Source organism: Narcine bancroftii, chromosome 3, assembly GCF_036971445.1.
Source record: "Narcine bancroftii isolate sNarBan1 chromosome 3, sNarBan1.hap1, whole genome shotgun sequence".
NCBI lineage: Eukaryota > Metazoa > Chordata > Chondrichthyes > Torpediniformes > Narcinidae > Narcine > Narcine bancroftii.
In genome coordinates, this window is record NC_091471.1 from 345198750 (window position 1) to 345775465 (window position 576716).

A 576716-nucleotide genomic window follows, 5' to 3' on the forward strand; every position below is an offset into this window, starting at 1 on the left:
AGGGTTACCAACATTTCAGGTTTGAGATCCTCGTTAAGGTATGAGCAGGTGCCTACCTCCCACCTCTCCTCCTTCCCACCTCCCCCCCCCCCTCCCCCCATCTTTTATTCAGGCAGCTGCCTGCATTTTGCACACACCTTTGTGAAAGGCACAGCCACGAAGCCTCAGTTATCCTTCAGTTCCTATAGATGTGTGCAACCAGTTGAGTTTCTCCAACACTGCTGTATATTGCCCTACAATCCCAGCATCTGCATACTTTTATCTATGAATGTTTGATTTGATGACAGTCTACCAATATTGGTAGAGAGTCAATTCACTCAGGAAAAAAAAAATTGCTCATACTGGAGATCACATTACAGCTATACAATATTTGTTAGATACAATTTCATCGCAAGATGAGCAATAATGGCAATAAACCATTTGTTTATTTAAATAAACACATTGAAGGAATAAAAGATATATTAGATCTGTAAGAATATTTAAGATTCAAGATCATCTTGGTTAGATTTTTTTTAAATCTGCATTGAAACCAGAGTATTTGTGATTGATGATGTGAAGGACAGTCATACTTGAAACAATGTTGGACCTTCTCTTAATGCAAATGCTGGAGCATTTTCCTAATATTCCCAATGTTTTCTCTTTCATTTTACAGTTTCTGCTCTTAGCACTTTCAAAATAGTGTGTTGGTTAAAATGTATTTTATGTCATTGCACAAACAGCAATGAAACCACATCAATACCCACATTTTCACTTGAAGCTATTTCTACTTTTACAGCTGGGTTATAGCTGGTATTCAAACTTCCTCAGCAGTTTTTTAAAAAAAATGTTCACAATCAAAATACACACAAACATTTCCCTCTTGAATATGCACAGTGTCATTTTCTCCCCTTTTTCCCCCTCCCTTCCCTCCCACCCCCTCCAAACCCATTATTATTTGAAGCCATTGAACTATCAGCAATTCTTCTCTCTGGTGAACTGCCTCCTGAGATGTTGCAATGTGTGCAGACTGGAAAATGACGTGGATAAACATGACAACGTTCTGTAATACAGTCCGGTCGTTGAACATGCTTCCTCACTTCTTGGCAGCTACTTCAGTCAGATGGTCCATATAGCATAATGAGTCTTGAACAAGAACGATCTAATTTAATTAATGGCCTCAGAATTTCTGTATTAATAATGATAATCTAAATTTATCGTAGATTACTTCCTTGAACTTGCTCCCTGGTATCAGTTTTGTCACAACACTGTTTTAAACACCTTTTGTGTTTTTCAGTTTCATTTCTGTCAGTGAAATCAGGCCCCCCATGTAACAAATAGCTGATGAATTTGAAAAGAATATTTCTTTCTTCTTTGGCTTGGCTTCGCGGACGAAGATTTATGGAGGGGGTAAAAGTCCACGTCAGCTGCAGGCTCGTTTGTGGCTGACAAGTCCGATGCGGGACAGGCAGACACGGTTGCAGCGGCTGCAGGGGAAAAATGGTGGGTTGGGGTTGGGTGTTGGGTTTGCCTCCTTTGCCTTTTGTCAGTGAGGTAATTACAAAGTTAGTCAAGGAAAATTTGCTGCTAACAGTTTGCCAAGATAGATTACATTTGCTACAAGTGGTCTTCATCTTGCAACTACATCAGTTGTTTGCAAACCTCTTTAATTAACTCACTAGCAATATACAGAAAACCCCCTGGTATCTGGCACCTATGGTAATTAGTAGATGTGTTTTTCAGTTGCTTGACTAATACACCTGCATTAAGAATAAACAGAATGAAAGACAAAGATACTATACTGTACTTTTTCTGAACAAACCACTTGCCTAGGGGTATTACTGGAGACGTTTTTTTTTGGAGTGCCTAATGCAACTATTTTGCAACAAACACTAACAGATGCTATAGAAGAGCTAAAGGCTGTAACTCAATCCTGGGATCTGCTGACGTGCAGAAAGTCCACAAACATTACCTAAGTTGATGGAAGGAGAAGAGAAGAAAAGAATGGACTCAGTAGAATTTCTGGTGTATTTTTGTTGAATGACAACATTGTCTGACTGGCTTAATGCAACCTAGATTGTATACCTAAAATGGATGGGGGTGGGGGTGGGGGGGTGGCTCGGGAGGAGGGGGGGGGGAAGAAAAAGTCACTGTATATGTGTGAAAAAGAAAAAGTGTTTATCATGGCTAATGTGATTTATGGTGTGAAAAATAAAAAAATTAAAAAAAAAGTCCACGATCACCTCCTTCATCTTGTCCATGTTGAGACTCAGGTTGTTACTCGCACCATTTCACAAGATTTTCCACCTCTTCTCTGTAGTGCAGCTCATCATTGTTGCTGTTGAGGCCAACTACTGTTGTGTCATCTGCAAACTTGATGACACTGTCGGAGCTGGATCTGGTGATGCAGTCGTGAGTCAGTAGCATGAACGGGAGCAGGCTGAGCACACAGCCCTGATGTGCACCAGTGCTCAAAATTCTGCTGTCAACCTGGACAGGTTGTGGTCTTTCCATTAAGAAGTCCAGTGGAATTGATTTGGAGGATGCACAAAAAAGATTTGTTAAGATAGCCCTAGCCGTAGCAAAAAAATGTATTATGTCAACCTGGAAATTGGAAGATAATTTGAAAATACAACAATGGTATATAGAAATGAATAAATGTATTCCATTAGAAAAAATAACATATAGTTTAAGAAATAATATTGAAATATTCGAACAAGTATGGGAGCCTTACATTAAATACAATAGCGAAAACCTACCGGGGACAAACATTACCTAAGTTGATGGAAGGAGAAGGAAAGAAAAGAATGGACTCAGTAGAATTTCTGGTGTATTTTTGTTGAATGACAACATTGTCTGACTGGCTTAATGCAACCTAGATTGTATACCTAAAATGGATGAGGGGGGGGGGGGGTGGGGGGGTGGCTTGGGAGGAGGTGGGGGGGGAGAAAAAGTCACTGTATATGTGTGAAAAAGAAAAAGTGTATATCATGGCTAACGTGATTTATGGTGTGAAAAATAAAAATTTTTAAAAAAAGCTGCATTCCTGTGATTTGTGGTCCCCAGGTCCTTTGATTGAATTCGACGATCTTGCAACTCCCTCTGCAGTAAGCCCAAGCATAAACAAGGTCCTTTATTTTATTATACCAATGCAATTGATTTTGAGATGTATTGATTTGTCATCTTCCTCTTTTTGTTTGTCAGCAAAGAGAATTTTTAAAATCAAGAGTGGAACAATTTCACTTCATGTGAGCTTACAACTGCCAGTATTGTTCTACCCATAACCTTTAACCTACATTTCGGTTTCAACATTAACGGACAAATAAGTTTGAAAGTTAGAGAATATGCAATGAGATATTCCTCTTATTTTGTACATTATGGCTATCGAATCATTTAAGAGAGAATGTGACACAATCTTTATTGTATATTATTAATGCCATGACTCCTCAATACATTAGTAATATAAATTAGCTTCAGCAGAATGAAATAAATGATGTTAAACAATATGTGGATTTGCCACTTATGACCAGAAGAACAGAATACTTTTTTTAGTACATATTTCCCATCAAATTCAGTCCAGTCCAAATCTGGAAAACATAATACTACATGAAGAACACCTCTCGTTCCCATAATTTTAACAATAGTTAAACAATTGCTGTTGGTAGTTTTGGCTTCACAGGTCCACAAAATGTTCTTCTGTTTTCTTATGATAGCACCAAAACCATTTTTTTAAAATTATTATTAAAAATGGGTTAAAACAACTATTCAGGTACTGATTTTCTTCAACTTTCTTTCTCATGGCAACTGTTAAAATGAGTTAATTTGTGCAGTCCCCTACAATTTATCAGAGAGAAGAGAGTTTTGTCATTGGGGTTGAAGACTCTCTTCCACAGTTATATTTTCCTCTTCTAAACTACAATATACAGCCTAAAGTATTATGTTACTAATCTTTAATATGCCTATCTTTTTTCTACATGCTCTAAATCAGTGGTTTTCAAACTGCCTCCCTAAACTCACATTCCACTTTAAGTATTTCCTATGCCATCAGTGCTCTGTGATTAGTAAGGTGGGATGTGAGTGGGAAGGCAAGGTTGAAAACCACTGTTTTAACCGTACCCAATTGTGCGCAGTTTCACAACTCCAAAGGAAATGGACCAATGACAATTTTTCTCAAGCAAAATATTTCATTAACAATTGGGTCTAGAGCAGTGATTCTCAACCTTCCCTTCCCACTCACATCCCACCTTAAGTAATCGCTTACCAATCACAGAGCACTTGTGGCATAGGGATTAGTTAAGGTGGAATGTGAGTTTAGGGGGCAGTTTGAAAACCACTGCTCTCAATGAAATTAATGAAAGTAAGGGTTTATGTTTATCCTTTTCAATTGAAATGACCTAAAACAATTGCGTCGTTGATGCTTACAGTAATATTTTGGCAATAATATTATTTATTTTAAAATAAAGATATTGGTAACAAATTAATTAGAAATGTAATGATGGTCTTGTTTAAATATTGCTAGTTGATGAAGGTGGTTAACTTGGTTTATATCTGTCAAGTTTCCTGGCAAAGGGTTATCAGGTTAGTGTGCAGAGGGGTTAATAGGCCAGAGTGCACACTAAGGTTATCAACCTCCTCTTTGGGCAGAGGACTGAATTTGATATCCTGTCACCTGGTAGATAAGGAATATGTCTGGGGATAAAAATTTGTTTACAGACTCCTTCTGACTCGGACACCTTATTATTTTTAAAATTAAGACTGTGAATAATTGAGATGTCTCCTTTCCTAAAATAATTGAGGAAAGAGACAAGCTTCATTCTATGGTTATTGTAAGATTATTTCAACAATTTAATTATCCTCTCTTTCTAATCTCCATCAACTTCCTTCACAATTTTCCTAGAGAGAAGTAGGTTTCAAGCTACATGTTATGTGGTTTTCAAATTTTCTATTTGACCATGTGTTTCAGAGGAAGTGTGTGGATTCAGCTGGACAGAAGGGCTGAATTAGTCTCTTTTATTGTAATTGTTCTGTGGTCCTGGGCATGAAGAAATAAGGGTGGCGAGTTTATAAAATGAAGACTGTCTGCCTGATGCTTGTGCCTTTATTGTATTGTCTGTTGTGTGTCGGGCCTTCTTAAAATGCTTGCGTATCAGACACATTGTTCTTCCAAGATTTGTTCTGCTCCAGTTATTCGTAAGTCTGACCCAAGGATTTATTGAATGACACAAATGAGAATTTCTTATTATGTAATGATTTGTTTTTAATCAAAGTTGGAGATTCAAGAGACTCAATTTAAAAGCTGATATGATGATAGCTTTCCTCTCTACCCTACTAAGCTGTATGCTGAGGCCTACAGTCATCAGCTGAGAGATCTTAATTTTAAGACAAAATTCTGCTCTCTCATTCGACTGAAATTATAACACAAATTTATTAATTTTCTCACCCTCCCTCCCCACCTAATCAAACTACATTTTATTTTAAACTATCTCTCCCCACCCCTTTTCTTCATCTTATACTTGTGTCAGCTGTTTGACAAAATGTTTCTGCATTGCAAAATCAATATTGAATTACATTCCAGGTGGCAAAATGCAATTTCAATACTTACAATTGGTTTCATTTCTAGTGGGAAAATAACTACAAAGGAGTGATATTTTGGGTGGAAAATGTACATTTCAGGAGTTCTCTGCACCTCCCACTCTTCAACTTGCACTGTCTTTAATTTGTTTGTTTATTCTGATAGCCCAAGTTAAATGTATCAGTGTTACTGATGAAATGCCATTCTATAAACAAACAGGTCCTTGAGGCACACTGGAGTTTACATTGGAGGAGGTCTGTATTTATTTGCAAATTGAAGTGTTGTTCTAATGGTTTTCAACTCAGCAAGATTCAACCGTTTAGTATTTCCAGAAGATTTAGGCCTGAATCTAGTTATTTTGAGGGCCTGGTTGTGAATTTCAGAGTTTCTGTGGAGAGTTCAAAACCACAAATAATCATAGAAAAAAACGTGTAAATTAAAGCAATTACTTGATACTTTCTTCTTAAAAAAACGTATATTTACAGAGCCATCTCCCATAGAATGTAGGAATGTTAATTAAATTTTGGTCATTTTGTGGGTTAATGGATGACAAATGGCAACACGTTTGGCATAGCGGTTAGCACAACACTGTTACAGCGCCAGCGATCGGGACCGGGGTTCAAATCCCGCACTGTTTGTAAGGAGTTTGTACATTCTCCCCGTGTCTGCGTGGGTTTTCCCTAGGGAAATTTTGAAAATTTAAAAACTGCCTTTGGGCAGCTTTGGTCAATTTCAGGGTGTGTGGACAACTAACTACCTTTGCTGCACAGGTACTTAGCCTTGTTAATAGAGTCTTGATCAAGGGTTCTAATCAGACATGGTGACCATTTACTTTTCCCCACTGATGCTACACAACTCATTGAGTTCCTCCAGCAGATAATTTTTGCAACGCAAGTAGACCTTGTCTCACTCCTCTTGCAAATAAGGTTACAGCTTTCAAAAGAGCTTTTTTTTTTGCAGATTGCCAAAATCTGTACCCTTAGCCCCATTATAATAAGATATTGCCACTATTTATTTTGCAAGTCCCCAGTGACTAGAAAATCTGCTGCACCAACCACTTAAATTCATAGGTAAGAGCTTGGGTTTTCTGGGAGAAGTGAATCATTTCTTCATTCCTGAAGCTTTTTCATTACTTAAATGGCCTAAAGAAGGAGTGTAATGAATACTCACTTCTGTTCCAGGTGAATATATTTTCAAAAATGTTCAAGAAACTAAGCAAGCAACACATACAGGACAAAGAAGACTGATCTAGAACCATAGAACACTACTGCACAGAAACTGGCCCCATTGGCCCTTCCAGTCTATGCCAAACTATTTTTTTTTCTTAAGTCCCACTGATCTATACACAGTCTATAGCCCTCCTTGCCTCTCCCATCCATGCATCTGTCCAAATTCTTCTTAAATGTTAAAATTGAGCCCGCCTTCAGCAGGAAGCTCATTACACACTCTCCCACCACTCTCTGTGGGAAGAAGCTTCCCCCTCACATTCCCTCTAAACCTTTCCCCTTTCACCCTCAACCCTTGTCCTCTGGTTTGACTCTCACCTACCCTCAGTGGAAAAAGCTGATCTACATTTACTCTTTCTAGCCCCCTCATAAATACCTATCAAATCTACCCTCACTCTTCTACAGTCCAGGGAATAAAGTCCTAACCTGTTTAGCCTTTAGTTCCTGAAGTCTGGGAATCATCCTATTAAATCTTCTCTGCACTCTTTCTATCTTATTGATATCTTTCCTGTAGTTAGGTGACCGAAGCTGCACACAATGCTCCAAATTTAGCCTCACCAATGTCTTATACCACTTTTACACAACATCCCAGCTCCTATACTCAATTCTTTGATTTATGAAGTCCAAAAAGCTCTCTTTACAACCTTTACATTAGCACCTAGATAATTCAGAGAATTATGTCTCTGTATTCCCTCAGTTCTACATTGCACCCACTATCTCAAAAGTTCAAACATTTTATTGTTAATTTAACAAATACAGAATATACAGGTGACTCCAGCACAGTCTGAAAGGAGTTTGTACGTTCGCCCTGCGTAGGTATCCTCAAGATGCTCCAGCCTCCTCCTACCCTCCAAACTGTAATAGGCACATGGAATCACTAAAAATGACAAATAATTGAATTTCTTTTCAAAATTTTTTTTTCAATATAAACAATTTTGCGCTACAAGATTCGAGAATAGAAAAAAAATTAAAACATTATACAATATTCTCATAATAAGGAAATCCAGACCACAATCAGAACAAAATAAAATTTAACAGCAAAAAGAGAAAAGTTTCAAAACCCCCTTCCTCTAAGCAAGGTTGAATCAAGTGATACCAACTTGTAGAGGGACAACACAGCACCAAATTTCTAGAACAACCTTAAACCTTAAGATTATTATTACCTCATAAATGAGCCCCATGTCTTTTAGAACTTAACATTTGAATCCTTTATAGCATATCTAATTTTTTTCCCCCAGAATTAAACAAGCCATAATATCCCTTAGCCATTGTACATGTGTATTTGGAGTATTATCTTTCCATTTAATCAAATTTGCACATCTGGCTAAAAATGACGCGAAAGATAAAATTTGACTTTGAATCAAAAAAAATGGCAAATAATTGAATTTCAAACACATTAATACCCACTGATGGCTAATTTGCTGGATCTATTTATTCTCAAGAACCCATAGTAAGGCCAGTCCAACTCAATTCATGGAGAATCTCTAAATAATATTGACATTGTTCTGGAAGGAAGAGGAAGATCTTTGCTTTTATGTAATTGGATCCTGGATTTCCTACCTGCCCATTGAATTCTTATCATGATCTACTACTGGAAGGCACGTGAGAACTAGAATCAATATAGTCAAAGGAGACACAGAATGTAAATGTAAATATTGGCATACAGCACAGTAACAGGCCCATGCCACCCAATTAACCTCCAAACACCCAATTGTTTGAAGGGAGGGAGAAAACCGGAACACCCGGAGGAAACCAATGCAGAAACAGGAAGAACATACAAACCTTTTACAGACAGTCCCAGATTCTAACCCCGGCACTGGCACTGTAACATTGATGCGCTAACCGTGAATGGAGATGAATGAGTAGGCCATTCAGCCCCTCAAGCCTGCAATTTTCTCATGGCCGATCATAGCACTTCAGTACCCTATTCCGTCATTCTGTCTGTACCCCTTGAGGTCGTTAGCCGCACGGACCACATTGAACTGCCTTTTGAGCTGGCCTCAACACTTTCTTGGCACAGAGTTCCACATCACCCAGTCCACAACAACTATTAGGGTATCTAATTTTGCACCAGCCTTACACTAACTTATTTTATCTTCCCCATATTCTCAGAAACACTCTCCCCCTCAATTCTACCAGTCATCTACACAGTCAATTATAGTGGCTAATTAAACTTCCAAAATGCACAACTTTAGAATGTGGGAGGAAGCCGGAGCAACTGGAAGGCAAGGGGACTTGTAACACCACATTTCTGCTGGCTGCACTGTAATGCAGATTAAATTTGTTCACTACAGAGAAAAACAGCCTGACAGGGCATCCCACCCACCACACCAGGCATCTGTGCTTTTCACCACAGGCACACTGTGGTGTACCTCCAACATACACTCTCTTGCTTTGCCCATGCTTTTTCAACTTCACGTCTCAAAACTGCATCCTCAGTCATTGGCAGAAGAAAGGTATCAGGCACACATCACCCCAAATTGAGACTTTATTGCCTCTCCTTCATCGTTAATGACTCATAGTCTGGAATTCATTAATTAACAGGAAAACCTTCGCCACAAGACTCACCACTGTCTACTCCCTGGCAAGTAGGGATGAGCATTAAATGCTGAACTCACATGTGACACCCACATCCTGTATGTGTGAGGAAAGCTGACATCCCCAATGTTGATCCCCTTTAAGTAAACGCTGCCAAGACTCTGAACCTCTGCAGGAAGTCTGTTCCACTGAGAATTGAATGAACTCAAATTACTGTAATCTTAGATGTAGAACTCTTCCATTATCTTCATTTCCCTCTCAGCCAATTCAACTTACTGGTACTGAATAAAGCACGTTCCAAATTGAAACTATTAGGCTGTAATTGTTTATCCATATGTACACACTCCATGCTGAGTGTTCTCTGCAAGCATTTACAGCACGGTGCAGGCAGAGTAAAAATATTGCTGTAAACTCTATGGCAATATGTATACACCTTTAATTTTCTGCAGATGCATGATCTTGTCAGACAGTCTAAAAGTATTCAAAATTGTGAAATGAAGTTAACCATCTAATATCCTGTTTACATTTTGACCTGCATCTTAATCTTGGTTTAGGAATGAATCCCTAATGTTTATTTCTATACTCTAGCTCCATCTATGAAATTGTTGGTTTTTTTTTTCCTTTTTCTCTTAACTTACGGCTCAACATACAAATGTCAGGGATTAGATAAAGGTGATGCACCATCAATAACTACAAAAGACTGGAAGTTATGCAAAACTGACAGACTTTTATTCACAATAGAATGGAGGCTGGTCGACTGTCCTGAACTGGGAGGGGGCTGTGGAACAGTCGCCTTTATTCAGGTGTCTGTGGGAGGAGCCACAGGTACAGTCAGCCAACAGGCATGCCCAGACAATTAAATACCCAAACAGTGGTTTACCACAAAAAGGTAAAAGTTCCATTATTGTCATGTGGTTTACCACAAAAAGGTAAAAGTTCCATTATTGTCATGTAATACTACATTTAGAATGTAACATGCATGAAATTCTTCAACTTTTGTCTATTGTCAGGTGAGCAGAGAGTCACCACTTTGTCCAGTGCCTCTCACGGAAACCTACAGCACCTGATGTTCGTAGGCCATCTTGCCTCCAAGTACTGATCAGTGCTGAGCCTGTTTAGCTTCCGAGATCAGGCAATATCAGGCGTATTCAGGTTATTAGGTGTGTACAAGAAAATACTGCATAAAACAATTGTTTTAACTGCATTTAATGGGATTGTTGCAGGATGAAATCTATCGAGTACTGATCGAGTACTACATCCCATTTCAGCCAAGTAGGTAACCCTTGCCATGGATAAACATGTTCGTAAATAAAATAAATAATTTTATAATAGTAATTCTAATAGTATCATTAAAATTTTACAACACAGGAGGCCATTTGACTCATCTGATGCCAGTTGAAACAGAGCCATCCAAGCCTTCTCCTATGTTTGAGGCACTAGGTTCAGAGTTGTGGAGACAAAATTCTTCAGGAATGCAGCCACATAATTTTTAAAATTTTAGAATGTTTTTTTTTGCCACTCCCATACTTTCCAGACATCAGACACCTTCTGGGTTAGAAAATATTTCCTTACCATCCATCTAATTCTTCTTCTAATTAGGTTACACTTATGCACTCTTGTCCTCCATTGTACAGCAATTCTTATCATTCATCTAGCAACTGTAATTTGGTAAACCCCCTTCACACATTTCACAGGAATGTGACCAGATAAAGTTAATTACAGGAACATCAGTCTGAAAACTAAAACCATCTATTTTTGGAGAGGTATAACAATGGAAAGTTAAGGGGCTAAGGAAGGTAATTCCTGACTTTAGATCAAATAAAATGTAAAAATAAGAATTAAGAGCAGCAGTAGATCATTTGGGCCATTTGAACATGCTCTGCCATTCATCAAGATCCTGAATGATCTTCCACTTTAGAACAATTTTCTTGCACTACCTCCATAACCATTGGCTTTCTTAAAATCTAGAATGAGCTCAAAGTCTGAACCTCCAGTCACACGAAAAAGAGAATTCCACAGGTTTGACACTGTTTGGCTGAACAAATTTCTCCTCATCTCAGTACCAAATGGCTTGCCCCTTATTCTGAAAGTCTGAGTCATAATTCTAAACTCCTCAGCCAGAGGAAGATTCCTCCTTGTTATACACCCTCTTTCAGTGATCTCTCATTCTTCTAAGCTTGAGACAACAGAAATTGAGTTTCTTCAGCCACTTCTCAAGTCAAGTTTATTATCATCTGTATAACCCGATGAAACGCCGGTAAATAGTAAACTTACAACTTACAATCTGCACTCCCTTTCTTAAAGAACTTCCCTTTCTTAAAGAACTTGAACTTAAAACCGTGTGTTTTTGGTAACAAGTGGGATTGCATCCTTGGGACCATTACTCGCAGTTCATACCTGTCTGCATGTTCCTTGATTGAACATTGAAAGACTAATTCCATTAGATCCCAAAAAGAAAACAAGGGTAGAACACTTGGCTCCTCAGACCTGCCCTGCTATTCAATATGATCATGGCTGTTTTCCCCCAAGCCTCTTCAGTGCCAGATCCCCAGTCCCCTCAATTCCCTAGCCTTTCATAATATCATTCATTTTCACATTCTTTAACCACTTCCAGTGATCTGGTCTTCACAACCCCTTGGGATACAGAATCCCAGAGATCACCACCTTGTATGAGAAAAAAAAATCCTGCACACCTCAATTTTAAATGACAATTATGTCTCATCATTGAATATTTTTCCACCTGTGGAAGTATCTTGACATCTCACCTGTCATGTTCTCTTGAGTCTATTTGTTTTACTGAGATCAGCCCTCATTCTTCTAAACTCAAAAGAATACAAATCTAATTCCTTTGTCTGCCCATGAAACAATAATCTTCCCATTGCAGGAAGTAGCCTGGAGAATCCCTTTTGGATTGCTCCAACATTAGCAAATCGTTTCTTAAATTAAAGGACCAAAACTCACCAGTTTCAACAACTCTCTGTACAGTTGTAACAATATTTCTCTACTTCTAAATTCTAATCCCTGTGCAATAAAAGAATTTCTTCTATTTGCTTTCCTAACTACTTCTGCACCTGCAAGCTAACTTTTTTTTGTTTCATGCCTCTACACTGTACTTATTTGTAATCTCTCTCCATTTAGATAATCAGCATTTTGATTCTTCCAACTGAATTGCATGGCCTCACGCTTCCCTACATTAAACTCCATCCACTCAATCAAGCTATCCAAATCTTGATCGAATCCAGATAGCTCACATTCTCTCACCTATTTTTGCATTGTGAGCAAATCTAGACCATTTCACTCTGCCCCCTCCTCCCAAGTCATTAATAAATCCGTGGTTTTCAAACTTTTTCTTTCCACTCACATACCACCTTAAGTAATCCTTATGCCACAGGTGCACTGTGAATAGTAAGGGATTACTTAAGGTGGTTTGTGAGTGTGGGGGAAATAAAAGGCTGAGAACCATTGCTCTAGACTCAATTGTTACTGAAATATTGTGCTTGAAAAAAGAACTGTCATTGGCCCTTTTCCTTTGGAGTTATGAAATCGTGCACATAACGAGTCAATTAGGTACGATTAAAACAGTGGTTTTCTTTGCACTCACATACCATTTTAGGTAATCCCTTCTTAATCACAGAGCACCTATGGCATAGGGAATACTTAAGGTGGAATTAAAAAGTTTGAAAGCCACTGATATAGTTTCAAAAGTCAAGAACTGATGCTTGTTGATGCTTTCCAGTCTGAAAAATATCCATTTACCCCAAATCTTGGTCTCAAATGTGAATCCTTTTTCAACCCATCTTACAACACTTACCCTAATACCATGACTTTGTGTTGCATCAGCTGTTTATGTTGCACCCAAACAAGTGCCTTCTGCCAATCCAAAGACAACATCTTCAGGTTCCGCTCAATTGACTCTGCTTGTTAGATCTTTGAAGAACTCTAACAAATTTGTCAAATGTGATTCTCCTTTCACATAACCTTGTTGACTTAGCTTGAATTCATAAAGTTTCTCAAAAATCACTCATTATTTCTTTCCTAATTATAAACTCCAGTATTTTTCCAATAGCAGAGATTAGGCTAACTGACCAATGGTTTCCTGCTTTTTGTTACTCAGTGTTAGTCTTCTGAATTTAGGGGCACAAGTGGAAGTCTGAGACTTGGTGAAATCTTAATGGGAATGGTCAACTCCAACCCAGCAAGTTTTGTCCTGACATTTTTGAGTACTTCACTGGAACATTATCAAACAATGTTTATTACCAAGTAGTCAGTTTTGCTAAATAGAAATTTCAATTAGTCCAGATGTTTCTAAGGCTCTCTGTATTTTTGATGAAATATTTGAAAACTTTATGGTTATATATTATATTTTATATTGTTCAGTCAGTCAGTCCTTTTGTGAATCTTGCATTCTTCCAAATTTGATTTAATTAAGGTACAAAATAGTATTCAAAATAACTTGAACCAAACTTGTTTCCAATATATGGTCAGCAAAGTACCATGAGCATTGTAGAGTGATACTACTTGCAATATGTATATATTGTCATTTCAAAAGTAAGATAACATTTTTATATAGATGTCAAAGTTTTTGAAACTGTTCAGGTTGCAAAAGAAAATTGACTTGAAACATTAACAAATGGGAAAATTAAATATTTAAAAAGAGGTTTCATGCACCAAAAAGAAATTATGCATGATGACATTACAAGTTCAAAATGTTTACAACATGGGTTTGGAATACAAATGACATCAGCCAATCATTTAACATTTTCTGTATAGTAAAGTGATCCTTAACATACGGTTCATGTGCGTGCATCTTGTTGAGAGAGAGAGAGAGAGAGAGAGAGAGAGAGAGAGAGAGAGAGAGAGAGAGAGAGAGAGAGAGAGAGAGAGACTTACTGTCTGCATATTCTACAACAGAGGTTCTCAACCTTTTTCTTTCCACTCACATGCCACTTTAAGCACTCTGTGATTAGTAAGAGATTGCTTAAGGTGGGATGTGAGTGAAAAGAAATGTTTGAAAACCACTATTTTAATCGTACCTAATTGACTCATTATGTGCACGGTTTCATAACTCCAAAGGAAATAGGCCAATGACAATTTTTCTCAAGCAAAATATTTCAGTAATAATTGGGTCGAGAGCAGTGATTCTCAACCTTCCCTTCCCATCCCACTCACATCCCATCTTAAGGAATCCCTTACTAATTATAGAGCACCGATGGCATAGGGAATACTTAGAGGTATGAGTGGAAAGAAAAAAGATTGGTCTACAGTCAATCAGTTACTTGTCAATATCCTGTTTACCCTCCAGTGAAGTTCACATTCAGTCATCAGAAACACAGCATGTGATTAAATTTCTCTCTTCATGATTAACAAACGTTCTTGGCACCATTCTTTGAAATTAGCATGTCTTTTATTTTAAATTGGAATTGAGAAATGACATTTATTTCTAGTCATTAACTACATGCAATAAGTTTTTAAACATGCCCATACTACTGGAGCTGCTCTAATGGAAGCACTGCCACGGTTGTGGGCCCAGGGGAGTGAGAACAGACACAATACTGCTCTGCAGATTCCTACTGCCCGGTCCAAATTCTGATGATTATCTACTGGCATTAAACAACCTGTTAAAGGAAACAATGGTGTGGGTTTTTTTTTAAATATCCTGCAACCATGAAGGTCTGTGCTAGGCAGTGAACTATGAGGGGTTACAGACTCCAGGGAGCAGGGCACCAGAAATGGGGACAATATCCTGCGTTGAGAAAGAGAAGCATAGAAAATGACCCTACAGGATGGTGACCATGGCAGTATACCACCAAGGGGCTCTACATCTGAAGGACTCACCCAGGCTGCTGTTCGTGACTTGCAGTCGAAGGATCCACATGGACTGTGGGTCATGGCAACCAGAATTCAAGAGTGTGCTGAGGGCAAGAAGGTCTCCTGAAGGCTTCCTGATTGTATCCGACTGATTGGATACTGGTGTCTGTGCAGTTGCAGACAATGCAGCAGCACTGGAGACAAATCCCTGGACATTCAGTGTCTCTGAAGAGGGTGACAAGATGGGCATGTTTCCAACTTCATCAGTTTAGTAATACTAAATTCATCCAATATTTCTTCACTGGCTTTGTCTCCCATCAATTCCTGTTGGGTATGCAGTTATCAAATGAAGCTGGAATTCCCTTAAGTAGAAGAGATTGCACCCATTGAATATAAAGGTTTGCAGTGCAACTTGAGCAAGGTACTTGAGACTTGCGATTTGTATGGAACAGGAGCATTGTGGGAATTGCACTTTGAAACTGAGTGCAAAAGGCTTTAAACAAACACACATGCTTCAGTAGAAGATATTAAGAAAACTGTGTACGTTAATGACCTAGTTGGACTTCTCAAACTTTGAGAGAGCATTCTGATATATGCAAAGCTGCATACATCAGGATGCCCTTTATCGACTACAGTTTGGCATTTAACACCATCATCCCCTCAAAACTGATCAGCAAACTCCAAGACCTGAGAGTTAACACCCCATTGTGTAATTGGATCATGGATTTCCTCACCTCCAGACCACAATTGGTCTCCACAATCTCTAGTACCAGAGCATCTCAGGGCTGTTTCTTCTTAGCTATCTACTCTACTCACTTGACACCTACGACGATGTGGCTCAGTACTTCAATAACACCATCTACGAATTTGCCGATGGTACCATGGTAGGGCTTGTATAAAGGAAGAGGATGAATTAGCATACAGGATGGAGAATGAAAACTTGTCTGAATGGTGCACCAACAACAACCTTTCATTCAATACCAATACTTCAGGAAGAGAAAGCCAGAGGTGTACAATCCAGTGATCATTGGAAGAATCAGAGTGTGAGCCAATTTAAATTCTTTTGAGTCACCATCTCAGAGGATCTTTCTGGGACCCAATACTCAATCATGAAGAAAGCATGTCAGAGCCTTTACTTCCTTAGGAGTTTGTGGAGGTTTGGCATGACACCCAAAATCCTGGCAAATTTTGACAGAGCTGTGTGGAAAGTGTGCTGACCAGCTGCATCATGGTCTGGTACAGGAACACCAATACCCCTAAGTGTAAAGCCATCCAAAAGGTAGCGGACACAGCCCAAGACATCACAGGCACCATTGAGTACATCTGCAGGGAACACTGAAGTCGGAGGGCAGCAGCAATTATCAAACACCTACACCACCCAGCCTACGGTCTGTTCTCACTGCTGCCATCAGGGAGAGGTGTAGGCACCACAAGACTTCAGACCTCCAGGTTTATGAGCAGTTGCTACTCCTCCCCCATCAGACTCCTCAATAACAAACTCAATCAGAAACTCAAGGATTCTTACTTGTGAACTTTATTGATTTTCTTTTGTTTTCTGTATTGCACAGTCTGCTTCTTTATATTCATTATCTGTTTACATGTTTACACTGTGGACAGTTTATTTTTTGCACTACTAATTACGGGTACTTCTGCAATGCCCACAGAAAAAAGTAATCTCAGGGTTGTATGTAATGTCATGTATATACTCTGACAATAAATCTGAAATCTGAGTTACTGAGGTCATTAATTCCAGCAGAGCTTTGATCCAACTTCTACATTCCATTACTACACAAAAGGGCCAACATAGAATCAGATGGGGTGTTGGGGAATTGGTTATCCTCTTATTAAATCCTGTAGCCATGTATATTATGGTTAACAGCATATTATTGACTTGAGTTATTAAAGTACCAAAATTCCAGTAAGAAGTAAAATGTAAAAATTCAAGGTTTCACAAGGGTTTAATTGGCACCAATTGCTACATCTCCAATAGAAAGATGGTTCTGGCAATATGAATATAGTATTTATGTTTAGTTAACTTGCAATCTGCAGGAAGATGTAGAAAAGTAAATTTAATGTGTTTGACCTTGTTAATTTCAGTGTGGAGCATGGGGTACTGAGCAGTTCCTATCACCCTCCCCCCCACCCCCACCCCACCCCAGGGCTGGGTGCTTAGTCCACTGCTGTTCATTCTGCTGATCCACAACTGCTCAGCTAAACACAGCTCAAACCAGATCAAGTTTGCTGACAACTTGATCGTGATGGCCTGATCAGTAAGGATGAGGAGTCCGCATAAACAGAGGAGGTGCGGTCACTGACAGACTGGTGCAGAGCCAACAACCTGTATCTGAATGTTAAAAAAAACCAAAAGAGACTTCAGGAGGGCTCAGGCGACCACACTCCACTCACCATTGATGGTCCACCGTTGAAGTCATCAAGAGTATCAAGCTCCTTGGAGTGCACTTGGTGGAGAACCTCACCTGGTCCCTCAACACCAGCTCCATAGCCAAGAAAGCCCAGCAGTGCCTCTACTTCCTGTGAAAAGTTCATCTCCCACCCTCCATCCTCACTACATTCTACAGAGGAATGTGTTGAGACCATCCTGTGCAAATGCATCCCTGCCTGTTTTGGAAGCTGTACCTCTTCAGACAGCAAGACCCTGCAGAGGATAGTGAAGTCAGCGGAAAAGATCATTGGGGCCTCTCTTCCTATCATGAAAGACGTCTACAACACTCGATGCAGGTGAAAGGCAATAAACATTGTGAAGGACTCCACACACCTCTCATGTAAAGAGTTCTCCCTTCTGCCATCTGGTAGAAGGTACCATAGCACTCAGGTCATTACGACCAGATTGGGCAACAGTTTCCCAAGTCATCAGGCTCCAGGACTTTTACTGTATACATCTTAATATTTTCATATGTTTAATTTCTATTCTAACATATTTATGTAAATATGCTCTGAAGTCCTGGAGAAATGTTATTTCGTCTTTACCATGCGAGCTTGGTATGAACGATAAATAAAGTTGACTTGAGAAGAGAGAACCTTAGGCATATTATTCCAGAGCCTTAATTGAAATTCTCACATGATCTGTGAGGTATAACATCCATTTCCAGCATTCATAGAAGGAATTCATGGTTGTTGCTACCTCAACTGTTTCGGCTGATTGAAGCTCTTCTCATAACTTCACTGATGCTCGAGATAAAGCAAGAGCTGCAAGAATCAGGTCATTGTAAACAGTGCCAGATTCAGCATGGGTCGAGTGTGTTCTCAGTGGAAATGAAGCCTTAATGAAATATAGTTTTGAGTGGTGCACTTAAATGAAACAGACTGCATCTCATTTGTCCTTCATTCAATTAGTCCCTGAAATGGTAGAAAACAAATTAATTTAATGTAGAATGCTGCGTCAAACAAAAAGACAAATTGAAACTCTATTTACTGTGATAATTTATCTCCCAGTTTGAAAGAGTGTTAATTGTGACCTGAGCAAAGCATTTTTGTTAATATTCATGCATGAAATATCAGCATTGCTGTCAATGTCATTATTTTATTGCCCAGCATTGATTGCACTTCAAAAGGTGGTGTTTGAACCTCTACAGGCAATGTGAATGAAGGTGTTTTTGAGCTATTAAGATTTGAACTCCATGACAATGAAGCAACAGCAATAAGTTTCCAAATTAGCATCATGTGCGACTTCACAGAGAACCTGTGGATGGATGATATTTTTCTCAGGTTTCCACCATCTTCTTGCCCCCCCCCACCAAGCAGTAAGATGCACTTTTTTGGGGGAAGTGCTCCTGAACAAATCTTACCAAGTTTCTGCAGGGTACCTTTTGTAGCGTGCACAATCATGTTGGGAGGAGTGAAGATTTAAGGTGAGGGACAGAGTACCTATCAAATCTAGTTAATAGTCCTGAGCAATCTTGATGTGGCATTCATTGAAGCAAGTGAACAGATCTGTGGATCAATGAAAATGTTTTGAGAGCTATCAAATGCCAAAATGATCTATTGATCTAAGAAGGCCTTGATCAATGGTAACCCTAGGGCTGCTTCTGGTGGAGATTCATTGTGGAAGAGTGAACAACTGGTGACAAAACTCCAGTGTTCCCCTTAAAAACACACCTTGGCCTGCAAGTTACAACAGAAGCATATGTTTTGCTTTAAAAAGAAATGAGACATGTAGAAGTCCTACAGAAGAACAATTTTATGAAAGTAAGTGCTGTAGATGTTGAAAATGAACAGTAACACAAGAAACACTCAAGAAGTCCAGCAGCATGTGTGGAGATTAAAACAGTAATTTTAGAAAAAAATTGGACCACTCCCCATAAATGTAGCCTGACCTGCTCAATAATTTCTGTTTTGGTTAAATAAGGCACACATTGGACATCTAAACTGATGAAGTTTGGACCATATATGAAAATATATACATGTGGTATTGATATCAGGCAACGATAAAAAGCCACAGAGACAAAGCCATCTGTCTCTTTGCCACCTTTCACAGCCAGCTCCCCTTTCTTTGAAAATCCACTGAGTTATGGAAAAGTTTATTACAGCATTTTCTTAATTTTGAAATGAAGGAGGAAGTCCCACTGTGTCAGTAAACTTTTCTATGGAAAAGAAGATCTCAGTGATAAAAATTCCAAAGCCTCATTCAACACCTGCTTCGAGACTCTTTTCCATGATTCAACAACATGGTTTCCCTCCATGGCAAAGATGGAACATTTTGTATTTACCTATGAGATACCTTAAAGGCAAAATTCAAAATTTGAGAGAGCATCATGCTGAAAAATGGCTGGTTAACTGCGACTGCAAGTAGCCACATGGTGTAGTTGAAAAACCTGGAAAGCAGTACAGAATGGGCACAATATTGCAGGTGTACAGAATTGAGAGGGAAGTTAAAATGGGAGGGTGGCATCTAGGGCAGAGGAAGCTATTACTGTGATGAAGAGAAGGGATATCGTTTATAGGTAAAATGTAGAAAACGCTCGTTTAAAACTGAAAAGCTGGAAGGGAAGGGAACCATAGAACTACCAAGGAGAAAATCTACAAAAGTGTGCAAGGACAGTATTATAAAGTGATTTCAATCATTTATATATTTTTATAAGGTGGCTTAGAAGAATGTTTTTTCCATGACAATAAATTCTGATTCCGAGGAATACAAATAAATATCAGGTCACAACAGTTAAATGTATAAATGGGTGCAGAAGGGGGAAAAGAAAAAGCCCAAACTCTTCTGAACTTCCAACATGAAGGAGGGCCAACTTCAATGGAAGGAGAAAAGATCTGACCAATATAAAGCAAAACATAATATTTGCAGGTGATCCTTAACAAAAAAATGACTTCAAAGAGCACAACTTTCAGGGAGTGGCTGGCTACTTTAGCAGAAGGAGATAATGGAGGGGATCCAAAGCTCATGGGATGACAAAGGAGATACAGAAGACGATGGAAAGAGAGATGCACAACAGTGTCTGGTGAACACTCCAGTGGGTGCCAGGTTGGAAAGGAAATTAAAAGGAATTAAAAATAACCACTAAATGGCAGTTACAGGAAAGAATATTTTACCCAAATAGATACACAAACAATAAGAGGATTGACAGAATAAAATTGGCTATAGATCAGTGGTTTTCAACCTCCCTCCCCCCCCCCCCCCCCACCTTATATACACCACCTTAAGTAATCCCTTACTAGCCACAGAGCACCTATGGGGTTACTTAAGATGCTTTATGAGAAGGGGGGAGGTGGAAGAGAAATGGTTGAGAATCACTCCTTTTGATGGAATTAAACTTATCTATCAAATACAAAATATTTTACACTAGTCTTCACCAAGGCAGAGAATTCTACGAAAATCTCAGTTAACAAATGAGGTGACTATTCCTGAGGGGAGGTACTAAAAAACTAAATAGAGTAAAACCTCTGCTATCCAGAATTCAAGAAACCAGCAACCTCAAGCAAATGGCAAAAAAGGGAAAATAAATAAATTAAAAATCAAAACAAATAAATAAATAGATAAATAGATGCCAGTTTAAAATTGTAAAAATAAATATTCTCTGAAGTAACACATAAACCTTTGGTGAAGATGGGAGCAAATAGTCATCCTGCGGACTGCCTTGGTTGTGCTTTGCTCATAACAGCTGTTTGAAAAAGTTGTGTTTAATGGTACAAACAAGGGGGCTTACAGCTACCAAACTTTAAGAATTATTATGGAGCAGCACAATTAAGATACCTATCAGATTTTTATCAAACAAGGGAAAAACCAGATTGGACCAGATTAGAGCTAAATAAAAGAGGGGAGAAGGTACCTGAACATATACTATATAAGTGGGATGAAAAGCTGGTGCAACATAGGAATTCACCAGTACTGCACCATCTGCTCAACATTTGGAAGAAGATTCACATAGAAAGGAAAAAAACAAATTATCAACTACCAAAATTAATATTGATGCAAAATCAACTAATCCCTTTCACAATAGATAACCTTTCCTTTAGGGAATGGGGGAGAAAAGGGATCAAAAGAATAGAAAATTGTTTTTTGGTAAATAAGTTATTATCTTTTGAACAAATGAAGTACAAATATGGTATAACTCACGGTACAATGTTTGCATACCACCAACTGAAAACCTACTTGAAGGACAAATTTGGAAGCAGGCTGAGGTTACCAGAAGGAAGCAGTTTTGAATATGTGATTACAGACACAATGATAATTAAAAGATTTATAGCAAACATGTACATCAAGCTGCAAGAGAAAGAGAATGAGGAAATAAGCTGTAAACCCAAACAAAAGTGGGAACAAGATCTAAACATAAAGATAAAGAATGAAACATGGGAAAAGCTATGCTCCGGAACTGTGAGAAATACGATAAACATGAGGTTACGCATGATACAATATAATTGGTTACACAGGCTATACACCACGCCCCAAAAGTTAAATAAATGGGACCCAACAGTATCAGACAGATGTTTTTGCTGTAAGAAGGAAACAGGAACAACAGTTCATGCAATTTGGGCACGTGAGAAAGTGGAAAAGTTTTGGGAAGATCAAAATCAGGTGTTAAATAAAATCACAAAAAGCAACATACCAAAAAATCCAGAGATCTTTCTTCTAAGTAATATAAGAAGTAAAGAACTTGGCCTCGATTTGGATGAAGCACAAAAAAGATTTATTATGATAGCCTTAGCTGTAGCAAAAAAATGTATAATGTCAACCTGGAAATCAGAAGAGAGCCTGAGAGTACAGCAATGGTACATAGAAATGAATAAATGTATTCCATTGGAAAAAAAATAACATATAATTTAAGAAATAACATCACAGTATTCGAACAAATTTGGGAACTGTACATGGAACACAACAGAGAAGTCCTACCGCGGACATCCACCCGCTAAAATGACAGAGTGAGAAGACGAAATGAACTGACCCAGTGTGTAAAAGTAGATGACACAATTTTCTTGTTTATTTTCATTGTGTGATGACATTGTTTAATGGGTTTAATGTATCATATAGGTTGAACGTTGAGTGGGTGGGAAGGAGGGAGGGAAGGGAGGGTGGAAAAGGGGAGAAAATGACACTGTGAATATTCAAGAGGGAAATGTTTATGTGTATTTTGGTCAATATGGTTCATAGTGTGAAAAATTTTTAAAAATTTAAAAAGAGAAAAAGTTGTGTTTGAATTAAATGGCATCACCCAGGATGATCAGCTGGTTGATGCCACTCACCATTGGCGTGACTCTCTTAATGTGTCTCATCCCTGATTAGCGAGAGTCTTTACCTTTAGGATTATATTAGTAAGGTTTTAATCTGTTAACTTGGGAGAGGGGGGTTAATTATCTATAATGTTATTGTCTGACTTTCGAGTGGCTCTGTGGAGGGGGAGGAACCTGCAGATTCAGCAACGATTAAATGCTTTCCAAGAATATGACTGAAAATAAAGTAAAATGCTTTAAGTTTTATATATTCATGCAAGTGAAATTTGGTAAGTTCAAGTGCAGAATAATGTTTGTTTTTTTTTAATTATTCTGAATGCAGGTGATTTAGGCATTGTAAGAGAAAGTCTCAAGCAACCAGAATACTCACTTATCTGGCAACTACCAATCCTCATAGGTGCCAGACACCAGGTGATTTACTGTAGTCAAAGTCATCAGGCTTGGATTTGGTGCTTTCTTGTTTACAAAGGGAGGAAAAGTTCAATGCACATTTATTTACTTTGCAAAGCAAATGGCACTTTCTTTAAGTAAAGCCATTGTAAAAAACAATGGGGTCTTACGGCAAGGCTGATCTCCTTATTACACTACGTTGTAGTTTAAAAAAATTTAAATTTCACTGACAGTTACATTTTTCAAAAGCGAGAACAAAGCAATTTATGTGCACTCAGTTATTCTGCCCACAGTCCTTATCTGAAGTTGTTTTTTTTTCCTTTGGGAAAGCAGGACCAAGGTAAATTATGTCTAGTTAGACATTCCATCTCTCATTCTTTATCAGAGGTCTTTCTGAAAGACCCTTGTGAATTTTGTCCAGTCCAAATGCCTTATCTCCTAGCTCTGAACTTGACTTGATCCTGGATCTTGGTCCCATGCCCAGCCATCTGTCCTGCCCCACATTTGTTTTAATTTTAAGATTCAAAGGTCTCATTCATAGTGTGCAATCAGTTCTGATGCCCCTGTTACAGTTTGAATTTTTGATGAGATAAATGTTAAAATGTCTTTTTCTCTCTGAGAAATCAAAGTTGTAGGTATACCTTAGGGGGAGGGGAGACAAGCACCCTTGTTTCTGTATCCTGGTTTCTGCTTTCTCAGACATGTACCCTTCTTTCTGCTTTCTCAGGTGGAAGTTACAAAAGATTGTCATAGCCCTCCAGAGATTTAGAAGAGGTGCTAAAGAATTGAAGCACGGCAAATGTAATATTCTTATCCAAAAGGGGTGGAAGGACATGGCAAGCCACAGCAGGTCAATCAGTTTAATCTTGGTTGAAGAGAAACTTGTATCAACAATAATCAGGGAATAGACTAAAAGGCACTTGAAGAAGCTGGAATTGATAAAAGAGCCAGCATTGTTTGTAAAGGTACCTTGTGTTTGATTAACCTTGATGAAGTAATGAAGGAGTTTGTTGAAGGTCCACATTAGATATCAGAAAAAGGATTTCAAAAGCAATTTGTAAATGCATCATACAAAAGGCTATCTACCCAAATTGAAGTCCATGAAATTAGTTTTTAAAGCAGCATGGATAAATAATTAATTTAAAAGAAGAGAATGTAGGAAATTATTTTTTCTGAGAGAGACTTTTGCAAGTCAATGATGATCTTTTCTCCTATATTAAATACTTGGGTCTGGATGTGGAGGGCAAAATTTCCAAATCTGATAATGGCACAAAGCTGGAAAATGTAGTCAACAGTGAGGAACTTCACATCAGATTACAAGTAGACATAAATACATGGCAGATAAGTAGCAGCAGAAATTTAATACAGTGAAGTAATACCCTTTAGCTGAAAGAACAAGGACAGACGCTATTGACAGGCTTTTCATAGAGGCTAATTTCAAAGCCACTAGATATTGAGCTAGATTGGGAATTCTGACCTTTCCCTCATCCCTTGAAGCATACTAACTGATTGTGGCAAACTAATTGCCAGCATCAGTTAAATGCAACATCTTTCTCTACAAACTACTTATCAGCTACTCAATAAAACAGAAGCATAGTTTCAAAAGTGATTATCGACTCTTCAGATGTAGGAGAAATTTTAATGTATTTATATGCACTTTAACAAAGACACATCTCCAGAATGCAAGTGAATCTAAGCCTTTAAAAATGTCTGGAGCCCAATAGTTTGTATAAAGTGGTCTGCGTCCCATGCAAATAAATTTAATTTCATGTAATAAACCACTGTTGAGAAGATCTGCATAGGTTCAGGAAACACCGACTCCCTCCATCTGTGTATTTGTAAATGGAATGGATAACAGCTGTAATATCTCATCAATATACATTGCATAAGGTTCCTTGCTGGTGCAATGCAAACGGGAAAAAGTGAGGTACAAGTTTCAAAGAAACCTGGCTTTGTAAACGTCTTTAACAAAAATATCTATAGACTTTGGCTTAATAATGACATCACCACATGTATCAGACAGGACAAGGAGGAAACTATTATGACATCATTGATTTAGCAGCAAGACCCATGTGATATAATCTGTTTTAGTAAGCGTACCTGCCATTTAGCATTGTTGGCATTAGTTCAAACTTTTCCACCACAAAGGTGGAATTGTCTGGCCACTTACTAATAGAAACACAGCCAACTAGTTATTCTTGCCTAAGCAGTATTAACTTTTCTACAGATTCAAAGGGGAACTCTATTCTTAAATCAGGAACACTAGAAATGTGAGAGAGCAACTGCGTGTGTCTGCTATTAACTTAGGTGATCCAAATAATACCAAAATTCCAGGTTTGGAATTTAATACTCCTTGCCTTCCAGATGTTCCAGTAATTAAAATTTGCCATTAAAAAAAAAATCAGAGTTAGGCACTAATCATGTGGAAAATGAATTCTTTTCTTGTTTACAACAGCCATGTTTTACCCTTTCCCTTCAAAATGAATTGCACCATCCTTCCTCATCAGGAATTGTGTTCTTTTCCTGAAAAAAAAATTAAATCCTCTTACACTGAAGTATGAACAGGATTAAAAATAATTATACATCTACTTGAAACTTTTAAACCAGGTGAGATTTGGTCACCCTTATCTCTGAGTGGTTATTGCGATGCTATTACAGCACCTGGATTCGAATCTGCTGCCGTCTCTCAGGAGCTTGTATATTCTCCCAATGTTTATGTTTTCCCTGGGAGTTCTGGTTTCTCCCACAGTCCAAAAAAAAATCCAGAATGCAAGTGAATCTAAGCCTTTAAAAATGAATTGGGAGTAACTGGGCAGCATGGGTTTTAATGGCCAGAACCCTCTTCTTTTGTAAATGGGAAAAAAAAAGTTCCACAGAAGCTGGCCTTACTCTCTCCAGGAAGTATTTGAACAGTCAATTTATTGGGCAGAAGAATATAACAACCTATTTTGAAACAATGTCTGATTAGTTTGAAATTGAAAAACTAATTACGATCTGCCGTAAAGAGGTAGAGCTAAATAAGAATTGTTGTCATAAACTCAAGATTATCACTTGCCATCATTTTAATTTTTACATTTATTAGTCTCTATACTATCCATTTCGAGCCTTTTGTAAGGTTAATTTAATTAATGTACATAACTACTTTCACAGATGCAGCTTCTAGTGATAGATCCCCTAATCCTTCATTGGGAGCAAACTTGGCTTAAGACTCAGCTACTTTTTAAACATTCATTATTTCTATTAATTCCTTCACATTGAGCAATTATTTTGTATAGGATGAACTTATTCCTGCATAGAATCCTCTTTTTGTATTAATATTTCCTTCAAGCCCTCTGCACATTCTGTGAATGTACAATCTTTAGAGTCTCACAGTTCCTCCATAATTTCATTGATAAAATATTCTAAGATTTACCACACAAGTTGTATGTTACTTGATAGTCAGAGCCATTACAAGTGAGAATTTGAGAGCTCAGCTACATTCTAGACCAAGCGACACAAATATCACTGAAATTTATAAAACCAAGTCAATTAACCAAAGAGTAATTTACTTTAAGTTCAATTGCTATGTACCTTTGCAATTTTCTTTTGGATAATCACTGCATGGAATGCATGTTTCTCATTATACCTCATGACTACTTTCAGCCAATCTGCCCTTCTCTTTTGCTTCTTGAAGGTGTCAGCTTATGCTAAGATAATGTTCCATGACCAGTGGCCAGCTCTAGAGTAACTCTCAAATGACCATTGTTCATGTCTGTCTCCAGATAGTAGTAGTTTTCAGTCTAGCCACTGGAACTAAATCTACTCCTGTCTGCAACCACAGATGCTTAAGTTTGTTAGGCCTGTCTGTATTGTATCGAAGAAAATAAATGTAATCTTTCTTTACCAGATTCAGAAATTTTGGATGTATTCATAGTTCGTCAAGTCTACTGTCAACACCAGCCAACACAAAACCTAGGAACTGATTAATGCCTCGTTGTGAATGAGGTGTTTGAGCTGTTTGGGAAATAGTGAACCTGATATTGCTGGGGGAAGGAAATGGAGGGTCGAACCGTGTGGAGAAATAATACTGGTGAGTTAATGTTTCCCCAGCAGGAAATGATGTACTTCATTTTCTATTGGGCAGGAAGGTTTCCAGAACAGACACAGAAGCAAGTAGCTGACTAATAAATGGCCTCAAACAACATGCCTGAATGCTTCAAGAATGCTGTTAAAATACTGAAGATAATGTGGGTAGATATATTTTAAGGGGAAGGGTTCTCACAGCATTAAGAAAGCATAGAAGTTAATCCTCTTGATCTTATAAATGGACTGGAAGATACAGAACATTGCAATTCAATTCCAGTTGAAGTCTTGTTTTGGCCATAACTTAATCATGTTACAGGAGATGATCCTCTTCAGAAGCAATTGGATTATCTGGACAAGACTGGCTGGATTTCATTCTGATATGCCTGAATGCCTCCATCTCCACACTGAGTTTTGAAATTAGCTAACAGAACAAGGGAAGTTGATTTTCAAAGGACATCAATGTGGAACCACCTGCATTGCATTAAAGAATTAATGTCATCAGTTCATTCAGGGGCACATTGGCATGTAACTGGAGAACCTGTGACAACTTTTAATGGTCCACGATTCCAGCAGTGTTTTAAGCAATTCGTTACAAAGTGTGATGATTGTCTGGTTTATTGCAGACAGGCCAGGACTGACCTTGTGAAGGACATTTTCACGTCGCTTTTTGCTGTGTGTGCCTTGGAGTAACTTTATTGAAGTAATCAATCTCACTAAGAGGTGTTTGGAAGATGTTTGAAACCTAGTGAAGGACAAGAATTAAATGTTGCATTGGCAGATTCTGCTATATTTGCAAAGAGATGGAGTTTAAGACAACAAGGGTAATTACCTTGGTATCCAAATGACAAAGCCAGAAGCTTTAAAACAACTCTTCACAAAATCCAGAGACAAGTCAGACTTTCTAGAGTGATGGCACGATTACAGGTTCTGCACAGTGAAATGGACAACTCGATTGGCGTAGCAGTTAGTGGAATGCCTTTACAGTGCCAGCAATCGGGACCAGGGTTCAAATCCTTGACTGTGAGGAATTTGATATATTCTCCCCGTGCCCACATGGGTTTTCCCCGGGGTCTCCAGTTTCCTTCCACTGTTCAAAAAATACCAAGGGTGTTGGCTTAATGGGTGTAAATTGGGCGGCACAGACTCATGGGTTGAAATGGACTGTTAACATGTCTAAATACTAAATTTAAAACATGAGAATGCCTGAGTGAAGTAAAATCAGAGGGGAAACATTTCAGTTCTGCCTCATGGTCTTTGCTATATCTAGTTCAGATGAGTGGCTGGGGGTGGGGATGGGAAAAGAGGTGTGGGCAAGGCTGAGGTAGTCAGTGTTAGCCAGTAGACAAACCTAGATGGTCATTGGGAGTAGACTGTGGAAGCACTCTGGTTTCTCCAGGCCCATTATCAATATGATGAGGGCATACATCTTCTCTCTCTCAAGTTGCTCTTTGTTCCTTGAAGTGTTTGGTTTTCTGAGGCAAGATAAAGCCACTTAAACAAGAGTAAAACATAGAGATTAGTATGAGGATCCCAGTTCAATTTAAAGTGCCATTGTCTCAAGTACTTCCTGAGCAGAGGTTGGTTAAACCCACCAGTCCCTCTATCCCTTTCTGTTCTTCATTAACCTTAGAAATGGGCAGGTCAGCATCAAGTTCAACTTTGATAAATTCTTACATCAATCACATCCTGTCCACTAAAGATTAATAAATAAAACAATTTCTGGGATTGCTTAATTTTATTATTTGCAAGTTTTACAATTCAGTCATCCAGTTGGACATTTCCTTTGCTTAGACCATGATTAGAATGAAACTGAGAATGCCATTCCATAGTCTTAATGAGAATATTGTCTTGCATGGTTAGACCCAGTCATTTGTGATATTTTAAGGAATACATTTATGGTTATTTAATGAGCAAGTATTTGCTTTCAAAGTATAAAAGTGGCCAAGCTAATCAGGCATTACAATGGGGAGCATGTCTTTCTATATTTCCAATGCTAAATATCACCAACAACCTGATCTGATCCAACCACATCAACATCATTGATCAAGAAAGTGCACCAAAGGCTCTACTTTCTCATAGGTAAAAGGGAATTTGGAAGGTCCCTGAAGTCTCTTACCAATAGGAAGTAGCCTGTCTAGATACATCACATCTTCTGGACAGCTACACCCATAAATCGGAAGAAACTGCAGAGTTGTGCACTCCTTGCAAAACTACTTCCCTTCAACTGACTGTCTCACGAAAACTGCCAATACACTAAAAGGCACATCCTACCCTGGTCATATTCTCTCCATCCAGCCCCCTCCCCCAATTCTATTGGGCAGAAGGAATATTAGCTGGAAAAATCAGATTTCCAATTTCAAGGACAGTTTTTTTTGTCATCATCAGGCTCTTAAGAGGACCTCTCTTTGGTAAAAGCTGATGCCCTTGTACAGATTTAACTGCACTTTTCTCAATACCCTGCATATTCTTACCACCTGATCTTGCACTTTGGTTTATTATCGCAATACCAGCTGTGCACAAGTATGAATTAACACTCAAAATAAAGCTGCTCATTTATACGTGATATTGAATAATTCAAATCAATGATCCTTGAATAAATTGGACTATGTGTTAACATTTCAGAGTATATGGGATACAACACAAGTGAAATGTTTAGGAAAGAAGTTGGCATAAAGAATTGTGGACTGGCAGAACATCAAAGCAGATCGTGTAACCTTCTCAGTTGAGCCCTGAAAATGGTTCAGTGACTACCAGGATGACTTGGATGCAATGCAGAGCATTCAAAAAAGTTGGCACAATCTTATAGGCAGGGCAATATGTAGAGAAGGGCTGAAAAGTCGTGAATCCAGCAACAGCTCTTGAGACCAGCAATCACAAAAGAAGTGACAACATTTACATCTGGGACAAGGTGACAGGAAAATCCTTCGTGAAGCGCTAACTATTTCACATGTGTATGGATAACATCGCAACTGAGTTATTAAGCTAACGTAGAAAGGAAAAAACAAAAATAAAGGTACTGAACTAATAAAGAGCAAGAGTAGTTTATTTTTGTCTGTCCCAATGTGTTGTGACCATTTGGAAGGAACAAGTGTGGGAATCAGAAAAATTGTCTGGAATCTAAATGTAAAGTAAGAGAGAAAGCGTAACTTCCATAAAATAGTCACAAGGGAACTTCTGAAGTTAGGAGACGATGTCTCCAAAGTAGAGGGGCTTGGGAAGATAATTCCATTTTTATTCCCAATTCTGTTTATAAAAGGTGATTTGAGGGCAAGAGTGAATACATACAATGCCAAAGCCCAAAAATAATAATCAAAATAAATTGCCATCTACTTAGAACGTGGCTGTTCACAGACAAATAAAATACGCGTAATTATATTAGTTGGTCATATTCAAAACTCAAAAAAATTTGGATGCATTTAGAGAATATGAATGATCAGATTATATATACACATACACACACACTAATACCATAAAGAACTTTGACTTTGTAAGACAACAGATAAAGTAAATCAAACAGCATTTAAAATACCAACCCAATTTAAGATCATTTGATACCATCAAAATTAATTTATTCATCTTTCCCATGATCTAGTCCAAAGAAATGATGGCAAGTCACATATGCAAGTATTTATAATTATATACTGATTGATTCAAACATTTATCTTTCTTATTGTCAGCTATTCCTCAGAGTTAATCTTCGTTAATTTAGCATTAAATACAAAGTGGAAAACTGCTTATTGCACAACATTTCAAACGATCTTCTTTCACATTATGCAAATGATCTTGAAAAGCACTAAGGGCTTTGCAGAGATTGATCTTAAATTGCACTGGTATTTTAAATGCTGTTGCCATGGTCCGCTTGGCAGACCATAGGAAACAGATTCATATTACTAACTGTTGCTCCAATCCTGCACTCAAATTAACATTCATTCTGTTCCTGATAGAAGAGTCATTATAATCAATGGAAACAATCAAAGTTTCAAGAGATTAACTCTCAAGACACAGTTAAAATTAGGTTTGTCTTTTTCAATGCAGATAGGTTTCCTCTATTCATAATTGAATGTTGGTTCTCACATTTCATCCTATTTAGATTGCATGGATCATGATGAGATGAATAAGAATCTCATGGTTATTGCTTCAGATTAAACAGAAGCAACACTTCACTGTACAGTGCATTTTATCTCTTTATATTGTTACATTGTACTACAGTTTATTGGTGTATCAGATGGTATTTGAATCTCAAAAATGTCACCCCAAAATCAGAGTTACCTTATACACCAAGTATAAAGTCTGAACCTTCATATCCTGTGGTTTAGAGTTTCCCCCATGGCAAGGGAGAACAGCATAAAACACTTGTATAAGTCCTATGGTCCAACCACTAAATAGTTTGCGACTGAAACTTAAGTTTGAGAAGCTGGATGTGATAGAACAGATTCTATCACCAATGTGTACAGATGGTAGTGTAGGATGACTGTGATTGGCTGAGAGTGTAACCACACCTACTGGCAGGTCTTAAAGGATTGCTCCTAGCCAGACCAGGTTATTCTGGATTGGTCGACCTACTTGTGATACGCTCCAGTCTTTTAGTTAATAAAAGCCTTGGTTTGGATCAACAAGTCTTTGGTTCTTTCGATGCACATTACACTGGATTAATAGCATTGCTAGATTAGAATCCTGTCTAATATACAGGAATAACCTTAAAATACAGGAATCATAACTAACCTTCGCCATTTGCAGCAGCTGATCAACAGTAAACAATCAGACAGGGTCCAAGTGTGGGATCCGTTTACACGGCCTCGTCAAGCCAATCACAATAAATATCATAGTATTTCTAAAGAGGGTTTCTTGGGAAGGGTCAAATTTTCACAAATGTGTCATGGGAGGAGGCACTGCACACTGGCTGTTTCGAGAGGGACACATAGCAGACGTGGTCCATGAGCAGCCTCAATATGGATGCTTTATATAAAGAAATAAAATACGCATTTTCGAATTTAAGTGGACTAAAGACAACTAAGAGCACAGCAAAGACTCAAAACCACTGATTCATGGTGGTGTCGTTTAATGAAAATAAAGGATCTAGTACTGAAGCCAAAATCTAAAATAGCACTAATTACCAGCAGATCTTAATGTTAAAATTACATCCCTATGTAACACAACAATGCAAGAAACATGGTTTTCTATTCAGCAACATTGGAAACATGGATGAAACACTGAGGAACTTGGTTGGTAAAGGACTATTGGGGCTAAACTCTTGGAGTAGTCTTGTACAGTGAGTATAGCTTAAAACCTACTCCTTGTGGAAATTCTAAGGGTCATCTTATATACTCAGTCGCCTCTATGCCAACAAATACAATAGTCCGCACCTATTACAGGACAAACATTTGCATGCTGGCTTTAACTCTGTTTTACCTCACCCTATCAATAAAGCCTTGCTTCTTTTGACTTCACTATTTTACATTCCTGACAAAAACACCTAGGTTAGTTTCCTACTCATAGCTGTGAGTTTCTTATTCCAGTCACTCTCTTTGGATAAAGCCTTTTCTGAAATGGATGAGTTAAACCTAATGTTCTTAAGTGTTAATTTGGTGTTCCTAAACACATCTTCCATGTGCAAATTCCTTCATGACCTTAAGGCCTTGCATTAGATTAACCAAACAGCAAATGAATTTTTGATTAAAAACATGGTAACCGTGTAAACAAAAATGTAACAATCAGATTCCGGTCTTTGTGAGACACTAAGTATTTTAATTATTTTTTATAATATTCACTTTATTGGTGGTTCAAATGCTGGGGGCATCACTCCCCACTGCAGGACAGAAGTCTGGATCAAGAATTCTGGACTGGCAGAGCACCAAGCCAGGTCATGTTACCTGCCCAGATGAGCCTTGCAATGACTGAATGAATGCTTGATTTGCTAATATTCAAAATTCCCTGGCTTCATCATAAAAACTGTGTTACTTTCATTCTGATCATCTTTGATTTTTAATTACTCAAGCAAAAGACCCTGAAAACAAATACGATTCAAATGTCCATCATGGTTTAATTATATTTATCAACACTGCCAAACTATCCCTGGTTACTTTTTAAAAACTCCATGTTAATTTGATGATCATTACTCAATATAATAAACTACCCATAAAGTTCATTCCTCCAGTTCAAATTGCTAACCAATACAAATGAATTGCCAGCTATTTCAAAACTTCAATGTTCACCTATTAGAGACATCTGTCATTATATACAAGTCAAATTAAGTTATCATTCAAGCAATTTTCTAACCTTTGTAGGCAACCAAAATAAAAATATATTGATATTGTAGTCGCATAGAAATTCTCATCAAGTAATTCAAGAACAAACACACAATTATTAAGAAAATTATTTGATGTAGATATGAATTATGACACTTAAATGTCCAAAAATTTCAATGGGTAGTACTTAACTACAATTTAACTTTAAGGATCTCCTGTGATCCAGAATAAAAGCTTAATTGTTCTAGTTATCTAATGTTGATTTATCTTTAACGCATTATACCTGCATTATAGTTCTGCATGCAAGTCACTTTGGACAAATTTACGAACAGAATATTGATCCATCAGTATTTTTTCCAAAAATATAATAAAAGAATCTTACATTCAACCATTAGTTTGGCATTACAGATAAACATTTACTCAGTACTTTTTAAAAACAGAAGATGTATGGGCACTCAGTATTTTTTCCATTTACAATGCCCTCCAAGCTTGGGACAGACAATTTTCCCCCACTGTGCTCCACAGTTTTAAAATTTGTAATCAAACAATTAACACATGATTAAAGTTCACATTCCAGATTTTATTAAAGGGTATTTGTGTGCATTTTGGTTTGACTTTGTAGAAATTACAGCATTTTTTAAAATACATGATCTTCTCATTTCAGGCCCCAGAATAATTGGGACACAGCAATGGTATGTATAATAAAGTAGTCATGTTTAGTACTTTGTGTATATATCTTGTATGCAAGGCTGCTTGAAGTCTGTGATTCATTGACATCATCATGTGCTGAGCATCTTCTTTGGTGATGCTCTGTCAGGCCTCTACTGCAATCATCTTCAACTCCTGCTTGTTTCAGGGGCTTGTCTCCTTAAGTTTTCCCTTCAGCATATGGAAGGAATGCTCATTTGGGTTTAGATCAGGTGACTGACTTAGCCATTCAAGAATTTTCCAGTGTTTAGCTTTGAAAAACTCCTTTGTTGCTTTAGCAGTACGTTTGGGATCATTGCCTTGCTGGAGGACAAATTGCCGTCCAATGAGTTTGGGAGGCACTTGCTTCAACCTGAGCAGATAAGATGTTTCTATACACCTCAGGATTCATTTTTCTACAGTCATCTGCAGTTACATCATCAATGAAGTGCTGCAATAGGTGTGGCAGCCATATACAGGTAGACCCCATCTTACAATGGGGTTTGGTTCTGGGACTTCCATCACAAGTCAAAAATATCACAAGTCGAGGTCTACAGATCAAAAATAAGCAAACTGCGACAATTTTATGCCAAACAAAAAAATTGAAAACAGAGTTTCTACTCTCCAGGCAAAAGAAAATGAGTGGAAATAACAAGAGCTATACAAAACGACCCAATCTTTTTTTAAAATATTTTTTTATTTTTCACACTATAAACCATATTGACCAAGATACATACAGACATTTTTCTTCTTAAATGTATACAGTGTCGTTTTCTCCCCAAAACGACCCAATCTTGATGCAAACGTAGAAACATAGTTGGGTATTATACGGTGCTCAGATGGCTGGGGAAGAGGACCCGCGGTCAGGAACTCAGAAATGCGGGCTGCCGGGGAGAGGATGCTGAAAACCTTTATTCAAAACAGCATGCGTTTCTACACTTCCATCAGGATTGGGTCTTTTTGTGTAGCTCTTTGTTATTTCCACTGCTCATTTTCTGATCGTTGTAACTTTGAAATATCATAAGTCAGGGTCTATCTGTATGCTCAGGCCATAACACCCTCACCACCTTGTTTCAAAGATGAGGTGGTATGCTTTGGATCTTGGGCAGTTCCTTTTATGCTTCACACTTTGGTCTTGCTATTGCCTAGTACAGGTTAATCTTGGTCTTAACTGTCCACAAGACTTTTTTTTTTCAGAATTCTGCAGATTCTTTTAAGTATTTCTTGGCAAACTAATCTGGCCATCCTGTTTCTGTAGCTAATTTATGGCTTGCATCTTGCAGCATAGCCTCTGTTTATGAAGTCTTCTGCAGACCGTAGTCATCGACACATCCAAACCAGTTACTGATCTGTTGGACGGGTGTTTGGGGATTTTTCTTCATTATGAGGAAAATTCCGTCATCAGCAGTGGAGGGTCTTCCTTGGCCACCAATCACTTTGCAATTACTGAGCTCGCTAGTACATTCTTTCTTCTTAATGATGTCCAGAGAGTTGATTTAGCAATTCTCAGGTTTGAGCAAGGTCTTTCATTCTTGTTTCTCAGCCTCATAATGGCTATTTGACTTTTATTGGCACAAATCTGGTCCTCATGTTGGAAAACTATAGACTCCAAAGGGAATCAAAGGTTTAGAAGCAAGCCTAGCTCTCTTTTACCTGCACAATCATAGCAATTAAACATACCTGAGTAATCACAAATACCTGTGAAGCCAAATGTTCCAAACATAATGGTAGCTTAAAATGTGGAACTATGCATAAATAGAACTGCAATGTTTACATGGTCAAACCAAAATGTATACAAATAACTTTTAATTAAATCTTTTTCATTCTTTTATTGGTTTTAACATGTGCAAAATAAATAGGTACATATGGTAATAAGACAATAAATTAATATCAAGTTGCAAGTATCAAATAATAATGAACAAGGTACATATAAACCCATTTTATTAAATGGAAAAGAAAAAAATATATATTCCTAAACTAAAAATCAAACCCCTTTTTCATTATTTACAGATTAAGAGCTTCTTAAATTCTTTAATATTGAAGCTTCCCCATTATTTAGATTTGAACCTTATTTGGAAAGTGTATATAATTTTAAACCTAATCATAAAGGATTGCTTTCTGCCCATTATGAACTTCTTTTAAGATCTTGGAATAGTTCCTTGGGTGATATTAAGAAATTACGGGAAAAAAAACTTTTGTAGAGAAAACAGTCGTAAATTTCCTACTCACTGGTACATGTACTGTGTAGAACTCCAGCCAATAGTACCAACACTCCAGACTGCTGGATTGAAGTGAATTTATATCACCTTGTGTCACAAGTTCCCTAGATCACTTGACCTCTATTGCCCAATCAGCTTCTTGCTTATATAGTTCAGTTTCTGGTGTCTGGAGAGGTTGATGTAGTGCATCACATCTGATGAATATGGACGAACAAACTGAGCTCAGATGGTACACGTGATACAAGTGCACATATCATGGCAGGAGTGAGATTTGTCATGCACTCCATAGTCAATGAACATAATTGGTTGTGTTTAGTATCAGTCAGGTGCAACCATCTATCCAGGAACTATTAGTGTAGTGCCATACACTAGTTCAGTCTATGTGCATTCTAGGTCTTCTTTTACCATCGTACGGATGCCCAGTAGTATGATTGGAAAGTACTCATACCACTGGTTTGGGTTCTGCCAGGCTTTCAATGCTACCTTAAGTGGACAATGAAAGCGTTTGACAATGCCATTAACTGCAGGATGATAGGCTGAAGTGTGGTTGCATGTACTATGTTCATCAACTACGGGAGTACATTACAAACCTCACTCCTGCCAAGACACATACACAAAGGATTGTATCACATGTACCAGCTGAGCTCAGTTTGGGTTCATGTCTATTTGTCAAATGTGATGCAGTAGATCAACTCCTCCAAACACTGGACCATACAGGGTGATAAGCAGATCTCCCAAGTATTTCATTTTCAATATAGAAGGCAAGAGTGAGTTTGTTAGCATTGGCCATCCTAAAGTTGCTCACTTAGAGTATGAGTTTTTAAGCTACATTGACAACCGGGAGCAAACTGGTTGTGCCAATAAGCAGAAACACGACTACTACCTCTGACAGGAATAACACACCTCCACCTGTGAAAACAACAAGGTCTGGGAGAAAAGTACACTGGTTAGCTCATTATACACAATATTTCAACACTTGAAGGGACTCTTGATATTATACATCTATAATGCTACCTTTCTTCTTCTCATCAATCACTTGCACCCACTGTTAGTGCCCTTGCAGTCTTGAAGGGGGCTAAAGTAACAGACTTCAACAAGTATTTTATCCGAAGGCTGCACCTGACAATTGGGGTCAGATGACTCATGAAGTTGGATTTGAAAAAGCTCAGGTCAGCATTATTGGGCAATAGAGATCATGTGATCAAGTGACACAGAGTGATATTAATTCACTTCAACTCAGCAGTTTGGAGAGTTGGTCCTATTGACTGGAGTTCTGCACAGTCCATGCAGTTGTGAGTAGGAAATTTACAACTAACCTGTTTTTTTTTCTACCTTGGTGCTCCTGATGTGATCTGCTGTTTCATGTACATATACTATTCTGCTGTGTACCATGGGAGATGTCTATTTTTAATTTATGGATAAAGTAGTGAGAGAAGGGGTGAGTCAGTTGACCACCACTGAGCTGTACTGATCATTGTGATGGTCAGTTTGAAATGACCACTGTTTTATTCTACTAACCTGGAGTTGTGGTTTGTACAGGTGAAAGTGTGGATCACTTAATTGCTGTTGTTCTACTGATCTGAGCTTTTCAAATCCAAATGCCTGAGTCACCTGATTCTGTGCCAGGTGCAGCCTTCAGATAAAATCCCTGTAGAAGTCTGCAATACTTTCAACAGCCATTTTCTGAAGTGATGTGGGATTCTAATTTTGAAATGGGTTCACTTTTTTTTTCCTTTGGGCTAGGCATTCATTAACCTAATTTAAAGTAGTCCATTGAGCACACTTTTCAAAGGTTCAGTTAGCTAAATTTTATCCTAATGCTACCTCTAAGTGTAATAAATGCATAACTGAGGAAGGCATGTTGTATCATATGTTTTGGTTATGTCCTTCACTCTTTAATTTCTGGCAAGGGGTATTTTGCACCTTATTGTTAGTTCTTAATATTCATTTAACTCCTAGCCCTTTCATTGCTATTTTTGGAGTGAGCGAACCAATGGATTTGATACTGTCTCTTTCAGAATCCAATATAGTGGCTTTTGCTTCCCTTGTTGTTAGAAGGAATATTTTGTGGAGTTGGAAAGATTCCACTCAAAGACAGAGGTAGTCAGATGTGATGGCATATCTGTCTCTAGAAAAAATGAGGTCTTCTGCTGCTACAATGGATCTTAACTTTATTTCTCTTTAATTACTTGAAAGATTTGTGGGTTAATTACCTCTGGTTATAAGTAGTGGACTCCTTAACTTGGCCAGCAACCTTTAATTAAATCTGAAATGTGAATTGTTTAAATGAATATTTAAAACTGTGAAGCACAGGGGCAAATAAAGGAAAAATGTGTATTGGTCCTAAACATCATGGAGGGTGCTGTGTGTTTGCACAGAAGCTCTGCTGGTCCCTTTACTCTTCCCTTTAGTGAATCGTTTCAGCTGTGACTTGAACAGAGTTAATTCTATAAATGGATGCAGCTGAAGAATTGCCATTAAAAAGCAAAAGGCTATTACTCGGTTTACAAGCTCAAACCAGCAACCACAAAGAAGGCACATCACACAGGGGTAAAGATGAACAATTACTTTATTGACAAAAAATTCACCTTCAAACTTTAATTCAAAATCCCCCCCTTATAACAATGCCCACTGGTTACTATGCAAATTTCTCTAACAGTGTAAAACTAATTTCCCAGCCTAAATATAACCTATGTAATTAAAGTCTAAGTTGTATTTCCAACCAGCCCACAGAAAAATTTAGACACAAAGCACACAAGACTCTCAAAAACTTCGATCTCAACTGAAGCAAAGATCATAAATAAAATTCAGTTTGTTTGGTAAACTGAAGCCAAAAGATCTTTTGAGAGAGAGCACAAAATTCAAAGTTGTCTTGTGTTGTTTGCAGAGAGAGGAACCACTGGCCTGGTCCGGATCCTTCTGGCTACCTTTGGAATGTTCATCCTTTTTGAAATCCCAACATTCTAAACTGTCCTCCAGACCATGACTCGTGCTCTGGGCCTTCTTCCACTCCACAGCACCCCCCAGTGGTGGTTTATCATCCAAGTCCAGAAATTTTTAGATCATTTTTTGCACATGCTCAGTCCGTCTCCCACTCTCTCCGCAGTTCACCTTCACCTTGGCTCTCTAAGGCAAACTGTCACTTTTTCACATAAAACCACATAACACCGGCCAATACACAACACAGAACTCTGTAACACTTGCAATTAGTTACTTTTAATTTGGTTGATTTTTTTTTTAAACACCCTTCTTTACCTTTATTCTCAAAAGTAATTGCTTTACACTGAGGACTATTAGTGTTCCAAAGCCATTATATCAGTTCACGTAACATCATAAACATCAAAACTGAAACTTAAGCAGTTTCCAAAGTCACTGGAGCCCTCAGATTGTGTTTCAGTCTTGTGTTGTACAGCCTGGTGTTTGCTACAAAGTGTGCAATGAAAGGTTAATGAGATCATAACCTGCTGTTTGTTGTGAGATGTGCAATGAAAGGTTAATGAGATCAGCTTTGTGATAGGACATGATCGTGCTTTTAAAGCTAAACAGCATCTTGCCTTTACCCTTGATGTATTAAACAGATGTAAGATTAAAATAAGAGACTTTGTAAACTGATACCTCAGACCAACTTGACATTAAGTTGTGGATCTCTATTAGTGAAGTAATTATACTAATTACAGGCATTGAATGAAAGCTTTGGGATACAATTTCATTCACACAAATACATTATTGCACCATTGAAAATCAGCTTGACTTGGAATAGAGCAAAACTTTGCACAATTCCATGTGTTGTTGAGCCATTGGAAAATTTGTCTTCTCTTCTTTTGGAAAGGAATTGGGTTCTCCAAAGCACTCCCCCAGTAAAATCCCTACAGTTGAGGTGCCAAGCATAAATATCATTTGGTGTTAGATTACCATCCACACAAGTACAAAAAAATTTAGTTTTTTAAAAATTGTTCATCAAGCTTTACTTGCCTTGATACTTATCCAACCATGTTATTTGAAGATCAGGCTCTTAAACTATATTCTTTTCCTTCATTGAGATATGCGACCCCCCCCCTTGAACCTTAAATACAGACATGCCTGAACCTTGATTGTTTTTCCCATGAAGGTCAGGGTCACTGTACTCTCAGCTGCCATTCATATCTGCCATTATTCACATTTGGTTCTGTACTCTGAGAGAAGGGTTGGCTACTTTCAGTACCAAGACTGGAAGAGTAGACAAGTGAGTATTCCTGCCTTAAAGACTTGCTTGTAGTGCAAGCATTTGGAGGATTCACTTACCTTTTTACAAAGTCTTCTCCAGGAAACTCCTGCCAGGAATATCTGGGTGCAACCCTAGGACACCTCTGTAGCTCCTCCCCCTACAAAGAACAGGCCTCCTGCAGACATGAACCCTTCCACTCTTTGGAAGAATTCTACCCCTTTCTCCTCATTGGAAGATTAATTTCATCTGCATCACTCTGTACCCAGAGAAGTGCCATGTCCCTTGAAGAGCTCCCTGTAACAATCACCCCAGCACTGACAACGGCAAGAAATTGCAATATTAAAGAGAGTATATTTCTGTCATCGGCAATGTTATAACAGAATTCCAACAATATTGTGGAGAAAATCTTGGAACTGAAGTTTTCGTTCTTCATGCAATGTTCTGAAATCATGTTAAAGACCCATAATGATGCTTTTAACACCAATAAAAATTGTGCTATAGAAGTTCTAGGCCTATTTACTTTTCATAATTTTTTACCCTTTTAACTGTATTATGTCTCATGAGTCGATTCAACCCAATTTGAAATCCTTGACTCTATTGTATGGAAAAGAAATTTTTTAAAAAATTAAACCGGAATAAAGCAGGACGGTTGATGTAGAGGTTGCAGCGCCACCAATCGAGACTGGGGTCCATATCCTGCACTGTCTAAGGTGTCTATCCGTTCTCACTGTGTCTGCATTTGTTTTTTTTCCCCTGCCATTCAAAATCTACGAGGGATTGTAGGTCAATCGGGTGGCGTGAATTCATGGGCTGAAATGATCTGTTACCGTACTGTATGTCTGAATTATGAAGTGTGGAAAATTCAGTAACACAAGAAACAAAGTGTTGCAATAAACCTTCACTAAAAGCGGAGAGTATTGGAAATGCCCGGCTGGTCAGGCAACATCTAACGAAAGGGAGCCAGAGTTAATGTCATCAGAAAGTTGTGTGATGAAGGACCTGAAGTACGATTGATTTTTCTGCTTTTTCTATTGTTATTTCAAATGCCCAGTAGCTACATTTAAATATATTAAAAAAAAAAATTCAAGTATTGCAATAACTTTTATTTCAGCAAGGGAACATCTTTTAACTTATTCCACAAATTAAGTCAACAGTGCAGAAATTGAATAGTCTATTCTAGAGAGTCCTCATTTGCCTGTATGAGCACAACTCCAACTCTATAGTCTATTCAAGCTAAATGCCCCCCTCCCCCCACCCGCCTCCTGATTGGGACTTCACCACTCTGAATATTCACTTCCTTCACCACTCTGCTATAGTTTATATTGCAGAGTCACTCTCCCAAACTTGATACTCCCATAACCAAGGACGTGGGGGCACCATCACCCAATTATCCCAGTGAGATTGTGTTGCTGTTTCTTCAATAGTAGCTGCTCGAGGTGGCTGGCAGTGCGGATTTCCATGCCCCATAAATGAATATAAATAATCTACACCTAATTATATACTGCATGCCAACTCCTCCAGTTCTCTTCAATTATTGTCCTCTGTACCACATTGACTCGTTTCAGGTCCAAAAACAATTAGCCAGTAATTAAAAACAGAAAATCTGTTCTCTCAAGATGATGCGGCCTCAAAGTTGAGAACTATTTTGAGCACTGCTTTACATTGCATGCTGAAGTATTAGAATTTTAATTAAAACAGTTTATATTTTAAAAAAAATCAAATCTGGTTATCAAACTCCTCCAAATGATTATTGTATTACCACACAATATTCTATAAGTCTGACACCCCCACCCCCAATCACATGGTGGAGAGAATTTGTACTGCAGAGCTTGAAATATAGTGGGAAGCAATAAACTCTGGAGAAAAAAAAATGTACCACAGCTTATGGCTGTGGGAAATCAAATTCTTCCTCCCTTGGGCTGACTGTAAAATCATATCAGCGTCTCAATTTGTAGAAATCAAACAAGCTGCATTACATGCTGTTGAATGAGAAGTAATTTGGGTTCAAATAAAGTATAGTTTACCAGGAATTAACAAGTCATAACGATTAGCCGCTAAATTAACAGGCCGGTTATTCTTTTTACAGATAACAACTATCATTCTGGAAACAATTTAAATATCTTTTAATTTCCTTTAGGAAATTACAACACGGTGTAGAAGATGAAATGTAATTTAGTTAGTCATTGACCCACTTCATATGAGAATTGTTAATTTTCCTTTAGGACAGTAAATGCTGGCTTTTCAAAAATATTTTGTCTTCTTGCATTAAAAATGTCAAAAACTCAGACATGTTATGCTTCATCAAATTGTTCAGCTATAAAATTAACAGCCTTTAAAGCCTCATGTTTTTCAATTCTTTAAGTATTGTAAATTTGTGATTTTCAAGATTCCTTTATTGTCACGTAATCATACAGAAAATTTAACTTTTCAGGGATGTTGATCCCTCACCTTGAAAAATTACTTGAAAAATGGATATTGATGGTCATTTTCCAGAGAGTCATGTTAATTGAAAATCTGAAAATGAATTGAAACATTATCTCCAAAAATAAGCTTTCATGTTACAAAGCAATTCAGTCTGGAGGAATAAATCTCTCACTCCCACACTCTTGGAGCATTTTTTTGAATAAATGACTCCTCATTCACTGACTGCTAACCAAACCATCTTATTCATTCAAAATTTTTCACTTGGGGGGGGGGGGGGGAAACACTTCCATTAAGTCTTGCCCCCATCTCAACTGAGCATAATTAACATTACACAAAATTTTATTTTCCCTTCCTCCACGCTCCCACAACCTCGGCAGCTGCTTAGACGCCTGTTCAGTCCAGTAGCAGCCCAAGCTCCAGATCCAAACCCCCAATTCAATCAGGAAACCATCAGTACCTAAAGCCCTTTGCTCTCAGGACCCTCTCCACTCCTGGTTTATGCTGCTTCTTTCCTGAGCTGCTTCAACTGACTTCCAGCAACATCTTCCAGTTTCAGCCCAACTGTGTGCATTGCATTCTGGGAAATGTAGTTCTTAACTACATGTATAATAACACAGTTCCAATGAGCCAGTCTACAAGAGCCTTCAGCCTGTGTAGCTCCTTCTGAACTCCTTGCTGGCCTGCTGCTATGATTTCCATCCTGCAGGGTCATCTCCTATGATGTGCTGCATTTTGGAAGGAAAAAACCAAGGTAGGAGTAAATGGTAGGACACTGAAGAGTGTGAAGGAACAAAGGGATCCGAGAATACAGATAAATAATTCCCTGAAAGTGTTTTCACAGAAAGGTTTTGATATCTTGGCCTTCATATAGCAAATTATTGAGTACAGAAGTTGGGACGTTACAGCGTGGTTGTGTAAGACATTGGTTAGGGCGAATTTGGAATATTTTGTGTAGTTCTGGTTTCTTAACTAGAGGAAGAATATCAGTAAGATTGAAAGAATGCAGAGAAGATTTACTAGGATGTTGCTGGGTCTTCAGAATTTGAGTTACAGGGAAAGATTAAACCGATTAGGACTTTATTCCTTAAAGTGTAGAAGAATGAGGGAGATTTGATAGAGGTTTATAAAATTGAGGGTTACAGACAGAGTAAATGTGAGTAGGCTCTTTCCACTTAGATTAGGAGAGATAAATATAAGAGGACATGGCTTTATGGTGAAGAAGGAAAGGATTAGGGGGAACTTCACTCAGCAGTGGGTGTATGGATCAAGCAGCTATGGCAATGTGGACATTTTTTAATGAAGAAATTATGTTGGGTCTTTCAGGAAAGGTGGAACTGCATAAACCATAGATAAAATGTGACAGCATTCAAAAATGTAGCTTATGCACAAGCTAATGAGGCTTTGATTGGTTTTATCCTCAAGCAGTAATTTTTCAAGGTGAGGGATCAACATCCCTGAAAAGTTACAGCACGTACGGCTCCCCAAACCAGGATGTTGAGTCACTTTTCTCCCAACGTTTCTCACTTCATACCACCCCCCCCCCCCCACTTAAGTGTATATTCTGGGGTTTTTCTTTCAGATTTTGATGATCATTTTCCAGAGAGTCATGTTAATTGAAAATCTGAAAATGAATTGAAATATTATCTCCAAAAATAATCTTTCATGTTACAAAGCAATTCAGTCTGGAGGAATAAATCTCTCACTCCCACACTCTTGGAGCATTTTTTGAATAAATGACTCCTCATTCACTGACTGCTAACCAAACCATCTTATTCATTTAAAATTTTTCACTGGGGGGGGGGTGGGGAAACACTTCCATTAAGTCTTGCCCCCATCTCAACTGAGCATAATTTAAGCCTCCTGTCTCTTTACATAACAAATACCTTCTATTTCTGTCCCCCTAATTAGTCTAGAAATTGTGTGCCAACATCTTCCTGAGAACTTTACATTCTCTAAATGTATAACACAAGTACTTCCACAGAAAATTGCAGCACATTATTGTTCACACATCATTGCAAGAAATCTTAGAGCTCCAGTTATGGGGGATGATCCACTGGATGCATTCTGGTAAGAACACAGGAATGATTTGCTGGAAGTTTGCCCATTGTTTAATGTTGATTTGACACCAGTACTGAATCATTGGATTTCAATGCTCGAGCTCAAAAGAAAATCTTTTCATTTTTTGTGACTCAACATTAATTTACCAACATGATGCATCCACCCAGCCCTATTAAAAGGGGCTACCCATTGATTAAAGGTTGGTTTTTAAAAAAAAAAACAAAACAACAAATATCTGTAGATGCATAATATCGGAAATAAAAACAGGAAGTGTTGGGAATACTCAACAGGTTCAGCAGCATCTGTGGGGACAAATATTAAAAGTTGGTTCTGTTTGATTTCCCCTCTCTGATGCTATGCTTCTGCAGCTGTCTGGTGGGACCTGGAGTTGTTTCAAGTTGGAGAAGCTGACAGAAATATGTTCAGCAGATGTTAAATGGTATTATACTGACATCATGACCTCTGCACAAACAAATTCCTCCCAGCGTAGAACTCTGAGAAGTATGTAGCATGTGGATTATAGATGAATTCAGACTGGTGTATAGCATTCTTTTATTTTTGTGCGTGTCTCATCTGTCCACCAACAATCTGTCGAAGCTGCCTCAATCCACTGAACTTTCAGAAACTCGTGCATTTCTAAACATGCACCAATAAACAAGACTTCATTCATTCTATCCAACTGTTCGTTGATTTCTATTTAATTGCAAATTTGGAACGCTCGGGTATCATGGCACAGGGCTTCTGTTCTACATCTGGTCTGTCTGAAATGGATATTGGCTCCTGTCCTCCTATAGTTGCATCTCTGGAATAATGGAGCAATGCAAGAAAAAGATACCACCATCTCACCAGATATGTGAGAGGAATTTTTGGCAGCAATGTCATAAAATCAAATAAAATACAGTGCTTCATCTTCTCACTCTGGATAAACACTGTCCAAAGTAGAAGGGTCACCAAGATGGAAGGGGGTACTTTCTGATGCTCAGCAGGTCAGGTTCACTTGAGCAGAAGAGCTTAGTGACCCAGAATAAACTGCATCAGATGCTTTCAAACATTTATTCTTATCCTAAATCGGCTGCCTTTTGATTAATCATTTGTAAACCATCAGCAACAAATAATGGGAAGTTGGTGGGACTTGACAGGTAAGTTTGCATCCATGAAGACAAATGGACAGCCAACATTTCAGGTCAGAACCCTTTATCAAGACCCTAAATACAGTAAAACCCCTGATAACTGGAATTTAAGCAACCATCAAAAAAAAACTGAGGTAAATCAATTTTAAAAAAACAAATAAGAATAAAATAATAGGCAAAAAAATTGTTTAAAATTGTAAAAGTAAATATTCTCTGAACTAACACATAAACCTTTGAAGATGTGAGCAAATATTCTGCCAGCAGAATGCCTTGGTTATGCTTTGCTTGTAGCAGCTGTTTGAATAAAGTTGTGTCAGGCAGCAATTGTATTGCCCAGAATGAAGAGCTGGTTGATGCTGCTTGTTGTTGGGGGATGACTCTCTTAAAGTGTCTCCTTATTCCTGCTTAGAAAGAGTTAGCCAATCAGAGACTCATCTGTTAACTTGGTGGAGGGGATGGTTAATTATTTCATCTTTTGGGTGGGCCTGTGGAGGGGGAGGAACCTGCAGGTGCAGCTATGGTTAAATGTTTTCAAAGAATGTGACTGAAAATAAAGTAAAATGCTTTAAAGTTTGTTTATTCATGCAAGTGAAGTTGGTTCCGTGTAAATATAGAATAGTATTTTTGTCTTTTAAACTATTTATTCTTAATGCAGTTGTATTGGTTAAGCATTGCAAGAGTATACCACAAACAACCAGAAAGTGCATCTACCAATCCCTATAGGTGCCAGATACCAAGGGTTTTTTTACTATACTGACTGTCCATATCTCTCAGTGGATGCTGCCTGATCTATTGAGTTCATCCTGCTTCTTGCTGTTTGCTGCAGATTACAGCATCTGCAGTCTCTTTGGTCTCTGATAAACTATCCGCATCTATGCTGTCCCATTCTTAATGTTGTGGTCACACCTTTTATGCTTGATCCTCACCTATTATGAGGAGACACTCAATGTTTTCCCCCCCCCCTAGCTACCCTAAAGCCCAGTGATCAGATGATCACCAGGGAATCCCACTTGAGACCTGAAATGATAAATATTACCTGGCACAACCTTGAACCAAAAAAAAATACTCTATTCAAAGAACTCAGCAGGTTGAAGAGAAGTATGGTGAGCATTTTGGATCAGAACCCTTCACCAAAAGTTCGGGTAAAGATTATAATATCCCTGCCCTGCAAACTTCCAATCTATCCATGTGTACCAAAGCTGGCCTCTTGATCATTCCCAAGTTTAATGACTTTATCGTTAGTGGGTAGTTGTGAAGACCCTACATTTTTAATTGTTGACAGCGTTGCTAATGCCACCAACACTTCATTTTTCATCTTTCTGCACCCTTTGTCAAATTCTGGTCTGATATGAGGAGTAAAAAAGCAGATATGTTAGCAATGTTGAGGTCCTGAGAAAGCTTGAGATGCAAGACTATAGCTCTTTCAACATGGCAACATAGGGCAGGGAAAAAGGCATTTAGAATGTTTGCCTTTGTAGGCTGAAGCATTGCGTATAAGAGTTGAGACATTGTTGTAGATGTACAAACTATCGGTTAGACTCCACTTATTGTGTACAGTTCTGGTTCCCACACTACAGGAAGGATGTGGTAGCAATAAAAAAGATTGCAGAAGAGATTCACCAGGATGTTGCTTGGAATGGAGGCCTGGAGTTGTAAGAGATCAGATAAGATGGGTTTATTCTCAGAGAAATGTAGCAAGCTAAATGTGACGTCACAAATGATGCGGGGAAATAGACTGGATGAATTATTTTACCCAGGGCTGAGAAATCTAGTACTAAAGGACACGTTTAAGAGAAGAAAAAAAGAATGGAAATCTGCAGGGTAAGTTTCTCATGCAGAAGGGCAACAGAAGGCAAATACAATAACAATTTAAAAGACATTTGGACCTTTCCTTAGATAGGAAAGGAGTAGAAGGCTGAGGCCTAATGTGGCAAATTTGTATAGATCATCAACGTGGCAAGCATGGAAGAAATGGGCCAAAAGTGCCTATGTTAGTGTTGCAATCTGATGCCCTAAGATCCTCAACATTGACCATTGCTTAGTTTTGGTGCAATGAACTGCTTCATAATTTAAAGTGACAAACATGCTGTATAGTAATAAATGCAAACTGCTACTATGGCAAACACAAACTGCTGCCCTTTCAAATCAAAATGTGAATTTCTCTCCATCAATTTGACCCACTGATAACTGTCCAGTTCTCATTTTAATTGTGTGAGAACTGCAGTCAATAATCAAATGTCATTTTTCAACATTAGATTGTATTTCAACTATAAACATAACAATTTGCATATTATTGCAAGATGTGTCAACCTGCAAGTAATGTGACATCACTTTTCAAGGCCTTCAAATAGAACTGACAATGTTAATTTGGAGAAAAATATCCAATTATATTCCAGCTGCAGTGCCCTCGTATTTATCAGAGTTTACCAGCCACAATATAGTTATGCCTTCAGCCATTTGCTGCCAGCTTTGGAGTGGAAAGTCTCGTATGGCTTCATGAGGAAGGAGACCTACTTTTATTCAAACATTTTCTTAATTTGACCACCTGAGTTAGTAAGCATGTTAGATTTATATTCAATTTGGTTTTGATCTATAGCAATTGATACACTTGCTACATCCTTTGATTTCAACTTGATTTGCTATTAGATTTATAAGGGGATTTCCCTCTGAAGGTAGGTTTGTGAAGTCTGTATTTATGTGTATGTTTTTCTTCTTGCATATACAGATCAGAGTTAAATATCAAACCCATTTCTTTCCCATTTACTTATTGGCTCTTCCCACCCTGAAACAGAAATGTGTCAATTTCTTGAGATATTCCACATGGCAAGCTTGCTGGAATTTTATTTCCATATATTTATAATGCTTAGAAGTTAAGCCTCTCAAGAAAAATCCATGTGATTTTTCTAATCTTGTAATCACATTCTCTGACTTGCTGTTCCTCACACTCTCTGGTTCTCTGGCTTTGCACAAAGAATCTTCCAGTTTCTGCCTTATTAATTCCCTTCATAATTTGAAACTATTGAATCAAGATCTCAATCTTCTTTTCTGTAATGAGAACAAATTGAATTTTTCTGAGCTTTTGTTCACAGCTCCCTAATCTGAGCTCTTGAACCTTGATCATTGTATTTTGTGTCTTGTTCATTGACTCCAGATATTATATACAGTAGCCAGTGCTGGATGCAGAACTCTAATTACAATTTCACTAATTCTGTGCATAACATCAATATACTTATTTGGGTGCGTCAGGTCCTTACTAAGGAAGTAGGTTATTTCAGGACTGGTTCAAGCCGTACTGATCATATAAATGAAAGCGGACACCTACGAAGACGTTGAGGGCTATAATCCAATCTGGGAGTTCAGATGACGTTTATAATCCTCTGATGTATGTCTGTTGTGCTTAACAGTGTGATTTGAACCTAATAATTAGATTAAGGTTGTGAAACACTCTCTCACATATCTGTCATTCCATTATTTTTTTATGGAAGTGAGCTCGCGTGTTAAAGGGTATTTTAATATTTAAGGAGCCCTGTGGAAATTGTGAATTATTGCCTACTCCCTGTGAGATTCTTTTCTATTTTACCTGGCTCCACCTCAAATAAAGATGATCTTCCATCTTTAACATTAACAGTACAATCTTAATTTCAAATGGAAGCCCACAGTCCAAAGAAAGCTACATACAAAAATGTTTCCTGTAGGACCTACACTAGAAGTCTTTGCTAAACAACTGTAATATCAGTGACCTGTGTCATCAGTGAAATTCCAGTATTTAAGTTTGATCATGAATTTTAAGATAGTGCATTATAGTAACGCTACTAGATTAATTAGCCACGGTGTGGTACCTTAAAAGTGATCATTTGAGTGAAGCAATGACATTAATCGGCATCAGTCATATTTTATAACAGTCAAGTCTGACATCCTCATACACCTTCCCTGCTTCATAAATCAAGGATTCTTTCTTGCTCCTTGTCCATTCAAACAGGCCCTCAATTAAAGCTATTAATGCAGTATGTGGTACAAAGCTTTTGCCAATTGGATGCAGAATCAAAAACACTGGACAACAAAGATTTTGCTTCCTGAACACATTTCGTTGTATTTTATGGATTTTGGGCTGGTGATCACAACATTTTTTTAAATATAACCTATTTTGTGACATATTTTAAGTCCACTTCAAGCCTATAAAACCATGAAGTGGAGCATGTCATTGAAAATGATTTTTCTGCCTTCGCTCTTGGACTTCATCCCTGCTGGTCTTGGTGCAGTCAGCGACAAACGTGGTGAAAGGTTTCGCCAGGACATTGTGATCATGGAAAAGTGGTATCATGGCAACTGGAATCCATCAATGCTGGCTGACTATTGTTGGACGTTGACATGAGAGGCATCAGATGCTGAGTACAAATGAAAATCGGCAGCAAAGTATTTTTAGGTCAAATGAACTAATTCAATGTGTCATCATCAATATGCATTTAAGTATGCTAAAAGTCAATCAAAGTTGATTTAATGTTTCTTCAATTTCCTACATGATACAGAAAATCTGGAATTGGCTCTTTGTTCATTTTAAGGTTGTTAATCATAATCTCCAATTGTTTTCCAGTGCACTTTCTCAGGACATTACTGAAGCTAGTATAATTTGCATCAGCTGTGTAGGTAAGTTGCAGATAAACACTTCCTCCTTCTTGTGTGTGCTGATACTATCCTTCTTGGAGAATCCAGACCATTTTCATTTTATTTTGCTGAATCTTCTTGATCATATATAATTCATACTTTAGTACATGTTTTCTGAGGTTTACACAGACTGCAGTTCTGATCATTCATTTCACTGTAATAATGAACGGATGTTCAGAATTATCAGTGTGGCAAAAAAAATACAAGTCAGCTTTATATCATCTTTCAGAATTATTCTTCTACAGCTGCCTGCTTTACAACAAAAATTGAGATTAATCCAAATGAGGGGGGGGGGGGGGTTGGAAGTAGTTGGTTAACACATCCTTGTATAGAGTTGCAACTTGAAGTATAATTCAAAATGAATTTATCTCGTGGCTGATCCTTTGTTCCTCTCTGGCACAATGCAAATGTTATTAATCTGGTTAAGCTTGTTGCCTGTATAATTAGGAATCATCATCCAGTGTATTGTTTTGAAAAACTAAAGCTGGGAAAGATGAAGCATCACTTGCCTTTTTATTTTTGCTGATCTAAGTGCATTAGATCACAAGATAGCTTTTGGACCCAATATAATATTTTTGAAATATCCATCAATCAAGAACCCACAGGGTTTAGAACCCACACAATTTTGTTAGGAGTATAACGCTGCTTGCTTTTGATTAAATGGACTGCCATCTGGGAAAAAAAAATTGGCCTTGTGAAATCCAGTTTCAACTAGGCACTACCAGACCTGCCCACCAAGTCAAATGGTGCATGTTAGAACAATTCAATCTTGTCTCCTTTTCCAAACCGATGTTGAATCGCTTGTGCATTATTTTCCTTCAGTAGAAGCAGGTTGCAAACTAAATGTCTAAGAATGGAATAAAGAAATATTGAGGGTTATACCAGAACTTCAAGCAAAATAGAGGAGTTGAATATTAAACTTCCATCAGTCTGCCTTCTGAACTGACTGTGTGCTCCATCTGCTTGCACTTACCTGGATCAGATGTAAAGATCTGAATTAAACCTTAACAATCCACAAAAAAGTATTACCTTCTGCTAAGCTGAGGCCTGTGAGTTTTGCAGAAAGCTGTTTAGAACACATTGTGATAGTACAGCTTCTATCACCAATGTGTCTATGTACAGATGGTAGTGTAGGATGACTGTGATTGGCTAAGAGTGTAGCCACACCTACTGGCAGGTCTTAAAGGATCGCTCCTAGCCAGACCAGGTCATTCTGGACTGGTCAACCTACTTGTGAAATGCTCTAGTCTTTTAGTTAATAAAAGCCTTGGTTTGGATCAACAAGTCTTTGGTTCTTTCGACGCGCACTACACACAAGAAATGTGAGTGGGAGTCATCCATCTCGTCTATTGAGCCTGCTTTGCCATTCAATAAAATCTTGGCTGATCTGGGTCCTGGACTCCACTCCACTTACCTGCCTATTCCCCAAAACCCTTAATTTCCCTATTCTACAAAAATCTTTCCACATATCTCATTAGTGAGGGCATCAAGGGATTATGGGGGAAAGGCCAAAAATGAGAACTAGTGTAGAGTAGATTTATGGAACAGACTTGATGGGCCTAGTGGCCTGGTTCTGTTCCTTTGTCTGTGATCTGTGATCATAAATACTTTTGGAGGACAACCGATTGACCTCTTTCAGAGTTCCTCCTCATCTTGATATTTAATGATTCTAAGTAATTTGTGTGAAAGAGGATATGCACATTCAAGTCGTAAAATGATTAAAATATTAAAAATTACAAAATAACTACCATTTTCCTCCTAAATCTTCAGTGCCGAGCTCCCCATTCAGGTCTGGTTGGCAGAGGATCATAGGCCCAGATTCCCCACCATAATGCTAAGGAATCCCATCTTAATCAGGGTCTGCTATTGAATTTCACATGGAGTCCAGTCATGGAAGGAAGTGACAAGAGTTATTGCCCTGGGGACTGCTGAATGTCAATGCTTCCCTTTGGAACCCCCGGCCAAATCCAATGTGATTTCTGCCATTTGGTATGTACATATGCAAATGAAAAGTTTTAAATTTTTATCATTGAAATTACATTTAAACTTTAAATGAAATTTAAAAAAAAAAACAACATTTGTAATCGATAAATTGAGGGATGGTGGGGAAGTTGGTGGAAAAATAGCATAACATATGGTATTGTGTTCTTGCTACGCGAGCATGGACAAGAACAACACGCACACCGAAAGCTTTGTAAAATGAGACTGGCTTTATTGCTCTGGCTGTCACACTTGTATGGGCCCCAGGCGCTGATGTCAGAGCCCAGTGTCACCGGAGCGCCAGTCTAGGATTGGCCAGCATTCCTGCCGGAGTTCTTCATCTTCCCGCCATGCGGAGGTTACCTGGGACAACGGCCAGTGTCATCCCCCAGGTAACCAAGTTCATCGGCCATTTTGTGGCTGGTCAGTATCTCTGCGCACAGGCTGCTATAGTATATTTTCAACCGCTCTTGTAGAGTTAAGTCATGTTCTTTAATCTACAGTTTTTTTTAAAACTGGCTGTTATTCAGAATTCAAACAATTGGCGAACTAATAGCTAGATACACCAATTGTAAATGTCTGGTTTTTTTTTTAACCTATCCACCATTTTTCTGCCAATCATGCTGGATAGGAGGGGCTTTACTGTGTAACGGTCATCATTTATCTGGCAATATGAAAATTAAATTCAATGTTCTTTATTAATGTTGGAAAGGAAGCAGACTTTTCATTTCCATTCAAATTAACTGCAGGCTACTTTCTTCAACAAATGGAATTAAAAACCATCCAATATATAACCATATACCTGTACATATTAAGCTTATAAAGAGATTAGAATTTGTGCTCTTTGACAAATGAAAGGTAAAACACTTGATTTAATTCCAAGGACATAATTTTTCAAAGGAACTTCCGGTAATGACAGCCATTGAGATATGAATGTTTAATGAGTAATTCATTGCACTGACAACTATTAATGGGTCCCATTTATCCTCAGGTTTCCTTAAGTATGAAATTTGGATAATTTGCTGCAGCTATTTAATTTCAAATCCATCTGTGATGGAAGGATTTGTGAGGTTAATTGGAGTAATTTTAATTTCTTCTGATTCTTGTTATTTGGTGGTGTGGGGAATTGTCCGTACATTAAGTGAGTTGAGCCTATCTGCTGTAATTAAACGGGCATATTTTAATTCAGCTGAATTTTTTTTAAAGAGTAATATGTTTCAGCTTCTGATAATAAGTCTGCCCAACTCAGCCAGGACTTTGTCAATCCTACCATTGCCTAGTAGTTGCATGTTTAATAACAGAACTGTTTACATTCTTCTTCTCCTTTTATTTGGGATAGAGACATCAGAGACGATCCTATGGGATTTCTGCCTATTTGAGCTGCTCACTGGTGGGATTTGGAATTATCTGTGGGTTGATTGCCCTGCAAAAGCAGCATGGATCAGCTCTCACAATGTCACAGCTTTGCATGCTTTGTCAATTTTTCACTTCCACTGTACTGAGGGATATATCCACAACACAAATGATAAAATAAAGCATGGGTGGGGATGATAAAGTAAATTTTCGAGGGCACAGCAAGAATGATGTTTGTTGGTGTAGTTGCAATTTGGACTGTACTCTTGTATTGCATCCTTGGTGATGGACAATATTTAAGAATGCATTCAATGAGTAAAGAGTAACAGCTTTTGGAATAAATAATGCAAGACCTGTGAAATATTGCTGGTAAAATGGACATTTGTGTTAACTACACACACAATGAAAAGATAATGCAATAAAATTAGAATGTGGTCAGTGTTGGAAAGAGATGATTTTTGTTTGAACTTGTATATCCAACAAACACATTGCAATTATTAGAGACTGGTCAAAAACTGATGTGTTTAATTCACTTGGCTCAATACTGTTGCAAAGATCCTGTTTTGTTCTAAAAACATTGAATGTTTCCAATCTGCAGCAATTGCATAGATCCTGAGCAGAGGACATGCTTTGCTTTTAAAAGTGACTTTGTGTGCCAGCTGCTACACAAATACTCATCAGTTTATCTAATTTCTGAATTAAATAGCTGCTAATTGCTTGGTAAAATGGGAGCAGCACTGACATAAATATATTTTTTAAAAGAAAAGTCCACTGAAATATTATGATATCAGATGTACAACTTGGCATTTTGAAAGATGTTGCATCTTTTGCTGTATTTTTACAGCTTAAATTGAACCATATTTGCACTCCTTTCAGGCAATGGAATCTATAAATTGATATTTAAAATGTCTAAATATTGTGAACAAATAACACAATGATCCTGACATCCAATACTCTGTCTGGTGATACGTTTGATAGATGTGTGGATGATGGCAGTGACTGACCTAAACCTGTTTCCATGCCCCAAATTTCTGACTCTTTTGGGTGAAAAATATTTTCACACCGATCTGCTAGTTTTTGGTCTATATCCCCTTGTTTTTAAAAAAAATCTTCAGCTAAAGAACAAAGGTCCTTTGTATTTTCTCCATCTAGGCCCTTAATAATTTTGTGCATCCATGTCCTTTTGAAGTCAAATAATTTGGGCCTCCCTGACAACCACATGAACATTTATGTCATTGGAATAATTCTTTATCATATTTCTTTTTCTAAATCATTAATATCTTAAAAGATGGATGAATTCTGTGCCTTCAAAATTCATCTGGTAACCATCTTTCAATCACAAAAGTACAGTACTTGTAATCATGATTCTTTGCTTCTTGTCATTGAACCAATTTTGGATCCAATTTCCATGGCCTCCTTTTTAGCCACAAGAAATTGTCAAAAGCATCATTGAAATACATGTGAACTACATTGAATGCATTGAAAATATAAAGAAAAATTGGAAATACGAAACAATTTATTAAAAAAATAATACAGATAATGCTGGAAACACTCAGCTCAGTACTTAAGGAATTAAAATTCTCTACAATTAATGGCCTAGCATTTTTGGACATCAGAACTGTCTACAAATTTGTTGTTCAATTCCATGATAATACTGTAATTTTCATTTTCTTATTCCATAATTAAGTCTATATATCCTCAGCTGGTGATCCTTCCAAAACCTATCCCTTCTTCTATTTGCATTTTCAATATAAACTATTCATCTCAGAAAGCATGGCATCTAGGGCTATTATGTTGTTATTCGCACTTCTGTACCAGTTGCTTCTCTCTGTGTTTCTGTGCCTTCCTTCAGCCCCTCTACCTCATGCAAAAAAAAAAAATTCTACAAGCATTAGGTCAAGATATTAGACCTGTTTAGAGCAACAGATGAGTGGAATTTGCCTTCTAGGCTATAGTCTTTTCAAATCGAAGTGTTTGTGAATGAAATGCCTCTTTAAAGAAAGAAGAAAGATTTGCCACGTTCATTGGAATCTTTTTCTCTGGTTAGTCATTCAAATTGGCTAATTGGTTGTTCATTTGCATTCAGTATACACTCGACATACAGCAAAACAAACTTAATTAGTTCAAATGTCAGGACCAGCGCCAGTGAGGCAGCCACCTAGGGCGCAGACCTCAGAAGGGTACTGTTGAAGAGAGATTCCATCAGTTCTGGCACCTCTGTCATGAATGACGTAGTTCTGACTTCTACGCTGTAAACGTGCATGTTAGTCTGGTAAGGAGCATCAGGCATTGCACCCACTGCTCAGCACATCCCCTGTCATCAACCCGGCCCTAGGGTGCAAAATAGTCTGGCAAATTTATAAATAGTTATTACATGATAAGATGATTTAAAAAGGAGCTTAAATATCAAGTTGATTGTTTGTGAACTGAATTAATATTTGGATCAACATTCCAAGCAAATCTGGCCTTTTTTTTTAAACAGCATATTGTGCAGAGAGGATTAGGGCAATGACTTGAACATTAATGGACTCACTATCAGTCGTGTGACACATGAACAGTCAAGATTCTCCATTATTGAAATTGCTAACAGAAGAAAATGTGTTCATATAGATGTGACACGGTAACAGATTGCTTTCAAACTTCAATAATCCTGAAAGCTGATTACCTATTTATTATAGGAATTGGGCTAAATAAGACTGAAGGGAATAATTTTAAGGCATATAAATCTAGAGACTATGAATAATAACTAAAGGAGTACTAATTAAGGAGGCCATCATATGGATAACTAGTTCACCTAACAGCATGGAAATCTCAAATTTCTCTCTTCTATGGTGGGAATACATAATAATAATAAAGACAGACTAATAGGGCATCTTGTTTAATGGTCAGTCTCGTATGTTACTTCTTGATAATGTCTCTGCCAAGACAAATGCATCCTGCAGATATCTTTAGTTCATCATCTGGATCCTGGAAAATGCTCCTGCTTGGAGGAATCACTTCTTGAAATGAGAATTATCCATCACATAAAAAAGATTTTATGGCATCATTTTCATTTGTCATTTTATTAATGTGGTGAATTAGGAGGAAAATAGTGATTCGATTTGTACATTTGCCCTTTAATTGCTGCTTAACTTAATGAACCATTCATACAGACTGCTGTTAGTGACCTACATAGCTCAGTCTTGAAAAACAGGTTTGCGAGTTTGTTCCTCACTGGCGTCTGAGGTGTGTGCTAAACAGGGTTGCGAGTTTGTTCCTCATTGGGGTCTCATTTCTGAGAGGTGTACTAAACAGGGTTGCGAGTTTGTTCCTCACTGGGGTCTGAGGTGTGTGCTAAACAGGGTTGCGAGTTTGTTCCTCACTGGGGTCTGAGGTGTGTGCTAAACAGGGTTGCGAGTTTGTTCCTCACTGGGGTCTGAGGTGTATGCTAAACAGGGTTGCGAGTTTGTTCCTCACTGGGGTCTGAGGTATGTGCTAAACAGGGTTGCGAGTTTGTTCCTCACTGGGGTCTGAGGTGTGTGCTAAACAGGGTTGCGAGTTTGTTCCTCACTGGGGTCTGAGAGGTGAGCTAAACAGGAAGTGATTCTCTGACTTCCTTACGGCAGACAAAAGTCGAGGAATTTTGTGTATTTGACGTATTATGTGGCAATAATAGAACTTTGCCTTTATTAATGTGTTAACTTTTTTGGTAGATTTTAGAATCAGAATTTGGTGTATTGTGGCAGCATTAGAGAGCAAATATTCTACAATGATGAATAATATTTTTTAAAGTGCATGAAAAGTAAGGCAGTGTTTGGTTCTTTGATTATTGAGGAATCTAATGGCAGCGGGGAAGAAGCTGTCCTTGTGCCACTGAGTGGCTCCTGTACCTCTTTCTCGATGATAGCAGAGTGAAGAGGGCATGGGTGGTGGGGGTCCTTGAGCATAGAGGCTGCTTTTTATTTTTTAAGACTCTCCTCTTTCAGGTGGCCAGAATACCTGACTGCAAAGCTGCCAATTCTACCCCAATGCAGCTGTCAGGTGGCCACCTGAAAGTGGAGAACCTGGCCAGGAGGAGCACTTGCCTCACCCTCCTCCTGTAGGTATATTCTCTGGCTCGGAGAATCCCCCGTTGCACCTGAAAGCAGCAGTGGGGCCATGGCCACAGTCCACAGGAGCCAGCGCTCGCTCAGACGCGGCATTCCTTCAGCCGGCACATTCAGGTGACAGAAAGGAGTCTTCTCTGCGCCCACGTGAACGTCCCAGCTGCACTCCCCTAGCCACGTCTGCTGGTACATTATCTGCGTCCGAGCACCTGAAAGCGGCTACTGCCTCTTGTAGATGTCCTTGACGGAGTGAACACTGGTGCCTGTGATGTCGCAGGTCGAGTTAACAACCCTCGAGTTGTTTTTTGCCCTGAGAGTTGGCACCTCCATACCAGACAGTGATACAACCAGACAGAATGCTCTCCACAGTACACCTGTAGAGGTTTTCAAGAGTCATTGACTTAAATACTCTTAGTAATGCAGCATTTTCAAAATAAATAAATTATTACAGATGTACACAGTACTTTCTCAAAGATCATCAAATCTAACCTTGTATGTTATTGTTGCCCCACCTGTACCCAGTTTGTGTTGAGTAGATCCAAATAGTTGTCTTTCAGCTCTGGTCAGCCACATAAGTTCTTCAGCTCTGACAAGACAAAATGAATGTGAAATTTGACTGAGAAAAATAAAAAGAAACAACATGCAAGATATTTCAAAAGCTAGATCTGCAAGGAGAAGAAAAATTTGATTGCAGGGATATGTAAAACAATGATACCTTGATCTTCTATTTCCATCTATGGGAGGAATATGTACAAAATGAATTGCTCAGGCCTAAAATGTTGGGTACCCTACATGTTCTATAGATTCTGCTCTGCCTGCTGAGTTTCTCCAGCGGTTTTGTGTATTGCAGTACAATCACAGCATCTGCAGACACTCCTGTTTAACTCCATGACCTATAATGGAACTTTGAAGAGATTATTGTTAAAATCTGAGCTCCATTTCAAACCTGGGACCTAAGAACATCAGCGCTGTCTGATCCATAGCTTTCTCATTATTGCCTATTATAACCAGCGTCTTTCCAGATCTCTTTGTTCCAGCCTGTTTAAACTGCAAATCAACTGGCTTCCCTGTGTCTCCGACAACCCGAGTGTTATGATTTTTCGGAAGGAACACCTGCTGTAGGACAAGACAGCTATGCCACTTTGCCCTGTTGCTCTACAAAAACAGTCCAGCCAAGCAATGAAAGTCATCAAATGTGTAACTGGTGTATTAGAGAATAAGACATGAGGGACTCAAACCGTAGGGTTGCAAAATGAATATCTTAACCTTTTAAAAGCTGTCATTTTCTGGTATCCTGAACTGGAAACTGAATGCAGATTTTTTTCCCTGCATTTTCTTTTAATCTCTGTGCTTCAAACACCAACCATAACCCCCCAGGGTCACATTATTTGCTTGTTCTTTTTTTATTCTACTACCCTACAATATATTTTCTTTCTTTACCCCCCCCCCACCCCATCGCTTTTATTGTTCAAAGTTTTATGTTGTAAATGTTTGTGCATCAGATGACTCATGTAGACATTTACCCTGCTTGATCAGCTTGTAAGGGTGCACAAGATGAGGATAAATTTTAATTCAATGGCATTATCCTCAGGGTTTTCTTTTTTATCACCACAATGTCCTATGGTTCCTCAAACAGCAGAGACCATTCCCCTGCTGTGGATATTGGCAGTTTGTTCTTTCTTGGAAGAAAGAATCCCAGGCAAGGCTGATCTTGTGTTAAATAAACGAACGTGCACTTTTCAGACAATGGATGTTAGTGAATAGGATGGCTTGCTTGAACAAATCCTTTTCATCTGGTGAGTGTGGTCCTTCATCAAGCACTGATTCATGCTTTGGCTGAATTGCATAGAGCAGAAATAACCATAGGTTGGAATTGATACCTCATCATGTATATGGGTCAGAATTGTGTTCAAATAACAAATGAACATATAACAGTGACATCGTGTATGTCCTATATTAACACACAGTCTGCTTTATCAATTTTTGTAATAAGTGTGCTTCCTCCCAGGAAATGCACACTTCGTGCAAGTTGAAGTCTCCAAATGAGGAGAATTTCCTGTTTCTTCCTGAGGTTCTCTTTCTCCAGCTGTAAGGGGAATTGGACAATTTTTGCTTATCGCGAAATCTTTGCTATACCGTAGACTGAAGGAGACTGTGTGTAATACCACATTTGTTGCTTTATTGCTTGAATCTTGAGTCTTTGTAGTGAAATTGCTAAGGGTGAATCCAAGTGCATTTGCAATCTGCTTCAAGTAGTAAACAGAAAATGATTTTCCTGCCTTTAGTGAACCAAGCATAAGCACTGCAGGTGATTCGTGATCTAAATCGCTATAGTACTCCAAAAATATTTACCACTATGCTTTATCTCAAAGCACAGACCTGTTTTATATTTCAGCCCCTTGGTTATTTAAATAAAATCTCCTCTGTTAGTATGTATTTTGTTCCTTCTATAGCTTGACACCCCTCAGGTATGTTTCACACTTCAGTGTCCTTTTCTGTTGTTTGATTTACAATTGATTTGAAGTGGTCCCAAGGAAAACACAATGGTGCATATTGTAGAGTGTTATTGATAATAAAACAACTGATAATGAATACAGCGGGATTGTCCATGACCATACACAGCTATTAGAATGGTCTGATTTTTCTGATACAAATGTTTTCATATCTCTAAATCGAGCACTGAAGTGCACTCGAGTTTGTCACAGCTGTACTCCGAAAATGAGGCTGTCTGTGCCTGCATGAAGCTAAACCCTGACAATAATAGGAGGATAATATGGAAGTAATACTCCCTAGTAGTGCTACGCCATGACCAGCTTGTATTGCCATTTGTCCATGTCAGTCGATGACAATGAGGAAAGACGTGCTGGTGATGGGAGGGTTTAGAGATTTATTGGAATGACACCATGAAAGGAAGGGTTAGCATGTGAAGAACTCTTGTCTGCTCTTGGCCTGTACTCGTTGGAGTACAAAAGAATGAGGGAGGACCTCAGAGGCATTTTGAATGCTGAAAGGCCTGGACAGTAGATGCTTCAAGGGTGTTTCCCATGGTCAGGGAATCTAGGACCAGAGGGAATAATTGCAGGATAAAAGGGTGTCAATTTAAAACCGAGACGTGGAAAAATGTCTTTAGTCAGAGGGTCTGTGGAAGCAAGGTTGTTGGGTGTATTTAAGGCAGAGATTGACAGGTATTTGATTAGTCAGGGCTGAATGGTAGGATGGGTCCGCTCAAGATTCATATGGCGGAGCAGTCTCAATAGGCCTACCTGCTCTATCTTGTGATAACTGGGCATAAATACCATACCTACCAGAATAGCTACAAGAGAGTTTGTTATTGCATCACCTTCTGTTTCGTTCACATCTATAAACATTAAATGAGGAATATTACTTCTCTTACCCAGATCCATATTGTTCCAAAAACACTCGGGTGCATTTGACTGGCGTCATCCAATTACTCTAAATGCTCTCCAACACTTTCTCAGGGGCAAGTAATTTTTAAAAGACACCATTGTTTTATCCAGTCGATAAGACGCAATGCATCTTGGCGCCTCACAGTTTGGCGAGCAGCAACCTCCTTTGAAGAAGACCGCAGAGCCCACCTCACTGACAAAAGGCAAAGGAGGAAAAACCCAACACCCAACCCCAACCAACCAATTTTCCCCTGCAACCGCTGCAATCGTGTCTGCCTGTCCTGCATCGGACTTGTCAGCCACAAACGAGCCTGCAGCTGACGTGGACTTTTTACCCCCTCCATAAATCTTCGTCCGCGAAGCCAAGCCAAAGAAGACAATATGATCAATTAGAGTTTGTACTGAAATCTTCCTATAGTAGATTATATTATTATTATTAGTGCATTACAAATTTAATTATTCTCTTTCTGCTATTTTCAGCTTTCAAACCTCTTTCTGCTCCACAGGAGCAGAGAATCCTGCTTAACTTTGTCGGCTTATACATTGAGTATAAGAATTGTTGCATTGTGCTGCCACAATACAAAATCATGGTGGAAATATACTTGGAGTATTGTGTCCAGTTCTGATCACCACACTCCAGGAAGGAATGGTAGCATTAGAAAGATCTCAGAAGATATTCGCCATGACATTGTATGGAATAGAATGGGTTTTTTTTTAATAAGAGATTGGATTGTCTGCGTTTTCTGACTGGAATTCTGAAGACAGACTCATGAGATTATAGAGGTTTGCTTAATTTTTTTTTAATTTAGAGATCCATCACAGTAACAGGCCCTTCACCACCCAAAATATACCCATGTGGTCAATTAGCCTTTTAACCCAGTATGTCTTTGTGATGTGGGAGGAAGCCAGAGCATCTGCAAACATGGGAAAGATGTACAAATTCTTACAGACCGCGTCAGATTCGAACCCATGTCTCTTGCACTGTAATAGCGTTGGGGTGACTGTGACACTATCTGTGACATTTATTGAGGATAGGGAGTTTTTTTCCCTCAAATTAGTTGGCCTAAAACTAGACGGAATGGATTTAAGGTGAAAGAGAAATTTAAAGGAGATCCAAGGAGCAAATTTTTCAGACTGAGCATAACAGTTATATTTAGTGAGCTTCCAGAAAAATGGTAAAGGCACGTTCATTTACAGCACTGAAAAGGCATTTGGACAGAAATAGGAAAGGAGTGCAGGCAAATGGGATCAGCCTCGACAGGTATCACGGTTGACATGGAGAAGTTGGGCCAATGGGCCCCTTTGTGCTGTACTGCTCAATGACTCTGACCAAATTTCTGGGACTATGTTGTTAGTACATTAAATGCAAAGGCATTTTATAATTTTGTATCAAAATAATTTTTGTATTTAAAGAATGTAAGGTACCACTTCTTTGAATACAGTAGTAGAATCAGTTTCCTCTGTTCTCCAAGATCTTACAGTCATTTGGATTTTGGAATGTGGAAAAAAAATTAATGAATAAATCTCAAGAACTGTTGGCTTGAATACAATGGACAACAATTTTTGTTTTCAAGAGGTTTACTTCCTGAAAAACAATTGGGATTATGATGGGCAACTTCAAGATGAACACAAAGGTAATTTCAGATTTGCTCTATCACATAGGAAGTTGGGGAAATATTAAATTAAGTTTGAATTCAGCATATTTATTCACATAATGATGCTGGCATGTTATTAGTTCAACTGACATAAAAATGTTTTGCCGCCAATTTTCATTCGTACTCAGCATCTCGTGTCAGCATCCACAATAGTCGGCCAGCATTGATGGATTCCAGTTACCTTGATGCTGCTTTTTCATGGTCGCAAAGTCTTGGTGAAACCTTTCACCATGTTTGTTACTGACTGCACCAAGATCAGCGGGGAAGAAGTCCAAGTGTGAATGCAGAAAATGAATTTTCAATGTTGTATGCTTGAAGCATTTTTTTTTAATGGCAGGGAATCACAAAGATCTTTTTTTTTTTAAAATAAAAGCTATGTGATGGCCAATATTTAAGGTGATTTTCCTGAACACCAGCTCAAAATCCATAAAATACACCAAAATGTCTTCAAGAAGTCTTCATTGCCCAATGATATCAAAATGCACTCACGGTAAAATTTTTGCAGAAGTGTCCTGTCCAAATTGCAACATGTTCATTTGCTTGAAGAATTCTGGAATCTTTCCATCTGTCCCCCATGTTATTTTATACATTATTTGATTTTGGAAACTGGGAGAACTCTGTAAAAGCTTACAAAGATAAATCCACTTGAAGTAATGCAGCTTGGCATATTGTTAGTTATTTTTGAAAGATCTCTGCCTGTTAGTTTAAATTACTGGCTAATTCTCTTTGGGATATTAATTAGTGTCATCCATCCTTCCTGCTGTCCATGGTAGTTTTCATTGTGCTCCTGATTGTTTTCTGTTACATTAAGTTTCAATAATCTGCGATTATCATTGATTAATCCCCTGCACCAGCCAACCTCAGAGAGGCACCTTTATCTATACATCTTCGATATGGTTTGTCCAGTGCATTGGATGACACAACTGTTACTGATTGTCTAGTCAGTTTACCAGTTTAGTTTAATTGTCCCTCATGGGACATAGAACAATAAGCACAGGGATAGCACCATCGGTCCACCACACCTGCACAACCAGTTTGCCAGTCTAAACTAATCCCACCTGTACGCCTCGGTTTTCTACCTATTCATGTGCCTCCTAGCAATTGCTATTGTATATGTTTCTAGCACCTAATGTGTTCTGGGCACCTACTACCCTCTTTTTTTCAAAAATCCAAAATAAATCTTGGTTCACATAGCTCCTTTAAATTTTTCCCCCCTCTTAAACCGAGTATTTCAGCTTTCCACCCTGGGGGGAAAAAAAACCTGACTATCCGCCCTGTTAATGCCTTGTATAATAAAAATATACTTATTACAAGCACCCCTCTCTCCTTACCCTTGAACAATTCAGCAAAAAACATTTCAAGTTTTTCCAACTTCCTTTTGCCGATAAACCAATCCAGACGGCATTCTGGTGAACCTCCTATGCACCCACTCCAAAAACTCTGCATCCTGCCTAGAATGTGGCAACACAAATTAATCAAAACATTCCATAAACATGCCTGACTAATGATTTGTACATCTGCAACGTAACTTCCCAACCTTTTATTCTTGATTATCCTGAGTAATGAAGGCAAAGCCTTCTTTACCACCCTATTCACACATGTTTCCACATTCAGCGAGGTGTGGAATTGCACCCTAAGATCCCTATAGACATCAATGTTCCCAAGGGCCTCCTATTCATATCTACCTATGACCTCTTGCCTGTGGCCCCCCCCCCCCCATCATTTTATTCTGCCATTTGCCTGCTTTTTGATTATACCTTGATGAGCAACTTGAGCCCGAAATGTTGGTCACGTATCTTTGCTACATAAAGAATGTTACGTCACTTGCTGAATTTCTCTAGCATTTTTGTGTAACTTACAATTTCAGCATCTGCAGATTTTCTTGTTTAACCCCTAATGTTCCTAAGGGGTCCTGTCATTTACTGTATTCTTTCTTCTTGCATTCTACCTTCCAAAGTCCAACATCTTGTTCTTCTCTGGATTAAGTACCATCTGCCATTTGTCCAACCAAATTTCCAAAGCATCTATGTCCCACTGTATCATTTGATAACCTCACTCACCTTGCACAACTCCATCAACTGTCAAGTCATCTGCAACGTACTCTTCAAACCATCAACATTTGACAACCAGATCATTTGTATATTCAACAAAAACAGTAGTCCTACCACTGAACCGCGAAACACCACTGGTTATAGTCTAGGTCAGACAAAAGCACCCCCCTTTCCTTCTACTCTCCATCTTCTTTGACCAAGCTAATTTTGTATCCACATTACTAGCTCACCATGGGTCCTTAATTTTCTGAACCAACCTATCATTAGGATCTTGTCAAATCTTTTACTAAAGACCATGTAGACAATATCTACTGTCCTACTCTCATAAGTCATCTTCATAATCTCCGCAAAACACTTAAATTTGTTTGACAGGATTTCCCACCCGCAAAGATGTGCTGACCTTCCCCATAAGTTCATTGCAAATGTGAGTATATCATGTCCCTATTAATCTCCCCACCACAGATATAAGGCTCGCCAATCGATGTTCCTCATTTGTCCCTGCTGCAACTTTTTTTTATATAAAAAAAAACACAATTGGCTGTTTTCTAATCCTCTGGGACATTGAATGCAGCTAAAGAGGTTACAAATATCTCCGTCAAGAACATAGCAATATGCTCCCTTCCCTCAGTATTCGGTGATAGATTTCAGCAGGCTCCAGAGACTTATCTTAATGTTTCTCCATAAACATAACACTTCGTCCTTATTCACATTGACATGCCCTCCAATATAAGTATACTCATTAAAGACCTTGAATACTTCCTCTGGGTTCCCCCCCCCCCAAATTCTCTCCATTGTCCTTGAGTGGACTTACCCTTTCTAATAAATATCTAAAGTGTATTAGAATAATTATACTTAGTCCTAGTTTATATCTCGATGTAGCAAAGGAGGCCATTCCATCAATCAAACCAATGTCAGATCTCAGATCAATTGCTTCAATCCCATTCCACACACTCATGCTCTCTTGTGCACCTCAACTCGCTGCACCACACCTCTTTTCCCCCACCCCACCCCCCCCCCCCACCACCACCCTGCTGTCCCCTCCACAACTCCACCTCCAATTCCAAGTCAGGGAAACCAATAAGCATCAACAAGATTAATTTTCATTTACTGCAGATAATGATACAAAAGAACAATTCTGCATTTTTACAAAGAGAATTTTTTTAAAATGCAGATGCTAGAATTCTAAAATAGGAGCTGGAAATCAGAGAATGGTTGAATCACCTCCATCACAGCTTAAAAAAAATCTCTAATACTGTAAGAAGCATTGAACAAGACATAATAATAATTGTATCATGCCAGTGAACATAATCTGTATCACTTGCAAAAACTGTCCACCCACCCGGCCATTATAAACAATAGAATCACTCCGGAGCTGTCCCACAATGTCCAGATGCCCCTGTGATGCTTCAGTCGAGGATTGGCCTGAACCTAATTGTCATGAGAGGCAGAAGTTGGAAAAGGCCTTCCATCCCACTTGTGCTTGCTCCATCCCTCAATAAGATTTTATGACCAACCTCAGCTCACTTTCTATTGATCTCTGGGCTGAAGTACCAAATGATTGGAACCTACGGAACAATGCACCTAACAATCAATGAAGCACTACCCCCACCCCAGTCCCTTTCCCAGATCCTTTCCCCCCCCCACCTTTTTTCTTCAAATATTCATCAATCCCCTTTTCATTCCTATCATAGATTCTGCTTCTAATAGTATTTTGGTTGACCTATGTCATTCCTGTACCATCCCCTGCATCAAAACACATGATCTTTCCTTTCCATCCTTTATACTTCCGGTTTGGTAACTTCTGAAAATATCTTTCCAGAATTTTCCCTATCTAAATTTTCTTAAATTTACATCTTTATCACCTGTAAAGATGGAAGTTAAAAAAAAAACCCACATTAGTACATGGTTTTTAGTGATGTATAGAAGAGACTTTGGAGGGTGGGGGGAGAAATGTATATAAATTGTAGTAACCTTCACAGGGTAGTTGATTATTTACACAACTGCTATCATTATGCAATTTTTTTTTATAGCTGCTTTAATACCATTTAAAGTTTTCCAAACCTTCGTGTCTAATCTTATTAGCTGACATGTAGCAATGTAATCCCATATTTGTTCTATTAGCTGCGTGGAATACCTTATTTGTCGATGCAAATCTACTTCTCTCGTGGAAAAAAAATCATGGACTTCTTTTGTAAAAGCAACAAACGATGATTAATGTGTTGGTTTTAATTAACATGTAGTGACAGATTAATGGTGCACTCGGTGTGTCTTCTCCTCCCTGCGGGAGTGGGCACTGATAGGACAGGTGGTGAGAAGGGACACGAAATTCAATTTTCTTCTCATTTGCATACATATGACAACCATCTGTGCTAATAACGCCACAACATCTATATCAGGTACGGCATTAACAAAGCTCATTTTCAGTCAAGATATTTCACAGAAAATGGCCAGTATTTGCAGCATTCTGAAATGCAAGATTTTTAGTTGATATAGAGGAAAGGCAATGCAGAAAAGGAAAACATCTTTCTTGTAACAAAACATTGGCATGTAATTTCTCTGATTATCATTAGCTCTTCAATCGTCTTTTTTTTGTCCAAAATTTGTTCTTATTCCATGAAGCACTCAGTTCAATCATTCCAAGCCTGAAAACTGGTTTTAATATTAAATACAGTGTTAATTTAGATAAACAATCCATTCATGAAATTTTTGTTGCATCAGAACCCTTATTCAATAGCATTGTATAAATTTCTTGATTTGAGGGCGAGACATTTTGATTCACCCAAAATCAGCCCCACAGTATTAAAAGATATTTCTCAAATATGGGTCTGGCATCTTCAACTTCTGCAACATTTCAAAATGGATCTGTAATAATGGGTCACATTACAAATATTTTGAGTTTGAAAGTTAATCGACTGAAACATTTTCTTGAAAGTAGTTCTAGCAAAATAATAATGCATTCAGTTTCAATTCACCTTCATTATGGGTTGGATTTAAAAAATTGTGCATAAGTGCATAATATTTCTTAACAAGAAATAAAATATTTCAATCCAAAATGTTCAGGTTTTGAAATAAATATTAATAATCCAATCAATGAAGAACTTTGAAGTTTAACCATAATTCAACCCTTCCCCCCCCCCCCCCCACCTTCATGTTTGTGGAGCTTAAAATGAGATGGGAGTCTATTTTGGATGTAACAAATAACACTGCTCAGCTTTACTTAATAGGAAGTCTAATAAAATAGACTTAATTGGAACATCATATTTTCTGAGAGTAGCTGGGAAAATACTTCTGTTCTTAAAAACCTGCTGAGCTTAAATTGAAATATTGTCACTAGTTTGCCGACGATTTGCTCTTCATCAGTACGATTTTCCAAGAGATGTTTTCTTGACTCTATGCAGGCCCCTTTAAATAATGGCAATGCAGGTTTTGTTTTCTGCCTCTGGTGTTTTGCCTCAGTTCATTTATCTTCGAGGGGTACATGAGCAGCCCCGGGTAACTCCCTTGTGCAGAAAATTGCATGGTGTAATACAAACTATGTCACTTAATCACTTCCAAGTTACTGATTTTTTTTTTGTGTATGTGTGTTGTTGCTTGTGGCTATAATTATAACAGAGCGATTTTGTTCCTGGGGAATCTCCCTGTCTAAACATTTTTTTTAGAAATCAAAGTAAAACTGAATACAGGATGGAGAAATAGCTGGGACTGTGACACTAACAGATGTGTTGAGGCACTGGACAAGGAACATCAGCATCAACATTTTACTGCTGGTTTGATTGCAGTCCATCAAAATGGAACAGCAATTTTCCAATTAACATGAAGTATACATGCCAGGCCACCTTGATAAATTTTAGTCTGATGAAATCATGGATCAATAATGCAGCAATTGCCTTTCACTGGATTTAGTGCTTTAATTCGCTGAGCTTTGCTGTTTAACTTTCTTGTGCTGAGATCCTCCTTTAAAAATTAAAATGTACGCTTACTTACTTGGGCCACACTATAGTTCAAAGTTCAGATTTATTGTCAGTGCATACGTGACATCATATGAGATTCATTTTCCTGCGGACGAGGCCAAATTTCTACTTACTGGCAGTCCAAAAAAAAACTGTACTCAGCATACACGTATAAAGAAATGTAAACAAACTGTGCATACAGGGGAAACAAATCAAGTGTCCTTAAATTGAGATTGTTGTTGAGGAGTCTGATGGTGGAGTGGAAGGAGCTGTTCCTGAACTTGGTGGTGTGAGTCTTTAAATTCGGGAGCATTAATTTCCCCATACCAGACCGTGATGCAGCCAGTCAGCACTCTTTCCACCACACATATAACGGAGCGGAAACCGGCCATGTTGGCCTTTCGAGTCCGCACCGGTTCACTCTGTAGAAATTTGCCAGCGTATCCGTTGTCATGCCAAACCTCTGCAAATCTGACTCCCAAGAACTAAAATTTTCCAGCACTCTCCACTCCTGATTCCCAAAGATCACTGGATTCTATACCTATAGTTTTCTTTTCCTGAAGTCAACAATCAGCTCCTTGGTTTTGGTGACATTGAGTGCAAGGTTATTTTCGATGCCCCATTCAGCCAAGTTTTCAATCTGTCTGTGGACTCATTGCCCCTTTATATACAACCTACTACTGTGGTATCATCATCAAATTTGCAGATGGTGTTGTTGTTTTACTGAGCCACACAGTCGTAGGAGTACAGCAAGTAGAACTTGGGGGTTGGAACACAGCCCTGTGGTGCTCAAGTACTGATGGAGACTGTGGAGGAGATGTTCTTACCAATCCTCACTGATTGTGGTCTGAAGGTGAAGAAATCCAGGATCTAATTACACAGTGAATTTTACTGATCAATTTTGAGAAGATTATGGTACTGAATGCTGAATTATAGTCGATAAAGAGCATCCTGGTGTATGCATCTTTGCTGGGCAGGTGTTCCAAATCTTTGTGTAGAGCCAGTGAGATGTCATCTCACTTGACCTGTTGCTACGGTAGGCAAATTTGAACGGATCCATGGTGTCACTCAGGCGCTGATAGGCTTCAACACCAGCCTTTCGAAACACTTCATCACTGTTGATGTGAGTGCCACTGGTTGCTAGTTATTTAGGCAGGTTGCCACACTCGTTTTAGGCACTGTTTTCATTGCCACCTGTCTGAAACAAGTGGGCACCAGGCCCTGCTGGAATGAGATGTTGAAGATATCTGTAAGGATGCTGTACTGCTGTAGAAACTGCAACGATTTATATTGATAAAAAAAATTCAGTGGAAATGTGTCATGTGTCTGGTTATGATTGAACAGAGAGGAAAAAAAAACTTTGTTCCGGATTTAAACCAATTAGCATTGAAGAAGTTTGCAAAATGGTTTGGAATGCACGATCTGGTTGTGTGGTGGATGCTGTTCAATTCTAAACTTCAGAAAGTGAACTGGATAAAGAACAGAAGAGGAAAGTTCCTAGGGAAGAGAAAGTGCAGAGAAATTGAACCTAATTGGAATGAACTTCCAATAACATGGGTAAGGTGGATTAGTGGACTAAGAACCAGAAACTTCGATTGTTGATCTGGAGATACGAGTTTGAATCTCATCAGGGCAGCTGGGGAATTTAAATTCAAGTAATTCAACAGATCTTCCGTTGGTATCGATGATAATTAACTACTGAGGCTATCAGGTGTATCAAAATCTGCCATCCTGACCTTGCTTGGTTTCTGATTCTAGACCTACCAAATTAGTTCAGTATTAATAACTTGTAAACAGAGGAACCACTGACATGGTCTTTGCCCTCAGACAGCTCCAAGAAAAGTGCAGAGAACAAAACAAAGGACTCTACATCACCTTTGTTGACCTCACCAAAGCCTTCGACACCGTGAGCAGGAAAGGGCTTTGGTAAATACTAGAGCGCATCGGATGTCCCCCAAAGTTCCTCAACATGATTATCCAACTGCACGAAAACCAACAAGGTCGGGTCAGATACAGCAATGAGCTCTCTGAACCCTTCTCCATTAACAATGGCGTGAAGCAAGGCTGTGTTCTCGCACCAACCCTCTTTTCAATCTTCTTCAGCATGATGTTGAACCAAGCCATGAAAGACCCCAACAATGAAGACGCAGTTTACATCCGGTACCGCACGGATGGCAGTCTCTTCAATCTGAGGCGCCTGCAAGCTCACACCAAGACACAAGAGAAACTTGTCCGTGAACTACTCTTTGCAGATGATGCCGCTTTAGTTGCCCATTCAGAGCCAGCTCTTCAGCGCTTGACGTCCTGCTTTGCGGAAACTGCCAAAATGTTTGACCTGGAAGTCAGCCTGAAGAAAACTGAGGTCCTCCATCAGCCAGCTCCCCACCATGACTACCAGCCCCCCCACATCTTCATCGGGCACACAAAACTCAAAACGGTCAACCAGTTTACCTATCTCGGCTGCACCATTTCATCAGATGCAAGGATCGACAATGAGATAGACAACAGACTCGCCAAGGCAAATAGCGCCTTTGGAAGACTACACAAAAGAGTCTGGAAAAACAACCAACTGAAAAACCTCACAAAGATAAGCGTATACAGAGCCGTTGTCATACCCACACTCCTGTTCGGCTCCGAATCATGGGTCCTCTACCGGCACCACCTACGGCTCCTAGAACGCTTCCACCAGCGTTGTCTCCGCTCCATCCTCAACATCCATTGGAGCGCTTACACCCCTAACGTCAAAGTACTCGAGATGGCAGAGGTCGACAGCATCGAGTCCACGCTGCTGAAGATCCAGCTGCGCTGGATGGGTCACGTCTCCAGAATGGAGGACCATCGCCTTCCCAAGATCGTATTATATGGCGAGCTCTCCACTGGCCACCGTGACAGAGGTGCACCAAAGAAAAGGTACAAGGACTGCCTAAAGAAATCTCTTGGTGCCTGCCACATTGACCACCGCCAGTGGGCTGATAACGCCTCAAACCGTGCATCTTGGCGCCTCACAGTTTGGCGGGCAGCAACCTCCTTTGAAGAAGACCGCAGAGCCCACCTCACTGACAAAAGACAAAGGAGGAAAAACCCAACACCCAACCCCAACCAACCAATTTTCCCTTGCAACCGCTGCAATCGTGTCTGCCTGTCCCGCATCGGACTTGTCAGCCACAAACGAGCCTGCAGCTGACGTGGACTTTTTTACCCCCTCCATAAATCTTCGTCCGCGAAGCCAAGCCAAAGAAGAAAAAGAAGAATAACTTGTCCGCTCAGGTGTAAACAGGATGAGGGGAAATTTTTGTCCATATTCTGTGAAAGAATGTGCTCAAAATTCCTTTGTTAAAACACTACACAACTTGATGCTTGGTAAATGGCTGAGCTGATTATCAGGCCATTAGGCTATTGTTTTTAGTAGCTGGTCTTAGACGGCTGAATTACATCACTGATTATATTTCAAAAGTACTCCATTTGGCTCTAAAAACAACTTGGACCATTTTGAAAATATGGAATTGGCCATATAAATAATAGTTCATTCATTTTGCTTTGCACAAAACTTAAATTTATCAAGTCTTGAGTCATTCAGATGAATTATTTTTGTATTTACACCCCAGCTTGCATTTGCTAAATGATTTTATGGTAGCTAAATGCAAAGAACTATCTTGCAGCCAAGATGCATCACATGACCACATTGTTTAATCTTCTTGGCCATCAGAAGTTACTAAATGTGCAAAAATGATCTGGCAGTATCTCGGACTTCTACTTTGAATAGTATAAATATTCAATCCTTTACTATTGGAAACCAACTTCAGATGTTCTTTTCAAAATATCATTTGCATTCCTTCTGTATTTGGGACATGTACTACAAAGTAATCCATTCAAATAAGAAAAAAAAATAACGTCAAATCTCCACTTATAGCTGGTTTAGAGGCTTCCACCTTGTGGCATTCACAACAATAGAAGAACACAGCCTGAGAGCTAAAAATGAAACGTTGAAATGAAGAATGATTGTACTCTGTAATTAACAGAATTCCCAATCTACGTGATGAAAGTTTGATGTACATCTGATTAGTTAGTATGGTGGGGTGGCATGGTTAGCTTGGGTGTTACCACAGTCCTTTCTCAGCACCAGAGACTCGGGTTCAAATTTGGTGCTGTCTTTAAGGAGTTTGTCTGCATAGTTTTCCTTTGGGTGCTCTGGCTTCCTCCCACCTTCCAAAAATTTTCAGGATTTGTCGGTTAATTAATGTACGGTAATTGGATGGCATGGGCTCATGGGCCAGTAGGGCCTGTACTGCATCTCTGCATTTTTTTAAAAAAGCTGGGAATTGCATTGAAATCTTCCCTTAGATTTACTCTTCCCATTTTTCATTTTTAAAAGTATTTTTATTGAGTTTAACTATAAATCCTACATACAGAGTATTCTAATATAACAAATAACAAGTCATATCATATACATATTACAAATTAATATAAATGTAAATTGAAAAACCTATCCATATTTGTTTATTTAACAATATTCCTTAAAAATAATTCTGTATAGAAACCAAATAAACTACATTAGCTAACTGGGTTTAATTATGTTTGTCATAGATCATATAAAATTAGACAGAATTTACCCTTTGTTTAGACTCTTCCAATTTTTGAATGGAAAGATTACATAAAATTTCAATCAGGTTTCAGCAATCAATTATTGATATTTTATACAGCCAGTCAACCAGTTTACCTATCTCGGCTGCACCATTTCATTGGATGCAAGGATCGACAACGAGATAGACAACAGACTCGCCAAGGCAAATAGCGCCTTTGGAAGACTACACAAAAGAGTCTGGAAAAACAACCAACTGAAAAACCTCACAAAGATTAGCGTATACAGAGCCGTTGTCATGCCCACACTCCTGTTCGGCTCCGAATCATGGGTCCTCCACCGGCATCACCTACGGCTCCTAGAACGCTTCCACCAATGTTGTCTCCACTCCATCCTCAACATTCATCACCAACATCGAAGTACTCGAGATGGCAGAGGGCGACAGCATTGAATCCACGCTGCTGAAGATCCAACTGCGCTGGGTAGGTCATGTCTCCAGAATGGAGGACCATCGCCTTCCCAAGATCGTGTTATATGGCGAGCTCTCCACTGGCCACCGAGACAGAGGTGCACCAAAGAAGAGGTACAAGGACTGGTTAAAGAAATCTCTTGGTGCCTGCCACATTGACCACCGCCAGTGGGCTGACATCGCCTCAAACCGTGCATCTTGGCACCTCACAGTTCAGCAGGCAGCAACCTCCTTTGAAGAAGACCGCAGAGCCCACCTCACTGACAAAAGACAAAGGAGGAAAAACCCAACACCCAACCCCAACCCACCAATTTTCCCTTGCAACCGCTGCAACCGTGTCTGCCTGTCCCGAATCGGACTTGTCAGCCACAAACGAGCCTGCACCTGACGTGGACATTACCCCTCCATTAATCTTCGTTCGCGAAGCCAAGCCAAAGAAAGAATACAGCTGAAATGGTCAGCTTTCACATTGTCTTTTAATTCTCCATCTAAATAAATACTGATGACAGGTTGTCAACGAAGTGTTGATTCGGTTTTTCTTCCGACAGATTCTGCCCCATCTGCTATGCATTTTCAAAATTCTCTGCTTTTTTTTATTTCAGGTTTCCCGTGCTTTGGATTTTGTTTTTATATCTTGGCGGCTTCTCTTGACCTCCTTCATCCTGTAGTTCACCTTCATGCCTTAAATAAGCTCCAATTTGCTCCTTTGACCTTAATATCTCCATTGTGTTTGTCCTATTCCACTGTTATTACTCTCTATTGACACTGATTCTATGCTACAATCTGGCCATATTCAAGAGGGAAATACGAACTGTAATCATGATTACCTGTTTGCTTGTGTTCTCCTACTGCTAGTCACCATGAAGACCCTTCATTTCTACTGTGTAATATTGTCTATCCTCAATCTCAAATCTTTTTCCCTTCACTACCTCTCCTTGCTAAGTAATAAGATGACTTACATTTAAAAGCCATGTCTTTGCCTAGAAATCTTCCTCCAATCTGATATTTCTCACCTGGGCTTTCCTGAATTTCAACTCTCCTTGTTTCTCGGTGCTATTCACAATGCTGCACATTCTTTGAAGCTTATCCCAAAACCACATCAACTAATTATATCCATTTGGACTTTCAGATGATCTTTTCATTTCTTTAAGCTTGCAGTCACTCCAATTTATTTCCTGTCTGATTTGCTATCCTTTTACCTGACACCTATTTGGGAAGTATTGAAGTCAACTTTTTTTAATCTGTGGGCTGTAGTTTATTGTTTAATTTTTTTTTGCACACATTGTCCATGAACTATCAATGAGCTAGAGGGGGAGGGGGGAAGGGGAGGAGTCGTCAAACCACGACAAATAAAATTAAATGCAAATCAGAGTGAGGTATTGCATGTGAGAAAAGAAAATGTGAAACTGGTTTGCTCCTTCAGTGGCTATGAAAGAAGCAAAGCATAAAAAGAGAACCAGGAATTATAGCAGACTTAAAATATCCAAATAATGTAGAATAACCATCAAAGTCAACAGAATGTGGACTTAAGAGATGAATGAGTCAAAGGAATCTGTGATCAAGATGTACGATGCACCCCAAACACTGTTTTCAGTTCTAGCTGAGATAAACAAAGAAACATTAACTGCATAAAGTACAAATCACAGAAGTGCTAGAAAATCTCAGCAGGACACACAGTATATATAGGTGCAGACAGCACAAGGCTATTAGAGATCCAATCCACCACTGTCTGCCAGGAGGTTGTATGTTCTCCCCTTATCTGTGTGGGTTTCCTCTGGGTGCTCTATTTTCCAATAGATGCTGCATGATCTGCTGAGTTTCTCCAGCACTTTTTGTGCATCGCACTAGAATCACAGCTTCAGACTTTCCTGTTCAACGTTGCATACAGTGCCACGCAGAGTAGGCTGATCCCTAGTTCTGAGATGCTGGGAATGATTTAAGATTTCTATTCTTGAAAGAAGCCAACCCAAGAGTTGATTTGAAGATTGTGGCAGGAACGCAAAAAAAAATAAGATTCATTCATGATGCTAACTCAAAAATGCTGTGGAATAGCTAACTTAAAGGCATCAAAGGTTCTTGAATTGATGCTAAGAATGAGAAATTAGTGAAGTGCTTAAAGCCATGTACTACATATCCTCAGAGCTTATGCCATTAGGATGTTTCTGTCTTATGTCATTGTGAATGCTATTTGTAAAGAAAGACTCATCACCATCTTGCGTACATTATAAAGATCTATCTTATCAATGCTACCAGAAATCTATAAACACCATTAATTCATCATTGTTTGTTTCCTGTGTAGTGATGCAAGTTGAAGACTAAATTGGTTAATTTAGGCTATCCACTATCCCCTCTAGTCCCATCGGCAAAATCCAAAGAAACACATCGTTATTTTTGGTAGCTTTGGAGAGTTGAAATTCTCCTGTAAAGTAGCTCAATATTTTTAGAATTAAGTCAAATTACACACGGTTTAAAGTTCATTTTAAAATATGATTTGAGACAGAGGTGGGGAATTTCAAACATGTACTGTATTTCACATTCTCAATGTGAGATCCTTGAAGAAAAATGAATTTTATATACATGTCAAAGGAAGATGGGAAGCAGATGTTCAACTGCAAGAGGGCCAACAGCAGGTGTAATTAATCGTGTGAAGAGATATGATCATCGGAAAGCACCAGACAGATAAAAAGTGATGGTCGTGTACAACTTGAATGAAAGTAAAGATGCTTACCTCAAATGCAAAATGTAATATTTGAATTAAGGTGATGGATTTCCCTAAGGCAACACTGTTGAACATTTATTGATACTTGTAACTAATGGAAATGATAGAATTCACTTCAAATTATGTACTGACTTGCAGACAACGTGGTTGATCAGCATTGGTTTTCATTATTGAACATGATTAGATTCTCTGACCATTTCCCTGATTTAATCACATTGATTCATATCAATATTGATGCCAATGCATAGAAAAGAAAAAAAAAACTGATCTTCACTGGACGCCAGAATATTTATAATCTAAAGTGGCGTTCAAACCCTCATTAGGTGGAAGTATTGCATAGTATTTTAGTTCCAATAGCTTTTATTTTAGTATAGGAACAAAAGGAAAAAGGAGTAAAAGTAGGCCATCGGCCTGGCCTACCACTCAATTGCTTATTATATATTGACCTCAACTCCTCCGTTGTTTCAATTCCCCATAACCTTCAATTCCTCTATCTTTCAAAGAGTTATCTATCTCCATTTTAAATATATCTACTGATCTGGCTTCCACCACTCTCAGGGGCCAAGAATTCCAGAAATTTATTACCCCGGAGAAGACATTTCCATGCAAATTTAAATGCGTGGAAATTTTCCTCCCTCGTTCATGACTCTTCCATCAGTGAAAACATGTTAACATCTATTCTTTCAATCTCCCCACCTCTGGCAGTACGCTGAGCACAGGGCAGCACGGTTAGTGTAGGGTGGCATGGTTAGTGGAGCGGGCAGCACAGTGCTATTTCAGCCCCAGTGACTCTGATTCTAATTTAGCGCTGTCTATAAGGAGTTTATAAGTTCTCCCTGTGTCTGCGTGGCCTTCCTCCAGATGCTTTAGTTGCCTCCCACCCTTCAAAACATACCATGGTCCATTGGGTGGCAGTTATACATATTTATTTGAATGAGATTAGACCTCATTCTATTAGCTTTTGAGGAATACAGACCCATGTCTCTTTTGACAGGACATCCTTCTAATACCAGGAATTAGCCTCCTGAATCTCCTTTAGACAACCTCCAATGCTGTTGTATTCATGTTTAAGCAAGAGGAAACCAAACAGTGCACAGTATTCTGAGTGTGGCCTCATAACAAAGACTCATTACTCTTAAACCCCAACCCCTTTGAGATAAAGACCAAAATGCCATTTGCCTTCTTAACTGCTCTCTGATTAACATACCAGCTCAACCAAGAGCAGCGAAACAAGATGCTTACTTGATGATGGTGCAGAATAATTGACATGTTCAATGCAACAATCAGATCATTTATTTTATGTTAAACATAGTTGTGAAATTCAACAAAATGTGATATAAACTTATCTTTTCCTGGTTATCGTCTTCACACTCTAATGTCCTCCAAATTACCAAACTGAATAGAGGAATACATCAGCTGAAAAACTAGCAACGCAAATACTACTGCTACAGTTGGTTAATCAAAACTGGTGCATCATAGGGTATCACTGGGGTCTTGAGATTGAAGGAAAGGGGGAGGGGAGAAAAAAATTCCTCGGTCATTAATTTTGCGCCGCATGAGTGTGGCAAATAATATTTCTCATTTGTCAGAGCTGGCAACTATCCAATTAATTTATTTTGCACTTTCCTCTCCATTTTTTTTCCACTGCCTGCAGTTTTTGAAACACACAGCTGTCACATGACTGCATCTTCTCAAAGTGTCTTCATTTCAAGGTTCATTCTAATTACTCAGTTAATTATTAAAATGTTAACGCAAAAGGAAAGTGAATCAAGATCCATCTCTTTGTCATCGGTTTAACGATATCCACTTGCTCTCCTGTCAATGCTTTTTATTAATTTTGGAGGCATATTTCTTCAACGCTATAACTTCCCATTTTGCTTTTTATTTATTCCAAATAAAATAATATACTTCAGAATTCACACCACTGTGAGCTAATTCAAGTTTACAAATTCTCTTCTAGTATTTTGGTCTATATTTGACTCTAAAACCTTTTGCTCAAAATGAGTCCATGCCCATTTGCTCTGCATGATCTGTACTTAGTGTGTGGACCTGCCTTCTACCTTTTGAAGCACTCCTTGGGTCTTAGGATGACAACAGGAGACCAAAGAGATTTCAACGGGTCAGTAAAGGATTACACCAAAAACTTGTAAAATTCAAATTAAGATAAAACCTCTTTCATACCTTGGAAAAATGTCAATGAGGAAGGAAACCATGAAAAGGATACGAACAGAACAGTAATGGAATCCGAACCAGAATCAGAATTTATTGACGTGAATATGTGCCATGAAATTCATTGTTTTGTGGAAGCATTACAGGTGCAAAATTGCCATAAATTACATTTAAAATAAATCAATAAATTATTGTGAAAGAGGAGAAAAGTGAATTTGTGTCTGTGGTTCATTGTCCATTCAGAAATCTGATGGCAGAGAGGAAAAAGCTGTTTTTGTACCATTGGGGTTCGTCTTCAGGCTCCGGTACTTCCTCCCCACAGTAGCAGTGAGAAGAGGGCATTGTCCTGGTGGTGAGGGTCTTTAAAGAGAAAGACTGCTTTCTTGAGACACCACCTCTTTTCAATCCCCTAATGGAGTGAAGACTGATGCCCATGATGGTGCTGGTTGAGTTCAAAATACTCTGTAGCCTTTTCCTGTCCTGTGCATTGGCACCTCCATGCCAGTTAGAATGTTCCCTAGAGTAGACCTGCAGATATTTGCAAGAGTCTTTAGGGACATACCAAATATCCTCAAACTCCTCACGAGTTATAGCCTCTGCCAAGCTTTGATCATGATGGCATCAACATGGAGGCCCAAGGATGCATCTTCAGAAATGTTTACACCCGGGAATTTGAAGTTCTTGACTCTCTCCGCTACTGTCTCTTTGATGAGGAGACAGTTCTCCTGATTTCCCCCTTCTGAAGTCCACAATCAGTTCCTTGGTTTTGCTAATGGTGAGTGCAAGGTTGTTGTGACGACGCCACTCAACCAGATTTTAGATTTATTGTTAGAGTGCATACTTGACATTGTATACAACCCTGAGATTTTTTTTTCTGCAGGAGAGACAGAATTACCTCTTTTTGGTAATGCACTAGTAACCAGCTGATCTATCTCACTCTTGAACACTTCCTCATTGCTCTCTGTAATTTGGTTGACGACCATGGTGTCATCAGCAAATTTGTAGGTGGCATTTTAAATTTTGCCTAGCCACAGAGTCACGGGTGTAGAGAGGGTAGAGCAGTGGGCTAAGCCTGTAATCCTTGAGGTGTGCCTGTGTTGATTCTCAGTGAGCAGGAGATGTTGTTACCGGTCCACACTGACTGTGGTCTTCCAATGGGGAAATCAAGGATCCAGTTGTAGAGGGAGGTGCAAAGGCCCAGGTTTAGTAGCCTGCTGATCAGCACTGAGGGCATGATGGGGTTGAAAGCTGAGCTGTAATTGATGAAAAACAGCCTGAAATACGTGTTGCTGTTGTCTAGGTGCTCCAGGGCTAAGTGGAGAGCCAGTGAGATTGCATCTGCATTACCCAACAAAACCAATTGTTGGTACTTGTGCGTCCTGAAAGATCTGTGCACTTACCAGCATTAGGACCAAAATCAGTGCTCTCAATATTTAATTACATTAAGGAAAAGGACCCATGCAACAAGGCGGTGTGGTTAGCATAGCAATTACAGCGCCAGTGCCCGGAGTTCAAATCTGGCACTCTCCGTAAAGAATTTGAACATTTTTCCCGTCTTTGCATGGATTTCCTCCAGGTGCTCTGGTTTCCTCTCACCCTTCAAAAAAGTACAGGGGATTGTGGGTCAATTGGGTGTATTTGGGCAGCATGAGCTTGATGGTCGAAAGGACTCGTTAAGGTGCTGTATATCTAAATTTTAAGAAAAACAGTTTAATTGTCATTTTGGTGTTGTTTAGTACACATTGAAACCAATCTAAAACTGAGGAAGAATGCTTTTATAATGAAATTATAAATGCTCCAGTTAATTAATACGCATCAATAATGTCTTGCATTACTGTAGCTTTGTGATAGTATCCTATTTTTACAGTCTTTATGTTTTATTAAAGAAAAAGTCAGGAGATGTATCTTTTAAATTGTGGGCATTCCAATAGTCAATAATCTGAAATGAAATTTCATGTCATTGAATCGGGATAGTTTTTGCTTTCCTTTCATTCCCACACATACATTCTTTTTATGGCCTGTTATTTCTTCATCCTGATTCTGTACCTTTGTTGCTTGCCTGGTGACTGTAGATAAGAATTCTACTCGGAATGGAGAACGAGACACTGCAGATGCCGAGATCTGGAACAAAAAAGCAAACTTCTCGAGGAACTCAGCAGGGATAGGTGGTATCTGTGAAGGTATAGTGAAAGTTTCAGGTCAAAGCCCTGTATCAGAACTGAGAGAGCAGAAGGGGTGAGTGGGTGAGAGGGAAGGGTGAGGAGGAGGAGGGGGTAGATAAGGCAGGAGATTGCAGGCAAGATGTGGATTTGGGTGAGCGGAGGAGTTGATGGGCAGATGGAGCCAGTTAGCGGGAAAAGAGGAGGTTGAGGCAGGAAGGTGGTAATGGAAACAACAAAGGGCTACAAATTCTGGTATCTGGAAAGTGAGGAAGGTGATGAGTGGAATGGAGTGTTGGGCAGCTGGAACTAGTGAGAGAGGGGATGGAAAGCTCATTGTGTTGTATGGGTGATGGGCAGATTGAATACATAGGAAAGGGAAAAGAAACTGGGAAACAGAGAGCTGGATATGGGGTTGAAAAGGGAGAGGACTGAGAGAATCTCAGTGGATCAAAATAACCTGGGTTAGAGAGGGCCTTAAAAAATTAATTTAAAGCTCTCTAAGTGCAAGACCAGAAGGATGAAACTCTAAATGCATATTGGGGCATATCTCAGAGGAGTCCTTACAGTGTGGATGAAATGAAGAGGATCGTTGATCTAAAACTTACAAAGGAAGTGAAAAGAGTCATTGTACTTGGCTGGGTGGCACGTACACTGCCATAGGAAAACTTCAAGGGAAAGTCCATTGGTGTTCTGCTTTTGTGAGCAAATGAACAAAGAATCCTGAAGCATAGAATGAAACTGTGCAGGTATTTGAGGAGAATAAATTTACTTCTGTGAAGATTCGGCATAGACACTATAAACATCAATACTTCTGCTTGTGATGTGGATTTCTCAGGACCCACCTTTTCTGATGTGAAAGACCAATACCTAAACTGCTGCATCAACATAACCCTGTAATTCTTCTCTTCTTGAATTAAATCTCTAGTGGTAACCTTGCTACCAAGCAATTATTGTTGTCACATCTAATGCTAAAGCAATCTTTGGAGAGTTTACACTTCAACACTCCCACATTTTAAAATTTGAATGTAGAAACAAAATGAGGGGGATTTGCATAAATGAGTGACAAATTGGATTTGCAACTCTGGTTTTTGTGTAAATATGCATGTCATCTCTCTCATATGTCCAACTTTCATCTTGTGATTCCTTTTGTAAATGACAAAATAGTCCTGTTAAAATCCATCTAAACATAGGCAGCATTTTCTTGGATATTATGTGTAACATGACTATTAACTCCAATCAGTCAAGTTATCTGTCCCAACTATCTACCTGAGTGGAGTAATTCCTGTTAGTCTATATGCAATACTGATATCTATTAGTCATCAATAGTACCCACCTTCAACCCCATTACATTTATTCCATATATCTCGAATCTTTGAACTCTGCTCATGACAAAATAAATCATATCTTTGAGTTGTAGTTTTTTTTTTAATGCTCTGTAAGAGTACAACAAGGGAACATTCAAATGTTTGGCAGTGTTCTGATAGCAACATTTCCTGTGGGACTGGTCCTTTATGAGCACTTACACGGAAGTTGGACTCCATTCTGTGTGCCTATTGGGCTACAGAATAGCCTACATTCACATTTGGTAGGCAAGGTCCAGTGGATGTCACATTCAGAAGAGCATTGGGATAGTCATCAAATTTCCACTGCCAAATTGATCCAGCCATTCAATAAGACCAAGGGCAATCCTTTGCTATTTTTTTGCTACATCTAAACTATCCCTTGAACAAACCAATCTTCCCAATCAGCAGACAATTCTGGAACTCAATGCTTCATCCTGGCGAGTAGGCAAACCAATATAAACATATGGATTCACACAGTAGGAGCAGGTGACCTGGCTCCTCAAGTCTATTCTGCAGTTTAGCACCTCAGCAAATTAATACAAAACGGATCGACAAAATCCTATTAGTTTCACTTTATCATTGTTGCTGTATTTACACAATTATTTGTTGCTCTCTGTAATAAGTTCAAATTGTCAAGTCAAGTTTATTGTCATCTGATTGCACAAGTACTACAAAACACGATTCTCTGGTCCTCAGTGCAAAACACACAGACACACAACTAGACATAACACACAGACAAACCATACATATGCAGCACAAGTATTCATATGTACAAATAAATAAATAGAGTTTCATGAATATGAGAGTCTCAGATGGTTAGTGTGAAGAGTTCCTTTGGTCGTTCAGCATTTGCACTGCCCATGGGAAGAAGCTGCTCCTCGGCCTGGTGGTGCTGGCTCTGATACTCCTGTATCTCTTTCCCGAAAGGAGCAGCTGAAAGATGTTGTGTGCAGGATGGAAAGGGTCCTTAATGATTTTGTGCACCCTCTTCAATGATCCCAGTAGGTCACGGCAAATGGAGGGGGGGGGGGGGGAGGGAGACACCAGTGACCCTCTCTGCCAATTGCAAAAGAGTTGCTCTTAGTTTGTGCATAAATCCCGGAGGCAGCAGGAGAGAGCCACACTATTTCAATCTCTTTAAATAGCACTGTGAGGCTGGATGATGGCAGAAGGGAAAAACTTAGTGTCTGCATGGACGCAGATCAACTCCTAGACTCATAATTGAGCTGAGAGGCATTCTGTAAGATGCTGGCAGCACAAAGCTATCAGTGCTGTTCATGGGCAGGTCTGTAATGCATGGCATTGATGTTGTAGGGAACTGTATGGCTGTGAAATTTACTCAAGCCTGGGGTCAAGTCCTGTACAATTCAGGCCTTTGGTAAGAAAAATAGAGGATTATGGATGTGAAGTAACCAACTTCAAGCATTAAGAAGTCTGATTACAGTAACTACAGGCTCTGCTGTCTGTCAGAGGGAAAGTCATCACCAAGGATGGAGAAGTATCAATGGCTGCAGATAGTCATTGCCAATTTCATGAAAACCTTTGGTCCCATCAGTCAAGTGGGAATTTGAGCTTTTCTTTCCAAATGCAAGTGAATGACGCTGCTTCATGTATACTCAAGATGCATGGAGAAGATCCTTTCCTCTGTGCTTTAAGGTGGACTAAATTCATTGTTTTGGTGATCAATTCCATCCAATAAGAGAAGGTAGTCAAAGAGGTCCCTCGTGATGATTTTCCTTCTGATTACCCCTCTGGTAATCAGATTTTTATTTTTGCTTGAAGAAGGTTATGATCTCCATCTTATGAATGCCTCATGGTAGCTTGAAAGCTGCAAGCTCCATAACAGTATAAATTAAAATGAAAACCACGTCCTACTTCCAATTGGCATCCCACAAGACAAATAATCACCTATTCAGCTTACTTTACATCTGCTTCAGGACCAAGATCACCCTAAACTCAGTTGGAGAGCATCAATAAGCATGCACACATATGGAGGCAGAGCTCAAAGTAATGGTCAACTTATTTGTTGAAGTTTATCAGAAGAGGGCTTAGATGCAACCTTTGCAGAACAAAGGCCCTTTCTCAACCTGCCCCTACTGTACAAAAGGCTGCCATCAGTAAACATCTCTGAGGAAACATTATAGACTATTTCTCAATTCTCAGAACTGCCTCCCAAGGAAGGCAGGCCTCAAGGTAATTCACCATCACTGCCGGTATATAAGCACACCCCTTGGCTGTCTGAGGAAAGGAGTGTTTGTTGATCAAGACCACAAAACTGGCATGCATCCTGTGGTTTACTGGGCAGAAATGATCCCCATTCTGCGTCCTGGGCTACCTACTATGGTCACCTCCAAGTACTTGAGCTACACCTTCAATGCTGTGTCCAAAAAAAAATCATCCAAATTCACTTGAATGATAAGTGAATCAACATTAGGCCAATACCCCAACACTGAAGCCCTGATTGCATTCAGTCAGTATCGTTGGGCACATCACTCAGGTGGCTGACCCAGACTCCCAAAACCAAGACATCCATGCTCCATCATGGCTAGTGGTGAACAGGATGGACAGAGAAAAGGTTTCTGGGATGTTCTAAAGCCTCCCTTGAGAAAATGTGAGCTCCCCACTGGTTTGTGGGAACCCCTGGTCCATGGCAATGCAATGTGGAGAGAGAACATTTGGGATCGTACGGACAATGTTGCACACATTCATTGGAAATACACAGAAACCCAACGAAAATGGTAGAAGCCATACCATTTCCCACTCATTTCATCAAACATTGAGTCTGCACATCTCATATTTGAATTCTCAGTCACCTCTGAAAGCATAGAACGATAATGGAAATGCATTGTTCTCCATCGCTCGACAAGGAGGACCACACTTCACCTCACACATATCATCCAGGTCCTCTATTTCCTGCCACCAGCCTTCTCTAAACCGGGCACTCATGTTAGATGGATTCTTGCTAGCACTACATTGATATCACACCAGGGCACCCATCTAACTAATTTGTTAATTAACAGGTCCCCAGCACTGTGTCAAGTGGGCATCTGATCTGCTGAGACAAACAGCAGCATTTAAGTAACTTCTACAGTGAATGCTCAAAACGGTCAACCAGTTTACCTATCTCGGCTGCACCATTTCATCAGATGCAAGGATCGACAATGAGATAGACAACAGACTCGCCAAGGCAAATAGCGCCTTTGGAAGACTACACAAAAGAGTCTGGAAAAACAACCAACTGAAAAACCTCACAAAGATAAGCGTATACAGAGCCGTTGTCATACCCACACTCCTGTTCGGCTCCGAATCATGGGTCCTCTACCGGCACCACCTACGGCTCCTAGAACGCTTCCACCAGCGTTGTCTCCGCTCCATCCTCAACATCCATTGGAGCGCTCACACCCCTAACGTCGAGGTTCTCGAGATGGCAGAGGTCGACAGCATCGAGTCCACGCTGCTGAAGATCCAGCTGCGCTGGATGGGTCACGTCTCCAGAATGGAGGACCATCGCCTTCCCAAGATCGTATTATATGGCGAGCTCTCCACTGGCCACCGTGACAGAGGTGCACCAAAGAAAAGGTACAAGGACTGCCTAAAGAAATCTCTTGGTGCCTGCCCCATTGACCACCGCCAGTGGGCTGATAACGCCTCAAACCGTGCATCTTGGCGCCTCACAGTTTGGCGGGCAGCAGCCTCCTTTGAAGAAGACCGCAGAGCCCACCTCACTGACAAAAGGCAAAGGAGGAAAAACCCAACACCCAACCCCAACCAACCAATTTTCCCCTGCAACTGCTGCAATCGTGTCTGCCTGTCCCGCATCGGACTGGTCAGCCACAAACGAGCCTGCAGCTGACGTGGACTTTTTACCCCCTCCACAAATCTTCGTCCGCGAAGCCAAGCCAAAGAAAGACAGTGAATGCACCACTTCCATTGCCATCTTTCACTCTGCCAATTTAAGCCAGGTGAAGGGAACTGAAAACTCCCTTATTGTCTCTGTGAACAGTCAGCTGTGCAGTGGTTCGATAAACCGTCCTTTCATTCTATTACATGTATTTAAATGCACCATTCACTGGCAGTGATGAATGTCTTCTCCTGCACTGTAACTATACAATTTCCCTGTGAAAGCCACATGGGTGAGCCCATAATAATGTTGCTTGTCAATCAGGTATGGTCTATCTCAGGACTCCACCTGTGTCTTTTGTGCAAACTGATACCATGACATCACATCTCAGCTAAATTGAGCAACCTGCCACCAAACCCAGAGTTTATAGGTATTAGGTATCTAGATCAGAATGAGGTAAAAGCTATCTGAACTGTTAAGCTCTGTAATTTTCTATTATTTGGCCTCTTACCTCTTTAGTTACTATTAGGGCAAGTGGGGTAACACTAGCATTGCACAGCAGATCTTATCTCTTTCCGTGCCCGCTACAGAGTGCTACAACATATAAAAAGTACAAAGAAAACCTATAAACGCCAGCCTTTCATGAATCTGATGAGCATTAAATCAGTTGATGTCACCAAAAACCCCTGGTTTTACAGATGTACCTCAAGGCCAGTATAAAGAAGCAATGTAGGGAAGTCGATTCTTTCTGTGATTCTTTGCATCCAATGTTTAGTTATTTTTTAATTAAAAACGGCCAAGATCAAAAATTGCAGATGGTGGTAGTGTCCCCTTCGTACTTACGATCAAGCTGGTGAGGTTGCATTTTTTATTTCAGTGAAGGAGGGAGAGATGGTTTGCCTAATATGAGGGAAACAGCGAGATCCCTTGTCCTGTTGTTCAATTAAACAGTTCAGGTAAATCTGTGTCAGAATTGCATTTGGTTGTAGGTGTGAAGCAAAAGACAGTGCAGGGGTATGATTCAGCAATTCACACCTACATAAATAATAAGCCTTTGAGCAGGTGTAGCCGTGTAACACTGCACAATAATGAGCTCTAAAATTTAACAAGTTAGGCACCCTAATAATGTTTATTTTCGAAAATAAGCATTAGGGGGTTTTCAGGGCTTACAGCTTACTTGAAGAGCAGAGTTGGGCTCAGGTGGTGCAATAATTGGCATTGCTGTGTTTCAGTGAAGTGACCCATTCAGCTTAACTGCTAAGCTGAGTGCAAGTCATATGAGAACTGGAGCAGGGCAGGGATCAGATGTGCAATAAGCCTGGCTGTGTCTGCCTGAGCTGTGAGGATTGACTAGGACCCGAAAAACGGCTGTATTTCTTCCTCAAGAAGATCGCAAATTTACCATTTATTGTATTGAAGTTTCCATTGAAATTAGAAATAAAAGCTGTCAAATTCATTGTTTCTGTTTGCAAACAATACAGGGCAGTAAAGAATGGCTGAAAGAATTAAAACCGAGATTACTGATTTCATTCACATATGGAATGATGGTTGTAAGAAAATCAAAATCTTGTACAATGCTTTTTTTTTACTTTGCGAGTAAAAAGGCCTTCATTCTCAGTGCACAGTTAAATCAAATGAAATGGTGGTCATTCCCTGCTGGTTTTTAAAACCGGACATTTTTCCATCTTTTGCATTTTACTGAGGCAATCCATCCTTTATGAAGTGAAAACATAAAATGCTAGAAAAACTCAGCAGGTCAAACAGTGGCCAAGGTAGAAATATAGAACTGACATTTCGGGCTTGAGCCCTTCATCAAGGTATGGGAAAATGTTGAAAGGCATCTGAGCAAAAGAGTAGGGGGGGGGAGGTGTGGTTGCAAAGGCAGGAGGTGATAGGTGGAGAAGGGAGGGAGGGGACAGCCGAGATCAAGGGGAGGAAGGAAAGGAGGAGAACGGGAAAAGGAGGAGGGAGGGGGAGGGGCAGAGCAGGTTAGCAGAAACTGGAAAGGTTGATGTTAATGCCATCTGGTTGGAGAGTGCCCAGACGGAAAGTCAGATTCTCTCCCTCCAACTTGTGGGTGGTCTTGGTGGGAGAGTACACAAGGCCATGGACAGATGTGTGAGTATGGGAGTGGGACACAGAATTAAAATGGTGTCGACTGGGAGGTCTCTGTCACTGCTGTGGAAGGAGCGAAGGTGAGCCCAATCTGCGCGCAGTCTCTCTGATGCAGAGAAGGCTACACATAAAGGCCAGCCTTTATGAAATTGGATACCTCATTACATCATGTAGCTTGGTTTTCATACATTTTTAAGTGACTGAAGCAACACAAGTCTGTAGTGATGTGTGCTGTGCATCAAAGGGACATCAAATTGACTGCACTTCATAGTGAACATTATGTCGGCAGACTTAATTTTAAAGAAGCAAATTGATGTTTTCAGAAAGCAGCAGTGATCGCCCACCCCTATAAAACAATAATTTTATTGCTGCAAAGTATCATTATTAGTCATGCTACTGCCAATTGCAGAGAGAAATCATGGCTCAGTCATTAGTGTAATTAATTGGGATTAACCCCTCCTCTACCCCACAATCAATTATATATCTGAGATGATATGATGCCATGTTTATGTGCACACCCAGTAATACATCAAATACTTGACTTCCAAGAGTGCAACTTGATGGAAGTGGACTTGCCCAAAACAAGCAAGGACAGTCTAATTTTAAAGAAAGATAAAGCTGTATTTTATAATTATGTTCTGTGCATCATGTGTTTTAAAATAGAACGCTTGAATTGGTGCCATTTTTAGGCCGTCTTCCAAACTTTGAAGCTGTATCTCTTAGGGTTTGGTGCTTGAAATCGAAGATGTCTTGCGGAGAAACTGGATTTATTGGACATAGATTTCAGACAATAGACTCGGAACCACATGGAAGACAAGAAAGCATTTGATGTAGATGAATACAATCTGGAAAACAGATTCAAAATGGAATGGGATCTGTGCACTTGGAGAGAAGAAAGATTTGCAGGACTGCAGCGATTGATTGGAAAGCCTTTACAGTAATCCAGCACGTGGACAATAACCAGAATAGAATTATTCCATGCTGAAAGATTTGGTGATTCTTTGAGGACGTACCCACTTGTTGTAGCATGAGGAAATATTGATGTGCTTCAGACGTTGTGATATTCCATGCTGAAAGATTTGGTGTTTCTTTGAGGACCTACCCACTTGTTGTAGGATGAGGAAATATTGATGTGCCTCAGACGTTGTGATGTGCGCTGGGAGATGTGTGTGGGTGGTCAACAATAGTGATGGGACAGGGCATCTACATGTTTACTTCTGGGCTTCCATTGATGAGAATCCTTGAATAGCTAAAATTTTAGGCTTGTTAAGTACTTGGCACAATTTTTATTGGATTTCCCTTTACATTTATTTTCTTCTGGGTGCCTAATTGGAATGAGTGAAAATGCTCTTAGTGTCACTGACACCAAAAGATTTTGTGGTATTTTGAATACCTTTTTTAAACTCTTTTTTGACCTTTATTTTTCTGATTTTTATTTTCAAAATATTGTTAAAAGTCCTACAAAATTTGGTTGTTTTTATCAAAGTTTCTGAACTATTTCACTTCCCAAATTAAATACAGCATGCCGAATGAGCAAGTGACAGTTCCGATATGGAGACTTTGTCTCTGATGGTCACAATAACATCTTCACAAGCAATAACATCCTCGACAGCATGGTTGGCAAGTTCACAATTGGCTTCAAATATTATTCATTTTGGTTAACAGAGTGAAATGATTCTACGCTGCACTGATCACTTGAAGTTTGATGTTCCGATCACCGTGCCTGCATTTTTATCATTTTACCCCACTAAGGAGTGTACAGACATTTGGAGACACTGCACTGTGATAAAACAAATGCTCACTTTGCATTATCTCTGGGTAATGGTTACATTGGTGTTATAATTATGCAGCTTTATTCTGTCTGGTGTAATCTTGGTTTGTATCGACTCCTAGAACCTGTGTGTTAAGTTCTGCCACACAGCATGCATTCTCATGCTCTGTGGATATATTATGTACTAGAATGATACTGCAGTAAGTTGCATAAAAAGGGGTGATGAGTCAACAGAAAGGAGGGAGATTGAAAACTTGGTTGAATGGTGCACCAGCAACAACCTCGCACTCAATGTCACGAATCCAAGAAGCTGATTGTTGACTTCAGGAAGGGAAAACCAGAGGTGTACAATCCAGTGATCATTGGGTGATCAGAGGTGGAGAGGGTGAACAAATTTAAGTTCTTGGGAGTCATCCTCTTGGAGGATCTTTCCTGGACCCAACGCATTAATGGCATCATAAAGAAAGCACTTCAGTGCTTCTACTTCCACAGGAGTTTGCAAAGGTTTGGTATGACATCGCAAACCCTGGCAAATTTCTCCAGATGTGTCGTGGAAAGTGTGCTGACTGGCTGCGTCATGGTCTAGTATGGGGACATCAATGCTCCTGAGTTTAAAGCCCTGCAAAAGGTAGAGGACGTAACCCAGGACATCACAGGCAAAACCCTCTCCACCATCGAGAACATCTACAGATAACACTGCCATTGGAGATCAGCAGCGATCATCAAGGATCCACACCACCCAACACATGCTCTATCCTCACTGCTACCATCAGGAGATAGGTATAGGTGCCACAAGGCTCACACTGCCTGGTTCAGGAACAACTGCTACCCCTCAGAGACACCTCAGCAATAAACTCAATCAGGAACTCATTTAATTGCTCGTACTTTTGCACTTAATTGATTTCCCCCCTCTGTATCACACAGTAAGTTTGTTTACATTTATTTATTTGTTTACATTGTGTAGTTTTTTTTTGTACTATGAATAGTGGTAATACTGTGTCGCCGGCATGATAAAGAATCTTAGAGATATATGTGATGCCCTATATGTACTCTGACAATAAATCTGAAAAATCCACAACGCTGTGAGATCAGAACATCGGATGTACTGACCATCAGTTACTGCCGTAATTGCTGGCACTTGCTTTCTGATTAGAAGCTAGAAAAGTTGCTTACACATAGAGGTAAGAGATGATGTAACAATAAGTTTAGGCAACCGTGAGTAAACTAACTGTACAGCAGAAACCTATGACTGCTGTCCAGCTGGAAGTTACATACCAGAATAGGCAAATTAGGACCGATATCCTCTGATTGTATTGGAATTTCTACAAAATAATTCTGGTGGAGAAGATAAGAAAAATAAAATGTAATAGTTCAGAGATTAAAGGCAATTTCTATGCCAGAGAGATGGAGGGAAACAAAAACAAATATTGGCAGAAAAGGGCAGTTTAAACAAGATATTAGTAAAAGGATGACAGTATTTTGTTTCCACGTGTTAAAACTTGATAAAATGAACGAGACATTTGAATATGCAAACAATATTCATGACCCCACCACATCCCAAAGTATAGTCATTGGGAGATATAATGGGTGGGAAAGATTATATTGAATGATGAACACACTAAAAGGAATCTACATTTTGCTCCTTCCTTTATGTCTGAAGTTCTTGACCCTTTAGAAATACATGGGAATGGAAGAAGTGTACCCGCTAATATGTGCGCATAAAAATTGCAGGGTAAATATAGCCATAAAGTAAGAAATCAAAACACAAAATCAGTAAGAGACTCAAGAAATTTCAAATTGAGAGTCTCCATAAAGGGGTCCAACCCAAAACATTGACTATCCATTTCTGTCCATGGATTCTGCCTGAATTGTCCAGTCCCTCCAGTTTTCCTTTGATTGCACAAATTCATTGTTGGTTTGGAGTTGAACAAATCTATTTCTGGGGCAGAGCTTTAGTTCAATGTCTCATGTGAAAAATAATCTTCAACACTTCAAAGCAGTACCAGCTGAACATTTAGAACCCAAGTATAGCTCCTTAACTGAAAATGATCAAAGACAAATTTTAAAATGTTTTAGCCTGGATGCTTGTATTAAGCTCATCAGTGCTGCCTTGATGCTGTGTTTTTAATTTCTCTCTGGAGCAATGAGTTATGAATGAAAGACATTTCTTTGCACGTGAACTGTTTTTTTTTCACATTATGAACCATACTGACCAAAATACACACAAACATTTCCCTCTTGAATATACAGAGTGTCATTTTCTCCCCTTTTCCCCCCTCCCTTCCCTCCCTCCTTCACCCCCGCTCCCCACCCACTCAACATTCAACACATATGATACATTAAACCCATTAAACAATGTCATCACACAATGGAAATAAACAAGAAATTTGTGTCGTCTACTTTTACGTACTGGGTCAGTTCATTTCGTCTTCTCCTTCTGTCATTTTAACTGTTTTGAGGAGATTTTGTGGTCCCTGCCAAGATGCTGCATAAATACGAGTATTTTTTCTTAATTCTTATCTATTTGCTAGAATCTGCTGTTCTTTTTTCATTTATTTTAATTTACCAATCATATCGGCGATAATTAAATATTGTGGCATTGTATAACTAAAGTTTGCGAGAGAACAAAGCTTGTACAAGTCAATTTTAACAAAATGATTCCCCTTTAAGTTTTTTCTTTATATGTTGGAGCATTGCACAAAACTAACACAGGAATGTCATGTTAGGAAATTCTGCAGGATCCTGTTATTGGTAAATGAGTCGGTTAATGAGGCAAACTTGTTTGATTCTGAGGAGGCCAGATTTAAAATTTTTAATTTTAAATAGAACATGGTAATAGCACATTTTAACCCACAAGTCTGTGCCGCCCAATTTACGCCCCATTAACCTGCACCCCAATACATTTTTGAACAATGGGAGGAATTGGAACCCCCAGAGAAAACCCATGCAGGCATGAGGAGAACGTACATACTCCTTACAGGCAGTGCAGAATTCGAACCCTAGTCTGGTCCTGATCATTGGTGCTGAAAAGACGTTGTGCTAACCGCTACACCAACTGTGCCATCCAGATCATTTAGAATTCAGTGCATTTAAGGTGATACATGAGCTTTGTGAGCTGACCAAAATTGACCACTTTTGCAGACCACTTTCTTTGATCAGAAATCATTTGCAAGTTACTTGGACAGCTCAGGTTTGCATGCTGAGTTCAAGAGCCATGGGGTAATGTTACCATTCTATGAAACATTGATTAGACCTCACTTAGAGAATTGTGTTCAGTTCTCATCATAGGAAGGGTGCGGTAGCTTAAGAAATGGTGCAGAGCCATGTTGTTGCCTGGATTGGAGAACATGTCTTGTGAGGAAAACTTGAGTGAACTAGGACTTTTCTCTTTGGAGCCACAGAGGATGAAAGGCAACTTAATACAGACATGTCAAATTGTGTGAGGCATACATAGGGTGGACAGAAAGTACCTTTTCCCCAGGGCAGCGATGGCCAGAGGACATCCACTTAATGTGAGTGGAAGAAAGTTTAGGGGAGGCATCAGTGGTTACATAAGTTCATTCTAGTGATGAGGATGGAGTATTTTCTTTGAAAAAGAAGAGTTACTTCATAATAGATGAAGTAGATAATGGATAGTTCAAAATGACTGATTGGGTTATCTGAAGAAGTTGCCTACGGGAAACTACAATCCATGGCTAACCCTCTATTGCTCAGCCATGTTTCTGCTCCCTCTCGGTGCATTTTATGTTGATAAATCTATATATCTTCATCAGCATATTCAACAACTTGGCCTGCATAGCCTTCTGGAGAGGAGAACACCATGGGTTCACCACTCTCTGAATGAAGAAATTTCATTTCATCCCAGTCCTAAGTGATTTACACAATATTTCTCAACCCCTTTTCTAGTATCCCAACCAGGGGAAACAACCTCCACTTAGCCAACCTATCGAGTTTTAATTTTATTAAGAGTTAACCAATCACTGACTCCAAACTCAGCTAACCATTCACAAGCAAATTTGATTGGTCTGCAATTAATGCACAGCACCCAGAATTTGAAGAAAAAAAAATGCTTTTGAAAAGCAAAGCTCATGGTTGAAATTATAAAATCTATTGCCATCACATAATTTTACTGGTGTTTAAAAGAATACTGAAATTTCTAAAGATGTCTTTAGAGATGTTATTTTGGGGTGTTATTGATTAAAATGTGAAAATTCAAGGTCTTTCCTTGTGACTGCAAAACAACAAACAGAAGGGAAAGTAAAAAGTAGTTTATAAAATATAATACATGCTCATCATCCTTTTTATATTTAAAAAAAATAAGGCAAGATTAACCCAAATTATGGATAAACTAATACTACAAATAGCTAACTTTCAAACCAAAAATATGCATTTTTTTTCTTCCAGGCTTGTTAATAAATCCATGGTAGTTTCCCAGCCAAAGTATTGGAATTAGTAATAGAATTACACATCGCAGAGCTGACTAAGGGAGACATGTTCATTCCACCCAAGCCCATGGAATTGCTGATGCAGTTAAAGACTAATTATCAGGTCATGGTTGACATCCAATGTGAATGGTGGAATCTGATGGGCTGCTGTTGTTTAACACAAAGGTAAACGTGTCTGTCGTTTTCAACCAGGTGGCCAGATAATGAGATGCTTCTGGATAAGTCAAGGGTGATGAAAACCAGAAATCCACTTAACCAACTGACTTTTTCTTTTCAACAAAAGATCAATAATACAAACTGAAGCAGCAAAGTGCGTTAAGCTATAGATCTTTTTAGGATAGAGTTTGTTGAAGGGGCAGAGAGAAATAAATTGTTCTGGCTCCAGCATTGAATATAAATGGCCACCCCTTTTAAGTTTCACTGAGATATTACTCAGCCTTGCGGTTTCCTCCACTTGTAATGGGATGGTTCATTAAACCTGGAAGGAGTAGGTGAATAGAACCTTGCATATTGGCAATATTTATTCTTCCTGTGAATGGACTATATTCGTACTGGTCTTTTGGAAAGATTTAGCTTACTGCTGATCAACTGAAACCATATTTCTTCCGCTTACTAATCTATTTCATTGCCATAAAACATTTTGGGAGGATTTGACGACATCCATGGATGTTTAAAATATATTCTTGTGCATTTATGGAGTTCTTTATATTTTAATGATCTTTTTCAGTTAGTTGCTGAACTTCCTCCAAAGTAACAGGAACATTTTCAGTGCAAGGTCAAACTTCTTAATGGCTGCAACACATTTAATGGTTACGAACAGATGTGTGTTTGGGCTGAACACACACACGGGTCGGGGGGGGGGTGGTTGCTAGTTTATAACTTTTGATCCCATTTTCTTATTATATAATGATGAGGCCAAAGATGTAAAGTGCTGCATGACAAATTAAAATAACTGAAACATTAAAAAAGGTCAAAACAGATGAAAATTATTGAAAATAATCAAATGCCTAATTAGTCTTTCAGCAATATTAAGTTGAACTTTAGTTCAGACTAAAAGTCGCCAAGCTGACACTGGAATCCATCACTGAAGATTGCAGCTCACCATTTTTTGTCACATTCCACCCTTTAATTTGAGCTACTGCCAGTCAACGATGACAAGTGAAGTTATAGCTGCAGAAGTGATGTGATATGATTTACCACTCCCAAAAGTGATTGGTATGGAATACTTTTGATGATGTCTCAAGAAGTTTGGCATTTCAGATGTGTGCTTCTGCTCTGAATCCAGTGGGCTGCTGTTGTGTTCAACACCCCAGTGTTTGCACAGTGTCGGTGTGACAACAGATTTTCTCTTTCCCAGTGCTGAAGTGCTGGATATTGGCAGGCTCTTATTCATTTACATTGTTCTCTCACAGTGCTATTGATGTTTCATCTGGTCAATGTCCTTTTCATCCTTGCAATCATCAGTTGTAGCTTACAGGTTGGAATGGTTGCAGTATCAAGAATTTGTCTTCAATGAAACTCTCGTTAAAAGAAAATACTATGCTCTTCTAGCCTCACAAATCTGGGCGTCTTCAATTTCCTGCCACCTGGTACAAAGCCACATAGAAAACATCCATGCAATTAGAACTCATAGCCCTTTGAACAGCTTCACTCGTTATAACAAAAAAAGTCATTGGATTAGTTATTCTTCAGAATAAGAGATGAAGGATGTACTTCTGGTGTAACTGAACTGCCACATATGTACGTCCAATCGCTTTACATCTCCATTCTCCCACACAGGTCTCAAAGTGCTTTGATTATTTCTTAACAATAGACTGAACAAGTCTCCCTTCACCACCACCCTCCTCTACCTGGCAGAACTTGTTCTTACCCTCAGTATCTTCACTTTTTCCTCAGAGGAGTAGCCATGGGTATCTGTCTGGGTTTCAGCTATGCCTGCCTTCTTGTTGGCTTTGTAGAGCAATCCATGCAAGGCTACACAGCTGAAGTTCCTCAGTTCTTCCTCCGCTTTGGAGCGACTTCATCACCAACATCGAAGTACTCGAGATGGCAGAGGCCGACAGCATCGAATCCACGCTGCTGAAGATCCAACTGCGCTGGGTAGGTCACGTCTCCAGAATGGAGGACCATCACCTTTCCAAGATCGTGTTATATGGCGAGCTCTCCACTGGCCACCGAGACAGAGGTGCACCAAAGAAGAGGTACAAGGACTGCTTAAAGAAATCTCTTGGTGCCTGCTCCACTGACCACCGCCAGTGGGCTGATCTCGCCTCCCACCGTGCATCTTGGCGCCTCACAGTTCGGCGGGCAGCAACCTCCTTTGAAGAAGACCGCAGAGCCCACCTCACTGACAAAAGACAAAGGAGGAAAAACCCAACACCCAACCCCAACCAACCAATTTTCCCTTGCAACCGCTGCAACCATGTCTGCCTGTCCCGCATCGGACTTGTCAGCCACAAACGAGCCTGCAACTGACATGGACATTACCCCTCCATAAATCTTCGTCCGCAAAGCCAAGCCAAAGACATTGCCAACTATGTTGGTGTTGCCTCATGTGCCTGTGATGAACTTGTCAACTTTATTCACTTTGCTGCAAATTTTCACCCCAACCTCAAATTCATTTGGTCCATCTCCGGCAACACTCTTCCCTTCCTTGATCCCTCTGTCTCCATCTTGGGAGACAAACTTTCTTTTCTTTTTATGAATATTTTTATTGAGTTTAACATATAAGCTATCTTTATCTGGATTTCTTTCAAATCTTTGGGTGACAATACACTAAGATAGAGATCTACTGCACGTAAATATCAATTGAAAAAGATAGACATTTTTCATGATTTGTTGATGTCACTGTCAAAGCACAATCTCAATTCTTAACCCCGACTAATTAAATAGAAAATAGGTGAAGTCAGTTCTTCTCATCCTGCTCCACCACGCACTCACCTCAACATTACATCCTGCTCTCTCTCCATAACCCTTGATGTCTTTTATGCTGAGAAATGTTATCTACATCTTTCTTAAAAACATTTTAAAATTTGGGCTCCGTGGCAACGAAGTCAATGGGTTCACCATGTGTTAAGATATTTTAAATTGATTTGGAATTCTATTCAAGATCTACAGGGTAAATAAATATTCCTTCTCTCACTCCAAACACTCTTGCCCTCTAACCTGGGACCTGCTTCTGAATAACTCATTGACCATTGTATTGGAGTCATCTTTGGGAAAGACAAGATAAGGGTGGATCCATTTCCTGGATGACATTAATGAATTGAGTAATTTCAAAATTATTATCTATTAATGTCAAATATTTAATTTCTTGAATCAAACTTTCACCGTGGGATTTGAACACATCTTCTGTTTTCTTGACTTTTAACTTAAGCAATACTCTCCTGTGCTATTTTATAAATCTTAGCCACATTTTCTTGCAACATACAATTGCCTATGTATACATTTGGATTGGAAATATTTTATTGCCTAGAATAATGAATCTTACACAAATTCAGTCAGTAATATTGTGGAGATTGCTTCACTGTCATTTCTCCCAACACCTCTATCCTCTTGTGCTCCAAAAAAAAATTAGAATAAAACTCCCTGGAATATCTGGCAGTTTGCACAAGCAACAGATTCAGGCCTTCTTGGTCTGAACTAGGACAATGCAAGGTAGTAGATGCTCTGAGTGAAACATAAATGTTTGCAGGTGCTGTGATCACAGTAAAAACACACAGAAATGCTGGAGGAGCTCATACGAGGTGAAGATAACCGACGTTTCAGGCCTGAGCCCTTCCTCAAGGCATAAGCAAAATACAGGAAGGCATCTGAATAAAAACTGAAGAATGGCAGGGGGAGGACCAACAGCCAAAAAGGTATTAAATAGATATGATAAGAGGAAAGGTGAAAATTGATTTTGGCTCTGTGAAAGGAGACAGAAGGAAGAAAGAGAGAAAACAAACTAGGGGAAAGGCAATGGGGAAAGAAGAAGGGGAGGGGGGAAATAACAGAATCCGGAGAAAATGGTGTTAATGCCATCCAGTTGGAGAGGGCCCAGATAAAAGATGAGGTGTTATTACTCCAATTTGCAGGTGTTCTCAGTCAGGCAGTGCATGAGACTATGGACAGACATGTCAGCAAGGGAATGGGATAAGGAAGTAATGGGTGGCCACTGAGAGATCCACACTATTGAGGCTCTGAGCAGTGGGTACAGGCAAAAGGGCTCAAGAAGCATGATCCGTGCATTTATATTTATTGAATGCATGATGGTAAGTTGCTGGTAATGGACTGTCAGATAATTGGAGGAAAACAACTGAAATTTCACATCTCACTGTTATAAACTGGCAGGACTCATTCTTAATTAATGTCTATCTCAGAAGCTAGAGTTTAAGGTAGACTGTCTGCACTTTGGACAATACATCCTTGTTTAAATTGATCATATGTGAACGTCACTAAGTATGTTACTGCATAACTTCAGAATCAGAATTTATTGACATGAACATGTCATGAAATTTGTCGTTTTGTGGCAGCTTTACAGTGCAAATATTGCTCTAAATTACATTTCAAAAATAAATAATTAGTGCAAGAATAAAGTGAGAAACTGTCTGCAGATCATTGTCCATTCAGAAATCTGACGGCAGAGGGGAAGAAACTATCTGTGCTACTGAGAGCTCATCTCTGGGCTCCTGTACCTTTCTCCTGATGGTAGCAGTGTGAAGAGGGCATGGATTGGGTGGTGGGAGTCCTTGAGGAAAGAGGCTCCTTTCTTAAGGCAATGCCTCTTGCAGATGTCCTCGATGGGGTGAAGACTGGTGCCCATAATGTCGCTAGCCTCTCTGAAGAATTTTCCTGCCAATTTAACGAAAATTATGCAGATTCTGACAAAACTATTTAAAGATTTGATGGCATACAAGAGTGTGGTATGACATTGTAACATCCTAAAGGTGACTTTAAGAGATATTGCAATCCCATTAGACAGTTTTTAGGCATGGCAGGTAGTTTAGCTCCCTCACAGAGCCAGTAACTCAGTACAATCTTGACCCTCAGTGCTACTGTATCTGTGTGGTTTGCATGTTTTCCCTGAAATGATGTGGGCTTTCCCTAAGTGCTCTAGTTTCCTAAAAACATGGAATAATTGGTTGCTGAATTTGATTCCCTAATACAGGTGATAATCATTATGGGGAAGTAAGTGGAGTTGATGGGATTGTTTTGAAAATCTGCCCTTCAGTGGACCAAAAGATTTCCTTCTAGAAAATGTAGAAAATATCATTCCACTCCCTCTGATGGTTGGATAAGAGAGCATAAACGTGGTAACTGAAGTGGACAATTAGCCAAGATTTCACATTTATTGTCAGAGTACATACAACCAAAATTATTTTTCCTGTGGGTGAAGGCAGAATTACCACTTATTGGGAGTGCACATATGAAGTAATGAAAACAAATTGACTGTGCAATACAGAGGGGAAAAAAATCAATAAAGTTCAAAAGTAAGAATCCTTCAATGAGTCCACGAATGAGTTTATTATTGAAGAGTGTGGTGGAGGTATAGCTGCTGTTCCTGAACCTGGTGGTGCAAGTCTTTCCTGATGGTAGCAGCGAGAACGGAGGGTGTGCTGGATGCTGGTACCATGATCAACGGTGGAGCAGAGCCAAAGGGTTGAATGAGCTGCTCCAGCTCCTGATTTTTATTTTGCTCTGTTTCTGTGGATAATATCTCAGAAAGAAACTGACCGAGTAGACAAAGTCATGAATAATGCCAAACGGAGAGTGTCAGAGTTTGCATGGTGATTGATATTTACATCTGACTTGACTTGTATGAGTCATCAGGCCCCTCTATCATTATACCAGCAATTTTCAGATGATGGGCATCATCAAGCAGCTTAATAAAGAGCTCGAACATAAGGCCAATGTCACATGGACAAACACAGGAGTTGGGGGGGGGGGGGGAACACCACTTAAAGTTGATTGGGATCAGTTGGTGTGTTATTGACAAGAAGAGTGAGGAGATTGATCCAGAGCGTTGTGGTGATGAGGAGGAAGAGTTGGTGGTGAATGGAGATTGGAATGGGGTGTCCTGGATTGTGGAGGGCTGTGATGTTGGCTAAAGGGATCTTGACATATTGGACAAGAGACTGAGGGGATGGCTGGCAAGAGCACTGCATATTTTAATGGGGGGGGGGGGGGGTCTCTCAGCTCCAGGTTCATTCAAGTCTATTTTACATCTTACCTTTTTGGTTATGGCCTCTCTTCTGGACACATGTTGAAGTAATTCCCTGGCACATGGTAACTGCAGTCCGAGCCTCATAATGTAGAGAGAGCCTCAAGCAGTTGCGAGGCCTCATGTTTGAAATGATAAAGGCCCTAATTCCCATTTCATGCGTGGCCATTGCAAGCCTTTGTTTTTGCTGACACCGTCATGGCACACGTACACCATGTAATACCCCTCATGACCACTGGGTTAGAAAGTTGCTCAATATCTGGAAAACAGGTGTAGTATGATCACATATATTTCTGGCCCTGGAATTTCAATATAGCACACTTTGTTTTGCTTATAAGTGGGAGAAAATCTCCATGGACAACAAAGGAAGTTCCATAGGCCTTGTACTGCACTGTTTGAGAGAGAATGTGGCTGTGTCTCTCCATGGGATGCTGGATGTAAAACTCTCACTGGAAATATTCTTGATAAAACGACTCACCACCCCAGGGTAAATGAAAGCAGCGCATTAAAAAAAAAGGTTTCTTTCCAACTGCTAACCACTTGGAACAAGTAAAAGGAAACTGTTAAATGTCACTGAAGGAACTAAACTGGCAAATGTTCCTGCCATACATGGAGAGTGAGACATTGTCTTTTAAAGGGAAAATACCATACATCCAAAATAGTTAACCCATTTGGATCTTATTTTTGTACTTCAACAGCATGCTTGATATTCTTCTGTCTTTTCTTTTCTTTGGCTTGGCTTCGCGGACGAAGATTTATGGAGGGGGTAAAAAGTCCACGTCAGCTGCAGGCTCGTTTGTGGCTGACCAGTCCGATGCGGGACAGGCAGACACGATTGCAGCGGTTGCAAGGGAAAATTGGTTGGTTGGGGTTGGGTGTTGGGTTTTTCCTCCTTTGCCTTTTGTCAGTGAGGTGGGCTCTGCGGTCTTCTTCAAAGGAGGCTGCTGCCCGCCAAACTGTGAGGCGCCAAGATGCACGGTTTGAGGCGTTATCAGCCCACTGGCGGTGGTCAATGTGGCAGGCACCAAGAGATTTCTTTAGGCAGTCCTTGTACCTTTTCTTTGGTGCACCTCTGTCACGGTGGCCAGTGGAGAGCTCGCCATATAATACGATCTTGGGAAGGCGATGGTCCTCCATTCTGGAGACGTGACCCATCCAGCGCAGCTGGATCTTCAGCAGCGTGGACTCGATGCTGTCGACCTCTGCCATCTCGAGTACCTCGACGTTAGGGGTGTAAGCGCTCCAATGGATGTTGAGGATGGAGCGGAGACAACGCTGGTGGAAGCGTTCTAGGAGCCGTAGGTGGTGCCGGTAGAGGACCCATGATTCGGAGCCGAACAGGAGTGTGGGTATGACAACGGCTCTGTATACGCTTATCTTTGTGAGGTTTTTCAGTTGGTTGTTTTTCCAGACTCTTTTGTGTAGTCTTCCAAAGGCGCTATTTGCCTTGGCGAGTCTGTTGTCTATCTCATTGTCGATCCTTGCATCTGATGAAATGGTGCAGCCGAGATAGGTAAACTGGTTGACCGTTTTGAGTTTTGTGTGCCCGATGGAGATGTGGGGGGGCTGGTAGTCATGGTGGGGAGCTGGCTGATGGAGGACCTCAGTTTTCTTCAGGCTGACTTCCAGGCCAAACATTTTGGCAGTTTCCGCAAAGCAGGACGTCAAGCGCTGAAGAGCTGGCTCTGAATGGGCAACTAAAGCGGCATCATCTGCAAAGAGTAGTTCACGGACAAGTTTCTCTTGTGTCTTGGTGTGAGCTTGCAGGCGCCTCAGATTGAAGAGACTGCCATCCGTGCGGTACCGGATGTAAACAGCGTCTTCATTGTTGGGGTCTTTCATGGCTTGGTTCAGCATCATGCTGAAGAAGATTGAAAAGAGGGTTGGTGCGAGAACACAGCCTTGCTTCACGCCATTGTTAATGGAGAAGGGTTCAGAGAGCTCATTGCTGTATCTGACCCGACCTTGTTGGTTTTCGTGCAGTTGGATAATCATGTTGAGGAACTTTGGGGGACATCCGATGCGCTCTAGTATTTGCCAAAGCCCTTTCCTGCTCACGGTGTCGAAGGCTTTGGTGAGGTCAACAAAGGTGATGTAGAGTCCTTTGTTTTGTTCTCTGCACTTTTCTTGGAGCTGTCTGAGGGCAAAGACCTGTGAAATGTATAGAAATATACTCCGACTGGTGAAGGTGTAAATTGTTCACTAATAAATTGATGACCAGGCACTTGTTAAATGTTTTGAAGTTTCGAAATAATCTGATATAATTTACCAATTGTGGTGACATATCACATAGTATTTTTCTTGCTCTTGTGTCATACCATTTTGCTTCTCTAACTGCATTAGAACATACTGATAAGAATCGCGGAGGGAGCTCAATCTCAAGCTCTCGCGTATTATTTCCTGTTGCTTTTGGAATGAGTGAATAGCTGCCACATCAAGGTTAGGTCTTGGAATAATTTGCAGAGAAGACTTCGAAGGCCAAGAGTTAAGTATGCTTTGCATCCTCCCATAAAACAAAACAAATGCTTTGGATGCTTCGGGGCCTTTCCAGAGATCTGCTTTCCGATGCTTTTATCTTGAATGCTTGAGGTTGCCAAGATCTCGTCCATCTGATGCACTGGCCAATGAGTCATGTTAAGAAGAGGGGAAAATGAATAATGGCACTTTTAGCTTGCCATCATCATCTGTCCCAAAGCTATTACTGCCTTTGGAGAGTAATCTGGCTGATATAATGTGTAATCGCAGCTGGTATGTCAGGATTTCGCACCTCTCCAGCTGTCAGGATGAAACTAAATTGCAACAAAAATTGTGATCTGCGAACTTGGCAGTACGCTTAGTTTGGCCGTTCTTTATCAAATTGGTTCTGGCTTTCTCTGTCTCATTCATTTGTTTTCCTTATTTTCAATACTTTAATTATTAATGATAAATTCTTGAATGCCTGCCTGCTCACTTTTCTTCTACATATGCATTGGCTGCAAAGTGGAGTCCTTGGTTGTAACTTTTAATGGGTTGCAACTTGTTTGCTGCAGGCCAGTAGTTTTGAATAGAACCAGCAGGGGTTCAAGCCTTGAGGAAGTTCCCGGCTCAGAAAATGACCTGTAAATCTGTCAGTTTGTCCTCTAAGTGGTGAATAGGGTTCACTCTTGTTGGACCTCCTGATTTCCACCTCCTCCCCCCCCCCCCACCTTGAGGAAATGCCAATTGGAGCCTGCATTAGGTCAGTCCTAGTGCTGACTCTCAGACATCAGAAGACAGGAGATGGGTTGGCATGTTACGATTGTGCCAGAATTGGGTGAGATTACACAAGAGTATTGCGAGCAATCTGGTTGCCCAGCTGCCCAGCATGCAGAAAAGATTCACAAGGATTTTATGAGGACTGGAGGCTTGTTGCCTTTCCCGGATTGGAGCCTCAATAACATCACATAGTAATGTACAACTGAAAGAGTGAGCGAGCATGTAAAGTTATTCAATTATTTTCCCCTCTCATTTTCCTTTCCAATCCTCCTAAGAGGATTGGTAGATGTTAGATAAGGGTATTTTCTGGTTATTTGAGACTTACAATGCCTAACTAATACACCTGCATTTGGAATAAACAGTTTAATAGACAAAAGGCAAAAATACCATACTGTACTTACACTGAACAAATTTCACTCGCCTGAATAAATAAACCAGTGGTTCTCAACCTTTTTCTTTCTGCTCACTTATACTTTAAGTATTCCCTATGCCACAGGTGCTCTGTGATTAATAAGGGATTGCTTCAGGTGGTATGTGGGTGGAAAGGAAAAGGTTGAAAACCACTGTTTTAATCGTACCTCATTGACTCGTTATGTGCACGGTTTCAGAACTCCAAAGGAAATGGGCCAATGACAATTTTTCTCAAGCAAAATATTTCAGTAACAATTGGGTCTAGAGCAGTGATTCTCAACCTTCTCTTTCCACTCACAGACCACCTTAAGCAATCCCTTACCAATCACAGAGCACTTATGGCATATGGATTACTTAAAGTGGTATGTGAGTTGAAAGAAAAAGGTTGAGAACCACTGAGAAACCTTAAAGCATTTTATTTTATTTTCAGTCACATTCTTTGAAAATATTTGATTGGCGCTGCAACTGCAGGTTCCATCCCCTCTTGGGAACTGCCCGAAAGACAAACAATAACATTATAGATAATTAACAACCCCTCCCCCCCACCCCAAGTTTACGGATAAAGCCTCTGACCAGGGTGACTTACTCAGCAGGGATAAGGAGGCACTTTAAGAGAGTCACCCCAATGACGAGCGACATCAATCAAGTCTTCATTCTGATGACACCATTGCTGTTTCACACAACTTCATTCATGCAGCTGCTCTGAGCCAAGCATGACCATGTCACTCCGCTGGCTGAATATTTGTTCCCATTTTCACCAGTTTTATGTGTTACTTCAGAGAACATTTCTTTTCACAATTATAAGCTTAAGTATTTTTATCTATGATTTTATTCTTATTTATTTTTACTTTTATAATGTATTTCTTTTTTGCCGGTTACTTAAGGTTGCCAGTTGCTTGCATTTTGGATACCAGAGGTTTTACTGTAGCTTTTACCTTCAGATTTCAAGTATGTTTTATAAGTATGCAAATAAATGAACAAAAAACATATTGTGATTGTTTGCAATGGCATATTGTAATTGTTGAAATTGGAAGCATTTAATCAATAACCTATTAAAAAGCCCCTGATGCAGGTTTTCCAGGGAAGTGAGAGATACGGAGCAGAGGCATCTTCCAAAAAGTGTTCTTTTCTATTTAATGAATATCCTGTTGCTTCGATTACTTTCCTGGGAGTTGTACAGCTCACCCTTTCGATTTTTCATGATTTTGCTCTTGGAATCTGTTAATGGAGGAACTTGTTATCATGACAGATCACCCCACTCACAGGAACTCCACGGTTTTGGCCTTTAACTTTGTGACCGAGTGGTTGATCCTACGATTAAACTTATCATAAAGGCAGGAGGAGAAAATGTGTAATTGAAGCTATTGAATTTCACTGATAGTAATTAGATAAACATTTATTTTAGATTGTTTCTGTTAAAAGCACTTTGCTGAACCTGCTGAAGGTCATCATTCACTATTGCCTACTTGGACTGGTAGTTTTATTACCCAGGATACCTTGGAGCCTACAAATCAGACATTTTTAATTATATCAATGTTCAATTTACTTTTAAATCTAAGTTCTACCGTGTAGAAACTCCCTCAGATTTCCTATGTTAGCTACCACGATTAGGGGAGGTTAACTTCTTGTTATTTCTTGTTAGCTTCTTGTTGTTATTTTTCAATTTAAACCTATATTGGATTTCCAAATAATAAACATGCCCTTGCCTGAAGGGGGAAACTGTAGCAATGTTAGAACAACAATGGGAAAACACATATTATGTGTAAAATACCCATGCTTTAATACAATGAAAATACATGGAATAAATTAACAGGTGGTTCGCTTAACACTGGCCTGTCAGAATTTATTCCATTGGCAATACCGACTTTTTAAGAAAATCTTTATACCTCAACAGGATATTTGGATGAGACCAAGTGGAGATAGAAGGGAAATTGAGACAGGTTAGTTCTTAAACATTAGAGAGTTGTGTAATTGGAGCCCTTGAACAGGTTTTTGAGGCCCAATTCAATACAAAAAATCATCAGGGGTGATAGATAACAGTCAAAATTTCTGTCAGTGCTCTCTGTCTGCAAAAGGCAGCAATTGTGAATCATTTGGGGGGAAGTCAGTGAAAATAAAATCCATGTCCCTGTGGGAAATGTTTAATTCATTTGTGATTCTGGATTTTATTTTGGAGAAAAGAACAGAGGAATTATTGGAGGTAAACTTTGGATTCAATTTCTTTTTGGAAGCTAGGAATGTGTGACCGTCTAGCTGATAATGTTTTCGTGTGCGTATAAATTGTGACAAGAAGTTCACTGGCTGATTTCCTGACAGGTGGAACTTTAAAAGAAAATTGGCACAAACGTGACAAAATGTGCAGAAAAATTATTTTCAATATGTGGTTTACATGTTAAAAACTGGATGATAAGTTTCTGTTTTATTCTGTTTGTCTGTTTAACAATCATAACTGTACATTCATCTTAATCAAGTGGTGTTTTCATATTTTACCAAACGTTTGAACTAATCTTTGATTCAAAGTAGCATTACATTTAGAATGAAAATACATTTCCTTCCATGATGAAGTAGGGAAGACATAGATCAGGTCTCATGCAGTTCAATTGTGATTGCCAGACTGAGACCACATGCAAATTGGAGGAACAGCGCCTCATCTTCCGTCTCCAACCAGATTGACTTTGCCGGTTTCTATGAACACCCCCCCATCCTCATCTTCATCCCTCTATCTTCTTTCCTCTAGCTGTCCCTCTCTCTCTCTTCCCTTTTCCCTCTGTCTCCTTTCACAGAGCCAAAATCAATTCTCACCTTTCCTCTTATCGTATCCAATTAACAATTTTTTTTTGTTGATCTGGACTCCTCCCCCTCCCATTCTTCCACCTTTTTTTCTGTCTTTATTGAGATGCCTGCCTGCTTTTTGCTTATACCTTGAAAAGTGGCTCAGGCCTGAATCGTCAGTAGTATATCTTTACTCCTATAGACACTGCAAGACCTGCTGAGTTTCTCCAGCATTTTCTGAGAGATTTTAGTTTGATCGTTTTGCCTCATCTCCGGACTGCGTAATTTGGGCCAACTGAAGTGATTACTAATTGAAATTAGATCATTAAACTCTCCTTAGTGCCCTCTCTATGAAATTAAAAGGCTTCTGAGGCTCATTATCATGGCTTTCATGTGAACAATAGCATGTTAGTTCTCCAAGAGACAAAGAAATAATAATAGTGCACAAACAGGTGCTCTGGCCCCAACTTAGCCGACCAAATTGTGTTCCTGAGCTTGTCCAATTTGGCTGTGTGTGGCCAACATCCCTCTGAGCATTCCTCATCCATGTACCTGTTTAAGTGCCTTTTAAAATTGTACCCACCTCCACAGCTTCCTCTGGCAGCTTGTTTCATAAATTTGTGTGGAAAAAGTCATCCCTCACATCCCTTTTAAATTTTAAACCTATGCCCACTGGTTTTAGCCTTCATTACACCTTATCTATACCCATCATCATTTTACATACCTCTAGAAGGTCACTCTGCAGCCTCTTATACTCCGGGGGGGCGGAGGGAGGGGAGGGGAACTCCCAGCCTATCTGGTCTCTCCTTATATTTCATCTCCTCTGGTCCTGAATTGTTTCTTCAGTCTTTCCAGCTTAATGTCATTCCAAAAGCTGGGCAACAAGCACTGCACGCGTAACTCCATGTGAATTCACCAATATCTTGTATAACCGTAATGTGATGTCCCAACTCCTGTACTCAGTGCTCTGACCATTGAAGCTAAGTATTATGTTATGTTTTCCTGTACCACCACTTCCAGGGAGCCAGGTACCCATAACTCCAGGTCTCTCTGTTCTCCAACACTCTTCAGGAACCTACCATTTACTATGCAAGTCTTGCGCTCATTTAATTTACAAAAATTTAAAGCCTTGCAATTGTCCAAGTGAAAGTCCATCTGCCAATCCTTAGCCCGTTTCCCAGTTGATTCTCTTACATTTTAAATTTAGACATACAACCCAGTAACAGGTCCTTCTGGTCCATGAGACCATGCTGTCCAAAGACACCAAATGACCTTCAAACCCCATGCATTTTCGAAGAGAAGAATCCAGGGAAAACCCATGCAGGAGAACGTACAAACTCCTTACAGACAGCACAAGATTCAGATCCTGGTCCCGATTGCTGGCACTGTAAAGGTGTTGGGCCAACTGTGCTGCCCTTGCAGAAGCTACTGCGCTAGCTGTGTTGCCCAAAGATGAATAACTTTCTTCACCCTATTAGATATTCATATCATCTGAAAATATATAATTATTTTGTATATCTTTATGTATAGAAGTGATATTATGTGTACTGTGTATGCATGTGGACCGTGGTCTAGAGAAACACAGTCAGATGATAATAAATTTAATAACCATGTAAATGACATTGTCAACTATATAAACAATTTGAATGACAAACAACAGTGGATCCAGCATGAATACCTGTGTCACAGGCCTCCACTGAGCACTCCACTACCACCTTCTGACTCCTTTCACCAATATAATCTTGAATCCAATTACTCTGGATCCCATGTAATCTAACCTTCCAGGCACCCACCATGTGGCGCCTTTTGTGGATATTTCCCCAGGCCAGCGCAGTTGGCGCTTAAGGTGGAATTGTCAAACTGTACCCAGGTAATGTAAGATTTCACTGCTGTGGCTGAAGCTTTGCCTGAATAGATCTACACAAGTGGATGCGTTTTTGTTAGTTTTCTGAAGTCCAGTAACGTCGCAGCAAATGGTTCTATTTAAAGTCAAATAACAGATTATACTCTGTCTTCATAATTTGACTACAGGTATATTGTCTGCAGAGGGGCTGGCAAAACACCTAGCATTTCACTGACATTTTCTGTCCCAAATCTAAATCACAGTCCAGAACTTGCCGGGATGGCCTCACTACTCCCATTTGCCACCCATGGTCGTTCCTTGACATGTGATTGGAAGAATCCCAGACTCTATTTCCATGTGGTCTGAAAGCTGCCAGGATCTTGAATTGAAGGAGCCCAACCCCCATAAAATTCCAGTCAGACTCAGCAAGGATTTTAGTATCTCTTACCATCTGGCATTCAAAAAGCATATACAATCTATCAAACAGAAATACACAATTTTAACATTTTTAAAAGGTAACGTTGACTAAAAAAGTTTAAATACATGAAACAGAAACAATGCAATTTTTAGAAAAGAAACTTATTTCCCACCTTCCCCCTGCTGTCCTTCATTGAAATCAGTTGGATCTTTGAACTTGTGTTTCTAGCCTGCCACTGTACTTGAGTACCAAATTCACGGCATAAAAGCTGAGGTAGCATAGCAGGGTTCATCTCTGTCCCTAGGATCCTGGAGTGCCCAATGGCAGTCCGCATTAAAAATTTCAGCACTAACTAATGCTTCTTTTTAGGATTTCCATGTTTAAATATGTAAAATCTCAGTCATTAATCAGAAAAAATCTAGGCCTTTGTAATACATGCCTCACATTCGGTGCATGTCACACATTTTTAAGAATCTCAATTGATTATGTAATGTCATAAAAATTTCTGTGAACTGGTTTGCCTCAAATAAACATCTGTTCTCCAAGGTTTGCCTTTTTTATTTTTTTTTAAACTTAATCTTTATTTCACCTGTCTGGAAGCATCACAGCTTGGTATTAGAACTGTTTGTCCCAAGACTGGAAGAATTTGCAGAGACTGGAGAAAGTAACTCAGGACATCTCCCCCCCCCCCCCCCCCCCCCCCCCACTTTGGTTGGGCAAAACATACACGAGTTTGAAAACATGCACCACCAGATTCAGGGGCAATTTCTCCCCTCTGTTTTTAGAGTACAGCTTAGCTCACGCTACACCTGTGACTGTATAGTTAGGCAGAATTCAGATGCTATCTGCAAATTTGCTTATGACACCATGGTTTTCGGCAAAATCACAGACAGCAATGAGGAAGGAGGGAGACAACCTTGGTGATATGTAATCACACAACTAGGTCACCAGGGGTCATCCTGGTGACCTTGTATATAAAACAGTCCAGAGCTACAGTCTCACCTTCCAGGTTTGTCTTGCAGAGAGACAAGACCTCTTAGTGTACATATTAGTTTTTTAAATCTGTCTTATAGTCGCACTGCTGTTGTGGTTATTGTCAGTACAATTTAATAAACTAATATGATAGCTACTTGGATGAAAGCTGCTTCTGCTCCAACGCGCATTCCCGACCACCTGGAGACTCTTCCTGGGGAATTGAATCCAGGGATGACTAGCACGCATGTGCTTCCGAGGACAGAGACTGCGAGGAACCGCTGTACTGGAATCGTGGTGGAATGCGGGGAAGACTACAGAAATATGATAGGGCAGGTAAGAAACGGCCAAGAGCTCTGCCTGCCCATGGGTTCGCCAGTCGGTACAGGCGCCGCCAACCCTAAACCCCAGTCCGATCAGAAAGGAGCCACTACAAGTGCGGGTGAAAGGATCTCCACAAGTCGTACTCCTGATCACCACGTATGTGCACAATTCCCAACCACTCCAGAGCCAGGAAAAGCAGACACTGCTACCATCACTCCCCCAGCAGCAGCTTCCAGTACCCCAGGGTCCACCCTTGCTACACCTAAGGGACTAGAGACTGTGGCTTAGCCATGTGCTGCGAGCAGACAGGCTGGAGCTCGACCCCAGAAATCCCGGAGCTGGCACACACTTTGGCAGAGATCCTTGCTGAATTACGTGGAGGGTGCTGAGGGATCGGATAAAGAGCTATTAATGCTGCTGTTAGCGTAGCTGGGAGACCACCCTTACTCCCTTATACAGGATGCCAGGTCCTACCAAGAGGCAATGAGCATTTTAAAGAGGCATTACAGTAAGGGGCATAGAGAACTCCACTCCCAGTACAGACACATGACTAGGTCACAACAAGTCGGGGAGTCTGCCAGAGACTTTATACTCTCTCTGAAAGACCTGGCGAGAGGCTGCAACTTTAAAGCAGTATCAGCTCAGGAGTATGTGGAGGACCTTATTAGGGACAGAATTATTGCGGGCATACGGTCCACTGAGAGGAGACATCGATTGCTGGAGAAAGAAATGATGGGGCTAGATGAGGCAGAGACTATTGCAGAAGCTTTAGAAAGCACCAGGAAAGAATCAGAGGAGTACTCACAGGACCCTGGGGCTGGGACAAGCTTCACACTGCTGGACTCTCTAGCCCCATGAAAAGAAAAGTATGCTGCCTCACAGGAATTCACAGCAGCAGCACCTTGAGGGTCCCAAGTGCTTTTTCTGTGGACAAAGAAAGCACCCCAGAGCCCTCTGTCCTGCCAGAGAAAATGTCTGTTCCAAATGTAGAAAACGAGGGCTTTATGCAAAAGTCTGCAGAAGCCCCAAGGCCACAGCCAAGGCCCATTCTCATGCTAATGAGAGGCGGGATGCCAATGTGCAGCCGGCCATCTTGGACAAATGCTACAGAGCAGAGGACACAGTCTTCAGGAGATGAATATGACGCCGAGTACTATCGGATGGAAGGACACACCAGACTTGCTTCCCTACCCATGAATCAGGTGAGTCCACACAATTTATCTGACACCACTGTGTGGATCAAAATTAATGATGTGAGGGTAAATTGCCTAATAGATAGTGGAAGCACTGAAAGTTTTATTGACCAAGGATTAGTCAACCGCCTTGCCCTCCCCACATGCCTGAGTGAGCACCAGATCCCGTTAGCAGCCAGCAGACTTGTGGCTGAGGTAAAACAGTTTTGCAGGGTTACTCTAGAAATCCAGGGCACAAAATACGAAGGGTTCAAATTACTAGTACCCCCTCACCTCTGTGCCCCGGTACGATTGGGGTTAGATTTTCAGTGCCAGTTAGAAAGCATTACAATAGTGCACAACGGGCCTCACCCCCCACTACGCCTTACGAAGAAATAACACTGCAGCCTGTCTGTCCTGAACATAGAACCCCCTCCGCTGTTCACACACCTGACCCCAAAATGCACACCAATAGCCACAAAGAGCAGGAGGTACAGCCCGAGGGATAAAGCCTTCATTAGGACAGAGGTCCGCAGGCTACTACAGGAGGGCATTATAGAGCAGAGCACCAGCCCCTGGAGAGCCCAGGTGGTTGTAGTAAAGTCAGGAGAAAAACTGCGCATGGTAGTGGATTACAGCCATACAATCAACAAATTTACACAACTAGATGCCCACCCCCTGCCACGCATTGCAGACATGGTCAACAACATTGTGCAGTATAAGATGTTCTCCACCATAGACCTGAAGGCAGCATACTACCAAATGCCCATTAGAAACAGCGATCGCATTTACACGGCATTTGAGGCAGAAGGCAGGCTGTATCAATTTCTGTGACTTCTCTTCGGTGAAACCAATGGAGTGTCCTTGTTTCAGAGAGAAATGGACCGAATAGTAGACGAGTTCCAACAGAAAGCGGTCTTCCCCTACTTAGGCAACGTGACAATCTGTGGATTGTCACACTCATGAGGATCATGACACGAATTTAAAATGCTACTTCCAGGCAGCCGAGGAAAGGAACCTAACAGGGACAAATGCATCTTTTGTGCCAGGAAGTTGCTAATCCTGGGCTACATAGGGCAGAATAGGGAAATCATCCCAGACCCAGGCCATATGCGCCCTCTCCTAGACTTCCCAGTGCCACACACGCTGAAAGCACTAAAAAGGTGTTTGGGTCTGTTCGCTTACTACGCCCAATGGGTCCCCAACTACGCAGACAGGGCCCGCCCCCTTATAAACGCCTCAGTTTTCCACTGTGCCCAGCAGCCACCAGAGCATTCAGGGACATTAGGGACCATATCGCTAAAGCTACCATGTGGTCCATAGATGAGTCAATCCCATTTCAAGTAGAAACGGGTGCATCCGATGTGGCTCTGGTAGCCACCCTAAACCAAGATGGACGACCGGTGGCCTTTTTCTCGTGAACCCTACAGGGGTCAGAAGTAAGACACTCAGCAGTAGAGAAGGAGGCCCTAGCCATTGTGGAAGCAGTAAGGCACTGGCGACATTATCTGGCGTGCAAGCACTTCACCCTAGTCATGGACCAATGGTCTGTGGCTTTTATGTCTGATAACCAGAATAGGGGGAGAATTAAGAATGACAAAATCCTGCGCTGGCGGATAGAATTGTCTACATTTAACTATGACATTCTATACCGCCCCGGGAGACTCAACGAGCCCCCGGACGTGCTGTCCAGAGGCACTTGTGCCATCCTTAATCACACGTCCCAGTTGCAGAGCTTGCACAATGACCTGGGCCAACCGGGGCTCGCTAGACTGTTTCACTTTGGTAGAGGAAGTGAGGTCAGTGAACAAGAGCTGCCTCATCTGTGCAGAATGCAAACCGCAATTTTACTGGCCAGGCAAAGCCACCCTGATAAAAGCTACCAAACCTTTAGAGTGCCTCAGCCTCGATTTTAAAGGCCCGCTCCCGTCCAATAATAGAAATGTCTATTTCCTAAATGTAATATATGAATATTCCCATTTCCCCTTCGCAATCCTGTGTTCTGATGTATCCCCACCCCTATACCACTACCGAGGAGGTCCAGAAGGCAATGGAAGCCATGAAAAATTTTGGACTTATGAACTTACAAACAAGGGAAGGAGGACATGGGGTGGGAAATAATTTTTTAAGTGGGGGGTGAATGTGGTGATATGTAATTACACCACTAGGTCACCAGGGGTCACCTTGTTATAATGCAGTCTAGAGCTACAGCCTCACCTTCCAAGTTTGTCTTGCAGAGAGACAAGACCTCTTGGTGTACATATTAGTTTATTAAAGCTGTCTGTTGTGGTTATTGTCAGTACAAGAAAAACCAAGGAGATAATTGTAGACTTCAGAAAGAAAGCAGGAGAGCACGAACCAGTCCTCATTGAGGGGTCAGCAGTGCCGAGGATCAAGAACTTTACATTCCCTGAGTCAACATCTCCGAGGACCTGTCCTGGAGCCTTTATGTCAATGCAATCATTAAGGAAAGTATCTATCCTGGGATACTTATGGATTTGTACCATTGAGAGCATTATGGCAGTGTGGTATTGGACCACAAAGCACTTAAGCGGGTGATGAAAACTGCCCAGCAGATAATTGGCATCCAATTGCCCTCCATTGAGAGCATTTATCAGAAACGCTGTCTGGGCAGGGAAAGAAGCATCAAGGATGCATCTCACCCTAACTATGGACTTTTTACTAGAACTTGCAGGCTCAAGAAGAGCTATTTTTTCCCCCGAGGCTGTGATCCTGCTGAACCTTAAATCCCAGCGCTGAGTGGTGCTGCACTCACATTGTACTGTCAGTACTTTTATAATTGTTTGCTTGCTGAATGCCCTTGTTTTTATTCACATGTAGTTATTTGTATATAGCACTATTTTTTAACTTCTGGTTCAATGCTAATTGTATTTCATTGATTTTATATTGTACTTGGCACCATGACAATAAAGGTTGAATCTAATCTAAGAAAGCTCATCAACGACTAAACCTTGCAAGGAGTTTAAGGAGATTCTGCATGTCACCGAAGACTCAAAAACTTCTGGCTGGAGAGCATTCTGGCTGGTTGCATCACTGTCTGATATGGAGGTGACAATGCTCAGGACAAGAAAAAACTCCAGAGGGTTGTTAACTCGGCCTGCAACATCACAGGCACCAGACTTCACTCCATCGAGGACATCTACAAGAAGCAGCTTAAACTTTGTCTTAAAAAAGCAGTTTCTATCCTCAAGGACCCCCCACCCCCCTCTTCCCTCTACTACCATTGGGTAAAAAAGGTACAGGAGCTTGAAAATGAGCACCCAGTGACACAAGGGCAGTTTCTCTGTGCCATCAGATTCCTGAATGACCAAAGAACCACAGACATGACCTTGCTGTGTCTTTTTATTTCTCTTGCACCATTTTATTGATTTTGAAATGTGGCTTATAGAAATATATGAACTCTAATGCTGGCACAAAACAATGAATTGACAGGTTCATGACAATAAATTCTGATTCTGTATTGAATGGACTTCCCATCAATAAATGATACAGCCTTTGCACTAACTGAATTTTTCTCTGCAACACCATGCCCTCACTTTTGTTTAACTTTGCACTACCTCTTGCACTCAAGGATATGTTGACTTGACTGGATAACACACTTAACTAAGTTTTTCACCACCTCAGTATACTGCATGTGACAATAAACAATTAAATTTTAAGCTTGACGTTTTAAATTGCATGAAAAGAGAAAAGGAAATGCTTGGTTTAAAAAAAATTAGCAGAACTTAAGTTTCCAAAACAGTTTCCTTTGAGAAATGTAAAAATAGTTTGTGTGCAATTGTGAAACATTCCAAAAAATGTTAATACAAATCTATTTTTGTATGTTTGACACAAAGTGTCTCTGTTTCATCAAAAGATTTTGCTTGAACTGAAATTAAATAGAAAATCTCCAGCGTAGATTTCATAAAGACCAAATAAAGAAAGGTATAATGAACATGAAAATGCAAGAGGAAAATTGGTTTCTTATTGATATACGACACTTTAGGTGCTTCTGATGAAGGAACACACCCAATGCATTTCATGTTGATAGACTGTTTGATCTGATCATTTTCATTTGATCATACTACACAGAAACGGTAATTTGAGAGAATTCCCTCATTGCATCTGATCTTTTCCTTATCATCTGCTACTTGAGGTCTGAGAGTACTTATCCCTGTCAACAAATGTAAAGTTGTGAAATGACCCAGTCGGCTGCACTGTCATCACTTGCTGATCAGAACTCATGAATACGTTTATGTATGGCCACACACATGTACCTCATATACCCTGTAAAGGAAGGATTGGTGCTTATGAGAGTTCAAGTATAATTTCATACTTTCGCTGATCAAATTCCAAGTTATTCTTTCCTCAAATACATCAACATGAATATGGCCTGGATAGGAGAATTTATTGGTGAAATCTGGATCCCAAGCTTGACACAAAGTGTCTATTTCAGCAAAAGATTGCAGGGAGGATTGTAGAATGAAGACTAATGATCTGATCAGTGTGATTTTACATCACAAAATCTTTGATAAAGATGTATTTATTTGGACAGGAAGAGCAGTTACATGGGCACAAAATCATTTCTTGTTAATAGCTCTGTCAGCCTGAAGGATAGAGCGCTGGTTTTATTTATAGATGACTGTTATTAAATATGACACCTATGTCAAGTGAATCCCAGGATGCCATTTAACCATGACTTGAATCAGCTGGTTTATGAAATGTTACCTTAAGGCTGAGGCCACCCAAGTAGAACAAGATCTTCATGTGCAACAGAAACAAGGCTCCTGTGAATGGCTTGTCTTGTTATGGCCTTTTGGAACAGTTTTCAAACAAATTTGCCTCATTATTTGAAAAGCTTTGTGGCTCTTTTCCATTTGATCTGGGCAAACAGAACCAACTCAAGGGTTTCTACTCTAAGGGAAAACACATGCAATTCTGCTGATTAAAGCCACAATTAGTTGAAGACATTCAACTGTTTCCAATCATGGTGTGATCATTACTTTTCAGAAGAAATACACCAAAGCTTCTGTTTTAGATTAGAATAGAATTTTTCAACGTATTTGTTGCAGTGTATTATTTATCTTGGTTATTGAAAAACAGCACATTACTCCTGTTGGATCATTTTTTTCCCCATTGATTGTCAGATGTTAAGGACAAAATACATAGGAAAAGAGATTCATGATGCTTTGCATGCACTTAACTTCCAACACAGTATCATACATGTGTTGTATTCTGCCAGTAAAATTTGGTTCTATAGTCCGTTGGGTAACAGAATTTCAAAGCTAGAGTATAATGCTTGTGCAATTGTCTATTTTATTCAGTGCATATGGTTAGGTTAGACTTCTCCCTAATTTTCATTTGATTTTTCGTTTCCATTGTAAAAGAGAAGGTTGAGGGAATTCTAACAGTATTAAGAAGGGCACAGAGAGGGTGAATAGTGAGGAACCTTTGCCAAAAACAGAGGCATCTAAAACTAGATGGTGTAGGTTTAAGGTGAGGAGTAATGTCCATTGTCATTGAGGAAAATATCCTGTCAAGATGCATCACAGCTTGGTACAGGAACTGCTTTACACAAGACCACAAGAAATTACGGAGGGCTGCAGAGCAACAAGTCAGCTCAAGTCATGACACAAACCAATTTCCTGTCCTTCAACCAACTCCATCTACATTTCCTGCTGCCTTGGGAAAGCAGTCAACCTATTAAGAGACCCATCCAACCCTAGTCACATTCTCTTCTCCTCCGTTCCATCAGGCGAAAATATGCTCCACCCGAGTCAAGGGTAGTTTTACTTTTATGCTTGAGGATTGTTCCAATGTATTGTCATGAGACGAGTGAACGGACACCTCTTTCCAGTAAACTGATGGTGCCTTTTCACTGTTTTTTTTTTAATTTCTCTGCAATGACAAATTCTGGACTTTTGTTTTAATTTTCACTACCTGTGCACTTAAGTACGAGTTGACACGAGTGGAGAGCACACAAAACAATTGCATCTCAATGAACATGACAATAAAATATTCATTGAAATCCAACTAGAGTATGTCAACTTCTCAACAGAAACTAGTTCTCCCATAACTATGTATTTAATATCTGTATACATTTTAGTTAATTAGGTGTGTTTCTAAAGCATTCATTGCATTTCTGCAAACTGAAATGGAATATTTGGACTACCGAAAATTTATCACAACAAAGTTCACTTAACTTGAACTTACTAGGATTAAAATACTAACTTGGCTGTGTTTAAAAACAGTAAAATTTGAACACTGTGCATTGTCCTTCATCAAACGAGAATCATCTTTTTGTCTATTTTTCCAGAACATATTCTACTGCTTATCTTGTTTTGCAAAACATTCCAAAAGAGTTAAGAAGGAAGCAATTAGTTACATCTAATAATTAGTTCTTACTGATCTATTGTAGTTTTATGATCATATCGATTCAATACATGTTATTCATCCAAAAGAAATTTGATACCCAAAGTAAAGAAGTCTCTATTATAAGTCTGGAGTGTGAAATAGGTCAATACCAAAGATGCTAATGCCTGTAACAAAATCAATGAAAACCCAGTTGTAGATGCAATTTCAACATGATGGAAATGGGAACCATCGACTGTGTTAGATTTTCTTTTACAGGATATGAATAAATGTCATTCAAATGTTTATATGTAACAAGACATTGGATATAAATGTTGTTAGTCAGTATAGTTTAATTTAAAAATCTAAGTGCCAAGCGTGTTCCTGTTACCTCAGGAACTTCCTCCCTGAATGTGTGTTTCCATCTGTCTTGTCTCATCTGTTTCCCATTGTTTAATAAATTGCATCAGATACATGTTTACTATGATAATATCAGTGTTTAGCAAATGTTTATTTATTTACAAAGGCCTTGAGTATGACATTAATAATTTAATTGCTTCATCTGAATTTAATACCATTTTGGTGAAAATTACAGGACTGTTTTATTTCTTAAAGATAATCTTGCATATGCTGGGAAGTGTAATGTCTGCTGTGAATTATCTTGTATATGGCATCTGGAGGCCTGCTAGATGTATGACTTAATTATACATAATAGCAAATTTCCCAATTTGCTCCTTGTGGAAAGACAAATCTTTCAAGGCCCTGTAGTCTAATATCTGGAAAATAATACCATGTGGATATGAACCCTATTAAGGCTACAAAGTGTAGGAACTAATCTCTTTCGGATGAGACATTAACCCAAGTTCCGATTACCATCTCAAATGGATGTTTTAACAAAAGTTCCAATTTGAGGGAGAACAGAGTTCTTGTAATTTTTTTTCCCCAACTGTTTATCATCGACCAAGGCTATGGAAATCCATGAGTTTGACGAGCTATGCTATGCATAGACTGGCAATTATCTTTGCCAATAAAATAGGAATTATCACCTTTCTGAAATAATTTATTGGCTTTAAAGTGTGTTTGGGCATCTAGAGGATATAATAACGGTTTCATAAATGACATTTCTTTTGCTGTAAAAGATATCCCATTCAAAAGAAAATTACTAATAATTCCAATATAAGAATCTGATTTGGAAGCAGGTTTATTTATCATTTTGATCTTTTGATTAGAATTTGTTTGAGATCCAATTTGAGTTAAAAACAGCTTGGAATAATTACACACTTTAATCTGCTTTATAATGTTTGACAGGTCAATGATATTCAACTGAAGATGAAGTAAACTGAAGATAAAGGCCATTTCTAGTTATGTGTAACAAAAGGTATTTGCACATAACATCAAGATTTGTTTTGTTCCTGACATTATATTCACCTTAAAAACATAGAAAAATACAGAATGAATTATCAGTTTACATTTTTCATTCATGAGAAAATTTCCATTCCTTTGATTGCAAATAATTTTCCAGTTAACGAAGATTGTTTTTAAGAACAGTTGCAGCCCATTTTTCTACAGTTGCTAACCTGTTTGCTGCATGTTATTTGCTTTGTATAAACAGTATAACTGGTGTGAAAATTAAATCCCCAGATTAGAATTTCTGTGGATAGGAATTATAATGAGGAAGCAAACCATTTAGTTCAATCCACCCATACTGGGACTGATCCCTCATGTGCCAACTCTGTTTACAATTCGTTTTCTTCTGCTTTCTTTTTACAATCACTCCAACATTTTTTTTTAAATATTGATTCAATTTCTATATCACTCACAAGTTTTGGTAATGTTCTCAATCTCTTGCGTCAATACATCACCTTTGTTGACCTCACCAAAGCCTTCGACACCGTGAGCAGGAAAGGGCTTTGGCAAATACTAGAGCGCATCGGATGTCCCCCAAAGTTCGTCAACATGATTATCCAACTGCACTAAAACCAACAAGGTCGGGTCAGATACAGCAATGAGCTCTCTGAACCCTTCTCCATTAACAATGGCGTGAAGCAAGGCTGTGTTTTCGCAACAACCCTCTTTTCAATCTTCTTCAGCATGATGCTGAACCAAGCCATGAAAGACCCCAACAATGAAGACGCTGTTTACATCCGGTACCGCACGGATGGCAGTCTCTTCAATCTGAGGCGCCTGCAAGCTCACACCAAGACACAAGAGAAACTTGTCCCTGAACTACTCTTTGCAGACGATGCCACTTTAGTTGCCCATTCAGAGCCAGCTCTTCAGCGCTTGACATCCTGCTTTGCGGAAACTGCCAAAATGTTTAGCCTGGAAGTCAGCCAGAAGAAAACTGAGGTCCTCCATCAGCCAGCTCCCCACCATGACTACCAGCCCCCCCACATCTCCATCGGGCACACAAAACTCAAAACGGTCAACCAGTTTACCTATCTCGGCTGCACCATTTCATCAGATGCAAGGATCGACAATGAGATAGACAACAGACTCGCCAAGGCAAATAGCGCCTTTGGAAGACTACACAAAAGAGTCTGGAAAAACAACCAACTGAAAAACCTCACAAAGATAAGCGTACACAGAGCCGTTGTCATACCCACACTCCTGTTCAGCTCCGAATCATGGGTCCTCTACCGGCATCACCTACGGCTCCTAGAACGCTTCCACCAACGTTGTCTCCGCTCCATCCTCAACATCCATTGGAGCGCTTTCATCCCTAATGTCGAAGTACTCGAGATGGCAGAGGTCGACAGCATCGAGTCCATGCTGCTGAAGATCCAGCTGCGCTGGGTGGGTCACGTCTCCAGAATGGAGGACCATCGCCTTCCCAAGATCGTGTTATATGCCGAGCTCTCCACTGGCCACCGTGACAGAGGTGCACCAAAGAAAAGGTATAAGGACTGCCTAAAGAAATCTCTTGGTGCCTGCCACATTGACCACCGCCAGTGGGCTGATATCGCCTCAAACCGTGCATCTTGGCGCCTCACAGTTTGGCGGGCAGCAACCTCCTTTGAAGAAGACCGCAGAGCCCACCTCACTGACAAAAGGCAAAGGAGGAAAAACCCAACACCCAACCCCAACCCACCAATTTTCCCCTGCAGCCGCTGCAACCGTGTCTGCCTGTCCCGCATCGGACTTGTCAGCAACAAACGAGCCTGCAGCTGACGTGGACTTTTACCCCCTCCATAAATCTTCGTCCGCGAAGCCAAGCCAAAGAGATCCTCTTATTCAAGACTTTTCACTTCTGGAAGACACCTGTTTTGTGTACACTATCCCATTTTTTTCCCCAAAATGCAGAACACCCCAATTATGTTATCTCAGTACAGTAAAACAGTACAAGCCTTGTGTTTGTTGAGAGGAAAAATCCTAAGAAATCATAATATTGTATTCCTTTCCAACATTCATTCCAACAACAGGTCTAAAGGGTTCCGACTGAATGCTGGAAAGGAAAGAAATAATATAATTAAGAGCTTCAGGGTTTGTGCAGGCAGAGTATTCCTCACTGGAAAACGACAGTCTTACCAATTCCAAAAGTCATTCTGTAAAGGTGACTTCAAGATAATCATTTCAACTAGAACAGTCGGCAAGGGTCAAAGTGCAAGGAAGTATTTAAGTGGTCTGACAGGTATAAATAGAAATGTTTTGTTTCTTTCTTTGGCTTGGCTTCGCGGACGAAGATTTATGGAGGGGGTAAAAAGTCCACGTCAGCTGCAGGCTCGTTTGTGGCTGACAAGTCCGATGCGGGACAGGCAGACACAGTTGCAGCGGTTGCAGGGGAAAATTGGTTGGTTGGGGTTGGGTGTTGGGTTTTTCCTCCTTTGCCTTTTGTCAGTGAGGTGGGCTCTGCGGTCTTCTTCAAAGGAGGTTGCTGCCCGCCAAACTGTGAGGCGCCAAGATGCACGGTTTGAGGCGTTATCAGCCCACTGGCGGTGGTCAATGTGGCAGGCACCAAGAGATTTCTTTAGGCAGTCCTTGTACCTTTTCTTTGGTGCACCTCTGTCACGGTGGCCAGTGGAGAGCTCGCCATATAACACGATCTTGGGAAGGCGATGGTCCTCCATTCTGGAGACGTGACCCATCCAGCGCAGCTGGATCTTCAGCAGCGTTTTGTTAATGTCATAAATTTAAGCATTAGTTACCAAAGCAAATGTATTTCAGATTACCGAAGAATGACTTGCAATTTATGGTTTGCAATTTATACATTCCTTTCAAAAATTCTCACAACATTTTGAAACAGAGTCACTGTGGCAATATAGAAAATATTCTGTTGCATGTTCAAAAGCAACACCTACAAATAAGCAGTAAGATAAAGAGTAAATAATAAGATTTGAAGAGATTTGATGAGGAATGCAATATGCACAGAACAGCCAAGATAATCTATTTGTTGTTTTTCAAACCATGTCAGGACCTTTTCTTTAATGTCCATATAATATGCACGCTCCAGTACCCAGATGTCAATGACACTTTGAACATCATAAGGCTCAATTCAGCCTCACTCTTAAAACTGACAGTGCAGCAGTCAGTAGAATCATGGAGTTGTAGAAGCAGGATAATGGTGGATATAAATTCCTCTGCTTTTACATTCATTTAACAGATATCTGCATCGCCATAGTAGTTTACACAGCCTTGAAACACTGCCAGTAAATTTCTGTAGTCCTTTTAGGTGGGGAGTTCTAGGATTCAGATCCAGCAAAAAAAATGGTGGTGCTGCCAGAATTACTGTAATGGCAGCATTGGCACTGGGGCGGTCCTGGGGAGAGCAGGGAGTGGAATGCTGCCCTGAAGGGTCCTACAGCCTGTTTAAGGAGCTGACGGTGTTTTAGTTAAAATCCTGTGACTGTGAGGTCTGAGTCCAAGATGGTGGCGCCTGTTTATGACAGAGGAGTTGCAGACTCCGAGTAGTAGAAGGACATCAGTAACAGGGAGAACACATCCTGTTGATAAAGACAAGCAGAGGAAATGACTTCGAGGTCGTTGACCATGGTGGCGGAGAAGTGAGGGGCTCTGCAACTGAAGGACACACAGGCCACAAGCTGCTGGATAGGAGGTCGAAAGACTCACACCAGGCTGTGGGCTGCTGGAAGCTAGCTCATGAGAACCAGTTATTTATTCTTTTTTTAAATGTAGACATATAGCATGGTAACAGGCCATTTTGGCCCACAAGCCTGTGCCACCCACTTTACATCCTATTAACCTACAACCTCAGTACTTTTTGAAGGGTGGGAGGAAACCAGAGCCCCCAGAGAAAACCCACGCAGACACTGGGAGAACGTACAAACTCCTTACAGACAGCACGGGATTCGAGACCTGGTCCGGACCTGATCACTGTAAAGGTCCCGCGTTAACCGCTATGCCAACCATGCTGCTCTTATCAGCACCGGAATTTGAGCGGGTGCTGAGGGTAGGAGGGCTCCCAAAGGACCTTGGTGATGAAGACTTCTTCATCATATCGGGAGGTTTGGACCAGGGCTCGGATTGCTGAAGGTTTGCGCAGCAGCAGAAGGTACGGGAGCGCTGGAAGAGAATCCAAATTTTAAAAATATGTTGATTAATTTGAGTTTCTATATGAGGGTCCTAGACTATCATATTAAATGATATCTTACCAAGTTATGAGCAGATTGTTTATAAAGTGATTTTCCTTTTAATCTTAATAATATTAATTAATAATTAATATGGGAAACTGTTAACTAGAGCATTTTTACCAGTTATATATTATGTATACATTTTGACATTTCCTTCTGTTATATTAATGCAACATGTTTATGAATTTTTTTTCTAATTCAAAATAATAGTTTTTATTGAACTATTAATAACATAACATTTCTTACTTATCTCCAAACTTAACTCTAAATTTAACCTATGTGCAAGTGTAAACATTTGTGTTTTAAAGTCCAAACTATTTCAGTTTAAACTTGAGTCTGAAAAGTCAATTTTAAAGTCAAGCCCAAAATGCTGGTTACTGTGTACTTCCTGTGGATGCTGTGTGACCTGCGTTGTAATTTAAGGGGAACCAACGCTAGAAGTATCAGGATTCTCAGTTGAAAAATTCAAGTCTAATTATTTCCCATTTTCTCTTTTGGATATGATTTTTAAGAAGTGCTTCCAAATGAGCCAGTAGATATTAAATTAAAACACCCAGAAATGTAGACAAGAGGATGGAGAGATGAAGCAACACTTGTTAATATTTAATTTCCTCCACTACTAGTCAAATACTAGAAATTTGCTTGATTACTATACAAAGGGGGATTTTATGATATTATTATATTGAACTCAATTTTAAAAAAAGAGAATCCACAGACACTCAGTGACTCTGGGGAGAACTTTCTTTTGGTTCTCTTTCTCTGACTGTAAAGGGGACTGGCCAATGCTAGAGGTGAATCATTGTCTTTTTTTTTTAAAACTTTATTTAAGATTTTATAACATGAATAACATATAGGATTACATTTTAAAAAAATTGTGGCAAGATGGCGCAACGATCAGACGTGCCTTCCAGTCCTCTCCCGACTCTATCTTATTGTTTTGTCTAGAAATGCCCGTTAAAATTCTTTAAAAGTTTAGATAATTTCAGTGCTGTTAATTTAACTTATGATGGTACAATTGGTGGAAAAGAGCAAAAAAAAAACGACAACAGATTGTGAATCATTATCTACCTTAGGGCAGACCAAAGGCAATTTCTGTTTTACTATTGGACAACAAATAGTATTTGATCTATCTGAATAAAGAAACAATAAATCAAGATATTATGTGGTGGAAAATCTTCAGGATGTGTTCTTGCTACATACTGCTGTCCTTGTCTCTTTTTCCAATTTAGAGATGCAGCATGGTTACCCCACCCCAACCCACCCCACCCATGTGGCCAATTAACCTGCACCACTTTGGAATGGGAGAGGAAACCCACATGTTCATGGGGAGAATGTCTTACAGACAACAGCTGATTCAAACCCAGGTCGCTGAAACTGTGATACCATTGGCCTGCCCACTATTCAGAAAATGGCAAATATTGCAAGTTTGGTGAATGCTGAAGAAGTAGCTTTGATGACATTTATCTAATAATGCAGAGATAATGCATAACCTGTTTTGTATTTCTGCATGCCTAAAGGCAGTGATGGCAGTGCAGCAGATACACAGTTAATAATAAGTGAATTATTTTATCCTTAAAGGTGTTGAGTTTCTTGAGTGGCAAGAGAGAATGTTCCATCATTCCCCCCACTCTGTGCTTTCCCAATGATCAAAAGGCTTTGTGGAATCATTTGCCACAGGGTCCCTTGCTCTCATGTCTACCAGATTTATACGATTGACCTGGTTCAGTTTCTGGTCAAGGGTGTGCAGTGAACTGGGATTCACTGGTGGTCCGTTGTGCTGAGGGCTGGCTCCACCCTCATCTGCTCACACACAACCCTGGTTTCCTGCCTAAACCCAGAACCCTTCTGAAGACTACTGTGAGGCCCTACCCTCAGTTATAAGCTAATAAAAGCATTTGTTCTCCCTCCAGTCATGAGAGCTTTTATTTGCACTACAGGGCTGACACTCCACTCCATCAAAAGTTCCAAGGTGATGATTATGCCTACTGGAATACCAGTGAATTTTAAGGTCAGATACTTACACCATGACATAGGAGCAGAAATAGGCTATTCAGCCTATTGTTAAGGACTGACCTTTTGGACTGTAGACTGTCATTATACGGGATGGATTTCTGTTAAGAACTCAAGTTGCACAGCTGAGAGCTGACTCGCCAATTGCTTGGAACTTTAGAGAACAAAAGGAGAATCCAGCTGTGAAGCAGCGAGCGGCAGTTGGAACTGCAGTTGGAGCTGGCAGTGGGCAGCTGGAGAGCTGTGGGAAATGCACGTCTCATAAGTGAGGATTCGTAAGTTTACTGCAACGCAATATCAGTCATTTCTCTCTCCAACATTCAATACGACATCCTTTTTTATCAGTTATAAAGAACTGAACTTGGACTTTGAACTTCGAGATTGAATTCTGTGGACTGTTTTCGAACTGACTGATTTGATGACTGACCTGAGGTTTTGGGGGATTTTTTCCTTTTTAGATATTGGGAATAGACTGTAATGGTCTGGGTTTTTACACAAGCACACTGTTTAAAGATATCTGCATATTTGCTATAGATACTTATGGTGTTCAGACATTATATTGTTTATAGTCATTAATAAATAGAGTTACTGTAAACTTACGAATCCTCACTTATGAGACGAGCACTTCACACAGCTCTCCTGTTGTTGCTGGCTTGAAACATAACACCATCGAATCTGTTAGAAATGTTCAATGAGGGTCAAACATTATTGGGAGATGCCTAAATGTTGCCCAAAATTTGCTACATGTCCAAATCCTCGTGATATTCATCAGAAAGATTTAGATAACATTTTATTACAGTCAGTGCCTTTCAATAGAAGTTACCTTTGAGACCTTGAGGCATTTCTCCAGGAATACATTAGATCTAACATGAGTTCTTCTGCAAACTAAGGTTTAATCACAGTAAAGTGATATGTCTCAAGATGAAAATCCAGGAATTGAAATTAAGGAATTTCCCACTTTATTCAGGTAATTTGCAAATTAGGCTACTACTGGTTCATATTTTAATCAGTTTAGTCAGTACATGACACTGCACAGTTCTAAAATAATGTTACTTTTGTACATGATCTCAGTGATAGAAAGTGAAATAATTCCTAAGGGCATGCAGCAAATATTTCCTGTGCAATAGGATCTTGATGGGACAGAAAAAAAGGTCAAATTAAACATTTTAAAGAGAAACCAGATCAGAGAAGACAAATTTAGGATGGTTTCCTAAAGGAATGGTAAGAAGCAAAATGCTGGGAATTTAACATGGAAAGATATGAACATACACAACAAGCTGTGTATCATCTTAAGCAAAGAAAACAAATGAACTTTTTTCAAAAAGTAACTGCAGTATACTAGATCTGATTGTAATCTACCAATTATTCCACAGTGGTTACCATCCACTAATATTTGATACAAGGAAATATTTACATAGGTCTTTTATTTCTTAACTGATTGCACAGGCTATACGAAAAAAAACCGAGAAATCTTTCTACTTGTCATAGTTACTTGCTTAAATAATAACTCCTACTCTACAAGACATGTTAAAATCATTACTGAAACAAATGTGAACTGAATAAGTATTCAGCAATTAGAATAGATGCATATGAAGTCTTTTAAAGGAAACACAATGTGTGGTCAGAATGGCAATTTTGTTCCATGAGTTAACACAAAAATGGTGTGTCTCACATTGAGATAAATTATATTTCTGACATTTGTGTCAATTAGAGGATCTTTGTAGATGATCAACGAATGTTGCAGGGCCATTAGTAATGCTAAAACTCATACCGATGAAATTATATTGTCAGGAAGAGTCCATTTCAGAGCTGAGCATTTCATTAATAGACTGACAAAAAAAAGAAAAGCGGACTTCTGCTCTGATTTTCACATAGAGTAATAGACTAAGACATCTTGCAAACTTATGAGTGCAAGATTATTATTTCCGTGGTTAACCATTCTGTTACCTTAGAAGAACACCAATTGCGTACAAATAAAATTACAATAAAACCCTTGGTATCGGCACCTATGGGGATTGTTAGATGTTGGATAAGTAATCTTTCCAGTTGCTTAAGACTGTGTGTTGTGTGATTATCCAAATAACAACAAGGCGTGCCAATTATAAACTTCCATATTTTTTACCTATTTATTTTCCACGATTTTTTTGCTGGTTGCTTGAGGCTGCCAGTTACTTGAATTCTGGATAACTGGGGATTTACTGTATTTCATGTTGCTGATTTATGTTTGCCTCAGCGTTAATGAGCGATGAGACTAACTGGACAGCTCATTCAAGCTGGTGGATCAGGTTCACTGATGACCCAGCAGACCTGACAATTCTTAATAAACGTGAGGAAAATTCTATGCACCTGGAAGAAAATAGACTTTCCAGGTGAGGCAGTTTCACACGTACCTGGCCCAAACCAAATGACTACATTCAGTGTGGCCTGCTCTACATCAACGACACCTAATGCACATTTGGAAACTGCTTCACTGAGCACCCAAACACTGTCTGTAGGTTCAAGCTGGAATTCCCAGGGCAAACATCACGTGATGCAGTAGAGTCAGGAAGTGGAAATCTGATTCTCCACGGAATTAGTTTAAAAAGTGCCACATAAGTAAAGTACTCTAAATCAAAATAATAGCAAACTGCTCAAGAACTATTTTATAATGATCTGAGAATGTCATCCAAGAAACGAAAAACTGTCACTGGCCTGTTGAGAACACAATGAGAACATCGACAAGTACAAGAAAGAAAGCCAACCGCTTTGATGGATCTGGGAGCTGGAGAGCTCCTCCCTTGGTGACTTGGTCCCTTACTAAGACCATTAGATGCTCTGCAGTGTCATCTCTGCCGTTTCTGCAGGGAGATGGCATTGAAGATGAAGACGCCAAAATGCGCATGAGTGGGAAGACATGCATGCGCAGATCAAAAGAATTTCAAGATGTTGCTGGAGCCAGCAGTGTCTTTGCTAGCTCCAACAAGTTTCAACTACTACAACAAAAAGAAACCTATCTACCTGAATCCCAGGTCAACAATGAGGATGAAGAGGAGGAAGAAGAAACAATGCAAGTAAAAATTTCCAAAGGCAAAGTTAGGAAACTTAAATAGCAAAAGGAAGAGGACTGCACAAATGCTGAAGTACTAAGAGCAGAAATTAAAAATTCAAATAAACAAATGAAGAAATATTTTGCTATTGTAAATAAAATGCAATATATATTGGATCATATAAATGACAGAGTTAAAACTGTAGAGACTGGTATGGAGGTAGAGGACAGAATGGGGTAAATGGAAGACACGACAGATGCACGAGCTTTCGAAAGGAAACAACTTAGGGGGAAAATAGACTTATTAGAAAACTTTAGTTGAAGAAACAACATTAACATTTGTTGGCCTTAAAAGAATGCAAGAAAGGTGATGATTCGATAAGATTTTTTCAAAACTAGATTCCTGAGGACTTGGGAGCAGATAAATTTGAAAATGGTATTGAAATTGAAAGGGAGCTTTGAGACTACGGCCCCCACCAGACCAGAAACCATGCTTTATATTTTATAAAATATCTTTGCAATCAAGATAGAGACTATTAGCAGTAGCAGCAGAATGAGCGAGAGCAAGAAACGGTGAATTGGAGCTACATGGAAACAAAATCTTGTTCTATCCTGATACAAGTCTGCATGCAGAAGAATTTGTGGACACACTGCCGGTTAATTAGCAGGCAGGAATATGAAAATACTTTCATTAACAGAATGGTTTTTCTTTTTGTCTTTAAATGAAGGATGAATTCACAATAATGGTGAACATCTGGGGGAGGGGCTTGGAGATGATATGAGCTTACTACTATTGAGTTGTGTGTATTTGTGGCAGATGCTGCCACCTGTAAAATGGAGGGGGTGAATGTTGCATATTATTTAAGCAACATTAATAGTTTTTCTTTGTTATTTTTACTTTATTTTTTGAATTTTATAATTGTTATAGTTGTAAATTGACTCTATGTTTTTTTCTTTTCTCTTTCTTACCTGGATTGCTGAGGAGGATATGCTTAACATGGTAGACAATAAATGTTCAAATTGTCATGAAGGTGCGAGGAGAGAGGTAAAGGGGAAGTATTGGTATACATAAATTAAATTTTACACCAATGAGTAATGCACTAAATTTCTTAAGTTTCAATGTTAATGGGCTAAACGGACTGAGGAAGAGAAAAAAAGGATATTGGTACATACTAAGAAAATGAGTGTAGCTATAGCTTTCTTGCAAGAGACTCATCTGATTGAAAAAGAGCATCAGAAATTAAAAAGAGATTGGGTGAGCTATGTTACAGCTTCTTGGTTTAATTCAAAAGCAAGGGAAGTGGCAATTTTGTTAAAGAAGACTTTTCTGGTTAAGATACAGAATGTAGTAATTGACCCTGCAGGGTGCTATGTTGTTGTGAATTGTCAATTTTTTTCATTTATGGACTCTCATGAATATATATGCCCCTAAAACAGATGATTGAAAATTTTATAAAAGAAACATTTTTTTAATTTGGCAGAAGTGCCTGATAAAATATTAATAGGTAGGGATTTCAACTTTTGTTTAGACCCAGTTTTAGATAAATGAATTAGAGTAATAACAAGGTCAAAGGCAACAATAGCCACCTTGGTGTTAATGAAAGACTAGAATTTAATAGACACATGGAGAAGAATTCACCCGAGAGAGAGATTCCTCTTTATATTCAAATAGACATGATTCTTAATTGAGGATAGACTTATAGACAATAGACAATAGACAATAGGAGCTGGAGTAGACCATTTGGCCCGTCGGGCCAGCACCGCCATTTTAGATCATGGCTGATCATTACCATCAGTACCCCTTTCCAGCCTTATCCCCATAACCCTTAACTCCGTTACCCACAAGAGTCTTATCTAACTCTCTTTCGAACATAGTCAGCGAATCCGCCTCTACCACCCTCTGTGGCAGAGCATTCCACAGATTCACACTTCTCTGGGTAAAAAAATGCTTTCTCATCTCCGTCCTAAAGGGCCTACCCTGTATTCTTAAACTATGCCCTCTAGTCCTCGTCTCCCCCATCATTGGGAACAAGTAATCAGACTTCACCTTGTCTATCCCCCTGATGATTTTGTATACCTCAATCATGTCCCCCCTCATCCTTCTAAACTCCAATGGATACAAGTCCAGTTTTTCTAGCCTTGCTGCATATGACAACCCTGCCATCCCTGGAACTAACCTTGTAAATCTGTGCTGCACACCCTCTATAGCTAGTATGTCCTTCCTTAAGTTTGGAGACCAGAACTGGACGCAATACTCCAGGTGGGGTCTCACCAGGGCCCTGTATAACTGCAGAAGGGCGTCTCTGTTCCTATACTCCAATCCCATCTTTATGAAAGCCAACATTCCATTTGCCTTCTTCACAGCTTTCTGAACCTGCATGCTAGCCTTCAGTGACCGGTGAACAAGTACACCCAGATCCATTTGCACTTCCCCACTCCCTAGCTTGACTCCATTTAAATAATACTCAGCTTTCCTATTACTTCCCCCAAAATGAATAACCTCACATTTGTTCACATTGAAATTCATCTTCCATTTAGCCGCCCACTCCTCCAGCCTGTCCAAGTCCCTCTGCATTTTCCTTACATCCTCCTCACACCCCACACCGCCACCCAGTTTTGTGTCATCTGCAAATTTGCTCATGTTATTTATAATCCCCTCATCCAAATCATTAACATAAATTACAAACAACTGAGGACCCAACACCGATCCCTGAGGCACTCCACTCGTCACATCCTGCCATTCTGAAAAAGACCCATTTACTCCAACCCTTTGTTTCCTATCTCTTAACCAATTTCCTATCCATGTCAGCACCTTACCTCCAATACCATGCTCCCTGATCTTGCCCACTAGACTCCCGTGCGGTACCTTATCAAAGGCCTTCTGGAAGTCCAAATACACCACATCCACTGGCTCTCCCAAGTCCACCCTCTTTGTCACATCCTCAAAAAATTCCAGAAGGTTAGTCAAGCATGACTTACCCTTAAAATCAGCATATTTCCAAGATAGAATTAACCAAGTTGATTATGAAGCAATTTTTTTATTGGATCATTCCCCTTTGGTAATGACAGTTACAATGTTGGATAAAGATGAATCAATTCTATTAAAAAGACCAGAATTTTGTGATTTTTTCAGAAGGCAAATTCAATTTTTTTTTTAAAGAGACCAACTCTAATTCAGTTAATAATAAATTTATTTTAAGGGATGCGATGAAAGCATACTTAAGAGGACAAATTATAAGTTATTCTTCTAAAATTCAGAAGGATTACATGAAAGGGGAAGAACAGCTGGAGAAAGAGTTAATATTTAGAAAAAGATTTTCAAATGCGGACTTCTGAGGAGAAACAGATGATTTATCAATAAGAAACTTCAATATTATATTGAACAGTTTATTTTGGAAATCCTAATGTTTGGACGATGTCTATTCCTGTTTTATTCTTGTTTATCAGCCCTATAATGGTTTCTTTGACTTTCATTTGGCTCAACTCTGATGCTCAGGTTGAAAAATGGCAGCTACAGACTCCAAAGGTGATCAAAAGTTTAGAAGCAAGCCTAGATCTCTTATACCTAGATCAATAAAGCAATTAAACACACCTGAGTAATCACAGACACCTGTAAAGCTAAATGTCCTAAATATTATGGTGCCCTGAAATGAGGGGACCATATATAAAAAATGCTATAATTTCTACATGGTCAAACCAAAATGTATACAAACAACCTTGAATAAAATCTGGAATGTACATTTTAATCACGTCAATTACAAATTTAAAATTGTGGAGCACAGGGGCAAATAAAGGAAAAAAAGAGTTTGAGGAGGGCACTGTATATTAGGCCACTTCATTTTAATTATTCAATGTTTATAAAGGATATTGCAGCAAGTGAGTTATTTTATTCTTGTTAGTTTATTGTGTTTAGTTTAATAAAATAAAATTCTTCATAAAGACCAGAGGTGAATTTGTCTCTCGAATTAGCAGTTTTATATTATCTCAAGAATATTACTTTTATTTTTAATGATGTGCCTCCCAAAACTGCAAACCATCTATCTAAATGAACTGCTCACACGACCCCTCCGAGACTATTTATTGAACAATATTTATTTGATTTTATACTTGTGTATTTGTTCCACGTATGTATTGCTTGTCTATGCATGTGTTATGTCTGATTGTGTGTTTGCATGTTCTTGAACCGAGGACCAGAGATCACTGTTCTGTTGGGGTGCAATTGGATGATAAATAATCTTGAACTTGAACAAGAAAGGGCAGCAGGCCCATGGAAACATTGCCTTCTATCTGCAAGACCCCTTTAAAACCACACACCATCTAAATAATTTGGAAAATTTTCACATATTCCTTCATCATTTCTTGGTTAAAATTCTGGAACTTGGGTGAACTTCACTGAGGGAATTTCCACAGTTTGGCAAAATAGTTCAGAAAACCATTTTCAAAGGGCAACCTTTCATGAGCAATAAATGTGAGCCTTGCCGATGACATCTACACCCATTAAGCAAAACTTGTACTTAATCTGCAATGCACTTGTAGTTACAACCACAACTTTCTCAAAATATTCACAACAGTGTATTCTTATTTTTTTAAAAAGCAAACTAAATGATGCAATTATATTAATGACTTGAATTACAACATAAGAGCTTTCTTAGCCAGCCTATCAGTAAAGTTGGATGGCATATAACTCAGTGTGAATTATAGAAAAACTAATAAACAATTTAAATCCTATTACTTGATGTGGTTTATTCACACCTTAGTGCTTAAATCGTTTGATGGTTGGTCACTTTAAACACATATATAATTTTCTCCACTTTAATTGCATTTTTAATTCTTTCCAAACATTTGTTAGTTTAAACTCAGTTTAAAATTGGCCACAGACTTGTCTAGTTTTGATGCAAGCAGTTATAATATTCTACACATCTTTAGTTGATGATCACTGCAATCATTCATTACAAATTTCTACTGTGTTATAACTCTACAACAGTAAAATCTCATTGCCATTGCATCTGATTTCTTTCTCTGTAACTCTGCACGTCCGTATCATTTCTTACTTGCTGTACCTGTACTATGCATGAGAGGCCTACTGGGACTACTTAAAAAAAAAACTCATCATTTCAATTTGGCACATATGACAGTAAACACTCAATCTGAACTATTCAGAGATTTTCTGATGTGCAAATAGATCTTAAGAGCTGCAAAAATCACAGCAAGTCACAATGCTTGTGAAATTAACAAATGATCGTTCCAATATTATTCTTTCATGCAACTCTATATTATAATATGAGCAATTCCAGAAAGTAATTACATTGCTTTCTTGGTTACAATCTGTTGGTTTCAGATGTGGTCCAACATGAAGAAGCAACAATTTCATTCTCCTATTTCCAACCTCATCGCACAGTAGTTCTGTGCAGTTCCTTTAAGTGTGGCTGCTCTGCTTTTCAGTCTCCCCCTAATTTTCCTTTAACTATACTCATAAGTATCTCTGCAAAAGGTTTATGATGGTCAAATGCCATCAACGGAGTTGGAGTGACTGAATTAGTTGTTGAGAATGGGCGGCTGATGTGATGCCCTCCAGAGTCAAGCTATGGGGAGACTGGGGTCAGAGTGAAAAAAAGTTACAGGCACTGGATTAAATGATAAAATCCATTTGAAGCATAGATGCAGGGCAGGAGGAAACATCTCTTCCACTCTAATCAACTACACCACTTGGTGGATTGTTTAAAGAGCAATATCATTTGCTTTCACTGAATTGAATATCTCTTTGTGCCATCACCCTCCATCCACAGGATGAAATAAGGAATGCAACAAAGCTCATTTAAATATTTATCAAATTGAATTTGTGTTCATTGCTTTAGCAGTTGCTAGGAAATGAATAGCAATATCATGGAAGTCAGAAATAGACTTAGGCATGGAAAGATGACATCCATAAATCATAACTGTATACCATTAGAGAGAATTATTTATAATTTGAGAGATAAATATATATTTTTGAAAAATATGGAGCCCATATTTACAAAATTCTGGTTTTCTCTCTCTGAAGACCTTGGTAACTTCCAATAGATTTTTTCTGTATAAATGTTTTATTTCTTGGCATTCTCCAGTTTTTTCTTCTTTCTTTTTTAGGGGTGGGTGGGGTTGGAAGAGTGGGTAGAGGGGTATGGGACTATATTACCATGTAATAGTTTTTTTTTTAAATAGTTTACAATGTAATTATACTGTGGTTTAAAGTTTATAAATAAAGTATTCAAAAAAAAGGAATGCTACAAAGCTTATTTTTCCAGGGCTATGAACTTCATATCAGGATTAGTAAATGGTCAACATTCATCCCTTATTTTATGGTAATGTCTTCTTTAAATTTTGAAGCTGTTGAATTCAGTAGCTTCACTCCGAAAAATTTTAAAAAGGCCCTTTACAGAGCTTACCATTTCAGATAATTGTTTTAGAAATTAGAAAATGCAAAATAACATGCAACTTTGACCATTTAATCCATTTAGACATGAACGTGGTTAATTGCTACCTCTCACTCTAACCTCAGGATGTTTATAATGATATGTTAGAACTATGCCGCCTTCTTATTTTACCTTTATAGTACTACAAGGACTTGCAGCCCATTGCTACTGAAAAATTATAGTTAAAACCATCCTTCATATCCACATGAATTAACATAAAAGACTAATAATATTTTGACCTTTAAAGGATACACGGAACAATCTTTTTGAGAATGCAAGGTAAATGAATTGAAACCACTGGGGAACCAAAGGCCTCGATTAATTTAGATAGGTTTGCAGAAATGTGCAAAATTACCTGGAATTCATTCTGGTACAGACATTATTCACACAATTCCAGAAGACTGCACTTTTCAGTTAATCATTAAGCATTGTCTGCAAAATTACACCTGCATTCATCAGAAATGAAATTGTCCTTTGGACAATGAAATTAATATTCTCGTCAGTGCGATGAAATATCTTTACATATACAGTATTTGTTTGTTTTTTTAAAAATTCTTAACAGGATGGATTCATGTTTGCACCTAAATATAGAACATATAAATTGAAAATGGATAAATATTGCAGTAATGAGTAAATATTTCACTCTTTATAATTAACTGACATTTCACATAAATTATAAATACATACAGATGCTATAAATTCCTACGTATTATTAGAAAGTTAATATGTATGACAGAACTATCAATGGAATTGTATTTTTTTAAAGTAATTCCACTTCTGAAATTAGTCTTATGGATCCGACAACCCTGGCATCAACTGGTTTTTAAATGGGATTAAACATTTAGCCCATCCGTTTTTAATGTTGCTGTTTTGACAGAGCAAGATTTAATGCTTCACTGCCCATTCCACAATACTCACACATTTTCCAGCTATCACTTTTAACACTAACTGACAGTGATCTTCTTGATCTCATATTAATGCTCCAAATAAGCACAGATTACGACTCACAAAAGACGTGATCTGAATCCATTCCCTCTTTGTGAAAAATATATTGTAAGTGGTTGTGAACGATAATTGTCAAGGCTGTTACCTTTTAAAAAGGTTATACCATGTGACACTAAGTTCTCTGGGCTGCGTTAGTGTTCATAGAAAGTTAGAATAAGGAGGATAAAGTGGACACATCTTGTGTTGTCCACCTTGTGTCTCATGTTTTGTTTGCACACGCAGAAAATAGGTGACTCTGACTGTCAGAAATCCACATAGAATATCTTATCCAAGAAAAGAATTCTTGATGGTCCTGATGATGCAAAAAACTTGCTTTGGTTAGAATTGGGTTTAGGTTTTTGCCAGTTTCATGCTTCAACTGACGGTGCTCGTTCACCAGTCATTTCAAATTGGCAGCACCTTTCCTTGAACAGGGTCCTCCCTGATTCCAGGATTCAGAAATGGGCTGCTCCCTTCCAAATATAGTTTCACACCACCATTACTTGCAATTCCATAATTCCAGTGCACTGCCAAGCTTTTATCCACTCAGGTTAGATTCCAGAGCATTTAGCACAAGATAATTTGTGGGTTTTGCAAAGCAGATGTTCCCAAGAATGTCATTTGTGCCAGAATGCGATTAGTAGCTGTGTAGCTACTTTGTAGCTGCGCCTCTTTGCTAAACTCAGTCGAGTGATACTGTAAACCTGTGTGAATTAGCACTGGCAAGGTGACAATTATGACAGAATGTAAATGTATCTCTAGTTTACTAAGTGAATGCTAATTCTAGCTGATCTTACTTTAAGTGCCCTGGTTAATCGCAGCTATCCTATTTTAAAAAGGATTTAGTCAACCTGATTTGATTGGATTTGATGGGCATTTTATTCTTCAACACTCTGTTCCTACCATCACAATAACCAGTATTTTATTTATCATCTTTCTTTCTGTTTTTTTTAAATGTTTACTTCTATTGTATTTCTTCCATTCCACTGATTTAACCATTTGGGAAAACCTTCAGTAGATCTTGATCGCAGAACTTTATATGCATGTTTTGCCAAAAAAACACTGAGCCAAATGGATTGTCTGTCTGTTATTTACTGCTCATTCTGTTCTGGATTTGCATACAAGCTTGGCCAAACGCAGAGATCAGATGTGGTAACTCAAGCAGCAATTCCACCACCCCCCCCCCCACCCCGCCATTATTTGAACAGGGGCTACTAAACTTCAAGAAAATAGATGAGTGTGGCTATTTACTTTAATTTTTTTTTGAAAAAAGTATTATTTGAACTGTTTTTGACTGTTTTAAATCATCTGCAAGGACAATTTAAAACTCCCTACTCAACCTCTCTTTGGGAGTGCTCTCATTAGGAGGCCTATGTTCATTTTTTTATTTTAGAGATACAGCACACATTTCCACCCACAAGACCGAGCTGGCCAAATAAACTCATGTGACCAATTTGGCTTACTACCCCCTTGCGTCTTAAAATTTGGGAGGAAACCGGAACACCTGGACTAAACCCACACAGATGGAGGGGGATCACACAAACTCCTTACAGACAACACCAGATTTGAACCCAGGTTACTGGCGCTGTGATAGTGTTGTGCAAACCACTAACTAACACTAACGCCAGTGGTTCAGGAAGTCTGCTCACCACCACCACCTTCATAAGGGCAGCAAGGATGAGCTATAAATTTTGGCCCAGCAGCCAACATGTGATCCCAAGAAATAGATCAATAAAGCAACAGCCAACTCTTCGTCTCTTCTGCTGAAACTCCTATCATCTTCTCATTTTGAGATTGATTTGGTGATTGGATTGTGATCAGAAAGAGTGAGTGTTAGGAAAACGTGGCAAGGGGAGTCACAAGAGACTTCAGACGCTGGAATCTGGAGCAAAACAATGATCGGAAGGACAGTTCTGACCCAAAACATCGACCTTTCATTTTCTTCCACTGATGTTGCTTGATCCTCCGAGTTCTTCTCGCAGATTGTATTTTTTGATCCAGATTCCAACATCAGTAATCTCCTGTGACTGCAGTAAACTTTTTTTTTAAGCCATTGAACTACAGCAGTAATTTGAAGTCAGATTTAATTATAGCCATGTCAAGATAACAAGTGTTAAGATAAAAAAAAAATACCCAAACAGTTTGAGAGAGAGGGGTGTTTTGATGTGTAACAACACTCTCAGTGGTTAATCAATTTTACCATTAAAGCATTCATCAATATTTCATCTGTATAATAAATGGAAGCCTCATGTGACAGGAAGACATGTTTTAACTGTGAAGCTTCTTTACCTAACATGTCAAGTGCTCCTGCATTCTAATGGTGTATAATGGGATAAACAATAATTAGCTGAGGCTTTGAAGTGCTTCATTTTCTCTGTGATCGATGGGAAAGCCTGCCTTTTAATAATGATCTGCTTGAGAAGTGGGAGCATTTATATCCCTTGTAAATATGGTAGCAGAAAAAAGCTTAGTTCCAAATAAACTAAACAAACCTATCGGCTACACCTCTTTACAACCTGTCCTGTAAGGATTCTATTCCTTTATCTCAATTCCTCTGTGTCTGTCACATCTGCTCTCAGAATGAAGTATTCCATTCCAGATCATCAGAGATGTCCTCCTTCTTCAAATAACATGGCTTACTCTCTATCACCATCAACTCATCTCCTCTATTTCCCCCATTTCTGCCCTAAATGCAAGAGGACTCTCCCGGTCCTCACCTACCATCCCACCAACATCTACATCCCACATATTATCGTCCACAATTTCCATCAACTACATCTAGATCCCATCTCCAGACACATCTTCTCCTCACCTCCTTTTGCAGAGCCTGATCCTTCTATGATTCCTTCAACTACTCATCCCTTCCCATCAATTCCCCCCTCCCTCCCCCCTTGGTGCCTACCCTTGTGATCACAGGAAGTGCTATCATGCTACAGCGCCTCCCTCACTACCACTTGGGGACACAAACAGTCCTTCCAAGTGAAGCAATACTTCACGTGTGAATCTGCGGAGCTCATCTGCTGCATCCGGTGTTCCCATTGTGACCTTCTCTACATCAGTGAGACTGGACCAGACGGGAGATCATTTCACTGAGCATCTTTGTTCTGCAGCATTGGCGGAAATTTCCCAGTGACCACCAATTTCAATTCTATGCCCACTCTCTTAAAGATCTTGGTGCCTCATGCACTGCCAAACCAAGATCACCTGCAAATTGGAGGAGCAGCACTCAATATTCCATCTGGGCATTCTGCAACCAAGTGGCATTAACATCAACTTCTCCGGCTTTTGTTAGGCCACTCTCCTGTCTCCCACTCTCCACATCCTTCCCTCTCCATTCAGAGAGCCATCCCCCTTCTCCATATCACTCTCAGCTTTTTTCTAAAGTTCTTGACTTATTTTTTTGTGTAAAACTACAATCACAGAAGCTACAAGATTTCTTGTTTAACCACTTTCAAATAGTTAAGTTCTGTGCATTCCTGCCTAAGTTAGCCATCTTTATAAGCTCAGGGGTTCCCAACCTTTATCTTCCTCTGGTACCCCTTGGGCATTTTTACAGGTTCCTGTGTACCGCTAAAAATTAATGATTTAAAAAAACAAGACATTGTACAAATTGCAACACCATGTCAATTACAACTGCAGATTATAACACCATGTATTGTACAGTCGTGGTTAGTGCACGTCTCCAGAATGGAGGACCATCGCCTTCCCAAGATCGTGTTATATGGCGAGCTCTCCACTGGCCACCGTGATAGAGGAGCACCAAAGAAAAGGTACAAGGACTGCCTAAAGAAATCTCTTGGTGCCTGCCCCATTGACCACCGCCAGTGGGCTGATATCGCCTCAAACCATGCATCTTGGCGCCTCACAGTTTGGCGGGCAGCAACCTCCTTTGAAGAAGACCGCAGAGCCCACCTCACTGACAAAAGTCAAAGGAGGAAAAACCCAACACCCAACCCCAACCAACCAATTTTCCCCTGCAGCCGCTGCAACCGTGTCTGCCTGTCCCGCATCGGACTTTTCAGCCACAAACAAGCCTGCAACTGACGTGGACTTTTACCCCCTCCATAAATCTTCGTCCGCGAAGCCAAGCCAAAGAGAAGAAAAGAAGGACCCCAGGTTGGGAACCCCTGAGCTATGTGAACATAAAATTATCAAGTATGAAAAACACCATGTCGATAAATTATCCTTTTACTTTGGGACAATTTTCCAACTTCTCAATCTTGGTTGAAAACACCCACCAAAGAAGGTAGACAATGGCCAGTTGTAAGAAAACAAGAGGCGAGACTATACTTGGTGATGTAGAGATTCATCATTCATCTTTAAAAAGATCTTCACTGATATTGTAAATTGAGAAAAAGTGCACACTCTTAATAATGCAATAATATGGAAAATTAAATAGTTTACAAACTCTGTTGAAATAAGATTAACACTTACTGTACAAGATCAGATATCAATCAGCTGGAAGGGGGTTCGAAGAAGATTCACTGAGAAGTTGTCCAAACTCACCTTCCATCAGAGGTAAAGACATATTATCGAAGTTACAGGCCTGAGTCCTTGCACAAGGATCTTTGTTTTGACTATAACCACAGCATCTGCAGACTTTCATGTTTCACTTCACTGGGATGTTGCCAGAACTGGACGGCTCAAGTTACAGGGAGAGCTTGGATGGGATGGGTCTTCGTTCCCTACATATTGGAGACTTAAGTGTGATCTCACAGAGATTTATAAAACATTGATGGGTATGGATTAAAGGAATGCTCTCCTTTTCTCTAGAACTGGACAGAATGAGTTTAAGGTGAATGGATCGAGAGGGACATGAGGGGTACCATTTTTCCTCAGAGGATAGCCATCTCTGGAATGTATGTCCAGATGAAGCTACAGAAGTGGATACAATTACAACATTCAAAAGACAGTTGAACAAATATTTGAATAGTAAGGGCTTAGAAGGATAGAACATAGAAATTTACAGAATAATACAGGCCCTTCAGCTGACAGTGTTGTGCTGAGCTAAACTAAACCTAAACTACTCTAACAATGGCCTAGAATTCTGTGTTACCCAAGCACAGGGATGCACACTATCTTTGTGGAAAAACTTACCTTCCCATAAAACTGTGCTCCTTCGTGTTAGCCATTTCAGCTCTGGGAAAAAACCTCTGGCCATTCACACAATAAATGCCTCTCATCATCTTATACACCTCTGTCACCCTCATCCTCTGTCGCTCCAAGGAGAGAAGACCAAGTTCACTCAACCTATCTTCATAAGGCATGCTCTCCAATCCAGACAGCATTCTTGTAAATCTCCTCTGCATTCTTTCCATACCATCTACAACAGTGGTTTTCAAACTTTTTCTTTCCAATCACATACCAGCTTGTCACCCCTAAGCCATAGGTGCTCTGTGATTAGTAAGGGATTACTTAAGGTGGTACGTGAGTGGAAAGAAAAAGTTTGAAAACCACTGTTTTAATCATCCCTAATTGACTCGTTATGTGCACGGTTTCATAACTCCAAAGAAAATGGGCCAGTGACAATTTTCTCAAGCAAAATATTCAGTAACAATTGGGTCTAGAGCAGTGGTTTTCAAACTTTTTCTTTCCACTCACCTACCACCTTAAGCAATCCCTTACTAATCACAAAGCATTTATAGCATAGAGATTACTTAAGGTGGTAGGTGAGTGGAAAGAAAAAGTTTGAAAACCACTGATCTGCATCCTTCCTGTAGTGAGGTGACCAGAACTGAACACAATATTCCAAGTAGGATTTAACTAAGGTCCTGCAAAGCTTACAACTTTACAGACTTTTGAATTTAATCCCATGGGTTATGCCCAACACACCATACACCTTCTTAACAACACTATCAACCTCTGCAGAAGATTTGAGTGACCTATGGACATAGGCCCTGTGTCTCAGTCTCATTGCTCAGAGACTGCCCATTAATATTTTACTGTGCTTTCAAATTTGACCTACCAAAATGAACCGCTTCATACTTTTCTGAGTTACACTCCATCTACCACTTTTCAGCCTGGCTTTGCACCCTATTACTGTCCCTCTGGCAATCCTCCAGACTTCCACAAACCTTCCATGTGATCCCAAATACACTCACCCATCCTTGCACCATACAGACCAAATGCAAGCAAATAATACTAGCCCCAGAATGTTAACTTGGTTGACAAGTTGGGGTGAAGGGCCAGTTCAATCTGTATGATTCAAGAACTAATTGGTAATTAGTACTGATTGTCGAGCTATATATTGAATGAAAATAAGGATGGAAATACATGTGATTATTATTTAAGTTACATACACTCTGGATAATATATCTGTTATCATTGCACTGCATAAATATGTATAAGTAAAATGCTGCCTGTGATCTGACATTTAAGAAGCCATAGGTCCCATTAATCTGATAGCAATAATGAGTAAAACCAGATGATTAATTACATCGTTGACACAAAGCACTATATAAAGTGCCAATTTTTTTCTCTCATAACACAGTCGTAATTTTTATTATATTGTTCATTTTGGAAACCTACTTGTAAAAAAAAAACACTTACAATGTTCTTTTCTGGCTCAATCAATTGAACCGCTGAAGACTTTATAGTTTAACAGACAGAAAATAGTTTTGATTAATGTGATTTCTCTTGGGATTGAAATGTGAATAGGATTACATGGTAAATTAAAATGTGCTGCCATGTAGCACATATGAATATTAAACTATTTGCTGCAGTTTTTTTTCCTCTCTCTCTCTTATTCAACCCCACATTCATTCTGTAATTTATTCATATTACCTGTTCCAGGCGCCTTCATCATCTCTCTTCATTCATGGTTGAGATCATGAAATCTTGAAATTGTCTTGGACAAGAGGAGACAAAATTTGGCTATAAATAATGTTGTAACTCATTCATTTAACTGATGTATAACAAAGCCTTTGTCATAAATTTTTATTCTGGATCAGTTTCAATAAATTTGTATTATTTGTTAAATAATCCATTATCTTGATTAAAATGAATGTTCCTTTAAAGGGCTCAGGCAATCAAGGGCCAGATTGGTTTCCAAAAGATTTCTTTGATAAAGCCAGAGTATTGAGGGAATACACTGCTGAATGATTTTCATATCATCACCAACTTTAAACTGGACATCGCCTTTGATATATTGAGCATAATGGTTGGGATTATCTGTGTCAACATACTCTGAATGATTTTATATCTATATATATATATATATATATATATAGATATAAAAACACACACACACACACACACACACACACATATATATATATATATATATAAACACACACACACACACACACACACACACACACACACATATATATATATATATATATATATAAACACACACACACACACACACACACATATATATATATATATATATATATATATATATAAATAAACACATTTATATATATATATATCTCCATCTTATATGAATAGCTAAGCACAATTCTAAATCATTATTCTGATGGTCATGTTTCATCATGATCCACCGCAGACATAAATGGCAACGTGTCCCTATATTCTACAAATATACAGTCATAGAGGTGCTATTCTCAGAACATAATTCACTCCTTTGGTAACCATCCATAGTAAAATATTAGCACAATATAATTAGCTACGGGATTAATGAATGTTTTTTGTTGTAAATAATTATTACCTTATCACAATTTAGCATGCAGATTGGTTAATAAAAATTGACTTATTACAAGCAAGAACTCTTGTGTTTCATAGTATTGAATAAAATAGAACTTAACTTCTTGTTAGTACTAATGTACCCAGTCTTGTTTTGGATATGTTAAAAATAAAGCACCTACCTTTTGCAGATCCCTGGGAATCCACTTGATCAAGGCAATGAGGGCATTGTGTAATTTATTGCCTTCACATGGGTGGGCTGGTATTAGACACACCCACAAATCAGCTCAAGAAATCTGACCATGATATAGCCACGTGTCAACGTTTTGACTGTTGTCAAATATGTTAAGGACTTTGCTCCTTCAATGCTCCTTATATACAGAAACATTAAAAATTATTATGCCATTACAAAGTTTAAAAATGCTCTTTTTAAAAAGATGTGATATGAAATTACTGTAAAATACTTAGGACATTATAAAATAATTTAAACTTGTAATGAATATAAACAAGTCCCAATTGAATTAGTGTTTGTGAGACAACACCTAGAATAATTAAGTTTCCTCACCTGAGGAAGAATATACTTGTTTGGGAGTGTACAGTACAATTTTTTTAAGGATTTGGTGCTGTAGTAAAGGTGCCAGGAAGCTGTTGCTTCTCACTGAAGGTTCCAGGAAGAACCATGGTTTAAGGAAAAGTGATCACCTACAAGGAAATGAAATGATAAGAGTTTCACACAATACTTGTGATGCTTTTCCCCAGATATTACTAGAGTGCATCATTTCATTCTTAGAATATAACTATGCAAATTTCCCAGGGTAGGGTCTCAGCTGAACAGCTACTTCATCAGTGGCTTTACTTAGAAGGTCAGAAGGTGCTTTTAAACTGCAGCACCTGGGTAGCCCTCCTTGGATCCATCTGCGATGTGGGGCAAAGGTGCCTCCAGGTGATTTAAGGGAGATCCTGCCCCCGTGATGACGAGATAAGTGATGTGTCACTCAAACTAATCTCCTCCCCCCACCAGCTATCATTCTCCCTCCCACCATCAATCGTGCTCACCCCAACCCGCGGCAGCTGACCCCTCTCCTCTCTCCTCCACAGCAGCGACCCCTTTCCTCTCTCCCCCACAGCAGTGACCCCTCTCCTCCGCAGCAGCGATCCCTCTCCTCTCTCCCCCCCGTAGCAGCAGCCCCTCTCCTTTCTCCCTTGCAGCAGCTACCCCTCTCCTCCCTCCCTTGTGGCAGTGACCATTCTCCTCTCTCCCCCACAGCAGCGACCTCTCTCCCCCGCAGCAGCGACCCCTCTCCTCTCTCCCCCGCAGCAGTGACCCCTCTCCTCTCACCCTCACGGCAGTGACCCCTCTCCCCTGTGGCAGCAACCCCTCTCCTCTCTCCCCCACAGCAGCAACCCCCTTTCCTCACTCTCCCGCAGCAGCAATCCCACTTCTCCCTGCCCCACGGCAGCAACCCCTCACCCCTCACTTCTCCAACCTGGGCCCTGGCAGCGACCCCTCTCTCCCACTGGTCACCACAGACACTTCAGCTGAGGTTTCCTCTGACACCAGCGCGTAAGAGCTGACATCACAGGAGTAACTGGGTCAGTCATTTTGCTGTTCAAGCCGCTGGTCGACGTGACCTGGGTAAGTTTAACTGGGTTCCCTGACTACCTCCAAGGTAGGGCAGGGACCCGGCTGACTTTGGACGACGCTGACTGGGTCGGACCCTATCAAGCTGCCTTGTGAGTGGGGCACAAATCAGGCAAATTGCCCAGTTAACCTCATTTTACAAGGCAGTTTGAAAGCACCTACCGTAAGGACATTTGCTAAAAATTTCACAAAGTTCAATTATAATCACATCGCCTCAGGAAAATTAAGCTGCCCATGACTACATATAATAAAACCTAAACAACACAAAGGCTTGCATGTATTGTGGCAAATTACATTTGTACAACACAAGTGACGAACCTCAGATATAATCAAACCACAGTGAGTCAAACTACCTCCTTTCACCAATTGCATGACCATGACTTAATCTCCACCATCAACATCCACCCTGACTAGATGTATATCTAGACCAGTCATGTAAACATTGTGGCCACAACAATGAGTCAGAGGCTAGGTATCTCATATGGATTGGTTCACCTCCCAAGTCCAGCAGGACAGAAGTCAGGAGTGTGATGGAATATATTTTATTTGCCTGTCTGGGTCATAAAGCTCAACACTATCTGGGGAAAAAGGAACCACATTGATTGGAAATCCATTCACTGCCCTATAAATTAATTCACTCAACCAATGGAGCATGGTGAGTAAGGTGTGAGTAACAGGTATAAAATCCATCACAGTAAGACCATTCCAGTAGCAACTTTTACTGCCAAGAAAGTCAAGGGTTTCAGGCACATGGGAATATACCACCTGAAGGAACACTCTCTACCTCGTGCATTATCCAAACTTGCAAATATTTCACAGCCGCTGTGTCTAAATCCTGGAATTTTATCTCGTCAGCATTTTGTGACCACCTTCACCACATGAAAGGTACCAGTTCATGAGCATGGCTCACTGCTTTGAAGGTGATTACCAGTAGGTATAAATAACAAATGCTGGTTTTAGCAGCAAAATCCACACATCAGTCTTTTTTGAATATTTTATTTATGATTTTCAGACTCATATTAATCCTATTAAATGGCACATTCTTTTCCAACATTAGTGCATATCATACAGAGTCTATTTTACCACCCCCCATCCCTCTCCCCTCCCTCCTGCACCATAACGTAATACAAAAAACAGGTTATATAAACTAAACAAATACAGTATCATTAAACACAAAAACATTTAAAGGAACTTAAGAAGAGCCCAAAAGAAACCTAAAATAAAAGAATAAGGGACAAAATGCACCATGACCCACTTCCCTGATCTCAAGCATTCCACTACTGGCACAGTTATTGCATTCACTTTATCTAAAAGGGGTATAATTACATCTGTGCAGATAGGGTTGCCACACCCTAGCATATATGCCAGAGTTCTTCCTCAAATCGTATGTGATTTTCTCCAGGGGAATACAACTCTGCATTTCCATATTCCATTGTGTAGTATTTAGTTGGAAGTCGGACTTCCACGTGATCGCTATACACTTCCTGCCGACCTTCACAAACTGAATTTAGTATATAGACAGTTTAAAATTCATGTCCATAATGTTCTCTTGAAGGTACAATTCTGGATCCTGTGCAAAATCCACCTTTGTAAATTTTCTCAGAATATCCCCCAGGTCCTCCCAGAAGGATCTCACCTTTGTAAGCAGCCAGGTTGAATACATAAAGGTTTCAGTCTCCACACCACACCTAAAGCATTTTTCTAAGATTTCTGGTTTAGCGTTATGTAATTTTTGTGGTGTGAGGTAGGAAATTGTATTGCACCAACCTGTACCTGGCACCTGGCACCGCTTGTGGATGGTTGGACCCACCTTTTCCTCAACTTGTATAAGCCTGGCTTCAGACCCTCACTTTAGAATAGGAGATACATTGTAGAGATAAATTTATACATATTCCCCTTTCAAATTTATGCATATTCCCCCTTTCCCCCACCTCATAATACTGTTGTTTAGATCTTAGGATCATCTTTTCTATCTTGTATGTTTGCATTGTGTTGTAGTTGAGTTTTTTGTTTATTAAATTCCTATATTTATCCTCAGAGCCTGATCTTTGATATCTTTCTCCATTTGGGTTATTTCATGCTCCAAGTCATTTATTTCTTTCATAAGCCCCTTTTTGATACCACTGGTATATCTAGTTATCATGCCCATTAAATAAGCCTTCAATGTATCTCATAATAAGAAACTATTGGTAGCAGAGGGACAGTTTGTCTCACAAAACTAATCTATCTGTGATCTAACAAAGCTACAAAAATCTATTTTTCCAAACAGCAACAGATTAGGGCATCATCTATACACCGTGGCCCATTTATCTGGCATTATAATGAACAGAGTCAAGGGGGAATGGTCAGATAGTAACCCAGCCATGTGCTCAATCTTCATCATCCTCCCTTCCAATTAGGCCGATGCCAAAAATAAATCAATTCTAGTGTAGGTATCGTGTTGTGTTGAGTAAAAGGAATAGTCCCTCTCTCTCGGATATTGCCTTCTCCAGGCAGCTATTAAATTCAGCTCTTTCATAAAAGCCAGGGCAATTTTAGCTGCCCTGGCTCTGTGTTACTTTCCTCGCTGACATATCCAAAGCATAACAGATAAAAAGTTAAAATTCCCTCCAATCAAAATATTCTCACACCCCTCTGTTACTTTCAAATATATATCTTTTCCATAAATTTCTCATCATCAAAATTCGGGGAGTGTCCATGATTCTGAGTATATGTCAATGTATCACCACAAATCTCCAGACCACCGCTGGAACAGTTTTTCCTATGAGGATAGACATTCCCCTGGCCCTGGAATTAAAGGAGGACATCAGCACTTGGCACATCCACCCCCTTTTTAACTTTATATATTCTTGATTTGTGAGCTGCGTCTCCTGCAGGTATACTATATCTGTTTGTATTTTCTTTAAGTGTGCAAAACTCTTTTTCTCTTTATCATTCCATTCATCCGATTTATCTTAATACTCACTAATTTATCAATTACCCCAGAGCCTCTCCATTATTTTCCTCCCCTTCATTCTTTTCCATAATACTTGTCTTCCATCTAATTTATCTTCTGCAGATCCCTGACCCAGACTGCCATGCTCCAAATAAAACCGAAACAAACTAAAACCAAATCAGAAAAATACAAGAAATACCCCCAAATATACCCCAATCTTCTTATTCCTCCCCTTTCTCTCCCAGCGCCAATATCCAAGATACTAGCGCAAACTCACCCATTTTGCACCCATCAGTTCTATTCCCCTTTCTTAGATCTCCCAATATTAAACTCTTTATTTAACTTTAACATTCATACTCTTAAACAATAAAACATTCACATCCAAATTCTTATAACATTTGCAATATCTACAATAGTTTATTCCTGCATTTATGTCTTTTTCCACCCAGTGAGGATGGCAAGGCTTCCATGTAGCCCATTGCCTCCTTAGCATCTGTAAAACATTTCTTCTCACCTCCAGTTCATATTACTTTTAAAATTGCTGGGTGAAGGAGGGTGAACTCTATCCCCCTCTGTCGTAACATTTTTTTAAAAACCCAGTCAAATTATTTCCTGCGCCTTAACAATGCAACAGCAATATCTAGGTAGAAGAGAACTTTCCTTCCCCCGTATTCTGCCGGGACCCCCCCCCCCCCCCCCCATTTCCTTAATCCTAAATGCTGCCGCCTGCAAAATTCGTTCTCTGCCCTAGTAATGAAGAGGTTTTACCAGGACTGAGTGGGGTCATTAATCGGGGCCCGTACAGGTGGGAGTGATAGACCAATGGGCCCTATCAATCTTCAACTTACCCTCAATTTTGTCCTGCTCCAGTACAACCAAGATCTATTTATGTGAAGAATCCCAAAGATCTCATCCTACCACACCCTCCTTCACCCCCATTATTTTAATATTATTCCGTATACTAAAATTTTCCAAGGAGTCCATATTCTCCCATATCTTCTCCCTTTCCCTCATTCACACATCTATTTAATTTTTATTCCTGTCTAATCTCTTTTCCACTTTTTTAATTGAGTCTTCTATTATTACTGCTCTTTCAATAAATATATCCAATCTTTCTTTGATCACATTTTGTCAGGTCACCAATGTCTTTAGTGTCTTTTTAATCTGTCCGATGGCCTCCAATAATGTCTCTTATAGAGGGCATCAAACCCCCTGCCTCCTTCATTTCCCACCTTCCCTTCACTGATGTCCAGTGTCTCAGGTCATTTTCTGATAGGTCCTCCTCCTCCCCATCTGAGTCATTTTCTTCCTCCTCTGATGTCAGGTCAAGATTTCCAACATCTCCCGGCCATCTGCCTCTCCGACGTGCCCTGACGTCGCCACCAGTCATGTCAGTCCTGCTGTCTGCGAGGCCTGTTGCTTCGCAAGGTCGACAGCGTTCCTATCGCTTTGACTGTGGTTCCTTCCCAGGCCCCCTCCCCCATGGATTAGCCTTACCAGTGTCACTTTCACTCATCCCTCCGGGTAAGCCCTTCTCCTGCAGGGCAGTCTGAGGCTCCGCTCCCACTGCCGATTTTGACACAGGCCCGAGGTCAGCCTCAATGTCCCGGCCACCATGGGGTAGGCTTACCCGTCTCTCTGTTGGCTCTGACTTCTGCCATCTCAAAGTTGGTACCTTCTGCTTTCCCATTTTTCTCACTATTCTGAATTTAGTGACTTTTTCTTTACTACTGAATCTTTTTTTCTAGGGGGAATTTTGTTTTTTTCTCTTATCTCTAATTCTATCGGGATCTCCAAGTCCCTCCTACTAGTTGTCTGCCACCATTTTAACTCCCACACATCAATTTTTATTTTGAAGTTAGCATTTTCAATTGTCTCCTCTGTAAAATCCCTTTGTCAAGTCGATAACACATTCAGATTATACACTAACTTTGTTCAGCAGAGATTTTTTATTTCTCCAAGATGTGTACAGCAGGATCTTTAGTGTTTAATTCAGGTTTTGAATACATACATCAACAAGTCATCACCTAAGTTCTCAGATGTATGTGTTCTACCAATTTCCATACCCACCAATAGTTTAACACAACCATGGAAAAGGAGAGATTACACATTCATCATGAAGTTCTGGTGACGACAGCAACAAGTTAAATGAATTGAAGCAGTAGCCTCTACTTACAGGTTTGAATGCAAACATTCGCGAAATCAACATGAATTTACTGGAGCTAGAGCTTAGTTACTGAAAGCACAGACAATGCAAAAAAAGGGGGGGGGGGGGAAATGACAAGAGTTTGCGTAACTGTGGTTTGAATGAATCATCAGAAATTTACAATCTGTGTAACTTTCCCAGTGAAACCATAAGTACTTCTAAAAATGAGTCACTGTGGAAGAGAAACATTATCCAGAAGTCCAAACTTAGAATGAATATTGATAAGATCTCGCTCTTAAAAATGTTGACGTTAGGAAATGCATGCTTAAACTGGCAATTGCACCATGACCACAGGTTCAATATATCCCACAGGAATGGACTGCTAAGCTCAAGTCCAAATCACCCTTCGATTCAAGGAAAAAAAGTCTGCTCATTGGATAAATTTGCCAGTCTTATTTAAAGAGGTATTAGACCATGAACTAGATGCAGTTGTTTTGTGGTAAGACTCAGAGCATCGATCAGAGGAAGAAGAGAAAAACAGATCATGATATCAAGGGTCATAGTTTTACAGTATTGCAAAATTATTCAAAATGTTCATGCTTCTCTAATGAGAAAAGAGGGAATGCAATAAAATTGCTATTAAACAATGACTGTGGATTAGAACAGATTTTATATCTGATTTTTTTTAAGTATGCAGATAAATGGAATCTCTAGTAATTACTGCAAATAAGAAAAATTTCAGAGATGTGCAATGAGGAGGTAAAAGATTTTATTTTAAGGCATTTTCTACATCACTTATCACATTCAGATTGTCAGTGTTGAGGGCCAGAGTGTTAGATCAAGAGGATGCTTCAATACTTTTAAATAAGGAATAAAACTATGAAAAATAAATGTTTTATAGAATTTCCAAAGAGCACTAATTCATACCATATTTCAAATTAAGTGATATGTTAAAGAAAAGGTTTTTTTTAAATCACTTTTTACAATGAGTTCAATTGAAGCTGCGATTTGCTCAATGATCACAAATTGTCATTGAATTAAAATCAGTCATTAAATGAATCTGAGAAAGTTTGAAGTCATTAACAGAACAAAATTCATCACTCACCATGCTTCATGATGCTTCTTTAAACAAAAAATGTTACATATTTCAAGATCAGGATACTTTAACTTCAATACATACATAAGCTTTGTTGGTTTTAATGAACTAACAAGAAGCCAAGTGTTAACTGCAAATAAGTCGTAAACCATTCTGTCGAGGTCATTCATTCATTTCCTGCATCAAAGATGAAACAACAAAGTGGCTTTCAGAATGGAGCTTTTGTTACTCAAGTTTGAATGGTTCAAGGAGTCTGCCTATAATCTGGCAAAAGACCAATGCAGTTTCGAATTTTATCTTATTAAGGCCAGTAACCCAACTGGACAATAAAACATTGTTCCAACGTGTGCATTTGGTAACATTACTTAAAAGATATGGCTTGGATCAGTCATCTTTCCACCTACAATGAAATGAAAACCACATGGTTGGACCAGAATTCAGCAAGTACTGATATACATCATGTTTTTGTTCATGTGCTTTCATTCTTTATGATACATGTGGTTATATTTTTTTCCATGAGCTTAATAACTGCAACTTGAGAATAGCACAGTCATTAAGATAACTTGGGACATTGTTTATTGTTTGTGAGTGATGCAAATAAAGTTTTGATACAATCTGTAATATTACAACGTTATTATTTTTTAATATTTTATTTAATATTCCATACATTCAGTAGCTACAAATATTATATAATAGTACAGATATCAAAAAAAAGAACAAATGATTACATACATTATGGTTTTCACCCCACCCCAAATTGCCTCCCTCCCACCCAACCTTCCCTCCAAAGAAAAACAATATACAAATTGAAAAAAAGTTAAAAAGTTATAGGTACAAAAAGACAATAAAAAGGAATATAAAAAAAGAATCTTTGGATTGCAGAGAGAGAGAGAGAGAGAGAGAGAGAGAGAGAGAGAGAGAGAGAGAGAGAGAGAGAGATGTCGTACAGTACAACTTAATAATTCTAACAAACATAGAGAGGAGAATTCTGCAGGACTAGAGAGATGAAAGGAATATCACTACAAATTTAATCCCATTATTTAAGTGTACGGGCATTATATTTGTAAAAACGTAGAGTACTTATTTCCTAAATTATAAGTAATTTTTTCCAAAGTAATACAACTTCAAATTTCAGCATGCCACCTTGGCATAAAGATATATTTGATTACCAAGTAATTGCAATACATTTTCTTGCTACCGCTAATGTTAATTTAACAAATTTCAATTGATAAATTGATCATTTCAATTTAGGATTTGTACCTTCATTATTTCCTAATAAAAATAAATTGGATTTTAATGGAAAAACAATTCCTGTAACTTGTTCAAGAAAGTTACATATGGTCACCCAAAAAGGTCTCACATTGGGATAAGATGACGTTGAATGTATAAAACAGTGATTTTCAACCTTTTTCTTTCCACTCACATACCACTTTGTATTCCCTATGCTATAGGTACTCTGTAATTAGTATGGTGGAAAGAAAAAAGTTGAAAACCACTGTTTTAATCATTCCTAATGGACTCGTTATGTGCACGGTTTCATAACTCCAAAGGAAATGGGCCAATAACAATTTTGATCAAGCAAAATATTTCAGTTACAATCGGTTCTAGAGCAGTGATTCTTACCCTTCCCTCCCCACTCTCATCCCACCTTAAGCAATCCCTTACTAATCCCGATGGCATAGGGATTACTTAAAGCGGTATGTGAGTGGAAAGAAAAAGGTTGAGAACAACTGGTGTAAAAGATCCTACATCTTCGCCACACCCAAAACGTTGATCTGATAAATCTGATTTCAATCTATTCAATTTTCCCACATTTGTTGGTCTATTGTAATAATCAAATCTATTTCCCATCTCTGCTTGCATCTATATAATCCTAATTTAGGAGTTCCTGCTTGTAATAATAAATATATTAAAGAATTTTCTAACAGCCGCACCTCCTAATAAGAAGTTATATCTCAGTACAGCTACACCAAAACATTGTTGGTCCCAACTTATCTCTCTAATATGCTCTGAACTGAAATAACAAAAAAGGGTATTACGTGGTAGAGCATATTTGTTTCTCAATTGTTCAAATGACATTAATTGACCTATTTCATAACAATCTTCCACATTAACAATCCCTTTATGGAATCATATATTTAAAAACTGATTATTCTATTAATCAATGGCATTTTAGGTGATTATAGACCTTCAAAAAATAACTTGATTTTTTAAAATTTCAAAATAGTGTCTCTTTATCAACAGTTTTGATTCCCATTTATATACAAATTCATCTGCTTTCTTTTCTCCTATTTTATTCAATTCTCTATTAACCCAAGCTGGTTTTCTATTTAAAACAAAAGCCAAGAATCTCATCTGCGCCACTCTAAAATAATTCCCAAAATTAGGAAGCTGTAGTCCACCCAATTCGTATTTCAATGTTAACTTCTCTATAGAAGCTCTTACCATTTTACCTTTCCAAAGAAATCTCCTTATTTGCTTACTTAATTCTTGAAAAAATTTTTGAGGTATTAATATTGGTAACGTCTTTAAAAGATATTGTATCCTTGGAAATATATTCATCTTTATACAATTCATTCTTCCAACTAAAGTAATAAGCAAATATATCCATTTTTAAAAAAATCTTCCTCAATCTTTTTAAGTAAAGACAAATAATTCAATTTATGTAAATTCTTCAAATTACTATCTGCACATATTCCTAAATATTTACTAGTTGCTTTTAGCTATTTAAACTGTGTATCTCTCTGGCACTGAATATAATTACCTGCTGTCAAAGGGAAATTTTCACTTTGATCCCAATTTATTTTGTAACCACAACTTTTCCATATTCTTCCAATTGAGCATACAATCTTCGTAAGGATGACCCAGGGTTAGTCAAATATATTAAAACATCATCTGCAAATAAACTAATGTTATGTTCCTCTTGACCCACCCTAAAGCCCTTAATTTGTAAATCAGAATGAATCACCTGGGCCAGTGAGTGATTCTTAATTGTTAATGAGCTTGCATTTCATATTCAGTTGATCTTGGCTGCCGTCGCTCCCCAGGTCACGTGCCTTTCTTTTAAATTCTAACTGCCATTTTAAAACTATAACTGTACAATTAAGTTGAGTAAAGCTTGGAAAGCAGCCAAGTTTTTAATTCTTATTAAACTTGTGGACTTCACCATGTGAAAATAAATTCCCAATTTCAATTTCCAATCTAGAACCAATATACAACATTTGCTGTAAATCTGAAATTTAAAAATATGCTGGAAATATTTAGCCAGTTGTGAAGCATCTGTGGAAGGAGAAATCGTTACTGTTCTGATGATGGAGGTCATCAATCTGAAATGTTCACTCAGTTTCTCCTTCCACAGATTCTGCCTGCACTTCCTCTTAGAACTCCGATCTTTGTAACAGTGCTCATTGTTAATTATTAAATAACCCAATGGTGCATCAAACTGTCTTATGACTAATTTCTGCATTCATTTATTGATCAATTCAGATAGACAGATGCAATTTGTTGATGGGTGAGACCCAGTACTCACCTCCTGTGGGATACCTGCATTTGCCCTGATCCTTTGCAGCCTCATGCAGCAGAGTGGGCTCCAATCTTCTGCTGTCAGGAAGGGCATTCAATTAATTTCCCAATGTCTTCAATTATCAATTACAATGGATATATATTTAAATGAGAAAAAATGTTAAACACTGATATGAAGAAAATAGTTTTCAGTGCAAGTCAACAATCCCATTCATTTGAATCAGGTCAAAATAGGCGAGCCAATTATAGCTGGTGGAAAGCCAAAGGACCAGATGCATAGTGCATTGGCACAGTATCTCGTGGAATGCTCTATTAATATACTCCTTATAATTTCAAATCTTAATTTCAGCAAATTTAATATTTCTACTTCACCCTTAATCTTATGTGCCTGTCCAAATGTTTACTTTCTGTGATATGATTTATAAAAAGAATTATGATTAGTGTTTATTACTTTTTAAAATGCTGCTCGCCTGCTTGATGACTTCACTATTCTTGGATTGTTGGAAGTTCCAGATAGTTACTGATTCCACCTGCATTGAATTCGTCCATTGTTATTGAATGAAGATCTACCGGGACCAATGCCTGAAGAGGGCACACAAAATCAGTGAACCGGTGCAGACTCGAAAGGCCAACATGGCCTGTTTCCGCTCCGTAAATGGTTATATGGTTATGGTTATATGGGAATTGGTGCTGGAAGCAGTGGCAGAGCTGGAGGGTGCAAACATCTGAAACACACTGACACTTATGCCGTTGCTAGTTGCCACTTCTGAATGGAACTGTTAGCTGGCCATCAACATGATCTACTGAATACCTCTTTAAGATTCACAATTATGTGTGTTTGCTTTGATGATAAGAATCACAGGCTTGATGAGATTAATTAGGTAGCAAATCAAAGGCACAGCAGACAGTGGCTGAAAAACAAAAGACACGGATTATAAAGAATCTCTGTCTTTTTATATATATATATGGAAAGCAACAAAATCTATATCTGAACGTCTGTAAATAAATCAGCACCCACAGACTCAGTTGTACCTTCACATATAAAATACAGCCTTTGTCCTTTTTGAGGCAGCTTTCTTTATTAATAAAGCAAATCCTGAAATGTTTGATACCTCTGTTACCTGCCCTCAATTCAAAGGCTTCAAAGATTTGTTTCTCACCTTCAGGGAAAAAGAGTATCATATGGAAGGCATCAAAGCACATAGACTGATCAAAGAGATTGTTGCAGGCTTGCAGGGATACACTAAAAAATTTAGGTCAGACATAACTTTACTGATCATCTGGTTAACTTAAATATTGTAAAAGTGAGGAAAATTTCTAGTTACTGCCTGATGGTGAAAAGTAATAAAATTCCATGACTCTACATATGGTTGTGGGCCATGGACTGCAGCCACAGCCAGTGGGGTTCAGAAGGCTTGGGCTTCAGCATACAGCACTCTATTCCACATGATGGCTGCGTTCAATGAGCTCAGTCCAGCCAGGATTTAATGTTGCCTCATTTCCCAAAATTATTAGCCTCCACATCAGTTCCCATTGATTGAAGGGTTGAAAAGGAGAGAGAGAAAAAAATGAATCAGAAACACGTTAACCTGATATTGGTAATGGGGAAATAGCTAGCAGAGCAGAGGATTTGGAAAATGGTCAAGGTCAACACAGTTATAAAAACCGAAAAAATAATAATCTAGATGATGGAAAACTAAAATGAAAATAGAAATTCTGGAAATACTCAGTGGGTCAGGCCACATCTATGGGAAGAAAAACAGAACAAATGTTTTAGGTCAAAGACCCTTCACCAAAACTGGAAAATAATTCTTGACAAATTTTGTGAATGAAGATTTAACTTGTAGAATGGATGGGGGAGAACAGATTTATTTAGACTTCCAGAAAACTTTCAATAAGATCCCACACAAGAGATTAGTATATCAAGGACAGCGAACTGGGTGGTAATCAGAAAGATCAATAGGAATGAACAAGGTGCTATTGGTGGGACACCACAGGAGTCAGTATTTGAATACAAACTATTTGTGAAATATATTAATAACTTTGATGAGGGAATTAAATGTGATATCCTCAAGTTTGCAATTGTCAACTGTAGTTTGTCTGTTGTTTCATTCACTTCCTCTGGTGAATGTTGCCTAACAACCGGGATGTTGTGCATATTTTCATCTGTGTTTACTCGATGATCCTTAGTTAATTTTACAGGAGCTTTGTCAGACTGATAGCCTGACAAAACAAGCTGAACCACTGATACCAATGGCAACCGAGAATCTGAGTAGGAGCCTGAATCTAATGTTTTATTGAGCACTCTTGTTGAAAGTCCTTCAACCAAGTGGCCAGAGTTCACATGCTAACCTATGCCATTATTAAGTATCAGGGTACTCACAGAGTCTCTTCATCCTAATAGTTGCCCAGTTCTCCACTGCCAATCAAGGTTCAAGGCTTTAACTTGTGTCATCTACAAAAGCACACAATGACATGTCACTAGCAGCATCTCTACCAAGAAGAAAAAGAGAAGCAAATGAGAGTCTTTTCATCGAGTGTCTGTAGATCCTGTCACCTCCTCTGGTGCTGCCAACCCTTAGCTCCTGTAACCTCCATTCCTGCACAGCATCCTGTTCATTCCAGCAGTGAATCTGAGCTCCAGGCACTCGTCACTCCCTAGCACCAGATTATGGACACCCAATACATTTTGGAAGCTGTCAGCATTCGAGCCCCTTCAGGATCCTTGCTATCCTGAATTCTGGTCCAAATCCCGGTCCCATGAGCTGATCACCAGCAGCTTGCGGCTTGGTGTGAGTCCTTTGACCACCAAGCGCCTTGCTGGTCTCCTACGTTCTGGGGTCCACTCCCAGGCTTCTGCTCAGCAGGGGCAGAGAGGGGTATTCTCCTTCTGTGGTGTCCTCAGCCAGTCTGTTGTTCCTCTGCAGCCCTGATGGTCTGGGCACCCAATAATGAGCAATGCTATCTTGGGCACAGACCTCCAAGGATTCTTCAGTGTTTTAAAAAAAACACTGCCATTCTTGTCTTTCACCTTTGGTGGACCATTGAGTGTGATGACTGGGCAGCAGGGCCACTCAGTTAATGGGAGCATTAGACAATGTCACCCTGACCCTTCCAGGTCCACACCAGTGGCAGAACTATCGTTAACACAACTGCACCATGTCACTATCTTTGTCTCTGATCACATATCGCAAAAAACTCGAAGCTTGGCTCCAAAATATTGTAAATCACACAACCATCTCTGGACAGTCAGGTTTCCTTTTGGAAAAAAAACAATCGAAGTTAAACTCTTAAGATGTTAGAGGAAAGGAGCTTTAGAGGAAGCGTAAAAAAATATTAGTATGAGTAAAATATTTAGACTATGAGCAACAAGAACTTCCTTTCCTAATAGGTTTGGGACTCCGCAGTGAATTGGAATTCACTGTCTATGCATCGTTCCCGTGGCTGGCTCCTCCTTCACCTACCCCAGTATAAACCCTGATTTTCCCACCTTACATCAGATTCACCTGAGGACTATTGATTGCAAGCTATTAAAAACATGTATGAGTGCATTCAGACACATTAAAATTTTAATAGCTTAATTTTGAAATGGGATGGAAGCCCAGTTGAAGCCAGGCATGCTTCAGATCGACCCCCTGTCCCCTAAGGCCCCAGAGGAATCCGCCTACTAGCTGGAGTGCTCGACAGCCACACAAGATGTCTTCAACTTGGATGGTCTCCAGAGATCAGCTCTTCTCTCTTGAGTCTGATAGAGAAGGCTTAAAGGCCCATTACATGAGGCCCCATCATGATGTGCTGGTGAGGCATTGACACTCTCAACAGCGGCAGCGTTTGGGTGAGTCACTGGATGACTACGTTCTTGAATTGTGGGGCCTGACCAGAAAATGCCACTATGAAGCAGCCACGTCCCGGGTGAGAGAGGAGGATCAAATCCAGGCCAATCTCATGGCAGGAGTGAGGTCAAAGTCTGTGAGGCAGTGACTGCTGGAGTTGGCGAAGAAAGACTTGGCCAGCACCCTGGAGCTGGCGAAAGCATTCGAGCAGGCCCAACTGGGAGCTGATGACCTCAAGGTCGAAACCAGCGCCTTTTCAGAGGACCAGGTCATTGGGGCGCCTGTGACCCCTGGAGCCCCAGTGCCAACTTCTGCAGCCACATGCAATCGGGGATGCTACTTCTGTGGACAGGCCATGGCACAGGATGCGGTAAGCGAGGGCACTGGGTCAAGGCTTGCTTGGCTAAAGGGAGCCGAAAGAGGGCGACCGCGTGTGCAACCCCCGAATCATTGCTCGACCCATGCCAGAGTCCCAAAGGACTGGCCTCCACCTCTCTGTACTGTTTGCCACCAGCGTTGTGCTGCGCCTCATGGCGAGAACTGCCACCAGAAGTGAAGCATCACGGAAAGCCATGCCTCGAGGTCAGCACCACTTAGTCCATCATCAGATCAAGATGGAGGGCAGCCATCTTGCCACATCACGTGGTCAATGCCATCTTGTCTCCCGTGGGCCAAGAGGACAGAGTCGACAACAGCATGGGGAGCGACAGGGTTTCTGGAGTACTGGCAATACCTCACCAATTAAATAACTTTTCGATGAAGGTGAGGGTAAATGGACATTTGACTGATTGCTTAGAAGACACTGGCTCCACTGAGAGCTTTATGAACTCTGCGACAGCTCTGCGGTACAGCTTAAGAGTGTACCCAACAGACTATTGTATTTTTATAGCTTTGCACTCTCACTCTGCAATGATCCAGGGGTGTTGTATAGGTCATCTAATTGTAAAGGGGGGGGGTATTTTATAAGTTCCAATTGAATGTACTGAAAGATTTTTGTGCTCCTGTGTTGCTGGGCCTGGACTTTCTGTGTCACCTTAAATCACGGTGTGGAATGAAAGATCCCAAAGGCCGGATACCACATACGGACTCTCCACCTTAAATATTAATTCCTCCCCCCCCCCCCACTGTTTCTGAACCTGACTCACAATTCCAAACCAATAGCTACAAAGAGCAGGGGGATCAGGAATTTATCAGAGCCGAGACACAGTGGCTGCTCAAAAAAAATTGAACTTTGTAACAGTCCATGGAGAGCCCAGGTGGTAGTTATGAAAGGGGAAGAAAAGTCCAGGCTGTAGATTGAGTTCAGCCAGACAATTATTCATTTCACACTCCTGGACATGTATCCCATCCCTTGAATTTTGGGCATGGTAAACAAAATTGCACAGTACTGGGTCTATTCAACCATCGACCTGAAAGCTGAATACCATCAGTTACCAATCTCTACACAGCATTTGAGGCAGACAGATAGCTTTATCAGTTCCAGAGGGTCCCTTTTGGTATTATCAATGGGGTCTCGGTCTTCCAGAGACAGATGGACAAAATGGTCGACAAGTATGGGTTGAAGGCCACCTTCCCTTATCTTGACAACATCACCATTTGTGGACACTCTCTGGAAGTCCATGACACCAACCTCCAGAGGTTTCTCCACACAGCCAAGGGCTTGAACCTTACGCACAACCCCAGTAAGTGCATATTCTGGATGAAACGTCTGGCGATCCTGGGCTATGTGGTGGAGAATGGTGTCATTAGCCCTGACTCCGATAAATGCGCCTCCTGTTAGACGTCCCGATTCCAAGGACCATGAAAGCCTTAAGGAGGTTCCTGGGCGTCTCCTTAAACACCCAGTGGGTCCCTCATTATGTAGATAAGATCTTGAAGTTCACCTCTTTCCCATTGTTGGTGGTAGCCCAGGTGGCTTTAGATTACATTCAGAGCTACATCGCAAAGGCCACCATGCATACAATGGACCAGAACACACCCTTTCAGGTGGAAAGCGATGCCTCTGACATGGCTCGGGCTGCTACCTTTAACAAAGAGGGCAGACCAGTTGCCTTTTTCTCCTGCACCCTACAAGACCATGAGCTTAAGAACCAATCTGTGGAGAATGAGGCTCAAGCCATTGTAGAGGCCATCAGGCCCTGAAGATACTTCGTGGCCGGCAGAAAATTTACACTGCTCACCGGCCAGCGATTTTTGGCATTTATATTTAACAATGCAAAAAGGGGCAAAATAAAGAATGATAAGATCACTAGGTGGAGGATCGAACTCTCCTCCTATAATTACGATATAGCATACAGGCCATGTACTCTCAATGAACCTCCAGATGTCCTGTCAAGAGGAAGCTGTCCCTCTGCACACACTGGCCAGTTGTGGTCACTGCACGATGAACTTTGCTACCCAAGCATCACCCGCATGGCTCATTTTGTCTTGGCACGCAACCTGCCCTATTCCAGTGACCAGCTCCTACCAGGTCTGCGTGGAGTGCAAGGCGCACTTCTATTGCCCAGACAAAGACCACCTGATAAAGGCATCCCGCCCCTTCGAATGATTCAGTGTTGATTTCAAGGGTCCCCTCCCTTCCACCAATGGAAACGTGTACTTTCTCAGCATCCTCAATGTGTATTCACATTTTCCATTCACCATCCCCTGCCCAGACATTTCCACCACCACGGTCATCAGGGCCTTGAAATCTATTTTTGCCCTGTTCGGGTACCCCAGCTATATCCATAGCGACTGGGGATCATCATTTGTGAGTGAAGAGTTATGCCAGGTCCTGCTCATAAGGGGCATTGCCTCAAGAAGGATGACTAGCTACAATCCCCAGAAAAATGGATGTTGAAAAAGAGAACATGAATGTATGGAAGGCGATGAAATTGGCTCTCCGGTCCAAAGGCCTTCCAGACTCACAATGGCAAGAAGTCCTACCCACGGCTCTCCACTGCATAAAGTCGCTCCTCTGCACGGCGACCAACACAACTCCTCATGATCTTATGTTTACATTCCAGAGGAAATCCACGTCCAGGACTACACTCCCAGCTTGGCTGATGGCACCAGGGCCACTGCTGAGAAAGCAAGTGAGGAGAGGCAAGACAGACCCCCAGATCGAGAGGGTGCACCTGCTGCATGCCCATGTGGCATACCCTGATGGCAGAGAGGACACCGCCTCGATCAGAGTCCTAGCACCTGCCGGAACTGAGGATCTGATGCCTCAAGTGATCCAGGAACTACGGAATACCCCACCCAGGGTCCCGCAGGATACTGCTCGGGAGGTTCACCCCATGACCTCAGCTGGAGGTCTCGAGACCCACTGACCCTGTACCACAGGTGGTCCAGGAAGTTCAGGAAGCCCAAAGTCCTCCAGTACTGCGGAGCTCGACCAGAATTACCAGACCCCCTGACAGACTCAACTTGTAAATATTTGCAAAAAATTTTTTTTTAATGAATGGTCTCTGTTTTTCACCCACAGGCTCATTTCTGAAGGAAGGAGTAAATGCAGTGAACTGGAATTCACTTTCTATGTATGGTTCAAATGGCTGGCTCCTCCCTTGGCTCCAACCTCACCTACCCCAATATAAACTCTGGTTTTCCCGCCTTACCTCAGATTCACCTGAGGACTATTATGTCTACTGGCCATTGATCGTAAGCTATTAAAAGCGTATTTGTACTCCTCACTAGTCTCTGAGTGAAATCAGTAGCGTTACAGACTTCAAAATTAAAAAAAAGGTTTCACCACTGTGAACTTGAGACTGTCAACAGTCTGAGCATTTGGAAATTAGGACTGCAAAGTGAGCCCAGAGGACAGCAAATATATCCAATTTCATTCATTAACATTCACCCCAACAAGTCCACGGCTTTTTTCATTACATAATGTTGAGATTTGAATCAAAAATTATTGTAACGTACATTTGTACCAGTTGGTTTGAGTGAGCCATGGGTTTTTACAAACTAAAAGATGTTTTAGGAAAGATCAAATGAAAAATTCATAGTTTGGTTTTGGCAACACTCACCATTATTACTTTAACCTTCAGTCCAAATCTTTGAAGGAATAGCATGTGGCATTAATGCAAGTCGTATTTCATACAGTACTCACAGTTGATCCATAAGATCAGAATATATTTTAAGACCATTTATTTGTGGTTCTGCTCTTTTGGTAATGTCAGTGTATGTACCTTTCTCGGATCTGTTATCCTGACAAATTGTAAACGAAAGCCTGACGTAGGAGTCAGAACTTTTTTTCTATAGGTAATGTTATAAATGATTTTTTTTCTTTTACTGTAATTTGTCCAATCACTGAGGTAACTTCCTTGAAACTTATTGAATATGAATGAAAAATGATCGAGTAACTTGTAGGTTTCCCACCAGCTCCTAAGCCAGTGAACACAAGAGACCTCAGGCTACTTCCAGCTCGCTTGGATAATTTCAATGCTCATGTGTTAATCATAACTCATTAGTCTTGATTGTATTTTGGAGGTAAACAGAATACTAATTAAATACTAAATTTAACCTGAGAATTTCTCCACATCATCCTCAAGAATGGGAAATCTTGAAAGACACAACGAAACAATTGAAATTATAAAGAATTTAAATGGAATGAACGTGATGTTTTCTAATGGGAGGGCAAATAATTGTTGCCATAAATAGCATCATGATGTAAATATGATGACTGGTAACTGGGGGCCACATGAGAGTGGCCAATTCCAAACTCCCTCACCGTGGAGAGATCAAAAGGGAAACTTAGCACAGACTAATAATTACCAGTCTCAGACCACAAGACTGAGAAACGGCAGCCAACAGTCATCTCTGAACCCAAGGCTCGGAAGTTGGAAACTTTTCATCCAGGATTTTATTTGAACCATTTTCTACATTTAATTGATACAAGGTTAGAGTGGCTGAGGATCATTTGCATAAAGAATTATGAGCCCCATGGAATTTATTCTTGTAATAATGGCTTCCGTTGGCATTCTAATCAATTAAATGGTTCTCTGAAGTTCATATTCCGAAAGAGGACATGAATTTATGATGACTACTACAGGCAGTTCGATGTGGAAGGTTCTCCAAATACAATCTGGGAGGAATTATGTTGAGGCACATCAGCCATGTGTTCTGATGATCCATTGCTTAGTGCACAAACATGTTCTTGGACTAATTAAAATGAAAATATTGACTTGTCAACATTATTGGCTACAGATGGGAAAGTTTGGATTCTTACTTTACATTATTAGATATTGTGAATTTTGTACAACTGGAGTTTGTGTTTATTTAAAGTCTCCCTGAGAATGATTTGCTTCCACTACAGCACAGCTGGTCTTAGAAAAACGTGCAAAGTAGCTGCAAGGGAACCCCAGGAATTTGCCTTGGTGGAGAAGTAATTAAGGGGGGGGGGGGCAATGTATTGAGCAGGAATGGAGAAAGCATGCACATTGCTTTTACTGTAAGATGTGCTTGATTTATTCCAGCTGGCACAGTGCAGTGCTTTGTTAAGGACAGGTGGATCTCTGGCACAATGCAAGGGAAGAATTACCTATCCAAGAGGGGAAGCATAAGTGAATTATTCCAATAGCGGAGGTTTCCCGGTGTTTGCTGCCAGACACTGAGCATGACCAGTGAACAGCGATTCCGGCAGGAAGTTCCTTTTTGGCAATAGCCCATGAGTCAGACGATGTGCCAATATATCAACTCTGGAATGTTGTGAGCAGTTTGCCTTGGACCTATATCTGTGCCAGCTGCTAAGTCTGAATTCAAAGCTCTTTATAAAATTATTAGGGAGCTAGTGTATCCAAGATTTCCTTGAATAAACTAACAGTAGAACATTGAGAAGGAAATTGAGAATCATTGCTCAAAACAGTGTCCATCTTGTAATTCTTGAACCATTAAACTCTGCACCCTTAAGATCACAGAGAAATGACATTGAGCTGCCTGTATCTTAACGTAGACCAATGCACCCAGCGCACTTACACTTACTGAAACACTTCAGGAGTTTGCGGAGGTTCGGTATGACATCGGAAACCCTGGCAAGGTGTGTGGTGGAAAATCTGCTGACTGGCTGCATCACGGTCTGGTATGGGGACACTAATATCCCTGAGCGTAAAGCCTTGCAAAAAGTAGTGGACACAACCCAGGACATTACAGGCAAAATCCTCCCCACCATCAAGAACATCTACAGGAAACGCTGCCATTCGAGCAGCAGCAATCATCAAGGATCAACACCACCCAGTACACGCTCTATTCTCACGTCTACCATCAGAAAAGAGGTAGAGGTGCCATAAGACTCACACCACTAGGTTCACAAGTAGCTGCTACCGTCCACCATCAAACTCCTTAACAATAAACTCAATCAGGGAGTCATTTAAGGACTCTTACTCAAGAACTTTATTCTTTTTCTCTCTCTGTATTGCACATCAGTTTGTTTACATTTCTTTATTTGTTTACAATGTGTACAGTTTTATTTGCATTAACAATGAGTGTAATTCTGTCTAGCCCACAGGAAAAAGAAACTCAGGGTTTTATGTAATGTAATGTATGCACTCTGGCAATAAATCTGAAATCTGATAATACTGTAGCTTTTGGTTAAGCCATACTTCAATTTTAAATGTTCCATTTTTGTCTTCCAATCCCTCCATGGTCTCAGCTCTCTTAGCTCTGAACTCCTCTGGGCCCTCTAACCCTCCAATCCCATTAACTCCTTTGACACTGACTCCGTGAATATCCTGGATATTCACCATGGGCAACTAGGACTTCAAATGCTAAAGGCTGAAGCTATGAAATTCTCTCCATCACTCTCTCCAGCTCTATTTCTCTACTTCAGGATTGTCATTTAAACCTACCTCTAACTATGTTTTTGTTCATGGGCCGTAATGTTTCCTTTCAGGGCTTGGTCTCAATTTCAATTTTCAAATAGTTAATATAATAATGTTTATTTGTATGACATTGTAGCAATGTGAGGACTATTCACAGCAACCATTCCCTATCAATTAGTCTATAACAAATGCACCTATAACATGAGGAAAATCCCAGTAGTGAAATGTTTGGAAAACCATAAATTCAACAATACCAAGAGTAGTAGACATGCTCTGTATGGTAAATGACTCCATCCCAAGGTATTAAGTAGGTTTTCATCAATGCTCATCCTGCCTGCTACTCTGAGCTCTCCTTGATCTGTCAATCATGTATGTATCGTCCCTGCTCCTCCCTTGACTATCAACTGATATCTCCAAAGTGCATCGGTGAGGAAGTCATAATAATCGGTTAATCCTGCGAAGTTAAGTAATAAGGCTTTACTGCTAAGTTATTTTCTGATTCAGACCTTATTCCAATGAAAGAGGGGTCACATGCATTGAATTTTGGGATGTTACTTGCTGCCTGGGTGAAATTGTGAGGAAGTCTGAATATTTGCTTGGTCCAAAAACCAATAGCATATTTAAAGAGGAAAACTTATGTTAATGGAAGCAGAAGCACTTTGGGCTTTGTTTTGCACGTAATGGGTCAAATATTTTTATCTGCATATTTCCCAGGAAATCTGACAACTTAAAATAAAACATCTAATACACACCGGAAATTGTGAATTAAACAATTTTGTGTTTATTTTAAGCTTTCCTGGAATGTGTGGTTGTTTCCTTGTATTTGCTTGAAAATGCATAGCACAGTATTAAATATGGACCATGCAACAGTTTCTTTCTTGGCAATGTTACTTTAGGAGCCATGAACCAAAATGCAACTGTGGAAACAGTGATGTCAAATTTTAGAGGGAGCAGGATTGTTCCCGAAATTCACCTTGAAATCGATGAACAAATCTGTGTTCAACTAGCAGTCAAATCTTCATAGTCCTGAATATTCTTACCATTCATCCTTACCCTGCCGGATCCCAGCTAAACAAAGCCTCCATTTTTAAATTTTAATCTCTTCACGGTTCCTCCATTCCTTCTTTCTCTTTCCCATCCCCACCTCTTCACTCCCCTTAATCAAGCTTCTGAAACTTCCTCAAAGTTAATTGTTGGAGGCTCTTGGCAGCCTTCAGCTGCCAAAAGACCTAATGTCTGAAACTTTAGTCCTCATCTTCTCCAACCCTCTAAACAAAGTATCATTAGTAGCTCCTAACAACCTGTTTCTTTTATCAAACCTGTACCTTTATCAGCTTGTTGCAGTGTTACTTTGATAATGTGCCTGTGAAGCAACCGTGACAGCTTTGCTGTGTTAGGTCACAATGGATGCCACAATGGATGCCACAATGGATGCCACAATGGATGCCACAATGGATGCCACAATGGATGCCACAATGGATGCCACAATGGATGCCACAATGGATGCATGACCAAATGATAAAGGAAAAGCTGAATTAATCAGAATAATCAATGGTGATCATAGCTTCAGCATGTTGGTGAAGAATTTTCAGAACAGAAAATTCAATGTCCTTACTCCTCCTAAATATTATGGACTTACCACACCTCATTCACAAATTACTAATATTCTGAATTTCAAGATATCTGCCATGATTTGGTAGGAAACTATACAAGCAATCCTCGGGTTATGCACGTCCGACTTACAGACAACTTACGAATGCACTATGGGTGGATTCAGCGGTTTGTCAGCTCAAAGAAGGAGAACGCCGTCCACCATTTTAAGTCAGATCATGTTGCTGGTGACCACCAAAATCAGCATAATGTGCCCGTTGGACTGTACTTTAGTGCAAGAACAAGCTCAAAGCCTTATTAATGATTTAAAAGCTGCACGTGCAGCAAGTTCCAACTTACCTACAAATCTGACCTAAAGACAGACCTCGGAACAGATCTCGTTTGTAATCCAGGGATGGACCTGTATAAGTAAATCACAGCAATTTTAGTACTTCAGGGCATTTATTTGACATCTGACATATATTTTCAATTCAAAGTTTCTCTAAGGTAGATATTCTTAACTTTGTCTGCTCGCAACTTAATTCACTCAAATATTTCATTTTTTTTCTCAGGAGGGGGGATTTTGCAAATTTATGGATTGGACAGGTGGTGGCTGACTTTCATCTCATGCAGGAGTGGTCTGGGTGGTGTACTCACTGGAGGAACATGGTGATGGCCTTGTGGGCTGGAAGGCGAGCTCAATTATTATTTGAGGAATCAAACTACATTTGAACTTGTTACATTTGAACACTTGCTGTACCTTTCAGAACTAGCTTTATTCGGTGTAAACAGCTAATCTGCCCCAGGCTGGTAACGGTGGTAGCATTTTTGACCGTTCTATACTTGTGACTACTTTTGCTACATTTTGCTGGCTGGTGATTGAATGGTAATGCAGATATTCTGGAAGTTGGAAGCAACAGCAAGAATTGTCATGCTGTGTTTTGGAAAGATATATGGTTATTGGAAGAAACATATTTGTAACGATAACCAAGGTTCCACAAAACCTTATCTTTAGGCTGCAAATTTGCTACATTAGATTCATCTGTTTATTCCTTTTCTGAGAACAGTTGGTCATATTGATGAATATCATTTTGTTCAGATCAGAGGAAACTGAAAAAGATGTAATCTTCATCCTTTTCCAACTGTTCCTACAATTTATAATGCCTCACCCTTGTCATATATCTGCCCTTAGCACAAAAAATAGGTTCAAATAATTTCTTTAGGCCTCCATACCATCTCGTAATACTTTCTCAATATTCCTGGCCTAGCTTTGTCAGAAATACCAATTCACCAAAATCTGCAGGCTTTGAGTAATCTCTTTGCACAACCAATTCCCCTGGTCTACTTCAACCACAAGACTAGACCTCTGATGCCTGGTAGCAAGATCCTGAAAAACTGGTGCAACAAATAAAACGATGGAGGAACTCAGCAGGTCAGACAGCATTCTTCGAAGGTAATAGATACCACTGGAGAGTGAAGATTTTGTTTCTTGAACACATGGATTTTGGGTTTCTGATCATGAAAATCATCTTAAAATCTTCCTAGCAAATGCCGTTTTTAAAAGATTTGACCTATTTTTGTGATTTCCTGTCATATTTTAAGTCACTAATGTATTTCCCACAATGCAAGCTGATTTGGTCAGTTCAAGCATGCCTGGGCATGCATTCAGTGTAGGTGCTATGCAATTATTGTCTGAGGCCTGGGCACGCTTTGAGGGGATAGATGTAGACAAGATATAAAAGCAGCTCACATATACATTGATATGGATTGTTGATGATATGGTCTTCAGCCATAGCATAGTGAGTGTACTTAACAAAAGCATTTATTGTCTTCAGGAAGATTCAATGCAGCAGAAATGTCTCATCAATATATTCTGTTGCATTTGTGGTGAGTATACACTGAAGGCTCAATGACTACACTTATTAAGGAAGTCTATAAGCTCAACTTCGGTTGTAAAATTGGTGACCAAGACAGGCCCTGGGCTCCCCACATTTGTTGTGCAACATGTCAGTTAACCTGAAAAGAGAACCTCTCTGGGGTTATTTCAATTTTTTCAATAGACTTACTCACATCCATCCTATTAATATGACAAAATTTACTGAAAATAAAACCATATTACAAGGGTCCGACCGGGACGTTGGTTGGACTCTCAAAGTTCTTCTTCTTGCTGAGAGACGTTTCTACCCCTCAGAGTCTCAAACTTCAGCAGTGGGAGCATGGCTTATATTACCCAAAAATTACTTACTCATAGCCCATCACCCTGAATAAATGGTTTACTTATCTTCAAGGTCTCCTGACAGTCTGCGACCAACAAAAGACAACTGCATCTCTGGGCCCCATGGTGGAATTTAGATTATGTCTTCTGATTCATATGTATACATTCTTACATTACAACCTGCAGGAGTGTAAGGGGATTGGACAACACCAGGCCAGCTGTCAATCAATCAGTCGGCCTGAAGGGATTAAGCCCCACCCGGTCGGGTGTCAATCGCCCTCCGGGATATAAGCCTGCACCGGCCTCCCGAGGCCGCAGCCACAGCCAGCCTGGCCCTGTGGAAGTCTTTGTGGATTAAAGCCCGTTGTACAGTCTTTATCTTTATGTGTGTCTGATTTTGGCTAACAGTGCACCACAATAATGATAGAGGAAGGAAGATGGGGGTAGGGAGAAACAAGGAGAAAAGAATTCAATTCATATTTCACAAGAAAAGCCTCCATCCCTTCAGCTGATGGCTTCCGTGAGGTAAAGTCAATGGTCTTGAAAATTATGGACAAGCTTTCTGCAATTATCAGCGTTACTGAGATGTAAGGATTTCTATCTATTGGAAGGATTTAGAAAATTAAGCCTTTGAGATCTAAATTTTGTCAACATGAGCATATCTTGGCCACGTTTAGTGAGAGTCCTCTTGCCTCTGTTTCAGATCCATCAGGAGAAGTATTTTATTGTGTTGTTTTGTACAAATGAAGGTCTTGGATGATTAGTGTGAGCAGTTCCTTTGGTCGTTCAGGACACAGTCTCTGCCAATATTTCTATGCAATACTGAAGGAACTCTTCGCTTTCAAGCTGTGGCTACATCTGTTTACTCAGATGGTTGTGAAAGACCCCGTGACACTATTAAAGAAAAGCAGAGATGCTCCCTGCAGTGTCCAAGTGGATATATTATAGAGTTTATTGTTATTACACAAGTGCAATAAAAAGTGGTGTTTCAGTGTAGACTGATCTTTGATGATCCCAGAGTAGTTTATGGTTGGGGTTAGAGTACTGCAGGGAGGTTCAAGAGCTTGATAGATCTTGGAATACAAAAACTATCCTTGAGCCTAGAGGTGCTGGACTTCAGGATGCTGAACCTACTGTCTGAAGGTAGTAGTAAGAAGAGATTGTGACTCAGGTGATAGGGATCCTTTATGATGTTGGCTGTCTTCTCAAGGCAGTGCCTCATATAGATGTCTTCAATGGATGAGATGTTGGTGCATATGATGGACTTGGCTAGGTTTGCCATTTTCTATAGCCTTCTGTGTTCCTGGGCACTTGATTTTCCAAACCAGCTGTGAGACCACCAGTGCACTCACTCTTCACAGTGCCCCTGTAGAATATTTGATGACATGCCAAATCTCCTCAGTCTTCTAAGAAAATAGAGGCCTTGATGTGCCTGCTTCACAGTTGCCTTGATATGCTGGCTCCAGGAGAGGTCCACCTATATGTGGGCTCCGAGGAATCTGAAGATACTAACCTACTTCATATAATTCCCACAAAATTGTTAGATTCTATTCCATTGTGGTGTGTTGGAGCTTCAGAGTGCAAATTGTTTTCCTATTTTACAATTTGTTTAAATTTCCTTCATTGACACGAAAGAACTTTGGGAGATTACAGACTCTAAAATCTCTCCTTCTTGATTTCTTCATTTTAATTTTATTTTATATTTACATTTAGATTTACAGCATGGTAACAGGCCCTTTTGCCTGTCCAAATACACCCAACTGAACGGTGGGAGGAAACCAGAGTACCCGGAGGAAACCCACACAGGCACGGGTAGAACGTACAAACTCTTTACAGACAGCATGGGATTCGAACCCCATGGCTGGGGGTGCTGTAATAGGGTTGCACTAAGCACTTCACTAACCATGTCACTAAGCTGTTAATAACATGGCGTTATTACTGTCCAGAGTAAAAGATTCAATTCTGATGAGAACGGAAATTCACGATCAGAACTGTTTTATGTGAGTGATGATGTTTTATGTGAACACTGGAGTTTCCAGTTAGTTATCTGGAGAGATGTTTTAAAAAAAATGCCCGCTTTCATCTAATTGGAGATCCTATCTGTGACCGACCATTTGTTCTCGATATGCAGTTAAATCTTGAAAGGACTCATAGCTTTGGTCATTTTGCACGTAGGGCTTTAAACCTGATGCCAGTGGAGAAGAGGGTCAGCTGTGCAGTGTGAAGGTGGCAACTGTGGCAGTGACAGCAGAATTTTATGAAGGGACGACTAAAAATTTTCACTATTAAGTTGGAATAAATGAGCTAAACCAGCTTCTAACAAAAGTAGCAAGAAGAAAATTTCCTGCAGCTTGGCTTTATTTGAAAGGGATATTGAAACATAGGTGGAAATAAATTTTTCCAACTGCTGGGTAGCCTGAATGGGGACAAAAGTCTAGTTGATTCTTTCATTTAAAAACACTGATACAAGAGATAAATGATAAAGAAATTCTTATAAATTTTAAATTTAAAGTTTGTAATTAAAATTTTTCAATTTAGACCTACAGCACGGTATGTCTCTGATGTCTACACTTACACCATAACTTCGTTCTCTCTGCAATGTCTGACACAATTGAAATGAATGCATACAGCAGTCAGGAAGCACACAATTGATACAAATTTACTAAAGTATCAATGAAATATATTATTGCTTTATCATAATTTGAAATAGTAGCTCTTTTAAGGAAGAGAGAACATCAACAAATAAAGGTCAGAAATTGCATTACTTCAGCATGTACACATTCCTTTCAACCTCCATCTAATCTTATCTTTACTTCAGTACAACTCTTATTATTCAAAACAGTCGGGACTGGACCTATGTCGGATAAACTTTTTTTCTGAGAACTGATCCTTTTTTTAATAAAGGGAGCCCAGTAGCAACAGCAAATCACTTGTAACAGCGTTTAAACCTCAGCAGTCAACAAGGGAGAGCTTTTTAAACTTTAAAATGATGTTTACTTCCCACCAAAAAAAAACGCTGCCAATCCCCACTGAGGCCCCGCTTCTGCCCAGGAACCCGAGGTCCATGCTCCTACCTGGGAGCTCGATGTCCCCGCTCCTGCCCAGAGCCCCGACGTCCCAGTTCCTGCTGGGAGGCTTCTCTCCTTTATGATGTCAGGACAAAGTATTCTTTCGACTGCACGGCTGGGAGACAGTGTCACGCAGTTTGAGAGAGAGAGTTGGAAAAAAAAATTAATAGGGGTAGGTAAATAACAAATGCAAAGAGAGAGGGGAGTGAGTTAACTGAAACAAGGACAATCGTCGTTCTAACTTCGAGTGAATTTTTTTTCCAATCTGTGAGGTCAGTTCAACTCTGAAAAATATTTTGGATAAATGAGGATTTCTGTTTTGTTTTGGATGTCCTCATTTATCTGAAATTTTTTTAAAAACAGATAAATGAGGATTTTGGAGAATCCGATTTGGGATAATCAGTGTTGTACTGTACCTGTAAATTGTGAGACAATTATCATAACATTGCAAATAAAGCTACTTAAGTTTCATGGAAAACAATTGGAAATGGTAGGAAGGAAATTAGATTTTAAAATATTTCCAACCGTTACAGCTTATTAAATTATTTTTATTCAATGTAAAATGAAAGATCAATCATTAATGCAAATTTATTCACGTTTATTTCTATCAAAGTACACCTTGCAACCACAACAACCTTAATAACTGCAGATTTTGGATTTATTGTCAGAGTGCATACATGACATCACATACAACCCTGAGATTTATTTTTCCTGTGGGTGCGGCAGAACCACCACTAATTGGTACTGCAAAAATAAACAGCATAAATATGTAAAGAAATAAAAGAGTTTACAGATAATGAATCTAAACAAACTGACTGTGCAATACAGAGAAAATAAAATAAATAAAGGCCATCAACTGAGTCTCTGAATGAGTTTGACATTGAGGAGTCTGATGGTGGAGGAGTAGCAGCTGTTCCTGAACCTGGTGGTGTGAGTCTTGTGGCACTGATACCTCTTTCCTGATGGCAGCAGCAAGAACAGAGCATGTGCTGGTGGTGTGGGTTTTTGATGATTGCTGCTGCCCTCTGACGGCAGCATTTCCTGTAGATGTACTCAATAGTGGAGAGGTTTTTGCCTGTATTGACCTGGGCTGTGTCCACTGGCTTTGGAGGGCTTTATGCTCAGATGTATTGGTGTTCCCATACCAGACCGTGATGCAACTGGTCAGCAGACTTCCCACCACACCTCTGTTGAAATTTGCCAGGGTTTCTGGAGTCATACCAAACCTCCGCAAACTCCTGAGGAAGTAGAGGCGCTGATGTGCTTTCTTCACAATGCCATTGGTATGTTGGGTCCAGGAAAGATCCTCCGAGATAGTGACTCCAAAGAACCTAAACAACTGCCCTATTATTTAAAAACAATAGGTGATGGAAATCTGAAATCAAACAAAAGTTGTTGAAAATACTCAACTTGTCAGACGGCATCTGAAGACAGAAAAAGAATTAACCATTTTGATGGCTGGTCATCTGTTTTTCTCTTTATTAATATCAACCGACCTGCTGATTATTTATTGCTTGGTCATTCTAAAAGTACAACAGCCAACTTGATTTAAAGTTCTCTTTGGATATTGAATATCTACTTATTACATTCTTCTTTGGCTTGGCTTCGCGGACGAAGATTTATGGAGGGGGTAAAAGTCCACGTCAGCTGCAGGCTCGTTTGTGGCTGACAACTCCGATGCGGGACAGGCAGACACGGTTGCAGCGGCTGCAGGGGAAAATTGGTTGGTTGGGGTTGGGTGTTGGGTTTTTCCTCCTTTGCCTTTTGTCAGTGAGGTGGGCTCTGCGGTCTTCTTCAAAGGAGGTTGCTGCCCGCCAAACTGTGAGGTGCCAAGATGCACGGTTTGAGGCGATATCAGCCCACTGGCGGTGGTCAATGTGGCAGGCACCAAGAGATTTCTTTAGGCAGTCCTTGTACCTTTTCTTTGGTGCACCTCTGTCACGGTGGCCAGTGGAGAGCTCGCCATATAACACGATCTTGGGAAGGCGATGGTCCTCCATTCTGGAGACGTGACCCATCCAGCGCAGCTGGATCTTCAGCAGCGTGGACTCGATGCTGTCGACCTCTGCCATCTCGAGTACTTCGACGTTAGGGATGAAAGCGCTCCAATGGATGTTGAGGATGGAGCGGAGACAACGCAGGTGGAAGCGTTCTAGTAGCCGTAGGTGATGCCGGTAGAGGACCCATGATTCGGTGCCGAACAGGAGTGTGGGTATGACAACGGCTCTGTATACGCTTATCTTTGTGAGGTTTTTCAGTTGGTTGTTTTTCCAGACTCATTTGTGTAGTCTTCCAAAGGCGCTATTTGCCTTGGCGAGTCTATTGTCTATCTCATTGTCGATCCTTGCATCTGATGAAATGGTGCAGCCGAGATAGGTAAACTGGTTGACCGTTTTGAGTTTTGTGTGCCCGATGGAGATGTGGGGGGGCTGGTAGTCATGGTGGGGAGCTGGCTGATGGAGGACCTCAGTTTTCTTCTGGCTGACTTCCAGGCTAAACATTTTGGCAGTTTCCGCAAAGCAGGACGTCAAGCGCTGAAGAGCTGGCTCTGAATGGGCAACTAAAGCGGCATCGTCTGCAAAGAGTAGTTCAGGGACAAGTTTCTCTTGTGTCTTGGTGTGAGCTTGCAGGCGCCTCAGATTGAAGAGACTGCCATCCGTGCGGTACCGGATGTAAACAGCGTCTTCATTGTTGGGGTCTTTCATGGCTTGGTTCAGCATCATGCTGAAGAAGATTGAAAAGAGGGTTGGTGCGAGAACACAGCCTTGCTTCACGCCATTGTTAATGGAGAAGGGTTCAGAGAGCTCATTGCTGTATCTGACCCGACCTTGTTGGTTTTCGTGAACGACTTATTTTTCGAAAACGACTTATTACATTAATGGTAATGTAAAGACTTCCACATTTACCAGCTCGACAATTGTTTTCATTCTTGGCTAGAAATTCACAACTGGAGACATTTTTGTCAAGTTCTGAAACTATTGGTTACAACAGATACCATTTACACCCAATTACCCTACACCCCCGGTATGTTTCAAATGGTGGAAGGAAACCAGAGCCCCCAGGGAAAACCCACACAGACACGGGAAGAACGTTCAAACTTCTTACAGACAGCATGGACTTCGCTGGTGCTGTAAAGGTATTGTGGTAACCATTATGCCAGTCTGAGACAATTGTTTTTAATGTGCATCTGACATATTTAAGAAGCTAAAATTGTGAAGAAGTTCCTCAAAGTTGGTCAGCTCTGATGCAATCTTTCATGCAGGCTTGCTTGATATCTGTCAAATTAGTTGCTTTTTTTTTAATCAGTCAAGTTGACCATTAGCAGACAAATTCTCTGCAACATCGTCAGTAACATTACATCTGTTAACCAAAGTTTACATTAAATCTATAAATTCTCGTATATTATATAATTTTGGTCAGTCCAAGCATGCTTAGCCAGGCACTCAATGCAGGTCCTATACAAATGTTATCTTGGGCCTGAGCATGCTTAGTTTGGATAGATACAGACACGCTACAAAAGCAGCTCACATGTGCAGATGCTCTGCATTACATTGATTATAGAATGAATGCATTGATGCACATATTATTCAAGTAATAGCATAGTGAGTGTACTAAGCTAGGAGGGGTTGTACTAAGCTAGGAGGGGTTGTGTGCACGGAAGGTTGGGTCAGGAAGCTCCAGTGTGATTTGGATGAATTGAGAGACTGGGCAGATACATGGCAAATGCACTACAATGTGGATAAATGTGAGGTTATCCACTTTGGTAATACAAACCGGAGGGCAGATTACTATTTGAATGGCAATAGATTAAGAGATGGGGAAGTGCAGAGAGACCTAGGGGTACTTGTACATCAGTCTCTGAAGGCGAGCATGCAGGTACAGCAGGCGGTTAAAAAGGCAAATGGTATGTTGGCCTTCATATCAAGAGGGTTTGATTATAGGAACAAGGATACCTTACTGCAGCTGTACAGGGCCTTGGTGAGACCCCACCTGGAGTATTGTGTGCAGTTTTGGTCACCTTATCTAAGGAAGGATGTTCTTGCAATGGAGAGAGTGCAGAGGCGATTCACCAGGCTGATACCTGGAATGGCAGGAATGACTTAGGAGGAAAGATTGCGCAAATTGGGATTGTACTCGCTGGAGTTTAGAAAATTGAGAGGGGATCTCATAGAGACGGTCTGGCAGGACCGGACAGAATGGATGCAGATGGGATGTTTCCAATGATGGGAAAATCCAGAACCCGGGGCCATGGTTTGAGGATAATAGGCAAACCATTTAGGACCGAGATGAAGAGGAATTTCTTTACCCAGAGGGTGGTGAATCTGTGGAATTCATTGCCACAGAGGGCAGTAGAGGCAGGTTCATTAAATATATTTAAGAGGGAATTAGATCTATTTCTTCAGTATAAGGGTATTAAAGGTTACGGAGAGAAGGTGGGGACGGGGTACTGAACTTTAAGATCAGCCATGATCTCGTTGAATGGCAGAGCAGGCTCGAAGGGTCAAATGACCTACTCCTGCTCCTATCTTCTATGTTTTAACAATAGCATTTATTGTCTTCAGGAAGATTCAGTACAGCAGAAATGTATCATCAATATCACATCAGCTGCAATACATTCTGGAACATCTGTGGTGTGGGTACAAGCTTAAAGATCGAAGATGCAGAATGACTACACTTATTACAAAACCTATGAGCTCCACTTCGGTTGTAAAATTGGTGACCAAGATAAACCCGGGCTCCTCATATTTGTTGTGCAACATATGCAGTCAACTTGAAAGCTTGGCTCAGAAGTACTCAGAAGTCATTATGCGATTAAACATGCAAAATTCAATTAAGGTTAATTTAATGTTTCTCCAATATCCTGATAAAGAAAATCTGAAATTATCTTTGTGTTCATCTTAAAATTGTCCAACATAATCCTCACATTTTTTTTCAGGAAGAAAACCGTTTTTGAAAAAAAAAATTGTTCTCCAGTGTCATCCAGTGGCTCCGTGAATGCAGAGCTGGGATAAAGGATACAGAGGGTAAAGAGAAGAGAGAAAGACAGAGCTAGAGGAAAGGAGACATAGGGAAAGGTTGGTTGGGGCTAACAGAAACCAGAGAAATCATAGTTAATGCCACCCGGTTGGAGGGTGCACAGATGATGTACGAGGTATGGTTCCTGCAATTTGCAGGTTGTCTGGCAGTGCATGAGACCATGGACAGACTTGTTGTCAAGAGAAAGGGACGGGGAATTGAAAATGGTTGAGGCATCTGGTCCCCCCTAAGGTTGAGGCATCTGGAATTAGAAGGCATAGGTTTATGGTGAGAGGGGAGAGATTTAAAATTTTTACATCTACTTTAAATTTAGAAACGATTTGTTATTCTGTTAGTAACTTTGACAGAGGGGTTGAAAACCTATGGGGACCTTTCCTGAGCTACTTTCAGAACCGCTAGTTTTATTATAAAACCGGTCTTCCAACACTTTATTATATTACTCCAGGCATAAGGTAAACTTTAATTATAGAACTTCAACTTGGAAACGGGATCAAGAGGTTGGGGAGGAAATTAAAATATTTAGGATAAAACTGTTAGCTATTTTGTTACTTTATAGATGTACTCTATAAATTAGATAACTTGATTTCTTAATATTTGACATTTCTGTTGTGCATTCAGCAGTCCACGCTGCTGAAGATCCAGCTGCGCTGGGTGGGTCACGTCTCCAGAATGGAGGACCATCGCCTTCCCAAGATCGTGTTATATGGCGAGCTCTCCACTGGCCACCGTGACAGAGGTGCACCAAAGAAAAGGTACAAGGACTGCCTAAAGAAATCTCTTGATGCCTGCCCCATTGACCACCGCCAGTGGGCTGATCTCGCCTCAAACCGTGCATCTTGGCGCCTCACAGTTTGTTGGGCAGCAACCTCCTTTGAAGAAGACCGCAGAGCCCACATCACTGACAAAAGGCAAAGGAGGAAAAACCCAACACCCAACCCCAACCAACCATTTTTCCCCTGCAGCCGCTGCAACCGTGTCTGCCTGTCCCGCATCGGACTTATCAGCCACAAACGAGCCTGCAGCTGACGTGGACTTTTACCCCCTCCATAAATCTTCGTCCGCGAAGCCAAGCCAAAGAAAAGAAGATGTACTCTATAAATTAGATAACTTGATTTCTTAATATTTGACATTTCTGTTGTGCATTTTAAAATTTTCTATATATATATATATATATATATATATATATCTGATTACTTATGTAAACTTTAATAAAAATATTTAGAAAAAAAAGGAAAAGAACTGAGGGGCAAGGATTTTCCATACAGATGGTGGTGGATAAATGATGCAAGTTGTCAGAGGAAGTGGTCGGAGCAGTTGCAATGACCATTTCAAAACAAAATACATGGATACAAATGTCTTGAGGGATCCGGGCAAAATGCAGGCAAATAGGATCAGCTTAGATAGACATCTTTACTTAATGTCTTTTTTGATATCAAAACCCTCTCAATTTTCCATATTTAACCTGGATCTCTCTTATTCCCCTATTATTCATCATAAATACAGTATTTTGTTTCAGCACTTCGTTTTTTTCTGAACTATTCCAAATGGAATAAATTGAATTAATCCACGAGTTATAGTTTAACTTAGTTTGAACCTTGAGTACATTATACTTGGAGTGCTGTAACCAATTTTCATTAATGTAATGGAAACGCAGCATGAGAAAAAACTTGCTAAAAGGACAAATGTTACTTGCAAAAGCAAGATTATGCCTAATAGGAAAGAATGCACAGGCCGTCATCTTTTCCATTTGAAAAGAGAACACCAAGGGGCACTTAAGCAGAAAGGACTTTAAAATTACAGAAGGTTTTTACAGAGCTGATAGTAAAAAAAAACACAGAAATGTTGGAGCAATTGTGGAGGTCTCGCAGTATCCATGGAAGTAAAGAATTTAGGCCTGAGCCCTTATTCAAGATATGAGTAAAAACCAAGCAGGTGCCTGAATAAAAGAAATGGCAGGAGGAGGAGTACAACAGACAATTGTATATGGAGAAAGGACTAGGGGAATGGAAAGGTGAGAATTGATTGGAAGAGGTGGGGGCTGGCATTTGGCTCCGTGAATGCAGAGCTGGGATAAAGGATACAGAGGGTAAAGAGAAGAGAGAAAGACAGAGCTAGAGGAAAGGAGACATAGGGAAAGGTTGGTTGGGGCTAACAGAAACCAGAGAAATCATAGTTAATGCCACCCGGTTGGAGGGTGCACAGATGATGTACGAGGTATGGTTCCTGCAATTTGCAGGTCGTCTGGCAGTGCATGAGACCATGGACAGACTTGTTGTCAAGAGAAAGGGACGGGGAATTGAAAATGGTTGGCTTCTAGGAGATCACCACTATTGTGGCAGATAAACTTGATTATGCATCTTGGCTCTATGTCAGGTGTTTCTGATGTAATGCAGACCACAATGGGAGCACTAGTACAGCTATCTCAACTACATTTCTTCACACCCACTCCATTCCTTTCTCTCAATTCCTCCGACTCCATTGCATCTGCTCCCAAGATGAGGTCTTCCATTCCAGATCATCAGAAATGTCCTCCTTCTTCAAATAACGTGGCTTCCCGTCTATCACCATCAACCCAGTCCTCACCCACATATCCTCCATTACCTATACATCTGCTCTGGCCTCATGCGGCACCAGGTGCAACCAGGATTCCCTTTCTCCTCATCTACTACCCCTCCAGCCTCCATATCCAATATATTATCCTTCATCATTTCCCCCACCTACTACATGATTCCATTGCCAGACACATCTTCCCTTCCCCTCCTTTCACAGGGACTACTCCATCAGTTACTCCCTCATCCACTCATCCCTTCTTACCATTTTCCCCCTTGGCACCAATCTCAATGACCTGTGCCCACACATCCTCCTTAACTACCATTCAGGGCCACAGTCTTTCCAAGTGAGGCAGCACTTGTGAATATGCAGGGGTCATCTATGGCATTCTATTTTGCCATTGTGGGCTCATCTGCTTCAGAGAGTGGATGTAGACAGGGAGATCGCTTCATTGAGTACCACAGCTCTATTCACCACAATAGCAGGTATCTCCCAGTGGCCACCCATTTCAATTTCCTGCCCCATTTCCTTGCCAACGTCTGTCCATGGTCTCCTGCGCTGGCAAAGTGAGATCACCTGCAAATTGGAGAAACAATACCTCATATTCTGTCTGGGCAATCTCCAAATGGATGGCATTAATACTGGCTTCTCCTGTTAGCCTCCCCTACTACTTTCCCTATAGTTCTGCCTGTCTATCTCTCTATCCTTTCCTTTTTCCTGACTTCTTCTCCATATGCAATTATCTTCTTTTGGCTGTTGGTCTGTAGTCCTACTCCTGCCATTTCTTTTATTCCGGCACCTACCTGTTAACTTGAAGGAGGGCTTGAGCCCAAAATGACCCATGCATGCACAAGACCTTCTTAGTTCCTCCAGTATTTCTAGGTTTTTACTACAATCTGCAGACTTCGTGTTTCATTTGACAGAGCTGATGCTCAGAGTGTTCCCATTTACAGTAAAGAGGAAATTAGAGACCTTTAATGTAAAATGGTAACTAAAAACTCAAATTGAGAATTCAGCAGGAATTTCTAACCAAGAAAGTGATAGGAAATGGAATATACTATCAAGAGGAATAGCTAAGGAGAATAGAGTAGGTATATATGAGAAACTGGAGAACATGAGGGGGAAGGGAACATCAGGTCAGATTTCAGATTTATTGTCAGCGGACATACATGACATCACATGCAACCCTGAGATTCCTTTTCCTGTGGGCGCTAATTGGTAGTTCAAAAAAATAAACTGTACACAGCGTGAACATGCAAACAAATAAAAACTGTAAACAGATAACAAATATAAACAATGTGCAATACAGAAAGAACAAAATAAAATCAATAAAGTGCACAAGAGTCCTTAAATGAGTCTCAGATTTTGTCATTGAGGAGTCTGATGGTGGAGGTGTAGCAGCTGTTCCTGAATCTGGTGGGGTTGAGTCTTGTGGCGCCTTTACCCCTTTCCTGATAGTAGCAGTGAGAACAGATTGTGCGCTGGATGGTGTGGGACTTTGATGATTGCTGCTGCCCCCCAACGGCAGCTTTCCCTGTGGATGTACTTAATAGTGTGGAGAGTTTTACCTGTGATACCCTGAGCTGTGTCCACTATATTTTGGAGGACTTTATGCTCAGGGGTATTGGTGTTCCCATGATGCAGCTGGTTAGCACACTTTCCACCGTACCTCTGTAGAAATTTGCCAGGGTTTCTGGTGTCATACTAAATCTCTGCTAACTCTTGAGGAAGTAGAGGCATTGATGTGCTTTCTTTCCAATACCATTGGTGTGTTGGGTCAGGAAAGATCCTCCAAGATAGTGACTCCCAAATATTTAAATTTACTCACCCTCTCCACCTCTGATTCCCCAATAATCACTGGATTGTATATCTCTAGCTTACCTTTCCAGAAGTCAACAATCAGCTCCTTAGTTTTGGTGACATTAAGTGCAAGATTATTGTTGGTGCACCATTTAGCCAAGTTTTCAATCTCCATTCTGTATGTTGACTCATCCCCTTCCTTTATACAACCCACTACTGTGGTATCATTGGTAAATTTGTAGATGATGTTATTGTCTTAGGTGTAAAGTGAGTAGAGTAGGGGGCTAAGAATGCAGCCCTGTGGTACTCCAGTTCTGATGGAGATTGTGAAGGAGAAGTTCTTACCAATCTTCACTGTTTGTGGTCCAGAGGTGAGGAAATCCATGATCCAATTACACAGAGGGGTATTTGCTGTCATGCTGAAAGACTTAGGAAAACAAAAGTTGGAAGGGGACTCAAGTGGAACATGAATGCATTGGGTAGTATTTACTTCAGTGTCACTGGCCTAAACATCCACACCCTGCACAACCCACGCACTAGACAATGCTACACCATTCAAACTCAGATTGTACATTTGTGAAAACACCAGCGATTCTAAGTTCCTTTCCAATGGACATCCCAGCAATAGGGAGAGAAGAAAAATCTTTTATCAGGAGACACCAACACACCTGGGAAACCTGATACAAAATGAGCCATAGAGTAATGGAGTCAAATAACACAGCTGCATTTTCAAGTGGGAAAAAAAATAAATGCACTTAGATGTTATACTGTTTCATCCTTTTGACTGTCTCATCATTTATCAGATCAGGAATATCTGTGAAAAATGAGCATCATGAAACTTGCTGCACATTAAGGCTCAAAATGCGTATGCCTGACATTGGTTTGATAATAATTTTTTAATTAATTTGCCGTGAAAAACTCTGATCCTATTGGACCTGCGCCTGAGAAACTCCTCAAGGGTGCAAGCCCTGGCATTCTTTGTTCAGGTGAACTTTAAGCAAGTCTCCTTGACACTGCCCATATTTACATCCAAAAGTCTTAGGGAGTGGGTGGAAAGTCTGAGTTTGAGGATTGTCTAATCTCTCAAATCTATTTTTTTTTCTTCTGCATCAGCTTGGAATTATGTACTGCATTCTTCTTGAATGTTTTTTTTCTTAACATTCATGCATTATGTTTACCAAAGACAAAAGTTAAAGAAGGTGAATCATATTTCTGGGGGTGTGGTGTGATTATTTTTGTGAAGTATCAAGCTGAATAAATAAAGGAGGAAAAATACCTGTGATTACTTTTCAAAACTTATAGAGGACCTTAAGACTGACTGAAGATGCCCTCATCTGACAAGCCTAGATTATACGATAAGACCCCGATGAGTTCAAAGTAAACACTGTTTCTGGTATGAAGACTTATTCCTGGACCAGAATCCAATGGTAAAATTCTTCTCTCAAAGGAGCCATTTTTAATTTATTTGCAATCTACTAGCATGAACAAATTTTGATCCAGTAACTTGAGGCAGTTCCATGGTTTCCATATACAGAGACACGTTTGTGTCCCACGAAAGCAGTTGGAGAATTTAATTCCGCTATTAAATAATGTGGAATCAATTATCATAACCATGAAACTATCAGTGTATTGCCAGAACCAAGTTTCAGAGGAAATTTGCTCTATTTATTTGGCCTGGCTGAAATGTGACTCTGAACCAACAGCAATGTAGTTGACTACAGTATTAACTACTGGAGTGATACACCAACGTCTGCAGACACCATGAATGAAGGAAAAACTCAGCAGGTCAAACAGTGTACTTTATATAGCAGAGATAAAGATATATAGCCAATCTTTCAGGCTTGAGCCCTTCACCAAGGTGTGAACAAATCGTAGGCATACCTTGATACTGTTCATACCTTGATAAAGGACACAAGCCCAAAACATTAGTTCTGTATCTTTAACTTTGCTGTGTAAAATACACTGTTTGACCTGCTGAACTTCTCCAGCATTGTGTTTTACTTGACTATGAACGACCCCCTGAAATGATGCTAACAAACATACACAATAAAACCAGATCCACTCAATAATTGTCGATAAATTGGATGGATCCATTTTAAAATATGTACGATTTGTAATATCAGATCTTTGCCATTTTATATCATTATGCCATTTCTTGTTGGCTGGCAGTCATAGAATTGAGAAGACCTCTTCATAAAGTCCCTATGCTGAATTTAACCACTCATTTATTGAAACATAGAAAACAGCAGGAGAAGGCCATTCAGTCCTTCAAGCCTACTTTTCCATTCATTCTGGTTTAAATTCAGTCCCTAATCCTGCATTCACCTGATATCCATTGATTTTTAATATCTAACCTTCTGAATATATTTAATGATTTGGAACCCATTTTTTTCTGTGGTTGAGTATTTAATTGAATTGTTTATTGTCATATGTAACAAGATACAGTGAAGAGCTTTGTTTTCCATGCTCTCCAGTTAAGTCAGCCCATACTTAAGTATGCAGGCAGTGCAATAATGAAACATAGCGCATGACACAGTGTTGCAGTAAGTAAAAAGACAGTAAGGCATTGTGTTGACTGTGAATTCTACTCTTGGACTCCTCACCATCAATGATATCTTTTCTGCTTCTAAGCCCTTCATTACTGTTAGAATTGCGCAGGTTTCCAGAAGCTCCCTATCATTCTTCTAATCTCTGGGAAATATCAACATAATCAACCCAATCTCTTCATTTGTCCATCCTGCCATCATATAAATTATTCTGATGGACTTCTGCTGTATTCCCACCGTTTCAGAAACATCATTTATCAGATAAGGATACAAAATCGGGGCAGAATGTTCAAAGTGCTACATTTCTCAAGCCTTGTATAACTGCACTAATATCTCTGCTCCAGCCTTCAGTACTTGGAGCTACAGGTGCAGATGCAGAGCTGGTTATAGCTCAATAAAGGGACCACAACATCAACTGACCATTTCTTCCCAACTCATTTATCTCACCTGCTGAGTTCCTTCAGCAATTCTTTGTTTGATTATAATTATGAGTATGGTGAGTGGAGTACAAGGAATAAAATGTGTTCTTCAAATGGTGGCACGACTCTTCCAGTATTCCTAGATTCTCTTGAGAAGCTGTGTTTCAATTTCCATATCACTATGCTCTATATCACAATGGGATATTCTTGGTATCTAAAACGGAAGGTCTTGTTGTTAATCTGGGGCGCTGTGAGACTTTGCCACACAACAAAACATACCGTGGGTGTAGGTTAATGGGCTGTAAATTGGGTTCATGGACTCATGGGCTGAAATGGCCTGTTGCTATGATGTATGTCTAATTTTTTTTTCAAAAAATATTAAAAGTCAGGTAGATACAACAAGCTGTTACGAAAGCAAACATGACTAGCTTTTGTTTTAAAGGCATTTAACTAAAAGATTAAGTGAATTCTGAAATTGTAAAGAGTCTTAATGTGATTGTACCTTGACTACTGTGCACAGGTTTGATCTTAGAATGACACATTTGTCTTCAAGGGAATACAATGGTTTGTTAAATGCATTCTTGGAATGAGATGACAAAATGAGGAGTGAAAATAAGTTATAAACTTCATTAGCAGAATTAGATTTCACATTTTGTGACCACATGTAAATCAGAAATTATTTATCAGGTGATTGCTTCTAACAATTCCATACATGTTTACATTTATTTCTGATGGCATTATCTTTGAGAATTAGGTTACACATTGAGAAAGGAAGAAGTCGGAAACAGTGCTTTCATATTCTTAGGTCTTGATTTTGCAAAAGGACCATTGTAATTTCAATAGAAGCAAATGTTCATAATGAACAGTAAGTTTATCAAGAAAATATAGTTTACTTTGCAATTATTATTCAAAATTAACATTTTAAATTTAAATTATAGTTTAATCCCTCATGGACCACACAAATAGACCACACTACATTTAACATCCTGCAGTGTTAATAATGGATTCCTATTATAAATCTTAAAATACAGATTTATAATTTCTGCTTCTTATTCATCCAAGAAGCCTCCTAGACATTTAGGTGCCCTATTAAATGCCACATGGAGAAACAGAAATGAAAGGAAAAAAAAGAGAACAATTGTTGCATTAACCATTTTTATCCTCAAAATTTTCCACACTGTAACACAGACCTTTTAAGTGGTTGCTGAATTGGTGTTCATTTTTTAACTATTATTCCCATGAGATATCAAAGTGAACAAGGATATATAACAGGACACTTTAATACACACTCCCCTTAGTTTATTTTTTTCATTTCTGAAGATTGTCATTCATTTTGGAGTGTGGTTTCTGTGCTTTGGAGGATTTCTGACAAATAGTTCTCTCTTCAAAGAAACGCTTCAAAATGGCCATCAATGCTCTTCCTCTAATTACACACAACTAAGAATGAGTATCCTTGTGAATTTCCACTCTCTCAATCTGCAGGAGACAATGAACCTCCTCATTTTTGGGATGTGGAAACAGATTCAGTGGAGAAAACCCACTCATCCACAGGGAGACTATACAAACTCCAGACGCACTGGAGGCCAGACTTGAAACCCAGGTTGCTGCAGCAGAGGGGCAGAAGTCCCTCCAGCTGGGTCACTGCTGTTTGGGATAGAACATGATTAAAATGATGAGAAAATATTGTGCAAACTGACAACCTTGAGCACATTCTGCATTGGTTTTTGCAATTGCACATGATGTGACTGACCGCATATTAAATAACTTTTGCAGTGTACAAGTCCAGTAAACAGTTTTAAAAATCAGCACTAATTCCTGGTTATGACTGTGGGTGTTGGATTGTCTATTTTTGAATAGAATTTAAGGGCAGCAATGGTTAAATCTTCTTTGGCTTGGCTTCGCGGACGAAGATTTATGGAGGGGGTAAAAAGTCCACGTCAGCTGCAGGCTCGTTTGTGGCTGACCAGTCCGATGCGGGACAGGCAGACACGATTGCAGCGGTTGCAAGGGAAAATTGGTTGGTTGGGGTTGGGTTTTTCCTCCTTTGCCTTTTGTCAGTGAGGTGGGCTCTGCGGTCTTCTTCCAAGGAGGCTGCTGCCCGCCAAACTGTGAGGCGCCAAGATGCACGGTTTGAGGCGTTATCAGCCCACTGGCGGTGGTCAAATAAAGTTAAGTAAAAGACACCCAAAGATTTTGTGTGACATGGCTGAATACAGAGTTAAGTGAGTCTGCATTGGAACAAAAATTTATAGAAACTATGGGTACTTTCTTCTTCAGACAGTGCCTGCATGAACCCTCAAGGACTAATGCAATCTCGAGTTTACACTTGAACAAAATGCCAAGTAGGAATAAAATAATATTTAGAAGCTACTGACACAGATACAGTACAACTCCAATTATCCAAAATGGTCAGGACTGGGCCTATTTTGGATAAATGGTATTTTTAAATAAATAGTCAATTTTAAAGCAAGAACAAATCACTTATAACAGTGTTTAAACAACAACAAACACCAAGGGCAGGAATTTTAAGCATGAAATAACGTTTAATTCTCACCAATAAACAACCTGAACAAAATAAGATAAATCCAACACCAAAAACTCCAAATTCTACTGGGGTTTTTCCAAAATTCTAATATTTTTCAACTGGTGATGTCAGTTCGGCTCTGAGAATTTTTTTGGAAAACTGAGATTCTATCACCAATGTGTATATGTACAGATTATAGTGTAGGATGACTGTGATTGGCTGAGAGTGTAGCCACACCTACTGGCAGGTCTTAAAGGATTGCTCCTAGCCAAACCAGGTCATTCTGGACTGGTCGACCTCCTTGCGATATGCTCCAGTCTTGTAGTTAATAAAAGCCTTGGTTTGGATCAACAAGTCTTTGGTTGTTTCGATGCGCTCTACACTGAGGATTTCTGATTGTTTCAGATATCTTCATTTATCCAATATCTTCAGGAGGCAAAAAGGAGCCACTTTAGCTTTGAAATTTTTTGGATAAATGTGGATTCGATTTTTTTTGGAAAATAAAATTTTCAGAGACGAACAGATGTCACTTCCGGGTCCAAACATTTTTCTGATAACTGAGGATTTCGTATAATCCAATTGCAGATAATCAGAGCTGTACTGTATTGTAATAATTGGAGGAGCCAGCACTCAACAACAAAATTTATATAAAGCCATACGCAATGAAAACAATCAATGAAGACTATATATTCTTCCAAAAGGTGTTCAGCATTGATTCATCAGCTGGTGGGGGTGGTGGGGGGGGTGGGGGGTGGTGGGGGCAGTAGGAAGTTTGCTTGCCAAAGTTTAACCTGAACCTATGAAACTTCGTAGGTTCCAGAATCAACATTGAGGATTCTTGGGACCATTCTCTCCTGACTTTATACCACAGTATTTCCTCATTTGATGCTTCTTCCAGAAGGACAGGGTGTACCTGTCACAATGGAGCAGGCTAAAATATTGACTTCATCAAACACTTCTGTTCATCTCCTTCACACAACCTCTAACCTTACTGTTTCCCAACCAACACTGCCCGGTTCTTTCACCTACCCAAGATCCACAAACATAATTGTCTTGGTTGACTCGCGCCCCCCCCCCACCCCAACTATTTCAATTCCACACCCATTCCCACACCAACATGTCTGACTGTGGCCTCGTGCACCATACCGCCAAACCAAAGCCACCTGTAAATTGGAGGAACACTTAATATTCCATCTGGGCATTCTCCACCAGATGGCATTAACATCAATTTCTCCAGTTTCCAATAGGCCCCTATTCCCATAGAGACAGTCTCATTCACTGTCCCTTTGTGTCCTTTCCGGATTCCCTTTCCATTCAGAAAGCTACCTCCTCCCTCATCTTAACTTTTTTCTCTTCTGCCCTCCTGCTTCTTGGCCAGTGCATCTCTCCATTTTCCCCACTCCTCGCCTCCCTTTTTATTCAGGTGCCTCTTCATACATTGCCAAAGGGCTCAAGCTTGAAATGTTAGTTATATCCCTCTAGATGCTGCATGACCTGCTGAGTTTCTCCAACATTGTTGTATATTGCACTATAATCAGAGCATAATTGCCATCTTTCCTGTTTAAGTACAATATTGCCTACAGCAAGACGAGAGCAGCCCATTATGCGATGAGTTGTGGGTCAGCCCTTCCCATTTTGTCCAATACTCATGACTTGACTGGGTATATTCTAGTTATGTCCAAATCCACTGGTTATTTTTTTTCTTGATGCATGAATTGCTGACAATTGTTATATCTGGCCCATATTTTATTGACCTGGACTGACCGACTCCTTGCTCAGCCAAATCCAGAGGCCCATCTTGCACGTCCAATATTCTCAGTTTTCCAATCAGTTCCTGAGTGGAGACGAGGCCCCAAACTGTCTACTGAGGTGAAGCCCTGAGTTATCTCCACTCATGAACCTCTTCAGAAAGCTCTTGACAACGTGCAAGGTTTTGATAAAGAGAATTTTAGCAGTTTAACATTAATCAAAATGACAACAAAATGTTTACAACAGTTTTTCAATGATCAAGAATATTGGAGAGTCCACAAATAATTTATTTTGAAGGCAAACTTTGCTTATTTGTCCTTTTCTTTCCTGGTGACCCACCATCTCAATTGAAATTAGTGGCCTGTGGATCTTACAGAAGGTACAGCCAAGCACAGAATCTGATAAATTCTATTGCTTGAATATTGCTGAATATCAGCAATTTCTAGTTCCAACATTGGACTTTAATCCAGTAGCAAAGAATGGAGAAGTGCAATTGAACTCGGCTGGATAGAATTTCTATATTGGCATACACCAAACCCACTGCCATTGATAATGATTAATGTCAACGTTTCCTTGTTGACACTTGCCAGCAAGTACCAGAAAAATCTAAGTCTTAAATTTTTCTTTATAGTTTCAGATACTGCAGTGGACTGCTAGGCAACTCCATAAATCTGTCATTCTGGAGCCATACAAACGATCCAACCTAAAGATTATGGATTTCCTTCCAGATACTTTTTTTAAAAAAAACACAGCGTAGGAGGTTCTGGTCATAATTAGAGAAACTAACATTTTATACCAGATAACTGAATTAAAATTCCTCAGCTGGTATGAAATTGTCAGAACTCCTGACTTTGAACCATAAAACAATTACAGCACAGAAACAGGTTACCTCAGCCCCTCTAGTCTGTGCCGAACCTTTTTTGCCCAGTCCCACTGACCTGTACCCAGCCCATAGGCCTCCATATCTCCCCCATCCATGTACTTGTCCAAATTCTTCTTCAATGTTAAAATTGAGCCCGCATTTACCACTTCAGCTGGAAGCTTGTTTGACACTCCCACCACCCTCTGTGTGAAGATGTTCCCCCTAAACTTTTCCCCTTTCACCCTTAACCCATGTACTCTCAGTGGAAAAAGCTAATCTAAATTTACTCTGACTATTCCCCTCATAATTTTAAATACCTCTATCAAGTCTCCCCTCATTCTTCTACTGTCCAAGGAATAAAGTCCTAACCTGTTTAACCTTTCCCTATAACTCAATTCCAGAAGTCCAGGCAACATCCTAGTAAATCTTCTCTGCACTCTCTCCATCTTATTGATATTTTTCCAATAGTTAGGTGACCAAAACTGCTCCAAATTTGGTCTCACAAATATCTTGTACATCTTTAACATCCCAACTCCTGTGCCTAATACTTTGATTTATGAAGGTCAATATGCCAAATCTTCTCTTTACACCCCTATCCACCTGTGATACCACTTTCAGGGAATTATGTATCTGTATTCCCAATCTCTTTCTACCACATTCCTCAGTGGCCTATCATTTACCACATATGTCCGTTCTTGGTGTGTGCTTCCAAAATGCAACATCTCACACGTCTTCATTAAACTCCATCTACCATTTTTCAGCCCATTTTCCAGCTGGTCTAGATCCCTCTGCAAGCTTTGAGAACCTTTTTCGCTGTCCACAACACCTCCAATCTTAGTGCCATCTGCAAACTTGCTGATCCAATTTACCACATTATCATCCAAATCATTGATATAGATGACAAACAATAGTTCCACTACCGATCCCTGAAGCACACCACTAGTCACAGGCCTCTAATCTGAATAGCAATCTTCCACCACTCTCTGGCTTCTCCCATCCAGCCATTATCAAATCCAGTTCACTACTTCACAATAAATACCAAGTGTTTGAACCTTCCTGACTAACCTCCCATGTGGAACCTTGTCAAAGGCCTTTCCTTCATCAACTTTCCTGGTAACCTCTCCAAAAAGCTCTAAAAAATTGGTAAACGTGACCTTCCACACAAGCCATGTTGATTATTCAAAATCAGTCCCTAGCTATCCAAATAATTGTATATCCGATCTCTTAGAACACCTTCCAATAATTTACCTTTTAATGATGCCAGGCTCATTGGCCTATAATTTCTAGGGTTACTTTTGGAGCCTTTTTTAAACAATAATACAACATGATCTACCCTCCAATCCACTGGCACCACACCATGGCTAAAGACAGTTTAAATATTTCTTACAGAGCTCCTGCAATTTTGGCACTAGCCTCCCTCAAGATCTGAGGGAATATCTTGCCAGGCCCTGGGGATTTATCCATCCTTATTTCCTTTAAGACTGAAAGCTCTTCCTTCTCTTTAATCTGAATAGGTTCCATGACCTCACTTCTTGTTTTCCTTACTTCCCACGATTCTGTGCCTGTTTCATGAGTTAATACTGATGGAAAAAAAAGTAAGATCTCCCCATATTTTTTGGTTCCATACAAAGCCAACCACTCTGATCTTCCAGGGAACCAATTTTATCCCTTACTATCCTTTTGCTCTTACTATACCTGTAGAAACCCTTAGGATTTTATTGCCCATTATCTGCCAAAGCAACTTCGGCTTCTTTTAGCCTTCTTGACTTCTTTCTTGAGATTTTACTTTCATTTTTTATACTCCTCAAATACCTAATTTGCACCATGTTGCTTATACCTCTCTCTTCTTATGAACCAGATCCCTAAACTCCCTCAAAAACCAAGGTTCCCTGTATTTTCTAACCTTGCTTTCGATCCTGACAGGTATATACAAGCTCTGTACTCTCAAAATTTCACCCGTCCTGTCTCGTTCCCTAATAAAAGATCCAGTATTGCACTGTTTAGTTGGTGCCTCTATATATTTATATAGAAAACTTTCCTGAACACATTTGACAAACTCAAAGCCTTTTACAGTATGGGGGAGGGGGGGGGCGGGGGTCCCAGTTAATATGTGGAAAGTTAAAATCTCTTACTATCACAGCTTTATCTTTCCTGCAGCTGTCTGCTATATCTCTACAGATTTACTCCTTCAATTCTCGCTGACTATTGGGCAGTCTATAATACAACCCCATGAATGTGGTCATACCTTTTCTGTTTCTCAGCTCCACCAATATAGCCTCAGTAGATGAGCCCTCTGGTCTGTCCTGCCTGAGCACAGCTGTGATATTTTCCATGATGAGCAATACCACTCCTCCCCCTTTCATTCCCTCTGCATCCCATCATGTCTATAGCAGCGGGAGCCCGGCACATTGAGCTGCCAGTCCTGCTCCTCCTGCAACCAACTTTCACTAATGGCAACAGTGTCATACTTCCCGTGCCGAATCCACGGTCTAAACTTGCCTTCCATTCCTACGATACTCCTTGTATTGAAATAGATGCACCTGAGAACAATTCCACCATGTTCTACTCTATGACTTCCAACATTTTAACATATTCTTTTCCCTCCTCCACTCCTCTATCTGCTCTGGCAATCAGGTTCCCCTCCCGCTGCAAATCTAGTTTACACCCACCAGAACAGCATTAGCAAACATGCCCACAGGGATATTAGCCCCCTTCCAGTTCAGATGAAAGCCATCATGTTGGAACATCATATTGGAACCTTCCCTGGAGGAGAGCCCAATGATCCAGAAACCTGAAGCCCTCCCTCCTCCACCATGTCTTCAGCCACGTGTTAAGCTGCATTATCCTCCTATTTCTAACCTCAACAGCACAGGTAGCAATCCTGAGATCACTACCCTGGAGATCCTATCGTTCAACCTAGCACCTAACTCCCTGAACTCACCTTTTCACCCTTCCTACCCACATCATTGGTCCCTACATGGTCCACGACATCTTGCTACTCACCGTCCCTCCTGAGAATGATGTGAGATCAATCTGAGAGAACTCAGACCCTGGCACTAGGGAGGCAAAATACCATCCGGGATACTCGATCTCAACAGAACTTCCTATTTGTCCCCCTAACTATAGAATCCCCTATCATTACAGCTTGCCTCTTCTCCTCCCTTCCCTTCTTAGCCACAGGATCAGACTCTGTGCCAGAGACCTGATTGCCATGGCTTGTGCCATGGCTTGTATCCCCCTCAACAGTATCCAAAATTTCATACTTGTTACTCAGGGGAACGCCCACAGGGGTGCCCTGCATTGCCAGCCAGAGAGCAGTAGAGGCAGGTTCATTGAATATATTTAAGAGGGAATTAGATATATTTCTTCAGTATAAGGGAATTAGGGGTTACGTAGAGAAGGCGGGGACGGGGTACCGAACTTTAAGATCAGCCATGATCTCATTGAATGGCAGAGCAGGCTCGAAGGGCTGAATGACCTACTCCTGCTCCTATCTTCTATGTTTCACTTTCCTCCTCCTGCCTTTTAGGTGTGATAGTGTCCCTGTTACTCCTGTCAATCACACCCTCTGCCTCCCAAATAATCTGTAATTCATCCAACTCCAGCTCCAATTCCTTAATTCAGTTTGTCAGGAGCTGCAGCTGGATGCACTTCTCACAGATGAAGCCATCAGAGATACTGCTGGCTTCCCTGACAACCGACATGCCTTGGCTGCCATACCCCTTCTCTCTATTTCTCTTTCTATCCCTACCTTTCTCTATGTTTTTCTCTATTTCTCTCTATCTATTGCTACTGCTCCTTTTGGAATTACTACCATTCTCTGCCCTAATATGCTGGTAATGTGGTTCCTGGGGAGTGAAAAACCAAAGAAAAAACCTGTGCCCAATTTCAGGAAAAACTTTGGGAAATTCCTCCCTGACTCCCTAATGGCAATCAAGCAAAGCTTCAGGAGATCACTGAAATTTGTGATACGTTACCAGCTAGACATTCTATAACTAACATCAAATTTCAGACACAAGATCAAAAATTGAGCTTCCCTTCACCGCTGCTCCCGTCAGGCCTTACCAGACCTTGCTGTGTCCAGGCCAGGCCACTCGCCACTGCTCCCACTGGGCCTCGCAAAGTCCAGGCTCCTCGCCGTTGATCCCACCAGGCCTTGCCATTTCTAGGACTCTCGCGGGAACTCCTACCCTTGCCAGAACCTTTGTCTTGACTTTAGACCATGTCTCTGGACTTCTAGATTCATCACCAAACCATTTTTTCTAATTTTTTTCCTAATTCATGTGTTCCTGAGATAACCAAGTACTTCTCTGTGCTAATCCAACTGTGACCAAAATCTAAGTTAATAATCGCATTTTACAATGACAGCTCATTCCTAAAAAAAATGACCTCTTAATACCAGGTTCATAAATGTAACATTGCTTCAAGGTTAGACAGGCACTGATAAAATATGCAGCAGGCACTCTCTAACTCTCCCAAGCACTCTTGATATATTATTGTAACTAAATCCCACCAATCAGTTATTCAAGGTTATATTTCATCATTATTGCTCTCAATTGTATAACAAGGGGAAATAAGTTGTATTGTATATTATTAATGTTAATAAATCACATTCAATTAAGAAGTCTTGTGGGATTTTACACAAACCATTTTACAAGTGGCTAGGAAAAGTCAACAATCAATTAAGCAGTTATCCTTAATTAACAATGAAGAATTAAGCAGAACTCATCAAAATTCACGTTAACATTAAGTGATGGATAAAACAAATTTTAGTCATATGGTCTACATCAAATTACATTCCTTGTACAAATCCTACACAAACTAATCAGTGAGGCAAGGATAGAACTTCTTTTAAATAAACGGTGCCCGTCAAAGGCTCTGCAGAGCAGCAGTTATCCATGAATTTGTTATCCATGAATAGTTTGTCTGAATTTGTATATGCCAGCATCTGCCGTTATGAGAAACATAATGGATATTCCCTGAGTTTGGAAACCATAACAAAACAGATGAGATATTGAACGTTCTGCATTACTGTTCTTCATTACCCGAGCCCTAAGCCTGTTAATTAAATTTATGCACTGATACAATTTGCTGGCTTTCTGCTAGGCAGCTCTTATTCTTTGTCATGTTGGCATTTAAAGGCAAATGAAATATAACCATTAGAGCAGCGCCAAAAGCAACAAAGATAAATAATGAAGCAAAAACTGATCACAGCCGTCTGTCATAAAATTTCATTAATGCTGACATCCTGCACAATATAACCAATGGATAAGCACCGATACATTCCCTCGCCTTATGTCTCTGAATTTCAGAATTACAAGGAACAAAGTTGGAGGTCAAAATATTGAAGTTATTTTTTTCCCCCCACCAAAGCACTGAAGAAGAATGCGTACAGATATATTAAAAAAAATGTAAGGACAAATCTGTTGATAAGTAGGTTTCAAAGATATCTGTGTTCTTTCTGTGCCAGACAGCACCGTTGAGTGATGTGGCTCATTTGCTCTGCCATTCACGTTTTTCCACTTCCTTTCAGCTTTGGTGGGTTGATTTAACCTCATGTGGTCTTTAGCCTCTTAGACCTTCAAATTATTAGAAGTAAATCGAAATATCATCCAGTGAATAAGCAGAAAACTGAAATTTAGAAGGGGATGACAAAGCAGGGCTGATTTTCAAGCATTAATATCCAATCTTCAATAGTATAACTGCATGAAAAATGGTACACAAAGCAATTACGGCTTCTATCTGCTTGCTTTGCACGTTTTTTTTTAAAGTGGGAAATACCAATCTTTTGTTAATGCTTGTCCTTGCCACTTTTAATAGCCTTTCACATGACAGAATCAAATATTGACCCTAAATGCTTAGGCCATGTGACACATTAAAGGTTCTGTATAAATGCATTTAGTTGTTGCACAGTAGCTGCAAATGTGAGCAGAATTTTCTGCCAAAGGGTGAGCGATCATGCCAAAATGTGCACGTGTGATACAACTCCATAGTGACCCTCTCCTAATTCTCCTATTATCCACCTAGAATGGGAGCAAGTCACAATGCCAATTAACCTACCACCTCACTTTGGGATGTGGGAGGAAAACAGAGTAGCTGGGAGGAAAGCATTCAGTGTCAGGGAGCATGTACAAACACCACTAGAGGCAACACTAGAGGGTAATTGGAGCTATGAGGCAAAGCTATGCCACTGTGCCACCCAATCTTCATCGGAATCTCAAAGCTGGTATCAAGGAAATGGAATGCCTACTGCATTGCCTGTTCCTCTTTTCTGTGCTCACCAAGTCATACAATGGTTTCCAGTGGTGACTGGATCAAATAGTTACAGAACCAATAGATTCAGACCTCAGATTTCATATTTATTGTCAGAGTACATACATGACATCACATACAACCCTGAGATTCTTTTACCTGCAGGAGAGGCAGAATTACCACTTATTGACAGTGTAAAAAAAAAACTGTAAACAAATAAAGAAATGTTAACAAACTGACTGAGCAATTCAGAGAGAGAGAAAGAAAAAAAGTACAATAAAGTGCAAAAGTAAGAAACCTTAAATAAATCTCTGATTGAGTTTATTGTTGAGGAGTCTGATGGTGGAGGGGGAGCAGCTTTTCATGAACCTGATGGTGTGAGTCTTGTGGCGCCTCTACCTCTTTCTTGGTACCTGGTGAGAACAGAGCGTGTGGTGGGTAGTGATAGGAGTGGCAATCATGACTGTTTAATTTCTAAACATGGAAGTGGGGGTCCTGAATTTACTAATGTTAATGATAAATCATTTTGACTGCCACAGACCAGACTCCTTACCACTTTAGTACATTATTTGATGGCCCTAATGAGTTTCTTTGCAGCAGAGAAAAATTATCCTTGCCAAATATTTTCATTTACAGGTAGACTGTCAGCCAATAACACTTCAACACAGTGAATAATTAAAACATTGGCTCAAATCTCCCACATCAGATGTTGTCTAAATATATTTACTATGTTCCTAATAAAATATGCTATTTTCTAATGGTTATATTTCATTTGCCTTTAAATGCCAAAAATATGCAGGATAAGATGTGTCCTGGTTCAGAATCAAAGGTTGTACTCCTTTCGGACACTATATTCTTTGTGGATGTTTTCAATAGATATGGCCTTAAATGGAAGAATTAATTGGAAGAATCTTCCACTGCCAATGTCCGCACCCCATGCATTATGAATACATAGGAACATAGAAAGTAGGAACAGGAGTAGGCCAAAAATGGCCCATCGAGCCTGCTCCGCCATTCAATACGATCATGGCTGATCTAATTTATGACCTAACTCCACCTACCTGCCTTCTCCCCATCTCCCCTAATTCCTCTATCATGTAAAATTTGGCATATTCAGCCACCTTTGCATCAGGACTAAGCCATTTGTTCAAGGTGAGGAGTTGTGAGGTGCAGATGAAAACATTACATGCAAAGGTTTGATTTCAGTCCAAACCAAGTGGAGCTACTAATCACTGATCAAAAATATGGTTCACATAATTTGCAGATATTATTTCCATATTTACCAAAATAACAGTGTTTTCAAATAAACAGAAATATTTTCATTCCCCATGACTTTTATTTTGCCTGTCTTTCACATTTGACTGATGATAGGATAGGTCACAGAGGAACTGCAAACTTCTCAACACATGATTCTTCATGTATTATCCTACAGAGAAAATGTTGGCAAAATGTATTTGTACATTTTATTAATGACTATTTCTCTTTTAATATTGTTTTAATCAATCTCCCATCTCCCCTGTTATAAGGCTTTGTTGCCTTCTTAACCACGGTGAATATACTACCAATGAACTTCCTAAACACATACCAGCAATTTTGCACCTTTATGAGTGGTTCTGCATGTTGTTTCCCTGGCAAATTTCTACAAAAGTGTGGGTGAAAATGTGCTGACTGGCATGCATCATGGTCTGGTATGGGTACACCAATACCCCTGAGCGGAAAGCCCCGCTAAAGGGAGTGGACACTCTCTCCCCACTACCGAGAACGATGCCATCGGAGAGCAGCAGCAATCATCAAGAATCCACACCACTCAGCAGACGCTCTGTTCTTGTTGCTGCCATCAGGGAAGAGGTATAGGTTCCACAAGACTCACATCATCAGGTTCAGGAACAGCTGCTACCCCTCCACAGACTCCTCAGCAACCAACTTAATCGGGGACTCATTTAAGAACTCTTATTTTGCACTTCATTGATTTTTTTTCTCTCTGTATTCCTCAGTTTGTTTATATTCTTTATTTGTTCACACATGTTCGTTGAGTCAGGTTTTGTTTTGCACTGTCAATAAATGGTAACTCTGCTTCGCCGGCAGGAGAAAGAATCTCAGGGTTGTAATGTGATGTCATGTATGTACTCTGACTATAAACCTGAAATCCTCTTGCGTATTGCTACATCAAGATTGTGGAAAAAGAAACCTGGATAACTGGGATTTAGAGACTTCCTCTAGATCACAGTGGAGTGAAATCACTGGTCGATCTCAATTCAACCACACATTTCATCTCCAGCCAAAAATATACAGGGATCCCCAAACCCACTGTTTCTTTCCTGTGGAATTTTTCAGATAGGTTTCCATTTTACACTATGAATCAGCTATTTCTGTCCATGCTACTGGTCCTAAAATTACCTTTCAAACATTTTCTAATCCCATGGTTTAATTTAGTACTGACATAGCAAATTATTTCCCATTTTAGCAGTAAGGGCTACATCCTCACAGCGTGATGAATACTGCTTCAATCCTGATGTCACATGATATCTGTGCAGATTTGCATGCTCCTTCTGTGACGTGCTGATGGTTTAATTAGCCACTGTAGCTCCTCTAATGCAAAGCGCAGGGCTCCCATGGCCTCTTCCACCACCCCAACCTAAACCAAGAAACAAACTTCCAAAGCCTGTGCCCAACATAACCATGCTCCCCCACCACTCTCTGCTGCCTTGATAGAGCAGGCTTACGGACAACTTTGGATGATTGAAGCTTATTTCCATAATCTCCAATTCCACTAGTTTCCGTGAATTTGGCTAAGTCACACTGAATGTCTGACAAGAGGGAAGCTCTGGTTGTTTTTATAAACTTGATCCTTGAAAAGGGAGGGTGGGAGATGCCATGAGGAGGATATTGTGGTAACAGCACAGGCCTCTTTCTCATTGCTATCCCCTGTGCAATTCCATGCTACTTTTTTCTGTGAAATAATAATGAAGGTCACAGGTTTGTCCCAATAGCTCTAATTTCTGCCAGCTGTGGAGGAAATGTGCTGTGCGACCCATGACATCATTAACGGTGCATCTGACTTCAGCAAACCCAAACGTGAATTGTGCCGAGAAGTGCACAGAGCAATTTCCTACTGTTTGCTAATTGGTTCAGAAATGATTGTTTGTACAATTTAAAGACTACTAAGTGGCAAATGGCTTCAATTTCTTAACAAGTATATTTTTCTTGAGTTTGATATTTTTTCCCCAATCAAATCCAAAGTTAGTAGAGAATCAATACTCTTGTAATAATATGTTAATTGAACTTCGATGAACTGGGACAGGTTAATCTAAGTTAATTAAAGGTAAACTCCCACTTTATCTGCAAAGGGTTATTTCAATCAGTAAATATCCCATCTCATCATTAAAACAAAAGATTGAGAGGTGTGTGTTATGAATTTTCTCATTTTATTCTGAATTATACTTCGGACCTAGTCTTATTATTTCAATTTATTTTTCTATTCTAAATAAATTTTAATGTAAAAATTATTTAGGTTAAACTGCCACTCCTGATCATTTTTTTTTAATGTTTGGAAATGAGCGAGTAAAGAACAGTGGTTGTTGCTTAGTAACTGGGTTGGGATCAAGCAGGGGCAAAACAAGGAGAAAGTGGTAGATGCAGGAATTCTCTAAACTATATAGATCATCTCCATCTTCTTTTCCTGGAGCTAATGGAAATAGCAATATAGATATGGTAGAGGAAAGGGTTAGTAAGAACAATCAATAGTGGCCATGGGTCAGTTCCACTCTCCAGAAAATCGTTCTAGCATAAAAGAAAAATTCAGCTGAATAACTTTTAACATATCAAAAAAATCCACAAGGTTCTTGACAGAAATGAGAAGAAGGTATAAAAGTAAATAGATGTGAGTACTGAGTAACATTGGGAAAGCCAGGAAAAGTGGCCAAGACCCTGTTATGAAAGTATTTTTTTGATATATATATATATAAGGTTTTTGAAAGTGGAGATTATGGGCCAGGTGCGCTCAAGTGTGTGGCAGCAGACCAAGGGGTCAAGATGTGAACTGAAGTGGAGAAACAGCAGGAGTGGGAGATGGTGGGTGATTTGTTGAAATCTACAGGAGAGGTGAGAGAGAGGTTCAGCAGGCCAATAGCAGGAGAGGTGTCAGTGGAGCAGGACCAGAAAAATAATAGAACAGAGAAACACACCTTTAATCAATAAGAAAATAAAAAAGATATGGAGTTCATTGCTACAGAGATATAACTATTTATTTCAGAGATGGATACCATATTAGTAAGATTATGAACATGTGTAATTATTAAGCATTTCTTTTCGGTGATACAAATGCTACCATGAAGAGATAAAGTGAGTGACAAGTTGGAGATAAAAGCTTTAGTAAATGTTATTAAAAAAATGACAAGAGCATAACTGATGCACTGCACCAAATTAGCCTCAACTATATTGCTTTCAAGAAATAAATTTATTTTAAACAACCATCTCTTTGATTTTAATCACACATACAATTCATTTACTGAAACCGGAACCTGGTTCAAATTATTCTATACATTTTTCTTTTGTGTTATTCTCGCCTTGGGCTTTTTAGCAGGTCAGTTTTCCTGATGGCTATTGCAGCTACGGCATAAATAATGTATAGTTTTACCATTCATAATGAATCCATCTTTCCTTCCAAAACATCAGAGTCAAAAAATTCACAATGCAGTTATTAAACTTTGTGGTCTAATTATACGCTGAAGTTACATAAATACAACTGTTACATATAGCTTAAAATTGAGGTATCTTAAACCACAGATTTTTGTTCTCTATGTGAAGTCCTTTTTTTTTCAGCTGCTATACTTTTAAAGTTAAGTGGTTGAAGCAAGCCATCTGGAATATTAACCATAACAGCAATTAAAAATTGCTAAGCTTTTAAGACCATTGAAACTTTGACCCTTCTTATAATTAACCTGAATAGAACTCATCAAAAGCAGAAACAATCAAAGGTGCAAAACAAAAGAGGAGCATCTTATTAATGCATCATTAACTGCACTTCTTTTCAAAGACAATATTGTTCTACTCATAAACCTGGTATTCTTCAACACTTTCTTAAAGCAATCATTTTCTTTGTGTTACATAACATCCTGGATAGCTGTAAAAAATCTTTCCAAAAGGAAGCATGTTGATGCAATGATTATACTTGTATAAAATACACACATTTTAATTGGGTGCCAGATGGTTTTGCCTGAACTCATGGACCCAGCTGTACCACTGAACACAGACTTCCCCTTGTCTTTCAAGAGCATCATTGATTACTGGATGACTCTGAAGAGCTGCCAGAGAGTAACAAGGCCATGGTCTAAGCAATCCAGCAAAAGAGGAAAATAACTGAGATATTCAGCTACTTAATAACTGAATGTAGGATTGTCTATAAGAATTCAAATCATAAAAACGTTAATGCAATACATGGACAACACCACTAATATTTACCATGCTGGATAAACTAAAATATACAGTTACCTGGGGGTGTTGATCTTGTTAGAAACAGAAGTACCTTCACAGAAATTGCTCGAGACAAAAATTGAGAACAAAGAACATTTATTATACAATGCAAAGTTGGGTGCTTCCCCTTACCCTGGGAATACACACATACACTGGGGCTCACCCAACTTTTATACAGTTGATTTCAGTATAGAAGTACCCTCCCCCTTACATTCTTCTGCCTCCTGGATGAGTTTGGCATTAGGCAATCCTGTCTGCCTACGTGCTGTTTCTGTGAACTTGGAGGACCAGGGGGTATCCTGTCGGTGTCCTATCATGTCATTGTCCTTATTCACACCTTCCTGACTCTCAGGGCTGACTAACTTCTTACATGCAGAACTTGCTAATTCTGTCTAAGGCTAGAAGACCCTTATCTTATTCAGACTAACTTTCATTCCTACATTCTATTATCTATTATCTATCCTTATCTTATTCATACTGGTGAACTTGCTGATTCTGTCTAAAAGGCTAGAAGACCCTTATCTTATTCAGACTAACTTTACTTCCTACATTCTAATATCTATTCTTATCCTATTCATACTGGCTTTATTCATTACACATATATAAGAAGACCGCAGAGCCCACCTCACTGACACAAGGCAAAGGAGGAAAATTACAACACCCAACCCCAACCAACCAATTTTCCCCTGCAACCGCTGCAACCGTGTCTGCCTGTCCCGCATCGGACTTGTCAGCCACAAACGAGCCTGCAGCTGACGTGGACTTTTACCCCCTCCATAAATCTTCGTCCGCGAAGCAAAGCCAAAGAAGAAGATATCTATACTAGTTTCCTCATCTTCATATTTTTATATCAGTTTTACTCATCTCTCACAATCCTCACTTTTCTTTTAGATCAGTGTTACTCATCTCTCACAATCTCAAAGAAAAAATAAAAGCAACTTGATTTAATCTTGATGTCTTTACTTTCCTACATATGATCACTGGGACACAAGACCTGTGAGATAAACCTTTCAGGCATCCAAAGTTTATGTTTATTACAGCATTATATGTATTCACTGGACATTCAACATTAAATTTGCAATATTCTTGTTTTCTTGAATTTCTCTCGCTTTTAGTTTAAAATGGAAATTGTGTGAGAATCAGTTGTAGGCTGGAGCGGCTGATGTTTCTATTACACCAGCTCAGCTGTCAATAGAATCTTGATAGTTACAAGACTGTCTTCATCCACAGTACGCCCTCCAAGACCATGCCCAGTTTTTAGTATGCAGTGAACTGAAATGCACATGGCCAATACAAATGAAGTCAAACAAAAACAGCTTCATTGAATCAGTTGATCTGATTGCAGGCCCTTGCTGTTTAATGCAACTCCTTCAAGGGTTCAATACAAATGTCTTAAAAAATCTTCAATACAAAACTAGGAACTGGAAATAGACAAGTATCTGGAAAAACTAAAACAATTACAGAAATTTTATATCTTAAAAATATTTAAATTGTTCCATCTGTGTCTATTACTTAGAAATAATACAGCTTGAAATGTTTGTCAAGCATGTAACATATCTCAAAACAGACACAGTGATGTAACACAGCTTGGCTAAGGGTTAGCAGGAAAGAAGTTGATGTGAAATATCTACTGGAGCTTTAAGTAAATACTTGAAAGATTTAGCAGCAGAATCAGGTTTATTGTCATGAGCATGTGTCATGAAATGTGTTGTTTGTGCAGCAAAAGGTGCAAAATTAAAATAAATTATTATTCGGAAAATGCAAGATTTAAAAATGGCCATGTTTACAATCTTCTGCAGCCTTTTCCTGGCCTGTGCATTGCCACCTCTAAATAAGACACTGATGCAACCAGTCAGAAAGCTCTCCATGGTACACGTGTAGAAATTCGCAAGTCTTTGGTGACATACCAAGTCTCCTCAAACTTCTAATGAAGGCCTGCCTTCTTCATGATTGTATCGACATAATGTCTCCAGGATAGGTCTTCAGAGATGTTGACACCCAGGAATTTGAACTTTCTTACCATCTCCACTGCTGACTCCTCGATGAGGATTGGTTGGTGTACTCTTGGTTTCTCCTTCCTGAAGTCCACAAATAATTCCTTAGTTTTACTGATGTCACGTTCAAGGTTGATATTGTGACACCACTCAACTAGCTGATCTATCTCACTCCAGTACACTTACTCATTGCCATCTGTGATTCTGCTGACAACCATGATGCCATTGGCAAATTTGTAGAAGGCATATGACTCGTGCCAGCCACACAGTCATAGATGCAGAGCAAGTAGTGCAGACTAAGCATGCATCCTTGCCTGTGTCGATTGTCAGTGAGGAGGAGGTGTCTTCTGATGAGAATGTCAAGGATCTGATGATGAAAGGAGGTCCAGAGATCTAGGGGTTAAAAAGATAATTTAAATAGAAGGAATGATTACAGAAAACTGCAGGTGAAGGATTACAGAGAGCTAGGACAGAAACTAAGAAATAGGACAGCCAGGGTGGTGATCTCTGGTTTACTACCTGTGCCAAGTGCAACTGAGGACAAAAATGGAAGGTTAAGAAAAATGAATGTGTGGCTGAGGGGCTGGTGTAAAGGACAGGGTTTTGGCTTCTTGGATCATTGGGATCTCTTTTGGGGAAGGCATGACCTCTACAAGAAGGATGGGTTACACCTAAACCCAAAAGGGGTCAATATATTGGCAGCTAGGTTTGGTACAGCCGTCGGGTGTGGTTTAAACTAATTTGGCAGGGGGGTGGGAACCTGTATGATAGGGCAAAGGACAGAAAAGATAAAACAGGAAAAGTTAGGCTAGGCAGCGAAAGTAAAAAATCAGAAAGAGCAAGGAGGGTGAAAAAAGCAAATCTGAAGGCTTTATATCTTAATGCAAGAAGCATTCGGAACAAGGTAGATGAATTAGCTGTGGAAATTGAGATAAACAAATATGATTTGATTGGGATTACAGAAACATGGCTGCAAGGTGGGCAAGCCTGGGAACTTAACATCCCGGGGTATACGATATTGAGGAGGGATCGGCAAGAAAGAAAAGTGGGTGGGCTAGTATTGATGGTGAGAGAAGGGACCGACACGATTGACAGAAAGGATATCAACTCGGAAGATGCGGAATCCATATGGGTAGAACTGAGGAATAGCAAGGGGCGGAAAACGTTAGTGGGGGTGGTATATAGGCCTCCAAATAGTAGTGTAGAGGTGAGGGAAGGCATTAAAAGAGAAAATAGAAAAGCGTCAATAAGGGAACAGCTGTCATCATGGGAGACTTTAATTTACATATAGATTGGACTAGCCAAATTAGTAAAAATACTGAGGAGGAGGAATTCCTTGAATGTTTACGGGACGGTTATCTAGACCAATATGTCGAGGAACCAACTCGGGAGCAGGCCATTTTAGATTGGGTATTATGCAATGATAAGGGGCTAATCAACAATCTTGTTGTACGAGGCCCTTTGGGTAGGAGCGATCACGATATGATCGAATTCTCACTCGACATGGAGAGTGATGAAATTAAAACCGAGACTAAGGTCCTGAATTTAAATAAAGGGAATTATGATGGTATGAGATGGGAGTTGAGTAAGATTGATTGGGTGGTGTTTATGGGGGAGTTGACTGTGGATAGACAATGAAAAGCATTCACAGATCTAATGGAGAAATTGCAAAAATCGTTTATACCGGTTTGGCATAAAAATAAACCAAAAAAGGTGACTCAACCGTGGATAACAAAGGAAATTAGAGACCGCATTAGGTCCAAAGAGAGAGCATATCAATTGGCCAAAAAAAGTACCACAACCGAAGACTGGGATCAGTTCAAAATGCACCAAAGGAGGACAAAGTGATTAATCAAGAGAGCAAAAACAAATTACGAAAGTAAGCTTGCGGCAAATATAAAAACCGACTGCAAAAGCTTTTATAAATATGTCAAGAGGAAAAGATTGGTGAAATCCAGAGTAGGTCCTTTGCAGTCGGAATCAGGGGAATATATAATGGGGAATAAGGAAAAGGCAGACCAATTAAATTCTTACTTTAGTTCTGTTTTTACAAGAGAGGATACAAATAACCTCCCAAGGATGTTGGGAAACATAGAGACTAATGCAAGGGAGGAACTGAAAGAAATCAGTATCTCTAAGGACATGGTTTTGGGAAAATTGATGGGATTGGAGGCAGATAAATCCCAAGGGCCTGATAATCTACATCCTAGGGTACTTAAGGAAGTGGCCATTCAGATAGCAGATGCTTTAAGAATTATTTTCCAGAACTCGATAGACTCAGGATCAGTACCCATGGATTGGAGGGTAGCTAATGTTACCCCACTATTTAAAAAGGGGGGTAGAGAAAAAGCGGGGAATTATAGGCCGGTGAGCCTTACATCAGTAGTGGGCAAAATGATGGAATCCATTATTAAGGATGTAATAGCGGAGCATATGACTAGCAGAGAAGGGATCGGACAGAGTCAACATGGATTTACAAAAGGTAAATCGTGCTTGACAAATCTAATGGAATTCTTTGAGATGGTGACAGGTAAAATAGATGGGGGAGAGCCAGTGGATGTGGTGTACCTGGACTTCCAAAAGGCCTTCGATAAGGTCCCATAAATGACTGGCTTCCAAAATCAAGGCTCATGGGATTGGGGGCAAAGTATTGATGTGGATTGAGAACTGGCTGGCAGGTAGAATACAGAGAGTTGGGATAAATGGCTCATTTTCTGAGTGGCAGGCGGTGACCAGTGGGGTGCCACAGGGATCTGTACTGGGACCCCAGCTGTTAACATTAATGATCTGGATGAGGGGATTGGATGTAATATCTCCAAATTTGCAGATGACACTAAGCTAGGAGGGGTTGTGTGCATGGAAGAGGGGGTCAGGAAGCTCCAATGTGATTTAGATAAATTGAGGGACTGGGCAGATACATGGCAAATGCACTACAATGTGGATAAATGTGAGGTTATCCACTTTGGTAATACAAACCGGAGGGCAGATTACTATTTGAATGGCAATAGATTAAGAGATGGGGAAGTGCAGAGAGACCTAGGGGTACTTGTACACCAGTCTCTGAAGGCGAGCATGCAGGTACAGCAGGCGGTTAAAAAGGCAAATGGTATGTTGGCCTTCATATCAAGAGGATTTGAGTATAGGAACAAGGATACCTTACTGCAGCTGTACAAGGCCTTGGTGAGATCCCACCTGGAGTATTGTGTGCAGTTTTGGTCTCCTTATCTAAGGAAGGATGTTCTTGCAATGGAGGGAGTGCATAGGCGATTCACCAGGCTGATACCTAGAATGGCAGGAATGACTTATGAGGAAAGATTGTGCAAATTGGGATTGTACTCGCTGGAGTTTAGAAGATTGAGATGGGATCTCATAGAGACATATAAAATTCTGGCAGGACTGGACAGAATGGATGCAGATGGGATATTTCCAATGATGTGAAGATCCAGAACCCAGGGCCATGGTTTGAGGATAATAGGCAAACCATTTAGGACCGAGATGAGGAGGAATTTCTTTACCCAGAGGGTGGTGAATCTGTGGAATTCATTGCCACAGAGGGCAGTAGAGGCAGGTTCATTAAATATATTTAAGAGGGAATTAGATATATTTCTTCAGTGTAAGGGTATTAAAGGTTACGGAGAGAAGGCGGGGACGGGGTACTGAACTTTAAGATCAGCCATGATCTCGTTGAATGGCGGAGCAGGCTCAAAGGGTCGAATGACCTACTCCTGCTCCTATCTTCTATGTTTCTATGTTTAATAGGGCATTTGAAAACTAGTCCTCTCTCCTCTCCCTATCAGCATTCCAAGAGTAAAATGCAATTGTGACCATTTTCAAGCCAAATGGTGTCCCCGCATAAATCTGACCACCGATTAGCCTTCTCATGGATCTGATACAAATTACACGTCAGATTATAATCAAGTCATTACATTTTTTTAATGTTGTTAGGGAGAACCAAGCACAATGTTCAAAAGATGGTTCATAATTGTGTACTCCTAGAAGAACCAAGGTTTAATAAATCCACTCCAGGCCGGGACCGATCTTGAGTATGTATCTCTCGTCACCTCTTCTGCCCCAAGGTAACACTTTAATGACACAAATCCCCACACCATGCCTGTTGCTCCCCACTCTTCAAACCCATACTTGAACAATGCACCTGCAGTTGAGCCAGTCACTGACTTGCTTACTTGACCATCTGCAATTGACCAAGATCGAACATCCAGATCTGTTCCTCTCTGGGCACCACACCATACCCAACCAAATCTATGACCAACCTGCCACTACCACCCACTCTCACCCACCAGGTCTGACTCACTAAACTGGCCTCATTACCCTCAAGGTTTCAATCTCTTCCGACAGGACTATTCTTACATTATTAAAAAATCGCCTTTATAATTGGAAGAATTAATAAATACTGCAGGTTCCGGTGATTCTTTGCCTGTTCTCTGGGGTTGCCAGTGATTCCACATTATTGATTTTTTTTTAATTACTCAAATATAAGGTAACCCTGATTGGAGGGAGAAGTTAGATTAGTTTAGCTTAGTTTGTAGTTTTTTTTCTTTATTTCATCAAATTTTTTCAATAAATGGGTTTGACACAATTGCATGCATTATTTCAATAAATAGTTCAAGATACTACAAGTAACTATTGATGTAGTTTTATATATTTTTTCTGTGTTTACTTGTGTACAAATGAATCACAATATAATTGTCCATTTTTTATGTAGGCTTAAATGTAAAACAATAAAAACATTTAAAAAAAGAAAGAAAAAAATAAAATTAATGGCAGTTTTAATTGTTAAAACAACCAACTACTAATAATGGAAAATGAATTGCCTTAATATATGACTGATCCAATGGGAAATATTATTTTAAATAACCTCTCATGATATAATCTAAGATTCTCATTATGTTCAATTCCAACTGTGTCCTCAGCTTGCCCCATCTCTATAACTTGGTCCCATTTTTATTGATCATTGGTGGATTGCTGGCATTATTATTAGGGTCAACAATTATTTTCTTGTCTATTTACCCAAGAGATGAAGAGCCAATGAACTCAAAGATGGTAGTTGTTTATTATCCCCTAGTCTGAACTCTTCCAACTGGATGTTATCACGTGCATTTAAGAGGAGGATTATCGTTCTCTAGAAGCAATGCTTTAATTTTAGCTCCAGTTCCAAAAATCACCTTTGAAATTCTGTCTCTACAATGTTCGAAAATCAAATCTTTCTTCCCTGAAATAGATTGATTCTTAATGGCTGTGAATAAAATGTAATATCATTCAAATGTTGTATTCAAAATTGCATTAGTTTCTATTTTGACTGTATGTAAGAATCAAATGAATAGTGACCTAAGAGTATTATTTCACGTAAAGTTGACAGGCTACATAGCAGGCGCTCTTGTGTATGGTACTGATGCCAGTTTAGTTGGCTTGCATAGGACTGAATGAAAGTCTCTCATTGTTGTAAGGCATTACATTCCATCCCCAGAGGCCAGAGACTATAAACAGAGTTTCCCGTTTGGAAACTTTTAATTAAATAGTTACAGAGTACTACACATGAGGGCTAGATCTTTCTTAAGGGAAGAATTCATCAATTTATAGAGTGGTCTGCAGTTTTTAAAAAATCCTATTTTCCATACACTGTCTAAGAATGCAAAGGTTCAGTATGTCAACATGTTGTTGATAAAATACACCATAAACACAAGATAATTTTTTTAAAAATTGGGTAAATAGTGCATTAACTATTTTGGCATCTGCTAATCAAACTTCAGCATCTGCCAAAAACCTATCTGCTGGGTTTATCCAATGGTCACTGATCAAAAAAAAAGCCTGTTTTTTTAAAAAATTCTGGCTTTTGAAGCGGTGATTTATTTTCATTGGTGCTGTTGGCAAAGAGCCAACAATATTGTAATTGTACTACCAATTATCTGTAATTAAAATAGGACTTTAATTAAAAAAGAAATAGATTTTCAGTGGAGGAGTATTCTTGGCATGATTCTAAGGCTGCCAGATGTGGACTAGCTAAGCAAACTAACTGAAAATCCATCTGTTGCCTGATCTTTTGTCTCCAACACAAATAATATGGAACAGTCACTTCTGTTTTTGACACTCTCCATCACTTGTTGAAGTAGGTAAGCACAATAACCTTATACCTGTATATATATTCAAGGCATTTCAAACAAAATTTGACACTGAACCTTATAATAAGTTAATACTACAGGCGATCAAAATCTTGATCAAACAAGCAGGATTTCTGAAGTGTTTCAGTTAGAAAAGGAGAAGTGAAAAGGCTTACAGAGTAATTTCAAGGTTTTGAGACTTAGCAGGTGAAGGCACGGCCACATATAATTAAGTGATTCAATTCGGGAACAATCAAGAGGCCTAAATTGGAAGAATACCGATCTCTTGGTGGATTGTAGCACTGGACTTGATAATAGCATGGGGAAGAGTGATGGAACATTGCTTAATATGGCATCAAGTTGACAGCCAACAAAGCAAGTGATAAAAGAATGTGATTTTGACAAGTTATGATATCTGGTTCATAAGGGGGGGGGAGTTATTTTCTTTTCTTTTTTTATATAAAACATAACATTCATGTTTATGGTTAATTGTTGTATATGTTATTTACTATTTGTATTTTGAACAAATAAATAAAGTTTTTTTTAAAAATATCTGGTTCATAGAAAATAGAAGGAGTAAAATCAGTCAGGAGCACATTGGCTTAGTCAAGTTCAGAAGATGCCGATTTCAACAGCATTGAACTGAGTAGGGGTAGAGTAAGACAAAATTAAGGAGGTGTCCAGTCAATGATAGACAAACTTTAATTTAAACTGGTTAAACAATCAGTTTTAGCATGACTAACTGCACTTGTTGGAAAGGAACTTTATTGTGTGAAGTATCTCAATTGGAGAGGTTATATTAATGTCCAAATCAAAGGAAAGGACATTAACAGTTAGACGGACATAACGGCATGAGTCACTAAAATCTATGTAGAATCTCTATTGATTGGAAAATCTCAATTAGTTTTTTTTCTGGGGGGAGGGGAAGGGCTGATTGTGACAGATTGTATGTATGTTTGCTGAAGCTGCACTCGTGCATTCGAATGGTCTCCATGAGTGCGATTATGTGAAATTTACTTTCAAATTTAGACATACAGCATGGTAGTGGGCCCTTCTGGGACATAAGCCCATACCACCCAAATACCCTAATTAACCTACAACCCCATATGTTTTGAAAGGTGGGAAGAAACCAGAGCGCCCGGAGGAAACCACGCAGATATGGGGAGAGGTACAAACTCCTAACATCAAGCGCCACATTCGAACCCAGGTCACTAACACACTAATAGCATTGTGCTAACTGTGTCATGATAGAAACACCTTCAGTTGAAAAAGCTGAAGCAGTTGGCTGGGTTGTTTTTGACTGAGGAGCTTCATTCATTACAGGAAATGTACATACTCATTTATTTACTTCACCATTGATAAACAGGTCTGCAGGTAATATATAAATCTGTGTCACTCGTCTCCAGGAGGTCGCATTAAGAGAAGTAATTACTCACTTGTGCTGCTTCTCAACACTTGTGACTCCAAATTAATGCATCTTTTAGTGACTAATGGATAAATCAATGTGAAATGCAAATCTATACATGGCTATTGCTTGTACAACCTCAGTGGTTATCCATAGGTTGTTTTCCATTTTCATCTCCAAATAATTAATCCCAGATGTATTTTATTTGTAACATACAATATAATCTTGTCTGCAACTTTCAGATCGCAGGAAAAATTGACATATAATCCCAAGGAAACTGTTTAAGATTACAATGAATTGATCCGATAACAAATTTAACCTACAGCTCATATCAGAACAATCCACCACATGCAAAGTCAGGACCGAGTAAATAATTGCATTTCTCATATTTCCATGAAACATGGCTGTTTAACCCACTGAGTTGATGCCAGGTCTCAAAGCAATCCTATTCATCTGTCCATTTCCTTGTTTCCCAGTCGTCCTGCAACACCCACATGAAAAAATTGACGGGAATTTACAGTAGCACATGGAAGGGAAGCAGAGCACTAAGAAAAAATCCATGAGGTCACAGGGTGAAAGTGCATACTCTACATGTGCAGTATTAGAGGTCAGAATCAAGCTTGTGTCGCTGTATCTGTGAAGTAGCTATAATTTCCATGATGACACTGTCCAATAACTTTGTTATTCCATCCACACCCCAATTTGCACTGATATTCAGATTTGCTCTATTTCTAATGAAAGGGAACTGGATGAAATAAAGACTTAACCCAACCTGAAACCCAACCTGTGGCTTTTCTTTGTTTGTTCAAGATTCCAAGATTTGCAGTTTCTTCTGGCTCTGAGTTGAGCGGCATTTCAGCAGATTACCAAGTATTTTAGGAAAAGTTACCATTTCAAAATGAGTTATAAAATTAAAAGATAATGAACCTTCTGATTGAAGCTGAATTAAGAGAACTCAAGCCCAGACTTTGTTTAAAAAAAGTGACCTGTAAAATCAAATAATGGAACTGTAAATTCTATCATCAAGAAAATGAATTGTTTCTATCTATTAATCCCAAAACCATGACTTTTCATTTCAATGCGGATTGGACATATTTTTGCTTCTGAAAATTTAATGTTGAACACATCTCCACAAATCCCAATAGGTAATTTAACTTAATACACTTGCTAGCACGTTCTAGTACAAAAATCCTTTAAGGGTTATGGCCATTAATAACTGCACCTTATTTGGCTGCAGTATCACTGGAATTGTTCTGTGCTGTGATTTGCTACAAGAAAATGGCAGGCAGGCTTATGTCCCACTCTGACACTGCCATCCATATGGATGAGATATAGGCTAAAAGAGGCCACAGGGCTAGAGAGATGCTCACAGGAATCCACTTTGGTGACCGACTAACAACATGGAGGAGTGCAAAAGAAATTCCATGACTCCACAAGATATGCAAGTTGAGAACTTTACACTCAAAATCAGACCTCAAGAACTGCTTGATACAATCAAGGAGGACAATCCTGCTACTCTCACATCTTCCCAGGCCAATGCAAAATAAATAGATGCTCTATCAAATAGAAAAAGATGAGCTCTTCTTTGCTTGGAGAGTAACCAAGTGGGAAGAGAGGGTTTATCCTCCTGATGGTAATTGGCTTTTGTTATAGTTAGTGCTCAGCCATACATGGAGAAAGAAGGAGAGGCAAAAAAAGAGTAGATGCTATTCACCGTGTTGGTGGGAGGGCAGCTGAAGCTTTTCAGGTCAGTCTAGCTCCCGAAGAATAAAAGAGTTACATAAACTCCTCAAAGAGAACATATTCTCAAAGTTCAAAATTCAGTAGCCAAAAACCCAAACCCACTGTCCATTACAACTTAAGCTCCAGAAAAGCCTGCAAAATTCTCATCTTCATTTTCCCAGTCATCTAGATGGCTCTCAGCTGAAGAAAAGGCAGAGTTCCTTTAGCATGAAAAAAAGTTTCTTTACACTGTGATGAGGAAAATATTGCGGGAAACACGTCACAGATTAAATCACTCGTTGGTCTATTTGTGATGAAAATAACCTTGATCTCTTGGGTTGAGCTCTCTGTAAAATGGTACAGATCAGTTTTTATACATCATCAAAATTTCACAAATCTTTCCTGCGAGACATCAATCTTAATGTAGAGATTTATTCTCCTTTCACAGAGTTACACAGAATGCCATGGCTTCCTAAACTGTGGTTGGCAGCATGGATGGCGCAGCGGTTAGCACCATGCCTTTACAGCGCCAGCAATCGGGACCGAGTTCAAATCTTGCCCCGTCTGTAAGGAGTGTAAACATTCTCCCAGTGTCTGCATGGGTTTCCCCTGGGACTCCAGTTTCCTCTCACCATTCCAAATGTACTGGCGGTGTAGGTCAGTTGGGAGTCAATTGAGCAGCATGGACTGTTACCATGCTGTTTAATTTTTTTTTATAAACACTTTTAGGGGAGAAGATGAGGCCTTCTTCCTTTCCTCTCCTGACCCTGGTCTACCTTGGAGTCCTGTCCTGTACTCCAGCTCATGTAGCGCAGCAAGGGGCACCACCAGAGAAGCACCCTCCCAAGGGTAGAATTGGCATGTCAGTAACATTGACCGTGTATCTATTAGATTGCTTTAAAACTGATCTGACCCTTAGGAAATGAAACTTGCCATCTTTACGCAGTCTAGCCAGAGAGTTAGCCAAAAAGTTCAAGGCAAGTTGAATGAAAAGCAAAAGCTAAGCTAATAGAAGAGGGTACAATTAGGATGTTGAAAAGATTGGAGAGATATATGGATAGGAAGGGTTTAGAAGGATATGGACTAAATGCAGGCAATAGGGACTAGCCCAGAAGGCCAACTTGGTTAGCATGTGCAAGGTGAGTTGAGGTGCCTATTCTTCAACTCTTTATGACATTAAGCAATGTTTCTCAGTGCTTCAGGGCTCTGAACATAATTTGGAGACATGTAAACAGTTTTATGCAGAGTTCCTCAATAACAAATGCTAGGTGTACTAATATCTTCATTTTAACATTTTACTGATCGGACCAGTTAGCTTTCAAGAAGAGTTCAACTTGGTTTCATTATCTAATTTTTCAGGTTTAGTCATGTAAATTCCACACTACTGCAGCAACATTTTGGAACATTCTGGAATTCTAGTCCTTGACTGAATAAGATTTTTTTTCCTTAAACTGATCTGAAAATCTGAAACAAACTGCTATTTCTCCTATAGCTTTTTTTTGTGCAGTCATCAGATGAAATGATGATGAAAAAAATTCAATCCAGTTTCATTATTTGCTTCGGTTTGATTTTTGTCATATTCATTAACAGGCTCAAATGTTGATTTTGTGCTTGAATCCAGAGGATTTGAGCCTTCTCCTCACAGATGGAATATAAGTTGAGAGTGAAGTAAAAATTAGTGTGGGAAGATCAAATGAAGTTCTATGTAGACATGAGTCCACAGAATACATTAGCTTATAAGTCATAACCACCAGGCAATTGTTACCATACATGCAGGAAAAAGATAAATAGAGGTAAGTACAGCATTAAACTGCTACAGTTTAAGGTGAGCTTCAAATTGGAAGGATTTGGGGCACTATTACATTAACGTAGGAAGAAATATGAATTGGATCTGGCCTAATGCAAAGTTACAATGTAGGCTCGTTAGCACAAAGATCAACAACATTTTCACAGCACTCTCCTCACTTGCTTTAATTGCCAGTAAACTTAATGAAGAAAAAAAATTGTTAATCCAAAAACAATTTAGTTGAAAATAGTTTCAAAACAAGACATTTTTCAATGTTGCTGCCATTGACTTTCCATCTGTCAGCATAAATATTCTTCACACTATTCTCCCACATGTCCCAGGTTTGGCATAATATTTATGGCACTAAACATAAACCTCAGATGACAGGTGTTTAAAGAAACCAGCCTCCATTTTATTTACCCAAGAGACTTTCCTTTCAGAACTCAGATTGTGTAGTGTGGTGAATGGGACTTTTCAGGGAAGTTAAATTGGTGCACAATCAAACTTACATGCACCATATTATGGGCTGTTCAAACTACATGTCTCCAACTAAAGCATCGTTGTAATATTTGCAAAAAAAATCATATATTGATCATAATTCCTACAGCATTGGATATACTGAAATGTTACATGATCCTTCTGCATTTCACCATTACATTCTGAATGTTATATCCTGGAATATTAAACATTATTATTTTAAAACATGGCAAGAATTGGACTTGACATTTCCTGAACAGAGTTGCATCATTGGACAAGTATTTGCATTTTGGAATTATTTTCCTATACTTTTGCCAATGGGCCAAAACCAACCCACTGACATCTGGCATAAGTAACAGCTGGTTGTCAGCCGTTCATGTCTCCGCTTATTTTGGAATTCCGCACATGCTCGGCTGAACATAAAACACAAGTCTGAACTGACCTCAAGGTCACATTCTGCAGCATCTGACCATCTTCTCCATTGCAGAGACCATCATAAGCCAAGTGGCAGAGAATTAACATGCTGGAAAGAGGCATTGGTTTTTGGTTCCTCAATCTTACTTACAATAATATTTACAGACAAGTCAGTTCAGTAATATTCTTAGTCATACAGTGCAAAATCAGGCCTTTGAGCCCACCATGTCCGCATCGATTATTGAGTATGCATCTATACTAATTCCACTTTCCTGCACATGGCCCATCGCCTTCCTGTATTTTGGCGATTCAGATGCTCATCCAGATACTTCTTAAATGTTACAAGAATATCTGCTGCCTCCACTCCCTCAGGCAGTACATTCCAGATTACAACCACCCCTTGGATGAAAGAAAATCTTCCTCAGATTCTCACTAAGCATCTTAACCCTTATCTTGAGGCTATGCCATCTCATTTTATGCTCCACTGCAAAACAAAAAAGTTTCTTACTACTTTTCATATCCAAGCCCTTCTTGAATCTCGTGGCGTGCGATCTCACGCTCATGTATCTTTTCTCCTGGTGGAAGGAGGATGAAGCGAATGTGGCTGGGGTGAGATGTCTTAATTTGCTGGCTGCTTTTCCAAGGCAGTGAGAAGTGTCGATGGAGGGGAGGGAAGCTTTGTGCGATGTCAGAGTTCCATTCATAACTTGCTACAGTTTCCTGCAGTCTTGAGCGAAGCAGTTTCCACACCACACAGTGATGATCCTGGCATGATACTTGCACTGGTGCCTCTGAAGAGGTTGTTAAGGGATGCAGGTGACATGCCACATTTACTCGGGATCCTGAGCAAGTTAAGGTGTTGCTATGCTTTCTTTGGCATTGTGCTGATGTGGCTGGGGAGATTTACTCCATAGAAAATTAAAACCTATCTAACATATCCAGTTCAGCACCATTCATGCCGACAGAGGAGTGAGGTCCCCTTACCAGATGTCTACAATAACACGGTGGTCCTGGCACCGAGCCATTCGTCCTTCTATTCAGAATCTTTAGGAATGAGTTTAATCAGCAACTATTGGGTGAAGTCAGTGTCAGTGCTGTGCAATTGATCAGCAAAAGGTGTAAGGTGCTTCTTCCATCTGATAGCCTACAGGTTATCCTTGGGCAAGGTGTTTAGCCTCCCAATCAGGGTCATATGAAGCCATGTATTGCAGATGGTGGATGGTTTTCACAAGAAGATACTACAAATTGAAATTTATGGTTGTAAAACGAAAATCCCTGACCAGATGAATCTGCTGATCACTGGCCAGTGTTACTCATTCAGTATGGACATTGCAACTGAAGAAGGCAACAGAAAACCACTTCAGTACTTTTCCCTTGTATAATCATGAACTCTACCTCGACTATAGTCTCAGCTCAGAGATGGAGCCTTCACCCAAGAACAGGGTAGGCAACAACTACAATTCAGAGGGTCAGAGATCGTGACTGATGGAGAGACATGATTGCCCACGCTGAACAGCAAAGCACTTGAATGATGATGATTGTGTTAAAAGCAGAAGTGCCGTCAATGAACATCGGCTGATGTAGGTGATATGTTGTCCACATTCCAGGGCTCATTATAGGGCCAGGGAGATGAGGTGTGCTGGACCTATTGTAGTAGTAAACAAACTGGAATGCATTAAGGCTGGCTGTGGGGCTGGAGTTAATGTGAGTCAAGCCTCTTGAAAGATTCTATGAAACTGGATGTCAGAGCCACCGGTGGTCATTAGGCCCATTACTTTGTCCTTCTTCGGCACCAGAATGATAGTGACCTTCTCTAAGCAGGTGGAAGATATTGGTTAACATTCCCACCAGCAGGCCTGTGCAGACACATCGAGTCTAGTTCATACTCTGGAAGGCTGAAAAAAGGTTTTATTGCTATTGGAGTAAAAAAGTGATTAGTTCAACTTCCACTCCAATATCTGAGCACGTGATAAGATAACTTCAATCACTATGTTTAGGGCAGCATCTTTACGTGAGACATAAAACTGTGGGCGGGCTTTAAGGATGTTAGATTTTAAATTTAGACATACAGCGTGGTAACAGGCCATTTCGGCCCACAAGTCCATGCTGCCCAATTTTTACTCATCAAACCTACACTTCCAGTACATTTCAAAAGGTGGGAGGAAACCGAAGTCCCTGGAGGAAACCATAGTCCCTGGAGGAAACCAACGCAGACACAGGGAGCAGGTACAAACTCTTTAGACAATGGGAGATTCAAACCCCAGTCCCGATCGCTGGTGTTGTAAAGGTGATGTGCTAACCGCTTCACCAACCATGCCATGGCACTACGCCAACTGTGCTGCCCTAGTTAGCATAGCAGTTAGATAGCCCATAGAAACAACTGCTATCAAAGAACTGGGTTTCCAGATGAATTCCACTTTCCCTGATACTGATTACCATCAAATGCCAGTTTTCAGGCATCCTGGGCATCAAATAGAAAATGATGCCCCTTGATACGAGTTCACTGTTTAAAGGGCTACCTGAATATTCAATAAAGTGAGTCATGTGCGTCCAAGGGATCGCCAAGATAATGTCTTAGATATTCTTATTACTAATGTTCAGCCTTAGATAAAGGTATGTGATCTAATAAAATCCAAACATATGCATACACTGTCTCTCATTTTATTCAGAGAACAGAAGCACCATTACAAAGATTCTTTGGCATACAGCCTGAGAGAAATATTTTGATAAAATTACAAGTCTAATTCTTCTTCAAATTACCTCATGAGTTGGGAGACTTTTTTTTTGGCAAAACCTACATTTAACATTATTCCCCAACTTTACTGATCAGACTTGGACAATATTGAAACAGCCTCTCATCAAGCATCCATTAGATTAGATTTTAATTGTTTTATTATTCTCATCAGATTTTTCCACATGCTTACACACTGTGGGCAATTTGCAAAGGCAACTCACTGTCAACCTATACAAATTTAGAAAGTGGGAAGAAAAGCGGCACAGCTGGTGTAGTAGTTAGCGCAGCGCCTTTACAGCGCCAGCGATAGGGACCGAGGTCCAAATCCCGTGCTGTCTGTAAGGAGTTTGTACATTCTTCCCATGTCTGTGTGGATTTTCTCCAGGGGCTCTAGTTTCCTCCCACCATTCAAAATATACCGGGGTGCAAGTTAATGGGCTGTAAATTGGGCTGAACGGATTTGTGGGCCGAAATGGCCTGTCACCATGCTGTATGTCAAAATTTAAATTTAATGTAGATGGGGTATACTGAATAATGATGCACTGGTAGTGGAGAAAGTGAATGTTTAGGTGATAAATGGGCTGCCCTTGTCATAGATATTGGACTCATCCAGAAAAATAGTGAGTATTCAATCAAGTGTTGCAGTCAGGAGATGAGCTACTATATAACTCAGAAATTTACAAAAAAAGACATCCTCAATAGAGATTATGCACCCGTAGCCATTCAAGATTTTGCAGAATATGGACATGGCAATTGGTGGCCATTATTACATTAACAGCCCAGGCAGATGATGGAGTTATTGGGTATCCCCAATTAATATGGAAATTGCAATGCTACTAAGCACATTAATGTTTAGTATTGATTCTTTTCATTTTATTGGTCTCCTATGTTATTTCACAAGAGGTTTGCCTGCTGCTTTTCATGCAATGTTGCAAGGAAGTGAAATGAGCAGAGCTCTTTGCTCTGTGACACCCATGTATGGAATTAAACTAGAATTAATAACTTCACTCTTATTCATATCACATTTGTACCTTAATTTATGATGCTGAACATTGAAGCTGATTATAAAACTACACATTTTGTGCAATTTTCGCACTCAAACAGGGTCAAATTAATAGGCACATGGTTAAGCTGGTGAACCATTTACCTCAGAGGGCGGCAGGTTCCCTGAATGTTTTCCTATCTGGGTTTTGAAAAAGAAATGTTTCTGTCAGTTAAACAAAGTGCTCATTGCAAGTTATTTGAAGAAATCAGAACAGAGCTATTGAATTTTTAAATAAATATTTTAACTGCTAAATGAAGTAAGGTCACCAGCATTTTAGATTACTTGAGAATTCACCCATTCACATCCAAGCACATTTCTCCAAAATATATTTTCTTAAGGATAAGAAGCCCTTTATTGCATAAACACTCATGTGTTTAGCCTGTGGTGCAAATGCTTCCCAGTAAAAGATTTAAAAAGCTGATGTTAGGTTTGCTTTGCACCTTCGGTTTTCAAGAATATTTTAAAAGTTACAGAGAAATTTTTGCTTTTTTTAATCTTCTGCAACTTTTTTTTGTGTGTAATGGGGATTTCTTCAAAGTCAAGCCCACTGAAAGCAAAACCTTTTAAGATAAAATGTGGAAAATATACCATGGCTTTTTTTTGTAGCACCAGCTGACTTGCTCTTACATGTTTAAGGTTTTGTTGCTAAAAGTGGAAAGTGATATCGCTGCTGTCAAGAAACAAGCATCAGGGACATGAGCGAGTCAATAAAGAACCATTCACAGAATATCAACGAAATATGTTGTCCAAGGTGCAAGGGACATATGTATACTAAAGTTGGAGAACTTAATGTCGAATTAGGCACAGAAAATAAATACAACAGGATACTTAGGATGAAAATAAAACAATTCTTTCTCCAATTTTAAATTTTATTTAAAAATTATTTATACCCAAAGGAATGCAATATCACACAGTATTTGTTCCAAAGAGTTGATAAGAAGCATGCTCAAATTTAAAATGACAATGCTTAACTTACTGTAGTGAAACAAGAAAGCCTGCAGCTGTAGTTAATACACAAGAGTGCTGGAGAACCTCAGCAGTTTCATCTGAGGCAAAGATATTTAACTAATGATTCAGGCCTGACCCCTTAATCAAGGTAAGAGTCCTTTGTCAACTCATACCTTGACGGAAGGGCTCATGCCCGGAACGTGGGTTATATATCGTTACCTCCTATGGATGCTGCAGGACCTGCAACACTTTTGTGACTTAACTTTTTGTGGGAAGATAAGTTGATCTTTTCTTAAGCAAAAGTTGCAACAACCAAAACAAAATGCTAAAATACTCATGAGCAAAGATTACACTCTTCCACTTATGGAAATTTCTTCCGCATACAGCAATGCAGCACGTGTGGATAGCTTCGTACATTCTGGATTACACTGGCACAGAAATTATGGTGACAGATATTTCTGTGCCACTTACTCATCTTCCAGCACAAGGCTCACAGCTCCTTCGTTCTTCACCCCTCAGGCACAGGCACAAGTACTTTTTGTGCGTGATTAGATTTTCTGCCTGCATCACACTTTCAGACAGTGTGATGCAGAAAACATTTCCTCATCTCTCCTCCTAATGATTTTATTCATTGGCTTTTTCCCTTCCTGCTAAGGAAAATACATCCTTCCCATTTCCCTATCATTTTATAACCTTCCATTAGGACTCCTTATTTCTTCAATCATTTCACAACTCTAAAATTTCCCAGTCCTCATTAATTAAAAAAAAACTCAAGCACAATCCATTCAATCTTTCCTCATAAGACAACCTTTTCACCTCAAGTATCAATCTAGTGAACCTTTTCTAAACTGTCACCAAGCCAAGTCTATCCTTCCTTAAGTAAAGGGACCAAAATTGTAAGCTATGCTCTTGGTGCAGTAAAATTTAACTGTTTTGACACTTCATTACTGTTGGGAGGTTGGGACTGGGAGAAGAGAGGCAGGAATTCAGTAAACCAACAAGTGTTGGCAGTAATATTTGGGATTGGAGATACTGTTCCCAGCTCCCACTATTGCACTCCATGCCTACCCCCAAACAGTTAAATTTTAAAAATTCTTAACGATCACCAGTCATTATGTAGGACCAACATTTTCACATCTATGTCTTTACAAATTAAGGGACTGACTACTTTTTAAACTGTGGTAACACAGCAAACCACAAAAGTGTTTCATGCAAATAATTTTTCATTTCATTTTTACCAGGAGAAAGGCAGATTGGAACCTCATCATGCTCATTTTCTTGGAGTTTTCCTCGCTCAGGAATTTTCCAGCATATTGTATGTTGACCTTGGCAGCAATGTAATGGCTTAACATTTAAGAGATTCCTTTAGGTTTGCATGACTATTGTCAGGTAGTGAACACTTGTCCTAAATCTTTCCATGTTAAGAGATGTATGAAGAACAAACAATTTCAAAAGGAACACTCTTCGTGTGCGCTCATGCACATGATTTAGATTATTTATATTGCAATGTTATACATTTCTATTAAGCTTTGAGTAAAGGAATAGAACATGGGGAACAAAAGTCCACATTGTTGGCCCTGTTTAAAAAATGTTCCAGTGTTCAAACCTACTGTTCCACAATATATCAATTTACAACAAAACTTTTGGTCTGAAACAATGTTCTTGGAGAATATCAGTGCTCCTGTTAATGCTGCTATTTTTCAAAGAACTTGAAAATCCCCTAGAGTTCTTTTGGACTGATAGAAAATGTAAAACAATGCTAAATTATAGTGTGATAAAACAGGAAGAAACAAGCTCTTCTACCACTAAAACAAGTAATTCAATTGAGATTTGATGGCTTGCATTATTTTCCACAGCTTCCAGCCAAGCAAAGTAATATTAATTGCCTGAGTGAACTATAAATGTGTTGAAGCTGTATTTGATCAGCAAGAGCATGAAATATTGGAAAATGATGAATTATTGCATGATGTTGCAAATACACTTCCCCACAAAGGATGGCTGCTTGCCAAATCACAAGACATTTATTTTTAGCATCTCTATATAGTTTACTATTAAACAATTGCTGTTGTTGAATAATATCTGAAAGTACAGTTGCAATGGCAAATTAAATGTAATCTCCTTCATGTTGAAACTAAAAGAAATCCCATTTGTCTGACCCATTTTGGTATACTTTTAACAATAGTTCTCAATAGCAAGAGTTAGTCAATCACATGGAAACTTTACATGAAGGTAACTTATTATCCTGTTGGATGGTAAAACAGAATTGTTGGTATGTGTCAGAGAAACCTGAACTACAACTGAATTTAACATCAATGGTTAATATTTATTAATTGCTCTAGCTGCTGAATTTGACGAGGATAATTTTTGAATTAATTAAATTCACTTGAAAACATGATACAGATTCTCCTTTGGTGCTGGCAGAGGCATGTTGATCAGTTGATGCAAGACCCAGCAACAGCTGATTTGATCATGAAACTGCCACTTACAAATTCGGCATCATCCTTTAGTTGAGGACTTGCAAAGGAAACGAGGAAAGTCCAGGGATGGGCCCACAGGGATCACAAGGAACAGAAGCCCAGGCATGAGATGGTGGATCAAATAGGGATCTGGAGGAATTCAGGTTGGTGAGGGATTTTCAATCAGTTAGAAATGTAAAGTAAAAATGTGTTGGGAGGGCTTAACACATAAAGGAGTAAATACCAACATTTTTCCATACCTTGATGAAGGGCTCAAGCACAAAATGTCAGTTTTGTATTTTTACCTTTATAGGACAACGCTTGATCTGCTGAATTTCTCCAGCGTTGTGTTTTTAAATGTACATATTTGCATTCCTGATGATCCAATTAATTCCAGCAGTTACTCATGGATATGACATCAATACTGCTGTATCCTTTCAAAAAAATAACTCAACTTGTGATAGTGCCTGATTGAATTTTCAGAATGGCACATGGCCAGGAAGTCAACACGACTGTGTTCTGTAGAACCATAGGCATAACAGCACAGAAATAGCCCCTTCTAGTCTGCCGAACTATTATTCTGCCAGGTGACCTGCACCCAGTCCATATCCCTCCATGCCCCTCCCATCTATGTACCTGTCCAAATATTTCTTAAATGTTACAATTGAGTTTGCATTCACCACACTCCCACTACTTTCTGTGTGAAGAAGTTCCCCCTAAAATCCTTCCCCTTACACCCTTAACCATTTGTATCTCACCTAACCTCAGTGGAAAAAGTGACTTGCTAAATTTACTCTATCGATATCCATCCCCCTCAAACTCTTCCCCTTACAGCCTTAACCATGTCCTCTGGTTTGTATCTCACCTAACCTCAGTGGAAAAAGTGACTTGCTAAATTTACTCTATCGATATCCATCCCCCTCAAACTCTTCCCCTTACACCCTTAACCATGTCCTCTGGTTTGTATCTCACCTAACCTCAGTGGAAAAAGTGACTTGCTAAATTTACTCTATCGATATCCATCCCCCTCAAACTCTTCCCCTTACACCCTTAACCATGTCCTCTGGTTTGTATCTCACCTAACCTCAGTGGAAAAAGTGACTTGCTAAATTTACTCTATCGATATCCATCCCCCTCAAACTCTTCCCCTTACACCCTTAACCATGTCCTCTGGTTTGTATCTCACCTAACCTCAGTGGAAAAAGTGACTTGCTAAATTTACTCTATCGATATCCATCCCCCTCAAACTCTTCCCCTTACACCCTTAACCATGTCCTCTGGTTTGTATCTCACCTAACCTCAGTGGAAAAAGCTGATTTGCTAAATTTACTCTATCGATATCCATCCTAATTTTGTATACTCCCCTCATTCTTCTACACTCCAGGGAATAAAGTCTTAACCTGTTTAACCTTTCCCTGTGACTCAGTTTCTCAAGTCCTGGCAACATACTAGTAAGACTTCTCTGTACTCTTTCAATTTTATTGATATCTTTCCTTAGTTAGATGACTTATTTTTCCTCCTGGAAATAAGTCAATTTAATTTGTTGAAACTCTAGGCATTTGGCAACTCAACTTGCAGTCACACCTTGAAAATTCCACATCAGGAAGTATAGGCTTGCAACCCTGATATGTTTATGTATATAATTCCTTGACAATTTGTCTTAATTTTTTTAAATTTAAACTTAGAGACTCATTTAAGGACTCTTGTGCACTTCATTGATTTTCTTTGTATTCTCCTTGTATTGCAGTTTGTTTTCATCCGTTATCTGTTTACAGTTGTTTGTTTGTTTACATGCTTTACACTGTATGCCCGCAGGCAAAAGGAATCTCAAAGTTGTCTATGATATTATATAAGTACTCTGACAATAAATCTGAAATCTAAAATTTAGAGAAACAGCATGGTAACAGGCCCTTCTGGCACATGAGCCCACGTCACCCAAATGTACCTGTGTGACCAATTAACCCTGTACATATTTTTTTTTGCAGTGTGGGAGGTAACCAGAGCACCCTGAGCAAACCCACATAGACATGAGAACTCCTTATAGAAACCGCCAGATTCAAAACCAGGTCACTGGTGCTGTAATAGTGTTGTACAGACCACTACACTAGTTGTGCTGCCTTGATTCCCAGAAACTGGATTAGATTGAGCATGCTTTACTGAGATGATAAGTTGTGCATCTTCTAATATCATACTGTCTGAACTCGCAAGCAGCGAGAGATGTTAAAAATGAGCTATTCCGTTTTTTTTTTAAAAAGCAAATTTTGTGTTTTATGAAATTAAGAACAAATGTTTGAGGAAACTGTTAATCAGTATCCCTAAAGAGAGGGTGTGGGGATGTTAATTGAATTTGGAACACTGGGTGGTTGTGATTAGCGGTCAGTGGAAGATCAAAAACAGAACATGTTTGGATGCTGCATTTACAATAAGTCACAAGTTCCGTTAAAAGGCTGAAAATGAAAACTTAAATACTGTTTGGTGGAAAGTGTATTTTATTTTGATGAAGCTGAGGTTTGGGGTATATTTTGACAATACAATTCTACGGTCAGCTTGTTAGCATAAATTAGGTGCCTTAATGAGGGAACCAAAAACAATACATTCTCTAAAATTTAAGACAATGCAGACTCTTAACGATGTGGCAGAAGGAGAAGTCTTCTTAAGCCGTTGGAAATGCTCCAGTGCAATTTCATCTCATTAAGAGATTTTACCTAAGAGAGAGATTTAAAAAAGACAAAGAAGTAAAAGGAAAATCAGCATGGAAACAGAGTGGAATCTGAAATTATGTATCAGACCTGCCCATTTCTCTAAGCGGCATGAGGTCATGTTGAGAGGTATAATCTGTTTGCTAAATGCAAAGGTACCACATCTAGAAACAGGCGTGGGTTTGTAGATGCTATAGTTACAGCTGCACTATTCTTTGCAAGTGTAATGTTTTCTTCATGAGTGCACACATCAACAAAGATGAACCAGGGCTAACTCACACCATCCCTTTAGTAATTCAAGGGGATGGAAATTACCAAACCGATCCACTCCTGGAGGTCAATGAACAGCTCACAAGCAATGAAAAGGATAATGGCAGGACAACATCGAGTGGGCACTTTGTCGGAGTCATTCAGTGTGGAAACAGCCCTTTCGGCCCAACTTACCCACTTCAACACAGGAGTAAGCATGAGAGATGATCTCAGAGAAACACCAAATCATGAAAGGAATAGATCGAGTGAAGTTTTTTTTTCCCCCCCCCTCAGATACTGGAATTGTGACTGTAATGTGCCAGTCACACTGGTCCCACCTGCCTGGGTTTCGCCCAAACCCATCTTACCATGTATTTTTTCTTAAATATTACAGATGTACCTGCTTCAACCAGCTCCTCTGGCAGCCCTGTTCATACATCAGGCATGTGAGTGAGGTTAAAAAAAAGGAAAAGAGTTAAGGTGGAGTCATCCCCTTGCAGGGGGGTTTGGGGACAGTGCCCCACATATCATAAATTTTTGAAAATTTACACACAAAATTATCAGTTTCAAGCCTCTTTTATTGCAGTACAAAGTAAAAATGAACATTACAAAATAATGTGAATGTCATTGTATATTAACATTTTTATTTACTTTGAAAATATTTATTCTTATAGTTTTGTCAATTTATTCTTTTCCTTCTCCATGCCTTTTTGTTACCTTTATGGTGTGTTCACTGATTTAATCCACCTTGTTCCCAGTTACTATGATCTCTTTGCTGCTTTATTCCACCTTATTCTTGACTTTCAAAAAAATTGCTGGCCGCCGCCAATCACCGACACCTCCCCACCAAGGTCCTGCTCCTGCCGCAAGCCCGAGGTCCCTGCTGCTCCTGCCTGGCGGCAGCCCGAACGTCCTGTTACTGCCCCCCAGGAGCCCGAGGGTCCTGCTGCGCTTCTGCTCGAAGGTAGCAGTGAGAAAGAAGATCAATGGATCCTGATCTGTGTAAAAAGGTTACCATTTGGGTTCCAGCTAAATCTCTCTCTCCCCCCCCCCCCCCACCATCACCTTAAACCTATGTCCTCTCTTTACTGATTCCCCTACACTGGACAAAAGGTTCTCTGCGTTCACCTGATCTATTCCTCTCAAGATTTTGTATACCTCCATGAGATCACCTCTCATGCTTCTGCATTCCAAGGAATAAAGCTCCAACCTGCTCAACCTTTTGAATAGCTCAGCCACCCCGCTCTCCCTACCCACCACCTGAGTCCTTGCAATATCCTTGTACATCTTCTCTGCACCCTCTCCAGCTTGACATCTTTCCTGTAGCACAGAGACCAAAACTGAGCACAATACTTCAAATGTATCATGGGCAATAGTCACATATGAGTAAGAAAGATGTGGTAGAAAAAAACTCCAACCAATGGCTGAATTCGTCAACTGGCAGCATTAGTCACCTGGTCTTTGAGGAGGGTGGAAATGGGTCAGTCAGGGATAATGTGCTCATATTTACTCTTCCTTTTCACACCTCATTTCTTCAGTATGCATCAACATTTCTGTGCAATAAAGCCCAGATGGTTCAGGGAGTCCCTTCTATTTGCATCCTTCCACTCACCATAATCATACATCTTTATTATTTCAGATGTGAAGTCCTGACAGGTGAACTGTTCTGTGCACAAGATGATGATGCCAGATCACTGTAATAAATGAACACTATCCCAAGCTTAAGAGGAAGAATGTGCTCATGCTGAATCTCTGGGATAGGTAAACTTTGGCTGGCGCTGAGTAAAATGAAGCTCGTGTGCGTGAGAAGATCACTATATGCAGTACACTGAAGCACAGGCACATGGAGATGCTTGCGCATTGTTCTGTCGAGAAACCTAGAGCAAAGGTAAACAAACTGCTGTGGAACTCAGTTGGTCAGGCAGCATCGAATTACCGATGAAGGTCTAGACCCAGATCATTGACCATCCTTTGCTTCCACAGATGCTGCCTGATCTGCTGAGATCCTACCAGCAGCTTGATTGTTGCTCCAGATTTCAACAGCTGCAACCTCTTGTGTCTCTATCTGAAAACCTACATGAGATATAAAGGAACTTGGTGGAAATCCAACTTTAATGTCGCAGACGGCTTAACGTGGAAATTACCAAGATCTCTTGTTCTTAGGCAGCCAGTTCATTTTACTTTTCACATATCATTTCAAATTCAAACAGTGGAAAAGATATTGTTGCATTGAAGCATAATCTATTGGAATTTAGACATACAGCGAAGTAACAGGCCATTTCGGTCAATGAGCCAGTGCAGTCCAATTACACCCAATTAACCTACAACTCCCGGTACATTTCGAACAATGGGAGGAAACCGAAGCCCAGGAGGAAAACCCACACAGACATGGGGAGAACGTACCAACTCCTTACAAACATGAGATTCAAACCCCCAGTTCCGATCACTGGCACTGTAATGGCATTGCACTAACCACTATGCCAAACGTGCCACCCTACTGTGGTCCTCCTCAGAACCATAGCAGAGCCCAAGTGCACCTCTTTGGAACAGCCTGCCTGGGTCTATGCTCTTATTAAGGTGGGATTTTACAGCAAACAATAAATCCCTTGAGTGATAGTATCACTCTTCAGTAAACTGCATGATTCTTAAATGTAAAAATTTACTAAATTGGAACCAGATTTGCAATACATGTTTTGAATATTGGATTAGATACATCCTTATCAATCTTGGAAAAACTAAATGGAAGAGAGGTACCTAAAAAAAGAGGCCACTGATTACTACTGTATAGATTTTAATTCAAAATCTGTCCATAATGATCCAATAGGTCAGAATAAAAAAATCCAAAAAGTTAAATAATGATTATAACAGCCCAGTAATAACATCTAAAACTAGGGTAATATCAGCACTTTTTTAAAAATTTTCATAAATTAAATTTACTAATTCTATAACTTTTTGTTCTTCCAAATAAAGGAAGAAACTGAGTCAATATTATCAAAAAAAGACTTTAGGCTGAAAACTGAAATTGCTTGAAAAAGATATAAAAAACTTATTTAATATGATCATTTTAACTGCATTAATACCATCCATTAAATATGATAAAGGAGACCAGCAAGAAAAAAAGACAATCACATACCTGCGCAACGGGTTATGGCCTCTACATTGTCGGTTGGAAGAACCATCTTATTCAAATGGAAAAATTCTAGACCTCCAACAATGTTTCAATGGCTCTCTCAAGTTTAGAAAAAAAATTAGATATCACGTATTGATTCATCTGTGAAATTTAAAGATACATGGTGACTTTTTATGTCTTACTTCCTTTTGATGTAAAGGTTTTTAATGCAAGTAGATGTATTCACTCTTCCAGATGAGATACAGTCTTACCTTTCTTTTTTGATTCACGGTATGAAACAAAAGCTGCAAAATTTATGTAGCCCTCAGGATAAGATGCCCAGTTGGTTTTTTTTAATTAGTTATTTATGTCTTTTTGTCGTAACTGGTGCAGAGGAGAGGGGACCAAGTTAACACGGTTTGAAGTTTTATTATGATATATATGTGATATTGTATTTTCAGTTTTGTTCCCTTTTCTTCATTGTACTGCATTTATTATAAAAACCAATTTAAAAAAATTGAAAAAAAAACAACATAATTTTTTTTAAATAGTGTAGGAGCAGGGCTTTTAACTCCTAATTATATGCAACTTCCTGTGAATAATTGACACTGTGTGGGAACAGCATAAACACTGTACAAGCATTCACATCACCTCAGGGTGCTCTGTGTGCTGTGGACATATGTTCATGAAACATTATTGAAAGATTTACTGCTTGATGCAATCAAGTTACCAATTGTTTTAAGCAATCGATTTTGCATTGCAATTTAATCACACATGGCTTAAAGAAAGGTGTGCTAAGAATTTAATTTTTTTGGCCATGTTTGGAAAATATGTGCACTGTACATTGTTATTGTACCATTTATCATTTCAAGCAGCCAAAAATGAAGTTCCATTAATAATGGCTGACAGGACTGGGTGCGAAGAAAGAGAGAGAGAGAGAGAGAGAGGTGAATGGATTCAATCCAGCCCGTTGTTAGATGATGTGCTAGTGAAAAAAAATAACTTCTGCAATTTAAGGGACAATTACATTGATATTTTTCTTTGAATTATCTAAGGTTATTTAACTGAACAATACAAGCTCTTTTAACCCTATATTGTACCCTTAAAGTAAATTAAAATATACAACTGCCCATTATTTCCTGATAATGTTCAAATTTTCTTCATACACATGTACGAGTTGTTTCATTATTACAATGATGATTTGGCTTTATTGCAGATTTAACATTCAACAGATTTTTATCATCTTTAGCCATTCATCTTACATTTTTTTCCTCAAGAGAACATGTACATGTACAGCTTCAATCATTTATAATGAAAAATGCTGTAAGATTAAAATAACGAAAAAGACTTTGGAACATTTATCACTTTTTAAAAATAATTTCTTGAGTTTACTGATTTGATTCTATTTAAATGTTTCTGTTCTTGTACTTAAAGCAAATGTGTGTTCTAATTTTATAATCATTAGGCTTGTGACGACATTGAGATGCTCTCATGGCTTTCAATTTCATGCGAATATAAATGGGTTAAAGTTAAATATGATGTATCACCTTGTATATAATTGACTGCTAAATTGCAGACTGCATTTTTTTTAAAACCAAAAACCAAAGATTTTTGTCATCTGATCTCATGGGGCAATTTTTTTTGGATTAGACACAACAGTCTGTGCATTGGTTTTACCATGACCTTTCCTGTTAATTTTCTCAAGGGAATACACTCTTTAAATGATCATTTTGAACTTATTATTTGTGCATGCTCATTCTGCAGTGATCTAAATTACATCAAAGGAAATATTCATAAAAATGGAAAAGCAGAATTAAAGAGATACAACTGGATAGCTGTTATCTGGGTGTTGGCACACATGAAACACAAAAGGCTGAATACAAATATAGCAAGTAATTAGGAAGGCAAATGATATGTTGGATTTTATTACAAAGGGGAAGAAGTATTAAAGAAAGGAAATCTTGAAGCAGAGCATTAGTGAAACGTATCCAGAGTACTGCATGCCATGTTAGTCTCGCTCTTTAAAGAGATATACGCCTCACCAGATTGATCTCCTGGTATGAAAGGGCTGGAGGTTGACTGGGCTAAACCTACATATGCTTGGAGTTTAGAAATAATTAGAAATGACAGACTTTCAAAGTTTATCAGGGCTTCTTTAATTCAAAAGTCCTAGCCTTGAAAAATATTGGAGGGAGACATTTCAAACTCTATCCTTAATTTTAAATGTAAATTTAGAGCCGAACCTCTGATTGTTCTTTTTGGTGAAGATGATATTCCTTTCACTCCAATTAAATGTTGCATTCTGTCTTTTGCATCTCTCCTGGCTAGATGTGCAATATTGTTTCGCGAGAAGCATGCTCTCCCGCCCACTCATGCTCAATGGCTCAGGGACATTATGTCTTGTTTAAATTTAGAAAAGATCTATTATTCAATTAATAATTCAAATATAAAGTTTCAAATATGTGGGCACCGTTCTTGAATTACTTTCATAACCATTAGACGTATTATTTTTAAACTTTTACATATGTCATGTTATGAACCAAGTACATATTTTCTTTAGTCATGCACCTTGGGTTAGGGTTAGAATCACATTACATGTGGAAAAAAATTTTTATGTGCTTTATAGTGGGATAAGTTACCCAATTTAGCATTTGTTATTAATATTATGTATTTCATAAATGTTTTGTATATCCATTCTTATTTCTGAATATTGTTACATCATAGACCAGCAGAAACAGGAATTAACCAAGACAATGTTATATTTAAAACAATATTATTAATAACTAATATCTTACTTAAATCTAAACGTGTGTGTGTGTGTGTGTGTGTGTGTGTGTGTGTGTGTGTGTGTGTGTGTGTGTGTGTGTGTGTGTGTGTGTGTGTGTGTGTGTGTGTGTCCCTCCCTCTCTGGTACAATTATGGAAAGTCAATTGCCAATGTTCAGTCTTAGAAATCCTGTGTTGAAACCCAGAACCTTTAAACTGATATTCAGAAGTAATTATGAGGTAGATGAAACACTGAGTGATCAGACTGCTCAAAACTAACAAATCCTTATCAAGTTGCTTCCAGAGAAATATTATTTCATTCAAATGATTGTCACAACTCTCCTCTTCCTTGTGTAGGGGAAATGAAATGTGTGACTTTCACGATGCTTCCAAATACCCAAGCAAAGGTCAGACGAAATGACCAAAGAATCGTCATGATCCAATGAAACAATTCTACTTCTTTTACCCAGATATGGGTCAATCAAAATGACGATTACAATGGTCATGGTGTTTCACTGTTTTCCCTGACAAAGATAAACAGCAGAAGTGCCCATTTCACAGAGCTATTCCAACTGTTTTTAGATCACTTGCTTGATCAATACTAGAATCTGTTTCAATATACCAGAAACATGACTCATGACCTCTTCTCTCCTCACCAGATGTCTTTCCTTGAGTTTTATTTGAGAGCATTAACTGTTTATGGTTTGGACTCTGGTACCAGACTGTCTGGAAATGTTGTGAACTGTGACTGTTTGCTCCCTGTTTGTGAACTGTGACTGGTGCAACCTCCAAAATGACATTCACTAAAAAAAACAGGAGCTTGCAACAATATGTTCTAACATTAAAATCAATGTACATAATTGACTACTAAACTGCAGATTGCAATTTTCTACCAAAAACATGCTGAAACACACAAGTTTTCTGGAGTTTGATGGGGTAGATACTGAGAAGACAATTACCTACATAGAGAAACTGAGAACTGCAGGGCATGGGCTCAAAATAAGGGGATTATGCATTTAAGATCTGGATGAAGGATAAATGAATCTTTGGAATTCTTTACTTTAGAGAGTTGCTGAGGCTAGCACTGAATATATTAAAGGTTCAGACAATTCATTTTGTGAGAACTGGAAAGAAAAAGGAGCCAAGGTTCTATTGAATGATGGACAGAATTGAGCAGCGATATTCTCTACTCCTACTGTTATTTCTCATGTGGGATTCATATGCAAATGCACATAAATTCTATCCAACTGGAGGGACAATAGCAATGAGAACCCTTGCTGTGCTATCCACTGTCACACAAATGGAGGAGAAAAAGTGGGTGGTATGGATGGTGTAGTGGTTAGTGCAATGCTGTTGCAGCGCCAGCGCTGTCTGAAAAAAGTTTGTACTTCCTCCCCGTGTATGCTTGAGTTTCTTCCGGATGCCCTCCCATCCTTCAGAATGCACTGGGTTGGTTAATTGAGTGACATGGGCTGATGAGCAGAAAAGGCTTGGTACCGTGCTGTATTTCTTAATTAAATAAAAATTAAACATATTAAAAATTATAGAAAAGGGAATTAACAAAAATACTCACATTTTTTCAAACAACAACGACTAAACCAATAAAAAACAAAATATTCAAATGTTACTTATGTTGATAGTTGATAACAATTTTAATCAGGTAATTTCCATTGTCACCAGATATATTGGTAACAACCTATAAGGAGGCAATTCAGTCAATCTTTGTGATTGATACACTCAAAGTGACCTCTGTACTGCTCACATTCTCCAATCTTGATTTATGAATGTTGCCTCGAAGACCCTACATTCCAAAGACAGCACAGATATCTTTGCAGTAATACACATCAGTGAACTAACACCATCTCTAAATTCATTTTGGCAAAAGGCAAAGTTGAAGTTTCAAAGTGCTTCTCTGTGCCCCAGCATCAGCTAATTCCATTTCCAAGGAATAATTTCCAATCCCAACCAAGCAGCATACATGTCCAAACAATGCCATTCTTTTTTTGTTGTCTGATGATCCAAGACTTACTTTTTAGATAGTGCTCAGAATTAACAATGAAATCTAAAATCTTAACCATGATTAATGTCCATCATTATGGGATATGAAAATATGAAAAATTCTTATAAAGCATCATAGATTTTTAACTACAAATCCATATACTGTATTTGCTCTTTATGGTTCAAAAGCAAACAATAAGACATTTTAATTAGGCAATGTGAAATATAGGGCAGGCAACTACATTTAGTTACCTCATGCAGAAAAGAACGATTTTGAGCAAATATCCTAAATTAGTCTAGTTCTTTTTCCCTGGACTTAGAAAATTGCATGCATGGTTGGGGGAAATATGTTGTGTCCAATGACATCTACAGATTGCATCATGGGTCAAGAATCATCTGATAATCCAACAGAATAGATAATAAACATAAGCAAAAAAAAAAGAGAGAAAGAGTAACACTCGATTAATTTAGATTAAAAATGCTGTAAAGTTAAAGGTTTGAGTTTAATATAAACGATCAATTTACTCGATTTATCATGGATTTGGTTTAAGTAACTGTATTGGGAAAGGTGCCTTGACATTTGAAACCACCACTATGGAATGTCATAACATTTACTGCTGACACCACTCTCAGATTACAAAAAAATAGAATGAAAGGTGGGCTGCTGTTCAGAAAAAGTATTGGTCCAACAAATCAGAATATTATGTGCAACTTCTAAAATTCAGATTAAAATCTGAAAGGATGATTTAACACTTAGAAATTACCCTCGGCAGTTCTACCTCTAGTTTCTGAGGCTGAAAGGACTAGAATTACTTCCCTAAACTTCTGAAGCTCCCTCCTTGACAGTTTAATACGGAGATTACTTTAAAGCAGTGGTTTCAACTTTCCCCGCCCTCACTCATATTTCTTTTTCTTTTCTTTGGCCTGGCTTCGCGGACGAAGATTTATGGAGGGGGTAAATGTCCACGCTAGCTGCAGGCTCGTTTGTGGCTGACAAGTCCGATGCGGGACAGGCAGACACAGTTGCAAGGGAAAATTGGTTGGTTGGGGTTGGGTTTTTCCTCCTTTGTCTTTTGTCAGTGAGGTGGGCTCTGCGGTCTTCTTCAAAGGAGGTGGCTGCCCGCCGAACTGTGAGGCACCAAGATGCACGGTTGGAGGCGATATCAGCCCACTGGTGGTGGTCAATTTTAAGTAATCCACAGAATGCCAATAGGTGCTCCGTAGTTAGTAAGGGATTACTTAAAGAGGTACGAGAGTGGAATTAAAAAGTTAAAACCACTGCTTTAATGCCTTGACCAGGCTCTTAACCAAATGCATCGTTTTTGATGCTTCTGATGATGCTTCTGTGAAGAAACTTGAGGTGTTTCTCCATATTGTAGACACAATATAGTTTATTAAGAGAGGCAATGCTGAAAAGCCTGAACAGTGTGGACTGCATCTGTGTATGGAGAAGCAGATTCATCAGATTTTATTTTAGATTGGCATTATTTTTCCACATACAGTTCGTTTCCATGAGTACTTACCTGATTATTAAACATGCAGTTAACTAATTAATTTAGTCATAACTTTCTGCACATTATGTCTGATAGTAATTGTGATTGAGATATTCCAACCTTAAAATGTACAAAGAGTGTTTTAGACAATCCCATAAGTTTTGGTCAAATAAAATCTTCTTTCTTTGGCTTGGCTTGGCGGGCGAAGATTTATGGAGGGGTAATGTCCATGTCAGCTGCAGGCTCGTTTGTGGCTGACAAGTCCGATGTGGGACAGGCAGACACGGTTGCAGGGGAAAATTGGTGGGTTGGGTGTTGGGTTTTTCCTCCTTTGTCTTTTGTCAGTGAGGTGGGCTCTGGGGTCTTCTTCAAAGGAGGTTGCTGCCCGCCGAACTGTGAGGCGCCAAGATGCACGGTTTGAGGCGATATCAGCTCACTGGCGATGGTCAATGTGGCAGGCACCAAGAGATTTCTTTAGGCAGTCCTTGTACCTCTTCTTTGGTGCACCTCTGTCTCAGTGGCTAGTGGAGAGCTCGCCACAGAACATGATCTTGGGAAGGCAATGGTCCTCCCAAGAGACGTGACCTATCCAGCGCAGTTGGATCTTCAGCAGCGTGGATTCGATGCTGTCGGCCTCTGCCATCTCGAGTACTTCGGTGTTGGAGATTAAGTACTCCAATGAATGTTGAGAATGGAGCGGAGACAACGCTGGTGGAAGCGTTCTAGGAGTCGTAGGTGATGCCGGTAGAGGACCCATGGTTCGGAGTCGAACAGGAGTGTGGGTATGACAACGGCTCTGTATACGCTTATCTTTGTGAGGTTTTTCAGTTGGTTGTTTTTCCAGACTCTTTTGTGTAGTCTTCCAAAGGTGCCATTTGCCTTGGCGAATCTGTTGTCTATCTCGTTGTCGATCCTTGCGTCCGATGAAATGGTGCAGCCGAGATAGGTAAACTGGTTGACCGTTTTGTGTGCCCGATGGAGATGTGGGGGGGCTGGTAGTCATGGTGGGGAGCTGGCTGATGGAGGACCTCAGTTTTCTTCAGGCTGACTTCCAGGCCAAACATTTTGGCAGTTTCCGCAAAACAGGACGTCAAGCGCTGAAGAGCTGGCTCTGAATGGGCAACTAAAGCGGCATCGTCTGCAAAGAGTAGTTCACGGACAAGTTGCTCTTGTGTCTTGGTGTGAGCTTGCAGGCGCCTCAGATTGAAGAGACTGCCATCCGTGCGGTACCGGATGTAAACAGCGTCTTCATCGTTGAGGTCTTTCATGGCTTGTTTCAGCATCACGCTGAAGAAGATTGAAAGGAGGGTTGGTGCGAGAACGCAGCCTTGCTTCACGCCATTGTTAATGGAGAAGGGTTCAGAGAGCTCATTGCTGTATCTGACCCAACCTTGTTGGTTTTCGTGCAGTTGGATAACCATGTAGTCGCGGTGGGGAGCACAAGTAAAAGGTAATAAGTATTGTCAATGAGAAACACATGTTGATGCTATAAAAATTACATCAAGGTTTATGCAAATATTTTGGATATCAAGATCAAATTATCCCCAATGTTCCCAATACCAAAACTGATAATCAGGATCAATGCACTGGTTTTTAATTCGTGCATTTAATATCGAGGCAATGTTTAAAATGCAAATTGCGGAGAAGGGTCAACCAGAAACAAACCTTGATTGAAAGCTGGATGCTGACTGACTGACCCACTGGGTCTCTCCAGCTTCTCACCCCAACCTGCTGGAGAAGCTCAGCAGGTGACGCAGTGTCTGAAGGTGAAAGGAGCAGCAGCTCTTCTCCCGCCGCGGAGGACTGACCCGCTGAGATTCGCCAGCAGATGCGGGTTGAGCTTCAACTCCAGCATCTGCGCCTCCCTCCAGCTTCACTTTGCTTGTCCTCGCTCACTCGGAAGGTGAGCAGGGGCCCAGGAGAAGGCCGCGTCAGGAGCGCAGTGGCGGGACGAACTCAGCCGCTCAGACAGCCTGTGCCTCGGGGAAGGTGTCGGGCCCGGGCCCTGCATCAGGCGCTGGAGGAGAGGGACCTACCTGATGCAAAGAACCGCTGTTAAAAGTGCAGCTTTGATCCGGCAGACGCCACAGTCAGTGGATGGGACTCTCTTTACGTTGTTTTTTTCGGCTGAATTGGTCGTTATCGTAGCGGGTTGACACCAACGCCCCTCACCTGTCCCAATCACCCAGCCAGCACCTCCGACCGGAAACGGATACCCGGAAGTGATGCAGGGCCGGGGGGTCAATCGGCGATGCAAGATGGCGGCCTGCAGTCAATGAGCAGAGAGGAGGGTGGCTCGTTTCCAAATAGACCATGTACAGTGTGTCTCGTCGGCTCTTACCAGGTACGTGTCTGGGGAAAAGAGTCCGAAATGTGTGGCGTCGACTTTGGTGGGGAAAGAATGGCGGATATCGAAGGGATACACTTAATTTCGTTGATTTCCGGTGACCTTGTCAACCTTGAATTCGGACCCATGGTTAAAATGTTTGAATGAAACCCCAGATTTTAATCAGTGATGGTTATCACCGGACACAGGGTTTTCTTAAAGAATGATGTGTGCGCCTAGATAGGTGCTGAGGTTGGGGGGAAAAAAATACGCTACTGACATGTGGATTGAATTGAAACTTATTTATAATTAATCTTTTGATTAACTCCCAAGAATGGGTTATTTCAAATTCAAGGTTTGAGTGCTGCAACGAGCCCAGAGGACCCCAAAACCCAGCAGCAATAGTCACCAAGACTATCTATTACTTAAACAAAAGTTGCTTTTTAATTAATTTTAAACACGAAAACAGGATCAAACTTTAAATTATTGCTAGTAATTAACCTAACTTAACCCCCTTCTAAATAATGTGTGGGTAAGTTTAGAAGGGTTCTTTGATTCACAGCCCAATCTCACTTCTCATTCCTCCAAGTTTACTGGTCGCAGGCAATTCTCATACTGTGCACAGAATTTAACATTTTAGGTAGTTCGCCAGGCTTTGGTGCTTGAAAGGTAAATGGTTACCACTCAGGAAGGTTCTTGTTGGTTTTCAGAGAGAGATTGGTTGTTCACTGGACACCCACAAATGATTCCTTGCAACCAGCCAGTTCATTGTCTTGCTGATGAAACTTGCTCCATCAGGGTTCTCCAGATGATAACTTCTTTCTTTCAGGTCACCACAGAGTTCCTTTATGTTTCCCTTATTCCAAGTGAAACATTAGACAGCCAGTCCTTTCCTCTTGTATGAACCACAAGGGTTTTGACCAGGCTGAACTAAGCACTCACAATCCGTCTGCAAAATGGAGTTTTTCCACAAGCTTGCCAGCTTGTCCTGTTCTAGTCCCAGCTGCTCCTGCTGACTGTAAAACTGCAGAACTGAATTCTCTCTCTTAGAGAAAAGCCTGTTTTACTCTCTCTGCTTGCAAAACCTCTTAGAACAACAAGTTTCACTCCAGACAGCCTGCGGCTCCAACAAATTGTTTCATCTGTTGCCTTTTTGTAAACAACAATCCATTAGTGAAGTCTCTTGGACATTCTGCAAAGCTTTTACAAAGGCTCTTGGCGCTGTCCTGTCTAGCATGGGAAGAGCTCCAATATTTTAAATAAGATCTGTTTTAAAATGTTTGTATGTGACCTACACTAAAAACCCTGCCCCAATTTATCTCCGAAAAACATACAATACAAACACAATGTAGTTTGTCACAGTACATTGTGTATTTTCTCTTTCAAGCGAACTAAGTGGTTGGGAGTATTTAAATAGAAATGTACAACACAGAAACAGCCCTGTAATGAATCTGAGTTCATATTAATATTTAGGTTAATGTGAAACTAGTAAAACTTAGTAAAAGTTTGTTTTGGGTGGACAGGGCTCATTTACATTCTACAGACATCATGATTTTTTGCAAATGTAGCTTGTTTTAGCATAACAAAATATAGATTAACAAAATATCTGAGTAATATACATTCCAACTTTAACAAAATATTTTTACTTGTGTTTGTGTGAATTAATTCATATTGTAGCGGACTGCACTGATCCACAAGCGAACCCGGTCACAGAGGCAGGCTCACACGGGCCTGACGTCACAATTGTCCCGGGGGGGGCGTAAATGATCATGGGGGTCATGCTGATAAGCTGTCGGGGTGTAGCACACTGAGTACAGTGGTGACCCCGACGGTCCAAAATTCCATTTTGAACCCCATAATGAATGACACTAGCACACAGAATGCAGTCTCGCAGGAGCTACCGATCTTTTGGACCTCACAGCAGCTACTCTGGTTCAAACAGACTGAGGCCCAGTTTCGGATCAGGCAGATCACCGCAGTTCACTCAACCAGGAGACTGCCGGTCGAATCATCGACTTCTTACATCAGCTGCCAGACACCGATAGGTTCTGCCATGAATGAGCGGCACATCTACTCTACATGGACAGCCTAGTTAACCACATGCCCTCTGCCCTTATGATATATTGGTGTAAGCACGTGCCCTGCTTACTGTTTGAGCAAATATTTTTCAAACAGATGCCAGAAGACATCCGCCTGCTCCTCACGGATAACGACTTCAGCGACCCACAAAGGTTAGCAGCTTATGCAGATGCCGTGTGGCATGCTAAGCAATATGGCAGGGCATCCAGTGATCTAGTTGCTGCATCACGCCTAGTGACTCATCCCTTTCCCACTCAACTGAGGCTAGTGACAGCCACAGCATGAGGAGATTCAAACCCAGAGCTGTGGTGATTCCACCATCAGAAATGGGGTTGTAGAGCTCTCCGCTGCCATCTACCTTGCTCCCATCCAGGAAACACCAGGGCCAGCCATCGCTGATGTTCATGATGGTTGGCTGCCAAGACAGCCAACTTTATCTATTGGACCAGCACTCAGGGCAGAGTTTCCTCATGGACAATGGGGCAGAGGTCAGCATCTTTTTCCCCCCTTGAACCAAGACTCCCGCACTGGGAAATTGGGACTGTCCCTCACTGCCGCCAACAATAGCAGCATACGAACGTATCGGGGTGAAAACCATCCCTCTTGAATTCAGCTCCTGCAATTTTTCATGGACCTTCACTTTGGCTGACGTGTCTCATGAGTGAGGATCTTCTCAAAAATCAACCTGGTCCAGGGGTATCACCAGATCTCCGTGCACCCTAGTGACATCCTCAAGACTGCCCTCATCGCTCCATTCAGCCTTTTTGAGTTCCTCCGTATGCCTCAAAAACACAGAGCAAACTTTCCAGAGACTCATGGACTTGGTGGTGCACAGCCTGGATTTTGTTTTTATCCACCTAGATGATATCTGTATGGCCAGTCATTCGTGACAGGAGAACTAACACACCTGCAGCTGCTCTGCCAGTGACTGAGTGACTGGAGCCTAGCCATTAACCCAGGAAAATGTCAGTTCAGCCTGATGGCCATCTATTTGCTTGAGCACCGCATTGATCAACATGGGGTGATCCCTCTTCTGTCAAAGGTTCGCCAAACCAACTACAGTCAAAGGTTTGCATAATGGTCGTCTTCTACCATTGCTTCCTGCTGTCAGCTGCCAGAATCATTTGACCTCTTTCCAATTTGCTGTCCAGTCAGACCAAAGAACTCAGCTGGAACGCGGATTCTACGGCATCATTCGACCAGGCCAAAGGTGCTCTGGCCAACGTCCCCCTTTTAGTACATCCACACATTGCGCTCACTGCCCTCATAGTTGACACATCCAATATTACTGTCAGTGGCATCCTGAAGCAGCTGATTGATGGACATTGGAGACAGAGGTGCAAAGAAATTTCTTATAATAATGAATGTTTGGTGTTTGTGACTCCAAAGCATGTGGAAGCAAGAACATTTGGGAATATTTAAATTGCAGTTTGATAAATATTGAATTGCTTATTGCCACTTGTACTGAGATACAGTGAAAGGCTTTGTTTGTGTACTATTCAGGCAAGTCAACCCATACTTAAGAACATCAGGTAGTGCAATGATAAAGCAAAGATTCAGGGTGTTTTGTTATGATAAGCAGAATGCAACGTATAAAGATACAAATACAAAATGATGGGGATACAGTACAATTGAAATGGGAAACGGTCAACATTCTTTATAGCGAGAGTTCAATTTAAGAGTCTGATAGCAAGAGAAAATAAACTATTCTTGAATCTGGACATTCACTCTTTCAAATTTCTGCCCAAAGGAAGAGGGGTGGGGGGTGGAAAGAGATGCAGTGCGATGTATATTTAAATAGTTTTCCCGAGAGCATGAGAGGTACAGGCTGAGTTTATGGAGGGGAAGTTGGTGTGATGGTCTGCGCTGTAACTCTCTGCAGTTTGTTGTGATCTTGGGTCGAGCAGTTCCCATACTAAGCTGTGATGCCTCCAGACAGCCGGCTTTCTCTTTCTACACTGTCACAAGAGAATGCACCTGCTGGAATTTGGAGCAAAAAAAGAACAGGGTTCTAACCTGAAACACTGACAATTCTTTTTTCTTGTACTGATGGTGCTCGACCTGCTGAGTTACTCCAGCAACTTGTTTTTTGGCTTTCTATTATGGCAACTTTCCTCAAGCTTTTGAGAAAGTGGTGTCCTTGGCCGTAGCGTTGGCTTCTTTGGATCAGTGCTGGTTGTTGGTGATGTTTAATCCAAATATCTGTACTATGGGAACTGGGACAGAGGAAGAGTTGAGGCCTGGTGTCAATCAACTACAATCATAAAGAATGACTTGAGAAGCCAGGTGACCTACTCTTTTTTTATTCCACGAGGGGCTCTATCAACATAAAAGCTCCAGGAGCATTCACTAGTTGTCCACTATCATTGACTGTTGTGAAGGTCTGATCAAATTTGTTACCATGTTGTTTACCAACTACGTTGACACCAATTGTAGTTTTAAGTACTGCCAGTGTTGCTTCTGGTTTGCCCTTCTCATTTTATCAGGGTTGGAATCCCTCAGTTGATAAGGCATTAAATATATTGGTTCATGAAGTTACAAAATTCAGTAGAATGTAGATCTTTCTGAACTAGTCATCCATAAATGCTCATGGATGCCAGTTTTCAACTGCTCGATTGAAATTTAAATCCAAGAGGTATCCTACTGTTGGATTAATTGATCAAAAGATTTTAAACTGTCACTATTATAAAGGTATTCCAATTTTAATTATACCTTTCCCTTGCCATTCCCTCCAGTACACAACTTTGGATTCATCCAAATACTCATGGCTTCATTCAAATATGAATTAAATTTAAATAATCTGGCTAACTAATTCCAGAATAAATGCATATGTGATATAATTGGGTGGGATCTTGCCTGAGGAGGTAACTTGATAGACAAACATTGTAATAGAGGGATAGGGAGCAGAACAACTCAATATGATACCAAGGAGGCGCTCTCTCCAGAGGGAGAGACCAATGTGCTAAATGCTTAAGAGTAAAAGCATAAGCCCCCTCTTTCAACTGACGATTGTAATTTATCAAGTTTTAAGCATGGGCGTTTACCATTCCAAATAGAAGTCTTAATTATTTTATCAAATTGCTTAAAGTATGTTAATGGGATTTGTACTGGTAATGATTGGAACGGGTAATTAACCTTTGGAATACTATTCATCTTCAAGGCATTTACTTTTCTGGACATTGACAAGTATAATGATGACTATCTACGTCACATGAAATTTTTTGCAATAATGGATCAAAATTTATCCTTACTAAATCCTCCAGTTGATACCTAAATATTGCATACTCTTCTTAGGTCAATGAAATTGTCTAGGGTAAAAAGCAGATGGAGGGCAGTAATGGTAATGCTTTTGATTTTGTCCAATTAACATATAACCTGAGAATCAAGAATAAGACTTTATAACAGTAGTTCTAAACCTTTTTCTTTCCACTCACTCACCACTTTAAGTAATCCCTATGCCATTGGTGCTCTGTGGTTAGTAAGGGATTGCTTAAGGTGGTATGTGAGTGGGAAGAGAAGGTTGAGAATCACTGCTCTAGACCCAATTGTTACTGAAATATTTTGCCTGAGAAAAATTGTCATTGGCCCATTTCCTTCGGAGTGCACATTATGAATCAGTTGGGTACGATTAAAACTGGTTTTCAAACGTTTCTCTTTCCACCTACAGGAGAGGCACCTCTCCTGCAGCTGTCCTTTCAGGGCTGCCACCTGAATGACCATTCCACAGGTCTGCATCTGCTTCTGCAGGCGCATTCTTAGCAGAGAATACACCTGAAAGCAGCTTGTAACTGATTACCACAAAGTTTGCTTGGTCAGAGTTAACCATCTAAACCAGTTGTTCGCAACCTTTTTTCCCCCAACTCGCATAGTATCTTGAGTAATTCCTTACTAACCACAAAGTAATTATGGCATAGGTGCCATAATTATGGTATGTGAGTTAGAAAAAAGGTTGAGAATCACTGGTTTAAATCTGCGTCAGTCACTGTCAAGATGATAGAAGTTTGAACTTGAGTTGGTGCATTTGGGTTCCCCATGATAGCAAGATGAGCTCCCATTATAAAGTTCAGACAATGGGTGGCAGCTGCATTGGAATTTTTAGCATGGTATCAGATGATGAATTGTAGCTGGGTCCGAATGTATGTAAATGGAACTGGTCGTCAGTTCCATGTGGAAAGTCTGGGGTTTGAATGAAACCTTGTGCCATGTTGGAGCTGAACTCACTTCTCCTTGATTAAAAGGGTGTAGATCACGTATCCAGTTTCTCACCATGCAAAGATATAACCTCCATGCTTTAACTTATTCAGAGTGTTAGTTTCCAAACTTGCCGTGAAAGTGAGTAACATTGTTATGTTGCATTTCCTTCCAAATCTGGTCAATGCAATGCATCTGAATTGTGAAGATAATGTTATGAGGCAGGGAGGTTGAAAAAGTGAAATACAAATGTTCAAACCATATGCTGGTCACAAGGACAGTGCAGGTTGATGATAGGCTGGAATCTAAGGAAGGGTTAAGCATGAGACTCCTGTTCGAAGAAGGGTATAGGCGCCATACGTGTCTCAAGATCCAATATGGTTGAGTCTTCAGCATTGATTGCAAATGCCACAGCAACCTTTGGTATGAGCAATAAATTGCTGATTTATTCACTGCTCTCCACATTTTGGAACATAAAACAGTACAGCACAGTACAGGCCCTTTGGCCCTTTATGTAGTGCCATCCTATATATTCTTACCAAAAAAGACCTCCTACCTTGTACTCTATTTTTTTCTTTTATCCACATGCCTGTATAAGATGCACAACACTGTTTCTTAAAAAAAAAACCCTGATGTCTCCTCTAAACTTTTCTCCCTTCACTTTATACAGATTTCCTCTGGGGTTTGTTATTCCCACCCTGGGAAGGGGCGCTGTCTTCCTTTTCTATGCCCCTCACAATCTTGTAAGGCTTCTCCTTTGTTCCAGAGAGAAAAGTCTGAGCTCTGATCACCTTGCCTCAAAGATGTATTTTCCAATCCAGGCAACATCTTGGTAAATCTCATCTCATAGCTTCCACATCTTTCCTATGATGGGATGGCCTGAACTGAACACAATGTTCCAGGTATGGACTCACCAGAGATTTGTCAAATTGCCACATGACCTCTTGACTCATGAACTCAATCCGCAGATTTATAAAGCCCAATATCCCATAGGCCTTCTTAACAACCTTGAGAGATGTATGGATTTGGGCCCCAAGTTCCCTCTGTTCTTCCACACTGATAAGCATCTGACCCTTAACATTATACTCAGATATCCGGATTGAACTCCATCTGCCATTTTTCTGCCAACTTTGCATTCTGTCTCTTTCCTTTTGTAACCTACAACAACCTTCAGCACCATCTACGACTCCACCAACCTTCTTATCATCTGCAAACTTACTGATCCATCCTTCCACTTTATCCAGGTCATTTATAAATATCACGAAGAGTGGGGGCCTTAGAACCGATCCCTGCGGAACTCCACTCGTCCCTGACCTCCAGACAGAATACATTCTGTCCACGATTGCTGACTGCTTTGTATAGCCAAGTTTTGATGGATCCCATATCTCATGACTTTCTGAATGGGTCTCTCATGGGTGACCTTGTCAAATGTCTTACTAAAATCCATATACATCACATTTACCATCCTACCATCAATTTCTTTTGTAACCTCCTCAAAGAGCTCCATTGAACTTGAGACATGACCTTTTCCCTCACAAAGCCATGCTGACTATCCTGGAGAATACTGTACTTCTCCATATACTCCTAAATCCTGTCCTTAAAATTCCTCTCCAACAGTTAGCGCACCAGTGACTTAAGGCTCACTGGTCTATAATTCCAAGGATTTTCCCTATTTTTTTAAATAAGGGGATCAGATTTGCCATTCTCCAATTATCTGGCACCTCCCCTGTGGCAAGAAGGATGCAAAGATCATTGCAAACACCCCAGCTATCTCTTCCTTCCCTTCTCACAACAAACTCTGGTGTATCTCGTCCTGCCTCAGGGATATCAACCTTAATATTTTTAATAAGATCTAGCACTACTTCTTTCTTAATCTCTGATCTCACCTTAATCAAGGGTTTTTTTTTCTATGATGAATACTGAAGCGAAGTATTCTCTGCCTCCAGGCATGTGTTGCTGCCTTTATTCCTAAGTAGCCATACCTTTACTCTTGTCATCCTTCTGTTTTACATGTATGCATGTTGTGAAAGAATATATTGGGGCAAAATATGCTGCCTGACTCTTTGACCTGAAAGGATGACTTTGACCAAAAGGAGACTTGGGTCAAGATTGTTGGTTTTTAGAGCAATGACAAATTTAAATGTTCAATTTCCTCCCCATGCAACCCCCCCCCCCCCCCCCAATTATTTTCCCCCATCTTGTGGTGTGGAAATTAGAAGCCAGACATTGGAAACAGAGCCAGTTTAGATGACTAATCATTTCTTGTGTGTCTCAGCTGCCAGTGTGCTATTGGCAATGTTTGAGTATTGACTGTCTGCTCACTGTATGTGTATCAAGAAACGCAAATAAAATCCAAAAGCAAACAACTTGAAGGAGTGAGTTGAGTGAGTTCTAATTGGTACGTAATGTCACACTTGTGAATGCTCTACCTGGACATACTGGTACCTTTGGTGCACTGCAGGGACCTATAATTTTGGAAGGAACTTCTTGCATTCTTGCTTCTGAAAAGTGCAGCTGTTTTGGCACTTCTAATGGTCTCTGAACTACTGGATGTCTAGACGATGGTTGAAGATAAGTTTTGTCAGTCAATGTTCATGTAATAGTTTGCTGCTTTTGCAGTGACTCACTTTTGTGATGTCCAGCTGCCAAATGATTAATTTAGCATTAGATTTTCTTTCCAGTTAAATTTATCATGAAAAAAGACTGAAAACTTTCAGGCGAGAATAGACAAAAAAATCTAGCTAACGCAATTTGAGATCTACTATCTACGTTGGCTGTCAAAAAGTGTAAATGATCCCACAGTTTTTCTGTGAGCTTATCTTAGAAGCAGCTGGCTGTTGTAACTTGGTTTTGACATGACAAGCAAATGTATTATTTTGAATATTTTGATCTCATTTATGACAAAATAAATGTGCTGCTTTGTTGAGGCCCACAATTTTGAGTGGATTGCAGACAATTCATCTTTGTTTTTGCCGCAATCTTTTAAGTGAAAATGAGGAAAGAGATTAAATAATTATTTTGTATGGTATATTAAAAAGAAATATTGTGGCAGAAAGTGAAAAGTATTCATGTTGGGGCGAGACATGTTAGATAGTAAAATTAGTCCCATGTGTTTGAGAGAATGAAAGTTAACATTATTTCTGCTTCTGTTCAAAAGTTGGTGCTGTCATTCTTTCTGCCATGTGTGGTTCAAGATTTACCTTTCCATTGGTGAATTATAAAGGAAACATTTTTTTTAAATGTTGAACCATGACAGAGTTTTAAATAACAAATGATTTGTTTCAGAATAATTCATTTCTTTTGTATTTGCTATTGCACATTTACAGTACTGAAACTAGAAATTTAGATCAGTTGGTCACAAGTTTTTTTCCACACTTCTCCTCCTTCCCCAATTAATAGATCCCTCTCTTCCTTTCACTCTGTTTTACAGCTACCCGAATTGACTGATTCCTTCAGGAATGGAGTATCGCATTCTTGCTGCCCTGTGGATGAGAGTTTTTTTCCTGAATTCATGAGTATTATGAAATATTGGCAACTAATTAATATTTGTGGTTAATAGACTAATACCTAGTGTTGCCGAAAATGTCCTCCCAAAATCACAGTGTGGCTTTCGCGCAAACAGAGGAACTACTGACATGGTCTTTGCCCTAGACAGCTCCAAGAAAAATGCAGAGAACAAAACAAAGGACTCTACATCACCTTTGTTGACCTCACCAAAGCCTTCAACACCGTGAGAAGGAAAGGGCTTTGGCAAATACTAGAGCGCCTCGGATGCCCCCCCCCCCCCCCTCAACGTGGCTATCCAACTGCACGAAAACCAACAAGGTCGGGTCAGATACAGCAATGAGCTCTCCGAACCCTTCTCCATTGACAACGGCGTGAAGCAAGGCTGCGTCCTCGTACCCACCCTCTTTACTATCTTCTTCAGCATGATGCTGAAACAAGCCATGAAAGACCTCAACAATAAAGACGGTTTACATCCAGTACCGCACGGATGGTATTCTCTTCAATCTGAGGCGCCTGGAAGCTCACACCAAGACACAAGAGCAACTTGTCCGTGAACAACTCTTTGCAGACGATGCCGCTTTAGTTGCCCATTCAGAGCCAGCTCTCCAGCGCATGACTCCTGTTTTGCGGAAACTGCCAAAATGTTTGGCCTGGAAGTCAGCCTGAAGAAAACTGAGGTCCTCCATCAGCCAGCTCCCCACCATGACACCAGCCCCCCCACATCTCCATCGGGCATACAGAACTCAAAACGGTCAACCAGTTTACCTATCTCGGCTGCACCATTTCATCAGATGCAAGGATCGACAACGAGATAGACAACAGACTCGCCAAGGCAAATAGCGCCTTTGGAAGACTACACAAAAGGGTCTGGAAAAACAACCACCTGAAGAAACACACAAAGATCAGTGTATACAGAGCTGTTGTATGGCTCCGAATCATGGGTCCTATACTGGCATCACCTACGGCTCCTAGAACACGTCCATCAGCGCTGTCTCCACTCCATCCTCAACATTCATTGGAGTGACTTCATCACCAACATCGAAGTACTCGAGCTGGCAGAGTCCACAAGCATCGTGTCCACGCTACTGAAGACCCAACTTCGCTGGGTGGGTCACGTCTCCAGAATGGAGGACCATCGCCTTCCCAAGATCGTGTTCTATGCGGGCTCTCCACTGGCCACCGAGACAGAGGTGCACCAAAGAAGAGGTACAAGGATTGCTTAAAGAAATCTCTTGGTGCCTGCCACATTGACCACCGCCAATGGGCTGATATCACCTCCAACTGTGCATCTTGGGCCTCACAGTTCGGCGGGCAGCAACCTCCTTTGAAGAAGACCGCAGAGCCCACCTCACTGACAAAAGACAAAGGAGGAAAAACCCAACACCCAACCCCAACCAACCAATTTTCCCTTGCAACCGCTGCAACCATGCCAGCCTGTCCCGCATCGGACTTGTCAATCACCAACGAGCCTGCAGCAGACGTGGACATACCCCTCCATAAATCTTCGTCCACGAAGCCAAGCCAAAGAAAGAATATTTGTGGTTACCGATCAAATCCCACAAGTAATTCAGGAAAAACTTTTTTTAATCACTGAATGGTTTGAGGGTAAATCTTGGCTTTTTCCTCCTTATATAATTCTTCATTTTTTTTTCAAAAAGTTCTTTATCTGATTACCCTTCAGTATTCAACTATCCATTTCAATGTTTTCAGATGGATATATTTCTTGGTCATGGTGTATCATCTGAGTATCTGTTTTCTTCTCCAGTTGCTCTATATTATTTTATGATATCAAGATCAGAACTATTCAAAGCATTGTACAATGGTAATGTTACTCCTTTGCTTTTCAGGCTATCCTTCCAGAAATCAGCCCCAGAGCTTAGATTGCTCATGCTTTTTGTGTCTCCACATGCTTTGTTTTATATTTTAGTAGATTTTTTAAAATTTGCATTGCTTTACTGATCAGTCTGTTCTTTTATTTTGATGGAATCTGAAACTACCAGCAGTGCAGCTTGAAATGGCATTGCTTTATTTTCTTTTATATTTTTAATGAAATAATAAACATCCCACCCAAGTTTCAAGTGGTTGTAAACTATCCTTTAGCAGTATTTAAAGAATATATTATTCATCTTCTTTGCTTGTGGTACATTAGTATTTGCACTACACATCAAAAAATAATTTGCTAGTTGGAAATGTATGCTCTTTTCTGAAGTTGAGTGAAGGAAATAGTTAATAGTTTACCATGTTGTTGCTGTCCCAATGTAATATGCTGGCAAATAAATGGGATTGGGTGGAAAAATGTGAACTAGCAATCACGGCTTTCTCCACTGGCTTTATTTGCAGACATCTCAGGAAATGATTTATTTTTTAAAAAGCACTGATTTTCTTCGCTAAAACGAAATTAGTCAAAGTTGCTAGATGGAAATTGCTGTATGAAATATTTTACTCTTTATAAATAAGTTTTCCCTGTCTCTTTGGATTGCCAGACTTCCCAGCATCACAACATAATTAGTGTCAATGAGTTTCATAGGTAGAAGAATGTGTACCTGTATTTGCAGAGTTTCAATAAACTGTACTGTGGGTGTATAATGATTAAAAATTGCATTGCATTTGTCAGATTTAAGACAAATCCCAATTGACATCTTTTTCTAAAGCAAATGCATAATTTTTCTGGAAAAATTGAATAAGTTGTTGTTTAAATTATTTGTTAGGCGTGATAAATGTGCAAAACGTTAAAGTGATACATGGATTGTGTTTTCTGTTGGGTAAAATTGGGTGTAAATCTGTTCATTGGTTGTTTGAATTCATGTTTTCAAATGTAAGACAATGCTTGATTATGGAAGGCAAATTGTCTTGTTGCACACTGAATTAAATTGACATTACCAACTTAGTGCCCTTTTTATTTACTAGTCATAGATTATATTTAGATTTACAAGAGACAAGACTAAATTATAATCATCTCCTTTCTGGCTAGTTCTTAGTGGCATAGAATTAATTGCAATATCATACCTTTTTATTGTTGCTTGGATTGTGACAATTATAGTATTTTATCTGAAATTGTGGTTCTTCCATTTTAGTAGAATACTGTTTAATGTATGTTTGTTGTTTTCATTTTACTGAGATTAATTTAAAATCACACCATCTATCTTGCTATCAAGGCTATTTGATTTGTAATAATTCTATGACTAGTTCATAGACCTAATTGATGCTGGATAGTTCGTTAGAGATTAATTTGTTTGCTGCTCATTATATGCTTTAAAAAAACATTCAGTAGGTGGCAGTGAGTTGCAAGACTAATCTTTTTACCTGGAGTTTGATAATTTCATGCACCACAGGAGAGAATGGACCTCGAATATCAGCAACATTTTGAGTGTATTTTAGAGTTCAACATCTGCTACCAATTGTTATTACCCAATTGTGCCTTAAAAATTATTTTCAGATTCATTTATGGTTTCTATCAGTTTGATAGATTGTTGGTAACGATGATGGTTTAATGTTGCAACATGGCACTTGGTATGATTTTGATTGCCATTGACTGCTGTGGAGAATGGAATATGATCAGCAATTTTCCATTTCTTTTAATAATTATTACAATTTTGTTTTATTTTTTGGATTTTTGTCAAGGATGAATTAAAAAGGATTTTGTTTTGAAGATTGTATATTTAAAGTATTTTTTTTCTAAATGAAAGAGATGGTGGAGGTTAAAATAAAGGATGAGGCCTTGGAGTTGTTTCTGAAGGGAGTGCAAACAAGTGCATGTTACTATCATATTATAAATCTGATTTAACAATGTTATTTTGACAATTTATGAAATTAAGTTTAACAAACTTTATAATTTATGGGCTGGCACAAGAAAATAACTGGAAGCTGTTGATTGTAATGAGAGTTTATGGTATCTTTCGGAGAGAGGACAAAATGATTGTCAGAAAGAATAGATGGTATAGAGGAGTTTGTGCAATAAAAGGTCTGTCCTTATAATTCTGAAAAGAGAAATACTGTTAATAATGACAGGCTGTTTCTCCTTCTCAGCCTATTGCAGAAATGGAGCCAGGTCTGAAAGGTTGCAAATTTGAAACAAAATCAGTGGTAGATTCATTCATTTTAAATTTAAAAAATTGTGCAACCCACAAGTCATTTTAAGTATGATGAGTTGACCTTTTTTATTCGTAAAAAGGTATTTGGCTATGGAGCGATGGTTCTCAAAGCTCTTGCGTGAAGTCCATATCGTCGTAAACTATCTGATAGAATTTAATTGTTTTCCTAATAACTACTTTAATTGTACAAGATAACAACTGAGATGATTTTAGGCAGATGAGATAAACTTTTGTCCATTTTTGACAACAAATGAGTGTGCATCTTGGTTATTTGCCTCCTTCTCTAATCTGGCCTCTTTGTGACTCCACCCCATGTAATTGCCTCTTCATGTTTCACAGCAATTAAGAGCGCGTGATAATTACCGGCTTGTAACATTGCATGCGCCTTTAGCAAATAGAAAATAAGCATCTTTCTCAGTAAACAAATACTTCCCATCCATTCTTCTGATTTTTGTCACCAAGCCCTTTCTTTACAAAGGGTGTCTGACCTTGAATTTTGAACAGAGTCGAGGAAAAGCATCCTGCAGACTTTCTTGTCTAACTGCAGTATTTAATGATTTTGTTTTTGTTTGTGGAGTATAGGTTTTGCATAATAGGACAGATGCAGCATTTAAAAGAAAAACAGGCACTTTTGACCAAGTCTATGCCGACAATAAACCACCCACTGACATTAATCTTTCACTAATTGCTTTTTTTTAATACACACTGCATTCTTATCAACTCCCCCAGATTCTATCGCCGACCTACACTCTGGGGGAAATTTATAGTGCTAAATCACCAACCAGTACCTCTTTGAGAAAACCAAAGCACCGGGAGGAAACCCATCCCATCATGAAAAGAACAGACAAATCCTACACATTCAGGATTGAATCTGGATATCTGGAGCTGGCAGTTTTTTTTTGTGGCTGTGCCACGATGCTGCCCAACTCCAGGCCGAGAGATTTGGAGTTGTGATGAAAACTTTGTTGATTGGGATGACAAAGGTACTCAGACGTTATATAGTTATGAAAGATGATGCAGATTCTAAAATAGGAAGTTTAAATTGTAATGTTTAATTCAATGTAAAATCATGGGGGGGGGGAAGTGAAATAGAAGGAGGGTAAGGAAAATGGAATTAAATGTGATAAGTTACAGAACAAAATGATTTGACTTTAAATCGCCAAATCTCCAATAATCAAATGCTGAAGAATGTGAGCCTCACATGTATAAAATGACATGTTCTGGCCCATAGCGATGGTTTGGCCAGATCTACCATGTTGTTTAAAAATCCATGAACGATGGCTTTTCTGCATTGTTTGGTGGGTTACTTCTATTCAATTTGTTTTAATGCTGAACGTCCAGGTGTGGTATTGGTAAAATTTGTAGAAGAGCAAAACAAATTGGCCTCTCCCATTTAATCTATTTTGATAATAGCCCCAGTGTTACTTTTAGTGTAAATATGGGCAAATCTGCTAATTGTTAGGTTTGAAACTGGATTAAGTGAAACACTAAAGTCAGTCACAGGCACAGAGATTGTAGTAAAACCACAGAAATGCCGGGGAACACAGCAGGTCTTGCAGCATCCATGAGGGGCAAAGATATTTCACCCACATTTCAGGCCTGAATCCTTCAAGGTATGAGTAAGCTGCAGGCAGGTGCCTGAATTAAAGACTGGGGAGAAGGAAGAAGTACAGACTAATAGACAAAAGGTGTTAATTGGATATGGACAGGAGAGAGGTAAGGTGAGAATTCATTGTTGGGGGTGGGAAATGGGATTGGATCTAAGGGACAAGTAAAAAGAGAGCTAAAGGAAAGGAGCTATTGTGGGGGCTGCGAATGGAAATCGGAGAAGTCTCAGTAAAGAGTGGGGGGGGGGGGAATGCTATTTAGTACTGCCTAAATTTCCAATTGAAGTGGGAGGCTGAAAATGAGGTGTTCTTCCATTTTACGGGTGGGAGAGTACATGAGGCCATGGGAAAACATGTGAGTATGGGAGTGAGACACAGAATGAAATGGTTCTGAAGCTGAAATTAAATTCTAATGTAGAACTGGGAATTGTGCCTCTAGGAATCAGTGAATATGGCAACAAGAATAACACTTTTCTTGGGGGAGGGGTGGAATAGTGTTGAAGTTGCATGATATGTTGCTTTATGTTAATTTACTGGGTCAAACATCTGGTGTCTGATCATTTCCTAACAAGTTCCATCTTCATCTGAGGAGAATGGGCAGAATTATGCCAGTGATAAAACAGATGATGAAAAGCATGTATTTGTTTTAACTACAAAAACGATCAGTTATGAACTTAAGTTTTGAGTAAATGAGGATCTGCTGCATACAAGGATGAAGATCCCCAAATATCTAATACATCAGTTCAGCAGATGTATTACAATACTAAACATTGAGAGAATTCAAAAATATTTAATGTGAGGTAAAACATTTTGATTTAACCATAAAACTTTGAATCTTCAGATAAGTTTGAACTTCAGGTAACTTTTTTCACATGAATAAATTATTGTAAATGAGGTTTAGTAATGACTATTGTTAGGAATATATTGTCTAAGGGGTAATGACTCTGTGTTTAATGCATGGGATAGATGAAAGAGACTAATCGTGGATTCTGAAAGATTTGTTATTATAAAGACCCTAAAGTTACTATAATCAATTGGAAAGCTGCATCAATATAACAAGGAAACAGCAGCATGTATATAATTTAAAGTTGACATTTACTGGATTGCTGCTTTTGCTACCTACCCTCAATCTGAAGCACTATCCGGGAAGACCTGTTTTACCATAACAAATCACCAGCAAGAAATTTGCATATTAATGCTTTGTTGTCTATGTGGAACTTGTTCATCAGGATCTTGCAGCCCAGAACTCCACTTAACCAAATATGAAAGCAGCTGATTAAAAATTCTCATTCATCTACAGTTATTGATTATCTAAAGTGTGGATGATAAAAGGAATTGTGACATTACGTTAAATATGACATTAAAAATAATATTTGAATAAAATCCATGTGAATCAAGCAGCTGTGAGGATAGCTTATTTTAATGTTTATAGCTTTTTTTCTTGCATGTGTAATCATTTGTGATCTTTCCTTCACTTAGGTCGGCTAGGTCAGTGTGTTTTCGAGCCCCTTCAAGAAATAATTTTCCAAAAACAAATTCCAAAGGTTATTGTCCATCATTACACATCAGGAAATGGGAAATGGCTCCAGATTCAAAATGTTTACTTACATAAATGCAAGGTCAGTAAATATATGAGTATTGGATAGACAGCATCTCTTGAGCACAGATTGTCTATACAAGAATCTCTGTTGAGTGTGTGCTGGGGATAAAACAAGTGGAAGAAAAATTAGTGTAATAGCTGCCAATTCTTCAAAAAAAAATCTTATAAATGTGAACTCTCTGGGGTCTGCAATTTTGGATGGTGTTATATGCTTTGCAAACATCTTCAGGTGTTATAAGCATCTTGATATCTCAGAAAATATGCCACTCAAAGTTGGGAATAAAATGTGGCCAAAGTCGTAAGTTTTGTGAACAATTGAAAAAGACACTTCGGTAAGTGTAAAATTTATACGCGATATCTTTGCTTGTTTGTGCTGAGAGAAATGTTTACATCAGGGCATCTAACACAAAAGTCCGTTGATTATGAAAATCTGAACTAAAACAGAAAATGCTAGAAATACTCAGCAGCATCTGTGGAAAGAGGAAAAGCAGTAACGTCCCAAATAACGTACTTCATTAGTCCTGGGAAAAGTTCGAAATCCAAAGATGTTTTAAGTTGGAGAGAAGGGGAGGGTTGGAAAGAGTAAATGATGTAACAGGATTTCTATCAAAGGCATATGAATGTCATAAAAGGAGATGGTGCTGGGAGAAAGAGGATAATGAAAATTTAATTGCACCTGGTTTCAGAAAGAGATCAATGTGGATAGAAGAAGAGAAACAATTGCTGGATGTGTGAGATACAAAGCACTATAACAGCTTAAATTTTGAAATTGAAGCGAATGCTGGAAATCACCAAAAAAAATCTCAGTAAAGAGTGGGGGGGGAGGGGATGCTATTTAGTACTGCCTAAATTTCCAATTGAAGTGGTCAGTTCAAGAAAACTGATTAGAAATTGTTGAATTCATTGTGATATCTGAAGGGATTGTCTCTTCAGAATGCTGAAAAAGCAAGGATAGACCTGTCTGGTGGTGGCTACAATGTTGAAGATGATGGAAATTACACAGAACGGTCCATGGAATGTGGACCACAGTGGAATGGAAGCTGAAAGCAACAGGAATCTAATCTTTGTTCAGAGGAAGAGTGCAGAAAATGTAAGATGCAGAGGAACACCTTGACAATTTCATTTTGGGAGAAGGCATAGTTAAGGAAAGGGGAAAACATTTGGAAGCATTGGTAGAAAAACTATAATCACCTCAGATATAATGGAGCTGAAGAAATGGGGAGAATGGAGTAGAGTCATTATGAGAATCTGTGAGAGGAGATGTATTGAAGATAGCTGTGGGAGTCTGTAGATATAACGATATCTGGAAATGTACAAAGAGAATCTGAAAAGGGGAAAGGAAAAGATAGAAAAGGACATGTGAAAGTGGGTGAAAATTTTCAGCAGATTGAAGTGCCTCAACACAAACATTAGAGAGATGCACTATTACAGCACCAGTGGATCTAGGTTTGAATTTGCCGCTTTCTTTAAGGTGTTTGTATGTTCTTCCCATGTCTGCGTGGCTTTCCTCAGCCCTCCAAAGATGTATGGTGTGGGTAGATTAACTGGTGTATTTGGGCAGCTTCATGAGCTGGAAGGGCCTATTATGGGGCTGTATCTCTAATTTAAAATGAAATTAGAAGTACTACAAATCAATTTATTGTCTTGCATTGTTCTACTTTTTTCATGTTGTGATGGAGCATGTGAAGAGATGTAGCGAGAAGCATTCAAAGAGTTGTACTTCAGTCACACCTGCTGAAAATGTTGATTGGTTTGCCCCTGCTATAGATCCTAACTGGCCAGTTAATTGATTCCTTTGGTGTTAATGTAATATAACATCTGGATCCGTCACTTTCATGCTTTAGTGTAACAGTATTTCTGAAGGCTACCTGGATGCACCCCCGATCCAAACACTGGGACCTCCTGGACTACGTTCTGGTGCGAGGAAGAGACAAACGAGATGTGCTCCACACCAGGGTCATGCCCAGCGCGGAATGCCACACTGACCACCGGCTGGTTCGCTGCAAGCTCAACCTTCACTTCAAGCCAAAGTCCAGGAACAGTAAAGCCCCCAGAAAGAGGTTCAATGTTGGAAACTTGCAGTCAGACGAAATGAGAGGAAACTTCCAGGCAAACCCCAAAGCAAAGCTCGAGGATGCAATCCGCCTCACGGACTCGTCCACTGAAACCCTCTGGGATCAGCTGAAGACTGCCATACTGCAATCCACTGAAGAGGTACTGGGCTTCTCCTCCAGGAAAATCAAGGACTGGTTCGACGAAAACAACCAGGAAATCCAGGAGCTGCTGGCAAAGAAGCGAGCTGCCCACCAGGCTCACCTTGCAAAGCCGTCCTGGCCAGAGAAGAAACGAGCCTTCCGTCCCGCATGCAGCCATCTTCAGCGCAAACTCCGGGAGATCCAAAATGAGTGGTGGACTAGCCTCGCCAAATGAACCCAGCTCAGCGTGGACATTGGCGACTTCAGGGGTTTTTACGAGGCTCTAAAGGCTGTGTACGGCCCCTCATCCCAAGTCCAAACCCGCTGCGCAGCTCAGACGGCAAAGTCCTCCTCAGCGACAAGATCTCCATCCTCAACCGATGGTCAGAACACTTCCAATCTCTTTTCAGTGCCAACCGCTCAGTCCACGAATCCGCCCTGCTCCAGCTCCCTCAACAGCCCTTAAGGCTAGAGCTGGATGAGGTCCTCACCCAGGAAGAGATATACAAGGCAATTGAACAACTAAAAAGTGGCAAAGCAGCAGGTATGGGTGGAATCCCCCACCCCCCAGAGGTCTGGAAGGCTGGCGGCAAAACTCTGCATGTCAAACTACATGAGTTTTTCAAGCTCTGCTGGGACCAAGGAAAGCTGCCTCAGGACCTTCGTGATGCCATCATCATCACCCTGTACAAAAACAAAGGCGAGAAATCAGACTGCTCAAACTACAGGGGAATCACGCTGCTCTCCATTGCAAGCAAAATCTTTGCTAGGATTCTCCTAAATAGAATAATACCTAGTGTCGCCGAAAATATTCTCCCAGAATCACAGTGCGGCTTTCGCGCAAACAGAGGAACTACTGACATGGTCTTTGCCCTCAGACAGCTCCAAGAAAAGTGCAGAGAACAAAATAAAGGACTCTACATCACCTTTGTTGACCTCACCAAAGCCTTCGACACCGTGAGTAGGAAAGGGCTTTGGCAAATACTAGAGCGCCTCGGATGCCCCCCAAAGTTCCTCAACATGGTTATCCAACTGCACGAAAACCAACAAGGTCGGGTCAGATACAGCAATGAGCTCTCTGAACCCTTCTCCATTAACAATGGCATGAAGCAAGGCTGTGTTCTCGCACCAACCCTCTTTTCAATCTTCTTCAGCATGATGCTGAAACAAGCCATGAAAGACCTCAACAATGAAGACACTGTTTATATCCGGTACCGCACGGATGGCAGTCTCTTCAATCTGAGGCGCCTGCAAGCTCACACCAAGACACAAGAGCAACTTGTCCGTGAACTACTCTTTGCAGACGATGCCGCTTTAGTTGCCCATTCAGAGCCAGCTCTTCAGCGCTTGACGTCCTGTTTTGCGGAAACTGCCAAAATGTTTGGCCTGGAAGTCAGCCTGAAGAAAACTGAGGTCCTCCATCAGCCAGCTCCCCACCATGACCACCAGCCCCCCCACATCTCCATCGGGCACACAAAACTCAAAACGGTCAACCAGTTTACCTATCTCGGCTGCACCATTTCATCGGACGCAAGGATCGACAACGAGATAGACCACAGACTCGCCAAGGCAAATAGCGCCTTTGGAAGACTACACAAAAGAGTCTGGTAAAACAACCAAATGAAAAACCTCACAAAGATTAGCGTATACAGAGTCGTTGTCATATCCACACTCCTGTTCGGCTCCGAACCATGGGTTCTTTACCGGCATCACCTACGGCTCCTAGAACGCTTCCACCAGCGTCGTCTCCGCTCCGTTCTCAACATTCATTGGAGCAACTTCATCTCCAACATCGAAGTACTCGAGATGGCATCGAATCCACGCTGCTGAAGACCTAACTGCGCTGGGTAGGTCACGTCTCCAGAATGGAGGACCATCGCCTTCCCAAGATCGTGTTCTATGGCGAGCTCTCCACTGGCCACCGAGACAGAGGTGCACCAAAGAAGAGGTACAAGGACTGCCTAAAGAAATCTCTTGGTGCCTGCCACATTGACCACCGCCAGTGGGCTGATATCGCCTCAAACCGTGCATCTTGGCGCCTCACAGTTTGGCGGGCAGCAACCTCCTTTGAAGAAGACCACAGAGCCCACCTCACTGACAAAAGGCAAAGGAGGAAAAACCCAACACCCAACCCCAACCCACCAATTTTCCCCTGCAACCGTGTCTGCCTGTCCCGCATCGGACTTGTCAGCCACAAACGAGCCTGCAGCTGACGTGGGCATTGCCCCTCCATAAATCTTCATCCGCGAAGCCAAGCCAAAGAAGATTTCTGATGAGCTGCCAAAGTAACAACTTAAACCGACCAAAGTTATGAATTCTTTTATAATTTTTTTTGATGGCTGGATATTTCGATCTGATCCAAATTCAAACTTGAAGCAATCAAGTTACAAAGTAATATTGTAAACACATTTAACATTCAAATACTTAATTAAAACAACTGAAAAGTGGATACCAGGCAACGACCATGTCGCGGTTTGTGTTGGGAAGATTACTGATGTTTTTAATACATATGGACCTTGAGAAGATTACAGAGGTTAAGAATGAAAGATATTAGTGTTGTTGGTTATTGCTCAGTACTGATGTTTTGTCTGGGATGAAATACAATTACAAAGTTTTAGATGAGCTGTTTAGAAAGTGGAATGAAAAAAAGATAGCCAGGCTACCATAAAAATGAGATTGAATGTGATGCGTTAAAGAACTGATGTCCGTACAATAACCATATAACCATTTACAGAGCGGAAACAGGCCATTTTGGCCTTTCAAGTCCGCACCAGTTCACTGATTTTGTGTGCCCTCCTCAGGCATTGGTCCCAGTAGATCTTCATTCAATAACGATGGGTGAATTCAATGCAGGTGGAATCAGTCGTAGAAATGTTTGTGATGTTGGAGGACAAACTGTCAGGGACAAGCCATGGCAATTGTTTGCATGGAATATTTTGGTTAAGAAAATTCTGGTTTAGGTAAAGATGGATACTGGAGAGGAGAAGGAAGAGGTTTATTTAGGCGGTATTAACTGAAGATGTTGGCTTTGATTTATTGAAACTGAATAATTATATAAACAGCTAACAGTGGAGAGGACAGGAGTGGTGAAATTGGGTGGTTTTAGCATATACATTGAATCTCATATCTTTGGACAATATTGTCCAAAGAGTGGAATAAAAAAGGATTCTAACAGAGCTAAAGAAGTAATTGTGCATGAACAGTGGGAAAGATATGCAGTATTAGAACCAGAACTATCAGGCTGAGGAACAGCTTCTTTCCACAGACAGTGAGATTGCTGAATTACTATTGATCTACTTTGAGATGTTTAACACCCATGTATTAATAATATTTATTGTAATATGTTTTTATATGCTGTGTTGATGTATCATTTGTCTGTTTGTGTGTTTGCACGATTTTGCACAGTGGAACAGAGAATGCTGTTTCATCGGATTGTACTGGTAGAATCGGATGATAATAAACGAATGGTGAGGAAAAAATGTTGCAGGGTGTACAGTAGCTACAGTTTTTAGAGGTAACTTGGCAATGTTAGACTAAACAAGTGGAGAACAATAGGAGATAATGGTGGAGTAAAGCAGACAGTTCAGGGGAACGTAAAGCACCAAGATCTTAGAGAGAATTTTGTTTTTCACATTAATTTGTTGGAGAAACCTGATCAATGAATTCAAATTGTGTTGTGGGAAAAGTAGGCCTGCACTTTGGCATTGACAACTCAAGAACTTTGAAGGGAGGAAGAACACTAAACATCTCGATTGCTTTTTCAGTTTGAATGATGTATTCCCTTTCAAATAAAATACTTAGGAAAAAGAGGATTTTCAAATTTCCCTGATGGAGTATTCCTTCATAAAAATTATTTAGATTTTTTTTTAAATTTAAGACATAGAGCATGGCAAAAGGCCATTTTGGCACGATCCCATGCCAGCCAATTGGCACCCAACTGACGTACAGACCCGGTATGTTTTTGAACAGTAGGAGGAAACCTGAGTACCCGGAAGAAACCCATGCAGATATGGGAAGAATATACAAGGTCCTTACAGATTTGGCAGATTTGAACACCAGTCGCTGGCGCTGTAACAATGTTGCACTAACCATGCCATCTTTTATTTAGTGAGCTTAAAGCAAAGATTAAAAAATTGGAAGTCAAGACATTGGCGCTGTTAAATCATCAAATCAGTATAAAGCAAAGTGTAGAAATTAGGGGTGTTGAGACACCAACTCTTTTCAAACCATGTCATCTTGCCTCAGCCTATATGTTGTTCTTGGAAAAAGATGATGGGTTGCAGTGCAGCTTTTTTGCTTTTGTATGCAGCTTTAAGCATGTACTTTGAATTGTGCATTATTATTATGAAGCTTGTTGTTCACCCCAACAAGGCTATATTTAGCTAAAGTGAAGAAAGGCACCTACACTCTGTAACCTATATTTTAGTTAACACTGTTATACAAGTAATTATTTTTAATTATTATTTTGATGCTTAACTTGTTTGCATTTGTAGGAAAAACTTGCGTTCTTCAAGGAGGAAGGAATCTATTGCAGTCTTTCATTAAAAATAAATATACTTTAGAATCATGGTTAACTTAGATTTTAAGACTTTGATTTCTATTTGTGTTTCATAAATTTTCAACGAGGCCTACTACTTGGCAATTGAACAGACTAATGGCGGGCGTTGCTGTTCAGTGATGGCTGTAATTATAGAAACCTGAACTTGCAGTGGCATGGACAAAACTTTATACATTGCTCTTGCTGGAAGATGGCCATGCTTTATCATTTTAATTATTCAAGAGACATAGCATGTTAATGATCACAATTAATAAAGCTTGTATCTTTAGCATTACAATAAATCTGATATTCCTTCTTGGCTATAAGGTGACCTACCAATTACATGACCTCAAAAAATTCTTACACTTTTTTCAGATTGACATCTACAGGCATTTCCCCCCCCCCACCCCCCCACTGCCACTGTGAATCTTAAAAGTCTCCAGACACTTGTGATTGCAGTAAAAACACACACAAATGCTGGAGGAACTCAGTTGGCCTCACAGCATTCATAGGAGGTAAAGATATAGCACTAACGTTTCGGGCCTGAGTCCTTCAAGGTATATGCAAAGAACAGGAAGACGTCAGAATAAAGACTGAAGAATGACAAGGGAAGGAGTCCAAACCAGCAAAAGATGTTAATTGGATAAAATGAGAGGAAAGGTGAGAATTGATCTTTAGCTCTTTGAAAGGAGACACGGAAAAAGGGAGAGAGAGAGGACAGAGCTGGGGGGAAGGCAACACAGAGAACAACAACATGGGGATGTGGAATTGAAATGTGTGGCCACTGGGAGATCCATGAGGACAGAGCGAGGTACTCGAAGAAATTTTGGATCCAAAGCAGACTGATCATAAATTGATTTCTTATGCCTTTACCTCTTTGTACGCTATGTCAAATAGAAAATAAATGAAGAATCGACCATGTGTGGATTTGGACAAAGCATTACTGGGAAGGTTCAATCAACAGAAAGTTTGATGTACAAATCTGAATTTGCAGTAAACAGACCAAGTTTTGTTCTGTTGCTTGAAAACTGGATGATCTGAATTGCTAAAATGACACGGCATCGGCAAAAACTACATTCATGGTGAGAAGAGAAGACAAGTCAGGCAATGAGTTTGAGTCTTTGAGAAAGGATTGCACCTAACAAATTTTGTAATGCAGACAATGTGGGAAAGAATTAATTTGACAAAGACTTTTGCATTCGTGATAAACAATAGACTCTAGACCACAAGTGCAATATGGAAGGGCTAATGCTGATATGTTATGCAAATACAGTAGACTCCTGTAAATTGCAGACTCAAAGCTGAAGTTTAGATTTATTGTCAGAGTTCATGCATGACATCACATACAGCCCAAAGATTCTATTTCCTGCGGGCCAGGCAGAATTTCTACTTGTTGGTAGAGCAAAAAAAACTGTACTCAAGAAAAGATAAGAATTCAAGAGAGCAAAGAAAGTGAAAACCAGCTGTGTAATACAGCAATAAATAATCGCTAATAAGTAATATGAAAAGTAAGAGTCCTTAAATGAGTCTATGATTGGGTGTTTTATTTATTTAGGAGTCTGTAGGTTGAGGATTATCAACTGTTCCTGAACCTGGTGGTAGGAGTCATGTGGAACCTATGCCCCTTTCCTGATGGCAGCAGTGAGAACAGAGCATGTCCTGGGTGGCGTGGATCCTTCAGGATCACTGCTGTTTTCCCATAGCAGTGTTCCTTGCAGATTTTCTTGATGGTTGGGATGAGTTTTGCCAGCAATGTACTGGGCTGCATCCACTACATTTTGCAGGGCTTTCTGCTCTGAAATATTGGTGCCACCATACCAGGCCTAATGCATCTGGTCAGCACCCTTCCCCTCAGAAATATTGATGCCCCCATACCAGGCCTAATGCATCTGGTCAGCACCCTTCCCATCACACATCTGTAGAAATTTGCCAAGGTTTTCAATGTCATACCAAACTTCCACAAACTCCTGAGAAAATAGATGCACTTTCTTCACAATGACATTTGTGTGTTGGGACCAGAAAAGGTACTCTGAAATAGTGATTCCCATGAATTTAAATGTGCTCACCTCTGAACTCTCAATGATTACTGGATCATATACCTCTGGTTTTCCATAGTTCACCATTCAGCCAGGATTTCAATCTCCTTCTCTGTAAGTGGACTCGTTGCACCCTTTTATACAACCCACTACCATGGTATCACCAGCAAATATGTAGATGGTACTGTTGTCATACTGAGCCACACAGTCATAGGAGCAAAGTGAGTAGACCAGGGAGTGAGGAATACAGCACTGTGGTGCTCCAGTACTGATGGAGATTGTGGGGGAGATGTTCTTGCCAATCCTCACTCGTTGTAGTGTTGAGGTGAAGAAATCCAGGATCCAATTACAGAGTGGGGTACTGAGGCCCAGATCTTGGAGTTTGCTGATCAATTTTGAGGGGATGATGGTGTTGAATGATGAACTGTAGTCGATAAGGAGCATCTTGATGTATGCTTTTTTGGTGTTCCAGGGTTTTGTGTAGAGCCAGTAAGATTGTATCTGCAGTTGCAATAGGCAAATTGGAACAGATCAATGTCAACACTCAAGCAGGAGCTGATATGCTTCAATACCAGCTCTCAAAATACTTCACTCTGGATATGAGTATCACTGACTGGTAGTCATTTAGGCAGGTTTCCGCACTCTTCTTGGGCACAGGTACGATTGAGCAAATTACAACTGATTAGCAAAGTGTAAAAATGACTCTCTGAAAGAATTAACTAGTTGATTATTTTGGCCAGAAGTCAGAGTGATTTGATTTAAAAAAAACTGTTTGTATCTCATGTCCGAATTAATTGGCAATCAGAGCCCTTGGTTGTCTTGCTGGTCAAGAGTGTCCATGCTCTCATCAGAATTTGGAATATTTGTGTCAACTTGGACTGCCATTCAAATGCAAATTTCACTTCAGTACCAAGTATTGATTGCATTATCCTTAGCATTTTCTCTGGTTTTTGTACCCTAAACAATTAAGAGAAGATTATAGTTTTAAGTAGATAAATAATTAAGGAATATGTAGCATGGTTGTTCAGTGATAAAAGTTGCTCTATGAACTGCTTTTTTGATCTGAAATATGATGACCTAGATCCCATTATTCTACAATATCCTACTATTGAAATGATGATTTGCACGGTGTCTCAGTAAGTTACCATATTTACCATTTTAAATCCTAGTTTTAAATTTCGATTATAGGTGGATGCAAGAAAGCTTCCTCTTTGCCAGATGTAAGGGGTTTTAAGTGGATCAATTGGGTATTTATTACCAGGTTCAGAGTGGACAAAATACCCATATTTCAGAGCTTATTACTACATCATTATATTATCAGTCTTGTTGAAAGAGGCCAAAAGCATAATTGATATTTAGAGTTAGAAGATTTCCTGGACCAAATGAGTTGTTCTGAGAGAATGGAATAACCATACATAGATAGAGTTGAATCTACATTTTACTTGTGCTGTTTGCTTATTGGGGAATTGCTTAAAACTGATTCATGGTGCCAGATATGAAATAATGTTATATTCTACATCAATGGTATGAAAATCTTTTGTGATCACAAATCTTAAATGAACTATATATTTCAATGCACTTAACTGTAAATCCCAGAGCATTTATACTAAGAGGTGATTCTTTCTGAGATATAACTCCTGAGGTATCTCCAGTGCATCATCTGCTTTCTGGGGGCACTGTGCCATGAGTATTTTTGTTGTTTGAATTTGTGCTGGATGCTGCTGTGAAATTGTTGATGACTTTAATTAATGTCAATGGACCAAATTCCACACTTTACAGAACATTAATGTATGCATTTCAACACAGCTGCTTCTGAGCATTATTCTTCACGTAATCATCTGCTAGAGATACATAAAACCATTTTTTTGGACTAGATAGATTATTCAATGAAATTTTATGGGACCACTGCAGCAACTCGTTCAAAATTTGTACACTTATCTAAATACTGTAATCAATAATTTTCCTGAACTCTACACAAAGTGACATTATTTAATTAAATTAGACCTCGTGCCTCAGACTTGGGGTTTGAGTGTTTTTGAAAGGTGGCCTTAATTTCATAGTCTCTATTAATTATCACCGCATCGGACTTGTCAGCCACAAACGAGCCTTCAGCTGACGTGGACATTTACCCCCTCCATAAATCTTCGTCCGCGAAGCCAAGCCAAAGAAGATTAAACTATAGTTTAGTTGGAGAACTAGTCTACCATAATAAGTACAAGATGAATAAGGTTTTCTAATTTGTGGGTTAAAGCAGCAATAGAAATGAAAATGCTTTCAATTGATTTGATACAAAGGGTATAATTCAACCAAAATCTAAATTTCATTGAGACCTGTTTTTCGTTGTTTTTTTTTTTGTTGTTGCTTCAAGCTGATTCTGGTTTGCAAAAGGTAAAATTGACTACTTTATTTCTGAAGTTCTCCATAGAGAACTTCGTCACAGGATAAAGGAGCTTCAACCAGCTCATGACATGCAAGACATTCGTGTGGTTTAAAAATAGTGCAGGTTCTTTTATAAAAAAAAAAGAATCATAAAACAGACCTATGAATGATCGATATTATTGTAGAACAGGGGTTCTCAACTTTTTTCCTTTCCACTCACATACCCCTATGCCATCGATGCTCTGATTGGTAAGGGATTGATTAAGGTGGGATGTGGGTGGGGAGGGAAGATTGAGAATCACTGCTCTGGACCCAATTATTACTGAAATATTTTGCTTAAGAAAAGTTGTCATTGGCCCCTTTCTTTTTGGAGTTACGAAACCGTGCATATAACGAGCCAATTAGGTACGATTAATCACATAGCACCCATACAAAGGGAATACTTAAAATGGTATGTGAGTGTAAAGAAAAAGGTTGAGAGCCACAGTTGTAGAATATAACCATATTTATTCTCAGTCTTATGTGTTACCTTTTTTAAGGTAAGAATAACTTAAAATCTGTAATTTGGTTTCAAATTGCAATTATAGAACATTAAAAGCTCTAAATACCTGTCTTGTATTGTTTTTGTATTGCTTTTAAAAGTTAATCTGTCTAAATTTAATGTTCTTGCATATGGTCCTTTTTTTTTTTGCAGTATATAACCAAAGTTGATAAAGGACTGCACCAACGTGCAAAACCCAAAGTTGAACCAACATCACCTTTTCCCACAAAACCACCTTTGATCAACAACGATGAAGTACAATCAGTTCAACAAGTACCTACCATTGCACCATATCCATCCAACCTTCATGAGGATGAAGACCACATGCCAGATAAAACAGCAATGGAAAAGGTAGCTGAGGAAAAAACAACTTTACAAGATGATGGGAAAGACAAACAGTGGAAGCAAGTGAATGTGCAACTATCAGATCTACCAGGGATCTATGCTAAACTATCCAAAATAAAACTTACAGGTATTGTACGACAAAATATTTAAGCTTTTTTATATGGTGAGATCAATGCATTTAGAAGTTGATTACATTGTTCTGAGAGAGAATACAATTTATTTAGCCATTCTTTTATGTGCACTAAATTACCACTTTTTTTGACTTGACAAATGCAAAAAAAAAAATCTGAATAATATCACTAACTGAAAGTGGGTTTTTTTAAATCATTATTTCAGGGCATTTCATGGATATAAATATTAGAAGTACAATTTTAATTGCAGCAAAGCTCAACCCAGTATATTTCTAAGCAGATGTTTGGTTTACTAATCTCTGTTTCTATTCAGCTAATTTATTTCAGAGTTTTCAATGTAGTGTTAATAGGTTACCATTTCTTAATAGGTTAATAAGTTGCTTATAAGATATAACACATGATTAGCGATTGAGTTTTGTAACAAGGAACAGACCCTTTGGCCCAATTTGTTTTTGCTAACCAAGTTGTGACCTCATTTGCCTGCACAGAACCATTCTCAACTTTTTTGGGGGCTGTGCCCCCCCCCCCCCCCCACCCCTCCCGGCCCCAACCTTAGGCTCTTCTCAAAGTTCATAGGTCTCTTCCTTGTGAAGCAGTCAAGTTTAGTTCATTTCTTCTCTACTTCTACTGACAACACACAAAACAAAAATTATGATTTCAGTCCATGGCTCCCCTTAAATTTGTTGTGCCCCACCCCAGGGTGGGGAGGGGGTGTGCACATATGACCACCCCTGTTGAGAATGGGTACTCAAAACCTTTTTTTAGCCACTTACCTGCAGAATTTAAATATAAGTGATCACAGATATACAAAATAATTACAGACTTCGGAAAAAGACCAGAATGAATTTGAAGCCATCTTCAGCCTTTCAAGTCTTCAAGGCATGGTTGAATTGGGTTGATGACAACTAACAGAAAATCACCTTATTTGAAATAAAAAGAAAATGCTGGAAACACTCAGGAGATCAGGTAGCATCTGTGGAAAGGGAAATATAATGGTAGTTAACATTTCGTGTCAAAGATCCTTTATCGTTGTTGATTTTTCATTTTTTCTTAACAACTTGTCTTCAAAGGGTCCCTTCTGACACTGTAGCAAATTCATTGATACAAAAACTTACATTATGTAATGTGTTCCAGTCTAAAAGCTTTTTAATTATTTAAAAAGTTACCTTTTGAATATATCCTGACCAAATCCTTTTTATTAAGCGCAAGCTTCAGCTGTTTTGTCACCAAAACCTTTAATTTCAGAAAATCAGTGGAGAACAAACTAATTTTCATCTGCTGTCGTGTTGCATCACTTTTTAAAATACTCTTCGAATTCGTGTCTCCATTGCCCTTTCAAGTATTGACTTTCTTCCACTTTGGTTAAATTGTGGGTTTTTAAAATTGTTTTAGTCAATTCATGTCTGAAGTAATTGAAAGTCCTGGAATCATTCAACAGATTATAAAGCAAAATATATATAGAGAGAGACAGAGTTACCATTTCTTATCTAAGACCCTTTGTTGGAACTGGTAAAGAGAGAGACCCAATTCTGTTGAAGGATCTCTGACATGAATTTTAATTTTGTTTCTCTTTCCACAAAAACTACCTGATTTGCTGAGTGTTTCTAGTTCTTTTTGTTTTTCTTTTTGATTTGCAACATCTGCAGATTTATTTTATTTCACTAATTTGTCTTTGATACCGAAAGTGATTATACTGGGTCAAATTATTATGTAATATAGCAAAAATTATATTAAAAAAAAATACAATCTCTCAAGGTTTAAGAATGTTCAGAAACAGCTGGCTAATGTCTTTTTTTTTTAAGTGTATGTTTATTGCCAGTAAGGAAACATGAAACCTTGGTCTCATCAACCATTAGATATCATTGCAAAGGTAAAAGAAAAAAGTAATCTGAATATACTTTTTTTAAACTTTAATTTACTTTAAGTCAATTTAGATTCCTGTGTTATTTGTGAATAAAATCAACGGTCAGGAAGAATTCTATTTCTTTGGCTTCAATCTATTTAAAATACCACAATCATGTTGGTGAACAGACTGGGATTGAAATTGGAGTGAAATACAAAAGTCTGCAGATGCTGTGATTGTTGTAAAAATAGAAATGATGGAAGAACTAAGCAGGTCTTGCAACATTTCATAGGAGGTAAAGAAATATTACTGATGTTTTAGGCCTGAGCCCTTCAAGGTATGAGTAAAAAGAAGGCAGATGTTTGAATTAGAAGGCTGGAAGACTAGAAGAATGGGGAGGAGGAAGAGTACAGACAAAGGTATTAATTGGATATGAAAGGAGAGAATTGATTGGGGGAGGGGTTTGTTTCTGACTTTGTGAAAGGAGACTGAGAGGAAAAGAGGTAGAGGAAAGAAGATGTTAGCCTCTTTTAAACTGCACCACTTGGGTAGCCCTCCTGGGACTCAGGTGTGATTACTGAGGCAAAGGTGCTGGAATTGCGGGGGGATCTACCCATTAAATCAGCAGTCCAGTGGCTTAAGGGGATCCCACCTCGGCAATGTCACATACTCATCAGATGTTTGGATGCTGGCTGCCCGGCGACGTTGGCACGCAAGCGCTGACGTCACCGGAATAAGTGGGTCAGTCATTTTCGTTTTCAAATCGCCTGTCGGTGCAACCCAGGAACGTTTAGCTGGGTTCCCTGTCTACCTGCCATGTAACTGGGATGCTAATCGGGGAATAGTTTGAAAGGACCTATTGAGAAAGATGAGGGGCCAGGAATGCCTAACAAAACTGAAAAAATCGATGATAATGCCATCTGGTTAGAAGGTGCTCATATGGAATATGAGGTGTTGTTCATCCAATTTGTGGGTGGTCTCATTTTGGCAGAGCATGGGAATGGAGTGAGGAAAATAATATTTGTCCAAGCACCATTTTTTTCCCCCTGCATTCCATTATAATTGCTTGTGCAGAATTCCTGGATAAATTAACATCTGTTTACCACAAATGCAATGCCGCTTCAGAGAATTCCAATTTATCTTGCTTCATATGGGTTTTTTTTTATTCACTGCTGGAGTTTAAATTGAGTAATGCCCTACAATTTACATGTGTGGTTTCACTCCATGATGTGCTAACAGAAGTGAATGTTATTTCAGTTATTTGACAATTTATAATTATTATCTAAAATAATCCATGAGACAATTGCTGTTGGAAGTCTATTTATGGGATGAAATGTATCTTTCAAGGTCAGTGGTAGCACCCAAACAAATCATTTGTTTTCCACATGGCTTTTATACAGATCAGTTGTGTAGGAAAAATTATTGTAACAAATGAATAAAGCAAATCTAAGTTTGACATTTAATTAACTACCCATCTGTTACTGGCCACTTCAATTACATTGGGAAATTAATTTTGAGCTCTTCACAGAATGTTAATAGGAAATGCCAGATTCATTGCCGCTTTTTTTTACTTTAACTCATTTTCGTTTTGACTTCTGTCAATTTTCTGTTGTTTACATACACAGCCTTTCATTGGCATAAAATCAAGTGCACATTTTTAACTTTGTAATTCTAAAAATGGAGGACAATAATGACTGAAAAACTACCAAGAAACTTCAAATTCTAATAGTGAACTGAATGAAGTACTATCTTCTTGAAGATTATCACAGCAGATAAACAACAGTTTCCCGTGATATCATAGAACATTTCAAGCACAAAAACAGGTCCCTTCAGCCCTTCTAGTCTGTGCCAAGCCTTTTTTTTTAAGCCTAGACCCACTGACCTACACCCAGTCCATAGCCCTCCCCACCTCTTTCAACCATGTACCATAATCTGAAGACCGTCTTTGAGAACACATGATTTTGTATTAGTAGTTACAGTGGTCTAGTTGGACTCAATCGAACTATGAACTTCTAAATGGTGGAACTGGTGTCTGATTGAGTGGTTCCAAGAATGATGGTTGTATGCATACAGTTTCTGGGGAGTTGTACTGTTCTTACCAGGTATCCTTATCTAACCTAATCAGCAAAAATCTAAAATTGGGTTGTCCCTGCCAGGAAAGAGGTGCCATCTTTTCTGGAGATGTGTGATTTTAGCTAAAAATTTCACTAGTATCAAACTTGGGGTTGTCAGGGGAGGGATTATTACAGCACCAGTGACCCGGGTTCAAATCTGGCACTGCCGGTAAGGAGTTTGTGCATTCTCCCCATGTCTGCAATAGTTTCCTCTGGGTGCTCTGGTTTCTTCCCACCCTCCACAAAATATGGGGTTGTAGGTTAATTTGGGTATAATTGAACAGCACTGGGTTTAAATGGCCAGAATCAGCTTCTACCATGGTGTATTAAAAATAAAAAAAGTTTAGAAATTGTTGTGCAAACTGATCTGTTTTTCCATGCATTACATGTATCAAGGATCTGATTACTTAATTACAAAGAAGGATTTGAATGTAACACCATGTGCTATAAGGTCATGAGTATCCATAGGTCATAGGTCGAGTATATCTAAGCAATGTTAATGAGTTATGAACTAATGAATAGCTATTCCTAAACTTGCGGTATCTGGTGCGATCTGAAATTTGTAATGAACTAAACACCACCTCATTCTTTTAGCCTGGCGGCAGTAAACGGATGCCAACAACTGCATATTGTGGACATAAATAAGCCTGAATAGCAGATGTTGAAATGAATTTAGTAATTCATCAAATGATTAAACTGTAATGCAGCAAGATATTTAGAGATCTGATTTGGTTTTTTTTTGGTCTGGCATTGGCAAAAATCCAGACGAGGAAATAACTGAGTTATGGGGTGGGTGGGGTGGGGGGGGGGGGGGGGGGTGCTGGGAAGTACTTTGCATCAGCAACCTGGTGCTCGTTCTTGATGAGCATATGAAGTGGCATGATGGAGAGCAGTTCCTGGTCGTTCCCCTCAAAGAGATTAGAATTGAAGGACTTTTGAAGAAGCAGCAGAGGGTAAACTCGCAGGAAGATTGATGACTTGCAGTTCTCTGCTTTCAAGTGCTCATTCTAAAAGATGACAGTCTGAGATTTGGGAGCAGACTGCCACACAGCCTCTCTCAATAATATTACCTGCTGATGAAGACACAACAGATATTACAAGATCATTTTTAAAAATAAAAATAAGGTAGCAGATAATATTTTTAATGAACGAGATTTTCAAATCGCCATTTAAGGAGTGGCACTTACCATTCATCCATCTGACCAGTGCCCACCAAGTTTTCTTGGGCATCACTGTACAGATTAAAATATGGCAACTAAATCAGTCCAGCCTCGTCCAGAGTATTTACAAAGTCTGTGAAGAATCATGGTATAACAGGTTCTCCCATCCAGTCAAACTAAAGAATCCTTTCTATGTCCAGCAAGGGCCAAAAAAAGGAGAAACCTAAAGCAGGAAATCTCAATTAGAATGAAATAAAGATTGGGAAATTCATCTTGTGGGGAGGAGTGTGGGGGGAACCCTGGGATTTTTTTTTTTTTCAAACATTTTGTGAAGCAATACGACTGCGCAAAATTTCAATGTGAAAGAAGTTGGTCAGTCATCCTGCTATTAAAAACACACAGAAAGGCTGGAGGAACTCGGTGGGCCTCACAAAATTCATTGAAGGAAAATATATATTGCCCACATTTTGGGCCTAACCCCTTCTTCAAAATACAAGCAAAGAACAGGAAGGTGTCAGAATGGTGGGGGTGGAGTCCAGACCAACAAAACATCTTCATTGAATATCGTAAGGTGAGAGTTTATTTTGGCTCTGCAAAAAAAAAAAGAGAGAAGTGTATGAGACAGTCATTTTGGCAAGGGAATAGGGCAGGAAATTGAAATGAGTCGCCACTGGGAGATCCCCAATATTGCAGCAGACCGAGCTGAGGTGATCAACAAAGTGATCTCCCAGTTTGTGTCCAGTCTCCTCAACGTAGAAGAGACCACAACTGGAGTTACTCTAATGCTTTCCTGTTCTTTGCGTATACCTTGAAGAAGGGCTCAGGCCCCAAATGTTAGAGTGTCAGGAGTAAGTCAGGGGAACACGCCCCAGTCCTCATCAAGGGCTCACTAGTGGAGAAGGTCAAGAACTTTAAATTGCTGGGTGGCAACATCTACAAGGATCTGTCCTGGAGCAACCACATTGATGCAAACACAAAGAAGGCTCACCAGCGGCCATACTTTGTGAGGTGTCTGAAGAGGTTTGGTTCGCAAAGACTCTCGTAAAACTTCTACAGGTGTACTGTGGAGAACATTCTGGCTGGTTGCATCACTCTCTGGTATGGAGGCACCAACTTTCAAGGCGAGAATAAACTCCATAGGGTTGTTAACTTGGCCTACGACGTTACAAGGACCAGACTTCACTCCATGGAGGTCATCTACATGGGGCAATATCTTTTTTTTAAAAAAAAAAGCAGCCTCTATCCTCAAAGACCCCCACCGCCTAGGCCATGCCCTCTTCATTCTGCTACCATCAGGGAAAAGGTACAGGGACCTAAAGACGAGCACTCAACGGCACAAGGGCAGCTTCTTCCCCGCTACCATCAGATTCCTGAATAATCAATGAACCAAAGACACTGCCTTACTTTTCATTCACTTTTTTATATAGTAATGTTGTAAGATGGTTATAATTTGAATGTTTGCTCTATGATGCTGCAGCTAAACACTGAATTTCATGGCTTGTTCATGACAATAAATTCTGATATCTTTACCGCCTATGGTTGCTGTGAAGCCTGCTGAGTTCCTCCAGCATTTCTGGGTTTTTACGTCAATCGTAGTGTCTGCAGACTTTGGTGTTTCACATTAAAGCTCGCCCACTGCTGAGTACTCCATACTTCACATTTTCAGCTGTTTTTAATGGAGAACCAGGGAGAGTACCCCTCATTTTTATAATTCCATTACTTTTGTTGCCAGGTTGATTTTTACATTCTTTACTTAATCAGTTACTTAATTATTTACTTAATCATTGCAACCAATTGCTTTGATGAGATATGACCCATTTGTAGAAACAAAGTTTTGAGAAAATTGTGTGATACAAAATATGAAAGTTGAGAGTGGGGATTCTACAAATGCTCAGAGCCATGCCTACGTAAGTATATGCTATATAAATAGAATGGCCTCAAGCAAATACTGGAATTTGTGATGTAGTCCCAATCATTTGAGTATCTCAAGCAATTTTTACAGGGTAGATGTTAGTTTTTTAATATACATGGTGTAGACCAGTGGTTCTCAACCTTTTTCTTTCCACTTCTATACCTTTTTAAGTAATCCCTATGCCATAAATGCTCTGTGATTAGTAAGGTTTTGCTTAAGGTGGTCTGTGAGTGGGAAGGTAAGGTTGAGAATCACTCCTCTGGACCCAATTGTTACTGAAATATGTTGCTTGTGAGAAAAATTGTCATTGGCCCATTTCCTTTGGAGTTATGAAACCGTACACATAACGAGTCGATTAGATATGATTAAAACAGTGATTTTCAAGCTTTTTCTTTTCACCCACATTCCACCTTAAGCAATCCCTTACTAATCACAGAGCACCTAAGCATAGAGAATACATAAAATGGTATGTGAGTAGAAAGAAAAAAAGTTGAGAACCACTGTTTTAGACTATTTACATTATGCTTTTTGTATATCTATCATTAGGAGGTAAAATTCATCAAGACATTATAAATTAGTTTGGTAATCTTATGTGTTGGCACAGGTTACAATTGGAGATCACACTTTAGCGGTAACTTGCTGTTTGAGCAGTCTATAAGGCTGTCAGCAATCAGTAATCTGAATGCCAAATGGTCTCCAGTGTCTTAAACAAGTCTTTATTAGACTTGTGCAGAAAATTATGAATTGTGTTTAATCACATTCAAACAGCAGAGGGTTGGTGTGGCTGTCCTCTTCCTGACTAGGCGCTGGAAGAACCTCGTACCACAAATTAAAGAGAAGAGTGGGGGCTAGAGAAAGATCTTTTAAAAGGGGAACCATAAATTTGAGTACAAAACAAATAGGGAGCCATTCATTTCTTTGAGCCCATATTTTATCATTTTAGATCAAATCCAAACTATTCCACTGGTTTCCCCCATAATTATCAATTGTATCTTTATGACCAGCATTTTAAAATGTTTCCCTGTCTCTTGAACAACCTGCTAATTTAATTGTCTAATCCAGCCATGGTCTTGTTCATGATTATCTCAGTGTTTTTTTTCCCAAGGAAGACTACCATAGAATCTCCATTCTAAGATTTTGGCTGAAATACCTCATCTGTAAAACTAGTCTAATACATCTTTTACGTACCATCTCGAAGAAGGATGTGAAGCTCTTGTACAAGCATCCTAATCAAAAATACTCTATTTGTGGCCCAAATTTTTAATTTTTTTTTAACATTTTAGACATACAGCACTTAATGCCCTTTCCGCCCCAAAAACCCATGCTGTCTAATTGACCTACAATCCCAGTACATTTTGAACAGTATAAGGAAGCTGGAGCACCCATAGGAAACCCAAGTGGACACGGGGGGAATGTTTAAACTCCTTACAGACCGTGCTGGGTTCGAATGCCGGTCACTGGCACAATCGTTACACTAACCATGCCACCCAAAAAAAACAGCCACTCCGAGCCAGATTCAAACCAGTGATCCAAGGATGAAAATATTTCCATTACAGTCCTCCTCTCGACCAACTGAGTTATCAAAGGATGTGCACTGGTTGTATTCTGCCAGTTGTTTCTTCACTGTTTTGTTAAGGTTACATAATTAAATAAATGGTAATCTCTTCATCTATTTATCTCTCCTTGGACTGCAAATGCTGTAACAATTGCTTTCTGTCACTTGTGCACATGTACACCTAGCACCCGCTGTAACTCTATACACCCTTTTGAACTGCACCACTTAGCCTGTATTGTTTCTTTTGCTAAAACATATCAGTTCTCCATTAAAGTTCACCTGCACTTATCTGCTCTGTCTTCCTGCAGTCTGCTCCTAACCATCTTACTGTTTGATATACTGAAGCTTCGTGTCACCTAAAAATTTGGAAATTTTATCCTGCACATTCATATCCAAATCATTTGCTTTTTTTTCCTCAAAGCCAATTTCCAACCTTTTAATTCCTTTGTGTCTAACATCTTTAAATCTAATCAACTGCATTCCCTTCATGGAAAAAAAAATCACTTGGGTTATTCAGACATAATTTACTTTCAACAAACTTGTGTCTTTTTTATCATTTGAAAGTTTTTTCAAATGTCAATGAAAGCTTTCCTTGATTATTAATTTAAGAAGTTTGCTTACATCTGACTGATATTGCCTCACATGTTTTAAACCTTTTTGATATTTTCCAGTTGCCTCGGCATCTTCCTTGCCAAATTAGAAAAAAAAGCATGACAAGTTCTTCTGCAACTTCCACCTTCACCTCCCAAAGTATCTTTGGATGTAGTATATCCCTTTAGACTTTGTTACTTGAAACAAATTGGGACTTTCTAGTAGTTTCTCTATCAACTTGCATTCCATTTATTATTTCTACCACTTTCCCTTCTACGGAATGAAAAGAGGGAGGAGATCTTTATGACTTGGTTGCCTTTGTGACTTGTGTTACACCATACAATTGTAAGTAACATTGAGGGAGATCTACTGAATGAATCCTGCTATCACTGGAAATTTGACAACTATGTTCTATGACTGTGAAGGATCATAGACTGCATCATAATGACATTTTAGCTAATGTGTGCAATGTGTTGCAAAGCTACAGTGATGAACAGACAAGATCTAGAGTAGGAGTTCATTGGTATTATCTGAGGAGCACTTTAGTTTTCTTTAAAACTATCAAAAAAATTTTGGATGCTGTAAATCTGAAATCAAAGAGAGAAAAGGTTGGAAACACACACCAGCTGAGGGAGCAATTGTGGAAAGAAAAGCAGAGTTAGTATTTCAGATCCAAGATCCTTTGTCAGAACTGGGAAAGTGGAAAAAAGAGAAGTTTGTTTCAAGTTGTAGAGTTAGGAGTATGCAGTGAGTTGTAGGGAATATTGATGAACAGAGGGACCACGAAGACCAAGTTCTTAGCTTCTTGAAAGTGACAAGATTCAATTTACTGTCATGTAATAAAAATACTGTCATATTGCACAAAATTGCCTTTTGTTTGCTGTAAGGCAGACCGATTCGCCATCGGCAGAAACTGCCTGAAGCACCTCTTACAGACAAGAAAGTGAAGCAAAGGAGAGTCTCCTCAGAGTTGCTGAGTGTCTGTGGATTTGCCTCAACGGGTAAATAGCAAAGAAGACTTGTGGCATGCTTGTCAAAATCCCTTTCCCCCTCCCCCCCCGATTAGGGGTATCAAAAACAAGGGGGCATAGATTTAATTAATATGAGAGGTAAGTGAAAAAAGGGGGATCTGAGGGGTACATTTTTTTTAAAATCAGGGGCTGGTTGGTGTCTGGAACCTCCTGCAAGAAGTGGTGGAATCAGATAAAATCATGTTGAAACAGCATTGAGACTTTTTCTCAAATAGGCTAGGCACAGAAAGTCAGTCCTTATGCAGGCAAATGAGATAAGTGTAGATGAGCTCAAAGGTCACCATGGATGTAGTGGGCTAAAGGACCCATTTCTATACTGTACCATTTGACTGAGATGATGGGAAATCAATGGAAAGACCAAAATGAATATTTTTTTTTGTTTGGGTAAGGCCAGGATTGTCGTGGAGATAAACAGTGGATGTTCTTCAGTCATTTGGATAATGGGGGAGAAATTACTGAATGATGATACAAAGGAAGCATGAAATGTTGTGGAATGCAGGGATATGGAATCTGACCAACAGATCAAGCTGTGCTAATGGAGAGATGAAATACTGACCCAGTATCACCAGATAGGTAGTGGATGCTGAAAAGGTCATTTTTGATCTAGACAACTCCAGCAAGTTTTAAGAAGTTGTGGAATTCAATATTGTCCAGCAGGCTGCAGATGGGTGGACTACAGCTTTCTGGACCCAGCCTGTTGAGAATGGGGACAGCTTGAATGTCTGACTAGAAAATTGGTAAATGTACTGAAAAGTCACAGATTGAAGACTTCACAGAACTCCTTAAATACAGGGTTGAAGCAAAACTTAACAAAACTATCTCAATTCTATGTACCCAAGTGGCCTTTGAAGTTATAGCCATTACCAAAATTCTTTTAAAATGATGTCTGCTTTGTAAGTGTGCTAAGTTGTTTGGAATGAAACTTTTGGACTGGACCTTTATAGTTGAGGGTAAATGTTTTAAATTGTTTAGTAAGTACATTATATAACTATGCACGTAATACGTTGTGATTCTTTATAGATTTTGTGAATGCATAAAAGAAAATATTCAGCAGGAACCATCATGGTGGGAGCCAGTCCTCTCATGAATTAATCTTAAACCGAAAACTTTTCCATATTGTCTGAAAGCCTGTCATATTAATCTGTGAATATACGACATAAATTGAATCGACTGAAATGCACACCAAGATTTTTTGGCTAACTTTGCCAACCTTCATAAAGGGTAAAAGTGACCATAAAGGGTTGTCTTCGTGGTTTTTGTTTTCCTGAACTTTGAAGTGAATTCCTGTTTACTGTTCATTTCAGCTTTAGTTGCAACAACTGCCACTGCAGGATTTGCAATGGCACCTGTACCCTTCGATCTTGGCTGTTTTCTTCTCACCACCGTTGGAACAGGCCTTGCATCCTGTGCTGCCAACTCCATTAACCAGGTCAGTAATTTCTTTAACCACAAACCAGTCAAAAAATATTTTTAAAAATCTATTTGCAGAACCACACTTTTCTTGCATATATTAATATCAATTTGGAATACTGAGTGAGTGGAACATTTCCACCAATAATACATAATCCTAAAAGTTGTAGAATTTAAAATAAAGATAACTTTACAGCTTTGTTGTTTAAAATAAATTCCTTGGCTTGGCTTCGCGGACGAAGATTTATGGAGGGGGTAAAAAGTCCACGTCAGCTGCAGGCTCGTTTGTGGCTGACCAGTCCGATGCGGGACAGGCATCGGACTGTAAGATAACTTTACAGCTTTGTTGTTTAAAATAAATAATTGCATGTGAAATTGCATTTTGTCATAAGCAAGAGGATAAGAGCACTTTGTTGCATCTTTATTGTAAAGATTACATGGTTGGTCATTTTAAGTAATTAAACTATCCTTGAGGGCTTTGCTAGCATCAGGATTGCATGTCTGTCTTTCATAGTGAAGCTGACCTTCAAAGCAATTATCAAAGAAAAATATCTGCTGGAGAAACTCAGCAGGTTGAGCAGCATCAGTAGGAGATGAAGAATGGTCAACGTTTCAAGTCTGATCCCTTCATCTAGATTTCTTGTTCTTGATGAAGGGTTTTGGCCCAAAATATTTACTTTCTTTTTTCTCACACCAATGCTACTCGGCCTGCAGAGTTTCTGTGGCAGATTGCTTTTTTTTTTGCTGCTGATCCCTTCATCTGCAGTCTCTTTGTGGTCTTTGGAAATGAGTGAAAGCTTGTATTTTTTACAATATTACTATTTGCTTCACAACTGATGAAGATTTCCTCACGTTAGACACCATCAAGTGCAACAGCTTGTACATTGCAGCAGCAGACAAATGGTTTATTTTTAAAATCCTGTGACCTGGGTTGTGGGACCAAGATGGCGGTGCCTATGTATTGTCAACAGCTACGAGAGGTTACAGACTCCGGTGAAGCAGAGGGCTGGCGCATGACACCGGAAAATAGGGAGACCACAATCCTACCACCACCCCCCCCCCACCGCAGGTTTGAGAAGGAGATAACCCATGGGGCAATGACCACGGTGACTGTTCAAGAGCGGGTTCTGCGGCTGAACACCACGGGTGGCAGACTGTCAGTGACTTGAGGCAAGGAACCCATACAGGCTGCGGATTGCTGGCGACTATAGTTAAGGGACATGCCTCAGGCTATGACTTGCTGGAGACTGGCTTGAGACAGACTTGAGGGGCTACCAAGTATCAGAACTGGGATACGAGAGGGGCTGAGGGTGCTGGAGCTTCCTGATTGTGTCATCCGGAGCTAGGGTTGCTGATGGTTTGGACTGAAGGCTGTGGGGCTGTAGAGCGCCGGAGGCAAATCCGTGGACACTTGGGGGAGGGGAAACTGTTTTTCCTCATCTCCATCTTAAATCTACTCCCCCGAATCTTGAGCCTGTGTCCCCTTGTTCTGGTCTCACCTACCAGTGAAAACAATTTTCCTGCCTCTATTTTATCTATCGTTTTCCTAATTTTATGTTTCTATAAGATCTCCTCTCATTCTTCTTAATTCGAGTGAGTATAATTACAGGCGATTTAGTCTCTCCTCGTAGGTCAACCCCCCTCATCACTGGAATCAACCTGGTGAAACTCCTCTGGTCTGCCTCCAAGGCCAGTATATCCCTCCTCAAGTATGGAGACCAGAACTGCACACTGTACTCCAGATGCGGCCTCACCAGTACCTTGTATAGTTTCACTGTGACCTCCCTACTCTTGAATTCAATTCCTCTAGCGATGAAGGCCAACATTCCATTTGGCTTCTTAATAACCTGTTGTACCTGCAACCCAACTTTTTGCGATTCACGTGTCCATGAATTTGCCTGCAGCACTCCCACAGCCACACATCTTCCATTTCCTCAAGGAAAACTTCTTACAGTAACCAATTTAAATTAGTACTTGAGAAGTCTGCATTTTGCTATCCATAAAGGTTAATTGAGAAACCTAGCTTTTGTGCTTGTTTTTCTGGAGGTCTCAGTATCTTAGTTACGCAAAAATTAAAATCATGTCTATTAATTGTCATCTGCATAACTTGGAAGTACTAGTTCCACACCATTTTGCAGTTTCAGTGAATTTGAATTTGTAACAACCTTTGATACTGTATTGGTACAATCAGCATTTCTATTTTATACACATTCGGTCAAGATGTGGAGATTATTGTGTTAGTTTCTTCCAACAACTTCGTTGTGTTCATTGCTTTAATAAAGATGGGATCTGTTTTCTTCCAAAGAACATTGCTATTTTAATATTTGCCAATTGGAAAAGCAATGGTTACCAACAGTACTGCAAAGCTGCAAGTAGAGATTTGTATTTCCCGAACTATGGGAATTGTTTTGACAGACTGTATTCAATCTGAGCACATGCTGGAAAGCATTATTTCACAGGACTTGGATACAGAATGTGATTGGCCTCAGTGAAGTGTGCAAGGTTTTATCAGACAGATTGCCTAAAGCAGTGGTGCTGCCTTTAATTTCTGGAGTTGATGATGTGATTATGATGGTTAACATTTCAAAATATTCCTTTGTAGTTTCATGCTTGAAAACTCTCAAGATATTAAAAACTTGCATTTTGTGGATTAGCACAATACAGGTATTTAATTAGTAATAGTGGAGATTTTATTTGATCAACCACCAAATTTTGTAAACCAGAGGAAAAATTGTTTGAGAGCAAAGCATGTGCATCAGTTTTACTGGAGAATTCTATCCATTAAATTATTTTTATTCTTTGTGTTGAGGCATTGGGAATTAAAAACAGTACATGCAAAAAATGGTCACGTCAGCTCGCATCTGTAGAAGGGGATAGAGTGAATGTTTACATCAAAGGCCTGTTGTCGCAAGGCCCTTTGTCCGATAGCTCAGTGGTTAAAATACTGGTCTTGAAAACCAGGGGTCGCGTTCCTCGCTGGGGCCTCATTTCTGTGAGGGGTGCTGAACAAAATGGCGACTCTCTGTCTTCCTTGCAGTAGACAAAGTTAAAGAATTTCAGGTACATTACATTCTAACTGTAGTATTGTGTGACAATAATGGAACCTTTACCTTTAGAACTGGGGAAGAGCTCATTTTAAATTGTAGAGAAGGTGGGAGGGATGAAAGGATAGAATAATGAGAATATCTCAGACAGGGGTTGGATGGTTAGCATAGCAGTTAGCACAATGTTGTTACAGTACCAGTGATCGGGACCGGGGTTTGAATTCCCTGTGTCTGTGTGGGTTTTCCACAGGTGTAATGGAAGATTTAAACCGTGTTTTTTACTTTTGCAGCCTTTGCTTCTGCAAGGCTGAGAACCTGCTTGTTTTTGAGAATCAGCAGACATAACCTAAATTCTACCGAGGGGCCCAGGATGCAGTTGAATCAGAAGACATAATCTAACTTCCACCATGAGGCCCAGAGATGTAGTTTTCTTTTGTTGGTCGCAGACTGTCAGGAGACCTTGAAGATAATTAAATCATTTGTTCAAAGAGATAAGCTATGAAGTAAACAACTTTTGGGTAAACTAAGCCATGGTCCCAATGCTGAAGTTAGAGACTCTCCGAGAGGTGGCAAAATCTCTCAGCAAGAGTCCAGCTAACGTCCTGGTCGAGGGAGGTGGAGAAGCTGCTACCGGCGCCCCGACAACCTACCACAAGTGTGCAGTCGTTGCCTCGCTTCGGCAGTTGGGACCAGTCCAGGCGCTGATAAGTATAGTTGGGAAGGGCAAGCATATTGTAGTTTGAAATCAGCTTTTGAATTTGTAATAAACATTTGTATAAACTGAACTGCTCTTGGTGTGTGTGCCTATTTTCTTTTGGTAGCTCAAACACTGTGACCAATCTAAAATGATCAAAATGAGAGGTACAAGTTTACCCAGGACAACAGGGGCTCTAGTTTCCTCCCACTGTTCAAAAAATGTACCGGGGTGTAAGTCACTTGGGCAGCACCGGCCCATGAGCCTGTTCTCATTCTGCACATCTAATTTTTTTTAAAATAATTTAAATTTTAAAAGATTTTTTTTTAATTTTAAAGTTTCCCTTGGAATATGCTGGTTCATAAATGAGGGGAGTGAAAGAGAAAAAAAAACTTTATTGCTGAAAGACATTACAGAGGTTTCAAAGATGTAGGTGAGAAGAGACTAGAGCCAGGAATCCATTCCCTGCTCACTGATATATCTAATTCCCTACGCCATTTTGACATTTGACAATTCCCTGCTTCCATCTGACTTATCTTTACCAAGGACGTGCATTCCATTTACATCTCCATCTCAAGACTCAGATAGTCTGAGAGGCCATTGCTTCTTCCATGATCAGAGGGTCAACCGATATTCTCCCCTGCTCCACTGACCAATGGACTCATTCATCTGGCTGAATTTGTTATTGTATCGAAAAGCTACTCCTTCGAATTCAATTACTCTCTTTAGATCAAAAGTGTAGCAGTAGGAACTCCTAAGGATGCAAGTTACAAGGATACATCAAATGGTCTTTGTTTCGGTTGTACTCAGGCCATCTCTCAAAAATCATTTTTTGATATATCCATGTCTGTATAGGTGTTGTTTCCTGCCCTCACACTGAGCTCAGCAATTTCTTTATTTTTGCTGACCATTTTTACTTTTGTATGGTCCCTCTTACATAAAGCAAGCTTGGACTGTTTCAAGAAGTCCAGAATCATAATGGCTAATTATTTTCAACAATTTTTATTGACTCCAGTGCAGAATGAAAGAATAAATTTATGTTGACATTAAAATCATAACGTGATGTGAAAAATTCCAAGTTGTGCATATGATATATACAGATATAAAAAAAACATTAGAAATTACCATAATCTAACAAAAAAATTCCTATAATAAGGGAATTGAAATCATAATTAAATTGACATCATTACATATCATGGTCTGTTGTTCACTGTGATTCTTGTTTCCATTTCACCCAAAGTATAAAAATCAGAAATTAAGATTTTGATATTAGAATTTTAACCATGTGATAAAGTTTTAGAAAACAGTATGTTCACTGCTCAGCTAAAGGTTATGAATTGGTTCATTTCTTTTTCCTCTGCAATGTTAATCCACCATGGTCATCATGAAAATGCCGTACCATTTTTTTTTCTTTCTCTGTTAAAATTAGTATGCATAGACCACAAGATCAAACTTTAATTTTAATAAGTTTAACTTTAATAAGTTTACTAACTTTAATTCTCCCATGATACTTAGTTTTAAAATAAAATGGCTAGTTTAAATCAGTGCTAGTAGTCTACATAAATGACTTGTCTCTGACTGAATCATAATTTTAAGATTATATTGATACCTGTGCGATTGATCTGAGCAGCTGGATGCATAAATGATAGATCTTGTGCCAAGGTCTTGCTTCACAAATGATCATTGCTCTGGGAACAAAAACATTCCAGATGATCAAAATGTGGAAAAAAAATAGGTAAGTGAAAGAACAAAGGAAAAACTATCATTTAAGCCATCATCTTCTGGTATGTCTGTGAGCTATCTTAAAAATAAAATTGTTGTCTTTGACTTGTCAAACTAGCTTTTATGAACTGATCCAGCAACCTTCTGAAATTCCTTTATTTGCTTTAAATATAGCCTTATTGTTTATGTTGTTATTCAAGTTCTTAGTAACTTTCAGATGGGCTATTGTTGCATGATAGTGCCAAATCTTTCATTCTTTCCCTTTTACTTACTTCATGGCTCAAGCATAACATTCTCCTTTCTTAATCTAGGCCATGGGATCAAACACCACTCCAGACACAGGTTCAGTCTTGAAGGACTGCTGCACTGAGATAATTGGCATCTTTAGAATGAAGCATTCAATTTAGATACCATTTGCCATTTCAGATAGATGTAAAAGTGCTTGGTTATACTTATTAAAGTATTCCTGGTGCTCAGCCCTCATCTTAGAGCAGTGGTTCTCAAACATTATCTTTCCACTCACATACCACTTTAAATATTCCCTATGCCATAGGTGCTCTGTAATTAGTAAGGGATTGCTTAAGGTGGTATGTGGGTGGAAAGAAAAAGGTTGAAAACCACTGTTTTAATCGTACCTAATGGACTCGTTATGATTTACTGGAAATGTCTCCATTTGTTGCACACCACCACTCCAATGCAAATCATGTTCAAGATTCACTGCACAAAGCTCTTCACAATGTGTTTGACAGAATATCCCAAGCTCATGGCATCTACAATCTAGAACAATAATAATGTGATTGATAATGCCACCATTTGGAGGTTTTCCTGCATGTTATTGGGACCTGAATATATATATAGCCATTCCTTTATCATCGAAGGTCAGATTCCTGAAGCTTCCTGCCTTGCATTGTTTGAGTACCTGAAGCATCGAGACTGCAGCAGTTTGCGGAGGCTTATTTCAACACTTATTCCCGCCCCCCCAAGAAATTAAGAATGGCAATAAATGGAGACATTTCCAGTAAATCATTTTTCCCATAGAGAGAAAGAAAAAAAAAATACTTTGCAGTTCAGGGATCATCAGTGAAGAGAGAACCAGAGAAGTTTTGTATTAATATTTCTCTCGCCACAAATTCTGACTACTCCATTTAGTATTTACAGCATTTTCTATTTTCATTTAAGATTTTCACCACTGGCAGTATTTTTCTTTAAGAAAATTAGTTGAAATTTCAAAAGATTGATAGACAAATATTTGACTGAAAAAATTTCACATCTTCTGTGTGCTTTATTACTTGACTTTGATCTTATCAGTGGATCCCAAACTTGCTCTTATGTCCGTAAGTCATTACTAATGTTTCACATCATGAGATACATTAAATTAAACATATGGTACAAGGTACATGGACCAGGGGTGGGCAACCTTTCTCTTTCCACTCACATTCCACCTAAGTAATCCCTCTGTCATAAGTGCTCTGTGATTAGTAAAGGTGGTCTGAGAGTGAAAAGTAAAAGGTTTGAAAACCACTGTTTTAATCGTACCTAATAAACTCGTTATGTGCACGGTTTCAGAACTCCAAAGGAAATGGGCCAATGACCATTTTCCTCAAGCAAAATATTCCAGTAACAATTGGGTCGAGAGCAGTGATTCTTAACCTTCCCTTCCAACTCACATACCACCTTAAGCACTTATGGCATAGGGAATACTTTTTAAAAGTTGCCCACCCCTGCTCTAGACTGTAATCTAAGAAGCTGATTAGCAATTTGAGGTGAGCAGTGTAGCTTTGTGCTGATGATCTATTTTTGGTCATTAGTTGCTATATTTCCTTTTATAGTATTAACTAATGCAATCAAGAAAATTTACTGCAATTGCCAAAACTGAAATAACCTCTGATGCTGTTATTTTATATATCGTCCAACATTTTTATTTGTTGTACAATTAAGGGGTGAATATGTGACATTTTATATGATTTATTTTGTTAATGGCATAAAGACCTTTTTTTGCAAAAATCTAAATATCACTTACTACATTGGTTGGCAAGGAATGTGTTCCAGAAATAATAATGTTCAGCTTCTTATTTTCAGGTTTTGGTCTCGTATCAGTATGGATCCAATTTTGGCATCAATTGTTCATTTGGCAAAAAAAAGTTGTTTTTTTTGTCACTATGCAGCAGGCAAATTGAATCATTTATGGCACAGCATGCTAATTATCACTCTAAACAACCATGTAAACATTTTTTAAAATAATCAGCTGATTGAAAGTAGACCACAGAGAATGTAAATTATTGACATCTTGAGTGATATGCCAAACCCAATTTATGTCGACTCTCATTGGGAGAAATAATTGCTGAATAAATCTATGGACTATTCAAGTGCTTCCAGTATTTTGAAGGTTAGTTTTGTATTTGAATTGGGTTGGCTGCTTTTAAAATTCATCTAAGATTAATATTTTTTTCTGTTGTTTGAATGCCACTTGTAGTGGGCTAGCTAATTCTGTGTTACTGGAAGTTCCACTATCCTGGCTTTTAGACTATTGCAAAGATTTATTGTTTAGAGGACAACAAAGATATCCAACTTGTACTATTCTCTAATCTGTACACAGATTTCACCATTTTAAATTTAACTTCTGCTTTAAACATTTATTAATGGTGAATGGGAGAATATACTTTTTTTTAATCAATTTAAAAAATGATCACTTTAAACTTTCCTATGTAGGTTGCAATGAAATGTAGAAATGCTGTTGAGACAGTTTTGATCATTTTTTCTTTTCATAACATTTGTAATTACAAAGTTATTTGGAACATTCTGTTCACTTTTGTGTAATTTAAGATCCTGTCTTATGATCTAAATACCGTCAGGTGGTGCTGATCCTTCCCAAAGAATCCAAGCGCCCTGGAATTTGAATGCATCAAATAAACGATGATATCAGAGCAAGTTATTTAGAAGAGTTGCAAGGTTCAAACTACAAATAAACAACCAAATTTGCATTTATGTATCAGCCTTCATGTTGACAAGTCATTGCTCATGTTTCACACTGTGAAATACTCTTGAAATGTAGACAAATGGAATATGGCAACCAACAAACACAGGCTTACTCGTGGAGTGATGAGATAAATTACATGGTTGTATGTTTTGAAAGTTTGAAGATTGAAATTAACTTTTGGTTATTGTTAAGAATGCACAGCAAACATTTTGTTTTCCACCAGAGTTGAGTTTCAATTATGCAAGATTCCCTTGAAGCATTTTCTCAACTCTTGTCCGAATATGTGCCTTGTCAAAGCCAAACCCGGTTTATGTCAACTCTCATGGAGAGAAATAATTGTTTATTCAATTGGAGCCATACAGAAGACAAGTTCTACAGGGATGTCTAACCCTATTCATGGTAAGCTGAACAGGAGTCCTTTATTAATTTCAGTGACATCGGAATAAATTTTGGCCAATAGGCACCCACGCAGACAATCCAAAAATATATTTTCATCCAACAAGAAGAATGAGCCTGTTAAGAATTGCATTGTTCATCAAATATACAATTTTTATTTAAAGTGCATCAATCTTTGAATCATTTTTACAAGTACAGGATAATTTTACAGGTACACAGCCAAGGTTCCATGGATCCCACACCTAATGGCTTTCTGAATGAATTTCCCATGGGGGAACCTTGTCAAATGTTTTGCTGCAATCGAAATCTGCCTTACCTTCATCAATTTCTTTTGTTACATCCTCAAAAGACTCATAGGCCTGTGAGGCACGTCCTTCCCTTCCCCTAACAAAGCGATGTTGACTATCCCTCAAAAGATTTACTTCTCTAAATCCCGTCCTTAGTAATCCTCTCCAATATTTTGCCCACTACTGATGTAAGACTCGCTGGTCTATAATTCCCAGGATTCTTCCCTATTACTTTTTTTTAAAGAAGGGGAATACATTTGCCATTCTCCAATGATCTGGAACATCCCCTGTTGCAAGGAGGATGTAAAGATCATTGTCGTTGCCCCAGCAATCTCTTTTCCTTTCCTTCCCATAGCATCCTGGGGTATATCTTGTCCGGACCCAGGAACTTATCATTCCTAATGTTCTTAAGAATATCCAGCACTTCATCTCAATGTGGTCCAGCACATAACCCTGCTCTACTTTGACCTCACCTTGATGAATAATGAAGCAAAGTATTAGGACCTCCCAACTTTCTCCTCCAGGAACATGTTGCCTCCTTTATCCTTAAGCAGCCTTACCTTCACTCTAGTCATCCTTTTGCTCTTCGCGTGAGCATTGAATCCCTAGGGCTTTCCTTAAATTCTACTTCCTAATGCCCTGTCATGCCCACTTCTGGCTCTCTTTAGTCCTCTCTTCCTTCCTGGCTACCATATAATTCCCATGGTCCTTTCTTGTTTATTTTGCTTCCTAAATCTAATATATGCTTGCTTCCTTCCTCAAGTATCTACCTCACCTGTTTTGTCAACCATGGTTCTCTTTTCCTTCCATCCTTTTCCTGTCCCAGTGGGACAGACCTATCCAGAATCTGTGCAAGTGGTCCCTAAACACCCTCCACATTACTTCTGTGCTAACTCCCGAGAACATCTGTTCCAAATTTACTCTCCTTAGTTCCTTCCTCATTCCATCAAAATTAGCTCTTCCCCAGTTAAACACTTTACCATTTTGTCTGCTTTTATCCTTGTCCATAGCTTTGCTAAAGCTTAGGGAAATGCTTCCGCACTGAAAGGTTTTTCACCTGACCAGGTTCATTACCTAGTACTAGATCCAGTGTGGGCTATCCTCTGGTCAACTCGCCCACATACTGTGTCATGAATCCGTCTTGGACACATCTGACAAATTCTGCCCTATCTACCCACTTTAACTAAGGAGTTGCCAGTCACTATTTGGGAAGTTGATGTCTCCCATAGCAACAACCCTGCTATTTCTTCACGCCAAGCCCGCCCTTAGTGCTGCAGTAGAGGATCCGGCCCCTGCAGGGGCCCCCAAGAGCATAACCAAGGCCACAGCATCCGCTCCAGGCCTCTGCTTCTACCACTAGCACTGGGGAGCCAAGGTTCGGAAGTGTCGTCAGCCCTGCTCGTTCCAGGGAATCGACCAGGCTGACTGCTCTTAATGGCTGCAGTGACTGGCCAAGGTCACAGCCTCCTCGACCTGTGGGACTCAGTCAGCGGCCAGAGGTTCCTCGTTGACACTGGAGCCCAGATCCGCATCATCCCGGCCACGGCCGTCAAGTCCAGGAACCGACCTAGAGGACCTCCCCTCCGTACGGCCAACGCAACAGCAATCCGGATGTATGGAGACAAGACAGTTCCTTCCAACAAAGTTTCGCGTGGAGGTTCACCGTCTCGTTCCTCCGGACTGCCATCCTGGGTGCAGACTTCCTCCTTGCACACTGGCTTCTGTTGGACATTCGAGGTAGGTGTCTGGTGGACATTCGAGGTAGGTGTCTGGTGGACATTCGAGGTAGGTGCCTGGTGGACATTCGAGGTAGGTGCCTGGTGGACATTCGAGGTAGGTGCCTGGTGGACATTCGAGGTAGGTGCCTGGTGGATGCCCGTACCTTCCAGGCCGTTCACCTCGACACCTCCCGCTCGGGGCAACCACAGATGGCCACGAACAGCATGCCCAGAGACGAGTTCCAGTGAATCCTGGACAAGTTCCCGACACTCCTCAAGCCACAGTTCTCGCTGCGCCATGGGGTGTTCCACCACATCCCCACCCAGGGCCCATCAGTTCACGCCAAGGCACGCCGGCTCCCGCCTGACATGCTCCAGGTGGCGAAGGAGGAGTTTTCGCACCTGTTGGAACTGGGGATCATTCGGCCGTCCGACAGCCCGTGGGCCTCGCCGCTCTACCTGGTCCCGAAAGCCTCCAGCGGAGACTATCGACAGCTCAACAAGGCAACAGTTCCTGACCGTTACCCCATCCCTCACATCCAAGACTTTAAGGCCAACCTGCACGGTGCGAGGGTTTTCTCCAAGGTTGAGCAGGTGCGCGGATATCACCAGATCCCGGTGCACCCTGAGGACATAACCAAGATGGCCATCATCACCCTCTTTGGCTTGTTCGAATTCCTGTGCATGCTGTTCGGGCTCAAGAACACCACTCAGACCTTCCAGCACCTCATGGACTCTGTGGGCACGGACTTGGATTTCGTCTTTATTTATTTGGACGACATCCTCGTCGCCAGCAAGGACCAGGTGCAACACAAGCCCCACCTATGCGCCCTTTGCTCCAGGCTGGCTGATTTCGGCCTTACCATCAACCCAGCCAAGTGCCAGTTTGCGAAAGGGTAAATGCAGTTCCTGGGCCATACCATCATGGCTGAAGGAGCCACATCCGCCACCGCGAAGGTTGCCACTATCGGGGAGTTCCGGACAGCCTCAAGGGGCTGCAGGAGTTCACGGGTATGTTCAACTTTTACAACTGCTTCATCCCAGGAGCTGTGCGCATCATGCAGCCGCTATTCGCCCTCATCGCAGCCAAGCACAAAACACTCGCTTGGAACCCAGAAGCCTGCACCGGATTCGAGGCCACCAAGGACACCCTCGCAAAGGCCACCATGCTCACCCACCCGCACACCAACCTGCATGTGGCACTCTCTGTCGATGCCTCGGCCACAGCTGGCATTCTTTAGCCGCCTGTTCCGCCAACCCGAATATAAGTATAGTGCCTTCGACCGTGAGTTACTGACCATATACCTGGCAGTGCGGCATTTCCACTATTTTTTGGAGGGGAGGAATTTTACCATCTCTTTTACCATCTTCACCGACCACAAACCCCTCACCCAGGTGCTCGCGATGGCAAAGGATCCCTGGTTGGCCGCTAGCAGCGTCACCTCTCCTTCGTGTCAGAGTTTACCACCGACATTCGGCACAAGGCGGGGAAGGACAATATGGTTGCCGATGCACTGTCACGACCGGCCAACTGCGTGCTGAAGCCCGGTCCCAACTTTGACCTGCTCGGCCTGGACCAGAAGTATGATGAGGATATGAGGGCCTTCAAGACCGCCATCATGGGCCTGCGGTTCCAAGATCTCCCGACTCCGAGCGGTGAAGGCACCATCCTGTGCGATATCTGCATGGGCACCCCACGACCAGTGGTTCCCCAGCAGTGGTCTTCAGTCACATTCACATCCATCCATCAGGTCCACGGTCCGGTTGGTGGCAGAACGGTTCGTATGATATGGGCTATGGAAGAAGATCACGGGCTGGGCCAGAACATATACCCATTGCCAGACGTCCAAGGTGCACAGACACCAGGGCACCCGTACAGGAGTTCAAGCATGTCCAGGAACGGTTCAGCCACATTCACGTGGACATCGTCGAGCCCTTACCCGTTTCCTGGGGCAACCGTTACCTGTTTACGATGGTGGACCACACCACTCGATGGCCTGAGGCGATCCCGATGCCAGACCCCTCCACCGAATCCTACTCCAGAGCACTGTTGCATGGTTGAGTCGCCCAGTTCGGCGTCCCGGGTCACCTCACCATCGATCGGGGCACCCAGTTCCCATCTGTGCTCTGGGCACAGCTCGCCAACAGGTTGGGGATCCAGCTACACCGCACCACGGCCTACCACCCGCAGGCCAATGGACTGGTCGAACGTCTGCATCACCACCTTAAGTCAGCACTCATAGCCTGCCTCACCGGTCCCGACTGGGCGGACGAACTGCCTTGGGTGCTCTGGGCATCCGCTCCACTCCCAAGGAAGATCTGCAGGCATCATCTGCTGAGCTGGTCTACGGTGCGCCACTGGCACTACCTGGTGAGTTTGTCAACACACCTCACAATCCCCAGCGGTCTCCACACAAACTACTTCCTCACCTCAGGCCACGCTTGGACTAGTTTGAACCCCCACCGCCGCCCAGGCATGGCACCCACCCGTCTCACGTTCCCGGTGAACTGCTTTCTGTGGAGTACATTTTCGTTCGGCAAGGCCCGATCACGGCACCTCTGCAGCGACCATACGAAGGGTTGTACAGCGTTCTAGCTCCACGTTCACTCGGAACATTGGCAGCAGGCGGGAGCTGTTTACCGTGGACAGGCTGAAGCCAGCGCACCTCGATCCCACTGAGCCAGTGGTAGTAGCCCAGCCCGTCGAAAAAAGACATTGGCGCAGGTTCTGAGGGGGCTGTGTGGTGGCTCACTGTTAGGCGGGGCAGCCGGCCAAAATGGCGCCGTCGGGGGGGGTTCCCTTCCTCCCAGCACGGGGCTCAGAAGCCTGCGCTGGGGGACCACATGACACCCGGGTGACGTCACCACCCTCCAGCACGTTTCTCAGCCAGGTCCGGGCTGGGAGTATAAGTACAGCCCAGCAGCCTGCAATAAACTAGTCTGCTCACTGAGCTCAACCCATCTGGTTGTGTGTTTTCCTTCAGGAGCAGAGTAGCTGCCACTACAAACTCAAACTTTTCTGGGCAATATTGTCCAATATTTAGTTTGGAATAATAGTGCCTTGTGGTGTCCACATTTGTTTATTTATGCCCAAGCTGTTAGAAAACAGGATTGTTTCAAAATGTGATTTGTTTGCTTTTACTATTTCAACAGGACACCTTGAGTTGACTTTTACTTAATCCATATATTCATGGCTTGTTCTGAATTGAGTTAACTTTAGTTTTGAAAAAAAATTTGGATTAGATATTAGGTTGTAAATGAATAGGTTATAATGCAACATATTCAAACAATAAATGTCATGAAAGTAATTTGAGTTGACATTTTCATTGTGAAATACTTTATGCCCTTTAATTAGCAGTATCAATTAATGTAATACTTTGCATTGTAATGAAATTAAGTGTAATTTCTCAGGTCAAATTTCTTTGGCTTGGCTTCGCGGACGAAGATTTATGTCTGCTGCAGGCTCGTTGGTGACTGACAAGTCCGATGCGGGACAGGCGGACACGGTTGCAGCGGTTGCAGGGGAAAATTGGTGGGTTGGGGTTGGGTGTTGGGTTTTTCCTCCTTTGTCTTTTGTCAGTGAGGTGGGCTCTGCGGTCTTCTTCAAAGGAGGTTGCTGCCCGCCGAACTGTGAGGCGCCAAGATGCACGGTTCGAGGCGATATCAGCCCACTGGCGGTGGTCAATGGGGCAGGCACCAAGAGATTTCTTTAGTCAGTCCTTGTACCTCTTCTTTGGTGCGCCTCTGACATGATGGCCAGTGGAGAGCTCGCCATATAACACGATCTTGGGGAGGCGATGGTCCTCCATTCTGGAGACGTGACCTACCCAGCGCAGTTGGATCTTCAACAGCGTGGATTCGATGCTGTCAGCCAATGCCATCTCAAGTACTTTGGTGTTAAGGATGAAGTCGCTCCAATGAATGTTGAGGATGGAGCGGAGACAACGCTGGTGTAATGAAGATGTAAATGGGTCGATTTTCCTGCTGCAAGTTTCTGCTCCAAAGAAGAACTTCAAGTTAAAATCTCATGATGAATCGCAAAAGAATGAATGCAAAGACATAGATAAGGGAATTGGCATGAGGTTCTGTAGTTTATTTAATGAATTAAACCAAGCATTACTTATTCATCACAATTGCTGTCACGTTCAATTTGTAGAGAGGCCAGCAATTTAAAGATTAAAAATTATACAAAGCAAATATTAATAAACAAATATTTTCAGTTGTGTCAGCTTGGATATTTACACAAAATGTTGTGTTCCCTTTACTTTTTAATACCAATTTGCAAACTACTTTGAGCAGACTCTTTCTGTACAAAGGAATTTGAAGATACTGGTAAATTAAAGCATATTCAACTTACCAATCAAAAACCATGGTATAAAACTAAACCCGGACCTATGTTGAAATCCAGTCACTCAAAAAGGTCAGAAATAATTGCATAAAAGTAATTTTGCTTGCTCTTCTAAGATTAAACTTTGAAAATTTCCAAGTTGTAAGATATGTACTGAAATTTAACATGTAGAAAATATTTTAGTGTATTGGGATATAATTTTAAATAATTCATGTTTGCAGCAAGAATTTGACACCAGTTTTGGTTTCCTGCAGTGGACATATGATTTCATATATTCATACAGGTACTTAACCCTCTTCTCAGGAAGTCCATTGACATAAAGAAACATAAGCTGTAGTGTTGTGAGAAGATGTGAAAGATGATATTTTGATTTCCTACCCTTCTATTCAAAGGGATAAAGGCATCAACTGTCAAAATACTCCTTTGATTAGTAGCTGGCATTTCTCTTTAGATGTTTTTTTCCTGCTATTTGGGCTGTCAAATGGAATGTTGTATTACTGGTTTTAATATCCATGCCCTGATTATGTTTTTTTTCCTCTCTCTGTTGCTTTTGTGTTGGAAAACAAGGACTCCATTGCATTGAGTTATTAACCTGTACATGGACAACATGCAGCAATTTTGAAAGCACAGGTCAATTTTAAGTAATTTTGGCAACCCAACTAATCATTTTAAATGCACTCCTCTAACACATTTTGAATACATAATTAATTTATTGTATGAATAATGTTAATGTATTGGTCAAGGGCAATTTCTTCATGCATCACTTTCCATATGTTTTGAGACTTGCAACCAATGTGTTATCAATTTTAACAATTGAGTGCAACAAAGCAAACCCATTGAGAAATCAATATAACTGTGTTTGTTGGGAAAGACAATAATTATGTTAAACAGATGTTAATTACATGCAAATTGCTAATTGGGTTTTACTTCTGTTCAAATCTAATCAATAAAAACTTCTGCCAGGTTACTATTAATAAAATATGTTGTGGCAATGAAATGCAATTGCTTTAAACTGTACTTTTGAAAAAAAATACAATATTCCAATTCCTCAAGATTTTCTAGAAATAATTCTATTGAGAAATGATTCTTAATGAGTTCTGCACTTGAGTAATTAACTATCACTGGAGATCCACAAAGGAATATTGGGACTTGATTTACTAGATCTGATGCTTAATGTGTGTGTTGTGTGGGCACTTAGATCAATACTATCATCCATTAATCTTGTTGCTTCCTGTCTCTTTTAGACTATTGGTGAATTAAATGATTTGATTGTTATGGTGGTCCTTCAGAATTAATGATGAAAGATGGAGAAAGTTTGTTATAGATTGTATTGTCAAATCTGCCTAATCAAAGTGTGTGATTTTCATATGTATATAGTATCAGGGGAAAAATAAAGTGAATCTAATCTCCTTGATTAGTGCATTCATGTAATTCCTATTTCTATACAAATTTATTTCTAACTGTACTTTAGTCACTGAAAGTATAATCAAATAGGTAACATTGCACTGCTCTGGATGGAACCATTGTGGAAGTATGTTAATTCTGTCGGTTTTTAATGAAGACATTGCAATAGTATCTTGTGTTTGGAGGAAATGCCTTTAACTAAATATACAGAAATAAGCAATTGAACAAATTTATTTCAATTTATGAAGAGAAGTGTTTTACTAATTATCACAATGAAATAAAAGCTTTTAAATGTTAACTCATGTAGGGAATACTAATATGGTTTTAACCAGAGACATACAAGACTGCAGATGCTACAATTGAGAGATTAAAAAAAACAATCTGCTGGAGTGAATCAGTAGGTCAAGCAACATCAGTGGGAGAAAGGGAATGGTCAAAGTTTTGGGTCAGAAGCCAAGTATAAATCAGATTTGAACAGTAGATCCTCTGGAATTATGACCAGGGAAAAGCTGTGCCATGGGGTTAGATGGGGGGGTGGGGGGGTTTGTGTGTATGTATGTGTATGAAACTATACATATATAAAATAGTTCCATCATGAATTACAAAATCTCAGTAGTATGTAGTGATTCTTCAGGAAAAATTGTTTGACAAAAGTAGTGCAATACAGGGAAGTACTGAAGAAACTCAGCAGGTCTGTAGGAAGTAAAGGGTAATCAATGTTTCGGGCATGAGCCCTTCATCAAGGTACGAGCAAGCGATCGGCTAAATAAAAAGGCAGGGTCCTGAGGCAGGCTGATGTAACTACATCAATAGTGCAACTAGTCAAACCTCTGAAACGGATTCTCTTCTGCCACAACTTCTCCTCCCTCTGCTCACCCATCACTTAAAGCTCCAGTCTTTATTAATGCCGACTCCGATTTACCAGAGTGCTTCTATTATCAACCTATTTTCTGCCCTCAATTGGTTCATCCAATCAAAAGCCTTAAAACTTCTATTCCAACCCACACCTTTTTTTTTCAATTAAATCCCACTCTTGGTCTCCACTATCCTGCATTGGCTCCGTCAGCTTAAATATTCCACATTAACCATTCCAACGCTCACTTAAACCACCAGCTGAACATCATACACTAAACTTCAATAGCAGCTCTTCTTCCTCCAACCTTTTGGCTCATCATTCACAATTTGGACCTTGCTTGTGAAATTGCTTGTCTATTTTGTGATACTCCAGCATGCCTCTTCTGTAAAGCATTTGATGCTTTCTTCCAGTCTGGCACTGCATCCATTTTCATCATCATTCTTTTAGACTGTTGAGATTTTAAATAACTTATTATTTTGTAATTTTGCTTTGTGAGTATTTTAATGTAAATGTATTGCATTTACCTTTTAAGTATTGGCTGACTATATTAATCGTAATAGGAGCATTTACTTTTATAAATATTTTTATAAATAGGCAAACCATTTAGGACCGAGATGAGGAGGAATTTCTTTACCCAGAGGGTGGTGAATCTGTGGAATTCATTGCCACAGAGGGCAGTAGAGGCAGGTTCATTAAATATATTTAAGAGGGAATTAGATCTATTTCTTCAGTATAAGTGTATTAAAGGTTACGGAGAGAAGGCGGGGACGGGGTACTGAACTTTAAGATCAGTCATGATCTCGTTGAATGGCAGAGCAGGCTCGAAGGGTCGAATGGCCTACTCCTGCTCCTATCTTCTATGTTTCTATGTTTTTTCTATTAATTTGTAGAACAAAAGATTAATCATAACAGGAAAACTACAGAGCAGATATTTTTTCCAAAACCTGCAATTGAAAGTCTTAATCCAGACAAAATGCTGTCAAGAACACAGGGTACTTTAGGAGAATCCAATCTTCCTGAGTGTGCAATGTGAGGAGTTTTGTTGTATCTCACCAATCACTAATAATATATATGAAAACTAGAGGCACAGAATGGTAAGGTTCACATAATGATCATCTGCTGTTTGACAGTGAGCCTTGAGTAACACAGAATAATAGGTTGGTGGCATATTACACTTTAAATCACAGAAACATGTTTCTCCGTTGAGACCGACTCTTTTGTGGTTTGTGGTATTAACACATCTACTGCTTCAGGGCTGGAATCCACACCATTGAGCCACATTGCCCATTAAAAAGACAAATGATTGATTTCATGCATTAGTAAAGCAGCATGTTTCAACAAATATGTATGTTTGTGCCTTTCCAATGTGAACGTTTGAGTTGAGTCAAAATGCAATTTTTAATCTTTAAGGAAAATTACAAATTTAAGTCATTGCAAAACTAGAGTGCAGTGAAAGATAAATCCTGGTGTTGATAGGATTGTCTTCATATGAAGAATTTAAAAGATAACAAGGAGAGCATGCATTGTGCTACAAACGTTTGAATAACATAATAAAAGATAATATAACAATCATTAAGACTATTCTGTTTTCAAGAAATCATTCAAACTTCTTTGTTTATTAACTAAAGTCACAAAACTATAGCAGGAAAATGTTGGAGATTGGGTATTTTTCCTCTCTGAGCTTTTCACCCACTTCATAAATGTGGTAGGAGCCATCATAAAAGCCCTGACTAAATGCTGTTTTTATTTGCATTATGGTGTTTAGCATGCATACTTTGGATCTGACTGAAGTGCCCAATTGCACGCAAATTCTCTTTGAGTCTTTGGTGTATGGATGAATTAACACTAACTCTGGTGGAAAATGGTCACTTGTCAAAATGGATATTTGAGCTAGCTGGGCAGCTGTTACTATTTGTGTGCTCTATGCTGATATGGTTGACTCCTGTGGAAATTTTCATGTTATACTCAGTTGGTCCTTTTAAGGGAACAACTTTGGAAGAGCTGTATGTGTACCAATTGCAATTGGCAATGGTGGATAGAAGAGAAAATGATTTAAGTAGCTACATTCAGTACTAAAAAGTATAAAATTGTCCTATCGAGCTCCTGTGACACTTGGAAAAGGAGGGCACCGCACATTAACATTTTTTTTAAATTCTGGTCATCACCGGGACTTGAGAGTGATTATAGGGGCCAAGGCTGCAGATTTTCTACTTAAAAATAAAATTTCTCGTAGCTGCAAAGTTTTTATTGGAGCTATTGTTGAAGGCTTGCATGCAAAAGAAGCCATTTTGTAGCATTTTCAACTGGAAAGAATGGTGCAGAATGTGCTTTCCCCATCCCCCCCTCAATACTTTGGCTGGGGAATGTAAAGTGGTGGGATGATTGGAATCAGCAGATTTTTAATGAATATTTTCTTGCACTATTTTTAAGCTTCATCTCATCTGTATGCAGGAAATTAAACTGCATTCCTTTCTTAAAGTTTGATCAGAATTTTACTGTTTTTATGCATGAACAAACATGTTATGGCCATCTTTATGACTTGTATATTTGCACACTGAAAATGACTCATCACGGAACCCTTGAGTCCAATGATCTTTTCTCGTCAGTGCAAGTTTCCACCTAATTTAAATTATGTACTCTTGTTTAGTTTTTTTAAAAAATGAAATAAATGCCCTTAATTTTGTAATCTTGGAGGGCAGGTACCGGCTGAAATGTTCAATTGAAAGACTTAATAGTGCACAGCTGTAATTGTTTTTAACTGCAGTACCTTCTGTCAAAAAAACTGAATTATATCCAACAATGAGAGGACTTTTTAGTTTTTTAAGCAGTTAATCCGTCCTTCTCTATTGCTGTTCGTGTCATGCCCTTTCGCAGCTGAGTGTCTGTTTTGGACGTGCAGGTGTGCCAAAGGCTGGCTTAAATTGCTTATTAATCTGACCAAGACTAATTATTTGGAAACATGAAAGCCAATAAAGTATGTTCACTTTCTTTTTAAATATTGAACGTAGACACAGTTACTTAAAATATTAATTTCTTCTCCCAAAATTGGCAGTGCTGGATCTTTATTGATAAATATAGATTTCATTTTACATTCATGGATTAAAAAAGTATACATTTTCAACATTAATATTCAGAATTCATCAATGTGTGCACTTCATTAGCTACAACAAAATACCGGATCTTAGTTTTCAATTATATTCATAATAATATAACTGGCAAATTAACATAAAGATTGTATGATTTATTGAGATATGCTTATTTACTTTTTATGTCTTGGCATATTTTTATGGTATACAGTCATTGATGAATTGTCTGTCCCCACAACACTGATTTTGTGCAATCCTAAAACTTCAAATCAGTAAAGATTGAAATGCATTTACTAACCATTGATTTTGCTCATCAAAATTATTAAAACATAAGATTCAAATTATAACAGAGTTAACCAGGTTACATCCACACATTCAAAACTTGTGTATTTGTTACCTGCAAATTTTACATTGTAACGGCAACAAGCAAGATATGTACATATTGCCAGCAAATATCAAGTGGTCTGAACAATGTGTATGAAAACATAATGCCTACAAACGACATCAGATTCTCCTGTTGGCTTAATCAAGATGTAAGATAATATGAGCCCCAACTTCACTTGCCCTTGCACGTTACTGAGTAAACTAATTTCCAGTGAGTAACAACGGGGATGTATATTTGGCTTTATGACATTGAAAAATACAAATTTTTTCCATTCAGCATTGATCATTCCCTTTGCATATTGGGTTTTGCCAACAGTTGGAATCTGTTCTACTGTATGCATTTTCATTAACTTTTCTGGCTTTCTGTGAAACTAGCCCAAAATGCTGAACCATGACTAAAAGAGAATACAGTATATTCTTTATCATTCCTATTGGCTAACAGGACTGAGTGATGCTTGCAGCATTTTATTTTTGAAATATAAAATGGTAAGCTTAATGAATTGGTATTAAATCCTTGACTCGGTAAAATTCTACCATGAGATGTTCTTGGAAAATGCACGTGCAATGAATAATTGATGCTAAATTTGTATCTTTAAAATATGCATTGTTTTTCATCTTGGAAGGTGCATTTAATTCAAATGAGTGTGCCTGATCATACCGATGATTAACGCAATCCAATTTGTTTCAACATTTGTACTATAAATGAAAGTAGATAAAGTGGATTGGATGGTGCTTGAATTCCCACCCCCCCCCCCCCCCCCACCCAACCGTGAACTGTAATTTTGGAAGATTTTTCTGTGAGAATTTAGGTGTTAATCTCTCTTGGCTTTGATGGCATCGTTTTTAAATAAATAGCAATGCTCATCATAGAACTGATTATTTGCTTCTGTAATTAAATGTCAAATTCTTGCAATGTTAATGATTACCAATTTAAATATTTTATTGTAAATTTATGTTACTGCTTGACTGTGTTTCAGATTATAATTTTAAATTTGGACGTGCATTTAAATTTTAAATGTAAATTTACATTTTAAATTTAGACATACAGCACGGTATCAGGTCATTTCAGCCCTTGGATCTGTGCCACCCAATTAACCTACACCCTCGGTACGTTTCGAATGGTGGGAGGGAAACTGGAGCCCCTGGGGAGAACATACAAACTCCTTTCAGATAGCGTGGAATTTGAATCCCAATCGCTGGAGCTGTAAAGGCGTTGTGCTGACCACTGCACCAACCATGCTGCCCCTTGATGTAGACCAATTAAAGAGCAAGAAGGCTCAAAGGCTGTCTTGTCTAGTTATTCATTTTGATAGGAAATAGATTTAATTACTTTCCTTTTCAACAAATTATGAATCTGTTTTGAACCTAAAAAATAAAAGTTAGCCCATAGTATTTGTAATCTCAGTATCTCTCTTAGATACAAGAGTTTAGATGATAATTTAAAGAATCAAGACAAATATCAAAGAAGTGGTACTTATTAGAATGATCCTCATAACAGAGTTAAACCAGTTCTACAAATGTTGTCTGACTTTCTGGCAGCACTTAAATTAAAACAATGCATCAGCAACAAAAAGAGCAATTAGTTGAACGCTATAATGATTTACTTTCGTATTACATATGTTGCATTTGTATTTTGAGGGTAATCCCGCCTTCTACTCCAAATCCACTAATGCAGTAGTTGGATTGTTGAAATGGACCTGAGGTGCTCCAAAGCAAACATGGAATACAGGCTGCAAAAACCAGCTTTTAATCACTTTGTAAAGTGTGAAAACTGTTACAGCAAGAAGCACAGCTAGCTTACTACAAAGAAGACTACCTTGTGGCTTATAAAATCACTTACTTTATAGTTTCCTGAACATTCGAATAGACTGCTCCATATATATATTCCTTAAAATTTTCTCAGAATTTGTTAATTAGTCTCACACCACTCTACCAAATAAGGAGTTACTTATCTGCTCCAAAGCAGATAGCAGAAAGGAATGCAGCCGAAAAATGCAGTCCACCCTATTTTCCCTTCCAGTCACCATTTTAAAACTTCTTGTTACCATTTTAAACTTAAATTTTATTCTAAAATCTACTTTCTCAAGATGCCATTTCATTATCTCTAGTGGGGCAAAATTATATTTATTTAAAAAGTATTTTATTATCTTAAATTATCTTTCTGGAGAAACTGCTTCTGTTTGTGTTAGATTAGGAAATAGTGAACATGACAGCTAATAACAAAATTGCCCTAGAATCCAGAAAACGAGTAATCTTTTCCAGTGAGAAAATAAGAAGAGATTGGAAAGCTGGTAAGAAATTAAATCCTATTAATTACATTGTTCTGGCATCATGCCATCATCAACGTGCTACATTTGTGATTGAGCACAGCAGCTTCTAATTTTAAAATGCTGCAAGGAAATAAACTAGTATCATGTAGTTTTCAGGATGTCCCAAGTTTCAGGGTACCTTCAACTCCGAGATGAGTCCTGTAGATTGCTATCTTGTCCAACTGTAATCCCTGTCCTCAATAATAGTCTATCCAGACCTGCATAGAGGTTTGTAACTTTCATTAAATACTGAATCGTTCAGTACAGCCATTTATGCTGTCATCACTCTCTCTACCAACAGTATAACTGGTACCAATTTTTTCATCTGGTAGAGTCTATTCAGGGGATAAAGGGAATTGGGAAAGCTGCTGATTTCAGTGGTTGTGAAGGCTGGTAATGACGGAGTGACTGTAGGCCTCAGCCACTGCCTAGCCATCCAGCTTCCAGCTGTGCTAAATAATTTGAGTTTTGGTTGATTGTTTTTTCAATTTAAATGATTTGACTGATTACAATTGGTTATTTTTCAGCATTTATTCTCATTATTGTTAAGAAGAATGGCCAGAATTTCTCAGTTAGCAGTGTGGGGCAGACAATTTTTCTCCTATAATATAGCATTCAAACCTTTATATCACTGGCAAAGTATTAAAAATAATGTGCATGATTCAATAAATCATGTCTATCTTAGTACATCATGTTCACTTGCAAAATCTTGCATTTGTAGGAAAAAAAATAATGAATTATGTATTTCTTTGTTGATCTGTAAATGTGACCAGTAAAAATGTAGTCTGTGCAGAATTAACAGATGAATGATCATTCTTTTTTGTCCAGGTGAGCGATTGAGACATATATTTAGGTAAATTATTCATTCGAGCTCACAGATTTGGCATGTACAGAATTCAACACCAGTGTTCACTGGACCATACCCCACCCCATAACACATACAGTGTTCTGAGTAATACACGAGGAAATGAGTAGTTTTATTGATATTTAAAGTTCAATTTAAGTACCAGTAATGTAATTCAGATTCAAGAAGTTAGCCAGAGGTTTTCTTTGAAGACAAGTCATTTGTTTTGTCACCTTCAGGGTAGATACTTATTTACAATCGGCAGTGAAGAGATGTGATGTTGTTTAAGTTTTTCAACACTTTTCTGTCAGTAATAATTCAGCCAGCATATCATTATCTCCAATGTGACAAGTGAACTTTTTTTATATATATTGCATTGTACAACAATATTAATAACCTTTACCTAAAAGCTAAAAATGAACTGCAAAAGTAAAGTATTGTGAAAATGTCATCCATTGTACGATATGGGAGCATTATTCAAATTATAACAGTGAAACAATACTATGGACTGGTCACGGTGAAATTGTTTTCCTGAAAGGTGGAGATAGGTCCAGGAGAATGTACGGACCTTTAGTTCCTAGTACATGTGATTTGGTCTTGACTCCAATAGCATTTAAAATTTTTGAAGGGTTTGCTTCCTCAGCATCAGATGTGAAAAACAGAATTTGCATCTGTTATCGATAAAAATCAGCAGGTGCTTAGGCATTGGGTACCCCCGAGCTGATTGGCTGACTGCCTGGAGGCACACAGAGGGTATATTGTGTGATCCTATAAGTGCTTGTGTGTGTTCGGCAAGTCCCTAATAAAATATGAAGGTCTGATCCAACCCATTTGAATTGGAATACATAGTTGAAAGCCCAAAGGAATAGAGCTGTTTCCTTGAATCTGGCCAAGGTTACACACAGTGCTGTTTTTGAAGTTCCTCAAAATGCTAAAAAGCTTTCTCTTGTCCAAATGAATATGATTTTGAAATGTGCTTTGAAGCCCGTGACTGTTGGTGACTAATTTTGATAATTGTTTTAGTTAGTAACCTAATAACATTGGGTTTTTAGTTTGGGAACCACAGATTATTTGCATGATCTGAGGATTTGCAGTTACCTGTTTTGCTCACCTTATCTTCTGCATAAATTAAGTATATAATATCCAACTAAGTGATCACTGGATTAGCACTCACCACCATTTTGTCTCCATTGGGAATGTAAAGGAAAGAATTGAGCCGAACTGTTTTGAATTAAATTATTTTCATGTATTGTCAACATGAGTCGCTTCATAATTTTTCAGAATCGTTATTTGCTGTCAATTTAATGTTGTGGTCACATTTGTTTATTGTGTGTAATTTTTAAAAAAATCTGTAGCTACTAAGCTACTGTTAGCAGAGCTTGACATGGTAACTCTTACTGCCGAATTATAAAAAGAGATAAATAGTGTTTGGCAAGTGAACCCTGGTTTGCTACCTCCAACAAAAATTTGTTAATGAAATCATTTTGACTTGGAGTTTTGCCTAGATTTAAAAAAAATAACAGAAATGATGGTAAGATCCATGAATGTTCACTTTATTCAGCAGGAATCCTAACATAAGTTTTCATTTGCTAGGGGAAATGGATGATGAGGTGAAATTGTACTTAGCAGGAATAAAAATTAGGTTACAAGATGTATTCATACCACTACCTTTTATGTAACCTTCAGAATGCTTTCAAACGACATCTAATGGCACCAACCCACTGTATTTCATTACAATCAGGTTATTATAGCTGCATAAGTTTGATGCAAAAGTAATTCCTGAGAATTTCTTCCAGTTAGTTGATTGAGCCAAGCATTTGTGGAAAGCATTTGGTTCAGCATCAGAATTGACCTAAAGCATGAAGGAAGTTTACTACAAACACTTATTTAAGAATCAAAAGAGATAAATATAAACTTGCAAAGAGTAAATTTAGGTTGTACATCTTGGGGGAGAGGAATATATTTGAACAATATCTAAAAAACTTTCACAATTTTTTTAAAAATAATCTCCATAATAGGAAAGGGATGAACTTTATTGTGGCAGAATGATTTTATTCTTGCCTTCGGCATACAATAAACGTGATCATGTAATGCCAAACCTTCTCAGCTTTCAAAGTGGGGAGCAGGATGTGTACTTGGAGCCCAAAATTACTGCCAGCCAAACTGTTGCCTTGAACATATAGCCAGCACCATTCTAGCATTGCTGAGGAGAGTCCACGTGTGTCCTCATTTCAAGCTTATCTTTTTAAAAAAAACATTGCCTGCTCCATACAAAATGGTGAAAGTTTAATCTAAACTTCACTGAATGTGTGGGTGGGATATTTCCTGTCAATCTCACATTGAAAGTATGCAGCCACTGCCACCTTTCACTTACAGATTCAACTCCCCTAACTCCAATTTTCCTGATCTCAGTCTCTGTTAGCTTCACAAACTGATGCCCATCACATCCAACTCACTTCTGACCACCTCAACAATGGTCATTCAGTTTCCCTTGATATCCTTTTTGAGAGCTGCTGCTGGGTTACTTTGGCCTGCTGCTCTCCTGCCTTATTTCACTGTTGAGTAGCCCGGGGCTACCCATATAGCACGGACAGCTCACCAACCTGAATAATGTAGATTGAACCTTGGTACTATCTTGTCATAGAATGAAAATTTTCCCATTCTCTAGGATTCGTATCAAGACGCACATAGCTAACATTGCAATAGGAGCTCTATCTTCCACTCCCATCTCCTGCCCTGTTATTGGCACAGAACACAAGAGAATATTATAGTTTGTAAGCATCACTCTGCCTTTTTCTAACACTTCTGGTTCCATTGACAAGTTTAAATTTTGACAACCCCATCAGTCTCTGTCCAGGTCATCATAAATAAAGAAACCACGCTACTGCAATGCCCAACTTCAGCTATCCCTTTGAAACCACTTTTGCCCCATTTGGAAATAGGCATTGCGGCTGACTATATTTGAAATCACTTGCACAAGGACCCTTAAACAATCTGACTAAAAACAACTTGGGTAATCTCCTAAGCCTTGTAATTTGGCTTAGTGCTCGATTCCTTTGCTTATTAGGCTACATTAATGCTTATTATATGCTTACCAGAGGCACTTAAGCTCTGGGATGATAAACTAAACAGATAATTCACTCCAGTCTTCTACCCCAAACTTTAATGTCAATAGGAAATGATGTAGACTATGGAACCTAGGAACGTGATATAATTGGTCAGCTTTGCCACTTCAAAGAAAAGACCTTGCTACATGTCTACTGAATAATTACGCCAATGAAATGAATTTTGAGTCACGCCTGTGGCTGCTGTCACACCGGATTCCTAATTTCTGCTGCGACCCAACGAAATCTTGAATGGGGAGGCACGTCCCTCCAAATAGGCTGAAAAAAAATTATAGGGCAGTGGTTAACAGAGCATATCTTCTATATATCCTAACAAGTTACATGGTAATTGTTGCAACATTCTAGTCATGGGTTGCTTTACCTCTCATGTACCTGAACAGATAAAGGAGAAGGAAATATTAAACATTTATGTTGTTGCAAAACCATTTGCATTTGGAATTGTCTGTTTAAAATGTCTGGCTGTGAATACTGCACACAGTCTTTCATTCTGTGCAGTGCACAAAAAATCCTCACATTTGTCTTGTTATTTTCATTGAATATTTTTTAGTAGCCCATAGACAACTGCAAAGATTATACAGTCATCTAACCAAACCTCTGGGGTTGAGTTATCTTGCTCTCGCTCCAGTTCTTTGAGTTATAAATGTGGATCTACAGATTCTTGCTTAGATGGGGTGCTTAGACTGTGACATAGCTTTGCTGTTTGCATTTGACCTTCCCTTAGTTCTGTTTTAAAGTATAGCCTGTCTAGGTGTCTCTTAAATTTAAACATTCAGAAGACATTTATACGAAATGTTTTCTCTGTTTCTCTCACTACAAATGCTACCTGATCTGCTGAGTATTTCCGCACTTTGTGTTTTTATTTTCAATGCCCCTAGACGATGTGAATGCTACATTTTTATCAGGAATACTTTAAGGAATTTAAAAAAGGGCTCTAGCTTGGAATGGTTTACCGTGATGGCACGAGTTTGAGCAGACTGCTTTTTGAGGAGTTGCAGTCAGATCATGGACTACTGTACATGTCATTGCATGTATCCATGTCTCCTTTCCTCACACACGTAACTGTTGACATTTTAACATAGTTCAGACCCTTTTCTTTCCCTACTTTTTTGAAATCATAGGTACATTGTTCTATTTGCCAATTTTATATTTATTATCTTTATTTTTGTTTACAGACTCTACCAATACAGTCTGTATCACTAAACTTTTTGTTTTTTTCTGTTTCATACTGCAAGAAAAAAGACCTCTACAGTTTCACAAATGGTGAAGAATTGAGATTCCGAAGGAAATTGTATCTGACACACTGTATTGTCTTTGTAGACGACACATAGATTCCTATCTGCCCATGATGGCTCTTCCTTTACTGCATGCCAGATCTTGCTGTTAGATGACAATGTAGTCAGCTTTTTGGATCAGAGGAGAGTTGTCAACAACTCTTTAAAGTGAAATAACTGCTGTCCATCTGTGCCACAAAGATGAAAGTTTCTAATTCAAACCGTCTGCTCCTATTAAAGTACACACAGTGGATGTTGTGTATTTTGATTTTCAGAATACCTTTGACAAGGTGCCGTACGTGAGGTGACGTAACAAGATCAGAGCTCGTGGTATAACAGGATACTAGTGTGGGTAGGGCATTGGCTAATTGGTAGGAAACTCAGTGATCATATTCTGGTTGGCTGCAATGGTGTTCCACATAGTCGGTGTTGGGTCCACTTCTTTTTATGTTGTACATTAATGATTTGGATAATGAAATGAATGGTTTCGTGGCCAAATTTGCAGAGGATTAAAGGTAGACGGAGGAGCAGATAGAGTTGAGAAAACAAGAAGGCTGCAGAAGGACTTGGACAGATTAGGAGAATGGACAGAGAAGTGACAAATGAAATATAGTGTCGGAAAGTGTACAGTCATGTTCTTTGGTAGAAAAGATAAACAGGCAGATTGTTTATAAATGGGGAGAAAATTGAAAATACCCAGATGCGAAGGGACCTGGGAGCCCTAGTGCATGATAGCCTGGAATTGAGCTTTCATGTTGAGTCGGCGGTAAAGAAGGCAAATGCAATGTTGGCATTCATTTCAAGAGGAATAGAATATAAGAGCAGGTATATGATGTTGAGGCTTTATAAGGCACGGGTGAGACCTCACTTGGGGTATTGTGAGCAGTTTTGAGCTCCTTGTTTCAGAAAGGATGTGCTGACATAGAGAGGGTTCAGAGGAGGTTCACAAGATTGATTCCAGGAATGAAAGGGTTATCATATGTTTGACACTCTTGGCCTGTACTTATTGGAATTTAGGAGAATTAAGGTGGTGGTGGGGAGGGGCGGGGGAAGGGGAAACCTCGTTGAAACATTTTGAATGTTGAAAGACATGGACAGAGCAGATGTAGAAAGGTTGCTTCCCATGGTGGGAGAGTCTTTGACGAGGGTGTTCGCTTAGAACAGAGGTACAGAGGAATTTCTTCAGCCAGAGGGTGGTAAATCTGGAATTTGTTGCCACAGGCGGCTGTGGAGGCCAGGTCATTGGGTGTATTTAAGGAAGAGATTGATTGGTTCTTAATTAGCCAGGGCATCAAAGGTTGTGAGAAGGCCAGAGAGTGGGGTTGTGGGAAAATGGATCAGATCAATTAAAATGGTGGGACAGACTCAATGGCCTGAATAGTTTATTTCTGCTCCTATGTCTTATGGTCTAGCATGGTAAACTGCTGCAAGATTAACTTGTTTTTTTTTTAAACGATCTATTTTTGAAAGAACATATAAAAACATAAGGAAGAGAAATAGGATTACCCTCTTTGGCCCATCAGGGGGACTCAAGCATGAAGCATGAGTTTTTTTTGGGTGGATTCTCAACACTACTTTCCAGCCCTTTCCTATATCTCTAATGTCTGGAAATGTATGTTTTTCAGCTTTGTTTATAATCAATGATTAAGTCTCCATGGCCCTCCAGGTCAGAGAATTCCACTCTTTATGTGAATAAATTTCTTCTTCAGCCCTTTGTCTCTCATGATGAGACTGGTCCCAGGTTCTAAACTCCCCTGCCAACTAAAACATCCTCTCTAAAAATTGTATATGTTGCAATTAGTTTATTCCTTATTTTTCTGAAGTGAAAAGCAAAGGCCCAGCCAACTCAGTCATTCCTGGTGGATGCCTTCCATCCCAGGCAATAGTCTGCTGCATCGTTGCTGCCCTCCCCCAATAACAGGTAGGTCTTTATGTGCATAAGGAGATTAAAATTGAACATTATACGCCAGGTGTGACCTTACCAAGGACAAAATTAATTCTGTTAAGGTATTCCCTTCTCTTGTACTTGGATCCTTTTGCAATAAAGGCAAGCTTTCTATGTTCCTCCCTTATTGCCTGCTGCACCTGCAGTGTTTTATTACAAGGACATCAAAGTCTCTTTGAACGTAAACACTTCCAAACATCTCACAATTTTAAAACTGAAATATTCAGAGTCTTTCGTGCCACTAAAATGCATTGGTGCAAACTAGAAAGACATGCTGTATTTGCACAACAACAAATGGTAAGAGACCTTTTTAACCATCTGTCCATGGGGATAACTTCATTCTTGGGAACCTTTTTTTCTGATTCAAGGTTCAGAAGTATCCAATCTATCCATTGAAATGCTTTCATGTTAGCAATACCTGATAAATCAACCATCTTGTTGGTATCTTCATTTTATCTTTGAAAAGGCCAGCAATATTGACATACTAGCAAGCATTTGAATAAGGATTCATATAAATCACTGTTTTAAAAATGATCCCAGTTAGAGCAGCATTAATATTTGACATGTCTGTGACACCTAATTTCAAGAGAATAATGCACATATTACAATTAAACCGTTCATCTTGTGCCCATATACTCCAGAACCAAAACAAATTTGATGTGGATTATTACCTGTATTTGGATTTCAGCTTGCATAATGCAAGCCAAAAAGGATTAGTCATGAGCAAAATGGCTCAGCTTTTATTGTATGTGCTTTTCAATATGCGATGAACAAGTAAACTAAGAAAAGTACCTTGATGGAGGGCTCAAGCCTGAAACATTGGTTATGTACCTTTATCTTTGCTATATAAAGTACCCCCTCCATAAATCTTCGTCCGCGAAGCCAAGCCAAAGAAGAAAGAAATAAAGTACACTGTTTGACCAACTAAGTTTCTCCAGCTCTTTTTTATATCAATCACGGTGCACAGACTTTCGTGTTTTACTTAAGTTAAGTATTCACCAGGGCTTAAATTGAGGTATGCAAAGAATGATTCTTCTTCATGTTACAGCCTTGATGGCCTGAATGGTTTGCAGTCTTCTGTAAACCACTATCAAAAACTATTTTTGTGATCCACGTACTACCAACTTTCGTATGAATGATCTACTAATTGCAAAATAGCATCAAGAAATATGCTCTGTACTTTATAAGAAGTCAAACCATTTTCGGCATTTGAGAATTCATTTGACATTTCACTTCATTTAATTCAAAGAGATGTACAGGATGGAGACGGGGCCTTTGTCTATGCTGAGCATCAACCATCAATTTAAATTAGTCCTCTGATCCTATTTTGTGCTCCCAACATTCTGGCCTAGATTCTATCACTCACCTGCACACCAGAAGCAATTTACCTTGGCCAATTAATCACCAACTCGTGATATTTTCTTATTTATTATTTGAACTTAAATAATGCAAGGTTGAAAATGTTTTCTTGTTCTGTTACTTAATTCATAATTTTAAGGTCTATTGACCAGATATTAGTCTTGCAGTTATCCAATTAGAACATAAGAAATTGGAGCAGGTGTCAACCACCCGGCATGTTAAGCCTGCTCTGCCATTCAATAAAGCCTTGGCTGATCTAACCATGGACTCGGCTCCACTTATCCGCCTTTTCCCCTTAATTGTCCAATTATTCAAATAATTAAATTAGCTTTCTACTGGCAATTTAACATGCAGCTCTTTGTGAAACTGCACATAAATACTGGAAACTGGCTCACAGCCCCACTGTCCCAGAACCTCAAGGCAGATAAGAGAAAGCCAGGTATTAAGTAAACTGCTAAATTGTGTTGGGGAAAATGCCAGCTTTTGATATTGTGTTTTGTCCATTTATACTGCACCTTCCATTAGAAAATAAAAGGTCATTCTGCATCTCCCAATGTTTCAAATTTGAGTGTAAATTGAAAGGATAATCAGAACCCTAGCACTAATGCCACATACAAATTTTATATGTGCACAGATGCCAAATGTTTGTATTTGTAATTTTATATTTTTATCATTGGAACTTATCAAATGAAACGTTGTAATCATCATAAATCACAAACCTCGATGCCAAAGCTTATTATTGATCCACATGTAATTTGGCTCTTGATAGTGCCGTGCCTCTGAATATAAAACTGGGTCATGTGACTATGTTTCTGGATCTATTCCATTAATATGGCAGTAGTGCTAGATTACATGGGTTATTAAATTCAAAGTGAATTTTTGAATTCAGGTTGAACATTTTTTTTTGCCACTTCTCTGGGAATTTAAAGCCCTTCAGAACTTTCTGTACTTAATCTTCTAATACTCTACTGAATCAAAAATTAATAGGAAGAATCAGATACCCAACTCATTCATTGAATAACATTCTTGTTTTCATTCCAGTGATATCTATATATTTTGCTATTAATGACAAGATTAAGAAAATAATATTTTGCACTTGCATCAAAAAGACTGAGACCGAAAATGGAGGACGTGGTGTAGGCCTCGGGGGGGGGGGGGGGTCGGGGGCTGCGGGGAGGCCATGGCCGCTGGGGGTGGGAACAAAAAAAAAAAAAAAAAAAAAGACTGAGACCCATCCTGATGTTTATACACCACATGAATTTCCATTCTTCTGCATTTTAATTAATATTTTGAAACATACTACTTTCTAATGCAAGGACATATTTATTGTCTATTGCATGCACACAACTCTTAATTAAAAAAATCTGCAGTCATCAAATAAATTGGTATAACTAATAATTTAATAATGATTTGATCAAATAATTAAATCCACATTCATGATAAGAATTTTGTACAGCCAAGAATCTTTTAAGTCAACATGATAACTTTACCTTTCACAACATGGGGCATTGAAAGTCTGTTATTTTTGGTAAAATAATATCAAGTTATAGCACTATGGCATTGCTATAAAACAAAAGCATTTATGAAGAGATTTGTAGCAGAAAAATAATGTAATTCCTAAACCTGAAAAGGCTTCTGTCAAGTAAGGTAAATACCTGGAAGGCATTTGTTCATCAATTTCCCATAAGTGCTTCTGAAGTTGTGGAATGGAACAGCACCTTCCATTTATTTCAGATTAATTATTTTTGGCAACTCAACAGTTGAAACTCATGAGGAATATCTGGCAGGGAAGCATTTTTTTAAAAGTGGTCTCTATTGTATTGAATAATTAGATAGAAATTAAATGTATATTTGATGATATGGACCAGTAATCCATCTTCTTTCATGAAAAGAAAAATAGAGCATGAATGCTTCCTTTATTCTGTTTGATTTAGTACTTCTGCAGCAAGACATTTGTAACATTTATTGCAAAACCTTGGTGCAGATTAAGTCTAAATTTAAAAAAAAATCATTACATCTCATGTCTTATCAATTGTTCTAAAACCAGTCAACTAAAGAATAACCATAACCCTAACCTGATCATTTTATTCACTTTTTTCATTAACTCCCATGTAACCCAGTTGAAGATTAATGATGCACTGTTATTTAAATTCCAAGTCTTGCAGGCAAAACTAGAATTACAATTTCAAATATCAGCAAAGAGTGATGACTCAATGTATCTAAATAGGTTTGCAATTTTGCATATTTCAGTTGTATGTTTAATGCCCACTTCCATCTTTTTTATAGCCACATGGCATTGTGACACAAGGGTAGAGAAGGTAAATGCACACCATTCCATTATATTTTCTGCAGCTTTTGCAAATGTCTGTTGATGGTTTACTCTATATACAATCCAGTCAATCCCAAAAGTTTCCATGGCCAATGTGGCACTTTTTGAAGTGTAGGAATGAAAAAAAATGATGGTGAGTTTCTGCAGTTGCACGCTCCTTCAAAGAATTTTTTAAAAATAATCTTCCATAAGATTCATGAAGGAATAAATTATCAGTCATGACACAAGCATAACTGTTTTTCTTCGGAAGGAATCTTATCTTGAAAACCATAATATTAATTGTATAACTTTCCATTGTACTGTACTTAAGCATAAAGACCCAGCCTGTCTCTCAAGCCTCTGGAAGAGGTTAAAACCCATAGCCTTCCAACACCGCACTGAACAATGCTCCAACTGTACTGCAACTAAAATTGACCTAACTATTTAAAATGGTGAATCTTAAGAGAAAGCCAAGCTAGTTGCTTTCATATGAACATCTAATAAAGAATGTGAATTTTTAGAAGTTGGCAGGTCTTTGTGTGCTTGCATTTTTTTTTAAATGCACATTTTTATTAACAGTTTTGGATGATTTTTTTTCAATCCCAACTCTCAATTATCAAACTGAACTTTAGTCACTGATGTCATGTAGCAGAGTGACAGTCATTTTTTACAAAGCATGCTCTTTCAATAATGAAATAATTTGCTCAACTGCTATTGAGAATTAAACATGCCATAAGCATAACTCTTTGTAATCGTTTGTCAGAATGAGCACATGAAGTAGCACTAATCTGGTATTTGAGAATTTTACTTACCATAATTAAGTTATGAGGCACTGCAAATGTAGAATTTAATGAGAGGCAGTTTACTGGTTTAAAATAAATAATACATGACCAAGCAAGGATGTAATATATATTGGATGTAGTGCACACGTGGAATTGACCGTAAAACTTCAGAAGAATGTTTTAAGTTGAAAAGAGCGAAGAATGTTTTAAGTTGAAAAGAGCAAGTTGATTTTGAAAAGCTGGCAGGACATTGCTGCTCAGAACACATTCATGATCAGTGAATTCAGTTATAAAAGCTGTGTGATGTGGGGCAGTGAAACTGTCAATGGCTGATGAATGGGGAGATGATTATTTTCTGTTTAATGCAAACATTAATTACTAGTATACTGAAATGTTTAAACCAGTCTGCTAGTCTTCAATTGGGATCTTATTTTAAAGCACCGTGGTGACTGTCAAAAGAATGCACGCAAGATCAACGTGTTATTGCTAAAAAGTGCCCTGTCAGCTTTGAGAAATTTGTGAACACCTGCAGCTATCAAATACCAAATTGTTCTTTATAAAATTAAAGTGAATTGAATATGAAAAAAATCAATTTGCTCTTCTCTGTATTTTAATTATTGCTTTAAAGAAATACACCAGTTTCTCGGTTGCAAAAAGAACCAAACATTTGCTTTGAGTTGCAATGAAGCAAAGATAGTCAACACTTACCATTCTTAAGTAAATATTGTATTCAGTGATTTTCAGTCAACACAAGTTTGGCATGTTATCTGATTGTTCTCCTCTGCACTAGTACAGTATTGTGCTTTGTATAATGAGGGAGATGAGCCCATCAGGTGTCCATTAAATGTGTCATGAGATGCTTGTGCATTCAAATCTTATGGAATCACTGTATATGTGTGAAAAAGAAATAGTGTATATCATGGCTAATGTGATTTATGGTGTGAAAAATAAAAAAATTTAAAAAAAAATAAAATCTTATGGAATCTTAATAGGATGGACAGTTTTAAACCACTGAACTACTCTTCTCTGGCACTAAAAGTTCATTTTTAGAAGTTAGATTGATCATTTATGTTTTTTTCTAGCTATGTTCCATTTTTAGCTTATTTTCTCATAATCTTAAGGTTCTTTTGCCCTTAAAGGTTCAGCTTGTGAACATAATTTTTCATTATATAAATATTCAAACTCTCATTTCTGCATTTAGCCCTGATTAGCTCAGGCACTATATACAGTTACTTATTCTGTTCACGTGGCCCATATCCTGGGCAGAGGTGCTAAATTGCTTCCACTTTCTACTTACTTCAAGCAATAGTGCAAAAACCCTCCAGAAATGTTGAGCAAACACAAGTAGAATGAATGGTGAGCACTGGTCATTGGTTTCTGATTGCAAGTACCAATCTATTATGTAAAGCCATGTTTCTTGGCTTGTTTCCCATCATTGACCCCAATGGAAAAATATGCAGGAAGATTTGTTTGGGACTTTACTTAGAGGTGCCTAAACTTGTCGACGAGGTCGAAACTTGAAAACTCTCTGGCCCTCAATTTAAAAGGTATTATGAGTCTGTGCACCATTGTTCAATGGCTTTTTTTTTTGCAGATTTCAGATTTATTGTCAGAGTATATACATGACATTATATACAACCCTGAGATTCATTTTCCAGCAGGCAAGGCAGAATTACCGAAACACACCCTTTTTTTTAAACTTTATTTAAGATTTTATAACATGAATAACATATAGGATTACATTTTAAAAAATTATGAATAAAATAATAAAATTATAATACAGTATCAGTTATCTAAATAAACTATACCCTCCCCAATAATTATTACACATTAATAACCCAACTCAAATTAGTCCAACCCCCCCTTTCCCCCAAAATAAAGAGTGAAGAATTAATAAAGTTAATAATATATGTGAGAAAAAAACCCACTTACAAAAAAAACAAAAACATAACCAATTAAAATACTAACAAAAAGAAAAGTAATTAATACTAAGATATCAGACTTAAAAAACATTTAAATCAAACTTAAATGCATATATTTAACAAACGGAGTTAAATGGCTTTGATCTGAGCTGAAATTTATGCATCTTTTCATTGAATTAATCTGGTGCCTGCTCCCTACTGAATCCATTTTCTCTCTACTTGTTTATTTTCCATTTTCTCCTTTTCATCCATTTTGCATTCTCTGTATTGTGTATCCTTTTTCAACTTCCCTTTGATTCTTTACTGTAAGCTGCACATTATTCTGACTTAATCTACATGTTCTCATTTCTCCACGTAACCTTTCAAATTTTTTACCTTTTTTCTGCACATCTTGTGCTTTTCATCTAGTTTCTCACGGACAGTAAGAGACAGAAGTAAATCATTAATCTTGTTGTGCTTGGAAGTGGAGAAGGTTCAAGTGATCCCAACTACTCGAGGCATGATGGGTAGCTGTCGAGGATTTATTATTGGTGAGATGCTTTGATATTACAAGTGAATTCAAACCATGGATCAAGCCAAATAAACCAATTAGGATCTCAGTTCTGGTCATGGAAACCCTAATTTCACTCAGTCAGCTCCATTGGCAGGCCATAGAATATTGAAATCTACAGTATAGGTCAATCCAATAACCTACTGAAGCAACTTCCAGAAATTTCTCTACTGCATTATCCTCCATTTTTCTCAATTACTTGTTCCTATCTAATAGTCTCGTAAAAGATCCTATTTTACCTGCCTCAACCATCATTTCCAGCAGTGCATTCCATGCACCCCCCACTCTCTATGTGGAAAAAACTAGCTCTTGCATCTTCCTTGTACTTACAACCAAGCACCTTAAAACTATGCCCCCTAGTTTGAGCCATTTCAGCCCTTGGAAAAAGCCTCTGGACACCTCCAAAATCAGTGCCTCTCATCTACACCTCTATCAGGACCCCTGTCATCCTCATTCACTCCAAGGAGAAAAGACCAAGTTCACTCAAATTATCCTCATGAGAGGTGCTCTCCACTCCAGGCAGCATCCTTGTAAATCTCCTCTGCACCCTCACTATAGCATCCACATCTTTCCTGTAATAAGGTGACCAGAACTGAATACAATTCTCCAAGTGGGGCATAGGTAAGGTTTGATATAATTGCAACATTACCTCGCAGCTCTTGAACTCGATCCCACAGCTAATGAAGGCCAACTTGCCATACACCTTAACAACACTACAAACCTGTGCAGCCCACTGAAATTGTATACCAAGATCTCTCGGTTTGTCCACACTCCTCAGGGTTCTCCCATTAACATTGTCTTCTGCCTTCAAATTTGACCAACTGAAATGAACCATCTGTAACTTCTCAGCCCAGCTCTGCAACCTACCAATGCCCCTCTCTACACTCTGGTGACCCTCCAGATTATCCAAAACACTTCCAACTTCCACGTCACCTGCAGACTAACTTGCCTACTTTTCCACTTCCTCATCCATGTCATTTATAAAAATCGCAAACAAGAGGGCTCCCAGAATAGATCCCTGCAGGACACCGCTGGTCACTGAACACGATGCAGAATCATGTACAATCACCACCTGCCTTCTCTGGGCAAGCCGATTCTGTATCCACAAAGCAAAGCCTCCTTAGTTTCTAAATGAACCTTGCATGGGGAACCTAATCAAATGCCTAACTGAAATCCATATACACCGCATCCACCGCTCTAATTTCATCAACGTCCTTTGTTACATCTTCAAAAAATTTAGGCTCATGAGACCAGATCTTCTCCTGACTGTCCCTAATCAGATTACCTCCCTTAATGTTTTTAAATCTTCTCCAACAGTTTTCCAACCAACCACTAAAGTAAGGTACATTGGTCTATAATTTCCTGGGTTAGCTCTACTCCTTTTTTTGAACAAGGGAACAATGTTTGCTATCTTTTTATTAATCATATTATAGGTAAATATTTAACCACAATTAACGAATATGTTTTCATCTCCTCAAACTGAAATCTTCAAAAAAGAAAATCATTATATAAAACCCCACCTAATCAAAGTAAAAAAACCAAACAACCTAGAACCAAAAAAAAACTGGGCAGCCTCCCCCAGTATTTCTGTTTCTAATGATGAACGAAAGATCATCACCAGTGGCTTAGCGATCTCCTCCCTACAGTAGCCTTGGCTAAATCTCATCTGGTCTAGGCAATCTATCCAGCCTCATGCTTTTCAAAAGCATCAATGCATCCTTTTTTTTATATGTGTGTCATTATGCGCTTGCTTCTCAAGTCATTCGCACAAGGTCTTTTGCTCCGATGAATGCTGAGGCAAACTCTTCATTAAAGACCTCTACTACCTCCTCCAACTCCATGACATGCTTCCACTATCACCCCTGAGGGGTCCTGCCTAGCCTCATGATTCATCCTCTTGTTCTTCACATACTTGTATATGGCTTCGGGTTTTCATTAATCCTGCTTGCCAAGGCCTGCTCATGGCCTCTTCTAGCTTGCATTCTTAACTCTTCCCTGGCAATCTTATAATTCTCTAGAGTTCTATCAGTTCCTTTCTTCTTAAACTTCTCCTAAACTTCATTAGATTATCTACATTGCTTGTACACAGTGGTTTGTTCACCTTATCATCCTTTCCCTGTCTCAGTGGAAGATATTTGTGCCAGAATGCCATGAACATTGGCCACATTTCTGCTATTCTTTTCCCTGAGGACATCTGCTCACAAGCTCTTGCCCACTGGCATCTTATTTTCCCTTGCCACATTTAAATTTTCTATTCTAGTCCTTCTCCGGGTAAAGGAGACAATTGAGATCACTTGCTCCAAAATGTTCACCCACTGAGAGATCTGACACCTGACCTGGTTCATTTCCCAATACCAGGTCAAGTATAGCCTCTCCTTTAGTTGGCCATGGAGTTCATATGCCCAAGACCAGACTCCCAAAATTGATTTTATATATATTTTTTTTATTTTTCACACTATGAACCATACTGACCAAAATACACACCAACATTTCCCTCTTGAATATACACAGTGTCATTTTCTCCCCTTTTCCCCCCTCCCTTCCCTCCCTCCTTCACCCCCCCACCCCCTCCCCACTCACTCAATGTTCAACATATTAAACCCATTAAACAATGTCATCACACAATGAAAATAAACAAGAAATTTGTGTCATCTACTTTGATTTTATATTTGGAAGTCCGACATGGCAAGAGATTCCAGGTGAACAGTGGGAATACATAGACTGTGGACCAAGTTTGAGACCTTGATATTCTAACATCATTTTCCTCAGATTGCCAAAGTCTGCCGGTGCACAAATATCCATTCATCAAAGTTTGTGTGTTTGGTAAGAGCAGAGCCGAGCAAAGACAGTTTGAAGTCAAAGCAACACAGTGGCTTCATTAAAATGTACTCTGTCATTGATGCTCCGTTCAGTATTGTATCTGGTGAAACTGGTGGGCCATCAGAATCAGGTGCAAGAGATTAATGGTTTCATCGATTGTTGTTAATGAATCCATTAAAGAAAGTTGACTAATTGCAAGTGGATACCTTGACAAAAATCTCTTTAGTGCTGCAGAAGAACCCTTGTGCTAGCTTCCCAAACTAGAGATAGGATTTCTAGGAAAGTCAGGAAAACAGAATATTGAAAAATGAAATGGTAATAGAAAGGCTTGGAGCACACGAGTGTCATCGAGTCAGAGAGTGCACTTAAGTAATTGGTCAATGGGTATAATCGCAGTCTAGTAGGACGCGTGGTGATCAGTTAAAATTTGGAAAATTACCAGAGTATTAGCTTCACACAAGGTGATGTTCTGTGTATCATTCATCTCCCCATGGAGGAAATTAAGATGAACACAATTCAAGGGAACCTCAGTCCATCTGGAAATGCTCAAGGAAGATGGAAATGTTTTCTCTTGGAATCAAGGGAATTTAGAAGAACTGGGTTTACAAGAAGATGAATAAATTGTTTGGCATTTCACATATTTTAGACAGGACCAAAAGTCAATTTCATGGTGAGTAGATAGTTTAGATTAAATGCTTCTTGACCCTGTGAATTTGATTAACTAGATGCCCAAAATAGTTGAGGAAAGAGTCAAAATAATTTACTCGCATTAACAAAATCTTTGCAGCTGCTCAAAAGGACCATTTCACTTTTTTTAAAATCTTCAACTGATGGCATTTTTTAAAGTCATTAAAAAGTTTATCAACCAGCAGTCACAGTAGATACAATTGTTTACCTTGTTTCAATAAATGTAATAAATGATTATGATTGAACTTTCCAGCTTATGTTTCGCTGAAATGATGATCAGAGTTTAATGCATCACAAGCTTTTATCTAATTATTTTACTTTAGACGGTCTGATCTTGAAAAAGTTCATGGTGAACTTTCTTATTGCTTGAAGCAATGAAACCAAATAATGCAGAAAATGCAAGAGGGATCATTTATCAACCAAGATAAGGGATTAGACAGTGGATTTGATTGCAGAAGTAATGATGGGTTTAGCTAGGTTAGGAATGCAGTAAGAGATGTTGCTCACAAATACCTTATTTCTCTTCCATTGCATGCATAATGCAGTCTTAAGTGCTGTACATTTACTGTTAATGGCACCTAGTTGTTTCTAATGTAGATGACCTCACAAAGCACTTTAAATGTGAAAGCGTTTTTACAAAAGATTAATAACTGCTATCACCAACAATTTGATCATCACTTTGATTAATTACTTACTACCGCCTTGTAAAGTTTGTAGAAGCAGAATAGTGCACAGCTCGATCAAAATATTATTTTCTTGCATGATATCTTTCACTCGTACAATCATATTACACAGGTGTTACGAGCCCAGAGGACCCCAAAACCCAGCAGGAATACAGATTCACCAAGACAAATGGTTACATAAACAAAGTCATTTTTAATTTTCTTTAAACATAAAAACAGGATCAAACTTTAACTTATTACTATTAACCTAACCTAACTCCCTTCTAATTCTAAGTGTACGTGTATGTAATGTGGATAAGTTCAGAAAAGTTCTTTGATTTACAGTCCAATCTCACTTCTCACTCCTCCAAGTTCACCGGTATCAGGCAATTAATATACTGTGCACAGAATTCAACATTTATGAAATTTTCATCAAACTCTGGTGCTTAAAGGTAATTGTTTACCACTCAGAAAGATTTTTGTTGGTTTCAGAGAGAAATTTGTTGCTCATTGGACACACACACAAATTGGTTTCCTCCAATCAGCCGCTTTAGTGGAAGAAACTTGCCCCATCAGGGTTTTCCAAATGATAACCTCTTCTTCCAGGTCACCACTGAGTTTCTTTTGTTTCCCTTATTTCAGGTGAAACACTCTAGCCAGCCATTTCCCCTTGTATGGACCACAAGTATTTTCAACAGGGTGAACTCCGAACTCACAACCCATTTTTAAAAAGGGGTTTAAACAAGCTGCCAGCTTCCATAACTGCAGAAACCAGTTTTTTTTCTCTCTCTCCCTCTCCCTCTCCATCCCTCCCTCTCTCTCTCTCCCTCCTTGCCAAAGCCACCTGACCTTCTTAGAACAGAAAACTGCAACCAGACAGACTGTGGTACCAGACCCAATCTTCTAAGCCCGTTCATCTGTTGCTTTCAAAACAATAATCCATTACACCTGCTTTTGAAGGTTCTTGACCTTGGGTTCTTATATTTGCACTTCCTGGCTAAAACCTTTTGCAAAGCAGTTTTTATTGTCTTTACAAAGGCACTAATCTGGTTTGAGCAAAGCTCTTTCATTTTAAATGAGATCTGATTTGTGAAGTGTTTGTTTGTTTGTGACCTACACTAAACACCCATAATCTTTCTCCTTTTAAAAAACATATAAACAGTATAAAAAACAGTATAAAATATAATATCTGTCACACAGGTACAATGTCATTGGGACTTTTAGTAATGCTAAAACTGGTAATCCTACCATGTGGTTTTAGACACCAATTACAAGGGAAGAGCCATCGCTACTGATTTTTGACATTATCCATCTACTAGCTGTATTTTATCTATATTTTATTTTATTTATTCAACAAAGGTCATTGCTCAATGTTTACCAGTACTATCAATATGGTATTTTTACTTACCATGGGGTGGGGGGGCGGAACACTTTTTCTCCTGGTAAGAACAAAACATTGTATGGAACCTTTTACGACTTCAAAACACTAAATTGTACCTCATTTTTAATGGGGGGTGGGTTCCACTTTTCCAACCACTCGAGAGGGTAAATGGCCAGTTTAACCTCTCTTTGAAAAAGTTATTTCCAGCATCTCCAGATGACCTATCAATACTAATCTGAAGGGTCAGCCCACAGAAACCTTGGCCTAAATCCAAGGTCTTTTGACTCGGATGAGTCTTACCACTCAGTCAGATCCTGAATAATTGGCATTTGAAAAACCAGATAGATAAACGCTCTAGACTTTGTGACAGCACAGGATGGTTATGATTAAGCCGAGGGGTAAATTGCTAAACGTCTGTCCCCATCTCTAATTGCATAAAGATCACAGAAAGAATTAGTTATATTTGCCAAACTGTGTAACCGAACTTGTGATTTTCCCACAATTATTCAAAAAGATATTGGGATCTCTTCACAAGTGCAGATGTGCTATTTAAGGTAAATATTTTGATAAATAGGTAATTTCAAGTCGAGGTGCAATTAAAATGAATTTGCCAAGCAGCCAGATGAAATGCTTGTGACAAAGTTTTGCTATTTTTTGTCTGAGTAGTGCCACAGCTTTGATTCATGTAGCACCTTCATTATATAAATGTACCCAAAGATGCTTTGCCACTCCTAATTGATTCTGTTTGTGCGGTTTTGAACTTTTTGTCTTATATAATGTGACAATTTTCAGTTGATTCTTTGATTTTTTTTTCTTTAAATCTTTCCAGAACTGGCTAGTTATGATTCTTGGTTGGTGCTTAAATTGAAAGGGCAAATTCATCTTCTCATACTGACTTTTTATCATCAGTGAAGGGTATGGGCAGACAACTGGGATTCAAGGCACTATTAATATTGTTCTGCTGTTGGCTTACGTTTGGGAAAAGCAGCTGATAATCAGAAGATTAGGGAAGACAGTACAAAACGTCCATAGTTCCATTTTGTGACACTGCTTTATTAATTCCCTGTTGACTCAAGTTATGAGTTTTCTTATCATGCACTCGATGTCTTGAATTTCTCTCTCCCAATGCACCTGTTCCTCTATAAATCCACATTGTAGAGCATTCAAAATAATGTTATTAAATATAGCTGGGAGAATTTGGGAAGGAGTCAAATTTTGTGAATTAAATTTGGTTACGTTTTCTGACATCTTTAGATGTAAAATTGTTTACATTTAAATTTTACTTCTGGAAAGATTTTTCTTCAATCTGAAAGAAAAGATCCAAGAATCAACTGAAAATTATCTCATTATTTTTTAAAAAACTGAAAGTTCCAAATCTCACAAACCATGTGTTTCTCTACAGATGACCAGATGTGTAATTTTGACCACAGGTGCAGTGCCCTTATTTATATGGTAGCCTCTTGCCTTCTCCGCTAAAAGTTTTTTTTCTCTCTCTGTTTCACTTCCCAATTTAAAAGAGCAGTTAACATCAAGGGTCATTGGCATTAAGTATATTCACATTGGCACATAATATGTGCCTTGCTAGGAGAAATGAGCGGTTTCTTGTGTAATTTTATATTTTATAATTTATTTGATATGCTGTGCATATCATATATGGGCAAGGATAACACAAAGAAGTTCTTTAAAGAATGAAAACAAAACATTACTTAAAAGAATCAGAAAACTATAATCAAAATTCTTTGGACACATCATGCAAAGAGGTACATTAGAACATATAGTTACAATTGGAAACCTGGAAGGAAAAAGAAGCAGAGAGACAGAGAATGAAAATGAGAGATCATGATTAAAAACAGGAGAGGCAACAGCTACAATTCAGAGGGTCAGAGACCGTGATGGATGGAGAGACGTAAGCGCCCACGCTGAACAGCAAGACACCTGAATGAACAAATGTATTTATATGCAATGATCATAATTTCAAAATGGATTTCCTCTGCAATTACTCATTTGTGTAAATATATTTGAAGTATCTCTCAAATGAATTAACTTTTAAACCATCTTGTTCTCTATTGATATTTGTCTTTACACCAACTGTTAGCCCAAGCTTCTGGGTTATTAAACCAGTAATTTAACTAGTATGGCGTTACTTTATGCTTAAAACTCTTGTTTTTATGACATTACTGTTGACAAACAGCTTCCTGCTGGATTTATATGGGCAAAGTTCCTTTTATTCTTTGAATGTTTTATGTCAAAGATACATCAGTTTTAAAGTGCGTTTTTGAACTTTTCACTCTCATTTCCTTCCTTATTGAGATACGTTCTTCATCACACATACCCTCATCTGACATCTGGCTATTTGTGAAAGTGAACACTCAGATGTAGAATGAATTATTCCAAAATACATTGAGATGCTAGAAGTAAAAATGACAGCTGATAATACTAACAGGACAGCGCGATAGGAAAGAAACCTTAAAAGTGCTGATCATTGAATGAGGCGTCAAATTTTGTTCTTCCTATACCCAAAACAATGTAAATTGGAACTACTTTGATTCATTAGCTGCAGGGCAGAAGTGGAACAGGGCAAAGAAAACTGGATGTGAGACTTGCACCACAGGCTAAAACAAGTGCACTGCAGATTTGCACCTGGCGTCAGTTGAATAGCTGCAACCCAATCAGTAATTGCACAACGTTCTGGGTCAGTTACAAAAAAAATACACCGCATCACAGCTCTTAAATCTGTTTTTATGCTATTGTACTAGATCAGCTGTCAAAATGTGTGCCTTTCTTGTGGGGGAATTTACTCTGATGCATGGACTTTGAAGTAGTAAGCCAGCTGTTTCCAGCACTGTTTGGACATATTGTGCGTGATCCATGTGTCCAACAAATTCTGTGCAATTAGAACTGTAATATGCTCATTCTAGCAAGTGAATAGATGTTTGAAGCCTTCCAAAAAAAAACTTGAAATCAGAAAATGATCTTTGACTGGAGCAAACTGGAATATGCAGAAGTAAGGTGAATAGTCACAGGCCTTTTTTTCCTAGGAAGGGGAGCCCAAAACTAGGGGCATAGGTTTCAAGTGAGAGGGGAAGGATTTAAAAAGGATCTGAGGGATGCCTTTTTTTTTGCACAAACTGTACTGGGTATTTGGAATTTGTTTCCAGAAGCTGTAAAGATGAGAACAATTCTGATATTTAAAAGATATTTAGGCAGGTATTTTGATAGGAAAGGTTGGTGGGAAGTGGGCCAAACGCAGGCAAGTTAGAGCAGTTCAGATGGACGAGTTGGTATGGACGAGTTGGGCTAATCGGCCTGTTTCCATACTTTTGATTCAATGAATCTATCTATGCACGTGGAATCAGTATAAAAAATGGATTGGTTAACACTTCAATTAAACATTAAAAGCAATAATGGATAAAAATAATATAACATTATCAAAGAAACAATTACTCCGACCGAAACGCTGAGGTTGAATTTAGCTCGCCTTTTATGATTCCTTTAAAACCTGCTGGTATTGTATGCATCTTGTAAACCTCATGGGCCTGCCCCAAAGATCTCGAAAGGACTGTGTCAAAGTTAAGTACAGGCAAAGTCAAGCAGTGTAAGATTTCAGCTTGAAAAGCAAATCTATTTCCCTGCTTCCCCCCCATTTTGTCTGGGAACCTGCCTACATTTTGTTAGTACCTTGATGAAGGGCTCAAGTCTGAAATGCTGGTTATGTATCTTTGCTCTATAAAGGGCACTGTTTCACCTGCTGAGTTTCTCCAACATTGTGTTTTTACTTCAGTCACGGTGACGGTAGACCTTTGTGTTTTGCTTCTTTTTCAACTCTGTCTGCTTGAGCTATTTAAACAATTGCCTTTCGATTTCCTTGACGTCATCAAAATAAACACTGGCAAGAGATTCAAACTGAATTTTATAAAATGTCAAGGCCTTTTGAGTCCATTGTGTTTCTGGCTTTTAAAAGGAATGCATAATTAGAAAATATATGTTTTCTATTAAACCAAGATCTCTGGTTCATGCTTCTTGCACAGTTGTCTTCAGTCTGAAAGTAATTTCAGCAAATTTTAGGAAGTTCATATGTGCATTGATAATTTTATTGCATGAGACTTGCTGGGTAAATACTAGTCACAGGTGGCTTATGCAATAATATAAAATCAGCCTTAGCCTTGTTCAAATTCAGTTTTTTCTTGTTCATTTAATTCAGAAACTCTTAACCATACCCTATTTCCCAACGTGTCATGGGAATATCTGTTGCCATGATTCAGTTACACCGTTCTTTCTTTGTTTAAAAAAATATTTTTTATTAATTTTAATGAAAAAGTTGCACAAAAAAGGTAAAAGCTACAATTCAATAGAATGATATGGATATACACAAACTTAAGACATTTCGTATAGCAAAAACATACATGAATTGCAAATCACATCCATAAATCATATTCTTAATATAATACATACCTTTTTGGAGAAAAGAAAACTTTAATAGTACAAAAAACATAATGAAGGAGAAGAAACGCCTAATTGCATTGCCAGATGCTTAATGATTAGTATCAAAGGAAAAAAAACTGGTAAAAAAAATTAATAAAAAGACCGTGGAAAAGATACAAGTCAAACATTTTAAATTCATTGAAGTGAAATTATAAATAACTGCCAACATTGCAAAAAATTGTCACCGTGTTTTTTTTAACAGTTTGATGTGGTTCTATTTGTCCTCGTGTCTGATTGTGTTCTGCCTTGTATTTATAAAAACCAGTTATTTCTATCAAATTTGATTTTAAATTAATAGGTATTTTCTGAAGTGAGAGGGATAGTATTCAGCAGTGGTAGGAAGTAATGAGATTGAACTTCTTCCCCAACTATCAATACAGGTGTAGGACCATGGGCAAAACATCATTAGTCTTGTTATCTTTATGAAAGGAACTTTTTTTTCAGCCTGACATTTCAGCACAGTTCTCTTTCCCGGGGGGGTGGGGGGGATTTGCTAATATATACCTTGCTTAAGTTGCATTGAAAATAATTGTCTTATACCATCATGAGTCCAGCTCAAATCCACCAGACTCTCTATTGGCCCATCTTGGGAAGCTTGGCAAGAGCTATGGAGAGTTTGGTGGAGAAGGAATTGTGAATGTCACTTTTTTTTCCTTTCTATAATATTTGTCTATTGTTAGAATGTGTTTAATCCAAGCATAATTCTGAATTTCTTGTGGTCTTCAAATTGGAAGTCAGTTGAAAAATTGCCTTATTTCGTCAGGGGCTGAGCTTTTGAAAAAGCTTTGGAATTATGAAGGTGTCCTCCATATTCCCATAATTCAGCATAATTTCAGGTTTACTTATTTGAAAATTGATTTTAATCTACTTTATATGAAATGATTTCACAGGGATTCTACTGTGACATGACCTGTTTTTTTTAACTTCCTCACAGTTCTTCGAGGTGCCCTTTGACTCGAACATGAACAGGACAAAGAATCGACCTCTTGTCAGAGGCCAGATTAGGTTGGTCTCCTTTCAACATTGATTTTTTTTTTAAAGTAACAAAAACAACACTTTGGGGGGGGCGGGGTTTATAGATTTGGAAATGTGTTGCTTTGTGTCTCAGGTTAACTGCACAATGTGAGAATTGTAATACAACTCAGAAGACAGGAGGTTATCTTCTAAATTGATTTGCTGCATCTGAGGCAAATAGTATGGAAGTGGAAAATATAAGATTGTTTCGGTTGTCTCTGAACAACCTCATTATGCCATTAAGTTCAGCAATTCCACAAAATAAGGATTCAATAAATCTACATTATAAAACATTTTCTGATGTTTCTCTTTACGCACAAAATATTCGGAACAACTACTTAATGAGAAACTGTTGAGGAGCAAAGAAACTTAGATATCTGAACATCACAAAAATGAAATCTACAAGCACAAAAAACAAAAGAAAGGCTGTTGGCCTTCCTCTAAAGGGGTCAGATGCAAAAGAGAATTAATTGTATTCCAGTTGTACAGAGTTGTGGTTGGATTGCCACTGGATAATTTTTGATCATGTAAAGCATTGTACAGAATATTGCAAACACTTATTAATGCAGAGCTTTGTCATAATAATAACAGATTTTAAAAGATTTACAGTGCCTCCATAATGGTTGAGGTAAAGACATAATTTCTTTCTTTATTTGCCCCTGGGCTCCACAATTTTAAATTTCTAATCAAACAATTCACATGTGAAGTGCACATTCCATATTTTACTCCAGGTTATTTTGGTTTGACCATGTAGAAATTACAGTACTTTATAAATATATAGGGCACTGTAATGTTTGGGATATTTGGCTTCACAGATGTTTGTGATTACTCAGTTATGTTAATTGCTTTATTGGTGTAGGTATAAGAGAGCTAGGCTTGCTTCTAAGCTTTTGATCACTTTGGAATCTGGAGTTGCAATTTTTCAACATGAGGGCCGGAGTTGTGTCAAAGAAAGTTGAAAAACAAGAAGAAAACAGTAAGAGACATCACTCAAACCTCAGCATAACCAAAATCAACTGTTTGGAATATCATTAATAAGAAAGACATTACTGGTGAGTTCAGTAATTGTAAAGGGACTAGCATTCCAAGGAAGATGTCCACTGCTGATGTCCGAAAAATTCTCATCATAATGAAGAAAAAAATCCCCAAACACCTGTCCGACAGGTCAGAAACACTTTTCATGAGGCAGTTGTGGATGTGTCAGTGACCACTATCAGGAGAAGACTTCATGAATAGAAATACAGAGGCTACACTGCAAGTTGCAAACCACTAATTAGCCACAGAAACAGGATGGCCAAATTGCTGTTTGCCAAGAATTATTTAAAAGAGCGTATAGAATTCTGGAAAAAAGGTCTTTTTGGCAGATGAGACCAAGATTAACCCATATCAGAGTGATGGCAAGAGCAAAGTTTTGAGACGTAAAGGAATTGCTCAAGATCCAAAGCATAGCACCTCATCTGTGAAACATGGTGGTGGGAGTGGTATGGCCTGGGCACGTAGGGCACTTGTCTTCATTGATGACGTAACTGCTAATGGCAGTATCAAAATGAATTCTGAGGTGTATAGAAACATCTTATCTGCTCAAGTTCGAGAAAATGCCTCCAAACCCATTGGATGGCACTTCATCCTACAATAAGACAATGATCGCAAACAAACTGGTAAAGCAACAAAGGAGTTTTTCAAAGGTAAAAACAGGAAAATTCCTGAATGGCCCAGTCCCCTGATCTAAATCCAATTGAGCGTGCCTTACATATGCTGAAGAGAAAATCTAAGGGGACAAGTCCCCAAAACAAGCAGGAGTTGAAGATGTCTGCAGTAGAGATCTGGAAGAGCAGCATCTGGTGATGTCTATGTGGGCAAAGGAGTTAAGGGTTATGGGGATAAGGCTGGAAAGGGGTACTGATGGTAGTGATCAGCCATGATCTGTAAAATGGCGGTGCTGGCTCGACGGGCCGAAGGGCCTACTCCAGCTCCTATTGTCTATTGTCACAGACTTTAATCTGTCTTTGCATGCAAGGGATATGCAACAAAGTACTAAACATGACTACATTGCTCTGTCCCAAATATGGTGCCCCAAAATAAGGAATGCTATGTATAAAAAGTGCTGTAATTTCTAATTGGTGAAACCAAATGTATACATCTACAGTACCCTTTAATAAAATCTGGAATGTGCATTTTAATCATGTGAATTGTTTGATTACAATTTCAAACTATGGAGTACAGGAGCAAATGAAGAAAAAAATGTCTTTGTCTTAAACATTATGGAGGGCACTGTCATTTTGAAGACAAATTATATGGACTTGGCTTGTATTTCCTTGCAAGAATAATCACCTAATAGAGATGTTTAAGATAAGGACATTAAATAGGATGTCTCCAGAGAAACTATCAGCTGTAGAGATGATTCCAGAAGAAAAAAATAAATAACATTAAAATTAATAAAATGTTCCATGTTGAAGCAGAAATTTGGAATTCTTTCCTCCACACCCAAAATTTGTTGATGCTTGGGTATGGAAAATGTTGCAAGACAAGATGAGATATTCCTTGGGTAATATTATCAAATTATATTTGGCTGGAAGTTCATCTCTGACTGAGATTGTTAAATCCACTATATTTTTGCAGTGGTGTATTATATTGTACCTCCTAAGCTAACTTTTCAAGTTTTCAACGCAAGAGTAAAATATGCATCCAATACCATACAGTAATTTGGTGGGATTCACAAGGGATGAATTTTCGTGGAATAGATTTTGCATAAATGCTTCTAATGAGGATGTTCGCCTCCTGCTGTATATTCTTGTTATGGTGCTGCTCGTTGTATTTCTAACATTACCTCTTCCCATCAGAGTCTATTGAACTACTTGTTTTAGGTCTCTCCCATTACAGGGAACAAACAGCCACTGAAACAGTCATACTTTTGTTAAAAATGCAAACTGACGTATATTGTTAAAATCATAGAAATGGCATTATTCTGATACAGATAAAATAATTAAATGATTCAGTACCATTATTGTACAATCATATCAACTATTAACAGAGTACTGTTTAATGCTTTCTATATATCTCTATTGCATTGCTGTCTCAAAGATATGAAACAAAGCATAATGATATAGAATTTCACTGCTCTCAGGACCCCACATTCTTACACATTAATCTTGCATGCATGCTATTGACCTTTTATATTTCAAGGCATTCTTTCTTTTTTTTTTCTGAGGCTTGGGAGCCATGCATCCAGAGGTGTACAATGCAGGTTTCCAACTCATTAATTGCAAGCTTGAACAGTTGATAAATTTGACAGTGTTGAACCTCACACTGTGCGAGGAAACATCCCAGATGCTCATCTATAAACTTAGAGTCACGGTGCATTTTGCTAAATGAAGGCTCCATCTGCTTTTGGTGAGGAGCTGAGAAGAAAGATGAACTCCTAATGGAGCTGTCTTCACTGCTGCTCTCATCTTCTTCCAGAGGTCAAGCTGAGTTAATTTTATGGAACTATGCCATTGTAAGCTTTTCTTACTAATGTTGAATTCAACTCTCAATTCATCATTTATAATTCTGCTTATCTTAAATTCCAAGGACAGGCAGACAGTTGTAATTCATGGCAGCAATTTCAAATCTTAATTATCTTTGTGTAATTTTTTTAAAGTTTGGGAATATTTGGCAACTGAAACTTGTTCAGTGCATTAAAATGCTTAATTAAAGATTTACACTATCATTAAAGCTTAAAATGCAATAGTGAGGATTCTAATTGCACCTCTCAAAATAAGTACTTCCAATCTTGCTTAACATTGCCGTTTTCTTTCCAATGTCACATTCTTTTGACTGATAATTACAATTTTGGAGAATGCATACACACGTTCACCTAGCATCCCATTGATATTTATTTTTGCAGGGTGTTAAAACTTACTAAGCGTTTGTTACTGAGTTTTCAAAGGAAATCCTTTGAGTTTTTTTTAATTAACTGGGAAAGGGAAAAAGAAAGTAATAAGGGCTCAGAAAACATCTGGAAGTCAAACAACTTGCGTTCCTGTTTTGCTGTCATAGGTTAACCTGTGGATGCATAGGACCTCAGAGAACACGGTTATTTTAGTGTGTGCAACTTTTAAGTATAATGTAAAAGATCAAAAACACAAGTGTAGGAACCCAGATTAACCTTCAACCTCCTATTGCCTTTGTTCCTCAACTGTTTAAAATGCCTCAAACTGAAATGACCTGTGTTATTGTGGATACAGACAGCCTCATTAGCAACAATTATGAACCACCATACAGAGAAGAGATGGAAAATCTTGTGAAATTATGTGAAAATAACAACCTGAGTCTCAACATGCACAAAACAAAGAAGACTCTACACAAAATCAATAGCTTGGTAATGGAGAGCACCAATTTTCTTGGAGTTCACTTAACCATTGTAAACACGCAGCATCTCCTCACTTGTCAGAAAGACGCAACGGCAACTACAGTTCCTTAGAATTCCTGAGGTGGGCAAGGCTACCAGCCATCATTCTGTTAACTTTCCATATTTTAGGAGCTCTATCGAGAGCATCCTGGCCAGCTGCATCACAGTGTGGTATGGTTATTGTAGAGCATCAGATCGGATGTCAATTCATAAAGGCAGCAAAGATGGTCACAGAAGTCTCTCTGCCCCCATTGATGTGATTTAACGGGATCATTGTTTAAAAGGGGCTCACATAACCACCCTGCATCCAGCATCTTGCAGCTACTGTTGGGAAAGAGATACAGAGGTATTAGAGCCAGATCCACCAGGCTGAGGGACAGGTTCTTCCCACAGGCAGTGAGACTGCTGAACTGATAAAACAACTCCATATGACTCTACTATTTATTAATGATATTTATTTTTAATGTATGTATATAAGACATGTATATAGGCTCTGTATATGTTTTGTTTTACTGTCTGTGTGTTATGTCTGCATGTGTGTTTGCATTGGTTTTTTTTTGCACCGTGGACTGGAAAACACTGTTTTGTCAGGTTACACTGTTACACGTGGGTGATAAATAAACTTGAACTTGAAGACACTACAGGTCTCTGACTCTGAGATGCTTTAAGACAGCAAGCACTTCCTTGATACTGGGCATTGATGCCCAGTATCAATGCCGGTTAGGTTCTTAAATCTTCAACTGCATTCACAGCAGTTGAAGATTCTGATCACTTCTGAGAGACATAATTAAGCCTGTAGACTTTTGGGCTTAAAACAATGGGTCTTGGACCATGTTTTTTAAAAAAAAGTTAAATTTCTCCACATATTTTTTTAGCTGTCTTGTTAAGGCGAACACTTTGCCTCCTATGTTTGAAGAAGATTAATAAGATTAATGACTCTCCACTGAAACACAAATTAAATCTATCGGCATTGTCCTTTCTGATTCTCAATGCACATCCAAAACTCTCAGTTTCACCCTGCCATTACACACCAATAAATCTCTTAAAACATGCTATTTTCGTCCTCATTGTTATCATTAATCTTCCAGGCACTGAGTATCCACAGCAAAAACAAAGTAATTTGTGAACCCACCTTATCCAAACATGTCGTGTCAATTTTATTCTTCCTAACATGGTTCCATTGGGTATAGTCCGTGACACAGATTAGGGTTATTTTACTTGTGCACCTTCATATAAATGCACAGAGACAAGTATTTTAATGCCTTTTAACATTACACCCTAAGAGGTATAGAAATCATATTCAAAGAAATCACTTTTTCAAATAGGAAAATTTAAATTTTGCATTTATTGATTCCATTTTTAATGTTGAAAATATTGTTCTCATTTTGTTTCTGGCACCATTTACTCAATCAGTGTTATTGCAACAATTTCAACTCAGCCAAACTACGGAGGGAGTGAAAGATGATTTTGGCTAATGTTTAGGATGATCAGCTCATCTAGTTAAATGCTAGTGAGGTAAGAAAAAGGAGGATAATGCAGCTTAACATGTGGCTAAAAACATGATGCAGAAGGGAGGGCTTCAGGTTTCTGGATCATTGGTCTCTCTTCCAGGGCAGGGGGGACCTGTTCCGACAGGATGGTTTGCTGGTGCTCTTCCAGTGTGTTTAAGGGGAATGGGAACCAGGGTGCCAGACCAGATAGAGGAGTGGAGGAGGGAAAAGATGACGTGAAGATTGCATGCACCGATAGAAGCCAACACGTTGTACATGGTGGAATTGTTCTCAGGTGCATCTATTTCAATGCAAGGAGTGTTGCAGGAAAAGCAGACGAGCTTAGAGTGTGGATTGGCACATGGAATTATGACACTGTGGCCATTAGTGAAACTTGGTTACAGGAGGGGCAAGACTAGCAGCTCAATGTTCCAGGCTTCTGTTGCTTTAGCCATGATAGAATTGGGGGGTGGGGGAGTGTGGATGAAAGGGGGAGGAATGGCATTGCTCATCAGGGAAAATAACACAGCTGTGTTTAGGCAGGACAGACCAGAAGGCTCGACTACTGAGTCTACATGGGTTGAGCTGAGGAATGGGAAAGAAATTATCACACTCATGCGGTTGTATTATAGACTGGCCAATAGTCAACGAGAATTGAGGAGCAAATCTGTATGAAGGAGACTTGCCTCTCTGGTGCTGTGGGAAAGTCCAAAAGTACAAATAAGAAGATAGCTTTGTACCTATCGCTGGCTGGATGCTGGCATAACAAGTCAAAGATGCATACTTCGGTGTCCTAATCTAGCGATGTGACAACATAGCCATATTTTGTAGCATCAGTGGCAATTTGACAAAGGTGAAACTGGGCCTTGGCCTGCTCCAATGAAACCTGTGGTTATGAGGTCCAAAAAACACAGTAGTTTGAGCACAACAGCATTCTGCGTATCCATAGCTTGGTTCAAAAAATCACTTTGGACTGTCAGCGTCACCACTGCAGTGAACAAAGCACAACAGAGGTCGTCTATGAGCTGAACGAACACCATTCTTCTATGGAACCTTCGCAGGGGTTTAAATAATTACAGGGATTTGCAAGGTAAACGGAGGACCTTTAAAGGTGGAATTTTGAGAGTACAGAGTTTAAATGTTCCTGACATGATTAAAGGCAAAGGAACCTTGGTTTTCATGGTATATTGGGGATCTGGTTCCAAAAAAGAGAGAGAGGTGCATAGCTGGTATAGAGCAAATAAGGAATTTGAGAATATTTGAAAAATGCAAGAAAAACCAAGAAAGAAATCAAGAAGGCTAAAAGAAGACATGAGGTTGCTTTGACAGACAATATGCATGAAAATCCCAAGGGTTTCTACAAGTACTGTATATTAAGAGCAAAAGGATAGTAAGGGACAAAATTGGTCCCCTGGAAGATCAGCTTTGTCTGCAAAAAAGATTTTAATTTTTTTTCAACTGTATTCACTCAGGAAACAGGCACAGATTTGTGGGAGGTAAGGGAAACAAGCAGCGATGTCATGGAAGCTATACAGATAAAAGAGGAGGAAGTGCTTGCTGTCTTAAAGCAAATAAGGGTGGATAAATCCCCAGGGCCTGACAAGATATTCCTTTGAAGGAAGCTAGTGGAGAAATTGCAGGGGCTCTGGCAGAAATATTTAAAATGTCGTAGGATTGGAGGGTAGCACGCATTGTTCTGTTGTTTAAAAAAGGCTTGGAAGGTGTTCTGAAAGATCAGATATACATTTATTTGGATAGCTAGAAACTGATTAGGGATGGTCAGCATAGCTTTGTGCATGATACTTGTGTTTAACCAATCTTATAGAGATTTTTGAGAAGGATACCAGGAAAATTACAAAGGAAAGGCTGTGAATGTTGTCTACATGGATTTTAGAAGGCCTTTGACAAGGTCCCACATGGGGGTGGGGGGGTTAGTCAGGAAGGTTTAAACACTAGGTATTAATGGTAAAGTAATGAACTGGATTCGACAATGGCTGGACGGGAGAAGCCAGAGAATAGTGTGCACGATTGCTTCTCAGACTGGAGGGCTGTAATTAGGGATGTGCCTCAGTGATCAGTGCTGGGACCATTGTTGTTTGTCATCTAGATCAATGATCTGGATGATGATGTGGTAAATTGGATCAGCAAGTTTGCAGATGACACTAAAATTGGAGGCACTGTGGACAGCAAAAAAGGTTTTCAAAACTTGCAGAGGGATCTAGACCATTTGGAATAAAATGCGCTGAAAAATAGCAGATGGAATTAGTGCAGACAAGAGTGAGGTGTTGCATTTTGGAAGGACAAACTAAGAAAGGACATACATGGTAAATTATAGGACACTGAGGAGTGTGGTAGAACAGAGGGATGTGAGAATGCAGATAATGTACATAATTCCCTAAAAGTGGCATCACAAGTGGATAGATAGGGTTGTAAAGAGATATGGCCTTCATAAATCAATGTATTGAGTATAGGAGTGGGATGTTATGGTAAGACAATGGTAAGGCCAAATTTGGAGTGTGTATTTTTGGTCACCTAACTACTGGAAAGATATCAATAAAATAGAAAGAGTGCAGAGTAGATTTTCTATGATGTTGCCCAGACTTCAGGAACTGAGTTACAGGGAAAGGTTACACAGGTTAGGACTTTATTCCCTGGAGCGTAGAAGAGTGAGGGGAGATTTGAGAGAGGTATTTAAAGTTATAAGGGGGATAGATAGAGTATAGGCTTTTTCAACTGAGGGTATGTGAGATACAAGCCAGAGGACGTGGGTTAAGAATGAAAGGGGAAATATTTCAGGGAAAAATAAAGGGGAACTTCTTCACACAGAGAATGTTGGGAGTATGGAATGAGCTGCCAGCTGAGGTGGTGAATACAGGCTCAATCCTGACATTTAAGAAGAACTTGAACAGATATATGGATGGTTGAGATATGTGGGCTATGGACTGGGTGCAAGTCAGTGGGACTAGGCAAAAAAAATGGTTCAGCACAGGCTAGAAGGGCCAAAGGGACCTGTTTCTGTACTGTATTCTATGGTTCTACATTGTCTCAAAATATTGTAAATAGTGCAAGTCTCTCCCAGCATTCCCACTCAGTTCACTATTTGACAGACAGCAAAACAGAAGTTATTTCCTGTGTGATTTTTGCAAATACTTTATTTTCCACTTGTTGAGATGAAATTAAAAATGCAGGCTGGAATTAGCTACAATTTTTCTCTCTTTTCCCTCAAGTTTTCTATAACCGCCTTTTCAACACAGCTTAATTTAATAACTGCAAAAGACTGATATGCACATACTCATATTTTGCTGGAACCTGATATTAATCATGTTTTTATCAGTGTAACTCAGAGCACCATTACATACACGATAAATATTAAATGGATTCAGTTTAAGGGTAATTTTGGTAACAAACCTCATTTGACACCAAAGTGAAGAAGGATAATTTCATCAAAAGGCAATTCAGGCACTAAATGCAAACTTGCATCCATACAAATCAGTATCATTATAAATTAGAAATTAATATTACTTTGCATCAGAACTGATATTTTTAGAATAAATACATCTTACAATGTCTGAAAATTCAATGCATAATTCAAGAGTTTTTATCTAAGTAAATGTTGCTGTCTTAATTGTAGTATTTATTGTGCAGTACATAGCTATTAATCCAATCTTTGACTCCGATGAACAGACTGCTCAGATTGATGGTTGATTTTCAGGTTGGAGGAAGGCATGTAATGGTACTTCCAGAGATCAGTGCTTCGATTACACTTTTCCTCAAAATATAGATTAATGACTTGGGCTTGAGCGTATAGTTAAAACTTGGAAGTAGAGTAAACATTGAGGAGGAGGGGGAGGATGTTAGAATTTAAAAGAATGAAACAGGTTGATAGAATTGGATGTAATGGATTATATGCCAGGTTTATCATTTCATTTTGTTTCCATCTACTCTAAACATGTTTTTCCTACAAATGGGTGTGAGGGGTCAAGTTTAATGCAGTAGAATGATCCATTTTAGATGGAAGAATGAGGAAAAAAGGATTTAGTTCTAGTTATTGCTGGAGCAGAGAGGTCTGGATATATGTCCACATTTCAAGGTGCCAGGGAGATGGAAAAAGTGGTCATTAATACATAAGAAATGTGGGATTTTGTTGGTAGATCTGCAAAGTAAAGAAGTTATAAAACACTGGTTCAGACTCATCTTGAATATCACAATCAGTTCTAGTCAGCATAGTTTAGGGAGGATGAAAAGTTCTCAGGAGTAGAGAACACATTATTTGATTATCGGGTTCATTGTGTTCTATGAAAAAAAGTAATCGCATAATCAAAATTAATTTAGAATCTTCAATTAATATTCTTATTATCTAATCCCTTATTTCAATGCACATTGTTTTAATACTTGAGAATTATTTATTTAAAGAGACAAGTTTTCTTAGTAATAAAAATATGATTTATGAAGCAGTTAAAATCATGTTTATTCATATTTTCTGCAAATACTTCCTCCAGTTTCAAGTTGAATCCTATTCCACAGCCATGAAGAATGAATATAGTAAAATGTCAAATTCCTTCCTTTGGCATCTGATTGATTCTGTCCATTATATTTGCATAGATCATAAGTAGCGACTATTTTCCTTTATTATTGCTTGGAGGATATTAGAATGTTGTTGTTGTCTGACTCATTCAAACAAATCCGTACTAAAGTTGAGTCTTCCGGAGTTTATTAAACATTGTTAACATTATTATTGGTTGCTCTACATTGTTACAAGCCATTAAAACTTTGTTGGACATTGCTAAAACTTTGTTAAACAGTCAATAAAATTGCCAGATCATTTTAATTCCTTACCATTTTGTAGATCAAAGAAAACAAAACTAACTGAAGAAGCTATAAGACCTTGGCTCAAAGACTTACCAAGTGACACTGAAAAGAAAATGTAAACTATCGCTTGCAATTCATTGCCTTACATCGTAGAACATGGAAATCTACAGCACAGTACAGGCCCTTCGGCCCAGAGTGTGGTGTCAACATAATAGACTACTCTATTAATTGCCTTGAATTTCTCTACTGCATAATCCTCACTTTTCCTCTGTGCCATGTTTCAACCTAATAATCTCTAAAATCGCATTGTTCCTGCCTCCATCACCATTGCCATTGAGTACATTCTAAACATTCACTACTTTATGTGTGAAGAACTTGCTTCTTGCATCCCCCTCTCAAGCCAAACCCTAACTCCCTTTATTAGCCATTTCAGCCCTGGGAAAAAAGCCTCTGGTCATCCATATGATCAATGCTTCTTGCACACCTCTATCAGGTCAACCCTCGTCTTCTGTCACTCCAAAAAGAAAAGACCATTCACTTAACCTATCTGCATAAGGAATGCTCTCCAATCCAGGCAACATCCTTGTAAATTTTATCTGCACCTTCTCTATAGAATCCACATCTTTCCTTTAATGAAGTGACCAGAACTGAACAGAACATTGCAAATGGCATTTAACCAAGGTTTTGTATAGCTGTAACATTACCTCACATGCTTATGAATTCAATCCTATGGTTAATGAAGCAAAACACACCATATGCCTTCTTAACAAGAGTATCAAGCTTTGACAGTATCAAGCACGGACCTAAAGGTCTCTCAGTTAATCCACATTCCTCAGAGTCCTCCTATTAAAATTGTATTCTGCCTACAAATTTTACCTACTGAAATCAACCACCTCACAATTTCTTGGGCTAAACTTCATCTTCCATTATGCAGCCCGGCTCTGCATCCTATTAATGCCCCTTTATAATCTCTGGCAACCATCCAGATTATCCACACCACCCACTTTCAAGTCATCTGCAAACTTGATTAAAAATTACAAAGTGGAGCAATCCCAGAACTGATCCCTGTAGAGCACCACAGGTCATCAACAAACATGCAGAATACAACCACCCTCAGCCTTCACTCAGCAAGATAATTTTACATCCACAAAGTAAGGTCTCCTTGCTTTCTGAATGAGCCTTGCCTGGAAAACCAAAGTACTACATCCACCACTCTACCTTCGTCGATGTTCTTTATTACATCCTCAAAGAATTCACTACAGCTCGTGAGATTTGACCTTCCTTTGACAAAGTCATGTTGACTATTCGTAATAATATTACAGTCATGCACTACATAATGTCCATTAGGGCAATGTCTGACCACATATACATCCACAGTCCCATAAGGTTATAATAGCGTTAAGAAATCCCAAATCCAGCATGCAATGTGTGTATCTCATCTCTCTTGTATACAAAGCGGCAGTGCATAATGGTACAGTACATATATTACCTATGATGCACATGTCTTAATACTCATAATAAATGCCCACCAACAGCTTGCCCACCACTGAAGTAAAACTCACTGATCTCTTATTTCCTGAGTTATCTCTGCTCCCTTTCTTGAACAGGGGAACAATATTTGCAACCCTCTAGTATTTCTCCTGTCCACATTAACCATGCAAAGATCATCGCCAGTGGCTCATCAATCTCCTCCCCCTCTTCCCACAGTAGCCTTGGGTAAATTTTGTCTGGTCCTGGCAACCTATCCAACCCCATGTTTTTATAAAGCTCCAGCACATCCTCTTAATGTCAGCATGCTCTCGTTTCTCAGTCCATCCCAAGTCATTCACACAAGTGCCAAGGTCCTTTTCTTTGGTGAATACTGAAGCAAAGTATTCATTAAGGTATCTCCTCTGATTCCATGCACACATTCCCACTAACACCTCTGATGGGTCCTATCCTCAGAAGGCTCGTCCTTTTGTTCATCACATACTTGTCGAATGCCTTGGGATTTTCCTTCATCCTGCTCGCCCACGTTTTCTCATGGCCCCCATGTAGCTTTTCTTTCTTAAGCTTTTCCATGCCAATCTTGTAATTAATTATTCTGACCTGTCACATTGATTCTATATGCTTCTATTATGTTTCCATGAAGTATTAAGTTGAAAACTAATATAGCATTCATGCCTGTTATAAGAGTTCTTTGCGGAGAATCGTTGAGGAGATTTTTCTATGGGTTATTTAGTCAAATCTGCTTTCCATTAGGAAGTGGCAGTGCTGAGAATTGAAGGCTCTTTCATCCAGGATTTGTGGGGAATGAAGCATTCAGATAACCATTCTGGCCCTTGACATCATTGCACTTTTTCTCATAGCTGATGTTTGTAGAAACTTTGACACATTAATAAAGTTGTCTTTTCTTTTTGACGGGCACTAAGAATAAAATCGTGGGCAATTCAAAATAAACATCAGAATTAACTGAAAATATATTTGGATAGTACTTGGTTCCACTTACATGAATGAACAAATGATTCCAGTGACAGCAAATCCTATTCCCTTTGGTGGAATACATCGCCTTAGTTTGATAGGGTATTGGAATTCAAGATTGAGAATTAAAACTTTAAAGGCCAAGTTTTTCTCAAAATTTCCTCAGAATGTACCAAATTTTTGCATTGAACCTGTAAGGTACCATTCTGTTCATGTTATCGTGCCTGATTTGGTAGAACAATTCTTCTCTTAAACTCAAACTCAACATGAAACAAGCTCTTTGGCCCTTCTAGTCAGTGTCAAACTATTATTCTGCCTTGTTCCATTGACCTGCACCCAGACCATATCCCTCCATACAAGTACCTTCCCAAATTTTTCTTGTATGTCAAAATTTGAGCCTGTATTTACCAATTCAGCTGGCAGCTCATTGCACACTCGCACCACTCTCCATGAAGAAGTTTCCCCCTAATGTTTACTTTAAATTTTTTCCCTTTACCCTTGTCCCATCCAAAAAACAAAACACATGATTTAAACTTCAGTGATCTTTTCAAAATACTGTACTTTAACACTTTCCTCTCCCAATTCCATCAGTGTGGCAAATCAGGCCCCAGTCTAAAGAGTAAATAAGCTCTCTGCCCAGGCACCTGAAAATACTTAGCAAACCATCAGGTTAGCATTTTACCTGAGATTTCATTTCTGGTATCATCCCATCCCATCCCATTACCTTTCCCTAAAAAAATAACACAAATATGTTATCCAAATATATGCAGATCTTCCGGACTATATTAGCATTCTGTAATCTAGATTCCAAATCTCATTAAGTTTCAAGAGGCTAAAGCTTTTGAGGAAGGAAATTATACTCCAAAGCAGTAAGTGATGCTGTAAAGAGCTTACAGGTCCAGAAATCTTTCTTTTTAAGTGAATTGAAATGTAATTTCCTTCCACTTAGTTGCTTTCAAAGTTAATAATCCCTGGGCTGTGATAAAGCATAAATTGATGTTCTGAATGTACAACCTCCATCATTGCACCATTTAGTACCAATTCTTAATTTGCTTAAATTTTCTTTCTGTCCTCACATGACAGATTGAAGAAACTCCGTCATGTTCGTGGTTAGATTCAGGATGATGGATAGGAAGTATCGCCTGTCTGTTTGCCAGAACCTGTCCGTGCTATCTAATTGTGAAGCAGCGACATCTGCCTCCAAGAACCCTTTTCAAAAGATACTGTCATCAATGTATTCCTCAGAGCCTACATTCCCTTGTTTTTTTTTGTTCAAAAAAATCCCAAAGTTAATTTCATTTTGCATCATTAGAAAGTTGCTAACAATTAAGTTTTATTTTAAAGAAATAGCAATATAAATTATTTTGCAATGAAAGAACCAAGCTGTACCGAAATTTGCACTGCAAATTTTGAGCAATGTGTGAATGGAGGTTTAGAATCTCTGAAGGCTTTCTTAAATTTTAAACTGATCATTTCAGAATCAGAATTTATTGTCATGAGCAAGTCACAAAATTTGGTTTACTGCAACAGCGTTATAGAGCAAACATTCGTACCATGGACCATCCTTCAACAATAATATAAAAAATAATAGTGCAGGAAAAGTTAGTCAGTGTCTTTGGATCATTGATCATTCAAGAATCTGTTGGCAGCGGGGAAGAAGCAGACCTTGTGCCTCTGAGTGCTCATCTTTGGACTCCTGTACCTTTTTCCTGATGGTAGCAGAGTGAAGAGGGCATGCCGTGGTTGGTGGGGGTCTTTGAGGATAGAAGCTGCCTCGTGGATGTCCTCAATGGAGTGGAGTCTGGTGCCCATGATGTCGCAGGCCAAGTTAACAACCCTCTGGAGTTTTTCCTTGTCCTGAGATTTGACACCTCCATGCCAGACAGTGATACAAGCAGCCAGTATGCTCTCCACAGTACACTGAATCTCCTCAAGCACCTCAAACGTCTAGCCTTCTAACACAAATATGTTATCCAAATATATTCAGATCTTCCGGACTATATTAGCATTCTGTAATCTAGATTCCAAATCTCATTAAGTTTCAAGAGGCTAAAGCTTTTGAGGAAGGAAATTATACTCCAAAGCAGTAAGTGATGCTTTAAAGAGCTTACAGATCCAGAAATCTTTCTTTTTAAGTGAATTGAAATGTAATTTCCTTCCACTTAGTTGCTTTCAAAGTTAATAATCCCTGGGCTGTGATAAAGCATAAATTGATGTTCTGAATGGGCCTTCTTTGTGGGTGCATTGACCCGGAGATGTTGACACCCAGGAATTGAAGTTCTTGACCCTCTCCATTACTGAGCTCTTGATGAGGACTAGGTCGTGTTCCCCTTACTCCCTCCTGAAGTCCACAAACATCTCCTTGGTTTTGTTAACATTGAGCACGAGCTTGTTATTGTGACACCATTGAATGATCTGATCTACCTCCCTCCTGTTCGCTTCCTCATTGCCGTTTGTGATTCGGCCGACAACTGTAGTGTCATCGGAAAAATTGTAGATAGCAATGAAATTGTGCCTGGCCACACAGTCATGGGTGTATAGTGAGTAGAGCAATGGGCAAATGTATCCTTGGGGTGTACCTGTGTTGATAATCCTTGGGGAAGAGATGTTGCTTCCAATTCGTAGTGACTGGTCGTCCGATGAGAAAGTCAAGGATCCAGTTGCAGAGTGTGGTACAGAATCCCAGAATTTGTAGTTTCTTGACCAGCATTGAGGGAATAATGATATTGAAGGCTGAACTGTAGTCAATGAAGAGCAGCCAAATGTATAAGTTGCTGTTTTCAAGGTGTTCTAGAGCTGTGTGGAGAGCCAGCCATATTGCGTCTGCTGTGGAGCGATTGTGACGATAGGCGAATAGCAATGGGTCCAGATCTTTGCTTTGGTATGTGTTAATTCTGGCCATGACCAGCCTCTCAAAGCATTTCATCACAGTGGAAGTTAGTGCTACTGGGAGATAGTCTTTGAGGCAGCTCGCACTACTCTTCCGGGTATCGGCATGATTGATGCCCTTTTGAAGCAGGTGGGAATGTCTGACTACAGTAATGAATACATAATGAATAGATTTTTATTTCCAGATAATATGTCACATTTTTTATATTTAAAGTAATATTGGATTTTCCTTCCTTATGTGAAATGCAAATCTATTCATTTATTCTCATTCCATTACATACTGAATAGATTTGTACTTCCAGATAACATGTCACATTTTTTATATTTAAAGTAATATTGGATCTTCCTTCCTTATGTGAAATACATTCTATTCATTATGAATGGAATGAGGATAAATCAGCCAAGTTTATGTCCAAAGTCTGGCGTTTTGGGACAATTATAAATCCCCTTTTATTTTCCCAAACAGGATGCAGATCAAAGTGTAGGAGAGCCTGGCCACCTATCTGTTGGGACCTCCTTAACATTGGACTAAAACCTCACTTTGTCAAGAATATCTGGTAGCCAATGTTCAATGGCCACTCCACATTAAAAAAAAATCACACACAAACACCTTCTGCTAAAATATAGTGTTACCCTATACTTTTTGGGAGGTATTTGTGTGTTATGAAATCTATCTTCCAGATAGAAATAAAGGTTTATCAATCCACAAATTTTAGCATTGCTACAAAGCAGATCTGAGTTTCTTTGGTCTCCAGACTCAAAGCTGGAATGAATCCCTGGCACCTATTGGTTTCGCACAGACTACAAATTAAGCAGAGCCTTAAGTAGTTCAGGTTTGCAAATTGAAGAATGGGTGAACAACTCATACTATCTGTTTTCATCGAAGTACTTTTCCTTCATAACATTCAGCCCATTCCCAATTCTGGTACTGAACAAGTAATTCAGAGTCCTGGATTGACAATCCAGATATCTGATTTGAAAATCCAGTATGGCAGCTGTGGAATTTAAATGCAGTTAAAAATCTTGAAATTAAATAGAAAAGACCAGCCAGTAATAATGTTGATGACCAACCCAATAGGATTTTTATAAAAGCCCAGTTGATTCACCAGTGCCTGTCAAAAGAGGAATCTGCCATACTTATCTGGTCTGGCCTATATGTGACTCCAGGAGTAAATAGGGATAGGCAATAATTCTTGACAGAGCAGGTGACTCTGACAAATGAATAAAAGAATTGTAGTAATTAGAAATACAAACAGACTGATGTTAACTCTGTCTTGAGCAACAATTAACTCTGGAATGTGTTGCACTGTAAATGGCATTGTGTCACCACGCAAATATCCTTGGGCCATTTAAACTTTATTTTAATTTAGACATATAGCACAGTAACAGGCCCTTTCGGCCCATGAGCCCAATTATATCCAATTAACCATTTCAAATGGTGGGAGAAAACCAGGGGAGACCAGGGAAGAATGTACAAACTCCTTACAGACAGCACAGGATTTGAACTCCAGTCGCTGTCGCTTTGTAACAGCATTGTGCTAACTTCGACGCTGACCCTCAGTAATCCAAAGGAATTTTATCTTGAAACTAGGTTGCAACTAATTTCTAAAATCCTGGTATGATAGGACACTAGAGTCAAAGCTATTCATCAATATTATTCCCTTATAATATTAGTGTCTTTTCTATTACCATTAAACATTAGTTTCAGGTCCAATTATTTAACCTTTTTCTGTCTTTAGAGGCCAGTTGCATACTCAATTGCAGTCGGCTTCACAGGCTAGATATGGGAAGGATGGAAGAGTCCAGAACAAAGGGTCCCTGTATAAAATTAGCAGCAGACTAGTGTGGCGATGAAAGCTCTGTCATCGAAGAATTCTGGATACTCACAAAAAAAAAGGATATGGAAGAAGGCAGGGAAGTGGTCTGGAGATAGATTGTTGAACGGTGGTGTGGACTCCTGGAGCTGAATAGTCTAATCTTGCTCCTACTTGTCATATTATTACAGTTATTCCAGGACCCAGCATAATTATACACCTCAGCAGTAGCTGAAGAGGTTCATCCACTTTCATCAGCGGTTGCTGGGCCTTAATGAGGATTGGGAAATTGATTTGCTGAAATCAGGAGACTCTCGAACCAATTCTGTCCGTTTGGCTCAACTTCTCACACAGGAAAATTATCACAGATTCCTTGAACTTGTAGTACTTAAATAAAAATACAATGGAAATAAAAGTGCAATTTTGTTAAAGATAACTATTGTCTTCGAATTGTAAATATGATTTAAGTATATCCTGCTTGCTGCAGGCATTTGGGTAACTTGTGGTCAAAGGATTCACATAGGCTCACGGATCCCGGATTCAAGAGTGTGCCGAAGGCTTTCTGATCGCATGGGAGGTTTGGACCGGGAGCTCAGGCTGACAATAGTTTGAACAGGAGTCTGCGAAAGTGCTGAAGGTGAATCCACAGCCACTCAGGTAGCCCATTTCTCACTGGTACTTTGTCCCAGTAATTAGCGGCCAATACACAGGGTTACGGATCCGGTGTGAATGCCTCCTTAATCGCCACGCGGTCATCAAATCACACGAGAATGGACTGCCTAGTGTTAGGTAAAAACATCATGAGCTGGGAATGAAGAAGGAGTCACCCAGTGCTGGGCCGTAACAAGATGCAGTTGTGACCTTGTACTCTCAAGATAAGAGTGGTAATGACAAATTGATGTGCAGCAAGCTAGCAGAGAAGGATAGCAACAGTTTATTCATTGGACAATGTAATGGTATGATAATTTAATAAGTACATATCCTGAGGTATAAAAAAAACACCATTTGCTGATAACGGCAGAATGCGCCTTCTCCAACTAACACTGTTAGTTGCAAGTGTTACAATCCGGTAATAAAGAACAAAAGAACCTTGATTTCGACTCAGTCTGGTGTCTGACTCACTCATTCATGAACAAAGCAGACCTAACACTAGGTAGGTAGTATCAACCCCAGGGTCATCAGACCCCTGCGTGTCTCTGAAGGGACTCTCTTTTGCTTCTCTTTCTCTTAGAGTTAGGGGCACTGGGCAATGGTCATGGCAACTCTTTGTTTGCCTTATGGCACACGATATATCATGTGTATCACATTCTTGTGTATTATTATGTGATAATAAAATAAACCTTTGATTGCTGGATAATCATTTTACATCATGGTAGTTTGCTTATCGCCATTTGTGAGGAACACAGAGTTAATTTGATCACTGTTGAGTTCTTACAGAGTCAGCCTTGTACAGAGCAGAGCAATGTCTGGACAGGTCATGAAAGAACCTAAGTGAAGCATCCTTCCATTATTCTCTCTTCCAGAGGTTCCTGCAGATGTGAGCTGATAGATGATTGTTGTATTTAAATTCGCAAGATTAATCAGAAAACATGTTGCTTTCTTACTTTTTAAGGCAGTCATTTTGCCAAAGAAGTTAACACATTAATTGATTGCATTTTATCATAATCTCCCCCCCCCCCCCCGCCGAAAGCAGTAATTAATACTTTTCCAATAAAAGCTTAAAGATGTGCAACGAAACAGATTCATTCATAAGCATAGATCAGACACCAGTAAACAACACAAGTGTCTTATGAGCATTGGGCAGGGAGTTGTTGAATAGCAGTGTCTGATTTTTTTTCTCTGAGAATTACGTATCCATCTTGCTGATCCATGTGCTTTCTTTTCAACCCTTAGTCCTCTCCATGCAGTGTCCTTCGCATTCGCCTGCAGTGTACCTGGTATAGCGATATTGGCATTTGGGGTTAACCCACTAACTGGAGCATTGGGAGCCTTTAACATTTTCCTCTATACATGCTGCTACACCCCAATGAAAAGGCTGAGTATTCTTAACACATGGATCGGCTCTGTGGTTGGGGCTATTCCTCCAATTATGGGCTGGACAGCAGCCACTGGCAGTATCAGTGCAGGTAAGCTCTACTTTCCAAATGTTCTTGGAGAGGAATAAACATGTGGATGTTTGATTTTGTTTAAAGTATCACTTATATTAATTGGAAATATGATTCATCATATTAAGATGAACAGCTTGGAGGAAAACCCTCTTCTGTTCATTAGTGCACAGCAGGTTAAAATATGTTAACGATGTTATATAATTTGATGCTGAGTAACTTTTTTCTTCATCTGCAAGTTGATTGAAATCAGTTTAGATGCTGTAGCAGTGGAACTTATTACAGGATCATTTTGGACAGATGAATAATGAAGAGCTAATTGACTGCCATATCACAGAAGTATGTTTATTTCAGTGCTGTAAACCATATTGTATTAAACACATAAAACTGATTTAGCCATATTTCCAAAGTAGCTTCCCTTCATGAAACATCAGCGTCCACATTAACTTTGTATACTAAGTCATTTGTTCGTTGTACATTAAACAGCCGACAATCTTATAATTTAAACCAATTCGTTTGCATTTGGTTGTTTATGCCGGATGTCATTTGGGCCTCTGTTCCTGTGAGGATCAAAGTTATAGTTCACTGAATGTTCATCCCATGATTATTTCTAAATGTGGCTCTTTCCGGCACAAAGGTTTAATTGGAGATATGTCTGCAGCCATTCAGATGAATGAATATTTTCCTGGCACAGATTCAAATAATCGAATGCATTTATCATGTTTGTCGCTGCATGTTATATTATTGCTAAATCAAATCCAGAGAATCTCAAGTTAAAGGCTGATAACAAATGCTCAAAACAGCCAGCAACTGATCAAACCCTGTCCCAGTGGGCACTTGATGACCCTTATCATTAATTGTTCATCAGATAAAGAGATTTTCCCATAGTGGGTGGTGCCAAAGAGGAAGAGCACTTGAGACAATGCATCCTTGGTGGCCTCTTATCACCAGTCTTCCAATGACCAATACTTTATCTCAGCTTATAATGATACACAAATATTTCTTTGTCTATGATGAGGGAGCTTCTCTCCATTTTCACCCTTCAATATTTGTTGGAAGCTGAGTTCACAAATGGAGATTTAGACAAGTTTGTTTCTTGCCTGTTCTGTAACATCTGTTTGATCGCTATTTCAAAGGGTATAGGCAGATTTCAATGGAACTCAGCAAGGCAAGATTCCCCAGGTACAAGCATAAACAAATTTTGATTCTATTAGAACCAACAACAATATAAGGGCATGGACTCTTAACTGAAGATAACATTCAGAATATGTGGCTGAATAAAGACTTGTAATAAAATACAATTAACACGATGAAAAAAATTAAAATTATTTGAATTAAAGATTATTTTAGCAGATGTATTTTTAAAATTAAAATTCAACTTATTCTGCCTCAAATTAGCATTATAATGGAAGTGCAGAATAATTGCATTTGTCAAACAAGTATTTTCCTTCTCTGTATTTTATAATAATTTGACATCAGAATAAATGTTAAATAAACTGCTACCACCATTTGTGGCCACACTCTGATGGCCTTTGAGCTACTTGGGAAGCTAGCTGAATGCGAGCCTATTGTGTCTCTGACCTGCTTCGGAGTGATCGTAGCATATGTAACTCGTATCCTGTTATCAGAATGATCCTACTCTGGAAAACTAATGTAAATAGGTTAGTTCCAGGATTGCTCAACCTCTTGGACCAGATATTCCCCACATCTATTAACATAAACCGTCACATCCGCGCTGTGATCCTTAAAGAGGGAAAACAAAGAGTAATTGTTTGATCCCAAAACATTGATCATTCTTTTTCTCCCACTGATGCTGCTCAACCCACCAAATTCTTAGAACAGTTTGGTATTTTTCGTTCCAGATTCCAGGGTCTGCAGCTTCTTGTGTATCGACATATTTAACCTTCTGTGGGAAGAATTATGACCACACTGATAACAAATTCTTCCACAATTCTCAGTTCTCTATCATTGCTCATTGTTTTTTTCTCTGCCGTCATTTTATTCGGATTTGGACATTTTGGTATCCGCAGTCTGGCGCTAGATATTTTGGCCCTCACGTTTTGGCGACGGGCATTTTTGCAAAAAAAAACCCAAGACATTCATAGCCGTTCGGACATTTGCTGCCCACAGTTTGGCGCCAGATATTTTGGCGCTTGCATTTGGTGACGAACATGGCAAAATTTATTATATTTTAAATTAAATACTGTATAACAAATATTAAAGAATAAATTTATTATAACTTTAATTAAATATAATGGAATAACATCTCTGCACTCCCCTCACCCTCGGTGATGTCTCCACACTCCCCTCACCCATGATATCATCTCTTAACTGTTAGCGCCAAAATGTCCAGCGCCAAATTGTGGATGCCAAACTGTTGCGAGCAAAATGCGGGTGCCAAAATGTCCTAGATCCCATTTTGTTTTAAGTGTTATTAATAGAAACAGAATTTGCACAGCATGGAAACCGACCAATCAGCCCAATTCATCCTTGGTGTCCAGTAGGCATCCTGTATTAACCACAGCGTATAGCAGTCTATGCCTAACTGAATCAAGTGTCCATCTGGACACTTCTTAAATGCTGTCAGTAACCCAGCTCAACCATTCTCACAGGGAGTGCTTTCCAGGTACTTTACTACTTCTGGGAGAAGAAGGTCTCCCTATCTTCAATCTCTGTCCCTAGTTTGATCTACCTTTTGATCTGGGGAAAAGTTTACTGCAGTCTATCCTATCTGTATCTCTAATCATTTTATACATCTCAATCATGTTCCCTCTTATCCACTTTCACTTTTTAAATCTGTATCCTTATTTTGGGAATATCCAATGCCTGTGACAATATTTTTGCCTTTTGAGGACCCCCATTAGTAATTTTAATAAAACAAACCAAAATAAAACATTGGATGTTATTTCCTTAAAACATCTTTAGATTTTCTGCCTATACCTACAGAATTACTTTGTCAGTTGATACGATTTGCACTATCTGGGTGGGCTGCTCTCCTCTTTCTACATGGTCCCTTGGTGTTGAGGATGACTCATTTCCATTCTGGTACTAGGGAAGAGAGGGGTTCTGCAGTGGGTGATTAAGCTAATGTGAAATCCATTGATCCCTAGCCTCTGCCACAGGTTAGGCAGAGATTCCTGGAGTGGTAGGTGGATTATTTGTAAAAGGAAGTAGTCCAAGCCTTTCACAATTTTTACTTGGCTCCTGTATGTATGACAATGGAATTTGAGGTTCTCGCTGCCCACATTTACTGTCATTTTAAAGATTCAAAGACCAGGATGTCCCATGATTTTATGAAGGTATTACATAATTGCATGGAGGTTTTGAGTACATCCTTAAAACATTTTGACCTGGCACCTCTTACCATGTCCAAATCCAGAGATGAAAGCTATGTCAAGTATGCGGACAGTGTGCTTCTCCTGTCAGATCTAACCGTGTGTGATCAGAGCCTCAATATTCAGGGTGCTCATTGTTACTTGACCTGCCAGTAAATTTGATGGATTTTGCAAAGACAAGGTTGAGGTTACCTCTCCAGAGCTGCCTCATGTCAAGCTCCTATATGGAGAGATGGGATTCACTGCGGCCTGATAGACAAAGAGCTGTTATGCTCAGCTTGACGTCCTAATCCTTGAACACTCATTTCTCCATCAGCCAAAAGGCAGTAGCCCATGGGAGGTAATGGTGAATTTTATCATCAAATTCTGCCATTACTGAGAGATATCGCATGAAAAATGGAAAGAAATCTATGTTTTACGGGCCTCATTATTTATTACCAGTGTCAGGACAAATTTGTACATAGGATAATATACAAAAATGTTCAAAAAACTCAGCATGTCACACAGCATCTGGCTCACAAGCCCGTGCCACCCAAATATACCAATTAACCTACAAACCCCCTTATGTTTTTGGAGGATGGGAGGAACCGGAGCACCCAGAGGAAATCCACGCAGGCACAGGGAGAATGTGCAAACTCTTTACAGACATTTTTATATAAATCCCATTCTCTCATATGCTTAAGTGAACCAGTCAGTAATGTCTTAGAGCTCCATCTCCATATGTACACAAACTCCTATGATGCTTGTGTACTGCAGCTCAGTGACTGAGGTTGGAATGGAGATGAGGCAGTTGAACATGTTCCATTCATCCTAAAGATTATCTCCATTCCACTGGGAAGCCTTTTGGAGAGGGGATGCAGCAGGGCAGTAAAGAAAATGAAGATTGGAACAATCTGCACTGAGTTTGGGTCCACAGTGCATCTGTTGGTTGGGATCACAATTTCCATGTCATCATATAACATAGAATGTAGATTAACTTCTAGGATCAGTCAAATTTGAGAAGAATTCTCCGCAGTCCTTCTGTGTTGATAAAGTCAAAGGATTCTGAAGATTGAACAAGACTATGTATGGAAGTTAATGCTACTCCATATATTTTTCTTGGATGTGGTATCTCCCAGGCCTTTTTTTGATCATGGTAGTGTGAGGAGAGAGCTAGTAAAATCAGCTACAAATGGATTCTCTATCACACGTTGCACAGCTATCCACACCCTAGATCAGTGGTTCTCAACCTTTTTTTTCCCCACTCGCATGCTACCTTACATAAGGTTAATAAGATGGTTCATAAGGGATTACATAAGGTGGTATGTGAGTGGGGGGGATAAAAGTTTGAGAACCACTGTTATAGGCTACTCTGTGGTTACTAAGGGATTACTTAAGGTGGTTTGTGAATGGAAAGAAAAATATTGAGGACCACTGCCCTCGATGTTGTTTAATAGAACATAGAACACTACAGCACAGTATGGGCCCTTTGGCCCTCGTTGTTGTGCCGACAAACCCTCCCAACCTATTTTTATTTTATCCATGAGCCTGGCTAAGAATCTCTTAAATGCCCCTAATATTTCAGCCTTCATCACCATCCTTGGCACGGCATTCCAGGCACCCACAACTTCTCTGTGTTAAAAACCTTACCTCTAATGTCTTCCCTCCCTTCACTTTGTACACATGTCCTTGCTATTCCTGGGAAACAGGTGCTGGCTGTCCACCCTATCTATGCCTCTTATAGTCCTCCAAATTTCCTCTCATCCTTCTACGCTCGAAAGAGAAAATTCCCAGCTCTGCTAACCTTGTCTCATAAGACATTTTCCAATCCATCCTGGTTAATCTCCTCTGCATCTTCTCCATAGCTTCCACATTCTTCCTATAATGAAGTGACCAGAACTGAACAGAATACTCTAAGTGTGGTCTCACCAGAGATTTGTAGAGTTGCCACATGACCTCCCCCTATTAATGAAGCTCAGCATCCCATAGGCCTTCTTAACTATCCTATTAACCTGTGTGGCAACCTTGAAGGATGCATGGACACGGATCCCAAGGTCCCTCTGTCATCCACACTCTTAAGTAACTGTTAACCCTGTACTCAGCCTTCTGGTTTGTCCTTCCAAATTACATCACCTGACACATCCAGATTGAACTCTATCTCCACCCAACTCTGTATTCTGTCTATATCCTTTTGTAACCTTCAACAACCTTCAGCTCTATCCACAACTCCTCCAACCTTCCTATCATCTGCAAACTTACTGACCCATCCTTCGCCCCTTCATCCAGGTCATTTATAAAAATAACAAGTGTATGATATGCAATGCTAGTGGCTGGACAGTCTATATAATCGGGGATTATAATTTGTAAAAGGATAACTAAACCTAATTTTGCCATTCTTTGAAAGGGTTTTAACCTCTTAAGAATTTAATAGAAAATTTAGGGAAATAAAATGGATTTACTTCATATTTCAAATGTTAGTCTTAGTCTTCTCCCTTTCTCTTTTTATTAGGTGCCTTGCTACTGGGGGGCATTTTGTACTCCTGGCAGTTTCCACATTTCAATGCTTTAAGCTGGAACCTTAGGGAAGATTACTCACGAGGAGGCTACCGCATGATGTCAGTCACCCACCCGGCGCTCTGCAAGCGGGTAGCATTCCGCCACTGCATTGGGCTCATCGGACTGTCCATGCTCTGTTCCGTTTTTGATGTTACGACGTGGACTTTTCCTCTCATTTCACTCCCGATCAACTTGTACATCAGCTACCTCGGCTACCGCTTTTACAGGGACTCCAGCCGCAGCAGCGCGCGCAAACTTTTCTTCTGTAGCCTCTGGCATCTTCCCATGTTATTACTGCTCATGCTGACCTGCAAGAAATCGCTTGGTGGAAGTGAGAGGATGGTCCATCACAAAGTTCAAACAGAAATGGAAGTCTAATGTTCATTTTTATTAAGAAAACTGTAGTAGGTAACTAAGGTTATTTCTGTGCCATATTCCCATAAAGTGGCATAGTCTAATTTGTGCTCTTTGGAGTTTTACAATTTATTAATGCTGTATGTGATTTTGTAATGTTAAATGGAAGTAAAATCAGGCTTTTCACCCCTCAAACACATCTCCCTTCAGAGCTAATTTGGTGGAATGGCATCTCAACTTTGTTTAGCTGCCAGAATGCCATGTGATCTTAAGAACATGAGGAATAGGAGCATGATTGAAGCCATTGGGTCCCTCGTGTTTGCTCTGTCATTCAGTCAGATCACAGTTTGACCTCAACCTGAACTCCACTATACAGCTCAACTCCATAATGCCTAACTAATAAAAAATCTAATTATGTTTGCTCTAAAAAGCTTCATCTATTTCCAATATTCACAATCTTTTGATAAAGAGGATTCCAGATCTCTACTGTCCTTTCTACGGGAATAAGCAATTATGCAATTGCCTAGTGGTTTTTCATTTGGCCCATGATTGAAATAGCTTGACTGTATCTACCCCATCAAATCTACTGTACATGCCAGCACATAGGTCTTTGAAATGTCACCTTAAAATCAGGGGACATCTTGTATGCCGTGTCTAAAATCTGAATCTTAACAGCAGTCTCGGCACCGCTGTGATCTTCCTGTCGGCTCCGACACAATCTCAGCACTCCCCCGCGGGCTCCATCGGCCCAGTCCAACTGCCGTCCCCTCTGTACCAACTTTAAATAGCCTATTACAGGAGCCAACAGGGGTTTATTTTAAAATATGCAAATAAAATTAAAACTTTTACAGGTTAATTTGGTGTTAAAATATTGTGATTTGCTTTTAACATCATCCACTCACTCGAGATTCAAGATTTAGGGTAATCTTATATGAAGGTTATCGCTCAAAATCTGCATTTAAGGAGGAAATTTCAGGGTCATCCTACACGAATCATCCTATATGTCAGCATATACAGTATTTTGGCGCTTAAAATCCCTTGATTAGGTCATGCCTAAATTATTATACTTAAAAGAGAGTTTATATAGTTATCTTCAAAAGTACCCATCAAGTCACTCCCACATTTTCCTCACTGTTTTGATAAGATTATGTTGTTATTTCCATTGGTGTGGTATGCCTTTTTAATATCCTGTTAGCACTGCAGATTCCTTAAATTCATAAACCAGTAACAAATTGAAATATCTCAAAATGTTTTGGAACACCAAAAAAAGTTTGAAAGTACTGGCCAGAATTTCAGGAATGATCATTGGACAGCATGGCCATTGGTGTCTGGGTGTAAAATTAATTATGAAGCGTTGTGTCCATCAGAGGGGAAAAAAAAAAAAGAAATTCTCCTTTATGATGACATTTTAATTGTGAAGGCACCTGCTGTAGATACTTGGGGGACTTTCATACACATCCATAATTTCCCTTCCAAGTATAAATCGGTGGTTCCAAGTGACACACATGTTTAGAAATGCTCTAACAGTCTATTTTGTAATATTAAAGTTAATTTAATTTCAAGATTTATGTCTGAATAGCATTGTTCCCTGCACTAAGCAACTTAACATCGGTCATTCAGCAATTGATGTTGTTGAACCTATCCATTGAAATTGATGTTCAAAATCTTTCTGGTGCCATATTGGGAGTGACATTATAAAATCATGTAAAAGAGTGGCATTTCAACTACACCCTATAATGTTACAAAATTCATATAAACTGTTAATACCTTGATCAAAATACTGTATTTCAAATTCATTGACTCAAAGTCTTGCCAGGTGAGATGATAGACTTGAAACTACCATGCTTTCACTTCAATAAAGCTCAGAAGTCACTTCTGTAATTTATGGTGATAATATATAAATGGAATAAATGTATTTTTAGTACCAATTTTGCAGTCGCAAAATGTTTTCAAGTATATGTACCAGACGGTGCTTTAGTAATGAAGAATATAGTCAAGATGTAAAGTCATCCTCTTGTGATCATTCACTATCATTCTGATGACTTAAAGGATCAGAATTAGAAACTTAAACATCTCATGAATGTCTAAAATAAATTAGTAAAACAAAGCAAAGTGAAATGAGTTAATTTTGTTTTTTTTTGCAATGTAATGTGGATTATATTGTATTATGTTTAGTGGTAAACAGTTGAGTTCCAATGTAAGTCAGCAATCCAAACTGTTGCTATAAGGCTTGGTGTTGCAAGGCAATTTTTAAGGCGGGCGGGACAAATGTGTTCACTGCTCTTGATCAGATGTTAGATTGTAGTGAAATATGAAAACTCACAGATGTAGTGATTGAAGTAAAAACACAAGGCTGGAAGAACTTAGCGGGTCAAACTGTGTACTTTATACAGCAAAGATATCAATACGTAGCCAATATTTCAGGCTTGAGCCCTTTATCAAGGGCTAAATTTTGATCATATATTGATGTGGGGCTCAAATCCGAAACATTAGTTCTATATCTTTATCTTTGCTATATAAAGAACACGATTTGACCTGCTGAGTTTCTCCAGCATTGTGTTTTCACTACAGATGGTATATTATATTGTGCCTTTGCTTTTGAAAGTGAAATAAATGTTTTATATTTGTTTGTGTAATTATGAGTGGATCCAATATTTACCAGGTACTCTGTTCTTAAAGACAGAATGTATTTCTCTAAAATGGTTTCCTGAGAAATTTCTGAATTTTCTTTAAAGTAACTGTTCTTGCTTGTTCCATGAAAATAAAAAGTATTTCCTGCACTGTAAATTAATAAATACATTTTTATATCTCAGTTGTACCACAGAGAATTTTACTCTTATTTTCCTTCGATTGGGAAAAACAACTGTATTGTGCGAGTTTTTAAAAAAATGCTGAAGAAATTAATTTGAATCGTAACTTTACATAATTTGATGGAACTGTCATAAAAATGAGTAATTATTTCATGAAAGGAGACAATTTAACCTCATTATACCAGTGCTAACCCGTACTATGGAGCAGCATTGACTCCCTGATCATTTGTTACCTAATGTTCAAACTTTGTTACATATAAACAGTGTAACTCTCATTTAGAAAAGTGTTTTAAAGCAGTACGTGCTTTATAAAATTGTCAAGTTTTGTTTTGTTCCTGGTAGTTTGAGTCCTGGAACATGTACGTAAAACCCTTGAACATTTGTAGCAGGTAATGTAACTATACATGAAACTTTAATGAATTTTATTTTCATTTGTTACATTTGCTATATTTACTTAATAAATGTCATACTGTAAGTTTTTAATGACAATTAAATTATTTTCAATGCTCTAAAAAAGCATTGTTTCAAGAGATAAGTTGTCAGTAATTTACGGAGGAGGCAAGAATTTGTGAACATGACATGGTCGCTATTTATTTTCTAATTATCGGCCAGGAAATCCTTTCGCTCTGGTTACATCGTTATCAGAGAAGCAATTTCTCACAAATTTGTTTATATGATCTTTTTTGGTAATTATCTCATGGAGAAATTAGTGTGACATCTGAAAAGTGGTCAAAAAATATTTTGAGTGTGTTAGTCCCCACCTGCTGGATTTTACGGATTATGTTTGCTTGATTTGTTATTTCCTTCAAAATATTCAATATTCTCCATAAATGTATTTGCTGTTTATCACAACTTTGATTCAATGGTAACTCTTTCAGCTCTGAGCCACAGGTTTGCAGACACATGCATCATTCCAGGCCCTTGAACCAAGCACCTTAGTGCAGTATTCAGGATGCACTCCATTATCGGTAGCACAAGCTTTCAAGTGGGATTTTCACCTAATCTCAGGTGAATATAAAATAATCCAGGATGCAAATGGAGAGCAGTAGAGTTCACCCGAACTTGCCAGTAACCACATCTTTAAAAATAGTTATGTCCATATTGCTCGGGAAATTGCAGGATGCATTGAATTGTCTATGCCAATCCAATATTGCAATGGTGATCGCACATACAAACATTTTGTTTTGCTGGCTGTGAGCTGCTTTGAAGCATCCTAAAATCATGAAAATCTTTGGATAGAAACGTTTGGTTAATTGAGTGCAAATGCCACAGATGTTGATAAAACTTCTGGTGGCCCTGAGATTGTTTGTATCCTCCGTGGATCCAAAGCTCCTTGTCAGAAATAGAAAGAAAATAGTTGAATAAAGAAAATAAATTGCCCGATTGCTCCTTTGTCAGTGATCTTAGTTCTCAGGTGTGTATGGTCTGATTGCTCAGTTTTTCAACTACCAAGTCATTTCTATCAATGAAGCAATTATTTATAATTGATTTTTTTTTAAATCTGCAGATCTGGAAACCTGAAATGATTTTGTTCAATAATTATTATTCTTTGTCAATGGAGTAACGTTTTAATCCTATTAATTTATTGATAGGATTAAATACGAATAATTTCTGGGTGATAAAGCTACAGCTGGAAGGATTTGGAGGAGTCTCCACTGTTGCGTGTAAAGATTAGTGACAAAGGATTGAAACATGGTTCAAGTGAGATCATTGTGAAGTATCAACCGGCAGTGACTGTAAGTTTCCAAGGATCGGGAATCTCTCCGCTCCGGGAAGTACTGTGCTGAACAGTGTTCCACCTAGGGGCTTCGACAAGAATTGTTAGACAAAGACCCCCCCCCAAAAAAATGCACTCGAGTGAAGATTGAAAACTGATGAGCCTTCCCTGTCCGATAATCTCCACCAAATACAATCTCGACAGCCCGGGCATTTAGGAATTTGTATTTTGAAATCCTTGTCCTATTTTTATATATATCTGCTGCATTTGAGGTCTTTCCTTTTGTCCTATGCTATTAACAAAATGATTCTTCAGTAGATTTGATTACAACATGAGATGTCTGTCTGAAGTTTCTCAGTTAGAACATTCCGAATAAGACACCTGAGAAATTTATAGCCCATAGAGTCCATCGGCTCTTTTATAAATTCGTTCAGAGGTGTGTAGAATACACTGTATGGTCTGATTGTTCCATTTTTCAACGACCAAGGCACTTCTATCAATGAAGCAATTATTTATATTTGATTTCTTTTAATCTGCAGATCTAGAAACTTCTTTAATAATTATTCTCATAAAGGCTCATGCTTTTAAAGTGTACTCATCCCAGCTCACCTTGCCACACTCCCGTCAACTGGGCTGATTCAGTATTCTACTGTCGCCGTTTAAATGGCCCAGACCCACTGTGCCCGCTACCCAATGTTGTCTTCCACTAACACTATTTGCTTTTAAAACTCAGAATCATGTTTAAATATTGCGATGGTCCCTCGGTGGCTTCAGCCTTCTCTGTAGTTTCCTGCCTTATAAATCTCTCTGATTGTGGAGTTCTCCTGCATTGGTAACGTCCTGGTTTCCTTTGCCCACGTTCGGCGAGTATTTGATCCCTGCAGTTTAATCCCCCTCTGTCGGTTTAGCGTTGATACCAAACGAACACCCTTCCTCATATCTTTCAGCGCTCTGTCACATTCGACTATGCAGGCAAGCCATTTCGCCCCAGGCAACTTTCTCGTCACCTCCCCGCACTTGATTGACCCACTCTCCTCTGTTTTCATCAGAGGGGTCCGAATGTAAATCTGAGAAACACAAGAAATGCAGATACTGCCATCCTGAGTGAACAAAGAAGGAGGAACTCAACGAGTGACAGCATTGGGATCTTTGACTGGCCATTGCTCCCCATGGATGTTGCTTGACTCTTGCATCTCTCCTGTGTATCTATATTCACTTAAACCTCTGCCTTGGGGCTTGATGTGTCAACCAGTTTCACTCTCAACAAGATAATATTCGAAGTGACTCGTGTTGGATTCATGCATTAAGTGGAAACGTCAACGTCGACCCTCTCAAATACCGTCATCATCTGTGTTTGTCCTGATGTAATGAAATATCTGCCGGCAGAGAGGTTTCTGCAAATTTTGAAACTATCCAACGGCAATGCCCCAACTGTATCGTTTAACGCCTTGATCAAAATGCATGTTAGTCATCTGAATGTGAGCGTTAAGTTCTGCGATGCATCAATAATGAAATCAATTTCGAACAGCAAAAGTTTGGAGGGATCGAGTGAATCGGCTTCTTCAACATGCGAAACTTTCAATGCTAATCTCACTTATCGTCCACATGAATCCTTCAGAATGTTTATTTAAAAATTAATGAACTAGGGCAAAAGAAGAGGAAAAAGTGAGGTCGTGTCTGCTGTGTTCATTGTCCACAATCGCAAAACTTCCCCGTTTAATTATTTAACGTTGAGTCGGTTGAACCTGAAGGAAGGGGTTGTGAAAGAGCAATGAATCCCAAATTAAAACTTGCTGCAGGTTAAAGGTCACCAATAATTAAGATTCATTGCATATTCGGTTTTGTGCAGTGGGTGCAAGAAACTGCACGCAGCTGGTCCAGGGCGGGTTCGTTTCACAATTAACTCTTTGTGGGTCCATCTGCTGAGAAAGAAAATATGGGAGAGAATTATAATCTCAGTAATATCTATTCTCATTAAGTAAATAATATCTCATTCATATGCATTGGTGGTTTAAATTCAGCAATTCCACTGTGAGCCTTGCATGTGAATGACTGCGACTATTCAAGGGGATGAGAAGAAGATCGAACTTGATGGCAGGAATTCGTGGAAGAACAGAGGGGGATCTTGAGGTCTAAGTCAAGGTTGTCGCTCACATTGATGGGTAGTAAAGCTTTATGGTGTGCTGGCCTTTATTAGTCGGGAACTGAGTTCAAGAGCCGCAAGGTAAATGAAACTCGGGTTAGACCACGTTTCCAGTCTTGCTTTCAGTTCTGATAGCTTCATTACAAGGGGCTGTGGCGGGTTTTGGAGAGGGTGCAGTGGAGATTTACCAGGCTGTTGCCTGACTTGGAGAACTTATGAGGAAAGGGCGAGCTCGGGCTTTTCATTTTAGAGCGAAGATGAGACGCGACTTCATTGAGGTGTTTAGAGAGGTGGACAGTCACTATTTTATTTTCCCAGGGCGGTAATGGCCAACACCAAAGAGCAAAGCTCGGGGGAAAAGTGATGGGTACCTGGAATACATTCCCCTGGGTGGTGGCAGATTAATAGGAACATTTAAGTTATTTAGATAGGCACATGGGCAAACGAAACATTACAAGTTTTGAGGGAGGGAATGATTTGGTTGATGTCGAGTAGATGTACATAGGTCGACACCTATATAGGGCCATGTTGTAATGTGTTCTATTTGAGGCTGAACGAAGTGTGCTGTATACTTGAAAATTGGTTGTTTGAATAAAGAAACATTAACATTTTAGAAGGACACCTGCGGTTTACCAATTACCCAGTAAAAGAACTAAATCTAAATCTTTGATAGGGTGTGTCCCACGCCCTCCAACTTCTTCTAGAGCAGTTGTGTTCCAGCTGAAGGAGTTTGGCTACGTGTTTTTCATTTGAGTGTGAATTATGCAACTGAAGAAGTAAGGTAGTCGTTGAAAACTTCCACGCTGGAAAGCCTTTTACAATCATTTTGTCCTTCTCAATATCTGTGTTAAAGGGGGTTATCCCATCCAAGTTAAACGATTGAAAGGCTTGCAAAATAAAACAGTGCCGTTAAATTTCAAAACGACACTTGCCCATGCAGTGTCTTCGTCTTTTGTAGAGGGATATAAAATTTTAACATCCAATGAGTGCCCAAAACTTTTTGAAGTTGCTGAGACTCTCTATTAAGTTTGACTTCACCATCGCGCCAGCTTTCAATAATCTGTCCTTTAACAACTCTGCGTTGCAAATGTCATTGTTGCTCTTATGCAGTCCCAGGCATTCACTATATTAACGAGTCGCCCAACAAACTCTCTGAAAAATCCGTGCCTTAATAAGGATTTTCTCATTTGAAAATGTTTCGGTCGTATTTCATTCAAACTTGAGTAACTGTGACAAGAAAGTGCGAAATTGTCAGGGGTTCCCTCTTAGAAACTTTCCCCGAATCGCAGTCTGTATTCAAAAAGAAAACTGAGGGCTATGGTGCAATGCACAAAGGTGCTGGAGAAATTCAGCAGGTCACGCAGGATCTTTGGGAAGTACAGGTTAACCAAACTTTAGATGCTGCGTGACCTGTTGAGTTTTTTTTTTCAGCATCTTTTTGTATCACGTTGCAATCACACCGTCCACAGATTTTCCTGAGGAGTATAAGAGCGCCATCATTTTGACGAATGGCTGACTCTAAGGGCTGGATGGCCCATTCTTGTTCCCATTTCTCATGTCCTTTCTGAGGAAACGTTAAGCTGGCATCTTGGCCTTCATAAATCAAAGATATTGAGTACAGGAGTTGGAATGTTATGGTGAGATTGTATAAGACATTGGTGAGGCCACATTTGGAGTATTATGTGCAGTTCTAGTTGCCAAACTACAGGAAGGATATCAGTAAGATTGAAAGGGTGCAGAGAAGATTCACTAGGATATTGCCGGTCTCCAAGAGTTGAGTTATAAGGACAGATTAAACAGGTTAGGACTTTATTCCTTGGAGAGTAGAAGAATGGGGAGAGTTTTGATAGAGGATTACAAAATTAAGAAGGGTTTAGACAGAGTAAACGTGAGTAGGCTCTTTCCACTTAGATTAGGAGAGATAAATACTAGACGATATGGCTTTAGGGTGAAAGAAGAAAGGCTTGGGGGAACATCAGGAGGAACATCTTCACTCAGAGAGTGGTAGAAGTGTGGAAGGAGCTGCCATCTGACGTGGTGAATGCGGGCTCACTCGTAAATTGTAAGAATAAATTATATAGATACATGGATGGGAGAAGTCTGGAGGATTATGGCCTGGGTGTAGATCAATGGGACTCGCGGAATAATGTTTTGGCACAGATTAGAAGGGCCGAGTTACCCGTTTGCTGTACTCTAGTGTTCTATGGGTCTATGGAGCAACAGCACCACCGGCACCACGTTTTCTCAGAAGGATGTAAATGATCCAATGCGCTATCTCTAGATGAAGTGGCCGATTGGTGGTTGGTGTCCGGTCAGCTTTAACCTCTCCACCAGCAATCACACTAAAGAGATGAGCAAAAACAAACTTGCTGCAGGAACTCGGCGGTTCAGACGGCATCTGTGGTAGGATATGGGCAGTCAGTGTTTCGGATCGAGACCCTCCATCCGGACTGCATACGTTCAAACTATTCTTATGTAGAGGAACCTTCCTGACTGTAAATTCACTGCTTCCTATAATACAACAGTCATTACCTGTCACAATTGAATTCACAGGTTGATCTTTTAGAACAGAAAAAAGAATTACGATTGAGGTTATGGGAAGGGTGAAATCACTCACGATAACTTCGTATAAATAGTAAATCTGTTTCTGGCAGACTCATTTGTAGCAAAGAGAGCAGAAGGGTGGACATTGCTAAAAATGTCTATCAGGTTAAACAGCAGCGGTGAAGCAAGAAGGGGACTCCACGGCCATCCATCTGAACCTCCCAGTATTGATCGGAAACATTAACTCCATTTTTCTAACTACAGTCCCTGCTGGAAACGTGAGAAACTTCCAGCAACACCTGCTATTTTGCTCACTGAATATTGCCAGCAGGTTATCTTTTTTCAATCTAATTAGATGCTTTTGGTGAGTAGATACCAACGCGGACCCCAGTAACTTACGCTGGTAGCATGGTGAAGGGTGCAGTCCGTGCTTTCCTCTGCAGGTTGTCACTTCCAAATTGAAACGCTTCCCTTTTTTTAAAAAAAGGTTCTCCACTTTCGAGGAAATTGAACATTCATCGCCACTGCTCAAATTTACGGTGATCTTATAAACAAATCTGCTTCAGGTAGATCCCCGATTTAAAAATAAAACTGGCAAGGATTAGGCGTGCCATTCTCCAAAACTGGAATACTCCCAGATAATTCATGTTATAGTCCGCACTAATATTCGATGATGAACAGAAAAGAAATGAAAGTGTTGGATAAAATAGAGACATTGTATGGTTTGTGATATCAAATTGTGAATGGTCCACGGTGTAACAGACGTGCTGTTCTTATTTATAAATTTAAGAATCCTGGCTCAAATGCAACATTTCTTGAGATAATAGTTATCATTTTATCAATTTTCAGCTGAATTCCATTTAATTTAGTTCATTGGGCACGAAGACAATATAAACATCTAGTGCTCAGCCAGCAAAGATATGATCCACCGTAGCCAACCTGACTTGTGAAATGTGTGTTCGGGTTGTTAGATTCACTCTGCTCTGTGGGAAAACTTCCACCGCATAATAGAGAACCGAAAGACAAAGCTGGGCTAAAGATTCAACCACGTACCATGTTTAAATAAGCGTGTACATATATACAAACTGGAAAGGGGTGAGAAAGATGAATGATGGGGATGGGTGACAGTCAAATTGAACTGCCTGGCTCTTGGTCACATTTCTTTAAAATCGCCCAAATCAGATACTTGTGTGGATTTTTTTTAAAGAGGAAGGAAGCAATAGTAGATGTAAAAACATCTGGTCTAACCATGTCAGATGCTTTTGGCACGGTTCTTAGTCCAGTAATCATTGTCTGTGTCCTGTGATCTAGAAACGGCTTCTTTTATTGTTTACCCATATTTTAATGCTAATTTGCAAACACAGAAGAAGCGCCCAAACAGATGTGAACCATTTGGTTGGGTTGTAGTTCATTTGTCAAGAAAAGGGAAGGCTGCCTCGCAGGATATTAAATATTACCTCGACCATTCACCGGCACTTCATATTTCAAGGTTAGAATAGATGTCGAGTTTGTAAGGAATAATGAATCTGTCCAGAGCTGCAGAAGAAGACAGACGAGTGCTTGGGGAATTTTAGAAATGGAGTAAGTATTTGTAATGGTTCCTGACCACATCCCGGGAAGATTACAAACACTCTTCACGCCAACACCAGACATTGCGCTTAACCCTCTAGGTACTGAAATGTCCCATTTTGGATTTAAGTGTCTTGGAGACTCAAAAATCAAATCTCCATCCTTACCATATTCCAAATAAATACTTGCAAGTGTGAAATCAATCCCGAATGCTGGAGATGGGAGGGATAACAAACTCGTATTTTTTTTCTCTCCCTCTGTTCTATCGCCCTTGGCACCGAGCTTATTCATTTCAGTAACCTTATTTACTAGGTTACATTAACTTTATTGGCCTTTGTCACGTTCTTACACAACTTGAACATGGAAAATGTTTGCACAGCTATCCGGACTTGCCATTGTTAACTCCGAGATATCACACTTATTTCCTCACTCTGATGGTAATGAACTGATCTCTGAATGCCTCATTGGTCATCTGTCAGGAAACATTTGGTATTTTATTCATCTCAGTAGGGTCTACCATTTAAAACAAATGACCGCCCATGTTTAAAGAGGGAAACAGACCAGATTTGATTATATTTCACGATCGATACTAGCAATACAATACGTTCATATTTTTACAATAGCCCGGCAATCTGTGCACAGGTTACTGTATCGCGCACAGCTTGAAGCTTTTTCTGTTGAGGGTGTTCGTGTTGCACACCTAGTCACATACTGCTTTAACGTTACCCACTGTTCGAAACCAAACAATTCCAAATATCGATTGACGTAAAATATTTTAATCTAAGGAATTAGGATCGATGTTTTATTTACTGGCGCCGATTTCCAATGCAAATAAAGAATGGAGTTCCATGTGTGATTTAATACGACAGCACGATCGGTCCACGGTTGGAATGCACACCGAAGTTGTGGTGGCTTCCTGATGAAATGTTTCTAGGAAAAGTGCATTAATGTAACACTGGGTGAGCAGTATGAGTCCATTTATTTTATATCCTTCTCAGTGTACACAGAGTTACAAAGATAACACACGCGGTACAAGCGTCCACAAACATAGCCCCTATTCATGCAATTGTAACGCGGCAGATTATTTTAAAACTAAATGGTTAAGATGGAGATTGTGGTAAACAATGAGCTTTTTATCCCAAAAGGCTACGTGACAGAAAAATCGAACAGATTGAAAAATATAGCTCTTTAAATTGACAGTTTCCTGATCAGTTCTGAACTTTTCTCTGTGGTTTGAGAGTTCGTCCAAATCTGGGTCGTTATTCACTCGAGCCCCGCGGCAGATTGTACATCGTGGCAAATTCAAATCACAAATCTTTCAGCCCAGGGATTCGGTGCAATAAAACGCGCGTGTCTTTCAAAGAAAAACTCTTGCAGCCACAAATATCAATTGCACATAGGTCATTTACTGAATAAAATGATGATTAGAAATTGAATCGGTCTTCTCGAACCATTTGGCCCAGCTCTCTCAACCCACTTGGCAAACTTTTCATTCGCACCAGTTATTGTAAAGATTCGATCGTTCCAGTTGAACGAGGATTTCCTCCCCTCCCCACAACCCGGGAAAAAAAAGTTCCAACACCTGCGCCGAGGATCAAGAACGACCGGATCTCGATACCAATTCGAGCCGAGATGACTGTCCCCCAAACCGCGCGTTCTTATTTCCTTAATAAATCCGTATTTGCCGAGAATTGTGCCTCCAACCTTGGAAATGTATCAGTATCAGTGTCGTTTTCGTACCCGCGCGTCAGTTTCAGGTCAAATTCATGATCTGAAAATGTACCGACGGTGATCTCCGTGTAACCGCGGCTGGTTTACAGCGCGGGGGCCATCTGTAAACTGATTGATGCGATACAATTAAAACCATTATGAAAGGAAATGAGATGAGAGAAGACTAAACGAAGACTGTCTCCTTCCATTTCGATGTAGATTTCTATCCGCGCCTATTAAAAGAATGGGCACAAAACCGATACAAAGTCCGATGAATATGTTACCTCCTGTGTGACACAAGAACTTTGGTCATTTATCATCCGTAGACTGGCTTGGTTGGGGCTATTTTGTAATTATTCATCAATGAATATAGCAAAATCACTGTAAAACTACCATGTAACAAACTCTCGTCGCCCCCCCCCCCCCTCCTATACAGAAGCAGCAGAAAGATCGTTTTCTGCCCATGCCTTCACTCGAGTAACTTCAAGATCCATGGGCTACTGCTTTTTTTTTAATTCTGAGGAAAAGAATCAAAATGGCCCTCAATTAAATATTTCATGAGGCTATTTTAAGTGAGTGTGCGATAATTTCAAAAGCATTCGTGTTATTTTAATTGCCACTTAAAATGGGAAGCATGTGCAGTTTTTGAAGCGGGGATGTTATTTTGAAAACGCCGATGATTCAAAGGAGAAAAAGGCAAGCTTTAACTCAATAGAATCAAAGAGATCGGGAATCGGTACCAAATGTTAATCCGAGGCTTTGTGTGGGTTTTGTGTTCTAAGTCGTTTTAAAAAAGAAAACTCTGCTCAAGGCGACCTAGCTCCGAAACGCCGAACGAACACGCACCCGCGGCCACACTTGATGAGCAGAGGTCTTCATAAAGATTGCTCTTCCCCACCCACCCTCCCCAAATATAGCCATGACTCAGTTCACTCCCACTTTAAGGGTTAAATGATCGGGGACTCACAACTCATTTTAATCACAGATCTGTCAGTCCACGAACATATTCATTTTTTTAATTGAAATTGCACGATCAACTGGCAAATGATCACGTTGGACAATATCAACCCATCGAAATATTAACAGCAATTGAAAAGATAGTTTACAACATGTAAAGGACTTTTTTGGGGGTATAAATGCGGCCAAATCGATAAATCGGAAGGGGGTTACGAAGCATATTATAATAGCTATAAAATTACATTACATATTTAACACTTTAACCGTATAGAGTTACAGATTTCTTTAAACTCTTGATTGTTGTGAACCTATGCTCCAAATCCCCCCACAATCTAGTTACACAAATCCAAAACGAGTTTGGATAATACGACACATTTGGCGTTTTATTTGGCGTTGAGGACAAGTGAACAAAAGGAACTTTCCACTGAAATGAAAGTTGATATTGAACCATCGTTCGCCTTTATTTTCCTTGTTCGTGGGCTCGGTTACTTTTGAGATTGTCTGGATGTTGAGAATTCTGATTTAGCCCAGAGAGAGTAAAACTTTTAGAACTCATTCCATTGATCTGATAACTCGGTGCTCCAACTGCACCCGCCTCTCCTTGTCGCTGTCGATATCAATTACCCAGATACGTCTACACGGATCTGATGAGGACCCAGGGCGAGGGATTTAACGCTCCAACTCCACCAAGTTGGGGCAAAATGATCTTTCGGGTCCGATTCCCTCGTTTCCGTCAACGATTGGATGGATCGGAGTTCCTGCCCCATTGAGAGGAGTGCGAATGTCTTATTCGAGGCCAGCACTGACCAAATACGGCCACCAAGATACTCCTTAATCGCCCTGTAGTTTATCGAATGGTAGATGGGTGGCGCGATGGCAAGGAAGGTCTGCCAGCAAAAGTTGGACGGGAACTTCAGCGCCAGGTGGACACAGCCCCTCGCACTTACCTTTGGTACCGACGACTGGCCTCCGAGCCAATGGAAGCGCGCAGCGGCCGGGTCCGTGGGCGTGCCGAGTCTCCGCCGGCCCTGATTGGAGCACGCCCGTTTCGGAGACGGCCGCGCCGCTCCTGTCTGGATGACGGAGATGTCAATCATCTCCAGTCACGCCGCCCGGGGACACACGGGGAGTCCGACTGAGCCGGGCAATGAGAGAGAGAGAGAGGATCAGCTCAGAGCGAGCGGAGGATATAAGGGGACGGACCATTATCTCATGAGCGATTGCTCTGCCAACTAACTCTGCGGCCGCAGTCTGATCGTCTTGTGGATGATGGGAGGGTATCTGTCCGTCCCACCGCCCTTTCAGTCGGAGTTGCTTGGGTAACAATGTGTGGGTTCGACACGGCATGGAATGTAGCCTGAGCTGGTATCATTCGGATCTCACCTCCCCGGCCTCGCTCCGAAAGAAACTGTTGCTACTTTTCACCATGCTCGTCCTCTGGCTCTGCATCCTCTACTCGTGCGCCGGCCTCTTCCTCTCCATGCCCAGCCTGGTCTCCGTCTACGGGAGCGAGCGGCAGAAGGTGGCCGCCGCCTCGGTGCTGACGGCCAGGCTGGTGTCCGGAGCTCGGCAGCCGCCAGAGGAGGGCTTCCTGCCCGCGTCCCGAGACTTGCTGCAGAACGACGTGGCCGCGGACCAGACCGAGAGCCCCACGCTCGCCAGCGGCCACTCGCTGAGACCGTTCGATCTCAACCTGGGCGACTTCGGAGTGAAGAAGCTCCCGCAGGCCATCATCATCGGGGTGAAGAAGGGAGGCACCCGGGCTCTGCTCGAATTTCTCCGGGTCCATCCCGACATCAGGGCCCTGGGGGCAGAACCTCATTTCTTCGACCGCCACTACGACAAGGGGATGCAGTGGTATAAGTAAGTGATCATCGCGGAGGTACTTGTGTGGGGGGGGGGGCACCCGGGGAAAGAGGAGAAGGGGGGGGCACCCGGGGAAAGAGGAGAAGGGGGGGGCACCCGGGGAAAGAGGAGAAGGGGGGGCACCCGGGGAAAGAGGAGAAGGGGGGCACCCGGGGAAAGAGGAGAAGGGGGGGGCACCCGGGGAAAGAGGAGAAGGGGGGGCACCCGGGGAAAGAGGAGAAGGGGGGGGCACCCGGGGAAAGAGGAGAAGGGGGGGGCACCCGGGGAAAGAGGAGAAGGGGGGGGCACCCGGGGAAAGAGGAGAAGGGGGGGGCACCCGGGGAAAGAGGAGAAGGGGGGGGCACCCGGGGAAAGAGGAGAAGGGGGGGGCACCCGGGGAAAGAGGAGAAGGGGGGCACCCGGGGAAAGAGGAGAAGGGGGGGGCACCCGGGGAAAGAGGAGAAGGGGGGGCACCCGGGGAAAGAGGAGAAGGGGGGGGCACCCGGGGAAAGAGGAGAAGGGGGGGGGGCACCCGGGGAAAGAGGAGAAGGGGGGGGGCCACCCGGGGAAAGAGGAGAAGGGGGGGGCCACCCGGGGAAAGAGGAGAAGGGGGGGGCCACCCGGGGAAAGAGGAGAAGGGGGGGGCCACCCGGGGAAAGAGGAGAAGGGGGGGGCCACCCGGGGGAAAGAGGAGAAGGGGGGGGGGCCACCCGGGGAAAGAGGAGAAGGGGGGGGGGGCCACCCGGGGAAAGAGGAGAAGGGGGGGGCCACCCGGGGAAAGAGGAGAAGGGGGGGGGGCCACCCGGGGAAAGAGGAGAAGGGGGCTTCCTACTGATCACCCGTCAGCTCCAGAGAAGACCGACAGCGGTGGTGCCACCAGCGCCCGTATCCTGGCCATTGGCCGGGAAGGTCGACTGCCAAACGCTGTAAGGGTGGGACACTCGCTTCAACGCAGGGAAAATCTTTGGTGGATGGCTTTTTTTCAAGCTGAAATACTTCTGCGGATGTTTGTGATTGACCTGCAGAGGCAGCCATCAATACCCGACGCGTTTGCCACAAAGCTGCATCTCCCTTTCAAATCCATTTTTTTCTCTCTGGCATATAAAAAGTAGCCCGTGGGGTTTGTTTTTTAAAAAAAATGCATTTGAACCATGTAAGTTTCTACTTTATTCGTGGGGACACGTTTTAATAAACCTGGGTTTTAATGTTCACTCACTCCAGGCAATTTATGATGCGTGTCATTTTTTATCTGCTCTCTGAAGAGAAGTTTGTGCTTGCAGAAGCATCAGGGCGACCTTTAAAACAGACTGTTGAATATGTGCGTGTGTCTTTTCACGATATGGAAGTGTTTTAAAAATCACACTCGAAATTCCGCGAGCAACCTATTTATTCCCGTGAAACCAAGAAAAGTAAAGCGTTAAAGTTAGTTACGGGCATTGTCACACGCGAGGGGTGGGGTGGCAGTTCTCAAGCTACGCCAGGCCGATAGGAACATTACGTTAAGCCCTTCATTTTAATCAAACTTTTGTTTTTGGCGGATGCATTCTTATGGTGGCATCGAGTGGAGTTTAGTTGGCGCAATTCATCTCGTGTAATGAACGTTTCCCTGGGAATAAGTTCCCTGAACTTCGGATGGAGTTTCAACTGATTCTCTCCAAAGTTTGTCTTTTGCTACAATGCGACCCGAGTGGGTGGTGGGGGTGGTTGGTTTAAGAAAGATAATCAAGTTGTGCAAAATTCGTGAGGTTTAAGCTGAAGGGAGCGGAGGGCAATGAGATTTTTTTTTAAAAAAAAATTCCATCGTGGCGCAGGAACTGGAGATATTGTATCAGTTCAAAAGGTGAAACTCGGCAGCCTTTTTAACTTGGATCCACCAAGTCCGGAATCATCTCAGTAATACAAACTCTGGGAATAAATTGGGATGCAAGGTAACGAGAGAGGATCCTTCTCCGGTGAAACCAGCTTGTGATTGCATTCAGCAAGATTTCTCTCTTTCCCCCTCCTCCTCCTCCTCCTCCTCCAGGACAGAGGGTAAAATCTTCCCATAACCAATTTGTTCTCCCAGATATTTCCGTCCCCCGCCAGTTGCAGGGAACTTGAATGTTTGTGTAACTTGTGGCCGCTCTCTGATTTTAAACACATGTTCCGACACATAATGACACTCGCTGCCGCGGCTCACCTGCGAAGTCAGATCGCCTCTTGCCCAACTAAAACGTGTCCCGTCCGCGGAACTTTTGGAAACGCAACCTTTGCAGATAGTGAACCCCAACTACAATTAAGAATCTAACCGGTGGATTACAACATTATGCAAAAACCAAGTATTTTAGAGGCGTCCTCGCTAATGACTTCCAGTGATTTGATGATTAACAACAATTGCTGGAAATTGCTCATTGCTTAATCGGCTTTACCGCGTCTTGAAGCCGCGGCTTTCTTTCTGTGGCCAAATATTCTAGATATAAAAAGCGTAGATTCTTTCAAACCATAGTACTTTTTTTTTTGGAACATTCGTGTAATGTAGATATTTTGCGTATCCTCGTGGTGGGAGCAGATGATGAATAAGATGCGAGATATACCGATTGTGAAGAAGACATTTCCTTCCAGTCCAACTGGGGTGGGGAGGGAAGAGTGGTGGTGGGGGGTGGGGGGGGGGGGGGGGAGAGAGGGAAGATGAGTCCTTCTACTCAAAGCCACAACGACGGCCTCCTGGTTACTTTCAACATTATAGAGCGCGATGATTTAAATTAATGACAAAGTGTCCAATCCCATTTCGTGTTCATTCTTTCTGTTCGATTTGCTTCATTGAGGCGACTGTTTTCTTATCCTCCGAGTTGGCGAGATCTCCCGAATATGATGGGGTCTTATGCTGATCTTTGTTCACTCACTAATACATCCACTTGTCTCCCAACATGCTCAGTTTGCCGGGGTGAGGGGGGGGGGGGTGGGGGGGGGGGGGAAGAGGCTTTGTAAAGTTTTGTATATGATAAGACACCACTTCGCTTGAAAGACAGTTCGAGAAAGTTTCTTGTTTTAATGCCCTCGCTTTTGAGAATGATCCACTAAATATGTCAAGCATTTTATAATCATTGTTTAGCCGTGAAGTGTATCCTACCCGAAAGTGATAATGAATTGTATAATTTAGAAGTCGTTAAAATACGATTTGCTTTTGTTAATATTGAGATTTATGGGTTATTTACTTCATTGACCCGAAGACAAGGATTTTGAAAATGGTCAAGGATAAATATTATTCCTGAAAGTGGGGGATACGGAATCTATAAAATCCCAACCCTCTTCATTGGTATAGGCAACTGGAAACTTGTTCGGAGACTACTCTAATCATTACTTTTTAACAAAATAAAACAATATTTTCAGGGGTGACGTGTTTTTGGTAGTTACAGTGGAATGGTTGCAAGACTTTTAAAAAGAAATCCTTGTTAAAATATTAGAACAACGCTTTAGAGCATGGAATCTGTGGGGCAAGTTGTCTGCGAATGTATTCCCCATTAATTTCTCCCACATTGCGAGCAGTGGAAAGGGGACGCTAAGTAAATGTGAGAATATTTATGTAGCGGACACTCTCTTGATTTTTGCCCTTGTCTCAGACTGCGTGCTGGCAAGTTCATTTGTTGACTTGAATTGAGTGGAATGTAAATCAACATTAAACAACAAAAGGAAAAGAAAACAAATCCCCAAATGGCTGCATCATTTTCCCTGGCTTATCAGACACTTTTGTCTGGAACTATCTGTCCCGGAGAAGAGTCCCACATGCTGAAATCCTTCTAATTGCCAGTTATATCGCTGGATGGAAAAACTCCCAGCTTCACGCGGGGAAGAGCTGGAAATCTGTTAAACATTTAAAAAAAAAAGACATTTAGAAGTCGAACAACAAACAACCTTTCCCTTTCTGGGCTCTTCCAAAATAAAAATGGTAAGGTTTAAGGGGTCCTTCGAAGAAGCTTAAAAATACCGAAGGACTTTCGAATTCGTTAGCAATAAATTTTAGTTCAATTTCTAATTAATTCTCATTTGACTCATTGAAAATGTATAGTCGCCGATTAATTTAACTGTTGATTACAACCAAATCATCGATCTTGTTTTATTTTTGCTATTTAGGAAAAAGATCTAAAGAAAAAGGTGCTTAGTATCAGTCGCCAAGTGGACTGACAGAGTGTTTGGGAACTCGGGATTGAGTTTTTTTTAAAGAGTTTATTTCTGATTAGTGTTACAACATTGAACAGTTGTTACCACCCACCCCAACTTCCCTTCACCCACCCCAACTTCCCTTCACCCACCCCAACTTCCCTTCACCCACCCTCCTCCCCTCCCTTCCCCAGACTCAGGATGGAGGTGACAAAAGAAATAAACGAGTCGATCTGCCAGGGAAGGTTCGACTGCTCTATGTTGAGTTGGAAGATCATTATAAAGCGGGGTCTGAGGGCTGCTAATCAGCGCGCTGTGATGGTTCAGCCACGGCCCCATTTATCTATAGCGACGAACTTGTGAAATGAATGGGGGGGTTGCTAAATCTGGACAAGTATGGTTTCTTTAATTGGATTTTGATTACCAATCCGACGGGTCTTTGAACTGAAGACCAACTAACTGCAGTTTAGCAAACTTTAGTTTATTCAAAGGTATTCGGTGTTAGTATTTTAAAATAGACAGAACATTGCTTCGGCATTTTATCCTATATACTAATTGGGTGGGGAGTTTATGGGAACAGAGGCAAATGAAATTACATGTTGAAATTCTACTGTGTGTCTGTCTCTGTGGCAGAAAGGAGTTTGCAGATTTAAGCCTCGTCCTTTTCCATTAGTAAAAAGATACACCCTCTTCAGAAGGTGGCGAGGCAGCTCCCTGGCTGTGTCCTTTGAGTTGTCCAGACAGATGGCCGCTTCATGCCGTCCCGCTGCTGCCACCATCAGGCGGGACCACCGCAGCTAATCTAAAGCCTTGCATTCAACAAGTGGTGACCCTTCAGCAAGTCAGGAACTTGAGAGGGAAAACAAAACGAAACTTCACTCAATAGCGGATTTCCACCCCCCCACCCCCCACTCTCTGCCTCACTTGCAGAGCTCTTGAAATGCATCTACTCATGGCTTTCAGGTGCCCGCACGTCTCCTCTCTGGCTCACCACACGAGGAAATGTCGAGAAAATGAATATTGCAACGATAAGTACCACTGCTTCCAGCATTCCAGGGCTTTGGGCATTCATATCCCACCACAATCCAAACTACTGATCTAGAACTCGATCTTTACTGGTATTGAGAGGTCCAACGTGGGAGAGTAGGTCAGTGGAAATGGGGTGGGGAGGAGGAAAAAGAGAAATGGAATATGGAAGAGTTGCCATTAGCTGGACAGACCGAACGGTCTCTTACTAAGTGCTGAGATCACTTTGCAAATTGATCGAGGTAGTTTAATTGCAGGAGCACTTCTCTTCACTGCCTGAGTGGCGGTTCACCAAGGTGATGTCCACCTTCAAGTAGCCATTCCTTTAGATCAGTGGTTCTCAACCTTTTACATACCACTTTAAGTAATCCCTATGCCAATGGTGCTCTGCTATTAGTAAGGGATTGCTTAAGGTGGTCTGTGAGTGGAAAGGTAAGGTTGAGAATCACTGCTCTAGACCCAATTGTTACTGAAATGTTTTGCTTGAGAAAAATTGTCATTGGCCCATTTCCTTTGGAGTTATGAAACAATGCACATAATGAGTCAACTAGGTACGATTAAAATAGTGGTTTTAAAACTTTTTCTTCCCCCCCCCCCCCCTCACGTATCACCTTAAGCAATCCCTTTCTAATCACAGAGCACCTATGGCATAGGGATTACTTATAGTGGTATGTCAGTGGAAAGAAAAAGGTTGAGAACTGTGCTGTAGATGTAATGGGGGAGGGAGGGGAAATGGCCAGAACCAGCCTGACCTATTCCATTTGTGGAAACATTCAACCAAAGGAATCTGTTCCCTTGTGAGTATCTTTTTAAGAAGTAATGGTGGTAAGATTTTTGAAAAGTTCAATAATCTCTTCTATTAGAACCAGTGACTTCCCGTGGTCTAACCCCAGTGCAAAACAAACCAGGAGCAGTAAGTGATATCCATAGCAAACCCTTGTTCACATTCACATTTTAAAGGAGGAGCACTTTGCTGTCAATTGTCCTCCAAAGAGGTGTAGGATTGCTGAATAAATGCAAATATACAGAGACTTTTGTTTTGGAAAGGTGTTGGCTTGAGCTGGTGTTTTTATTTGGTGACCAGCCATTCTTCTCCATGACGGATGAGGGTAAACTGGAGAGGTTGTCCGACTAGTATTATTTCTGTAAGTTTCCCTCCACAAACTCAGTCCACTTGGTTCCAGGGAGAATCTGGCTAGTGAGTTTTAAGGAGGACGGTGTTGTCGTCATTAGTAAGCCGTTGCTATGTCTGTCGCATGGCATATGGAGAATGGGAGCCATGGGGTAAGGTGAAAAGGGTTTATGAAGGAAGGGGATGAGCCAGCATTCAGGATAGAAATTGAAAACTTGGCTGAATGGTGCATGAACAACCAAAACTAAGGAGCTGATTGTTGACTTCAGGAAAGGGAAGCCAGAGGTATACAAAAATTGGGGGATCAGCATGTGGAGAGGGTGAGAAATTTTAAATTCTTGGGAGTTACTATCTTGGAGGATCTTTCCTGAACCCAACACACCAATGGCATCATGAAGATAGAATGTCAGTACCTCTACTTCCTCAGGAGTTTGCAGAGGGTTGGTATGACTTCAGAAATCCTGGTAAATTTCTAGAGATGTGGTGGAAAGTGTGCTGACCAGCTACATCACAGTCTGGTATGGGAATACTCCTGAACGTAAAGCCCTCCAAAAGATAGTGGACACAGCCATGGACATCGCAAGCAAATTCCCTCTACAGGGAATGCAATCATCAAAGACCCTCCCCACCCAGCACATGCTCTGTTCTTGCTCCTGCCAACAGGAAAGAGGTATAGATACCACAAGACTCACACCACCAAGTTCAGGAACAGCTCCACCATCAGACTCCTCAAAAGATAAACTCCATCAGAGACTCATTTAAGGGCATTTGCTTGTGCACTTAATTGATTTTCTTTTATTCTCTCTATATTGCACAGTCAGTTTGCTTACATTTGTTGTCTGTTTATAGGTCTTTCATTTGTTTAACATGTTGACACTATATAGTTTGTTTTGCACTTCCAATCAGTGGTAATTCTGCCATGTCTGCAGGTAAAAGGACCTCAGGGTTGTATGTGACATAATATATTACTCTGACAATAAATTTAAGGTGAAGGAACCAGTTGAGGGTTGTGGAGGCATGTTTAATTGGTAGCATCAGCTGCCGTCACTGGATTAGAATTTATTGGGTAAATGTCCCTGCTTGTAGAGCTTCATACAAATTAACGCCATTCCTATTACAAACAAGTCCACTCCTGAGGCATTTGCACCCTGCCAATAATAGATGTACAGCATGTGTATGCACCAAGTCTTTCAATGCCTAAGCATGTACAATATTTAAGTACTTGTTTTAGAAAGGACATTGCATTAATATGGCTCCTGGGCTCCTTGGAATGAACAGTTTGTTTAGTACTCTTGAGAAAAGAGAAATTGAAGCAATATATTTCAAATGTCAATACATTCCAGTGTGCAGAATGAAATCTTGCCTCTCTATGGGGGGGGGGGGTGGGGGAATAGAAAGAGCTTAGAGTATTTGATTCAAAACTTAATTTTGCTGGTTCAGTTTTACTGTGGAATAAAGATTCATGTGCATGTCCTCAGAAACCTGGAATTATTGAGGATTATCTCTGAAATATTAATTTCATTGTATTTTAGCTGTTTGTTTGGACAACGATGCCACTCACCAGCACCTTAAGTAAGTGGAGAGATTTGTATAGTTATATTTCAAGTACTTTTTTGGCCAGGGAACTGAACTTGGAGGCAGGAAAACCCGTTGAGCCTAGTATCATTGTGCATTGAAGTTTCAATAAGGATTTGTAGATATACCAATTATCTTAACATTTTTAAACTGAAGTGATATTTATACATCAAACTTTTTCTCTTCATTTATAAATCTTGCATTTAATTTGTATTGAGTTTACATAAAAGTAATAAAGGAACACAATCTTCTTTTGTGGTACCCACTGGCAGATTTTGTGTGTTGTTGAAAGAAACATTTATATACGTGATAAACTGCCTGTATTTGGGACCTATTGGTTCTGGTAGAGTAAGGTCTCTGATCTTTGACAAGGAAATTACATTTATGAAAATAAATTGGAAATGGGGGGAAAAAAAACGCAAGCGAACAGATTTTCTATGGGAAACTATCTGGATGATCATTTTTGTTTTTGACCATGTATTTGGCACAACAAATAATCGATTCATTTAACCCACTAAAGTTTACATTATTGGGAATTTTTATTGACTATTTTTTAAATAATAAATCCTGTATTTACCTCTGGATAAGGCAAGACATGAGAAAGTAATAACTGAGGTTCAACATGGTTGTGCAGCATTTTAAAGTTAAAATACAGATCTTGTATCTTGACGCTTGAGTGATTATATAGTTTCAGAGGTAACCCATTAATAGCAAAAACTGGTGTAATTAGTTGTGTATAAATGATCTGTACCAGGGTGAGCCTGGTGTTTGCTTTACAAGAATTGAAGTTTGGAAGTTATCATTAATTAGTCTGTCTGGAACATTGTTCTGTTGAGGAGGAGAGTGACCAACAGGACATGAACTCATTTTAAACTCCTAGATAAGGGCAAGACAAGAATCTAAAATAGTTTTAATGAGACAGAATCCTGAACAGTGGTGGATTTGCAAAGAAATTGAGGGGGGTTAATAATTAAAAAAATACTTTAGCACATTATTTCACTCTGACAAAGTTGTACATTATTCGGAAAGAATGTTTCCCATTCTATGCATAAATGTGGCAAAACTAACAACTCCTGGCCTGCACTCTTAATGGCCTTATGGAAAGCATGCATCACTTTATCAGAAATCAGGCAGATTTATTTCACAAACTGCAATACTTTATATTGATCAATTAACCTCTTAAGATGTTGTGTAAATGCAGACCTATAGACTGGACTTGATAGTTATTTCTCTTCAAAAGTGCATTGTGTCAGATTTGCAATGCATTTAAAAGCTTACAAGTGCAGTTTTCACAACTATTTACTGTTGAAGAATTTTTTTCTTATTTTAAATGGTAATAGATCTTGCATGTACTTTTGCAGTAGTCCACGTACAAGATCTCTCACTCTGCCTGGAAAGAAGCTAGTGAATCCCTTACAAACTTGTTTTTAAATACCAGTTTAAATTGTTTCGTGCCATTTTCGGATTATCCTCTGAGACCGTCATAATGATATGACCAAATGTTTGGAGTTTCTATGATATCATTAATCTATTACCCCTAACAGTGCTTAATGCTGCCTTACAGGTTCCCAAAATACAACATTTGCCTTCATGTTCACTCTGTAAAGCATGCAATGAACACTAATTATAACATTTCTTTTCGTCATTGTGGTCAACTTGAAATTGTTGCTACATTTGTTCGGTTTTTTTGGTTCATGCCTGTATTTCTTGGGTTTCATACTGAAATGTGAAAATTCCCTCCTAACATTGCGTTCCTGTGGAATAAGAATGAGCGTGGTAATTTGCTTTCCCAGTTATGTCTATAAAATTGTTTTTTTTTAAATATATAATTACTTGACTCTTTGTGAAATTTTGTGATTGAAATGGTTGATTAAGGGTTCCATTTCAGTGTGTTTATTAGTTAACATTGGTTAACTATTAATTACTTTTTCACAAATAAACTCAAATTGTTCTTTTTAAAGAACACCGAATTCACTTAATTGATAATAATACAAATGAAATCCAAATACATTCCCCCCACCCCACCCCCTCCATGTACCCCTTCTATCCCCTTACTGAAGAAAGAGGACAAGAGACTCCAAATAGGAGTGCTTATTACTTTAAAGTTTTTATTTAATATACTGAGACCTTGAGGAGAAAGGAATGTCAGAGCTTCATTTAACATTTTTATGGAGCGGCTGCAGTGTAAATTGACCGCAGGCTCTCTCTAAGAAACTGGGCTAATGATTATGACGTTCACCCTCCGACAATTTCTGCAAAACAGGAAGGTAGTGTAAAAGTGCTGTGTAAACGACCACTCTGGAGGTAAGTATGCAAATTTTGACAGAATTTTTCATTTATTACTGTTTGTTCATCTTGTATTTCACCTTTTTTTTTAAAAATCTGTTTGGATCAGAAAAATGATTGTATCTGACTTTGTTTATCTTGCTCAGTCTTTCAACGCTAAATACTTTTGTTTTTAATGATTGGTTTCCTTCTGGCCTGCCAGCCCTTGACCAAAATACCTCATTGCCTCGTATTTCAGATTTGTAATGAATGGGACCAAGAGTGTTGGAAAAGGCCAGGCTAATATCCTGTAGTTTAAAGCAACAAAGTAACTAAACCTCGTTTCATCTTAGTTGCTTGATTGCCTAATTCTCTACTCCGATAGATACTGAGGTCAGATAGTTTAATCAAATCAGAGTTGAAAAGCACAGAAATTGGTCCTTTGACCCTTCAAGTCAATGCAAAACACCAAGTGCCTCTCTGCACTAATCCCAATTACCAGCACTTGTTCCATTTTTTTTAAACTATGCCTTAGCGATTCAAGCGATCGTCAAGATACTTAAATATTTTACTTGCCTCCAACAACTTCTCAGCTTGTCTTTCAAAGCATCCATCTTCTGGATGAAAAAGTTCTTCCTGAGATTCCCTGGAAACCTTTTGCTCTTCATCTTAAACCTGTGCCCTCTTGTTCAACATCTCTGCCATGGGGACAAGCCTATTGCTATCTATCCTACTTAGGCCTCTCTAACTTTATCTGCTTCCATCAGCTGGGAAAAATGAACATGACTGTAAATTGAGGGTTTAACAGGAATTTGGATGCTGAGGTCAACTGATTTCACACAGATTCATTTATAGAATGTAAATCTGGGCCAGATGAGTTACACAGCCTTTGGTTTTTATATACATGTCAAATAAATATGAGTTCTGTAATTGATAGAACATTGAGATTTCTGTGTACCTTTCTCTTGAGGTTCTCTTACTGACAATGGTGGAGGAAGTAGTCATTGTGGGATCTGTTAAGAGACTATTAGATTAACAGAAAAATAAAATCAAAGGTTGTGGAGTAAGGAAATTTTGGGCAACTGTTAGGGTAGGTTATTGGGTCGGCACAAAACTATGGGCCGAAAGGCCTATAATGTGATCATTTAGATTTTGCTGTTCTAACTTTATTTTTGTAACATTACAAATTTGAAATAGGATCTGAATGAGTGATGCTATTTACTTTTGACCATTGTTTTTCTTGGTTTCAGCTCAACTGCAACATGATTGTGTCCTCTGTAAACTTGAGTGGTTTGCTCAGTGTATCAAGTTAATGCTGGCCTAAGCTGTGATCGCAAACCATAACATGCACTTGTTTAAAGTTGCATGTAATTAGGCCACTGAGGCAAAGGACAATATATTCTCTTAGAAAATATTCAGCATGAAGAGCACTTACCACTGAGTGCAATTAAGTTTGAGGGCAATGGAGGAACTAGTGTTGTATAAATAAAACACTTTCTTCTGTACATTAAAAGATTACTTCTCTCCTGTGTTCTTTGCGATCATTATCCCAACAGTCTCTACCTAAGCACCATAAAAACAGTGGGCAGCCATGGAATCACATGACAGCCTCTTCCAGCCAATCCCGTTCCAACTCCCTAACTGGACACAATGCCTGGAGTGGCCTCTTCACAGCAGCGAAAATTACTTCTGCTTGCACAAAGTCCTTTCATCTTGCACTGAGAAGCAGTGGATTGTTTTCATTCTGAATTACAGAGGCTAATTGTGAGGGGGACATAGGGAGAGGGGAGGGCTGAGGCTACTGGGGTGGCCTGGCACCTGCTGGCCGTCACTGAATGTGGCCACAACAGTTGGGAAAACATGGCTGAGCAAGAGAGGAATCTCCTGCTGAAGACGGAAACAAAAGTGATTCAGTCCAACAGGAACTTCATGTCAAACACCCATGTCGGCAGAAAGCCTTCAACACATGGTGTACCGTCAATTATTGTTCATGACCACTCGAATAACCTTCCACATCAAACCTCTTTCTGTGCACATTTCTTCCTCCATTTATTTCCCCTTTCTCAGCTGCATCGAAGGAAGCCTGCTGATTTGTACAGCAGTAAAACTCTTATTTTGGCCCAAACAGAAGGATAATTTTATAGGTTTCTTGTGTGGATGTTGGACACTTATTTTGACAATATGGAGCCCAGCACTGAAAGGGGAGAGAAACAAATGAGGGCAAAGGAATAAGCAGCCAGCACCAAACCACTTCCATCAATTATTAACTCTTAATGCACCAGTGACTCGTCTATTCATCAAGAGGCACAGACCTGTCATAAATAGCTCCTTTTACCAGAAAATATCAACATCGACCTTAGTTGTAATGGTGTTGACACCTTGGGGGGGGGGGGGGGGGTGGGGGGGCTTCTCGGGAAGATCCTTTGGTGATAAAAGTTTGTTCTCGCTGTAAAATGTAGCTTCTGAGCTTTAAATTCTCTAAGTCATGCAGGTAATTAGTTTCCCCTAATTAATAGTTCTCGTATACCATGGAAACAAATTGCTCCATTTTTTTTCTTCTGAGGAATACTATGGAGAACATTTTAATCAGCTTCAGATGAGAAGACTAACTTCTGTGGTTTCATTAATTTATGTTGGTGGTATTATATTTGATTTATTTGCACATATACTCATTACTGAGGGCAGATGATAGTGTACTGAAAACCTTTAACATCTTTCATGATTTATACTCCAAAATGGCTTCTAACAAGTGACAAACAGTTGTGCATTATGTAAATGGTAACATTCAGCTTTAATTGGTTACTTCACCATGGCAATGTCACCCAAGCAATGGAATTGCTGCAGAGAATAATCTTTTTCTTGTTAAAACAGTAGAAACCGAATATTTAAGCTCCCTCTGACTGCAGCACTCATCCAGTCTCTTGTCAGATTTTAAAATTCACAGTTGTGCAATTTGTCTACTGCTTGCCAAGCATGTGATGCAATAGCTCAAACGTTTCAGGATGTAACTGAATCAGTCTACATGTGTGGAAGATTTTGCATGGACCCAAGGACTTCCAAAGCTCCACATAGTTCTGTGAAGAAATTGCAGCGCCTAGGATAAGAAACCTGCAGAAAGTGAAGGGAGGGGAAAAAAATCAGCTGTTACATACTTATCAAAATATTTGAGTCTACTAGAGAACTTGTAGTCATCCTTCAAATCATGACACCCTAGTTCCTATTATTGACCATGTGTTAGTATTGGTTAAACGACCACGACTGAACCATGGTGACGTATTACCAGCTACTCGATGCAGAGTTTACTGAATTAAAGAAAATTGTCCAGTTCACAAAAGGAAACTTCTACTTTAAAGGGAGTAGCTAGGTGGTTTTGGCAGCTCCAAACCTGTTATAAAATGGGAAAATCTCAGCAGGTAAGGTAGTAATTTGAGAATGGTTTCTAGTGATTCCTTTTCGGAAGATTGGCTCCACTGTTACGAGGCATTCATATGCATGAAATTTATAAGGAATGCTGTATCAAAATGGGGATATATATGCACGTTGGTATTTTCAAAACATTTAATGCTCATTTCGGATAGATGCAAATGAGCAACTCCAAATTAGTTGTAACTAGGAAAGGCACTGCAATGAAATGCACTATGCTTTTTCCCTTTGAGTAGTTTAGCTCATGTGCTTTACATACAGATAGATGCAATTTAATCTCCTCATTATTTTTGGAGTGCATTCTCTACCCATTCCCCTGCTACCTATTCTCAAATAAACTATGCTGTGCACAAGGAAGTCATAACTTCCCGAGGCACAAGATCCTTAAAGTACTAGAGTAGAGAGACACAAAAGACTGCGGATGTTGGAATCCGAACCTCAGCGCAATTTGCTGCAGGAACCCAGTGGGTTGAACCGCATCAGTGGGAGAAAAATGTTTTGGGTTTAAACCCTTTGTCAAGACTACTGCCTCGATAAAGGTTCTTGACTTGAAACCTTCACTGTTCTTTTTCTCCCAGTGATGCGGTTCGACCCACTGAGTTTCTCCAGCAGATTCTGTTTAGATCCTTAAAGTACTTGCACTTTTAACTCTCCCAAGTTGCATGAAAAGGTTGTTAAGAATTCATGGTGTAAATGCACAGAACTAACTTTTCAATGGCATGGCACCCAATGTACTTTTGTACCATAAATGGAAGCAATAACTTTAGACTTGCCACTCCCAGCAGTTATATAATTTAGCAGATAAGGATGGGAAATAAGACGTGAAATGAATTGAAGTCAGAAATATTTGATTCCAATCAATTGCTGATTATGAAGATCCTGTCCAATTCTAACAACGTCAAAAGGAGCAATTTTGTTTTTAATGTGCAGGAAGTCCCTGCATGACCAAATGTAAATGATTATCCCAAAGTTCGTAATGTAAAACCAGCATTTGATACCAGAAATATCAATGTCTGCTCTAGATGCACATAAGCTACAATTTCCATCTTGGCTGATTATGCTGGTATACTGCAATGTAAACCATGAGGAGATGGCCAATAATGAACTTATCATATCTGACACTGTGATCAGGCCATCTATCTGGTTGACCATTCAAATTTGTTTTGTGTTCTGTAATTTACCTAGGTTGTTAAACAGAATATCAACATTTCAAATTGTTCAAAATATCCACATTTTCAAATCAATTTTGCATTTCTACCTTTTACCTCTATCGGTTATTTGACACTTGCTGTATAACAATTAGTGATATTATCTTTGAAGGTGCTTGTTGATGGATAGCAAATCTCCTTTTATAAATCGTATGCAGAAAAATATCAGATCAGGGCATCAGTAACGTGTGAGAACTTGCTTGGTTAAGCGCAAGGAGAAGACAAAATTAATGGATTGAAGTTGACTAAATTTTTTTGGTTTTCTATTTGGAATGTACTACTTATTAATTCACACATGAGGTGAGTTCATGGGGGGGGGGTACGGGAGAAAGGGAGTGGCTTCATATGAAGCATGCGAGTTTCACACTACAGTCTGCTGTGCAGTTTGGAGTTTCTTTTCTGTTCTAATTTGATCCCCAAGATACAGTATGATCAACACATCATAGCCCTCTGGAGTGGGCTTGGCATACCTGCTGAAAGACTTATCAGGTGTTACGAATGTAACTTGAACAGAAGAGGGTTGGAACTTTGTTCTGATTGGGCCCTTTAATATGCCTTCTGTTATTCTTCTGTGATAAGATAGGCCAGTAACAGGTTTACTAACACCTCTGGCAAACAACCAAAGATAAATAGACTTTCAAAGGAGAGCTGATTAATCTGCTCGGGAGTATTTCTATTTAATGCACAAATACTCTTTGGTTGCAGTAATGAATGGCCTGGATTATATTACATTTGCAACCTTCATAACATGAGTAGGTATGGCATAATCTGTGAACACTCTTTTAGACTTTGGCCTACATTTTAACCAAGTTCATCTCATTTTCCTTTTGTATGGGACACCTTGCCACCTGGCATCCTTTATTTGGGGGATGGTGGAAGGAGAAGCTCTTGGACAATGGATGCCTCTGTTAAAATACTTTGCACAGAACATGGTGTAATTTACCAGTACACGAGTGATCCAAAGTAGTTATTTCCTCTGTTCTCTTAGGAAGGTTGCATACCGGTGCAATGAAGCACTGACAACTACCAGTCTGGGCAGGAATAGAAAATGCTGCCGTGATATTCACTTTACCAGCGTTCCAGCAGGTTTGAGTCACACCACAAATGTTGTGAGGCTGTTCACCATGGGAATGTGGAGTTTTGAATTCTACAAACTTCTAATGGCTTCTTCGAATTGAATGCTCTTTATTTTTTAAAAAATTGTCAGACTTTCAGTTAAACATGTCAACGTAACAAAATAATCTCCCTGTTGGTGTTAGCAGTTTATTTCACTATATGAAACAAATTTTAAAAAGTCTCCAATAAATACTACTTAATTTCTATAATACTTCAAAAAGCTTTGCAAACAATGTTAGTAAATTTTATATCAAGCAGAGGGGACCTTCTTAAAATTTTATGGAATTATAATTTTCATTCTTTTGGTTAAAATTTAAAAAATAAAATAAAAATTCCAACTCATTAGGCTGACTTGTATTGATGAAACCGAATCCAGCAATCATTTTTCTGTAATATCTTCACTGGTGGGTGGAGGGGGAAAATTCCTGGGAATTTGTATATCAGAGGTTCTCTCTGGATCCAGCTTATGAAGGCTACCATGAAGAAGGCACACCAAAGCCTTTACTTTGAGGAAATTAAGCATGTCGTCAAATACTCTATTGAATGTCTACATGTGTGCTGTGGAAATGCAAGTGTCCAAGAACGCAAAAGGCTGCAGAAAGTCACAAACTTAGACGAGTCTATCGCTGGCACTGTACACCCCCACTCCCCTCACCCCGATCCATTGAAGATATCTGTGTGAGCCACTTCCTTAATAGGGAAGGCAGAAAGGATACTCATCTCCCTGGTCACTTTTTTTTCACACTGCTTTCTTCAGATAGAAGACTCAAGACCATTATCTCTTGGTTCAAGAACAGTTTTTAATCCAGCAGCTATCAAGCTATTGAACCTCTCTACACTACTCTAACTATAAACATAAACTACTCCAGGACCACTAAAATATCTGTTGGTGCAACTGAATCATCACTTTTTTTTGCACTAACTGTGAATATTATGTCTTTTTGATATTTATTATCTCCTTTGTCTTGCCATTTGTGGTAAATGACATTCTTTTTGCAAATGCTGTGGGTGTGTCTGTTTACCTGAATCAAGGAAGAATTTTGGTGTATCTTACTGAGACTCATTTAAGTAATCAGTCAATACACAGCTCTATACACTAAAACAGCAATGAACATTGAGCTCAGGTGTGTGATAGCTGTTTCTCCAAAAAGATTTACTTCAGCTCAATTCTTCATTTTTGTTCTGCAGAGTGGGAGGTAAAGTTTGAATTGCCACTGGATGATGTTCTCACAATCGGCTCTGTTTGTATTACAAGATGTTGTGATGCCATTCATATCTGGACCATAGTTACTGCGGGCCATTATTTAGAATGAATGCACTATTATTGGTTTAACGCTGAAATGACAATCGTGTGGAAGCTTGTGTAAAATTTACCCATGATTATATACATGTAGGTAGCTAATCGTACTGTGCAACCAGAATTCCTTTGCTATACAATCAAAAGTGGGAGTATTTGCATGCATAGTCCAGTGTACTACATATCAGAGTAGATAACTGAAAAGCACAGATGTTCCTAAATTTGACAAGACTATACACGTTCTCTGAAAGCTAATCTGACTTGATTGAATTTATACAGTACTTCATCACAAGATGTTTGACTTTTGTGGATCTTTTCCCAGAACAAGCTTTGACATGAATCTTTCTGCTACAGTCTATAACCATACAACTTTCATCTTTGACAACCATGTGATTATTTGCAAGTTATTGATTAAATAATTTGTGCAAGGAAAACTCACTGCAAACTGTCACTTGAGATTCTGTTTACAGCATGGATTAAAGCAATTTTGTTGTCAATAGGCTTTATTTCAATTCAAGTGGGTTTTTTTTTCCCTCTGATAGCTGCCTGAGTGGTGCAGAGGGGCCCAAAACCATTGAATAGCAGTGACTTTCTGCAAAGAAAATATTGCTGTAAATCTTTGAACTTGGTTGATATTTTTTTTAAGTACCAGTGACCTAAATGACATTGAACTTGGTGCATTTGTCAACTTTGTCGAGTTTAATTAAATCATTATTTCTTTGAGTACTAAATACAAATAGTTGTATTTAAAAGAAATGTGTATATTTAAGGCAGGAAAAATCTTTTTACAGTTAGCATTCTTGTGGCCTATAGAGAATGTGGGTAAATGTTATTAATAACAAGGTAACCTAATTGGATGTCCTTTCTGTGCATATACTTTATCTCTGTGCGATTGTACTGAAAGTTCCACGTCTTATTTTTGAGTCAATGAGAAACGATGTGCATTCCTTCTCTGAAAGTGAAGTGCTTGGGAACATTATGCTAAAGCAATATAAATAGAAGCATACTACAAATGGCATTTGAATAACCTCTCCTGTATTTATCTGCCGTGCTCACTGCTGAGATCTACTGCTATTATGAATTCGTAGATTTCCCTCTCACCAAAATAACACTTTTTTAAAAAAATAATGTATTGGTGTTGTACTTCCTTCAAAGAAGCCTGAGCCAGAAGGGGGCTGTTGTTACTGACTCATTCATTCTAAAATATCAGTTATTGGAATGACTGGCGTCTTGTTTATCCCTAGTGATAACACAAGTTGCTGTGCATTGAAAGGTCTGACTGAAATTGATTTGGGATACTTTGCACCTGAATTAAAGTTTGCGCCAATGAATTTATTTGCATCAGTGAAAATTACTGAACAAAACCGGCCTGCAAGTGCTGAGGATTTATTCCCTGATGTATGGTTAGTGCAGTTACAGAGAGCACCAGATTTGAACCCGGGACTGCTGGCACTAAGGAGTTTATATATTCTCCTGGTGTCTACATGGGTTTTCTCTGTGTACTCTGGTTTCCTCCCCACTGTTCAAAACTTACCAGGCCGTTGTAGGTTAATTGGGTGTAATTAGGCAGCTTGGAGTTGTGGGCTAAAATTGGGGCCTGTCCATGTCTTAGTTAAAAAAAAAAAATTGGAGAACATGGAATTGGGTTGTATATTTGGTTAAGGCCATTCCTTTAAATATTCATGTTCAGACAAGATTACATTAAAAATGATCTTTTGGTTGTTTAAAAGTATCTCCTGTGGACTATAAACATAGTGAACGTATAGGGTGATAACAAAGCATTAAACTCCTTAATTAATCTCTTCAAATGCAGAAGTCTGAATCTGAATTCCAATGAATTAACTATCTTATCAGAGTTTGAGAGATTAATGGGTGGTCTATTAATGCCATGACATGAGATGATCAGAAAATAAACAGATTTTTAGTATTTAAGGATTAAATAGCTTTCAAAGTTTAATATATATAATTTAAAACCTCTAATTATAAACATTATTTCCAGTCAGTTAGAAATATGTGCATTTTTTTAAAATTCAGGGTCTTGTAATTGTTTTTTTTTAAATACAAAAATGGCTGTTTATAATGATTCCTAGTCTCTTCAAAGGGGTTTCGCCAGATAGTCATGGTCAAATGACACATCAAATAACATTATTCTCCATTCCATGGTCCTTTTTAGGGGATTAATCTGGTGTATCCATTGCAGACTATTCCCTGGATATCTAGGCATTCATAAGATCCCCAATGAGCTGGGTTATTGTGACTATACTTGCTGCAACTTTGTAATAGTTGATACCATGTAAAAGTTGACACTATTTTTGGCCCTGGCTATGGTCAAAGGTAGCATACATGTAATAGTCGACACTAAAAATTAGTCCACAAAAGTTAACTATTACTTGAATAAACTATATGGATAAATAAGTACTATAATACTCCACCACAATAGGATGGGGTTGTCAGACAGGGATTGATGGTCCAGCAGTGGGAGCAAAAGAGAAACTATAAGCTTAGAATTAAGACATTCCGTGCATCTGCACAATTTACTTGTGGATATGACAATTCACATTTAACATCCTGGTCCTGACCCACTCCAAATCCTTGATGACCCAGATGTCCAAAAGTTTGGAGCTGAGTAAAATGAGGGATGATCTTAATGAAATGTGTGAAGTCTGCAGGAGGCACGTTGGGGCTAATGTTGAGATAGTTTTGTTTGAATGAAGGAATCTTCAAGATGAAAGTAATCAACGTGCATCAAAATATCTTGCGGCAGATCACATTGAATCTCTGGCATTTTTCTGCTCCAGAGTTGGGGAGGTTTGCTTCCTAATAAGTGAAGGCAGATTTTTGAATGATTTGAGAACTTTGCCGATTTGGTAGTAGCCGAGAAATTGAGTCCTATGGTCAATCAGTCATAATTAGATTGAATGGTGGGGCTTGAAAGTTCCAACTTGCTTATTCCTGCTCGTTCACTCTTGTTCATTTGCCCATGATCACTGACCTATCTGAAGCTCTGAGCTTCCAATTGCCAGCCTTTTCTGCTCTGCCATCCATATCCCATATCCAGTCGTGAGTTCTGGATGGCACATTTCCCATTAATTGCTATGGGAGAAGTACAATGTCAATTTAGCCGTGCCTGAAAGTTTGCGATGGTGGTCCCATGACCAACATGGTTGTTAACACACTGCACAATTGCCCTATAGTGCACCTACACCACCTTCTACACATTCTTCATCTTGCTCTTCTATTGGCATGATTGAGTCAGAGAGGGAGCTTCAGCCCACCAAGTCGACTACCCATGCTGGTCAACAAATTTATAAACAAAGCATAAAACAATAGCTAGATTTTTTCCACAACTTATTTCTACAAAATTAAACTGTCTAGTGTAGTTTGGATGAATTACTGGGCTAATTGGACCATATTTCAAATGATTTGCTATTTTTTAATCTCCAGTTCATTGAAATAGTGTCCACAATCTGTGCTGGTGGTCTTTTTGTGCATGTAGGGTGGCACGTTTGGTGTAGTGGTTAATGCAACACTTTTACAATGCCAGCAATTGGGACCAAACTCTGGTTTGAATCCCATGCTGTCCATAAGGAGTACATTTCTACATCCACTCTGTGTCTGTGTAGGGTTTTCCCTGTAGGGGGGTGCTCTGGTTTCCTCCCACCCTTCAAAACTTACTGGGGGTTGTAGGTTGTAATCGGGGTGTAAATTGGGTGCCACGGGCTTGTGGGCCAAAATGGCCTGTTACCATACTGCATTAATTATTAATGGTGTATTAGAGCAGCCATTCTCAAGGCCATGGCACATTTAAGTAAATGCCTTTTTTTGCTTTCACCTTATCATATTTTGTTTTTTTTAAGTGTCGTCAGTAGAGTGGAAGAAACTAAAACTTGACTGCTTCACCGGGGAGGGGCCCCATAAACTTTGAACAGAGTCCTAGGGAGGCCAGAGCAAAAAAAAATGTTGAGAATGGCTGTATTTGTGTGTCAAAACTTGCATTTGAAAAGCAGATTATCTGGCCATGATCACATTGCCGTGTCTGTGAGCCTTGTGTGGCCACGCAGACAGTTTTAATTCCTACAAGAATGACTGCACTTCAAAAGTACTTCATTAGCTGTAGCACTTTGGGAGATGCAGAGGTTGTGAATAGCACTTCATAAAAGCAAGGGCTCCCTTTTTTTTGAATACCAAAATTTCTGAGAACTCAAAATAAGATTGACTGGTGGATATGAGCACAGTGAACTCCCACTGTTTTACTCTTGGGAGCAAAGTTAGAAAGAAGCAATCAGTCAAGCTCGGCAGTTTCTTTTAACATTAATTCACTGGTTGGATGTTTCTTTATGCTGAGGAAGATAATGAGTTTCTACCCATAACATGCGGATGGCTGGCCAGATTCCTGTCACTGCAGAGAATTTGTTACAGTTGAACATTTTTTAAAAAAATCACAAATCCTCTACTTTCCTGTCAATAATACAGTGAATGTCTCTCTGAGAAATGGTAGCAGATCACTGTCGATTTCTTTTACTCAGACAAAACCTTCAGTAAAGGCATTACACCCAGAAACTGGATTATAAAATGACCACCTGGTATTGCTGCTTTGTGACCATCTCATTTCCTTTCTCCGTTATGCCCAAATCCTTGGGGTTTATTGCTCACTTTATGCTACACCTTGAGCTTTCCATTTTACTTCAAAATGTTGGGTCTTAAAATGGAAAGATTCCAAGTACAGTACTTTATAAAGTAGGCCAATCTGTTCTTGGGCTAACGCAGGTTTTGCAAAGCATTAGCAGAAATGCTTTTATCAAAGAAATTTTCTTCAAGTTTGCTGTGTTGTACCATTCAAAGTGTGATTTATTTTTTTTCCTTCCCCCCCCCCCCCCACACACTTTTTTTGTAGATTGAGCACTGCTCGATACAGCAGTTCTTTGTCCACCATTGAATGCTATGGAACAGTGATGTATTACATTGTCCTTCACTCACATTTTTGGTTTATTGACAGAGGTGTACTTGAGGATTTGACCTTTGTATTTCTGGGTGGGTGTTGCAATAAAAGCATGCAGAACAATCATGATTTTGACTTTTTTATTTAACTATTGCAATAACTAGATCAGTGGTTTTCAAACTGCCCTCCCCAAACTCTCATTCCACCTTGTGCAATCCCTATGCCATAGGTGCTTTGTGATTAGTAAGGGATTGCTTCAGGTGGTATGTGAGTGGAAAGGAAGTTTGCAAACCACTGGTTTAATCGTACCTCATTGACTCGTTATGTGCACGGTTTCAGAACTCCAAAGTAAATGGGCAAATGACAAGTTTTCTCAAGCAAAATATCACAGTAACAATTGGGTCTCAAGCAGTTGTTCTCAACTTTCCCATCCCACTCACATGCCACCTTAAGCAATCCTTGCTAATCAGAGCACATATGGCATAGGGATTACTTAAGGTGGTATGTGAATTTGAAAACCACTGAACTAGATGGTATTCATATAAATATTCAAAATTTCTGGATTTGGTATGCTTTGCACAACATAACCGTGTTATAAAGTAGCTCTCATTTCCCTTATCCAGCAAGTACCTATTCAGCAGATTTTCTTGTTGGCTTGGTCTTGTTTAGAGACCAATAGTTAAAAACTGAAGAATGACAGATCGTACAAGCTGTATGATGGCATCTGCCAGGTTTTCTGATATTTAATGGCAATCCACTTCAATCAGATTCCTCAGATGTTTTTGTTCACCAACATGTTTTTGTTTTTTTTTTTAGAGAGCTGATGCCGAAGACGATGGATGGTCAAATCACCATGGAGAAAACTCCAAGTTACTTTGTGACGAAGGAAGTAGCTGCCCGCATCTATGCAATGTCAAAGGATGCCAAACTAATAGTGGTGGTCCGGGACCCAGTCACTCGGGCGATCTCTGATTATACACAAATTCTCTCAAAGAAGCCCCATATTCCCAGTTTTGAGAGCTTGACTTTCAAAAACCTGACTACAGGCCTGATTGACACGTCATGGAATGCTATTCAAATTGGCATCTATGCCAAGCACCTGGAGAATTGGCTGCAGTATTTCCCAATGCGCCAGATCCTGTTTGTGAGTGGAGAGAGGCTGATCACAGACCCAGCTGGAGAACTAAGCAGGGTGCAAGACTTTCTGGGTTTGAAGAAAATCATCACAGACAAACATTTCTACTTTAACCAGACCAAGGGCTTTCCTTGCTTGAAAAAAACAGAGGGAAGCAGCAAGCCCCATTGCTTGGGCAAAACAAAGGGCAGAATCCATCCCAACATTGACCCAGAGGTTGTTCAGAGACTGAGAGACTTCTACAGGCCTTTTAACATGAAATTTTACCAAATGACAGGACAGAACTTTGGCTGGGACTGAGGTCCATTAACTTCATAATGACAAGAGACATGAATTATTGCTTTATATTAAATATATATATATATATATATATATATGTGTGTGTGTGTGTGTGACTTGTACAGAAATCTATTTTATAATTATTTATTTTTAATTCTTAAGCAATTAATTCACTAAGCTGCCTAACCACACACTACACTGTATATAGATCAGCCCATATCTTCTAACATTCCACACTTTTATTTGCATTGCTCATTGATCGCGCTGTCTTTTATAAAGTTTTAATATCTAAAAGCACATTTTTTTGTTACGGGTATTCAGTGTTCATAAGAACTTACAGCTGGACATTTGATTTCTTGCTGATAAACATTGGTTGCATGCAGAATGCTTCTGCAGTCTAAGACCATCATGAAAACAATGAGTGGTCAGTTTGTGCAGATCAGTGCTGCAAATGCACATGGCGAACCACAAGGAAGGATTAAATCACTCCACTGCCACACCTTGATTAAATCACCAGTTGTAACAATGGTGTCTGAGTCCTGTAATGAACAGATTACGAACAGTCTTGTTTAAATCGTTCATTTTATCTTCTGTCACGAAGATCACAGATTCCATTTTTTTTCTATTTTTAATGGCATGAGTTGTAATTAGACTAGTCTGACACTCCCAAGAGTTGGGGTAAATAATAATCCCCAAATGGATTCCCAGATAAGATGTAATCAGCCATTCTTCTGACCATAAGTAGGGCTCAGATTTGAAGGATGTCTGTTTATTTACCCATTTTTTATATTCATATAATATATAACCATATAACAATTACAGTACAGAAACGGGCCATAATCGACCCTTCTAGTCTACAGATTTAAGTGAACTCCACTAGTACACCTACCCATAACCCTCCAACCCCCTCACATCCATGTACTCATCCAACCACCTCTTATATTACAAAATTGACCCTGCTGCAACCACCTCTTCCAGAAGGTCATTCCACTCAGCCTCCACTCTCTGAGTGAAGCTGTCTCTTGTTATTTCTAAAGTTTTGGCCCCAAACCCTTAACATGACCCCTCGTTCCAATCTCTCCTACCCTCAAGAGGAAGAGACTATTCACATCTACTCTATCTATTCCCCTCATAATTTTATATACCTCTTATCTGATTCCCTCAACCTTCTGCTCCAATGATTAAAGACCCAGTCTACTCAATCTTTCTCTCTATTCTATAATTTCTCTTCTTTCCCCCACCCCCCCCCCCTGTTGGTTTGTGATCTGTCAGCTTCAATTTTTTTTCCATCATCTCGTTGATCCAAACAATAGAACCCTTGACTAGGAAGAAAATAATCCCTTTGATAAGGGCAGCAGTAAGGCTGGTTGCTTTTTTTTTAAAATGGGATGTCCTTGTGGTCAGTTCAGATCTTTCCTGCATTCCTGGTGTAGCTCCATGATATACTCGTTGTGTAGTTGGCCAAATGCCTGATAGTAGAGTGATTATAGTTTTGATACGAGGATGTGCTGCTGTCAGTTCAAGCAAATCTGTGTTCCTTTGTTAAATGAAGCAGTTGACTTAAAGCTAAGTATTTTTTTGTGCCTGTAGATTGCACAATAACATTGGCTTGGTAATAGGGAAGGTCTACTTTGGCTCAAATTGTGCTTGTGTATTTCAGCTGAAACTAAGGGGAAGCCTGCTTTGAAATATTAAGTTATGTGGGTCCTGGCTGCTTTCAAACTTTTGCTGAATCTCATGGCCTTTTTTGCATAAGCAGCAGAAAACAAAATCCCAAGATGATGAAATCTACAATGTTACTCAAACCCACTTCAGTTTAATCAGCAAAATATTTCCTGTTTCTGTTACTTAAAAATGGGAGCCTCTGACCAGATGTCTGATATTTAGTTCATCCACACTAACCTTTTTAGATTAGCTAGAAATGTTGCTAGTGAACAAAACACGTCTCCTGTTTTGTTTGAATTTTTAAGATACTCATTTGTTACGTTAACTAATATTAATCATAGATACCACCCCTTGTTTTTTAAAGTCACTCTAACTTTTAAAATTATTTTTAAAAAAATCTTCTCCAGAATCCCATCATTATTCAGTGACAAGAACTGTTCCTTTTTAAAATAAAAGCTATCTATTATATATTGAATGCACTGAGGCTGAAACAGTGTTGTACATAGCTGTTATGCCATTGAAATGAGTTGCACGTCTGTTTACTTCAGCCCAATGCATAATATCACAGTGTATTCAATCCATTGTCTTCCGAAAGGTAAAGTTGTTACCTTGACATGGTGGCTAGCTATCAGTTTGTAATAATGAATTTGTGGCTGAGTTTTATTCAGCTTGCATTAAAAAGTACATATATTAGCAAAATTGTACTTTAGAATAGTTAAAATGTAAAAAAAAATTATGTAAATCAAGTATTTTGTGGTATGTACAACAGAATTAATTTTACACAGATAAAATGTTTCTAGGAATTCTCTTCTCGCTATGAAGAAATAAATAAAATATATTTTACCAAATTTATGGGTTTTTGGAATTGAAATATTTATTCACCACCATAATACATAAGTAATCCTTTACCTTCCTTCTAAAAGTGGTATAAATTATTTGACATTTAATTTTCAGTACACTCTGATGCAAGTTGTATCAATTTCAAACAAAAAATCCGAAAGATTTATTTTGTAATTTGAAAATAACAAAAACTTGTTTTGTATTCCTTTTATCAATATCAGGATTTTAAAAACAGTTGAATAATGCAGAGGTCTTTATTTGAATGATCTTGAACAATTGCATTGGTTTCCCCTGACGACCTTCAAAAGCTCTTGTGTGGGAAGTATCAATCACAACTAATCTTTCACAGATTATGCAACAATGTTCCTTATCAATCTGAAAAGGATTTGTAATATGAAGCTTTAATGCTCTATTTTCCAGGAGAGAATTTTCACCCAGCTAAGTGTGGGGGAAAATGCACAACAAGGTGAGAAGTACCTACCCATTCAATATGGAGTAACACACGAAATGTTGGATGAACTCGGCAGGCCAGGAGTGGAAAGAGGCCAGATTAAATCAGTGGGAGGTGGAGAAACCGACTGGGTGGTAAGAGGTGAACATTGTTGTAGAGCTGCAGCATCTGGAAAGCCAACCCCTCAGCATGTTGTACATTCCTCCAATTTTCCAAGTCGTATCGCAAAATGGACACATTGGAAATTCACTGTTTTATCATTCACCACATGGCAGCTACGAAGGCCAGCTCTTGTGGAAATTTGGCTACCCCTGCCGTAGGTGGTATTTTCCATAGGTAGGCCCCTACTTTCACCCCAAAGGTGTATTTTTTGTATTTACATTTTTACTTTTTAAAAATTAAGTCATGTACTGATCACTGTTAAGTCGCATAGGTTGCAAGTCTGGGACTTCCTGTATGTAACTTCCCACTTCATTCACAACAGATTGATTTAGAAATATCTGCTTGGTGACCACATTATTTTAATGCCAGCCTCCCGGCAAGGCAACTCAAAGTAATGGTACGGTCATGTATTTAAAACATTAAAGAACAAATAGTGCTGTGGATTTCTTTGGAGAATGACAATATAAACAAGGTAATGTGTTTGAGTCAAAGTAATTGAGAGGTGCAAGAGTTGAGCAAATTGGAATGGACAGTAGATGGTGAGTGGACTCAGGGCTGTTTTTGTGCTGTAGCCCTTAACTACTCTCAAACAGTGCCAAGCATGTTCTAAAGAGTTTGGATGTGGGGTCTGATTATCTGATATAGAGCGCCCTCTCTGCCTCCCACTTTTTTTTAAAGTGTAAATGATTTCACGGTGTGAAAGGCTTCTGCTTCCTTACAGGTAGAATCATGTTTTCTGGGAGTTGAGGTGAAGTTTGAAAATTTGACCAAAATGGAAAAAAACCTGTGCATTTTATTTGTATTGATACATTACCAGAATCCATTCAATTTGAAACTGAAAATCTCATTGGTGCTAATTTACAAAATCAAACACCTGTAAAGAGGGGGGGGGGGGGGGGGGCGGAAGGAAGAGAAAGATTGGTGAGGAGCCTTTTCATGCTTGGTCTTCATTCTGCTGTGTTTGGAGTTTCAAGGTGAATGGTATTTCTTGATAGGTGATAGCTACAACAATAAACTCACCAATTCAAATTACAGGAACTTAGATAATTAAATATTTGATGCTTAAGATCTTTAATTGAGACGATGAGACCCTAAAATGACTTGCTGTTTGTTTTTGATTTTGTAATGGTTAATGTTTAGTACACACAGATAAATATGCCTTTTTTCCAGGCATTGTGTTCTTTGACATGCTATCAGTGTCATTTGTATGAACAACTGTCTTGATAATATTTCTTGTTGTTGTATGTATACTCGTACTTTAAAGCCTTCAAAGAAATTTTCAGTTGTCAAGTGCAGTCGTTTTTCTATTCAAAAAGAATGTTTGTTCTAAAGGTTCAAATATATCCAAGTAAATTTAAAGTCTTGTATTGAACCATGGGAGTTTTCATAATTCCTGATTTTTGAATAAAGCAAATCCATTCTTTTATTACTGAATCAAAATACTTCCTTGTAAGTGTACTAAGGGTTAAATTAGAAAACAAATAAAATTAAGTTTAAACTTGCTGACAACTACCAGAAGGACAATTTAACAATGGTTTTAAAGGTAGGCATGTTTTCACAGGCGTGAGTCTAGAAACCAGATAAATAATTAACAGATTAATATTTACAGCAAGGGTGTGACAGCAAAGTTATTTCCAATGGTATTTTATTTTAATGCTGTTTAGACCCAAGGTTTCTCCCAAAGGCCAATGTTACTGAAGGGAAGGACAAATAGGGTGGTACATTTCAGCTCTGGGATCTTCGTCCCTGAGTTAGGCACTGGTATTTTGTCACTTCAGCTCTAGTTGGCTAGGCTCGAATGAATAAAATTCATAGTTCATGCAGTTAAATGTCCAGAACTCAGCTCTATTCAGAGAATGAGCAATATTATGTGCATGCTATACTGATATCTGTGGTTACTTCAACCCATGCTTAATGTAAGTAATTTGGCTCAGCAGGTTTCATGTGATCTGTACTGATCTCCTTAAATGATTCAAGGTTAATGCATTTATTAGTCTATGTGCCATGATTCTGCTTTCATCCAAAATTGGATTTTTCAATTGCACATAGTTCTACCCCAACCATCACAGAGCTAAATATTACTCAAAAAAAAAATTGAGTTTATTTAAAGTGTGAAGCAAAATAATACTGCAAATTGCATAATGACAAAGTAACTTCATTATCAGTATTTTTTAGACTGCAATGTCAGGAAAATCGCTGAAAATTTTACTTAATTACTGCCTGTTTGGTTGTTCACACTGGGCGCCTTTTCAGACTCCCAAGTACCTGTAGCAACCTTCCCAGTGGTTGGAAGTGGAATGGATGACCATGAATTTTTCCGGTATGATTTACGCAGCAGGCTTCCTCCAAAAAGTTGTAGGGATCCTGCAGGATAAATTGTGGTGCAGGAATTGACTCAATTTTCTGCACACTCCTTTTTAGACAGCCCGTGTAGTGGCAAAATTCATTGATTGTGCTTTTACGTGCCTACTGTCTTTTTTTTAAAAAAAAACCTATTGTCCTTGTCACAAAAACAGGATCACAGGCCCAACTTATCCATACCAGGCTGACTTGTGCATTGACTTGGTTCCTGTCTCTTTAAAACCCAGTTAGTAGGGGCAGACTTGAAAGTAGGTAGAATCAAGATTTTTAATTAGATACATTGATGATAGATTTATTATTTCTATCTTTAAAGCTTGAAGCAGAGACAAAAATATAGTTTTCAAATGCATGCAGCTACTGTAATAAGATTGATTTAGAAATAGTTGATGCTACTACAACAGAAAAAGGCACAAATACATGAGAACATAAATAGCAGCACGTGTTGCCCATCTGGTCTGCTTGCCAGACAATAAGATCATGGCTGATTGGAGTAGACTCAGCTCCACCTACCTACCTTTACTTCTTAACCCTTAATTCCCCTAGTATTGCAAAAACAATGATCTATCTAATTGTCTTAAATATATTTAAGGAAACAACCTCTACTGAAGGGGTCCTCAAACATTTTAGGCCATCTACCCCTTCATGGGATCCTTCATCCCTCCTACACCCCCAGGGATTACAAAAATAGATGGGTGGACAGACAGATAGACTTGGGATTGTCAAGTAACAAATCTGTAAATTATGCAAACAAGTGATTACAATAACAGTGCGGGGTGTTGGACTTCTCAACATTGGGTGTGATGCTGTCTGCCTCGAAGAAGTCGCCTCCACTGCAGGCAGGAGTGGGGAACTCAGGCTCTACAATTCTTTAGATTCCAAAAGTTCAATTGACCCCCTGCCACTTTTTTGACCCTTTGGATAGTCTTATTGAAACTCCTCCCAGGGATGATATCGATTACTTGGGGGACCCAATTCTTCTTTGGGCAGGGTATTCCACAGATTCACTATTCTCTGGAAAAAGTAACTGTTTTATATCCACTCCCCTGATTTTTGAGGTTTTATCCCTGAGTTTTAGTCTCACCTGCCAGTGGAAATGTCTTTCCTGCCTCTGTCATCCGTATCTTTCACAATTTTATCTTTTTCTATAAGATCATGTCAAGTTTATTGTCATCTGATTGTACAAGTACAACCTGATGAATCCGTTCTCTGGTCCACGGTGCAAAGCATGCAGACATAACCAGATATAACAAACATGCATGCAGACAAACCAGACATATGTAGGAAAAGTATTTCATCTGCATAAATAAATACTTTGTACATATGAATCTCAGATGGTTTGTATGAGCAATTCTTTTGGTTGTTCCGAATTCTCACTGCCCATGAGAAGAAACTGTTCCTAAGCCTGCTGGCTCTAATACTCCTGTATCTCTTCCCCAATGTGAGCATATGAAAGATGCAGTGTATAAGGTGGAAGGAGTCCTCAATGATTTTGCCAGGATGCTCTTGGTAGAGCTCCTATAGGAGGTTGAAATAATAGTGACTGGTAGCCATGCCCACTTCATTTTTTTTCAGAAAGCGCAGTCACTGTTGTTCCTTCCCGAAAAGTGAGATGTTGAATGTCCTCAATTAGTTTGCTAGTTAGGCGAACTCAAAGGAACTTGGTGCTCTCCACTCTCAACTACAGAGTTGATATGTAGTGGAGGATGATTGATCCTGGTCCTCCATTATCATCTTCATTTTCTCCATGTTGAGACTCGGGTTATTACTCTCTCATCATTTCACAAGATTTTCCACCTCTTTTCTGAGGTGTGACTCATTGTTGTTGCTGATGAGGCCAACGACTATGGAGTTATCTGCAAACTTGATGACACTGTTGGAGCTGGATCTGACGATGCAGTCGTGGTTCACTGGTGCACACAGGAGCGGAGTGAGCACCCGGCTCCTCATTCTTCTGATTACCATCAAGTAATGTCCCAGGCAACTCAGTCTTGCCTTACCCTGTAGTGGTTCTCAACCTTTTTCTTTCCACTCGCATACCACCTTAAGCAATCCCTTACTAATCATAGATCATCTATGGCATAGGGATTACTTAAAGTGGTATGTGAGTGGAAAGAAAAAAGTTGAGAACCACTGCCTTACAGGCTAAATTACTCATCTAAAAAAACATAGATTACAGCACAGAAAACAGGCCTTTCAGCCCCTCTAGTCTGTGCCAAATCCTAACCATAACCTGTACCCAGTCCATATCTCTCCACACCCTTCCCATCCATGTACCTGTCTACACATTTCAATTCCAATGCCAACTACAAGTTTGCTGATTCCACCATAGTTGTTGGCAGAATCACAAAGAGCAATGAGGAAGTGTACAGGAGGGAGATAGATCAGCTCTTTGAATGGTATAACGACAACAACCTTGTGCTCAACATCAGCAAAGCCAAGGAGATAATTGTGGACTTCAGGAGGAAGTCAGGCGAACACAACCCTGTCCTCATCGAGGGCTCAGTAGTGGAGAGGGTCAATAACTTCAAATTCCAGGGTGTCAACATCTCCGAAGATCTGTCTCGGAGCCTGCATATTGATGGAATCATGAAGAAGGTACCCAGGGATGCATTCCAACAGGGCCAGGGGACTATTTTTAGTCCGACTAGTTTGGTCAACACTACTTTTTAATGATGGTGATGGTATCAAGGTCCTCACCTCCCATCACATCCCTTTCTCTCTTTGGCGTGTTAGACCTATCTTTCACTATTAAGACTGACATAAAATGGTTGATCACGATCTCGGCCATTTTGCATTACCCAATATCAATGCCCCTGCCCCCTTCTCATTTGTCAAAGGACCTACGTCCATTTTAGTAGAAAAACGTAGTAATTATTACAATATTTGCTCTTTTTAAAAAATTTGTGTTGAGTTTACTTGCATAAACCCTCTTGCTTTTCTCTATTCCATTGTATTTTAGTAACAACAAATTTTATGCTGAATTATTTGAAAATTATTCACATCATTACTTTGATCTGAATGAAAAGATCGTTTGTGCTGATTTACAAAGGCATTAAATTCTGTTCCTATGATTAGTGACTAAAGAGGATTTGCTGTTTGTGTGTGCATTTTACTGAAAAGCTCAGTCAACCACTTAAAAGTTTGTGGATTTGTGTCTTACCCGTGGAACTAAAGTAATCTGGACCAAGCGTGTTTAAAAGAGCAAAAAGAAACGGGCATTTACAGTACATTCATTTACAGACATAAGTTTATACTATATTCCAGATGTTCCAGTTGGCCTTTAAAGTATATTGTATTTGGAGCACTCAATAGTTTCAGTAGATTCAAGATTCCTTTAATGATATTTAATAAAGACAGTGGAATATTACATGGCCTGAAGCGTATCTTGTAATCAGAGAGAATGAATAAATAAATAAAGCGCATAAGTAAGAGCCCTTATATGAGTATCTGACTCAGCTTATTGTTGAGGAGGCTGATAGTGGAGGGGTAACAAAGTTGTTCCTGAACTTTGATGGTGTGAGTCCTGTGGCACTGATTGTAGCAGCAAGAGTGTGTGTTGGGTGATGTGGATCCTCGATGATTGCTGCTGCTCTCTGACGGCAACGTTCCCTTGTAGATGTTCTTGATGGTGGGGAGGGTTTTGCCTGTGATGTCCTGGGCTGCAAGTGGAGTATTAGTCTGCAGGTTGAACCTTGGTGGTGACATCACTAATATTTTTAAATACCTTTTTTATTTGGAGAAACAGCACAGTAACACACCCTTGTGGCTGCTCAAATGCACCAGTTAACCTACAAAACTCCACATGACCCTGGAAAATGAGAGGAACTCCGAGCACCTGGAGGATAAACTCCATACACAGTTCTGATTCAAACCCAGGTCGCTGGCGCTGTAATAAAATTGTGCTGACAGCTTCGTTAACCATGCCGCTCTATTTAAATTAATTACTTGCCCACGAGCCCGTGCCACCCAAATACATTGATTAACCTATAACCCTCAAATATTTTTGGACTGTGGGAGGAAACTCAGAGGAAATGCACGCAAACACAGTGAGAACATACAAACTACTTACAGACAGCACTCCCAAGTCACTGGCATTATGATAGAGTGCGCTAACCGCTACACCAACCATGCCACCTGCAGTGTATGGCATCAGTAGACCGAGATGATCTGTATGGTCATTGGAATTGGATTGGTTTCTCAGTCACCAATGCCATTATTTAGAATAAGATCTGCTTCTGCAAGATTGCAAGCATATGCCCACTTTGTTTATCAGATCACTAATTACACCGGGCAACAATTATTTTTTTCCAAAACGTTTGCTTCCTGAAAATAAATTGGGGATTATAATGAAGAACTTCAAGCTGAGGATAATGCCAGATTTGCTGTATGACATCGGAAATTGGAGAAACACTTAAATAACTTCTATTGAATTTAGCATGTTTAATAGCATAATGAAGCTACACATTACATTAGTTCAACTGAAAAGCTCAGTCAACCACAGTTGATTTGTTTAAATTTCCTTATTTGTTTGCATGTATACGCATCTTCTTGACTAGTTTTTTTTTGCACTAATTCGGCCTCGCCCGCAGGAAAAGGGAATCCTAGGGTTCTATGTGATGTCATGTATGTAACAATAAATCTAAATCTGATCACTTTGAGGTAACCATTCTTTCCTCATTAACCCTGAATCTGTCCACTGTGTGAGATTATCAACAATAATCTGCAATGGGGAATGTTCAATATTTTCTTCCCCATGCTGAAGGTTTGATTTGGCTGGTGCTCTGGCTGAGATGAGCTAACTTAGCAAAGATCAAAGACTAAAATTTGGATCTTCCTGAGACAACTAAGCAAAACATTTACCTTCCAAATCATCAAGGAGAAAATAAACAATTGCTTGCATGGACATGCTCCAAAAAACGATAACTATCTCATAAATGTGGTTGAATGCACAGGAATCAACATCTCAAAATTTAAAATAATATTATCATCCAGCGATCCCATATTTACATAATTTTCATTCTTAATGGTGCAACTACAGCTTTAAAAAAAAATGATTAAAATTAGCACAGCATCCAAACAATTTCAGGGTCCAAATTTATACAGAGATGAACATGGATTCCTCATGAAGTGTTTGAAAGGAGAAATGCGGAGACTAGACTGGAAGTCTCCCTGCCCTCACATGTACAACAGGACTTGTATTACCTCATATAATATCTACCGAATGGGCTACTTGCATTTTACATTGTAAATGCATGTCCTTGCAAATGAAATGCCAGGATCAGAAACAAAGCTAAATTAAAAAATTAGCAATTACAAAAGGATTTGAAGCAACAGAAGTGGCAGTAGGTGAAAAGCCATGTCCTCAACTTGAAACATTAGCTCCTCTTTCGCTTCCCAGCCTTATTTCCAGCATTTACTTATTCCTTTTCGATATGTAAATTAATATATTATAATAATGACCTGAAGTTGTCCCCGTTTTGTAATAAATAACTTAAAATCAGGAGCAGGGAATCAATGTTTACTCCATTGTTTGTTTGTAAAACACTGGACAACAATGTTTTTTCAAAAGGTTTGCTGCATGAAAAAAAAATTGAGGATTACGATAGACAACTTCAAGCTGAGCACAAAGATAATTTCAGGAGGAATTTCTGTACCATGTCGGACAATGGAGAAACATTAAATTAATTTAGCATGTTTAATCACATAATGATTCCAACACATTGCGTTAGGTCAACTGACCTAAAAATGTTTTCCTACTGATTTTTGTTTGTACTCAGCATCTGATGCCTCTCATGTCAGTGTCCAACAATAGTTGGGCAGTATCGATGGATTCCAATTGCCCTGATACCACTTCTCCAATGACCTGGTGAAACCTTTCACCACGTTTGTCACTGACTGCACCAAGATCATCAGGGAAGATGTCTAAGTGTGAATACAGAAAGTGAATTTTCAATGACATGTTGCGCTTCATGGTTTTGTCTGCTTGAAGTAGACTTAAAATATGATAGGAAATCACAAAAATAGGTGATATCTGGAAAAAAAAACAATTTGTGGTAGGAAAATTTTTGTGATCAGCAGCCCAAAATCCATAAAATATGCCAAAAAATGTTTAGATAGCAAATTCTTCATTGTCCCATGCAATTAGTCTCAGAATGGAGCTACTGTCCATTGCAAAAACTTGGATGTGTTGCAGTGCCAGGTTCCATCAATTGGGTCTCTCCCCTCTGGAGCAGATCCGCTGAAAATAGTTGAGAACTGCTTGCATCTTCGTTGTCCATTTATCTCAGTGCTGGATTTCCTCCTGGTCAGTGCGATTATGGCTTTCTGGAGCAGACATAATCAGCTTCTTATTGTTTCAATTGATTTTCAATTGATCCTGAGGGAGAAGTTGAATAGAAAATACCTGACACAAATGCTTTTTCCCTGTAATAAGTGAAGGAGATGGTAGAAAGTCATGATGGGGTGGCTCAGTCCAAATGACTTCATACCACTGGTAAATATATATTGGACATAATTTTCTGGATATTTGGGAACAATGATTCTTGACCTGACCCATACTTTTGATACTGTATTTTACTCTAAATTAAGCCATAAAATTCTGAAAGTATCCAGCAGTCAACCAACATCTAAGTTAACAGAGTTCATGTTTCAAACAAGTCATTATTATTGAGCTGTTATGAACCATTAATTCAGTCTTGTGACTTCTGGAGAAGACCCAGAGATGTGTGTGATCAAGTCAAGCTACAGACTGCATAACTCAAACTGAGGGGAAAATTGTAACCGTCTAACTTCTGGGGATTAGGAGGTGGATCTGATTTTTATTCTGCAATACCCATTCTCTGAACGTGTTTGTTGCAAATGCTCTTCCCATCAGAATAAGTAAGCATGAACACCCATGCAGGGGGCGGGGGGGGGGATAAATTAGGCAGCAAAGACTTGAGAGCTAAAATTGCCTGTTACCATGCTGTATGTCTTAATAAAATAATTAAAGAATAAAGTTATTCGTTTCAGGTACTCAAGGAGAGTGAGGAAGTTTGAAATCTTGGTAAAACTCAAAAAATGGCATTCCAACGTGGTGTCAGATGACCTGCTGGGGTCTAACTGGGACAGGCAATGAGATCACCTTTACTGTCAACAGAAAAAAAGAGGCTGACATCCAGAAGACAACAATGGTCAGATGTGACCATTAGTCTGTTAATGGCTTCCACCTTCAGAGAGGTGCATGCAGTGGCAAATACTTTCAAACTAAATTCGATTATTGTGCCAAACCCTCACGATTCCCTCTGCATTAACTTCCAGCACTTCATTCCCTCATTTTAACCACGCTGCCCTCCTGGGAGAACACTTACACTTCTGAAATTCGACCTAAAGCTTTATTTATTTCAGGTCACTCCCTCATCACCTCAGACCATCTACCCATCATAAACCATGAAGGTCATTCGCTCGTCTTTTCCCCTCTTTGTCAGTGAAGAGTAGTAGGGATAACATTCTTATATAGACGTCCAATGATATCTTCTGAAAGGCTGCCTGAGTCTAACTAGTAAATGTGAATGCATGTACCACAGGGATAGGAAATATTGTGGCTATTGGTTGACAGATTCATTGGATATGACCCTGCTCGTGTGACTGGACATAGGATGGATATAATGAAGTATTTTAGGTACAAGTGTGGTTAAATGTTCATTTAATGCAGAAACTTTCATTATTACTAGTGTCTAGGTGATCTTGGTATTGAGTCCATACTTTACATGTGATTATTGAGGGTTTGATACAACTCAATAGTTTGCTTGGCTTCTTCAGAGGCCAGTTAAAAGTCAACTACGTGGCTGTGTTTGGACTTGCATATAAGCCAGATTGGGTAAGAGCAGCAGATTTCCTTCCCCAAACCCACATCAGTGAGCCAGATGGGGTTTTAAGATAATCTCCTTGTTCCATAGTTACAAGTATTGATCGTATCTTACTCCATATTTATTTAATTAACTGACTTTAAATTCCCCAGCTGCAGTACAAAAATAGAAAACGTGGTTTATGGTTTAGGATGGGAACTTGAATAGAGCAACAGGAAAGAGGATTCAGGAATGAAATGTTAACTATATGTCCATTTTGGCTTTTACTCTGAACCTGAGAATATTATCCCTTCCTTTTGGCTGTGCCTGACTATTTTTCTCTTGCCTCCTACACTTCCTGTTGTTTTTTTTTCTCTCTTTTTGGTTTTCTTTTCTTGGAAACAATCATTGTTCCCTCCACTTACTATTGAATGTTTGTCCTCCTCGTTGACTTTTGCCATTCTACACTGAAATCTTCATTGGGTAAACCCATGTCTGTTCTGTGCACCTTCCGAACAATCTACGAAGCACAGATCACCGTCATTTTGCAACATAAGCCGCCTCTTTCACCTATCTCAATGGCCTTCCCACCCCATGCACTGTCAGAAGCTGAATTCACAATTCTCCCTCCCATCCATGCAACTGTCCACCCACACCACTTTGTTGGAGAGCAAAGTCTATGTCGCCAGCAGGTAACCTAATTTTTTTTTCTATTCCCATTGCCAAATCCAGACAAGCGCAGAGACGTGGAGTGAAACGTAAAAGTCTGCAGACGCTGTGATTGCAGTGAAAACGCAAAAATACAGAAGGTACTCAGGGTCCATCGGAGATTAAGATATAAAACCAAAGTTTCAGACCTGAGCCCTTCTCCAAGGTAGGACAGGCACCTAAATTTAAAAAAAAAATGCAGGCACCTACCTGCTTTTTGCTCCTACCTTGAAGAAGTACTCTGGCCCGAAACATTGGGTACATATCATTACCTCCTGTGGATGCCGCTCAGTTCCTCCTACACTTTTGTATTTTTCTGAAGTGCAAAGACATCCTGGCTTTGAATTAGATTCAAATCTCCTTGTGCATTATTGAAGCCACACTGCTTATCATGTGAATATGATGTCACAGAAGACAATTCAGGCCATATCGCCTCACTTTCTGTTTTCTGGGTTATAATTTCCTCTCTTCTTCAGAAGTTCATGAAGAAGTAGCCTGAAATATGAAATCACACTTTGGGATTTTTTTTCCATGCACTCTTTTGATGCCTTCTTCCATTTCAGATTTCTCATATTGTCTTTCCCTCTCTCCTCTCATTGAAAAGGTTTCTCTTTCTTTTAACCCTGCAACCCCAGCCTCCTTCTCACTGGGACCTCACTCAGTGGTTGTGGTTCCATTTCCAACCATTTTGCCTCTTCCTCTTTCACCACTCAATATGAGACTGGCCAAATAGTATCGTAAATTCATTTTACTAATGAATTTCTGACTTAATTGGGTCAATGTCTGTGAGTACTTTTAGCAAACAAGCATTGAGCCATCTCAAATTGCTCGGGATGTCTTTGCATTTTATCAAAACACTAAAAAGCTGGAGGAACTTGGCAAGATTCGCAGCATCCACAGAAGGTAAGGATTCGTAACCAATGTTTCGGGTTCTTCAAAGTACGAGCAAAAATCAAGCAAGTGCCTGCATTTTTCTCGTAACTTGAAGAAGGGCTCAGGCCTGAAACGTTGCTTTTATATCTTTATCTCCGATGGGCGCTGTGTGTCCTGCTGGGTTCCTCCAGCATTTTTATGTTAGCACTACAATCACTGCATCTGCAGACTTTCGTGTTTCACTCCATGACTTTGCACTTGTCTAATTTTGGCAATGGGAATTGGGAAAAAAAAGGTTTCCTGCTGGTAACGCAGACTTCCCTCTCCAACAAAGTGGTGTAGATGGACATTGCATGGAAAGGAGGGTGGATTGCGAATCTCAGATTTAAAATCAACCATAGACATTGCAAAATTATGTGCCAACTTCCATGTTTACTGAAAGATCTGGCTCGAACTTCTAGCCCTTCAGTTTTGTGAGAGATAATAGAATATAGGAAGAAAAGCTAGTATTCATACTAGCTTTACTTCCTATATTCTATTATCTCTCACAGTTTCCACCAAAAGGAATTATTCCCTCTTTCCACCCAATTAGTTTCTCTTAGCATCTTGAAAATATTGACCAAATCGCGCCTAACCATCCAGGAGGATGATTCCAATTTCTCTCATTTCCATTAGGACTTCATCCCCAGGCATGTTGTTCTCCCTCCAAGGGTGTGCTGCCCCACCAAAAATTCCATAACTCGGTGTACCCATTTCTTTGCCCAGTTGTAGCAAAATTTGCACAATCCATTGTGGGGTCTAGTTTATATCTGAACAAGTCAGGATTTCATTAGCTAATTATGACTATTTTCTGAAAATACATCTGCTGTTTTAATGACCTGTACTCATGGATCCCAATGCATCTTTGGACTCCAGCATTTTACCTATTTTAAGTTTTTAGAAATTAATTTAGTGAACCTGAGCTTCAGAGGGTCTACCTCCATTTAACTGCCCAAACCAAAACGCAATCTGCTTGAGGAACTCAGCGAGTTGAGCACCATTAATGGGAAGAATGGTCAACATTCCAGGGAGGAACCATTCATGAAGACACACTATATTTCCCATACCTAATTACCCTTGACCTGCCTTCTTGAATGACTACAGTTCCTGAGGTAGGGATGTACCCACAAAGCTATTCAATGGTAAAGGAACAGTGATATATTTCCAAGCCTGGATGGTGTGCTCATGGAGGGTAGTGGTGGTGGTGTTCTGATGTTTTATCTGCATTGTCGTTTCAGTTGGTAGAGGTTGTGGGTTTGCAAAGTGCTACTTAAGGAGAGTGTCCTGGGTAAACTTGTACCTCTCACTTTGTTCATTTTAGATTGGTCATAGTGTTTGAGCTACCAAAAGAAAATAGACACCCACACCGAGAGTAGTTCAGTTTATACAAATGTTTATTACAAATTCAAAAGCTGATGCCTGGACTGGTCCCAACTGCAGAAGTGAGGCAATGACTGCACACTTGTAGTAGGTTGTCGGGGCGCTGGTAGCAGCTTCTCCACCTCCCCCAACCAGGACGTTAGCTGGACTCCAGAAGTTCTTCTTCTTACTGAAAGACGTCTCCACCCCTCAGAGAGTCTTCACTTCAGCAGTGGGACCATGGCTTATATTACCCAAAAAATTGTTTACTCATAACTTATCTCTTTGAATAAATGATTTAATTATCTTCAAGGTCTCCTGACAGTCTGCGACCAACAAAAGACAACTGCATCTCTGGGCCTCATGGTGGAATTTAGATGTGTCTACTAATTCATATGCATCTCTGGGCCTCATGGTGTAAATTAGATTATGTCTTCCTATTCAACTGCATCCCTGGGTCCCATGGTGTAAATTAGATTATGTCTTCCTATTCAACTGCATCCCTGGGCCCCATGGTGTAAATTAGATTATGTCTTCCTATTCAACTGCATCCCTGGGCCCCATGGTGGAATTTAGATGATGTCTTCTGATACAACTGCATCACTTCTTGCATAAGCTGGTCTAAATCCTCCATTACAGAGAGTTGCTGCAGAGTATCTTACAGATGGGACAAACTGTCGCTACAGTGCGTCGGCAATGAAGGGAATGAATAGTGGTGGATCAGATGTCCATCAAGCAAGCTGCTATCACCTGCTTGGTGTTGAGCTTCTTAAATGTTGTTGAAGCTGTGCGCATCCAAGCAAGTTAAGACATGTTCTATCACACTTCTGACCTGAGGTTTGTAGATGGTGGATGTGTTTTAGGGAGATCGGAGGTGAGTTACTCACCACAGGATTCCTAGTCTCTGACCTGTTCTTGTAGTCATATTGAATATACGGCTAATCCAGTTCAGTTCTGGTCAATAGTAACTCCAAGGTTATTGATATCACTCTTTGTTTGATCCACTGTGGATCCACCTGGAAATATCATTCCTACATCAAGCAATACTTTAGCCTTTACCTCACATCCCCATCCCAGCAGCCTTTCCCTTGAAGAAAAAGATTGTTCTATTCCTCTTAGACCTAACATAGATTCACTCACATTTTCCAATAATGACATTCAATTTTTCATCTACCAATTAGGACATGTGATATTCTCTCCCAACATTTACATCATTTAAATGTATGGGATTAGTTTCACGAGAATGTTGACAGGATTTCAGGGTCTGAGTTACAGGGAAAGGTTGTGCAGACTGGGGCTTTTTTCTCTGGAGCGTAGAAGATTGAGAGGGGACTTGATAGAGGTGTTTAAGATTTTAAAAGGGACAGACAGAGTAAATGTGGATAGGCTTTTTCAATTAAGAAAGGGGGAGATTCAAACTAGAGGACATGGTTTAAGATTGAAGGAGGAAAATTATAAGGGGAACATGAGGGGAAATTTCTTTACGCAGAGGGTGGTGGGGATGTGGAATGAGCTTCCGGCAGACGTGGTAGAGGCGGGATCATTGGTTACATTTAAGGAAAGACTGGATCGTTACATGGATAGGAGGGGACTAGAGGGGTATGGACCGGGTGCTGGTCAGTGGGACTAGGAGGGTGGGGATTTGCTACGGCATGGACTAGTAGGGCCGAACTGGCCTGTTCTGTGCTGTAAGTGGTTATATGGTTATGGTTATATGGTCCCAAGACAGATTCGTGCATGCAGTCTTACATTGCCAGTTTGAGTAGCTGAAGTCTCTATTCTCTGCATTTTACCACTCAGGCAATTTGTAACTCAGCCATGAGTTTCAAATTATTCCACTTCCATGAGCTTTAGTCTATCTTTTATGAGGGACATCAGCAAATGTCCTATTATATATGAGTCACGTAGATTCCACTTTATAGTAATTACAAAATGCAGTTCATATTGCAGTATAGGGTTTCCTTACCCTCACATCACATCCAACAAATCACCTTCCACTGTCTCCTAATCCTACAACATGTTGGCACATATGAACTTAATAATGTGAGAAATAGGAGCAGGAGGAGGCCATCCGGCCTGTCCAGCCTGTTCTACCATTCAATGAGATCTTCACCCAGCTGCCTTTTCCCCATATCCCTTAATTCCTCTACTATGTTGTTAAGGATTGGGTTAGCACACAAAACTCAAAACGGTCAACCAGTTTACCTATCTCGGCTGCACCATTTCATCAGATGCAGGGATCGACAACGAGATAGACAACAGTCTCGCCAAGGCAAATAGCGCCTTTGGAAGACTACACAAAAGAGTCTGGAAAAACAACCAACTGAAAAACCTCACAAAGGTTAGTGTATGCAGGGCCGTTGTCATACCCACACTCCTGTTCGGCTCCGAATCTTGGGTCCTCTACCGGCATCACCTACGGCTCCTAGAAAGCTTCCACCAGCGTTGTCTCCGCTCCATCCTCAACATCCATTGGAGTGACTTCATCCCTAACATCGAACTACTCGAGATGGCAGAGGCCGACAGCATCGAATCCACGCTGCTGAAGATCCAACTGCGCTGGGTAGGTCACGTCTCCAGAATGGAGGGCCATCGCCTTCCCAAGATCGTGTTATATGGCGAGCTCTCCACTGGCCACCGTGACAGAGGTACACCAAAGAAGAGGTACAAGGACTGCCTAAAGAAATCTCTTGGTGCCTGCCCCATTGACCACCGCCAGTGGGCTGATATCGCCTCGAACCGTGCATCTTGGTGCCTCACAGTTCGGCGGGCAGCAACCTCCTTTGAAGAAGACCGCAGAGCCCACCTCACTGACAAAAGACAAAGGAGGAAAAACCCAACACCCAACCCCAACCAACCAATTTTCCCTTGCAACCGCTGCAACCGTGTCTGCCTGTCCCGCATCGGACTTGTCAGCCACCAACGAGCCTGCAGCTGACGTGGACATTACCCCTCCATAAATCTTCGTCTGCGAAGCCAACCCAAAGAAAGAAATAAAATTATGATAAAATATGTCTTTGAAAATATAGATTGTGGGGATTTAGTTTAGGAATTAGCATAGGGACACTTTACAATCAGACACCTCAGTAATACTTCACAGATATTCTTCTTTGGCTTGGCTTCGCGGACGAAGATTTATGGAGGGGGTAAAAAGTCCACGTCAGCTGCAGGCTCGTTTGTGGCTGACAAGTCCGATGCGGGACAGGCAGACACGATTGCAGCGGTTGCAGGGGAAAATTGGTTGGTTGGGGTTGGGTGTTGGGTTTTTCCTCCTTTGCCTTTTGTCAGTGAGGTAGGCTCTGTGGTCTTCTTCAAAGGAGGTTGCTGCCCGCCAAACTGTGAGGCGCCAAGATGCACGGTTTGAGGCGATATCAGCCCACTGGCGGTGGTCAATGTGGCAGGCACCAAGAGATTTCTTTAGGCAGTCTTTGTACCTTTTCTTTGGTGCACCTCTGTCACGGTGGCCAGTGGAGAGCTCGCCATATAACACGATCTTGGGAAGGCGATGGTCCTCCATTCTGGAGACGTGACCCATCCAGCGCAGCTGGATCTTCAGCAGCGTGGACTCGATGCTGTCGACCTCTGCCATCTCGAGTACTTCGACGTTAGGGATGTAAGCGCTCCAATGGATGTTGAGGATGGAGCGGAGACAACGCTGGTGGAAGCGTTCTAGGAGCCGTAGGTGGTGCCGGTAGAGGACCCATGATTTGGAGCCGAACAGGAGTGTGGGTATGACAACGGCTCTGTATACGCTTATCTTTGTGAGGTTTTTCAGTTGGTTGTTTTTCCAGACTCTTTTGTGTAGTCTTCCAAAGGCGCTATTTGCCTTGGCGAGTCTGTTGTCTATCTCATTGTCGATCCTTGCATCTGATGAAATGGTGCAGCCGAGATAGGTAAACTGGTTGACCGTTTTGAGTTTTGTGTGCCCGATGGAGATGTGGGGGGGCTGGTAATCATGGTGGGGAGCTGGCTGATGGAGGACCTCAGTTTTCTTCAGGCTGACTTCCAGGCCAAACATTTTGGCAGTTTCCGCAAAGCAGGACGTCAAGCGCTGAAGAGCTGGCTCTGAATGGGCAACTAAAGCGGCATCGTCTGCAAAGAGTAGTTCACGGACAAGTTTCTCTTGTGTCTTGGTGTGAGCTTGCAGGCGCCTCAGATTGAATCTTCCAATCTCTTTTCAGTGCCAACCGCTCAGTCCAAGATTCCGCCCTGCTCCAGCTCCCTCAACAGCCCCTAAGGCTAGAGCTGGATGAGGTTCCCACCCTGGATGAGACATATAAGGCAATCGAACAACTGAAAAGTGGCAAAGCAGCAGGTATGGATGGAATCCCCCCAGAAGTCTGGAAGGCTGGCGGCAAAACTCTGCATGCCAAACTGCATGAGTTTTTCAAGCTTTGTTGGGACCAAGGTAAACTGCCTCAGGATCTTCGTGATGCCACCATCATCACCCTGTACAAAAACAAAGGCGAGAAATCAGACTGCTCAAACTACAGGGGAATCACGTTGCTCTCCATTGCAGGCAAAATCTTCGCTAGGATTCTACTAAATAGAATAATACATAGTGTCGCCGAGAATATTCTCCCAGAATCACAGTGCGGCTTTCGCGCAAACAGAGGAACTACTGACATGGTCTTTGCCCTCAGACAGCTCCAAGAAAAATGCAGAGAACAAAACAAAGGACTCTACATCACCTTTGTTGACCTCACCAAAGCCTTCGACACCGTGAGCAGGAAAGGGCTTTGGCAAATACTAGAGTGCATCGGATGTCCCCCAAAGTTCCTCAACATGATTATCCAACTGCACGAAAACCAACAAGGTCGGGTCAGATACTGCAATGAGCTCTCTGAACCCTTCTCCATTAACAATGGCGTGAAGCAAGGCTGTGTTCTGGCACCAACCCTCTTTTCAATCTTCTTCAGCATGATGCTGAACCAAGCCATGAAAGACCCCAACAATGAAGACGCTGTTTACATCCGGTACCGCACGGATGGCAGTCACTTCACAGATATTAACATTTCACAAAAGACATCTCATTTAAAATACAAGAGCTATGTCTAAGGTGGAGCCTACAAGTCTGTAGTGACTTTAACAGAGACAATGCAACTGCTTTGGAAAGGACTTCACAAGTAGGTGTTAATTGGACTGATGTAATGGAATAAATGGACTATTGTTTTCAAGAAACAGATATCCAGACTGGTTGAAGTTTGCTTTTCAAGAGGGGTCATGTGGTTTTGCAAAGAGAGAAAGGAGGGGAAAAACCGTTATTCTTGAGAGAGAGAGTCAGATTTGGTGCTGGAAACTGCAAGAGTGTCACTCCTGCTAGAAGATCCCATATTGAAGATGGGTTTTGAGTTCCGAGTTCAGCCTATTCTCAATTCTTGTAGTCAATTACTGTATTTCTCCTGGAATAGGGGAAAAAATGAACTCTGTGGTAACCTGAGTTATCTTTTGGAAAACTCAAGAGAGGGCAAGTTTCTTTGGCAAGACACTGAAGAGGCTGATTGAAGGAGATCAATTTGTGTGTGTGTATCCAATGAACAATGAATATCTCTCTTTGAAACCAACAAAGACTTTCCTTTGCGGTAACAATTTAAGTTGAACCAGCAGAGCCTGGTGAAGATCATAAGTAATAAGAGGTAAAAGACAGGATTCTGTTGACACCATGGTTAAGTGAAAAAAACACACACATGCTGGAGAAACTCATCATAGATGATAAATTCTGTGCACAGTATGAAAATTGCCTGATATCAGTTAACTTGGAGAAGTGAAAAGTGAATGATTGGACAGTGAAACAATGAACTTTACATACACGTGGGCTTAGAATGAGAAGGAGGTAGTTAGGTTAAGTTAATAGTAATAAGTTAAAGATTGATCTTATGTTTCAAGAAAATTAAAAGCAACTTTTGTTTAAGTAACCATTTTCTTGATGAGTATCTGTTGCTGCTGGGTTTTGGGGTCCTCTGGGCTCGTAACAATGTCAAAATCTACCCCACCTTGAATATATTTACTGAGGTAGCCTCCAATGCTTCAATGGGCGGAAAATTCAATAGATTCCCCACCTCGCCTCATCTCCATCTTAAATCTACCATCCTGAATCTTGAGGCAAAGTCCCCTTGTTCTAGTCTCCCCCTCCAACTGAAACAACTTACCTACCTCTATCTTATCCATGCCTTTCATAATCATATGTTTCTATAAGATCCCCTCTCATTCTTCTAAATTCCAGTGAATACAGTCCTAGACGACTCGATCTCTTTTCTTAGGCTAACCCCTTCATCTGGTGAACCTCCTCAAGAACTGTATGCAGTACTCCAGATGCAGCCTCACCAATGCCTTATACAGCTGCAGCATAAACTCCCTGCCCCTAAATTCAATCCCTCTAGCAACGAGGCCAAAATTCCATTTGCCTTCTTGATAGCCTGCTGCACCTGCAAACCAACCATTTGCAATTCATCCAAGTCCTTCTGCACAGTAGCACGCTGCAATCACTTGCGATTTAAATAATACTCTGATCTTCCATTCTTCCTTCCAGAGTCGATAACCTCAATTTACCAAGATTGTACTCCATCTGCCAGACCCTTGTCCACTTACTTAACCTATCTACATCTCTCTATCTTCTGCACAAATAGCTTTTCCACTCAATTTAGTGTCATCAGCAAACCAAGATACTCTACACTCCGTCCCCTCTTCCAGATCATTAATGTGAACATTTGCGGGCCCAGAACTGAACCCTGCGTTACCCCACTCGTCACCAACTGCCAACCTGAAAAACATCCCTGTATCCCAACTCTCCTTTCAGTTGGTTAACCGATCCTCTATCTATCCAAGAGGATCCTTAACTACAAGATCGCAAATTTTACCTGCCTCATTGCACAGGAGGAGAACCGAGATAGGAAGCTCCCTTGTAGGTTCAGTCACTTGCTGTTCAAGAAAGCTATCAAGTATGCATTCTCCTCAAGGTTGCCTTGTCCAACCTGATGCACCAAGTCAATTTACATGTTAAAGTCCCGCATGATAACTGCCATTCCATCCTTCCATGCCTCTGAGCTTTCTTGGTTTATTGCCTGTGCTACGGTAATATTATTGGGTGGTCTATAGACAACTCCCAGCAGTGATTTTTTTTACTTTAGTATTCCTAATTTCCACCCAGATGGATTCAACATTTTGCTTCTTAGATCATTCATCATCACTCACTATTGCCCTGATCTCATCCTTTCCTTTCAACATTTTTATTGATGTTGACATAAGATCTCATTCTTAACTAAGAGCATTACCCCACCTCCCTTACCTTCCTGCCTGTCCTTCCGTATGACCTGATATCTTTGGATATTTATTTCCTATTCCTCTTCACCCTGTAACTACGTTTCAGTAATGGCCCCTAAATCATACCCCTTCGTACTGATTTGTATCACGTTCACTGACCTTGTTTTGAATACCACGGGCATTAAGATAAAGTGTCCTTATGCTCATTGTACTTTTAAAACCTTTTTCTTTCCACTCACAGACCACTTTAAGTAATCCCTATGCCATTGATGCTCTGTGATTAGTAAGGGATTGCTTAAGGTGGTCTGTGAGTGGGAAGGGAAGGTTGAGAATCACTGCTCGAGACTCAATTGTTACTAAAATATTTTGCTTGAGAAAAATTGTCATTGGCCCATTTACTTTGGAGTTACGAAACCGTGCACATAACAAGTCATTTTCAATCTTTTTCTTTCTGCTCACAGACCACCTTAAGCAATCCCTTACTAATCACAAAGCATCTATGGCATAGGGATTACTTAAAGTGGTCTGTGAGTGGAAAGAAAAAGGTTGAGCACCACTGTTTTAAAATCTGGTAATTATGGCCTCTTTTGCAGTTGACTTTTATACACTCTACTCTCAATTTTCTCTTTTATAATTTTTGCTTTGATTTTATTCACATTCTTCTCTTTTACTTTATCCATCACTCTCCGTACTATTTAGTTTAAAATCCTAGGTATGTCATTCACATGATCCAGGTCCCATAACGATTCAGATGGAACCAGTCCCTGTTGAACCCATTGTTACCCAATGCTGGTTCCAATTTCTTATGAATTGGAACCCACCTCTCCTGCACCAATCCTTGATCTTACACATTTAACTCTCTAATTTTGTGGGGCCCGCGCTAATTTGCGCATGGCTCAGGTGGTAATTCAGAGCTTAGCACCTTTTTGATTCTTAATTTAATTACTAGATCCTCAAGCACCTGCAGCAGAAACTATGTCATTGGTATCCACATAAACTACAGCAAATGGATTTTTTCCCCCTCCCACTGCAAATTCCTCTGCAGGTCAGTTATGATGTCCTGAACCAAAACCAAAGCACCAGGAGCGGTAGCTCCCCCCCAAGCACATTTTTCAAAAGTGGCACTTTTCCCCCTGCTGGTCCCCCACCACCCTTGCTCCACTGCCACTGAACTGTCACTCACACGCTTCCACTTTGCTGCCACCACCCCTCCCCCCCGCTCCAACAGCACCAAAAAAAATCATTGCGGCCTTTCAATTCAAACCATTCAACCACTGACTCACCATCTGGCATGTGCCATGGCGCCTTTATATGTGCTTACTCCCCCTAACTTTAGAACCTGGCTACACCCCTTTTGAATGGCTCCCTGAACCATGGTACCACATTTACATTGCTCATCCTATCTACAGCCCCCACACTTATCCACACAAGGAATAAGAATCTCGGACTTGTGAGACAAGATCAAGGGCTGAGACTCCTCCAGCGCTGTCTCTTGGATCTCATTACACTCACAAGTTTTGTTTAAACTGCTGCATCTGGGTAGCCATCCTTGGATCCAGGTGCGATTACTGGGGCAAAGGTGCTGGAAGCACTTTTTAAATTGCAGGGGGATCTTGTGGTGAATCTCTGCTAAGCTGCCTGTCTTCCCTCTGGCAAGCCTTGCTGTACTAACATTGGCTGTGCATTATCTCTACCATTAAAGACACTCCCCTTGGGTATAAATGTATATGGACTCATTGTCTTTCATTATTGTACCATAAGTTTCTGCTAATAAAAGCCATGAATATTGTTTGACTGCATCGTCTTTGTCTCCTTCATCAACCGGCACTACAGATCTACCCATTAAATCGCCAACCCGGTGATTTTAAGGGGGATTCCACCCCCACAATGATGGGTCATGTACTGACCGAAGTACCGTCTGATGTTCAAATGCTGGTTGCCTGGTGACACTCGTAGGCAAGTGCTGATGTCACCAGAACAAGCGGGTGGGCCATTTTCAGATTGCTTGTGGACATGACCTAGGTATGTTTAACTAGGTTCCCTAACTACCTCCGAGGTAGGTCAGGGACCCAGTTGGATTTTTGACAGGGTTGACCGGGTTAGACCATTTCTAAGTGCCGTGTAACTGGGGCGCTAACTCCCCAGTTAACCCCATTTTACAGGGCAGTTACACCCTCTTGTCCCTAAACATAGGCCAAAATTAAGGCAGCTTCCAAATGGATGTGACTGGCTCCTGAAACAAATAAAGCCACCTTCCCTTCTCCTCTCTCTGAATATTTCACAGGGACAGTTCCCTCAGCACCAGAGTTGCCAGTATAGTTTCAATATCCCTACATGGATGCCATTTAAGTATTCAGGTAATTTTCCAATTATTACAAACTCTATCCTCTCACATTTCTCTGAAAATAAAATATTGGAATGATTCGTTACTCGGTGAGAGGGCATTTAGAGCAGGTTATTAGAATCCTTTGTGTGCATGTTTTGCAGATTTACCAATGAATAATCTGCAGTGCATTGAGGAAATTCCACTATCATTATATATCATAAGCCAGTGTAATGATTAGTTGGAGTTAATTACCAGTAGCTATTTGTGGAGCCACAATGTCTTGAATACATCTCCTGAGCATCTATAGATTTGCCAAATATTTATAAAATATTTCTTTCTTTCTCTCCCGAAGAAGAAGCTGTACTCTACAGGTGGAGAGTTCTCAATACAGGCAATGATTTTTTGGTGCTGTTGGAGCGGTGGGGTGGTGGCGGCAAAGTGGAAGCGTGTGGCTGACAGTGTCAGAGCCGGGGGGTGTGCCAGTGTCAGTGGAGCAAGGGTGATGGGGGACCGGCAGGGGGAAAGGTGCCACTTTTGAAAAATGTGGTGGGGGGGGGGGGGGGTGGAATCTACCGCTCCTGGTGCTTGGGTTCAGGACATCATAACTGACCTGCAGAGGAATTTGCAGTGGGAGGGGGAAAAAAATCCATTTGCTGTAGTTTATGTGGATACCAATGACATAGGTTCTGCTGTGGGTGCTTGAGGATCTAGGAATTAGATTGAGTAATTGGATGTGATTCAATTTGGATAAGGAATTATGCAATACAACAACACCAAACAGATGGGATAAACTAAGCAGGGAAGTGGAAATAGACCGACCGATCAGATCCTGAACAAGAATTTAAACAATGGGCAACTTAACTGAGCTGAAAGATTTGTCCTTAGTTTTAACATTCCTATGTGTTCTTGTGTACCTTTTTTATTAAGAAATGTAAAGAATGCAAAATCATTTCTGGAACGAAATCAAGTGATTTTGATAACCATTATTAACTGTAAATAAAAGGTTGGGAAAGCCATACATTAGGTGTGCCAGCTTGTAAAATGAAAGAACCTGTATTTATATAATACCTTTCATGATTTCCAGATCTACAAGTGCTTTCATGAGAATGAAATACCCCTTGAGGTATAATCACTGTGTTAACACAACTTTAGAAGGTTGTGAATGTGGCTCAGTGACTCACGCATAATTCCCTTTGGTTTTATTGACTCCACCTATAGATTCCATTCCCTTTTAGAAAGCTATTAACAAATGACTCACATCATCCCCTCTTTTCCCCTCCCATCATGCACATCAGATTCAAGGACAATTTTTTTCCCCACCGACATCAGTCTCCTGAAAGAGCCTTTCAAAATAACAGTTATGTTGCTTCTGCTCTATAGCTCTGATCTCTCTCTCTCTCACCCCATCTCTCTCCCTCTCTCTAACTCTGCATTTCCTCTCTACGTTTTATTTGTTGTCCTCTGTCTACAATGTCTGATTCAGTGGTTCTCAACCCTTTTCTGCTCTAGACCCAATTGTTACTGAAATATTTTGCTTGAGAAAAATTGTCATTGGCCCATTTCCTTTGGGGGTATGAAATAGTGCACATAACAAGTCACAATTAAAACAAGAGGTTTTCAAACTTTTTCTTTCCACTCACATAAAACTTTGTATTCCCTATGCCATCCATAGATGCTCTGTGATTAGTAAGGGATTGCTTAAGGTGGTATGTGGGTGGAAAGAAAAAAGTTTGAAAATCATTGTTTTAATCGTACTTAATTGACTCGTTATGTGCACCGTTTCATACCTCCAAAGGAAATGGGCCAATGACAATTTCTCTCAAGCAAGATATTTCCCTTCCCTTCCCATTCACATACCTCCTTAAGCAATCTCTTACTAATCACAGAGCCCCCGATGGCATAGGGATTACTTAAAGTGGTGCATCTTGGCGCCTCACAGTTTGGCGGGCAGCAGCCTCCTTTGAAGAAGACCGCAGAGCCCACCTCACTGACAAAAGGCAAAGGAGGAAAAACCCAACACCCAACCCCAACCAACCAATTTTCCCTTGCAACCGCTGCAATCGTGTCTGCCTGTCCCGCATCGGACTGGTCAGCCACAAACGAGCCTGCAGCTGACGTGGACTTTTACCCCCTCCATAAATCTTCGTCCGCGAAGCCAAGCCAAAGAAAAATGTGAGTGGAAAGGAAAAGGTTGGTCTGCTCACAAAACAAACTCTCTCACGGCATTTTGGTACACGTGACAATAAACTTGAACTTGCTAAGCTATGCAATTATAAAGAAAATAACACCAGAAATCGGAACTAAAAACTGAAAATGCAGAAATCACAATAAAATAAACTTGAATATTTTGTTCATACTTTTACCACTGATTTATTTATAGTCTCCATTCACTTTGTATCCAAATTTAATCACAGTTCCCTTAATTGATCTACATTATTTACTGCATTTTAAATCTTTTTCAGAAAGTCACATGTTCTCAGAATCTATAAATGACTAATGTACCATAAACTATTGCAAACATGTTAAAAATGTTTCTTTATGCTCTGTAGGACATCAAATTGTAGAGCTTCTGTACTTAATTAATTATTTATAATTGTATAATTAGTTAAGTTATACTTTGCCTTTTTTGTGTTGATGGTGACTACCCTATGAGAAGGAAAACAACCTCAGTGAGTGAAATTATAATTTTGATACTGTTTAGAATGAGGAAGATAATGCTTGCTAAATATGATCACATTACAAATTATTGCAAAGTAGAATAACAAAAATCTAATTTCTATTGACAGTCTTTTGAATATAGATCTTATATGGTTTTGCTTTACTCACAGCTCGCTCAAGTAACTTGAAGACATCTTCAAATGCAGTCAAATGAGACAGCCGTTGCAAGCCAGCAACGTGGGTGCAGAACATAGAACCAAAAAAAATCTACCTGTACATGGTCTGTATCTCTCGATTCCCTGCCTGTTCACGCGTCTGTCTAAAGGCCTGTTAAACTTTGCTCTTGTCCCTGCTTTTACCATCTCGCCTAGCGGCATGGTCCAGGCACCTACTCCATTTGCGTAAAATAAAACTTGCCTTACATATCTCCTTTAAACATTCCCTCTCACCTTAAACTGGCTAGCATTTGATGTTTCTACCTTGAGGAAAGACTGGCTCTCTATCCAACCTTAATACTTTTCTCAGGTCACCCTTTAGCCTCTAGTGCCCCAGATAAAACAATATATTGTCCAACTTCTTGGAGCTAATACTGACCACAATATTCCAAGCATCAAAGCTTAATACAGCTGTACCACAACGTGCCAACATTTGTTCTCACTGTCTTGAATGATTAAGGCGATTGATTCTGCTCCGCTATTCAAATCATGGTAGATGCGTTTTTTTTTCCTCACAACTCCATTGTTCTGCCTTCCCACTGTAACCTTTGACATGGCTAGTCATCAAGAACCTATCAATCTCTGCTTTAAATATACCCAGTCATCGGCCTCCACAGCCACCAGTGGCAATGAATTCTATAGATTCACCACCCTATGGCTGAAGAAATTTCTCTTCAACATCCCAAGGGATAATTGGCCATTATAAATTGCCCCTCATGTGTAGACGACTGGTAGAATCTGGAGGAAGCTGAAGGGAATGTGGGGAGAATATAATGGAATCAGTGTAGGATTAATGTAAATGAGTGCTTGATCATGGTGTGGATGGTGAGCTGAATTACTTTCAAACTGACATAAAGCAATAGATTCTTTTTTAAAAAAGCACATGCAGAGGGACCCTCTAATTAAAGAACTTCTGTGAATTCCTTGCGTGCAAACAGGGTTGTAATTTCTCCTCCTGTATTTAGATTGTTTATGACTTCATTACATATTTAGTCCATGGTTTTTTCTTCTATGTTATCAGAAAGAATCCACAAGAATATGGATTGGACTTTTCCAATGCAATCAGAGTTAAGTATTAAATTAAGCTTTCAAAATTAAGCTTTCATCAGCTGGGTTGGATTTACCAGCACGATGAAAACGAGATGAAATTTTATTTCACTTTGAAAGCTCACCATCGACTTGCCCCAACTGGAAGTGGGTTTTTTGTTCTATCCCTTGCTTGGTCATTTCAGAGGTTGCCATGAATGATGATCGTTTAGGTTCCAGAATCTCCTGCAGTTTAGATGTGCCCTTCCTCAGAAAGTAGAGGGCAACAAGCAAGTTAGCTTAAGTAAAAAAAACACAATGCTGAATAAACTCAGCAGGTCAAACGGTGTCCTTTATATAGCACGGATAAAGATACATAACCGACGTTACGGGCTTGAGCCCTTCATCGAGCTTTACCTCGCCCTCACGTTCTTCAGGCACAATGAAAATTGCAGAGTAAATTAGTAAGAGAAAAACCTTTCATTTGGAGCCATCATCAGAATTCTATGCTTTTGTGGCTTAGTGGTAGCAGTCAGTCCGAAAGTGTAATACTATTGGAAGGTTCACTCTCTGATAGGTGACTTTGAACCCCACAATCTCGAGGAAGAATAGTCTGCCATGGGGCAAGTGATCCACCCAGATTAATCCTGCACGGTTCCAGGCAGGAAAATCTCTGACAGCCAACAAGCAGGGCAGGAGTGGACACCTTCTTGGTCAGTTTAGACCACGAGAAGACTTTCGACCGGATATAGCGCGTGTACAGTGTGGATGTGGTCTCCAAAATAGGCTTTGGGGAGGGAATCCAAAATTGGATTAAACTGCTCACATTGACTCTATCTGCCCCTCTCATAATTTTGAATACCTCTATCAAGTCATTTTCAATCTTCTACGCTCCAGAGAATAAAGTCCCAGCCTTTCCCTATAACTCAAACCCTGAAACCCAGGCAACATTCTTGTAAACCTCCTCTGCACTTTCTCTATACTGTTTATACAGTAGCACAGTCTGAATCAGTGGGTGAGAAATAGGTGGCTTTCCTGTCAAGTCTGGAGTCAGGCAGGGTTGCAAATTCTCTTCTGTCTTATTTGTATGTTGCATCGAGTGCTTTGCTGGATCCATCAGGAAGGATAAGGGTATAAGGAGTGATGTTGTCAGGCATTGGAGGTATTTAGATCAAGGCTTCCTGAAACATGGACAACATCTGCAGCCATTTTGAGTTTTCATCAAACCCTAATGTGTAGAAGGTTAAAGCCTTGTGTTTTTGATTCCTAGTTAATTTTGTGCCTATCTCTTTAAGAAAAATTATTGTTTCTTCTTTCTTTGGCTTGGCTTCGCGGACGAAGATTTATGGAGGGGGTAAAAAGTCCACGTCAGCTGCAGGCTCGTTTGTGGCTGACAAGTCCGATGCGGGACAGGCAGACACGATTGCAGCGGTTGCAAGGGAAAATTGGTTGGTTGGGGTTGGGTGTTGGGTTTTTCCTCCTTTGCCTTTTGTCAGTGAGGTGGGCTCTGCGGTCTTCTTCAAAGGAGGTTGCTGCCCGCCAAACTGTGAGGCGCCAAGATGCACGGTTTGAGGCGATATCAGCCCACTGGCGGTGGTCAATGTGGCAGGCACCAAGAGATTTCTTTAGGCAGTCCTGGTACCTTTTCTTTGGTGCACCTCTGTCACGGTGGCCAGTGGAGAGCTCGCCATATAACACGATCTTGGGAAGGCGATGGTCCTCCATTCTGGAGACGTGACCCATCCAGCGCAGCTGGATCTTCAGCAGCGTGGACTCGATGCTGTTGACCTCTGCCATCTCGAGTACTTCGACGTTAGGGGTGTAAGCGCTCCAATGGATGTTGAGGATGGAGCGGAGACAACGCTGGTGGAAGCGTTCTAGGAGCCGTAGGTGGTGCCGGTAGAGGACCCATGATTCGGAGCCGAACACGAGTGTGGGAATGACAACGGCTCTGTATACGCTTATCTTTGTGAGGTTTTTCAGTTGGTTGTTTTTCCAGACTCTTTTGTGTAGTCTTCCAAAGGCGCTATTTGCCTTGGCGAGTCTGTTGTCTATCTCATTGTCGATCCTTGCATCTGATGAAATGGTGCAGCCGAGATAGGTAAACTGGTTGACCGTTTTGAGTTTTGTTTGCCCGATGGAGATGTGGGGGGGATGGTAGTCATGGTGGGGAGCTGGCTGATGGAGGACCTCAGTTTTCTTCAGGCTGAATTCCAGGCCAAACATTTTGGCAGTTTCCGCAAAGCAGGACGTCAAGCGCTGAAGAGCTGGCTCTGAATGGGCAACTAAAGCGGCATCATCTGCAAAGAGTAGTTCACGGACAAGTTTCTCTTGTGTCTTGGTGTGAGCTTGCAGGCGCCTCAGATTGAAGAGACTGCCATCCGTGCGGTACCGGATGTAAACAGCGTCTTCATTGTTGGGGTCTTTCATGGCTTGGTTCAGCATCATGCTGAAGAAGATTGAAAAGAGGGTTGGTGCGAGAACACAGCCTTGCTTCACGCCATTGTTAATGGAGAAGGGTTCGGAGAGCTCATTGCTGTATCTGACCCGACCTTGTTGGTTTTCGTGCAGTTGGATAATCATGTTGAGGAACTTTGGGGGACATCCGATGCGCTCTAGTATTTGCCAAAGCCCTTTCCTGCTCACGGTGTCGAAGGCTTTGGTGAGGTCAACAAAGGTGATGTAGTATTACTATAGTGACGATGACATCATATATTGTAATATTTGAATTATGAATGAGATGTAGGCTCGTGATACTTTTCTTTGAATTCGTCGTATTTTGTCTATTTCTTCTTCAATCTGTTTAAAGTTGAATATTGTTGTATCATTATTACCATATGTTTTATTTATTCATCATTATGAAAATCTCATTGTGAAATGAGATTTATCCTTTTTATCAACAAATTAAAGCTACTTAAAGGTGCAACTACAAAGTTTGATTTATTGGGTTAATAAGGTAATAATTCAGAATATTATTGCTCACGTCTCCTTGAAGATGACACGTTTTGAAATTGGGAAATACTAGAACTTGGAAATTGCTGTCTTATAAGGTTAAGCGGGAAGAAGAGTGAGGTAGCTGATCTGACTGGTTCACCATCCCATCAGAGTCAGATCTGACTACCTGAAGGTGTTGGGCATCTGGTTTGGAAGGGCCAAGGTATGCAACAAAAATTGATTGGAGCAGATCACAAAGGTCCACCAGAAATTGGGTTTGTGGGCTGATGCTCCTTCTCAATAACAGAGAAAAACTGGTCATCGTGTGTGAGGTGCTCTTGGCACTGCTGGACGTAGTGCAGGTGCAGCCTATCCTCCTCCCCTCTTCCCTGGGGGTCACCTGAGCAGTCTTCCAGTTCATATGAGAATCCAAGAGGGAAAGGGTCCAAAGATTCGCCTTGTGCATGTTGCCAGAAAACGGGGACAAGGGATTACACAACAAGACCCTCATCACGATAACCATATTTGTGTGTGGCTGCATCAGGAACCAAAGTCCAAGGGCACTATGTGTCATTTTATCTGTCTCAGGTGTTGCAAAGGATGGACCTGGTCCTTTTGCTTTGCAATGTCCCAGTCAGTTGGACTTTGCCACACCACTTATCCTTCTTGGAAAATTTTTACCACAAGGCCATCAGACAGTGATCAGCATGGAATGTCCTGTTGACACTGAGATAAGGGCTTGATGGACCCAGTGGTGTGGTTCCTTGATTAGACTGTCCAGGTCATCTGGCAAAATGCCTCATCCCCAATGCTCACAAATAAGGATCAGGACTTGACCTGGATCATGGTGAGAGGAGCTCTCCCAGTCAGATCCTTCCTGTAAAACAGGAGCATCACCCACCATGCACATTGTCACTGAGCTGACTGTGGTAGAGTGTCACCCATCCCTTTGCAGAATGCAGATTTGCTAAGAGTGTGTGGAGAAGGATGCGAGGGTTCTTGTCACAGTTCATCCCCAGCAGCAGCGTGACAGAGGACTCTGATTTACGGGTTCTCCTGGGGATGCACAGAGTCGGGGATCCAGAACTACTGGAAAGGGTGCCCTTTGGCCTGCCTGAATCATGTTGGTTTTTCAGCGCATGGAATGTCGGTGAGGGAATGCTGCCGACTGGCACATTCCAGGCTGCAGGAGTATTGTGCTGTAGGGAAGGGCCACAGTCTAGAGTCCTTCCGTTACGGGATATTGAGGGGTTGAGACTGAGAGGAAACCCCTTGAACAACAGAGGAGAAACGACAACATCCAACAGTGGTGGTAATGGTGTAACTAGAAATGAATATAACAATGTAGAGTGTTGGAAATATATGGATACAAAACTAAGGATGGGGAGAGAGTTTGAATGGTTTTCCATTTGTAAATAATTTGTTGTGAATAAAGTCTATTTTTGGTTAAAAAAAGAGGATTTTTTTTTTCCAAATCTCTCGTCTGATATCTCTCAACTAATATCCCTGAATGCATCATCTCATTGCTTATCCTTGTTGCTTTTCACAGATCCTCATCACAAGAATGTAACTACCGAATTTCTGCCATTACAACAGTAATAATTTTTCACAAGTACTTCTTAGGCTGTACTGAGGTTTGCAAAGGCAGACATTATATAAAGCTAAATAGCTGCCTTGGTTCCTTCTGTTCTGCATTTCCACCCTATTTCTCTTTTCATTCCCTCCTCTGCATCAAATTTCTTTCTCCTCATCTTTTATAATTAAATTTGGCAACCCTTGATTTTCTTCAGGCTAGTTGATAATATCAATGAGTTAGTAAATCTGTACCTTGCTGCAGCCAAACAGGTACATTGTTTTAAAAAAAAACATTCAAAATCAATTAAAACAACTCCAAACGTTTGAATTAAAATGAGACAGTAAATACAAAAAGAAATCGATCGTAAATATTATCTCCCATGCAAAATCAAGATTAGCTGAAGAAGTTCAATCTTCCCTTTGAACTCACTGACAGTTATTGCTTGATGAATTTAATTTTAATCTGGAGGAGATGTAATATGATCAAATCTCAAAAGATAATGCGAGTTAGTGATAAGATTGATGTTTAAGGGTTGTCGATTCGAGGAGAAAGGGATGATGTGATGGGTTGGGGAATTCTGGGAATGTGAATTTCAACACAGAGTAGACAACATGCAAAGGCAATGAACAGGGTTGCAGCTTGAGGGAAACCATGAGAAACAGTTCAGAGTATTTGACAATGTGATGAATACCGAGACAGGCGGCTGATAACTAGGTCGTGTTCTGTTATTTCATGGCATTGTTGGTCTAAAAATTATAAATTTATTTTGTGCAGAATTCTGAGGATAAAATTATGTCAACATAATCATACTTGTACGTTCGGATGCTGTAACGTTAGGGTAGTGATCAAATTTTTCAGGCAGGGGACAGAAACACAACGTTCCTGGCCCACTTCAAGACATGAGAACTGAATCTACACTTCAATGTGGTACAGAGCTGGAAGAAGAGCTGTTTACGAAATGTGACAAAACTACCCATTCCAGATGTTAAGTGTTCTGAAAGTCTGGTGTAACAACTAGCGGATGCTGTACCAATAACTCTTGTCAAGATTCTTCACTCAACCAATGGTACTTGTTTACAAAACAGAATACCTGGAATTTGGCCAAGGTGTAAATAACGTGATAAGACTGGATTTTTTTAATATTTGAATTCCATTTAAATATTAAAATCAGCAAAGTCTTTGCTGTCATTTACTAGTATCCATCCATTTGTAAAAAAATCTCTGAATACTGTGAAACACCTAAGCGCCCAACTATCCTTCCCATTGTGTAATTAATGCTTCATCTCACGGCCCTGCAAAATTGCATAAGATCCTCAAAACATTTTTTCTGGAGCTCTTTCTTCTATAATATCTGTCTGCTTAATTATTTAAATTACTTGTTTCTTTTGCAGTATTTGTGGCTAAGATCTAATGGCCAATCATTTAATAGCTTTTCAATTCTCCAAAAACAAATTTCAGCCCTTTTTTAATAGCTCACTGACTCAATATAGCTTTTTTTTTCTGGCCAAAGAAGGAGAGGGATGGGTCAGTACATTTGCAGATCATGCGAAGGTTGGAGGTGTGGATAATGTGGAAGGTTGTTGTAGGTTATAACAGGGTATAGACAGGATGCAGAGTTGGGCAGAAAAATGGCAGATAGAATTCAATTTGGATTAGTGTGAATTGATGCATTTTGCAAGATTGAACTTGAAGGTGGAGGAAGTGGTTAATGGCAGGAGTATTAACAGTGTGGAAGAACAGAGGGACCTTGGGGTCTAAATCCATAGCTCTCTCAAGGTTTCCAAGTAGGTTGATAGGGTAGTGTGACAGAGTATATAGAGTATATGTTTTTGGAGATAAATTTGGAAAGGTTTGTTAGAGTAGGTCATATACAAACACTTTAAAACAGGTCTTGTTTGAAATACTGGAGCTCTGCCCCCTGCTAGACAAATTGGGGCCTCACAGCTTTTGCAAGAGCTTTGAAGAGTGCTCAAGAGACTTCACTAATGGATTGTTGTTTACAAAAGGCAACAGACGAAAGAGCATGTGGGAGCCGCTCTGTCTGGAGGAGAGCTTGCTGTTGTAAGAGGGTCATGTGGTTTTGCAAGCAGAGAGAGTCAAACAGGCTTTCTCTCAGAGAGAGACACACACACACAGAGTTGCTGGAACTTGAATAGGGCAAGCTGGCAAGCCTGTTTGGAAGATGGCCTGGTCAAAGCCCTTGTGGATCATGTAAGAGGAGAGGATTGGCTGTCTAATGTTTCACTTGGAATAAGGGAAACAAAAAAGGAACTCTGTGGTGACCTGAAAGAAAGAGGTTTTCATCTGGAAAACCCTGAAGGGGAAGTTTTGTCATCAAGACACTGGAATGGCTGATGGAAGTACATCAGTTGTGGGTGTCCTGGAACAACAAATCTCTCTCTGAAAACCGACAAGAACCTTCCTGAGAGGTAACCATTTACCTTTCAGGCCCCAAAGCCTGGTGAACTTTATAAATGTTAAATTCTGTGCACAGTAGAAGAATTGCCTGCAACCAGTAAACTTGGAGGAATGGGAATTGAGATTGGACTGTGAACCAAAGAACTTTTCTGAACGTACACACACACACACACACACACACACACACACACACACACACACACACACACACACACACACACACATACATAAATGTGTGCTTAGAATTAGAAGGGGGTTAAGTTAGATTAAGTAAGTCAATAGAGTTAAGTTAATGTGTGATTCTATTTTCATGTTTAAAGATAATTAAAAGCAACCTTTGTTTAAGTAACCATTTGTCTTGGTGAATATCTATTGCTGCTGGGTTTTGGGGTCCTCTGGGCTCATAACAGTCATTAAAAAGGCTTATGGTATGTTGGCCTTCAATAATTGGGGAAATGAGTTCAAGCGTCAAGAGGTAATGTGGAAGTTCTTTAAAACTCTAATTAGACCACTCTTGGAAAATTGTGTTCCGTTCTGGTTGGCTCATTACAGGAAGGATGTGGAAGCTTTGGAGAGGGAGCATAGGTGATTAACCAAGATATTGTCTGGATTAGATTGTCTTATGAGACAAAGTTAACAGAGCTCAGGCTTTTCTCTTTGGTGCAACAAAGGATGAGTGGTGACTTAACAGAGGTTCATAAGATCATGAGAGACATAGATAGGGTGGACAGATAACACCAGTAGCAAATATCAGAGGAGATTTGTATACAGAGAGGAGAGGAATGCCTAGGGGAGACTTCAGGGTAAGTTTTTTTTACACAGCATAGGTAATAGGAATGTATATCCAGGGGATGGTGGTAGTGGCTGGTGCAATAGAGAGATTTGAAAGACAGGCATAGGGATCCAAGAAAAATAGTGTTATGGGTATGAGGTAGGGAAGGTTTACATTGTTGAGTAGGTTTATATAGGTCAGCACAACATTGTGGGGTGAAGTGTCTGTACAGTGCTGTAATGTTCCATGTTCCATGTTCTAAATAGACATTGATTTCAAAATAAAAAAGTATAATTCCATCTTTTATGTATAATGTCAACATTTTGTTCAGTTTAAGTGGAAAGAATTCAGATTCTGAAAATGTATGAGGATGTAGTTGTCAGGAATAATTGCTTCTCTGTATAATATGTTTAACGGTAAAATAACAGCAGGTCTCAACATTATAATATCATTGCTTCACTGTGACAGAGTGATGGATTACGGTGTCCAAAGGAAAACTACAAGCAGTGGAAATTTTGGTGGAAATAAGAAAGCTGCAGCACATTGATCATTATCTGAAGGAGAAAGAAAGGGCATTTCATCTGATCAGTTTTGATGAAAGATCACATCAAAAACATGAACTATCTCTCTCTTTTAGATTCTATCCTATTTGCTGTTTTCAGCCAGTTGTTATTGCTGCTTGGAGCTTTGTTTATGTGGGTTGGCACCTTTGGGTTTGCTTCTTTTGATCAGTTGAGAACAAATAGTCCAAATTAATTGGAATAAATGTTCCGTTCTGGTTGCCTCATTACAGGAAGGATGTGGAAACTTTAGAGAGGGAGCATAGGTGATTTACCAAGATATTGTCTGGATTAGATTGTCTTATGAGACAAAGTTAACAGAGCTCGGGCTTTTCTCTTTAGTGCAACGAGGGATGAGTGATGACTTAACAGAGGTTCACAAGATCATGAGAGACATAAGGTGGACAGACAACACCAGTAGCAAATATCAGAGGAGATTTGTATACAGAGAGGAGAGGAATGTCGAGGGTAGACATCAGGGTAAGTTTTTTTTCCGCAGCATAGGTAATAGGAATGCATTTATATATATAAAATCACTGCCCAGTAGAAGATGGGTTGTGGAATACTTTACAATGGCTGTAATTTCAAGTTTGTACCAAAAGTGTATGATTACAGCCTAGTTAAATAAATATTGTTCCCACATCACAGAGTCAGTAGGTGTGCCTTTCATCTTCCATCATTGATATTCTGGCCAATCGAGTGAACAAAAGTGTCGAGGGCCTGCTTCGCCCACCCAATGCCCTGGATCATGAACAATCTATGAAATCTGCAAACTAAAAATGTCAGCAGGGATCAGAACTTCTTTTGAATAAAATAAATATCTTATATTGGAGTCATAGCATTGATGAATGTGTATTTCATTCTTGGAAGGGAAATTTAAGAGGATGTTATAGTTAACTACATTTTAGATTAGCTTGCTGACCTGTTGTTCATTTTCATACATATTTTAATCAAAATGTTGGGTTGAGTTGTGTCGAGGCAGTTTCTCAGTGTTATGTGCGTTGATTTGCTCTGGAAACTAAGTGTGACTTGATGAGGGTGGTGGAGGCAGCAGGGGGAGGTGGGGAGCAATGATTTTGGTTTGATTGCTGCTGCTTGGTAACTTGAGTGGTGCACTATCAGTTGAGTTGTATGCACATTCATAAAACAGTTTCCAATCAGTGATGTCAGTCCTCATTGACCGCACATGGAAGATCTTGTGTTCAGCTCCAGGAAGTAGACTTCCTGGACCAGCAATCACCAAAGACTCACAGCACCCAACACACGCTCTGTTCTCGCTGCTGCCATCAGGAAAGAGGTGTCGGTGCCACCAGGATCAGGAACAGCTGCTACCCCTCCACCCTCAGACTCCTCAACAACAAACTCAATCAGGGACTCATTTGAGGACTCTGACGTGCACTTTATTGATTTTCTTGCTCTCTCTGTACTGCACAGTCAGTTTGTTTACATTCGTTATCTGTTTACAGTTCTTTTGATTGTTTATATTTTCATGCTGCAGTACCAATTAGTGGTAATTCAGCCATGCCCACAGGCAAAAAGGAATCTTAGGGTTGTATGTGATGTCGTGTATGCACTCTGACAATAAATCTGAAATCTGAAATCTCCCACCTGGGGATGAGTTATTTACCATAGACCAGAAGCTTGTGTGAGAACAGTCATTTGATTGGAGTGGCTGATCAAGAGCAGGATGGAACTTGCTTTTCAGTGACAAAAGTATTTAGCTTCTGATTTCCCCAAATCATTCCTTTATGTCTGAAGCATGGCAGGTGTGCAATGGAATTCTCACTCTGTTCTTGGCTTTGTGCAGCTCCAGGCAACACCTAAGAAACTTAGAAGCATCTTGAGTGAAGTAAGCCACTTTTTCCCTTCATTCCCACTTTATGATACCGGAAGTGTGCTATAGACATTTTTCTTTGGCTTGGCTTCGCGGACGAAGATTTATGGAGGGGGTAAAAAGTCCACGTCAGCTGCAGGCTCGTTTGTGGCTGACAAGTCCGATGCGGGACAGGCAGACACGATTGCAGCGGTTGCAAGGGAAAATTGGTTGGTTGGGGTTGGGTGTTGGGTTTTTCCTCTTTTGTCAGTGAGGTGGGCTCTGCGGTCTTCTTCAAAGGAGGTTGCTGCCCGCCAAACTGTGAGGCGCCAAGATGCACGGTTGGAGGCGTTATCAGCCCACTGGCAGTGGTCAATGTGGCAGGCACCAAGAGATTTCTTTAGGCAGTCCTTGTACCTTTTCTTTGGTGCACCTCTGTCACGGTGGCCAGTGGAGAGCTCGCCATATAATACGATCTTGGGAAGGCGATGGTCCTCCATTCTATAGACATATAGACATGTTTATTGGACTAGAAATCGATAAACCTAGATTAATGCAAAGATCGCCAGTTCAATTTCAGACTTCTGAGCAATCCCACATTCCAATTATACAAATTACAAACGTGGGATACGTGGTTGCATAAGTGAGTCTTTTGTCAGAAACTGGCACTCGAACCATTACAGTGACAGAAACCATAAACCTGCCATAAAATTCTACAATAAGACCAAACAGCTCTTTTCATTTTTGAAGTGACTGTTATTTTTAAAAACAGAATCTCATAGAGATTCAAAGGAGTATTTAATTTCCTTCCTATACAGGCAGTAACTTTTGTTTCATTCCACTGTGAATTCAAACATGAACCAAAAGTAGACTCAATTTAATGTTTCAATAGATTGAAGGATTTAGGTTTTAGATTTAATTTCAGTATTTAGAGTATTACTAAGTCAAAGGAAACAAAAAATGCTGTACTGTCTGAAATTGCTGCAGCCTCTCTTAATTAAACCAGAACTCTAGCCATGCATTATGGGCTCTGAAGGGAGTTGGTGACTACTAGAGGAGCATACATACCCTTGAAATTTATTCAAAGATAAATCCTGTGTTTATGAAGAACCCAGTTTGCAACTTTATTGCAGCATCCCACAAATTGTTCCAGTCTTTCCTAACTACAGCAAGGGCATGTAGGTTTGCATCTACTAATAATATGGCAGTCAAAATGATGTTTAATCAGTTCTTGTGAATTCAAACTGTAATGAAATGTTTATGATGCCCTAAATCTGAGCAGTCTTTTAGTGTCAGCCAGCATTAACCATGAATGTGAACATGCATCAATAATTCAGGTACCTCTTGTCCCTTAAGCCCAACCTGCAGGATGAGAGAGGCAGCCATTGATGGGATGTGCAAAGACAGACTACATGCCTGGTCCAGGTGGGCACATTTTGCACAGCCTGTCGCGTGTTTGAGCTCCATGAGGTAATCAACCTGGTGGCCAAAACTGACACAGTATACATGAGCAGCGAATGGAAATCTATTTAGAGAGTGGTGCATGTTTCTGGATGTGAATTGCAGCATATATTCATCATGCGGTTACTTTAGCAAGTATAGTTCTTTTTAAGATTAGAGCAATATAGGTTTAGCATCAATTGAACATCTAAATGCCAAGCACATAGGATAATTGAGGTTATCAGGGCGGTACATATTGTGTGTGTGTGTGTGTGTGTGTGTGTGTGTGTGTGTGTGTGTGTGTGTGTGTGTGTGTGTGTGTGTGTGTGTGTGTGTGTGTGTGTGTGTGTGTGTGTGTGTGTGTGTGTGTGTGTGTGTGTGGCAAAATGAGAGATTGTGCTTCAAAAACATTTTACAAACAACTTCATGAATTTCAAAGTCTCAGCTGTAAATCTCCAAGGAGTTAAAGTCAACATTCATTATTAATAAATAATGGTCCCTTTAACATTTCTTTTAGTCTATTTTTATATTTTCCTTACCACAGATGCATTAAGAAAATCTTGTAATTTGGTTAGACTTAGCTATAATGCTTCAATAATACTTTTAATATTTCTTTTTTACAGCTGATACTATAAAGTGTGTTAGTTCCCTTTCTAGACATAAAATGTCTCAATGAATTATGTTTGAGTTTTCAACAGTTTGTATAAAAGAACAATTCTTTTTTCAACAGGATTCAACCATAATTCTTTGTACAAAACCCTGAGATTATATCCAATTTTGAACAGTTACTTTTAAAAGATACATAGGATCCATTTCAATCTCAATGATTCAGATGACTATTAAATTATTAAATTGTCTACCACAAGGTTCTGATTATGCATTCCAGTACTCAAATCTCTGAACTTATCACCTGTGTAGTTGTTTGTGTGATGCCAACATGTTTTATCTGGATCAATTAATAGATGTAGGCGTCAAGCAAGAGGAAGTTTTCACATCTGGAGGTGAAAACTGATACATTTCCAGATTTATGCAAAAGCAAGACTGATCATTGACTTGGAATTATGTCCATTGTCACAGCAATCTCTGGAATGCTCAATGTTTTAGTGAATCGGTTTATTAGTAAGAGAAGAAGAAAAGGCATGATTTAAAAAGATAAGCCTTTTGAAAGATTAGGCAGTTCCTTCAAGGTTGTCTGATCTTGATTGTCTAAAAGAAATAAAAAATTGAACACGAGAACCTCTACACACAGTGAAACAGGAAAACCTAGATAGGCCAGAAAATTCTTCCTACCTAAAATTCAAGTGGTTGCAAAGTTAGTACAGGTGTGTGAAACATGGATAATCTCTCACAATCGGACGAAAGATAAGGCGCTTTTTTGTGCTGTGTGTTTGTGTACGTGTGCATGTCTATATGTGTGCATGTGTGTATGTTTGTCTGTGTGTTTGTGCCTGTGTGTTTGTGCCTGTGTGTTTGTGCCTGTGTGTGTGTGTGTGCATGTGCATGCTCTGCCATGTAACCTAACACAAATAGATTCTTCCAGAAAGGTGAGGGAGTAACAGATGATGGATATGAGTTGTACATTGGATGATGTTTCAGGTTTTCTTACAATCTGACTGTTGTGATGGGTTAGGCTTTGATTGGGTCCCCAATTCTTTCATTTAAATCCTAGATTGGGATTTTAGAAAGCTTGTAAACAAAGGACTCTACATCACCTTTGTTGACCTCACCAAAGCCTTCGACACCGTGAGCAGGGAAGGGCTTTGGCAAATACTAGAGCGCATCGGATGCCCCCCAAAGTTCCTCAACATGGTTATCCAACTGCACGAAAACCAACAAGGTCGGGTCAGATACAGCAATGAGCTCTCTGAACCCTTCTCCATTAACAATGGCGTGAAGCAAGGCTGTGTTCTCGCACCAACCCTCTTTTCAATCTTCTTCAGCATGATGCTGAACCAAGCCATGAAAGACCCCAACAATGAAGACGCAGTTTACATCCGGTACCGCACGGATGGCAGTCTCTTCAATCTGAGGCGCCTGCAAGCTCACACCAAGACACAAGAGAAACTTGTCCGTGAACTACTCTTTGCAGACGATGCCGCTTTAGTTGCCCATTCAGAGCCAGCTCTTCAGCGCTTGACGTCCTGTTTTGCAGAAACTGCCAAAATGTTTGGCCTGGAAGTCAGCCTGAAGAAAACTGAGGTCCTCCATCAGCCAGCTCCCCACCATGACTACCAGCCCCCCCACATCTCCATCGGGCACACAAAACTCAAAAAGGTCAACCAGTTTACCTATCTCGGCTGCACCATTTCATCAGATGCAAGGATTGACAACGAGATAGACAACAGACTCGCCAAGGCAAATAGCACCTTTGGAAGACTACACAAAAGAGTCTGGAAAAACAACCAACTGAAAAACCTCACAAAGATAAGCGTATACAGAGCCGTTGTCATACTCACATTCCTGTTCGGCTCTGAATCATGGGTCCTCTACCGCATCACCTACGGCTCCTAGAACGCTTCCACCAGTGTTGTCTCCGCTCCATCCTCAACATTCATTGGAGCGCCTTCATCCCTAACATCGAAGTACTCGAGATGGCAGAGGTCGACAGCATCGAGTCCACGCTGCTGAAGATCCAGCTGCACTGGGTGGATCACGTCTCCAGAATGGAGGACCATCGCCTTCCCAAGATCGTGTTATATGGCGAGCTCTCCACTGGCCACCGTGACAGAGGTGCACCAAAGAAGAGGTACAAGGACTGCCTAAAGAAATCTCTTGGTGCCTGCCACATTGACCACCGCCAGTGGGCTGATATCGCCTCAAACCGTGCATCTTGGCGCCTCACAGTTCGGTGGGCAGCAACCTCCTTTGAAGAAGACCGCAGAGTCCACCTCACCGACAAAAGACAAAGGAGGAAAAACCCAACCCACCAATTTTCCCCTGCAACCGCTGCAACCGTGTCTGCCTGACCCGCATCGGACTTGTCAGCCACAAACGAGCCTGCAGCTGACGTGGACATTTACCCCCTCCATAAATCTTCGTCCGCGAAGCCAAGCCAAAGAAGAAGAGAAAGTGAGCGAAGGGGAAAAAAAAGTAAAAGCAGATGTATTTGAAAATATGTGGTATTGTGCTATTGTTTGTGTGTCTCTCATTTTAGAATTATTTTTAAATTTGATGCATCAAATGTGCTTTGCCTTGATAGATAAGTGAGGGTCATTCCATCCCAATCTCAGCTGCCACATTGTCAGAGTGTCCTGAATGAAAGCTTGGGTCATCCAAAAGGGGGTAACTTCCAGTTGATAGTCAAAGGTTCAGGGATATTGCTGCTTGCCTAAAGAGAAATTTGCTTGTGTAACCTGAGACAAAATAAAACATTTTAATCGCACACTGTTGGAGAGCAATAACCAATTCTATGGTTCAGGTGGGCAAGTAGGATTGGCAGGAAGCACATTGAGGATGCAGTCTGTGATTGTCTCTCTATTTAAAGTGAAATAGCAATGAGTCAGCAAGTTCTACAGCGCGCTATCCAGGTGGCATCACAAATTGTGATCTTGCAATCGCTTCCATGGCCCTGGTGAAATTTGAATGCTGCCTGTGTTCTAGAGGTTACCCTTATCATTTGCAGTTTGCCACAGGAGGAAAAGAGGCAAGATTAAAAAAAAACATAAAAACTATGCTGAAGTTGTTTTAAGTAAACTTTTCAACATTTGGATTAAATTTAATTATTAGTAGAGGACCAGTTTGTATCAAAACAATCTACAAATGCATTTAAACCGGTTGAATGTGCCAAAATTGTGCACAACACACTTTTTCAGGCAACAGATTAAACAAAATCAGAATCAGAAGGTGGTATCATAGTTGCAAACATGCATATTGTCACCACCTTTCGACATTACTATATAAAAATAATAATAATAACCGTGTACAAAAAGTAAGGGAGTGTCTTTGGTTCATTGATCATTCAAGAATCTGATGGCAGCGGGGAAGAAGCTGTCCTCCATGTTAGAGGCTGTTAACAACCCTCTGGAATTTATTCTTGTCCTGAGAGTTGGTGCCTCCATACCAGACAGTGATGCAACCAGCCAGAATGCTCCCCATGATACACCTATAGAAGTTTACGAGAGTCTTCAGTGATAAGCTGAATCTCCTCAAACACCTCACCGCTGGCGAGCTTTCTTTGTGATTGCATCAATGTGGAGGCTCCAAGACTGATCCTCAGAGATGTTGACATCCAGGCATTTGAAGTTCTTGTCCTCTCCACTACTGAGCCCTAGCTGAGGACTGGGCCGTGTTCCCCTAACTTCTTCCTGAAGTCCACAATCATCTTCTTGGTTTTGCTGATATTGAGTGCAAGGTTATTGTTATTACACCATTCAACGAGCTGATCTGAATGCTTCCTCATTGCCATTTGTGAGTAGAGCAGTGGGCTAAGCACGCATCCTTGGGATGTGCCTGTGTTGATGATCAACGAGGAAGAGACATTGCTTTCAAATCATACTGACTGTGGTCAGTATGAGTAAGTCAAGGATCCAGTTGCAGAGGGGGTACAGAGGCCTAAAATTTGCAGCTTCTTGACCAGCACTGAGGGAATAATGATATTGAAGGCCGAGCTGTAGTTGACAAAGAGCAGCCGGTGTATGAATTGCTGTTTTTGAGGTGATCCAGAGCTGAGTTGAGAACCAGCTATATTGCATCTGTTATGGAGCGATTGTGACGATAGGTGAATTGCAGTGGGTCCAGATCTTTACTTAGGTACATTTTAATTTTGGCCATGACCAGCCTCTCAAAGCATTTCATTACAGTATAAGTTAGCGCTACTGATTCAGCCACACGGTAAGCAAGGATATTTTAGCCTAATTGATTTTCCTAAAATTAACCCTGCAATTATAAATATGTTTACATTTTCCCTTCCCTAAGTAGATACAGTACTCTTTATATTCCGCATCAAATGTTCTGTTTTAAAGTCAGTTTAAATTTGCTCTTGACTTCATTACTACAGTAAGTAAACATTTGACTTCCTGCCAAAATATATATAAAAATGCTCATACAACGGTTATCTTCTAAATCTCTTTTCATAGTGGTTTAAAATGCACTGAAAACATACTCTAGGATAGAATATTAATATTTCAGTGAAATTTGAGTGCCAAATTTTAAATGAGTGGAATGCCTGGACAGTTCCAGGGATTAGAAGATCAGGAACACATCTGGGCAGTTAGTGAGCTTACTTTCCATTGAACGTTAGTCTGAAACATTACCTTTATTTATTTCTCCACAAATCCTGCCTGACCTGATAATTATTTCCAGCATTTTCTTTTATATTTCAGATATCCAATATTTGCAGTTCTTTTCTTTTGTACAACCCATTTCTCCTATTTTCACCCATTTTTTAAAGCTCCATTAGCTGCTGTATATTAGGCAGGGTGCTTTCACTTCTTGTTTCCTGCAGTAGATAATCTCAAACGGAGTGAAATCTCACTTGACAGGGCCTCACACTGCCCGGAATGTTTAAGGTTTCATTTTTCATGGAAGGTCTCGGAACTTGAGATGAGGTTATTTCTGTTTGGTCGAGGCTTATTCCATTGAGTCAACCAGATTTTCCAGTCCTTAACTGCATCTGAACCCAGTGATAAGTGGACAGGAACAAGGACTTTTGGGTGATTCGTTTTTCAATAATTTCCTTGAAGAAGCGCTTTGCATTTGATTTTCCCATTATTTTAGACAATTCAGATGAGTCTACCAAGCCAACAGATCAGAGATGTGCATTTATCTTTGTCATCATTTCTGCTGGCTCCTGTGATATTAAGGAAAGAATACTTGAGTGCTCCCTTCAATTCATTTTTATATATATCTCTTGCTTCATGGTGTTGGCTCTCAAGAAGGGATGATCCAGTTGTTGGTGCAGATTTTAGCTGCTTTTGAAAAAAAAAAATTCACCTTCCTCTCCTAGCGTCATTTCAGAACCATTTCTTTTGGTCAGCCTGGACCTGGGACATCTTGGGCCATAATTGATCTTAGTGTTCTTTGACATGGTTTGCTCTGTTTGGAGATAATTAACCCAGAACTGTCCCTCACACTCACTACATCGTTGACTTCTAACTGCGTTCTGATGAGGCTTGATAATGTCACCCAGCGATATCAAATCATTCCCATCATCTTCTCAAGTCACGTGATGGTAAGACAGTAAAGATAAGCTTTATGCTGCATCCACACCTGAATCGTTAAATATTGAAAACAAAATTTGATTGACTTGTGCATTGAGCAGAGTGCAAATTAATGGGGATGTAAAAACATAAAAATAAATATCTCAACCCTCCTTCTCTTTCCGCATATCCCTGCTACGTTGTAGTTTATGAAACAAAAATCAATTTCTTGTATTACTGAGTTTTTTTTTAAGATGGTAACAGCCCCTTACAGTCCACGAGCCCGTGCTGCCCCAAATGCACCAATAAACCTACAAAAATTGAAGGGTGGGAGGAAACTGGGGCACCCCGAGGAAAACTCTTCACAGACTGCATGGGATTCGAACCCGTGGCGCTGGTGCTGATCTGCTATTTTAGCAGGGGACCAGCCTGTTTATGTCTTGGAAGATTCAGCCTGTTTATGACTGAAGATTGTCATCAATATAATGTACAAATGAATCCATATAACCATTTACGGTGCGGAAACAGGCCATGTTGGCCTTTCGAGTCCGCACCGGTTCATGTTCTAATGTCTGTGCAAAATCTTCCAAACCAGTTGAACACCTTGATGTGTCATCATAATGCACCATCCCTCACAGAGTTCCAGATCACAACCAACTTTTGCATCAAATTGTCCTCACTTTATAACTTGTCCACTGCCCTTGAATCATCCTTATTTTATTTAAATTGATCGAATCTGTCCATTCTCCTTTGTTCAAGGAGAACACCTCCAGATTCGACATCACCTCTTGACTGCCATATCTTTTTTTTTGGTCTCCAAAGAATAAATTTGATTTCCACTGAAAATACTGCAGGTATAATTTTGTCCACAGGATTAGGAATTCTTACATTGATGGTCTAACTTGGAGGAATAATTTGTTAAAAATTGCCCAGATCTGGTGCCTCGTGATCTGCCAGTCCAAGTGAAGATTCATAAGAGCAGGGTGTCGGAATAGGATTTGTACAACTCATTCTGCATATGATTGCTAACACTGATGTAGCGACGAGAATTTCTTTTTTCACCATGATTATTTGAAGTCATTGGAAAAGGGTGTCAAAGATGGGAAATGAAATAAAATCAGCAGCGATATGAAGGAATGGACTGGAAACTTTTTAAAGCAATCTCGGATTTGCTTCACTGCAGATCTTTGAACTCATCAAGGGGGAAACTTTAGTTTAATTTGGGGTAACACAGTTAGAGTCACGATGAGCTAACTGGGTGGTTAGCGGTTAGTGCAATGCTGTTATAGCCCCGGTGACCGGGGCTCGAATCCAGCGCTATCTCCACTAATTTTTTTTCTTCCTCAGATACTATTGACAGTAACAAAAGGGAATGGTCCGAGAGAGTGTGTGCCAAATATCCCACCTGTTGTACTCTAGATTGAACTTGAGCTGCCAATAAAACCATGTCAATTTGTGAATATGTCGGAAAGAATAAAATGAATAATCTCCATCATTCATATGCATTTTCCTCCAAATATCTATCAATCCCATATCTACCATTAATTCTTTTACTTCTTTAGACACTTTACTATGTCCTACGTATTTTCCCGATCTATCCATTTTTTAATTTAATGTCAAACTAAATTCTCCTTCCATCAAAATTTTACCATTGACAGTTTCATAAAAACGTCTTGCATAAATTTACTATCTTCTACATTATGAGCATATAAATTCAACAAGGTCCAATTTTCTGAGTATATTTGACATTCTACCTCTACCATAACATACCTTCCTGCCACGTCCCTTTCTACATTTAAATTTTTTACTGGTAGACTTTCATTTATCAATATTGAAACTTCTTGCGCCTTTGAACTAAATGAGGCTGCCACTACTTTACTCACCCAATTCCTTTGTAATTTATCTAATTCCTTCTCCACTAAATGTGTTTCTTGTAAAAAAGCTATATCTATATTCTTTTATTAATATTTTATTTTATTTTGTATCCCATTAATATTATCATGGTGCTATCTGTAGGGAGTTTGTATGTTCTCTCCGGACGTCTGTGTGGGTTTCCTCAGGGTGCATCGGTTTCCTCCCACTGTTCAAAATGTATCAGGATTGTAGGTTAATTTGGAATTAATTGGGTGGTATATACTTGTGGGCAGGAAGAGCCTGTTACCCTGCTGTATGTCTAAATTTAAAAAAAAATATTTATTTCATGTTTGCTCTAAATATAGGCTGGAGATGAAAGAGCTGGTTCACGATGATACCCAGTCACCTGAAGCTATCTCTGCTCTGTTACCTAGGAACTTAACATAAGTTAAATCTTTGACTTGGAGAGTCAAAATTTTAGATTCTCAGAATCTTTCATGGTGGAAATATTTTTAAAAATCAGCTAGTCTATCAGGGAGTTGAAAAATAAGTAAATCCAACAAATCACAGAAGCTAAGTGCCATTGATTTGAGAGGTGGGGGAAATATTTTTCAAGATCTATTTCCTTTCAGCTACTAGTACTTATCTTGGCACGGTTTAGATTTTTTTGTGAAATAAATATGAATTATTTAGATCTGAATCTGTTCTCTACTGTACATATGGGAGTGTATGTGATACCCCCAAAGAGAGTTCCAACTATTCACTTAGCCCTTCCTTCATCAGTGGAAAGTGTTTAATGTCTCAGTAGTTTTAAACAGTATAAAACCTTGGTAAACTGACCTTGGTGTACTGCCACAGTTCATGGTAAATTAACAGACACTGGTCTCTTTTAGTATTTTTTTGTGCTTTATACTTTTAAACCATCAAATATTAGATTCTGTTCTTGCTTTGTATCAAAAATGATACCCTCATTAAACATTGCAGGCATTTTTATGTTATTAAATAGTTTGCCAAATAATTGTCAAAACATTTAAAGGGTCTCAGCAATCTTAGTCCACAAGCTCTACATTACGCAGCACACTTACAAGCCATGGCATTAATTTCCCGATTTCTAATCTTGTGAGGCAGTAGATAAGGAAATGCAATAAGGCAACACGAAGAGACAGCTTCTTGACTGTTCTGTTCTTCTCTGCTCTCTCTCAAAACTGCAATTGGGGAGGTGAGGCAGGCGGGGGTTAGTTGCGGAAGATGGAGGATGGAATCATCTTTTTACTCACTCCATTTTTAGTCGGCAATGAACCATAATTTTCTAACGTGAGGGCTCTCTGAAATACCTATTAAGCTTCATGTTGTTCAATATTGTTGAATGAATCCTTGCTCTACATGGTCAATTTCAGACTGCATGTTTAGTATTATTGGAAAAACCACAATATTTCATAAACGCTGGTATGGCCTTTAGATTGGAATCTAAACAAAGGAAATGACCTTGCATTTCTTAGAATCTGAATCAGAATCAAAATGTTATTGTCATGAACACGTTGTGAAATTTGGTGTTTTGCGACAGCATGACAAAGCAAACATTCATATTATAACCATCTTACAACATTACTATAAAAAAAGGTGCATGAAAAGTAAGGCAGAGTCTTTGGTTCATTGATTATTCAGGAATCTGATGGCAGAGGGGAAGAAGCTGTCCTTGTACTGCTGAGTGCTCGTCTTTAGGCTCCTGTACCTTTTTCTCGATAGTGTGAAGAGGGAATGATCTGGGTAGTGGGAGTCTTGGAGGATAGAGAGTGCTCTTTTAAGACACCGCCTCATGTAAATGTCCGCAATGGAGTGAAGTCTGGTGCTTGTGATGTCGCAGGCCGAGTTAACAACCCTCGGGAGAGTATCCTTGTCCTGACAGTTGGTACCTCTATATCAGGCTATGATACCACCAGTTAGAATGTTCTCCACATTACACCCATAGAGATTTTCAAGAGTTTTAAGTGACAAACTGAATCTCCTCTTTGTGATTGCATCAACATGGAGGCTCCAGGACAGATCCTCGTTGCCTAGTGCTTCTAAGGCACCTTTTATATTTTCAGGACATTCCAAAGTATTTAACACTCATTGAAATACTTGAATTTATTTACTTAATTGAGAAAAAATGGAAATAAATTCTCACAGCTGAAGCTGGGCCTTTGAATTAAAACATTTAGTTATTGAACTGCAAACAGGTTTGAGTGTTTTCTGGCTGGGAGCATAATTAACACACTGGTATCAACGGGAAGCAATTTTATTCCATTTCTGCAATGCTGATAAATAAATTAACTACATAGCTCATAAAATAGCCACAATATTGATACAATCATTTGAAAAGGTCTCAGTGAACAATAGTTTGAAGTATAATCTCAATCTTGACATAGACAAATGGTAGATACTTTGTACACAGCAATAGAATCCAATAACAGCAATGAACACAAAATAGCTTGGTGATGGTGGTTGAAACCGAGATAATGCTCCTCTGCTTTTCTTTGAACATCTCGTTCATTTGAGGTGGGTGATGGAGCTTTGGTTTAATTTCCACAGAACATTGTGCTTGCAGCTACCCTCCCTTCCATCAACTGCATCTATGCATCCCGCAGCTTTGGGAAAGCTACCAAAGACATCTTGTCCTCCCCCCCCCCCCCTTCCATTGGGCAGAAGATACTTGGACTTGAAAACACAAACCTCCAGATCAGATTCAGGGACAGTTTCTTTCCTCCTATGAAAAGCTAATAAAAGCTGAGGCCCTTGCACTGTTTAATCTCTCTACGTCCTGCACTTTGTCTCAATAATTTGATTTTATTTTTAATTATGCACTACCTGTTGTACATAAATATGGGCTGACTTTGCAGTATAGCACACAAAACAAAGCATTTCACTGTATGTTGGCACATGTGAGAGTAAACAATTCAGTCAATCAATTAAATAAATGTCTCACCTGGAGGCAGCAATTGCCCCTGTACCGCAGTAATGTTGCAGCCAGGGTAAAAAGGTCTTACTCTCGATCTTTCCTCTTCCATGAGCGTTAATTTTTTTAAATTCATCTATAAAATATTTACATGATCAGTCTTTTGTTTTGTTTGAAGATGATCAATGAACAGGAATCACTCAGATTGCTTGAAATCCTTAGGTATTCTTGGCAAAAATTCTGTCAGGTATAATGTACTTATGTTGAATGTTGGAAGCAATTTTTTTGGATAGAACTGCCCTCTATTTATGTTTTCCAGTATGGGTTGAACTTTTCTAATGTTATTTATTTGGAGCCTAATCCAAGTTTTTTAAACTAACTCACTGAGATCCATCTGGGCATTTGCATCAATGCAGTTCCTGTTTTGCACTCTATGTAAGTAATTTATACACCAGCATTGCAGTAGCTAGGAATAAAATTGCTTCCTGTTGATGGCTGTGTGTTATTTATATTACTGGCTTGAAAATGCCCAAATTGGTTTTGCAGCTCAATGGCCTAATGTTTAAATTTGAGGACCTAGATTCAGTATTAAGGCCTTTACTTCAATTTCTTCTCAACAAAGCAAACAGTTTCAGGAATAAACCTTGTTTATCACATTACCTGCTATTTTCTCGGATCTTCTTTGGCAATCCCTCAGTATCAAGGGTCATTGGCTTCCAGTCCAGTTTTATGGAATTTGAGTTGATGTTTAAGACCAATTTATCAAGTGCAAACACGTCCATAGATGGGGGTAGGGGGAACCTGCTTTGGCAGGTGGGCAGGTGGACAGCGAAGCAGAACACTCCTTCCATAATCTTTTCTGTGTGATCCTATAGATGAGGTTCTCAATACCATTCCAAATGCTCTCTTCATGTTAAGTGACCATGGACCAGACATTTTCAGGAAACCTTGGGAAGTTACATCTCTTTGAGCACATTCTTAAATCTTTATTTTCGATTTGCCCATTTACCTCTTCCCATGGCTGAGCTTGGAACAGGATGTCTGTTTCAGAATCTAATGTTGAGTAAATGAATGACATGCCTTGCTCAACATAATTTACTGAGTGCCTTAAAATTGGGATACAGTCTGGAGTGGTATCTTTCAAGAGCCTTGACATGTCTGATGGAGATAGTTCAGGGCCACAGAAGCACATAGGAGGGTGGGCATCATTGCTGTACCATCAACCATGAGTATCGTGTTGTCTAACATCAATAGCCTTTTCATCAATTGATCAAAGAGCGGGCACGAACATTGTAGGAGGTGATGATTTTCTTTACTGATGGCTGTCTTCATTGAAGTCTTACTATGAACTCCTATTGTTGCGAGGCAGTGTGGTGCAATGGGAGCAAGTTGGTGCAGGAGGTTTGTCTTGAGGATGCAGAATGTAAAGACCATGCTCCCGTAAGCTTCAGTCAATGGCTTGGTTAAAGTAGCAGTTAGCACTGTCCTATTACAGAGCCAAAGTTCCAGGTTCGAATCCGGCACTGACTGTAAAGAGTTTGTACATTCTCCCCGTGTCTGTGTGAGTTTCCTTTGGATGCTTCAGTTTCCTCCCACCCTTCAAAAAGTTAATTTGGGTGCAAATGGTCAGCAAGGGTTTAAATGGCCAGAATTGGCTTCTCCTGCACTGTTAATAAAAAGAAACAGAGGATGATGGCTTGGAGTTTAAACTTTTTATTGTACCCAAATGTAAGGACAGACAACATGCTGGTGTTCGCCTGCGATGGTTGTGTGACCTTGCTTCTAATGTCTAAATGCCATACATTGAATTACTTTCTATTGGCTTTGAAAGTTAACATATCTATTCCACAGTCTCTCCTAATTTATGGCCACGTATATTGGCTGGTTTTGCTTCTTGCATTTTTCTTGGAGTTGTCTAGACGGACAAGATCCAAACTTGATTCCTGGAGTAGCTCCTCACCACTGCAAGGAAGAGATTCAGAAGGAACCTAGTGTTTACTTTTTGCATGGCAGACAGCAGGGAGACTGCTCCATCATTATCACTTCTGGTGAAGATGATAAAAATTACAGCTCATTTGTGGTCCCTTGTGGTAGTCCTTCAATAATGTTGTGGATTGTCACTGAAGCTATTCACTGCCAAATTTTCGATTTCAACATATAGTGTCTGTTGCACATGGGTACTGAATACTGGTGGAATCAATGTTGTTGGTTATAGATGGAATCATCTAATTATAAAAAGAAGAAGCCCGCATAACTTCTCAAAGTTCAGATTTATTGTCAGAGTGCATTCATGACACCACATACAATCCTAAGATTATTTTCCTGTGGGTGAGGCAGAATTACCACTTGGTGGTGCAAAAAACTGTACTCAAGTAGATACATGTTAACAAATCAAGAAATGTAAACAAGCTGACTGTTCAATACAGATACATTTGTGTTGGGGCAGTATATGATTATTTGTGTTGGGTCAATACATTTTCTGGGCATGATTATATAAGCCTAAATATGAAGAGCATCTCCGCTAATAAGACTCCTTTGGATGGTTCACTTCATTATATTTTTCTCTTCCCCCACTTTTATAGTTTTTCTTAATATGGCAATTGCCCAAAGCACCTCACCAATAAAGAATTAGTCTCCCGTTTTATGTGCAAATATTAATTAATTTAAAGAAAATCAAATGTTATCTCCATTAAGTGCTGGAGAGTGTAAACAATTTCCAGAACCAATGGCAAAACCACGAGTGGGTGAAGTTTATAGTGTGTGATTAATATCATGCATCAATGGATTTTTCTGACTGTTTGCAGAGCGGGATTCTCTTTGCCAGCAATATCTCGTTCTGCAAGTTGCTGATGAGTAATGGGGATTGAATTTCATGCACTTCCTATTGGAATTGTGCACAGATTCTCATCTTAAGAAAAAAGTAGTGTTGTCGGTTTGAGGTAGGGAAGGACTAGATTGCTATGGAATAGGCACAACACCCTGGGCTGAAGGGCCTGAACTGTGCTGTAATGTTCTATAAAAGATGAAAAATGTTTCCATCCATTGGTATCAAATTTGGGATCATTTGGTGAGCTGTACCAGAGACCTGAAGAGCGGGGACAGGACAAATGGCCCCTTTTGAGAAATGGAAATGAAGCAAAAGTGCAAGATATTGACACTGCCATTTAGCATGGTAAGTGAAATTGCCTGGGGATGAATTTCTAAACGTACATTGCTATACCTTACATTCCTCTTAAGTTTCACAGTAGTATTCCAATAAAACACACTTTATGTGTTTATAGCATATTATGTTCCTTCATCTCTTACTGAATTTCAAATTAAGAACCATTTTTCCTTTTGAAGATTGAAGTTAAATGGAAACTGAAGAAGTTTCTCGTACGTTTGGATTTGCTGATTAGCTAGTAATCACTTTTATGATGTTTAAGTTCCAAATTCAGAAATTGTGCGAACATCAAGCTGTGTCACTGATACGACTGCAGACGCATTATCCCATTGAAACCAGCGATTGCTCCCTTGGCCACATGTTAAAAGATGTCTTTTCCTTTTGTAAACTATTCAAGTCAAAGCAAATTAACAATTAAAAGTTTTTTTGTTATGCATCAAGGTATTTCTTTTTTCATTGGCTTGAATACAAATAAAAGTCAAAATCTTACAAATGTTGTCAGCAAAGGTAAAATCCCTGATAAAATAATGGCTCTGGTTCTAATATTAATCATCTACTGATATTAATCATTTAGCCATATGATTTCAACTGTATTTTATGACACACTGAATCTTTTTCTTGATTGTTTAACACAAACTTTGATCTAACTAGTGTACATATATATTGTCAGATGAAGAGGAATGATAAAGAGATAAAACTTTGGGTACAAAGCAATATGTTCTTAAGGAGAATTGTCTGAATCAATGGGGCAGTACATCAGTTCAAATGCCAATGAGACAATAGCTTCAAAATCCAATCCATGAGGCTGTTTGAAGGAAACGTCTCTTAAATACTAGGTGAATTCAAAGTAAATTAATACAGTCACACTTGTTTTAAACAAATAGGTTTGCTGTTGTTTCAGTTAGTGCTGTCCATTTAATGAAATGGATAATGTTTCCTCATATAGATCAATGGGAATCTCTGTTTGTCTTTTATTGAGGAGGACCAGGGCCTATTCCAGGGCTGGGTGTACCAGCAGTGAACTGTAACAGGTGCAGGTTACTAGAAATAAACACAGTGCCTGTCAAAGCATTCCTGTGCTTACACAGGCACCTCTCTTTTCTTTATATGGGCTCCATGACCTTTCAGAATGATTGGTTGCTGTTGTCAAAACTCGACCAATTGTTGATTTTGCATTTTTCAGTTAATCTACTCTGCATTAAATATGAACTAAGAAGTCATAAGAAGAATCAAAAGTTGCTGTTTTGATTAAAGACAGATATTTGCAGACATTTTACGAATCATTTAAAAATTAACACGAGGGACATCTGAGGTACAGAAAATATATTTTTAGAATTATAGAATTAAGCAAAATATAAATATTGCGGAATCTTTACAGAATTTGTAAGTTATCTTTGTAAAATACTCAAGGTTAGCAATGATGATCAATAATAAACACTGAATTTCCCCCCCCCACCGATAACTACATTTGAGGTTGTCAGAGAAACAGTATAGTGAGGAGGGGAAAAGGGATGGTTATGGGGAAGTGGTCAGAGATTGCCCCATATGTCATTGAGTGACTTAAGATGGCAAGTTTAAGTCTTACGAATTGAGGTACCGATTGAATGCAGCTGACGCACAGGACAATTTTGTTTGACAATTTTTTGTTGTTGTACCTTCACCAAGGGAAAAACCAAATGGGTTACCTCCATTTGTTCCACATTGTGCTTACCAGTTTTCGTCCTTCCTTCCTCAAAGTGCTAAATTTCCAGAATAGAATTCCTTAAATGCTACTGCTGCCCTCTACTGCAGCCAAGACACCATCTACATACAGATGGCATGTTTAAGAGACCTTCGGACAGGTATGTAAATAGGCAAGACATGGAAAATTACCATTTTAAAGCAGAAAAATGGGATTGGTGTAATTTGGCGAAAGAAGTTGGCAAGAATATGGTGGGCCCAAGGGTCTGATTCTGTGTCTAGGGTTACATCAACCCTTGGAGCCAACAGCAGAAAACCTGCTTCATCTTAGCTGAGGAATTTAGGAGAGGGAAGAAGGAAAATGGCAGAGTAAGTGAGATAAAGCACATGGTGTAATTTGGTGCAACTGTGACAGTTTGGGGCAATTGGTGGAAAACCTGTCAGGTCAGCTGTCCCCCACTCCATCTAGCCTCATCTGCAAAGTCTGTAAATGTCATGGTTGTCCTCAATGGTGGACTTCCTAACGGCCAGCTGTCTTATTAGCCAGCATTCAAGCTGACCTTTCAAGGACCAACCTTCATGGTTGAGGCTTATCATTTTCTGCTGCACGCATGCTTGTTTCTGTGTATGGGTGTGTCATGGACACGTAAGTATACATTTTATATGTCTGCTATATGAAAGCTGCTAAAGAATGAGTAATGTGTTTAAATGGCTGATCTATTGTATACATTTCATCTTGGTCAATTGTGATGTATTATTCTGCCTTGAAATAAGACAAAAATTTATGGCAAACACAATCCTGACTCGGTGTGGCTACGCCAGAACAGCTTTGCACTTTTGTAGGAATAGGTCACAACTGTTAAGATTATCTATTCGATCTAAACTGTCAAAAGTAAGTGTTTAGACAAACTGTTTCCCCTGAAGCAACATTCTTCTAGATATCAATGTGTACAGAACATTTAGTCACCATAAAACTCAAGGTCTAAATATTAACAGCATGAACAAAAAAGGTTTATTGAAGCATTTGCTCTGAACTAAATGTTTCCATTCATATAAGCCTCGATATTACTTAACAATCAAAAAGTTTTATCAATAGAGTGGAAGACCCTCTGCTTTGCTGATGAGACTTTGCAATAGGTGGAAAGGCCATGTCTTAATGCATAGCTTTCTTTATAGGATTCTGAGCAGTAACTCGATGACTAAATCGCAAGGATTCTGGATTCTGTCCTCTCTAAGTGACCGTACAGTGTATTTTCTGGCAGGTTAATGGGTGGCAAAGGAGATGCAAGGATCGACAATGAGATAGACAACAGACTCGCCAAGGCAAATAGCGCCTTTGGAAGACTACACAAAAGAGTCTGGAAAAACAACCAACTGAAAAACCTCACAAAGATAAGCGTATACAGAGCTGTTGTCATACCCACACTCCTGTTCGGCTCCGAATCATGGGTCCTCTACCGGCACCACCTACGGCTCCTAGAACGCTTCCACCAGCGTTGTCTCCGCTCCATCCTCAACATCCATTGGAGCGCTCACACCCCTAACGTCGAGGTACTCGAGATGGCAGAGGTCGACAGCATCGAGTCCACGCTGCTGAAGATCCAGCTGCGCTGGATGGGTCACGTCTCCAGAATGGAGGACCATCGCCTTCCCAAGATCGTATTATATGGCGAGCTCTCCACTGGCCACCGTGACAGAGGTGCACCAAAGAAAAGGTACAAGGACTGCCTAAAGAAATCTCTTGGTGCCTGCCACATTGACCACCGCCAGTGGGCTGATAACGCCTCAAACCGTGCATCTTGGCGCCTCACAGTTTGGCGGGCAGCAGCCTCCATTGAAGAAGACCGCAGAGCCCACCTCACTGACAAAAGGCAAAGGAGGAAAAACCCAACACCCAACCCCAACCAACCAATTTTCCCTTGCAACCGCTGCAATCGTGTCTGCCTGTCCCGCATCGGCCTGGTCAGCCACAAACGAGCCTGCAGCTGACGTGGACTTTTTTACCCCCTCCATAAATCTTCGTCCGCGAAGCCAAGCCAAAGAAAAGAAGAAGAAAAAAGAATGGGTGGCACTTAGGAGTGAGAACACTTTGATTTGTTTTCCTACCTCTCACTTAGTACAAAATTTTTTTTTTTGCAAAATGACATTGAACAAGTGTTGACCTACAAATTTTTTTCTGTTCTCCATTGCTCAGTAATATGATGGGTAAAGGTAAGGGTTCCATTGTTCTCACATTTAGTGCATTCAGAAGGAAAGTTGAAACTGCTTGAGCACCATCACAAAGAATTCTTTGGACTCAAGGAGATTATTCCTTTCTGATACCTATTTTGCCAAAATAACAATGTGCTTTCCTCTAAAGAGGGATAATATTTTCAATGGCTGTATGAATAATCCAGACATTTGGACAAATGATTCGGAGTCATGAGTTTAAATGCAGCCAGGCAACCTTGGGAGTTTGAATTAAATTAAATAATCAAAAATTTGTTAAAAATGTCTAAGCAATGGTGACCATAAATCAATCAGGGTGTGTGGTCTAGTGTTGGGATTTTACAAAGATCCAAAGAAGGAAAGTATTGCTGTCACCCAGAGAGGAGTATGATAATTCCTGGCATTGATCCCAATTGTTCCACAGTGACCCAGCATAACTTTGAAAGCCAAAGGCAATGAAATATTGGCAATAAATGCTGTTTTGGCAGGGTAATGCCACAATACTGTGAAAGAATATCAACGAAGTAAACCATTATATGTTCATAATCAGATGAATAGCTTTTATATACGTGGATACAAGTACCAGTAGACGTCTTTGCTCTTCCTGATTCAAGGATTCCTGTGCTCTGCAAAATGTATGTACTTAACTAGGACACAGAAGAAGGCCATTTTACTGATGCCAGCTCCCAGCAGGAGATTTCACTCTCTTATTCTTCCCTCCATTATTTCCCTGACCACATTCTCTCTCACATGCTAATCAACTCCATTTTGATCTTTTATGCCAGTTACCTACATGAAAGGCAATTTTACCGTCATCAATTTTCTCACCAGCACATTCTTTTGTATGTGGAGGGAAACCATAACAGTTGGTGCAAACTTATTTGGCTGCAGAGAGAACATTGAAACTCTACATGGACAGCACCCAATATCAGGTCACTGGAACAGTAAGGCAGCAGTACTAACTGCAGTACCGGTGTGCCACCTTAAAGTTTTCCCAAATGTGAATCATCCGACTTTTCAATGATCTTGCCTGGATGTGTAACATTTAATGACATTTAAATTATTCCAGTCTCAAAGAAGCAGATGGAATGATTAGTTAAAAATTATAGGAGTCCAGAATATAATAGATTTGTTTCCTTTAATGTCTCAACAAAATGCCAAATTAGATATGCATTGGGATTGCTTGTGCAATGGAATGTTAATTACAGAGAATTGATGCACAGGGGAAAGCTTGAAATCCACTTATTGGGTGCATTAAACAAAAACAAAATGGTGCTGTTTGCTCATGCAGTAAGCTGTCGATTTCTTAATTAACATTCGCACATTTAAGAAAAAAAGACTGTGGCTTCCTGTTCATCGGACACCCAGTATGCTCTTAAATCTGGGATGTCCACCTCCTTCAAAATATGTGGCTTCCCCTTTACTATCATCAACTCGGCCCTCACCCATAATATCCTTCCATAACCCACATATCTGCGCTAGCCCCCCTCTTCCCCAGGCGCAACAAGGACAGGGTTCCCCTGGTACTCGCTTACCAACCCACAAGCCTCTGCATTCAGTGCATCATTCTCTGCCATTTCGGTCATCTATTACGTGATCCCACCACCCGACGCATCTTTTTTTCCCCCCTGTGCATTCTTCTCTTCTCCCCAGCCCTTCAATGTAGATAACGGTCTGGGTTTTAAAAAAAATCATAGTGTGAAAAAGGGCTCCTATGAATGATGCAAGACCTACTGACTTCCTCCAGCTTTTCAGTACACTTACTACAATCACAACATCTGCGGACTCTCATGCTCCACTCTGTTCTTCATTGACACAAAGAAAATACCTGCAGGATAGCCCATCTTTATTGGTAAACTCCTGAGAGAACAAGTCTTTCTTTTGAAACTTAATTTAATTAGAGGCAGGTAACAATCTTCTTTGGCTTGGCTTCGCGGACAAAGATTTATGGAGGGGGTAAATGTCCACGTCAGCTGCAGGCTTGTTTGTGGCTGACAAGTCCGATGCGGGACAGGCAGACACGGTTGCAGCGGTTGCAGGGGAAAATTGGTTGGTTGGGGTTGGGTGTTGGGTTATTGTACAAGTTTTAACTCCCTAAAATAGGTGAATTAGAATCATGTTGGAGAGAAAAGTCCAGCACAAGAATAAAACCTGCCTCATACCCGAACTCCCACAATTTTGGTTTTGACTGAAGTGGAGTGAGTGCTGGCATCAAATCACCTTGGACGAAGTGGGTTGGTCATTGCTCTGAATCTGCCTTCCCTGATTTTAGTACGAGATGATACTAGAGGGCATGTCTGTGCCGAGCCTAACGCCAGATTGAACTGCCCGTGCATGGTCTATATCCCTTCATTCCCCGCATGGTCATCTGTCTATCCAGAAGCCTCTTAAACATTACGTAGTGTCTGCTTCCACCAGTACCTCTGGCAGGCTCCTCTAGGTACCTGCTGCTTTGTGACTTCAGAGCAGCCAGATCACTCATTCCCGAGCACAAAACGTAGGTCAAAGCCAAAATCCAAGTCACTGTTTTACTAGCAGAGGAATTTGTTTTTATTCTTTAATTTAATTAATCCTAACACAGTTGATTCATTAGCACTTATAAGACTTATAAGTAATATGCAGACATATTTCAGAATTATGCAGCGTGTACAAAATGAGAGTGTACAACTGTTTAGATCAGATAATGTCTCAGAAAACACGAGGAAAATATGGAAATAATACTGTGCTTTTAAATGACTAATCTATTGTTATTACATACAAGTTTTGCACTAAAATTGTTACTTGCTTTAGACACATAGGATGATAAGATACACCAACTACCATGGTATAAATTAAATGACCATAACATAATGAATATAAAAAAAAGATAAATATACAATCACAATTGGAGTTAGTGCAAGAAAAAATTGTGTTTTAATAGTGAAGTCAAATCTTTTGGTGGTCCCGGAGTAATCTAGGGTTAGGGTTAGGGTTAGGGTTGTGTGGGAAGGTTCAAGAGCCTAAATGCACCGTCCTGTGAAATTTAACAGGCATTTGTATTCGTTGCTACTCTCATTTTTAACCATTTCCACCAGTTTCCTTTCAAAGTGAACTAGGCCACTCCTGTTCCGCCGGGTAATTCAGATGTGGGTAGGTGAGTCCAGGTATGCGGTTCTTGGTTATACCAGTTTTGAAGTTTCTACTAAATTGGTTGGTGATTTGAAAGAGAAAGGAAGCCTGAAATTGTTTCAACAAGTCACAGGGAAGAGATTACTTTGCTCCAGACAACATTATGAGGTTGTGGGATGACAAATCGATCATATTTAGTATTCATGATGAACGACAACATCCCACTGTGATCGTACAGATTCTATCACCAATGTGTACAGATGGTAGTGTAGGATGACTGTGATTGGCTGAGAGTGTAGCCACACCTACTGGCAGGTCTTAAAGGATTGCTCCTAGCCAGACCAGGTCATTCTGGACTGGTCGACCTACTTGTGATATGCTCCAGTCTTCTAGTTAATAAAACCCTTGGTTTGGATCAACAAGTCTTTGGTTCTTTTGACGCGCATTACACCCATAAAGAGTAAAGAAAAATCTATTGGGGCTGTTCAAGAGGAATAATGGTATGTAAAGGAGAATAATTTTATTCATCTTTCATAATCCATGGAACAAGTAGGGACAATGTTTGATTAACGCCACTTTCAAAGAATGAGGGGATCTGATAATGACATGTCTGCCCTGTTCACACTCTCAAACACTGAACTGAAGCTTAAATTCACAACCAGACGTGAGAATGCAACCACTTCAGCCTGTCTAAGGCGGCTACTTGGAAGTTATGTCTGATTCTTCAAATGAATACTTTTCATTTGAAATATGGGTTGTCCAGGGAGCAGCTGGTAGAATGTTTCCCACACAGGCCCAGAGAACTGAGTTCAATGCTATCCTTGGGTGCTGCCTGTGTGTCATTTGATCATTCCGTGGCTTTCCTCTGGGAGTCTCAGGATTTCTTCTTGCATCCCAAAGACATAATGGTTTGTTGGTTAATTGTTAACTGTAAATTGACCCCTAATGTGTTGATGAGTGGAGGGTCTTGGATCATTAAAAAATGGAATTTGCAGGATTGGAGAGACCAGGTGCTTGATGGTCAGTGTGGACTCAGTGGGTCGATGGGCCTGTTTCAATTTTGCATCTTTTCATGACTATTGCACTGGGCTGAATGAAAATATTGCCTGTTCCCTGACCACTATGTCGCACCTCCATAGAAAAGACGTTGTGGGTCATGCTTAACTATAATGTTATTTTGAGGTATGATGTAAAAGAGACTGTGGAATCTGTGGATGTTCTATCACACAATAAATGACAAAAAAAAAATTGTAATAAGATTTTAAAAATGGTTAATATTATATTAGGCATTGAAAACCAAGGAAGGACAAAGTCATTCTCATTGTCATCTTTGTCAACTGGACAGATTCTGGGTTCAGCTGACTGAAGACAACTAATTGCAAAGGCCCAATTTTTAGGTCAAAATGACATCAATGTCTTATCACAAGTTTCTCCATCCCACTTAAAATGCAACAATGTGGTAACTTAACAATGAGAATGTTCCTGCATGTTGTTAAATTTTGTTGGAATTATTTACAAGTATGAGCATCATGTATTTAAATAAAATGCTTGGAGATACTACAAAGTTTATGACATGACATTTTTAGTTCACAATACATGTTTATCATTAGAATATTTAATAGAATTGGATGATAGAGCATTTTATTATTCATAAAAGAGATGGCTGAATGCACAAATGCATCAGTATTACAAGACGACATTATGAAAGGTACATTTCATTAAGAAGAAAAGTCCCTAACAGCAATTGTCTCTAATATTCAGTTGGTTGGTAATTAATTGCACTGCATGTTACACTTGACATGCTAAATAGACAGAATGAAGCAGGTGGCTAAATCTAAAGTATATGGTAAGCAAAAAAGTGCCAACACTGAGATAACTTGCAACACTAACTTGACAGCTTCCCTTGCCGTAACTGATCTTGAGCATTAGATGCTGTCACAAAGCCAAATTAAATTAATATGAGATAGCAATAGAAAAAAATCTATAATGTAAGAACTAAGACCCAGTAATCTGTGGTACAACTGCCTGCTATGTGGACTACAGGATCTTCTCAAATCATCACCTGGCCCTGAGACTGCTACCAGTTGCCTCGTCCAACCTTGCCCACTGCTGTCCTGCTGCAGTCCATACTGCCCTCCTGTTGCCCCACTCATCAGAATTCCATTGTGTCACATTATATTGATCACTCAGTCAATGTGTAAGCATTATTTTTCTACAAATATATGTTTTAACCATATAACTTTCAAATATATAATGTCATGCTTATGTAGCTGCTTAGAAAACAAAACAGTTTATATCCATTCTGTAGAGGACATGGCACATTAGGATGTCTCATTCCAATTTCTTGTGAGATTAACTTTTTTCTTCATATTCATTCCATGCTTTCAGTTTTAAAAGTTCAAGGTTTTTTTTTCCCACAGGATGCAAACTTATTATTTATTTGCATCTCCGTAGAGGCTACACCAAGCTTAATGCACTCCCCTCAGTATGGAATATTGGATCTGAGTGTGTGTAAATCTATTACACGGAGTTTCCACAGGAAGACTTGCATGCTAAGCAGGTAAAAGGGAGAAGGCAGGAGAATGGCACTGAGACAAAAATACATTAACCACAATTTGAATGGCAGAGCTGACCCATTACACTGAATGGCTGAATTCTATGTCATATGACCTTGGGGCAGACCAATTTCTCCATGCAGTTTGCTTCAACCATCCCCAGTGGTAGAGAGCTGGTAATCTTCCAGAAGCAGTTTATCCCTGGGAAGAATGCATTGAGCACAGAAGGCTGTGTTATGAAATTTCCTCATAAAGCCCACCTCATGACTTTTCAGACATTATTGACAGCCTCATCCTATTTCAGGCAACTTGAAGGTAGTGTGTGATGTCATGGAGATGTAGGCCGTGCATGAATGATCTGACAGTGGCCAAACAAAGTCCTCTTGATGAGGCATTCTGCCAAATGCTCTTGAAAGGCCATTCGATAAATGATCTGCATGGCCAACCATGTTTGTGCAGAACCTTGGCTGATGGACTTGCAATTAAAAGGATATGGAGAACTTAATCAGACCATTTTGTCTGATCAGACTCTGCAAGCGTTTGTGCATTTTTCTTCTCTCATCTAAATCGATGACTTAAGTAATTATCTTTTCATTCTTAGGGCTTCTTCAGCTTCCTTTTATTTCCCCTTAATGTGTAAGAGAGGAATGCATTTTCATGTGAGCCCAAGCAGTGTTTAATTGGCCCTAAGATGACAAAAAAAAATTAGAGTTATTTTGCTCAGTATATTTTCGTACCAAAGGGAAAGATCATTAGCTTGTGCTGCCCTTAAATGTGCAGTGCAATTGATGTGTTTTGTTTTTTGCCATGCCTACGATGGTTTCTAGATTTGACAGTTATATTTGTTATAATGGTGCATTAACTCAGGTTAGATGTGGCCACTTACAGAATCCATCAGTCATGAAGCTTCCCAGATAGCAGCCTTTTCCTGCCCCAGACAGACCAGAAGCATCCCTTGAGCTTAGTGATGATGAACAGCTTAAAATGATGTTTTGTTTAACTTTACAACCAAACTTGTGATGACTATCAGTAACCTACAGGCCACAGTGATGGGGGCTCTTAGTTCATGGACCTCCTTGGTTCAGTTACAAAAAAATGCAAATAAATAATTGATTGTAAAGCATATTAAATTTCTGTTCATCTTAATGTTCTGGAAGAAAAATAAATACATAAATGTGCGGCTTTCAAATATTCTTTTGTGATACTATTGCTCGTGTCTTTTCTTAATCCCCTCAGGGTGGAGTATAACTAATTTTCACTCTAGTTTCTTTGGGTTCTGAGATGGTGGATGAGGTCGGTGTAATACTCTCAGTCCCTTCCTCCACTGGTGCCCCGTGGGATGGGCAAGTGGAGTGAAGTGGCACACTCCTCCTGACACTTACACCCAGGCCATTGTGCACTCCTGATGGTGTCCGATTCCATTCCAAATACTCTTTTACCACTTTGATTCGTCATGAATCTGAGATTCCCAGGACTCAGAGGTGATGTTGTGTTTCTTCAAAGATGCAATGAACACTTAGTTGAGATTTTTTTCCCCATGCTTCTGTCACGTAATCGCATCCCATGATGGAGATCATAATAGATTGTTTGTTTTGGGAGTCCGGTGTTGGGCATACGATTGAGTAGAACTAAGGTCTCAGTACTGCAGCTGTTGGCTTGAAAGAGAACACTGGCTTACTTGTCCTTTTGGATCATTTTCTATTTTTCTAGTGCCTTGATATGCCCGCTGTAGACAATCCAGACAATCCAGGGATAACTGCCGGGTTTTGGGCCAGATCCGAGGTTTTAATCTTGAAATACTCTTTTTCTCAATTAAACCAAAGACTGTGCTGGTGACTTGAGGATAGTAGTGAATTTTGTCATCAATATCTGCCATCACCAAAAGGTGTCTCCCATGGTATTAGCCAAGGTCTCACCATGTACCTCTATTGTCAGAGAAAAGTGCAGTGCGGCAAGTTACATTAGTAGATAATGTTGTAGATGAACCAGCAGGGTTCCATAAGGGAAAAATAAAACAATTTTAAATGGCAGAGGTCTAACAGAAAATGTTTGACCTAAAGAACATCTGGTGGATGGAAAGAATACGGGTAGCTCAGCAACTCTCTGACACCCATCAATTACAAGCTTAGGAGTTTAAGCAGTATTAAAGCCATTTACCACTCCAAAATACAGGGCCCAACGTCACTGACATGCAGGAAGGGGGTGAACTCATCAAGGACAGAGAGGCAGTCAGTGACTGTTAGAAGGGACACCAAAGGCCTCCTCAATGGTAACTCTATCCCTGATGTGAGTGCCCTTGACCCCATCTCACACAGTCAGCCTGGGCCAACTTTGATGCCTCTTCTGACTGCCAAGAAGTGAAGTTCACTGTATCCCAATGGCTTTGGGACAGAGAGAATTCCCACTGAAGTCCTCAAACTCAGCAGTGATGAACTTCATTCACAAATTCTCTGCCCCATTGCCCACATTCAGGAAGAATACTCCAGGAAAGCCAGTCAACATTATACTCCACAATCAATGTTACTCAAACTACAGCAGTTGAGCTGCAGTATTATATATATATATATATATATCTTTGATCTTTGGCTTGGCTTCGCGGACGAAGATTTATGGAGGGGGTAAAAGTCCACGTCAGCTGCAGGCTCGTTTGTGGCTGACAAGTCCGATGCGGGACAGGCAGACACGGTTGCAGCGGCTGCAGGGGAAAATTGGTTGGTTGGGGTTGGGTGTTGGGTTTTTCCTCCTTTGCCTTTTGTCAGTGAGGTGGGCTCTGCGGTCTTCTTCAAAGGAGGTTGCTGCCCGGCAAACTGTGAGGTGCCAAGATGCACGGTTTGAGGCGATATCAGCCCACTGGCGGTGGTCAATGTGGCAGGCACCAAGAGATTTCTTTAGGCAGTCCTTGTACCTTTTCTTTGGTGCACCTCTGTCACGGTGGCCAGTGGAGAGCTCGCCATATAACACGATCTTGGGAAGGCGATGGTCCTCCATTCTGGAGACGTGACCCATCCAGCGCAGCTGGATCTTCAGCAGCGTGGACTCGATGCTGTCGACCTCTGCCATCTCGAGTACTTCGACGTTAGGGATGAAAGCGTTCCAATGGATGTTGAGGATGGAGCGGAGACAACGCTGGTGGAAGCGTTCTAGGAGCCGTAGGTGATGCCAGTAGAGGACCCATGATTCGGAGCCGAACAGGAGTGTGGGTATGACAACGGCTCTGTATACGCTTATCTTTGTGAGGTTTTTCAGTTGGTTGTTTTTCCAGACTCTTTTGTGTAGTCTTCCAAAGGCGCTATTTGCCTTGGCGAGTCTGTTGTCTATCTCATTGTCGATCCTTGCATCTGATGAAATGGTGCAGCCGAGATAGGTAAACTGGTTGACCGTTTTGAGTTTTGTGTGCCCGATGGAGATGTGGGGGGGCTGGTAGTCATGGTGGGGAGCTGGCTGATGGAGGACCTCAGTTTTCTTCAGGCTGACTTCCAGGCCAAACATTTTGGCAGTTTCCGCAAAGCAGGACGTCAAGCGCTGAAAAGCTGGCTCTTGGGCAACTAAAGCGGCATATATACACACACACACAAACACACTACAGCAGTTTGCTCTTACCAAGAGAATAAACTAAGTGTACGCCAACTTTTTCACCCTGATGCATATGTGACTGAAAATCTACTTATGTTTTAAGGCCTATGATCAGCTGTTACAAAGAATGAAGATGAGATGTTCAATATTTATTAAAATTACTTTACAGCTCAGAGTATTTTGTTTCATTGTAAAGATATTATCAATGGACAGGAATAGCATATTTTAAAAATTAGTTTTAATCAGCAAAATAGTGGATTGTATTTGTGTAATTTCTGTCAAAAATGAACATTTCGGAAACTGGCTTCATGGTTGTGGCACAGATAGAAAGCTATTTGTTAAGAAGCATTTGAAATGTGTCAATAATACTTGTCAGAGCACTATTAAATATGCAATTTTATTCATATCCAAATGCAAATTGTTGTTCATAGCTCTTAATAAATCTAAAATTCAGCACGGTGGTTGTAAATAATGATGAAAATGATGGTTGATTTTTTTTCATAATTTAAATAATTTATTCCTCCAAGTAGTGTCAATGCAGCTTTAAAACATGGGAATACTGCAAGATTGTTGTTATGTTTACAAGGTCAAAGATTGTCGTAGCTGTAGATTAGAGTGAGGGGTTCCAACTTGATGGCTGCAGACCAATCAGTTCATTAGGAGTCTAAGTGTTGGCTGGCACCAGAGAACAGGGCAGAGACACAGGGCAGAGAACTGTATCCAGTATTTTTAAAACCACGAGGAATCAATTGTTAAGCCACACATGTAGATGGGGGTCAATAGTTCACCCTCTCTTTTCATTAAAATGTCTCTGATGGGAATTCCTTTTTGTTTTTTACCTACATTTTACAAACTAATTTACCCTTTTAAAGCGGTGACTGCTTCAAATCATTAGGGATGTTTCCAACTTATGGATAGACTACTGCCCTATGCGTCATCAGATGTCACTCCTTTTTAGCTCACTTACATAGCTCACTTATTTTTTCATATTTGAGATGTAAATTACCGCGGAATAAAATAACGTCACCACTGAAATGAAAGAAGGCATGATACGACTTCTCCAATGAAGATGATGGCAATTTTTTTTAAGTTCAGGGAAAATTAATGAAAAGAAGGTAATGGACTGTGGAAGATAGATGAATAGAACAGAGACGAGGTAGCTATTGTTGGCTAGACAAGGAATAAGATATGAAGAAGATATTGTAAAAGAGACAGAGATTTTCATTGTTTCATTGAAGTTTGTAAAGTTTCATCAACTAGTCAGAGAGCAGGGAAACAAAAGTGACCAAGAAAGTGGGGCTTAGTGCAGGTGACGTGCTTTTTTAGTTTAAAGTTTTACTCCTTTTAATCTTTTTTCTGTTAGCCTTTGTTATTTAGCCATCCTGGATGTGTTTTTGTTCCCTTAGGTTCTGTAGCGGTCTATGACCTCACTGGAATTTGTATTTGTAAGGGTGGGGGGGGGGGGGGGGGTGGTGTTGTGGGGAGGTGGGGGATAAACACAGACTCTGGATGAATGTTAGAAGATTGTACTGTTTGTTTGAATTTTGCAAGTCTTTGAAAATCAAAGTAAAATATTTTTAAAAAGAATGAAGATTGCCTACATGAGAAGAATGAATCTGAAGTAACTCAATGACTGTGCAGAACTATTAAAATACAGGTCTATTGAATGATGAGTGTGTTGCGTACTAGGCAGCAGGGATAAAGATTAGCCCAGACGGTGTTATATTTAAAATAATATTTTTAATTATTGCTTAACAATTACATAACAGAGAGATGGCAGCGCGAGTCGGGCAGGTGAGGGGAGGGACTGGCAACGCGAGTAGGGCGGGCGAGGGGGAGAGACCAGCAGTGCGAGTCGGGCGGGCGAGGGGGGGTGGGGAGAAGGCAGCGGAACTGAAAGGGGGTGAGGGTGGATATGGCAGCACAATTCGGGTGGGCTTAAATCTGGCTTTCCGAAATCTGGAAAAATCCAAAATTCGGAACACACTGTCCCCCAAGGGTTCCGGATAAAGGATTGTGTTCCTGTAATAGGGATATTTACCATTAATAAATTAGTAATTTCTGGACCTACTCCACTGTGAAAATGATGTTGCACAAATATAAAATAGGAACAGCAGTACAGATCTGTTTTAAAGATTTTGTTATTGGGAGGTGTGTGTACCTACTTATTTAGACCCCTACAACTTGTTATCACAAATAAAATTTAGATTTTTCCTTCAAATGTATTTTTTTTACTTTATATATTTGAAAAGAAATTGTTCTCATGTAAACAAAAGGAAGCAAGGAGTCAGTATCAACCTTTTACAAAGTTCACTTTAATACTTAATCACTTGCAGTTTAGAAATCTCTAGTAAATGCTTTTAAATATTGATGTCCTGTGACCTCACTATTAGTGGGTGAGACATTGCTTCTAACCCAAGGAAAGTGCCTTTACTTGTGCAAAGTCTATGGTGTAACATGTGGCCAAGAAACCGAGCTAATTTTTTTCTCTAGAGAGGCTAGCAAAACACTTCCAAGTAATGATTTTTTATGGTCTATTGAAAAGTAAACATTTGAATTATGTCAACCATTAGTATGCTATGCACATGTATCTATTTTTGTTGACATTTCATATCCTCTCAGTATGAATAAATGAGATGAAATGCAACACCTATTCATTTATTTGAAAAAAAGAGGCATGCTTTAAAATAGATTTAAAGTAAATCGCAATAAGAAATTAATTTAAAGATTGGACGAGTTTAGATGGAATTGAATGTTATCATACTTCCAGTTGTTTGCAATAAAATCCTGGATATTTTCACTGTGCTTAGGCGACAATCAAATGAGTTTTCTGCATGAGTACAAGGCAGTATTGAAATATACTCAAGATATGGTGGGGAAGGAAGTGGAGATCTTGGTGGAAGAGAAAGATGTCTTAGATGATATCTCAGCTCTGTTAAGAATGGCATCATGGAGATAGATTTTGATTTCAATTTCCAGATAGTGTAAATGTATGTGTATACCTGAGACCATGTCCTCCCTAGTTTAAAGAGATGCAGCAATTATTCTGCAAAAAGGAGCAGTTCCATAAAATCTGATAACCCTAGACAATGAAGATTTTGCTTCCTGAACAATTTTGGATGTGTACTTTATGGATTTTGGGCTTGTAATCACAAAATAAAAACAGCTTAATAGACTTTTTTTTTTAGCTATAACCTAATTTTGTGATTTAAGTCTAATTCTAAGTCTACTTCAAGCATATAAAACCATGAAGTCCAGCATGTCATTGAAAATTCATTTTCTGCATTCACACTTGGACTTCTTCCCTGCTGATCTTGGTGCAGTCAGTGACGAACATGGTGAAAGGTTTCATCAGGGCATAGAAAAACAGTATCAAGGCAACTGGAATTCATCAGTGTTGGCCGACGATTGTTGAACACTGACCTGAGAGGCATCAGATGCTGAGTACAAATGGAAATCAGAAGCAAAACATTTTTAGGTCAGTTGAACTAACACAATGTGTCAGCGTCATTATGCGATTAAACATGTTAAATTCAATATATCCTATGTGACTCATCAAATCTGAAATTATCTTTGGGTTCAGCTTGAAGTTGTCTATCAGAATTCCTAATTTTTTTCAGGAAGTAGACCCTTTGTAAGAAGTTGTTGTCCAGTGCAATTAGCATGGAGAGATACTTAACTGTTCCATTTAAAATATAACCAGTTGACTCAATTGTTTAGATAAATGCTTAGACAAGCTCTGATAGGTTGCAAACAAAGATAGCTTGTGAGAATGGTAAAGAGCAAGTAAAAATAATGGATCACTCCCATTTAAACAATGCATTTTCACTTCTTTATTCAACTGTTTTTCTACCTTTCTCCTGTGTTCTGCCTGAAGTAGAAATCTAGGATGCACTGCATTAAATAAGACACATGGGATCCAGGGTAAGCCCATGGGATGCAATCTTAGCTTGGCAGTAGGAGAAATAGGGTGGTGGGTAGTGGAAGGTTGTTTTTCAGATTACAGGCCTGTGACATGGGGTACCCTGGGGATCAGTGCTGAATCTGCTTTTGTTCATCATATATATCAATGATATGGACGAAAGCATAAATTGGGTTGTGGATAACTCTAAAATGATTTATCTAGGAATACAATGGGATCTTGAGTCACTGAATCATGGACTGAGGAATGACAACTAGATTATTTGGATAAGTGAGAAGCACTGCATTTTGAGAAGTCAGACCAGGGCAGGATCTACAACTGAAAGACTCTGGGAGCATTGTAGAACTTATAGCAACATACAGTAGTTCCCTGATAATGGTGACACCAGTTGATGGGGTGTGGAAAAGGTCATTTAGCACACTAGCCTTCATTGGCCAGGGCATTGAATATAGGAGTTGGAACGTCATGTGACAGCAGTAGAAAATGTTTGTAAGGCCACATTGAAATACTGTGCGCAGTTCTGGTTTCCTTAATCTAGGAAGGATATCATTAAACTGAAAAGGGTGAAGAAAAGATTTACTGGAGGGCTTGAATTATTGGGAAAGGCTGAGACTTTTTGCCCTTGAACGTAGGAGGCTGAGGGGTGATGTTATAAAAGAATAGACAATTGTGATAGAGACAGAGCAGGTAACTAGTAATAGTATTTTCTCAAGTAAGAAGCAAGTTTTTTTTTCCACGGGGAGTGGATGAGCCCATGCAATGTCTTGCCATGGGTGAAGATAGAGGTTGGCACAATGGTGACATTCAAAATTCTTACATAGATGCATGGATGTGAGAAAAATAGAGGGTTATGGGTGTGAAATAGTGTGAAACAGAGGAACTACTGACATGGTCTTTGCCCTCAGACAGCTCCAAGAAAAGTGCAGAGAACAAAACAAAGGACTCTACATCACCTTTGTTGACCTCACCAAAGCCTTCGACACCGTGAGCAGGAAAGGGCTTTGGCAAATACTAGAGCGCATCGGATGCCCCCCAAAGTTCCTCAACATGGTTATCCAACTGCATGAAAACCAACAAGGTCGGGTCAGATACAGCAATGAGCTCTTTGAACCCTTCTCCATTGACAACAGCGTGAAGCAAGGCTGCGTTATCGCACCAATCCTCTTTTCAATCTTCTTCAGCATAATGCTGAAACAAGCCATGAAAGACTTCAACAATGAAGACGCTGTTTCCATCCGGAGCCGCACGGATGGCAGTCTCTTCAATCTGAGGCGCCTGCAAGCTCACTCCAAGACACAAGAGAAACTTGTCCGTGAACTACTCTTTGCAGACGATGCCATTTTAGTTGCCCATTCAGAGCCAGCTCTTCAGCGCTTGACGTCCTGTTTTGCGGAAACTGCCAAAATGTTTGGCCTGGAAGTCAGCCTGAAGAAAACTGAGGTCCTCCATCAGCCAGCTCCCCACCCTGACTATCAGCCCCCCCACATCTCCATCGGGCATACAGAACTCAAAACGGTCAACCAGTTTACCTATCTCGGCTGCACCATTTCATCGGATGCAAGGAACGACAACGAGATAGACAACAGACTCGCCAAGGCAAATAGCACCTTTGGAAGACTACACAAAAGAGTCTGGAAAAACAACCAACTGAAAATCCTCACAAAGATTAGCGTATACAGAGCCGTTGTCATACCCACACTCCTGTTCGGCTCCGAATCATGGGTCCTCTACTGGCATCACCTACGACTCCTAGAACGCTTCCACCAGCGTTGTCTCCACTCCATCCTCAACATTCATTGGAGCAACTTCATCACCAACATCGAAGTACTCGAGATGGCAGAGGCCGACAGCATCGAATCCATGCTGCTGAAGATAAAACTGCGCTGGGTAGGTCACATCTCCAGAATAGAGGACCATCGCCTTCCCAAGATCGTGTTATATGGCGAGCTCTCCACTGACCACCGTGACAGAGGTGCACCAAAGAAGAGGTACAAGGACTGCCTAAAGAAAGCTCTTGGTGTCTGCCACATTAACCACTGCCAGTGGGCTGATATCGCCTCAAACCGTGCATCTTGGCGCCTCATAGTTCGGCGGGCAGCAACCTCCTTTGAAGAAGACCGCAGAGCCCACCTCATTGACAAAAGACAAAGGAGGAAAAACCCAACGCCCAACCCCAACCAACCAATTTTCCCTTGCAACCGCTGCAACCGTGTCTGCCTGTCCTGCATCGGACTTGTCAGCCACAAACGAGCCTGCAGCTGACGTGGACATTGCCCCTCCATAAATCTTTGTCCGTGAAGCCAAGCCAAAGAAGAAGAAGATGCTTCCATAGGTCGACACAAACCATTGGTGGGCTGAAGGGCCTGCATTGTGTGTAATGTTCCATGCTTTAAGTGCAGGGAAGTCTTAAGAGGATGGAGGTTTAAGGTGAGAGCAGAGAGTGGCAATTTATTCCCACAGAGGCAGTGGGCATTTGGAACAAGCTGCTAGAAGAAGTGCTAGAGAAAGGTTTGATTAAGATATTTTAAAGACTTTTCTATATGTACATTGATAGCAAAGATCTTGAGGAACGTGGGCCAAGCACAGGCAAATGGAAATCATTAAAATGGGCAAGTTGGTCAACATGACCAGTTGGATGAAGGTTCGGTTTCCATGCTGAATAGCTCTGCAATTCAGACACATACACATTACTTGCAAATGCAGAGGCTGCTGTTAACATATCCCTTTCAGTATCGTCCCTTCAGCTTGACGATGACCAGCATGCATTCTTCCAGAATGATCTATAGTTCTGAAGGTAACTAATGATCCCTAGGTGGGATGCACTGACCCTGCAGACCCTGCTGAAGGTGGAGCAGAAGGAACTTGACAGCTGGGTTGATTATGTAGCTGTATACTTCATCATAAGGTCAAAGAATCATAGAGAGTTAATATGCATTACAGCCCAAAAAGTCCTTACTGAATTTCAACCATCTTTTTACATGAATCTGACATTAAGCCAATTGGTTTTTTTAAAAATTCTCCTTGTTTTTTCATCAGCTCCTCTCAGATTCTACCATTCACCTATTGACAATTTATAGGAGCCAATTAGCCTATCAACATTCACAACTTCAGGATGTGCGTAGAAACTTGAGCACCTACAAAGAGAACTTGAATCAGATATATTGTCATGAACAAGTCATGAAATTCAGTGTTTGTGGCAGCGTCACAGAGCAAACATTCATATTATTACCATCTTACTACATTACTATTTAAAAAAATTAAAATACTAGTGCACTAAAAGTGAGGCAGTGTCTTTGGTTCATTGATTATTCAGGAATCTGATGGCAGAGGGGAAGAAGCTGTCCTTGTGCTGTTGAGTGCTCGTCTTTAGGCTCCTGTACCTTTTTCCCGATGGTAGCAGAATGAAGAGGGTGTGGCCTGGGTGGTGGTGGGTCTTTGAGCATAGAGGCTATTTGTTAATACATTGCCTCATGTGGATGTCCTCAACGGAGTGAAGTCTGGTGCCTGTGATATCGCTGAGTTAACAACCCTCTGGAGTTTATTCCTGTCATGAGAGATGGTGCCTCCATATCAGGCAGTGATGCCACCAGCCAGAATGCTCTCCATAGTACACCTGTAGAAGTTTACAAGATGCTTCGGTGGCACATCGAATCTCCTCAAACACCTTCACAAAGTACAGCTGCTGGCGAGCCTTCATTGTGATTGCATCAACTTGGAGGCTTCAGGACAGATCTTGAATTTGGTTTGAAAGTTTAGGGGATCAACACAAGCCCATGAGCCCAAGCCGTACAAATATGCTGTATGACCAATGAACCTACCATATATTTTGACGGATAAGACAACACTTGAAGCACCCAAAAAAACATCCCCAAAAGAGGGATCACCTTATAGGCCAGATACAAAAAGAGTGACCTTAAAATCCTGCTTAAAACACCACTTTATTGGTTCCATAACCCATGCAGACCCCTCCATATAACAAATTTTTAAGCTACCGGCATATTAAAAAAAGGTGCTCTAGTGTACTCAATTTCAATTTGCACTTAAATCCATTACCAATGTGGTGTTAAACCAATAAAAGGATTGTAAATTAAAAAAAAACACCACACACATTTAACGTTCTTGAAAATCATTAGCTTTGTTGTCTGAGTCAAAGACAACATTCGGGGGCTCACTAGGGGCGGGCAATCTTTTACCATGCGTCGGCTGGATGGTGTATCAGTGGTTGAATGGCGGGCTGCACTGATGCTACCATAAATTAAATAAATAAATAATATTAATGAAATAAATTCAGTGATGCATTTAAGGTCAGGCAAGGCATCTTCAAATCTGGAAATGCACTAAAAATCACGAGTTAGTCTTAAAATGACTTAATAATAATAAAGCATAAAAATCAAAATGGAGAACAATTAGTTACAATGAAAGGAAAATAACTAACCCAAAAACAGACAGACAGCAGTGAGAGGGGGTGAATGTCACCGTGGAGATGGGGAATGTCATATAAAAAGAGGTGAGGGAGGGGTGTGTCACACACAGAGAGAGGAAGTGACAGAGAGAGAGAGGGATTTACAGACCGATAGGGGAGAGGGTGGGGGGAGTCTTGTGCAGAGGGTGGGGGGGTGAGTCTCATGCAGAGGGCCTGAGGGGGTCTCCAGTGCAGAGAGTGGGGGGTGTATCCAACGCACCAAGAGTGGGGGAGCCTCACACCAAGGGCGGCAGCTGTGCACTGGACCGGGTAAATTTGGATCCAAATCCGGCCCTGGTTTACACCGTCATCATATGGGTTCCAGTCTGAATCTGGTGAATCGGCTTTGGCTTCGTCATCAGTGTCCCACCATAAATCATCCTGTGTACCATCCATTGTACAAGAGATTCCTTCATACTTTCTTCATTTTGCTGGTGGCTCCATGATAACAATTTGATAATTTTTTTTAGATCTGATTAAGACAGAAGCTAACAACAGACTGAACCACAAATCGCTTCACCCGCCTACCGTCCATGCCCACCAGCTCAGTCAAACCAACACCAGCTCAGCCAACACATGTATGGTACCGATATGTTTAGGGGTCATCTTATAACACTGATATGAGCTAAAACCATGAATTTCAGACGGAACTTGAGTTCTCGTCTTATCTGAAGGTTGCCTTATCCGCCAAAATAAACAGTACCAACTTGTGTGCCTTTGGAATGTGGCATGAAATCCATGTGGTGACAGAAAAACTGTACAAACTCCTTACAGATACTGGCTGATTCAAACCCAGGTGCTGTAGTAGCCCACAGCTACGCCATCATACTGCACTAACTGCTATGCAAGCTTGCTGCCCAACTTTGTCCCCCATCTTCCACTATTTGTGCTTGACCTTCAAAAGCACTTTGCAAAGAACTTCAGAGTGCTCCAAAACATATCTATGTTTGGATAGTGATTAGAACAGTGACTGCCCTTAAACAAGCACATTTGGCCATCTATTTGTATACAGCACAATTCCATGAATATGAGGAAATAAAACGATTGGTAAACCTATTTATACATGTTGAGCGAGAAATGCTGGCTGGTTTAATTAAAAAAAACATTTTGAATGTTAGCATTTTTGCTAACATAATGTTGAAGATTAGTTTATTGCCCATATGATGATTGTCAGACCTGAGTAGATAAATTTCAATATCCCAAGGTATATTTTAGCCATATCATGTCAAAGTCTTTTAAATATCTCCCTCAAGGATACAAGAAACAGGAGAGCGCAGATCCTGGAATATAAAGCCGAACACAATCTATCCTGGCCGGCTGCATCACAGTGTGGCGCGGTTGCTATACAGCATTGAATCAGAGAACAATCCACAGGACCAGAAGAGCGGCAAAGAGAATCACACGGTCTCCCTTCCCCCACCGACGTGATCTATCAGGATCGGTGTCTGAAGAAGGCTCTCAAAATCGTTAAGGACACCCCTACCACCCTGCACATAGTAATTTCCAGCTACTTCCATCGGGAAAGGGATTCAGAAATTTCAGAGCTGAGAAACAACTTCTTCCCATGGGCAAAGAGACTGCTGAATGATTGCAGCTGCTCATGCTACTCGTACAATCCGTCCAAGAACTCAAATGTTATTTTACAATATTTATTTACTTTTATATATGTACTGCATATAAGTTGCTTGTAACTATGTGTACCATGTCTATTTAAGTGTTTGCATGTTTTTACACCAAGGAACAAAGAACACCGCTTCATCCAGTTCTACTTTACAATTCTACGATAATAATAAACGTGAACTTGAACTTGAACAATCTGCTAGAGGAACTCATCGGGTCATGCAGCATCAGTGGGAGATATAGAATGGTCAATAATTCGAGCTGAGTCTAGATAAAGTGGTTCGGTTCGAAACATCGACCATTCTTTTCCTCCCACTGATGTTTCTAGACCAAATGAGCTCCTCCAGCAGATGGTGTTTAGTATAAGAAGCAGGCTTTGACCGGATTGAAAACACTTCCCTTCTTTTATGCTACAATGACCTTTCTGTTCTGACTTCCCTTCACACAAGCTGCATACTTTTCCAAAATGGAAACAATCAACAGGCCGGACAGCATCTGCAGAAGGAGAAATAGAGACGATATTTCAGTTTGAGGGCTATTCTCCAATTAGAATTGAAGGACTTCAATTGCAATCTCATTGTTATTTTTCCGGGCTAATATTTTGCCCTTCTGAGAAGCCTAGAATGTCAAAAACACTGATTTTCTTTTATTCAAAGATGTAAAGGTATCTAAAATGATGTAATACCAAACCAAACCATGTTAATTTAAGTAAAGAAAGACCTTATAATTTCCAAAAATATACTTTACTCATAATATATTCAAAAATTCAATTGGGACACAAGTGGCTTCAGACACTGGAATATGAAGGAAAACAAACTGTCTGAGGGAACTCAACTATCAACCTGTGGCACTCACATCTGAAGTGTTTTGAAAGGTTGGTGTTGAAGCATATCAGATCGTGTCTGTGTGTTGACATGGATCTGTTCCAATTTGCCTGTTGTAGCAACAGGATTTTGGCGGATGCCATCTCACTGGCTCTTCATAAAGCCCTAAAACACCTGGACAGCAAAGAGGCATATATCAAGATGCCCTTTATTGAATATAGTTTGGCATTTAACACCATCATCCCCTCAAAGTTGATTAGCAAACCTCAAGACCTGGGATTCAACAGCATACTGCATAATTGGATCCTGGATTTCCTCAGCTCCAGGCCACAGTCGTTGAGAATTGGTAAGAAGATCTCCTCCACAAACTCTATCACCACCACAGAACTAAGCTCTTACCTCCCTACTCTTCTCGCTATACACCTACAACAGTTGGGCTCGATCTGACAACACCTCTACAAATTCGCTGAGGAAACCATAGTAGTGTATAAAAAGGGGCAAAGAGTCAGCATACAGGAAGGAGACTGAAAACTTGGCCAAATGGTGCATCAACAACAACCTCACACAGTATTTCAAACCCAAGCTGATTGTTTACTTCAGGAAGGGAAAACCGGGGAGTACAATCCTGTGATCATTGGGGGATTTGAGGTGGAGAGGGTGAGGAAAGTTAAGTTATTGGGAGGCACTATCTCAGAGGATCTTTCCAGGACCCAACACACTAATGGTGTCATGAAGAAAGCACGTAGGCACCTCTACTTCTTCAAGATTGCCAAGGTTCCCAATGTCATACCAAATTTGAAGTTGGGGACCTTGGCAAACTTCTACAGATGTGTAGTGGAAAATGTGCTGACTGGTTGCATCACATCCTGGTATGCTGGCATCAATACCTCTGTGGAAACCATTGCAAAAGGTAGTGGACACAGCCCAGGACATCACAGGCAAAACCCTCCCCCCACAATGGGCTCATTTACAGGGAATCCTGTTATTGGAGACCAGCAGAGATTTGCTTCTCCTAGAACATGCTGCTACCATCAAGAAAGAGGAATAGGTTCCACCAAGTTCAAGAGCAGCTGCTACCCCTCCACCATCAGACTTCTCAACACCAAACTCAATCAGGGATTCATTTAACGACTCTTACTTTTGCACTTTATGGATTGTTTTTTTTAATCTCTCTTATTGCACAATCAGTTTGTTTACATTTATTTATTTGGTTACATGTGTACATTCAGTACATTTTGTTTGCACTATCAGTTAGTGGCAATTCACCTACAGTTCACAGCTGATAAAATATTACTGGTACTCCACTCAACTCGAGATCGCCCTGATAACAGTAACTCATACTCTTTATTGACAACACCTCAGCCTTCAACATTATTATTCCCTCATTGGTGGTCAACAAGCTCCACACACTGGGCCTCTTCACTCCTGCAAATGGATCTTTGACTTCCTCATCAAAAGACCATAGTTATTATGATTTGAAAACAATGTCTCCTCCTCACTGATGATCAACACAGGTGAACCTCAAGGATGAATGGTTAGCCCACTGCTCTACTTATTCTACACCCATGACTATATGGCCAGGCACAATTCAAATGCTCTCTGCAAATTTGCTGATGACACCACAGTTGTCGGCAGAATCACAGATGACAATGAGGCAGTGGACAGGAGGGAGATAGATCAACTCGTCCAGTGGTGTCACAACAACAACGTTGCACTCAACGTCAGCAAAACCAAGGAGATGATTGTGGACTTCAGGAGGGAAACCAGGAGAACACAAACCTGTCCTCGTCGAATGGTCAGCTGTGGAGAGGGTCAAGAACTTCAAATTCCTGGGTGCCAACATCTCTGAGGACCTGTCCTAAAGCCTCCATGTTGATGCCATCATGAAGAAGGCTCGCCAGCAGCTATGCTTTGTGAGGAGTTTGAGGAGATTCGGTTGGTCACCAATGACTCTCAAAAACTTCTACAGGTGTATCGTGGAGAGCATTTCTCTTGTTGCATCACTGTCTGGGATGGAGATACCATTCAATGCTCAGGACCGTAAAAAAAACTCTAGAGTTTTCATGCCTCTTGTGAATATATAAACCACTAAGTGGTTGCCCACATTCTCTAGGGAGAAACATCCTAGTCTATCCAGCCTCTTCATATAATTCATGCCATCTAATCCTGTTAATGTTCTTGTGAATCTTTTCTGCTTTCTCCCAGCTTAATGATACATGCAACCAGTCTTCTCTCCATCGAGGCTGTCCACAAGAGGAGGTGTCTTAAGAAAGCAGTCTCTATTCTCAAGGACCCCCACCACCCAGGCCATGCCCTCTTCACTCTGCTACCACTGGGAAAAAGGTACAGGAGCCTGAAGACAAGCACTCAGCAGCACAAGGACAGCTTCTTCTCTCCACATCAGATTTCGGAATGAACAATGAACCACACGCACTGCCTTACTTTGTGTTTTTCTTTCTCTTACACCATTTTATTTAGTTTGAAATGCGATTTAAAGAAATGTTTGCACCATGATGCTGCTGTCAAACAACAAACTTCACGGCAATAAATTTTGATTCTGATTCTAATTCTGCCGCCTACAAGAAAGAGCATCGTAGGGTTGATTGTAATGTCATGAAAATATCCTGACAATAAATCTGAAATCTGAATTCAGTGGGTCCAGCAGCATCTGCAAAAACAAAGAAATGGTATTTTTAGTGGAGGAAAAGAATTGGCCTCCCCAGATGCTGGTTAACTTACTGAATTCCTCCATACAATTGTCCACCATGCTCATTCTATCAGTGTCTTAATGGATTCCCTTACAAAGTACTAATACCACTTAAGATTCATCTGCTAGATGTTTGAGAGTTCGCTGCCTAAGGTTGCTACATGGGGAATGACGACTTAAAGTGGTGACCTTCTAAAGGGCTTCTCAGAGCACAAGGCTTTGAGGTCCAGAGGCTGCCGTTATACAATAATTACATTTATGATCATACCAATGAAAAGAATGTACATATGCTCCAAAATTCTTACTTCTGCAGCCAAACAGGTACTTTTGTAAATGAAAGCATTTCCAACAATACACATTAAATTACCCCAGTATGGAAGGAAATAGTAAATATGAAATATAGATGGATAATAAATATTCATGGTTGTAGTTAGTGCAAGACAAATAAGTGGTGTTTCAATAGAACAGACAGGTCCTTTTCTAGTGCCAGAGTAGTTTATGATTAGGGCAATGAGGGGAGGTTCAAGAGCCTGATAGCATTGCAGATAAATTATCGTGAACCAAGAGGTACTGGACTTAAGGTTTTAGGCAAATGTCATAACAATTTATGGGGAATCCAATTCTGTAACCATCAAGGAAATGAATGATTGACTATTATAATCCTGATTGAGAGAGGACCAATGAATGAAAAATGCTAAATGTCTGCTATTTTTCCTTGAAATAACAAAATTATATAAAAATGATTTTGTGGGCCCTGAGAGGTTAGATCCAAAATTGTCAATGCTTAAAACGAGCTTTACATTCCTCACTCTACTTAGAAATGCTTTCTTTACCTGCTCTCATGATTAGACGGATTTAAATGCCATTTTAGTGAGCTGAAGAGATCCAAATTCTGTTTTCAAAAATGAATTTCTCACTGCAACAGAAACATTGCCAATTGTTTGCTGAGGAGCTGAGGTAAAATGAGCTAACTTCATAAAAAAAAAATATTCCTGAACATCAAAGGTGACTTTCTCTTATTTGTTTTCAGGCCTTTGTAGTAGCTAATAGTTTATGGTTTTCACTCATTTATTTTATAAAGTTTTTGCTCATAACACTAAGTTTACTGCATTTAAAAAAAATTTATTTAACTCACTAATATTTACAAAATCTTTCCATTAGGAAGGTTAGGTGCAAAAAAATAAAATAATGATTCATGGTTTTGACTCAACTATTTGATCAGAACAGACTTGTGTAATTAGTTTGTCTTCCAGGCATGTTACTCGCAGAAGTTTGTGATAGAATTATGACCTCTGAATGAGATTAAGTATTTAGCACGACCTAATGTCAGATCTGAATGGCCAGTCAATCCAAGGTCATTGGTTGTCATTTGAAGTGTCAACTGAGGTTGTCGAAGCTGATAGGGATTGTAGGTGGGGGGGGAGGGGGGGGGGGAAATAAGTGGGGCTATGGCTCAGCTATTATTTTGGATACTTGACTTAAACAAGGTTAGAGTGAATCCCGAATTACTGATGACCCCTGGGCTCTGAGAGGCTTGAGTCTGAACAGTACTTAAATGTTTGCTGTGCTTTCGGTTTATTGTCAGCCTATTCCATTCAGTGATAATGCATTATCTGCAAAATGAGATCAGGCAGTTTGAAACCAAAGAGACAGACCACCCGGTATAAAATCACACCCACCTCCACCCATGAGACATCGAAGAAAAATAGCCCAGCCAAGAAATTGATTGATCACTGTGATAAATTCTTTCAACTATCTTTTTCTGTATGAAATAATCTTGCCAATGAATTGATATTGAAAGAGGCAACTTTTACTCTTCACTGAGCATATGTGAATCAAGATGGGTCAAATTAATCATTAATTGAAATAAAGCATGGGATGCACAAAATCAGTATGTAAACAAGTTGTGTCACTGTGACTCCTTTCTTTTCGTTGTAACCCTGAATGAGAGAGTTACTTTGTCTAAATCATACTCCAGGAAAGTTGATATCATACTGCAGAATGCCTCTAAGCAGATCGAGGTGTGTCACCAACAGATTTTATTCTGGTATGAGAATTGCGTTAAGAAGTTGAGCAACAGATTTAGAAAGTGAATAATGAGTTTACTGCCCTGGGCTCATCCACAGAATAACCAACAGCATTTCACATTTTTGACAGAGTGGAACAAAATAAACAAATACTGTGTTATGTTTCATTGTTTATCTCTGTATCCCAGCACTTCTGTTATACATTCTGGCTAAGAAAGTAACATTCATTATATCATAAGTGAGAAATGAATCTCTACAACAAACCCAAACTGGGTAAAATCCTGACTGATGAAATAAAAATGAGCAGAAGTGGATGTGATTTAGTATTAAACCACCTGAATTAAATTCTTTCTTTTTCTATGAATGCTCAAATGTCACCCTGTTTGATATTTATTTTTCCTTCTCTTTTAGTTCTGGATGATTTTTTTCATTTACAAGTAGAGTGTTCCTATGAAACCTTTCATAAGTTGAAATGGTGTAATTTTATATGGGAAAAAATTTTAAGTGTTCCCAGACCCACAGCCCCATGCTCTCCCAACAGTCTGCTGTCAGTCCCCACACTGATCCCACTGCCCCGCGCTCTTCCAAAAGCCTGCTATCAATCCCTACATTGATCCCACTGCCTCGCGCTCTTCCAAAAGCCTATCAATCCCTACATTGATCCCACTGCCCTGCGCTCTTCCAATAGCCTGCTATCAATCCCTACACTGATCCAACTGCCCCGCGCTCTTCCAATAGCCTGCTATCAATCCCTACACTGATCCCACTGCCCCGCGCTCTTCCAATAGCCTGCTATCAATCCCTACACTGATCCCACTGCCCCGCGCTCTTCCAATAGCCTTCTATCAATCCCTACACTGATCCCACTGCCCCGCGCTCTTCCAATAGCCTGCTATCAATCCCTACACTGATCCCACTGCCCTGCGCTCTTCCAATAGCCTGCTATCAATCCCTACACTGATCCCACTGCCCCGCGCTCTTCCAATAGCCTGCTATCAATCCCTACACTGATCCCACTGCCCTGCGCTCTTCCAATAGCCTGCTATCAATCCCTACACTGATCCCACTGCCCCACACTCTTCCAATAGCCTGCTATCAATCCCTACACTGATCCCACTGCCCCGCGCTCTTCCAATAGCCTGCTATCAATCCCTACACTGATCCCACTGCCCTGCGCTCTTCCAATAGCCTGCTATCAATCCCTACACTGATCCCACTGCCCCACGCTCTTCCAATAGTCTGCTATCAATCCCTACACTGATCCCACTGCCCCACGCACTTCCAATAGCCTGCTATCAATCCCTACACTGATCCCACTGCCCCGCGCACTTCCAATAGCCTGCTATCAATCCCTACACTGATCCCACTGCCCCGCGCTCTTCCAATAGCCTGCTATCAATCCCTACACTGATCCCACTGCCCCGCGCTCTTCCAATAGCCTGCTATCAATCCCTACACTGATCCCACTGTCCCGCGCTCTTCCAATAGCCTGCTCTCAATCCCTACACTGATCCCACTGTCCCGCGCTCTTCCAATAGCCTGCTCTCAATCCCTACACTGATCCCACTGCCCCGCGCTCCCCCGACAGCCTGTTGAAAGCTATTTTTGCTTTTTGCCATTTTTTGAAAAAGCAGAAATCAGATTCCTTTCAGTTACTGAGAAAAGGTACTAATGTAGGTCATTCATAAAAGCGAAGTGGCATAAAGCAAACTTTCGAAAGCAGGGATACCTGTATTTCACAATTCCCATTTTTTTTTTTGGAGTTCTGACATTTGCAGATTTTTTTTGACTTTTTGATTATTTCTTTTATCCGTGTGGTTTTTCAAGAATGACAAACTGTTCTTTATGAGGTCAGCCCTATCATTAGTTGCTGCAAAAGGACAGGTGAGCACACTCTCCAGTGCCAATTAACAAAACCATGTAAACAAAAGGCATTTTCATTTTCAGATACAATGAATATCTGTTAGGTTATGGACAACTCAGGAACATGTTCATTTTCTTGATGTAGATGAAATTTGAAATTCTGGCACTTTGGTGCCTCTTTAAAACTCCTGGTGGCAAAGTGAAATCATTGTTTGATACTGGGAGATCGGAGCAGACAGGAGCACAAAGTTAGATGGTAAATGGAAGAGCTTTCTCGTCTTTTTCGCTATACCTTATCAGAGATTTGTTTGTGTCTGGAGCATTGACAAAGTGAAGGGAATTTGTTGATTTGGGTGTGGTTTGCAAAAATATAAGTCGACAGAATCAGAAATAAAATTCAAAATTCTCAAAACTGCGCAGGATCACATCCTCGCCTTCATTATAATGGGACACAAGACGTGTCTATAATTCTACGTTTGTGTCTTCTTTTCCATACTGTACCTTCTGCATTCTTTTCAAATGAGCTGGTTTAATGCAGGCACTCATCTATCCTGTTCAGTGGACGGAATTTTAAAGGTGTTATTTCCAAGAAGCTTTACAGCATCTTTACATCATATTCATCCCGTAAACGAACACAAGAGGTTATTGCACCACCATTTGTGAGATCTAATTTTGCATAAATTGGTTGCTACCTTTTCTAACTGCTGTAAAAGACTTCAGTGATTGCGTGACTCTTTGGAATGACCCTGAGATCAGGAAAGGCTCGAAATAAGAGTACATCTTTAGTTACTTCATAGATTCCAAAACGAACAGGTTGATTCTCTCTACCACATTTATATTTATTTAATATAGAAAGGGGTAAATTCTGCACAATAAGAATGGATCTTAAAGAATTACACATCATACATCCTCAAAAATCAAATGCTATTAATGTTGGAACATCAACTGTAATACGAAGAATCAAGAGCATCTTAAAGACTAAACACCCAGTCCTCTACAGCACTGCAGCATTATTTTATAGGCTACTGTCCTGAACAAGAAATGGTATCCTGCAGTTACGGCTTAAAACAGGAAGAGGCATCAATATTCCACATCTGAAAAGGTATTTGTATAACTCAAAGGCTAATTTGGCATTTTATCTGCTTCCAACATCAAACCTGGCTTAGGTAACAAATGGTGCTCATCTATTAGATCAAACATGAATTAAAAATTGTAAGACATTTGCAGAAGTCTGCTTTACTTGAGAGATGAAGACTTTATCACCAGTAATTAACACCAAAATTCTGTGACTCTCGCAAACTTCTGCAGGTATACCATGGAGAGCATTCTGGCTGGTTGCATCCCTGCCTGGTATGGAGGCGCCAATATCAAGACAAGAATAAACTCCAGAGGGTGGTTAACTCGGCCTGCGACATCACAGGCACCAGACCTCACCCCATCGAGGACGTCTGCATGAGGCGGTGTCTTAAAAAAGCAGCCTCTATCCTCAAAGATACCCACCACCCAGGCCAACCCCTTTTCACTCTGCTACCATCAGGAAAAAGGTAGACAAGCACCCAATGGCACAAGGGCTTCTTCCCCACGGCCATCAGATTCCTGAATAATCAATGAACCAAAGATACTGCCTGACTTTTTGTGCAGTATTTTACTTTGTTTATAGTAATGTCATAAGATGGTTTATAATATGAACATTTGCTCTATGATGTTGTTGCAAAACACCAAATTTCATTACTTGTTCATGACAATAAATCCTGGTTCTAATTCTAAGAGTCCATTCCATTTATTTATGCATTAGTTTAGTCCAGTAGTTTTCAAACTGCCCCCCTAAACTCACATTCCATCTTAAGTAATCCCTGTGCCAAAAGTGCTCTGTGATTAGTAAGGGATTACTTAAGGTGGTATGTGAGTGGAAAGAATAAGGTTTTAAAACCGCGGTTTTAACGTACCTAATTGATTTATGTGAATGGTTTCATCTTCTTTGGCTTGGCTTCGCAGATGAAGATTTATGGAGGGGTAAATGTCCACTTCAGCTGCAGGCTCGTTTGTGGCTGACAAGTCCGATGCGGGGCAGGCAGACACGGTTGCAGCGGTTGCAGGGGAAAATTGGTGGGTTGGGGTTGGGTGTTGGGTTTTTCCTCCTTCGTCTTTTGTCAGTGAGGTGGGCTCTGAGGTCTTCTTCAAAGGAGGTTGCTGCCCGCCGAACTGTGAGGTGCCAAGATGCACGGTTTGAGGCGAGATCAGCCCACTGGCGGTGGTCAATGGGGCAGGCACCAAGAGATTTCTTTAGGCAGTCCTTGTACCTCTTCTTTGGTGTACCTCTGTCACGGTGGCCAGTGGAGAGCTCGCCATATAACACGATGTTGGGAAGGCGATGGTCCTCCATTCTGGGGACTCCAGAGGAAATGGGCCCAATGACAATTTTTCTCAAGCAAAATATTTCAGTAATTGGTCTAGCAAATTTCCCTTCCACACACATACCACCTTAAGCAATCCCATACTAATCACAGAGCACTTATGGCATAGGGATTGGCTAGAGTGGAATGTGAGTCTGGGAGTGGTGGGGGGGGGGGGGTGGAATTGAAAACCACTGGTCTAGTCCAATCTTCCATTTAATGGATAGCATAAGGCCATGCTACATAATCATCATATTCACCTCCCACAGTGCATTGTAGTTTAGCACATTTTAAACTGTTACACGTCTCTGGAAAATACAGCAGATCCATGCATTATTTAGAGAGGAGAAGGGAAGTCATGCCAAAGGCCACGGCCGCAATCATCCCCAAATCAACACTGTATATGTGTGAAAAAGAAATAGTGTATATCATGGCTAATGTGATTTATGGTGTTTAAAAAAAAATCAACACATAAAGAAAGCTTACCTCCTCGTTATCACACTATTGTTTGTGACAATTTTCTGTGCACAGATTATTACTACAAATTCTCATATGACAAAAGTGGGTGCAAACAATAGGTACTTCAATCACTGGCAGATGAAAAAAACTTTTCTTATTTTGATTACCACATTATTATGCCTGGATTGGTTGGTGTCTCCAAAACATCATTGGTTAATTGGTTTGTGACAGACCAGTAGACAGTGACTTGTAGAGTTCTGCAGGGATCTGTTCTTTCTTTAAGCACTTTTAGGTGGCCAATTGCCCCGCATGTAAAGCCACAGGTTTAGACAAAATGCAGCTGTTTTGAGGCCACCTGAATGTGCAGGAGGCGCCCTTGAGGCGAGCTATGTAACCCTCCTCCGAGAGGGAGAATCAGCTCAGCTCAGTGGCTCCCCCAGCCACCTGAATGCAGCTGGCTGAAGGCGGAGGTCAGGTTGCCGATCCCAGCTGACACAGGGCAGGAGCTGGAGTGGGCTCAGAGCCATATCCTGTGCAGCTGTGTCCTTCAGGTGGCCAGCGTTACGCTTTAAACTCTGCCACCTGAATGGCAATTTAAAGGGCCGCTTCTGCCTCTTCAGGTGCATTCTTAGCGGAGAATGCACCTGGAAAAGCCTTTTGTTTACATTTCTTTTTTTTTGTATATACATCTTTTTCTTGAGTACAATCTCAAGTAGCCATTCTGCAGGAAAACCAATCTCCCGGTTATATGTGATATGATCCAATAAATCTGAAGTTATCAGCCTTGAATGTCATTGTGGAATAAATTGAACGTGCACGTACAGGTCTAGTGAATGAGGTCCAAGTACAATATATTTAGGAGAAGATTTCCATGGAGTTATGTGTAAGAGAATTGTCACCTCTGTTTTGTAAAGAGCAGGTGAAAACATTCTTGTGATTTTCCCCTTCCAATGGAACAAATGTAGTCCTTTTGATAATGTAGGTTTTGCATGCTGTAACTGGGCTGAAGATTTCAACTTAAAAATGTCTTGCTCTCAATGCATGTAAAGTATTCTTTTGCTGTTGGTATTTATGATGGTTGACTCCACTAGCATTCAGGATATGTTTGAATTCAAAACACGCAATTCATCAAGGATAGACATAAAATGAGTTCAAACATTGTTGGTGACCATCTAGTCGAGGAACAAACTATTGTCTTCAAGTCATATTGTGGTGTAAAATATAAAGCATGCTTTTTACCTCTGTGTAATTGTAACAGAGTGAAGTTGCATGAAGTGTAGAAATATTAGCAATATTAATAATTAATTACAAAGCAAAAGGAGAAAAGGTGAGGCAGTTCAGAAATCTGACGGAATAGAAGTGGAAGATGCTGTTTTTATATCGCTGGGTGTTTATCTACAGACTCCTGTATCTGCTGGTAGCAGTGAGGAGGGCATGGCCTGGGTGGTGAAGGTTCCTGATGATCGAACCTGCTTCCCTGAGGCACTGCCTCTTAACAATTTCCTTCATGGAGTGAGGACTGATGCCCATGATGGCATTGGCCTGTTCTTGTCCTGTGCAATGGTACCTTCATACCAGACAGTGATGCAACCAGTCAGAATGTTTTCCATGGAACAGCTGTAGGAATTTGCAAGTTTTGTTTGCTTCCTTAAATAGATTGAAAGTTACGAATTCCTCGAATAGTTCAATCTAAAAAGAATGTAAAAAGGTTTGAAATGTGATTTTTCTATAAAAATTACTCAAAAATCAGATAAATTGGGAACGTTTCAAAATTCTACATATTGGTAAAGAGTATCTATTTAACAATAGTTTGCATATCTTTGTGGAATGAGTAGCACAAAGTATTACATTCCTTTGAAACTTCTTTGGAAACATTTCTCCAACCCTTTTTACTTTTCTCTTCATCCTTCAACCCTTTTTTAAAGAAACCATCCTTTGTCAAATTTTTTTTCTTCTTTATCCTTTTTAGTATTTGCTTTGATTTACTTCCTTTTGTGAAATGTCATGAGAGATTTTTGTGTAAGTTTGCTGTCATCATAAAATGGTTGGGTACAATTAATGTTCATTGCCTAATTCAGATCATATGCATTTTTAAATATTTCTGGAGTTAAGTTTGTGAATTTCCATGACTAATACACTATATATTTTCGTGCCGGGAATGCCATGACTTTTCCATTGCATCCTAACAAATGCCAGAAACTATTCAATGATCACTGCACCTATTTTACATTTGGAAGATATTTCTATTTTAAATCTCCCAGTGACAAATCAAGAACATTTATTGAATTCAGTTGTCCCAGAAATATGCTTCTGTCACTCTTTAGGTTAAACTTCCTGAGTTAAAGAGCTCTCCAAATGGCGGTATACATTCAAGAGCTGATTTTAGTACCATGTCTGACCTTAAACAAAAATCAGTTATTTAAAATATAGGTTAAGACTGAAAATAATCATTCAGTTAATTTTCTTTTAAACATTTTCAAATATTTATTTCCTTTGACAGACAAATTGATATCAGTGGAGATTAATAAGTACTTCAGTTAAAAAGAAGCAAAATTTAAAGAATTCCCCCCCCCCTCCCCACCCATAATGATGTATAAAATATTCAGAAGCTATCAATAAAACACAGTGGGTGAAAATTATTTACTCCATTTCCTTTTCACAGCCATTTGATTTTTTGTGATAAATAGAGATCCAGGCTCATTTTTTCCAATTCTCACAGAAAAAAAGGACACAGCTGTAAACTGTGGGCACAAAAGGAAGAGATCAGAAGTAAACATAACAATGGAGGTTAATGGGGTCCAGGAACCATTTTGTTCAAACTTGCTGGACAATGCTTGGTGACAATGAAAGGATTAATGATAGAAAATTCAATCAGCCCTTCTTGCATGGGTCAGTCATTTTGTGCTATGGTTTTCCTTCACCAGCAATTCCATAGCATTGAATGAAAAGGATAGATGGTTGGCAAATCTCATGCCATATACATTTGACCATAGTATCTCAATCAGAAAAAGACACAGAGGGTCTTTTTGTTGGTCAGTGAATAACATCATGACACAGCCATCAAGAGTAACCCTGGTATGTATGGTGATGATACACATTGTCTGGACTGAGTTGTGCAATGAACTATATGTTAATGGAAACACAAGAGGAATACATCGGGAATAATGTTTGGAAGTGAGCACCAAGCAGTGATTCAATTAGATAGTTCTGACTAACAAACCAAGTAAGTCTGAGCTACAGAGAAAGGCCGTTGGTTTCTTAGGATTGAATTACTGCTGGAACGTAACACAATTATGTTGTTTATGGTAGAAGAGAATCGTCAAAGAACTTCAGAGCCTTCCATTTAGAACCTCACGGAAAATTGTGCAGATGGAGAAATGTGTATGTATGGTTTTTGTATAAGTGACAGAAGTGAGTCCTTTCTCTGTGTTAAAAGCATATCGATTGGTTTATAATGACAATCAGAATTTAGTTCAAGAAAAATTACTCTCTTCAGTTTATCCTTATATAATCTAAAGCATCCTTGAGGGTGGCACAGTAGGGTAGTGGTTAGCGGAACCTTATTACAGTGGCAGTGACCCAGGTTCGTATCCAGCCCTGTATGTATGGAACTTGTACGTTCTCCCCATATCTGTATGGGTTTCATCTGGGTGCTCCAGTTTTTTCCCACCTTTCAAAAACATGTGGGGTTTGTAAACATGGTGGATGAGTGTGGCACAGGCTCATAGATGGAAGGGATAATTACTGTGCTGAAGTGAAAGTCAACAAACTGGCTTGGCGATAGCCTCTGGAACCTAGGTTACACTCATGGTTGCTTTGAGTTGGTATGCTATCCCATGTGAATATCGCTCCAGAGTTGTATTTATGGTGTTGGTGTGGCTGCTGTTTGTGTGTTGGTATGCCAAGTTACTGGAGCATTGAAGAGGATCCAAGAGGGAGGGGTGGGGGGGGGGGGAAGAAAACGACACTGTATATATTTGAAAAGAAAAATGTATGTATCTTGATCAATGTGGTTTATAGTGTGAAAAATAAAAAAAATATTAAAAAAAAAGAAGAGGATCCTATTTAAACATTTTGTTGACCTGCTGAGTGGAGCACATCTTCAGGAGACAATGGATGGAGTTGCAGAACGGGGGTATCCAATGTGTGCTGGTGCCATTGCTGGTACACACCATCAGACCCCCTCCCCCACCCCATACCCCCCCCCCCCCCACTGAGGATGCACTAGCCAACTACAATTAGAAAGGGTGGCACTCCATTGTTGTTCAAGCTGTAGAGGACTACAAGCAATGGTAAGGATCAGGCCTGAGTTACAATTATTTGTCCTTATCAATTAATGTGTTTCTTATGTTGATCTAAACACAGACTCTTCGTTGTTCCAGTTCCACAGATATGTATGTGTGGTTTTAGCCAACGCCCATCTACAAAGAGACTGAAGATCAAGGTGGGTACCTCTTCCCACGTGAAGTAAGTTTATATATCCCAATCCACAGTAATGGATGTGTGGATCAAAATCAAGCAATCATGTGTTTTTGTCACGTAACCATACAATGAAATATATACATATGTTAAACTGAAAGAATGGCTGGGTGAGTCTACTTCAAATGAAACATGACGTCCAAAGGTCAGGTTCTATCCTGTTATTGTAAAGTGGCCACTAGAAAGCATTTATGAACTGATTCTTGTTTGTGATTTCAGATGTTGCATAAAGATCTTATAAATCTACATGGTTCTGCCCTCAGAAATCCAAAACTGTTAACAGAGTGGAAATCCCCCTCAGGAAGTGGCTGATGAAGGGGTTCACTAACCACCATGCACTTGATCAATGTCAGCGAAGCTTTAACTCCCCTTTGATCTCAGGAAGGATGGTGGTGGAAAATGCTTTCAGACGTTTCAAAGGTCGCTGGATGTGCCGGCCAAGCAACTTGATATTTGTACCACTTTTGTATCAGACGTTGTTGCTGCCTGTTGTATACTACTCAATATACATGAAATCAGCAAGGAACATTTCTTGCCAGAGTGGAACACTGAGCTGCCCGATCTCCCTGAGGAGACTGAGCGAGTTGCTTATCAGGGTGCACAAGTACACAGTCACCAGGCGATCTGTGAAGCATTTTAAGCAAGCAAATAACAACATGTCAGAGAATTATAGTGAACAGGAAACATGTAAACAACAATAAAGTGTTTAATTCAACTGTGTATAACTATTTACAACTGTCCAAATATATAATCATGTGCTAAAGTAGCAACTGTCACATCACTCCAGCAGCTGGAGGAAGGAGGAGGAAGGGAGTGCTGTGGTGCTGGAGAAAAATATTGGCGATGGGGTGCAAGAGTGGCCTACTTCGTGTGGGTGTTTTTTTGCAGTAGAGTGGGAGCAGGATTCTGTCATGCAGGAGATGACGTTGAGTGCAATCATTTCCCACATAAGTGATGCCTGGTTCTGCATCTCACGCTGGAAGTCCTTGACCATGTTGCTGACCCCTGCTGAGGATGAAAACAATGAGGTTCAAGGCTGGGGACTGAGATCTTAAAAGAAGTCCAGGTACGACCTGTGGAAGACCATCTCCGAAGCGAAGTGGCAATTCCGGAGGAAGCTAGTGACAGAGAAAGACGCGTGCCAACTATGGCTGGGAGTGCAGGCCATTAAAGCCTGCAAAGCGAGGACAAACACCATAGATGGCTGTGATGCTTCACTACCTGATGAGCTGAACACCTTCTCTGTCCGCTTTGAGAAGAAGAACCAAACAATGCCTATTAGAATCTCTGAAAGGGCTGAGGACCCTGTGATATCTGTCTCTGAGGGTGATGTCAGAATATCATTCAAGAGGGTGAACCCTCACAAGACGTCAGGCCCTGACGGCATACCTGGAAGGGTACTGAAAATCCGCACCAACCAACCAGCCAGAGAGTTCACAGACATTTTCAACTTCTCATTGCTGCAGTCAGAGGTTCCCACCAGCATCAAAAGGATATCAATCATTCTAGTACCCAAGAAGAGTAGGGTGAGCTGCCTCAACAACTACTGCCCAGTAGGACTAATTTCTACTGTGATAAAATGCTTTGAGAGGCTGATCATGACCAGAATTAACACGTACCTGGATCTGTTGCAATTTGCCTATCGTCACAATCATTCTACAACAGATACAATATCACTGGCTCTCCACTCAGCTCTGGATCACCTCAAAAACTGCAATTCATACATCCAGATGCTCTTCATAGAGTACAGCTCAGCCTTCAATACCATTACTCCCTCAGTGCTGGTCAAGAAGCTACATACCCTGGGCCTCTGTACCCAGCTCTGGAAGTGGATTCTTGACTTTCTCATTGGAAGACTACAGTCAGTACGAATTGTAAAAAAAACATCTCCACAGTTGCACCAAGGGATGCCTGCTTAACCCACTGCTCTATTCATTGTACAGCCACGACTGTGTGGACAGGCACAATTCTAATACCAGCTACAAGTTTGTCGATGACACCACAGTTGTCAGCAGAATCACAAATGGCAGTGACGAATAGTACAGGAGGGAGATAGATCAGCTCTTTGAGTGGTGTCACTTTAACAACCTTGTCTCAACATCAGCAAAACCAAGGAGATGATTGTGGATTTCAGGGGAACATGTCCTGGAGCCTCCACATTTATTCAATCACAGAGTGGGGAATAGCACATTTCTTCCTGTCATAAGCTGGTTTCAAAATGATGGAACTATTTATCTGGTAATTTTAGTGCACCTCTCAATATTAACTCAGTATTAAAATGTGTTAGGAAGTGGTACAGCTTTTATTGCTTCTCTGGCCTGGGTTGTCAATTACAGCTGAATGATGCTGGCTGCTACAGTAGTCAGTGAAATAGGAAAGTGGATTTCAAACAGGATTTCCCATCCAAGCCTCTATACAAAAGGATGTAAATGGGGATGAGAGAAGGCTCATTATACTGCGTAGCTTAAAAAGTTGTTGGTCCGTGCCACAAGTCTGCAATAGTGACCACTTGAACAAGATGTTCAAGCGACAATATTTCAAAATGAGTGCTTACAGAGCTATCATAAATTTGACTCTTCCATCAACCTGCCATCACATAGCAGAAGAGGGGAAAAAAAAGTAACATATCAAGTAACATTTTCATGTACATCAGGTCTGATGGTGGAAAGCTGTAGTGAGGAATGAGGCAGAGGAGAAGCAGTTTCCAGTTTAAAAAACAGAAAATCCTATCTTGTCTCTTTGAACTTACACCACAGTATGTCGAGTTTGATACTAATAGCTGCTCTGGCACGGTCTCGGATTATATTTATGTTTCCTGGCAGTGGAAATTCATCATGAACAAACATACATTCTGCACTGATGAAGAAAAATTGAGCTCAGCTGAAATTTATCTTTTGAGAAGTAAAATTCCAACGCGTAAACAAAATATTAGGGCAAACCATATAGCAATACCTCAAAGCTGCTCACTTAAATCAAACATTTCATAGCAGAGTCTATTAGCATGGTAGAAAAACACAGACATTGCAGATTCTGGAATCTTGAATGAACAAAAAGAAGCTGGAGGGGCTCAGCAGGTCAGGCAGAAATTTTGGGTCGGGGATCCTTTATCTCACTAATGGGTCCAGACTCTAAACATTAACTGACCATTTATCTCCATGGATGCTGACTGGCCCACCGAATACCTCCAACTTGTCTTTGCTTGTAGTTTCGTGTTGTTCAGAGGATCAGTGATACCCCCCCCCCCCCCCCCCCACTATATAAATGTGGCAGGGCGCTCTTTTAGTTCAGATCAATTTTATTTCAGTTCCCACACATATAGCCTCAAATCTTTTTCTCTTGTGCAGAAGATAACTAGCATCATAAGACATGTCGCTCATTATTTAGAAATAACCACACATGGATTTCTCAGCATGTCTGCTGAGATATTGTGCCATGGCTTCATGATAAGAATGATTTACAAAACATTTTGACGGGTAACATTTTCCAAGCTGCAAGGATATTTCAATACTTCAGTAAATGGGTTAGCCAAGACTTTTAATCTTCATTGAGATTGCCTACATGCAAATAGCTAATGAATATTTCTTACCTCACAGTTTTACCTCTCTAGATCTCATGAACAATATGACATTTGTTCTGGAGTTTCGATCAAATGGTATTTATTGTTCCATCCCCGATGAGACTTCTATCTAGAATGCCACTCCATTGCATTATTGTCTTCTAATTATAGCCTGTAGAATTTTGCAATTGTGTGCCATCTTTTCTCAATGCAAAAGATCCAGTTTTATTATGAGTTTTGTAAAGAATTCTGTGACATGCTCATGACAATAAATTCTGATCCTGATTCTGAGTTGTAAGTGTCCTTTCTTAGTGCTTGACAGATTGAAAGTGCATCAGCAGGTGCATCGTATGAGTATTTTGGAAGTGTGCAGCTCAGGCAGCTGGTGACATTAATCCTTGTGCAGTGATGGTTTTCTGCCAATTTTTGTCCACAGTGATTCAGCCAAAACCCTAGCTCCCATGATTTTATCAACCTCCATGGGGTCACCCCCCCTCCCCCCCCCCCCTCCACCATCCTCCAGGGAGAAACATCCTAGTCTATTCCACCTTTCTATGTATTTCATGACATCCAATCTTGGTAGCACACATGAATCTTTTGTGCATCTTTTCCAGCTTAATGATGTCTATCCTGCAGCTAGGTAACCTGAGCTGTTCACCTTACTCAAAGTGAGATCTCAACAATATCTCGTACAGTTGTAACTTGATGTCCTAGATCCTATAAGCAATGCCCTGACCAATGAAAGCAAGAATGACAAATGCCTTCTTTGCTATCCCATCCACCTTTTCCTTCTGCGTATACTATTGGATTATAAATATGTTGCCTTTTTCAGACTTTGTGCTCAAAGAAGCCGTTGCTTCTCGATGAGACAATTACAAATCTAGTTTACCGGCTGGAATGTATGACAATGCAATGTTTTTAAATAATAATATCCAGCACCATGCTGAAACCAACTCAGGTTGCAGATTAAATAATTGGACCTCCATTAGCTACTCAGACATGGGGTAATTTTTGTTTTTAGTACAGTGGCAATTGAGGCATTGGAAACTAAATTTTGCACAAAGCTTCAGCCTGCAAGCTTCAAGCTCTTGTTTTCAATAAATGTTGTTTTGGGGTTGGTTCAGGGGGCAAAACACTCACAGATTTCATAGTGGCATTTTTCCAGACAGTTTGGCACCATTGAGTTCAAACCATAAAAAGAGTTAATGCTCTCAACTAAGAACCAGAACAATGGATTGTTTACCCAAGGAAGACATCTGGTAGAGAGAAGTCATGTGATTATGAGTCAAGTTTTTGGGGCATTGAAACAAAGGAAGAATTTAGTATCAACAGCAAGTCATCTAAAGACAGTGAAATGAAGTCCTTGTGTGAAATGGACACTTCTGCAGTTTCTCGTTGGAAAGGCAAATAATGGTCCACCGCGACCATTGTAATGGTCATTTTGATTAACTCATATCTGGGTAAAGAAAGCAGGAGAATTGCTTCATTTGGATCATGACCATTCTGATGGTCATTTCATTTTTGGAAGCATGGTGGAAGTCACACATTTTGTTTCCACTACGCAAGGAAGAGGGCAGTTGGGAATGAACATTTTACTGGGAGCAACTCGACAAGGATTTGTGAGTTCTGAGCCATCTGATCGCTCAGTGTCTCATCCACTTCACAATTATTTCTGAACATCAGTTAAAAGTTTTGAGTTTAAACACAGGATTAAACTCAAGCTGTAATGGATAGGGTAATAAACACACACACACACACACACACACACACATATATTTGCACATAGTTGGGGTTAAGTTTAGATTTAAGTAAGATATTATATTATTAGTAAATATTAATAAAAATATTGTTTCAAAAATAACATTGTCTTTCTGAATTTCTATACTGCTGATCTGTAACATAACAACTATCACTGGAAAGACTGAGCTCCTGTCTCTGCTGGAAGCAACGTGCAAGGTTAGAGTTAAAACTAACAAACTCCTTCACATTTCATGCAGATTTTCAAACTGTTATTTCCCAGAGCTTTTTATTCTGCATGCTCATGAGTCTTTGTACCCTTCCCCAATGAAGTCCACATCTTCTGGGCTGATACCTAGTCTCCTAACTGCAGTTGACTAATGTCCCATGACTCACCAGCTCGTTATTTGCTTGTGTGTCACATTAAGTGTTTCCTTATTTGCAGTGCTTTCACACAAGTGGTATCCTTGGCCAGCTGTGGGATTTTTTTTCATATATTCATTCTCGGGATATTGACATCACTGACAAAGCCAGCAATGAATGTCTATTCCTGATCGCTCACTGGACTGAGTAGATTGAGAGTAGTTAAGAGTCAATGATAATTCTGAGGCTGAAGTCATATATAATCCTGAACTGGTGGCAGGTTTCCTTTCAGGAAGGCCAGTAGAGAGCAGTTGTTTTTTTTTTAATGACAATCCATAACACTGCATAATGAAGATTTTTCTTCCTGCATATTTTTGGGTGTATTTTATGAATTTTGGTCTACTGATCAGATGAGATTGCGATGAAGCAAAATCATACCATGATCTCCCTAGCTCTCTGTACCACCACTGGTTATAAGCTCTGTAGACCAACTGTTGCCATTGGAGCGGAGAGCTGAAGATCATGGACTTGCTCTTACGCCCTTATGATCTCCTATGTGTGCCAATTGCAAGCTGTATTCTTGCACAGGAGGTGGGAAAGCTTGCGAGTGGATGTATTACTAGTGGCTTGCATTTAGAGGATGAATATCTGCCAATCTGTTTAAATTGTGAAATGCAGGAATGAGGCATGGAGTAACAGTATGCAGATGTTAGGCAGAAGTGTTAATGGAAGGAAACTGCTGTCAGGTGATTGAGGCAGGAAGCTGCAGTTGCTGGGAGATAGAATTTGATGATTAGTTCACTTTTATTACCTGTGAGGTTATACACTGTTGTGTTGCTGAGGCCATGTCTCTGAGCTTGTACACCTGCCATTGACTCAGTGGCAATTTCCTCCACCTACAGTCTCCAAACTGTAAATTTGGAGGGTTCTGGTTCCTGGGCCGGCGATTACACAGAAAAAAAATTGCAGAAGGTTTGCTTCCTGACAAAAAAAAAGGGGATTTATGATAGAAAACTTCAAGCTGAATACAAAGATAATTTCAGATTTGTGGTATCATGTCACAAGTTGGAGAAACATTAATTTAAATTTTATTGAGTTTAGCATGTTTAATTCCATAATGATTCTGACACATTGTGTTAGTTCAACTGACCTAAAAATGTTTTGCTTCTGATTTAATTTGTACTCAGCATCTGATGCCTCTCATGTCAGTGTCCAGCAATGGTGTCCAGTCAGCCAGCATTGATGGATTCCAGTTGCCCTGATACCGCTTTTCTGTGGTAGCAATGTCCTGATGATACCTTTCCCCATGTTCGTCACTAACTGCACCAATATCCTGTTGATCTTGGAAGACGTCCAAATGCGAATGCAACAAATTACATTTCAATGACATGCTGCACTTCATGGTTTTGTATGTTTGAAGTTGACCTAAAATATGAGAGGAAATCACAAAAATAGGTTATATCTGAAAAATGGTACGTGACAGGAAATATTAAGGCAATATCTGTGATCAGTAGCCCAAAATCCATAAAATATACTCAAATGTGTTCATGAAGAAAAATCTTCAATTTCCAGTGTTACCTCTCTCCTTTTCTTCATCTTGTACAATAGTCCATCTGGAGCTTGACTGGAGAAGGAGATTCCCTGCTCACATCTGTGCCAATGTTCAACAGCTTGCATTGGTTGAGGCCAGTTGAATTCAGGGTTACAATTGGATGCTTGTTTGAAATGTTGTCAAGCTAGGGGTTGATATTAGCAGGGACAGGATTGGAACATTACTTGAGTGGCTGATAATATTGAAGATAACTCACTGCTGGTCTGGAATCTGTTTAGGGAGGTTCCTTTTATGTGGTAAAGTTTGAAGGCCTGTTTTACTTTGAGTAGCCAGTTATACAATGTAGGAAAATAGCATTCAGATCGGTCCTGAATTTTCTCGGATGCAACTGTTCATATCCAAGACTTTCATTCATTGTGCATCAGATTGCATAGAGGGTACTTGAATGAATATCGTAGACTTAATGGTCCATTGGCCAACTTCAGAATGTTCATTTTAATTTAATTGAAATTGAAACCTATGGAGAACAAAAATGAGCCAGTATTTGATCCAATTTGCTGACAATCCTCTTTTAACGAGAGGCAGCCAACCAAATCCTTCCAAAACTCCTAATGGATCGTAATTTTCATTGAACTATTGTGTTTTAAAAAAAAATTATTGGGCCTCGTTAAATTTATTAATTTGTTTGTTGATCTTTGAGCTATCACTGAAATCACCTCAGTTCCAGAACTCTGAGTCACTGTGGATATGAGGCCTTCTCAGTTTTTCATTTTATTTTTCCTTTGGGATTTTGTGAAACTTTCTGCCAAAAATTATTACAGTTTTGTTTTTTCAAGATATTGCTCATTTTTAAAGCCTACCAAATGCCTTAGATCTCCATTTCTGATTGTACAGCAAGCAGTAATGAATTACACTAAAATGCATTAGGAACTGCCATTACATTATTTGACCAATTGTGATCCAATTGCCATGCTTAACAGAGAAATTGGACATAATCAATGTTCATTGAAACAATGGCAAAGTTAGACTTTTGCTATCTTCTGATTTAATACCAAATATAAAGGTCTGCACACTCAACAGTAGGTGCAGACCTTTAAAGATTAAAGATGTGACGAAGAAATCTGTTCAGAAATTATTTTATCTTCTCTAAAATTATTTTATCTTCTCTAAAATTATATTCATTAATTACATTTTACTCTGGTGATGAAGACACTAGCATAGAATAAGAGTATTTCCATTATTGCAGAAGAGAGTAGCTGGAAATAATCTGTCAAATCTCATTCAGAAAAATCTAAACATGGATAACATACTCATGCCAACAATAATGTACAAAAATCGATCGACCTTGGCTAACTGTTTGACATTTTCTGGAATCCCATTTTATTTCTTCAGTAGAATGAATAACAGCAGTCATCTGATTGAAAGGTTAGGTGATAGAGATACAAGGCCAAACTACCTTGGTCAGAGTTAGCTTGCTGACTTGACTTATCACATTCATGCTTCCATCATAAAGCTCGACTTTTAGAACCTGATGGAATACTCTCCATTACCTGGAGGGGTGCAGCTGCCACAATACTCAACACCTTTCTTCTTTCTTGGCCATCACTTGAAATCGAGTTTTCAATCCAATTTTGATATTGTCAATGGTGGTCCCTAAAACTCTGCCACAGGTGGAGAAGGAGGTGCTTTATGAGGGTAGGATATTTGAAAGGCTTGCACTATTTCTCATTTGGCAAGTGTGTCCCTTCTAAAGAGACTTCAGATGCACAGTGCTTTCCCAGACTAGGAATTCCAATAAATAGCTGAAGACTTATGACTTCTCATGGAATCTTTGAGTAACATTTCTCTGTACTCCTTGAAATATTTCTCTGTGATGGACTTTGGTCTAGAATGGCTGCTTCAGGAGTTTGTTGTCAGACTTGATCAGAATTAAATTGGTATAATTCAAACGTTGACCTGAGAGAAGATGATGATGTTGGCCCACTTCTGCTAATGAATTTAGAAGATTTTTTGTGCATACAACATTGACGGTACCTCTCCAGTCCTTTTGATGTATTGCCGTATGTTGTCTATAACTGAGAAGCCTCCAGACCTGGACATTTGTGCAGGATTTGGTCTCTTGATCTTTTCCTTAAATGGCCAACATCCATGCAAGTTCACTAGAGCTGATGGTGAATCTTGACCGTAATATCTACCTTCTCTGAAGGATAGCTTAGAAGATGTGGATAATGATCCATATTTTCTAGGGTTTTATTAAGGGGTGGGGTAGATCGGTAGAAGCCATTTGTCTAATTGGTGTTCAGAGTCAGGCTCAATCTCTTGCCTCAGTGAAAATACCTCCATTGTCTTGGGGCTCAGCCCCTGAGTGCGCATGAATCAAAGTACAATGGCTCGATAACTACAATGAGAACAATCTTAATTCTGCTGATAAGATAATGAAATGCAAAGAGTTCCTCATTTACTCTGCAGATTGTCTTACCTACAAGGTGGAACATGGCAGAGATGAGATAGTGTATTGTGACGAACAAGAGAGAGAACTGCGTGATGACACAGCTTTGCTTGGAAATTGGGACTGTGGTAGAATTGTGATTAGAATAATGGCCTGCATGTTATCGTGGAGCAGACATAAGATAGGGGGTAACTGAATTGGAAGGTTTTCCATAATCTCTCTCAGGTGACAAAGTTGAGGGCTTCTGTAGTTGAAACTGCCCCTTGCATTTTTCTGAGGGTTGCTGAATGGTGAAGGTCATGACCAATGGACTTCCCAATGGACGCAGTCTGCACCACCACTGAAAAGGGACAATTCTAGAAGACACTTCAGTTGACTCTCCATGTGGTAGATAGCAAGGAGACCCTTCCATGGTCATTGCAATTACATTTGTCTCTCTTCTTGAAGATGGTCACAATGACAGCATCCCTAAGGTTCCTTACCATGCCAATCTCATTTTCCAGTTAAACACCTCGTCTTTACAATACTGGTCTAAGCATATTGGAGGAGACAAGTGGATCTGCAGCACATTGGTACTTCACAGCTTGGGAATGAATAAAATAAAGAGATAACATGTACACCTCAAGATTGAAAACTTCAGTGAAATTCAAGTCGCTCATGAATTCAAACCAATAGGATTAAGATTGAAAACAAAACCTCTATGATTTCTTGTTGAGGCAAAGCGGGCCCTTGGAATCTTAAACCTTATGTATTAAAAAACAAATAGAACCTCATGAGAAATATCACATCCTTTGGGCATGCACTAAATGTTCTTTTTGATTGCAAAAACTAGGGCTAGTCATAGACAAAAAATGTACTGGTTATGTTTGTGCATCTATGAAACGTAAAGGTCCAACCCATCACATTCCTGTTGCCATTCTATAGCCACATATTACTCCTTCTCTTAAACAGTACAAGGTCATACGATAAAACCCCTGTTATCTGGAATTCAAGCAACCGGAAGCCTCAAGTAACTGGGAAAAGAAATAAATATGTAACAAATATGAAAATTTAAAATTGCCGCACCTCACCGTCAGTTCTCCAAGCATGTGACGTGTAACCTCAAGCAACTGGAAAATTCACTTATCCGGCATCTACTAATCCCCGTCCATTCGAATCAGTTGGATTGTGTTTTGGTGGCTCAGCAAATTGTCAAGCAGTCTGCTCATTTTTCATTCCACTGAAGATAATGGAGGCACGGTGAATAATGAGCTTTAATCCGCATTAGCCTGTTATGTATTTGATCCTAATTTTTTTTTTAGCAGTCTAAGGATGGAGTTGCTTCTGATTATATTTATCCATGGTATCACGAAGTAGGATGGATGAGCTGAAATTGATTCTATCTTTTCCTTTCTAAGGATGAGAGGAGAGTAAAGGAAGATGTATGTTCTGTGGGGACCAAGTGACAGAAAAGTGCTGATTGCTCTCAATGCCTTGTAGCGAACATGAGTTTCATTACACACATTGCGTCAAATCTTTTTTTTTTGTAAAATCATGAATGCTCCAGGGATTCATGAAAAATAATCAATGAATAAACATTTTACTGAGAAAGAAGGACAATTTTTTTCATCAATAGTTTAATTCTTCATCCCAATATTAAATAACAGATTTAAGGATTGGACGCAACTCTAAGTTGTTGGGTCCATTAACTTGCAGTGACCTCATTACAATAAAATGCAGACCCATCACCATGATGAAAAGTGACCCTTTCGACTGCAAGTGTCCTCTTCTGATGTGGATCCATATATTTTTTCTTTGAAAGTAAGCCTGGCCTCTGAAGTTCCCGCGAGCAGGGTAAGATGAGGCCCTTATAAATCATTTCCGTCACACTGCAAGAGAATGTCAGCCCCAGGCTTGAATTACCGCAAATTCATCGGCAGAAAATCTGCCATGAAATTGTGTGGCTCCTGGGAAGCGACTGCCATCTGCTTTTCCCCTTTCACTTGCCACTCCACTCTCCCATCAATCCTAATTTTTACTGCTTCTAAGTAAACTGCTCAGGATGAATTCATCTTTCTGTGCTCTCTCTTTTAGAGAATTCGGCACCATCCAAAGATTTCTCTTTTTTTAAATTTTGTTTTGTTCTGTCTGAGCTTTTGTGCATTTTAGACGTAATGTTTAAATGCACAGAGAGGGTTTGATTGGTCACGGTATTCTTTATATGGAGGGAAACCAGATTCCACTTGTTACTGAGTTCTGTGGTCGCACCTGTCAATCAGAACAGTGGCCCAGGCTCATGCTCCACCTCAAAGGTGTCACTGGGATCTGTTCTGCCCTCATTCAAATACTCAAGACAGGAGAGCAGAGACAGCACCAGGGTTGAAAGCTGACTCAAAGAGAAGTGGGACAGTCTGAATGAATTAAAAGTGACTGTTTAACTTCTTCATTGACATATTGTATCTCCTGGAAAGGGGATAACACTGGACAATTTCAAAAGGATTGCTTCCTGAAAGAAATTTGGGGATTATGATAGGCAACTTCAAGCTGAATACAAAGATAATTTCAGATTTGCTGCATCATGTAGGATGTTTTGGAAAAAACATTAAATTAACTTTGATTGAATTTAGGGTGTTTAAGCGCGTAATAATGCTGTTACATTACGTTAGTTCAACTGACCTAAAAATATTTTGTTGCTGATTTTCGTTTGCACTCACCATCTGATGTCTCTTGTGTCAGTGTCCAACAATAGTTGGCCAACATTTGGTGGATTCCAGTTGCCCTGACACTGTTTACCTATGTCCCGATGAAACCTTTCGCCATGTTTGTCATTGACTTTACCAAGATCAGAAGGGAAGACGTCCAAGTGAAAAAGCAGAAAATGAATTTTCATTAGCCTGTTGCACTTATGTTTGAAGTAGACTTAAAATATGACAGGAAATCGCAAAAGTAGGTTATATCTAAAACAAAGGCTAGCTGCAACAATTCAGCAGGTGTTGCTTTTTTTTATTAAAGAGGCAGCCCTTTACTTTCCTAATTATTCCAGAATGATTTGCACTTATGATGAGTGAAAATGAATAATTAAAATAACGTTTTGATTGTAAATGCTGCTTCGTAGTATTTGAATCTACCACTGATTTATCGACCTGTCATTTGGATTTCTGTGACTGCATGATAAGATTTCTAACCAATTTTTATTTGAAGGATTAAAAAAAAGAACAATATGTGTGCAGTACAGATTTTCCCTATTATCTGAATTCAAATCTGCACCAAAACGTTTTGGCAGCACTTGCTTCACTTTAAAAGAAATGATGAATTATATCAATGCCTATTTTATACATGTGGATCCGAGGATGTTACTTAAAATTATTTTCAAAATTAATTCCTTTATGCAGATTACCCTATAAATAATTGTCAGCAAAATATTTTAAAGTTGTGAACTTTGTTTTATGTTAGTATTTTCCCATTAAATTTAAATTTAGACATAAAGCATGGTAAGAGGCCATGTTTTCCTCACGAGTCCATGCCGCTCAATTAACACCCAATTAACCTACACCCCAGTAAGTTTCGAATGGTGGGAGGAAACTGGACCCCCCAGGGAAAACCCACGCAGACACGGGGAGAACGTAAAAGCACCTTACAGACAGTGCGGATTTGAACCCTGGTCCCGATCACTGGTGGCGTAAAGGCCTTCTGCTAACTGCTACACCAATCATGTTGTCCTTAAAGGATGTGGCACCTGATGGTCCAGTTTCACCTACAACTGTTCTTTTCTGGTGCTTTACTCATATAAGTCCACAAATCACAGAACTGAAGGATTTCCATTTCACTGTTTAGCTGCCTGCGAGCATCAACATAGATGTGGCTAATTTTGTTCTTATCAGGCAACTGAACGTGCATGTAAAGCAATATCACTGCTTCCATCATCACAGAACATAAGCCCTTCTCTTCCTGATGCCTAAGGAGAGCACCCAACATATTAAAGGACACATTCCACCTTAGTCACGCTCTCTTCTTCTCTTCCCCTTCCCATCAGGCAGAAGATACATGAGTTTGAAAACACACATATCCAGATTCAAGACTGTTTCTCTCCTATCAAACTCCTGAATGGTCCTGCTTCACTGTACCTTTCTCTTTTATACAAATCCTTGCACTTTTTTCTCTCGTGACAGCATACCATCTACTTCTGTTTTTATTCTTGCACGAACTGTAATGCTATGCCTAAGTTGATGCCTGGCTAGCATGCAAAACAATTTTCCTCTGTCTTTTAGGACATGTGTCAAGAAGAATTCAATCCAATTCAGCCAATGCATGGAAGTGTGAGGTGTGGCATTTTAGAAGGACACACCAAGGTAGGACATATACGGTAAATGGAACGGCACTGAGGAGTGTGGTAGAACAGAGGGATCTGGGAATACAGAGACATAATTCCCTGAAAGTGGTGTCACAGGTAGTTAGGGTTGAAAAGAGAGCTTTTGGCATATTGGGCTTCATAAATCCAAGTATTGAATATAGGAGTTGGGATGTTATGGTAAAGTTGTATAACACATTGGTGAAGCCAAATTTGGAGTCTTGTGTGTAGTTTTTGTCACTTAACTACAGGAAAAACATCAATAAGTTGGAAAGAGTGCAGAGAAGATTTACGGGGGTGTTGCTGGGACTTCAGGAACCGAGTTACAGGGAAAAACACAGGATATTGTTGACACTGTGGTTAGGTGAAAAGAAACACAAATGCTGGAGAAACTCAGTAGGTCAAACAGTGCCTTTATGTAGCAAAGGTAAAGATACATCACCAATGTTTCGGGCTTGAGTCCTTCATCATTTGTGTGTTTTTTTGAATTACAGGGAAAGGTGAAGCAGGCCAGAAGTGCAGAGAATCAGGGATGATTTGATAGAGGTATACAAAATAATGAGGTGTATAGATAGAGTAAATGAAAGTAGGCTTTTTCCACTGAGGTTAGGTGAGATACAAAGCAGAGGATGTGGGATAAGGGTGTTTAAGTGAAACATAAGGGGAACACAGAAAATGGAGGGATTGCTGAATGAGTTGCCAGCTGATATGGTGAATACAGCCTCAGTTTTAATATTTAAGGAAAATTTGTGCAGGTACATGTATAGAATGAGTACAGAGGGCAATGGAATGGGAGCAATCAGTGGGACTAGGCAGAATAAATGATCAGCACAGAGAAGAAGGGCTGATGGGCCTGTTTTCTGTGTTGTAATATTCTGTGATTCTATGGTTCCAATCCCAGTGTCAGTCAGTTTCTAGATGGTAGATTAAACCATGAGTATTTCTATATTAGATTGGACAAAGCTATGTCACACAATATACTTGTCGTCCAAACAATTGAGGAAGTTTCGTTTCAGCTATTATTGAGCCCAGATGGTCATCATAAAGTTTTGGATTTGTCTCCCACTTGAGCAGACTATCAGGGGCAAAGTGTTTCTTTTCTCACAATGCTGGTGGGAAAGGACCATCTCCTGGCACAATTTAATGAAAAGCAATCCTGTCAATCTTCATGCTATCATTTTTATTCTATTCAAAATCATCCATCATCCACCTTTGCAGAATATTCAGTCATTAGAAAGTAAAATTAATGACCTCAGGGCAAGACTGCTTTGTCAGAAATAGGTGAGATAAATCCCAGTTGTTTGCTGCACCTGGCTAACAGACAACACACTGGACGCTACAATCCCTCTAGAGTACACATGTCAAACTCTGGCCCGCGGGCCAAATTTGGCCCGCGATATAATTATATTTGGCCTGCAAGATCATATTAAATATATATTAGAGTTGGCCTGCTGGCCGCCACGACAGTATAGCGCATGCACACTGAAGGTGAAAATGAAGATGCCAGAGGTGTGGAGGGATCTCAGAGTCCCGAATCCCGGGGATTGGAGCGCCGCACTCAGCCCGCCCGGCTCCCGGACACACAGACGTGGCTGGAGTTGGGGACCATCCTCGCTGGGTCTGCGCTTCAGCGGCGACAGCGGACTGAACGTCTCGTTGGTGATGCCTTTCCCCTCGCTCCATGCGCGGCGGACCCTGCCTCTCACTCCTTTTGTTGGAGACGAGCCCGGCGCCGTGAGATCGCAGTTTAATCCCTCTCCAACCATGGGAGGGGGGTGGGAGCAATGCGCTCTTCTCAGCCAATTCCTCCACCGCCCCAGACGCCGGAGTTTCAATGGGGGGTTCGGGTGCCTTCGTCAGGCGACCGACCTGTTGGTCCAAGACAAGGGGAGAGCGTACAAACTCCACACAGACAGCACCTGAACTCGGGTGAACGTGGAGCTGCGACCCCACATTCCACATCAGGACTGTGTGTAAGATTGGGAGCAGTGAGACGGAAGCTTATTTTGTTCCTGTGATTTAAGTCTTTCCTGGGGTGGGGGGGGTCCTTCTCTGACAACTTGCCTAACAATTAACCTAATCAGATGTGGAGTTACCACAATACAACAGTTCTCAACCTTTTTCTTTCCACTCGCGTCCCTGTGCCATTGGTGCTCTGTGATTAGTAAGGGATTGCTTAAGGTGGTCTGTGGGTGGAAAGAAAAACTTTGAAGACCACTGCTTTAATCATCCCTCATTGACTCGTCATGTGCACGGTTTCAGAGCTCCAAAGGAAATGGTCCAATGACAATGACAATGAAAGAGTTTATCCAAAACTATTATTAAACATTTATTTTAATAAGAAAAAGTTTAACATTACATATGTTGAAAGAAGAGAAAACATGCAGATGTTGTTGAAAATTTTCAATAAATATTTAGTTCAGCCCTCGACTTAGTCCAAGTTTTTAATTTTGGCCCTCCGTGAATTTGAGTTTGACACCCCTGATCTAGAGGGTTTTATCATTCACAGACTGGACCAGACCTTGTATTCTAGCAAAGATGGGGGTTGGGGGGGGGGCAAATGTAGAGGAAACCACAACAGGAGTCCTGGATGCAGTAGGTGACCCCTGCAGATTCACAAATGAAGTGGAAGGACTGTTTGGAGCCTGAAGAGCGGTAAGGGGGATCATTGTGTGATGACATTGTTTAATGTGTTGAACATTTAATGTGTGGGGAGAAGGTTGGGAAGGAGGGAGGGAAGGGAGGGGGGGAAAGGGGGAGAACATGCCACTTTGTATATTCAAGAGGGAAATGTTTGTGTGTATTTTGGTTAATAAGGTTCATGGTGTGAAAAAAAAATAGTGGTAAGGGAGGAAGTGTGGGTGCAAGAGCAGCATAGGAGTAGGTGCCAAAGGGGTCATTAGTGAGAAGAGAGGAGTGGGCGAGAGAGTCACAGAGAATGCAATCCCTGTGGAATGTAGGGAGGGAAATAGAAGGGAGGATGGCTCTGGTGGTGGGTGGCAGAAATGGTATTGGCATAGGCATTTCATCATTTCTTTTAAAGTGAAATGGTGGAGGGTGATATGTTGGATGCAGAGGCTGGTGGGGTGGTAGGTGAGGACAAAAGGAATTCTGTCCTTGTTGGAGCATAGGGGTGGATGGGGCCAGGACAGAAGTGCACTTGATGAAGGCCGAGTTGATGGTGGTGGAGAAGATGCCATGTTTTTGGAAGAAGAAGATATTAGAGCTGGTATGGGAGAACTTGTTCTGGGAGCAGATGCGACGGAGATGGAGGAATTGAGATAAAGGAATAGTGGGATCTCCCAGTGGCCATCTATTTAAATTCCCTGCCATATTTCCTTGCCGACATATCTGACCATGGTCTCCTGCACTGCCAGACTGAGACCACCTGTAAATTGGAGGAAAGGCACCTCATATTCAATCCAGCACCCTCCAACTGGATGGCATTAAAATTGACTTCTCCAGTTTCTGTTAGCCTCAGCCCAACCTCCCCCCCCCCACCATCTATCCCTATATCTCCTTTACCCTAGCTCTATCTCTCTCTCTTCTCTTTTCCCTCTGTCTCCTTCACCCCACCTCTGCATTCACAGAGCTAAATCCCCCTCCCCCAATCATTTTTCACCTGTCCTTTCTCCTGTCCTCCTATGCATGCCCAATTAACACAATGGTGACCTCAGTGCGAGTCCATGCCGTAACAAACACCTTTTATCTCCTCCCTCTTGCCTTTTCTTTCCAGACTCATTTAAGGATTCTTCCTTGACACATTATTTATTACTGAAGATTTATTTTCTTCTATTATGCAATCAGTTTTTGAAAAAACTTTGTTTACACTTCTCTCTTTTGTAAACCTATCTTTTTCTTGAGTAGAATTTGCACCTACCAGTAAGTAGAAATTATGCCTGGCCCAAAGGAAAAAGAATCTTTGGGTTCTATGTGATATCATGTATGTTCACTGGCAATAATCCTAATCTTTGAACTTTGAATATCAGTCTTGAATGACATTATGGAATAAATTTAACATTCACTTACTGAATTGGTCATAACATGTCAGAGAGTTTATGAAGATTTTGAGATGCTTTAACATGAAAGTCACATGGGCAAGTTGCATTGATGTGTGTCATAAGTTTAATAGTGTGGTTATAGCTGTAGATCCTATTTCACTGTACTCAGTTAGCAGTGGATTAGCTCACATGCTTTATATGTTGGAAATTTGTGACCATAAAGTAAGTCTGTTAACACCATAATATGATGTGGAAGTACACATTTTTAGAATTATAAACCTGAGTAGTTAAGATTCAAAGAGAAGAGACAGGCATTTCTTAAGTCGATGCAATCAAAGGATCTCCGCTTTTAAATAAATCAAAACACTAGGTATTATTTTGATAATCTCTAGCACAATTTGCTTCAATTCACATCTTAACTGTGCACCCAGTGTGAAATTTCCCTTTGCTCATTCTGTGAAATTCACATAGAAACATTGAGAGGTGCTGGTGAAAGCAGCCATATCAATTTGTCTAAGATCTGCCGATGTGACAGAGAGACTCGCCGCAGATTTACAGGTCGTTGAGAACATATTTCAAATTTGGTGTTGTGTGAAAAATTATTTTTTTTTTGACAGAATCTACAGGGAATTTTACTCTTTGATATTAATTAAATAAATATATCCAAATCCACAGTAATTGCAAAAATGGACAGTTTAATATGACTTGATTTTCATTGAGAATCAAATCTATTTCTTATTTTAAGGCTTTCTTTTTTCATATTATTAAAATATAATATTTCATAGCAACATTTCCAATATAGCACTACAACTTATTTCAAATTGATCCTAAAAGAAGCCTTTTCTGATTGTTATTCCTCATTTCATTGTTTTCACAGAGCTTAATTGGTTCTCTGTAAGATTCATTGACTATGGGTTTAACCTCTGTCCAGGAGAGATGTTTAGATGGTTCCTTCGAAGTATTGAACAACACTGCAATGTACATCGTACTCATTTTTGGATGTGCAGATAACCCAAGATCTAAATAACCTTGCAATGTATGTATATAAAAAAAAGGACATTATTTGAAGAGGAAATAAATCACAAGCAATATTGGTCGACATTCCTCTTTCATCGAATGCATTAATGATCGGATTATTTTGTCATTCACTTACTATCGGTAAGTTCCTGGCATCTACAAATTGATAAAATGATAATAATAATTGTCATTTACAATGTACATATGCACCAATGTAGCTTAACAGATGCTTTGTAAAGAAAACATTTAAAAAAATTGCAATACCATACGTACTTAATTGAATTAAAAAGAGAAAATAAATACATAAAACAGTTAACAAACATTCATAGGTATTCTTGTGGACCAAAAACTGATTTAGCAATAGTACAGTTGGTCTTTTTGTGGTGTCAGAGCAGTCCCTAATTACTGTGACAAGGGGAGGTTCAAGAGCCTGACAGCTGTCGGAAAGAAGCGGTTCTTAAACCTAGAGATGCTGTCTTTACATTTCTGTGTCTTCTGTCTGAAGGTAATAGCGAGAAGAGGGTGTGACTTGGATGATGTGGGTCCTTTGTACTGCTGGCTGCCTTCTTGAGACGGTGTCTTACATAGATGCATTTAATGGATGGGAGATTGGAGACAGTGATGGAGCAGACTATGTTTGTTCTCTTCTGGAGTTTCTGTCTCCCTGGGCAGTCGAATTCTCAAATAAGGCTTTAATGTGACAAGTCAGTCTACTTTCCTCAATGCATCTATAGAAGTTTGATAGAATAACACAATAAATCTCCTCAGACTCCTCGCAAAGTAAAGGTGTAGCTTCTTTGCGGGTGCCTCCATGTTGCGGCTCCAGATGAGATGTTCTGAAATATGGAATCCCAGTAATTTGAAGGTTCTAATCCTCTCCACCTCCATCCAATTAATGCAGACAGGTACTTCGTCTCAGTCTTGGTGACGATGAGAGCAAGATTGTTGTTCTGCACCACCCCAGCCAGATGCTCAACTGTACCCCTGACTCATATTAATCCAGTAATTTGGCGAACAGCAAATAATGTTGAAGATCCACTTGGAATTGGAATCGGCAGAACAGTGACAAGTGTACGGGGAGTAGACGAGGGCACTAAGCATGAAGTCTTGCGCTGATGGTCTGTGTGGAGAAGCTGATATTGCCGATTTGCTCTAATTGCAGTCTGCCAATGAGGAAGTTGATGATCCATCTGCAGAGTCCCAGAATGATTAATTTGATTGTTTAATTTGCAGTAGCATGGCTTTTCAACAATGGTCATTGGAATTTAAAAATATACAAAATATTTTGGAGAAACCTCAGAAGATGAAAGATGTTTAATAAATGCAAGTATATTTTTCCTTTATGCTCATCTTTTATGCATGAATATTATTAGGTTTGCTTTTGATTCCAGCAATTGCTAAACACATTAAAACTTTATTTTCATTTTCTACTCTTTTCTATAAAGTATTGTCATACTAAAACAAGTTAAAGTCAGAATTTCAATGTCTAAAATTCAGTTTTTACAAGCAAATCAACATTTTGAAAAAGACAAGCTACATAAGTCTCCACAGTGTAGATATTGTAAACAGTGGCCTCTGAGTACATCACTGTTAGAAATACAGCCTTATCCACCTAGCTGTGCATTTGCTGCTGTGAATTTGCTTAGTTGTTCATTTCCTGAGAAGGCTGAAGAGGGCAAGGGTACCGGCCACCATCATGTGAACCTATCGAGAGTGTCCTGGCCGGCTGCATCACAGTTGCTTCAGAGAAATGGATCGGAGGTCAGTCTACAAGACCACTGGAGTGCATCACACCCCCATCGACATGATCCACTGGGATCATTGCCTGAAGAGGGTGTGCAAAATCATTGAGGACCCCTTCCATCTTGCACTCAGCATCTTTCAGCTACACCCATCAGGAAAGAGCTATCAGGAGACAGCACCACCAGGGTAAGAAACAACTTCTTCCCGCAGATAGTGAGAATGCTGAATGACCAAAGGAACCGCTTACACTAACCATCCAAGATTCTCATCGTGGAACAACATTTATTTATCTATTTATTTATTTATTTATTCGTCCGCGAAGCCAAGCCAAAGAAAAAAAAAAAATTTATTTGTATAGATGAATACTTGTCCTGCATATGTATTGTGTGTCTATATAATATGTGTGTTATGTCTGATTGTGTGCGTGCAGGTTTTTCACCGAGGACCAGAGAATGCTGTTTCGCGAGGTTGTACTTGTGCAATCGAATGATAATAAACTTGACTTGATTTGAAGGCATGTTTGAAAATAATAGAAAGAGGTATTCCGAATAAGATCCATGAAGTTGCAAAATACTTCTTGTGGATATCCACCCTTCTGTTGTTTTGGCAGCAAAATGAAGCAATTAAGCTGTGACTAATTTTCAGTGATTTTATCTAATGTAGCAACAAGATGGTACTAGTTTTTAAAGGCTGAAACTTTGCTACTCAGGTAGTTTGAGTCATGCCATTGAAAGTGGATTGCTTTTCGAATAAAGTTTATAAAAAATTACCGAGAAATTCTTGAGCAGACCGACTTGAGAAAATAACCTCGGTTAACGTTTAAGTTTATGCATTTGTATGAATTGATTTCTTTTCATTGTCATTACATCACAATTAAAAATATTTTTCCTCAATATCTGATAGATCATTTTCATTCAATAAGTTGAAGCAAATTTATCTACACTGCATTTATTAATGCCATAGAATTTCCCATTTCTGAAATAATGCCCTGTTTGTTCGCTCAAAGAGAGAAACTGCAGAAAGCAGGAGCAAATGTAATATTACATTTAAAATATTTTTAATAAATGTTTATTAGAAATGAATAATGTGGGGGGCGTGGCAAGATGGCGTAGAAGAAAGACGTGTATTCCACCTTTCCCCAGCTGGATCACTAAATACCCGGTTTTTAAAAAGCATAACATTGGTTAAAAATAATATTTACAGTTGTTTAAATAACAATGATTTATGATGGCATCTAATGTGAAAAAACTTAAACCTCAACTTCAGAAAAAATTACCATACAAAAGTACGGAAGAATTGAGGCCTACCTGTATAGCTGAATCCACGGAATCATCGTTGGGAGTCTCCAAGCCTCAGAGGACTCCAGCCGTTTGAGTTTGACTCCGGTGCCGATCCTGCCTCCGCAAGATGGCGCCAACACCTTGGTGAGCTCAGCCGTTGCCGACCTGCGTTCATGTGAAGTTGTGCATGCGGGCGGCATGGCCGACAAGGGGACCTGCGAACCTGCGACCTCGCTGGGCAGCCCGGGGGCATGCAGTGTAGCGTCGGAGGACATTCCTGCACGTCTAGTGGCTTTGCCTGGCTTGTGTGGGGTATCCCGGGTCCGAGAATTGCTGGACAAAGTATGGGCTGTGGGGGAGCCCAAACGCCGGTGTCCCGAAGAGTTCGGGGTGCCGGCGTCGGGTGTCCAGACCCGCAGCTGTTCAGCTAAAGGATCTACGATGACTGAGGAAGAAGAGGAACTTATCTTATTGGAATTTGTCCAGGAGGATTTATGGAGATGAAAATAAAAATGAATACCCTGTGTGATGAAATGTCAACTGTGAAACAGGAAATGACTGTAGTTAAGAGTGATATTAATAGATGTATAAAATCAGTTGATACTGTGCAAGATAATTTTAAGAAAATTAAAACAGCCTTTTCTGAGTGTCAAAATCACGTGGAACATAATAGAGTAAAAATGGAAAAAGTGGAAGGTTCTTTTGTAGATTGGAGGATTCAAAAAAGAGATTTAATGAAGAAGGTTGATTCGTTGGAAAATCAAAGCCAAAGGAATAATTGGAAATAAAACGAAAAATAGTTGGTCTTCCAGAGGACATTGAAGATGCCAATCCTATAAAAAATTTTAAGTATTGGATCCCAGAGGTGCTGGGTAAAGAGCTTTTTCCTGAAGGCTTAGAATTGGATCGGGCTCACAGAGCTCTGAGAAGAAAACCACTTTCAGGACAAACACTGAGAGCAATCTTGGTTCGTTGTTTAAAATACCAAGATAGAGAAATGATTCTACGTATGGTGGTACAGAAAGCTTGGGAGAATCAGTCTCCATTAATGGTTCAAAATATCAGAATGTTCTTTGAAGCCGATTTGAGCTAAGAGGTTATTAGAAGATGATGAGAATTTAATACGGCCAAAGATGTTTTGTGGTGAAAAGGCTACAAGTTTGGTTTTCATTATCCTGCAATTTTGAAGGTTTTTTATGGAAATTTTCAATCTCTATTCTTTGAGAATGATCACGTTGCTTTGGTTTTTGCTAATTCTTTGCCGGAATTGCGAAGAAATGGGCGTTTTCCTCCGTTGTCTCCTAAGAGGAGGGTAAATGGAAATGGGCGTTTTCCTCCGTTGTCTCCTAAGAGGAGGGTAAATGGAAATGGAAATGGAAATGGGCATGGAAAGAATAGAAAGAAAGAAGAGTTGACACAAAGTCTTCTTGATGTTGAAGATCTGGAGCAGTCGTTGGCTTGGAATCATTGGGCTGAATATATGGACTATATTTGATTATGTTTAATTAAATAATAAATATGTACCTGGCTGGGGGGGTGGATGACACTGAAAACTTTGATAGTCATCTGCCTCTAGTGGGTTTACCACATCCAGATTTTTAGGGTATTACTACCTTTGGGTGGTTTTCTTTTGTATTTTTCTGTTATTTAAAAAAAAATGTTTGAGGGTTTTTTTTGGAAGAATTATAGAGGGGAGCATTATTTATAGTGTGTAAATATATTAGTCATTAAAAAAGATGTCTAAATTGAATTTTGCAATTTTTAATGTTCAGGGATTAAATAATCCAATTAAGAGAAAGAGAATATTGGCTTATATTAAAAAAATGAAAATTTATATTGCTTTTTTACAAGAAATGAATAATGTGATATTCAATGTTATAAGCTCATAACTTTCTTTATCCATCAATTAACAGTTCAACAGGTTCTAAATATTGAAGTTCTGGTATATTTACAGAAATGTAACTGTTGTAGTGGTCCATGAAATGAGTTGCGACCTGGCTCACAAAATGGCCAGCGAGCGCGGCAATCACGAGGGCCCTGCAGGGATCATCCCGCGTGACCTCCCGCATGGTGGGAAACGGCGGGGACGCTAGCCAGTTGGAGGCAGGCACTGTGACGATGTCACTCCTGTCGTCAGAGGCAGGGAGTCCATGTAACCAGAGCTAGCTGGCAGTGCAATAAATCAACCTCAACTTGACTCTGTGTGTGTGTGTGTGTGTATGTGTGTATGTGTGTGTGTGTCTGTGTGTGTGTCTGTGTGTGTGTGTGTGTCTGTGTGTGTCTGTGTGTGTCTGTGTGTGTCTGTGTGTGTGTCTGTGTGTCTGTGTGTGTGTGTGTGTATGTGTGTATGTGTGTGTGTGTGTGTGTGTGTCTGTGTGTCTGTGTGTCTGTGTGTATGTGTGTGTCTGTGTGTCTGTGTGTGTGTGTGTGTGTGTTACTCTTCCTGCACACTTCACATAGTGCACACAGTACAATGTAATATCTTTCAGCATATATCTATAGAATAAACACAAGTAATAATTTTACAAGCAAAGGATGTATGTCAGTATAATTTACTCTTAAGAAACATCCATGTATTTATGTTTCATTGTAAATGCTTGCCTTTTGATTTGAAAATTTAAATTGAACAAGTTTAGAGTACACTATTCCATAAATGCAGATACAGGTGAAGACAGAATAGGATGAACAGCAAGTCCCTTGAATCTGAATGTATATTAAATCACGTAATACAGTATTTGACACATGTTTGAGGACTGAGTGAACAAGAGACCAACAATGACCTTCAATTCAGTCACGTCGCGCTTGGTTATACAACGCTTCAAGGGAAAAAAAATGAAATCTTAGTTAAAATTATGAATTTTACAATTTCAGACCTCTGCTGCAAAGGACCAGATTGTCCAAACGTTTCCTATTTCTGGGTCTCAGACCTCCACCCCAGCTGCTCCTAAGGTTTCCGACCTTCTTCCCAGCTGCGCCTTGGGTTTGCCACCTGCCTGGCCAATTTCATACCCCATGTCCACCAGTATAAGCAGTCGATCCTGCAAACAAAATGAATTACATTCTCTGTTGGACAAATGAGCTGCAGAGAACCAAGCGATGCAGACTGAAAATTAACCAATAGCTACTCAGGTTAAATAATTACAAACAGTCATTAAGGCTATAAGCGGCATGGCTATCAGAGCCAGGCAGCGTGATTAGTGTAGCCGCTACTATAGCGCCAGTGACTGAGGTTTGAATCCTGTGTTGTCTGTAAGGAGTTTGATTGTTCTCCTGGTGACCTACATGTGTTTTTCCAGGCGTTCCGGTTTCCTTCCACCCTTAAAAAACAGGTTTGATAGGCTAATTGGGAGTGTAGGAACAAAATAAAAATATCACACCGAGTGGCCGTTTGAAACAACGGCCGATTTATGAACACTGAAGCACATCAGGAGACCAGTGAAAGCTGATCTATTGGGGCACGATTTTGGTCCAGGTTTTATACTCTCCATGGACATAATTACAGAAGCTTGATTGACTTTGTTTTCCTGTTTTGATAACAGAATGGGAATTAGAAAGATCTAGTTACAGGCACGATAAAGGTTGATTATGCTTATTTATCTATGTTTAACTTTGTGTCTAAGATTCTGTTTACAACAATGGTGTATGTTATGATTGTAACTTATTTAACATTAAATCTATTTTCCCATTAAAAGCAAAGAGTGCACGTTATATCATAATTAATTGTGTACTTGAAACTTGGGGGCTATCACTGCTGTATTCTATAGCTCTACTCTTGGGCTTGTCTTCGATTCTCTCTTACCTCATTAGTACAATCGACCTCCCTCTTGACTAGGTATAGGCCTCATAATTCTTTCCCACACTACAGGTGGAATTGTGAGGCATTGTGTCCAGAATTGGCTTCTACCATGTTGTAAATCTTAAAAAAGGAGCACTCCTGAGGAGTGCTTACTGACATTTTCAAATTACCACAACAAATAAAAGCAAATGTTACTTTTTCACAATTGTGTATTCGCTGTCTACAATTCAGCCAGAATATTTGATTACTTGCTCCCGCAGTTAGGTAAAGTCTGAATCAAGAGTGAAATGGGTAGTGAGAATGCTGAACGACCAAAGGAACTGTTCACAGTTGAGACTCTCACATTCATGAAACAATAATTATTTGTATCTACGAATACTTGTCCTGCATATGTATTGTTGTCTGTATGTGTGTTATGTCTGGGTTGTGTGCTGTGTGTTTTGCACTGAGAATCGGAGAGCACTGTTTCGTTGGGTTGTATTTTCAATCAGGTTGCAGTTTCTGCAGATGTTTTTCTTTGGTTTCAACTTAGAGCAAGGCTTTGCAGGGACTCCATGGTTTTTACTCAAGCTCAGACCATTGCTAATGTGCCCGGAGAAGGCAGTGCACAATGAGTTGCACAGTAGCAGACTGTAGGTTTTAATATAAATTTGAACATACAGCACGGTAACAGGCCATTTTGGCCCATGAGTCCGTGCCTCCCAATGACCATACACCCCAGGTACATTTCGAATGGTGGGAGGAAACTGGAGCCCCCAGGGAAAACCCATGCAGACACAAAGAGGAAAGTGCAAACCCCGGTCTGATCGCTGGCACTGTATAGGGATTGCGCTAACCACTACACTAACCATACTGTTGTTCAGGAGCCACTCAAGTGGGTAGTAATAGGTCCAAAAATTGCCACATTCTACACTCGGTGGACAACACTCAACCTCCATCTGTGACCTAGCTGTCTGTTAGTGATGAGAACTGCAGTTCACAGCTGGACTTTGATTGTCCTGAGCTAGTTAAAACCATTCTCAAGTTATGCTAAAATCATGAATGAGCAATGAAGTCCTGGTCCTAGACTTTCACAGAACTCAAAGCTGCCGTAGGCAGTTGAAGAAAACCCAATACATTTTAATTATTAGCTTAGGATTAAAAAAAAAACAGGCTTATCCAAAATAAATATTTCAAAGTCAATTTGACACATTGCCACCTCAGCGTCAGGTGACTGTGGATCAAACCTCAGAGTAACTGCCTTTGTCACAAGGACAGCATTGATCAAGAACAACATCAAGATGCCCTGATGAAACCCAAGTCAATGGGTATCAATTAGAAAATATTCCCGTGGCTGGGGTCATGCCTTGACCAAAGGAAAATGGTTGGGCTTTAGGAAGGCCAATCATCTCTTCAGAGAATATCACTGCTGGAGTTCCTCAGGGCAGTGTCCTTGGCACAGCCATCATCTGTTTCACCAATGGCCTGCCTTGCATTGTATCAGAGTAGATTCCATTTGCAACTCCTTCCAAACGTTTCCTATTTCTGGGTCTCAGACCTCCACCCCAGCTGCTCCTAAGGTTTCTGACCTTCTTCCCAGCTGCGCCTTGGGTTTGCCACCTGCCTGGCCAATTTCATACCCCATGTCCACCAGTATAAGCAGCCGATCCTGCAAACAAAATGAATTTCATTCTCTGTTGGACAAATGAGCTGTAGTAATGCAATATAGCAAGACTTTGGTAATATTCAGGCTCCAGCTCAGGACTGATTTTATTCAAATCTTGGTGCTTTCAGTGGGCCCAGTGACAGGTATACAATCATTTCATGTGAATGCAAACTCCCTGTCAAATTTCAAAAGGGAAACAATATTGGAGTGAAACCACAGTAATGATGTACCATCCTTTAAAAAAAATTGATTTTCATTGAAATCAACACAATGAAACCAAGGGGAAAGAAGCCAAAGTGATGTCTACAGTTCAACTATACCTTGATCACAGAATCTTGGAACATGTAATAATAAACTTGAATTTCAAATTTGCTTGAGGTTATCTGGATTCTGCATTCATGGAAGTATATGAATTTGGCCAATAAATAGCACTGGTTAACTATGGAGATTTTAAAAATCTCCTTTCCCCCTGTGCCTATCCAATTTAACCTCTCCAACATCTAGTTCTGCACCATAACATAATTAAGGTAATTCACAGATGTCAACTGTGGTCACAGTATATATTCAAACAAAATTGGCCAATAGCATTAACATTTATTTGACCTATTCCATTTTTAGAAAGGGTATTGATGCCCTTTAAACAGTATGACTTCAGAAGAGAAACATTTGTACTTCCTGACAGATTTCCACCAGACGTTGTTAATGTGGTGAAGGCATCATACAACACCCAGAATTTTAGAAATATCAACCACAATTAATTTATTGAATTATTTACACTATTCCATTTAAGAGTTAGTTTGGAGCAAATTCTATCTATAATTTCTAAAGACATTAATAACTTTCATAAAATGGATAACCAGAAGAACAAGCTACCAAATGTCCATGATTCTCAATATGATCCTGTCCTTTTTTTAATTTAAGTATATATAAAACACTTCACACTTAGTTGGGGTTAATCTTTTTCTTCCTGATAAAACTGGCCATGGAATCTTGGAACCAGTAACATTTTTTTCATTGTCAACAGTCTTCTGCATTTTATAGACCACCGTGTAGGAAGGGATGTTTGGAGACAGTTCTACCCTTGTTTCTGATATCTTAAACTATGCTGTGGATAAGCTATCTGTTGGGGAGGAATATTATTCATGTCCATTCTTAAGTTAGCTGGTTCTGAGTTTAATTGCCTCAATTTATATAGAACAATTTGATTTTAAAAGACTTTCTGACAGTTTTCATTCACTAGAAATTTCTATATCGCTGAGGACCAATGGAATTTGTTTACATTAACTTTTCCAGGATCTATGGTTGTTTCATGGAAGAAGATATTTTTCAAAATCGGTGGGGGTGGGGGGGGGGCGCGGTCTGACTTAACAGTTCCTTTGCCACAAAGAATAATGATTAACATTTACATACTCCTGTTCCCACCCTTCACGGTTCCCCTCTATTCATTCTTCTTCTTAAATGCAGTAATTCATTGGTGGGATATGTTTCCACATGCACTGACATTCCTTTATCTTAGCCAAATGGCCATTTATCATGTGCGACCCCGAGACAGTGTCTGTCAACAAGTTACTTGACTGTGGCAATGCCATAGCCAAGCCTAATCAGGTCCATTACTGATGTGCATTTGTTATAAATAGGGGTTATTAAATGTGAGCCCATACAGGAATGCTACTTTTTAATATGCTAATTTTCCTTCCTTTCACTAATATTAATTTCTGGAAATGTACCAGCCACAAAATCCACTAATCCACAAAAATCAGACTTTTTTGATTCTCGATCTCAAGATATACCTTTCCTCTTTATGAGGGCATATGGGGTGAATCCGCTTTTCCAAACATGTAACGAGTTTGAATTGAGGATGAAGTGAACAATTATTTTGTCATTTAACTCTCTATCCTCACACAGTTAGATCCATGAAGATTGATGTCGATTTTCAGTATCAGACAGGGTGATCATGCATTGCAAAGATAACAGGTAAATTGTCAGTCGCTCCGTTGGTCCATTTCACAAATTCAGTGATTGATATCATATTTTGAATTTCCAAAGGCTGAGTATACATGGTGCACCCACTGGTATTTGGCAATGAGTAACCTAATTTATGGTTCTTTCAAACACATGATTCTGTCAGAGCCATTCAAAATAAGATTTAGTTTCCGAGGATTTTTGTACAGTATTGTTACATGGCACCCAATGACAGATCTTGTGTCTGTCCTACTTTTGCTAATGTCCTTTTTCCTCTTCCACTTGTCCCCCAACTTTTACAAAGTGACTTTGTTTTGGTGGCTGTGAAACGGCCGTCCCTTCCAACAGCAAGTGAAGATACACACCAGGACCCTCATCAGAATCAACCTTGTTCAAGAACAAGCCACAGGAATCCTGCAGGAACTCCACCTACAGTTAATGCTAAGAGAAGCCTCTATCAAACTTTTATAACATTTCCTCTAATACCAAAAGCGCAACTGACCAGTGTGGCTTTGCAAAATGCACAACGAGGTTTCACTTTTTTCTGCCTTCCCTCAATGTTCGCTTCAGGTGCATACTTTCTTTTTTGAATGCTGCTTCCAAATGAAGTTAGTGAGAGAGGACCTCACAGGATTTTCTTTTAAGAAATACGATACAGGGCAGCCCTTAGTATTCTTCAGCAATGGTCCTTGGCTCTCATTCTTTTATTTATGCTGAAGAGTCTTCCTCTATTCTGCTCTCTTCTTCACCCAGGGGCAGCATCCAGCAAGTCTAATTGAGGGGCATTAGGGTAACCGCGGGAGGGGAGGTGGTGGTTCCCGACCGCCATGAACCTCCTCCGTGCGCCAACATCACATTTCCCCCTCCCATCAACGTAACAGACAAATGTGCTGCTTATGTCGAGAGGGTGGTGGGGGGGGGGGGGGTCATAATAACTCATTTGGATTCCCCCCCACCCCCACTGGTTGTGTCTCCACAAAGCAATCTTAAATGAAAGTTTGCATGGCTACTAAGATCACTGATTACTCAAGAGAAAACAAAGCCCTGGGAACAATATTGAGAAACACTTCAGTGGTCACACAATGAATCTCAACATTTTTTAAATTAAAGGACTTGCATTTACCACGTCATGTGTCAAGTTATTTTACATAAAGGCAGAAGATATTGAAACATGGATTATGATATAAAATATAATGGTGTACTGACGACAGGCAAGCATTGTAGCTATCTACACCAGCTTGGTTCGACATACAGCAGAGAGCTGAATGATGTGTTTCACTTTGCATCAGTTGATTGAGAGAAGATGTTAAATGGGAGAGCTCATTTGTTTTTTTGACAGAAACTTATGTTAGTGTTGAATTTGAAGGGAAAAGTCTCTGGCAACATGTATTCGGCATTCATTGCCCAGAATTAAATGCTTTAGTAATGAGAAAGAGGTTCAAACCTGCAAACATTTCAATGTTTGAGTCACTGAGGATTTTATATGTCAACGATTATAATTTTTGTCAAGGAGGCAATAAATATCAAAACTAATTGGAGTACTTGTTGAAGCGAGACTGGGCTGGCAATGCTCATCCTCCAGTTCTTTGCCCAGATGCCAAAAGGCTTGTTCACTTGAAAGTCTGAATTTATTAACTTAAAATATGATCAACTGGGTTTAGGTCTAAGGTCAAAAATGTAAAAAATAACCCCTCTGATTCTGACCTCAGTTTATCACCAGTCTGTTTATTTCAGGGCTTTGGACAGATGGGTAAAGAGAATGGCAGAGAATCCTATTCCAGCAGATGTGAACTAATGAGGTTCACTGATCCTAATGTATTGACTTAGAGGTTTTACAGTGGATGGCTGAGTCGCTATGACTTTAGGAAACTGACAAGCAAAGAAGAGTGCACAGATTTGGGGAGAAGCTGAATGCCTTTACTTCATAGCCTGTGGACCCGAACAAACACAAGTACTTCCTATACCCACCAATGTGCCACACATCACAGGGAAGGCAGAGTTAGTGTAGAGGTCAGGACAATACTATTACAGTACCAGCAACTCGGGTTCGAATCCAGTGCTGTAGATTCTCTCCGTGTCTGTGTTGGTTTCCTTTGGGTATTCTGGATTCCTCCTACATTCCAAGACACGTGGGGTTGATTTGTCACATGGGTGTATTTGGACGGCATGGACTCATGGGCCAGAAGGGACTGATACCGTGCTTTATTTCTACATTAAAAGTAAAATTAAAACATCAGATAAGATGCGAGGGTCCCAGAGATTCGATCCCTCCAACGTTAGCCCTACCACAGGGTTAGGAATTACTTCTTGACTGATTGGTGGGAAAGTATTGTTAATCAGGCAGATTTCTGGGTGGAAGCCCAGTCAGGTCCCAAGAATTAAAATCCCACAGCATAAACTCAGTCTATTCATTATGCCTCTGTATGTGGAAACATTCCATTATTATCCACGCCTTTGTTTCTTCACCCACGGCTCAATTTAAACTTTTGTGTTTCCAGATCCAGTGTAAATTTGTTTCACATTACTTCATAAGGGATAATTTTTGTGGATTATTATGTTATGCAATTATAAATTAATAGTATATGTTGCAATGTACTTGTCCATCTTGATGACAGCTTCAGAATAAAAGGACGCCCCTTTAGAATAGAGAAATTTCTTCAACCAGAATGTGGTGAACCTATTGCCAGAATTGGCTGCGGAGGCCAAGTCAATGGGTAGATTTAAAGCAGAGGTTGATAGATTCTTGATGAGAAAGGTTATTGGGAGAAGGCAGAAGAATGGGGTTGAGAGGAAAAATATATTAGCAAAGATTCAAATGACAAGCAGACTCGATGGGCTGAATGGTTTAATGTATGCTCCTATGTCTTATGGTTTTATGGAAACCAAGCATTATGTCTAGATAGCCAGCATCCAAATGGTGCCTTGATTTGCTAGCTTGTTAATGTCTCTGATTGAGGAAGTAACTTCGAATCAAATGGATAATAAACAAATGTCAGTAAAACAAACTCCATTAACACCAGTTTCTTAATTGTTCTGTTGTTCACCCTTGAGCAACTTCTTTCTTTGGCTTGGCTTCGCGGACGAAGATTTATGGAGGGGGTAAATGTCCACGTCAGCTGCAGGCTCGTTTGTGGCTGACAAGTCCGATGCGGGACAGGCAGACACGGTTGCAGCGGTGGCAGGGGAAAATTGGTTGGTTGGGGTTGGGTGTTGGGTTTTTCCTCCTTTGCCTTTTGTCAGTGAGGTGGGCTCTGCGGTCTTCTTCGAAGGAGGTTGCTGCCCGCCAAACTGTGAGGCGCCAAGATGCACGGTTTGAGGCGAAATCAGCCCACTGGCGGTGGTCAATGTGGCAGGCACCAAGAGATTTCTTTAGGCAGTCCTTGTACCTTTTCTTTGGTGCACCTCTGTCACGGTGGCCAGTGGAGAACTCGCCATATAACACGATCTTGGGAAGGCGATGGTCCTCCATTCTGGAGACGTGACCCACCCAGTGCAGCAACTTAAACACTGTGGTATACAACGTGTATGCATAGGACTTACGCAAAGATACAAATGAAGTCACTTTATTTATGAAAATGGTAGTCTTCCAAAAATTAATAATATTGAAAATTGAGAGTAATCTCTTTTTTGCATATCTATTAAATTCAATCACACAAGTCTCCCTTTAAATTCAAATATTTAATCAATTACTATGGGGTTGGAATCCATCCTGTATGTGAAATGTGACCATAATAACATCTTCACAGCAAACTCAGGTTTTGAAATTCAATTCTGAATTGAAGAGGCAAATGTGGATAGCATTTTCAATGGGGGATGAACATCTCATTGAATATAAAGTTTTGGTTATGTGAGTTCTGATGGCATAAATGCCATTCCTTACACTCTCACTGTGCCTTCACAAACTGTCAGGAAGGAAGAGTGGCTGGATTGGTAAAATCTAGCGAAATGTTCAGTACCCACCAGAACCATAGACTGTGTGCCTGGGCACATGTGTAGTCACACATATTCTCATGGCACGCCTTTCTTCACCAATGTTGTAATGCACTACACCAATACGGAACAGCTAATCTTCCTGATCTTTGCATATTACTTTAATGAGATGATTTATTTTTAAAATATAACTCTGTACTTATTTTGAGTTCCCTCTAGAACTTTCAGACGGATTCATTGGACTTGAATTTTGGAAATGTTATTTATTAAAATGAAACAATATGATGTTGATTTATTTAGAAAATATTAGTGTTTGGATCTATTTTGTTATCTTATTCCATTTTTTTAAAAAACGTTGTGGAAAAATAGTGAGAAAATTGCTTGATGTTTGTCTATGAGCATGTTTTGGAGAAATCTATAATCGACGAATGTTTATAGTGACAGAGTTAATTTGATTAACTGTGTTCACTGCAATAATTTAAAACTAATCTCCATTCCCATGTTCTGTCCCAGAGGTACTACAATTCACCCTGCTTCAAATGTTTCTGTGCATCGGCTATTCCCTGTGGTCAAGAATCCCACAATCTAATCATTTTTCACATAAACAAGTTTCTCATAACCTCGCTCCCCATTCTTTTGGTCATCATGCTAAATTAATCACTTATTTCTAAATTTACCACAAGAGGAAAGAGGCTGATGATGTTGCAATCAAAATTTTGGAAGATCAAACGTCTTCAAGACCTTATTTTCCATCAGTGGAATAGTTCCAAATTTTAAGCCTTTTCACATGATATGCTGTCATCAGTTATCCTCTGGTAAACATTGCAAAGACTCGAACCCCCTTTTTGAAAAGTTAAGACTCACGCCCCATCCCTAATGCAACTTAACCAGTCCCTGTTTGTCTGTGCCCTTTATATCCCTGGTGAGAGATCATTTCAAACATAAAGAGATAGAGATTTATGTTTCACCTCTGAGAAATAATTTATACTCAGTATTTTGAACATTTAGCGGTTTCTATTTATCAATGCTCATCATAGATTTCAGCTGAATGCTTACGTTTAATTGTTATTTTTACTGCTCAACATACATCAACTCTTGTTCTTCAATTTTGAATTTCACTGTCATTCGCCTATTAACTCTTCAATATTTGTAAAATTTTCTGGAAATATTAAGCTATTTAGAATAGATTATGTTATGAGTAAAATATGACAAGGCCTATTTCAGGTCACTCTGAATATTTGGCTGGATACTCCTGGACAAGGAGTCATCCATCTAATCCTGACACAATTTTAGTACAAGCTTAAGTGAACCTTAAGCCATTCATGTCCAGTCCACCTTTTGGACGATTGCAAGGAATGGTGTGGCAAATGTTGGGCATTCTCATGAGCAAAACTGGGAAATCTACAAACTACAGATCAATATTCCTGCCTCGCCCACCAGTACCACAAATGACCCCCCTACAGTCTCTAATGTTGGCATGCCCTTAACATCTCTCCATTGCCACATCTCCACACCCCACTGATATATGGCTGGTTCTGATATTTTCCCTTTGCAGCTTGATGCTCTGCCTTCCCTTCTTCATTACTTAATTCAAGTAATATCTTGGTTTCATCTCTCACAGGTTACGTGCAAGCCTCACCATCCCACTCCTTCCTCCATGGTCAACGTATTTCTGAACCTAGTCTTGGAATGAGAAGACCAATTTGGCACATCCTCAATCACCAAAAATGTGTCACACTCAGTTTATTGCAAAGCAGATTAGTTCTCCTTAAGGGCATGGCCAGGTTTAGGCAGGAGAGTTAATTGCAGGAAGAAGTTTCTGAAATTGTGCCCAATGACTGTGAAAACACAAGTTCCAGTGAATTAAATTTGTCGTTAAAATTTAGTGATATTTCGCCCAAATATCAAGAACTATCAAGTAATGTGCAAGGAACTGTACTTGAAAAGTCAAGCTGAAACTGAAGGCTAATTTTTCTTTCTTCTTTGGCTTGGCTTCGCGGACGAAGATTTATGGAGGGGGTAAATGTCCACGTCAGCTGCAGGCTCGTTTGTGGCTGACAAGTCTGATGCAGGACAGGCAGACACGGTTGCAGCGGTTGCAGGGGAAAATTGGTTGGTTGGGGTTGGGTGTTGGGTTTTTCCTCCTTTGCCTTTTGTCAGTGAGGTGGGCTCTGCGGTCTTCTTCAAAGGAGGTTGCTGCCCGCCAAACTGTGAGGCACCAAGATGCACAGTTTGAGGCGATATCAGCCCACTGGCGGTGGTCAATGTGGCAGGCACCAAGAGATTTCTTTAGGCAGTCCTTGTACCTTTTCTTTGGTGCACCTCTGTCACGGTGGCCAGTGGAGAGCTCGCCATATAACACGATCTTGGGAAGGCGATGGTCCTCCATTCTGGAGACGTGACCCACCCAGTGCAGCTGGATCTTCAGCAGCGTGGACTCGATGCTGTCGACCTCTGCCATCTCGAGTACTTCGATGTTAGGGATGAAAGCGCTCCAATGAATGTTGAGGATGGAGCGGAGACAACGCTGGTGGAAGCGTTCTAGGAGCCGTAGGTGATGCCGGTAGAGGACCCATGATTCGGAGCCGAACAGGAGTGTGGGTATGACAACAGCTCTGTATACGCTTATCTTTGTGAGATTTTTCAGTTGGTTGTTTTTCCAGACTCTTTTGTGTAGTCTTCCAAAGGCGCTATTTGCCTTGGCGAGTCTGTTATCTATCTTGTTGTCGATCCTTGCATCTGATGAAATGGTGCAGCCGAGATAGGTAAACTGGTTGATCGTTTTGAGTTTTGTGTGCCCGATGGAGATGTGGGGGGGGCTGGTAGTCATGGTGGGGAGCTGGCTGATGGAGGACCTCAGTTTTCTTCAGGCTGACTTCCAGGCCAAACATTTTGACAGTTTCTGCAAAACAGGACGTCAAGCGCTGAAGAGCTGGCTCTGAATGGGCAACTAAAGCGGCATCGTCTGCAAAGAGTAGTTCACGGACAAGTTTCTCTTGTGTCTTGGTGTGAGCTTGCAGACGCCTCAGATTGAAGAGACTGCCATCCATGCGGTACCGGATGTAAACAGCATCTTCATTGTTGAGGTCTTTCATGGCTTGGTTCAGCATCATGCTGAAGAAGATTGAAAAGAGGGTTGGTGCGAGAACACAGCCTTGCTTCACGCCATTGTTAATGGAGAAGGGTTCAGAGAGCTCATTGCTGTATCTGACCCGACCTTGTTGGTTTTCGTGCAGTTGGATAATCATGTTGAGGAACTTTGGAGGGCATCCGATGCGCTCTAGTATTTGCCAAAGCCCTTTCCTGCTCACGGTGTCGAAGGCTTTGGTGAGGTCAACAAAGGTGATGTAGAGTGATGTAGAGGCTAATTTATTGTCAGTGAAAATGAGAAATTTTGTATGTAACTTATTAGTTGCTAAGGTCCAATTTTTTTTTCCAGTAAAATCAAGGCTAATTTAATGTCAATAGAAAGTGAACAAGAAATTTCATATGTAATTTGGGTGCTAAGATCCAGAATTATTTAAAAATCAATAAAATGGGGACAAATACAGTATTTCCAGGGAATTTCAATCATATTTTTACCCTCCTGGCAGGAGTATATAGGATGTTGTTTGATATCTATTTTGTAGGGGTGGCCTGATTGGTGTAACGGTTATCACAACGGTTTGGGTTTGAATCCTGCGCTGTCTGCAAAGGCTTTGTACGTTTTCCCCATGTCTGCATTAGTTATCCCCAGGGCCCTGGTTTCCTCTCACCATTCCAAACGTACCGGGGATGTAGGTTAATGCGATGTAAATTGGGTGGCACAGACTCGAGGGCCAAAATGGCCTGTTTCCATATTATATATCTATATTTTTAAAAATCTTGCAAAAATTATGGTTAAACTTATGACAATCAAGCTCTGACTTCGATTAGCACCACATACTTTTATATATTCAAATGCTCCATCCTGCACCCAACATGTACTTCCTCTGGACACTCTCCCTTTCCCCCTCCTATCCCAACTCTACAAACTGTTTTCATATTCCTGAAAAACTTAATTCGCTGTGTGGATCTAGAGGACAGCAATTGCTCTAACTGTAAAAGACTTAACATTCATATTTCACTGTTTGTAAAGAATAAAATTCAAATTATAATGAATTTGGGTTGGCTTAGAATGCCAGGTACATTTATACGATGACTCCAATATCAGTGAAGATTCTAATTTGTTCACTTTGATGCTGCAGTTATTTTATAAGGGTACATGTTATAAACTTCAATTGGAAAGAAATTATTTCCTGATTATTTGTTGTTTAGATAAATTCCATGTTTATTCCTTTTTAGAAAGGATTTTCTCCTCTGTGACCAAACAAGTAATTTGGACATGAACCATTTCAAGCATTTTGAAAGATGAACTTTCCTCTTTCTGGAGACTATTCCATCATCTTCCTCAAATATCCCGATCTAATTACTCAACTTTCAGATGTCAGACTGATCTGACTAAAAAACATATGGCTACTAGGAAGAGAGGTGTGAGATGTGGGTGGACAAATTCTGAGGTCATTTCCAATTGGAGGATGTGCATATGAAGAGGGAAAAAAAGCCGGAGATTGTGAATGCTAACATATTGAGCTGCCCCTCTTCCCACTTTTACCTCCATCATGAATAATGAGATACAAGTTCATTTTTGGGATTAGTCTATGCAATGAAGTTTGAATGTAGCAGAGCAATCTTTGGGCTTCCAGAGAAAGCTAAATATGTCTGGCAAAGCCATTGGTTTCATTATAAGTTCCTGCTTTGGTAAGACAGGCAAAACTAAAATTGTGTTTGTGAGAAACCTTTGTTTAAAGCATCTTTTCCAACGATTTAGAAACATACTTAATGATTTGAATAAGATTTTATTTCAAAAAATAAAACAAGATCACTATGTTCCAATCATCTTTAAAAGAAATTGCATTGTATTCTCTGTTTGGGATTTGTGTCGATTGTTGATATCTCTTGTCCACAATTGAATTATTTGCTTATTAGATGTCTGTCTAACAAAGTTATATTCCAAAAAGTAACAAGAGAATGCATTATTCTAGCTTGAGATACATCATAACATTGAATACAATCCCATCATGATACTGAAATTCCCTTTTCAGTAAAAAAAATAATTATTTTGCTTTTACACCTTAACATTCCACATTGAAGTCAAATACATCCAATCAGAGATAATTCTCTCCTTCCTAATTCTATCAAATTCTATAAATAATAGATACTTGTCCAGCTTCAGAGACCTCATCTGGCACCACGAGCCAATCTTTTCACCTATTCCCTTAATCTCTTCTCCCCTTTCCGTTCTTATCTGCAACATAGGGTCCACAACTTTTCCGTGTTTATTGATTGGGCCTCGGGGATATCCACAGCTCAGACTGCAACAGAATCGTTTCATCATTTGTGAAAAGCAAGGTAAAACTATTCCCCAAAAACAGTAAATGGCGATTTAGCAATGTTGAATAACAAAAGTCAATAAAGTAATGTATCGTCATAGCTCGGAGGCAAAGGGTTTTGGAATCTTGCAGAAGCTTGTCCTATTTCTTCAGTGACATGAGTTTTGTGTGACTCATCGGAATACCAAAATGTGTTCATGTTGTATTTTGTTTTTGTATATTCAAACAGATTGATTTGAACAACTATAATCTTGCTTCGTGTGACTAGATTGCTGCCTGTTACTGACTCATCTGTACTGTGTTAATTTCAATATAAACTAAAGCAATCATCCCACCACATTTTCTATCCGGAGACAGAACGCAACATGGTGATTGAATAATATTATCATCCTTGTGGTTTGCAGCAACTTGTGTGGTGAAATTCTTTTTTCCCCCCAAATTTAGCCTTGAAAAGCAGTTAATGGTATCAGCTCGGACTAAATAGGAGCTACATTGACCCTCACACAGCTCAGAGGATGATATCTCCAACGTATCTGGTCATAGTTCGGTCCTTGATGATGATGAATTGAGTGGGTGAAGAGGGGAGGATAATTTTACTTTAACACATCAGCTTTAAAATATCTCAGGAATTAATGTTGACAATGAATTGAACAGACCAGTGATTTGTTAGGATATTTCAAAGCTCAATTTCAATGAGTTAAAGTTCAAGAAAGTCTTGATGGCTTAATGTGCTAAATATAAATGGTTTTCTGTGGGATCTTTACCTCCAAGAAGATTAAAGAACTGAAGTTGCCTCAGTTGAATTTTCAAATCTCTGCTGATAATCCCTTTTGCCTCATTTTCCAATTTCTTAGAGATTAAGCTGGGCTATACCCTGCCTAAAGAAATCTCTTGGTGCCTGCCACATTGACCACCGCCAGTGGGCTGATATCACCTTAAACCGTGCATCTTGGTGCCTCACAGTTTGGCGGGCAGCAACCTCCTTTGAAGAAGACCGCAGAGCCCACCTCACTGACAAAAGGCAAAGGAGGAAAAACCCAACACCCAACCCCAACCAACCAATTTTCCCTTGCAACTGTGTCTGCCTGTCCCGCATCGGACTTGTCAGCCACAAACGTGCCTGCAGCTGACGTGGACATTTACCCCCTCCATAAATCTTCGTCCGCGAAGCCAAGCCAAAGAGATTCTTCTTAATACTCAAGCAGAATGTGACTGGAATCCAACAAATTAAATCTCAGTATCACTCAGGTCCATCTTGCAGAACAGAGAATTGCTATTTAAATCTGCAAGTAAGCCTGAGTATGCTGAACCAAGTTTGAAAATTACAACTTGATAATTGAGTTCTATTTGCAAAGATCAGAAGTTCAGATTAAGCTGCCGATTTTAAAACGTCTCTGCATAAGGAACGATTCTGAATAATGGGCATGCATACCATACAAAATCAACGGTACCATTCAAAGCCCAAAATACACCATGTCAAAGCTCTCAAATAAAGAAAGCTTTCATTGGTGAGTTGCTGGAAGGTGCCCACCATCTGTGAAACTGAACGTTAGTCGGTGGGAAGAGAAACTAAAACGAAGGGGGAATGAAAAGAAATACAGCTACTTGTTAACACTGGCTCACCTGCCCCTTACAACTGGTGCACAGATGCCTGCTTCTTTTGACATTCTTTCTCATTCAGCAACATCAATGTAAAGAATGACTAGGTGGTCCTCATCAAAGACCAGTGCCCCACGTTTTCTCCTCAATCCTTTTTTTCCTAACGTAGAGACCTAATTGCTGATATTTGTATAGATGATTTGGTGATAAGCCAATATTATTTTTACCCAGGTGTTTTGACATTCAATTCAGTGAACTTCCAGAGAAGACATGATATCTATTTGGCCAAGTTGGCAGTCTCCAAGCGTAAAGGTCTGCTTTGGTATTTCTGTAGATCCTGGTAGAGTAGAGAAATTTAATGCATTCACTTCAGTGTTTACCCACACATGACAATCGAAGGCCATGTTAGAAATTCCAACTTTCCTGCTATTCTATTTATTCCAAAGTCTATAAGATTTCTTGGCCAGCCTTCTAGAGGGAATACCAAATTATTGTTTATGTTTTATTACCTCTAATTTTTTTTTTAAGCTGCAATAACCTTGTATGTGAATAGATATATAAATGAATTATGCAGGTGAGACCCTTTGTTCTTCTTTTTATCCCTGTGGGAGAGCACCTAATCTAAGCCTTTGCTCCATGATGGTGGAAGGGAGAGAAAGTCTGAATTGTGCCCTTAACAGAAAGATTTTGAGCGACCATAAGAAAGAGAAGTTAGAGTAGGCCATTCAGCCCTTCAAACCCGCACTACCATTCTTCCAGACCATGGCTGATTTTCTCCCTCAAACCCGTGATCATGCATTTTTTCTCATATCCCTTGATTTGCACAACATCTACAAATTTCTGTTTTAAACAAGCACATTGACTGAGCATCCGCAGGTCTCTAGGGCATAGATGTACCAAACCATACATAAGAATTTTTTTGGTGGTCTCAATCCTAAATTCCCCTTCTAGTCTTCTGAAATTGTGACCCCAGTTCTGGTTTCCTTAGCCAGCCAAAATGCCCTTCCTGCATCCAGCTCATTGAGTCTGTATAAAATTCTCTTACTTTCCTAAGCACAAGAATCCCAGACCTCACATGCCAAACAAACCTGCGATTCCTGGAACTAGCCTGAAGAATCATCTTCACTCACAATGATGAGTTATTTTTAAGAAAAGGAAACCAAAATTTACTGTACTCCAAGAATAGTTTCACTAAGGCTCTCTATAATTGCAGTACGACATCTGATACTGAAGTCATCTTGTTTGAAGGTCAGAAGACAATTTGCCTTCCTAATCTCTTGCTGATCCTCCATGTTTAGTTTTCATATATAATCACACACCAGTCTCTGTGACTATCAGAAGGTTCAGTATGATGTTTCCCTCGTAGTAGACACTGGATGATTATACAGATAAAATGGCTGAGTGGACTGAATACTGGACCAAACAGCATCCAAAATCCATCAATGAAGTGCTCTCAAGCCTCTAATCAAGAAATTCCAGCATGGATTTATACTGGCTCTTACCTGACTAAGTATAAAATTGTACAAATATGTCTGGTTCACTGACTACGGGACAAATACAAGCCAACCAGTCTCATCTCAATCATCAAACTATTGATGAAAGCTGCTGTCAACATGGCAATTAACCCACATTTACATCCCAATACTAACAGCCAGATTGAATTTTGCCAGGATTGCCCAATAACAAACCTATCATAGTCTTGAGCTGAATAATTGAGGGCCAAGGTTAGGAGAGAGTGATTGTCCTTAATATTAAAGCACCATTTGATCACCAAGGTGATCTAGGAAAAGTGAAGCCAATGGACATCAATGGCAAAACATTCCAATGAGTAAAATCATTACTCACATGAAGGAAGGTAGTTGTGGTTGTTCAAGTCAATCATCCAGACCCAGGTCATTACTGGAGGAGTTCCTCAGAAGAACATCATTGGTCCAACCATCTTCAGCTGTTTCTTCCATTAGCAGGTAAAAGATGGGACATTTACTTATGATTGCACCGCATTTAATTCTACTCACAACTCTTCAATTAATAAAGTGTTTCATGCCTACTTGCATTGAGACCTGGAAAACATTCCATTATGGGCTGATAGGTGGCAAATAATGTTTGTGCCACAAAATATCTTAGTTCCTTTTGTCATTGCAGGGTCTAGTTCCTGGAAATCTCAATCCAGCACATTTACTAGAAGGCAGAATTCTACAAATTTCTCAAAGACCGTTTACTGTAGGCCTTGCCGATAAAGTCTAGGTCCAAAAAATTTTTAAAAAAGATCAACTTGCTTGAGAAACATACAGAATGGAAGCAGTTCCAACCCATGCTGAATAAGGCCACTTCTAATACCTAATGACATCCTTCTGCCTTTCATGGCAAAATTAAAGAAGAAACTAGCCTAAAATAGAAGAAAGGACTTTTTGGCACATGCTCACATTGTTACAGCTTCTGAATCAAGATGACATGATTGCTGGTAACATCTTGGAATAAGACTGGCCATCATGCTTTTATGATGGGAAATTATATATAGCATTGGGAAATTAAGGTGAGAAGTTCAAAAGGCATCTCTGAGAGTTACATGCTTGATATTCTGGAAGGCAATGTGAATTGAATTTCAAAGCCCATTTAATGCTCCAAATTATGATCAAAAGCCTCATAAATATGTCCTGCCATCTAATCAAGGCAATAATTCTTATTTGAGCCTTTGTGATAATTAACAAAAAATGGAGGAAACATTAGAAAGTGGAATTCTTAGTCATTTATTCAGATGGAATTATATTTAACTAGATGTTATTTCACAAAACATTCCATTGATTAACAGCAATAACCTTGGGAAGCCATCACACAAGAAGAGTACAGGCACTCAGTGACAAAAGTTTTTAACAAAAGACAGGCTCGAAATAGAACAAAGTTTGCCCCCAGGAACTTCACTGTAGATATATTAAAAAAGGCGACCTTATAATATTTTCAAAGCTGAAAGCTCAATATAGATCAGATGACTGTTACAAAGGCCTTAATGATTTTACTCTTCGGTATCTATTACTTTAAATTCATCTGTAGAAAATAAATTAATATAACAGAAATTCAGAAAGTGGTAAATGTCCAATTTTCTTTTTTTCTGAATAGGGCTGTGAAAAATTATTCTGTAACATTATCTTAGTTCACTTAGACTTTAAACAATTATGCTTCATTAAATAAGAATTATTAGCTTTCAGACATGACTAGAAAGTATGCAACAGGCAAAGAATTTTTTAGACATAATTTTGGTTATTAAGTGGAATGTAAATTTGATTCTTCATGTGGTTGCTGTTAATATATGCAGCATGTCACAAGTACCATTGAACTTCTCACCTCTTTTTGTTACCATTTACAGTCTTTTGAGATTTGAGCCCCATTTTTAGACATTAAGGTACCATTTTAATCAATACATGTTTACTTTCATGCCGTGGTCATTGCTAAAGTACTCCAGAATGCATGACTTCATCTAAAACATTGCACGAATATAAATTTGCCTTTGAAGTTTGAGATGATTTTTCTCACGATTTCTCAATGCTGACAGATGCATAGGCACACCTTAAGCCTCAGGCATATGTTCCCAAGAGGGTGGATCGATGGATTTGCATTGTTAAATACCCAGCTGTATTATAGTGAAAACAGTTTGAAGTTTCTTTCTGAGAATATGAAAAGGGCAAGGGATTGTTCTATATGTGATGAGGCATTCTCTGTGCCAGGAAGGAATGTGACATTCTTTATTCATAATACTTATTGAATGTCAGGACAGGATAGGAGTGGAGGAGTAATTCACTCAGTTTGGATTGGGTGGTGACCGTCAAAGAGTCAGCATATTTTTTTCTTTGAATATTTTGTTTATTTTTTAACCACCAAATAAAATTAATAATTCAAATCTTTTAAATAGTCTAATCCATGATAAATGAGGTATATATATATATATATATATATACATCTCCCACTCCTCCCAGCCCTTCCTCCTAAAGCCCCAAGATGCAGCAAATGAGGACAAAGGGATTAATCAAGAGGGCAAAAATAAATTATGAAAGTAATCTTGCGGCAAACATAAAAACCAACTGCAAAAGCTTTTATAGATATGTGAAGAGGAACAGATTGGTGAAATCCAGAGTAGGTCCCTTGCAGTCAGAATCAGGGGAATATATAATGGGGAATAAGGAAATGGCAGACCAATTAAATTCTTACTTTAGTTCTGTTTTCACAAGAGAGGATACAAATAACCTCCCAAGGATGTTGGGAAACATAGAGACTAATGCAAGGGAGGAACTGAAAGAAATCAGTATCTCTAAGGACATGGTCTTAGGGAAATTGAAGGGATTGAAGGCCGATAAATCCAAGGGCCTGATAATCTACATCCTAGGGTACTTAAAGAAGTGGACATTCAAATAGCGGATGCTTTAAGAATTATTTTCCAGAACTCGATAGACTCAGGATCAGTACCCATGGATTGGAGGGTAGCTAATGTTACCCCACTATTTAAAAAGGGGGAGTATAGAAAAAACGGGGAATTATAGGCCAGTGAGCCTTACATCAGTAGTGGGCAAAATGATGGAATCCATTATTAAGGATGTAATAGCGGAGCATATGACTAGCAGAGAAGGGATCGGACAGAGTCAACATGGATTTACAAAAGGTAAATCTTGCTTGACAAAACTATTGGAATTCTTTGAGATGGTGACAGGTAAAATAGATGGGGGAGAGCCAGTGGATGTGGTGTACCTGGATTTCCAAAAGGCCTTCGATAAGGTCCCACATAAATGATTGGCATGCAAAATCAAGGCTCATGGGATTGGGGGCAAGGTATTGATGTGGATTGAGAACTGGCTGGCAGGTAGAAGACTGAGAATTGGGCTAAATGGCTCGTTTTCTGAGTGGCAGGCGGTGACCAGTGGGGTGTCACAGGGATCTGTACTGGGACCCCAGCTGTTCACAATTTACATTAATGATCTAATATCTCCAAATTTGCAGATGACACTAAGCTAGGAGGGGTTGTGTGCACTGAAGAGGGGGTCAGGAAGCTCCAGTGTGATTTGGATAAATTGGGGGACTGGGCAGATACATGGCAAATGCACTACAATGTGGATAAATGTGAGGTTATCCACTTTGGTAATACAAACCGGAGGGCAGATTATTATTTGAATGGCAATAGATTAAGAGATGGGGAAGTGCAGAGAGACCTAGGGGTACTTGTACACCAGTCTCTGAAGGCGAGCATGCAGGTACAGCAGGCGGTTAAAAAGGCAAATGGTATGTTGGCCTTCATATCAAGAGGGTTTGAGTATAGGAACAAGGATACCTTACTGCAGCTGTACAGGGCCTTGGTGAGACCCCACCTGGAGTATTGTGTGCAGTTTTGGTCACCTTATCTAAGGAAGGATGTTCTTGCAATGGAGGGAGTGCAGAGGCGATTCACCAGGCTGATACCTGGAATGGCAGGAATGACTTATGAGGAAAGATTGCGCAAATTGGGATTGTACTCGCTGGAGTTTGGAAGATTGAGAGGGGATCTCATAGAGACATATAAAATTCTGGCAGGACTGGACAGAATGGTTGCGGAAGGGATGTTTCCGATGGTGGGGGAATCCAGAACCCGGGGCCATGGTTCGAGGATAATAGGCAAACCATTTAGAACCGAGATGAGGAGGAATTTCTTTACCCAGAGGGTGGTGAATCTATGGAATTCATTGCCACAGAGAGCAGTAGAGGCAGGTTCATTGAATATATTTAAGAGGGAATTAGATATATTTCTTCAGTATAAGGGAATTAGGGGTTACGGAGAGAAGGCGGGGACGGGGTACTGAACTTTAAGATCAGTCATGATCTCGTTGAATGGCGGAGCAGGCTCGAAGGGTCGAATGACCTACTCCTGCTCCTATCTTCTATGATTCTATGTTTCTATGAAAGAAGAATGAAAGAGATATAAGATGTAAGAAGAAAGGCTGGAGATTGTCCATCGAGTCCTTTTTCCAGAAATCATATTTATCATCAAATAAAGGTCAACAAGGATTGAGGTTACCAGAGAAATGATTTAATATTCATTCCAACTCTCTGCAAATATGGGTGCCATATTTTCCAATCTATATGTTATCTTTTCTTTAAACTATATGTAATTTTCTCAAGTGGTATACAACTACGAATTTCCGCATTCCATCTCTCCATTCCTAAGTCTGTATCTGATTTCCAAGTTAAAGAAATACATTTCTAAGGCAATTTTTACAAACTTTATTTGATACCTATTCAATTTTAATTTAGGTGTAATACCTTTAATATTACCGAACAGAAATAGCATTGGATCCTGCGGGAATTTGATCCATTATTTGTTCTACAAAATCACTCACATCAAGCTAGAAATGTTTTACTTTAGGACACTGCCAAGTTGAATGCAAAATGATACCAACCTCTTGTCCACATCTTCAATTTATATAACTTTTGCGGGGTGAGGTGTAACTGATGGTAAGAAATTATACTGCACCAACCTGTATCTAACATTAATCGTATTTGACATACTATACCTACACAACTGCATCCTATTTCGCACATCTATTTACCTATTAAAATTAACTTTCCATCTCTTCTGCATCTCTTTAGAATATCCCTTTTGTAACAAAATATACATTGCTGAGATAAATTTATTACTATTAAAAAAGATCAGATATATTAATTTTATTTTTCATTTGTTCAAAGGTCAGAAATTGAGGGGGTGGGGAGAAGTGGGTAGGTTAGTGTAGGGGTATCATTTATAAAAAAATATCATGAATGTATTATGTTTTTCTTATTTTATTTTTATTGTATGAGTTATCATGATTAATAAATAAAATTTTCAAAAAAACTCAAAAATTGACATCTTTCAAAACCATCCTCAATATTTTTAATACCCTGATGTGACCATATCCTTAAAGATTTGGCTACCTATAGAAAATGGAATGTTAATTCTATGCTGAAAGTATCTTTCTTGACAATAGACCTCTTGAACTTATTTCTTTATCATCTTACTCCAGATCTCAATCAAATGTTTCAAAATAGGGGTATTTCTAACCCCAGTCAACAATTTAGAATTCCATTTATAAATAAAATCTTGTGAAATAATTTCTCCTATTTTATTGAGTTAATTATCTACCCAAGCAGATTTTTTTCTCTAATTTAAACAATACATTGATGAATCTCATATAGGCAGCCCTATAATAATTTTGAAATTAGCGAGTTTCAAGCCTCCCAAATCAAACTTCCAAGTTAATCTTTCCAAAGAAGCTCTTCCCCTTTTACCATTCCATTAAAATGTCCTTATATTCATATCTAAATCCTTAAAATTTTTGAGGAATTGAAATTGGAATGGATTGAAAAAGGTATTGTAATCTAGGAAAAATATTCATCTTAATACAGCTTACGCTACCAATTAATTTTATTGGTAACATGCTCCATCTATTCAAATCATCTATAATATCAGAGTTCTGTTGTTAAAATAAATAAAGCTGGTGACAAAGTGTAGCCTTGTCTATTTGACCTAGTCAATTGAAAAGGTACAGAAACTTGTCAATTTGTCACAGCTTTTGTTCTGGGCTTTTTATATAGCACCTTAACCCAATTTATAAAGACCCCAGACCAAATTTAACCAAGACTTTAAACAAAAAGTTCCATTCAAGTCTATCAAATGCCTTTTCTGCATCCAAGGCTACCAGCAGCCTTAAATTTCTCCTTTCCGAGCCAAATGGGTTAAGCTAATCAATCTTGCAAAATGATCTGTTGCTTGTTGCTTTTTCACAAAACCTGTCTGGCCCATATGCATTAATTTTGCTAAGTGTTTAGCTAGTCTATTTGCCAAAATCTTTGCAACAATTTTGTAATCCACATTTAATAAAGAGATTGGCTTATATGATGAAGTTATTCGGGATACTTTTTTATATTTAGCAGAACCATATGAGAAAGTATGGTTTTAAAGGTGATAATTGCAATTAAAAAGTATCCAGGAGAGAATGTGATTCCACTGCCTGATTTAACAACTCCATAAAAGGAGAAATCAACAGATCCTTAAATTTCTTATAAAACTCTGGTAGATAAACTATCTACCCCTTGGGTGATTTTTTTAAACTTTGTAGTGAATCCAAGACCTCACTGACTTCTCTTTCGGTAAATGGTGCATCTAAATCTCTTTGTTTCTCATTAGTTGATCTAGGTAAATTTATTTTCGTCTTGACCTGATTCAAATTGATATGATTTAAAGTAAAAATCTTTAAATGAATCATTAATTTCTTGAGGTTTATAAGTAATTTTATTAGAATTTTTCTGAACCACATTAATTATTCTAGAAATTTGTTCAGCTTTTAATTGCCATGCAAGGACTTTCTGATCCCTTTCTCCCAATACCTCTCTTTTGTTCTCATTGTCAGTTTTTCATTTCTATGTCTGAATTGTATTATACTGAAGTAATTTTGTGGATTAATTGATTAATTGTCTCCTTTTTTATTCTGAAGCCCCTCTCTGTAAATCTTTTCTGTTTCTGTTCCAACTAGTTAATTTCTCTTGTAAACTCTCTCTTAATTTTGTTATTATCTGACTTCTCAAATATGCTTTTAATGCATCCCACAAAATAAACTTGCTATTCACTGAATTAGAATTAATCTCTAAGAAAAATTGAATTTGTTCTCTTATAAAATCAGAAAAACATCACCTCTCTTTAACAACATAGATTTAAATTGCCACCTATAAATCAAATCTTCTTTCTCAGGAATCAAACAAGTCATTAAGAGTGGAGAACAATCTGATAATATTCTAGCTTTATTTTTTTCTTTGGCTTGGCTTCGCGGATGAAGATTTATGGAGGGGGTAAAAGTCCACGTCAGCTGCAGGCTCGTTTGTGGCTGACAAGTCCGATGCGGGACAGGCAGACACCGTTGCAGCGGCTGCAGGGGAAAAATGGTTGGTTGGGGTTGGGTGTTGGGTTTTTCCTCCTTTGCCTTTTGTCAGTGAGGTGGGCTCTGCGGTCTTCTTCAAAGGAGGTTGCTGCCCGCCAAACTGTGAGGCGCCAAGATGCACGGTTTGAGGCGATATCAGCCCACTGGCGGTGGTCAATGTGGCAGGCACCAAGAGATTTCTTTAGGCAGTCCTTGTACCTTTTCTTTGGTGCACCTCTGTCACGGTGGCCAGTGGAGAGCTCGCCATATAACACGATCTTGGGAAGGCGATGGTCCTCCATTCTGGAGACGTGACCCACCCAGTATGATACATGTTAGCTAAAGGAACAGATCATGTATTCCCCCACCTCCCCCAAGAGAACATTCATAAAATGATTATTAAACATATCAAATGAGTTAATAACCTTTTGCTCCTTCAATTATATAATCATCCATTTAAGAATTTAGATTTACAGCATGGTGACAGACCATTCAGGCCCATGAGCCCGTGCCTCCTATATATACCAGTTAGCCTCCAAACCCCATATGTTTTTGGGGGGGTGGGAGGAAACTGGAGCACTTGGAGGAAACCCACGCAAGATCACAGGGAGAGTGTTCAAACCTCTTATAGACAGCGCCAAATTTGAAACCCGGGTCGCTAGAACTGTAATAGCGCTGCACTAATTGCTAAGCTAACTATGCTATCGCTTTGGAAGTTAAAGCCAAAATGTAATCGTGATTCACAATCATGTGTTAAAGAGGCAGTGTTATTGTATTGTGAAGGTTTCAGGTGTCATTTCAAACAGGCTGGTTCAAGGTGACTATTCCTGATAGTAGTTGATGGGATATGTATCGATACATTTAAGCATCCTTGGTTTAGTGGAACTTAGACACACTGTACATGCACAGAAATACATAATTATTTGGTATTACACAATGGTATAATCTTTACTTAGTATAATGTATAGCATAATGAACTCAGCTTTTGAAATTCAATCTTATGGAAGCTCAGAAAGAAGTACGATATCTGTTTCATTAATATATTTCACAATTGGTCTTGAGCTACTGAGGATAATCTTGAGGTTAAGTTTCTTCCCCCACAGATGTTTTCTTTGAGACAGTCATAACGTGGTCTTCCACTGAGAACTGTTGTCCAAGAGGAGACCAAAATTCATCGCATTTAGGTGTTCCCTGAAATTAATCTATTGGAAAGAAATGGTCTTGATTTAACTCAAATGATAAATAAATTCAATGTTTTCTTTTTCCAGATTATTATTGAATGCCAAAAGCTGCTCACAAACCATTCAACCTTGGCAACAGTTGGAGAAGCTGGTTGCATTCAAGGAAATTTGGCATCAGACAACCCTGTCTGTTTAAGATAGTATGGGATTTTTGGGAAGTGTCCAAATGTTTGGTGGTGAGTGAGTGATTTGATTAAATCTTTCTCTCTCGCTCTCTCTCTCACATGCACTCTCTCATTCTTTATCTCACACACACACACCTCTTCTTACCTAGGTTTCATGAATATCAGTGTTCTCTTTAACAAGTAATTATCAATAAAAAAACTCACTCCCATTTGCTGACCCTAGTTTTGCTTGTAAACTCTGTAACATTTTCAACACTAGAATTCAGTTCCTAATCAAGCATAATCATCTATGTCAACTCTACCTTTGTCAGAGTGCTCAAAGCGGTTTCAAACAATCTAATTCAGTTACACATCGGTAAGTTAATAACCTACATTGAATTTTAAACGAATATCCAGAGGCATAAAGGAAAAATGGCTTTTCATGGTAAGAATCGAGATGTATCCTCGAAGGGGTTTTGCCATAAAATATAATTTTAAAATCAGTAATAAAATATTTTATTGACCATTTGATCCATTCTGGTTAATGCTAATGGTCTAATCATTTCTATTTGAATAATTTTTTATTAGGTATGTTTTTGTGCTACAGGGATGAGTGGCATTTTTTAAGATAGAGGTCAGAACAAGCATTCTCCCTTCCATAATAGCACTCACAATCAGTGGACAGTGCAATAAGTCAGTCATGCCAAAACATAAGTAGATATTTGGTGAAATTGTGAGAGCAAAGAATAAAAAAACGATTAGCTGTGGGACAAAACACATTGCACGCATTTTATTGTCTCACAGAAACTGTAATAAAATTTTGCTCGAGGAAAAAGATTCATCTTCCTTTCAGAATCTGCTTTTGTGTCATATCAACCAAATATATATTGGGAATGGAAGAAAGTTGCAACTCAGGTGGGCAGGGTTGGAAAGAAGGCATTTGGCAGGCTCGCCTTCATTAGGCTGAGTATTAAGTACAAAAATTGATTGCTAATGTTATAACTGTACAAGGTGTTGGTGAGGCCACAATTGGAGTAGTGTGTGCAGTCTGGTTACCCAGCTGTAGGGAGGATATAAATAAGCTGGAAGGGGTGCAAGGAAAGGAGGTTTGAGCTATAGCAGGGGTGACCAAACTGCAGCTTGTGAGCCATATGTGGCTCTTTGACGTACAACGTGTGGCTCACAGAAATACTGTATAGGACGATCTTGCAAAACTGAATATTTTGACCTTAAAATTGGGGTCATCCTATAGACCAAAATTCTTACCTTGACAATGAAGTTGCAGCACTATCTTCCTGCTGGCTCCGATGCAATCTCGTGCATGTCCTGTTAGTCATTTGTGAAGACTAAACACTCCTCCGAGGGGTCCAGCCGCCCAATCAGATTGCTGACTGCTCTGTATAGGCTTTAAACTGCCTGTTACAGGAGCCCACCTCACTGACAAAAGGCAAAGGAGGAAAAACCCAACACCCAACCCCAACCAACCAATTTTCCCCTGCAACCGCTGCAACCGTGTCTGCCTGTCCCGCATCGGACTTGTCAGCCACAAACGAGCCTGCAGCTGACGTGGACTTTTTACCCCCTCCATAAATCTTCGTCCGCGAAGCCAAGCCAAAGAAGACAGGAGGCAACAGTTATTTATTTTAAAATATCCATATAAATTTTAAACCTTTTGTTATTAAAATATTGTGATTTGCTTTGCACTGGTCAGCAGTAAGTGCCAGATTTGAGCGGGGGGGGGGGGGGGGGGGCGTGGTGGAGTTGACTTATACAAAGGGTATCAATCAAAACCAACATTTTAGGTGGAAATTCCAGGATTTGTCCTATACAAATGAGACATATGGTATGTTGGATGAGACAGGGATCATATGAGCTGTTGCTCACAATGGTAGCTTTATTAGCCATGGCTTGCAATTGCGTGATTGTTGCAAGTCTCAAACATCTGAACTTTATCGTATCCGACTTTTACGTTGAGCAAGTTTGGATATGGCGAGAAGTTAGATAGGCTGCTCCCCCCACCCCCCCCCCCCCACCTCCCTCCCCACCGGAGCATAGGAAGCTGTGGATGAGGTCTATAAAATCATCAGGAACATCAATAAAATAAATGCTCAGTCTTTTGCCCAGGGTAGAGAATTCTAGCACTAGAGGGTATAAATGAGAGAGGAGAAATTAAAGAGGGATCTGAAGGGCAACTTTTTCCCTCAATGCAGACAGATGTGATTTATCTTGGTTGCATGGATGAGTTGCGCTGAAGGGTTGGTTCCATGCTGTATGACTTTTTGATTTGTTGAACAGTATGGAGTTCAATGGTAGACCTGCAACTCTTGGTTTATACCCATATAACACAGGCATATAACAGGAATGTCAAAGAGAAAGAGGCATTTATACTCAACCATATATGGCCAGATGTTGGATGGAGATCGACTCTCACCACACTCACTATCAGCTTTTACACACTGGGTGGCACATACAAACTGTCATTGTGCTACCAAGATTTCAACTTACCAATAAAATGCAAAGGGAAACATCTGTATTATTTCTGCCACTTACCACAACTCAGCAGTCACTCACCTACCACCTTCGATTATTGCTGGATTAAGAATGCTAAGGGAGAAGGAGCTACAAGTTCAATCTGCCTTTTCTCGAACCAGGTGAATGGGAAAATTTGTAGGTTGATCCAAAAAAGATTCAATTTCATTTACTATTTAATTGAGATTTCACAGCTGCTCAAAGTAAAAGGCTATCCTCCCAGTGGTTGAAATGGCAACAACGTTCTATGTTTTAAAAATATGGAACGCTTCACGAATTTGTGTGTCCTCCATGCTAATCTTCTCTGTATCATTCCAATTTTAGTATATGTGCTGCTGGAGTGAGCTCATAACCTTCGAATGAAAGCATTCATCTTACTCTTTAAACTTACATCTCAGGAGTGTGCCGATCTACAATGAAATATGTGTATGCATAATCTAAGTATCTCTGATAGCAGTGATGTAATGTACCATTTGTGCTCGTTGGAGCCTTCCATGTAAGATTGCAACATGCTGCTGTTTCCTCTTTTCAGAGGGTTTTGAAGATAAGTTTTAGAAAGAAACTAGTGTCTTGAAATTGAAATCTGATGATGATCCAGAAACTCACTTGCCTGGAACTGTCGGAAAGTTCAGCTGCACACCTGGAGTTCTACCTACTGGTACAAACTAGTGCGATGTATCAGCTTTACAAGCTGCAAATACCACAGTAATATGATAAATGCTAAAACAAATCAGATCATTGCCCTGCATAAATTTTAAACTTCCGGATTTATCACAATACCATTTAAATTCATATTTTGAGTACTTCAATAATGTGGACCGATTCTTACCATTTTATTTCTTATGTGATCACTTATTTAATTCCTTCCCTTTGGATGTCGTGGAGTGACTCCTTCTCTCATCAGGTGGTAGAACATTTATTCTGTTCATTGAGTTAGCTGATTGATAGGAAGCCCTTAGGATCAACTAGGAACAATAGGAATGTGCTTTTGGAATTTCCGAATCAATATCGTGGACATGCCCGAGCTTTGCAGCCACAAAACATCGCAATCTCTTGATGCATTGTTTAGAGCATCAAAATTTTACTGTCAGTCAGTACACTTATATTTCATAACTATTTCAATCTGTGTTTAGATGTATACAACTTAATGCACCTAAGTTCATTTCAATTCAGATTTGTTTAGAATATTTCCATGTTCCACAGTTAGAATTATTAACTGACGTATAACTTCAACCAATACATCCATCTCAATTACCTCTTTTAAGATACTACTCGCTCAGCAGTCACAATTACAGATGAGGACAGAAGGTAAAAAAGTCCTATATACTGATTGAAATCAATTTTAAGTTGTAAAAATCATTAATAATAAATGGGTAAAATGAGGTGCGATTGAACCTGCTTTCAGGTGCAATCGCTATGAGAATGCGCCTGCGGAAGCGCCAGTGGGTGTGTTCGAATGGACTTTCAGGTGGCAGTGCTGAAGGCGCTGCTCTGGCACCTGAAAGCACCAGCTGCAGGAGAGGTGCCTTGGAGTGAACGCCGGCTCCTGTCGACTGTGGCCATGGTCCCACAATAGCCACCCCTGCCCTGCAGTCCCACACTGGCCACCCCAGCCTCAACGTCCCGCGCTGGGGGGTGGGGGGAGGGGCAGTGGGGAAGGGGGCTGTCAGGCAGCAGGGTGGGGGGTTGGTGGGGGCTGTCAGGTGCAGGGAGTTGGGTTGCCGGCTGATTAACATCAATCTTCCCCCTAGCAGTCGCTTTTAGGCTGCAGCTTTCAGGTGCCCCGGGGGACTGCTCAGATGCGGAGATTATACCTCCCCGAGGAAAGTTGGGTGAGTACTCGCCAGGGCTGGATTTTGCACTTTCAGGAGACCTCTCGACAGCCGCATTCAGGTAGAATATGCGGCTTAATATTGGGGTATTCTGGCCACCTGAAAGCAGCTTTAGAGAAGAAGCATTCAGTTGAGGAATAAGCAAGAAAATCTGTAGATGATGGTGTGTGATGAGGGCATACTGAGTTTGACCTGCTGCATCTCTCTCTCTCTCTCTCTCTCTCTCTCTCTCTCTCTCTCTCTCTCTCTCTCTCTCTCTCTCTCTCTCCCTTCCTCTGTCTCTGTCTCTCTTTCGCTTGTGTATTGCATTTAGTTGAGAGGTGAATGATAGGATCAAGAATAGCTTATTGTACTTTAAGTTTGCCTCGCAGGTTATTGGCTTGTTTGAAGATTGGCCAGTTGAATGAAGTGATTTTCTGCATTTTTCATTTAACACAGTGTGTTGGATGAATTTTCTCTCTCCTATTACACTGCACAATTCCCCCCCCCCCCCCGCCCCCGCCCCCAAGAGATTTGCTTCCTGAAAAATCATGGGAGATTATGATAGATAACTTTAAGCTCAACACAAATCTGCTGCATCTCATAGGAAGTTGGAGAAACATTCAATTAACTTTTATTGAATTTAGCATGTTTAATTACATAATGATGCTGACACATGGTGTTAGTTCAACTGGCCTGATTTTCATCTGTACTCAGCATCTGATGCCTCTTGTGTCAGTGTCCAACAATAGTCGGCCAGCATTGATGGATCCCAGTTTCCCTGATACCACTTTTCCATGGTCACAATGCCCTGGTGAAACCTTTCACCATGTTCATCACCAACATCAGCAGGAAAGACGTCCAAGTGTGAATACAGAAAATTAATTTTCAATGACATGTTGCAGATCATGGTTTTGTCTGCTTAAAGTTGACTTAAAATACAAGAGGAAATCACAAAAATAAGTTATACAGGTATCTAAAAAAGGTTACTATAAGAAATTTTAAGGTGATTTTTTGTAATAAGGAGCTCAACATCCATAAAATACGTCCAAAAGTGTTATGGAAACAAAATCTACATTGTCCAGTGTTATCAATGACAATAAAAATAAACTTAAGCTCATATGTCCATCTGACTGAAGGACTGGTGATAAGCGAGTGAATATTTCACAACCATTGACATTATATTTGGTTCTATATTTTGTGAAAACTTTTAGCAGTTGGAATTAACTTTCTACTGTGGGTGAATCTTCAGTGAACAAGCTAATGGTGGACGTGATGTAACTTTTGCAAAATAAATAGTTATTCCATAATTATTTTCTCAACATTGAGACTAGGAAAGCAAAGATAATGAATGAGGTCTAGTAAGTACGTAACCCTCACAAATGTTACAGGCTATGTAGCAGTGCAATATTAAAGAGAAGAGTGCTCCATGTCTAAACTACTTGGTCAGTCCAAATAATATCATTGTTTAAGTTTCTCTGTTTTATATTGGCATAAACAGCTGTAAGAATATTGTTAAAAAAATTAGATATGCTATTAAAGATTCAAATATTAATTTCCAAAAGATGTAGGGTCCATTTATGGACTATTATTATAACCTAAAGAATTCGGGTGTTTAGTTGCTTGGGTGCTCTGCTATCTGGTTCCAGGTTGGTGTCACCTAATTCCCACAAATTCTTTTTCTTAAAACCTTGGGGTTTTGGTTTATAAGGTTTCTTTCCTCCTTTTTTTGTTTGAGATTTTTTTTAATTTTGATTTTGATAGTAGATAACTGTTTTGTTCAACTGTAAATAATGTAAACATTGATAAAAAGCATCATCGAAGGAGAAGAGAAGAAAAATGTAAACATTTTTAATAAAAAGAACTGCTATAACATTCTTGAAAATAATTTTTAATCTTATCTTTTCTTTCTTTCCTCCCTTGCATTGGTTTTTATCTTCCAATGTTATGCTTTGATAGACTATTACCAATGTGTTTTCGATTTTTGAATTGTGTTCATATTTGGAAACAAAAATAAATCCCTTTAATTATTTTAATTATGTGGTTCAATTGTTTAGACTTTAAAATTAATAAAAGTATTTCAAAAAGTTAAAAAAAAATGCCTGATTCTCTTCAGTGCTATTTATAATCGCTAAAGTTCTTAAAGGTGTAATCTTTGATACCAACAAAGACATCAGGAGTGAGGGGAAGATGATACCCCTTCTCTCCAGGTTCTGACATTAGTATCAGTATCCAAACTCGAGGAGGTGATGGAAAATATGGCAAGTTACAGTTCCCTCAAATTCTTCTTGCCTTTTTCTCCTGTTCTCCAGGATGGTCTTTGAAGTCCCTCTCTATTTCTGAGATGCCAAGAGCAAGATTAGTAAGACATTATTTGGGTGCGCAACAGGGAGTGGGTGAGAACCATTGTTCTCATAACTCAGTTTGAGGCATCCATTTAAATAGCTGAGATATAAAGACTTTTGTGATAGTTACCAGTCAGATTAAATTGAGCATTACATTACACCACACCAGAGAGCTCTATAGGGAGTATACATCATTACGAAAGCGGCCTCTGTCACAGACAGAGCTTTAGGCAGGGTGATCTCTATTATTACCCAGAGGACCTCTACTTCTGAACATAGCTGTAGGCAGGAGATCTTTATGACTGAATGCATCATTACACCTCATTACACCAGAGATCTCTCTCACTGGACAGGGTATTAAGAGAGTGAATCTTTTCTTTTGAATGTATCATTATGTTGAAGATTTGAGCAAATGAGCTAGGAATTCCAGACTCTCTGAATATTTATTCAAAAGCAGCTTCAGATGCATGAAGTCTGAAATACAGTAGTGCACCCCGATCTGCGGGCCATACATTCCAAGACCCCCAGTGGATCCTGAATCTACGGATAGTACCGAACCCTATACAGTATATACTATATTTTTTCCTATACGTACCTCTCTATTATAAAGTTTAATTTATAAACTAAGCATAATAGGAGATCCACAGCAATAACTAATAATAAAATATAACAATTTTAACAATATCCTGTATTACATTCCATAAATGTATAAGGGTTACTTGAACAGAAGCGCTGTGATACTGCGACAGTCGATCTGAAAAAACCGAGACAGCGACTAAGTGACTAACAGGCTGGTAGTGTATCCAGCTGGACAAAGGGATGGTTCGCATCCTGGCCAGGATGGTGTGAGATTTCATCACGCTATTCAGAACAGCGCACAATTTAAAACTTATGAACTGTTTATTTCTGGAATTTTCCATTTAGCATTTTCGGACCGTGGTTGACCACAGGTAAGTGAAACCGCAGAAAGTGAAACCACGGATAAGGGGGAAACTGCCGTACTTTAATATTCTTGAAAATGTTCAAGAAAAAACTACTTCATCCAGTTATTCATCATTGCACAGATTTTTAACTATGTTTATAGCCATAGAACCTATAGTTCTGGCAGAAGGGTGAGGCAGGGATTGTAATAAATGCTGTCAATCCCCCCCTCCCCCCACCCAACAGTTGTCATACGCTGAGTTCCTGGTTCTTAATGGAGAAAGGGAAAACATCCCAACATGAGTCAGCCCAAGATAATGTCCCACATCCTCACAAGGCCTTTTTTTAAACAATGATACAACAAAAGTATAGGCCGGTCAGCCTGACATCAGTAGTAGGTAAATTATTAGAAGGTGTTCTAAGAGATTGGATATACAATTATTTGGATAGCCATGGACGATTAGGGATAGTCAACATGGTTTTGTGCATCGTAGGTCGGGTTTAAACAATCTTATAGAGTTTTTCGAGGAGGTTACCAGGAAAGTTGACAAAAGGAAGGCTGTGGATGTTGTCTACATGGACTTTAGTAAGGCCTTTGACTAGGTCCCACATGGGAAGTTAGTCAGGAAGGTTTAGACGCTAGGTTTTCGTGGTGAAGTCGTCAACTGGATTCGACAATGGCTGGAGTGAAGAAGCCAGAGAGTAGTGGTTGATGATGGTTTCTCAGACTGGAGGTCCGTGACAAGTGGAGGGCCTCAGGGATTGGTGCTGGGACGATTGCTCTTTGTCATCCATGCCAATAATCTGGATGTGGTTAAATGGATCAGCAAGCTAAGATTGGAGACTGGCTTATTGGAACCAGGTGTCAGAATCATATTCTAAGATTGGAGGAATTGTGGACAGTGAAGAAGGTTTTCAAAACTTGCAGAGGGATCTGGACCATCTGGAAAAATGGAAGATGGAATTTAATGCAGACAAGTGTGAGGTGTTGCCTTTTGGAAGGATAAACCAAGAAAGTTCTTTTCTTTGGCTTGGCTTCGCGGACGAAGATTTATGGAGGGGGCAAAAAGTCCACGTCAGCTGCAGGCTCGTTTGTGGCTGACAAGTCCGATGCGGGACAGGCAGACACGATTGCAGCGGTTGCAGGGGAAAATTGGTGGGTTGGGGTTGGGTGTTGGGTTTTTCCTCCTTTGCCTTTTGTCAGTGAGGTAGGCTCTGTGGTCTTCTTCAAAGGAGGTTGCTGCCCGCCAAACTGTGAGGCGCCAAGATGCACGGTTTGAGGCGATATCAGCCCACTGGCGGTGGTCAATGTGGCAGGCACCAAGAGATTTCTTTAGGCAGTCCTTGTACCTTTTCTTTGGTGCACCTCTGTCACGGTGGCCAGTGGAGAGCTCGCCATATAACACGATCTTGGGAAGGCGATGGTCCTCCATTCTGGAGATGTGACCCATCCAGCGCAGCTGGATCTTCAGCAGCGTGGACTCGATGCTGTCGACCTCTGCCATCTTGAGTACTTCGACGTTAGGGATGTAAGCGCTCCAATGGATGTTGAGGATGGAGCGGAGACAACGCTGGTGGAAGCGTTCTAGGAGCCGTAGGTGGTGCCGGTAGAGGACCCATGATTCGGAGCCGAACAGGAGTGTGGGTATGACAACGGCTCTGTATACGCTTATCTTTGTGAGGTTTTTCAGTTGGTTGCTTTTCCAGACTCTTTTGTGTAGTCTTCCAAAGGCGCTATTTGCCTTGGCGAGTCTGTTGTCTATCTCATTGTCGATCCTTGCATCTGATGAAATGGTGCAGCCGAGATAGGTAAACTGGTTGACCGTTTTGAGTTTTGTGTGCCCGATGGAGATGTGGGGGGGCTGGTAATCATGGTGGGGAGCTGGCTGATGGAGGACCTCAGTTTTCTTCAGGCTGACTTCCAGGCCAAACATTTTGGCAGTTTCCGCAAAGCAGGACGTCAAGCGCTGAAGAGCTGGCTCTGAATGGGCAACTAAAGCGGCATCGTCTGCAAAGAGTAGTTCACGGACAAGTTTCTCTTGTGTCTTGGTGTGAGCTTGCAGGCGCCTCAGATTGAAGAGACTGCCATCCATGCGGTACCGGATGTAAACAGCGTCTTCATTGTTGGGGTCTTTCATGGCTTGGTTCAGCATCATGCTGAAGAAGATTGAAAAGAGGGTTGGTGCCAGAACACAGCCTTGCTTCACGCCATTGTTAATGGAGAAGGGTTCAGAGAGCTCATTGCTGTATCTGACCCGACCTTGTTGGTTTTCGTGCAGAAAGTACGTACATGGTAAATAGTAGGATATTGAGGAGTTCAGTAGAACAAGGGGATCTGGGATTACAGATACCTAATTCCCTGAAAGTGGCGTAAAGAGCGCTTTTGGCATATTGGCTTTCATATATTAAAGTATTTAGTACAGGAGTTGGGATGTTATGTTAAAGTTATATAAGACATTGGTGAGGCTAAATTTGGAGTATTGTGTGCAGTTTTGGTCACCTAACTACGGGACGGATATTAATAAGATAGAAAGAGTGCAGAGAAAAGGTTTAGTACGATGTTGCCGGGACTTCAGGAACTGAGTTACAAGGAAAGGCTAAGCAGGTTAGGACTTTATTCCCTGGCACATTGAAGAATGGGGAAGATTTGATATTTAAAATTATGAGGGGGATATCAGAGTAAATGTAGATGGTCTTTTTCCACTGAGGGTAGGTGAGATACAAATCAGAGAAAGAGGGTTAAGAATGAAAGGGGAAAAGTTTTGGGAGAACGTCTTCACACAGAGAGTGGTGGGGTTGTGGAATGAGCTTCCAGCTGAAGAGGTGATTGTTGACTAATTTTTAACATTTAAGAGGAATTTGGACAGGTACATAGATGGGAGAGGTATGGAGGGTTATGGACTGGGTGCAGGTCAATGGGACTAGACAAAAATAAAATGGTTCATCACAGATTAGAAGGGCTAAAGAGGCCTGTTTCTGTGCTGTAGTGTTCTATACGGCCCCACTATTATGTTGAACAGTTGCAGCATAACCTCCCTGCTCTTCAATTCAATCTCCCAGTCAATCAATGTGATTCAACTGATGTCTTTCCCATTTAAGTGGACAGATATCTGACCCCAGATCTGGCTGTCACCCAAACCTTTCCTCCTGCTGCCTGCAATGGATAATCTTAACTTCCAAATGGAATTCTCAGCTTAGGCACAGCATGCCTCAGCAGAGATGGGAAATATCAATGAAATTAACTTACTTGCCATGTCCCAAGTACCAACTTAGTTAACATTATCTCCAAATAAAATGGTGTCATGAAACGTTTGACACAATATTTGCATGGCACGGTTAGCATGGCGGTTACAGCACCAGAGACCCGGGTTTGAATCTGGCGTTGTCCGTGAGGAGTTTATACCTTCTCCCCGAATCTGTGTTTTCTTTGGGTGTTCCAGTTTCCTCCCAACCTTCAAAACGTATGGGAGTTGAGGATAATTGGGTGTAATTGGGCAGAAAGGGTTCATGGGCTGGAAGGGCTGTATGTCTAAATTTAAAAAATTAAAATTAACAACAGGGTACAAAGGTACAAAATCTCATTGTTTCACATTTTGAAAGCAAAATATATGTTACCAGCCCAAATTATTGAGTTATTTCTCTTCCAAATGTACAAAGTCTCTTTATTATTCCAATATTTGCTTGTTTTTAACAGCTACAGATGATCAACATTTGCAGCATTCCATAATTTACAACATCAAGAACAAAACGTACTTGAACTATGTGAGATTTAAATTTTATGGCCTTGAAGTGCTGCCAATTGCCTGTTATGAGCTTATTGTTGATAAGTCACATTACTAATGTCTTTGCCAGGCCTTTCAATGTTCAAGGTTCCTTTTATTGTCACATAATAAATAAAAATGTAATGTACATGGTATTCTTCAACTTTTGTCTGTTGTCGCACATACAAGAGTCACCCCCAACAGTAAGAGAATGAGAAGGAAAAGAGAGTCACTTCCGAGGCACAGAGTATCCGTGGATTCACCTCCCACCAGCCTCTGCAGCAGCACAGATGCCTATTCAAACCAATAGCAAACCGAGCTCTAGGTCCAAATTTCTGATACAATCAGGAACCTTCAGCATCCGAGGCCCTTTGTCCTTGGCACACTCTAGAATATGATTCTGACACCTGGTTCTAATAAGCCAGTCTCCAGCAACCTGAAGCCTGTGAGTCCTTCAATTGCAAGTTGCCCACAGCCTGTGAAGGTCCTTCAGCCGCTGAGCCCCTCAGTGGTCTGCTGCAGTGATCACCTTCCCTGTCGGGTTGTCGCCCATGCTCCTTCTTCTCAACAGGGGCTATTTCCCCCATTTCTGGTGCCTTTCTCCCCTGGAGTCTACAACCCCTTGTGGTAATCTCCTCAGCTCAGGTGGGCACTGACTCCAGGGTTGCGATTAAAAAAATAAACACCATTGGTTCCTCTAGCAGGCCATTTAGAATCACCATCACATCAGGACAAGGCTGTGTGACCGTGCAGAGTAGCCCTGTGTCTCTGCTCCCCGCTCTCCTGGGTCTGCACCAGCAGTAGTGCTGCCATTTTTCATTGATTTCTTCACTGGGCAGTAACTTCAAAATCCATTTCAATTTAAAAATCAGTATGAATGAAATTCTTAGCACTTTAAAAGATAACGTATCCCAGGACTCTTCAATAGCTTTAAGTACTGTTATCAGAAATTGCCTTTATTCATGAATCATTATGTATAATAAAACCTTCTCTAAACAAATTCTGGGCTTCTCTGTTTCAACTTCTGATGGCTTGGACTGTTTGTAGTAGTGACTAGAGTCGCTTTCTCAAATTGTTGCTGCACTTCATATTTATGAAAGCCCACATTTGTACTTGGACAGAAATCTACAATAGAGTTCTAGTTCTGTGGTAAGATTTATATTTCACATTTGTGATTGGTTAATGAAAAACATAAATCTACTGAAATAGTGTGAAAAATGCATTAAAAGTTAGCGTAAGTTAAACACTCCATAATTCCTGCCTGTATTAGGCTGTTTGAGGTTTCAAAGTTAAATGTTTTATTTATCATGTAAAAAAGAATGTAGGCAACCTCTTCCATAAATGTCAAAAGAGTGTAAACTGATAAGAACCAGACCAAATACACTCCTCAAAAGTACATTACTGGCATCTGTTCTTGTGCTGTGACCTGGGAGCTTTGAGAAGCGACACCGAATTGCAGTCGAGCTGAAAGACAAGGCCTTTGCAGTAAGTCTGAGGGCAAAGACATTAACTCCTATGTGCCACCATTTCTTCATCCACAATAATTAACAAAACTAAGAAAAAAAATTGCGTTGCAGAAACAATCCCTGCTTCAGAGCAGGGAAGTTTAAACCTCATAAATTTATTTTGTAGCTTCTGTGCTCAAAGTTCATTAAAAACATTCATCTGGATCAGTCATCAAATTGTTCCTTTGGTACTATTTTCTGGGAATGCCTGTAGAGATGAATTGAAAGTGAAAAAAAAAGCACTTCCTTATTTTACTTATTTTATTATCCACAGTTCCCTTTTATAAATGTGGCATTTATTTTACGTATTCTACCACCACAACTAGAATCTATTCAGCCACATATCAACAGTGAATAGCTTCATAATGCCAAGATTGCAAACAAACTCTCCAGCTCATGTTGAATGATCACCATGTATAGTTTAGGATCAGAATCAATAGGCAAACAAAGTGTTGCTGCATGAATATATGGATAAAATCAAATTATATTATCAAAAAGTCGATCATCTAGTTTATGGTCAATTAACATGGAAGGACAAGAGCCAAGTTATGGATGTCCCTAATATTGAAATCAATGAATGAATGGAAGTAAAACGGAAAGATATTTTAGTTGGTGCAATGTTGTTTTTGGAATGGCTGGAGCTTTTTGGACAAGGGAAGCAAAGATGGTTCCACTGTTTTAAACTGGAGGAAATAATTAGATTGAAAAGACTTTTTTAATGATGGGCTGTTTTCAATGTTTACGTGCACAAGGAGGGCAAGCTAATTACACTTCATCAGACATGATATGATGGTTTTGGTAATAAATTAACAGAGTGTAAAATCAGAATTCAAATCCCACCGTAAGTTGTGAAGTAAATGGCACAATTTAGAACGGTTGGCACAATGCTATTACAGTGACCCAGGTTCAAATCGGCACTGTTGGTAAAGATTTTGTACTTTCTCCCCGTGTCTGTGTGGGTTTCCTCCGAGTGCTCAGGTTTTCTTCCACCCTTCAAAACATAAGGAAGATGTTGGTCAATTGGGTGGCACAGGTTTGTGGGCAAGAAGGGCCTGTTACCATGCTGTATGTCTTAAAAAAAAAATTTAAAAATCTTTTTGGAGATAGAATAATTGATTAAAGTTGGAGGTAAAAAGCAAAAGTCTGCAGACGCTGTGATTAAAGACAAAAGTTGCTACTTTAGGCCTAAAATCCCAACTAAATCACCTGTAGGAAAAGGAATCTGCTACCTCACCTATTATGGCATGAATATCATTGATCCAACTACCATCACTTCAGGGTAAGTTTGGCCAGCAATGACCATAAATCGGTACTTGTTCATGTTCTAAGAATTTGTTTGTTTTTCTTAATGTTTTAAACTCACTTAAAAAAAATCAGGAGATATTATTTATTCTTAATTAAAATTGTGTTTTCACAAATTAAAGTAAAATTAGATTGAAAATATTAAGCAGAAAATGGCTTACCACTTCAAATTATTCAACTTGCAATGACTGATGAGGTAATTAGAACATAACTTTCATACCAGGAAACTGATTCTGGTAAATGAGAGTAAAATTGGCTCAGGTGTAAAACGGATTGATGATCATATTCCTCCAATCAGTGAGGTTAAAATTATCTTCACTATTTTCCTAGCTGTTAAAATCAGGTCACCTATTTACATCATTTCTCCTCCCATTATGCATAGCCACCATGTGTTCTCTCACCACAGTTTCACTGGTCTTTTCCTTTAGTTTTATCTGGAATTTTGGAACTCACTTCATTAAGTCGTTGTTGAGATTTGACCAACTGAAGGATTTTTGATGGCTGGGGCCAAGATAGTTCTGGAGTCTAAATCACCTTTTCTTCCTATTTATGTTCAGTTCTCTTTGGTGGGCTTCAAATATATACTTACTTACTTCCAAAAGATGAATTTCACAATGAATTTTTATTACATTCACTTCACTGGCAAATGGCATGCTATTTGTTTGACCTTTTTCTTAGATAGCTTACGTGATATTATTGGCTCGAGTTTTTTGAAACAAATGGTTTCAAATGGTTCTACATTGGTCATCTCTACACATGTCAGTGAGTTTGAGGGTCCAGTGCAAGGACGTGCCGAAGCGGAAGTCACAAACTTCCTTGCAGCTGAATTATCCAATTGGATCGTGCTTTGACAGAGGGACAGTTTTTCCGTTGATCTTTGGCTCAATATGCTGGAAAATTACCTGTTGCATCTGCACAGGTTTCCTCAATCTAATTCAATGGAGAAGTAGAGCAATGGAGGAAAGAATTAAGTTTCGGGGAGTTTACATCAATCTGATTTAACTGAGTAAATTCAGTAAATAAAATATTTTTTTTAAATTGAGTGAATTTAATTCAATTCCATTTATATTTTCATTTAGTGTTTTATTTATATGCATTGTGTTAATATTTAAAACCTTGTTATGTTTGATTTTGTGCCTGCACGAACACTCAAGCCATTTTATGCTGGTTAAACCAAGGTATGCGCCTACACTGTCTTGTCAATACATTTTTGTGGGATTTATGACTGGAAAAATTCCTCCCATAGAGGGTCTCACAGATCAGTTTAGAGAATGGAATCTGCTCAAGAAAGGAATGAGTTTATCTGTTAACTGAGCAGAGCATGGATTGCATATTATGCTCGGGAAATTCAGGGTCATTCTCTTTTTAATTGGAAATTATTTCTTTTCTAAAGTCCCTACTTGAAAGGTTTAAGTAAACTTGTCTCCTCGCCAGGTCTGATGTATTTCCCACATTCATTTCATGTTTTTAAACTCTTCACATTTTTCTTTGATTTGAAATCTAACGACCAAAGCTAATTTTCCCTTTGCGATAGTTCCAAGGCCATAAAGCCAAATAGTAGAAGCAACTGACAGTCTCAAAGAAATCCAAAGGCGACATAACAGCCTCTATCTATTGAGCAGCTGTGATGAAATGTGAAATATATTCTCATGACTAGACTCTGTATGGAGATCCACAAGTCACCAGTAAATCTATAATGGCCCATTAGATTTAATATTTAATTTGCATTTTGGTGAATTGAAACAAGGCGATATGACAGTTGCACTTTGAAAGATGCAAGTATCTGATGTGATGCTGAATCCTCCATTAAAATCCAATGTTATATTTAATGTAAATGAGTTATTTTATTGGAGATTAGTTGATGCACTACTTACCTCCTGGGATCTATGTGCTATTTCAGTTAAATGAGGCTGAGCATTCTCAATCCAATTCTCAACAGAATAAAAAACCCTGGTTTCCAGCACCTATGGGGATTGTGGATGGTGGATATGTGAATTTTCTGGTGGCCTGAGACTCATTCTTACAATGCCTAATAAAAATAAACAGTTTAAAAGACAAAAGACAGTGGAAAATGTAAAGTAATTTGAAAAAAAATCACTATTGTCATGATTAATTGTGTAAAGTTAACTTTAATCAGCTATTTCCTGTAACTTACAAAATTTAAATCAAATTTTGAACCCAGGTCATTGGTGCTGTAACAGAATTGCACTATCCACTACGCTCACCATGCAACCATCATAATTAACCCACCCCTCTCTCCCAACTCAGATTTACAGATAAAGCCTTACTAATATACTTCGTACTAATAAAGATAAAGACTCTTACCAGGCAGGGAGATATTTTGGGAGAATTGTCCCAGTGGCATTGGGCAGCTCTTCATCCCGGGTGACGCCACTTATTTGAAACACAACTTTAATGAAGCTTTATTCAGACAGCTGCTGTGGGCGAGGCACGATGGGGCACTCTACTGGCTGAATGTTTGGTCCCATCTTCACCAAGGGATTTGTGCGTTGCTTTGGGGAACATTTACTTTTACAGTTTTGAACTTTTATTTTAATTTTTATTTCTTTCCTCGATTTTTTTAAAACCAGTTGCTGGTTGCTTGAATTCTGGATAACGGGGATTTTACTGGAGTTGCAAATTGTACATGAATCAATGCTAATCAGTGCAGTGATTTCAGTTTTGTACAAACTTGACTTGTGCTGTACCATGGTTGTGGTGTTGGTCTGACAGCACCTGTGTACACCATGTAGTGTGGAAGTACTTGTATGCCAAGAATAGGACTGACATTTTTGGAATGTGGCATAGGCCTAACACTGGGCTCCCATTTTCAATTTGTGCACACCTTTCAGATCAATATATGCATGCATACTGATATATCTATTACATTAAGCAACATTTTGTTTTTAAGATATGTGGTCAAAGTTGAAGGATATTGAAGTGTGACCTCAACAAGAAACAAATCTGCAGAATTATTTGATACATACAAACCTGTTTGTTTATAATCATGATTATTTATCTTCAAAAATACATCTATAAAATACTTCCCTGAATGTTCTCTCCACTCTTGTAGGTGGGGGCCTGGAACGCATTGTCAGGGGCAGTGGTAGAGGTTCAATTTTAAATTTGAGCATACTGCACAGTAACAGGCCCTTCCAGAGTCCATGAGGCCCAGCTGCCCAGTTAGACCCAATTGTCTTACAACCCCTGTTCATTTTGAAGGGTGGGAGGAAATCGGAGAACTTGGAAGGAACCCATGCCAACACAGGGAGAACGTACAAACCCCTTACAGACAGTGCCAGATTTGAACCCTGGTCGCTGGCATTGTAACATCATTGTGCTAACCTCTTCGCTAACCGTGCCATCTTATTTTAAATCTGTGTGCACTTTTCAGATTCTTATGCATGTTTGGTTGGTACAATGGAGACATTCAAAAGACTGAGATAGGGACGTGGATGTAATAAAAATAGAGGGTTATAGGTGTGAGGTAGGGAAAAATTAGATTGCTGTGGAGTAAGCACAACATTGTGGGCTGAAGGGACTGTACTGTGCTGTAATGTTCAATGTCCTTGCTTTGCAGTCAAAATAAGATTGAACTTCAGCTGAGACAGGATGAAAGTCCATCATTCAAATATGGTGATATCACTGTAGGTGGTTCTTCTTTGGCTTGGCTTCGCGGACGAAGATTTATGGAGGGGGTAAGTAGGTGGTACATATCAGATTACATACAAAGGAAGACATGACTTAACTAGGTCTGTCTCAGAGATCACTAATCTTGGGAAAAGACAAGGCCATTGTGACAGATAAATTTTAAGTTTTACACTTACTATTAACTTGAACAAGTTTCCATGTTGAATTGACCACATAGATGCTGACGGAATAAATGATTGTATAAGGAAGTGAGTAGTTGAGACATTTCCTGTTTGAGGTCAAACTGGAAAAATTGTCAGCTTTTAATTCTGTTCAAGATGGTAATATAGCTGGAACAAACTTACACATCAAAGGTGCAACTAATAATCCTGATGGAGACGAATTAAAGTCCTGTCTCATGGCTCATTTTAATTGTGGATGATTTACGGCTATTTCAGAGTTCTTTGGGCTTCTGCAATGCACTGGACAGAATAGATGAATGTAAAGAGAAATACACCTTTATACATTTTGAATTTTTTTTTCTGACTGAAATTTGAGGAGATCTCAATAAATAATATTCACAATGCTTCAAACAGCTAGATTCCCAGTTATTTATATAATATGATTTCATACTTAATATTAGGACATAAATAACTCTTTAAGTAAACACAGTTGGCCACAAGACAATGAACAGGTACTGAACATATTGTGCTGTTCAGAAATATATCTCTATTTGGGTTTGATTAAAGTTAAACTGAGGGTGAGAGGAACTGAGCTGCAATTAGTACTAATGAAATATGATCATGGTTTAGTTTAGAATACGGTTGGCAACCTTGCATTGGGAATTTTAATTCCCATTTGACCATCCTTGGATGAAATACTGTTTGCTGGTTTAAGCAGTTGATTGTGGAGGATAAAGTCAGTAAATAGTGTATGAATAAGGGAAACATTTTGAAAAGATCAGTAACAATGCAGCTTCCATGCTCTGAGGATCCAAGAAACACAACTATGCAAACCAGACGACAAATTGTCACATCAGATATGGAGAACAGCTAGGAGGCTACACCCTGCACTTCTGTCCCAGCATGGAAATATGGAATGAATCAGAGCTGTGGGCAATCCGACCCCTCCCACTCCACCTCAACGCTCTTCATGGCCTGCTTTACTAGGTATTAAATGGTGGATTATCCAAAATTGTGTTGCTTTTTTGTGAAGTTACATGTCATGTTTCATTCTAACCCCATTGCCTTGAAATAACTGAAATCATTCCAAGAACAAGAGCAATCTGCAATTGTTTGTTTATTTTCTCATCCTCTAAACATCCACTCATTGATATATTTTAAAATAATAAATCTGATGGAGTTTTATTAAAACAGCGGGAAATGGGTATGTTTACAAAAGCTAAGTCAATGTTCAGAAGTTTGGATGGTTGACAAATGGATCATCAGATCTTTAATCACTGAAAAATATTTTAAAAATCTCCAGCTGCTCCCTCATTCATATAATTCATATTTTAAAACATACTAGCACAATTTCACTAGCACAACGTCTACAAGCTGTATTGAATGAAGGTCCTTGATGGTGATCGCATGAAGTTCAACATATGTGTAATTTTGATTAGATACTGTGATTAATTTTACAGAGGACACAGGAGAGAAATGTTGACTCAAAAGGTGGGTAACTGGCAGAAATAGCCACCTCCGACATGGAAATTACAATGATCTGATAAATGTTTCAAATATTTTCCTCTAAACAAGTGACCTATTACCTTTTTAATGTTAGAATGTCAATATTTGCTTGAGTTAAGTTTTTTTAACTGTTATTATAGTGGAATAACCATTCAGGAAGTATAGTGGAAGCAAAATCCTGCGATTCTTTTAAGAAACGACTGGATGCTAAATTCGGGGGAGCTTAAAGATTTAGTGTGAGGAGGGCATTTTGGCCAGCAGAGGAAGGTTGCATCAAAGGGTCTGTCTCTATGTTGCATGACTCGAGGACAAGGTGACTCTAGTTGAACAGTGGATCTCAGGTGGACTCTCCTCTCTTTAAGTAAAAGATGAAAATCTACAAACACTGAGGTTGAAGTAAAAACACACAAATCTGGAAAAACTCAGCAGGTCAAGCAGTGTCCTTCATACAGCAAAAGGTAAAAATGCATAACCGACGTTTCAGGCTTGAGCCCTTCATCAAGGTATGGGAAAATGTCGGTAGGCACCTGAACGAAAGGGTAAAGTGGGGGAGGAAGGGCGATCGCAAAGGCAGGAGGTGATAGGTGGAGAAGGAGGGGGAGGGGACATCAGCGATCAAAGGGAGGAGGGACGGCTAGGGGAAGGAAGGGGGAGAACTGGAAAGAGGAAGGGACTCTCTTCCCTTAAACTCTTTAAGTGAAATCCTTGATGGCACCAAAAATTAAATTAATCAGTTATGGGCTCTAAAGGAATTAAACTTCGGAGGAAATTCCAATAATAACGTCGACTAAAGATGACAAATGCAGTTGGACTGTACTTGATCTTCATTTAGGAATCAAAGTTTAATCATTTACCAAATCATGAAATACAGATGCAGGAGAGACAGTAGCAAAGTTTATTCACAGTAAGAGATGAAATAAAACCCTCTCAACTTCAGGTATCATTAATCAACAGATTAATTTCACAGTTAACAATTCTACAGAAATTGCGATTGAAAATAGCCTGCTGGAACAAGAATCATCAAAGAGGTAGAATTCAAGGCTGAAACAAAAGGGAAATGTGTAACTGAGACAAGCAATTTAGATAAAATGTTCAAATAATTCCTTTTTCATCCTTCAAGTGAAAGATGTCACTTCTCTGGCTTTTATAAAGGATCCATCAAAGATGCAATTTACTCAAAAACGAGTGGAAAAACTAACTGCCGCAAGTTGTAATCCTGAACTGCATATTATATAACAGTTTCTGAATATGGGTCAGCCGAACAAACATAAGAGAATCAGTAACGTGACACAGTAATGTCTTTCACTGCATGGTGGAGTGGATGGTATGGAAGGGGGGGGGGGGTTGGGGGGGGGGGGGGAAGAAGAATGCCTTTGGTTGATACATGTAGCGACGTTGTAATCTTAAAATACTGACCAAAGTCATTTTTCCTATGGTTAGACTATCATTAAAAGTTTCAGCCAACTGAAGAGCAAGAAAGGTTAGTGTTTCTCCCTTTGATTTGAATGGAAACTACCAGATAATGTTTTCATAGTGTGCTGCCGGTAATTTGTTAATAAATAACTTGAAGCTGTAAATATGAACATCTAACTTGATAAGATTATCAAATTTATTCTTGGACAAAATTATTTAAAAATGAGGCTTTTGATGGGGTGTTTGAACTCAATAGTGCTTTGCTCAGTATAATTGATTTGGTTCAGTCTTCATAAGGGCTATTGAATAAAAGTTTTACTGCATGTTTTTCTCCTTCATTTCCAGAATGACTCCTTCGGGGACATCAGACAAAGCATTCCACAACATGGGCTCTACACGAGATGAGAGGAGTTGCCATTTTATTTTCAGCTTTCCAATAGGATTAACCACACTATGTAACTGTATAAAGTGTAATTATTTGCACTCTGTGAACAAAGGTAATCTTCATGATGGCACAGTAGAAATCTGAGACGCTAATGACCCTTCGGCAGCTGAGGAGTAAATTCAGTGTCCAGATCCATGAGATACCGATCTGATGGAACATTCTCGATCACGTTCGTTACCATATTTGGATGTCGCAAGCTTATTGACTTTTGATTGGTGCAACTAGCGGATAAAAACAACTTAAAAGGCAACTACGTATCGCTGGCAATAATAGCCAATCAAGCAGTTCATAAGACTCATGAGACCACATCTGATTTTGTCAAGGTTACACTGTTAACTCATACCCTGAAAAACCGTTCCCAAATAAGGGAGTTAATCTGTAGATATTTATGAAGGAACAATAATATGAGAATGTTAGCCAAGCATAACCAAAAATGAATTGCAAAGATTTTGTACTTCATTTATAATGCACGTTTTTCCTCAGCTTGCTCCAGTTAAAAGAACAGCATGTTTACAAGTAAAATTTCAGATATGACACTTTGTCTTCCAAAGAGATTTTTAATGATTTGTGCTAGAGTTAATCACTCAAAGTTCAAATTGATTTTGTAATAGGAAAATCAAATCAGATTAACCCTGTGTAGGAACCATATCGTACAGCAACATTCAGAATTCATGCTTTCTATCAAAATATTTATGATAGTGTGCTAATGGTAGATATTATAATGCAAAGAAAAGTAACTCAATTCACCTTAATTTATCACGATGTTTTTATTCAGATTGGCTGACAATTATTTCAAGTAAAGACATTTCACTCAAGCAAAGTATTCCTGAAGATATAGTACATTTTATCATTGTAACTATTAATTAATTAATACCTACTGATTAATGCACAATATAAAACTAATCTTGGTCTAGCAAAGGTTTTGTAAGGTAGATCTAAAATTCTTAACCTAAACTTAAAAAATATTGCAAATAGTGTTGTGAGTTTCTTCTTTGAATGAGGAATCTTGAGTCAATTAAAGCATTCAGATCTCATCTAGCACTTTAATTAGTTCTTTGTTTCTTCTTCCACCATTAATCCTACTGGATTATTCACCGAAGGCTTAGTATTCTTGAAATAAATGAGGAAAGGAATTGCCCTCTTTTCATTTTTAATTTGTTGCAGAAATGCGACTGCAGCCAGTCCTCAAAAGGTTAATAAATGGATATGAACCCCTTAGAAAGGCCAGTCTTACCGCCACTGAGCAACGACTAGACAAGCACTCCACTGTTATCAGCCATGACCTGCCTGTACATTTTAAGTGAATCGTAAGGAATCGTTGCATGATAAAATGTGAACTTTAGGGTATGTACAATGAATGATGTGCATTTATCTTTATAACAGAGTACTTTGTCAGCAGTTTATCTTTGTCACTGATATAATCCCTTCCATTTAGAGCAGAGGATATGTGAGGATGATGTGTGCCATTTGAATTCCTTTCAATGAGATAGTGCATTGATCATGGTTAATTCAGAGGTTACTTGTGAACATTGTAAACATTGTTTACCTGCTGTCCATTTACACTATTGTATTTTAAACACCAAACAGAATATTAAGTGAATGTAATCAGAATCAGAATTATCGTCACGAACAAGTCACGAAATTCACTGCTTTGCGGCAGGATCAGGTGCAAACATTCATATTATGAATGATCCTACAACAATAATATAAAAACTAAAAATGAAAGGAGTAGTGCATTAAAAGTAAGATTGCCTTTTGTTCATTGATTATTCAGGATGACAGAGGGGAAAAAGCTGTCCTTGTGCCACTGAGTGCTCATCTTTAAGCTCATGTATCTTTTTCCCGATGGTATCAGAGTGAAGAGGGCATGGCCTGGGTGGGGGTGTGGGTCTTTGCGAATAGAAGCTGCTTTTTTAAGACACCACCTCATGTAGATGTCCTCAAAGGAGTGGCATTTGGTACCCATGACGTCTCAGGCCGAGTCAACAACCCTCTGGAGTTTTTCCTTGTCCTGAGATTTGGTGCCTCCATACCAGGCAGTGATGCAACCAGCCAGAATGCTCTCCATGGTACACCTGAAGAAGTGTTCGGGAGTCTTCGGTGACATACCGAATCTCCTCAAACACCTCATAAAGTATAGCCACTGGTGAGCCTTGTTCCTGATTGCATCAACATGGAAGCTCCAGGATAAATCCTTGGAGGTGTCGACACCCAGGAATTTGAAGTTATTTACCCTCTCTACTCCTGAGTCCTCGATGAGGACTGGGCTGTGTTCCCCTGACTCCCACCTGAAGTCCGCAATCATCTCCTTGGTTTTGCTAACGTTGAGTGCGTTTGTTGCTGTGACCCCATTCAACAAGCTACTCTATCTCCCTCCTGTACACTTCCTCCTTGCTGCAGGTGATTCGGCTGACTCCCGTGGTGTCGTCGGCAATCTTGTAGATAGCATTGGAATTGTACCTGGCCACACAGTCAATGGTTACTTAATGGAGGGTTATGCAGTAGAGAAATTCTAAGAGTGTGTAATTAGGTCGACATAACACTGTGGGCCAAAGGGCTTGTACAATGCAGCAGATTTCCATGTTAAACTTCACATCATTACATGTATACTGCGAGACTTTCAATACAGGTTTGTACATAGTTTTCAGTTAATTTTCTGAATTACTCTGGTAGTGCAAGGTTTCATCTGTCATATTTTAATCATCTAATATATAAAAAGAAACAAACCTGTAAAGATAAACAAAATCAACAATGTTCTTGTACACTGTAACATTTTTATAAATGTCACTTCAGTTAGAAATTGAACACAGGAACAACAATGGAACCCTTTCAAAAATGTTTTTGAGGACCCAGTCAGCTCTGAAAAATGTTTATCTGTTACCAGTTAATATATTTCCTGGGTCATCACCTTGATAATTAGGTATAATCTCAGCCATGTAACTTGACCCACAAATGTTCTTCATTTATTTATACATGTCGCTTGTTTGTGTAATTAATATGCATTATACTGAAGCATTGATGTTTTTTTGAGTCATTTTCAACACTTGTCGGTCATTCACCAAAGACACGGACATTTTTTTGTCCTCTATATGATCCCATGATGTTACATCACAAAAAAAAACCTGCTTCACTGGAGCTTTTCTGGAAGTGAAGAAAGATTTGTCTTCATAATATAGCAAATTCCAACTTAACAAAATAACGTGAGTAATGACTTCCTCTTGAATAATCTGTTCACACCACATCCCAGCTTCTAAGCAGAAAAGGGTCTTTAGGTTTCTTGAGCCTATTTACTCATAAGTCATAGTTGATCAGTTGTAACCTCCATCTTTCCACCGGGTTCAATGTCTCGTCCTTCAGAAATCAACTAATCACTGTATCAGAACTTTCATTTGATCTGGATTCCATTGCTGCATGAAGGAGAAAGTTTTAATACTGTTGGGTCCCATTTATTTAACTTTTGGGGCGTGGTGTATAGCCTGTGTAACCAATTATATTGTATCATGTGTAACCTCGTGTTTATTGTATTTCTCATAGTTCCGGAGCATAGCTTTTCCCATGTTTCATTCTTTATCACAAAAAAAATTTATTATGATCGCCTTAGCTGTAGCAAAAAAATGTATTATGTTAACCTGGAAATTAGAAGATAGCCTGAGAATACAGCAATGGTACATAGAAATGAATAAATGTATTCCATTGGAAAAAAATAACATATAATTTAAGAAATAACATCACAGTATTCGAACAAATTTGGGAACCGTACATTGAACACAACAGATAAGTCCTACCGCGGACCTCCACCGCCTAAAATGACAGAAGGAGAAGAAGACGAAATGAACTGACCCAGTGTGTAAAAGTAGATGACACAAATTTCTTGTTTATTTTCATTGTGTGATGACATTGTTTAATGAGTTTGATGTATTGTATATGTTGAACGTTGAGTGAGTGGGGAGGGGGAGTGAAGGTGAGAGGGAAGGGAGGGGGAAAAAGGGGAGAAAATGACACTGTGTATATTCAAGAGGGAAATGTTTGTGTATATTTTGGTCAGTATGGTTCATAGTGTGAAAAACTTTTTTAAAAATTAAAAAAAGGAGAAAGTTTTACATTTTTCCTATCCTTTGAGTGAAAAAATCTTTATCTTTCAAGTTGAGACCTTGGCTCTTAAATATTTCTCAATCATTCCTTTCAAATCCTTTCAAATCTTCAATCAATATCTGAAATAAATCTTGAACAAGAATACTAGAAACTAAGCTACAAATAATTATCTCTCTCATGTTACTGAAATAACATTCCTTCTGATAGAGTGCTTGTTTCAAAATATGTCTTGAAATCTCCCTCTTTGAATTATGACTCCCATCTAGTCAGCTTAGGAAGTAAAGCACAATGCAGATTTTAAAAATTTACCATTTAAACTTTAAATTCAATTAAAAGAAATTATATTAAGACATACAGCGCAGTAACAGGCCCTTTCGGCCCATGAGCCCGTGCCACCCAATACACCCAAATTGACCTACACTCCCAGAATGTTTTAGATCAGTGGGAGGAAACTGGAGCACCCTGAGGAAACCCACAAAGTCGCAAAGAGAACTCCTTGCAGACAGTGCAGGATTGGAACCCAGTCGCTGGAGCTGGCGCTAACCGCTACACTAACCATGCCACCTTTGATCCTATATCTTCCAAACTAAGGATAAAGTTTACCCCCATTTCATTATCATCCATTTTGAAAAGTGCAAAATAAAATGATAGGATTCATTGATAACTTAGGAGAATCCAAGAACACAACTTTTAATATTAATAAGCAGAAAATTTTGGACACAGTGATTGGATTTACAAAACACAATGCAAGTAAGTAAAATGACAGGTGGTTTTGATATATTGTGCTTTAAAAGCATTTAGACATTAACATACTATATGGAGTTTAATTTATTTTATACATTTTGTTAAAATCTTCTACGTTTTACTTGAAACTTCTGTAATTAAGCCAAAGAATTATTTTAGTTAGAACCTAAAAGGACTAGAAACAGTAACAACTTAAATAAAAACATTGGTGCTAGTTTTGTGAGAGACCCCATCCCCAGCCAGTAATAGTCCAGTGTGTATGTGATCATGATATCGTGCATCATTGAAAAGAAATCAAGGTAAGGTGGTGCCCGGATGTAAAGCACACCTCAGCTCATTCTACTCACATACATTGTCTGCCAAGTGGAATTTTGCCCAAGCCATGTACAAACAGGTATTGCATGCTGTGTGACATTCTTGTACATTCCCAGCAGCCTCAGACTTAATGTCAAGAAGTGCACTACTGTTACACAATATGCCCAAAGGGGTTTACAGAATCAATGAATCCTTGCACAGAAAGATGCCTCCTGCTGGATCGATTCTCTCAGTACAATTCTGCTACTCTTCCACAGAACTTAGTAAATACTAATTCTCTCAAGTTCTAATCATGTTTTTTCAAGATAAATTTCTTGGCCAGTTGGTGTTCTCGTCATTGAAGTTGAACTCACTTACATTTTGGAGTTTTGCCATTTAATCATGTAACACGGAGGATTATCTGACAGGTTGGACAGGAAGTTGGTCAGGTCAAAGGTCAGTTTCTATGTGCTTGTGACCTAGAGGGTTATCCGACTGCCCTGACAGGAAATAGGTCGAAAGTCACTTCCTCTTGTCAATCTGATGCACCATCAATAATCACTGAGGAATGGAATTATGAAACTATCAGGCTTTTATTAACTATAGACTGGAACAGCCCTCAACCTCATTGACTGATCAAGGCAGAGTGGAATGGGGAGTATGCAAGGGCTATGGGTAGGATTGGTCTCAGGAGGCGTGTTCAGCTGGCAGCAGCCAATCATAGCATAACAGTGGTTTACCACACAATCAATAACATACTCATGATCATGATATCGTGCATCATTGAAAAGAAATCAAGGTAAGGTGGTGCCCGGATGTAAAGCACACCTTTCAATTGGTCCTCCTTGTCAGCTGGTCACATGGGCCTACTAGCCAGCAGTATAAAACTCAAGCACATGGGTTATATTTCTCTCTTTTGGAACCATTTCGAAGCTCCACTCCAGATTGTGAATGACGCTGGAGGACAAATTGTGAAGTGTGTGCTGGTGAAGAGTGGGGGACTATTTGCGAGAGATCATTGTGTCTCGCCTGTCGTGACATGTAATTAGGTGTTTAACTATGTAAATCCATGTGTTGTACCTGTAGTGGAAGAGGGGTGACAGGTACAATTTATTTTAACCCTCAACAATCAACTCCTATGCTAGTGAGACCAGTTTGCATGCGGGTGTGCTGTCCTTTATTTATGCATGATTTGAGTTTGAATATATGTCCAAGATCGTCAGTCATTGAAGCATTTGCATATGTTACCTATACCCCCACCACCACACAATGCATAATTTACCTTTGAGAGTCATGAAGTGTTTGAGCTTGTTATTGTTTGCATTTATGATCTGTTTGCATCTTCAAAGCATATTAGAAGGAAGTGGTCACAAATGGGAGCCTTCCATTTCCCTTTGAGAACTCAGAGTAGCTGGAACCAATTAAAAAACTTTCCATCTCGCCCTCTGTCAGCAGTTAATACAGAGAGAAAGTTATTGCAGATATTTTAGGCTAGATGACTTTACAGCATAAATTCTATAAACCATCAACATGCCACCAACTCCGTAGAGTCTCATTTCAGTTCTGAAGAGAGATTACTCCCAATAGGTTAAACAATCTCTCCCTTTTGGAATCTAATCAATTTTGCTGACTTTTAAAATTCAATTTCTGTTTTTACTTCAGAAAATTAAACATTGCTGTTTAATTTGTGGATTCATGTCAATGGTACTGGTCCAAGTAGAGTTTGTGGAAGAAATTCGTGACTTACCTTCATCTGAATTAGTAGTTTACCAAATTTGCTTTGAACTAAAATATTGGAGTATCAAAATCTTGAAGCACTGAAAGATATCTATTTGAAGAGAACCTGCGGGTGAGACTGACTAACATTCTTATCATTACCAGATCCTTTGTGAAGTCAGTGAATACTTCGTTTAATGTCACTGTTGCCAAATTTATATCACTTTGTCCATCTTTATTCTGAATAGTCCATGAGGTTACTAGAAATAATTGGCAAATGCAATTTCTTTTTTTTACTGACTAAAAGTAAAATAAATACATGAGATGATCTGATCTGGACCTCTAGAAACCTTGAAAACAGTGACGAAGTATGACATGGGTGCCTGCAGGGTTCAGATCTGCTGTTTGGAGAACCTCTGATGGGATACAGGAAATGTAAGGCAAACTAGTCTATGAGAAACTCATGGTACAGATGCCTGTAGGGAATACATGCTTTCCTTCTTCTTGACATCAGCAATACATGATTTCTGAATGATTAATGTATTTGCAAGAACATATAGAACAGGTCCTTTCATAATCTTTCAAAGGTAACGCAGAACAACGAAGACTATCTGTAGCTCAGTTAAGGGGGCAACGTTTCAAGTACCCAGAGAGAACTGTTCAATGAAACTTAACTTGAAGATAAACATAACACTTTTAAAATGAATCAATGCAGTGATCTGGAGCAGCTGGCCTGGAACAAGATTCCAGACGCTTCAAGCTTCGAATCACAAACTATAAACAATTACCGTTTTTGCTTTAGAATCATAAAAGCATGTTTTAAATATAAGCAAGTTTTATCATTATTTTGGACACTTGGGAAAACCGATTTAAAATTATATTTGATGGTTAAACATTGTCATTCAGCAAAAGAAATGTTTGAAAGCACTTTACTCTGGTCCTGATGAGTTGAGGAAGATTAGCAGTTGGATCTCTTGTCATGTCAGCTTCATTGTCAGCCAGTGCTGAGGACCAAGTGAGAACTATAGCAAATAGTTGTTATTGTTAAAGTCATAGCCATAAGGCAAACAAAGAGTAGCCAATATTGTTGCCCAGCACCCCTTACAGCAGGGGTTCCCAACCTTTTTGTTCCTCTGTACCTCTTGGGCATTTTTATAGGTTCTAAAATTAAGGATAAAAAAAACCACAACATTGTGCAATCTGACTGCAGATTAATATCACTGTTGCCAAATTTATATCACTTTGTGATTATTCTCTCAGACCCGATGTACCCCTCCCTGAAAAGTGCAAATGTACTAATGGGGGTACATGTACCCCAGGTTGGGAACCCCCGCCTTACAGTAAGAGAAAAAGAGAAGCAAATGAGATTCACTGAGTGTCTGTGGATTCACCTCAAGTACTCCTGCAGCCTCTTCAGCACGGAAGGAGAAGCAGAGGAGATGTCCCTACAAGGAAGGTGACCATGGCAGAGAACCAGCGAGGGGATCATCAGCTGAGGGACCCACACAGGCTCTGGGCGACTTGTGGTTGGGGGACCCACAAGGGCTCTGGGCTGCTGGGTGGAGTCTGGCTCATGGGAACCAGGTAGCAGAGCCAAGATTCAAGAGGGAGCCGAGGACAAGAAGGGGCCCCAAATGTCCTTGGGATTTTCCGATCATGTCGGAGATTTGGATCTGGAGCTCGGTCAGATTGCCAATGGGTCGAACAGGGATCTGTGCAGCTGAAGAGGCTGCTGGAGCACTTGAGGTGAATCCACAGACTCTCAGTGTAGGGACTCTGATTTGCTTCTCTTTCTCTCTTACTGCAAGGGGCGCCGGGCGACAATATTGGCAACTCTTTGTCTCCCTTAGGCTATTCTGTATAATATTACATGTTCTGTACTATTACATGACAATAAAATAATTCTGAATATTTTCTCCCCGAACATCGCCACATATTTATGTTTTTTGTTTATTATATGGTTGAGAAATTGAATTCCAACTGAAATTCAACTATAGCAAGATGAATACTCTCTCTCCAAAAAAATCAAATCTTATTGGTTGAAAAAGTAGATTGTGAATGAAAATGGAGACAAATGGCATGATTTACATTCTGGATTCTTTACTGTGTCGGCCACATACTTATAAAGATCGATGATTCTGCTACCTCCCCTCCCCTCCCACTCCCCCAGGACTCTTTCTCCTGCTATTCCTTGACCTGGCTATAACCCTAGAATCACAAGATTTTCTCTGCTAATGCATTGTGAATGGAACACCCTCCCTTGTTCAAGGCCAATTTAGCAAAAGTTAACACTGGTGATTGGCACATACATAATATATGTCTGCACTGGCACTGTCTTTAATGTACCTTCCACTGAGGCTAAGAAATTCTCTGCCCTTTGATCAATTAATTTATTTACAAAGCATGTTGATTTCATGGTTTGAAGGACAAAGGAACAACTGGCCTCATTCCCCACATTACACACTCTCCTGGCTTGAAAGTATATTATGGTTTCTTCTTGGCTGCTGGATCTAACTTCTGGAACTCCCTTTGCATCAGTGCATTACCAGAGCTTCAGGAAGATAGCTCACCGCAGTCTTTTCAACGACAAATTGTAAGGAACCTTGCCAGGGAATGCAGCATTGAAAAATGAATAAACGAAATAAACAGAAAAATGAAATGGTCTTGTGTTAAGTGTGCAACTGAATTGTCCACAGGCTATACTCAATGGAAAGAAGCTGATGTTGAGGGCACTTCTCACTCTTCTCCTGCTCCACTCCCAGCCCCAGCAGACTACTCTGCTTGCCAGTCCTCTTCTCTTTCTCCTTGTCCTTATCACAATTTCCAAATCTCACATTTTATCCTTAGACGTGGTATTCTTACCACGTTTCTTTAAGATTTTTCCAATATTAAGAGCTCTTGGATGTTGGAGTTGCAGATCTACCAGAAATGAATTGAAACCTTTGTAACAAAGAGATACTCTGTTGGAAATGCTTTTGATTGTGCATTATTTAAATTTAAAAAATTAAAATCTTGTAAAGCATGAAATTGTTATATATTCCATCAGTATAATCTGAAAGAAAACAATCCAGCGTTAAATGAGGTTTAAAAAAATCAAGACAATGCACAAAATCTCATCACTGAATCCTCCAGCAGTAAAAATAATGATTGGGAAATTTACATAATGTATATCTGTTCACAAGGTTAATGGAAAATATTTATCACATGATATTTCTTAATCTTGTTCACTTACGGCAATGGAACTCAACCCAATAGACAAATTATTGGCCTGTAATTATATTTTTCACTTTAAATAGAATAGTACAGCAACAATCTTATGCAATTATACAGTGTGTTTCACTGAAGACGCCACTACCTTTAAGGGTAAAGTAGAAAACATGAAGAAGGTTGGAAAGGCATTGTCTGACTGGTTTAATGCAACCTAGATTGTATACCTAAAATGGATGAGGGGGGGGGAGGTGGGGGGGAGAAAAAGTCACTGTATATGTGTGAAAAAGAAAAAGTGTATATCATGGCTAATGTGATATATGGTGTGAAAAATAAAAAATTTTAAAAAAAAGGTTGGAAAGGAATTTTTTTTTTTTAATTTTTTTATTTTTCACACCATAAATCACAATAGCCATGATATACACTTTTTCTTTTTCACACATTTACAGTGACTTTTTCTCCCCCCCCTCCCTCCTCCCAAGCCACCCCCCCCACCCCCCCCTCTCATCCATTTTAGGTATACAGTCTAGGTTGCATTAATTCAGTCAGACAATGTTGTCATTCAACAAAAATACACCAGAAATTCTACAGAGTCCATTCTTTTCTTTCCTTCTCCTTCCATCAACTTAGGTAATGTTTGTCGTGAGAGAGTAGAAAAATTTTGGGATGATCTCAATCAGATATTAAATAAAATAACAGAAAACAATATACCAAAGAATCCAGAGATCTTTCTCCTAAGTAACATAAAAAATAAAGAATTTGGAATTGACTTGGAAGATGCACAAAAAAGATTTGTTAAGATAGCCCTAGCCGTAGCAAAAAAATGTATTATGTCAACCTGGAAATTGGAAGATAATTTGAAAATACAACAATGGTATATAGAAATGAATAAATGTATTCCATTAGAAAAAATAACATATAGTTTAAGAAATAATATTGAAATATTCGAACAAGTATGGGAGCCTTACATTAAATACAATAGGTTGGAAAGGAATTCGGGGAGGCAGGGTTAATTTGCCATCTTCAAGCTGGGAAGGAACAAGCAAGAAAAAAATTAGAAGGGTGAAGCAAGCTGGTGGCAAAATAGCGATTAGGGACAGAGTTTGAGAGATTATTTGTTGGAGTGAAGCATGATAAAAGTAGAAACTTCCAACAAAATTTACAGGATTAAATTTTATCCTGAGAGCCACTGTGACTATTTTGTTGTGATATGGATTATTGTTGCCAGAAACCACTGCTGAATTCAGAGCATATTACGTTCCAATAGGGCTGCTTTTAGGTTGTAAAGTATATCAGAGTAACTTTCTTATGCACCATTTAGGCGTACAGAATTCATCCTTTTTTCCTCTATTTTTGGTTGACAGAGCAATTTCCCATTAATGGAACATAGCATGAGCTGTATAATCACAGGAAGCAAAGAGAAGCAATAAAACCCTGCATAAGTCAACTAAAGCTCATAATTTGACACAACCCACCCATCAGAATGATTGTAAGTTGTGTTTAAATGCCATAGCATTGTAAATCAAAATATTCTGCTTCTGTGCATTCCAAATTCCTGAGGAGAAATCTTATAAAGTATGTAACCAATGTCGGTTGGGCAACAACTTGCACAAACAAAACCGCATTAAATCCAAGCTCTTTAAAATGGAGTGGTGGGGGCGGGGGGGGGGGGAGGTGGGGGGGAGGAGGTGGGGGAGCATTCAATCAGAAATCACGTCAAGAGAATTTAAAGGCCGGGACAGAAAATGCAACCAAATTAAAAATCAAAAGTAATAGAATCAATCTGTGAAGGACATTTTTTTAACCTGTTGTTAGTACTTGTAGCAAACTGGTCCAAGTACTGTACCAATGATTCTGATGTATCCAAGAATTTTATACAATATAATTTTATGGTCTATTGTAGACTTCATTAAGGATTTTTGGGGGTTAAAGTGACGTGATTTTCATATCACTATTTGATTATCTGCAACACACAATAATTGATTTTAAAAAAGGGGGATATAAGACATAGTCAACATTACAAAAATCCTGGCAACTGAAATTCTTTCATGTTGCAAGACATGTATGGGTTAGATTTACTCCTAACTTTTCATTCTTATACTCAGTTACTAGTGAATCAATATGAGAGGTTAAAGATTCAATGAGGCGTGGCAAGTTACACCTTGAAATGGATATCTTTGGTGCAAAATAGTTAAGCTTCAGGAATATGTGATCATGCAATCAAGAAATTAATTGATCATGCCCAAGTTAGATTAGGAAGGAAATGTTTCTGAATGGAATAATAAGAATAATAACAACGGGTTAAATTGTTGATCTTCAGTGGGTTTGTCGGGAGAAGGTGAGCAGTTTTGAAAAGAGAAGTAAAATAAATGATATGATCATACTTTGGTGAATTATTTCACCTGGAGGGAAAAAACCAGGAACCAAATGCCTCAAATAAGTGAGTAAGTACCCGGTAAGTTCATTATCATCCATTTGTACAACCTGATGAAACAGTGTTCTCTGATCCTTGGTGCAAAAACATGCAAACACACAACCAGACATAACACACATACATTCACTCATTCAGTAGCCTTGCCATTCGGCATGGGCAATCATGTCTCTCCATCTGTCATGATCTCTGACTCTCTGAATTGTAGTTGTTGCCTCCTTGGTTCTCTTTCGGTGAAGGCTCCATCTTTGAGCTGAGACCATAGTCAATGTTGAGTTCATGGTTATACAAGAGAAAAATATTGAAGGGGTTTCCCGTTGCCTTCTTCAGTTGCAGTGTCCATCCTGGACGGGTGACCTTGGCCATTGAGCAGCAGATTCATCTGCCCAGCATTTTTAGCTTTACAACCATAAAATCCAATCTGTAGAATCTGCTTGTAAAAACCATTCATCATCTGCAATCCATGGCTTCACGTGACCTTGAATGGGAGGCTAATCATGTACTACCCCTTACCCAAGGGTGACCAGTAGGCTATCGGATGGAAGGAGCACCTTACACCTACCTTTACTGAGTAATTGAGCAGCACTGACATACAGATAAACATGTAGTGCATATATACACATACTGAATATAAATAAATAAATATTATGTCATAAACAGGAGAGTCTTGGAGGGTTTGTATGAACAATTCGTTCAGTTGCTCAGCAGTCTCACTGCCTGCAGGAAGGAGCAGTTTCTCAGCCTGGTGATTCTGGCTCTGATACTCCTACATCTCTTTCCTGTTGGAAGTAGATGTGTGGGGTGGTAAGGGTCCTCAAGGATTTTGTGTGCTCTTTTAGGCAAGGACCCCAGTAGATTATTTTGATGGGGGGAGGGAGACCCCAACAATCCTCTATGCTGCTCTTCTCGCTCTATGGATTTACCTTTGATTCATTTCTCTGAAGCAATTGTACCACACTGTGATCCAGCCAGCAAGGACACTCTCGATTCGAGATAATTTTACTCAGTATTATTTTATTGTTAGGTAATATAACAGAAATGTGATATTACACAAAATTTCTTTTAGCCGGTAGGCAGACAAAGATTTACTGTCAGGAGAAACCCCCCTTACAGCCAGAAGAGAGTCTCCCCATAGTCACCGAGTGTCTATGGCTTTATCTCGAGCAATCCTGCAGCCGCTGCAGCCACTCAGCCTTCAGTCCAAACATCAGCATCCCGAGGACCAGCTCCAAACCTCCAAAATAATCAGGGAGCCTCCGGCGCTCTCACACCTCGGTTCCAATACCTGGTACCCCTTTAGTCAGTCTCGAGCCGTTCTCCAGCAGCTCGGAGCCTGCGTGGGTTCCTCGCCTTGAGTTGCCAACAGCCTGCCACTTGTGTGCTCTTCCGCCTCAGAGGCCCTCGTTGCTCTGCCGCCACGGTCACCCGTCTTCTGCTTCTCCTTCTCAAGCTGGGGGAGGGGTGGGTCTTCCCATTTTCTGGTGCTCTGCTCCAGTCTCTCACTTCCCCTGGAGGCTGCAACCCTTCGTGGCCACTGCCGATCGCAGGCGCAGCCACCTTGGGCCCAGGCCCTGTGGCTGCAGGATTTTTGAAATGAACCACCATTTGGCTCCTTTAGTAGGTTGCGTCAAGCCTGAGCAGAGCCCATGGCAGACGGACTGGGCGGTTGGATGGCACAGAAGAGCACTGTGCCTGAGACTTTGCTCCCCACTATCCATGGGTCCACGCCAGCGGCAGTGCCGCTGTTACAGCAGCTCTGGCAGTGCCACCATTTTGGATAGAGCAGCTGTAGAAAGTTGAGAGGATTTTAGGCGGTAGCCTTGCCCTGCCTCTGTCTTCTCAAGAAGTGGAGTCACTAAATGTGTTGAAGAGAACCTGAAAATACTTGATAGACAAACACAAGCACAGTTACGGATATCACCTTGCAAAGCAAGAGAACTCTGTTACAGCAAGAGACACAGCCTCACATAGGTGTGTCACCTCAAGGGAGTCTGCCACGCGGCTCACAAGTTGCATGTTTATACAGAAAAACTTTGATCTTTCCATAACATTAGATGAGACTTTTACAATCCTTTTTCCATACATGTTACACCAGGCTGTGTCCTTTGCCCAATGGTCAATAATCTTTTGCTGTCTTTACCAAATGAGGAAATGTTTTTTTCAAATTGCTTTAGCCTGCTGGATCATCAGTTTACACCGGATTCTCTACTTTTGTCAACACTTTTAGACTCACATTCCTCACTTGCACCTTCCTGACAAGTGAGGAGGTTTTGGGTGTCCAGGATAGGTCACTACTTCAGTGGACTCTGAGGACCTTGGTGTTCTCCACTCTCTCCACCACTGTGTTATTGATGTGTGTTGGAGGGTGGTAATTCCTGGTCTTCCTGAAATCAATGATCGTCTCTTTCATCTCATCCACATTGAGACTCAGGTTGTTATTCTCGCACCAAATCACGAGATTTTCCACCTTCTCTGTAGTGAGACTTATTGTTATTATGGATGAGGCCAACTACTGTTGTGTCATCTGCAAACGATGACTCTGATGGAGCTAGATCTGGCATTATAGTCATGGGGCAGTAGAGTGAATGGGAGCGGGCTGAGCACACAGCCCCGAGGGGCTCCAGTGCTCAGCGTGACAGTGCTCGATGTTCTGCTGCCGGCCCAAACAGACTGTGATCTTTCCATTAAGAAGTCCAGAATTCAGTTACAGAGAGGGGTGTTGAGTCCCAGCAACAACAGCTTTTCCACCAGCCTCTGGGGAATGACCATATTAAATGCTGAGCTGAAGTCAATGAACACCAGCATGCTGTATGAGGCATCGTTCTCCAGGTGGGTCCGGATGGAGTGAGGGGTCAAGGCTATAGCATCATCAATGGAATGGTTTTGCCTGTAAGCAAACTGAAATAAGTCTAGTGTCTCTGGGAGGTGTGCTTTAATGCATTCCATCAGCAGGCGTTTGAAGCACTTCATCATGGTGGAGGTTAATGAAATAATTTTACTGATCCAAATTCTTCTTCAGTGGATTAGTAATCAAAAGAGACTTGGGTCAGAAATAGAATTAAACTGATGAAGTGATATATAGTCTGCCCTCTCTGTGGTCATCAGGATCAGAGACTTCCTCCCTTGGACATGGAATGATAATATTGACTTCCCTTTAGTTAGATACCTTTGTTTTTTTGTTAATTTTAGATTTAAAAAAAACATTTGCATCAGTGAAACAAGACAACTTTAATCTTATTGCAGGAAACATTTAAAAAATCATCTGCAATGCCCTTCTTCAAAAATGTGGATTCCCTTTTTCTGCCATCAACTCTGCCCTTACCCACAAAAAATATTTAAAATCCCCTTTCTTTTCTGCATGTATACACTACCCCCTCTGCCCCTAGATTCAACAAGGACAGGTTTCCCCTTGTCCTCACCTAGCACCCCACCCAGGCTCCACGTTCATATTGTCCTCTGTACTTTCCACCACCTACAACTTCATGCCACCACCGGACACGCCTTTCCTTCCCCGCTCTTTTCTGCCTTCCACAGGGACCAACCTCTCCCTCTGTGACTTCCTCGTCCATTCATCCATTCCCACTAATCGCCCCCCTCGGGACTGCAGGGAAATGATACATAAGCGTCCACACTTCCTCCCTCACTACGATTTGGGGCCCCAAACAGTCCTTCCAAATGAAGCTTCACTTGTGAATCTTCATCTATTGCAACTGGCGCTCCTGTTGTGGCCTTCTCTACATCAGAGAGACTAGAAGCAGACAGGGAGATCATTTTGTTGAGTTCCTTCACTCTGTCCATGGCAATAATGAGAATCTCCCAGTGGCCAACACCTGGTCTCAAGCACTGCCAAAATGAGGCCTCCAGCAAAATGGGGGAACAGTACTTCATATTCATTCTGGGCATTCTCCAATCAGATGCCATCTCAACATTGACATCTCCAGTTTCCATTTGGCCCCTCCCCTCTCTCTTTCTCTCTCTCTCTCTCTCTCTCTCTCTCTCTCTCTCTCTCTCTCTCTCTCTCTCATTCCTCATCCCTGTCTCCTTTCCTCTGGCACACCACCCCCCTCCATCTGGAGCTACTCCTCCCCCTTTCACTTCAGCTATTGTCTCTTTTAGCCTCTCACCCATATCTACCTACGACCTCTTGCATGTTGACCTGTGCACCTTCCCTTGCCCCTTAGGACCTCTTCCCCCACTTTTTTGTTCAGGTGCCTGTCTGCTTTTTGACAAAGGTCTAGGGCCAAAACTATGGTTATATCTATCTTTGCTTCATATATGGATGCTGCAAGACCTGCTGAGTTTCTCCAGCGCTTTTGTGTATGAAACTCATAATTGACAGAGCAATAAAAAAAATGGCCTTGTTTCAATCAAATAGACTTTGTAGAGGTAAAGGGTTCATTATTATCATGAAATACTACATTTAGAATGTAACGTACATGAAATTCTTCAACTTTGCCTACCGTAGGGAAGACTGAGAGTCATCATTTTGATAAGCATCCCTCACAGATATGAGGCCCCAGTAAGGAAAGAACTCATGAACCTTGGGTTACAAGATCAGTGCTATAACCACTGAGCTATTGGCGCAATATGACAGATTAAAAAGTATTTTGTGAAATTCCTTATCTTTTTAATTACATTAAGGATTTTATTTAAAAAAATAGACACCCAAATCTCATTTATTTTATTCAGTACAAAACCACCTGATCACAAAATTGTCATGTCAAACAAATATTTTTCACTTCATTTGTACTTCAGCCAAAAATTATGGGTTTGCAATGATTAGAAAGCGATGTGAAAATGTGAAAACTAACAGGGAAATAGATATCAGTGTGTGGTAAATGTATATAACAGATGCTTGCCAAGAAATTCAATTGCATAATGCCGTAATGTAATGGTAAATCATTTTCCCTTGGAGTAAAATGTGATAACAAATAATTCTGGTTTATTTTGCTTTATTGAAGATTAAACAGGGAATTTTTGGGCTTGAAAGTACACAATTTGCAAATGAGTGACGGATAAAGATGATGGCATTTCTCATGCAATATTTCTGTTGGAACACTGCAAGTATACGGGAATCATGTTTTCACAGTAGCAGTCATTAAATTCTCCCAGGATAACTTGAAATTCAAAAGACTGGGGCAGTTAAGTCATGGAGTCACAGATTTATACAGCACGGAACAGGGGTTAGAGCAAGAGTGTGCGAAAGTGAGACAGATTAAATAGGTGAGAGGTTTCAGCAGAACGGTCAAGGGCCAGAATTAGAGTGGGAAGTAAAGGCTTTCGCTCAAGAGGCTTCGCTAAGGAGAGGCTGAGTTGCTGGTGCAGGAGTTAAGGTAAGACTGTCCTATAAAGGAAAGAAGAGGATTCAGCAAGAAGCCACAGGTAAGGGCAGGTTGTCTTAATTTCCTTTTTGTGGAAATGGCAGAGTCATGCTCCTCTGGCAGTATGTGTATACTCAAGTAAACCAATAGTATCCCTGGCAACTTCATCTGTGAGAAAAGCATCCAGTTGCAGCTCCTTACACATGTGTTAAGGAACTGGTGCTGGACCTGGATGAACTCCAGAACATTCATAAGGCTGAAGGAGTGAAGACTTAAGCTACAAGGAAGAAATCACTCTTAGGAGGCAGGAAGAAAGTAGCTGGGTGACACTCAGGAGAGGGAAAGGGAACAAGCAGTCAGCGCATGGTAACACTGGGGCCATTTCCCTGCATACCAGTTTGGATACTATTGAAGGTGACGACCTACCAGGGACAAGCCATGGCGGTCAGGTCTCTATCATGGAGTCTAGTTTGTGGCTAAGAAGGGAAAGGAGGAGAAAAAGTGAGCTGTAGTGATTAGGGGCTTGATAGTGAGAGAAACAGCTAAGAGGTTCTGTGGACTGAGAATCCTGGATGGTGTGTGTTGACCCAAGGGCCGGGATCTGGGATTTCTCAGATAAAGTTCATAGGATTCAAGAGGGAGGGTGAACTAGATGATGTGGTCCATGTAGGGAGCAATAACGTGGATAGGAAGGGTGATGAGGTTCTGCAAAGATAGTTCAGGGAGTTAGTTAGGGGCTAGGTTAAAGGACGACCTCCAAATTTGTGATATCATGACTGCTACCTGTGCCATGTGCTAGTGAGATTAGAAATAGAATAATGCAGATTATTATGTGGTTAAAGAGATGGTGCAGGAGGGAATGCTTCAGGTTTCTGGATTATTGGGTTCTCTTCTAGGGAAGGAGGGATAGAGGGACCAATGGGATGGTTTGCATCTAAACTAGAAGGGGACCAATATCGTTGCAGGAAGTGCTGTTCTGGGGGGGGGGGGGGTTTAACCTAGATTTTTAGGGAGATGATATCCAGAGGGCTTGAGCAGATAGAGGAGTGGAGGGGAAAAAAAGATTATGTTAATACTGAATACAAAGATAGGAATCAAAAGGTTGTGCATGGTGTGAATTTAGTTCTGAGGTCTGTCTATTTCAATGCAAGGAGTATTGTGGGAAAGTCAGATAATGCCACATTGGCATGTGGCACTAGGATATTTTAGTTGGTTGAAGGAGGGCAGGACTGACATGTTCAACGTTCCAGGGTTCCAGTATTTCAGATGTA

At 39.8% G+C, this 576716-nt stretch overlaps 2 protein-coding genes, 4 long non-coding RNA genes and 1 pseudogene across 39 annotated transcripts; 3 read left to right on the plus strand and 4 right to left on the minus strand.

Moving 5' to 3' along the window:
* Nucleotides 1-51172: 51172 nt before the first annotated feature.
* Nucleotides 51173-238092, minus strand: LOC138759331 (uncharacterized). Of its 32 annotated transcripts, none has more exons than XR_011354764.1 (14): nucleotides 237894-238092; nucleotides 173243-173351; nucleotides 168314-168374; nucleotides 158117-158188; nucleotides 156545-156644; nucleotides 156185-156315; nucleotides 155741-155811; nucleotides 151146-152611; nucleotides 144958-145094; nucleotides 144575-144763; nucleotides 143529-143592; nucleotides 81360-81434; nucleotides 58804-58900; nucleotides 51173-51743 (listed from the first exon to the last, which is right to left on the minus strand). It is a non-coding gene; the product is annotated as an uncharacterized lncRNA (long non-coding RNA). The 32 variants fall into 32 exon arrangements; XR_011354766.1 differs by lacking the exon at nucleotides 51173-51743 and adding an exon at nucleotides 55728-58688 and having other exon boundaries at nucleotides 58827-58900; XR_011354760.1 differs by lacking the exon at nucleotides 51173-51743 and adding an exon at nucleotides 55728-58688.
* On the minus strand, nucleotides 167122-167745 carry LOC138756601 (uncharacterized). The gene is made up of 2 exons (XR_011353186.1): nucleotides 167689-167745; nucleotides 167122-167280 (listed from the first exon to the last, which is right to left on the minus strand). It is a non-coding gene; the product is annotated as an uncharacterized lncRNA (long non-coding RNA).
* Nucleotides 237756-356376, plus strand: cox10 (cytochrome c oxidase assembly factor heme A:farnesyltransferase COX10). Of its 2 annotated transcripts, XM_069929548.1 has the most exons (7): nucleotides 238100-238201; nucleotides 255138-255277; nucleotides 267100-267418; nucleotides 278933-279057; nucleotides 327336-327406; nucleotides 347161-347393; nucleotides 353196-356376. In XM_069929548.1, the coding sequence occupies exons 1-7, from the start codon at nucleotides 238171-238173 to the stop codon at nucleotides 353618-353620; spliced, it is 1344 nt and encodes a 447-aa protein (XP_069785649.1). In that variant the 5' UTR covers nucleotides 238100-238170; the 3' UTR covers nucleotides 353621-356376. The 2 variants fall into 2 exon arrangements, with proteins under 2 accessions (XP_069785650.1, XP_069785649.1); XM_069929549.1 differs by lacking the exon at nucleotides 255138-255277 and having other exon boundaries at nucleotides 237756-238201.
* Nucleotides 356377-368173: 11797 nt separating this feature from the next.
* LOC138759336 (heparan sulfate glucosamine 3-O-sulfotransferase 3B1-like) lies at nucleotides 368174-394936 on the plus strand. The gene is made up of 2 exons (XM_069929553.1): nucleotides 368174-368909; nucleotides 391826-394936. Exons 1-2 carry the CDS (start codon nucleotides 368392-368394, stop codon nucleotides 392442-392444), a joined length of 1137 nt encoding a protein of 378 aa, XP_069785654.1. The 5' UTR covers nucleotides 368174-368391; the 3' UTR covers nucleotides 392445-394936.
* A 144137-nt stretch (nucleotides 394937-539073) lies between these two features.
* LOC138759707 (U6 spliceosomal RNA) lies at nucleotides 539074-539167 on the minus strand (annotated as a pseudogene).
* Nucleotides 539168-549447: 10280 nt separating this feature from the next.
* Nucleotides 549448-552894, minus strand: LOC138756602 (uncharacterized). The gene is made up of 3 exons (XR_011353187.1): nucleotides 552790-552894; nucleotides 552339-552493; nucleotides 549448-550153 (listed from the first exon to the last, which is right to left on the minus strand). It is a non-coding gene; the product is annotated as an uncharacterized lncRNA (long non-coding RNA).
* A 656-nt stretch (nucleotides 552895-553550) lies between these two features.
* On the plus strand, nucleotides 553551-561593 carry LOC138759337 (uncharacterized). 2 transcript variants are annotated; one of them, XR_011354788.1, is made up of 4 exons: nucleotides 553551-554162; nucleotides 555737-555767; nucleotides 557223-557262; nucleotides 557541-561593. It is a non-coding gene; the product is annotated as an uncharacterized lncRNA (long non-coding RNA). The 2 variants fall into 2 exon arrangements; XR_011354789.1 differs by lacking the exon at nucleotides 553551-554162 and adding an exon at nucleotides 554679-555263.
* The last annotated feature ends 15123 nt before the right edge of the window (nucleotides 561594-576716 follow it).

Coding starts and splice junctions, on each gene's coding strand:
- cox10 (XM_069929548.1), top strand. CDS start 238,171: ATGTACAGTGTGTCTCGTCGGCTCTTACCAG. Junction 255,278..267,099: donor TTTACTTACATAAATGCAAG/GTCAGTAAATAT, acceptor TTTTTTTTGCAG/TATATAACCAAAGTTGATAA. Junction 267,419..278,932: donor ATCCAAAATAAAACTTACAG/GTATTGTACGAC, acceptor TGTTCATTTCAG/CTTTAGTTGCAACAACTGCC.
- LOC138759336 (XM_069929553.1), top strand. CDS start 368,392: ATGGAATGTAGCCTGAGCTGGTATCATTCGGATCTCACCTCCCCGGCC. Junction 368,910..391,825: donor AAGGGGATGCAGTGGTATAA/GTAAGTGATCAT, acceptor TTTTTTTTTTAG/AGAGCTGATGCCGAAGACGA.